We start from the raw sequence: 418,138 nt of genomic DNA, 5'->3' as shown, positions 1-418,138 counted from the left end.
GTTAGACCACCTCATGTGTTTTACGTTACATCACATTGAGGCGCACTAGTCAGACAAGGTGCCTGCTTTACTTATATAGAGCCAGCTTCCCCTAAAGTCACCTTGAGACTTCCAGATCAAGTCACATCGCGCCCCTATTTCTTTTATAGAGCTGGCGTGCAGCCCGTTACCCATGAGGTCACCTCATGACTTTTAAATCACATCACAATGAGGCGCGGGAGTCCACAAAGCACTGGTCAAGCATGTTGCCTTATTTACTTATATATAGCTGCCATACTAATTGACCGATCCAAATCAAATTCGTACAGAGGAAAGTGTTTTATTTGACAAGAAGCCGAATTTTGGTACAGATTATTGTCAAAGATGCGATCTCCGCATATATTGTTTCTATGACATCGCAATGTTAATATAACTAGGTATATTTTTTCATATATTTCGACCTCTTCGATCACTACTGCTGGTTACAACACTGCGAGATTTTGTCCTAAAACAAGATGTGGTCCTACTTTGATGTTGGTCGTTTCAATATATTGGAGTCGTCGTCTTACTGACCCGATTCGCGATTAGCGAAAACCGCGCAGAAAATTTTTTGTAACTAAGCGTTTCGTTATTGCAATACATGAATGTACATATGTATGTAATAAATGAAAATAAGACGTCTCATAAGTGTTACTCTGAAAATTAAATTTTTAAAATAGTCTTCGCCCAATTGTTGTCAGTTTTGAGACATTTTCATTGAACATAAAATGGTTTTTCTGTAATTTAATGCAGTACGCTCAACTCTGACTTTAGAAAACCGATAACTTCTTTACTGATGTTATTATTATTGTGATACTGAGTGTTCATTTACATAATAACAAAATATGGATGAACAAAAATGCACGTGATCCCACAATAATCGGTTATTAAGCATCCAACATTTCATTGTATGTATGTATGTATGTATGTATATGCTGCAAGCTTACATATTTATATCCTATACTCACTTATCACGTTGTGTAAATATGTATTTACTTTTAAAATAAATATAACGGCAATCTATACATGAAAAAATATAAATGAATATTTTTTTATGTGTGAATCGTTGCATTCGATAAACACGTGCAACTATAAAGATTAAAAATAATAATAATTAAAATATATTATATTCATTCCGCCTTAAACTACATACGTACATCATAATAATATCTTTGTTATAGGCGTGGAAGTATTTATTTAATCGGTTATATATGTAAGTATACAAATGTATAATAATAAAGCAAGTGTTAATCCTCAAATAACATTATATATAAGGGAAGTGTATATTTTGACCAAACATGTGTTTTTAGTTTGCCGTTCTAACACTTTAAGCAGAGAAAATTTTATTTTTATACCCTGAACAAAGCATATTAAATTTGCCACGAAGTTTGTAACACCCAGAAGGAAACGTTGGAGACCCTATATAATATATACATATGTACATATGTATGTATGTAAATGATCACACATCCTTCTGTCCGTCCGACTGTCTGCTTACATATATGCGAACAAGTCCCCCAGTTTTCGAGATATCGAGCACTCGTCCTTTTCTCACCAAGAAGCTGCTCATTTGTCGGAATGTTCGTTATCAGATTACTATAGCATATATGTCTGTAGCTGCCATACAAATTCAAATCAAGTACTTGTATTGTGAAGGGTATTACAGCGTATTTCTTGTTATATACATATGTAAGTATAATATTGGAATTAACTATTAAATAAACAACGGAAATTTTTGCTTTAGCGGAAAATTCTCAAGACAATTGGTGTGGCGTTCCATGTGTGATTGTTCAAGTTATTGAGTTCGCTTGCAATACTAACTATGTATATTATTTCTTCCAAACGTTCACTTTCTATATTCAACATAATGACACTTGCAAACACCCCATAAAATTCAAAAAGAAAAAAAGCGTTAACTTCGGCTGCACCGAAGCTATAATACCCTTCATAGGTGCATCGTTGTTTGATATAAACTGTCTTCAAGTCGAATTAAAAAAACATATCTTTATTTTGATTTTGATCAGTCAGTATGAATGACAGTTATGTATGTACATATATGCCATTGTGGTCTGATCTGAAATTCTATCGAAATTTGTTCGGAGATTTTAGCGTTGCTTTAGGGGAATTTGTACGATTAGTTTGTATTACGTTGTATGCTATGGCGGTTAATATGGACGCTTTCGACAAATAAGCAGCTTCTTGGTTTATATATGTACATATGTATATCGCGTATATATAGACAGACAGATGAATATGGCTAAAACGACCCAACGCTGATCATTTATTTATCTATGTATCTTTATACTATATAAGGCCTCTCACATTTCCTTTTGGGTATTACAAACTCCAGGATATACATACATTCTTAACGTTGTTCCGCCGACTTTAGCGCATCACCGCTTGGCAAGCTAATTCAGTAGTAGTCAACTGAGTTGGGGGAAAATTTTTCTAAAATGCGTTTTTAGCTTTCATGTTCTATTGCTACTTTAATTATTAGATATACATACATATATGTATGTACACATAAACCAGTATGAATTTATATAAGTATATTTATATAAAGGAGTATTCCATTAAAGTTGTTCAATAATTTCATGGAAAATTGTATAACAACAATTTACTTCGAATCGCGCCAATGGCCTTTAAAATGTCTAGATTTCCTAGGTTAGTAACGAGTAAATGCAATCATTCATATGCACATCCATGTATGGGATGCAGTTTTTATAGTTTTTACCATGAAATCGCTAAAGGCAAGAAAAGTTGGCTGGCCTAAAAATCTAAATTTGCACCAGTTCTAGAAATAGCTGGGTTTTCTGATAACTTTGAAAACTTGAAATCTTTCGGACAATAATTTTTTTTTAGGTTACAAAGGGTTAGCTAAAAAACTTCTAAGTTACGATTTTTTTTTGGATTTTAATCCATTCACTGACGTTGGAGTGTTAGCACTAGGCAATGACCGCTCGCACGACAATCGGGCCAACGTCATCGGTACGGACTGAATTTATACCCGGACTGTGCACGCTACGTAGGTTGCCTTTTATATTTCGGGATTTTAGAGCAACATTAATCATCGAAAATCGATTTTTTGTTTTCAAAACATTCTTAATTTATTATACATATAGTATACACTTTCGCATGCGTTTCTCGAAACACTTTTGCTACTCTGATTGCGGTATCTCCAAAACACGCGATTTGAACGCATCAACCGCCTCTTCAAGTGTGGAAAAACGTTGACCTCTTAGTTTATTTTTTAAGAACGGGAATAAAAAGAAGCCATTCGGTGTCATGGCAGAACTATACGGTGGGTGGCTCCTCAAATCGATATTTGAGTGCTAAAAATTGCAGTTGTTTCAATCGATGTGTGAAAGCTCGCATTGTCGTGGTGAAGAGTGACCCGTACAATGGTTACTCGGCAATGTGACCTCTCGTTTATAAAAATAACCAAAGACTGGAAGGTTGTTTTTAATATATCTTGTGGAAACCACGACAGCTAATTCAAGCAAACAAATATACGACTTGGAACCCACCGCCTCAGCGTGTACTCTTAGATCTCCATGAAACAATGAATTAAGTATAATTTTTCAGAAAATTTTCTTATAGAATAAGATTGCTCAATATTAAAATTGGAGCTTGAGTTTAAGACTTTTATACCTGCAGCAGAAGATTTCAAGGCGCAAATGTTAATGACCAAAAGTCGCAATAAGTTTAAAAACCTCAGTCCATATTTTTTGAGAAGTTGACTAATGGGAATAAAAATAAAATGCGAAAGCAGATTCTGGTACTTTGTCGTTACATGAGATCCAACTACGGGAATATTCTTGCCTTCATATGTATAAATTAGGTTAAGTTAAATAGGTTGATTTGTCGTGAAGCCCCGAATATTTTTACTTGGACTCATAGGTTTGGATCAAAAAACCTTCACATATTGGCAAAGCGCCTGCCAAAAATTTGTTGAGACAGCTAATATCAATTCCAGTCAAATCGACAGGTTCTTAAAAAGTATGATAATCAAGATGCTTCAAACTTAATCCGGCGAAAGCCGAACTGTAGAAGAGAAAGTGTCTAGATGTTTCTACCTCAACTTTGACAAGTTGAGCCCAACAAAACTTTTAGCCTCACCGCGTGAGTGCCAATGAAACAGTGTCCCGTTAGGACGTATATCATTGCAGCGATGTGAGCCTTGCTAAGATCTTTAATGCATATTTTATGTTCCATTCTGAGCCAGAAGGCTTTCGTAACTCTACAAGAGTTGGTGGCTGACCAACGCTTGCTGAGCTCGCGCGGAGCCCATAGGTCCAGCGCCCGAAAGGCAGAGGAACCCCTGCCCCTTTTCTCTTCATCAAAGTATATGCCAGCGAATTGGCGAATAATTCCATCTCATAGAATTTTTTTAAACCAGATATATGTATGTACATTGTATGTTGGGCATATACATACATATTTCTTTTGTGTGAAACTACGGAAAACCTCATTCTGGTTTATTCAAAACAAAATATAAGCATTAGTTTATTGTTTTCTAAAGATCTCCTTGCATACAATTAATGAAATACCATTAGTGTCAAATTGCCTCCATAAACATTTTGTGTGGGTTATATGAAATCGGAAGAAATATCCAGAACTAACCAGCGTACGTTCGGAAAAGAAATCGAGTAGCGATAGTTGCATGCTTGGAACTGGCTAAAGCCGACGGAGCAGTGGTCGCAACTTCACGTCGCTTCGAAGAGCATCCCTCTGCCGCATACCTGCACTACCCTATTGGCCCCCAGTGCACAATTGACTGCTCATTCATGCTGCATACTCTCACATACTTCATTGAAATGCGTGTCATATTTACACTTTTATTTTACTTTTTTTGCACAATTCTCCAAGTAGTTTGTTTGCTTGCACACAAAATATTAAATAGCAAAAAATTAAATAATATTATTCGTTGTAAATTTCCATATGCACTCGCACTGTGGATCAATTGAGCTAGACTTGTGGAATTTTACCAGCCACCAGGCGCAGCTAGAAATTAATGAAACATACCGTCTTTTACACATAAGTCTGTTGGGCCATATACTCACATACATACATATATGCATATATATATAGGGTGATTTTTTAAGAGCTTGATAACTTTTAAAAAAAAAAAACGCATAAAATTTGCAAAATCTCATCGGTTCTTTATTTGAAACGTTAGATTGGTTCATGACATTTACTTTTTGAAGATAATTTCATTTAAATGTTGACCGCGGCTGCGTCTTAGGTGGTCCATTCGGAAAGTCCAATTTTGGGCAACTTTTTCGAGCATTTCGGTCGGAATAGCCCGAATTTCTTCGGAAATGTTGTCTTCCAAAGCTGGAATAGTTGCTGGCTTATTTCTGTAGACTTTAGACTTGACGTAGCCCCACAAAAAATAGTCTAAAGGCGTTAAATCGCATGATCTTGGTGGCCAACTTACGGGTCCATTTCTTGAGATGAATTGTTGTCCGAAGTTTTCCCTCAAAATGGCCATAGAATCGCGAGCTGTGTGGCATGTAGCGCCATCTTGTTGAAACCACATGTCAACCAAGTTCAGTTCTTCCATTTTTGGCAACAAAAAGTTTGTTAGCATCGAACGATAGCGATCGCCATTCACCGTAACGTTGCGTCCAACAGCATCTTTGAAAAAATACGGTCCAATGATTCCACCAGCGTACAAACCACACCAAACAGTGCATTTTTCGGGATGCATGGGCAGTTCTTGAACGGCTTCTGGTTGCTCTTCACCCCAAATGCGGCAATTTTGCTTATTTACGTAGCCATTCAACCAGAAATGAGCCTCATCGCTGAACAAAATTTGTCGATAAACACATTTCGAACCGAACACTGATTTTGGTAATAAAATTCAATGATTTGCAAGCGTTGCTCGTTAGTAAGTCTATTCATGATGAAATGTCAAAGCATACTGAGCATCTTTCTCTTTGACACCATGTCTGAAATCCCACGTGATCTGTCAAATACTAATGCATGAAAATCCTAACCTCAAAAAAATCACCCGTTACATATATATGTATGAATATATGTGTGGAAATATGTATGTGCAATAGTTCATATGCGTTCATGTGTAGCCCATTTCATAAATGTTCGAATGTCCATACAAACCATACACGCTTCTTTTTCTATGTGCAGCTTTTGGAATGACACAATGAAGGCGACCGTATCAGCTGGCGCTGTCTAGCCATCCGATCATTGTCAATTCGAACCATTTGCGAAACGCTCTTCTAGAGGAATCCTTAATAGTGGGGCAGCCGGACGAGCATCTACAAGCGTGAATGTCAGGCCTACTAAAGAAATAATAAAATAATCCATACAACCGAACTTTTGTGGTCATAAATTACTAATGGAGTTGTAAGAGGAAGAAAAGATGGGCATGCAGAAATTTGAACAGTGTACCACGGCTTCTATGCAACAAGCATACTCCAAATAAGGTACACGACGGCATGAGAGTGCATACAATACATTTCTCTGTATAAGCATTCAAGCGCTACTTTTAAGTATAAGGTCGCGGAATTATGTCTGTATGTATTTATGTACATACTTGTTTTTGATATTTTACCTTTTCGCCTTCCGCATTCGACTTTGCGCCCTTGAAAATACCATAAAAGCTTTGTAGAACTACTATTCAGAATGTTCAGTGTTCTTGAAAATTCTACCAAAGCTCTGGGGCATCATTTAGAATGCTCAGTGTCCTTGAAAGTGCCAGGAAAATATTGGAGAACAATTTATGCAAGTAACGTTTCTAGAAAGCTTTCAGTACACTTCCACAGGATAAGCTTTTTGAGAGATATTTTTTGGTTGAGAATACCGACGGTGAGTTTTTATGTGAGAAAGAGAGAGACGTTTTATGATTTATTAAACGAGTTAAAAGCCAACCAATTTTTGTAGAAGGTGAAAGTGGTGAACATGTCCAGCTTAGTATTGATCAGACTTACTAACAGGAACAATAGAGGCAATTTTTCAACAGTAAAGTTCTTTGTGTTGAATTCTGTTGTTGTTGTAGTAACATGAAACATGCTTTTGATCGTTTCGAAAAAATTACTTATCACAATGGTCTTCTCCAAACAAGTTTCCTTAAGGAAAATTAAGATACACAGCTGAAACTAGATGACCTGGATTAACTATCATACGTACAACCGTCGACTTTTAGAATTTAAAGTATTAAAAGAACAAGAACCCGTTAGTTTGTCAATTTTTATGGCAGCTATGTGTTATATTGACTCGATTTGAACAACATATTTGGAGATGGCACCAACTTTCTTTCTCTACAAGCTCTCTGCGAGGTATGACAATTAAGTAATGAGACACTTCCATAAAAACCGTATATTTCAAAATTATTCTACAACTCTGCCCCCCCTTCAAAGTAGTCCCCTTGGGCAGCTATACAGCGATTCCAGCGCGTTTTCCATGCTTCGTAACATTTCAGGAATGCTTCGACTGGGATGTCCGCGAGTACCCTCGTCACGGCCGCCTGGATGTCCGTAATCGACTCAAAATGGGTTCCTTTGACCACCGATTTTGTTTTAGGAAACAAAAAAAAGTCACAGGGTGACATGTCGGGCGAATAAGGCGGCTGTTGCAACACGGCGATCTCTTTAGAGGCCAAATACTGGGACACGCTGAGGGCGGTGTGGCATGGCGCGTTGTCGTGATGAAGGATCCAGTTATGAGAGATGTCTGCACGCACCCTGTTGACTCGTTTTCGCAATCTTTCAAGTACTTGGCAATAGTAGACTTGATTCACAGTTTTCCCCGGTGGAACGAATTCTTTGTGGACGATTCCACGGCTATCAAAAAAGGCAATAATCATCGTTTTCACCTTCGACTTGCTCATGCGAGCTTTTTTCGGGCGGGGAGCGCGCGGAGACAACCATTGTGAGCTTTGGCGTTTGGTTTCCGGGTCTAAGAGCACTATCACCATACACTCTTACAATTTTAGCGTACGTTTCCGATGCTGTTTCGCCCAATCTGGCGCAAAATTTTATCACGACGCGTTGCTCTTGATTTCGTTTTTCCATTTTCGTGACGAGCACTACAAACACACGTCTACTCAACTTGACGCAGCAGGCGAGCTAAACATGATAGAGCGATGGTACATATATCAATGGAGAGAGGAGGGATGCCGGAAAAAGAGAAAGGGCATTTCAAGGTCACAGGTTTACAAGCGCGGCAATACAATCAGCATCATTACTTAATTGTCAAACCTCGTATTCCGATTGTTCAGTTTGTAAAAGAAGGTGTGTACAATTTCCGATCGAAATCTGTAAAACTGAAATATTGAATTGATTCAGGGCTGAGGGCTAAATTGACTCAGCTCGTCACGATAATAAACATATGTATGTACATACCTACATATGTATATTTTATAGGATCTCTGAGTTACTTATGGGTGTTTACAAACTTCGTGGCAAACTTAATATACCTTGCTCAGGGTATAAAAATAAATACAATTTACAAATTATAAACCTTTCAGTTCCTGGCGTAGATGGTCGTATGAGAGCTTCTACTCCTTGTTTCGGCTTGAGAAAGATCTCCAAAAGGCAGATGAGATTTTATTTTCCACTCTGATGACCCATTTAAAGAAGTTGAGCATTATACATACAAACATATGTAAATACAATACATGGACATAATATGAGGTCACATTTACATTCCTTAAGTTAACTTCTTTATCCCATTTTTGTAAACTCTGACAATGTCTCTCAATTTTAGGAAAAATTTTTGAAATGGTTTGCGCTTTGTATCAAAACCTGTACTTATATTTAGGTAGATACATACATACGTACATATGTACTTGTATGTACGTATGTGCGAAAAACAAATTTTTTTGCGAAAGGCAGACAAGCAAATGCAAAGCCGGCAAAGCGCTACCACGAGCCAGTAGTGCGGCTGATATCGATGCCGGTACCAAATGTTTAGCGTTTGCTTCAATACGAACAACACATATTCGCATACAAATGTACGTAGGTATGCCAGAACACATTGCGAGCATATATGTACACAATTCTACCTACATACATGTATGTATGCATGTATATATGTACATATACATACATATGTATATCATAGTATGTATGCTGGCTGCATGAATTAGTGCTTGTATGTGTACGCATGTGTAGAAACTTGCAAGCCACGCGATATCCCAATTTATTGACGGGGGTGTACACTTGGCCCCCCACATCAGAGTTGTATCATTGCTTTCTTCGTGATTCTATCGAAACACACTACCACATGTGCAATCGTTCTGATGGTGGCAATGTCGGCTCTGGAGAACAAGCAAACGCCGGCTGGTGTTCAACATAAATAGGAGCGTATGGTGTCGTGAGAGTTCATTGGTTGAAAAACTGCCAAACTGAGCTGAGCTGTGAGTGAAAAGTTAATTTCGTAACGTCGTAAATTCTTGAAGCGATTTGTGAAAATAATCAATTAAGGACATTTACAATTTTCAAAGACTGTAAAACCACCGCAATTGTTTTTGCGATTTCTGCACGTTTAATACATCGCTAGACTTGTGTAAAAACACAGATCAATCAGACTTTATATTCGAACGAATATATAAATAGACAAGTCATATAGAGCAATTAAGCCAATTTTATTAACTGAAATAATTCAATAACAAAATACAATATGAAAGTGGACACTGCTACCTTGGAAGTGATTTCGCCAAAAGTGCAAATCAGCGAGAACTACATCGAGACCGATTATGAATACCAGACGTCGCATGTTAAACGTAGTGCCAATGGTAAAATTCAGGTAAGTAACACATAATAAAATAGGCTTGTGCGAAAAATTAGGGGATTGGAGGAAATGAATGAAAAACATACATACATACATATGTATGAAAATGTGAATAATATAGTCATTATCAGCTAATTAAGTTTTGCTTTTATTGAAAAAATACACTCTTGTGTATATCCACGTCAAGGATTACTCACATTTGTTCATAAATTCACTGCTCAATATCGTACCTATCGAATAATGTATATAGTATTTACATACTTTTGTCTTCATGTGTATCATTGACTGAGTGATTATTGATTTTGCTATAATTCCTTACGTGTACATACTTATGCTTATGTGTGCAAAAATAAACATTATGTGCCAGTGAAATAGCTACACATCAACAATATTTGGCTTCTAGAACATTTTAGAGAAAAATTAAAGTTCATTTGATATATTTTGGTTTCCATGAAATTTGTATTTTGATGGAAGTTAAGCCTAAAATTATAATAAATTAAATAATATACATATTTTTAGATGTTATTTCCGACGACTTTTATTTTCTTACCAAAAAATTATTGAATAAATTTATAAATTTTCGAATTTTTATCCAGAGTATATTAACTTTTTAGGAATATATGTAAGTATATAAAAGGATAATTGTGACGAGCTCTGGCGATTTAGGCATGTCTGTCTGTACACGAACTAATCTCTCAGTTTTGGAGATATCTATGTGAGGGCTTACACACACATCATTTTCTCTGCTAGAAGTTGTGTCTATTTTTCGGAACCAACAATATCCGACCACTATAGTTCCTAACTACTGTACAAACTAACTGTCCAAGACAAGTCTACAAGTTCCAACGAAATTGTTCACACATACTTATTCTTTTATTCTCTTTTATGTTACGTTTTTTTTATATTATTGCTTCGGTGCCGTCGAAGTTAACACTTTTAGTAGATTCCGGTTATTCGTGGTGGAGGCGAATTTAACAAAACAGAAATCATCAAAATCGGTCCAGTTGTTCTTGAGTTATAAAGGGTGTAAGTAACACATTATTAATGTGTCCCAGCAATTCGATTATGGTGAATTATTCACAGCATACTTAGGTTTTCAATACTTTTATATTGCTGTTAAATTTCTAACGTAAATAATATTTTTGTACAATTAACCGTAGCATTTGGTTCTGGCTTTGAGAACTTTTCGAAGACTTTTAACTTTGGAAATAAAATGTTCACGTGCATTTTTCCGCGCTCCCAGAAATTTCATATCAAAACACACCTAATTGTATACGTTATATACAAAGCAGTAATAAAACATAAGTACATATGTATGTATGACCATTTTTACATGCAATAAAAATATATGTAATTTACGACTATTTCGTGCGAAATACGACGCTTTTATTATCATTATATAAATTACACACATATTAGAATTTCTTACGTACATACATATGTACATATACAGGCAAAAAATCTCGCAAACAACAACTTTCTGGAGATGCATTTTGTGGGAATAGATACATATACATATGTAAATATCCCACACTAACATGAGCTATCTAAAGCGTCCATGCTGACCCTTCCTTGCCATAACAACTTCCAGTCCACTTAGAAATGCACTCAGCTCAGCTGATACATGAGGAAATGTAGTAACTGACTATATACTTATAACAAATATTGTTGTGTATAAACATATGTACATACTTATATATATAAGTACATAGCACTTTGTAAGCCCACAACTTACCGCGCATGCGTTATAGTAAAAGTGAAAAGTGCGACTGGAAGTATACTCGTTTATGTATGTAGTAGTAATAGCCTATACTTGTACATTAGTAGCGGTTTGTGCATGGTGTGGGAGAGCTTTTCGGCGCAGTGCTAGAGGTGCGTTTTGTTTTGATCAGCTGTTGCTTTGTTGCATGCCACCATTTAAGTAGTTTCTCTTTCCAGCCAAACGGTGTTGGCGAGTTCACGTTCAAGGTCGATGAGAGTTCGTATTTGGGTGAGAGCGAAAAGTCAATAATGCACCTGTTAGCTCACCTATGAAACAATGTCGATGGGCGATTATATGGCTTGTTTTTCCTACGGAAAATTGTGTCAATTATGCAATTGAAAATTTGCAGAAAAGCTTGTAGATGCACTTTTTTACTCTGAACAGTATATATTGAGTTTACTATGAAGTTTGGAACATTCCTATAAAAAATAAAATTAATCAGCTCTACGAGCTTAGTCGATTTAGACATGCCCGTTTGTTAGTCAGTCTGTATGTAGTACATATAATAGTCTAGTAAATTTTCGAGATATTTATTTGAAATATCGTACACGTCTTTTTCTCCTCAAGAAGGTGCTCACTTTGCTATAGATTATAGCTGCCATACAAACTGACCAATAAAGATCTATTTCTTATATGGAAACTTTTTTATCTGTGAGGGATATTATAGCTTCCTTGCAATCGAAGTTAACGTTTTTTTCTTGTTTCAATTTTTTGTGGAAATATACATATACTCAAAAATATATTAGGCGGTTTATTTCAAATCAAAATAATCTAAACGACGTTTGACGTTTGCTCGACAATTTTTGTTAATAGATAACATGCTTACATACATTATATCCTGAACAGGATATATTCGGTTTATCACGAAGTTTGTAACACCCAGAAGGAAGCGTCGGAGACCCTATAAAGTATATATTTATATGAATGATCAGTATGTTGAGCTGAGTCGATTCAACCATGTCCGTCTGTCTGTATATATACGAACTAGTCCCTCAGTTTTTTTGAAATTTTGCAAACGTCATTTTTTCATCAAGAAACTGTTCATGTCGGAACTGCCGATATCGGACCACTATAACATATAGCTGCCGTACAAACCGAAAGAATCAAATGCTTGTATGGAAAACTTTCGCATTTGACGTGGTACCTTCACGAAATTTGGCATGGATTACTGCTTAAGTTAACAATATAATCTCCGAAAAAATTGTTCAGATCGGTTAACGTTTTTTCTTGTTTTTTTTTTTACTGATTTTTCCGTCAGTAGTACATAAGTATGTACGTATTGTGCATATACATACATATGTACATATATTAATGCAAATACTAAAACATTAATTTCAATGTGATAAGAAAATGACTATTACTAGCTTTCCATTTGTAAATAAATCAAGATTGAATACTACGAGTATGGAATTATGAAGAGTAAAGTTTAATGCCATTATTGTCGAAAGTCTTTTCAGAGAAAATATAATACACATTTATTTATGAAAGATTATGATATTTGTGTTATACTGTACATACATATGTATGTACAATACATACATATGTACATAGGAATTCTGTGAACAATATTCTCAGTCACTTTGTTGACACCGGAATTCATTGCCTTGGCGATAATTTGTCTGTATTTAATGTATTTATGAGATCAATGATTAAAGGAAGTCAGCAAAACTAGTCTATGGTATATTCAATAATAATGCTATACGCTATCATTTGAGCTATGCAAAAGGGTATACAGCTGGTATAATCACAATAAATACTGTACTTAAGTATATCAATTATACGACTCAAATCTAAAACTGAATGTTATCCGAAAAGAAGGACCTCCCTTTTTCTAAAATACACTTGGAAATTTGCCTGCGATGTTTTCGTAAACTTAACTGGTTAAAGGGTATTAACGGTTGAAGTGTGATTATTTTAAGGCAAATTTCTTTTCTATTCTCAAGGAAAAAAAAAACATTACATTATGCATTGATGTTTGACGAAAAATATCTCTTAAACGCTTAACTTACGAAAAATTACCATAGAAAAATTACTCACATTACAAAGCGATATTGTTTTTAGTTTTTAGCCACCTTAATGTATATATATATATACATATATACATATGTAAATAATACATTTTCAACAGGCAACAGAACACATTTTTATACTCTGAACAGGCTATATTATGTTGAGCTGAGTCGATTTAGCCATATCCGTCTGTCTGTCTGTCCGTCTGTTTGTATATATACGAACTAGTCCCTCACTTTTTAAGATATCGTTTTGAAATTTTGTAAACGTCATTTGCTCTTCAAGAAGCTGCTCATTCGTCGGAACTGCCGATATCGGACCACTGACAAGATATATTCACAAAATTTGGCATAGATCAGATCCGCTCACCATAGCATATACATACATAGTTGCCATACAAATCGAATGATCGGAATCAAGGGCTTGTATGGAAAACTTTCGCATTTGACATGGTATCTTCACGAAATTTGACATGGATTACTGCTTAAGGTAATAACATAATCTCCGAAAAAAATGTTCAAATCGGATTACTATAGCATATAGCTTCCATACAAAGTGGACACATAGTTACTAAAAGAAATACACAATGTAAAAATGCCGGCCGGCCCCATGCTTTCTCATTAGTAATCATACGATAATTTTGTAGCGCTATATTATACACTTTAATAGGCAAATTACATATGTATATTTGTATATAAGTACGTATATACATACATACATATATTTAATACAGACAACAGTAGATACGTACATACATACATACATATACATATGTATATGTATGTGTCAGCATGATATCTGCTGTTTGCGAGTTAGTGATGTTCTAATTTTTGCAAAAATTAAAGTAGATACGACTGTTTCAACTTAAAAAAAGATGAATCCGATTTTGAGAACATCTCCAACCTTTTTTAAGAATTCTTCCACAACCAAAACCATTTATATTTATGTATGTAGGTATTTCTGTCATTTTTACTGCTTTTTATGAGTTGTTTGAGTTCAACCGAAGAGCTATTTAGTACGTAAGCGCATTTACCTGATTATAATACTCAAACGCATATTTATAGTAGTTGGTCCTAATGAAATTCTTGTATACACGTGATGCCACGATTGCGTACCTATGTACATACATACATAGGTACGTATTTATACAAATGTGTATGGAACGATATTTTGTTTTTTACTACCGGTTGCGGATTGGTACACGTCGTTGTTGAGAATTTGTTAAAAGAAAGAATGAAAATAAAAACAAGAAAAAACGTTAACTTCAGCTGCACCGAAGCTAATATACCCTTCACAGGTGCATTTCTTTTAGTAACTATGGGTCCAGTTTGTATGTGAGCTATATGCTATAGTAATCCGATCTGAACAATTCTTTCGGAGATTACGTTATTACTTTAAACAGTAATCCATGTCAAATTTCGTGAAGGTACCACGTCAAATGCGAAAGTTTTTCATACACGACATTCATTCCGATTGTTCGGTTTGTATGGCAGCTATATGTATAGTGAGCCGATCTGAGCAATTTCTTCGGAGGTTATATTGTTGTCTTAGAAGATAATCTATACCAAATTTCGTGAATAGATTCTGTCAAATGTCAAAGTTTTTTATACCAGCACTAGATTCCAATCATTCAGTTTGTATGGGAGCTATATGGAGCTATGTATATGCTATATGCTTTCTTCGGAGATTACATTGTTGCTTTAGAAAATAACCCGTGCCAACTTTTGTGAAGATACAGTGACAAATGTGAAAGTTTTCTATACAAGAACTTCATTCCGATCGTTCAGTTTGTATGGCAGCTATATGTTATAGTGGTCCAATATCGGCAGTTCCGACGAATGAGCTGCTTCTTTTATGTGTTTGGCACACGTTCCGTTACACATAAGAACGATTGGAGTCGAGATATTAATCAGGTTGCACGATTTAAGGCGCGATATGAATAACTTCTTTTTATGCCCTGAACAGGGTATATAAGGTGCGTAACACCCAAAAGTAAACGCCTCATATTCTACCAAGTATACGTATATGTACATATATTCGTATATTAATGATTTGAGTGACTAGCTGAGTCGATTTGAACAGGTCCATTTGTCAATCTGTTGGTCTTTTTATGTGCGAACTAGTCGCTCAATTTTTCAGATATCAATGTGAAATCTCATTTGTCGGAATCATCGATATTGAACGATTACAGGTTATACAGTGCCCGAATTTTGGTTAGCCGCGCTCTTAAATTTTAGAGAACATAACTATGCCCGCGACAGTTTTAATTTTTTTGTTTTTGTGAACAATATTTGCTCGGTTATATACATATGTATGTAGAAAGTTAGCATGAATACAAAAACTAGAGCATATCGGTACTAAAATAGCAAAATGTGAATACTTTCTGACAACTGCAGTCTTATTTTCATCGTTTTTGTGGTAATTTCTCTGTGTTTTTAATAATTTTTTTGAAGTTTTGTTAACATTTACGCTTATTTAATGTGATTATATTCAGATTACAACCACGTGATTGAAATGGCTAGAAAAAAGTTTTCAGAGGATGTTGAAAAGGTCCAAATTGAAATTTTTAAGGAAAATGGTCTTTCTAACAGAGCAATCAACAGGCGAATAAAAAGGTCAGAGAAAGCCGTGAGAAGTTTTTTGAGATTAGAAGATAAATATGGCATATCCAATAAAAAAATTAAGAAGAAATACCAAGATAACTCGCGGGCTAGTTCACATTATTAAAGAAGAAGCTTAAAATTTAATCGGTTCAGTGCCCCTAAAATAGTAGCAAAATTAAATCTTCCAACTGGAAAAAGAACTGTTCAGAAGATTTTAGCTACAGACAGAAACATAAAGTGGAAAAAGCAATTAAAAAACACAAATTATGCATGTCCATAAAGTAGTCAGACTTAAATTTGCGAAGAAGCATATGAGTTGGACCTGAATTTTCCAAGTAATTAATAAGAATGGGGGTGCAACTTCATATTAAGAGCGGAAAACTTTTGTGAAAACCTCCTAATTATCTAATTTTTGTAATGCGGCTAAGTACTAGTAATATAATGCGGCTAGTAGTAGTTAAATTGTATTTTCAATATTTTAACTTTTTTGTTTCTGTAATACATTTGAAATGTAAAAATATTTTCTCTTTCTTTTCCCTAATAAAGAAATATTGGAAATATTCTAAATTCAGTTATTTTTGACAATAACTCTTATGTTAAACTACCAAAAAGCATGTGCGGCTAACCAAAATTTGCGCACTGTAACTGCCTTATAAACTGATCGATCAGATCTGGCCAATCCGGCCAATCCGGCATTTCTCCAAATTATTTCAGGATCTTATCTGCCAATATCAACATCGATCAGAATTAACCTCTGTTTTTCTCGAAAAACCTTTTTATTTGACAAAATATCTTTTCGAAATTTAGCATGGATTATTCTCTAACACAAAGCTACAACCTCCGAACATATTGTTCAGGTCGGACCACTTTAGACTGTCGCAGCAATTCAAACCGACAGATCGAAGTCAAGATAAAGATCTGTTAATAACCTTAATTTAGCATGAAGTTTTTTATTTCCAGCGACGTGACTAGAACTAGTAAAACGCTTTCTGTTAGATGCAAACCGTTACGTTACTTTAGATTGTAGCTCCAATTCAAACTGACAGATCAAATTCAAGCTATAGATCTGACTTTAATTTGGCATGAAGTTTTTTTTATTTCCAACAACGTGACTAGGACTAGTAAAACGTTTTCCGTTAGATGCAAACCGTTACGTTTTCAGATTTAGTAGTTCATATAAGTATGTAGTTGCTATAAAAACGCAGGGTACATACATATGTATGTAGTATAGCTACGGTGTAGTAGAAGTAAATATTCGTTTGTTTTCGGTTTGCGCTCCGTGATCTAGAATAATTTATGTTTCTCTTTGGATTTATCGCTTTTCCTCTCAGTATGTACATATGTATGTAAGTATGTAATAAAATATTAGCAAACCTGCTATAAAATTCAGTTTAATACATGAGAGATACGGATTTTTTGTTTGAAATCATACAATACATTCTGCAAAAGTAAACATTTGAAAATTGGTTCTCGCACAATTGGCACTCTGTGGACTTATAGCGCTGACAGACGAGTAAAATTAATGCGCCTTAAGTAATGCTAATGCGCATTGAAATTTTATGGTGACAGACGACAGACTTGTGCATTTAGACAGCTGATAATGAAATTTGTTTATTTATTAAAAAAAGTGAAATAAAAATGGATAAGATAAATTATTAATAGAAATTTTTGGAAAATCAATATAAATTTAACAAAAAAATTCATTTATTATTAACTACGTTAAAAGATAATAGAGTGAAATTAAAAGCAATAATTGATTGTAATGCGGGAAAGTGTGCGAAAAAGTTAAGAATATTGGAAAAATGGATAGCAAACTGTGCGTTGTTTATTTTCTGCCATCTAGAAATATTAAAATTTGTTTTTGTTAATATACTTGCACATAATTTAATTACCAAGATAAAACTGCTTACCGCTGATGCTGTAACGGAGCATCTCGGCAGGATAAAATCTATGTCTTACTAACTGTATTGCCGTGCCTATTGCCTGTGGAGACTCCATATTGCTTATTGCTTACGATATATGGAATACTAATTAGTTTGCCATATATTGTAACCAATAAGCTGTCACTTCAGCAGTTTGATAGCGCAGTTTTCATTTCTATGAAAATTTCGAAGAGGCAACATATCCCATTTGCACATATGCCGACGGCATTTTCATTTCGGTAATATAAAATTTAGAAGAGCGAGTATTAAGACGCTTGAGTTATATTATAAAAATAAAATACATTTTCAAAATAACATTTTTTCAAAAAATTAATATTTAGTTCAATATTGTTAATTTACAGAAAAATTATGCAAATTGGGTTGGGAATGAGCGAAGTCTTAAATTTAATAAACTTATACAGGCATAAATCAAAATATCATTGCTCATATTAAATTTATTATTTTAATTGGTATATAAAATTTATGCCACAATTATTATATAGCAGTCCAAAAATATGAATTCTTATTTTTCCCAGACATTTTGTAAAAAAAGGGATCTTTCTCCTTTTCTTATTATCTTATTTTTCCCAGAAATACATTTGTAAAAAAAAGGATCGTAATCCTCAAATGCGCAAGTAAATGTAAATTAAGTTAGCCCGCTAATGCATATGTATTAGCGTCAGGGCTATTATATTGCCGGCTTATTTCCATACCATATAACATTCAACTATAATTCAGTTATACTTATTTCTTTCTTCCTGCTTCTGTAAGAGCTTGTTTTACTCATAACAGTGTATCTTTGTGCCTAAAATAGATAAATTTGAGCTAAAACTTGGCCTAGCCCCTATATAACTAATATCATGATTTTCGGACATCCGGCTGAAACTTTTGCACCTTAAAGTATTTCCCTGGCTTTGATTCTTGTAAGTTGCAAGAGTATAAAATATTCGGTTTCACCCGAACTTAGCCCTTCCTTACTTGTTTTTTTTTTTTTTTGCAATTTATAAGGACCTTTAATTACTAAAATAATGAAATTATGTCCCAAGTATACAATCTCTGTAAAAACTGAAAATTTTTTATTTTAAATCCCTATAAATTCTCTTTTGATATCATTACAGGTGCACCCTGAGTCAGCTGCACTGAAGATCCGCACCGACCGGCGTGTGCCGAAATTGGGTTTAATGCTCGTCGGTTGGGGTGGCAATAATGGTTCCACACTAACAGCTGCCTTGGAGGCTAATCGTCGTCAATTGCAATGGCGTAAACGTACTGGCATTCAAAAGGCCAATTGGTTTGGTTCCATTACACAGGCATCTACTGTACTAATTGGCTCCGATGAAGATGGCAAGGATGTGCATTTACCGATGAAGGATCTCGTACCCATGGTTAATCCCGATGATATTGTCGTTGATGGTTGGGACATTAGTTCGGCGAATATTGGCGATGCTATGCAACGTGCGCAGGTATTGGATGTTGAGCTGCAAGATCAACTTTACAAGCATTTGTCAACGCTCCAGCCACGTCCATCAATTTACGATCCAGATTTTATTGCGGCTAATCAATCGGAACGCGCCGATAATCTAATTAAGGGTACTAAATTTGAGCAGTACGAACAGTTGCGTCGTGATATACGCGATTTTAAGCAAAAGTCCGGTGTCGATACGGTACTCGTATTGTGGACTGCGAATACGGAACGTTTCTGTGATGTAAAAGAAGGGCTGAATTCCACCATAGCTGAGTTGGAGGCATCGTTGAAGGCGAATAAGGCAGAGATATCGCCATCTACTATTTTTGCAATGGCCAGCATTGATGAGGGTGTAAGTGGCAGCATTTTCCTTATAGCAATAATATTTATTAAGCAATATTTCTATGCTTTTGCAGTGCACCTATATAAACGGCTCGCCGCAAAATACTTTTGTACCTGGTCTAGTTGAATTGGCGGAACATAAGAGTGTCTTCATTGCCGGCGACGATTTCAAATCGGGGCAGACTAAACTAAAGTCGGTGTTGGTCGACTTTTTGGTGAGCGCCGGCATTAAGCCAGTATCCATTGTCAGCTACAACCATTTGGGTAATAATGATGGCAAGAACTTGTCAGCGCCACAGCAATTCCGCTCTAAGGAGGTGTGTGTAGTGTTGAGAATATTAATTTTTTTGCCAAAAGTTATATTGCTTTTTAACTCTTCTGTTATAGATTTCCAAGAGTAACGTGGTCGACGATATGGTCGAATCCAACGATGTGCTTTACAAACCAAATGAGCATCCCGATCACGTGGTCGTCATCAAATATGTACCCTATGTGGGCGATAGCAAGCGTGCCATGGATGAATACACCTCGGAAATTATGATGGGCGGTCATAATACGCTCGTCATACATAACACCTGTGAGGATTCACTACTTGCAACACCGCTTATACTGGACCTGGTTATTCTCGGTGAACTATGTTCACGCATACAGATCAAGAGCAATGAGCGTGCAGACGCACTTTGGGTCTCATTCAAACCGGTTCTCTCGCTGCTCAGCTACCTATGCAAGGCACCGTTGGTGCCACGTGGCACACAAGTGGTGAACTCTCTTTTCCGCCAACGTTCGGCCATTGAGAATATCTTACGTGGTTGCATTGGTTTGCCACCCAATTCACACATGATGTTGGAGCAACGTTTCGATTTTGCGTCGATTACCAATGAGCCCCCAACAAAGAAATTGAAAAGCGTGTCAAATGGCTGTGCCACTGAATTGAATGGCAAATCTGCCAAAGTGTCAGCTGTAGCGTCTAACGGTCACTATGCCAATGGCAATGCGAATGGTCATACGAATGGTCTCACTCATTAGGCGCTCATTTGTGGGAGTGCTCAAGAAAGCCAATGTTTGTAGGAGAAGACTAAATTATGCGACAACGTTGTTGGTATTGCGTAGGAATACTATTTTAGTTAATCGGTGTGAGACATTCCCTAAATACTATCCCACCTTTGGCGCATATTTATTTTGACTCATTGACATTGACTCCGGCTCATTTTAGACGACACTTTAGTGGCAATTTATACCGTAGTTTAGTTATATGTAGTTTATAATGCACTTTTAATATTGTACTTGCAAACAAACATAATTATATAGCTGTAAAATATACATATATAAACAATAAAAAATAAATATCCTATACAATAATTTTTCATCGAGGAAATGAAATGAATGGCCAATGTTAATTGAGATAGCTCATTAAATATCGAAATTAAAAAAAATTAATTATACTGTTTGTTGAAAATCTAAACAAATTAAATGTGCTTAAAACAAACACAAAGATAATATTCGAAAATTCGTTTAGGAACAATTTACAGTTTTTAATCAACTTTTTATTTTTAAAAACCACTTTACTGATTTTAATTACAGTGTTGAAAACGAAAGCATTAAAAAAAATATTTTTATAAATAAATAACGTTAAAAAATAATTATATTATGTGTATTTTTTTTGTGTGAATTTTGGAAACTATACCCAATTCAAAAATATATAAAATTGATTAATAAATTTTTTTTAAGCAAATATTCTAAAATCAAATTCTAATATAGTTGGTTGGTTTTAATAATTAGACCTTGGCAATAAATATAAAAATATATTTTGTAAAATGTATCATATACATATTTTTATTAGAATTTTTTTAATAACTTACTCACTTTGCGAGAATTCAACCAATGAAAAATATAAAAATAATCAGGGGTGTTGTGAAATCAAAGGCAGATTTGTTTGGTTGTCGGAATTGCACACCAATTTTGATTTTCAATGACGTCACAGAATCTGAGAATTTTCGTCTTTTTGAACCAATATTCGAATCAGCTGTGTAACAAAATGTGACAAAACTTGACTTCTGATAACAAAACCGATGAAATTGGTTACTTTGGCACAAAAAACCGATTCAATTTCTGTTTCGAGCATCAAACCAATAAGTATTATCGTACCACTCATCAAGCTTGAACTGCAACTGAATTTCCAATAAGGAACTTTTGATCATGGAACCCTTGGTCGATAAGTGTGGGAATCTTAAAAATTAAAAAATTCAAATCATGTGAAAAAATCGACATTCAGAGAGATATAGAAGTGTACAAGTAAGTAAAGAGAAACTAAAAAAAAGAAGATCGGACACAACACTTTGGCGATATATTTTTATCAATACCATTAATTTTAAACTTATATAACCTTTCTAATCTTTCTTGTTGCCAAATGCAAAAAATCCAGCTTCTGGAATCGGACCAGCAGAGGAACAGTTAAGGAAGGCATTGGAGCTCCAGAAGAAGCGTCAACTCGAAAATTGTAGCTACAAAAAAAAAATAAAATAGATTAAAATAAAAAAATTCATTCTAGCATTGTAGTTTTAATTTTTTATACATAGCGATTTCGTGTCCACAATTAAGATTAAGGGTACACTTTTTACCGAAAAATAAAATGGAAATGAAGAAGCTCATTGCTTAGGGATAGTAAAATAAGTAGAGGTGGTCTCCCCGTAAGCGCTTATTGCACCAATTTTGAACTAGTGCCCAGTACTGTAGGATAGACTAAAATTATGGGCCTAAAAGTATACTTTAAATAAAAGAGGAACCTGATTTTTGTACTTCCTATATTTCAATTACAATGATGTATGTATAATTGCTAATGATAGTCAAAATACATAGATATTGGGTAGTCGAAAAAGTCTTTTCGTATTTTGTCGTTGCAGTCGTATATCACCAGTGCTACCAATCACATTGTGTCATACCATATAGTGTTGGAAAGGTGAGCTTTATTTAACAAAAAAAAATTAAAATGGAGGAAGTCGGAAAAAAGTTACAGCTGTTCAAAAATGAGTGAAAATAATGAAGAAATTCTCTATATTTGAAATTTTTGTATAAAAAGGAAAGAATGCCAAGCAAACCACCAATGAAATTTGTGAAGTTTACGGAGACGATACAATAATAGAATAATGTCTCTAGCGGAAAAATGACAAAAAGTAGTCGACTTCGAGTAAACACTTCTGCAAATTCGACTGTTTTAAAAGTTTAACATACTGAATTATGAAAACATCGAACTTTTCAAAATTTCACGCTAGGTGAGCCCCTCAACTGATTTGAACGAAACTTCACAGCACTCTCTTATAACAACTCTGATTCCAAAAATGTTAGAAATGGGTCCTAACTCATCTTAATTAAGGAAGCTTGTGCTAACATGAATATGTTATGATCTACAGGTGAAATTAATGAAATCGAATCAATGTTATGGTAACTATGATTGGTTACCCTCAAAAAGCGCCCTTCCTTAATGGTATCATTTAAATTCGTATACAAAAGTATTTGCACAAAGTCGTATTAAAAAGTTATATCATATGTTATTTGCTATACAAATCTATATAGCAAGCAGATGATTATCTATTAAGTAAATAAAAAATAAACCCAAAATGATTGATTGAACGCATACATCCACGATTGCACGAGTACAAAATATAAGGTATTTTCATTAAAGTGTGGGCAGGTGAACTAGATTACCATGTATATGATTCAGAAATAAATGATTCATGATAACTTTTTGATAACAAATTTTTGGTAATGAAACCAGTTTAATCACAGAGAAGCAGTATCTTGAACGTTTCTTTTTAAATTCGTTATAAAAAGGAGTTATAAAATATGAAAAAGGAGTTTCTAAAGGGAATTTTTGCTGGATGAAAATATCTGAATCTTGTTGAAGAGTTTTTTAAAATAATATATGTAAATACGGTGATCGGTATAAAAAGATTTGTTTGGTGAAAATGATGATGATGGTTGTTCCAGATTATTCCATGATTTTCTCCATTTAGGTTTCTTAAAATAAATCCATTTTTATCGCCAGAGACTATTCGATGCAACACCCATTTTTTTTGGTTTTCTATTTGTCTTTTATTTAATTCATGTGGCACCCATTTTCCACACTTTTGGATCACCCATAAAATAAAAAGAAAATGTTCGAAGTTTAATTCCATTTTTGGCCGAGATAAATCTTTTAAGTTACTGTAAACAATACAAATAGCGCTCATGTGACTGAGATAAACGCTTCGACACTTAAGCGGATTGCACATTATTAATAATATTAGTAGAATACTCTACTAACTGCACGAATTGCTGATATTTCCTCTTGGTGCACCGGCACAACAACAAACACGCGCAGAAAATTATTTGCAATGGTTGTAAAATATGCCAGACCAAAACCCATGTTTATTTTCGTGCAATGACACATAAAAAAATAAGTGCAACCCTGTGCTAGATGTCATTTTGCTTAAATAAATATTTTGACGTTAAATTGTTGAGGAAGGTAAATTTTAGATAGATTTTATAATTTTGATTTAAATTATAAAGATTTGTTACATTTTTTTGTTAAGAAGAAATGCAAAGATGCGCCAATTCACAATAGTCAAGCACAATAGTCATTTAAAATAAAATGGTCGAATCAGCCACTAGATTCTGCAATGGGTGCTCTCGTGCCCTTGTATATTTCGGTATAGGATTTTTGCAATCTGCAATCTTGCAAGAGCAAGAGAATTCCCCTAGTGTTTTTATAGTTATCCGCAATAATTCAAACTCTTAGGTATGTCTTGCTGCAGTTCTGTAATAAAACCCGCTTAAAAAGAAAATATCTACAAGATTTCTAAAGTGCAACATGTCACCAAGAGCTCAATTAAAACCTTGATCTTGTCTAGTTTTAAATATATTTAAGATTTTATTACTACTGTTAGTATTCGAACAAACAGATTCAATAAATAAGGATATAATAACCAAAAAAACATAGAAATAAGATGTAACTCAAAATTTAAAAAAATCGTGGACTGGTCTAAGCGTTTTGATTATTTGAGAATCAGTGGAAACCTATAAATCGCTTCGTAGATTTGTGAAGACCGTAAAACCATTTATCTTCATGTATTGATCTTACTCTGTGTATAGAATTTTTTACACAACTCGAAAGGTAACTGTAATTATCCAAATATTATTTGCCGATCGGAAAACAGCCTAAAAATCTAACGCTACATATATGTACATATGTGTATGACCCAAAATATTGAGTAAAATTAGTATATGTATGTATTTGATTATGGAGATTCACAAAGGATATTGGTGATCTTTGTTAAATAAACAATTAGAAAATGTATACATATATTTATTTTATGGCATTCAAATACTAAAATACCTGACAAAATATTTCCAATCTCACATTAAAATAAGTACGTTCCTATCTAATTACTGTCAGAATAACCTAAATAATGTTTGTAAAAATTTTGGAATCAAAAATCGTGTAAACTTACATATGTATGTAATTAGTGTGTATTCGAACTAAAATAATTAATACAGTATTTGTATGCAGATGTAATTTACGGTAAATATTCGATGCGGTTATTGACAAAATAATAATAATAATAATATTTATGTATTAAACAATAGAGGGCTTACCAATAAAAAACATATATTAATACAATATATACATATATGTATATGTATACATAAGTGTCGATATTATAAAACCATCAATAATTCCCAATGACAGCAAAATTACTATGTCAACCGGCGTCCAATGAAACCAATCAACTAACTTAATGATAGAGCAACCAGCTCACAAAAACAACAAAAAGCGCCCCATACCACTGGATATCGACTCACCAACTGACCTAATCCTAATAGCATTGGAACTACTCGCACCAATTTGGCATGTGCTGCACATAGAGGCATAAACACACACATTCAATTGCGTGTACATACATATGTAGTATATGTATGTACTTACAAATGTATTTAGGCTATCAGTCGTTGTCATTTGTAGTGTTTACTTTTGTGTTATGATTAATTTTCGATGTCACAACCGAATTGTATTGGCGTTAAACACATCCTAAATACACACACACTCTTACATACATACATATCATATACATACAACTTTTGTACTACCGCGCGTGAAGGATTCTAAACTGCATGCAGACACTTGATGGTCTCCTTGCTAGACACAGCGACTTTCGCTGTGTAACTAGCGGTATTGGACACGGTGTCCATGTAGTTTCACCTACCCTGTGCTTAAGGCGGTCACCTTAATTGCTACAATTAACTCTGCCAATACTTGATCGATAGTTATTATTTCGTTGATTTTTGCTTTTACTTTTCATTTCGTTTTGCGTTTAACTCATGGTATGTGTGCGCCTAATGTCAACTAATAAATAATGTTTAAACAAAGTCTATGCAAATACACACACACCACATCTCATTTACTATATACTCGTATTGTATTTGGTAAAAGGCACGTGGCTGCAAAAAGTGGTAAAATATCGAAAACCCGTTTCACACATATTATTATGTTTACATTTTTTTGTAATAACGCTAAGGTAAGTGCTGAAGCACATCATTCCAATTTAGTAATTATTGTAGAAATATACAATATTCTAAAAAATGGAATATATCTACATATACATACATATATGTATAATGATCTTTGTTTTCGCCATTTGGATTGAATCCATAAAAAAGATATCCCTCAGAAGCGGTCAGCGGACAGAAAGGGTTTGCTATGGGTTTCGTGGTATTAGCAGGAGTTCATCTATGTAGTTACTATGAGCTACTACCTTATGGCCAAAGTCTTAATTCGGTACTGTAATATTAACAAGCAGACCTCCGAAGCACCAAAACGTTCAGCTTGGCAATAAGTTATCGAACAAAAAGACGTACTTGACCTAAATCGAACTATTCTAACTATGCAAATACTCGTTAAATATAAAAAATTAGTTTAACTAGATCTAGTATTTGGTTCTTAAATTTAACTTTCCAATGCCACGATCATAATTTTCTTACTTGTTGGACAGCTAAACGAAACACAGCCTTTTGATTGACTCAAGTTTCGGTATTTTTGAAAAAAAAAATACTAGTATATATACATACATATGTACGAGTACTTCTTCTTCTATAATGGCGTAGAAACCGCTTACGTGGTTATAGTCGAGTTAACAACAGCGCGCCTTTAGCACCCATATACTTAATATAAAGATTTTCGAATTTACGTTTGACTTTTTATCCAATATATCGGCAAATATGTGAAATATCTCAATGAAAATGAGCTAGCGTGTTTTACTCACAACGGTGTATCTTTGTGCTTAAAATTGATAAATTGATGAGCGAAAAGTTGATCTAGTTCCTATGCTCCCGGTGACTTTACTCTATATGATTGGTTTTATACCTTTAACGATTTCTCTGGGTTTGATTCTTGTAAGTTGCAAGAGTATAAAATGTTATGTAGCACCCGAACTTATACCTTACTTACTTTTTTTATTTAGTTCTGGGTTCGGGGTAGTCAGAATTTTACAAAAATTAATAATTTTTTGCATTTTCGTTAAGTGTAATATCTTAAAAACAATAAAAAAAGGCAAACTTTAAACGCGTTTTTCTCAAAACTATATAATTTTGAACTGGTGACAACTGTAACTCGAAAACCGCTCAGTAGATTTTAATGAAATTTATACAGCTTTTAGAATACATAATAAATTCGGGCCTGATCGAAGAATTTTTTTTTTCAAAAATTTCGATTTTTTAAGACCAATTAACTGCTGATTTTTTCCTAAAAATCTAGAAAAAAATTTCCTTAGGCCACCATTTTGTTAATTTTTGAAAAAAATAAAATCCTTCGATCAGGCCCAGGATTATCTTTTTATAAAACTAATTTTTTTTTGTCCGAATTATTTTAGATGAATCTCCAAGGACTTATAGTTGTCACCGCAAGTACCTTTTTTTGGAACTGGGTCAACACAAACAACTATAACTTTGGAAATTCATTTTTTTTTTTTGAAATTTTCGTGACTTCAAGTCAACACATTCTAAAATAATGCCAAATTAGTATTTTTGTAAAATAACACAATTTAATAGCAAAAAAAAATACTAAAAATTCTCATTTTTTCGTGCCTCTGACTACCCCTAACCCCTTAAAGACTAAGCTAACTATTGTTCCGTACTGGACTTAAATTTCTTTTTTTCAAAGGTATTTGGGTTATTAACATTCCTACACAATATATACTTATATCCGGTTTTGAAGCTACCCAAACCCGTTTAGTGCAAGCAGAAGATATTTTTCCTCATTACCCCTAAAGAGTGTATTATTAAATGTTTCTTCTTTAAAAATTATAACTTTATGAATTAGTCACAAGAAATTAGCAGCAGTTAAATCTAATTAATTCTAAGGAAACACCCATATCGAAGGTGTGTCGCACACATATTTTTACAGCTATGTACATACATATATACTTTGGTCATCAGCACGTGCTTCCTTCGTGCGGTGAGTATATAGTGTATGTATTTACATACGTATGTATGTATGTACATATGTAAATGAAGAGTGTAATTTATGACATCGCTGTGGAAGTAGCCGTTAGATGACAAGTAGACACGCTCCTAACAACAATCACACATTACAACCAATAAGCCAATTTAAATATGTTGGGTTGATAAAGATATTGTGTGTTTCCGGACGAGCATGTGTATGTACTATAGAAGAGAAGATTAGTTTTAAGTGTAAGGTAACATATCTATAGAGTATTTAGATATTATCGGACAATTGGAAAGTCGAAGAAGTTAACGTCTTATGGATTTTATGAATAAGTTTTGCATGGTAGAGTCAATAAATTTAAGATATGCATATTTGTATAATAAATTTTGCAAGTTCATGTGGTGTTTCCTACTCCATGGAGGTCTTCCGATAATCAAGTATATGATATCGACATGTAAGACAAAAGCAACATGTTTTTTCACAACTCTTGTACAATTTTGACAGTTTTGTATGCTGCTTATACCCACGTCATAGCATTAAGGGGATTTCACGATTTCAAACAATCTTTTTTTTTTATTATGGCCATGTTTTGAATATTTTCTTTTGAAAATTTCACAAAACTTTTGAAAATATGTATCTTTGAAATAATAAAAATTTTGAATAAAGTATTTAATTTTTTATATGAAAAAAATATATACACATTGTATATCGAAAATTACTTGAGGAAATGCTACATGCACCCCTCCCCTGTCCATGTCACAAGTTGTCACATTTTGAATGATAACGGTACACCGAAACACCTCTATGAAAACGTGAAAGGTGATGAATCGTAGATTTACGCGTATGAACCCGACGGTAAACAGCAGTACGGGTGTTTCAAAATGAGCCGAATCCAAAAAAAGCTGTTCGCGCACGAAGCACTTCCAAGCAAATTCTTCCAAGCCTGTTTTTTTGGAAAAAGCGTTCATGGCGCAACCATACCACTAGAATAACGGAGAACAATAAATTTTGGGTCGTACACAGCCAAAAAATCAAGAAAAACCAACCACCGAATGTTCACCACATCGACTGAAAGAACTGTATTTTTGAACACTCGACACATCGATTTGATGAGTCATCAACCGTATAGTCCTGACCTGGTACCGAACGACTTCTTTATATTCCCGTACGACAAAAGTAAACTAAGAGGTCAAAGTTTTCCTACACCCATAGAGGCGGTTGATGCGTTGAGAATGTATATTTTGCACATACATACATATGTACCTCAATCTAAATGGCAAAAATGCTTCGACAATTGGTACAAACGCATGCTAAGATGTATAGATCTTAATGGTATATGTATGTAAAATTAAGTTGAAGAATAGATTTGTTATCAAAATTGACTGGAAAAACTGGAAATTTTTTTTAACATAAAAAAATGACATATAAAACATAAAAAATAACATTTTAATATATTACTTGCTCGTTCAAAAAATCGATAAAAGTCCGAGAAAGTTCTGCGATAGGTTATAAGTTTTGAAAAATGTCATAAAACCAAAATATAATTTTGAGCCACATGCAATTTTGCTTGCTTCTCTTAAGATGGTGTATGTGGCATTGGCATTTTAGTGTGGGTAGTAGAAATGTTTGCGTGTTTACTGTTGTCAAAAAAATGCCGCATTGGCATACGTTAGCTTGTCAAAGCGACCACCGGCAACTTTGTTATCATTTTATTTACATTGTTTCCCGTTTGTTTGTAATTGTTGCTGCCGTGCTTTCTTAATTTGCTTAAATTTTTTAATTTCGTTAATAGGTTTTGGTCCATATTTGTGTGTATCCGAGCGGTGCTCATTGGTTTAGTAAACTATATACTTACATATGTACATGTAGTGTCGCAAAGAAAAAACTCTTCTTGAAATTTTCAGATCTTTTAAAAGAGTGTTGTACATAAGTATGTATGTATTTCCCTTATCAGCAATATTTATAACATATGGTGTAATACGCCACTAAAAACTACAACAACGTTTGAAATACTTTTGAGATTACGATATTAAATTTTGCGAACGTCCTTTTCTTCATCTCATCTCGTCTCATTTGTCCTCACCACTGAAATAGCTGTCATACCAACTCACCCACAAAGTCCTTGGTGAAAGTTTTTTTTTTATTCGCATTGTACAAATTGCATATACATATCTGCAATAAAAATTACCGATCAAAATAGAGATAAATATTCTCTTTATATTTTGTTTCGGTATGGCATAAGAAATGCACGAAAAAATAATGAAACTAATGAAAAAGTAATAAATTAAGAAAAAATAATTTAAGGTGATCTGTGGTTGGGAAAAGAAATTTGATTGACGTGGTTGAATTTTTACGGGCTAAAACTGGTTTATCTCGATTTCCGGCAAAACTACGAATCCTATAGAAAAAAGTTATGTGGCAATGTTGTAGTTAATGAAAAAATCTATAACTTTTGTATATAGAATCTTTTCACATAACCTCCAAATTTATATGGAAAATTCAAATAACCCAGTTTTTGGTTTTTTTTATTTTTAACTTGTATAAAAAAATGTTTTTCTTTCACGAAACTTGGTGCAAGCTTACCTTGCTATGTCCCAAACACTCCGTATTTTTTTATATAAAATATTTATTTTTTCTCCTTATATTGACACAAAATCGAAAAAAACCACAATTGTCAATCTCAATACAAAATTTTTGATTTTTTTTAATGTTAGCAGCCTTTAAATTGCTGAAATCTTTTATTTCTTGAATTCGAGTTAGTATTCCATTTTTTAGTGAAGTCTTGAAAGATAGTCCCCTCAAAAACAAGGGCTTTATATTTTAAGATTGTGTACGCGTATCTCTTACAAATATTTTAAAACTTAGGCATTAAATTTTTTTACTATTATTTATGTGTTCCGTTAAAATTTCCAGAAATTCTAGAATCTAGGACTAATATCAAACTAATTTGACTTGATAATGCAAATAAAATGATAAAAGCATGCTCGTTTTTTATACTCTTACAAAATGTTGCTACAGAGTGTTATAGTTTTACGCCTACTTCCAATATAACAAAATTTAAATTCCATTTGATTCTTTCACCTTCCTGTTTACAAATCAATTAGCAATTAATTTTCGAGTATGCCACCTTATAGCCAAAAATTGACCAAATCCAACAAAAACTATTCAAACCCAAAGGTACCGAATATTTGGACCCCAGTACCCATAGTTGACTTTTTATATATGGGTTGAATGGGGTCAATACTTCTATATACTGCTACTATATGGCAGTTATATGCCTAATATAACATTTTCGGGTAACTTTTATACCTCATATGTATTTGTGAGTTATCTTAATAAAATTGTGACGAGATTAGCGCTTTTCAATAACAATCAATTTAACTTCGCGAATGTTAAAAATAAGTACTGCTGTACTTGGCGATTACAGGAAAACTTTGGATATAATATTTAAGAAATTACGTCACCAATTAAGAAAACACAATTTGTATTGCTTTTTAATTCCGCTGCCATCTTTTAAATCAGTGGTTCCCAAACTTATTTTATCTACCGCCCACTTTGAGAATAAATATTTTTTTAGCGCCCCCATTTTTTCACCTATTTAAAAACCACTATAACTTCAAATTAATTATTGTAACCAATATATGTATATTAACAGAGAATTCTAAACGAAACTTTTACTATAACCAGCAACTTGAAACCTGAGCGCAGTAGGTAACATACAAAGGCGCTTAGGTCTCAAGTTAACTCTTACGGGCTCCACCTGCCAATAAGAATGATTATTGAAACACAACTCTATAGTATTAAAACAGAGAATCTTTTATTAAAAATAAAACTAAAATAATCGATCCATATATAAAAACTAATATGAAGGATGAATCTGATGCTGTTTAATAAGTTTGTTAATATCAGGTTCCAAGAACAATAGCAAATCGCCACCTTTGGTAACAAGCAAACGATTTCTATTTTTGGTAAGCAGTGTTGTCACAGCACTAAATCCACGTTCACACAAATATGACGATGGGAATGCTATCAAGAATCGTTGAACGATAGACCACAATCCAGGGTATAATTGCGAGATCGGTTTTTGTAGCCAAAATTCTTGGTAACCATTTTTGAACTTAATTTTTATTTCCTCGTTTGTTGTCAATTCTATAAGTTCTTATTCCAGCTGAGGTGACATTGCTGTGTTGACATTTGAAAACGGATCCAACACCCAGTCTGGTATTTCCAAGTTCAAAATGTCCTGGTATCGTTCGGCGAAGTCAATTTGGAGGTTTTCCAAATGTTGGCAGTAGGCCAACAATTCGTCGTTACTGCATGATACATGAAATTCGGAAAATTGTGAAACTTACGTCTGCTCAGATTTTTTTGTGTAGAAGGAAGTTGGCTGCGAAAGCAGCGACGACATTTTTTGTTTTAATTAAATTCAGTTTATCACCTTGCAGTTGGAGATTCATGTCGTTGAACAATTTATACAGGTCTGTCATGTAAGCTATATCATTCTTTGATGTTATGAGCTTGTCTTGAAATTCTGTATCTTTAGTTTCCAAGAACTCTATAACAAAGTCAAACAGGTTGTAGAATCGAGTCAGACAATTGCCTCTTGATAACCAACGAACTTCAGTATGAAACAACAAACGATTGATTCCTCGTCATTCTTCTTCTTCTAAATTGGCGTAGACACCGCTTACGCGATTATAGCCGAGTTAACAACCGCGCGCCAGTCGTTTCTTCTTTTCGCTACGTGGCGCCAATTGGATATTCCAAGCGAAGCCAGGTCCTTCTCCACCTGGTCCTTCCAACGGAGTGGAGGTCTTCCTCTTCCTCTGCTTCCCCCGGCGGGTACTGCGTCGAATACTTTCAGAGCTGGAGTGTTTTCATCCATCCGGACAACATGACCTAGCCAGCGTAGCCGCTGTCTTTTAATTCGCTGAACTATGTCAATGTCGTCGTATATCTCGTACAGCTCATCGTTCCATCGAATGCGATATTCGCCGTGGCCAACGCGCAAAGGACCATAAATCTTTCGCAGAATTTTTCTCTCGAAAACTCGCAACGTCGACTCATCCGCTGTTGACATCGTCCAAGCCTCTGCACCATATAGCAGGACGGGAATTATGAGTGACTTATAGAGTTTGGTTTTTGTCTGTCGAGAGAGGACTTTGCTTCTCAATTGTCTACTCAGACCGAAGTAGCACCTGTTGGCAAGAGTTATCCTGCGTTGGATTTCTAGGCTGACATTGTTGGTGGTGTTTACGCTGGTTCCAAGATAGACGAAATTATCTACAACTTCAAAGTTATGACTGTCAACAGTGACGTGAGTGCCAAGTCGCGAGTGCGACGACTGTTTGTTTGATGACAGGAGATATTTCGTCTTGCCCTCGTTCACTGCCAGACCCATTTGCGTTGCTTCCTTGTCCAGTCTGGAGAAAGCAGAACTAACGGCGCGGGTGTTGAGACCGATGATATCAATATCATCGGCATACGCCAGCAGCTGTACACTCTTATAGAAGATTGTACCTGCTCGATTAAGTTCTGCAGCTCGAACTATTTTCTCCAGCAGCAGATTGAAAAAGTCGCACGATAGGGAGTCGCCTTGTCTGAAACCTCGTTTGGTATCGAACGGCTCGGAGAGGTTCTTCCCGATCCTGACGGAGCTTTTGGTGCCGCTCAACGTCAGTTTACACAGCCGTATCAGTTTTGCGGGGATACCAAATTCAGACATCGCGGCATAAAGGCAGCTCCTTTTCGTGCTGTCGAAAGCAGCTTTGAAATCGACGAAGAGGTAGTGTGTGTCGATTCTCCTTTCACGGGTCTTTTCTAAGATTTGGCGCATGGTGAATATCTGGTCGGTTGTTGATTTGCCAGGTCTAAAGCCACACTGATAAGGTCCAATCAGTTCGTTAACGGTGGGCTTTAATCTTTCACACAATACGCTCGATAGAACCTTATATGCGATGTTGAGGAGGCTAATCCCACGGTAGTTGGCGCAGATTGTGGGGTCTCCTTTTTTATGGATTGGGCATAGCACACTTAAATTCCAGTCGTTGGGCATACTTTCGTCCGACCATATTTTACAAAGAAGCTGATGCATCCTCCTTATCAGTTCTTCGCCGCCGTGTTTGAATAGCTCGGCCGGCAATCCATCGGCCCCTGCCGCTTTGTTGTTCTTCAGGCGGGTAATTGATATTCGAACTTCTTCATGGTCGGGTAATGGAACGTCTGCTCCATCGTCATCGATTGGGGAATCGGGTTCGCCTTCTCCCGGTGTTGTGCTTTCACTGCCATTCAGCAGCCTGGAGAAGTGTTCCCTCCATAATTTAAGTATGCTCTGGGCATCGGTAACTAGATCACCTTTGGGGGTTCTACAAGAGTATGCTCCGGTCTTGAAACCTTCTGTAAGCCGCCGCATCTTTTCGTAGAATTTTCGAGCATTACCCCTGTCGGCCAGCTTATCGAGCTGTTCGTACTCACGCATTTCGGCCTCTTTCTTCTTCTGTCTGCAAATGCGTCTCGCTTCCCTCTTCAACTCTCGGTATCTATCCCATCCCGCACGTGTTGTGGTCGATCGTAACGTTGCGAGGTAGGCAGCCTGTTTTCTCTCCGCTGCGACACGGCACTCCTCGTCGTACCAGCTGTTCTTTTGCACTTTCCGAAAACCAATGGTTTCGGTTGCAGCTGTATGTAAGGAGTTTGAAATGCCGTCCCACAGTTCCCTTATACCAAATTGTTGATGAGTGCTCTCAGAGAGCAGGAGTGCAAGCCGAGTAGAAAAACATTCGGCTGTCTGTTGTGATTGCAGCTTCTCGACGTCGAACCTTCCTTGTGTTTGTTGGCGTGCGTTTTTTGCTCCACAGAGGCGGGTGCGAATTTTGGCTGCAACAATATAGTGGTCCGAGTCGATGTTAGGACCTCGGAGCGCACGCACATCTAAAACACTGGAGACGTGTCTTCCGTCTATCACAACATGATCGATCTGGTTGGAGGTTTTTCGATCCGGAGACAGACAGGTAGCTTGATGTATCTTCCTATGCTGGAATCTAGTACTACAGCCATATTTCGGGCCCCGGCGAAGTCGATCAGCCCCAACCCATTTGGGGATGTTTCGTCGTGGAGGCTGAATTTACCGATCGTAGTGCCAAAGATACCTTCTTTGCCCACCCTGGCGTCAAAGTCGCCAAGCACGATTTTGACATCGTGGCGGGGGCATCTCTCATAAGTGCGCTCCAAGCACTCATAAAAGGCATCTTTGGTCACATCGTCCTTCTCTTCCGTCGGGGCGTGGGCGCAAATCAGCGATATGTTGAAGAACCTCGCATTGATGCGGATTGTGGCTAGACGTTCATTCACCGCAGTGAATGATAGTACTCGGCGACGGAGTCTCTCTCCCACCACGAATCCAACACCAAACTTGCGCTCCTTTATATGGCCACTGTAGTAAATGTCACAAGGACCTACCTGTCTCTGTCCTTGTCCCGTCCATCGCATTTCTTGGACGGCGGTGATGTCAGCCTTTATTTTCACGAGGACATCAACCAGCTGGGCAGCGGCACCTTCCAAATTAAGGGACCGGACATTCCAGTGCATGCCCTCAATTCGTAGTCCTAATTTCGTTTGCCATGGTCGTCATCAAAAAGGGGGTCACTCATCCGAGGCTTGTTGTTCCTTTTCATTGGGGGTGTTTTTTTACGTGGCGGGTCCCAAACCCAGCGCACAACCCTATGCAGGGGATGTTTCGCCTTCTCACGTTAGCTCGCCTTCAAACGGATGTTCTTAGGCTACCCAGAGGATACTTGGTCAAAGACCGGAAGTCGTGAGCTGCTTGATTCATATGCAAAATAATCGTTTCTGGCCACTCCCAAGTGAATGGCGATCAGAGAACTTTCCTCACTTGCGTGAACTTCTACACATGACTCCATCCTCCATTAGTAACACAAAGCTGATGAAATAATCTATCATTCAAAGAGTTGTTGCGGATTTTATTGACTGCTTTGATGACATATTGCAGTGATTGAAAAAGTTTTTCACTTAAGTTTCTAGCAACTAAATATTGTCTATGAATAACGCTATGTACACCAAGGACATCTGCAATTTTATTTTTTTAGTACGGTATTAAGCCTTTATGGCACCTTATCATAGCCGGAGCGCCATCCGTAGCAATTGAAATAATAATATATCCAATATATTGAATATGGTTTCGCCTTTTGTATCGATCTCTAAATTTCTAGAAAATAATTGTTCTTCACATATTTTCTCATCTTTAATAAACCTCACGTAAGACAACAACAATGCTTCATTAGTTGGTAAAGTGGACTCATGTTTCAGCCATTTCATCAATTCGTCTTTGCACAGAATTATTAGGTTAGGTTAGGTAAGATGGCTGATCAAAGAGCCCACGTAGACTAACAATTAGTCCATTGATATGCCATTGAAAAGGAACTCCCGTGTTCGGACTTACAGATTGTCGAAACGCTTTGTAGCCAATACATAGTTACACAGACGCTTAACTTCAACACCCGCCAGTTCGGTGGGGTGTCCAAAGGTATGCGTCCTCAAGTGTCGAGTCTTGACCTCCCAAAATCGGGACAGTCAAGCAGGAAGTGCTGGCTTGTTTCTACCGCATCTTTTTCCAAACAGCTTCTGCAGTCGGCATGCGGTAAAATTCCCATTCTAACCGCATGTAGGCCAATAGGATATTGGCCTGTTAAAAGACCCACTAACAATGAGAGGTTAGCCTTACTGAGGGCTAAGAGATCATTAGATCTCCGACGATCTATCCTGGGCCAGAAGGCTTTTGCAACCGCACAGGTGCCGGTGCTGGCCCAGCGTTGGACGAGCATCCGCGTGGCCCAGCTATCTATCGGCCCCGTTATGAAACGAGCGACCGATTGATATGATTTTCATTTTTTCTACATTCAATAAAATAGGACAAATATATGAACTACGCGGAGAGAAGTATAGAACCGAGTTTGAGCAATCTTTTAATTCATATTAGTTGATGTTCACAAGTTGTTGTTGAGAGTCGAGAGCTCATGTAGTCGTTGTCTAAGAGGCCTCCTAAATAAAATTACAAATAACCCCCCAGGCCTCTTTACAACGCCCCCATTTTCTTTCTGGGTCTCTTACCGCCCCCCTTGACACCTGCAGCGCCCACAAGGGGGCGTTATCGCCCACTTTGGGAAACACTGTTTTAAATGTATAACTTTCACTAACAGCCAATTTAAGTTCGCGAATGTTAAAAATAGGTACTACAGTACTTGACGATTAGACGGTAACTTTTCGTTTGTTATTTGATAAATTTCGTCACCAACTCGCCCTAGAACCCACATGAATCTGAAGGAACTTTTATTTGGATTTAATCCTTAAAAGTTGCAAGAGTATGAAATGTTCAATATTACTTAGTTCTTCCTTACATACACAATATACATACATACTATATATATACACCTTTCTTCCATATAAGCGGGAGATGATAGGGGGAAATGAAGAATTCCCGAAACTTTCTTGACAGAATGTAATATCTAACACATACATATGTATATAGATGAACGTGTTTTTGTATGTATGCTGTGTACCCTGCCAGGTATGTGTTGTCATTCCCAATTAGTCGGCTAGAACTCCATACATGTACTTCACCAACCGGCAAATGCAAATATAAGAAACAACAAAATAGAATGATAAAAGCTGTAAGCAAAATTAAAAAACAAGTAGAAAGTAAAAGTGAAACACCAGACAATTGCTCTCCCATTATTTTTATATTGTTCTATGCAGTAATTCTTCATTTAATTCTTATTTGTGCGAGTATGTATTAACGTCATTATCCGAACATAAGGAGCATCATTCACCGAAGACAGAATTCTTTAGGAAAACTTTAAGTAAATGTATGGTTTAGTTTTTATTTAGTTTCACATACATATGTATTTCAGAAACCCGTTGACGTAATCGTTCGAAAACAAGACCTTTTCCTTCGCATACATTTCCATACATCTTTTCATAGGAGCGCTGTTTGTAGGTGATCGGATGGGTGTGTTGAATGTAACTGTAGCTGAATTGTGGGGTGGGCGCGTCGTCAGTCGTGAGTCGGGCTGTCACCAACAAAGGCATCTCACACTCTTTGAAGTACTTCGCTACGCAGTCGTCACGGTTTCATCAGCTGCGCAAAGTCGCGCGGTTTCTATAGCGAAAACTTAGTAGTGTTCCTTGAGCATTTGCGGTTGTCACATCAGTCGGTTACAGCTGACCGCACAGCAGCATCGCGGAGTAAACAAAATATGCATATTCGGGTTTTCGCTGTTGTTGTTGTATCATTTGAAGTTGTTCGTTTTGTTTAGTAGGACAGTTGTGGGTAAAGTGAGAAATTAGCGTAGCGGTATTTGTGTTACAAAATAAGGTTTCTTTCAAGTTTAATAGAAGTGTTTGAAAAAGTGAAAAGTAAATAAACAACAAAAATATTAAATCAAGATTTAATAAGTGTGCTTTGAAACCATAAAAGTATATGATAATGTTATCAAAATAAATAATTTTTTTAATTTCTTAGCTCGGTCAAAATGCATAGTGGATAAATACTTCAGAAATATTTAAATTAAAAAAAAATCAGCAAATCAACAACCAAAAATTAAAATAAGTCGGCTACATTGGCGGTGTTTATAATAAAAAATAATATATAAAATATTCCGTTATCATAGAGTTTTGCATATAAATGTATTTTATTACACATGCCTTTGCTTTCATTATAAACCCCCATTGTTTGTTCTAACTTGTATGTGATTTTTTTTATGAATAGTTTTGAATCACCAAGAACAGCGATAATCATAATGTTGAATCACTAATTCAAAGTACACATGAGTTATACAGGAATGCAGTCGAACATTTGTATGTACATACACACATATGTGGCCGAATTTTATTTGCTAATTTAATAGTAAGTAAATTTATTTAATATATGTACATAAATACATATGTATATATTGTAAATATGACTAATATTCTAAAAATATTGAATAAAAACAACAAGTGCTATTATAAAATATGAAAGTAAGGAAGATTTAATTCAAACTAAAGTTTTGGTTTAAATTTTTAAGTTTTAATAACCTAAACAGGGTATATTAAGTTTGCCCCGGTAAGAAAGAAAACTATAAAGCCCTTATAAAGTACAGTAAAATTCTACATTACGGACAGTCCTTAAAGTCAGGCACTCCCCATAAATGGATAAATTTCATGAATACAAGATTTTAATTATTATTTTCGTACAAAAGCTATTCCTACAATCAGACATGAGTCCTTTCTAATGACCAAACACGCACACTATTTTGGTAATATTTCATTCGAATAATATCTAATCGATGAAGAAAACTGAATAATTTTAAGCTTCCGACTTTTAAAATTCTTATTAATTGTTGGTGTTTTGCGACAGTTGTTTTTAAGGACGGTACGTAAAATAATCATAACATACAAATTATCTTGCACTGGCGCCGCCATCTGGTTCGCCATGGCTCAACCAAAAATAATTGTCATTCATTTATTCAGTAGAAATATATGTAGTTCTGAGTTGCAGCTTCTGACTGTAAGAATATATTTTCAATACACGCTTTTGCCACAATTCCACATGTGGACAGCTTCCTTAGCTGGGCAAAATCCTTACGATGGTGCGTGTCCGGTCACGAAGAATGTTTCTGTACATATGTATGTATACAAATGATCAGTGTGACGAGTCGATTTAACCATGTTCGCCTGTGTGTCTGTCCATCCGTCTTTCTGTGTATATGCGAACTATTTAGTCCCTCAGTTTTTGTCATTTCGTGTAATCTCCGGAGCGCCTGGCCATAGTGACTTTTTTCTTCTAATATCTCAAGAATATGACCGGGAAAAAATCGCTAAGATATGCTTGCTTATTGACGATAAATTTGTATAAAAATAGGACATTGCGTATTATACGATTATATGAATTTGTATAGAAGAAAAGGTTTGGTTTGTGATCATAACTCCTGTTCTACTCGCAAATATGCTAATTCTATATATACCCAATTCTTATATCCTTAAGTTTTCACGAAAGTGACAAAAAACATCGATGTCTCTATATCTTGTATTACTTTAAAATCCGTATTACCCGGGGGAGGGAATTCGGCAACTTGCAGGCAATATTTATAAAAATTTTTCTGTTTTCCTGGGCGCTCTATCTGCTTAGGTGTTTTTGCCTGCATCCAAATTCGTCAGTTTTTCTGTTCGTTTACTACCGTCAATTCGAAACCTCTTTTGACGCCATGTTCTTCTCCAATTAGTCTGTTCAACTAAAATGGAATATCTCTTTTCTTCAATCAACACAAGTTGTAGCGCCTTGGACAATAATTGCTGGAAATTCTGTCTTCCACAGCATTCCATCAGCTTCGACGCTGAATTTTAATTCTCTTAAATGAGATACATTCTACTTATCAATCCTTCCGATGTCATATTTGAAGATGAATAAGCAGAATCTTTCTCTCTAACACTTCAATAGGAGCCTTATGAAATATTGGCATTATAAAAGTTGTATCTTTATAAATTATATTAAAATGAGCATACTGATAAGATTATACGTGTTAGTTTTATTCATCGAAAGAATACTGCTATTCCATTGCACACCTCCCATAGATCAAAGTCGTTTTCGTTGCTAAGCGCGATTCTAGGTTGAGAGTCAGCATTAATTACTTATTGAAATAAAACAATACTAAAATAATTTTTTACTCTTGTTTTGGAAAACGTGTGCACAAATTTTTAATATATTTTTTGCATTTGTAAGCATATTGAAGCAAACTTTTTTAATCTTTTCAACATTTACCGAGCTTCTGTGGCATTTGGTGGATCCAAGCTTTGTTGAGAATGTATAGAAAAAATTTTATTTATCGTCATAATTAACATATGTACATATATTTATACTCTCGCAACATGTTTCTACAGAGTAAAATAGTTTTGTTCAGCTAACAGTTGTTTGTATCATCGAAAACTAATCGAATTTGATACACTGGAGTTATATATGTATGTGTCGTAGAATGGTAAATTAGCCCACTGTTTATGTTTGGCATAGAATGGTAAATTAGCCCACTGTATATGTGTGGCATAGAAGGGTTGGTTGGACCGTTGTGCATGCATGTACAGTTTTGAATGGCGACGCGATGTCGCTAACGGTTCTCAGAACGCACAGCAGTTCAGGGAAAGAAACATATTCTGCTGCTGAGTAAGATCTGTTCGTAGGGGCAGAAGAGTAGTTTGAGTTAGCTCATAATGTGCGTGACGTTTTAGTTTGTGTGGTGCCTCAGAGACGAACAGAACTTACTGCGTGAAAATGGAAAATCAATCATCTCCGACATCAGAAGTGGGATCTGCTTTGCCTACTGATCCACATTTGTTAGCGTTGGAACTGCAAAATCGCAACCTGATGGAAATAATTAAAAACATGCAGAATCCAAAGGCGCCGCAATCCGATGGTAAGGCGTCACACATTACCCTACCAAAATTTAACCCTGACGTTGCTGGAGCGGAGCCCTCATCTTGGTGTAGCACTGTGGACCTCATATTTGCTGACAACGTTCTCCAAGGTAGCAATCTGGTGATAGCATTAAGTAAGGCATTAGAAGGCACCGCATCACAGTGGCTTTCACAAATATGCTTTGCCGGAATCACTTGGGCGCAGTTCAGGGAACTGTTTCTTCAGCGTTTTGTTGGAATTGAAACCTCTGCTGGCATGGTTCTCAATGTATTGAATGGTCGACCGAAACCAGAAGAAGGATTTGCTGAATACGGCAGCCGGATTGTCACGATGCTTATGTCTAAATGGAAAGCCAAGGAGTTGGAAGAAATAGCTGTGTCTGTAACTTTGGCTCACATGGCGCAAGTTGACAGCAAGTTGGCGCGCTGGATTTTTACCACCAATGTAAAAACTCGCAATGAACTACAACAACAGCTGCAGGCACACTCCTTCAGGAAGCGCAACATAGAAGACGATGCAGCTGGCTCGGATCGTAAAAAGTTCAAATCTCCATCCCTGGTGAAATGCCATTACTGTGGAAAGATTGGGCATAGATATGCCGAGTGTCGGGCACGTTTGCAGAAGGGCCAGAGTAAAGGCAAAACCTACAACAGCACAAATACGACGGGTGTGAAGGATCGATCTGGTGTCAAATGCTTCAAATGTGACGAAATTGGGCACTTTGCAACCGCATGTCCTAAAGGCCGATCAGGTGGAAATGAAAGAATCTCTGAAAAGCGTGTGGATATCTGCGCAGTAGCTCCACCCTCTGGAACAATAAAGGCATCCGGTGAGTCTATTCCATTTTGTTTTGATTCTGGTGCAGAATGCTCGCTAGTTAAGGAAAGTGTAGTCCATAAGTTTAAAGGCAAAAGAGTTAATAATGTTGTAAAACTCAATGGCATAAGTAACGATGCAATTTATAGTACCCAACAAGTTTTATGTAATATAAATATTGAACAATATTGCTTTGAGATTTTGTTACACGTAATTTTAGACAAGTATTTGAAATACGATGTGTTAGTTGGTCGAGAGATTCTTAGCCAGGGCTTTGGCGTAATGATAGACGCTGATAAATTTCAGATTTATAAAACGAAAATGATAGATATGGTGACTTTAACTGATTATGAGGATATTATAAGTTCTGATACAGATTTAGTTGATTCCGATAAAATTGTCTTAACAAATATCTTAAAATGCTACTCTGACTGGTTTATTAGCGGAATACCAAAAACTCGAGTATCGACAGGGCTGTTGGAAATTAAGTTAATAGATCCACAAAAAACAGTGCAACGACGTCCCTATAGGCTAGGCGAGGAAGAAAAAAACCTGGTGCGTTGTAAAATCGATGAGTTGTTAAAAGCAAATATTATCCGTCCAAGTTGCTCACCTTTCGCCAGTCCAATGATGTTAGTAAAGAAGAAAAATGGTACTGATCGTCTTTGTGTTGACTATAGGATGTTAAATGATAATACCATTGCTGATAAGTATCCTTTGCCTCTTATCGCAGACCAGATTGCCCGACTTCGCGGTGCAAAATATTTCTCGTGCTTAGATATGGCTAGTGGTTTCTACCAAATTCCAATACACGAAAATTCAATTGAACGAACCGCATTTGTGACACCAGAGGGTCAGTACGAGTTTTTGACCATGCCTTTTGGCTTGAAAAATGCACCTTCTGTTTTCCAGAGGGCCATAGTAAGAGCATTGGGATCACTGGCACATTCATGCGCTGTCGTTTATATTGATGACGTGTTGGTTATAGCCGAAACTAAAGAAGAAGCTTTAGAACGGTTGCGTATCGTATTAGAAACATTGAGTAAGGCGGGATTTTCATTTAATATAACTAAGTGCTCATTTCTTAAAACTCGCATAGAGTACCTAGGTTTTGAGATAAGTAACGGAGAAATTAGGCCAAACGCACGTAAAATAAAAGCATTGTTAGATTTACCACCTCCACAATCTGTGTCGCAATTACGACAATTTATAGGATTGGCTTCGTATTTTAGACAGTTCGTTCCAAAATTCTCGGAAACGCTTAAGCCTTTGTATCAACTCACGTCAAAGAAAAATGTTGATTTTTCTTGGCAACAGCAACATGAGCAAATAAGGACCAAAATTATAACAGTATTGACGCAGGCACCTGTGTTGACTATATTCGACCCGAAACATGCAATCGAATTGCACACCGATGCAAGTTCGATTGGCTATGGTGCTATATTGTTGCATAAAATTAATGGCAAACTCCATGTGGTGGAATATTATAGTAAATGCACATCCCCTGCTGAGTCAAAATATCATTCGTACGAATTAGAAACGCTAGCAGTAGTCAATGGTATCAGACACTTCCGCCATTACTTGCAGGGACGTAAATTTGTCGTATATACGGATTGTAATTCCTTAAAGGCTAGTCGCACAAAGCTAGACTTAACGCCGAGGGTACATACATAGGTGGTGGGCATTTTTACAATCGTTTGACTTTGACATAGAATATAGGAAGGGTGATCGTATGGCGCATGTAGATTGTTTATCTCGGAATCCAGTGTCCGATAAAAATATTGATCAGAATAAAATTCTTGAAAAACGCATTGCTTTGACCGAGGTAACTGACAACTGGTTGATTTCTGAACAACAACGTGATCCTGAGATAGTAGACATATTAGCTAAGTTCAAAAATAACGAATTGCCAGAACATTTATTAAAAACCTATGAATTAAGGAAAGGAGTTTTATATAGGAAGATACAACGAAATGGTAAGACTAAATGTTTGCCTGTAATCCCTAGGGCATTTAGATGGGCAGTTATTAATCACGTTCATGAATCTATTATGCACCTAGGTTGGGAGAAAACATTGGATAAAGTCTATGGATTTTATTGGTTTGAAAATATGGCAAAGTACGTCCGTAGATTTGTTGAAAATTGCATTACTTGCAAATTAGCTAAGCCACCAGTTGGAAAAATTCAATCTGAATTACATTCGATTCCTAAGGTAGACATCCCGTGGCACACAGTGCATATAGACATAACAGGAAAGATGAGTGGAAAGAATGACCTAAAGGAATACGTAATTGTCTTGGTAGATGCGTTCACGAAATTTGTTTATTTTCATCATACCTTAAACATAGACACTGAAAGTTCTATCAAAGCCGTTAAAGCCATGGTGTGTTTGTTTGGTGTGCCTAGCCGAATTATAGCGGATCAGGGCCGTAATTTTGCAAGCTCAGGATTTCGTGAATTTTGTTCTTCCCAAAAAATTGAGCTACACTTAATTGCTACAGGTGCGAGTAGGGCAAATGGTCAGGTAGAGCGTATAATGAGCACACTTAAGAGTATGTTGACAGCAGTCGAAACCAGTCAGAGGTCGTGGCAAGATGCTTTAGCTGAAGTACAATTGGCAATTAATTGCACCGCCAATCGAGTCACAAAATTCAGTCCTTTAGAATTACTAATTGGTAGAGAATCTAGACCTCTTTGTTTGTTACCGATAGGTGAAGAAGAGGATAATGTAATTGATAGAGAGTCTATAAGAAAACAAGCCAAAGAAAATATGGAGGCTAATGCTCGTTATGACAAACTTAGATATGATAAGAATAAAGCAAAGATAATAAAATATAATGTAGGAGACCATGTGTTACTAAAAAACGAAGAGCGTCACCAAACTAAGCTTGATCCGAAATTTAAAGGTCCGTTCGAAATAATCGAACAACTAGATGGCGATAGGTATGTCTTAAAGTCTTTAATAAGCAAAAGAACTTATAAGTATGCACATGAGTTTTTGAGGGCATTGCCCAATAGAGAATTAAGTAAAGAAATTGATGAAGATTTTGATGACTCCAGAGGAGATGCATCTGACTCTCAAATGAGAAATAGAGATAAAGAAGGCACAGCAGTTGCCTCAGAATCCCAAGAGGGGATATAGAGACCGCACCATAACAGATGGAATTGTTATGGCGGGGGTCAATGATGATCGCACCATAACAGAAGGATTTGTTGTGGCGGGGATCGGTAAGAATAACTACACATCAAAATTGGAATTATAGAAAAGAAGAATTGTTAAGTTTGATTTGAAAGAAAATGTTATGAAAAAGTTTATGTGATGGTATTGTGAAAACAATTTGATTGTTTTGTATAAAAATGTAAACTTTATATAAATAAAAGTTAATGAAGTAAATGGTTAATGGAATTTGACTGAGAAAATCTTGTCCTAGATTTAACACACGAGGACGTGTGATTTGTCAGGAAGGCCGTGTCGTAGAATGGTAAATTAGCCCACTGTTTATGTTTGGCATAGAATGGTAAATTAGCCCACTGTATATGTGTGGCATAGAAGGGTTGGTTGGACCGTTGTGCATGCATGTACAGTTTTGAATGGCGACGCGATGTCGCTAACGGTTCTCAGAACGCACAGCAGTTCAGGGAAAGAAACATATTCTGCTGCTGAGTAAGATCTGTTCGTAGGGGCAGAAGAGTAGTTTGAGTTAGCTCATAATGTGCGTGACGTTTTAGTTTGTGTGGTGCCTCAGAGACGAACAGAACTTACTGCGTGAAAATGGAAAATCAATCATCTCCGACATATATTTATATAAATTATATCCGATTATGCGAGGAGTGCTTGAATAAAAATTGAGATATTTGCTGAAACTTGAAACACCTGTTCCTTGGCATCCAAGGCGGTTTGATATTGTAGATGCACGGAATTGGACCACTGCCACCACGCCTACTTGCAATAGAACACAATTTTAAATTCTATCTAATTTTCAGTAGAAAAATCTACATCCAGATAAAACTTTGAACGAATAGTGCAATATACCCCAGATACCGAATATATGGATCACAGTTCCTATTGCGGTCCATTTATGAGATATATTCTAGAAGGTTGGAGAGAAACCTTTTGTGACGGTAACATACATGTATGTATTTAAAAAATGGGTTAAATTAATAAAGAGATTTTCGATCTTCCGGTTGATTTTGTACCGCAAATATATATTAGTTATCTTAACAAAATTAAGAGACATCTTTATGCCTAAAATGGATGAAAGCTGTTAAAAAGTTGTCCTAGACCGCATATAACTAATAGACCTTATGCACATGAAGGTATTCCCCTTGCTTTGATCCATGCAAGTTGCAAGAGAATAAAATATTCGGTTACTCTCGAACGTAGACCTTTCTTACTTGTTATATTATAATTACATATTGCCCTTTGGAGACTAATAAAATTCCAAATAAAAATGAATGTTTAAGGAAAGTCAAGTACTTATTTATATTTAATTTGATATTGCATAGCAGGAATTTGCATATTATCGCTAAATTCTTGCACTAATAAGTGAGATCAAGTATGCAACTTAAGTATAAATAAATTATTACCATACGTATTGTTGTTGTCTAAGTAAACAAATATTATATATTGTTTACAGATGCATGAGTGTATTCAAAATACTCGTATATTTGTGCTCTGTGTACATGTAGCTTACTTTATAATTAGATCGAATTTGTCTATTCGACCGGAAAGTAAAATACAAATACTATTGTGTTCAAAAAACGTCTTTCAGTTAGACCACTAACATGAGTGGTCTGTAGGAAATATGTTTAATAAACGCTTCAGAGAGTGATTTTTTATATTTTCAAAGATTAACTTTTCGAAAATATGCCTACAAAAGGATTTTTTTATATTCAAACTATTTTCGGAGATATATGTAGGTATTATTCTGCCCTGGCATCCATACTGCTTCGACCGGAACTGAAACTATAAACGTTTTTTTCTCCAAACTGTCCTTTTCAAAACGATACAATACAAAATTTTTAGATATTTAGTTTACTTTACAGACTTGTCTATATCTGGAACAGGCTATATTACTAAGTCTCAACGAAATAGTCAAAAAAATAATAATCTATGAAACATTTTTTTCCAACCTTTGTGTAGTCCGGATGTTCGGTGTATTTTTTTCTGGTTTCAGATTGCTAGGTTTTGAAATGGTCCATATCCACCATTTCAACACTCCCTCACGTGCCAATTTTTTTTAAACCCCCCACTTTATCAGCTGTTAATTTTTGTAATGCTTAACTTTTTTAATTTTTTTGGTATTCTTGTACTGTTATTAAATATGTAACTTATAAATAATATTAATTGGGTTTTTACGACACTTAATAAATTACTTGAAATTAATGCATCTAGACTAGAATACCCCTTAAGAGGCGTGGTTATGAGCTCGCAGAGAAATTATCTTCATTCGCTTTTTACCTTAACAAAAAACAATATATAAGCACAAATTAATAAAATATAACACCAAAGTATTTAGGGGCATACTTTTGTGCATTTACCTCGTTATTCTGAGGAAATTGAAAGTATCTGCATTGATCATCGTTAGGTCTACTGATGGTTAGATATGGTTAATATGGAGAAATTAAATACACAAATACATTTTTATAATCTGTAAATCATAAATGTGGGCCAATTAGATTTGGCTTTCATACAACCCTAGTTTATTTGTATAAAATCTCAATTTTTGCACAAGTGTACATGACTCTTCGGTTTTTTATCAAAGAATCGTAGTATACACATATGTATGTACTTAAGTACATATATACATATGTGCATGCACTGATCAGAACAACGAAATTTTTTCGTAGACAGGCGCGTGGCAATGATTTTGGCCAATGCCTATAAGGCAATAAGAGATTTTATCGACGTGTTCTGCTTGTGTAATTGAGATGAAACAATTTTCCAAAGATAGGCATGTCTACATGTACATATACATATATGTATGAATAGTATACAGCGGGTGTTGCATAATATTTGTTTTTTAGCAAGTTTGTTGTGCTCGACTTTTCTCTTTCGTTTACGAGAATGTGCGAACAATAATAGAAAAAATGCAATAAAAATTACAAATAGTAACAGTCTTGAAGTACTCGCCAACAGGTGTGAAATATAGCTTAATTGCTCCACATTTTAGCGCATTAATAGGCTTCTGTGTTTAGACGAATTCTGCTATTTTGGTCGCAATAAAAAGAAACAAATAAACAATATAAAAAATACTTATTTATTTTGTTTTTAATTCAATTTTGTTCAGTAGCTTAAGTACCACTTTGTTAAGCTGTCTTACCTAAATATTTGTTTATACTGTCTTTTTAAAAACTTTCCATTTAACATTACCTGCAGTTTTATATGTATAGAGTGTTTATACCTTTAAAAATAAGATACTGATATTGAAAATAAATATTTCACTTATTTTTAGTGTTACACCGTACTAAATTGTAGCCGCACTGTTCAATCAGTTTATCTTTAAACGCAGTTTTATAAAATTGGCTGCAGTTGCAACTCGAGGAGAAATTAGCCAATGGACTTTCATTCTACCTGGTTGAAGTATCACAAGTTTGCTTTGGCGTGATGGGGCTCCATCTATTTTCGCAAAAAGCGCATATGGCAGCTTCTATTCCACTGCAACTGTGTGATCTGCCCCGGGGGGTTGCTCTGGTCAATGAGCTCCACGATTAAGTGTCTTTTGGTTATCTCCGTGTTGAGATTGAGGGGTTTCCTTCGGCGAGAATTGTGGTCTTCCTCAATTTTTCTCTTAGCCTAAGTCAAACTATCTTCCCCTTTCTTCGTTCATTGGACTTAACCGCCGTTTTGTAAGCAGTTTTCGCCTACAACTCCTCCTTTCTGGGTTTTGCCGTGGGCCTAGCCTAGTCGGAGGGCGTAACAAAGCTTCTTATTCGATCGTGATCACGCTTCCAACGCTTTCGAGGTATGAGTTTTCACGGACCGTGGTAGTTCTACGTTGTAAAGAGGGATTGACAGTAGCAATTCAACCGCTGTTAACTGCTTTCTACACAGCGGGGTATGGCAGTAGACTCACTGTGCCCGCCGGTGGTAGCAGCCACTTTTCCCACCCCATGCATGAGGAGTAGGCAGCTAGACGCCGCCTTCCAGACCTGCTCCCGGAATTAGCCCAGACGACAAGCCGTGACGGCGATGGTAGCGACCTGCATAGCCCAGTCAGCTCCCACGAGAAGGCATACAATAGCTTTCTTTGAAAAATGTTGTTCGTCGGCCTTACCAATTTCATATTTGTTTATTTGTTCTCTAATTAGAAATCGTTCTTAAGTGATTAAGAACGTTATCTTGTTCAAAGTTAACCTTAACATCCACGACACCCTATGACTAAGAATATTATAAATTATCAAAAACTGGGTAATTCCGGTTTGTGTGATAGCACAATAACAAATCGCAAGCGAAAAAAATATGCAATCGCTGCAAAATATGCTTCATACAAACCCATGTTAATTTTCGTACAACGAGTCGTAGCAAAATAATTGTGTATTATAAACATATGGTATAATTCGCTGGAATTTCTGTTTCTGCAATTATTGGTAAAGGATTCTTTTGCACTTCGTGCAATCTTGGAAGAACAACAGCATCCCCTTATGTGTTATTTCCATAATGTTATTAATGGATTAAGTTTTAATTAAAGATTATCCACTATATTATATTTTGTTTTTATTTATTTACTGCATTTACAGTGTTAGCATGTCACATATCATATCCTGGCTATGTCAAACACCATTGGCGTTTGTTTTGTATTGTTGTAATCTTGGCATATGTGTGCATAGGGTGGTATTCAAAATTAATTTTTTTTTAGGATTCATATACAGGGTAGGCCATTTAAAGTTGACCCATTTGTTTCTAAAAAAAAAGAACAAAAGAAAACAATGTGTTTTGTTCATTTCAAAAATAATTTACTTTGGTCCAAGGGGATTTGTTTCAGCTAATATTTAAAAATTAGATCGCGTAAATGGGCACCTTTAGCTTTGACAGCTAAATGCACTCTTTTTTCGACATTTTCCATGACTTTGGCCAATGTTTCGGATGATATGGCGGCTGTTTCACGTCGAATGTTGGCTTTCAGTTGAGCTAAGGTCTTTGGCTTATTAGCGTATACCTTGGATTTCAAATAACCCCACAAATAAAAGTCTGGTGGCGTCAAATCTGGTGATCTCGGTGGCCAGTCAACATCACCATTTTTCGATATCAATCGCCCGGGGAAAAATGGTCGCAATAAATTGATTGTTGGTCGAGCTGTATGGCATGTAGCCCCGTCCTGTTGAAACCAGAAGTTATCCATGTCATTTTCGCGAATAATGGGTATCACAAAATCCGTTATCATGGCTCGATAACGCTCACCATTGACTGTTGTCGTGGCTCCATCATCGTCTTCGAAAAAATACGGTCCGATGATCATATTCGCGCAAACACCGCACCAAACTGTTACTTTTTGGTCGTAAAGAGGCTGTTCTTCAATTAATTGAGGATTTTCGGTGGCATAAAATCGGCAATTTTGCTTGTTTACGCCTCCATTCAACGAGAAATGTGCCTCGTCTGACATGATGAGTTTTTCGCCAAAAGTCAAGTTCGTTTTCAGCCATTTCGATGGCCCATTTGCCAAAATTAAGGCGTCGCGGATAATCAGCTGGGTTTAGTTTTTGTGCCATTTGAATTTTATATGGAAACATCTTCAAATCTTTATGAATTATGCGTCGGAGAGTGGTGCGAGAGATGTCTAATTCCTGAGAGCGGCGATAACTCGATGTCGATGGAGTCTCCTCAATACTGGCTCGTACAGCTTCGATATTTTCATCAGAACGTCTTGTCCGTTGTCTGGATGCATGACTGGCATTACTGAGATTACCGGTGTTCACAAATTTTGCGTATAAAGACTTAATTGTGTTCTTAACTGGAGCACTTTTCACTTTATTTTTTTTTGCGAAACGCACGTTGAGTTAACACAATTGAAAAGTTATTTTGAATATAGCTCAACAATTTCAGCGCGTTCTTTTGGAGTGTACTGTTCCATGGTATAAATTGTCTTCGAATGACGCTTCTAACGCGGTATGACATTAGCCGATTTGTCAGCGCTGTTAAAAGTTACAGCGTTGCCAGATGGGTCAACTTTAAATGGCCTACCCTACAAACGTGCCCTCTTAATTTGTTTGAATTATGTGAAAGCAATCGGAAACTAAGTTTGGTGTAGGTACCATTACGATCACCCGTGCCGATTTGCATCGAAACTTGCCTCTACTTGCTTACTACAGCCGACACGCACGAACTAGCGAAATGCATGTTATAATTTGTGCTTCTTATACATTAAATACATTCATATGTATGCATTAAATACATTCGTTCAGTTTATTTGACTTTCGCAGTTTTAATAAAAAATATATTTTTCATAGGTAATACAACCGACCAACCGACAATAAATTGCAGAGTCAATCTGGTCGACATCATATGATCATATACAAGAAGATTCATCTGATTCGAACGCAGACATAATATCATTGCAAGACTCAACTCAGGTCGAGTTTTTGGAACTCACAAAAATAACATAAATAAAAATCAATGTGGAAACACTTCATCCAAAAGTAGTAGTGGGGCTAGACCACCTGTCAGTCAGTTATTATACGTATATTGTAGCTATTATTGAATCACTTACATACACTACTGATGAATTTCCTACAAGTAAGTCCTCAATTCAAAGAATTTGCACCGAAAAACGCAAAAAGCTCGCCGAACTCATTAAAATTGATTTTCAAAATGTAATTGCGTGCTTTAGACGTCCGTCCTACGGTAGTTATTGCGTATGGAAATAAAGAACATTTAATGTGTGTTAAGGTGAGGAAACTCATCAGGAAGAGAACCGACTAAAGCGGTTTGGAACGATGACTACCGAGAACTAATTGAGTTCTCAGTCATAGTTTTAGGTAGAAATAAAGATCGAAAATTAAAAAATCGGCCTCCAAGTACCATGCGCCAACCCGAGAAGGGCGATTTATGCACCGAAAAAAGCCCTGTAAATGCACCATATCAGGATTTGTACTTTTGAAAATCAATGAACACTTATGGAAAAATCGATACAAATTGAATATTGTTATTTAATCGATCAAATAGCTGTAGATGTATTATAATTATCATTATTTGATAACGCCGTAGACCAAGAAATTAAAATAAAAATTGTGGAACATTTAACCAAAGAAAATCTCCCAACCCATGGTCTTTTTAGCCAAATTGTTAATCGTTTCAAGATACCAAGAAAAAGTTTTCAGTGTTGAGGGCATACCGATAAATGATTGGGCAAGATGCTGTTGTAATTTCATGGTTCATAAGAATTGAAGTGGAAAAAATATATTTTTATTACGCTGCGTACAAAAACACCGGACGGTTTATGCTGACCTCAAAAAATAAACTTGGAAAAAAAATTTGTAGTATAATATTTAATATTTAAAAAAACCACGAAATTCTAAAAATCTGCTATATTCATCCAGTACTAAAATTAATATATTATGTTCGGCATCAAGTCGGCACGAGTTGTCATGATTCAATATAATTTTTTTTATTTATGTTAATAAGGCCATTTGGAAAACAATAGGTGGTATGCGATTTAATTTTCGCGAAAAAATATTTTGCCTTATACTTTAGGACACCCTCATTAATGCATACGTATGTATATGTATTATTAATTCATCATTTTTTTAATTTCTGCCTAAGATCCAATTTTCAGTTTTTTCCTTCGTGTACTTTTTTCCAATTTTAAAAAAGGCTGTTTTTACCCGAGGAAATCCATGTAACCTCATAATGCACGTTTGGTGTTAACTTTTTAAGTTTTCTCTTTTTTGGAAAAAAATCTTTCCAAGTATAAACAATACCTGCTAAAATTACTCTACTTGTTTTGTTGTTGCTGGACAACATCAAAAGGAACAATAAAGTTATTTGCGTCACTTATCGAAAAATAGTAATATATATATATATATATATATACATATACATATATATACATATAAATTTTTAAATAATTGATTGATGAAAATCTAAACAAAAAAAAAACATTTTTTTCGGATATTGCTTTGAGAATTCCTAAACAAAATCTTATGATGATTAATTTCCAGCATATGACACAAATCAGTTCATGCACCTCTCGTTACATCAATCGTTTTACCGCTTAAAAATTCCCCCAAACAAGGCAATATTCAGTAGTATGATTAACATTGTGTCATACTTACTTATCATATAAAAAAATCACTGAAAATAAATTACGAGTAGTGGCTCAACTGAGAATGGTGTGCTCAAATCATCAATGAAAACTTTTATTTTCTTCGCAAATCAATCACTGAAATAATGAAAACGACTACCTAGAACAGTGTGGGTGTGTACATACAGATTTGTTTTGTATATGTACATACTTATGTACTATTTTACGTGTAAATTTATGTGAGTATGTATGCATGACATGTTTAGTACCGTCATAATCATATTGACTGGATCCTTGCATTCAATCGGCTAATGTGAGTCTCGCTGCTCTACTTGTAATTAATTGCAAAAAGCAATTTCATTTAAGCGCAAAAAATCACAATAAAAACAACAACAAACATCTGTCGACAATATTATTTACCACTACAAGTAGACGCGTACTCGACCTCATTCATGGGGTTGGGCATCAATGCGTTCTATAAATATGTAAACTTCGGTATGTTTGGCAAAAAGTTAGTGCAAATATCGCAGGTGTTGGCCATTAAATGTGGTCACACCGTAATCTATATGCATATATATAATAGTATATATATGATGATTCACGATTCACGCTAAATGTCCATGATTCCACGCGTTTTGCGTCAAATATTTTTGAAATTGAATGCGTATACGTGAGTACTCCTTCTGGAAAATTAACGTATGCCATAATATATGGTCATATGCACTTATGTTATCGATTGAAAAAAAAAAACAGATAATAATATTTATTTTTAACAAAACGCGCCAACTTTTTCATTTGAAATATGGTTATATTATACATCGTAAAAACAGTTATATCATAAAGATATTCAATATAACAATCCTTATAGAACTTAATTAAATATTTAATCAATGGCAGTACGTTTGCAAGCTATGAGGAGGCACTTTTATTGATGGCTTGAGCAATTCCAAAAATTCAAGTCACTAGCAAGTGACTGAGAAAGAAATGAATCAACTACATACAATCGTTTCTATTTATATTACGTATATAAGGTTTCTTATCTCTATTTCAATTGTCACTTCTCGGAACACTCTTTTTTTGTTGTGAATAAACGTGAGTAACAACACATCGCAATGATAGACTTATAGGTAACCGATCTATAGCCGAGCTCTATACTAGATGGAAGCTATTAATAGATACTAATATTTGCATGCCATTGAAAACGAAAGCGGTTTCTATCGTTAGTTGGTAGGCTTGAGTCTATGATATTTGATCAAATCATGAGTGATATAAATAGAGATAAACAATTTATTTTTGTTACCTTTAATACCCTGAAAAGGGTAAATACTACTGTGCCCAAAAAAGGTGACATTGTATTTATTTTCAAAATTCTTTATTTATTCTTCCAAATCAATTTCATCCCCTTCAAAGTAGTCCCCTCCCGATGCAAAGCACTTATGCTAACGGATTTTCCAATCTTCGAAACACTGGTTGTAGTCACTTTCCGGGATGGCCTTCAGTTCCGTCTTCGCTGCGGCTTGAATCTCCTCTATCGTATAAAAACGGTGTCCCCGGAGCGTTCTTTTGAGCTTGGTGAACAGCCAGAAGTCGCACGGCGCCAGATCAGGTGAATACGGTGGTTGCGGAACGATATGGGTTGAGTTTTTGGCGAAATGATCACGAATTACGAGGGCAGTATGGGATGGTGCATTATCGTGGTGTAAAAACCAAGAATTGTCTTTCCACAATTCCGGCCTTTTTAGGCGGATAGCGTTACGCAAACGACGCATAACGTGCAAATAATATTCCTTGTTGACTGTTTGACCGGTTGGAAGGAATTCATAATGCACAACACCACGATAATCGAAGAAAACAGTCAACATGACCTTGATTTTTGAGCGACTTTGGCGCGATTTTTTTGGTCTCGGCTCTCTTTTGGCACGATATTCGCTCGATTGATCGGTTGTTTCGGGGTCGTAAGCATAGATCCAAGTCTCATCGCCAGTTATAATGCATTTCATGATACCCTGGTAGTCGGAAAGCATCACTTCACACACTTCAACGCGACGCCTTTTTTCCAAAAAATTCAATGTTTTCGGTACCAGTCGAGATTTGACGCGCTTGGGACCCAAAACATCCTTCAAAATGGTATTGGCTGAGCCTTTCGATATACCAACTTCATCAGCAAGGTTTCTAATTATTAATCGATGGTTTTTCAACACCAAATCTTTGATTTGTTGAACGTGAGCTTCGTCGGTTGAGGTTGATGGTCGCCCTGGACGCTCTTCGTCTTCGACACGTTCACGACCGGCTTGGAACTCACTATACCACTTGTAAAAATTTTTTTAGACATAGCCTCATCACCAAAGGCTTTCTGCACCATCCTCAATGTATCCGCAACAGGAAATTGATTCCAGTCATTATAGTAAGTTCACCTCGGAATTCGATATACTCATTTATATGTCTGTAAATACTTGTATATTGACACCCTAAAGTTCTCTCAAAACCTACATTTGGTAGTTATATTTACAGACATATAAATGGGTATATCGAATTCCGAGATTCTTGCCTAATTTAAGCTTAAATGACTGGACTATAAACAAAATTTAATGCAAATTCTTTGCTCAACAAATTTCGACATCGCAAAAAACGAAAAACTCGCCTTTAGCAGCTCACAAAACGACACGTATCTCAAACACTAATGAATATTTTGGCATGAAATTTGACATAAATGTGACTGACAGTACTACCAACCTAAAAAAATAATTATCTAAATCCTTCGACGCGCGCAGTTTAAATTCACCTTATTTTTTGGACACAGTTAAGTTTGTTACGATATTTTTAACTTTCGAAAGGAATGGTCGAATATCTTATAAAGTACGAGTATATACATATACCCTGTATAAATAAAACTAAAATTTTTCAGTCATAATTCAAATTTATTATATCGCCTTCAAAGTAACATTCACTTGAAGCGATGCACAGGTGCCAACGCTTCTTCAAATCGTAAAAACATTTTTTATAGGTACTTTCCGGGATGGCCTTCAGCTCACGCGTTGAATTTGTTTTGATGTCTTAAATTGAGTTGAAGTGTGTTCCCCAAAGTGGATATTCCATTGTGTAGAGAGGTAAGAGTCACAGGGGGGAGTGTTTGGCCAAAATTTTATAAAAATACTTTGATTTAAAATTTAAAATGCGACAAGTTGTACCTAGGAACAATAATTTATCTGTCTTCCATATAAGCAGGAGATGAGAGGGGAAAATGAAGAATTCCCGATACTTTCTTGACAGGGTGTATACATAAGTTAAAAAAAACTCAGCACGACGAGTTCAGTCGATTTAGACATATATATATATGCGAAATAGTGCCTCATTTTTTGAGATATCGATCTGAAATTTTGCAAGATTTCTTCACAAATTTTTGTATAGATTATTATCTCAGGCATCGCTATGATCTCCGAATAAATTATTAAGATCGCACCACTATAGCGTTCGGAATTTGAGCATGAAACCAGAAACCCAAAAACTTTTTTTTTTTGTTACAGTTTGATATGAAGACCCATCTTAGTTTACTGATATTGTTTAGCATTCACTTCGAATTCATAAGGAAGTTCACGTATTTAAATGGATAGTATATAATTTAAAAAGCTTAAAAGCAATAAAACACTTAAAATTACCAAGCCTTGTTATTAAAATAATGCTTTCAATGGAGCTTAGTTCCGTTGATAACAATTTAATATAAATTATTTACTGCATACTCTCAGGCATACGAGTATGCTTAGAATGTTTGACCTGGCATTTTCAGTGGGTGTAACTTTTAAGAATCATAAGCTTAAACTGTATTATTAAATATTAGCCGTACTATATTTTTGTTACATTATATAGTAGATGACATTTACTTTAAAGTATTTTTGAATAAAGTTGTAGAATGTACATATCTATAGCGTGTTTTTTTCATACATCATATTTTCTATGAACCGGACGAGTCTGCTTAACGTTGTTTGCCCTACAAATATGATTTAGTTGCATACCGGTTAAGTCATAAACGTTCATATGTATATAAATTGCCGTTAGATATGCAAATGTGAATTTGTCACACATAATGTAATTTCTTTAACTTAATTCCCACGTTTTTTTTTTAATTTTTAAATTATATTCACGTGTGAGTGTTTTACTTTGACAGATGGTTTGACAGCTATGTTATAATATATTTGATATTACATACATATAAAAAAACTCCATGAAGTACTAAATTCATTCACATTTAGTATAAAGCAAGCAAATGCTTAGCCACACTATGTCTTTCTCTCTTAGTTTTTGGATGGTGTGGTCCAGATATCAAGTGTGATGTTACTCATTCAAAAGATGCACAAAATTATTCTAATTCAAATTAAACGAATATTAAATTTTATTCCTGAATATCCTTACCAATGAAATATAATTTAAAAAGAATTAATAAGAAATCCACTTCTGATTTTACTAAAAGTAGCTCTAAGTGCGTATAAAAACTCATTAATTAAATATACTTGTATACGAATTGATAAATTTGTCATTTCAAAGTATTTCCAAATACTTATTGAGAAAAAACTTATTATTTAATTTCAAAAAATGCCTGTAATACATTTTCTCATAAACATTTTTTTTAGTTTTGAAAATATTCTACCAAAAGTTTATTCAGAACCGTCTTTTATAAAGGGGCTCATTTATTTATGGCCCTTCATTTATAGAGTAACCTCAAGACCTAAGCTTTTAAAGGGAGTAGCTCTAATGTAAAGCTTTAGAGTAAAGCGTAAGAAGGCAGGAGAGTACAGACTCGTTGCCAATCCGCTTAATATGAGGTAAGAGTGCCCTTCAGCTCATCGGGTTTGCTGTTTCCAGTGATTTCGCTGTGAATCAGCAATTAAACAAGTCGGATAACAAAATAATATTGAGATACTTCCCAGAAGTTTGATAGCAGCCACCTCCGAATGAAAGACACTGCACGGGTTTGGAAGATTGACCTTCGCCGGAGTACACTTGGCAGGTCCTTTAGTGCACCATAAATGCTAATTGAGTGTCGATCTTTAAACGCATTCCTGCTGCTCAGGGAGTGTGGGTTTTTTGAGCGCCCCCTAAACAACAAACCCATAAAACATTAATGACTTAATATAATATATATAATATTATTGATTTAGAACTAAAATATTTTAGGTGAGAAATACTACCTTTTCCCAATTGCTCCTGTACTGAGCTATAATGTTAACAATTCCTTTTAACTCTCTCCTTAATGTTACGCCTCCACAATAGCTTTTTGTACTTCACTATGTTCACAGGCGTTATAGCCTATCAATGAAAATAGAGAAACCTAATAAAAACTAGCTTAATTTTATTAAGATTATCTATCAATTCGTCATTCCACTTCTATGTTATCTGCCCATTTGGTTACCACATTCATGAATGCTTGAGTAAGATCATAGACGGTGTTTAGGTATTTTGCTTTTACCAAATGCCTCTAATTACCTCATTCGGAAAATCTGAGAAAGTTGTACATCCTTCACGGAAGTTCTTCAAGGGTTTATTTGAAACAAGGGCGAAATTATTTTCATTAACATAAGCACTATAAGTTATTTACACCACTGTTACAAAGTTTTAAATCAATTTCAAACATTTTGTGGAAACTATGAAAAAAATTTAGGAAATTAGAAAAAAAAACGTGATATCGAAATTGGAACCACGCTTCTAGTTATTGTCAAAAATACAATATATAAAAAATTATCTACATTTGATGTGTACGCAGTACTAGACTAGACGAAATATCAAACTTAGATATCAAGTCTCTCTCCAAGTTCTCAAAAAGCGGAGACGACCTGTATGACGCATATTTCACCTCAAATTATGTAGATCTATGTATGTCGTGACAGTCAGCCGTTGTAATCTAACCTAACCTATACTTCCTAGACAATGTCATGTTTAAATCTTTAATCCGTAACTTTTAAAATTCGTTTACCGAAAAAAGTTAAGTGGGGACAAGTCTGGTCTACGAGTTGACCAGTTATTGTTACCTTTTGAATTTGAATTTTGTACTACTTAATAAATAATCCTGTTGAATCTACTTGCTCGAACTGAAAAATAAACAACTAAGGAAGAGCTAAGTTTGAATGTAACCGAATATTTCATACTTTTGCAACTTACCAGGTTCAAAGCCGGCTAAATACAATACCTTCAGATGTTGGCAATACTAAAAAAACGTAGTGAAAAGGTTCAACTTGATTGTCCGACTAAATTAGGAATGAACTTCAATCAATTTTCGTATTATATTAACTTATTTTGAAGGTCATTATATTTTAGTTTTTTATTATATTTTATTTTTCGTCATCGAAAATTATACCAAAATCATTGGTGGTAAGAAATATAATGTTTAAAATTAATGCAATCAGCCCGCATTAATTTTAAACATTGTTCAGGTATTAGAGAGATGAGAACTTATCTTTACGCAATTTTATAAATATATAAATGTAAACGTATATATGGAGTAAATTAAGCCGTACGATTCAAAATCGTGAATAGCTACTGTATGGGGCTAAGCCAGGTTTTCTCCCGATTTTATCAATAAATGGCATAAAGATACACCATTTTTAGAAAATAGGCTATTTTTGATATAAGGTGATATAATTATCAAAAAAGCTTTATTAATAATTCCACACATTTAGCATCTGACTTCTTGAAAATGTATAGTCCGATTTCGTCAATTTTTGGGCGTAGGTTGAAATGCGTCGAAGACACTATTTATGCAAAGTTTTATTCGCTTACATTAATTGGTTATTGATTTATGAAATAAAATAATAAGAAAGAACTCAAAATTGTGTTGTATGGGAAGTGGGCGTGGTTTTTCTGATTTCGTTCAATTTCACACCGGTAATTGAAATTGTCTGTGCAAGTATACTGTTACGTAACGAATTTGGTTGAAATCGGTCGAGTCCACTTAAATGTAGGCGGCGCTATGCCCAAAATTCCAAAAATTGACAGGTCTTCTAAGGCCCTTTCGGGTTAGTAAAAGATATGTATATTAAACCTATTAGAGGGCTGGCTTGCGCCCATTTTTTCAAATTACATATTGCACGGACAGATGAACGCACGGACAGACACTCACCCGGATTTAAACTCGTCAAATCTCTCTTCTCGTCTAATTCGATTATTTTTAAGTGATACAAACAATCGTTAGGTGAACAAAACTATTATATTCTGTAGCAAGAGTGGGGGATGGAGTCATGTGTAGAAGTTCACGCAAGTGAGGAAAGTTCTCTGATCGCCATTCACTTGGGAGTGGCCAGAAACGATTCTTTTACATATGACTCAAGCAGCTCACGACTTCCGGTCTTTGACCAAGTAACCTCTGGGTAGCCTAAGAACATCCGTTTGAAGGCGAGCTAAAGTGAGAAGGCGAAATATCCCCTACATAGGGCTGTGCGCTCGGTTTGGGACCCGCCACGTAAAAAAACAACCCCAGCGAATAGCAACAACCAGCCTCGGATGAGAGACCCCCCTTTTGATGACGACCATGGAAAACGAAATAAGGACTACGAATTGAGGGCATGCACCTGGAATATCCGGTCCCTTAATTGGGAAGGTGCCGCTGCCCAGCTGGTTGATGTCCTCGTGAAAATAAAGGCTGACATCACCGCCGTCCAAGAAATGCGATGGACGGGACAAGGACAAAGACGAGTAGGTCCTTGTGGCATTTACTACAGTGGCCATATAAAGGAGCGCAAGTTTGGTGTGGGATTCGTGGTGGGAGAGAGACCACGCCCCGGCGGAAGGGAAGGACGATGTGACCAAAGATGACTTTTATGAGCGCTTGAAGCTCGCTTATGAGAGCTGCCCCCGCCACGATGTCAAAATCGTGCTTGGCGACTTCAACGCCAGGGTGGGCAAAGAAGGTATCTTTGGCACTACGGTCGGTAAATTCAGCCTCCACGAGGAAACATCCCCAAATGGGTTGAGGCTGATCAATTTCGCCGGGGCCCGAAATATGGTTATCTGTAGTACTAGATTCCAGCAGCCAGAAGCTACCTGGCTGTCTCCGGATTGAAAAACCACCAACGAGATCGATCATGTTGTGATAGACGGAAGACACGTCTCCAGTGTTTTGGACGTGCGTGCGCTCCGAGGTCCTAACATCGACTCGGACCACTATCTTGTTGCAGCTAAGATTCGCACCCGCCTCTGTGCAGCAAAAAACGCACGCCAACAAACACAAGGCAGGTTCCACGACGAGAAGCTGCAATCACAACAGACAGCCGAACGATTTTCTACTCGGCTTGCACTCCTGCTCTCTGAGAGCACTCGTCAACAACTCGGTATAAGGGAACTGTGGGACGGCATTTCAAACTCCTTACGTACAGCTGCAACCGAAACCATTGGTTTTCGGAAAGTGCAAAAGAACAGCTGGTACGACGAGGAGTGCCGTGTCGTAGCGGAGAGAAAACAGGCTGCCTACCTCGCAACGTTACGATCGACCACAACACGTGCGGGATGGGATAGATACCGAGAGTTGAAGAGGGAAGCGAGTCGCATTTGTAGACAGAAAAAGAAAGAGGCCGAAATGCGTGATACGAAGAGCTTGATAAGCTGGCCGACAGGGGTAATGCTCGAAAATTCTACGAAAAGATAGGGCGGCTTACAGAAGGTTTCAAGACCGGAGCATACTCATGTAGTAGTCACCGATGCCCAGAGCATACATAAATTATGGAGGGAACCCTTCTCCAGCCTGCTGAATGGCAGTGAACACACAACGCCAGGAGAAGACGAACCCGATTCCCCAATCGATGACGATGGAGAAGACGTTCCATTGCCCGACCAAGAAGAAGTTCGAATAGCAATTACCCGCCTGAAGAACAACAAAGCGGCGGGGGCGGATGGATTGCCAGCCGAGCTATTCAAACACGGCGGCGAAGAACTGATAAGGAGCATGCATCAGCTTCTTTGTAAAATATGGTCGGACGAAAGCATGCCCAACGATTGGTATTTAAGTGTGCTATGCCCAATCCATAAAAAAGGAGACCCCACATTAATATCGCGTATAAGGTTCTATCGAGCGTATTGTGTGAAAGATTAAAGCCCACCGTCAACAAACTGATTGGATCTTATCAGTGTGGCTTTAGACCTGGTAAATCAACAACTGATCAGATATTAACCATGCGCCAAATCTTGGAAAAGACCCGTGAAAGGAGAATCGACACACATCACCTCCTCGTCGATTTCAAAGCTGCTTTCTGCTTGCATCGGTCTCAACACCCGCGCCGTTAGTTCTGCTTTCTCCAGACTGAATAAGGAAGCAAAACAAATGGGTCTGGCAGTGAACGAGGGCAAGACGAAATATCTCCTGTCATCAAACAAACAGTCGTCGCACTCGCGACTTGGCACTCACGTCACTGTTGACAGTCATAACTTTGAAGTTGTAGATAATTTCGACTATCTTGGAATCAGCGTAAACACCACCAACAATGTCAGCTTAGAAATCCAACGCAGGATAACTCTTGCCAACAGGTGCTACTTCGGACTGAGTAGGCAATTGAGAAGTAAAGTCCTCTCTCGACGAACAAAAACCAAACTCTATAAGTCACTCATAATACCCGTCCTGCTATATGGTGCAGAGGCTTGGACGATGACAACATCTGATGAGTCGACGTTGCGAGTTTTCGAGGGAAAAGTTCTGCGAAAGATTTATGGTCCTTTGCGCGTTGGCCACGGCGAATATCGCATTCGATGGAACGATGAGCTGTACGAGATATACGACGACATTGACATAGTTCAGCGAATTAAAAGACAGCGGCTAGGTCATGTTGTCCGAATGGGCGAAAACACTCCAGCTCTGAAAGTATTCGACGCTGTACCCGCCGGGGGAAGCAGAGGAAGAGGAAGACCTCCACTCCGTTGGAAGGACCAAGTGGAGAAGGATCTGGCTTCGCTTGGAATATCCAATTGGCGCCACGTAGCGAAGAGAAGAAACGACTGGCGCGCTGTTGTTGACTCGGCTATAATCGCGTAAGCGGTGTCTACGCCAGTAAAGAAGAAGAAGCAAGAGTTTAACAAGATTATTATTTGTTACAAAAATACACCGCATACTATATACTAACATAAGTACACTCAGCAATGCCGTTTTATTAAAAACAAGTATTATTTACTAATGCAATACTGTTAGAGTATGATATACGGATATACATACATACGAAGCCATACATCACTCAACGAAGTTTTTAGACAAACGAAAATACTTTTCAAAGCAAAGTACATTTTTATTTTTCATTTCAAACAAATGTATCTCTTTTATTTCAATTTTGGTTATTGCTCACACTTTTTATAATATAATCATTTTACTTTTTTTGTTACATATGTACGTACTGCTGAAAATTATTGTTTTTATTAATTTTTTGCACATTGAGAAACGTCAATGCTAATCCGAAATGTCACGTTTATTTTTTTACGATCGTCCATCAGCTGTTACTGTAACGATTTAAATGAAACGTGATTTGCATAAATACGTCACAACTATCCGGTACGATCAATGTACTACAGCTCATCTCATCAAAGCTGTCTTAAACCACATTTCAAGGAATGTGTAATCGATTATACCAAAAGAACCTTCTTGTCAATCTCGTTACTAAATCATAAATAAGCACAAATATATAGTACATATTTGTATATAAAATTTAATCATAGATATGTACGAGGGCTGTCCGATAAATAACCGACCTCAACGTGAAGCTAGCGGCACATCTGAAAAAAAGTCTCTACTACAAATTTTGCATATTATAATAGCTACTCGCCAAAATTTCAGAAATTTATCTTGCGCAATTATCTGTTGACAGTCGTTTTTGTGAGTCTATTTCGGTGATTTCCCCAAAATGGAAAAAATTGAATATCGAGCTGTAATTAAATTTTTATTTTTGAAAGGCAATACGCCTTCACAAATCAAAGATGAGTTGGACTCTGTGTATGGTGACTCTGCACCATCGTTTACCACCGTAAAATTTTGGGCAGCTGAATTTAAACGTGGTCGCAGGAGCTTGGAAGATGATGAACGTCCTGGGCGTCCAAAAACTGTAACCACTAACGATAACCTCGCTAAAGTTCATCAATTGGTACTAGACGACCGCCGGATTAAAGTTAGGGAAATAGCTGAGATTATGAAGATGTCAAAAGAAACTGTTTGTCACATATTAAACCAAGATTTGGGCATGAGAAAGCTGTCCGCGCGTTGGGTGCCGCGTTTGCTTACGCTAGACCACAAACGTGCGCGCATGAACATTTCCAGCGCTCTGTTGGCTCAGTTTAGAGGCAATAAGACCGAGTTTTGGCGCCGATTGATATTTGTAGACGAAACTTGGATTCATCATTATACGCCCGAAACAAAAAACCAATCTAAACAGTGGATTGAAAAGGGGGAACCAGCCCCAAAAAAACCTAAAGCTGTGTATTCGGCTGGGAAAGTGATGGCGAGTGTTTTTTGGGACAGCCATGGAATTACAGGAGCATACTACGCATCATTATTGGACAAGCTAAAGGAAGAAATTTCGAAAAATCGGCCACATTTGCAAAAAAAGAAAGTCTTGTTCCACCAAGACAACGCACCATCTCACACCTCAACAGTCGCCATGGCGAAAATCCACGAATTGCGGTTCGAACTGCTTGACCATCCACCTTATTCACCGGATCTAGCACCAAGCGACTTTTTTTTTGTTTTCTCAACTTAAAACTGCCCTCGGCGGCCAGAGATTTGCGTCAAATGAGGAGGCAATCTCTTTCGTGAACTCGTATTTTGCAGACAAAGACGCCAAGTACTGTTTGGAAGGGTTGCAGAGATGGGAGCATCGCTGGGAGAAGTGTGTGGAGTTACAAGGAGACTATGTAGAAAAATAAAAAAAAAAAAATTTTGAAAAAGTCGCGTGCATCATGGTTAGGTCGGTTATTTATCGGACAGCCCTCGTATATATTTATATAGTGTATATATACATATAAGTCATTTTACTTATGGTATATACATATGTACATTTTATTTTTGCTTAAGAATGTATGTATATCTACATATTTCTATATTTTACTCTAGCATTCACCTCTGAATTCGCAATGTACATATGCTTATTGTTATGTACATATGTATGTCATGAGATCGTATAGTCCAATGAAATGTCAGAGTAAAAAGTTCAAATTTCAAACAGTTCCACTTAAATCGGACGCTAATGAACAAAATTGTATGTATAAAAGTATGTAAATACTATTTGTATATTTAAAACACAATTTGGTAGTCTGTACATGATTGTGATTTACAACTATATACATGCATATGTATGTGTTTTACACACCTAATGGCAAAGTATTTAGTCATCCATTTCATATGCGTAAAAATAATTTTCGTTATCGACGCCGGCATCGCTGTTGCACGCGATAAACATTCCTTAAGCAGACATACAGTATGTGTATATGTATGTATATACGCAATATGTACATATGTAGGCATGATGTCGATTTGCACCTACTTACTTTCACAAGACCGCAAATAAGCCAAGTAAGTTAGTGTTGATAACTACTATTTGTGCTATATACTTATATTTGATTGTTTAGTGAATGTGTATGTACTCACATTTGTATGTAGGCATTTGCCCTGCTTATCTTATCACAAAATATTTTACAGTCATTCATATTTGTATAAGCTTGCATTGCTCTCATAAATATTTTTGCCGACCTACATATTATATGTACAATACATACATATGTAAGTACATATATACCATGTATAAATGATGTAATATTGAGAATTTCAATTGTAGCGGGCTACTTAATCTGCATTACTAGAAAGGCTAATAAATAAATTTCAGAACGTAGCTGAAAGACTGAGTTTTCTTTTATGCTTATGCATTTATTATATAATTGCCATATAAATATAATTTTATTATAAACAATGTTCTTGTTATGTAAAATAAAAAATTAAAGAACAGAGCAAATAGAAATAAATCACAATACCATAATTCAAATGAAAATTTGAATAGCCAATATTTTAAGAAATTACATTGCACTAAAATGTGTTAATGCTATATTGTTCTGACAAAAGTAAACAAATAATATCTGTAGTATTAGCTAATATAACTTTTATAATGAAAACTGCATTAATATGCCTTGATAGCTTTAAAACACTGTGACACTGTGCCACCGATTAAATGCGAAATATATGACAGGTTCATATAACCATTTTTGAAGTAAACCATTAACTTGAGTGCAGACTATAAAACTATATAAGTATGTATATAACATTTAGATATCAATCCCGTCGCTTCATTGACGCCGTTCTTCTAATATAATATGGTAATATTATCAACTATTTATGATATACAATTTGTGCTCAATAAGCTGGTAAAAACGTACGATGGTTATTATAAAAGTGCCATTGTACGAAAGGTGTAACGAGTCACCGTGATAAACCTTTCGAAGCGATTGAGAACGCGACAGTAACACTACCATAAAAAGTAAAGCAGTATATTTTTTCCTCTAAACTAATGTATGTATGATAAGGATTTTCATTTTTAATATTTTTTATTGCTTTGCGGACACACGCAAATTGTGTTCTTTTTTTATTGAAAAATAATTCCCTAAAAATTTTAGTCCTTAATTTTGACTTTAAGTACTTTCTTTTCAATTGCTCACGTTTTTCATATATTTTTGAAAAAATTAAGTAAACGGCTGATTTTATAGAAAACTTACAAGTAAAAAAAAGTTGTAGAAAATTAAATTTCGGACAAAAAAGTTCGAAACGAGCATGCCATAAAGTGCTTTGTTTCGGAGATATAAATAAGCGATTTAATAAAAAAGTAAACATATAAAGGTTTGAATGAAATTTTTGTATTTAAAGCTTCTTTCAAAAACTTTATATCAATTCTTTCTTCTTTTATTTCGGAAGTTTTTCGATAAAACCAGCCGTTAGTTCAATTATTTCAGACGTGAAAAATCGAAGAGGAAGTACTTAAAGTCAAAATCAATGCCCAAATTTTTCAGGAATTTGTTTTTATTCAAGTGTCCGTAAAGAAATAAAAAAGGTTTAAAATGAAACACCCTAATGTATAATAGGTCTAGTAATAAGAATTCTATTTTTTTTTTAATAAATGGCTTTAGTTATCCGTATATTGCGTTGTATACGTGCTATACTATGCTAAATGGTGTTAGAAAGATAAGATTTCAAACTAAAGAAGTAAGGAAGGGCTAAGTTCGGGTGCAGCCGAACATTTTATACCCTTGCAACTTGCAAGAATCAAAGACAGGGAAATGATTTAGTTATATAGATTAACAGAAAGAAAATGATTCTCACTGCAGAACTAAACAGAGAAGATACTGTCTTCTATAAGAGTATACAGCTGCTGGCGTACGCCGATGATATGATATGATTAGCCTCAACAATCGCGTTTAAGTTCTGCTTTCTCCAGAATGGATAAGGAAACTCAGCAAATGGGTCTGCTAGTGAACGTGGGCTAGACGAAATACGTCCCGTCATCAAACAAACAGTCGTCGGACTCGCGACTAGGCAGACACCCACGTCACTGTTGGCAGTCGTAACTTCGAAGTCGTAGATAATTTCGTTTATATTGGAACCAGTATGAATCCAACGCAGAATAACTCTTGCCAACAGGTGCTACTTCAGACTGAGTAGGCAATTGAGAAGTAAAGTCCTCTCTCGACGAACTAAAACCAAACTCTATAAGTCACTCATTATTCCCTTTCTGCTATATGGTACATAGGCATTCACGATGACAACATCTGATGGTCCTTTTCTCATTGGCTACGGCGAATACCGTAGTCGACGGAACGATGCGATGTATGAGATATACGACGACATTGATATAGTACAGCGAATTTAGGGAGCGCGGCTACGTAGGTTAGGTTATGTCGTCCGAATGGATGAAAGCTCTCCAGCTCTGAAAGTATTAAAAAGGCCAGGTAGATAAGAACACTTCGCTTGGAATCTCCAATTGGCGGCACATTTGAAAAGAAGAAACGACTGGGGCGTTGTTTTCAACTCGGCTATAACAGTAAGCGTAAGCGGTTTCTACGCCAGTAAAAAAAATATTTAAGGCATTACAATATGATTGATAAATTGAATCTATCGTAAATTTTAGATAAAAATTAACCTCAAAATTTTTTTTAATTCTAAAATTAGAATTTTTGAAATTGCAAAGTAAAAGCTTTTATTTTTATTTGCTTTTATAAAATTGGCAATGAAGAGCATGCATGCTATTTTCCTAAATTGTTTTCTAATTTTACTGAAATAAAATTTGTACTCGTTTACATTTGTACATACGAATAACGCTTGTACACATTTACAAATATTTGTAACTAAAAACCAATTCAGGAATGATTGTAAAATATATGTATGCATATTAAATTTCTAAAAATGCCAAATTTTTATTCAACATCGAAAAATAATTGCACCCTTACATAATACGGTGAATTGGGAAATTTTGGTACAATGATTGTTGTTGTTGCATGATTAAACAGTTTTGTTTATGTACACACACTGTACATGCATACGACGAATGTAAATAAAGTCGCTCTTATCAATGCGTATACGCCGTGGCGCACCAACCGTTGTACAAACGTGACAGTAAACAATGTTAAAAGTTAACCGGTGCGTCGATAAAAAATAACAAATATACATACATACCCTTTTGCCCGTAGAAAGCTTCAGATTAATACAAGCAACTTGCGGAAGATAAGTGTTATCGGAGTGCCACAATCTATATAGTGCGGAGACAAAAAAAGGTTTCGATTTTTACCTGTTACTTTGATAATTATATATGTGTATGTATGCAAACTGTTTGTATATACATATGTATAGTTGCTTAAATAGTGATTAGCTTGTCTAACCGTCTTCTGGAAGTGCCCTGCTATCACAAACTCCAGCAAAATGGCACTTTATTGCCAAGGTTTGAGGGTTAAACCACTAATAAAGAAAACAACAACAATGCAGCAATCTACCGTCAATAATGAAACAAAACGCAACTATAGAAAACTAAACAACCATGGCACCTACTCGCCAGCAGTGTTGAAATTATGTTGGTTAGTTCGTTTTGGAGCAGCGACGCCGTTGGACGAGTTCGTTCCAAGCACCGGATTGTGCGTGTTTAGTGCTCGTGTATGTAGTTATTGCTAATTTTGTCTTGCGTTGATAATCATTTGCATGCCAATTTGGCGAATTCAAAAATAATTAAAAAAATATTATTGAGCGTGAATATTTTGCATATTTATAAGTGTTCAATAATAGTGCAAAACAAGTGTTTGTATGTGTGTATGTATATTTCCGATCTACTTTGACTGACATACTGTGCCATTTGGCGGTTTAATCAATTAATTGAATTAAATTCTCTCGATTTGTTTCGCATCAAGTGAATCATCGAAAATGATCGTACAGTATTCTAATGTAAATAGCCTAATAATTTTATTTATATGTGTGTACACATGTACACATATTTCTATATAATGTGGCTAAGTGTAAAAATTTAATTAATTTGTTACAACAAAAATTTACTTAATAAGCGCAAACAATACACTATATATTATTCACTGTGAATGCAAAAAGTGTATCAAATTTACAATTTAGAAATACAAAAATACAGAAATTTAAAATGCCCGTTAATAATTACGCTAAACATGCGAAAATTCAATAATTTATTGCAATAACAATAAAAAAAATAATATAACAAAAAGTGAAATAAAAGTCAAATAACTAATTACATAAGCACATATTATTTTATCTGTAAAAATTGTATCTAAAAATTACTCACAAATTATAAAAAAAAAATTATTAACCGGTGAAAAACAATTATTTTTAAGTCTAGCAAATCTGCCGGTACTTACACACATCAAAGATAAGGCTTGAGTGAGTAAGCTTATTAAATTTTAGTAGTAAGTCGCCTAAGGCCTCTTAATACTTGTGTCTAAAGAAATTTGATAACCAATTCGTGGTATATGTAACGTCACATCAAGTTAATATGTTTGTATGTCGAGATATGAAAGCAAACAAGTGATTTTTTTCAATAAATATGCCTTAACTACACAAGAATTCGTTTATTAATCGTCGAAAATTTTATATAAAATATTATATTTGTGGCAACTTTTTTCCTGTTTTATTAGTGAAAACGTGATTTCAAACACGTAATATTTAAATTATGATATCTGGTTTTTGATTCTTATTCAATACATAATCAAAATTATATTTAAAACTCTTTACGAAGGCAGGTTTTAAAGTTTGTGGAATGGATGCTTAGATGCTTGAATTGGTTAGTAGTCAAATCCATTATAGCCAAACGCGTGAGGGCACGAGTGCAATTTAGTGGACTTGGAATTAAAATTAAGGTTACTAGCGCGATAGACTATAAACGTCGTATTTCGAAAATTAAAAAAAATATCGTATCGATTGTTTTGAAAATTTTAGGGTAGACATGTTAAATTACCCCCACTGAGGAATAAAATAGGTCAGTAAAATCTTTTAAGAAACTTAATATAATGTTTAAAATCGAAATATGGAAATATATCAAAATACTACCACTAAAATCGTTATAAAAATCAAGTGGATTATTGCTATAAATATTTATAAGCATTCAAAACATTTGGCTTAAAATTTAGTAATATCATTATGCACATAAATAAATCAAACACTAAGCAATAATATTTCCAAGAATTCAAGATAATGAGTTTTGAAGACTAAAATAAATTATAAAAAGTTTGGATTTTTTTTTATTTGTGACCGGTTACTCTTCATTAAACCTTTATAACACTACATACTTTACAGTCATTTGGCCAATGTGATGTTAGAAGCTGTTCTTGCTACTTAGTTTTACCTTATAGAAAATTTTAAATTTCACCATAAATACCTTACACACCTCTCATAACATTAGTCTTAAAATTTTTCCTTCAGATTTGTTGAGTAGTGTAATGAAGCCCATCTTCAACGTAGAATCCAAATCAACGTTAATATCGGTCGGATTTAGATATATAGTATTTGTATTTTTTTTGTATAACTCATATGTATATGATGATCACCAATTGTTTTAAGCGTTCATAAGTGTTTATAAAGATGTATTTTAATTAAATTATTACGAGTATAGGCCGCATTACTAGTTTTTCAAAACTACTTACGATTATGGGTTAGGCAAGGTACCCACGCAAATGCCATAATAGTTGAAGCTCACCATAAAAGTAAACTAAAGAATTACAACTGAGATTTTGTGATAATAATTATAGTTGCAGCTAAAAAGCCTGCGATAAAGGGAAAAAGATTGTTTAGAAAACTGCATTGTCATTGGTCAATATTTGTAAATAAATAAAAAATTGTGAAAAAAAATTTAACAGCGGCGTAATTGAAAAGTACTCAATAATTGCTGCATATACATATGTATGTATGTATATGTATATGTCCATATATTTTTATACTCTTGCAACCAGTGGCTACAGAATATTATAGTTTTGTTCACCTAACGGTTGTACACATCACCTAAAACGAGATAGATAAAGGATTATATACAAGTACATATATAAAATGATCAGGATGTCGAGAAAAGTTGAACTCCGGATGACTGTCTGTCTGTCCATCCGTCTGTCCGATTGTGCAAGCTGTAACTTGAGTTAAACTTGATATGCAAGTTTCTTAGTACAAAAATAATTACGAGTTGGTAGATGGGCGTAATCGGACCATTGCCACACAAATCGCCATTAACCGAAAACATATAAAGTGTCATAACTAAGCACTAAATTAAGATATAAAGCTGTAATTTGGTACAGAGGATCGCAGTAGCAAGCGGCCTGTGTGAAATTTTTTTTTAAGTAGCGTGAAACTGGATGTAAGTAATTGGAGTATAACCCAGCTCACTCCTCATATAACCGTACTGTTAGAAACTACTAAAATCGCGATAAATCAATAACTAAATGCTAAATTTTACTACCGAGACGGTATGAGAGAGCTTTATGGGAGATGGTATGAAAATTGGACGATAGACGTGGCGCCGCCCACTTATTGGTGAGATTCCATACCTCGGGACCCGACCAAACCGATTTCGACAAGATTTAGTACGTGGCATTCTTCTTACATGTCACATCGTGAAAATGGACGAACTCGGATAATAACCACGGCTACTTCCCATATAGCACATTTTAAATTTTATTCATAACAGTGTAACTTTGTGCCTAAAATAGATAAATTTGAGCGAAAACTTGGTCTAGCCCTTACATAACTAATATATAATATGAATTTACTCTATATAATTTGTTTTGCGCCTTAAAGTCTTTCCCTGGCAAGTTGCAAGAGTATAAAATGTTCGGATGCACCCGAACTTGGCCCTTCCTTACTTGTTATAGATGTATTTCTTCAAGAAACTTGCACTTTTTGATCCGCAAAACATTAAAATTCTTAGAATATTCTTTTATATAATAAAAACAGATGGAAGCATTTATAATTTCGCATTAAATTCAGTACACTTGTATATACATATTACGTTTAATGTATATACATACATACTCCATAGGCTGCTCTATATATTTCTGGACTAAGCAACACTAAGTGTTGCCAGGTGCAATCTGACATTTCCATTGGAAAGTTTGACATTTTTTAGCATAACATCACTCAGAACGTTTTGTCATTTAATAGTGAATTGTTTTATTTACAGGGAATTAAAAAATTCATCTCGGCCAAAAAATGGAATTAACTCGTCAACATTTTCGTGCGATCATTTTTCATTTCGGTGCTTCAAAAGACGTTTATAAGATCGTCACAGGTGACGAATCATGGATCTATGCGTATGAGCCCGAAACAAAACAGCAATCGACCGTGTGGGTCTTCCAAGACAAGCCAAATCCAACGAAAAAAAACCATTATCGTTGATAAATATGCCTATATTCATTATTAGGCCAGAAATATTATAGCAGCCCTCGTATATATTGTAATGTGCTAGAAATATATTTAATAACTTGTAATTTATATATGAACTATGAAGGCCAAAGAAAAACATACTTGAAAAACGCAGAACCAAAATAAATGAATAAATACTTTTTGTTTTTGAGGAAAACTGTATTGTATCGTATTAGTCCAATTCAATTAGTTTTAAATATTTATGCAGACACATGTTTCGAAATTTAGAAGTCATAAAATCGTGAACATTTCGACAACATCGATTTGCAAAAATATATTAATTAAATTCAAAAATATTGATTTTATTATTTTCATACTTAAAAATCATACAAAAATAAAATAATATTTTCGTATATCTAGTAATCAGACAAAAGTATTACAAGTGTGTACATATGTATACCATATACATATATGTATATATGTTTACAATAGGGTGGCCCAAAAAGTTCGTTACATTTTCGTTCGCTGCATTGATCAGTCAACAACAATAACTATGTATATGCCAGTATTATTGATGTATCGATCATTCAACTCAGGCACAAGTTAGGAAAAGAAGTGAAATATTGAATCACCTGATCCTAGTTAACATTTTTCTTTGAGGATATCTCAAAAGCAAAATTCTCGAAGACCCATTCCCTTTGGCATGTGTTAAGCTATCATTGAAGAATTTTCTCATCAAGCCACAGTACTATCAAAATAAAGAAAAATACAGTAGCTGTAGTAATTCTGAAATTATTAAATCAAAATAACGTTACCTAAACATGGAATCATGTTGCTGTTATGAACTTTGGTTTCTACAGGTTTGAAGTTTTTGCATCATTATACCCTGTTAGCTCTCGTTTTTCAAATTTGTTCGAGAGATATTAGTTAGTTTGAATATTTATAAGTAATACTTCCGGCTATGATTAAAAATATATAAAGGATCAACCATTTCGAGGTTCCCGACTTAAAAAGAACACAGAAACTTCAAATTTAATGGGAAATGTTTATTTTCATTCGAAAGAACATCTTTTGGCAATTATTTTTTGAATATTATCTCTTTCAAATGTTGGCTGCGGCTACGTCTCAGATAGTCCATTCGTTGAGTCCAATTTTCAAGGACTCGTTCGAGCATTTCGACTGATAACTGGCGAATGACACGCAAGGACTGAATCGAAACGGCAGCGTCCGCATAGACTTTAGATTTTACATATCCCCACAGGAAAAGGTCTAACGGTGTGATATGACACGATCTTGGTGACCAATTGACTGTTCTATTCACCGAACTGTTTTTTTCGATAAATCCATTGCTTGATGCAATGTTTGGGTCTTGTTTAAACCAAATGTCGTCGAGGACACGAGCTTTAATTTCAGGTATCAAATAGTCGGTTATCATGGCGTAATAACGGTCGACATTGACGGTTATGTTCTCACCGCCTTCAATTTTGAAGAAATACGGACCAATGATTCCACCGGTCCACAATCCACACCAACCCGTTGTTTTTTCTGAATAAAATGGCAGATCTTGCATCTCTTCAGATTGCTCTTCGCCCCAAATGCCAATTGCTTGTTTACATTACCATTGGGTCAGAAATGGGTCTCATCACTAAACAAAGGTCGAGCGGCTTCAATTCTTGCACAAGTTATATTTTGAGTCCTTTCAATTTAAGATCTCAAGATAAAATGCGCCTAGTTGTTCCATATGTATGTCAGTCCGAGTTGCTTCGAACAACGCCGAATCGACTCTACACGGCCTTCGTACACATTCTCAGCTACGGCTGCTATATTTTTTACACTGTGTGCAGGACGTGGTCTATTCGATCGAATATTATACAATAACGAATGCTGGGTCTCAGATGAGTAGATTATGTTGACCAAAAGTTGAGCGAAGCGCGCAAAACATATTCTTTACAGAACGTGAATTTTCGTAATAAAGTTGAACTATTTGTAAACGTAGTTCAGACGTAAATCTTTCCATGATGAAATGCCAAACAATACCGAACAAAAATAACATGATAGAGGCTATTGAAAAATTTACCTCTACTTGGATCACCCGTTATATATGTATACAAATTATCAGTGTGGCGAATTGAATCGATTTAGCCATGTCCGTTTGTATATACGCAAGTATATAGTAGTAGTCCCTCAATTTTTTTTCGGATCGATCCGAAATTTCGCATGGCGTCTTTTCTCTCCAAGAAGCTGCTCATTTGTCGGAACCAACATCGGACCACTATAGATTATGGCTACCATGCAGATTGGATAATCAAAATGAAATTCTCGTATGAAAAACTTTTTCATTTGATAAGATATCTTCATAACTGGTAGATCAATATAAGTATTAAGAACGTTTCTCAGCATAGACACACTCAAAGGTTATTGTACATTTTACAAGAACTAATTAAGATTAAATTGAGTAGTTTTACCAACGTAGGAGTACTACTAGAAATATTTCATTAACTATTACCATCTTAAAGTATCATGTTACAAGAACATCGCTTACACTTAACAACGTAACTCAGAACTCACATATAAAACAAACCAATCAAGTGACACTCAAGCCACTTTCTACACAATAATACGTTACTCGTGTGTATAAACAAACAATCCCTCCACTGAATTTTTAATGCATTAAAACAAAAGCCACTTAAATGGCAAGTAAGGAAGTATTAAATTCGACTGCAGTCGAATATTGGGTACTCTTGAATTGTTTAAAAATGTGAAGGATTAAAGACACGAGAAATTTTTCTAGAGGTTTGGTGATTATTGTAACGATTAAATTAAAAAAAAAAACACTTTACACTCAAGTGAGTTGACGAAAATAACTAGAGGAAGATTTTAATAGTTTCATCGGTTTGCCTTGAACATAATGAAGATGTAAATAGAATTTATACATTTTTGGTAGCAAATGACTACATGTTATCCATTCTGGCATAAAATTTGGGTTAGGATTACCTCATATCAGAAGCAATATTATAATATATTAAGTTATATTTAGGAAACTTCCCTCATGCTTGAGTTATTTATTAGGAAGTAAAATAAGCAGAAGTTACTCAAAATGGCATTCTATGGAATGGAAGAGCACTGTTATATTGAGATTTTAGTGGGCTAAACCCTTCTCCGACTTTGAACTGACTCAGATGCGAGCAATTTTAATATTTTCGGATGGACTATGTAACTATATCGATTAATTTAACATTTTACGAACAACCATTCGATGTACAAATTTATTATACCCTATGCAACATGTTGCGAGAGTATAAAAAATAATGGAAAATCAAACGTGTTAATACGTACGTACGTAATGGCTATAGGCATTTAATGAGTGACTGTGCTAATTGAAAGAAACTATAGTGGGATTGACCTTTGAAACCACAAAGTAAACCACACGCATACAAACTGATACAATAATGTGCACAGTAGTAAATAACGGGTGATTTTTTTGAGGTTAGGATTTTCATGCATTAGTATTTGACAGATCACGTGGGATTTCAGACATGGTGTCAAAGAGAAAGATGCTCAGTATGCTTTGACATTTCATCATGAATAGACTTACTAACGAGCAACGCTTGCAAATCATTGAATTTTATTACCAAAATCAGTGTTCGGTTCGAAATGTGTTTCGCGCGCGTGTTTTGTTCAGCGATGAGGCTCATTTCTGGTTGAATGGCTACGTAAATAAGCAAAATTGCCGCATTTGGGGTGAAGAGCAACCAGAAGCCGTTCAAGAACTGCCCATGCATCCCGAAAAATGCACTGTTTGGTGTGGTTTGTACGCTGGTGGAATCATTGGACCGTATTTTTTCAAAGATGCTGTTGGACGCAACGTTACGGTGAATGGCGATCGCTATCGTTCGATGCTAACAAACTTTTTGTTGCCAAAAATGGAAGAACTGAACTTGGTTGACATGTGGTTTCAACAAGATGGCGCTACATGCCACACAGCTCGCGATTCTATGGCCATTTTGAGGGAAAACTTCGGACAACAATTCATCTCAAGAAATGGACCCGTAAGTTGGCCACCAAGATCATGCGATTTAACGCCTTTAGACTATTTTTTGTGGGGCTACGTCAAGTCTAAAGTCTACAGAAATAAGCCAGCAACTATTCCAGCTTTGGAAGACAACATTTCCGAAGAAATTCGGGCTATTCCGGCCGAAATGCTCGAAAAAGTTGCCCAAAATTGGACTTTCCGAATGGACCACCTAAGACGCAGCCGCGGTCAACATTTAAATGAAATTATCTTCAAAAAGTAAATGTCATGAACCAATCTAACGTTTCAAATAAAGAACCGATGAGATTTTGCAAATTTTATGCGTTTTTTTTTTTTTAAAAAGTTATCAAGCTCTTAAAAAATCACCCTTTATATACATATTCTTCAACTCGAATATCATACTTACTACTAACTTCTTATCAACAAATATCTATGTGCACTTTGTACTCATAAAAAATTGATATGAATATTCTTATGGTAACCTTTATCTAATTACAAAATTCATCCGGAAACAAATTAGAAATAGTTCTAGTTATGAGTGATACATAATTATAGCAGAAGTTCCTACATACTAATTGCTAATTAAGATTCTTTAAGATTAATAACGCATATATTTTATGAGATATTCATGTAAATGATTATGATGAATATATCTTCCTTCTATAAACTCCAAAACCACAAAACTGATTTTAACGACATCCTCAGGACAATGTTATCGAAATCAGCTATGCAGAATTTAACGAAACATAGACATTTAAAATTGTTCTTTGTAATTACAATTGTAAATTATACAGGCATGAATAATCCATTCCATTACTAATCTTAATACATACAAAGAATCCAAATATTCTTCGAACTACATGACCTATCGAAGTATTTAGACCACAGTAAAGATATTGTTTATTAAAAATTAATTTCTCATCAACATGACATGTGAATTGTATCATAGCTTGTGCTCGTCGATTATCTAGTCGAATTCGTTGATTAAACACCAAATACAAAAAAATATAAAATAATTTGAGAACGCACGCAGATCCACTATAATCAACGTTTAATCAAATATTTAACTTTAGAACGACGGTATTAGTGTGTGTAATTAAAACTAAATAAGGAAACAATAGAGATTTAGAATGAAAAACAAACTAATAAAGAAATGTCGGCTGCACCGAAGCATAATACCCTTTACAAATAAATATACATACAAGAACTTGGTCTTATCTATCAATTTGTATATGGCAGCTAAATATTACAGTTGTACAATTTAAACCATTTCTTTGGAAAATTGAGGCCTCAAAAAATAATCCGTGCAAATTTCCAGAAGAGACATTTTCAAAATAAAAAAGTTTTCCATACAAGAACCTGATTTTGATGCTTCAGTTTGTATAGAATTTTAGAGCGATATCTCAAAAAACGAGTGAGTAGTTCGCGGTTATAGAGGCAAAATAGACAGACGGACATAGCAAAAACAATTCAGATCGGCACGCTGAACATATACTTACATATGCATGTATGTATATATTTTTTATAGAGTCCAGCATTTCCTTCTGGGCACTACAATCTTCGTGGAAAACTTAAAATAATATATATACATACATACACACAAAATTATTCCGCCGTACGTCGTTGATAATTAATATACACACATAAGTATATTGTATTAGTATGTGCTACACACTAACCTACTTTAGTTTTATCCATATCTTCATTAAATTCTATACCATTTTGGCATTTCTTTGTTTACTATTGCAGCATTTAACATCTCATTTTTAACCAGCGTACGCCCTCGCAGTGGGGTCAAAAACCACACACATTACAAAATGCCGACTACAGTATCAGATCTCACACTGCCATCAGCTACGTCTGCCGCTATAACAACAACAGCAATGCCAATGACAACGACTACGAAACCTATGCCAAATGGCAAATTAATGCAGTCGCAAAACGAACAACAACAAAGTACAGAACTAAATGACAAGAGTGTGAGAAATGGCTTAAAAGAAAGTGAAGAACAACAATTTATTATTAAGTATCGACAAAAATATTACGATATAAGACGTTTTCTACACAATCATCCAGGCGGAATAAATACACTACGAGGCCTAAATAATAGCGATATGACAACACGTTTCCTGCATGCTCCACCACATTCTGACGCTGCCATGTACCTGATGAAGGAGTACGAAATCAAACCTACACAATTGCAGAATGACACCAAAAGAAGGCATCGGCTGCATCAAAGTGTGGACGATGAACAGATTGCTGTTGATAATGAACAGGAACAAGTCTTTGCTGAGTCCAATGAAAAGGGCATAGAATTGTTAGGCGATAATTTGCATGAAGAAGACAAAAACAATAATCAATTGGACGAGAGTATGGAGGTGAGTACGAGAAATGTTGAATAAAGCGGGAGAAGTGATAAATGAAAATAAATAGAGAACGATAATTTGTTTTAAAAACAAGGATAATTAAATGTACCTTCAGGAAGTGTTTTGAGGGAAAACAAACATTAAATCGTTAATAATAGCAGTGCTGCCAAGTTTTGTTTTATTTGGTGTTAAGGTTTTTTATTAATAACGCATTTCATATTAACCAATTATTTATTCTGTGTTAAAAAATATAATTTTTTACACATTTCAACATAAGCTTAAGTATAATATACAAATTTAGAAGGTTTTGTGTTAACAAATGTAGTATTTCTATACATTTCGACACAACATACAATATTATATACCAATGTAGGAGGTACAAGTAGTTATGTATACTATATATGGATGCAATTCACAAGCAAGCTTATCACTTCAGTTAAAAGGAAATTGATTATTACTTTCGCAGTATTGGTTTTTAAGTTATTCTGTATTTTTATAACAAAATTGCATGATTATTTGGATAAACATATACATATGTACTTTTTGTTGACGCATTTTAATAAATAGCAATTCTCACTTTTTATCACAAACTCTTTGGGTAAAACCTTCGGTATACCAAGTGTTATATATTTTTCACGAAAGTTTTTATTTAAACAATATATAATTTGGCATTTTAAAAGGCGATTATTTAGTTAACTATGCTTACACTAGTTAACAGCAATATAGATAAAATAGGGAAATATTTGTTAGAAAACGTAAAAGTTCACATGTACTATGAATGAACGGATTTAAAAATAACTACAGTTTGACAACTGTGACTTTAATTCGAAGGTTAAGTATTACAAATTGTCATAAAATCATAAAAAAATAAAAAAACAAGAAACAAAAATACTAACTGAAGCTTTCCAAGTGCATTTCTTATAACATAAAATTTACGATTTTAATCGATCAGTTTGTAGGGCAGCTATATATTATAGCGACCTTATTTGAACCACTTTTCGGAGATTGTATCGCTGCCTTGAACAATAATCTATGAAAAATTTCATGAAGGTACTTTGTCGAATAAAAAGTTTTCCATACAAAGTCTTGAGTTTGAATGGCAGTTCTCTTAGACAATTATTCATGCCAAATTTCGCGGAAATATTTTTCAAATAAATTTCCATATAATAGCTTTTCAAACTGTATGACAACTGTATGCTATAAAGGTTCGATATCGGCAGCTGCGTCAAGTAAGTAGCCTCTTGGATAGAGAAAGACGTCTGCAAAATTTCAGATCGATATTTCAAAAACTAAATGACCAATTCAATTAGAATTAATGTAGAAACCCACTTTACCATTGGAAGGTTTCGAAAAAGGCCCAAAAATAATAATAACGCTCGACACACCTGACATTTTAAACGCGTTTTTCTCAAACACACACTTTTTTAAACCGACGGACATGATTACGATTTGCTTCATTTTTTTTTTTAAATGTTCACAAAATGCCTGGTTATCGTCCCTACTAGATTCATAATTTTTTATAATTTATTGACAATGTTATGACAAAATGTACATATGTAAAAAAACATGGGGAAAAATTAAAAAAACCGTTAATTACTTTTTTATTCACCAACATTTTTTCATGGTTCTAAATAGTACTTTTTAAGAATAAATTGGGTTTCCGCCAGTGAAAAAACGCATCTCATTCACCCAGCCATTTCTCCGTCAGATTTCATCAAAAAATTCCGAAAAAATTTGTTTATACACTCCACGATATACCTCATGATATGTGAAAAAGTTCTACTGTAGAATAAAAATTTCTCTGAAAAAATTGTCAAAAATCAGGTCAGATTACCCTACTGACCCCTTAATCAAACTTACGTATCATTTACCATCGAAATTTTATTCACTATTAAAGAAAGAAGTGATCTTGCCAGAAAGGATTTCCCTTTGTTTTTTAACACATCTGACGCCAAGCCCCATAATCGCGATTAACTCATTCGGGCCAAAATATTTTTCTTCTGATAACATTTTGTTTATATTATTTATTGTATATTTTTCATCAATTTTCCGTGTGTGCAGTAATTTTATTTCCTGGTGCCACATGATCACCGGTGCACACTAAATATTCTTTTCTTTCTTTATTGCTTTAGACGAATTAAGAGAATAAGAGTCAAAAGCGACTTTGAGAGATATGTATATGTATGTAACCGGAACTATTCCGGATTTTTAATAACCAAGATCTGTCAACTTCGTAGCATTCTGTCGCTACAACAACAACATAAGATGATAACCCCGTTTATATATATTTTTTTTATTTTTATTTTATTAAAGCTTACATAATAAACAAATTATTATATAAACTATAGTACGCAGCACTAGCATCATAGGCTTTCGGCTGACTGGTGGGATAATAGTTGGGTTCATTAAAAGCTGAGCAGGATCATCATTGTTGATAGAGATTATATAAGCTGTCTTCCATATTGTCTTTTTTAAAAAGGCAGTCTAGATTCAGGCAATATGTTTTTTATCGGAGATGTTGGTAACAAATAGTCTTTTTCTTACATATTGACAATGTTGCTTAAATGAATACTTAGAGTCTAATATTAAGCCTAGGAACTTAAAACTATCTGTACAGATTAAATTTATATTATTAACGGTAAGTGTGGGTGTATTACAATATGTTTCTTATAAATATGTAATAACTTAGATTTAGAGGAAGAAAGTGACGTGCCCGAAGAACCGGACCAATGGAATAAGAGGGATAAGATTTTAGAAAAGGAAGACGTAACAACGGACAAAACGGAGAAATTAGAAAATAATACTAAATCATCAGCATAGATTTGGTGACTGTTATTAGCAAATTCTAAGGCTATATCTTGCGGATATAGTAGATTGCCACGAGGAGAATTGAGGAGAGAAATCGGAAAAAGGAGGTTAAACTAGTGAACTTTTGAAATAACTTAAAGTGAAAGATTCATTAGGAGGGGAATAGGCACAAATAATGATGAGTTTATAAAAGTTCGAGTTCGATGTAATTATTTAAGTATCCATTGATATTCCACTGAAGGATGGATAACATGGATAGAAAAATAAAGAAAAAATAATAATGTGAGGTTATGGGAATTTATTGTTCCATCAACGAGGGTGACGGAGATGAAAGGGAGGAGGAAGTTGGATGGGAGTTATGAGCAAGGGGGAGATGGCAAAAGATGCCAGGGGAGATAAGGTGTGTGAGGAGGGCGATGAGATGTGGGAAAGTGGAGAGAAAGATGGGGAGGGGGAAGAATCCAAGGATGGAGGGTATAGAAGAGGGGAGTTCTTTGAAGTTTCTGGAAGTTCTATGTGATGCAATGGATTGTTGGTGGAGGATGAATCGTTGTTAGTTTTTGTTGTTGTTGCGTTATTATTGAGGTTAGAGTTTTTTGATATTGAAGTATTATCTCTGTTATTAGGATTTTTTGAATTTGTATTTATATCACTGTTAGTTTGCATTTTTGCCACGTTGGCGAAGGAGAAGGGGGATGGGGTGGAAGGAAGTTGATTTTTATACATGGTAATGGCGTCACGCATGGTGCATTTGTGTATAGTTTTAATTTTTAATATTTCTTTCGATTGAATAAATTTAGGGCAAGCATTTGAGGACGAGGGGTGTTCACCTGCGCAGTTAGCGCAGTAAACTCTGGTGCAATCAGAAGGAGGAGAGTGGTTAGGAGGAAGGTTGCAAATGACACAGGAAGGAGTTTTTACGCAGTGTTTAGCGGTGTGTCCTAATAGCTGACAAGTTTTGCAGCGCATAGGATTAGGGTAGTACGGACGGACATCAAGGGTTCTCCAGGCTACATCAATTCTGTTAGGAAGTGTATATTTATTGAATGTTAATAATACGGCACCAGTAGGTACATGAACGCCTTTAACTATTTTGTTAAACTTGTGGACTGCAGAGACACCTTGTTCCTTGAGACCTTCAATTATTTCATCGTCGCTAAGTTGGCAAATAAAGGGGGCATAAATTGTGCCCTTGACTGAGTTAAGGGTGCTGTGAAGAGCAACTTCAACAGCACCTGCACCGGGTAGATTCTTAGTAAAAAGGAATTTATCAGCAATTTTTTGATTTTTTACAAGGAGGAGTAGGCTGCCATCGCGAAGTGACGAGACGTTGTTAATATCTTTACTGATAGATTGAATACCTTTATAAATCGCGAAGCAGGAGATGGAAGTAATAGGTTTACTGGCATCCCGCGACTTAATGACGAGGTATTTGGGGTCATCCTTCTTTGTTATGGGGAGTTCCGGAAATGGGTCCAACGTTGTTTGTTCAGGCTTTTTTCTTTTAGTCTTCTGGGCTGAGGATAATAGGGCAAACCTATTATCACCCAGATTGTTGGCCCTAGGGGGCATTGTGAAAATATTACTTCTTATGTATGCAAAAATGTATGAATGTAGCACAAGTTAATAATAAGAAATAAACACAACGAGAAGTTAACAGTAAAAAAGTTATTTGTGCAGAACTGTAAAGTAGCGTTATAACACACGCTAGAATGACCGCGAGAGAAAAAGAAAAATGCGACCGTACGGTTTGACAACTCGGTTGCGACTGACCTCGTTTATATAGTTTACATCAAGCTGAACAACACGTTTTAGCATAAATACTTTCGGAAGCGACGTGCTTGGTGGCTTTCGCCTACACGACTGAATGATTTAATGTCATCAAACTGAATAATTAGGTATTGATATGTATTTGACGTTTGATTACAGTTTATTCGGTTCTAAGCCATGCCTTCATCATTATCTTACTCGCAGCATTCACGTGTTTACAGTTAAAACAACAACAATCCACTAACATAAAAAATTAAACGGTAAAGTCATTACAAAAGACAAGTGCATTTTTATGAAGATTGTCATGCAATCAAAACTAAAAATTTTTGTTTTTCATAATAAATTCATTTTATTTATGTATTTACACACTCTGTTAGGTACATATTTTTTTGTTTTGTTTTATATTATTATCGCCTTAAATGCAAATGCTATAGTTTTTCAATAACTATTTCCAGTTAAAAAAATTTAAATAGATTTCAAAGCTTGCAGGTAGTTAATTGCATAAGAAAAAAATGTATTATAGATTTCGATTCTTTTAATATTCGTGTCATTTAATACAAATATTTACTTGCATATTTATATAAGAAATAATATATTTCATTAGTAGATATCAGTACCTATGAATTATGTGGCTTCCTGTTTGTTTTGAATGCACATAACTTCAAAATAATTATCAAACTAGTACACACGTCGCACATCCGAATTATAATTCTATTGGTGGTTTCTGACTATGGCCACTTAAAAGCCCCACAAATTAAGGCATACATATGTATATGCACACAAAAATATTATACAAACACACACACCTCTATATCAAAATACTTGAAAGTCTTAATGAAAATTAACATACACAGGAGAAAATAAGTTTCCAATGCTAATGACAAAGGTACAATTAACACCAATTAAATATATAGGCAATTATGTTAGTATAGGGCAATGGCATTGATGACATCGCAATGTCTTAAAGTATATTTTATGCACATTTTTTACATTTCCTTTTTTTGCCTCATTGGCTGTTATCAAACATATACATTTACCCACAAAAGTGTTCATTTCAAATGTTCTGTTCCTTATGCTTCAAATAAACCTTAGACTTTGAGAATACCCGTATATCTGTTTCGAGTAGTTTCAGTTCTTTCTCGATTTCGGCTTTGCGCACACGCATACGTAAAGTTTCAGTTGTCATAGGCATGCGATTTAGTTCATTTACAAGTGCTTTGAATCCTGAAAGTATTGATTTGTAACAATATAAATTTAAAACAATATACATGGATATAATTCAACATTTTTATTACGTACTGGTTTCAGCTGATTGAAGTGCTGCCTGGCGCTCTTTATCCGATAGCGGGTAATGTCCAGGCGGGCAATTGGGATCACGTTCACTTTGACGTTGGCGTTGTTCCTCCTTTTCACGTTTCTCACGCTCCAAATAACGAGGCAGACTTATGTTATCTCGAGCTGCAAGCATAATTGAGAAAATTGCATTAAAATAACTGTAAAGTATTAACTGCTCAGGATCTTAACTTACAACCTAGTTTGTGTATGCTACCACTTGAACGCTTTTTGACCAAATCTGTATTACTTTGCTGTGAATTATGTGAAATATTCGTACGCCGACTACGACCTGATATGGAAACAGCCTCAACGCCACCGCTATTTCCTAAGGCACCATATTCTTCATCAACAGCAACATCACAGACACCAACGCCGCCGTAACCGTTGTTTAAAGACATATTTTCGAAATTGGCACGTAAATCACCTTGTACATGAGGTTGCATTCGGTAACGCAATGGTTGTTGCTGTTGCTGTTGATCTGGCGGTTCATATGATGATTGCATTGTTGTTGTTGGTGGTAATCCATCACTATCCACCATATTATATCCATTGGTGAAGTGTTGTTGAGAGCGTGGAGTTGGTGCAAAATTGTACTTTGATGATGATTCAGGCGCATATAATCGTTCAACATTTTCATTATGTATTGTATCTACATCATCACCATCAATTACTTCGCCATGTTGCTGTGCATTATATTGCTCCACATAATTATTTGTATCTTCACGTTGTACGTATGGATCCTCCATTTGTGGCTGGGTAGCAAACCTACGGTCATCTGTATTCCCCAGACACCTTTGGTCCTCATCAGCTGACGGATAAAAAGAGTTTCGGCTTTGTGCATCGTTCGCAATATGTTGTGAACGTGGCGTAAAGTTTGGTTGTAAACCATTAAAACGTGACTGAGATTCGTTGGTGGTACAACTGTTAAAATAGAAAATATTTAATGTAAAAAAACATACGATTTCGTTAAGATTGGGCTCTAACCGTTTCAAAGCGTCATAAAGAAATTGTTCGTCTTGTATATCTTCAGTTTGCACTTGTTTATGCACAGATTTGATTGTCGTCGTGCTATTTGTTCGCGAAACACTGCGTCTACTAATATGATTTGAGCAATCGCCGACACCACCGGCAGCAGCAGTCCCCATAACACGGCCACTGGGAACCCGTGACAATGAAGGGCAGCGCGCCACAGTTTGTTTCTACGGAATATAAGGTAGAATAATTAAGAGCTGCCAAATCTAGATTCAGAAAAAATAAGCTTTCAAACATTCGACTTACATCCAAGCAATTGTTATTGTTACGTTGTTGAGATTGTGAACGGCGTCCAGCGTACTTTTGGTCCCGTAACAGTTGCTCTTGTTGCTGTTGTATTTTACTCTTATTAGTCACCCTTTGTAATTCACGTAAGCTCAATTTATTCTCCCTCAGGAAGTTTCGACGATTACGATCCATCTCTACATTTAGAGTAAACACATTATTAAGTTCTCCTATTCTTACAAATAATGTAAAAAAAAAAAAAACAAAAGCCTTTTCAATATAAACAGTGTGTGCTCCTTTGGTTGCTCCTGACAACCCAGAAGTAACAAACAATGCCAACAGAATATGTGCATGCCAATTAAAGCCTTTATGTATATGTATGTATATCACTCACTTCTTTCTAATTAAATGCAGTAGTTGCTTACATTCGCCTGTAATACTTACTGGGGACACTGAAAATACCCTTTAATGTTTCCATGGGTTTCACTGACGTCGCAGATATTGCACTTTTACTCCGTGACTCTACTACTCCTCCGTTGCTCATGCAAGAGCTGCTCTCGTTTCTTCGCTTGTTTCCCTCCGTTTTACTGCTGTTACTGCTATATAAACTCAGACAAAATAAATATTCTCACGAATTGTAAAAATAAAAATTTTCAAAATAAAATTTGAAAAATTTTGAAGTTTACGCTCGACGATTTTGACTTTTTTGTATATGACAGTAACTGTAGGAACTCAAGCCAAGTTGTTGACATTCTGAATGTCAAAAAGCGCTGTTTGTTTTAAAATGTTTTTGACTGTGCTGCCAAGTTTTTAAAAGAAAGTAAATTGAATACGGCATTATTTGGAGTGACTAACGATTGTTTTACGAATGTCCGACTGTTGATTTAAATTTAATATTAGTATGATATACAAAAAGCATATCACTGTTACGTATGTTGTAATGTTTATTTTAATACTAATAATAATAATAATAATTTTTCCTTATTTCCTCTCATTCCAGCATTTGGTAGATTGGTCCAATGCCATGCTGCCACAAATTTCGCACATAACAAGACATTATGATGAATGGGTGCATAAACCAGTAGATAGACCTTTGCGTCTTTTTGGACCAACATATTTGGAAATGTTAACGAAAACTCCTTGGTGGGTTATACCGCTATTTTGGATACCCGTCATTAGCAAATGTTTATGGGATGAGTTTTCACCCATTTGGAATACAGCTAGCTTAAATGAGGTAAGAACTTTATGTTAAAACTGAATTATGAAATCACTACATACACATTTTTTTATCCATAGTTATTGTTTATGACCGCCTTTTTTGCTGCCGGCATACTCTTGTGGTCTTTTCTTGAATATGTGCTCCATCGATTTGTGTTCCATATGAAGGTGAATGCTAACACTCATCCACTCTTGTGCTCATTTCATTTTATGATACATGGACTGCATCATAAAGTGCCTTTCGATTCGATGCGCCTTGTTTTTCCACCACTGCCGGGCGTAGTTATTGCTAGCATACTTTACGCGCCACTCAGTGTCTTATTGCCACAACCACGGATTGTGTTAGCCGGCGCACTCAGCGGTTATCTATGTTATGATTTGATGCATTACTACCTCCACTATGGAAATCCCTCACTACAACATACACGCTTCATGTACAATATGAAACGGTATCACTATCAACACCATTTCGCACATCAAGATATGGGCTATGGGATTAGCAGTCCACTATGGGATGTCGTATTTAATACACGAATACATTTACGTAAACTACGTTACACATTGCGTTGGCGGTAATTGAAGTTAAATGCCCGCATAACAAAATATATTTAGGACTAATATAATTAAATAACGTAGTTTACTTAAATACCGTCTTGTATTGGCTTGTGGAAAGTGTTTTCTACTACTTTTTATAAGTAAAAACATTACCAAAGAAGAAAATATATGATAAATCATTCCTAAACCTGTGTGTAAATATTGTTTTAGATACACGCATTCAGTAAGTTTGAATCCATTTTATTACGTATTTTTTTTAGCTTTATTCATTATTTAAGTATTAAGTACAGTACCATATGGACATTAAGTAGTTTTGCGAAGATTATATAGACCAAATAAAATGTAATATTAGAAATACATTTGGAAATTTGTATTGTTAATTTTAATAAAGCAACTACGGTCGCATGAACCCACACAACATTCTCTAATAATTTACAGGAGTGACCAATAAAAAAAGTGATTGTCAATGTCAATATAAAAATGAAATGACATTTACCTGTACACCTCACAATTACTGCATGTTACTTACATTTTTTAAGTTGCATTGCTGTTCAACCCATAATTTTAATCCCATGAAATATAAAGAGAAATTTACTAGATAACTTGAAAAGTTTATATTTATAGTGATTATGTAAGCTTACTAGAAATTATTGAAATCGAACAAGACATCAAGTGAAGCAACTAAAGCAATTTTATCTCTATGGTGCAATAGCATAAAAAAGTAAGTTTACTTAAATTAGTGGGTTTCAGTAGTATCTTTGAGTATATATATGTACGTTTATTAGTTTCCGGCTGCTGAAAAGTTTGTTATTGTAGCTTCTGATCATGATCAATGAGTAAATGAATATAAAAATATGGTAAGAGTGATATATTGATAATGTTGCGTACGACGATCTCCCCTCCAATCAAATAGTTAATAATTTATCAAATATATGGTCGCTACATCAACGAATCTGCTACCATTCTAACAGCGGCTGGTTGTATTTTGTATAATTATGATGTAGCTTGTAATGTATACTATGTTGAATACTTTAAATCTATTTTTTCTTCTTCTTAGCGTTCTTTTCAACGGGCATTGCTTCGGATTTGCGCTTCTGATTTGTCTTTGCCGGCGGTGCGCTTGTTGTACTCGCGCCTGTCGAGTTCTTAGCAGCTTTCTTCTTTTTCTCTTGACGTTCTTTTTCTTCAAGTTCGATATTCTCGCGCTCAATGAGTGTTATAAGCGTGTTGCAACGACGCTGGAGTTCAAGTGCTGTACGTGATTTTATAAACCAATCGAAGCGAAACTCCGGTGATGAGCTGCAAATCAAAAGGGGTTAAGTCCATATATTGTCAATTTCAGGTTCATTACTTACCGTATAGCGTCACGTAACTCCTCATAGACATTTTCCTTGTCAAAGCCGAGTTTGTGCAGCATGCAAACCAAGAAGCGATCTTCGCGTTCCACATAATTTTTGCCCTTGTTGTTGCCATATTGCAGGCGTAGTTGATGGAAGGGTGCACGATAACGTGACATCTGAAAAAATATTTCAATGTATACTTCTTTAAATAATTTTCGCTTTCTCTTCAGCTCACCTTTTGATCTAATGCTTTTTTGATAGATAGTCTTCGTTGTATTTTTGCTTCGCCTCGCTCAATTTGACCCATAATTCTTTCGATATCCTGCAACTCATGACAACGCTCCCAAAATACTGCATTATATTCAATTACTTCCTCAGGGGTTTTGCCTTCCACATCTTTTGCAATATTTTCTATATCATCACGGCCATATTTCTCATTCGCTTTAATGAACTGATTAAAATCACGTTTGGTCCACGTTGTGAATCCTTGTGTTAGAAGTGATTCCTTCTCGACAATCTCTTCCTCGCTCAGCGGCTCGGCTTCATCAATTTTACGTTGTTCTTCTCGTTGCATTTTAGTTGCCTCTGAACCCAACTCGGGGTTTTTCGGCACTTTATAACCTACTGTTTTTCGGAAATAGTAAATCTCCTGATCGAGCAGCTCAAAAAGGCGTGGCGGAAAGAATTGAAAATCTTGCACTATTGGTTGTTTTGGTGGGCGTGGCGCTTTCGGTGCTTTTGGTTCAGAAACACGAAGAGCCTCTCGGAAATATGCATCTACAGCATAATTCGCTTTACGTTCACGCTTTGGTGGTTCGATCCAATTTCCCAATGTATTTAATTTCTGCTTTTCTCGATAATCTTCACCCTCAAACTGATATACAGATGTCGAACCGCCCTCACCACCGCCAGTGTCAACGGTGAATGTGCGTAAAGAGCCTTCGCCTAATTGATCCAGTTTGGCCTTTTCTTCGGCAGTCTTGGCTTCACCACGCTCCAAAATAGTGTCAATGTCTTCATCAGTTAATTCAGAGTCTTTAGAGGCGAAGACATGGTTTGCGCCGAAACGAATGATATTTAACATTTCGTCTTTGTTCAACTGTGCCGTTCTATTGTCCACCAGGCGTCCTTGTTGTATAACCAATTTGTCAAGACGCAACTTAACTTCAGCGCGCTCCACAATCTTTTCCTCCACCGTATTTTCGGTGATAAAACGGAAGACACGCACTTGCTTCTTTTGACCGATACGATGCGCACGGTCCATAGCCTATATAAAGTAGATAAAAAAAAACTGTACATTACATTTAAACTGTTACAAATTAACAGTTTAGCAGCACTTGCCTGCAAGTCCATTTGAGGATTCCAGTCCGAATCATAAATTATAACCACATCAGCGGTGGCTAAATTGATACCCAAACCACCAGCGCGTGTGGAAAGCATAAAAATAAATTTAGAACTATTGTCCATATTATATTCTTGTATTTGTCTGTTACGATCCTCGTGTGGAGTTTGGCCGTCCAAACGACAATACTGATAGTTACGCCATAAACAGTAATCCTCGAGTATATCCAACATGCGTGTCATTTGAGAGAATATAAGTACACGTGAACCTTGTGCTTGCAACTTGGGCAATAATTTATCAAGTATGACCATTTTGCCAGAGTTATAAACTAAATGTGTGTCAGTGGTATACGGTGGGCCTGGTTCGGCACCGTCAAAGAGATAAGGGTGGTTGGTGCATTTTCGTAATTGCATCAAAATATTTTGTAGACGCATTTTCTCCAATTTACCCGCACCATTCACAACATCAATATCTTTCATCAATACTTTTGTATACCATTCACGCTGCATCTTTGAAAGACCGACAAATATTTTTATTTCTTTCTTGGGCTTAAGACGGCGTTCCACCTCGGCTTTGAGACGACGCAACAAAAATGGTTTCAATACTGCGTGTAAGCGTGTTATGAGCGCATCGTCGCCTAGGCAAGTGTTTGTATTGAACCATTCATCAAAGTCTTCGGACGAATTGAAGACATCCGGCAGCAAGAAATTCAACAAAGCCCACAACTCGTGCAAGTTATTCTGTAATGGTGTGCCAGTGATAAGCAGACGGTTGGCTGTTTTAAACTCACGCAGAATTTCTGAAAGTTTGGATTTTTCGTTTTTTATACGATGTGCTTCATCAATAACCATATAACGCCAATTAAATTTCTTGAAAACAGATTTTTCGCGTATACACATTTCGTAAGAGGTGACGCAAACATCCCATTCGCCTGGTAAGAGTACATCGCGTATGAATGTGTTACGTGCGTCTTGGTCACCAATGAGACAGACAGCGCGTAATGAAGGGCACCACTTTTTGAATTCGTTAACCCAATTTTGCAAAGTGGATTTGGGTACAACTACAATATGTGGGCCAGCTTGATTTCTACAAGATTTTAGATGGTTAAATTATGGTTAATTTTTCGTAATTATTACAGGTGAACTTACTTAAAATGTTTGAGATAGCCAAGTAAAGAAATCGTTTGTAAAGTTTTACCCAAACCCATTTCATCGGCCAATATACCATTTATACCGTTTTCATACAGCGATATCATCCAGTTTAAGCCACGTACTTGATAATCGCGCAATTCGCCATTTTTAATGTAACTGGGCGAGCTTTCAAAACGGAAAAGTTCTTTAGATTGAGTATCTTCGGCCAAGAGTTCCTCATCTTCCTCCTGCTCAGTCTTTCGGTGACGATGGCTATAAACGGTTTTTTTTTTATTAATAACTATACATATTTTTGCATAAATTTACTTACTCCGCATTCCCATCTTTCTCCTTCTCTTTTTCTTTGTTCTTTTTTGGTCGTCCTTTGGGCTTCGTTGGACTTTTATTACTATTTGTCATAAAATGCGTGAAGATTTCCGTTTGTTTAAGCAAAAAATCAAATCGTTTGCCTCTATCATTTTCGATCTTGTTGTCGAAATCTACTTCCTTTTCAGCTGACGAAGTTGTTGCCTCCGAAGTGGTTTCATTCTATAAGATATTACATGTTTACATGTTAGCAAAAAAAATATTATTTTGCCGCGTTTTTTTATGTAGCATGTGGCCCGGCATTTCCAGCTGTTCGTATCGTCAAACAAATGCCATACCAACGGCGTTGCTTGTTCCGACAAAACATATACATATACATACAAATACATATATATATATACAAATACATATTATATATGTATATATAAGTATGCGCAATCGAGACTCATGCACACATTTTTAAGCGATGGTTTTCTACTCACCGAGTTGTCGTTAGCTTCCATTACTTCAGCTTTTACTTCTTCTTTGGACATAGTCCTTTGTGTAAACACAATATTTTAAATACTTTTATTAATATTGTTTGAGTTTCACCAGCTATAAATTATTTCTCACGAGCTTAAAATTTTGCAAGTTGCAGACAAATTTCCACAATGAAATATGACAGATGGAACGAAGTTGAATAAAACAAGCGGCAGAATAGATGCTTTACATGGTTGCATTTAATATATTACCGCCGTTGCAATTGTACCGAAGCGGCTCATTAACTTTACTAAATATTGATGTACTAAATTTAACTTAATTAAATCCAACTCCATTTAGAAAAACACCACAAATCTTATCAGAGTAGATGATAAACCAAAATCATTTTCTTTACTTGTTTTCATTTTTTATATTGCACTGCTAATTTAACAGCCATAATTTCGTATGAAGAAATTTTACACATAATTTATTTAAGTACTAATTATAGTAAGTAGAAAAGTCAAGATTACTGTAATATGCAATATTAATTTTTACAACAGTTTTAATACCATTTCGATACTGCTATTATTTCGCACAATAACTTACTGCCCATTACCACCACTGCCGATACGCTGACAGCCTGTAATACACCATAGCATATTATCACCGCCGCCATCCGATTCCCCGTCCTAGCTATCATTTTTCTGCGTTTTCTGCATTACCTGACGCAGTTGTGGGAAACTGCTCTTTGTTGGTGGCGGATGCAACCGGGCGCACAATGATATAAATGGTTCATACAAAGACGGACGTTCCATGGCATTTACAGTGTAATGTTTAATACGTTCACGTGCGCACCAACTATTTGCACGATTCAATACAGACTCCACTGGATCGGGTTGCTGTTGCTGTGATTGTGGCTGCGTTACTTGAATGGGTGGCGATGCTGGTGAATCACGTCTGTTGCGCGCACGCATATTAGCCAAAACAATTATTGCTACATTATCTTTTTTCTCCTTATTACGATCGATATCGGTTTTAATATCTGCTAACATATCTAAACTACTGGGATCTGTTGGATCATACACTAGTACATAACCATCTGGAAAATAAAGATAGTGGCGTGGCAGTTGTCCCTTTCCCTGTAGTCCTGCGCTGTCGTAAATTCGAAGAGTCTCACGTGCTCCACCGCGTCCTGTATCCACACTAGCAACATATATATCTTCTATAGTGGGATGTAATTCCTAAATTGTATTGGAAAAATTAAAGATTTTTATAAAAATATGTGAGTTGGATAATTACACTTACCGTATCCATATTGACATTCCCATAAATTAGTTGCTCCAACAATGTCGTTTTGCCAACACCTTTCATACCACATATAAGCACTTTGCCAACTTTACCTATTTTGGCAGTCAACATTTTGATCTAACGATATTTGTTGAAATATTTGCGAATTAATTTGTTTATCAATGCGATTTGTTGATAACAATTTTTACGAAATTTCACAAATCAGCTGGGGTCAGTGTTGTAGTTGCAACATTTATTAGAGGTATTATGTTATATTCTTACAAGCTGTTCACACTATTACAAGATAGAAATGATTAGTTACTGAGAATCCATATTATACTCTGAAGGAAATAAATCAATTAAAAAAATCATTAAAGGTTATGATTTAAATTATAAAGTTTTATTACTTAATTATTGAATTGAGCAATACAGACTTCTTCAAGACCGCTAATTTTAGACGTAAGAACACTCTGGATGAAATCATATTTCGTTTAAAACCAGAAATTTACTTATATTGTTGGTGTTCTAGCGGCAGAAAACATGAAGTAATTTTTAATCATTCAGTGCTATATATTTAACGTTCTTATTTACTAATATTTTTAATTACATCTATATTTGGGATACATAACCTCCTTATAAAAACTTTAGCTTGCATTTATTTATGTAATACCGAATGGCTCGGTTAAATATAAGTATCATAAATTTCCAATACCTAGTTCTGTTCTACCTTGTTAATGGATTTTTATTTAAATTGTCCTAATCTTGCTTTGGATAAAATTTTCTTAATCTTCTCATTGATGCTCTAAATATTTATGGATTTCTAGGAATTAAGTAAAATTTTATGCAAGTTCCACTTATACCTTCTGTCCAATTACTTTTGCATAGTATAATAAGTACAAATTAGTCTCAACAGTTTTAACTTGACTCGGAAATAATCCTATGTATATATAGCGCTAAAAATATATTTTTATTTAAATGTAAAAGTTAATGAGATTAAAAGTATATAACGGATTTCAAATAAATGTAAAAATATAACATAAAATTAATAAAAAAAAAGTTAATTACACGATCCTGCCAGGAGTCGAACCTGGAATCTTCTGATCCGTAGTCAGACGCGTTATCCATTGCGCCACAGGACCGATTAATTAAATTTTGACAAAAGCTCTAAATTACCTTCAACATAAAAGCTTGACACTACTCAAAAATAGCGCTATTATCAACAAGGTGAATGTACAGAGTGTATATATGTAAATACCTATAAAATTATACATATATGTGTAAATGTATATAGAAACTTGAAAGTTTTGACGGTAAACATTTCTAAAAATAACGTAATATTGTATATGTACATATGAACATCTATGCGTTAGTGTGTCTGTTTGCACGCATTCGAATAACCAAATAAATAAACAAATGCATAAAACAGCCATAAACATGTTTACTCAGCAATTAAACACAGTTTGTCTGCATTTCTGCAAAATGTGCGGACATTGGGAGTAGCACAATAATAGCAAAAATTTGAATCAATAAAAAGCTACCGGCAACTCCTAATTTAATTAAAAACCATAATTCTTGAAATATGTATGTACAACATAATTCTTTAAATATGTATGTACATATGTATGTACAGTAGGTAGAAAAAGTAAGTTATCAAAGTGAAATATAAATCAGCGAAGTGAATAAAATTTAAAAGTTTACATTTTTTCAAATGAAATATTTTTATTTATTGAGACCATATTCCAAAGTATCAAATTAAAGTAATTTTAAAAACAAAAGAGATGTTCATTGCTTTTATAAAAACAAAATTGCATGTAGAAAAAATAAGTTATCAAATTGTTTAATATCCACAATGTCCATGCCTTCGTCTTTCTAGTTGACCCAATCGTTGTTGCATGGAACTGGCACTAATTTTGAGGAAATTATTGCAAATGTTATAGATGCAGTTCTTCAAATCAACCAGTCATACGTATGGATCTTAAAGATTGCCCAAGCATCTTCAATGAGTAGCAAGTCAGGGCTTTGAGGAGGCCATTTCAATACACTCACATTTTTATTTTGTAAATGTTCTGTGATGACTTTTGCAGTATGAATGGGCGCGTTGTCCTGTTGTAGAAGGGTATCCGGTTAAATTAGTCTGTGACCCTCGGGGATGGCGTGCTCCTTTAAAAATTTAAATAAACTGCAACAGTCACTTTTCCTTCCAGGACTACAATATTGCCAGGGCCATTCGCAGATAAGCATCCCCAAACCATTAAGCCCTTTCCTACCGACTTAACTGTGGGTAGAGTGCACTTGTAGAGTGTAGTTCTTGTTCTGGTGAGTGCCAAACGTAAACCATACTGAGGGAATAACGAAGACAAAGCATCGATTCATCAGTCCAGAGCACTTTATGCCAAAAATTTTGAGGTTTTAATATGTGCTCTTTATAAACTGCTTGTCGTTTTTTTATTTGCCTAATTTAGGTGGAGTAACTTTCTTGCAACGCGGCTGTGAATATTGGTTTGGTGCAATCTGTTACATATAGTGTACACTGATGGGGCATTCTTGCCTTCTTTTGTAAGCTGTGACCGAATTTTTGAAACTGATTTTAAGGGATCAGAATTGGAAATATCCAAAATTCGTTTCTCAACTTTCTCGTTGTTTTTTTTTGGGCGCCCTTGTTACTTTTTCCTGATGACTCGATTTTCTTTGTTGTAGCCGGCAATAACTTTTCGTATTGCGACCCGGCTTTTATAAAAATTTTCAGCAATATAACGCTGCATGTGACCATCTAGATGCAAATTAATTATGGTTGAACATTCCTCATTCGTTAATGGTTTAAAATTCACCATTTCAAATTTTTTTTTAATTCGCCGTAAAAAATCACCTTAATATTTCAAAAAATTAAATAAAAAAAAACTTCAATTCAATTTAAAAATTTATAAAATAAAGAATTCTCGCTCCTTTAATGCTTTTTTGTAATTTATTTTCAAGTTTTAACAAGGAAAACACTAATTACTGCTAACTAATAACTAACTTTTTCCGCGCGTTGTCACTGAGCATTTCTATAGAAGGTCATTTCCGAACATACATATGTATGTATGTATACAAAAAAAATTATAATCAAAACAGATGGAATAGTTCAAACACCTACATACATACATACATATGTTCATTAAAAGAATAGTACTTGTCGTTAGAGGTCTATAAATTTAACAAGGGCCAAGTTAGGCTACAACCGAACATTTTATGCTCTTGGAACCTACAAGAATCAAATCCAGCGAAAACCATACCAGGATCGAAATCCAAGCAATTATACATACACACATATACATATGTTATATATGTACATATACTATATACTTATATAACTCTTATACTGACAGGCACTTACGGCTTGTTAGAAAACCGAAAACCATTATATGAAGTATATGGAAGTTGGGGTAGTATCGAGCAGATTTAATCTATTTTTAGCAATACCACATACTATTAAGTAAGTCGAGTTTACGCTCAAATTTATCTATTTTAGGCACAAAGATACACAGTTATGAGTAAAACACTCTCTGTCATTTTCATTGAGATAATTCACATATTGGCTTATAGATGCGGTATAAAGTCACACGGAGGTTCTTTCTTTCTTTATCTTAGGTATATGGGTGGTATCCCTGAGTTTAAATTATATATGTATCTCAGACATTGATCGAACAAAAGTCAACTATTGATATTGATGTCCAAATATTCGGTACCTAGGGGCTTGAACAGTTTTTGTTGGATTTGAACAATTTTTGGTCATAAGGTGGCATATACTAAAGGCATTGTTCGTACAAAGTTTATTCCCGTTATATTAATTGCTTCTTGATTTGTGCACTGGGAAGTAAAATAGTGAAGTTTAAAATTGTGCTATATGAGAAGTAGTGTCCGATCTTGCTCATTTTCACAACGTGACATAGGAATGCGAAAAGATTGCCATGTACTGTCGGTCAGTCCGATCCCGACTTACTTACATTTTCACACTATCGGTAGGAGTTCGTATAACATTTATACTCAGTAAATTTGTATATATAGTACAGTAAACTAAAAATGTTTTGCCCACAGGAGCCCCTGTCTACTGCTATCTCCTGTGCCAAATAAGAGTTTTATATCTTAATTTAGTGATTAGTTATGGCACTTTATATGGTTTCGGTTGCGATTTGTGTGTCAATGGTCCAATTACGTCCATCTACCAACTCGTAATTATTTTTGTACCAAGAAACCTGCACACCAAGTTTAACTCAAGTTACAGCTTACACGGAAGGACGAACAGACGGGTAGTCAATCGGATTTCAACTTTTCTCGTCACCCTGCTCATTTATAGTATGTACAAATAACCCTATATTTATCTCGATTAGTTTTAGGTGCTACGTTCTCTGTAACAACAGGCTGCAAGAGTAAAAACATGATTAAATGATTGTGAAAAATAAATGTACATACATATTTAAGTAATTTACAAATTTGCTAATAACATTTTTTTGAAATGCCAGTGCTCTTACTTTTTTAGTGGGCAGAGCAAGACTCTGATCTATTGAGAGACGATAATTGATACTTAAAAAAGTTAAGTAAACAAAAAAGACCTTCAGGGAGTCGAAACTATAGTAGGATAAAGCTCTACAATTATATGCAAAGCTGTAAAATTTCAATGATAAAGCAGAGAATCATGAGGGAAATGTACAAAATCAATATTACGGGACAGAAAGATGATACGATATTTAAAAATAAAGTCCTAACCGTGCTCAAAAATTATGAAAAACATTACACTTAAAAATCTTAGAAGACTATTTGAAAACAATAAGCAACAAAATAAGAATGGAAGTTCTCTGAAAGTATCTCTTTTGACGTAGAAACATGTGGCTGCAAAAATAAAGCTAGTAAAATAACATTTCAATAAGCTCCAGATGGAAAATTGATTCTTTTAGGAGGAATGTGGTCCAGAAAATATATTCGTCTACTAGAAAACACATAATATCTTAATCCTACATACGAGTATTTGATATATAGCATCATGAACCGAATAGGTTATGTAAACCTATTAAATGGATGTTATGTTATCATTTTGCAGCTGAGAAATGTCTAAGAAAAGACTTTTGAACAGGTTAACGACCCAAAATATAGTACCAAACTAGCTATGTAGTGGTTTGAATCAGTAAGGATCGACGTAATGTCCTGGCCAGCGTAGCACTGGAACTTAATCAGAAGCTTATGGGAAATTATTATACAATAATAAATCTTCGTAGTAAAAAATACAAATATATCGAAAAAATAAAATTGTTTATACATATACATACGTAGATGTAGCTAAAAACTACTTTTTAAAAGTAGTATAATATTCATAGTTTGTATTTTTAACTTGATTATTATGTTTTATAGTTAGAACCCAGGGGCATAACTACTATATCCATGAACACAGCTGTACATAAATATTTCATAGACATTTATTAGAGACTAAGATGTTATTCAACATAAGTAGATTAAATAAAACTCTCACATTTTCATTGAGACTCTCAAGGATATCAAATTAATACATATACTTTTGCGAAATTGGACAGAAAGTTAATTTATTATTAATAATAATAGAATCGCCCATAAAAGAGTGCATATAAAATAAGTGTTTTTAAAGTTTGTGTTCTATTTGCTTGGATCTTATAAAGCTTATAAAGCTCTTTCTTATTCGTTGAAATGTACAACGCTTTATAAAGGCGCTCGCCGACTCGTGGAAAGTACAGCGTTTGGTTCTCCTACCAAAACCAAAGACACGACCTGAAGAATCTTCATCGTAGAGCCTGTGTGTATGCTCAACACAATGGGTTAAGTGTACGAAAATAGTTTACGAAACCGTTTGGAATTAGCAATAAAGGAAGCCGGCGGATTATTAGAGAGACAACACGGCTTTATAAAAAAGAGATCCAATATTCACGCATTACGTGAAGACGCCGATACTATGAAATGCGCAGTAAGTGGCAAGATATGGAAAGGTGGTTACGCGCTGATTACCCTAGATGTCAAAAATGCTCATCCCTCGGGTGCTGAACCCTCAAACTTATACCAAACATCCACTTCTGGATAGAAAAACGACATGCGGCCCTGGATTTCCATTTGACCCAAGTTCTTAGTAATATTTAATCGATGGTTGTACACTCCGACTTTCGATGATTTCCCCTACTATAAAAAAGCTCTTTCATTTTAGAAAAAATAGCAAAAAACCAAGAGGAAGTACATATATTACAAAATATACATACATATATGTATGTATAGTATGTAAGTATGTACATAAAAGTACACACACATACATACATATGTATGTACATATGAAAAAAATGTATTGTTTATGGCAACTTTGCTGATGAAAACACGCGTATATCATTTTGTTGCTTTGCAATTTTTCTAGTACTTGCTTTAACGAATTTCGTAGGTGTGTCTCGATTGACCGAGGCAACCGAGTTCTTATCTCCAAAATATAAGTATGTATGCGATCAAATAAGCACATGCATACATTTATATAAACGATGACATAAATATGAACATGTGTATGTTTGTATGTAAATTTTGTTTTCTCATTGTCTTATCATTGTTGCTTCTTCTGCTAAATTTGCTGCCATTAATTGGGGTTTGGACTATTTATACGTACATTTGTACCATATGTACATCTATAATTTATATTATAGACCGATCATCATGTTTATTAGCAAACATGTACATGAGGGTGGTCCGAGAAGTACGACTCCGAAGGAAACTTTGCAGAATCATTGTTGATATTTCCTCTACACTGGAAAGGCATCAGTGTCAACTGATATAGTTATATTTTAAACTTTTCACTAACATATTTAAATTTATTTAAATTCAACGGTGATTTTCTAGAGAAGAGCACAGTCGTTTCTTCTTTTCGCAAGGTGTCGCCAATTTGAGATTAGAAGTGAAGCCAGGTCCTTCTCCACCTGTTCTTTCCAACTAAAAGGAGGTATTCCTTTTCCACTGCTTCCCACGGCGTGTACTGCGACGAATACTTTCAGAACTGGAGTGTTTTCATCCATGCCTCTACACCATATAGCACGACGGGAATAATAAGTGAATTATAGCGTTTTGTTTTTGTTTCCTGTTTGCAAGAGATATTCTGCGTTGAATGTCGATGCTGACGTTGTTGTTGGTGTTGATGCTGGTTCCAAGATAAAAGAAATTACCTACGACATCGAAGTTACGACTGTTAACAGTGGCGTGGGTGCTTAGTCGCGAGTGCGACGACTGTTTGTTTGATGACAGGAGATATTTCGTCTTGCCCTCGTTCACCACCAGACCCATTTGCTTCACTTCCTTATCCATTCTGAAGGAAGTAGAAGTAACGGCGCGGTTGTTAAGGTCAATGATATCAATATCAACGGCGTACGCCAGCAGCTGTACACTCTTATAGGAGATGGTACCTTCTCTGTTTAGTTCTGCAGCTCGAATTTTCTCCAAAAGTAGGTTGAAGAAGTCACACGAAAGGGAGTCGTCTTGTCTGAAACCTCGTTTACTATCGAACGGCTTGGAGATGTTCTTCTCGATCCTGACGGAGCTTTTGGTAGTTTCCAACGTCAGTTTATGCAGCCGTATTAGAATAGATTATACTGTGTTTAGTAATTTATTTAAATTTCACGTTTCAGTGTCCAAACCAATTTATTTTTCTAGTTTTCAATTGACCTTTGGTTTTCAAAAGCGTGTGCATACTTTTTCTTTCTCCGTAATTTTATGTACAATGGGTGTTAACATTTATGCTAGAGGCTAGACCGAGCTTTTCTTTCTATTTGTGGGGTGCACTTTATTCAAGAATGATAGAAATGTCTCTATACATTTTTCGACCCGTTAGTTTTCGGATTTGAAACTTTTAGAGGTAAAGTCTCAACTTGTAACTAGATACTATTCACAACACAGTCTCTAGCCTTTATTCACAAAATATTGTCTCAAATTTGTAAAATGATAGTTAGCAGAAAAGAACTCTTGTTTGCCATTTGGAATATACTGAATAGAGATCATCATAAATATTAATCGATTGTAATTTTTTATATTTTGTAAGCAACTCAAACACGAAAAAGTTAAAAATAAATCAATTTCACATAAATACATAGGGAGAAAAGTAGTAGGAATATAGCCGGGTGGAATACCTTGTTCTTAAAAGAAATTATGATGAGAAAGAAAACGCAATTTTTTTAATTGATTACTTTTATACAAATATATACAAAGTGTTAATAAATATAAAACATTACACTTGTTTTCATACAAATTAAATTTTATTGTATAAAAAGCATATTTCACATTTAGTGTACCATATTTAAAATCGCAAATCACAAAACTAATTAAGTCTGTCTGAATGCTCTAATCATTCTCGTCTGCAAAATCTTTTGCTCGATGCCATATATTGCTGATAATGAAATGACTCGTAAAAAAGGTTGAGAAATATTAATACTACATATAAGTAATATAAGCTTTATAATTATCAAATGGTGTACAAACATACATCCATGCATGTATGCACATAGGTATACATTAATACATACATCCATAAGTTTGTGTTTTAGCTCACAATAATTGTTTTCATCTTAGATCAGCCGTGGAGATGTCAAAAAAACTATAAATTATAAAGTTACAAATTCACTACAATCAATCAAATAAATGCTTGTAATACATATGTATATTAGAATAACATAGCTTTAATAAAAGAAGCGAAGCTTCCAAAATTTATTATGCAGCAAGTAAAAATAAATGTAATACGAGTATAAAAGTGATGAAAATTGCTCATACGCACTGAGCACCACCCATAAACGAATTGCAAGTGGTACCAATTGATAGAATATATGATACGATGGTGTTCGAAAAAATAGCGACAACATGTGCGATATTGCAAAGATGCTGTTAGGTTCTTATAAAGACAACGCGTACACGTAATGACAGTCGTCTGCAATATTCCCTTGAGGGAACTGCGTAGGAATGGTTTGTGTATCCATTAGGGTGGGTAAAAAACAAAAACATTTTTTTCGCTGGTTGCCTCATAAATGGGTTCTTAGACACTTCTAAGAGATTCTCTCCAAATGTGAGCTCTTAATTGAAGCGGGGCGGCTCTCCGCCTTACTATTTTTTTTTATTTTTTCTTGTTATCAGAAATAAAAATTAAATCTCGCTTTTTAGACTTTCTAATTTGTACAATTATTGCAGGATAAAAAGTATCCATTTAACAATAACAATAACAAAATTTTATAAATCGGATTTACCATGAACGTTTTTCAATTATAGGAAAGCGCTGCTATTTTTTCGAACATAATTGCAATTATATGTAAACATATATACTTAAAATGCGTTTTGTTAACGCTACTGATATCTTTTTTAAGCGTGGTGCTAATTAAATCATTCATAAGTGCTGTGGTTTTGCTTGATAAATTCTTTTTTGCTATCAGATACGTGCCGCTTAAAGTGTTGATAATAAATTCTCCATATTTTGTTGTTGTTGTACACGAGAGTATAAACGTGCGAATATTATTTATCTTTTTTATTGCTTTAGTTCGCGAAGTTTACGTAGACGTTTTACGATTCAGTTAAAAATCGCAATTTACAGACATCCTGTGATACATAAGTAGGCGATTTTTGATTAAATTCACTTTTGTGGAGGTTTGTCAAGTGTCTTATATATTAAATGTATAAAAATAAAGAAAGGTAGTAGAGGCATAACTGCGTATAACTTTTAATTTTGTATGGAAAAGAAAACGTCAATAAAACTTTTGGCTTTTGCAATATACTTTGTATTACGATATCTCATTTTTAAAGTTGTAGATTTATTTAGTTATTGCAAAATATCAAGAAAACATGTTATTTTTGTATATAGTACATGAAAAAAATAAATGTAAATTAAAAAGGTTTGAATTGAAAATATGTAGCTTGTTTACGTTTAATCCTTGTTTTTAGGGCAAAAAGGGACACCCTAATATGCATATATTATATATAGTATTTATATGTAATTATATATGTTTTTTGCAATAATATTTTTAAGTAAAAAAAATTAAATCACCCGTATTATCGGTTTAAAAATTTGCTTGTTTATAAAGTAGTTAATGAATAACTTACTTAAAACTTAAAAAAGTATTTGAGAACAGTTGAAGCACATTTATCGATTTGGTAGCTTTTGATTCTTTAGCTATATAAATAGACTTCAAAAAGTTAATGTCTTTACTTACATATACACATCCACACATTCGTAGATTATATTATTAAGAATTTATTGCGTTCAAATAAAATACTGTCAATAAAATATTTGGTATATGTATAAATTTTAAAAAATCGTTTTAGAAGTTTCGGTGTAACACGATCACATGCTGCATTACAATTTTACACAAATAACAAAAACAACAATAAACATCTAACTTGTTTTTATGTGACATTTTACTTTGACAAATTGTCTCTTGTCTTACTGAAAGTGAACCTCGATGATTTTATTTCTTTTATTCTCCCATTAATATGGCTAAATGTAGGCACATGGAGGTATAAAAAATGTTATTAATGTGTTTGAACGTCAACTTGTCGATCATACGATTTCGCTCTGAGCATTGTTGGTCGGCGCCCAATCAGCCCCACACTGTAAAACTTTAACAGTTTCATTTGCTCAGAGTCTTCAAGTTTACATTAATACATTGCTCTCAGTGCATACAATATCATTAAAGTTTAGCTGAATATTAATGTTGTGTAGATGTGTTTGTGTAGAAGTACATATATGTATATATATGTATATATAGGTGTGCGAAATAACGCATCGTAACCGGCTTTGCGGCATATATGCATGTTTGTGTGCAACTAGTAATTCTGCCGGTAGTGGTCTTGCGATGTTAACAGAATCGTTTATCGCCTCCCAGAAATGTTTAGTCACTTCTTGGCGCGATGTTTACGCGAGTTTTAGTATCGCTTATGTACATAAAATTAAAAGCATGAAAGATCATATATGTATGTACATATGTGTGTACATATGTACATACATACATACATATGTATATGAAATGTAACAACAAACCGACCGATTTTCGTAACATCGAGATATTTGGAGGCATTGAACGCTGCCGTCGTAGTTGTTTTGGGTAGTGACGTTGACTCTTTGACTTTGGCGTCACCATATGTACCTACACATATGCATATGTATATGAATGTATATATGTATATACATATATCGCTCATTTGCTGCAAGACCGGCATAAATCAAAAAACGTGATTTTTGAGTTAATGCTGCAGAATTGTTCGTTATATCATACTTCATGTTGAGTGAAAAATTCATATGAATACCTCTTATATGCTCCGCTTGAGAAGAGGTGTAAGGTTGGAGTCACCGTGTAAGGTTGTAGTCAGTTGAAAACTTTAAACGCGTTTTCTGCAGAATCGATTTTTTTGACTTATGCCGGTCTTGCAGCAAATGAGCGATATGTGATTACAGATATAAATGTACTCGTGTATAAAAATACCTATTTATGTACATGCGTATGTCCATAAAATCGTTTGGTTAAAAGTTTGCAATATTTCTAATGCTCCTCGCTCTGGAGCTTTTCTGTACTTCAATATACATATGTTTGTATATGTACCGGTAAGAAATTTATAGGTAATTCGCTGAGTTTTGTGTGCTTCCGTACCAGTACAAATGACATCAGGTTCGTAGCGACCACACGAGGAAGTAACACCAGAAAACATCGCAAAACTCCGTGAAATTATGTTTGGTGAAAGTGCATTAAGTTAAATTGAGCAAGTCAATTAACATCCTTGGCATTCACAGTTCAGTCAAAATAGTGGATGAAGAAGAAAACATACGCCTATTTTGAAGACCTTGAATTACGCACTATTGAACCAGTATCGAAATGTTGTACGATCGTACCAACAAATGTAATAACTTAAGTTGAATATTATGTAGAAAAATAAAGCTACGTTTTGATGCAAAAAAATTTAATTGATAGTTCAGAAACGTTTAGCCCACAGTCTGCACACTTTTCCTTAATTGAGTATCAAAACTTGCCTGCTTGGTAGGCTGAAAAAATTACGCATGCAATCCATATACATATGTATATGGTGCTGTTAACTTGTACAATCATCTGTTATTATTCTCAAGCTTTCGCTCTATACTCACTATTCTCAATCTGCTATATTTTATGTATGTTTCTACATTGGCAAGTTCATGTCAGTCGACCTTTTTCTTTCGGGTATTAAAATTCCTTTGCTGTTGCTGGTACTGATAGCAGTGCTGCTCATTTCATCGCCACTGTGCAGCTTTGCACTTTAGGCATTTCATGTTTAGCTTTTTCAAGTCATTCTAACAGTCAGATGTGTTACTTTGGTGTGGACGGACGTGTTTGTTCCAAGTGGTGGTGCGTGGTAATTTTTAAATTAATCTTCGTGCAAAAAAATATATCTATATGTATATGTATGTACATGTGTATATACAGATATAAAAAAGTGCGAAGCATAAAAATTTAATTTTTCCTAACTATTTTGATAGATTTCGCATGTGCATATCAAGGAGACGAACTTTCGCCATTTGTCCATATAGAAAGTTATTGAAAAAGTTGGCGAAAATCCCTTCCAAATATTCTACTCAATAAGTTGTGATTTTACATAATTATTAATTCTAAAAAATTAGAAATTGCACAGTCACTTTTGAAAGTGGTGGATGTGTGTAGTTGATTTAAATTTTTTTTTTTCTTTGATTGTAATTATTATTTATATATTTCCTTTTTTATAAGAGACAATAAATTGTGCAGCAATAACAACAACGACACAGGGTAACTGCAGTGCTGTGAAGTTTAAATAGTGATAGTTACATATACACATACGTACATTCATTTGAACGTGTATATATGCATTATTTGAATGCGTAACACATGCAAATTCGTCGAAGAGGATAAGTGAAGAATAAAATTCTAATATATATTTTATTTGAATATACATACACAACGAAGGATACACGAAAAAGCAGCAAGAGTAGCGAAAGGAAACACATATCTGTGCCGAAAGTCAATAGAAAACGTAAGTGAAAAATCAAAACAGCTGTGATATTTTGTATGAAGTTAACAGACATTTTAGTGAGACTTAACATAATTACGTTGGTTTAGCATAATTTTGGTAAAGGACATAACATAAGACATATGAAAGTGCATATGTACATACATACATACATATTATGTTAAAACCTCTTAAATATTGATATGTGTATTACAATTATAACTATAAAACATTTAAAATGATGAATTAAAAAATAAATGTAAAGAACACTTAAAAACATGTTCAATAATATTATAATGAAATCAAAAGAAGAATAAACAATTGATTTAAAAAAACAGTGAAACAAGCAAAAATAATAAAATACGCAAGAATATTAAATAATATGATAAATTAATTAGTATAATAAACTACTGCAATATAATATCAAAATTTAAAAAACTTAACACAAAAAAGTAAAAAATTCAATAAAAATGTAATATTGTTATATAAAAATAATAAAACAATGCACTTTATGAAAGTCATAAAATTATCACAATAAAAATGCATTGGACAATTGGATATTTATATTCTGGGAACCACATGCATTATACATTTTTTGAAGTAAATTATGATTTATTACATACAATAAAATATCGCATTTTCATTTAAGTATTTTATTGAGTAACATGCATAATGCATGGTTAGAGAGCGAGCGAGAGTAAAGTGATAGTGCAAGAGGTGTAATAAACGTTTTGCACAAATTAATTGCAATTTCTTTGCTCTTTGCTTATATTGTGCCAAAGCGTTAATATGTACATATACAAATATACAGATATGTACTTATTGTAGGTACGTAAGTCTTTTCCACTGTTTTCTCAATTGCATAATTATATATTTTAATTTTTTTGTTGGCTATTTTTGAACAATGCTTATTAAGAGACATACTTATGGCATAAGTATCTCTTGGACTTTTTACATTGCAATTTAATCATGACCGTTAAGTGCTATTGTTCTTACTTAGGCTTTTTTATGGGCACTTGGGCGCGTCCTGTTTCTTTAAATTAATCATTTTGCGATTATATTCGGTAGTCGAGTTAATTTATATTAAATAAGGTAATTTATATATAAATAAAAAATATTAAAAAAGGTTTTTATATATATTTCTGTATTAGAAATTGTCACAAAATTTTATACCTGTTCAGGTATTTACCAGCACATACAAGGTCTGTCCCAAAAGAAACCAGACTGTTAAAAAAAACGACAAAAAATTAATATTTTTCAAAAGTTATATTTTTTATTCAAAGTAGTTTTCTTGTGCTTCGATACAGCGTTTAGCCCGGTCAATTGGCATTTCAAATGAGTGTTTAAGGTCATTTTTTGGAATACTCTTGAAAATATCGGTCATCGCCTTTTGGATAGCTGAAATGTCCTAAAACCAGTGTCCTTTCATGGGCAAATGAAGTTTTCCAAATAGGTAAAAATCACAGGGTGCCAGATCAGGTGAGTAGGGTGAGTGATTAATAATTAATATGGAGTTTTTTGTCAAAAAATCAGTGACAAGCGTCGACCGATGACACGCCGCATTATCGTGCAACAGGCGCCAGGACCCTGCCTCACGGTATTGTGGTCGAGCACGACGAATGCGTGACAAAAGACGCTTTATAACACCAAGGTGAAACACACCATTAATCGTTTGGCCAGGTGAGACGAACTCTCGGCGTACAATACCCTCGGAATCGTAAAAACAAATCAGCACTGTCTTTATATGCATTTTACGACAGATGACCAAAAGCTGCTGTCACTTTTTGATCGATAACATCGATTGTAGTTATCCAATTGTCTTAAAATTTTTACGAAATGTCAACAAGAGATCAAACTTTTTATATCGTATACCCACCAATAGGTGGCGCCACCAGAAACGGTTATATTTAAAAAGTTCTGTTTCTTTTGCGACAGACCTTGTATGTATACTTCGAAAATAATAAAGGAATACAAGATCTCTACAATTAGTGAAGTCTTAAATATGCAGAACACACCGTCACTAATTATAAAGTGAAGTCAACAACAAATTTTGAGAAAGAATGATGCAAATACGAGTATTTAGTCATGCACGCGTATAGTCGAAAAAAAACAAAACTTAACTTATATTTGGCACAACATACAATATTTTCGATATTTTGAAGCGTTTTGTAATTTTTTTAAATTGTTTTTAACGAACATATATATTTTTAAATATTTTAAATTTTCTTTGTTTATTGTTGCCCAAGCTGCAATAGATTTTTTAAAATTTTCTTAAATATTTGCGTATTAATATGTACCAAAATAGATTTAAGTGCTCGGTAATGCAATATTTATATAAATATGTAAATATGTATGGTATGTTCCACTTCTATTTCTTTTATTTACGCATGACGTCGCTGAGTTCATTAGAAGACTTTATAAAAAAAGGAAATAATTAAAAACGAGAACAAAGCAAAGGTTTGAATTTACCGAGGAAAAGTGAAAATAAATTCGCGTATTTCTTATTTTGGATATACATACATATGTATGTATGTACATATAAGTCTACAATTTTGCTAAAGATATTCGTAGCCAATGTTTGGTTTTATTATTTTGTTATATAAAATTTATTTTATTTTAAATTAAAATACATCAACAAATTAAAAAAAACTTTGGCAATCAAATGTGTAATTTTGTAAAAATGTATTTACTGCATATAAACTTAAATTTTTGGGACAGATTTTTTAAAGACATAAATATCATAACTTTCCCCTTTTTTTATGGAAAAATGTTCATAAGAAAAGTCCAAATTACTGAGGCCTCACTGTATAACAAATAAAATAGTTTCGAAATCTATAGGTTGCTTAGAGTCAGATTAGATTTGTCTTATTTTTTATTATAAATACTTTATGATACCCAAAGCTTATTTTCAGCTACAATTCTGTTTTATCAGTTGGAAGTGCGTGCAAATTATCATAATTTGCTTGAGCATCTTAATAAATCAAATTTGCTGTGAACAATGTAGTTGTGTTTAACTTGAACTTGAAAAAATGCTTACAATAATGTATACATATATACATATATACATATGTATTTACGCACGCATCGACATACATATGTACTTATAATCATTGCGCGTTTATATGATATTTTCGTGCTACAGCAATTTAGGCCGATCACGTGAATTAGGCGTGCCTAATAATAGTTTCTCACATAGAAGCAACAACAATAAGATAAGTGTATGTACATATATGCACTTATTATATGTATATTAGTAGGCATTTATGTATGTGCAAACACTAATATACAAATACATAAGTTATTAATTTTTTAACTAAGTCCACACACGTGTTTCCGCGTCTATTAATATACCATATGCGAAAACAATGTAACACAAAAAGTGCACTGGCCGCTGTTAGCGAAAGTTTACTATTTCCTTGCTAATTTTCATTTATTTATGTTTCGTTTCCTTTTTTATATACATATATACATACATACATACATATATTTGGCGAAAAATCAATTGACTGCCCTTCACATTTATCTAATTGTAGACCTCTAGAGTTGCGCAAAGTTAGCTTGGCATGCCAAAAATCCATCTGGTGCACCGTGAAAAATCAGTGTACGCTTTTGAAGTGACGTTCATAAATCTGTATACATAATATCAAACACAAGTGACAACTCGTATGTATGTATGTATGTCTAACGTTAAGACTCTAGTTGTGACGCGTTTGGAAACGTGTACGTAAAAGTACATACATATGCATGTATGTATATAAATATGTACATTAGTGTGAGCTAAAAGCTACACCAACGAGTTTATGTGTTAAAATTAACCTATATATGTATGTATATACTCAAAAAAAATATACCTGCCAGAAAGGTGAACTTTGAAAGTTGTTCATAAAAATAACTGAATCTTTTAGGAAATTTTATATGTACAAAACTACGTGATGTAAAAAATTTTACCCTTTTTAATGAAAAATACTTTTTACGTGTAATTTTTATGGGAAATTTTGAATGCTTTTTAGTTCATCCTACTGTACATACATATGTATGTACATATATTTAATCTTCGTTTTTATGGCCTTACTATCACTTTATTACGTCGTGTGCACTTTCCTGTTGCCGAAATGGAGTAGTTGTTGACCGCTACATGACACTGATCTCAGGCGATACCTCGCTGTGTTGAATTAAAAATGTTTGTATAAATGAACTTCTAAGCTCAAACCATATGTTTCGTATTTTTTTTACTCAATATCATTTATTGTCTGCGTGTGGAAGACCTTCAATAGCAGCGTATACTCGTACAACAGTATTTACTATTGCAGTGCGGGCATTCAGAGTGCCGTGATTAGATTATAGACTAGAGCAGTTGTTAATCGAGAAGCAAACCACTTGAAAAATTTAGAGAAATCAGTTTTTTGTCTTTTAATAAATTGGTCACAACTATCATTTGAGATAAATATATATTTAGAATAATTAGTTCAGATTGTTGAAGTGAATATATTGAGACAAGTTCTCATCAATACATTTTCGATTGGATCAAAAGTCGTCTCTTTATTCAAAGCTGGTTTTTGGAAACACCGAAAAAATATTTCAGATAATCATTTCTTGTTCTAAAAACTAAAAAAAAAAATACATTATTATTAGTTCAAGATTTGCAGTAATAGTTGCTTTCAATTTGCTTAATGCCAAATTTGCCAAAAACAATGGGTCAATGTGTGAGATATACTTATAATTGACATAGAAGGATAATCCTTCTCTGATAATGGTATGTCTGCATGTCAAAAATTGGTTGAATCGGACCAGTACTTCCATTAGCCCACATACCCCTAATAGAAAGATTTTCGAATTTCCGGGTGACTTTGTATATCGGCATATATGTGAGTTATCTCAATGAAAATAAGAGTACGTGTTTCACTGATCACACTGTGTATTTGTTTAACCTTGTTTTACTAATTTTATTCTTTTTTAAAGTAATACAATTGTCTAATGATTCTTACATTAATTTTGAACACATGATTATGATTTGAGATATAATTTTGGTATTTATAAATTGTACTGATTTTTAACATAAAGCTACCTCCTCACCAATTTTCAGCCAAATCGGTTCAGTTAAAAATAGTGTAACTAACACGACGTTCTTTTATATATGTATGTACTTATAAACATAGATTGGAGTATATGTACATATATTTACACAAACTTTAAAACTTTTTTAATATTTTTTTTTTGTTATGAAGTGAACAGAAGATATTGGTGAACCCATAGTTTTTGCGATTTTTTAGAAACCGCAGTTTTCATCTGAAAACATAAGAGGTTGACATTTACTTTTGTTAGAAATAGGAGTTAAACTTTTTATTTATTTTTTTTTATGGGATTCAAAACAATATATCACTACTTTCAACCATTTTTTTTTAATATTTTTTGACGAAAAAAAATTTAAATAATAATAACACCTTATCATAAAGATAATTTTGGAAATGATAAACTTAAATAAAAGTATTTCTTTTAATGTAGTACTTATATGCAGGTTAGTTTAAGCAAAGCATATACTAAGCAAAGCATTTTTTTTTTGCAAAAACTCATAGTAGGTTTGTTGATTTCGTGAAAACACTCACCAACCAAAACTCCAGCGATCCGAAACCGTGAAATCATAAAATTTTAAGTACGAGTATTTCCAACTAAATTATTTATCTATATACGTATGTCTACAATAATAAACACTTTAAAATTTTCTTGTAAATATAGAATCTGTAGCGGCTTACAAGAGGATTGCTAACACAAAGCTTTGTGGTTAATGACACAAAGCAACTGAGATCATTATTTATACTCAACGACTATTGAGATTCAAACTCCATATTTTTACTTGCTAATTTATTTATATAAAAACATACATATATAGACATATACTTATTTATACTTATATATAATATAATGTGCAAGCTTATAAAAGATTTTTAAAATGCCTTTTGCATTCTCTTTAAACAATGTTATTCAAATACTTACGAATACATACATAAATATGAAAAGCCGCTTATGTTAATATGTATGTACATACCTACAACAATTCAAGTTTCTAAATAGAAATTGTAATTTTGCAATCAAAAATATATTGCGGAGGTGTCGCCGGGGATGCAAAACACCACGAGATATTCGCATAGCACTCAAAGTGAATAACAAATAGATATTAAAATAGCGAAAACGTTTTGGAATTAAATTAAAATAAGTGTCTATGGTATGCACACGCATAGACATACATACATATGTATATTCGTTTATACTACGAAATAAAATTGTTAGTCGCATGACATTTGTATAATAGAGTTGTTTATTCGAAGCCGACTCATGTTGACAATAACCCAAGCTTGAAATAAAATACTAATTTAAAGCATAAGTTATATAATACACTTAATAAATTGTGACTAGAATCAACTTACTTAATTGACATTAAATTAAATGAGTGGAAAATTATATGAACCACATATATTTTTGTACTTCACGTTAGACTTAGGTTCGCAAATCGGTTAGATTAGTTACTAATATATGTTTTAGATGCGCTGGAATGTACAGTACAGCGTATCGAACAAACAAGTGGTATAAATGCAACATCCTGGTATACTATAAGCTGAAAGTTATAAAGCAGCGAGCAGTTATACCAATTTCACTGAAGTATACCCGTACGAGAACTCGCTTGATTTGAAATCAGTTGCAATTTTTAGCAAGACAGCAGCAATCAAGTAGAGCACTGTAAAAATTGTAATTACAGATATTCTGGTTTGCTAAGAAAATTTTTGACACTAAAAATCACAATATATTAAATTTAAATATAAATAATTAAAATTTTAACATGTTCACCAAGGGTAAAACTGCTAACAAGGTTAAACTGTTAATCAAATATAAACGCTACTTATTGATTTAAATTTCATAACGAATCTTATCGCTATTAGACTTTGTAAAACTGGCTACCGATACAAATTACGTAGTACACCTTCTAAGCAATTAAAGCATACATATGTTTATAGTATTAATATTTGCACATGTTTGATTTAAAAAATAAATAAATTTTAAAACCATTTTAATGTTTTTCTCTTGTTTATGTATTTACAAACCAACTGTTACATTTTTGTTTTCATTTTTTCTATTCATATTGTATTTGTTAGTATAATGAAAGCTTCGAAGTATTATCAGCTACGTAAATCTGTACCACCCGCGCTATTGAGTACCATTACTCATTACGACGCTTTGTTATTAAGTTTTGTATATTAATATTATTTTGATATCAATATTTGTACTGGTCTCTTGGATTACATGGTTGTAGTTATAAAAAATGTTCTAGGCGACAGAAATCCAGGTGATCAAAGGATGTAATACATTCAAATGTACATATGGATGTACTTCGAAGTGTTTTTATAACACTTATATTAATCTAAACTCCAACCGGAGTTAAAGGAACTTTATACGTCTGTCCGTCCGTATATACATATATATTATATATATATACATATATTTATTTTAAGGAGCATCTACGAGGTGTGTTCAAAAAGTATCGCGAGTCGTAACTGACAGTTTTCTTCGATTGCAGGGGCGTGGTGCATCATGAGTTCTTGCCACAGGGATGAACGGTCAATAAGGAATATTACCTGCAAGTTATGCGCAATTTGCGCGAAGCAATCCGCCAGACACGCCCGGATTTGTGGAAGAACAAAAATTGGCTTTTGCACCACGATAACGCCCATGCTCACACACATCGTTGCTTGTGCGCGACTTTTTGGCCAAAAACAACACACTAATGATGCCGCAGCCACCGTATTCCCCAGATCTGGCCCCCTGTAATTTTTTCTTGTTCCCTAAACTGAAGAGGCCCATGAAAGGACGACGTTACGCTTCTCTTGACGAGATAAAGACGGCATCGAAGGAGGAGCTGAAGAAGATAAAAAAAATTATTTTTTGAAGTGCTTCGAAGATTGGAAAAACCGTTGGCACAAGTGTATAATATCTCATGAGGATTACTTTGAAGGGGACAAAATAGATATTCATGAATAAATAAATAATTTTTGAAAAAAAAACACAACATTCGCGATACTTTGTGAACACACCTAGTACATACATACATATGTAATTGTAAAAATAAAACATAAGCTAATGTTGGATCCTACTTGTTTAAAGGGGTATTCTAGATGTAATGTAATTGTTTTGTTTACTTAACGTTTGTACCTGTAAGTATCACCTAAAACTCTTTGTCTGTCCGACCCTCCGAAAAAACGAGTTCGTAGATGGGCGTATAACTAAGCAATAAATTGAAAATAAGTTTTATTTTTTGGCACAGGGGATCGTAGTAGAAAGGAGCACCTGTGGGCTGAAAATTTTGAAAAAGTGGGCGTTGCTCCGTCTCTAATAGATTGAATGTACATATATTCTAGACCAATACAGTAGCCAAATAAGATTGAGACAATTATCTTAAGAACTGTTTCTAACAGTATGAAAATCAATGAAATCGAATGATAACTCTACACCCTCATCATGAAACGGTACTGTTAAAAACTATTTAAAGCGCGATAAATCAATAATTAAATAAGCCAGAGACATTAAATTTTACCCCCGAGATGGTATGATAAGTAAACAAGTTTTTTATGTATTATGGTGATTCGAGTTATGAAAGTTCAACTGTATACATTTGCATATTTTCTAGTATTCTGATCCACTGGTTGACGGTTTGCACCTTAAAGTATTACATATATATTTTCTAGTATTCTGATCCACTGGTTGACGGTTTGCACCTTAAAGTATTACCCTGGCTTTGATTATTGCAAGTTGCAAGAGTATGAAATATTCAATTGCAAATTCATAAAATATAAGTACATACATACATATATCTAAATGGTCACCATGACGAGCTTAGTCGATATGGTCATTACCTTCTGTCTGCCGGTCTATTTGCGAAGCAGTTCCTTAGCTACTATACATACCGAACGATCAAAATCAAGTTCTTGCATATAACGAGATATCTTATCGGAATTCAAAAGGAATAGTAATGCTAGGCAATGGTATAATCTGTGAAGAAACGGATCGGACCACTATAGCATATAGCTGACATAAAAATTGGCCAGTCAGAAGCAAGTTCTTATATCGAAACTTTTGTATTAGTCAAGGTTATTATAGCTTCGGTGTAACCGAAGTTGCAAAGCTGCAATCGAACGACTAATAGATTTCGTGAGAAGTTTTTTTCTATCAAAAATTAATCGAAAGTTTAGATATTATTTGCCAAGGAGAGACCACCAATAGAGAGAAATTTGTTGTTGTTTTATGATTCGCCACTCTGAACCACTTTTAGCATTTGAATATCTATGCCGCATTAATATTTTACATTAGTGACATACTCGTATGTATGATCATACGAAATATGTTATTAAATGTGTATTAGATTAAGAAGTATAATAGAAATGTAATTATTTACATATGTGAATGGTATTTCCGATAATATATATTTACAATTACGTTGCTGGAAATGCACATACCTACTTACATACATACATATGTATATCTTCGTATTTCTGAATTTATGGATTTAGATAACAATTAAAGGCGTGCTATGTAGAGCAACCAAAGCATTTACATAAAATTTTGCAGTTGGGATTTCAAAAGACGCTCTCAATACCAGCGCATTTTATTACTTCTACAATGACACTTATGTATGTATTCGGCCAGTTAAAAAAATAATGTACTAACAAGGTAAATAACACTTCCATAGATAAAATAAAAAGCGTTAGAGAGTCAACAGTCCTCACCGACAATTTGCCAAATTGGCTCTAATAGCCATTATTGTTTTCTATCTCAATTACATAGCCATTCCGTATATTTTACGTGCATGCATAATTAAATACCCTATTTATAGACAATTTCGTTGTTTATTTTCTGTGCAAATAATGGCTCATAATTTGCGCTATTGATGATTTTTTCGCCCAATATTTACACCGCTTTTAAGGTCATACTTATTGCATTATATGTGACAACAATTACTTTTGGATGATTTTCGGTGAACAAAAATATAACCGACTTAATGAATTTTTATAATAATTCTCGTTTTGACAGTTTAATGCTTTAGCACCACTCAAAACCTGTAGCGCTTGAATATTAAATATTGTTTTGTGGTTTTTCGTCCTCTTTTTACAAATAGCTTCGGGCAAATGACGCACAACACTTAAATAGTATTCTTTATTGACATTTTGGCTAGTCGGAAGGAATTCGGAGTTTATCACATCTTGATAATCGAAGAAAACTGCCAACGTAACCTTGATTTTGACCCGCTTTGACGTGTTTTTTTCAGCTTCGGCTTACCTTTGCCACGATATTTGTTCGATTTATCGTCTGTTTCGGGGCGTAGGCATAGATCCAAGATCCACCGCCTTTAATAATACGTTTCACGACATCCTGGTAATTAGAAAGCACTATTTTAGAGACGTTAACGCGACGCTGTTTCGAAAAAATTGGGTGATTTTGGAAGCAATCGTACTTTCACTATTCATAAATGAATAGTGGTTTTTACTGATCCTTCCGATATTCCGATGAAGGCAGTAAAATCTTTGACTGTTAATCGTCGATTCTCAAATACAACTTCCTTTATTTGTTGATCATCAATTGATGTTGATGGCCGTCCTGGACGTGGATCATCGTCAACGCGTTCTCGACACTCTTTGAATAATTTGTACCAATCAAAAAACACTTGCTCGCGACAAAAAATTATGACCGAAGATCTTTTTCAACCTTGTGAACGTTGCGGTCCACAAAATTCAATGTACATATGAATGCAACTTCTTTGTTGAAGCAGCGAATACTAAACACTAATGATTATTTTGATGTGACATTTGGCACGTATCATATATTAGGATATAAATATGTATATAAATCTCGTTTGCTATACAATATATTACTGCATATTTATTACCAAATATTGTACTATACTTAATAGGGATTCTGATTTATTGAACAATTACAAAATATAATAAAAACTAAAACATTATATAAATTATAAAAATAAACAATACAGTTCATTAGTTTAAACAATTATTTATAATACTTACACAGGTAAGAATATTTTGTTATTTTTGTTCTTCTTCTTTACTGGCGTAGACACCGCTTACGCGATTATAGCCGAGTTAACAACAGCGCGTCAGTCGTTTCGAAATTATCTACAACTTCAAAGTTATGACTGTGAACAGTGACGTGAGAGCCAAGTCGCGAGTGCGACGACTGTTTGTTTGATGACAGGAGATATTTCGTCTTGCCCTCGTTCACTGCGAGACCCATTTGTTTTGCTTCTTTGTCCAGTCTGGAGAAAGCAGAACTAACGACGCGGGTGTTGAGGCCAGCAGCTGTAGACTCTTATAAAAGATTGTACCTGCTCGATTAAATTCTGCAGCTCGAACTATTTTCTCCAGCAGCAGGTTGAAGAAGTTGCACGATAGGGAGTCGCCTCGTCTGAAACCTCGTTTGGTATCGAACGGCTCGGAGAGGTCCTTCCCGATCCTGACGGAGCTTTGAGCGTTGCTCAACGTCAGTTTACACAGCCGTATTAGTTTTGCGGGGATACCAAATTCAGACATCGTGGCATAGAGGCAGCTCCTCTTCGTGCTGTTGAAAGCAGCTTTGAAATCGACGAAGAGATGGTGTGTGTCGATTCTCCTTTCACGGGTCTTTTCCGAGATTTGGCGCAAGATTGGATGCATCCTCCCTATCAGTTCTTCGCCGCCGTGTTTGAATAGCTCGGCCGGCAATCCATCGGCCCCGCCGTTTTATTATTCTTCAGACGGGTAATTGCTTTTCGAACTTCTTCACGGTCGGGCAATGGATCGTCTGCTCCATCGTCATCGATTGGAGAATCGGGTTCATCTTTTGCTGGCATTTTACGTTCACTGCCATTCAGCAGGCTGAAGAAGTATTCCCTCCATAATTTAAGTATGCTCTGGGCGTCAGTGACTAGATCACCCTTGGGAGTTCTACAAGAGTATGCTCCGTTCTTGAAACCTTCTGTAAGCCGCCGCATTTTTTCGTAGAATTTTCGAGCATTACCCCTGCAGGCCAGCTTATCAAGCTCTTCGTACTCACGCATTTCGGCCTTTTTCTTTTTCTGTGTGCAAATGCGTCTCGCTTTCCTCTTCAACTCTCGGTATCTGTCCCATCCCGCACGTGTTCTGGTCAATCGTAACGTTGCGAGGTAGGCAGCATGTTTTCTCTCCGCTGCGACCCGGCTCTCCTCGTCGTACCAGCTGTTCTTTTGCAGTTTCCGAATACCAATGGTTTCGGTTGCAGCTGTACGTAAGGAGTTTGAAATGCCGTCCCACAGTTCCCTTATACCGAGTTGTTGACGAGTGCTCTCAGAGAACAGGAGTGCAAGCCGAGTAGAAAATCGTTCGGCTGTCGGTTGTGATTGCAGCTTCTTGAGTTCGAACCTTCCTTGTGTTTGTTGACGTGCGCTTTTTGCTGCACAGAGGCGGGTGCGAATCTTGGCTGCAACAAGGTAGTGGTCTGAGTGGAGACGTATCTTCCGTCTATCACAACATGATCGATCTGGTTGGTGGCTTTTCGATCCGGAGACAGCCGGGTAGTTTGATGTATTTTCTTGTGCTGGAATCTAGTACCGCAGATAACCATATTTCGGGCCCCGGCGAAGTCGATCAGCCTCAACCCATTTGGGGATGTTTCGTCGCGAAGGCTGAATTTACCGACCGTAGTGTCAAAGACACATTCTTTGCCCACCCTGGCGTTAAAGTCGCCAAGCACGATTTTGACATCGTGGCGGGAGCAGCTCTCATAGGTGCGCTCCAAGCGCTCATAGAAGACATCTTTGGTCACATAGTCCTTCTCTTCCGCCAGGGCGTGAGCGCAAATCAGCGATATGTTGAAGAACCTCGCTTTGACGCGGATTGTGGCTAGACGTTCATTCACCGGAGTGAATGATAGTACTCGGCGACGGCACGCCAAACTTTCGCTCCTTTCTATGGCCACCGTAGTAAATGGCACAAGGACCTACTTGTCTCAGTCCTTGTCCCGTCCATCGCATTTCCTGGACGGCGGTGATGTCAGCCTTTATTTTCGTGAGGACATCAACCAGCTGGGCAGCGGCACCTTCCCAATTAAGGGACCGGACATTCCAGGTGCATGCCCTCAATTCGTAGTCCTTATTTCGATTGCCATGGTCGTCATCAAAAGTGGAGTCTCTCATCCGAGGCTGATTGCTAATTTTCATTGGGGGTGTTTTTTTAAGTGGCGGGTCCCAAACCCAGCGCACAACCCTATGCAGGGGATATTTCGCCTTCTCACTTTAGCTCACCTTCAAAGACCGGAAGTCGTGAGCTGCTTGAGCCATAAGTAAAAGAATCGCTTCTGGCCACTCCCAAGTGAATGGCGATCAGAGAACTTTCCTCACTTGCGTGAACATCTTCACCTGTCTCCATCCTCCAGACATCTGTTACGACGGAGTAAATATTGTGGGAAGAGTTAATGGAAACGTTATATAAATAAATTTTGCCATTGTTTCGTTCCCACGATAGTTGTATTTGCAAGTACGAAATTTGTATGTTCAATTGCGACTATCTTATGGCGCAACACCAACTACAATCACGACAATACTGATCTCTGCTGCTGTGATTTTAAAAATATCTTCTTTGCTTCTTAATTAGGACGCCTCATACAAATATTTTATAACATACTTGCATACATATCGTCACCTGAAATGCAAAATAACGTATCATCAAAAAAATCGAAATTGAGTGTCTTATTGATTAAGCTTCACTACTTCAAATTATATATGTACACAATATTACATTCATATGTTCAACATTTTCTGGTTCTGCGGTCATATATAAACCAGTCTTAACCAATATTAATATTTTGTTTCGCTCATCTTCGATTTTATTTCGTGTTTCATTCATGCCACTGTAAATTACTGAAAATGTTGTTACGTTATTTTGCATTTCAGGTGACGATATGTACAATATAATATTTTACATACAGTATAGAGTATTTTAGCGTATGAGTCTATATTTCTGCACGTTTTTTACATTAACCATCTAATTAAATAAAAATTTCGCACACCAATGATATACAAATAATCTTATATTTTAAGTAAAGTACCTAATGTAAAACGCAAATAACATAAGAAGGTTATATTTAAATTGAAATTTGTTATGATTTAAAAAAAAAATAAATAAAATGACAAGAATAAATAAAATTGAAAAGTAATAATAACAAGTAAGGAAGGGCTAAGTTCGGGTGTCACCGAACATTTTATACTCTCGCATGATAAAGTGATAATCGAGATTTCATTATCCGTCATTTACATATTTTTTTATTTTGCTGTAAAATTAATTAGAATTAAATTCTGGGATATTTACCGATATTTTCGGTGAAAAATTAGGTTAGGTTAGGTTAGGCACTGAGTTCTTCGTTTTCGATATCAGGGACCTTGAAAAGTTATAGTCCGATCACGACAATTTTTCCACAAGGAATACCTCAGCTCAAATACCGTATTGGTTCCTAATGTATATATTATACAGAGAAGGCATCAGATGGAATTCAAAATAGCGTTATATTGGAATAAGGCGTGGTTGTGAACCGATTTCACCCATATTTCGTACATGTCATCAGGGTATTAAGAAAATATTATATACCGAATTTCATTGAAATCGGTTGAGTAGTTCCTGAGATATGGTTTTTGGTCCATAAGTGGGTGACGCCACACCGATTTTCAATTTTTAAACAAAGCCTGGGTGCAGCTTCCTTCTGCCATTTCTGCCATTTCTTCCGTAAAATTCAGTGTTTCTAACGTTTTTTGTTAGTCGGTTAACGCATTTTTAGTGATTTTCAAAATAACCTTTGTATGGGAGGTGGGCGTGGTTATTTTCCGATTTCTTCCATTTTTGAACTGTATATGGAAACGCCTGAAAGAAACGACTCTATAGAGTTTGGTTGACATAGCTATAGTAGTTTCCGAGATATGTACAAAAAACTTAGTAGGGTGCGGGGCCACTTTTCCAAAAAAATTACGTCCAAATATGCCCCTCCCTAATGCGATCCTTTTTTTGCCCTTCTTCGAACTTAACCTTCTTATGGAGCCAAGAAATACGTGTACCAAGTTTCATCATGATATCTCAACTTTTACTCAAATTACAACTTGCACGGACGGACAGACAGACATCCGGATTTCAACTCTACTCGTCACCCTGATCACTTTGGTATATATAATCCTATATCTGACTCTTTTAGTTTTAGGACTTACAAACAACTGTTATGTGAACAAAACTATAATACTCTCCTTAGCAACTTTGTTGCGAGAGTATAAAAAAGAAGGAATGAACATTTCAATGCAAAAAAAGGCGACACAGGAGTTAATAATCATTTGTATACAGACATATGTACATACCTACATGTACTATATATTTGCATATTTTTATGAGAATTTTTTTATTAAAACACAACAAAAAAGTAACAAGTTAAAAAAATTGTGTAATAAAAACCGTGTCTGTCTGGCAATACTAATGTTTATTTATAAGCACTGTTTGTTCTACATATACATACTTATACATACATATGTATATACTATTTACTACAGTTTCTAAATATATACAGATGAATTTATACTATATATGTATGTATTAATAGTATTTATATTTGTATGCACGTGTGCCTCTCCAATTTCAAAACGCATAAATATTGACTGTCTTGTTTGGCCTTCTTGAAGTGCAAAGTCCGGATCGTTACGGTGTCTGGCTTGATTTCTTCACGTTTGTATGTGTGCGTGTATAGAAATACATGCATACATATGTACGCTAACTTTTTAATATTTTTTTGCAAATTCTTTTGTTGGTTTGAGAATAAGAATTTATTTGCAATAACTGAAATGTCATCTCTACCCAGCAGACAAATCTATATGTCGACATAAGTGAACTGCGCGCAGAGATATTTAATAAAATCTTATTTTGAGTTGCATTCGATTTATGCCAGTGTTGTTTTTGTTGCTGTGGTTTCGACAAAAATACAATTTTCCTATAATTTTAAGGAATGCTACTGAGTTGACAGTCCTCGAACGTGTATAAAACAAGGATCGTTCAATTGCGAGAAACGGACTGAGTTAGTATTGGTATTTAGTACTTTGATTCAAAGAATTTAAATTTCATATTATTTTCATTACCTTATACCATGTTCAGACCGACACTTAATCACACGATTTCGGCTGTTGAATGGATTATCCCACTAATCTTAAAAATTTATCAAGATTTCGCCTTACAAAAATGACAGTTCCAAATCACTTCATTGAAATGATTTGAAACTGATCCACGCTATCTCTCTGTGCGACTCTGGTTTTGCGCAAACTACTTGTCAGCACTGGAAATCTGTTACATTATCACAGGTGATTTAGACACTACAAAGGGAAAAAAATGTAAACAAACAAACTTTTTTTAAATCAATGAATCTAATTTCACCTGAAAATCGACTTAACAAATGAAAAAATGCATCCATTATTTCTGTTATATGGAAAATATTAAAAAAGAGACGGCTTTTATTTCAAAATACTATGTATATGACAATCTTTTCTTTTGCTAAATATTAAGAGATGTGAATTCTTTAATGACAATAACAGCTGTTTTTTGATCTTTCTAACGGCAGTGAGAACACTGTTGGGTTATGAAATGCTTAAATTTAATCTAATCTTTTAAATTTTCGGTCTGAACATGGTATTAGATTAACTAGAATTATTTGAAACACTGTCTTTTATTTTAAACCTATTATTCAACGAAAGTTGTAACATTTCTGCAGCACACAATAGTTGTATTCTTCAGAATAAACAACTGGTATAAACTAAAAAGACGGGTCTAAAACGAGGAATTACGAAAAATCGACGTGCTCTCTCCTACAGGTAGTACTACGGACATATATGTTATCCTAATGTTTTTCTTTTCTGATGTAATTTTTTAACTAGCAGAGAAATAGCGACTCGAAAACGGTTAATGAAAATTAGCGTTACATTTTTCGAAAACTTATAAATCTTGATAATTAAATGCAGCTCTTAAATTAGTTATCCTTTTATACGTTACTATCTGATTGAAATTGCAGCTCAAATAATATAGGAAAGGCGCCATAATCAACTTTAAACTTCTGAATCATAGTATTCAAAGAGATTTTTTGGTCTATACTGTTGATATAGGTGAGATAATCAAGAGGGAAGCAATATTAGATAAATGCTAATTGGAGGAGTTCTAGTCAAAGCAATCAAATACATATGTATATGCCAGTGAAGAAATAAAGCAAAGGATATGAGTAGGGCGACTTGAGCCGAATATACAATAACGTTACAATATTTCTCATGAGCACAGTGTAGTTTCAATATACTTATGTACATATGTACATATATACTAAATACCTTTACGCTTGAAGTTCAAATTTCTTCTTCTGCCTCATATGAAAACGAACATATGAGAGAGTGCAAGTGTTCGCCAAAAAGAGGGGCTCGACTGCTGTCAAACGAGTTCTGTATTTACATACATATATAAAGATTAAAGACAAAACTTAACTAGACTGGTGCACACTTCACATGTGTTAATTTGTCAGTGATAAAGAAGTCCAATGTTCAAAAAACAGAGACGATTTCGCACACTTAATAAAATACTTATTTACATACATATATACATATATGCGAAAATCTCTACATACAGCCAATCTTCCACACATATTTATGTACTTATGTATGCATAATACTATATATACACATGTACATATGTATATGAACGCAAAAGCTAACAGAAAATCAATTAGTTGTATTAATTGAATTTTGCAGTTTTATATAAAAGATAAACACGTGCCACTTATTGGGTTCGATTTTTGTTATAAAAGTGTTAATGAATATGAAATATGAAATGATAATCAAATTTTATATGAGATTGAAAGAGTGATGAATATATGTACATATCGCTCATTTGCTGCAAGACCGGCATAAGTCAAAAAAATCGATTCGCCAGAAAACGCGTTTAAAGTTTTCAACTTACTACAACCTTACACGGTGACTCCAACCTTACACCTCTTCTCAAGCGGAGCATATAAGAGGTATTCATATGAATTTTTCACTCAACATGAAGTATGATATAACGAACAATTCTGCAGCATTAACTCCAAAATCACGTTTTTTGAATTATGCCGGTCTTGCAGCAAATGAGCGATATGTACATATATACACATATAGTATATTTAAGTATAAATATGTATACATATGTATGTATAGCATTCTTATGCCATTAATAAATTTTAATAAAGAGAATTAGACTAGTACAACTAACTATGGTAATAATGGAATTAACAGAAAAGATTTCGTAGCAAATTTACTGCTCTACAAAAATTATCTTTTACTTTTTCCTGGTGGATTTTTCCGATTGATATCTCGTAAACGCTGAACTTGATCCAAAAATTATGTAAGGCCATTTTGTAGAGCTGTACATTTTTTTACGAAACTGTGAGTTTTAAAATTCAAAGTTATTTTTTATATACGAAATCACCGAAATAGACTCACAAAAACGACTGTCAACAGATAATTGCGCAAGATAAATTTTCTTAAATTTTGGCGAGTAGCTATTATAATATGCACAATTTGAAGTAGAAACTTTTTTTTCAGATGTGCCGCTAGCTTCACGTTGAGGTCGGTTATTTATCGGACAGCCCTCGTAGTTATGTAACAGTTGAAAAAAAAACTTAAAATAATCAATCTTCAGTCGTGAATATCTTTTATTCTGTTTACGAAAATGCTTTATAGAGCATTGAATTTCCTACAAAATCTATGGAACCAGTAATTTTTCAAGTAGTTGGAAGTGAGATATACCTAACTATAAGGATAAATGGGAAAATGAAAGTGGGTAGATTTTCGTAGAGTTGTCTAAGAAGCTAGTTTTCAGAGTCCACCCTAGTGGACAATTGCAGAATTGGATCTTGTTGTAATGTGATGTACTTGGTCCAGTAACATTCCTCATACTAAACTGAAAAAGCTTGAAAGGATTGATCTATCTTTATACATAACTAGCCTTCGTTCGTATCACAATCTCTAGAGGATATTTACCCTTTATAAAATAACAATCAGTGTTTCTATAAATATATGTTATATTATAAATATACGATATATGTATGTATAGATATTCTCAAACTGGCATGCATGTATTATGAATAAATCTCTATAAGTAAAAATCTTACATAACAGTACCAAAAACATAGCTCTAACATTAAATCATTACTTTTCTTTATCGAAAACGATTTAATTTTATTAGTAAATAGTCAAAAAGTTTATTATTACATTTTCATATATTCTAGTACAGGTATTATATAGTTAAACCAACACTTTATCGAAGCTAAGGTATTATAATCGCTGTTTTTTTACTTGAAAATAGCAATAATGTATAATACATCTCTTTTCTAGACTTCAATGTATTAAATCAAATATATTTTAAGACACTTAACTTATAAAAATGCACATTTTTTTGTTATCAGCTTCAGACATAATTTATATAACCTATGTATATCATAACTTATTTCCAACTTATCGTCTTATCTGTACTTCAATAAAATATCATTGATACCTATCTAGTTAGCATTGCAAGTGCCTAATATTTAAGTTGACTTCAAACGGTATTTTGTTTACAACACCATAAATATGCATTTACACACTACTTTAACAATATCTAGTACGAGCGAGGTAGCAGTTATGTTAGAAAGTAATCTGACATAATATTCATAAAATATTTTGAACAAGATCTAAAATATTCCTAAATTAGTGTTTGTATATTTTGAGTGCATATCTGTATATTGTTATGTGTGTTATACTTAAGTATACAGCTGTTCTAATTTAATTCAATTAACATTAAAAAATTTGCATTGTAGTATTATTTCAATTTTGGTTTGATATTGTTTTTTCTGAAAGTTGTTATTCAGTGCAGAATTTACTAATTGCACATTGGTAACGGTACATATGATAATTCATATAAAACTGCAAATAACTGGTTTGAAATAATATTTTTTGAAAGTAAAGCCATCAAGTCTAATATAATTTAAATTAACAATTGTTTCTAAAGTTTAGAGTGGGAGTCGTTTGAACAATCGTCATTGTTGAGGCGCACGAAGGTTCCAAGACCGTCGGTTAACCGGAATGAACTCGGTTTTGTATTCAGCCAAAGGTTATTCACTCATGTTCTTCTAAACTTTTTGAGAAGGGGTTTATTGAACTTTAACTTTAACAGTCAGGAAATTTGGAAGAACTCCTTATTTTATTGACTGAAGTTCTAGTTTAATCATATTGGTACTTGTCTGTAACTAGGCGAACTATTCCTTTACTTTTCCTCTTCAGAAAGATGCTATTTGTCGAAACCGCCGACGTCGGATCACCATACAAACTATACGTTAAAAATGAAGTTCTCATTTGAAAACTTGTTTTGTTTGTTAAGTGTTTATTATAGCCTCGGTTCAACCGAAGATTACGTTTTTTTTAACATATTTATATATAGATAGTATATAGGTATATAAATCATATATAAATTTGATCTTTCCGATTGAGTTTATGTCGGATATGTCTTATTTGATGATCATTTTAAATTAATATATATATATATAGTATATATATAACTAATTTAGTTTATAACCTCTAATATAAGTAAATAAGACACAAATTTAATTGCAATCCATTTACGATTTCGTCGGACAATGTCTAAATTTTCGGTTACATCCGAAGTTAGCCCTTTCTTGTTTGTTTTACTTCATGTTGTAAACATTCATAATAATATTTTTTAACAGTTCTATATTGCGTATATCAAAATGTTATTTTGTTCGAGTTACCGGACCTTTTTTACAAAAAGCAAAATACTTTCTGGAGATCAGTATACCTTTCATTAGCCGAATGTACATACATGTATGCACGTATGTAATAAACGTATTGCAAATGTCAAGTTCAAGTTCAATTAGATATGGAGTTTAAATTTCTAAATATTTCAAGGTTAAATTAAATACCTGAAAATAGACTTTCATTTTTATATATTGTATTTTGTTAGTCAACAAATTTTTTCCCGTCTGCCCAAAATATTTATGTACATATGTATATGTATATTTTTTTTTATTTACTAGGTAAATCAAATATTGTCTGAATTATTTTTTTGTTCGTTTTCTTAAAAAAAATGCATTACAAAAAACCGGTTTTGGTTAATACGCCATAAAATTGCTTTCATTGCGAATTGCAGCGACGTAGTTAATTAATTTATCATTTTTTTTTTAATTTTAGGTAAAGAACAGCAAGACATATGGCTGTTACTTTTCCATACTACACACTGTATAATAATATTAACATATAAAAATACTTATACATATTTTCGAAGTTATTTGTATGGCAGTCGAAATATCTTCATGTCTGGGGCTAAATATATGAGTAGTCAACAAACCGCGTACATTTTTATACAGTTACATATTAGAAACAAATATTTGGAGCCACTTTTTATAACCTATTATATGGCATTCATTTTTCCAATGACAATTTAAATCAGATAATAAGAAATCCAATCCAACCCAATTTAAGTGTGTCTACTAATTTTAAGACGTTAAGTTAGAAATTGACTTCAAAGATAATCCCAGCAGCAGACACAGGAGCATAGGGCTTATGGCGTATATTTTGAAAGAGTTTATACAAGATTTTTACGATAAATGGAGATGATCATAAAACTAATTCAGTACTATTTGCGCGCTATAAGGGGCGTTGTTTGTTTGAGCGTTTTATCTAAACTTCGAACTAAGCGAGCGCCTACAGTGTTTTATTAAAGATTTGCGGTAAAGAAACTCTCAGATATTTCTCCAACTAGTATGTCTGACAGATGAAGAGGCATACATACATTAATACATAAATAAATCCAGCTAACATTTCTGTATATTTAAGTTGATGGTCTTTCTAGCGTCGTTCCAAATTTATAATACATACATATGTATAATAATTTTGTGATAATATGAATTTGACACAAAATATTCGAACGAACATACATATATATAGTTGATATAAAGTTTATTTTCTAATCCAATTGTCCAATCATAAAGAAATTAACAGCTGATTTCATTAGCAGATAATTGAAAAATGAGTGTCGCTTTAGTTATGATCATCACGGATTTTAAGTTACAATACTGTTGAGAAGCTACTGAGTTTCTTTTAAGTAGAATTATTAAGTGATACAAATTTTTAATGTATAGCTATAAATGTTTATTAATTATTGCCAATATATTTATGATAACACCAAAATATGGTTCATCATTCAAAATTTTACAAAATGAAGTATCCATTCTTTGCGTGAGATCGCTTAGCCTAGATTGATGGCAGGCCATCAATTATGATAGATTAGTGTTTTTGACAACCATTTGTTTGTAGCGTCTATCTATGATATAGTAGGTATGAAGATTGGTCGAGCAACGTTTTATATACCAGAACTGAAATAATAGATGAAGAAATGTTTCATATAATATTTTTGACGTACGTAGAAATTATTTTTTCGAGCGATATTTGAATTTTTCTATCGATAACAGGAAAAAATAAAAAAATAAAATTAAGAGCTCATACTTGGAGTGACTTTTTAGATATGTCTAAGAACCTAGCTTTCAGAGTACAAAGCGTTAAAAAAATATTCGTTTTTTACACACCTTAATGTACACATCCATATGTATGTTTGTGGGTATATATAAACCGTTCGATCTTTAAACAGTTCAATTTATAGAGTTTCTTATGGTTTTATTTTTTATATATAAATAACTATATGTAGCATAGGACAATAAAGCTGTTTCATCATAAAATTTTGATGCTGTACTGTTAATTAAAACATTTAAGCTTATCAGAATGCCGAAAAAAATTTACGCTTATCACATACATGTATACATATGTATTTGAAAATAAAACAATAAGCAAATTCATAACTTAAGAATTATTAAAAATTTGCATGTACTTTTTTCAATAAACAAATTTTTATATAATTTTTTTTTATTATTTTTTTATAAAAAAATTTTTTATTAAAAATCGTTTACCATTTTCCTTTTTTACAAACGACATTTTTTTTATAATTCATCAAGTAAATTAGTTCTTCATTTTCATAGAATCAGACTTTAAAAATATTTAATCAGTAAAATTTGATAACCTTATCCTCAATTATTAATCATATGCAAGCTTAGGTGCATTAATAATCAAAAAATACGCATATTTGGACTTTAAGCGGAAAAAATGCTTTCATATTTGTTGTATGCATATTTCTAATAGCTTTAAGGAAACTAAAATACTTCGCATTGCCGGAAAAAATTTCGTAAGTTCAAAGTTAAGGCTTAGCATATAAAATTAATAGGTTTTTTCATAATATTGTATATACATATATACATATATTTCAGAGCTTTTTTAGAAATATAGGACGAAAGATTTCAGATTTGCTGATATTTGTCTTATGTAAGACTAATTCAATAATTATAGCGATTTAATTGTGACTTACTTGAAACAATTACGTAATTCTCTTAATATTTTTTGAATAGAACCACTCTTGACTGAATCAGGTGTTATGTGCAAACGCTTTAGAAGTAGTAAGTCTAGATAAGTTTTTGTTTTGTCAAATTCCCATCAAATTTTAGTAGATATTTTATTTTAATATCAAAATAATAATTCGTATATTTTTTTTTGCTTTTTCCAGGCAACTTCGGATACCAGCTTTATATAGCAAAACAAATATTTTTAGCTATCAACACTGTAAGTGTTCATAATGAAATCAAGCACACACTTTAATGAATTTTCTTTAATAGAGCCAAAAACCTCAAAATGTTCATACCGGTTGCACAGTCCGCCTTTAAGGCTTTAAGACAATCTTCACCGCGTGTTCGTGTTTTTCTTATTAACAGAAATGCCTACTCTACTCAGGTAATTTGGAAAAAAAGACTCATTTGTGAGCAATTTAATTTTTATTTCCGCTGTGTCTTACAGGTTGAATATAAGCCAATACGTTCGGTGCTGGTTGCCAATCGCGGTGAGATCGCCATTCGTGTCTTCCGTGCTTGTACAGAATTGGGTATCAAATCGGTGGCCATCTACTCCGAACAAGACAAAATGCATATGCACCGTCAAAAAGCTGATGAATCGTATATTGTCGGTAAGGGTTTGCCACCGGTTGAAGCTTACCTGAACATTCCAGAGATTATACGTGTATGCAAAGAGAATGATGTGGATGCTGTGCATCCTGGTTATGGTTTCCTTTCGGAACGAAGTGATTTTGCACAGGCTGTCATTGATGCTGGCCTGCGTTTCATTGGTCCCTCACCGAAAGTGGTGCAACAAATGGGTGATAAAGTAGCTGCACGTATTGCTGCAATAGAGGCTGGTGTACCGATTGTGCCCGGTACAGATGGACCCGTCACTACAAAAGAAGAGGCTGTGGAATTCTGCAAGAAACATGGTTTGCCAGTAATCTTTAAGGCCGCTTATGGTGGCGGTGGACGTGGTATGCGTGTTGTACGCAAAATGGATGAAGTCGAAGAAATGTTTGAGCGTGCCAGTTCAGAGGCAAAGGCCGCTTTTGGTAATGGTGCTATGTTTATTGAAAAGTTCATCGAACGACCACGTCATATTGAAGTGCAATTGCTTGGTGACAAGGCTGGCAATGTGGTGCATTTGTTTGAACGTGACTGCTCGGTGCAACGTCGTCACCAAAAGGTGGTTGAGATAGCGCCTGCACCACGACTACCCCAAGAGATACGCGACAAGATGACTGAGGCTGCAGTACGTCTAGCCAAGCATGTAGGTTACGAAAACGCCGGTACAGTAGAGTTCCTATGTGACGAGACGGGTAATTTTTACTTCATTGAGGTGAATGCCAGGTGTGTACAAGGAAAAAAATGTTTGTTTTAAAATCGCTTAATATTGAAATTATGTTATATTTTAAAATTTTGCTAGGTTACAAGTGGAGCACACTGTCACCGAGGAGATCACTGGCATTGATCTAGTGCAATCGCAAATACGTGTTGCCGAAGGTATGACTCTACCGGAACTCGGCTATACACAGGAAAATATACAACCACGTGGTTATGCCATTCAATGTCGTGTCACCACTGAAGATCCCGCCAATGACTTCCAACCCAGCACCGGTCGTCTGGAGGTATTCCGTTCGGGTGAAGGTATGGGTATACGTGTGGATAGTGCTTCCGGTTTTGCAGGTGCCATCATCTCACCCTACTACGATTCGTTGCTCGTCAAAATTATTTCCCATGCTAGTGATTTGCAGAGCTCGGCAGCTAAAATGAATCGTGCACTTCGTGAATTCCGTATACGTGGTGTAAAAACTAATATACCGTTCTTGTTGAATGTCTTGGAAAATCAAAAGTTCTTACACGGTGTTTTAGACACCTACTTTATTGATGAACATCCACAGCTCTTCAAATTCCGTCTCTCACAAAATCGTGCACAGAAACTGCTTAACTACATTGGTGAAGTGCTTGTGAATGGTCCACAAACACCATTGGCAACCGGTTTGAAACCCGCTGATATTACCCCACATGTGCCAGAAGTGCCTCTAGGTAAGTAAACAGTTTGTAAGTTTTATTTAATCTCGTAAGTAATAAGTTATTGCTTTGTTATGCAAAAGCTTCAAAACACTTGATAGGGAGCCTCAATAATTCCTCTGCCCTATAACATATTCATATCCACTCCTTCTCCACATATTATTTCTCTATTTTGTGGTGAATTGGTAATTATTTTAATATGATTACTGACTGTTTACCTCAATGAACATAAATTTGCACTAGAAATTAATTTTTTTACAAATTATATACTATATATATATTTTTTTTTTACTTTGAAAAGAAAAACTAAATCCATAATTTTTCTTTTAAGTTATTAATAAACTTTAAAATATCAACTTTAATGTTTAGTTTTATATTTTTTTCGTAATAAAATTTGAAGGAAATTTTATAAAACATTGCATTAAACAATTTTATTAACCATCTTACAATTATAGCCGTATTATTTATTATACCTATTCATATATCACCCACTCACCCTAACTTTTCCTTTCAAAAACTCTTATCTTTTACCCCTCGGTTTATATTTTATTTTTTACATTTTATCTTGCCTTCCATAGCGTCTCATAGCTGTTCTAAGCTGACCAATATTAACCTTTCTACTAATTCTTTCTTTACCTTAACTCCTTCCACATTCTCTCTCTCTGTTACCATTATATCCACTTAGGTTTCTTGTTCGTTCCTCTCCTTTCGTTTCCCTCTGTGCTGAATTTACCCTTTCCAGAACTATTCCTTTAATGCTGCATTTCTTTCCTTCTCTTCCTTTTATCGCCGTAACTTCCCGCATTTCTTATTTCTTAAGTTTACGTTTATATTAATTGCTACATTGCTACTCATAGCTTATAATTATTCGATAATTAACACTACTGTTAGTCCTTCTTCGTGTACGCGAGCGGCAAAAGTACACTTAATTTGGTTGAGGAGGTTAAGAATAGTAAGTTATTTAACATGGCTGTGATTATGTCAGACCCACTGTCATAATACATTTCAATTATTTCGTTTCCCCAGAAGTATATAAATAATCCGTGACAAACTGAGTCGATTTAGCACGGTCCGTCTTTCTGTCCATCCGATCTGAAATTTGTCGAATCGGAGGATATTGGATCTCTATAGTGTGTAGCTGCCAAACAAGCTGACCGATCAAAATCTAGTTCTTGTTTGGAAAAATTTTTTATTTGACAAGATATTTGTAAGTTCAAACCAACTCTACAATACCCGAACAAAATTTCATAAAATATTTTTTTTATATTGAATAACCTTAACCCTTAAATGCATGGCGTACCATATATGGTACACGCCTTAAGTCCGCCGTCATTCAATGAAAATTAATCTGAATTGAATTTTGCTTACTCTTAGTGAAAGCCATAAAAATTAACAGTTATTTGAATGTCGTCGCAGCTTGCTAAGGTTTATATGCAGTTGACAGCGAGCTTTCGAATTGGTCGAACGTAAATATCGCGAAAAATTTGAAGTGTGATTTTCATTCGTCATTAAAATATAATTTATTACATTGTTTGTGAAATATATATTACAGGTAAGTACAGTAGAGTTTATTTTAGCTAAATAAAATCAAATGTGATAAAATACGATAAATTTTTGTAACTTTTTTGCTTTTTTACGTATGTACCATATATGGTACTTCATGCATGCGACCCAAATATCCTTTCCAGTACTTGCTGTTTGATATAGATGTATATGTACAGATATGGATGGATGTACAATTGATGGAAAGAGGTATAACGCGGATGAAGTAGCAAATATGCTATGTGATGATTTTGAGGATGAGGTACATATACCCAAAAATGGAAATGTCTCTTTTGATGATGAAGAATCTGCAGATGCATTGGATGAATTAATAGATGAAACACGAAACCCGCAGCGTGTTAGAAATCAAGCCGAGATCGACTATGAGTTATTAGATGAAGATTCGATTAGTGATTCATTTTTAAAAGAGATGAATGATGATGATGTGAATGTGTCAGTGCTTCAAACTTCTAGTATAACTGCTCCGGACGAGTACGTCTCTGTAGATTTATCTATAGTGCGCCAAGAACTTCCATCCCCTCCGAAAAAAAGAAGGTTAGTTTTATCAACACCGGTACCACTGGAAAGCTTTTGTTCCGAAGAGGCTATACGCAAGGAATGCTGTAAATATAACAATATTGTTGTTGATATAGCGTCATCAGATTTTGAAAGAATCCGCTGGAAAAAAGGTAATTTACAGTTGAATGAAGAGCAAATCTCTTTCCTTGGAAGTTCAGTTTTAAGGCCAGATCCATTAGATGAGTTCGCCACTGCATATGGTTGCTTTAATTATTTTTTTTCCGACGAACTAATGGAAAAAATAGTAAATGAGACCATTCACTACGCTAAAGTGGAAAAAAACGACCAAAATTTCATGTTTGATATTTTCGATTTTAGAAAATTTATTGGCATTACATATTATATGTCCTATCACAAACTACCTTGCGTTCGAGATTATTGGAATAGGCAAAATGGAGTTGATGCTGTACGGAACGTAATGACAGTGAACAGGTTTGAGAAGATAAAGGAATATATTCACATGAATAACAATGATGAATATAACCCCGAAGATCCTGACCGTTTATTCAAATTGAGACCTGTACTGAATTGTCTGAATGATCGTTTTCAAACAATTCCTATGGAATCTCGTCTATCGATAGACGAACAGATGTGTTCTACTAAAGTTGGTCATTTCATGAAGCAATACCTCCCAAGCAAACCCAAGAAATGGGGATTTAAATTATTTGCACTTTGTGACGTATCCGGTTTTATGTACAAGTTTGAAATTTATACTGGAGAAGCACATTCTTTACTGCCTGGCGAACCAGATTTGAAGGTCTCCGCTAATATTGTAGTTCGTATGACTCGCGGAGTTCCCCGTTTCCAAAATTATATGCTATACATGGATAATTATTACACATCCATACCCTTATTGATTTATCTACGGACCCAAGGTATTCACAGCATTGGGACCATCAATCGAAATCGAATAAAAAATTGCAAGCTTCCGGATACAAAGGTGATGATGAAGATGAATCGAGGTGTCTCAGCAGAGTTCATAACTACAATACATAGCGTACCAATAACGTCTTTATCCTGGAAAGATAATCGGGTGGTTAATCTGGTTTCAACTTTTGTTGGAACGAAACCAGTGCGCAATTCACAAGCCGATGACATCGAAGTTCCGACTACACAACGTTGGGATAAAAAGGAAAAGAAAGCAGTAACTATATCTTGCCCCCAAATCATTAAAGACTACAATTTGCATATGGGAGGTGTAGATCTGATGGATTCTCACCTCGGTCGCCATAAAATTTCATTAAAAAGCAGAAAATGGTATATAAGGATATTTTATCACCTACTGGATATTTGCATGGTCAATGCGTGGCTGCTTTTTAAAAGAGCAAACTCCAATATCCCAATGACTCAAAAAGCGTTCCGTCTAGAAGTATCTCATGTATTGACAAAAATGGCAGCAACCAAGAAAGCGAACAAAAACCGATCTGGAGCACTCACGCAAGTTTCTCGTCGCCAACAAGAATATGGACCAACACAGAACTTACGTTTCGACGGTATTGATCATTTTCCTGTAGTTCAAAGTCGTGGAAGATGCAAAAATGAAAAATGCTATGCTGGAGACGGAAACGTAAACCACCGTTCAATTTTCAAATGTGAAAAATGTAACGTACATCTTTGTTTAAATGATAAACGTAATTGTTTTGTAGCATATCATAAAAATGATAAAAAATAATATATGTATTTATAAGATATTTTTAGTTTTATTACTTTTATTTGTATTCCTTTTCAACCTAAATTGATTTACCTTATTTGTGTACATGAATTTCCTTTCATTCCAATAAAATGAAATAAAATTTACGTACGAAAAATGTTCACTCTTATTTGACATCAATGCATAGTGTACCATATATGGTACATATAGAAAAACCCACATTTTGAGCTTTTCCTGGAAAACGGCGCGTTTGATCGGAAAATAAGTATCCATTTCGTGTTAAGTGGGCAATTTTACATAAGGGGCACTTGGTCTAGATGTTGGGTACTGACCTCATGCATTTAAGGGTTAATTCGATACGAAATCATATTCATTAAATTTAAACCAAAGCCGGTTAAGTCTTTAGATTTATTTAAATATATATATAATTGATGAAAGAAATGCACCTGTGAATGGTATTATATTATATATTCTTTGCAAGCGAAGTTAACATTTTTTCTTGTCAATACTTCATTGAGGGCGCTTTCTCGGTCAACCACGCAGAACTCAAAAAACAGACGAGTTTATTTATTGTTATTTTTTGATAGTGTAAGCTTTTGCCGTTTGCCTGCAGATGTTTTTATCATATATTATGTTTTATATCAATTCATTAGTTAAATTTTTGTAAGCTTGGTATGGTATATATCGTCACCTGAAATGCAAAATAACGTATCATCAAAAAATTCGAAATTGAGTGTCTTATTGATTACGCTTCACTACTTCAAATTATATACATAATATTAAATATGTTCAACATTTTCTGGTTCTGCGGTCATATATAAACCAGTTTTAACCAATATTAATATTTTGTTTCACTCATGTTCCATTTTATTCCGTCTTTCATTCATGCCACTGTAAATTTCTGAAAATGTTGTTACGTTATTTTGCATTTCAGGTGACGATATGTATAATATTACGTTAATTCATATATAATACATATTATTATCATTACCCAATTCTTAGTTTAGTTTGTTTCCTCACCTGTTTTCCATACCATTCAGTTTATTTTAATTTTCGTTGTTTGTGTACTATACAAGTATATTAACTTTTCTTTATCGTCATTTTGTTCTCCCATCTGTCACTACCTGGCTTACTCTCCTCGTTATTTTCCTTTTGCTACTTTTATAAATATCATCATTTGCAACGTCTCATACCAAATTTGATTCAGTACTCTTGCTTTAACCCAAAAACCTTCTTAACCTCGTCCTCTTTTCTACTATTTTAATAAAACAAATATCGCCAAATTGTTTCCTCTCACTTTTCCTGTGCCTCCACATTCCCACTCTCCTTTCGCCGTTTTTTGAAAATACGCTTGCAATTTTAGCGTAACTTTTCAAAAACTCTTAAAGAATTCTACATATGTATATGTATGTACTATATATACTATAAATACATAGTTTAATGTACATATGTACGTTCTTTTGCTTACTTCTCTTTTTGATTTCTTTAATGTTTCTTATCATTTTACGATTTTATTTTCTTTGTTTCATCGTGTGATTAATCCAAATATCAATCGAAAAACAACAAAATTTTCTATGCAAACAAAAAAATGCAATAACTTTCAAAAAAAAACAACATCGCAAACAACACCATTTTGTAACATCACCGAATACAAAAACAAAACTCACATGATCATGCAAAACATACGATTTTTGAAATATATGATCACGATCACTTGAAGACCTGTCACCCGAGGCAATAAGCCGTGAAGAGCGCGGAGAAGCCAAAGGTATGTTTTGAAAATCTGCTACTTCTACTACTACTACTACAGATATAATTTTGAGTCATGCCGATTTGTAAATAAATATTTGGTTTAATTCTATACATACATTTATATCACAACAACATATATACATAGGTGTATTCAGGTGTGGTGTACAGCTCCATTTCTACATATGCAAACATCATGATAAAAGGTTGTACAGAAAGTAACTTAATTGGAACAGTGTGCGCAAATTTCCAGGCGCTTAACTTATTTGGTATTCAAATTGGCCCATATGCTTGTAAAACATCATCGAGTTCACTGATCTTAAAATGTGTTTACTTCTTTTTTCACTTATCTTTTTCAGCGGTTTCTGGCACTCGATAGTGCTTGCAATTCCACTATTTTTACTACCTTAATTTGGTTTTTAGTTTATTCTTTCGCTCCATACGATAACGGTTTTGAATTAGGTTACACAATACCAGTTGGTGGTAACAGAAGCGCTGCTCTTTAGCGCCTCAAACTCATCCATTATGTATCATCATTAATATACTTGTTGTAATTATTATTTATGCGATTTAATTTTATTTTCAATTTCTCCACGCATCTGTTATTTATAGTCGCTTAAGCTAAGGATTTATGCTGCATGCCAAGGCAAGTGCTTTACTCCAATTTATACGACAAAGTAGGAACTAATTGTTTTCATGACTTAAAGAAATTATAACGCCTTAATTAGATTCAGAGCATAATGATATTTAGCAATAATTCTTGAGCAAAACTGAATTTGATCTGATTTTGAAATTGTATTGCATTTGCTGACAGAGAGAAGGTAATTTACTCTAACATACTCGCATTTGAAAGAGAGCTGCGAGAATACTTTATTAAGTATTATATTTTTCTATTTAATTATTTATTTCTTTTTGAGTTGAACTTGTCAGCAAAAACCTTTGGTTTGTGACGTATGAGCCAATCTAAAAAAAACTTGTTTATAAATGTTATGTAAATTTGACAGTTAAATTCTCTATGACCGCGAAATCTCATTTGTACAATTCCTGACTGAACTCAAATATTGTAAATACTACTTGTAGAACATTGAGTAACAAAATTTAAAACCAATTTCATTTGCATACCCAGTACCAACTATGCGATTTGAGGTCAAGAATTTTGTACAAAAAACAAATTTTTAACTCCAAAAATGTGGAATAAAACCGGCTACACATACAAAACATGTCCGTTCGCCGTATATTTGCGGAGTAGATGCCTAACTTGTTTTGAACTATACGTTTATAACTTTCATAAATAAAAAAAATAATAATTTACTTTGAAATTTCCATGCTGATGCAGTCACCGAACCACCAAAAGGACTACGACATATACTCAAAACACAAGGTCCCGAAGCTTTCGCAAAAGAAGTACGCAGCCGTAAGAACCTTATGTTGATGGACACGTCATTCCGTGATGCCCATCAATCGCTGTTGGCGACACGTGTCCGTTCCCATGATCTGCTTAAGATCTCACCATATGTCGCACACAAATTTAATAATCTCTATTCGTTGGAGAATTGGGGTGGTGCCACCTTCGATGTAGCATTGCGTTTTCTACATGAATGCCCGTGGGAACGTTTGGAGGAAATGCGTAAACGTATACCAAATATTCCATTCCAGATGTTGTTGCGTGGTGCCAACGCTGTTGGTTATACCAGTTATCCTGATAATGTCGTGCATAAATTCTGTGAATTGGCGGTAAGTTCTTATATTTGACAAATCATCTTTACGAAATTCGACGACTTTAATAACAAAATTTTTTCCCTTAACGTTTTTCTTGATTTTCAAAGTTATAAAATTTTTCGATATACTATTTACAAAATTATATGTAGGAAAATTAGAGATCTCTTAGCATAATTGGTGTCGAAAACGACCTTCGTACGGTCTTAGTTTCTGCTTAAAAATACATTCGTGTGACCGCTATTTTAAGGATATTTAATAGCAGAAGTTACTTCAAATTTATGGAATAATTTAAACTCATACATTCCAACCCTTTTTAGTATTCTTCTTAGATTAAAAATCATAAAAAAAAACTTCCGATATTTTTTGCAGGTACAAACTGGCATGGATATTTTCCGTGTCTTCGATTCACTAAATTATTTACCCAACTTGATTTTGGGTATGGAAGCTGCCGGCAAGGCCGGTGGTGTCGTTGAGGCTGCGATTTCCTATACCGGCGATGTAAGCGATCCCGCACGTACTAAATATGATCTCAAGTACTACACCAACTTGGCCGATGAACTAGTGAAGGCCGGCACACACGTACTTTGCATCAAAGATATGGCAGGCTTATTGAAACCACAAGCGGCAAAGTAAGTCACTTATTTTTTTATCGACTTTAACCACTCTCTTGTTTATCTAATAAACATACTAATTAAACGATACACTAAAATTATATTAATGTCAACCCCAACGTATCTGTACTATCTTTCCACTATACTACAATAGATTACTTATCACCGCAATACGCGATAAGCACCCCGATATACCAATACACATACACACTCACGACACTTCAGGTGCCGGTGTCGCTTCTATGCTCGCTTGTGCCGAAGCGGGCGCTGATGTTGTTGATACAGCGGTAGACTCTATGTCCGGCATGACATCGCAGCCCAGCATGGGCGCTGTGGTGGCGTCGCTGCAAGGCACACCGCTCGACACACAATTCGATTTGCGTGATGTTTCCGAATATTCAGCTTACTGGGAACAAACACGCACACTTTATGCACCCTTCGAATGTACCACCACCATGAAATCGGGCAACGCCGATGTGTACCTCAATGAAATACCCGGTGGTCAATATACCAATTTGCAATTCCAAGCATTCTCATTGGGTCTGGGTGACTTCTTCGAAGATGTTAAGAAAGCTTATCGCGAAGCGAATTTGTTATTGGGTGACATTATTAAGGTGACACCATCATCAAAGGTTGTTGGAGATCTGGCGCAATTTATGGTGCAAAACAAATTGAATGCCGAACAAGTGTTGGATAAAGCTGAGGAATTGTCATTCCCCAAATCGGTGGTGGAATTCCTACAAGGTTCAATCGGTATACCGCATGGTGGTTTCCCCGAACCACTACGCTCACGTGTGCTGAAGGATATGCCACGCGTTGAGGGACGCCCCGGTGCCAATTTACCTGCTTTAGACTTTGATAAACTTACGAAGGAGCTAAAAGAATCTCATCCCCATATTAGCGAACGTGATGTTATGTCGTCGGCGCTTTATCCAGCTGTAACCGAAGACTTTTTGTACTTCCGTGAGAATTATGGACCAGTTGATAAACTAGATACACGCATCTTCCTTACTGGACCCAAGGTGGGCGAAGAATTTGAAGTTGCCATTGAACGCGGCAAAACCTTGAGTTTGAAGACTCTGGCTATGGCTGAAGATCTGACGCCAAACGGCGAACGTGAGGTCTTCTTCGAGATGAACGGTCAACTGCGTTCAGTGCTGATACGCGATAAGGAGGCCGTAAAGGTGAGTCAGCAGGGGGAACTAAGAATATTGAAGTCATATAAGTGAACTCTGCTTGGAATCCAGCATTTATTGTTTGATAATGTTTTTGATATTTACATATGTATTTTTTTCATACACAGGAACTTCACATTCATCCTAAAGCCAACAAATCGAACAAAAACGAAGTGGGTGCACCCATGCCAGGTACCGTGATCGATATTCGTGTGAAAGAGGGCGATACTGTTGAAAAGGGTCAACCTTTGGTTGTGCTTTCGGCCATGAAAATGGAAATGATTGTGCAAGCACCAAAAGCGGGCATAGTGAAGAAGCTGGAAATCATCAACGGCATGAAATTAGAAGGCGACGATTTAATTATGCAGATAGAATAAAAGTCACGTGCCACAAACCACTGAACTACACACAAACATACATACATGCTCTCAAAACTGTTGCTTAAGCCGACTGCTCAGCTAATATAAATTATAAATGTAACTGCTGGTCGCAAGCAAATACTGATATCTACTTAAATAAAAGAAACTTTCAAGCATAAAATTAATATGAATGTTGAAAAATGAAATGTTACAATTAATGTTGATATATGTAGTAAATCAAAGGAGGAAATTGTTATATACAAGCATGCATACTTACATACATACAAAACGGGAAAACTAGATACTTAAATATCTACTATATATTTATGAATATTTACTAAACCGGTATACATATATACATAATAACGGAACTTTCGGTCCAAACGAAATCTCTCAGAGAAAACCTTGGCTGTTTAATGCAAACAAATGACATTGTCAATTTAAGAAAAATAGTACGAGTAAAACTAATGTGCATACAAGAACATACATACATAACACAAACAACTTCATTTTAAAGTTTGAACTTTTGTACCTTCGTAGAGAATTTATATGTACAATATGTATAACAAACATAAAACTTAATACTGTTATTGCTAATTAACGCAGAAAAAGTGAAAAAGTTGTTGTAAGCAACATTTTTTTTATGTATTTTATGAGCAAACCGTTTTTACGCACAATTTTTTTGTTCCATTCCGACCCACTGTGCAGTTGCCTTGAATTGTATATATTTTGTTAGTATAGAAGTGAAAAGTGCAAACAAACACATATAGATATTTTGAAAAGACAGCTCCTAACAAGCTCAGACATACATACATATGTACTTTGTTAGCAAATGTTAAGAAAAAAGCTAGCTTTTATTGTAAGTGATATAATGGTTTCCTTACTTTTTGTATATGTGCGTATATAGTGTGTGTTAAGTTAAGAATTACTCTAGTGAGTGACATATTTTTTATAGAAATTCTGTTGATTATTCGATTGTTTTTATTTTTGATATCATGTTTCGTTTAAGTTCCATTAAAACAATTTAAAATATGTTCCAATTTAATATAATGCAAATTAGTTTAAATAAAATTTATTTCTGTAATGTAAAACATGTAAAAAATATGTATGTATATGTTTAAAATTAAATAAAGAAATGTTGATAAAAATATTGTTTTAAGTGTCAGTATGTTTGTGTTATCGGTGCGAAAATGAGCTTCGAATAAAGAGCCAACATTAAATTTTGTTTTAAAATTGGTAAAACTTTTACCGAAACGTTTCAATTGGTGAAACAAGTTTATGGCGATGATTTCCTATCCCGTAACAGAGTGCACGAGTGCTTTCAACGTTTTCAAAGTGGTCGTGAGGACATAAATGACGATCAACATGTGGGCCAATCAATATCCCTGATCACCGGAAATTCCTTCGAAACTGTGCGGGAAGTCATCAAAAATCTGCCGAAATTATCATTGGGATTCATGGAAATGGAATTGAACATCTCCAAAATATCGATTTATCGCATTTTAACCGAACATAAAGGCTTACTAAAAGTGTGTGAACGGTTTGTTCCGCACAAATTAATGGACGACCAAAAATTGCTCAGAATCCAACTATGCTTGTGACCGATTATTTGATAAAAAATCGCATTTTAACCATTAACCACTCCCCATATTCATCTGATATGGCACCGTGTGATTTCTTCCTTTTCGGAAAAATGCATTTGCCCATGAAAGGAAAGCGTTAAGCAGACGTAGAAGCCATTCAAAAGGCCATACCGACCAACGAGCTAAAACACTCGGTCGACATGCTTTTGGAAGGTGCAATAAGCTGTATTGAAGCAGAGAGAAGCAGGAGACTATTTTGAATAAAGTAAATTGATTTTGTCGAAAAAAACATTTGTTCTGTTTATTTTAAATCCTGGTTACTTTGCAACGCACCTTGTACATCAGTATTCGTACGACCGGGACTATTGGCTCAGACCCTAATCAAAATCCTCAAGTCGCTAGCCGACAGATCCTGAAGCAAGGACTGCATTCTTGTGGTAAAGAAACACAATGCACTTCTCTATAAAAACTTAGGGTGACCCTCGTTCCACAGTGAACTTCGTTCTGGACTCTGTATCAGGTTAAATTCCTTCCTATCCAAAACCGAGACAACATACGAAAAATAGAGTGGTGGTCTTATAATTATAAACGACTTTGCTGCATATAGTTTTCTTAATTTATTTTAAAAATTAAGATTGCTGCATTAAAACTATAAATTGGAATCAACAAAGTAATACCTTTTATTTGAGTTTTTCATAAAAAAAAACAAAAACATTTCTATTTTTAAGAAAATGTGGTAAACACAAAGAACACCAAATTCAGTTTGGTCATATAATTAGAAACGACGGTAACAACCTAAAAATATTTATGTAAAATTGAAATGAATTTATTAATTTTTTTAGTATTTTGTTAAATAGCTCTTATTTTTAACAACATTGTCTATCCTTCGCACTAAACTTTGAATTAATTGTTGGCGTAGTTACACTGATATGCTGTTCCGTTTGTTGAACCAGTTGAAACAACTCGTCATTATTTCGCGGTTTTTTGTCCTTAAGATCTCGTTTCACAATTGCCCATAAGTTTTCAATTGAGTTGAGATCAGGACTTTATGGAGGTCAATTCAAAACATCAATATTTTTTTCCGAAAGTCAGCTTTTCACTAACCATGAAGTGTGTTTTGGGTCATTATCATGCTGGAAAATGTAATGGAGTGGCATTTTCTCAAAGAAATTTGGTTCCATTACATTGTCCAGAATGTTTTTATATTGATGTTGGTTCATTATCCCTTGAACACACACAATTGGGCCAACACCACGAGCGCAAAAGGCTCCCCAAAGCATAACAGAATCGCCACCGTGTTTTACTGTTTTCACAAAATACCTGGGGTTCAGCGCCACGTTGGGAGGACATCTTACATACTGTTTCCCACGAAGTCCCTCCTGTAAACGCCTTCTTAACGTACGTGCTAAGATTTCTACATTCATTTCTTGTCCAACTTCAGTCTTTGTTTCACGCGAATTCCTGAAAGGGTTATTTTTGCTCGTCCAACAAATTATCCGGTCTTCTGCTGGAGTGGTTTTTCGAGGTCTAGTCTTCCTGGTATGGGTTTCAAATTTCTTTGTTTTTTTTTATACAAATGAATTACGTGGCCAGCCAAGAAACACAAACCGGGAAATAATTTTAATTTTTTCAATAACCAATCAGCAAATAGTCAATAGTTTATTTAACAATAACGTTCATAGTCTACACTACGAATAACGGGGCTTATAACTTGCAGTGCGTGTCTTAAAAAAAGCACAACGATTTGATTTTTTTTAGCATATCGTTTCTAATTCTAAGGCCACCACTGTATGTCTAACGTATAATGAGTCCCGCACGTTACTAATCACCTCTTTGCATGCCCCATGAAACCAACTCACTTAATCCCTTTCTCCCTTTGGTCCGAACCCGTCGAAACAGCTCATTTCCTGGGCTTGTTGTTGTTGTTGTAACGGATCATCAATCCACGTTAGGATGGTAAGGGTTATCCATGTTGTCGTCGACGTCATCTAGCGGCCCATTAAACGTGCTGTTTCGACGGGGTCGGACCAAAGGGAAAAGGGTATTAGATGAGTAGGGCTGGCAGGGCATGCAAAGAGGTGGCCAGTGTCATGTGGAGTCTCGTTGCTTGCAGGACATATATTAGATATGCCGAATAAGCAGTAGTTTAACCTGCTACAATATCCAGAACGAAGCTCCGCTAGGGTCACTCGCGTTTCTCGCGGCAGCTCGAGCTCTTCGTCTGCGATGGGTGGTGGTTTGACTCCAAGAACGCCATTCACTGGAAGGGAGTCTGCGAAGGTGTTGAAAGCACCACTGTGAATGACGGTCAGTACCTGTCGAAAGTTAGTTGCCGTCGCCCCGGGCGCAACATCTTCGCTGTTTTTTTAATATTAAGAATAATACTTCGACAATTTTTTTTTTTTACAAAATTTATTATAAAAGATAAAGAGTTGTACACTCACAATGTAATAATCTTAATAACATTTTGAGAAACCAACGGATATGTCACAGTTGAAGCATAGGGCAAACTGCGACAGCGACACATTGCGACGTAGGAGTGACAAACAAAAACAGTATACATATTTATTTTTACTCTGCCGTCGCGACGTGTCACTCTCACAGTTTCCCTATGCTTTGAATATAACAAATACTTTTATTTCTCCAAATTTTCAAAAATGGTATTTAAAAACTCTAATTCGGGCAGAAATTCCTGCAAATTGTGTGAAAAGTATACAAGATAAAGGGCGAAAATGCGTTTTTTCTATGGCTTTTAATAAGATTTCTTGTAAATTTGCTATCAATTTCCTCAAAAACCGTATTGTGAGAATTTTGAAACTTCAGAATTTCCGTGGCTTCTAGTTCCTAAATTTTATATATTTATTATCGAAGATATTTTGTAAAAATTCACTTTTATTCGAACCACCTCATAAACTTGTAGGTAGGTAGATAAAGTGGGGCGGCAGAACATCCTTGGCCCCGGGCGCCCGAAGTTGTAGGTACGCCACTGGGTAGCTGGGTAGGCTCAGGAGGAAGGTCAGGAGTAGCAAGACCTCAAGTGGCTTCACTACTGGGGAGAGAAGAGTTACGGACTATAGGACTCTCCTTTGTTGGCGGGTTTCCCAGGTTGCAGTAGTGGGACCACTCTTCCGACTTTCCACACATCGGGCATTTGAGGAGTGGTCAGCGACAAGTTGAGGACCTGGGAAGATAACTTACTCCCGTTGAGCCTAGATGCTTTAGCATAAGCATGTTAATTCCATCAGGGTCAATGGATTTAGATGATTTCGATTTGTTGATGCCATTCTGAACCTCCTCATCGGTGAAAGTAGGTGGCATTTTGCGCAGCCGTCGGTTAACACATCGCTTGGTTTTTCTACCGAAGGGTGCAATTCAAATTGCCGGCTAAAATAGCTGCCGCACTTCTTCGGGTCCGAATAGGCATGACTAATTGAACTTCAACTCGGTCGTCATGCTTCTTCGGGTTTGAAAAAGCCTTGACAGTAGTCCAAAGCTTGCTCACACCGGAGGAGAGGTTGCAGGACTTCAGGTGCTCTATCCATTTCGTCCGCTTATGGTGATTTACCATTCACCGAATCTCCGAAATGAGATCCCTTATTCGGCGATCCCCGATTGGCATGGCGTAAGGTGTCGCGCTCATTAGCTAAAACGGCTGCTTCGGCTGGGAAATTGGGGCGGATTTTCGCTATTCTTCCAGCCGGGATGAAGCGAGCGGTGGCTGCTGCGATCACCTTGCGGAAACGACATTCGCCAACGGATTCGTCCGTAAGAATGGGTAGAACGTTGAAGTTAGCTTTGTTAAAGTTAACGAAGGTGCGGTTGTCCACAGAAACAAAATCGGGAGGTTTCTCGATCGAGATAATTATGGGCAGATGGTCTCATGCGAGAGTTAGCATAGGTCGCCAGGTTATGATATTTATCAGACCACTACTAGCAATGGTAATATCGGGCGAGCTGTTACAGGTGCCCACAACTCTGGTGGGGGCTTCGTCATTCATTGTGCAGAATGTCGAATCGTCAATCTGTTCCGCCAGCTCCATCCTCCTACGATCGTTTGACAGGCAGGAATGAAAAAGATCATGGTGCGCGTTAAAATATCTTAGGGGGATGTATATATTAAATATTTCGAGCTTGACATCGCCTGACCGGATAGCTATACTCTGACATTCTAGGGTAGTATCCCTGCGGTCGATGTCTTCATCGATTAGATGAAATGGAACGGTGTTGTGCAATATGAAGGCTAGGCCAACACTAATATCTCGCCCGCAATCCTTACGTATGACGTTGAAACTGGCACAACTCAGAAGATCTGAACGGCTGTTTAGCTGGGTTTATTGGATCCCAGCTATCGATACGCGTTTCCGATTCATGAGTGTAACTATCTCCTCGATCTTACTCTGGAGTCCGTTGCAGTTAAATTGAAGAACCCGGGTTTGTCGCGGGTGTCCGTGGGTGATCCTGGGGGTGAGGGAGTGGCGCGTAGGTGGTGTTTGTTGTAGCTGCAGAGCCCGCAGGGGCGGTTGTCGCACTGTTGTGTGTTGCAGGGCAAACTCCTGCAGCATGGGGCAACGTACGACCGAAAGTATAGTCCTTTAAGAATATACTGTAAAATTTTTGGAAGGATATTCACATTATTTTAGCTTCTACTGAGGTTTTAGCAGGTAGCGCGCGGTCGAGGCGCTCGATGAATGGATACTTTAAACTCATTTATCTCAAAACTACTTTTTTCGGCGTACCGTTGATGAAAAAGAAAAACCTATCCATCCGAATCACTTGAAATTTTAATACGGTGTTTATAAGATCAATATCTATCGCTGGGACTACGATCAAATTTTAATTTTAAGAACTTCGATTTTTTTCCATCTAAAACTGCTGCAAAAATAGCTGTTTTCAGAATCTAAACTTCAAAAGCGCGAAATTTTTTTAATTTTCAATATTTTTTTTTGGTTGTTGTCAACAACGGCACCGGGAGTCATTTTTTAAGAAAGCTTTTTTTGGACGCCATTAGAGCGGGATGAAGGTTGGGGGCTCCTGACCGTGGAGGTCCTCAATTGACCACTCGGGGTGAGTGGCGGCGCGGCTATGAGCAGATTGCACAGCTATAGAGGCAAGTGTCGCTGTATTGCGTTGACAACATGGGGCCACGAAACTAGTGGTCCACTCCCTGTGGGTCTTAAGGCCTGAGTAGGTCTTAAGATGGCTCCATCTATTGCATGTATTATACCTGACTGAGGTAGAGTTTGGATAGTCTTTTTGTGCAAACGCAGCAGAAAAATTCCTCCGGACCCGGGTTGGACTCCTTGCCCGCACGAGTTAGGAGGATACGGAGCGCCCTTCTGTAAGGCATTGCTTCAATGACGACAAACATAGATTAACACTTACCGATCCAAACGGGGTTAGATCGCCGAAAAAACGGCCCTTGGCCCGAAAAAAAACGGGTCATTTCCGGTGCGAAGAACCGGCTGTCGTGGAAATTTCCTGGGCTTTCGTCCTTTCCCCCAAGCAGAGTGTACAGGTCAACATGCCCAAAAATCTAACACACCTCTCCCTATGGCACGACCCAGTCGAAAGAGTAAATTTTTTGGTCCTACTGTTACAAAAACAACATAGTCGCGATATTTTAACGCACGGAAGCTAAAACATTGCTCGCCGCACCATACCGCCTATTCGGTTTCTAATTTTTTTTTTTATTTCACAAATTGCAGTGTTCATATTACTTGAGTAAACATAATGATGTAATAAGTAAAATTTCGTTAAAATAAAATCTTGTTTTATTTATAATTGTACATTAAAGAAAACATATAGTAAACATCAATATTAGCAAATTGTAAACCATTGTAGTATGTATATACATACTTAAATGCCATTGACGATAAACTCGAGGAACATCAATTCCTTGGTCAGCTCATTTACACGTTTGTGGTGCCGCTGCAGGTATGGCGTAAGCACCTCCACTACATTACGCATGCCAGGCACGCCATGTTCAGTAGGCGCGACAATGCAGTCACTCAATAAGTAATGCAAAACAAGATTGGCAATTTTGCAGTGCCGTGAATTTGTCGTCCATGCTTTTGTATGCTCCATGAGTGTAACACGTTGATCACTGTTCAATGCATTAATTAACTCACGAACAGGCTCTGTGTTACGTTCACGCACGTAGTCGCTCAGAATGTTATAAGTTGTTTTAGGTTTGCTTAGTTTTAGCGCCAACATAAAAGCTTTTTTCAAATTTTTCTTCTGATGTAGCAGCGATTGCAATGTTTGCTCTTGTTGCACCAGCTCGGCACGTTTTTCAATTTCATCATTTCGACATACCGTTGTCACATCTTGCCATTGTATCAATTTGGAGTCTGCACCGCCGCTATAAAAGCATTTACCACTGCGTGTGGATATTGCTAGCGACCAAATGCGATCTGTGTGTGCATCTAGAGTTTGCACACATTCGTTTGTTTTTATGCTCCACAATTTAAGTAGACCATCAGATGCTGCAGATACCACATATTTGCCATAGTCAATGAATTCAGCACGCAATACGGTACATTCTTGTTCGAACCGTTTAATACATGTTAGCGTAGCTAAAGACCAAAGGCGTAGTGTACAATCGCTAGAAGATGTTAGAACGACTTGATCGGCTGGGGAAAAGCGAACACACCAAACACCACGCGTATGACCACGTAGTGTACCAACCAATGCATTGCTGTCAGCGCTCCACAATTTGGCGGTTTTGTCTTGCGATGCTGTGGCCAATAACTTATTATTTGGTGAGAAACTGACGCTATTCACTTCTTTGTCGTGAGACAAAGCCGAGTACTTCAAATTGAAAGAGTGTGGAGCATCTTTATTTTTCTTCAAATTCCAGACTTTAAGGCTGCCATCTTGTGAGACTGATGCGAAAAACGCTGCAGTATTACAACCAAATGCAATGCAACCAATTGTGGAAGTGTGACTGCTGTTATTGCGGGCCACACAGTTGAGTGTAAACGTATTTGGATTCACTCTCCATAAACATATGCTAAGATCTTTGCCAGCTGAAAGCAAGAGGTTAGTACCTCCAGCAGCTGATAGCGTCATAACGGTGTCATTGTGGCCACTCGCAATTTTGCAATTCATATTGGCTTCTGTATCATAAATTTTAATATTTTTGCTGTTAGACGCTACAGCTAGGAAACGGTCATTCTCACCCCAAAAGCAAATATCAAGTATTTCATCATTGAAGCCGATTAACTGTTTTGCACATTCTAGCTTATTTGCAGCTACACATTCGTCAGTGGCTTTGTATATCAATATATTTTGTTCCACTGTAATTACAGCCAATTGTTCAGAGCGTTTACAATGTAATAATTGGCGAAATTCTTGGCTGGTATCTTCCGTCAATGTTGTTAATTTTGATGTTTTACAATCCACCAATTTTAAAGCTCCCGACGCACATGATACAACTACGTTAAGAACATCCGGGCTATTATTATTTTTAACCAAGCACGCTACGCCCTCTAATTCTTCAAACATTGGTATAACTTTATGTTGTGTTGCATCGGCAAGACGCCATACAATTAAAACTTTGTCCCGACTTACAGATGCCAGGTAATCGCAACCATTTTCACCGCCTAAAAATGTTATAGCCGTAACTTGCGAAAGATGACCACGCATTTGGCGCAATAATCGCTTTTCAGCATAATTCCAACAATATATCGTGTTGTCAGCACCAGCGGCATACACTTCTTTCCGCTTAATATCTGGATGAAATGCTAAAACCAATGCAGGTCCACTAAATTCTCGTAGAGCACACATACATGTGCTGTGCACATAGTCCCATATGCGCAATGAGGAATCAGCACCACTGGAACATATAATCTTTCCGCATGTGCTAAATTGTACTTTCACAATTGGGCCTTTATGCTGACCTTTCCACAATTTAACAACCTTTCCAGATTCGACAGACCACAAACGCAACAAGCCACTACGGTGAGCAGTTACAAGTAATGTATTATCCGGCGAAAGTGAAAAACAAGGAATTTCATCTTCCAGCTGATCATCTTCATTCCCTTCTATTTTATTACCCGGCGTTAAATCATTTTCCACTACTTCTACCGTGGTCCCATAAGCACGTACAAGTTGACCAGTAGACACATTTATGGCAGAAACTTCCGTGTTATTTAAGCAGTAAATGCGTTCACCATTTTCAGACCAAACAACATCTCCCCCGCCATAGAAATTGCTGAATTTCGTTGCAACCGCAAAACTATTGCAATTAGACACATATATTATTTAACATTGTACATTATCAATAAAATATTACTGTTCCTCACCTTTTCTCACACAAACCTGACATATTCATATTTGGGCATTAACAAAAATATAATAATTTCAAAAATATCCTCGTGCAAGTTGTTTACGTTTTTCGTTTTTCTTTATCTAGTACTTAACAACGTGCGAACTACAGAGGCACTCATACGATTAAAAACTTAAGAATTTTTATTTACACATATGTTGCAGGGTAGCTATGATATGCCATCGAAAACATATTGTTACAAAAGTAGTATTAAGTTGTATTTGTATTGCTATATGCATCCCTTATTATGAACAATAGCTGTAGGTATATGGAATAGCATTTGTCTTGTTGTAGACATCTGGCGCCACGGCTGTCTGCTCGTCGAAACAATAGACATCTGGCGCCGCACTGTCTGCTTGTCTAGGTAAACAATTGCTGAGTCTGGCGCCGCGACTGTCTGCTTGCGTCTGGCGCCGTATAGCCGTATGTTCTGGTAATTTCCAGACGCGATATTCTAGAAGGACACGTCGGCATCAGCGAGAAGTGCGTGGCTATATAAGCCGTGGCAGCGCCAACGTAATCAATCAGTGCTAAGAGTAAACTGCTATAGTGTAGACGAGTTGTGAAATAAAGAGTTGTTGAATTAAATTAAACAGTGTTGATTTTATTTCTCAATCCAGAGATACGAACCTAACAAAGTAAACTAGCAAGAGTAAATTCGTAACAATTGGTGTCAGAAGTGGGATTGTCAAATAATCCAAATTCAAGATGGTTAAATTCGGAGAATTGAGAATTCAGCAATTAAAAAAGGAACTGGAGGAGCGTAATTTGCCGATAAGCGGGCAAAAGGCGGATCTGCAGGCACGATTACGTGAAGCAATGGAAGCGGATGGAATTAATGTGGACGAGTTCGAATTTAATGGGCCAGAAACTTCTACAAAGGTAGAAGAAAAAGTAGAAGAACAACGAACATCATCAAGTGCAGACACGAACATGCTGTTAGTGGCTATTAAGCAAATAATAGCTGAAAATATATCACAAATAACAGAAAATGTAGTGCAAACAGAAAATCGTCTGGCACAGCAAATAGCAGAAAATGCAGTGCAAACAGAAAATCGTCTGGCACAGCAAATAGCCGAAAATGCAGAAAATGCAGTGCAAACAGAAAATCGTCTGGCACAGCAAATAACGCAAATAGCTGAAAATACATCACAGTTAGAGTCTCGCCTTACACAACAAATGACTGAAAATAATACGGAGTTAGAAAAGCGTTTGGTACAACAGATTACAGAAAATAATACACAAGTGCAAGAGAAATTTTCAAAATTTGAAGACGAATTAAGCACAATAAAAAATGACGAAGAAAATTTAAGATCAGAATTTCTTCAACTGAGTAATCGTATGCGAGAACTGCAACTGCATGGCCCTGCACCATCAACAAATAATCCAAGACTGAAGGCACCCACATTCGATGGAAGTATTCCATTTCAAATTTTCAAACTTCAGTTTGAAAAGACAGCAGTGGCCAATAACTGGAATGCAGTGGACAAAGTGGCGTCCTTGTTTGTATCATTGAAAGGACCTGCGGCAGAAATCCTTCAGACTATTCCAGACTGTGAACGGGACAACTATGAGGCATTGATGAGTGCGATAGAAAGACGATATGGTAGTGAGCACCGGAAACAAATATACCAGATCGAACTGCAAAATAGGGGTCAGAAGATGAACGAGTCATTGCAAGAGTTCGCAACTGAAATAGAACGACTGGCTCATTTGGCAAATGCAGATGCACCTGTGGATTACATTGAGAGGGTAAAAATTCAATGTTTCATAAATGGAATTCGTGATGTGGACACCAAACGCGCCACATATGCCTTGCCAAAAAGAACGTTTGCTGAAACGGTTTCGCACGCCCTCACACAGGAAACAGCTTCCCTACTAAGTAAACCAGCACACAAAGTACAAAGGGTTGAAATGGAACAACCGGCGCTGATGGAAGAAATGTTGAAGACTCTGAAGGCAATTGCTGCACCGCGAGTAAATACAATAGGCAGATGTTTCAACTGTGGAAAAGCGGGTCACTTTGCCCGGAATTGCAACATAAAAGTAAACCCATCAAAACGGAAACAACCAACAGATAACGAGGACGGAGCATCCACATCTCACAAGTCGTTAAACTAAAACGGAACAGTTCAAAGGGGCGTGAGCTGGTTCCCACAACTATTTGCCCCGCCATCTCGATATCACAAATAGGTCGCCATGACAACAATCTTACTATCAACGGCATCGTAAATGGACGACTGTCAACGCTTACTTTGGATACTGGTGCCACACATTCAATTATCCGACCGGATGTGGTAAGAGGAACGGTTGAACCATTAGTCGGTTGCAAACTTCGAACGGCCACCGGAGAGGAAGCAGCTGTCGCGGGAAAAGTGGTTTGCGAAGTGATGATTGGTACCCTGGAAGTTAATCATACCTTCATCGTAGCAGAAATCGCGGATGAAATTATAATGGGAGTAGATTTCATGATTGATCACGGGGTTACTTTGGATTTAAACAAGCAAATGCTGTTTTGCCAGAAAACACCGGATATGTGACCAAAGTTGAAAGTAAGAGGGTGATTGTTGATGATAATCAGAGTATTCCACCAAAATCTGAGGCGATTGTATGGGCCAAAGTGAATGGAGGAGGTGGGACTGAAGAGTTGTGGATTGTGGAACCAACAAAAATAGATACACCCATATTGGTAGGAAGAACGCTTGTGAAAACTAGAGAAGACGGCACCATTCCGGTCAGAGTAGTGAATGAATTCAACACGCCTATAAGTCTGAAGAAAGGAGCCGTAATTGGACAGTGCCAGAATATAAGTGCAATAGCACGATGCGAACGGTCACAACAGAAGCCTACTATTGAGCCACAGCAGATAAGTCCTACACTCCTAAATAATTTGCTGAACGAACTGCATGGAAATGAAAAATTAAAAGCAGAAAAACTATTAGAAAAATACGCATCCATATTTGCAAACGAAGGAAACACAGGAAGAACCGGCATTGTCAAACATCGCATAAATACTGGAGACGCTAAACCAATCCGACAAGCTCCGCGTAGGGTTCCACTAGCAAAACGTGAGGATGCTAACAAAATTATTGAAGACATGCACAAAAACGGTGTAATCGAACCTTCAATAAGTCCATGGAGCTCACCTATCGTCTTAGTTAAAAAGAAAGATGGTAGCACCCGTTTCTGCGTAGATTATAGGAAGTTGAATGATGTCACAAAGAAAGACAGTTATCCTCTACCAAGAATCGACGATACATTAGACACCTTGTCTGGAGCGAAATGGTTTTCTACATTAGATCTACAAAGTGGATATTGGCAAGTCGAGATTGATGAATGTGACCGTGAAAAGACCGCTTTCAGTATGGGTGACGGGTTATGGGAATTCTCTGTGATGCCATTTGGGTTATGTAATGCGCCTGCAACGTTCGAGCGACTGATGGAACATGTGTTAAAAGGACTCAACTGGAAGACATGTTTGGTGTACCTTGATGACATTATCATCATGGGAAAAAGTTTTGATGATCATCTGAAAAATCTAGAGGAAGTCTTTCAGCGAATAGCATCAGCCGGATTACGCTTGAATCCCAAAAAGTGTTCATTATGGAAGAAGCAGGTCACATATCTCGGACATAAAGTGTCAACTGAGGGGATTCACACCGAGGAAGGAAAAATAAAAGCAGTCAAAGATTGGCCTCGACCCACCAACATACATGAACTCCGCAGCTTCCTTGGCTTATGCACGTATTACCGCCGTTTTGTACCTGGATTTGCGAACGTGGCTAGAAGTTTACATGATTTAACAAAGAAGAATCGCCCGTTTGTATGGCAGTTGGAACAAGAAAAAGCGTTTGAGCAGCTTAAAGAACTACTTTGTACGGCGCCGATGTTAGCTTATCCAATACCTGGAAAGAAATTCATCCTGGATACAGATGCGAGCGCTTATGGAATTGGAGGTGTCCTGTCTCAGCTCATCGACGGACAAGAAAGAGTAATTGGGTATTACAGCAGAGTGCTCGGGAAACCAGAGAAAAACTACTGTGTGACGCGAAAAGAACTACTAGCTGTGGTGGAATGTGTAAAACATTTCCACAAGTATTTGTATGGACAACAATTCTTGCTGAGGACTGATCATGCAGCATTAAAATGGTTATTACAGTTTAAGAATCCGGAAGGCCAAATTGCACGATGGATCGAAAGATTACAGAATTACGACTTCGAAACAGAACACCGAAAGGGGATTCACCACAAAAATGCGGATGCATTATCACGTCGCCCTTGTCCACTGGAATGTAAACATTGCTCCAAATCAGAGGGAAAAGAAGGTATAATCGACGTGCGATTATTGAATATATGTAGAACCTGAAGATGATTGGACTCCTCACCGCATCAGAATCAATCAGCTGGAGGACCCTGATCTTGCAAAGCTGATAATGGCCAAAGAAAATGGGGTACGACCACCAAAGGAACAAATAAGTAACGAGAGTCCAACGGCAAAAGCATATTGGGCCCAATGAAACAGCATAAACCTCGTTAATGGATACCTTCATCGTACCTGGGAAAGCGAAGATGGCAAACAGTCTCGTCTGCTGATCATAGTACCGAAGTCCATGATCCCGAAAGTGTTGAAGGAATATCACAATGGACCTAGTGGAGGGCACCTTGGAATTACAAAAACTATAGAGAAGATTAAACAACGGTTCTACTGGATCGGTTGTCGAGATTCCATAGCAGAATGGATAAGTAATTGCGTAGAGTGCATGGCAGCTAAGGGTCCTAAAGCCAAAAGTCGCGGTAGGCTACAACAGTACAACGTGGGATCACCATTTGAACGAGTCGCAATGGATGTTGCAGGTCCGTTCCCAACCAGTACGGCCGGAAACAAATATCTACTGGTTGTCATGGACTATTTCAGTAAATGGCCAGAAGTATATGCCTTACCAAACCAGGAAGCGAAGACCGTAGCCGAAGCGTTTGTAGAAAATTGGATAACAAGGTTCGGAGTGCCCGTCGAATTACACTCAGATCAAGGCAGAAATTTCGAATCTTCCATTTTCCAAGAAGTCTGTACATTATTGGGCATCCACAAGACACGGACAACAGCGTTACACCCACAATCAGATGGGATGGTAGAGAGATTCAACCGAACGCTCGAAGAACATCTGCAGAAAATCGTTGATAAAGACCAACGGAATTGGGACAAGCGCATCCAGATGTTCCTGCTGGCGTATCGTTCAGCGAAGCACGAGACAACTGGTTACACGCCGGCAAAGATTATTTTCGGATCTGATCTGCGACTCCCTGCTGATCTTAAGTTTGGAACGAATCCTACAGCTGTAAGAAATGATGGAGATTATTGTTCTGCCTTAAAGGAAGAAATGAATGAATTGCATCTAATGGTAAGACAGCATACGCATCAGATGAGCAATAAGATGAAGGACCGGTTCGATCAAGCGGCAAATTCAAAAGGTTTTGAAGAAGGTGATCTGGTCCTGTTGTACAATCCACTTCGAAAGAAAGGCTTGTCCCCGAAACTGCAGACAGCCTGGGAAGGACCCTATATGGTGATGAAACGACTTAATGACGTGGTATACCACATACAAAGAAATGGAAAAGCACGATGTAAAATGAAAGTAGTACATTTGGAGAGGCTCGCCCCATTTGGTTCAAGAGGATTTGTGCCTAATCGGGACGATTAGGCTTTAGTGGAGGGCAGTGTTACAAAAAGTAGTATTAAGTTATATTTGTATTACTATATGCATCCCTGATTATGAACAATAGCTGTAGGTATATGGAATAGCATTTGTCTTGTTGTAGACATCTGGCGCCACGGCTGTCTGCTCGTCGAAACAATAGACATCTGGCGCCGCACTGTCTGCTTGTCTAGGTAAACAATTGCTGAGTCTGGCGCCGCGACTGTCTGCTTGCGTCTGGCGCCGTATAGCCGTATGTTCTGGTAATTTCCAGACGCGATATTCTAGAAGGACACGTCGGCATCAGCGAGAAGTGCGTGGCTATATAAGCCGTGGCAGCGCCAACGTAATCAATCAGTGCTAAGAGTAAACTGCTATAGTGTAGACGAGTTGTGAAATAAAGAGTTGTTGAATTAAATTAAACAGTGTTGATTTTATTTTTCAATCCAGAGATACGAACCTAACAAAGTAAACTAGCAAGAGTAAATTCGTAACAATTGGTGTCAGAAGTGGGATTGTCAAATAATCCAAATTCAAGATGGTTAAATTCGGAGAATTGAGAATTCAGCAATTAAAAAAGGAACTGGAGGAGCGTAATTTGCCGATAAGCGGGCAAAAGGCGGATCTGCAGGCACGATTACGTGAAGCAATGGAAGCGGATGGAATTAATGTGGACGAGTTCGAATTTAATGGGCCAGAAACTTCTACAAAGGTAGAAGAAAAAGTAGAAGAACAACGAACATCATCAAGTGCAGACACGAACATGCTGTTAGTGGCTATTAAGCAAATAATAGCTGAAAATACATCACAAATAACAGAAAATGTAGTGCAAACAGAAAATCGTTTGGCACAGCAAATAGCAGAAAATGCAGTGCAAACAGAAATCGTCTGGCACAGCAAATAGCCGAAAATGCAGAAAATGCAGTGCAAACAGAAAATCGTCTGGCACAGCAAATAACGCAAATAGCTGAAAATACATCACAGTTAGAGTCTCGCCTTACACAACAAATGACTGAAAATAATACGGAGTTAGAAAAGCGTTTGGTACAACAGATTACAGAAAATAATACACAAGTGCAAGAGAAATTTTCAAAATTTGAAGACGAATTAAGCACAATAAAAAATGACGAAGAAAATTTAAGATCAGAATTTCTTCAACTGAGTAATCGTATGCGAGAACTGCAACTGCATGGCCCTGCACCATCAACAAATAATCCAAGACTGAAGGCACCCACATTCGATGGAAGTATTCCATTTCAAATTTTCAAACTTCAGTTTGAAAAGACAGCAGTGGCCAATAACTGGAATGCAGTGGACAAAGTGGCGTCCTTGTTTGTATCATTGAAAGGACCTGCGGCAGAAATCCTTCAGACTATTCCAGACTGTGAACGGGACAACTATGAGGCATTGATGAGTGCGATAGAAAGACGATATGGTAGTGAGCACCGGAAACAAATATACCAGATCGAACTGCAAAATAGGGGTCAGAAGATGAACGAGTCATTGCAAGAGTTCGCAACTGAAATAGAACGACTGGCTCATTTGGCAAATGCAGATGCACCTGTGGATTACATTGAGAGGGTAAAAATTCAATGTTTCATAAATGGAATTCGTGATGTGGACACCAAACGCGCCACATATGCCTTGCCAAAAAGAACGTTTGCTGAAACGGTTTCGCACGCCCTCACACAGGAAACAGCTTCCCTACTAAGTAAACCAGCACACAAAGTACAAAGGGTTGAAATGGAACAACCGGCGCTGATGGAAGAAATGTTGAAGACTCTGAAGGCAATTGCTGCACCGCGAGTAAATACAACAGGCAGATGTTTCAACTGTGGAAAAGCGGGTCACTTTGCCCGGAATTGCAACATAAAAGTAAACCCATCAAAACGGAAACAACCAACAGATAACGAGGACGGAGCATCCACATCTCACAAGTCGTTAAACTAAAACGGAACAGTTCAAAGGGGCGTGAGCTGGTTCCCACAACTATTTGCCCCGCCATCTCGATATCACAAATAGGTCGCCATGACAACAATCTTACTATCAACGGCATCGTAAATGGACGACTGTCAACGCTTACTTCGGATACTGGTGCCACACATTCAATTATCCGACCGGATGTGGTAAGAGGAACGGTTGAACCATTAGTCGGTTGCAAGCTTCGAACGGCCACCGGAGAGGAAGCAGCTGTCGCGGGAAAAGTGGTTTGCGAAGTGATGATTGGTACCCTGGAAGTTAATCACACCTTCATCGTAGCAGAAATCACGGATGAAATTATAATGGGAGTAGATTTCATGATTGATCACGGGGTTACTTTGGATTTAAACAAGCAAATGCTGTTTTGCCAGAAACACCGGATATGTGACCAAAGTTGAAAGTAAGGGGGTGATTGTTGATGATAATCAGAGTATTCCACCAAAATCTGAGGCGATTGTATGGGCCAAAGTGAATGGAGGAGGTGGGACTGAAGAGTTGTGGATTGTGGAACCAACAAAAATAGATACACCCATATTGGTAGGAAGAACGCTTGTGAAAACTAGAGAAGACGGCACCATTCCGGTCAGAGTAGTGAATGAATTCAACACGCCTATAAGTCTGAAGAAAGGAGCCGTAATTGGACAGTGCCAGAATATAAGTGCAATAGCACGATGCGAACGGTCACAACAGAAGCCTACTATTGAGCCACAGCAGATAAGTCCTACACTCCTAAATAATTTGCTGAACGAACTGCATGGAAATGAAAAATTAAAAGCAGAAAAACTATTAGAAAAATACGCATCCATATTTGCAAACGAAGGAAACACAGGAAGAACCGGCATTGTCAAACATCGCATAAATACTGGAGACGCTAAACCAATCCGACAAGCTCCGCGTAGGGTTCCACTAGCAAAACGTGAGGATGCTAACAAAATTATTGAAGACATGCACAAAAACGGTGTAATCGAACCTTCAATAAGTCCATGGAGCTCACCTATCGTCTTAGTTAAAAAGAAAGATGGTAGCACCCGTTTCTGCGTAGATTATAGGAAGTTGAATGATGTCACAAAGAAAGACAGTTATCCTCTACCAAGAATCGACGATACATTAGACACCTTGTCTGGAGCGAAATGGTTTTCTACATTAGATCTACAAAGTGGATATTGGCAAGTCGAGATTGATGAATGTGACCGTGAAAAGACCGCTTTCAGTATGGGTGACGGGTTATGGGAATTCTCTGTGATGCCATTTGGGTTATGTAATGCGCCTGCAACGTTCGAGCGACTGATGGAACATGTGTTAAAAGGACTCAACTGGAAGACATGTTTGGTGTACCTTGATGACATTATCATCATGGGAAAAAGTTTTGATGATCATCTGAAAAATCTAGAGGAAGTCTTTCAGCGAATAGCATCAGCCGGATTACGCTTGAATCCCAAAAAGTGTTCATTATGGAAGAAGCAGGTCACATATCTCGGACATAAAGTGTCAACTGAGGGGATTCACACCGAGGAAGGAAAAATAAAAGCAGTCAAAGATTGGCCTCGACCCACCAACATACATGAACTCCGCAGCTTCCTTGGCTTATGCACGTATTACCGCCGTTTTGTACCTGGATTTGCGAACGTGGCTAGAAGTTTACATGATTTAACAAAGAAGAATCGCCCGTTTGTATGGCAGTTGGAACAAGAAAAAGCGTTTGAGCAGCTTAAAGAACTACTTTGTACGGCGCCGATGTTAGCTTATCCAATACCTGGAAAGAAATTCATCCTGGATACAGATGCGAGCGCTTATGGAATTGGAGGTGTCCTGTCTCAGCTCATCGACGGACAAGAAAGAGTAATTGGGTATTACAGCAGAGTGCTCGGGAAACCAGAGAAAAACTACTGTGTGACGCGAAAAGAACTACTAGCTGTGGTGGAATGTGTAAAACATTTCCACAAGTATTTGTATGGACAACAATTCTTGCTGAGGACTGATCATGCAGCATTAAAATGGTTATTACAGTTTAAGAATCCGGAAGGCCAAATTGCACGATGGATCGAAAGATTACAGAATTACGACTTCGAAACAGAACACCGAAAGGGGATTCACCACAAAAATGCGGATGCATTATCACGTCGCCCTTGTCCACTGGAATGTAAACATTGCTCCAAATCAGAGGGAAAAGAAGGTATAATCGACGTGCGATTATTGAATATTAGAACCTGAAGATGATTGGACTCCTCACCGCATCAGAATCAATCAGCTGGAGGACCCTGATCTTGCAAAGCTGATAATAGCCAAGGAAAATGGGGTACGACCACCAAAGGAACGAATAAGTAACGAGAGTCCAACGGCAAAAGCATATTGGGCCCAATGGAACAGCATAAACCTCGTTAATGGATACCTTCATCGTACCTGGGAAAGCGAAGATGGCAAACAGTCTCGTCTGCTGATCATAGTACCGAAGTCCATGATCCCGAAAGTGTTGAAGGAATATCACAATGGACCTAGTGGAGGGCACCTTGGAATTACAAAAACTATAGAGAAGATTAAACAACGGTTCTACTGGATCGGTTGTCGAGATTCCATAGCAGAATGGATAAGTAATTGCGTAGAGTGCATGGCAGCTAAAGGTCCTAAAGCCAAAAGTCGCGGTAGGCTACAACAGTACAACGTGGGATCACCATTTGAACGAGTCGCAATGGATGTTGCAGGTCCGTTCCCAACCAGTACGGCCGGAAACAAATATCTACTGGTTGTCATGGACTATTTCAGTAAATGGCCAGAAGTATATGCCTTACCAAACCAGGAAGCGAAGACCGTAGCCGAAGCGTTTGTAGAAAATTGGATAACAAGGTTCGGAGTGCCCGTCGAATTACACTCAGATCAAGGCAGAAATTTCGAATCTTCCATTTTCCAAGAAGTCTGTACATTATTGGGCATCCACAAGACACGGACAACAGCGTTACACCCACAATCAGATGGGATGGTAGAGAGATTCAACCGAACGCTCGAAGAACATCTGCAGAAACTCGTTGATAAAGACCAACGGAATTGGGACAAGCGCATCCAGATGTTCCTGCTGGCGTATCGTTCAGCGAAGCACGAGACAACTGGTTACACGCCGGCAAAGATTATTTTCGGATCTGATCTGCGACTCCCTGCTGATCTTAAGTTTGGAACGAATCCTACAGCTGTAAGAAATGATGGAGATTATTGTTCTGCCTTAAAGGAAGAAATGAATGAATTGCATCTAATGGTAAGACAGCATACGCATCTGATGAGCAATAAGATGAAGGACCGGTTCGATCAAGCGGCAAATTCAAAAGGTTTTGAAGAAGGTGATCTGGTCCTGTTGTACAATCCACTTCGAAAGAAAGGCTTGTCCCCGAAACTGCAGACAGCCTGGGAAGGACCCTATATGGTGATGAAACGACTTAATGACGTGGTATACCACATACAAAGAAATGGAAAAGCACGATGTAAAATGAAAGTAGTACATTTGGAGAGGCTCGCCCCATTTGGTTCAAGAGGATTTGTGCCTAATCGGGACGATTAGGCTTTAGTGGAGGGCAGTGTTACAAAAAGTAGTATTAAGTTATATTTGTATTACTATATGCATCCCTGATTATGAACAATAGCTGTAGGTATATGGAATAGCATTTGTCTTGTTGTAGACATCTGGCGCCACGGCTGTCTGCTCGTCGAAACAATAGACATCTGGCGCCGCACTGTCTGCTTGTCTAGGTAAACAATTGCTGAGTCTGGCGCCGCGACTGTCTGCTTGCGTCTGGCGCCGTATAGCCGTATGTTCTGGTAATTTCCAGACGCGATATTCTAGAAGGACACGTCGGCATCAGCGAGAAGTGCGTGGCTATATAAGCCGTGGCAGCGCCAACGTAATCAATCAGTGCTAAGAGTAAACTGCTATAGTGTAGACGAGTTGTGAAATAAAGAGTTGTTGAATTAAATTAAACAGTGTTGATTTTATTTATCAATCCAGAGATACGAACCTAACAAAGTAAACTAGCAAGAGTAAATTCGTAACAATTGGTGTCAGAAGTGGGATTGTCAAATAATCCAAATTCAAGATGGTTAAATTCGGAGAATTGAGAATTCAGCAATTAAAAAAGGAACTGGAGGAGCGTAATTTGCCGATAAGCGGGCAAAAGGCGGATCTGCAGGCACGATTACGTGAAGCAATGGAAGCGGATGGAATTAATGTGGACGAGTTCGAATTTAATGGGCCAGAAACTTCTACAAAGGTAGAAGAAAAAGTAGAAGAACAACGAACATCATCAAGTGCAGACACGAACATGCTGTTAGTGGCTATTAAGCAAATAATAGCTGAAAATATATCACAAATAACAGAAAATGTAGTGCAAACAGAAAATCGTCTGGCACAGCAAATAGCAGAAAATGCAGTGCAAACAGAAAATCGTCTGGCACAGCAAATAGCCGAAAATGCAGAAAATGCAGTGCAAACAGAAAATCGTCTGGCACAGCAAATAACGCAAATAGCTGAAAATACATCACAGTTAGAGTCTCGCCTTACACAACAAATGACTGAAAATAATACGGAGTTAGAAAAGCGTTTGGTACAACAGATTACAGAAAATAATACACAAGTGCAAGAGAAATTTTCAAAATTTGAAGACGAATTAAGCACAATAAAAAATGACGAAGAAAATTTAAGATCAGAATTTCTTCAACTGAGTAATCGTATGCGAGAACTGCAACTACATGGCCCTGCACCATCAACAAATAATCCAAGACTGAAGGCACCCACATTCGATGGAAGTATTCCATTTCAAATTTTCAAACTTCAGTTTGAAAAGACAGCAGTGGCCAATAACTGGAATGCAGTGGACAAAGTGGCGTCCTTGTTTGTATCATTGAAAGGACCTGCGGCAGAAATCCTTCAGACTATTCCAGACTGTGAACGGGACAACTATGAGGCATTGATGAGTGCGATAGAAAGACGATATGGTAGTGAGCACCGGAAACAAATATACCAGATCGAACTGCAAAATAGGGGTCAGAAGATGAACGAGTCATTGCAAGAGTTCGCAACTGAAATAGAACGACTGGCTCATTTGGCAAATGCAGATGCACCTGTGGATTACATTGAGAGGGTAAAAATTCAATGTTTCATAAATGGAATTCGTGATGTGGACACCAAACGCGCCACATATGCCTTGCCAAAAAGAACGTTTGCTGAAACGGTTTCGCACGCCCTCACACAGGAAACAGCTTCCCTACTAAGTAAACCAGCACACAAAGTACAAAGGGTTGAAATGGAACAACCGGCGCTGATGGAAGAAATGTTGAAGACTCTGAAGGCAATTGCTGCACCGCGAGTAAATACAACAGGCAGATGTTTCAACTGTGGAAAAGCGGGTCACTTTGCCCGGAATTGCAACATAAAAGTAAACCCATCAAAACGGAAACAACCAACAGATAACGAGGACGGAGCATCCACATCTCACAAGTCGTTAAACTAAAACGGAACAGTTCAAAGGGGCGTGAGCTGGTTCCCACAACTATTTGCCCCGCCATCTCGATATCACAAATAGGTCGCCATGACAACAATCTTACTATCAACGGCATCGTAAATGGACGACTGTCAACGCTTACTTTGGATACTGGTGCCACACATTCAATTATCCGACCGGATGTGGTAAGAGGAACGGTTGAACCATTAGTCGGTTGCAAGCTTCGAACGGCCACCGGAGAGGAAGCAGCTGTCGCGGGAAAAGTGTTTTGCGAAGTGATGATTGGTACCCTGGAAGTTAATCACACCTTCATCGTAGCAGAAATCACGGATGAAATTATAATTGGAGTAGATTTCATGATTGATCACGGGGTTACTTTGGATTTAAACAAGCAAATGCTGTTTTGCCAGAAACACCGGATATGTGACCAAAGTTGAAAGTAAGAGGGTGATTGTTGATGATAATCAGAGTATTCCACCAAAATCTGAGGCGATTGTATGGGCCAAAGTGAATGGAGGAGGTGGGACTGAAGAGTTGTGGATTGTGGAACCAACAAAAATAGATACACCCATATTGGTAGGAAGAACGCTTGTGAAAACTAGAGAAGACGGCACCATTCCGGTCAGAGTCGTGAATGAATTCAACACGCCTATAAGTCTGAAGAAAGGAGCCGTAATTGGACAGTGCCAGAATATAAGTGCAATAGCACGATGCGAACGGTCACAACAGAAGCCTACTATTGAGCCACAGCAGATAAGTCCTACACTCCTAAATAATTTGCTGAACGAACTGCATGGAAATGAAAAATTAAAAGCAGAAAAACTATTAGAAAAATACGCATCCATATTTGCAAACGAAGGAAACACAGGAAGAACCGGCATTGTCAAACATCGCATAAATACTGGAGACGCTAAACCAATCCGACAAGCTCCGCGTAGGGTTCCACTAGCAAAACGTGAGGATGCTAACAAAATTATTGAAGACATGCACAAAAACGGTGTAATCGAACCTTCAATAAGTCCATGGAGCTCACCTATCGTCTTAGTTAAAAAGAAAGATGGTAGCACCCGTTTCTGCGTAGATTATAGGAAGTTGAATGATGTCACAAAGAAAGACAGTTATCCTCTACCAAGAATCGACGATACATTAGACACCTTGTCTGGAGCGAAATGGTTTTCTACATTAGATCTACAAAGTGGATATTGGCAAGTCGAGATTGATGAATGTGACCGTGAAAAGACCGCTTTCAGTATGGGTGACGGGTTATGGGAATTCTCTGTGATGCCATTTGGGTTATGTAATGCGCCTGCAACGTTCGAGCGACTGATGGAACATGTGTTAAAAGGACTCAACTGGAAGACATGTTTGGTGTACCTTGATGACATTATCATCATGGGAAAAAGTTTTGATGATCATCTGAAAAATCTAGAGGAAGTCTTTCAGCGAATAGCATCAGCCGGATTACGCTTGAATCCCAAAAAGTGTTCATTATGGAAGAAGCAGGTCACATATCTCGGACATAAAGTGTCAACTGAGGGGATTCACACCGAGGAAGGAAAAATAAAAGCAGTCAAAGATTGGCCTCGACCCACCAACATACATGAACTCCGCAGCTTCCTTGGCTTATGCACGTATTACCGCCGTTTTGTACCTGGATTTGCGAACGTGGCTAGAAGTTTACATGATTTAACAAAGAAGAATCGCCCGTTTGTATGGCAGTTGGAACAAGAAAAAGCGTTTGAGCAGCTTAAAGAACTACTTTGTACGGCGCCGATGTTAGCTTATCCAATACCTGGAAAGAAATTCATCCTGGATACAGATGCGAGCGCTTATGGAATTGGAGGTGTCCTGTCTCAGCTCATCGACGGACAAGAAAGAGTAATTGGGTATTACAGCAGAGTGCTCGGGAAACCAGAGAAAAACTACTGTGTGACGCGAAAAGAACTACTAGCTGTGGTGGAATGTGTAAAACATTTCCACAAGTATTTGTATGGACAACAATTCTTGCTGAGGACTGATCATGCAGCATTAAAATGGTTATTACAGTTTAAGAATCCGGAAGGCCAAATTGCACGATGGATCGAAAGATTACAGAATTACGACTTCGAAACAGAACACCGAAAGGGGATTCACCACAAAAATGCGGATGCATTATCACGTCGCCCTTGTCCACTGGAATGTAAACATTGCTCCAAATCAGAGGGAAAAGAAGGTATAATCGACGTGCGATTATTGAATATATGTAGAACCTGAAGATGATTGGACTCCTCACCGCATCAGAATCAATCAGCTGGAGGACCCTGATCTTGCAAAGCTGATAATAGCCAAGGAAAATGGGGTACGACCACCAAAGGAACGAATAAGTAACGAGAGTCCAACGGCAAAAGCATATTGGGCCCAATGGAACAGCATAAACCTCGTTAATGGATACCTTCATCGTACCTGGGAAAGCGAAGATGGCAAACAGTCTCGTCTGCTGATCATAGTACCGAAGTCCATGATCCCGAAAGTGTTGAAGGAATATCACAATGGACCTAGTGGAGGGCACCTTGGAATTACAAAAACTATAGAGAAGATTAAACAACGGTTCTACTGGATCGGTTGTCGAGATTCCATAGCAGAATGGATAAGTAATTGCGTAGAGTGCATGGCAGCTAAAGGTCCTAAAGCCAAAAGTCGCGGTAGGCTACAACAGTACAACGTGGGATCACCATTTGAACGAGTCGCAATGGATGTTGCAGGTCCGTTCCCAACCAGTACGGCCGGAAACAAATATCTACTGGTTGTCATGGACTATTTCAGTAAATGGCCAGAAGTATATGCCTTACCAAACCAGGAAGCGAAGACCGTAGCCGAAGCGTTTGTAGAAAATTGGATAACAAGGTTCGGAGTGCCCGTCGAATTACACTCAGATCAAGGCAGAAATTTCGAATCTTCCATTTTCCAAGAAGTCTGTACATTATTGGGCATCCACAAGACACGGACAACAGCGTTACACCCACAATCAGATGGGATGGTAGAGAGATTCAACCGAACGCTCGAAGAACATCTGCAGAAAATCGTTGATAAAGACCAACGGAATTGGGACAAGCGCATCCAGATGTTCCTGCTGGCGTATCGTTCAGCGAAGCACGAGACAACTGGTTACACGCCGGCAAAGATTATTTTCGGATCTGATCTGCGACTCCCTGCTGATCTTAAGTTTGGAACGAATCCTACAGCTGTAAGAAATGATGGAGATTATTGTTCTGCCTTAAAGGAAGAAATGAATGAATTGCATCTAATGGTAAGACAGCATACGCATCTGATGAGCAATAAGATGAAGGACCGGTTCGATCAAGCGGCAAATTCAAAAGGTTTTGAAGAAGGTGATCTGGTCCTGTTGTACAATCCACTTCGAAAGAAAGGCTTCGACGAGCAGACAGCCGTGGCGCCAGATGTCTACAACAAGACAAATGCTATTCCATATACCTACAGCTATTGTTCATAATCAGGGATGCATATAGTAATACAAATATAACTTAATACTACTTTTGTAACACTGCCCTCCACTAAAGCCTAATCGTCCCGATTAGGCACAAATCCTCTTGAACCAAATGGGGCGAGCCTCTCCAAATGTACTACTTTCATTTTACATCGTGCTTTTCCATTTCTTTGTATGTGGTATACCACGTCATTAAGTCGTTTCATCACCATATAGGGTCCTTCCCAGGCTGTCTGCAGTTTCGGGGACAAGCCTTTCTTTCGAAGTGGATTGTACAACAGGACCAGATCACCTTCTTCAAAACCTTTTGAATTTGCCGCTTGATCGAACCGGTCCTTCATCTTATTGCTCATCAGATGCGTATGCTGTCTTACCATTAGATGCAATTCATTCATTTCTTCCTTTAAGGCAGAACAATAATCTCCATCATTTCTTACAGCTGTAGGATTCGTTCCAAACTTAAGATCAGCAGGGAGTCGCAGATCAGATCCGAAAATAATCTTTGCCGGCGTGTAACCAGTTGTCTCGTGCTTCGCTGAACGATACGCCAGCAGGAACATCTGGATGCGCTTGTCCCAATTCCGTTGGTCTTTATCAACGATTTTCTGCAGATGTTCTTCGAGCGTTCGGTTGAATCTCTCTACCATCCCATCTGATTGTGGGTGTAACGCTGTTGTCCGTGTCTTGTGGATGCCCAATAATGTACAGACTTCTTGGAAAATGGAAGATTCGAAATTTCTGCCTTGATCTGAGTGTAATTCGACGGGCACTCCGAACCTTGTTATCCAATTTTCTACAAACGCTTCGGCTACGGTCTTCGCTTCCTGGTTTGGTAAGGCATATACTTCTGGCCATTTACTGAAATAGTCCATGACAACCAGTAGATATTTGTTTCCGGCCGTACTGGTTGGGAACGGACCTGCAACATCCATTGCGACTCGTTCAAATGGTGATCCCACGTTGTACTGTTGTAGCCTACCGCGACTTTTGGCTTTAGGACCCTTAGCTGCCATGCACTCTACGCAATTACTTATCCATTCTGCTATGGAATCTCGACAACCGATCCAGTAGAACCGTTGTTTAATCTTCTCTATAGTTTTTGTAATTCCAAGGTGCCCTCCACTAGGTCCATTGTGATATTCCTTCAACACTTTCGGGATCATGGACTTCGGTACTATGATCAGCAGACGAGACTGTTTGCCATCTTCGCTTTCCCAGGTACGATGAAGGTATCCATTAACGAGGTTTATGCTGTTTCATTGGGCCCAATATGCTTTTGCCGTTGGACTCTCGTTACTTATTTGTTCCTTTGGTGGTCGTACCCCATTTTCTTTGGCCATTATCAGCTTTGCAAGATCAGGGTCCTCCAGCTGATTGATTCTGATGCGGTGAGGAGTCCAATCATCTTCAGGTTCTACATATATTCAATAATCGCACGTCGATTATACCTTCTTTTCCCTCTGATTTGGAGCAATGTTTACATTCCAGTGGACAAGGGCGACGTGATAATGCATCCGCATTTTTGTGGTGAATCCCCTTTCGGTGTTCTGTTTCGAAGTCGTAATTCTGTAATCTTTCGATCCATCGTGCAATTTGGCCTTCCGGATTCTTAAACTGTAATAACCATTTTAATGCTGCATGATCAGTCCTCAGCAAGAATTGTTGTCCATACAAATACTTGTGGAAATGTTTTACACATTCCACCACAGCTAGTAGTTCTTTTCGCGTCACACAGTAGTTTTTCTCTGGTTTCCCGAGCACTCTGCTGTAATACCCAATTACTCTTTCTTGTCCGTCGATGAGCTGAGACAGGACACCTCCAATTCCATAAGCGCTCGCATCTGTATCCAGGATGAATTTCTTTCCAGGTATTGGATAAGCTAACATCGGCGCCGTACAAAGTAGTTCTTTAAGCTGCTCAAACGCTTTTTCTTGTTCCAACTGCCATACAAACGGGCGATTCTTCTTTGTTAAATCATGTAAACTTCTAGCCACGTTCGCAAATCCAGGTACAAAACGGCGGTAATACGTGCATAAGCCAAGGAAGCTGCGGAGTTCATGTATGTTGGTGGGTCGAGGCCAATCTTTGACTGCTTTTATTTTTCCTTCCTCGGTGTGAATCCCCTCAGTTGACACTTTATGTCCGAGATATGTGACCTGCTTCTTCCATAATGAACACTTTTTGGGATTCAAGCGTAATCCGGCTGATGCTATTCGCTGAAAGACTTCCTCTAGATTTTTCAGATGATCATCAAAACTTTTTCCCATGATGATAATGTCATCAAGGTACACCAAACATGTCTTCCAGTTGAGTCCTTTTAACACATGTTCCATCAGTCGCTCGAACGTTGCAGGCGCATTACATAACCCAAATGGCATCACAGAGAATTCCCATAACCCGTCACCCATACTGAAAGCGGTCTTTTCACGGTCACATTCATCAATCTCGACTTGCCAATATCCACTTTGTAGATCTAATGTAGAAAACCATTTCGCTCCAGACAAGGTGTCTAATGTATCGTCGATTCTTGGTAGAGGATAACTGTCTTTCTTTGTGACATCATTCAACTTCCTATAATCTACGCAGAAACGGGTGCTACCATCTTTCTTTTTAACTAAGACGATAGGTGAGCTCCATGGACTTATTGAAGGTTCGATTACACCGTTTTTGTGCATGTCTTCAATAATTTTGTTAGCATCCTCACGTTTTGCTAGTGGAACCCTACGCGGAGCTTGTCGGATTGGTTTAGCGTCTCCAGTATTTATGCGATGTTTGACAATGCCGGTTCTTCCTGTGTTTCCTTCGTTTGCAAATATGGATGCGTATTTTTCTAATAGTTTTTCTGCTTTTAATTTTTCATTTCCATGCAGTTCGTTCAGCAAATTATTTAGGAGTGTAGGACTTATCTGCTGTGGCTCAATAGTAGGCTTCTGTTGTGACCGTTCGCATCGTGCTATTGCACTTATATTCTGGCACTGTCCAATTACGGCTCCTTTCTTCAGACTTATAGGCGTGTTGAATTCATTCACGACTTTGACCGGAATGGTGCCGTCTTCTCTAGTTTTCACAAGCGTTCTTCCTACCAATATGGGTGTATCTATTTTTGTTGGTTCCACAATCCACAACTCTTCAGTCCCACCTCCTCCATTCACTTTGGCCCATACAATCGCCTCAGATTTTGGTGGAATACTCTGATTATCATCAACAATCACCCTCTTACTTTCAACTTTGGTCACATATCCGGTGTTTCTGGCAAAACAGCATTTGCTTGTTTAAATCCAAAGTAACCCCGTGATCAATCATGAAATCTACTCCCATTATAATTTCATCCGTGATTTCTGCTACGATGAAGGTGTGATTAACTTCCAGGGTACCAATCATCACTTCGCAAACCACTTTTCCCGCGACCGCTGCTTCCTCTCCGGTGGCCGTTCGAAGCTTGCAACCGACTAATGCTTCAACCGTTCCTCTTACCACATCCGGTCGGATCATTGAATGTGTGGCACCAGTATCCCAAGTAAGCGTTGACAGTCGTCCATTTACGATGCCGTTGATAGTAAGATTGTTGTCATGGCGACCTATTTGTGATATCGAGATGGCGGGGCAAATAGTTGTGGGAACCAGCTCACGCCCCTTTGAACTGTTCCGTTTTAGTTTAACGACTTGTGAGATGTGGATGCTCCGTCCTCGTTATCTGTTGGTTGTTTCCGTTTTGATGGGTTTACTTTTATATTGCAATTTCGGGCAAAGTGACCCGCTTTTCCACAGTTGAAACATCTTCCTGTTGTATTTACTCGCGGTGCAGCAATTGTCTTCAGAGTCTTCAATATTTCTTCCATCAGCGCCGGTTGTTCCATTTCAACCCTTTGTACTTTGTGTGCTGGTTTACTTAGTAGGGAAGCTGTTTCCTGTGTGAGGGCGTGCGAAACCGTTTCAGCAAACGTTCTTTTTGGCAATGCATATGTGGCGCGTTTGGTGTCCACATCACGAATTCCATTTATGAAACATTGAATTTTTACCCTCTCAATGTAATCCACAGGTGCATCTGCATTTGCCAAATGAGCCAGTCGTTCGATTTCAGTTGCGAACTCTTGCAATGACTCGTTCATCTTCTGACCCCTATTTTGCAGTTCGATCTGGTATATTTGTTTCCGGTGCTCACTACCATATCGTCTTTCTATCGCACTCATCAATGCCTCATAGTTGTCCCGTTCACAGTCTGGAATAGTCTGAAGGATTTCTGCTGCCGGTCCTTTCAATGATACAAACAAGGACGCCACTTTGTCCGCTGCATTCCAGTTATTGGCCGTTGCTGTCTTTTCAAACTGAAGTTTGAAAATTTGAAATGGAATACTTCCATCGAATGTGGGTGCCTTCAATCTTTGATTATTTGTTGATGGTGCAGGGCCATGTAGTTGCAGTTCTCGCACACGATTACTTAATTGCAGAACTTCTGATTTTAAATTTTCTTCGCCATTTTTTAAAGTGCTTAATTCGTCTTCAAATTTTGAAAATTTCTCTTGCACTTGTTTTTGTAGTTGTGTAGTATTTTCCGTAATCTGTTGTGTAAGGCGAGACTCTAACTGTGATGTATTTTCAGCTATTTGCGTTATTTGCTGTGCCAGACGATTTTCTGTTTGCACTACATTTTCTGCTATTTGCTGTGCCAGACGATTTTCTGTTTGCACTGCATTTTCTGCTATTTGCTTAATAGCCACTAACAGCATGTTCGTGTCTACGCTTGATGATGTTCGTTGTTCTTCTACTTTTTCTTCTACCTTTGTAGAAGTTTCTGGGCCATCAAATTCGAATTCGTCGACATTAATTCCATCCGCTTCCATTGCTTCACGTAATCGTGCCTGCAGATCCGCCTTTTGCCCGCTTATCTCCAGTTGCTTTTTTAATTGCTGAATTCTCAATTCTCCGAATTTAACCATTTTGAATTTGGATTATTTGACAATCCCACTTCTGACACCAATTGTTACGAATTTACTCTTGCTAGCTTACTTTGTTAGGTTCGTATCTCTGGATTGACAAATAAAATCAACACTGTTTAATTTAATTCAACAACTCTTTATTTCACAACTCGTCTACACTATAGCAGTTTACTCTTAGCACTGATTGATTACGTTGGCGCTGCCACGGCTTATATAGCCACGCACTTCTCGCTGATGCCGACGTGTCCTTCTAGAACATCGCGTCTGGAAATTACCAGAACATACGGCTATACGGCGCCAGACGCAAGCAGACAGTCGCGGCGCCAGACTCAGCAATTGTTTACCTAGACAAGCAGACAGTGCGGCGCCAGATGTCTATTGTTTCGACGAGCAGACAGCCGTGGCGCCAGATGTCTACAACAAGACAAATGCTATTCCATATACCTACAGCTATTGTTCATAATCAGGGATGCATATAGTAATACAAATATAACTTAATACTACTTTTTGTAACAATATTATAATGCTTCCTGTATAATGCTTCTGTAACCAGTCTCTAGTCTCTATTTGAGACATTTTGAGGCAAAGTCTCAATTTGAGACTAGTTACTATTCACTAAACAGTCTCTAGCGTTAGTCTCAAAATATTGAGACCTGGTAGTTAGCCGGTCACAAAGCTACAAAGAGCTCTTGTCTGCCATTTTGAATATACTGAATAGAGATCATCATAGATATTAATCGATTGTCGTATTTTTATATTTTGTAAGCAACTCAAACACGAAAAAGTTAAAAATAAATAAATTTTACATAAATTTCGTAAATATTATGAAACAAAGTCAACATATATATTCATTTTTATTGAAAACTATGTTTTTTGACGATGTTATAGAAAATTTAATATTTGTTATCGACATATTTATTTCCATTCAAGTGTAAAAACATCTCTGAATGATGAAATGTAATAGATTTTGTGACTGTCACTTACAGAATAGCAAAATCGGCTCAAGTCTCAAAAATTGTCTCTAACTCAAAATCTCAAATTTAGAGACTTGAGACTGTCTCACGTTACAGAATCGCACGGTAAGAAGTTAGTTAAATTTAAATAATTTAATGTAATCTAGGTAAAGGTAAAGGTTCAGGAGAGCGGCTTTTCTGAAAACGTGCACCAATTTTCACGGTAAAGGTCTTAAAATGCTCGTTTTTAATTCTACTTTACGTATATGTTAGGCGCGTGCCTTTAAAATCAATATTTTCTTTGTTTTTATCAAAAAACATCGTATTTTCTGAAATGATAAATTCACTTTTACGCTTTACACGTCTTTAGATGTTAAAATTATACTTTCTATAAGTTATATGCACGTAATTATTGATGTTGTTTAGTTAATCAATAAGAGAAATTGGTTTTTTTTTGTTATTTTTATAAAAATATGAAAAACTTTACAATCGCTTCACTTCAACGAAAATGGCAAGGTATGTTCGAAATTATGGCACAGCTGTTGTGAATTCGAATGGCCACTATTGATTCATGATCGTTTTCGAATTATCGATACTCTCAATATTTGAGGCTGATCGAGAATTAGTAAAAATGAGAAATACATAATAGGAAATTTTATAATTCATTATTATTGCAGAAAGAAGAAGAATTTGGACACAGAAGAATTTTGAACACCGGGGTTTTGGACCGACCAGGGATATTATTTTTCGAGCGCTCGATTTTCCCAATTATTATTATTTTTCTATTGTGTATTTCTCATTTTTACCAATTTTCTTTCAAACTCGAATATTGAGAATATCGATATTTTAATTTATTATTATTTTTCCAGTTAATAATATTTTTTATTATACATATATCTCTCATTTTTATCAATTCTTGTTTAGTCTCGAATATCGAGAGTATCGATATTTCGAACCCGATCATGTTTGTATCACTAGTTCTCAATTGAATTTCGAACAGTGATGCCATTTATAGCGTGAATATTGTGCAAAATCGAAATATTTTTTATTGTTTTTATTGCAAAAAAACAGAAAAATAGATAACGCGCCATATATATTCGTAAATTGGAATTAAAAACACGAATTTTAAGACCTTTCCCGTGAAAATTGGTGCACGTTTTCGGAAAAGCCGCTCTCCTGAACATTTACCTTTCGGGAATAAAATGGGTATGGTCGGATAGAGGAGATTCTCCAGATCACGAATATACATATATGGTTATATACACCCAACTCTTTTTTACACGGTAGATACGTTCCTCAGAAATCCGTGTAAAAAAAAAGTGAAAAAAAGAGGTGTTTCCTATACGTATAGAAAAAGGGGGGATACGTTCCATGTCATCTGAAAACCGTGTAAGATTAATTAAAGAGCTATATTTACTTCGAAAAACCGTGTAAAAAATGTTGAAAACTATAAAATTTCGGACGTGCATACAAATAGTATGTTCATATGACATTTTATTGAGCATTATCAGACCGACACTTAATCACACGATTTCGGCTCTTGAATGGATTATCCCACTAATCTTAAAAATTTATCAAGATTTCGCCATACAAAAATGACATTTCCAAATCACTTTATTGAAATGGTTTGAAACAGATCCACGCTAAATCTCTCTGTGCGACTCTGATTTTGCGCCATCTACTTGTCAGCATTGGAAATCTGTTACATTATCACAGCTGATTTAGACACTACAAAGGGAAAAAATGTAAACAAACAAATTTTTTTTAAGCAATGAATCTAATTTCACCTGAAAATCGACTTAACAAATGAAAAAATGCATCCACTATTTCTATTATATGGAAAATATTTGAAAAAAGACGGCTTTTATTTCAAAATACTATATGACAATCTTTTCTTTTGATAAATATTTTTTTTTTTATTTTTTTATTTTATTTTATTTTATAAAAGCTTACATAATAATACAATTATTATACAAACTTAAGAAAATACGCAGCACTAGCATCATGGGCTATCGGCCGACTGATTATATTATATGCGTCGAAGAAGGTCGCTGTCTTTCAAAAAGTTGTAGATTTTCGAAATGTTGTTGCTTGAGGGATCCATCAATAAAATTATTGGATCAGTATTGTTGAAGTTTGACATTCTATGAGTTTGAAGTGCTGGACAATGTTGCAGAAGATGCAATAGATTTAAATCTGAATCACAAAATGGGCATTGGTTGATCTGAGTGCCATTTAGTATGTGAGCGTGTGTGATAATGGAGTGGCCAATGCGAAGTCTGATATATGGAATGATATAATTAGATGAAAGCGATGACGGAAAGGATGGTTTGATACGATTTGAATTTATTCTAGAGTAGTGGTGTCTGTAATTCATCCAATCAAGCGCCAATTTAGTGGATCTTTGTTGAATAATAAGCCGTTTTATATCACTCTTAACAAACAAGGCAGATGTAGTTGTTGGAGTGATGCACACCTCCTTAGCCACCGAGTCCGCAAAAGTATTTCCAATGATTCCAGAGTGACCGGGTATCCACATTATTTTTAGTCTATGTGCTAACGAAAACAACAGCGATCTAATGCCAATAATGACGTCATTACAGTTACTGCGGTTTTTTAAAGCTTGAAAACACGATAGACTATCTGTACAGATGATGAACTTACCAAGGTTTTGTTGGGCATACTGGACAGCTTTGAGAATACCCGTAGCTTCAGCGGTAAAAATTGAACAAAATGGAAATAATAAACCATACGATATTCTTTGTTGGTTATCATCAACTACAGCAAAAGATGTATGCGACGATTTGGAGCCATCAGTATATATAAACTGCCAATCAAAAGATTTGAAGTGCGCAGATAATTCCAAAAATCGAGATTTATACACAGTGCTTGGAGTGATGGATTTGCGAAGAAAAGTAAGATCACTAATGAAAGAAGATTCATTTACTTTCCACGGTGGAATATATTTACTGCAAGGCAGCAATATTTTAAGCGGCAACTCATTGGTTTTAGCAAACAAAGCACTTTTAAAAATAGAAGACGGTATTTTAGGAGACCTCTTTCTGCAAAGTGATGATTGAAAGTCCTTTTTTATAGTAAAGTTCGTGCTGAGTATGAGTTTTGAATAAAGCTTATTTAAGCTATCTTCCACTGCATCTTTTAGAGAAGGTAGGCCAGCTTCCGTCAGTATGTTTTTAATTGGCGATGTTGGAAACACTCGAAGAGAACAACGAACTGAAGAATGATAGGGCGCAGCAAGCATCTTTAGATGATTCTTAGAATGATGTCCATAAATTTCCAAGCCATAATTAATTACAGATGAGATGAGGGCTTTAGTGACGTTGACCAGTAAAGCCGAGCCGATGAGTGAGCGCTTACATGAGAGGTATTTAATAATATTTAAATTAACAAAAAGTCTTTTTCTTATATACTGACAATGTTTCTTAAATGTATACTTAGAGTCTAATACAATACCAAGGAACTTAATACAATCTGTACACAAAATGTTTGTATTATCAAATGTGAGCGTTGGGATAGTACATTGATGTTTTTTACAAATATGAAAAAGTTTCGATTTAGGAAAAGATATTGATGTGCCTGAAGTAGAGGACCAACGAGAAAGACGCAATAAAATTTCAGAGAAAGTAATTGTTACTGAAGTCAAATTTGAAGTTTTTGAGAATAAAATTAAATCATCAGCATAAATCTGATGCCGGATAGTAACAAAATCTGATAGAATGGTACTGATTTCATCAAATGCAATAGTAAATAGGATCACCGAGAGCGGTGACCCTTGTGGGGTACCATTATCTAATGGTAGAACAGAGGATGAAACATTGGATATGATAACACTTAATTTACGGTTGGATAGGAAAGATTTGACAAAGTTAAAAATACGAGAACCCACCCTCCACCTACTAAGCTGTCTTAACACTACATGAATCCCAATCCTGTCAAATGCTTTTAGGAAATCTAAAGAAAGAATAGAAACATGATTTTTGTGGGAGAGAGTATCAGAGATAAAGTGATCAAGGTGCAGGAGAGCATCCAACGTACCCTGCCCCCTCTTGAACGCAACTTGGTTGTGCGAAATGAGATTATTAGATTGAGCATACCAGGCGAGTCTAGTAGCAATAATCTTTTCAATCAATTTACCAAGGCAAGGAAGAAGGGAAATGGGACGATAACTGCTGACCACACCAGGAGGTTTACCAGGTTTTAAAATAGGAATAATCGCGCTAGTCTTCCAGAGGACAGGGTAGTTGCCACTGAGAAAAATACTATTGTAAAGTTTGACTAGACGGGATATAAGGAATGGAGGAAGGTGCTTGATGATAAGGTAAGAGATTTTATCAATGCCAGGAGTTTTGCCCTTGACTGACGAGAGGGCTAAATTAAAATCAAGTTCAGATATATCGGCATCTAAATATTCAGCTGATTGAGATTAGTTGGAAGGAGGAAGGTAAGGAGAGCAAAGAGAAGAAAGTTTACTAGAGGAAAAATCAGAAGAGAAATTGGAGTCCAAAGAAATATTGGAAAAGTGGGTGGCAAACTCTAAGGCTATATCTTTGGGATATAGTAGAGTGCCCCGAGGAGTATTTAAATAAGTGATAGGAGAAGAAGGTGATAAACCAGCCAGTCTTTTCATATCAGTCCAGATTTTTCTAGAATCCGAAGAAGAAGTGATATTATTCGTAAATTCTTGGAAACAATGAACCTTAGCAGCCTTAGCTTTATGGCGAAAAAATGCATTGGATTTTTTGTAAGCTATTAAGTTTGCACTAGAACGTAAACGTTTAAATTGATGCCATGCGATCTGTTTCAGATTTCTTAGTGCAGAAAGCTCATTATTCCACCAAAGAGGAGCAAGCTTGACTGGTTTAGAAGAAGAAAGGGGAAAAGAATAGTTAGAAGCAGAACGTATAATTTTTTGGATTCTAGAAGCCTCTTGATTTATATTGGAAGAAAAGGGGAAATAACGTGAATGCGATAAACAGGCTTCTTCAAACCTATCCCAATCAGCCGAATCAGTTTTAAACCGAATCCTGGGCTTAAAAAATGAATGAGGGCGAGAAGTAGATATTTTGGAAAGGATGGGAAAATGATCACTGCCATGGAGATCATCAATACAACACCAGGATATTTTTGAGGAGAGGGAGGCAGAACATATGGAAAGATCAATATCAGTGAAGGTAGAGTGAGTGGAAAAATGGGTGGGGGAACCATCATTTAAAACAATGCAGTTGGATCTTAGTAAGGCATCCTCAATGCTACGTCCCTTGGAGTTAGCCGAAGCAGAGCCCCAAAGGGGACTCCAAGCATTGAAGTCACCACACAAGATAAAAGGATTTGAACCGGAAGGAATAAGATTTAAAAATTCAGTAGTAGAAAATGATTGATCAGGAGGGGAATAAGCACAGATGATTGAAATTTTATAGGGGGCGAGGATCTCAATAGCTACAGAAGAAAAAATTGAAAGGGGTATGGGAAGTAATACGTGAGGTAGATTTCTTTTAACTAGGATGGCAACTCCCTGCTTGTTGGTGGTGTTATGTGGGAGATTAATAAAATATCCCACATAAGCCCTAGGGGTAAAAGCTGAGGCATTATAAGATAGGTGAGTTTCATTCAACAGGATAATAGATGGATTGTACGATCCCATAAGTAACTCTAAGTTAGTATAATTATTAACATAACCGTTAATGTTCCATTGAAGAAGTGTAATCATATCATATGTAAACTTATAAAAGAAAAAAGTTAAGCTACGAATATTTTATTTAAACTAAATGTCTTCATTGTAAGAAGGAAAATTGGGTAATGCAAGAGGATCTTGCGAGCTGGTGTGGGTGGGGGAGGGTGTGATAGGACAGGAGGAAAGGATATTGAGAGGAGAGTCAGAGATGGATAAAGGGGAAAAAAGAGGGGAAGGAGAAGTGACAGAAGAGGAGGGAGGCTGGGTTGGAAGGGATTGTTTAGATGAATTGATGTCTGTAGTTGTTGTTAGATTAGTTTTGGTAGGATTGTTGGATTTGTTATTAGGTGTTGTTTCATTATTTATTTGATTAGTATTGTTAGAAATTTTAGCTATAGAGGCAAAAGAGTTTGCATTAGAAGTTGTATGAGAAAATTGAATTTTATACTTGGTAACAGCTTCACGCATACTACATTTATAAATAGTTTTAATTTTTAATATTTCTTTGGATTGTTGATATTTAGGGCAAGTATTAGATGATGCCGGGTGGTCGCCCGAGCAATTTGCACACATTATTCTCTTACATTCAGTAGGTGGGGTATGATCGGAAGGGAGGTTGCATGAGACACAAGAAGGTGAATTACGGCAGTATTTTGCTGTGTGGCCAATTAATTGACATTGCTTACAACGCATAGGATTAGGGTAATACGGACGGACAGTGAGGTTCCTCCAGGCAACATCAATTCTTTCAAGAAGATTGTATTTATCAAAAGTTAATAAAACTACACCCGTAGGATTACGGGAGCCGTCAGCAATTCGTGAAAACTTATGTACAGCAGAAACACCCTGCTCCTTAAGACCATCAACAATATCTTCTTCTGATAAGTTATTCAGGAATGGGGCGTATATGGTGCCTTTAACCGTATTCAAAGTATTATGAAGCTTGACATTGATATGACCTCCGCCAGGTAAAATTTTTGCAGAAAGAAATTTGCTAGCTGTTTTGTTGTTATTTACAAAGAGCAGTAGGCTACCATCACGTAGCTTAGTAACTTTACTTACTTCCTTACTGATTGCTTGAATACCTTTATACGTAGCGAAGCATGATAACGAATTAAGTGGCTTGTTGTCGTCCAGCGATGACATGACCAAAAATTTTGGATCATCCGTGTTTGAGACTGGTAATTCTGGAAATTGGTCTAACGGGATCGGATTTGGTTTTTTTCTTTTCTTTTTCATTATTGGAGATAATAGGGAAAACCTATTATCCCCTAATTTGGTGGCCCCAGGGGCCATAGTAAACGCGAATTTTAGTTTAACAAATTAAGAAATTAAGTGATTGAAAAGATATAAAACGATAAAAAATTAATTCACAAACAAAGCACGAGCGTAATATAAACGCAGAACAAACCGTTATACCGTTTTAACAAACTCAATAAGCACAGAGCGAAAAGCAACCGGTTACGATGACAGTTCGACGGTGTATGTTGATAAATATTAAGCGATGTGAATTCTTAAATGACAATAACAGCTGTTTTTTGATCTTTCTAACGGCAGTGAGAACACTGTTGTGTTATGAAATGCTTAAATGTAATCTAATCTTTTAAATTTTCGGTCTGAACATGGTATTAAAATAAAGGGTGATTTTTTAAGAGCTTGATAACTTTTAAAAAAAAAAAAAAACGCATAAAATTTGCAAAATCTCATCGGTTCTTTATTTGAAACGTTAGATTGGTTCATGACATTTACTTTTTGAAGATAATTTCATTTAAATGTTGACCGCGGCTGCGTCTTAGGTGGTCCATTCGGAAAGTCCAATTTTGGGCAACTTTTTCGAGCATTTCGGCCGGAATAGCCCGAATTTCTTCGGAAATGTTGTCTTCCAAAGCTGGAATAGTTGCTGGCTTATTTCTGTAGACTTTAGACTTGACGTAGCCCCACAAAAAATAGTCTAAAGGCGTTAAATCGCATGATCTTGGTGGCCAACTTACGGGTCCATTTCTTGAGATGAATTGTTGTCCGAAGTTTTCCCTCAAAATGGCCATAGAATCGCGAGCTGTGTGGCATGTAGCGCCATCTTGTTGAAACCACATGTCAACCAAGTTCAGTTCTTCCATTTTTGGCAACAAAAAGTTTGTTAGCATCGAACGATAGCGATCGCCATTCACCGTAACGTTGCGTCCAACAGCATCTTTGAAAAAATACGGTCCAATGATTCCACCAGCGTACAAACCACACCAAACAGTGCATTTTTCGGGATGCATGGGCAGTTCTTGAACGGCTTCTGGTTGCTCTTCACCCCAAATGCGGCAATTTTGCTTATTTACGTAGCCATTCAACCAGAAATGAGCCTCATCGCTGAACAAAATTTGTCGATAAACACATTTCGAACCGAACACTGATTTTGGTAATAAAATTCAATGATTTGCAAGCGTTGCTCGTTAGTAAGTCTATTCATGATGAAATGTCAAAGCATACTGAGCATCTTTCTCTTTGACACCATGTCTGAAATCCCACGTGATCTGTCAAATACTAATGCATGAAAATCCTAACCTCAAAAAAATCACCCGTTACATAATTGATACTGGTGAAGAATTGGTAGATTAAGCAAAAAACAAAAGAAATCGGTTAATCCAGACTAAGAACAGAAAAATTAGAATAGAAATAAGGAAAAACTATTAACATTGGTACATAATTATTATTATTATTTGATAACAAGCGCCATTGTTTGTGACGAACTGGACTAAAGTCGGCATATTCGCTGGAGATATCTATTTCAGCAATGTAAATATCATGCGAACAAAATGTGTAGATAAGAGTTATAGAATAAGGGGATTTCCCAGTTACTACTATGTATCTTCATTTCAGCAATGGTGCTAAGCGTGGTAAAAACAAACATATGTAATTACAAGACAGTGATTTAAAAACCGTAGTAGATTAAAAATTTTTTACAAATAAAAATTTTTTCTCAACCGTGTAACTTCAAATCCGTGTAAAAAGAAAACGTGTAAAAAAAGAGTTGGGTGTATATATATTTTGTAAATACATATATCAATTATAGAGGTAGAAAAAAAATTTAGAATAATTTCCTAGGCAAGATCAATATTTAAAATATGTTGGAAGGAAAACCCTCTTTACAAAAAACTCTACAGGGAGCATTCCCTTGAATCTCTTCTTATAGCAGGAGTATATGCCTTTTTTATTAAAATGTACTTATTATTTTAGTAAAATAATTAATAAAATGTTTTCATACGCGCCGACAATATCCGTCAGCTGTAATGACGATTAAGAATTCTATGACAAATCCGTTAAATACAAAAAAAAACAGTTATTACAAACATTTCAAGTAGACAATTGAAATGGATTGGTCGGGAACTGGAGGATGGAGTCATGTGTAGAAGTTGTTTTCTGATCGCCATTCACTTGGGAGTGGTCAGAAACGATTCTTTTACATATGGCTCAAGCAGCTCACGACTTCCGGTCTTTGACCAAGTATCCTCTGGGTAGCCTAAGAACATCCGTTTGAGGGCGAACTAAAGTGAGAAGGCGAAACATCCCCTGCATAGGGTTGTGGGATGGGTTTGGGACCCACCAAGTAAAAAAACACCCTCAATGAAAATTAATAATCAGCCTCGGATGAGAGATCCCACTTTTGGTGACGACCATGACAAACGAAATAAGGACTCCCTTAATTGGGAAGGTGCCGCTGCCCAGCTGGTTGATGTCCTCACGAAAATAAAGGCTGACATTACCGCCGTGCAAGTAATGCGATGCGATGTCCTTGGCATTTACTACAGTGGCCATATAAAGGAGCGCAAGTTTGGTGTGCCGTCGCCGAGCACTCCGGTGAATGAACGTCTACCCACAATCCGCATCAAAGCAAGGTTCTTCAACATATCGTTGATTTGCGCCCACGCCCCGACGGAAGAGAAGAACGATGTGACCAAAGATACCTTCTATGAGGGCTTGGAGCGCGCCTATAAGAGCTGCCCCCGCCACGATGTCAAAATCGTGCTTGGACACTTTAACGCCAGGGTGGGCAAGGAATGTATCTTTGGCACAATGATCGGTAAATTCAGCCTCCACCAAGAAACATCCCCAAATGGGTTGAGGCTGATCGACTTCGCCGGGGCCCGAAATATGGTTATCTGTGGTACTAGATTCCAGCACAAGAAAATGCATCAAGCTACCTGGCTGTCTCCGGATCGAAAAGCCACCAACCAGATCGATCATGTTGTGATAAACGTGCGTCCTAACATCGTCTCGGACCACTACCTTGCTGCAGCCATGATTCGCACCCGCCTCTGTACAGCAAAAAGTGCTCGTCAACAAAGGTTCGAACTCGAGAAGCTGCAATCACAGCAGACAGCCGAACGATTTTCTAAAAGTGCAAAAGAAGAGCTGATACGGCGAGTAGTGCCGTGTCGCAGCGGAGAGAAAACAGGCTGCCTACCTCGCAACGTTACGATCGACCACAACACGTGCGGGATGGGATAGATACCGAGAGTTGAAGAGGGAAGCGTGACGCATTTGTAGACAGAAAAAGAAAGAGGTCGAAATGCGTGAGTATGAAGAGCTTGTTAAGCTGGCCGACAGGGGTAATGCTCGAAAATTCTATGAAAAAATGCGGTGGCTTACAGAAGGTTTCAAGACCGAAGCATACTCTTGAAGAACCCCCAGAGGTGGTGGAGGGAAAACTTCTCCAGCCTGCTGAATGGCAATGAACGTACAACAGAAGACAGAGAAGGTGAACCCGATTCCTCAATCGATGACGATGGAGCAGACGTTCCATTGCCCGACCATGAAGAAGTTCGACTAGCAAATACCCGTCTGAAGTAGAGATGAGCGATATTGCGATTTTTAAATCACTGTGATTTCAGTGATTGCTATTTTTAAATCACTGTGATTTTATATTGCTATTGCGATCGCAACTAAGTCGACGTTCAAACGTCGTTGTTGTTGCTGTAGCGGCAGATTCTGCCAATTTGACACTGTTTGGCCGAATAAAAGTCCGGGTCTGTTCCACTTACCACTTACGTAGGTTTTTCGCCTTTCTTTTCACTACATGTTCGCAAATATTGGAGCGGTTCGGCTACCTGACACTTAGAGCCTATTGCATAGTTTATTTGTATGTTGGTATGATGGTTTCACACATTTCTTAGAAGGAATTACCATTAGTGTGGTTGATAATTTGTTTGTTTAGAATACCCGCTTTTAATATTTTCAAGACCAAATAATTAACGCGAGTTTCCTAATCTTTGGGAAAATATTAAAAACCCGTAATTTTTTCATTCCATCATTTTTTCTGAAATTAATTAGTTACGATTCTTGTTTTCATCACAAAATGCTTTATATAAGAACGTTACACTCAAAACTTCAAACCGCTATGACGAAAAATAGCATATACGATATATACTGTTACGAATTTACTGCTTGCTAGTTTACTTTGTTAGGTTCGTATCTCTGGATTGACAAATAAAATCAACACTGTTTAATTTAATTCAACAACTCTTTATTTCACAACTCGTCTACACTATAGCAGTTTACTCTTAGCACTGATTGATTACGTTGGCGCTGCCACGGCTTATATAGCCACGCACTTCTCGCTGATGCCGACGTGTCCTTCTAGAATATCGCGTCTGGAAATTACCAGAACATACGGCTATACGGCGCCAGACGCAAGCAGACAGTCGCGGCGCCAGACTCAGCAATTGTTTACCTAGACAAGCAGACAGTGCGGCGCCAGATGTCTATTGTTTCGACGAGCAGACAGCCGTGGCGCCAGATGTCTACAACAAGACAAATGCTATTCCATATACCTACAGCTATTGTTCATAATCAGGGATGCATATAGTAATACAAATATAACTTAATACTACTTTTGTAACACTGCCCTCCACTAAAGCCTAATCGTCCCGATTAGGCACAAATCCTCTTGAACCAAATGGGGCGAGCCTCTCCAAATGTACTACTTTCATTTTACATCGTGCTTTTCCATTTCTTTGTATGCGGTATACCACGTCATTAAGTCGTTTCATCACCATATAGGGTCCTTCCCAGGCTGTCTGCAGTTTCGGGGACAAGCCTTTCTTTCGAAGTGGATTGTACAACAGGACCAGATCACCTTCTTCAAAACCTTTTGAATTTGCCGCTTGATCGAACCGGTCCTTCATCTTATTGCTCATCAGATGCGTATGCTGTCTTACCATTAGATGCAATTCATTCATTTCTTCCTTTAAGGCAGAACAATAATCTCCATCATTTCTTACAGCTGTAGGATTCGTTCCAAACTTAAGATCAGCAGGGAGTCGCAGATCAGATCCGAAAATAATCTTTGCTGGCGTGTAACCAGTTGTCTCGTGCTTCGCTGAACGATACGCCAGCAGGAACATCTGGATGCACTTGTCCCAATTCCGTTGATCTTTATCAACGATTTTCCGCAGATGTTCTTCAAGCGTTCGGTTGAATCTCTCTACCATCCCATCTGATTGTGGGTGTAACGCTGTTGTCCGTGTCTTGTGGATGCCCAATAATGTACAGACTTCTTGGAAAATGGAAGATTCGAAATTCCTGCCTTGATCTGAGTGTAATTCGACGGGCACTCCGAACCTTGTTATCCAATTTTCTACGAACGCTTCGGCTATTGTCTTCGCTTCTTGGTTTGGTAAGGCATATACTTCTGGCCATTTACTGAAATAGTCCATGACAACCAGTAGATATTTGTTTCCGGCCGTACTGGTTGGAAACGGACCTGCAACATCCATTGCGACTCGTTCAAATGGTGATCCCACGTTGTACTGTTGTAGCCTACCGCGACTTTTGGCTTTAGGACCTTTAGCTGATATGCACTCTACGCAATTACTTATCCATTCTGCTATGGAATCTCGACAACCGATCCAGTAGAACCGTTGTTTAATCTTCTCTATAGTTTTTGTAATTCCAAGGTGCCCTCCACTAGGTCCATTGTGATATTCTTTCAATACTTTCGGGATCATGGACTTCGGTACTATGATCAGCAGACGAGACCGTTTGCCATCTTCACTTTCCCAGGTACGATGAAGGTATCCATTAACGAGGTTTATGCTGTTCCATTGGGCCCAATATGCTTTTGCCGTTGGACTCTCGCTACTTATTTGTTCCTTTGGTGGTCGTACCCCATTTTCTTTGGCTATTATCAGCTTTGCAAGATCAGGGTCCTCCAGCTGATTGATTCTGATGCGGTGAGGAGTCCAATCATCTTCAGGTTCTATATTCAGTGATCGCACGTCGATTATACCTTCTTTTCCTTCTGATTTGGAGCAATGTTTAAATTCCAGTGGACAAGGGCGATGTGATAATGCATCCGGATTTTTGTGGTGAATCCTCTTTCGGTGTTCTGTTGGTTGTTTCCATTTTGATGGGTTTACTTTTATCTTGCAATTTCGGGCAAAGTGACCCGCTTTTCTACAGTTGAAACATCTGCTTGTTGTATTTACTCGCTGTGCAGCAATTGTCTTCAGAGTCTTCAATATTTCTTCCATCAGCGCCGGTTGTTCCATTTCAATCCTTTGTACTTTGTGTGCTGGTTTACTTAGTAGGGAAGCTGTTTCCTGTGTGAGGGCGTGCGAAACCGTTTCAGCAAACGTTCTTTTTGGCATTGCATATGTGGCGCGTTTGGTGTCCACATCACGAATTCCATTTATGAAACATTGAATTTTTACCCTCTCAATGTAATCCACAGGTGCATCTGCATTTGCCAAATGAGCCAGTCGTTCTATTTCAGTTGCGAACTCTTGCAATGACTCGTTCATTTTCTGACCCCTATTTTGCAGTTCGATCTGGTATATTTGTTTCCGGTGCTCACTACCATATCGTCTTTCTATCGCACTCATCAATGCCTCATAGTTGTCCCGTTCACAGTCTGGAATAGTCTGAAGGATTTCTGCCGCAGGTCCTTTCAATGATACAAACAAGGATGCCACTTTGTCTGCTGCATTCCAGTTATTGGCCATTGCTGTCTTTTCAAACTGAAGTTTGAAAATTTGAAATGGAATACTTCCATCGAATGTGGGTGCCTTCAATCTTTGATTATTTGTTGATGGTGCAGGGCCATGCAGTTGCAGTTCTCGCACACGATTACTTAATTGAAGAAATTCTGATTTTAAATTTTCTTCGTCATTTTTTAAAGTGCTTAATTCGTCTTCAAATTTTGAAAATTTCTCTTGCACTTGTGTATTTTCTGTAATCTGTTGTAGTATTATTTTCAGTCATCTGTTGTGTAAGGCGAGACTCTATCTGTGATGTGTTTTGAGCTATTTGCGTTATTTGCTGTGCCAGACGATTTTCTGTTTGCACTACATTTTCTGCTATTTGCTGTGCCAGACGATTTTCTGTTTGCACTGCATTTTCTGCTATTTGCTTAATAGCCACTAACAGCATGTTCATGTCTACGCTTGATGATGTTCGTTGTTCTTCTACTTTTTCTTCTACCTTTGTAGAAGTTTCTGGGCCATCAAATTCGAATTCGTCGACATTAATTCCATCCGCTTCCATTGCTTCACGTAATCGTGCCTGCAGATCCGCCTTTTGCCCACTTATCCCAGTTCCTTTTTTAATTGCTGAATTCTCAATTCTCCGAATTTAACCATCTTGAATTTGGATTATTTGACAATCCCACTTCTGACACCAATTGTTACGAATTTACTGCTTGCTAGTTTACTTTGTTAGGTTCGTATCTCTGGATTGACAAATAAAATCAACACTGTTTAATTTAATTCAACAACTCTTTATTTCACAACTCGTCTACACTATAGCAGTTTACTCTTAGCACTGATTGATTACGTTGGCGCTGCCACGGCTTATATAGCCACGCACTTCTCGCTGATGCCGACGTGTCCTTCTAGAATATCGCGTCTGGAAATTACCAGAACATACGGCTATACGGCGCCAGACGCAAGCAGACAGTCGCGGCGCCAGACTCAGCAATTGTTTACCTAGACAAGCAGACAGTGCGGCGCCAGATGTCTATTGTTTCGACGAGCAGACAGCCGTGGCGCCAGATGTCTACAACAAGACAAATGCTATTCCATATACCTACAGCTATTGTTCATAATCAGGGATGCATATAGTAATACAAATATAACTTAATACTACTTTTGTAACAATACAATACCCTGAAGAAAGTTATTACTTTTCTGCTATTTGCTATTGTGATCGTAATTCACAGGTTCGAACTGCGATCACAGTTTCGAACTGCGATCGCAATCACTGGTTCGAACTGCGATCACAGTTTCGAACTGCGATCGCAATCGCAGTTCATAGAAGCGAACTACTATTTATAAAAAGTGATCGCAGTTGCGATTTGCGATTTTTCAATCACAGTGAAAAAATCACCGGTAGTGAAATATCGTTCATCACTAGTCTGAAGTATAAAAAAACGGCGGCGAAGAACTGATAAGGAGCATGCATCAGCTTCTTTGTAAAATATGGTCGAACGAAAGCATGCCCAACGATTGGATTTTAAGTGTGCTCTGCCCAATCCACAAAAAGGGAGACCCCACAATCTGCGCCAACTACCGTGGGATAAGCATCCTTAACATCGCGTATAAGGTTCTATCGAGCACACCACCTCCTCATCGATTTCAAAGCTGCTTTCGACAAAACGAAAATGAATAATACGGCTGTGCAAACTGACGTTGAACAACACCAAAAGCTCCGTCAGGATCGGGAAGGACCTCTCCGAGCCATTCGATACCAAACGAGGTTTCAGACAATCGCGCGACTTCTTCAATCTGCTGCTGGAGAAAATAATTCGAGCTGCAGAACTTAATCGAACAGGTACAATCTTTTATAAGAGTGTACAGCTGCTGGCGTATGCCGATGATTTTGATAACATCGGCCTCAACACCCGCGCCGTTAGTTCTGCTTTGTCCAGACTGGACAAGGAAGCAAACCAAATAGGTCTGGCAGTGATCGAGGGAAACACGAATTATCTTCTGTCATCAAACAAACAGTCGTCGTATATTTGGGAACCAGCATAAACACCATCAACAATGTCAGCCTTGAAATCCAACGCAGGATAACTCTTGCCAACAGGTGCTACTTCGGACTGAGTAGGCAATTGAGCGCAAAGTCCTCTCTCGACGAATAAAAGCCAAACTCTGTAAGTCGCTAATAATTTCCGCCCTGTTATATGGTGCAGTGGCTTGGACGATGAGAACAACTGATAGGTCATGTTGTTCGGATGGACGAAAACTCAAAGAAAGTCGTGAACTGTGTACGACAAAGAAACAGCGCCATAATTCATTAGAAGAGTTTGTCCAAAATCTTGGCGACTTCGTACATGGTTATACCAATAGTGTATTTGTACGACCATTCGGGGCATCGGTTATATGTACAATATTATGTAAAACAGTGTCATGTACGGTGGTTTTTTAATGAATAATATTTTTTCATTTTCTTTGCTCCCGTAAGAATATTTATACTTGTATGACGACTCTCATTTACTGTTACTATACAATAGTAGTAGTGATCCAGTTGTGAGAAAGTGACAATAAAAAATAATCAAAGGTTTTATTTTAAAACAAGGGAATGATTTTTTTTTAACTATTTTGCATAACAACAAAGGCACATTTTACATTTAAAAAGAGAAAAAAATAAAGAGTATAAATAGTGTGCTTAATGACAAAATAATATAATCAATAGTAAAATGGTTTCATGAAAGAAAAATATTGCCCTTAAATTTGCGAAAAATTTAAAAACAGTAGGGCGACCACAAAAAATTCGGAAGTTGATCAAAATACTGCCAGATTGTCGAGGCGCGATCCGTTTAACGCCGCTGCAGCCATTCAAAAAAAATTAGGTACACAAAATTCTTTAAGAAAGTTAAGCATATGCAGAAGCAGATGTCCCGAAAGGTGGTATAGATGCAATGTTATTCCGTTTGCAAATCGACACATTTATTAGGGTGAAGCTGAAAATGCAAAATTAATGTGATAGGTAATGATGGTTGGATGTGACTGCAACGTCCAAAAAAAACAGTGTGCATCCGCTACACGACTAAGTCCCTTAAACCCTGTGGCACTCCCATATGCTGAATGGAATTCGCCTTGCATTATGGCAATTTCAACAAAAATATGGGTTTCAGACCATGGTGTTAGCGTTATGGCTTGGTAGCGCAATCACGAGATTTGAATTCAATCGAAAACTTATGGAAAATTGTTAAGAAAAATATTGGACCAGTTAAACCGAAAAATAAGGCGGAACACCGAGGAAAGGTTTAAAGGTCTGGTATTCTGTTCCACAAAACACTTTCCGTGGCTTAATGGGTCTATGCCTAGAAGATGTACATCTGTATTAGACGATAAAGGGTACATTACAAAGTACAATCAATCTATTAATTCGCTCTAGATTTTTTTAGTGTAAGATATTATGATTCTATTTTTTGCCCTCCGAATTTTTGAAATATGTATTTAACCTTAGTTTTTGTAATATTTATGAATTGTTTTCTGCAAATATTTTTTCTATTTCCATTAGCACTTGACATGGCGTAAATAATAAAAATATATTTTGATTTATTTTATATAATTTAAATCAAATTCATATGAACAAGTAAGGAAGGGCTAAGTTCGCGTGGCACCGAACATTTTATACTCTCGCATGATAAAGTGATAATCGAGATTTCATTATCCGTCATTTACATATTTTTTTAAACGTGATACCTCAGCTCAAATACCGTATTTGTGTAAAGTTTTATTCTGCTATCATCATTGGTCCTAATGTATATATTATACAGAGAAGACATCAGATGGAATTCAAAATAGGCGTTATATTGGAAGAAGGCGTGGTTGTGAACCGATTTCACCCATATTTCGTACATGTCATCAGGGTGCTAAGAAAATATTATATACCAAATTTCATTGAAATCGGTTGAGTAGTTCCTGAGATATGGTTTTTGGTCCATAAGTGGGCGACGCCACGCCCATTTTCAATTTTTATTAAAAGCCTGAATGCAGCTTCCTTCTGCCATTTCTTCCGTAAAATTTAGTGTTTCTGACGTTTTTTGTTAGTCGGTTAACGCACTTTTAGTGATTTTCAACATAACCTTTGTATGGGAGGTGGGCGTGGTTATTATCCGATTTCTTCAATTTTTGAACTGTATGTGGAAATGTCTGAAGGAAACGACTCTATAGAGTTTGGTTGACATAGCTATAGTAGTTTCCGAGATATGTACAAAAACTTAGTAGGGGGCGGGGCCACGCCCACTTTTCCAAAAAAGTTACGTCCAAATATGCCCCTCCCTAATGCGATCCTTTGTGCCAAATTTCACTTTAATATCTTTATTTATGGCTTAGTTATGACACTTTATAGGATTTCGGTTTCCGCCATTTTGTGGGCGTGGCAGTGGGCCAATTTTGCCCATCTTCGAACTTAACCTTCTTATGGAGCCAAGAAATACGTGTACCAAGTTTCATCATGATATCTCAATTTTTACTCAAGTTACAGCTTGCACGGACGGACAGACAGACATCCGGATTTCAACTCTACTCGTCACCCTGATCACTTTGGTATATATAACCCTATATCTGACTCTTTTAGTTTTAGGACTTACAAACAACCGTTATGTGAACAAAACTATAATACTCTCTTTAGCAACTTTGTTGCGAGAGCATAAAAATTAGTACCATGGATGATTCTATTTTATTGTCCATTACCGTAAACATCTACTTATGTTTAACCTAAGGAAATATTAGGCATAATTAAAATTTTTTATACTCTTGCAACATGCACTTAAGCTCATAAACCACAAATGTACCCACAGGGTATTAAACCAAAAAATATAATTGGACATAATTTAAAGGAATGCATTTTAGATATTATTACGAGTATGCGAAAGTTTTGCGCACTCTCATCACATGCACTTTACTATTGTTGATTATCAAAACGTGAAGATGGCGTTATCTCTTCAAAACAAACATATTATAATAATAATCATTAAAACCTAATCCAATCTACAAAAGTCAGACCTTTGCTTAGATGTGCTAGTCATGTTATAGAGATAACACGCCTAGGATTATACTCAGAGCGATCGTTAACATAAAGCTTCAGCAAACGACGCCTTAAACAACTGAAATAGTGAACAGTTTTTTTTGTGCTTTCACGTACGCAACAACTGCAATTTACATTTTAAACGCTTCGAAAATAAATTTAGTGCATTCGGTGTATATTATATTATATTATTTATATTATAATAAATAAACATATATTTGAAAAATAAAATGGTTTTTGTTTGTGTGGATGATTTTGAAAAGAAGGCACATAGTGTGCTGGAGAAGAGCGCTTTGGACTATTATCGCAGCGGAGCTGGTGAACAATATACACTTAATTTGAATCGTGAAGTGTTTAGAAGGTAAATTATAACGGCATATTTATATTTCAAGGGTTTTTAATATTCAGATACAGATGCAGGGAACATTTTGACCGACATCATCCCGTTCTTGTATTACCATACACCATTACCAGATTTAGAGCAAATTCATTGAGAAACCCCACAGATGGATTTTGTTTTATGTTATAAAGTAGTAGTAAAGTATAAGTTAGGAGAATTATTGCCTTATTTCACCTATTTATGATAAGGGGATATTCTCTTATTAGAAAGAAGTTCTCTCTGAATTTTTTGACAATTTCTTACATATTGACCTATAGATGCAATATAAAGTCAACCGGAAGTTCCAAAATATTTATGTCCGTGATCCGATTTCGCTCATTTTCACAATGTACTTGTATGATAGGTATTTTTGGGTAACCTTGCAAACCAAATTTATTTGCTAACGGTCAGGTTGTTCCTGAGATCAAGGGTTTCATCTAAAGGCGGACGGTACAACACCCCTTGTTAAGGGATTGGGTGGGTTTCAGAGGCGCACAAAATTTTTTTTTATTTATGTAAACAATCATATATTTTAAAAATATAAAATGCCATATCAAAGGTACATATTTGAACAATGTCTCATGAGAGATTTTGACATAAAGATGTCGAAAATTCAGTCGTTGAGACCTCATCTCTCTGGATCTCACAAAAAAGTTCTCTCGCCGTGGACAGCAAAACTTGTTATTTGTTGGTCTAAAATTGAAAAACTAAAAACATTCTGTTGGTACATATCGTCACCTGAAATGCAAAATAACGTAACAACATTTTCGGAAATTTACAGTGGCATGAATGAAAGACGAAATAAAATGGAACATGAGTGAAACAAAATTTTAATATTGGTTAAAACTGGTTTATATGTGACCGCAGAACCTGAAAATGTTAAACATATGTAATATTATGTATGTAATTTGAAGTAGTGAAGCGTAATCCATACGACACTCAATTTCGAATTTTTTGATGATACGTTATTTTGCATTTCAGGTGACGATATACATATGTACATATCAATCTCGTTTTTGAACGAAAGAAATAAAAAATTAGTTTTAATTTTTTTCTGACTTAGAACGAAAAATCTCTTTTTTTTATCGAATTTTCGCCATTTATTGACTTAAACAAATAAATTGTAATGAAAATAAATCTTCGTTCAATAACTAGATATTGTTATTTTAAAGATGTGTATACAATTCGAACTAAATCGGTGCATAATTTTTCGAAAAATCGTGTCCACCGACTTCAAAAATGGAGTTTTGAGAAAATCGTGTTATACCTACGGTGAGCTCCACCGACGTGGCCTGATGAGCGGAATTTCCGAAGGGTATATCGTTTAGAATTTTACTCTGATCGATTTAAAATTTTGGGACAATATTTTAAACATATTGTGCTATTTAATAAGACAAAAATCGAATTTTCAAGTTTTCAAACCCACCCAACCCGGCTCCTATAACGGAAGACTCTTAGTAGTTTTTAAAATAAACATTACATGGAGGTTATTATCTGATTTTACACTTGTTTACAGTCTTCATCTCAGCAAACTAAATCATTGATAGGACGGGCCACAACAACGTCAAAACCACAAGTGTATCTCGCTACTGCGATCCTCTGTACCCAAATTACAGTTTTGTATTTTAATTTAGTGCTTACTTACGTATAACATCTTATAGGTCTTCGTCTAATGGTGTTTTGGGAACGTGGTTGTGGTCCGATTACGCCCGTCTACGAACTCGTCCTTATTTATTTTTTTTTGTTTTAGCAAAGCAACACGTGTATCAAATTTCATTTCACAATTTCATTGCGGCCTGTCAAAACCCGCAGGAGCAACGCCATGCAACATTAATAAACTTAAATTAATACTCACCCATCCAAACGGGGTTAGATCGCCGAAAAAACAGCCCTTGGCCGGATAAAATCCGGGTCAATTCCGGTGCGTAGAACCGGCTGTCGTTCGAATTGCCATGCAGCATCACTCACAATGGTTGGGAGGAGCTGGGTATACCTCACGACTTAAGCCTCTGTACAAGATACCTACCATTCGCAGAGGATCCTTTGCCATATCACGTCGCCCCAATAATTCGACATAACGGAGCGCTGTCACTTTTTTCCATACTCCATGTAATCCATGTACATATCGCTCATTTGCTGCAAGACCGGCATAAATCAAAAAACGTGATTTTTGAGTTAGTTACTTCATGTTGAGTGAAAAATTCATATGAATACCTCTTATATGCTCCGCTTGAGAAGAGGTGTAAGGTTGGAGTCACCGTGTAAGGTTGTAGTCAGTTGAAAACTTTTAACGCGTTTTCTGGAAAATCGATTTTGACTTATGCCGGTCTTGCAGCAAATGAGCGATATGTAAATCACACCTTATGAGTCTAAGTAAACGATGGTTATAATTTTTACGGTCGATACGACCGTCTTTGTTTTCTACGGAACAGGACGTTGCTCTCTCGTTAGTTTTACTGCGCAATGTCTCAATCAAAATTATTGGTATTTACTGAGCTTTTTCCGTTTTTTTTTTTAATCCGCGGACACGCTGTCTTCAGCACGCCATCTAAACAAAAAATAATTTTGCTACTACGAGTATGTATATTGGAAGGATTTGTTTTTTGGACGATGGAAGCCACTTAATTTCTCAATAGATATCATATCTACATCTATTTCGATTCTTATTAACAACATAGTTTTTGAAATAAAGCTAATCCAATATTTAATTTAACTGATTATTTCAGAATCCGCATACGCCCGCGTTTTCTGCGTGATGTCTCCAACATCGATACTCGCTGCAAAGTATTGGGCATTGATCTAAAATGGCCCTTGGGAATTGCACCCTCAGCTATGCAAAAATTAGCGCATCCGGAAGGCGAGGGTGGAAATGCGCGTGCAGCTGGAAATGCCGGTTCTATTTATATACTGAGCACACTGTCCACCATGTCAATTGAAGAAGTCGCGGCTGCGGCACCCGATACCAATAAATGGTTTCAACTTTACGTTTATAGAGATCGGTAAATTCATTATATGCCGTTGCAATTTCTTTATCTAATTAATTTATTAAATTTTTAGGTCGCTTACCGAACAAATGGTGCACCGTGCTGAGAAGGCTAATTTTAAAGCAATAGTTCTAACTATCGACGCACCAATATTTGGCCAACGTCGTTCGGATATTCGTAATAAATTCAGCCTGCCGCCACATCTTCATCTCGCTAACTTTGAGGGTATCAAAGCAGATGGCGTACGTACTGACGAAGAGGCAATTTCTGGTATCAATGCCTACGTTTCCAGTCAATTCGATCCGACACTAACGTGGAAGGATGTAGCATGGTTGGTAAACCTTACGCGACTGCCTGTAATCGTTAAGGGCGTACTAACACGTGAAGATGCCGTTTTGGCGCGTGAATTCGGCTGTGCCGGCATAATTGTATCTAATCATGGTGCAAGACAAATAGATACTGTACCAGCTTCAATTGAAGCACTTCCTGAAGTGGTTAAAGCAGTGGGTAATGATCTAATTGTGATGTTAGATGGTGGTGTCACACAGGGGAATGATATTTTCAAAGCATTAGCTTTAGGTGCTAAAATGGTTTTTGTCGGCCGCGCCGCACTCTGGGGTCTAGCATGTAATGGACAAAAGGGTGTTGAAGACTTGTTAAGTGTTCTTAAGAAAGACCTTGAAATTACACTTGCTTTAGCTGGTTGCCAAAAGTTAAGCGATATCAAAGGTGATATGGTGGCATATGAGTCCACTTATGCCAAATTGTAGACAATATTTGTAAACATGTTAATTACTGAATAAAATCTATCTAAAATTAATGAGTTTCAATAATGTTATTACCACCTTAACTTAGCACTGATATTTGGACTCAGAAGTGGTCCTCAAATTTCCTACACAAGCAGTAACTGATGTATATCAGATACGTCAATTATAGGGTTTTTATACTGACTAAGTTCTTCAATATCGCAAAGATTGTCACGGTAGTACACAATTTTTTTATTGTCTGGTTACGTACTGGTTTGCTTACAATCTTCAAATAGGATTCATAGCATAACATTTGGTGGATGAGCAATGTATGAGTTATTCTGCACTACTAAATTGAAAACTTGTCTCGCCTTATAAGGAATAAATTGCGTGAGATCTATAAATTTGAATAGAAATGAACTCACGTATAGAACAGAATTGTAGTGTTTAATATTAAAGTACTTGGGAACATAAACTCTTATTACGTATGTACACTGCTGAAGTTCTTAACCCTTAAAAGCCTGATAACTCCGATTCATTAAAAATTTTGATAAATATTTTATTGAAATTTCATTAAAATTATTATTAAATTGATATAAGATACATGATTTTGTATAATTATCATTACTTTCACAATAATCACTTGAAAATACAAAATTTTTTTTGAAATTACTTTTTCGATGCACTCTTACTGGAGGAACCCCAGGCGTTTAAGGGTTAAGATTACAAGGTGGTGAAGTTATTGCTACATACAATGGTAATATTCCACTGATCTTGGTTAGCCAAAGGGTGTGGGCTCATGGTCTGGTCCACGTTTTGTGTTCGCTAAGTCAATTGTAATAAAACCATCCGGTACTGCCGTAGCCATTTCAAGCAAACACTAAACATCAGTGGATAAGTCTGTATTCCAATCTTCCGATCAAGAAGGTTGCATGTTCTTTGGCAATATGGATTTAAAATCAACTCTGAAGAAAACATAAAACTTTTATTTTGTTTAATAAAAAATGTTGGAAAATTTGTTTGCCATACAAGTTGTTTGGAAATGAAACCATTTGTTGAAAAATTGAAATAGGTGTCGAAAAGGCAATTCATTAAAATGCAGAAGACATACTTACATATATGTATGTAAGCCAATTCGACCTCAAAACGTCGTACTATCCCATTTAAAACATCTTTTCACCATCACTGCAACTGGCTATTAAATTATTTAAACGGAAACCATTTCTACTGAAAACCCCCCTAAGCTGCCTTTGCTTGCTAAAACCATCTTCATCTTGTATTTTAACATATCCCAATAGCTTTGAGTTTCGTCTCTTTATGTTTATTTATAAATCCCAGCTTTTTTTGTCTAAGCTTTGTAGAAATAAAATTTTATTTACACGTTTTGCCTGTAGTCTATTTCGTTGTTGATTTACCAATTTAACAGCCTTCGGAAAAAGTATTCAGAAGGTACTGAAGACGCGGCAATCGTTAAATGCTTATACGCTATGTAAAACAATTTTGGAAATTGTTGTTTAAAATCTGCTCAAATTTTCAAAGGATTTTCATTTAACCGACCATCTGATGCTTTTAAGTAGACTGATAGCTCTCGGAAATGCTTTCCTCGCTTCTATTGGATTTCCAAATTTTGTGCACTCCAAAGACTGAAATCTTCTAAAGTACCGTCCGATAAATTTGAATCGGATTCGATATAGTTTCGCCAATACTAACATTTATAAGATCCTTAATTTTTTGTTTGGCATTAGCGCATGATATCGGATCGTGGAAATGGATATTTTTTAAACCTGGGTCCAATAGCGTGGAAATATTTCATAACACCCATTCGTTTGTTGATTTCTTATAGAATCAGTTTTTGTACCAATAAAACTTAGTTCCAAAAATCGTTAAACCATATAGTAGGTTACGCAAATCATCACATGCAGCACAGCTGTGCTTAAAAAATGTTATGATAACTTTTATTTAAATTTTAACAATATTTTGTGCAACTAAATTGAGCATATGAGCATAACATGAAATGAAATTTTTACTCCCAAATGCTATACTAAACGCTTTTACCATGTTCTCAGCGTTATCAGTGACCACAGCGGAATATTTTTCCTTTTCAAGTCTCCACTCTAGGGATGGAAAGATTGTTAACAGAATCGATTCTCGATTATTTTTTTTATATTTTTCGATTCTAAGAGTCGATTAATCGAGCACAAGAATCGATTCTTTCGATTTTAATCGATTTTAAATTAAAAGGACAAAAAGTTATTTATTAAATCACAAGGCATAAATTGAATGAATAATTCAAATCGATTAAATAAAACACAAAAATTGTTAAAAACAATTATATTTTTTGTCTATAAATAATGTACCAAGAAAATTTCATTTCATAAATTTAAATTTGATGTACTACTGAATGGAACTAGTTCAGTAGAAGCTTCTGATAAACGAGACTGTAAATAAATAATAGTAGAAAAAATAACTTGTTAAAAATTAAGCATTAAATGATATAATACAATAACTGGCTTTTAAATATACATAAAGAAAAATACAAGAAAAACAGTATAGATGTGAAGGTTATAAATAGAAACCTATATATTTACCGTTTTAGGTTGAGAGACACTTATTATTTCATCGTCACTCTCTTTTTCACTCAATGTTCTACTGCGATTTTGATTAGGATTAGGAGCAGTTAAGGATGTTTAATTAAGCTAGACGTACTATTATTATATTTTAATTGCTATCCACATTGGTGACACTGGACATTCGACCCGTTGTTTATTTTTTTAAAGTAAATCCATATAGCGCTAGGCGCCATTTTAATAAATTTATCGTCAAGATTTAATATGTACTAATAAATATCAAACAATGAATAAATTAATGATTTTATATGACTTTTTATCGCGAGTTTTCTTGTGCTCGTATGTAGTATTGTTATGATTTTACTGCTTGCTAGTTTACTTTGCTAGGTTCGTATCTCTGGATTGACGAATAAAACCAAAAACTGTTTAATTCAATTCAACAACTCTTTATTTTACAACTCGTCTACACTATAACAGTTTACTCTTAGCACTGATTGATTACGTTGGCGCTGCCACGGCTTATATAGCCACGCACTTCTCGCTGATGCCGACGTGTCCTTCTAGAATATTGCGTCTGGAAATTACCAGAACATAATGCTATACGGCGCCAAACGCAGCCACCGCTTAGACAAGCAGACAGTCGCGGCGCCAGACCCAGCAACCGTTTAAGAAGACAGCTGCGGCGCCAGATGTCTATTGTTTCGACAAGCAGACAGCCGCCGCGCCAGATGTCTACAACAAGACAAATGCTATTCCATATACCTACAGCTATTGTTCATAATAAGGGATGCATATAGCAATACAAATACAACTTAATACTACGTTTGTAACACTGCCCTCCACTAAAGCCTAATCGTCCCGATTAGGCACAAATCCTCTTGAACCAAATGGGGTGAGCCTCTCCAAATGTACTACTTTCATTTTACATCGTGCTTTTCCATTTCTTTGTATGTGGTATACCACGTCATTAAGTCGTTTCATCACCATATAGGGTCCTTCCCAGGCTGTCTGCAATTTCGGGGACAAGCCTTTCTTTCGAAGTGGATTGTACAACAGGACCAGATCACCTTCTTCCAAACCTTTTGAATTTGCCGCTTGATCGAACCGGTCCTTCATCTTATTGCTCATCAGATGCGTGTGCTGTCTTATCATTAGATGCAATTCGTTCATTGTTTCCTTTAAGGCAGAGCAATACTCTTCATCATTTCTTACAGCTGCAGGATTCGTTCCAAACTTAAGATCAGCAGGGAGTCGCAGATCAGATCCAAAAATAATCTTTGCTGGCGTCTAACCAGTTGTCTCGTGCTTCGCTGAACGATACGCCAGCAGGAACATCTGGATGCATTTGTCCCAATTCCGTTGATCTTTATCAACGATTTTCCGCAGATGTTCTTCGATCGTTCGGATGAATCTCTCCACCATTCCATCTGATTGTGGATGTAACGCTGTTGTCCGTGTCTTGTGGATGCCCAATAATGTACAGACTTCTTGGAAAATGGAAGATTCGAAATTCCTGCCTTGATCTGAGTGTAATTCGACGGGCACTCCGAACCTTGTTATCCAATTTTCTACAAACGCTTCGGCTACTGTCTTCGCTTCTTGGTTTGGTAAGGCATATACTTCTGGCCATTTACTGAAATAGTCCATGACAACCAGTAGATATTTGTTTCCGGCCGTACTGGTTGGGAACGGACCTGCAACATCCATTGCGACTCGTTCAAATGGTGATCCCACGTTGTACTGTTGTAGCCTACCGCGACTTTTGGCTTTAGGACCTTTAGCTGCCATGCACTCTACGCAATTACTTATCCATTCTGCTATGGAATCTCGACAACCGATCCAGTAGAACCGTTGTTTAATCCTCTCTATAGTTTTTGTAATTCCAAGGTGTCCTCCACTAGGTCCATTGTGATATTCTATCAACACTTTCGGGATCATGGACTTCGGTACTATGATCAGCAGACGAGACTGTTTGCCATCTTCGCTTTCCCAGGTACGATGAAGGTATCCATTAACGAGGTTTATGCTGTTCCATTGGGCCCAATATGCTTTTGCAGTTGGACTCTCGCTACTTATTTGTTCCTTTGGTGGTCGTACCCCATTTTCTTTGGCCATTACCAGCTTTGCAAGATCAGGGTCCTCCAGCTGATTGATCCTGATGCGGTGAGGAGTCCAATCATCTTCAGGTTCTATATTCAGTAATCGCACGTCGATTATACCTTCTTTTCCTTCTGATTTGGAGCAATGTTTACATTCCAGTGGACAAGGGCGACGTGATAATGCATCCGCATTTTTGTGGTGAATCCCCTTTCGATGTTCCGTTTCGAAGTCGTAATTCTGTAATCTTTCGATCCATCGTGCAATTTGGCCCTCCGGATTCTTAAACTGTAATAACCATTTTAATGCTGCATGATCAGTCCTCAGCAAGAATCGTTGTCCATACAAATACTTGTGGAAATGTTTTACACATTCCACCACAGCTAGTAGTTCTTTTCGCGTCACACAGTAGTTTTTCTCTGGTTTCCCGAGCACTCTGCTGTAATACCCAATTACTCTTTCTTGTCCGTCGATGAGCTGAGACAGGACACCTCCAATTCCATAAGCGCTCGCATCTGTATCCAGGATGAATTTCTTTCCAGGTATTGGATAAGCCAACATCGGCGCCGTACAAAGTAATTCTTTAAGCTGTTCAAACACTTTTTTAGCTGCATATTATTTTCAGTCATTTGTTGTGTAAGGCAAGACTTTAACTGTGATGTATTTTCTGCTATTTGCTGTGCCAGACGATTTTCTGTTTGCACTGCCTTTTCTGCATTTTCAGCTATTTGCTGTGCCAGACGATTTCCTGTTTGCACTGCATTTTCTGTATTTTCAGCTATTTTCTGTATAGCCACTAACAGCATGTTCATGTCCACACTCGATGATGTTCCTTGTTCTTCTACTTTTTCTTCTACCTTTGTAGAAGTTTCTGGCCCATCAAATTCGAACTCGTACACATTAATTCCATCCGCTTCACGTAATCGTGCCTGCAGATCCGCCTTTTGCCCGCTTATCGGCAATTTACGCTCCTCCAGTTCCTTTTCCAAATGCTGAATTTTCAATTCTCCGAATTTAACCATCTTGAATTTGGATTATTTGACTATCCCACTTCTGACACCAATTGTTACGATTTTACTGCTTGCTAGTTTACTTTGCTAGGTTCGTATCTCTGGATTGACGAATAAAACCAAAAACTGTTTAATTCAATTCAACAACTCTTTATTTTACAACTCGTCTACACTATAACAGTTTACTCTTAGCACTGATTGATTACGTTGGCGCTGCCACGGCTTATATAGCCACGCACTTCTCGCTGATGCCGACGTGTCCTTCTAGAATATTGCGTCTGGAAATTACCAGAACATAATGCTATACGGCGCCAAACGCAGCCACCGCTTAGACAAGCAGACAGCAGCGGCGCCAGACCCAACAACCGTTTAAGCAGACAGCTGCGGCGCCAGATGTCTATTGTTTCGACAAGCAGACAGCCGCGGCGCCAGATGTCTACAACAAGACAAATGCTATTCCATATACCTACAGCTATTGTTCATAATAAGGGATGCATATAGCAATACAAATACAACTTAATACTACTTTTGAAACAGTATGTATAACTTGAAACTAGTCACTTAATTAATAGTAAAGTTGAATGTCAAGAATCGATTCTTAATCGACTTCGACTACTGAAGATCGATTCCGAAAAATCGATTATTTTACGAGAAAACTCGATTCTCAAATAGAATCGGAATCGAGTTTACCATCCCTACTCCACTCATTGCAGGTATTTAACAACACATTTGCTATATACCCATAGGTGTGCCTTTCATTGAGTTGATAAACCCCTAAGGTCACTGAATGAAATTCCATACCCACACCGAAATGTGTTGTAACGCCCAAATAATACGCATTTGTATATCCGTCCAAATATCACTAGTTTAAGTGAAACTTTCAACTGTGTTTTAATTTTCATTTTTCATCAAGCCATCCTGTTACTGTAGGTCTGCTTGGATTCTTTTGCAAAATATCCGTAACACTAATTATTCTTAAACATGGAACTCTTTTGAGAATTGTATAAAAAGTTAAATGCGAATTTAATGCAAATCAGAAGAGGAGCAGATCCCCTCAATCCAACCATACTCATTTTAATACTGAAATCGTAGGATGGTATACTAAACTCGACTCCGTTGCTATCCTCTTGCTCTTTCATTTTAGTACCAACTTCTGCTATAAGCTTCTACAATGGAATGTTGTCCTGTTGTGTGGGCACTATCAAATCTGTGTCACAGTAAACATTCTCCAGCTTATATTTCTTAAATTGTATATAATAATAGATTTTGCGTTGCAATAATCTATTTTCTTTAATTTATTTTGTTGAAATAAAAGATCAGAATTATTCTTCTCTAATATTACAATCGTGTTCTATTATATTATTTAAGAGCTGCAAAGGAAAGTGAATAAGCTTTTATTCTTCTGACGGATACTGGTTTGGAGCAATGCCGTAGTCCTGGTTCTTGTCGTTGTTCCTACTTTCTGTCCTGATTCCAATCTTCAGGATCCTGGATATTTTTTTCTGCACAAATAATAGAACTGAACTGAACAAACTGAACTGTTATGTTTCGTCTTTTATACGTCAGCTGATAAGCTTATCGTTTTGAATTTGTCAGTGAGGCATCAAATAAAATATTTGTATTTTGATTTGTTCAATTAATTTTAGTTCGGATTTCTTTGAAGTTTTCCTAGTTAGAAAAGGTCAATTTCCAGTGATAGCGTTAAGTGTCAAATTCTATTGCGTAAGTATTTATGTGCACAGATGTGCAATCGCTTTATTACCTGATCGTTATCATCTGAATGTCCAATTATATTCGTAAGTATGTTCATGTGTATGTTCTCAGTTCATTGTGAAATTATGTTCGTTTGTATGTTCTTGCGTATGTTATCAGCTCTGGAATATCGGATTAATTGTTGTTGCTACTGCTGTGGACATAGTGGCTGTAGTAGTTGTAGTGGCTGAATGTGTAACAATATGGACTGCCAATCCTAGCGAAATCCTAGATATTTATATATTAAGTGACTCTTGTATGATGGCCTAATAATAAAGTGCAAACAATTATGAATGTAATTGAATGTTGTAAACGTCTCTAACAATTTTATTAAAGTTTTAATTTCGAGTATATGCTGCTCCAAATATTTTTTACAAAACTTTATAAATCTCTCTGCCGCAAGCCAATGCATTCAAATACAAAAAGTCGATGCATCGACAAAAATACATCGATATATCGATGCATATAGGAAGGTCAAAAGCATCGGTAATCTTCGATAAATCGCAAACATCGATTGTTGCTATCCGATGCATCGAAGATTACCGATGCTTTTGACCTTCCGATATGTAGCGATATGTATCAAAGCCGAGTATCCTTTGGTATAAGCTCGCGGCTTCAGTGAAGTTACAAGTGGTATTAATTTCATAAACTTGCCATCATTCTCATTTAACTAACTCGGCTCATATGTAGAATCATTACTCACTGGTTGCATGGTATTTATAATTGTTGCTTGGTCTGGCACAAGAGCGTACTTGAGAATAGTCAGCTTCCCGGAATTGTATTGAACCCGCAAAAAAAGATTCAATTTTTCTAGAATTTACCCACAGATGCATTGAAATACTTTTAATATACATTGTGCGATTTTCATAATTTTCACTGCCATTGTTAAGTATACCTATGTTAGAGAACTGTTCTAAAAAATTAGGATCTCTTAGTTCTTTAATTAAAGACAGGAAACCGGAAAAAAATAACTGAATAATCGGTTGTATGGGAGATGTGTGAAGTTGTTCAATCTGGCCGATCCCGATAGATGATAATAAATTTTATTCGTATACCGCAAAAGTTGACGAAGAAATTTTTATAAACCGGTTTTAGACCCAGGCAAAGTTATTCCGAATAAACGGTAGAATATTTCTTGCAATCAACCCACTCCAGTGTTCGTGCTGCCCCTTTTTCCGATTTATAATGAATTTTACACTTATATTTCGAACTTGTATACTCACTAACACTTCACTAATGCGTTTCTAACTATTTATTTTATATTAAATAGTGCAAAAATAACTTTAATTCAATAGGGGTATTCGCTTGCTCTGGCAAGATTGCAGATTGCAAAAATACTATAAATATACAAGGCCACGAGAGCACCCATTGCAGAATCTACCCTGCAAGACGGAGGTAACAGATTGCACAAACACATTGAAACATTTTCAGCTGTTCACTAACATTGTTACATTTTCTGGAATTTTCAATGGAATGGGAGAATACGTAAGTAAGATAGAGAAAAACTATCGACATTATAAACATATTGTAATGTTAACTTGTTAGAATAGGAATATTTCAAGAAGAATAAACGAAAAGCGCAGTTTATTTTGGATTTTAAAGAGGTAAGTTCGCTAATTGATAATATGATATTTTATAATTAATTTCTAATTTATATATATATATTATTAATTTCTTTTATATAGGGAAAACGAAAGAGGTTAACAAGGAGAAAAAGCTAAGCATTGTGAATTTAATGTTGTGTGTATAATTAAAAATTTTAATATTACAGAAATCATTTGGACCATTGGTGAAATTCAAATCTATTGCGTGCAGCAACCAAATAATGGAGTATGTTTGAAATTATTAAAGTTAAATAGTGTATATTTAATTCAAATATTTGTTATAGATTGTGCATTTTATTTTGATTTTATTATTAAATAAAGAGAAATAATAAAAAAACTGAGTTTTATTTAAAAGAATTTAATTTGCTAGATGTAACAAATGGGTAACAGATAATCTTGTTACTGCTTGTTCTTCCTAACATGCTTATATGTTAAAGGTAACAAACTGATAACCAAAATAATAACACTAACAGATATTCGGGTAACAAATACTTTTTGTTATCCATAACACATGGGTAAGCTAAGCGCTAACAAAATAATTTGTTACCCGTAACATACTGTGAAGAGATTTGCTAACAAATGTGTGTATTCTGTTAGAACAAGGCAGCATGCGATATTTGCCATTGGTTAGAGCGAGATAACCATTGAACATCAAATAGCTATCCGTGCTATGTGTTACTTTTTTCCCACTCTCTGAACAAAAGTAACAAATATTTTAACGAATGCAAAAGTGAACAATAACAATTCGCTTACACGTTTGCTAACAGCTACCCGTCTTGCAGGATAGTGATATATGAACGGCTGATTCGTTCAATTTATTGTGAATGACTATTATGCATGGCTATTGTGAATTGGCGCACCTTCTGCAGACATTTTTAACAAGAAAAACTGTAACAAATCTTTATAATTTAAATAGAAGTTATAAAATCTATTTAAAACTTACCTTCCTCAACAAATTAACAACGTAATCTTTATGTAAAATGACGGCTAAAACAGGGTTGCAATTATGTTTTTGCGTGACATTGCACGCAAATATACATGAGTTTTGGTCTGACATATTTTACAGCCATTGCAAATAATTTTCTGCGTGCGTTTGCTGTTGTGCCGGTGCACCAAGAGGAAATATATGCAGTTCTTGCACCGTGCAAGGGTTTTGCAAGAGCAAGAGAATACCCCTAACATTTAACTTTTGTTCAATTATTTTTGTTCACACAATAACAAAAGGGTTGCATTGTAACTAATAATCAGTGTTACCTTATGTACTTATTTTACAGAAATACCCAAAGAAATAAAGAAAAGAAATAACACCCCAATGACAGGAAATAAATAACACATTAGGGGTATTCTCTTGCTCTTGCAAGATTGCAGATTGCAAAAATACTACACCGAAATATACAAGGGCACGAGAGCACCCATTGCAGAATCTAGTGATATATGAGCGACTGATTCAGTCAATTTATTGTAAATGACTATTGCGCATGGCTATTGTGAATTGGCGCACCTTCTGCATACATTTTTAACAAAAAAAACTGTTCCAAAACTTTATAATTTAAATATAATTATAAAATCTAATTAAAATTTACCTTTCTCAACAATTTAACGACGTAATATGTCTTTATGTAAAATGGCAACTACAACAGGGTTGCAATTTTATTTTTGCGTGACATTGCACGCAAATATACATGGGTTTTGGTCTGACATATTTTACAGCCCTTGCAAATATTTTTCTGCGTGTGTTTGTTGTTGTGCCGTTGTAAATCTGCAATTCTTGCACCGTGCACCGGGTTTGCAAGAGCAAGAGAATACCCCTATTAGTTTTTCACATAGAATTCCTTTATGCATTGGCGCCTTTCGGCCGCGCTTCAAAAAACATTACCCTGGTCGATCCAACTCCGGGATTTATCAATATAATGAAACTTCTGAAAGATTTTACAATACTCATCACAAGATAATGAATTTTGTACCGTCGGTATAATCTCATTTTCATTTTCTTACTTATTTTATTCTTTAAGGACACAGTTATGTAGTTGTGCAGCTGCCTCAATAACTGTGTCCTTATACATACGTTTGTATTTTAATATTTGACAAATGTCGCTTGGAGTATGTTGCGCTCTATGTGTTCCAGGTGTGAATAAATGGATTTCAACTAAAGTTTAATATAATGGAATTACAGTTATCTTTGCACTATTTAATATAAAATAAATAGTTAGAAACGAATTACTGAAATATTAGTGGACATAAAAATTAAAAATATAAGCGTAAAATTCATTTTAAATCGGAGAAATATGCATTTTAAATAGTTGAAATTTAAATGGAAATATCTCAAAAGCCGTAAATCAGCGGCAATCATCATCGGAGTATCCTAGCCAAATTCCGAATTTAATGGCTATACATTTGTCTACATTTCTAATTTAACTAGCTTAACGATTTATTATTTCTTATTCTGATTTACAACTTCTTAATTATAATTCATTTACACTACTGCACTAATTCATTTACACGGCAATTCTCGTCGTACCAGCTGTTCTTTTGCATTTTCCGAAAACCAATGGTTTCGGTTGCAGCCGCACGTAAAGAGCTTGAAATGCCGAAAGTTCCCTTATACCGAGTTGTTGATAAGTGCCCTCGAAGAGCAAGAGTGCAATTCGAATAGAAACCTTTCGGCTGTCTGAGTTTGTGATTGCAGCTTCTCGACATCGAACCTTCCTTGTGTTTGTTGAGGTACGTTTTTTGTTGCACAGAGGCGGGTACGAATCTTGGCTGCAACAAGATAGTGGTCCGAGTCGATGCTAGGTCCTCGGAGCGTACGCACGTCTAGAACACTGGAGACGTGTCTTCCGTCTATCACAACATGATCGCTCTGGTTGGTGGCTTTTCGATCTGAAAACAGCCAGGTAGCTTGCTGTATTTTCTTGTGCTGGAATCTAGTACCATAGATGACCATATTTCGGGCCCCAGCGAAGTCGATCAGCCTCAACCCATTTGGGGATGTTTCGTCGTGGAGACTGAATTTATCGACCGTAGTGCCAAAGATACCTTCTTTGCCCACCCTGGCGTTAAGGTCGCCAAGCATGATTTTGAGATCGTGGCGGGGTGAGCTCTCAAAGGTGTACTACAAGCGCTCATAGAATACACATTTGGTCACATCGTCTTTCTCTGCCGTCGGGGCGTGGGTGCAAATCAGCGATATGTTGAAGAACTTCGCTTTTATGAGGATTGTGGCCGAACGTTCATCCACCGGGGTGAATGACAGTACTCGGCGACGGAATCTCTCTCCCACTACGAGTCCCACACCAAATTTGTGCTCCTTTAAAAGCCACAAGGACCTACTCGCCTCAATCTTTGTCCCGTCCATCGCATTTCTTCTCGCCTTCACTGTAACGAGGACATCAACCAGCTGGACAGCTTCACAATTAAGGGACCGGGCATTCCAGGTGCATGTCCTCAAATCGTAGTCCTTATTTCGTTTGCCGTGGTCGTCATCAAAAGGGAAGTCTCTCATCCAAGTCTGGCACAACTCTGTGGAGGGAATGTTTCGAATTCTTACTTCAGCTCGCCTTCTTGTGCCATATGTATAAGAATCCTCACTTGCGTGTACTTTTACACATGACTACATCCTCCATTTCTGGTTTACAACTTCTTAATTATAATTCAATTACACTTTACTCACTAACACTTTAATTAGAACTGAGTCTGCGCCACATCGGCAGCTCTAATGAAGTATGTCATTTCGAACTTATATCACTCGAACATCTTGGCAACCATGAATTTTGCTGTCTCGTCATTTCTTGCAAATTATCATCGATTTTGTTTTGATTTCGCATTAATGTTTACCACTATATGTAGAAGAAGTAATTGATATTACATTAACTCTTTAGGGAAAACACTATTGATTGATTTTTATAAATTTTTATAAAGAGATAAATATATACATCTGTACTCTTACGACATCTGTGATGATGTGATGTGGAACGAAGTACTCTATCCTAATTCTTACATCTGAACATATGATAGTCTGGCAGCATTAGCCAATGAAAAGTCAAAATTGGTTGTCAAACTTCTAACCTAACAAAAGGCAAAATAAGCCGTTTCATCGCTCGCAAACAAAACGAAGGGTGTCCACTTTTTACTTTTTCCATTTATTATTATAAATTAGTGAATTTAAAAATTATAAGAAATGAGTTCTATCGGTACAGGGGTGAGTTCTGATTTGAAACCTTGAAATTCTCATCCGATTATTCCAAATATGTTTTGTACATCTTATAGTACGATCTTTCGGCATCACAATTTTCGCCTGATGGTCGGGTCTATCAAATTGAGTACGCTGGTAAAGCGGTAGAAATGAGTGGAACGGTCATTGGAATGCGTGGAAAAGATGGTATTGTTTTGGCCGTAGAAAAAATTGTAACCAGTGCTTTGTATGAGGATGACGCAGCTACACGTATATTTACTGTAGACAAAAACATTGGTATTGCTATTGCTGGTCTTTTAGCTGATGGGAGATATATAGTGGACATCGCTCGACAAGAGGCCGCTAATTTCCGTCAACAATTCGAACGTACAATACCTTTGAAACAATTAACTGAACGTGTATCAGCTTATGTGCATGCCTATACGTTGTACAGCGCAGTGCGCCCATTTGGTGTGTCTGTTATATTGGCCTCATGGGACGAGGAGCAAGGACCACAACTATATAAAATCGAACCTTCTGGTACTTCATTCGGGTATTTTGCCTGTGCTAGTGGCAAGGCCGAACAGCAAGCTAAAACAGAGATGGAGAAATTAAAATTTGCGGAGATGAGTGTGGACGATTTGGTTCAGAATGCGGGCAAGATGTAAGTACCTACATATAATTTCTATACACGAGTATTCAAATAGGTATATTTTTTTGTTTAATTATGTCAGCATTTATTTGGTACATGATGAGCTCCGAAACAAAGATTTCCATTTCGAAATGAGTCTGGTCAGCAAAGAAACAAAAGGGCTACATCGTTTAAATCCCCAGCCATGGTACGATCAGGCAGTTCAAAGTGGTCTAGCGGCAAAGAATGAGGACGATAGTGATAATGAAATATAAGATATTTTTTATTTAATTCTAAATCTCTATATAATAACTAATCTATTTGATTTGGTTTCAAATATTTAATAAAAAAATTAAATCTCGAGCACACGAGAAATAAATGAATTGTTTGCTTTATAAAATTGTCTTAAATTGGTAAGATTTCATGAAGTATTAATACAGTGCAAGTCAAACTTTCATTATAAATTCTTGTGAATGGCATATAAGTCTATTATTACACGCGGCAACAAAAGTTGCTAATTCTCGGGCGATTCTCTTTTGCTGTCGCCCATTACCTTCACACGAGCAACTTGTGTTGCGCAACTCTGTTCGAGTTTTTTTTCATTCTCTTTCACTTTACTTTAACCCATTGTCGTTTCTCTTTCCTTATAGGTATTTGGGCCACTCTATCACATATGCATATTAATCAGTTCTGTCAATTAAGAAATACATTTTATTTATAATTCAAAATTAAAACAAAGATTATATGACAGACTTTCACATATATCACCCTTTTCAGTATCGTCTGAATCAATTTGTATGGCTTTCTCCATACATTTCACAATATCTTTAATTAATTCGATTTTTTTGTCATACTCCATTTTCTACATATATTTGCAAATTACTTACCAAAAGATGAAATTAGATTTTGTAAATATATTCAAAATATTAATTTCAAAAAAATATATGCAAATGCAACTATGTACTACGAAAGAAAGAACACGAATGTCGAAAAACGTCGCAGCGAACTGTTACGAATAAGAACACAAAGCGAGTTGCTGAACACTGGAAACTCGGCGCGATTCTCCTCTCCTCGTCGCCCCCTCGCCTATAAACCAAGAGTTGCCGAAACAAAAGTTGCCGCGTGTAATAACAGAGTAATCAGATTGCCGGTTCAGCAAAAACAGCTGGTGAACCAATTTTTAGTGATTATTCATCAAGCTTAAAATGTTTCTAATAAGACGTTTCTGTAGTGGGTTTCCACACATAAAAGCAATTACAAATACTGCTAAACCTGGAGACCGTCTTGATGTGCGAGTGCGTAAGAAGTGATTTAATACATTCTTCACATATTTTTCAATTATAAAATTACAATTAGGGATGGATCAAAAACATACGTCGCCTGAAGAAAAATATATTTTTCGACCTTAACGATGGTTCCACTGTACGTCGATTTCAAGTGGTCATACCGAAAACAACGGACACAAAAGATATAAGTGTTGGGAGTAATATCAGTGCATCCGGGTGCATACAACTAGCGCCTAATGGCCAACTAGAATTACACGCCGAACATGTAAAAGTAATAGGTGTTACACAATATAAAAATTCCCAACATATACGGAACAGTAAAATTGATTGTTTCTTTTGTAGCTGACGGCCATATAACAGATTATCCTTTTACGCCAAGGCAGCAGCATCCTCCTGAATATGTTCGTGAACATTTGCACCTCCGTGCGCGTGTTGATTACATAGCGGCGCAAATGAGATTGAGGCATCGTGCATTGAAGGCGATACATGACTATATGGACGAATTGCACTTTGTCCAGATTACCACTTCCGTTCTTACAACAAATGACTGTGAAGGTGCTGGAGAAGTATGTATTCAATTTGTAAATAAAAAAAATTAAAATTTGTGAATTATTAAATATTTTATACTTAAAAACTGCAGATTTTCAGAGTGCAACCAGATTCTGATGTGCTCCTCAAGGAAATGGCCCGACCCAATATTCCCACTGAGCATAGTTACTTCGACAAAAAAGTGTTTCTGTCCGTTTCAGGGCAATTACATTTGGAAGCAATGTCACATGGATTGGGTAATACATACACATTAACCCCAGCATTTCGCGCTGAAAATTCTAAATCGCCACTGCATTTATCGGAATTTTATATGTTTGAGGCTGAATTAGCATTTATGCAGGACATTTCCTCTTTAACCTCATTCATAGAGAAAATGATAAAAAACGTTACATTACGGATTATAGAATCAGCAAGAGATGATTTAAAATTTTGTCAAGAAAAAGCGTTAGGTTCTGCTTTTGAGCTACCTTGGCTGAAAGCAGCGTGGATCACTCTTACCTATGATGAAGCTTTGGACATTTTAATAGCAAATAAAGAGAAATTTAAAACAGCACTTAAACCAAATGAAGGATTTTCTAAGGAACAAGAATTATTCCTCGCCAACCATTGTGGAACTCCAGTGTTTGTTGTTGATTGGCCTTCTGATCAAAAGCCTTTCTATATGAAAGTGGTTCAAACAAAACCTGACCGAGTTCATGCTCTAGATTTGTTAATGCCTGAAGTTGGAGAATTGTGTGGAGGGAGTTTACGTGAAAACGACGAGATGCGTTTGAGGTCACATCCACGTTTGCCACAAGACTTGGAATGGTATTTAGAATTGAGAAAGTTTGGCGGCGTTCCTACAGGTGGTTTCGGTTTAGGCTTTGAGCGCTACCTTCAATTACTTACGGGAGTAAAGAACATACGTGATGTTATACCATTTCCACGATACCCACATAGCTGCCAAATGTGAATATATATTTTATATTAAGTTGTTTTTAATACTATGCACATTCAATACATGAAGATGAAAAGTTGACAATGAAAGTAATAATAATAATAAATATTTTTTAAAAGCAACAAAAAATACGCTTTCATTAATTTAAAGATATTTGGTCTCCTATTACGTATCTTTGCACTGTATTTTCATATTGGAACATTATATACACACACTTTGAGCCGCTGTAAAAGAAAGTACAATGGTTCCCACGACAGTCTAGTCTATGTAACTGGAGCGGACCTGAAGTCTTTTTCCGGCTAAGAATCGTCAATTCGGTTGAATTATGCCGCTACAACAACAACAATAAAGTACAATGGTTTAAGCTTTACTGGATTGACAGTTCTTATGGCCAATATTAAATTTATATACATAAATATGTGTGTAGTAATGTCAAATAAAAGTTTTTCGTTTTATGGAGATAACAAATAATACTGTTTATCGCTCCAAGCAGTCAGGGATACACAGCCTAATATATGAATCCCAAAAAATCAGTTTTTGGACAGGAAGTATGGTATTGCTTTATAAGAAGTAGCAATATTAAAATAGCCAAATGTCAAGATATGTCAACATTGTGAAAACCTCTATTGTAAACATTCTTGTAATATGAGGGTTAATATTTTAAACGTCAAAATTTCACATATTTATTTTCACAACATTTCCGCGCGTAAACGCTTTAAACTTGGTAAAAGTGCAGCGGTTGCAATAAATAATTCGGTGTCATAACTTTATTTTTGCATTCATATTTGTTTACAACAGCAATTTATAAAAAAAAAAACAATAAAACGTGCCAAATAAAGCCAAAGTCATGGCCACTTTAATTGAGCAAATGCTAACTAAAATGGGGCTACGGGACGAGCCCAGTATGCAAAGGTCAGTATCACTGACAGAATTTTTAAAATAAAATATATAATAATTAATTGCGTATGTTTGTCCATACTTTTGGATTTTTAGCAAAACGTTAGAATTGCTGCGTATTCTTGAGTTACGTTCAGCTAATGCACCACTACAGCTAAATGAATATGCAAAGACAGTGCTCTGCGCGGATATTGCGACCACAGTATTGGGCATAGCTTGTGATATGGTAATAAATTTATAGTAAAATTCTATAATTTTTAAAGAACGCTTTTTTAGGAGCAAAATGTTAAGTTATCCACTTTGCGCAAATCACATTACAACAAACACAAACGTATAATTGAAAAAATCCTAGATGTAAATAAAATCGTCGGTGTGAATGACATATGTGTACAATTAAATATGACTGAGGTTTCACAAAAGGCTCTAGAACTATTAGAATTGTACAAGACTATTATGGCAAAAGAAAGCGCCAATGATGAAAATGATCTAATCCATCCTCAATATGCAGCAATGGCTGTATTCCAGGCTGCCAAAATATTAAAACAAAAATCTTCAAAAGCGAAAATAATGAATTTTAGCAATTTGCGGCCAACTCAATGGCAACAACTTGAACTGCGATGGAATAAATTTTTAACCAAATATTATAAAGAAACATCTGATAAAAAACAAAGGCTTCGTGTTGGAGAATCTAATGAAGAAACTGAATCTAATGCAGAGATTTTAAAATCGCAAAGTTGTGTAGAAAATAAAAAACGTTTAGCATCTTCTGTAGAGGATTACGAACAATGGAAAAAGCGAATTTTGGCGAAGGCAGAAGAGCAGTTAAGGCATCAACTAAATGAGCAACAAGATGAACTTGGAATTGATAAAGAAAACCTAATTTTAGGAATGTAAAAAATAGATAAGGCGTATGTTGACCTGGTTTCATAGTACGAGATATATTTAATAATAGATCTATTACATAAAGGTCATTTAGTGATTTTTAAAAATAAATGTATATTTTTTTTAGAAAATTTTCAGTATAGAATTACTAATTACTAACTGCTTGAATATATTTGTACGTTTTAAATATAGTTTTCCAATTATTAAATAAATATAGGTACAAAACTATTAGTGTTGTATAATTTAACTATCTACTTATCTATTATCAATCAATTTTAGTCGTATTCGCCGACAGTTTAGAGAGTATCACCTTTTCAAAATGGTTAAAAAGCATCTCTCCTATGTCCTGTTTCTCACCATTCGGTTTGAAGTCTGCATTAAATAATGAAACCTGTTACGTTTGCTTTCTTTTGAACCTTTGAAGTTTTTTATATACTCACCATTATAGAAAATTAACTCAATCTCCTCCTCTGTATCTGGACAGTTATATATCAATTGCCTCAAGTATTTATAAAATTTCAATAGAATTTCCCGCTGCATTTCATCTATTTGTCTTGTTTTTGTGGCTGGAAAATTTAATGTTTCGAAAAATGTTAAAATTGGTGTTGCTCCTTCCAAAGATATATAATAAAACCGATTATTAATAGGCATCCGAAAACGGTATACATCATTTTGATACGGACGATATACTCCAGCACGATTCAGACGCACCTCAGATAGTGGCTATTAGAGAATATCAGTTCTTTTATATACATAAATAAATAAATAACAAGAATTTATACTATTTAATTACCTCCGCTTTTTCTAAATACGGACTTTCAAATTTAGATTTAATAAACAATTTGCTTGGTACTAGTATAACCAATCGATGGATTGCAAATTGTACACCATGGCTTTGTTCATAGAAATTTATGCGATCGCGTATACCGGTATTATTAGTATGTGCTGGTATAGTTAATTTCAAATATCCATGAAAAAAGTTAGCTGCCATACTTGACGCAGAATCCAAACCGTGATTACCACGTATAAACATTGCATTGTCTATCGTGCTATGACCCATTTGAGCCAAAGATATTAACCACCAAAGTGGCATATAGGAGAAAAAAATAGGCGGCGGTATTAAATGCAAGCGTTCCGTAAATTTAATGCGCACTAAAGCTACTACAATAACGCAAAAGAAAATCACCAATGTGGTGGGATTGTAACAATATGCTCGACACAATATTGTCCAAAAACGTTTTTCAGGTAAGTAGTGATTTTTATATTTAAAGTTTTCCAATAAAGCTTTATAAAATCGAAGAAACAAATCGGCGACAAAGAATGTTACCAAAAAATATACAACGTTATCTAAAAAAATAATATCATTTCATTAGTAAATCACTTAAATACCCAAAATACGTACCTGTATATTCACTAAAGACGCTCATTTTTGTTTTTTGTTTTAACCTCCTAAGCTGTAATTTACATTTTCTTCTTTCTAAAGACCCATCAATTTCTTGGGGAACGCAAATTTCTTCAGAAACTCTCATAACTCGCGGCTAATGCAACTACTAAAAAAAGTAAGGAAGACCTAAATTCGGCTGCATCTAAATACTTTATTATATAAAAAATATATTTATACAAAAACAAGAGACCAAAAAACGCAAATCTGCTATATTTCCCCAATGAATGAATTTACTAACTATGTCTAAGTATTCTCATTAGCTTTACAAACAGCCATTGGTGAACAAAACTATTTTACCTATGTAAGTATAGATTTACCTATGTATGTTTTTGATATTATTGTATGCTTCCAGGAAAATATCAAAGATTCTTTAATATATTGGAAATACTCAGCACATAAATAGGAATCAATATTTTTGACTTCTTACAGCAATAATACCAGAGATAGAAAGGAAAATTATATTATTAAAAGAAAAATAAAAAATAATGTTGAAACGTCAAAAACTCTTTAATAAGCCTGGGCGCTGGGAACCTTGAATATACATACGTATGTATGTATATTTGCCTTTCTCTTCAGGATTTTCATTGATGGAAAGCTGTTATCGAAAAGTTTAAACGGTTGTTGCGTTTGCAGGAGAAGAGACAGGTTGTAGCTCCATTTGATATAAAGGATTTTTTATAAAAACTTAATTGACGTTTTTTGATGAGGATCTAAAATCAGCTGTTTATAAACTATTGTGAATAACAACCAAATTATTTGGTAATGGATCACTGAATTGTTAAAACCATTAGTAGAAGTAAGTTATATATTTAAAAATTCATTTATATTTCCTGTATTAAAAACAATTATTATTGTTTAGAAGTAAGAGGAAGTATAATTACGAAGAAGAATTAAATCTAAGGAAATGAAGAGACGTGTGATTGTCAAGAAGGTAAAGTCCAAATAAACAAGTTATTGTGGAAACGACCTTTTGGTCTTGTGGTTTACGCTACAACATGTTTGTAAATATTATATTTTTGCTATATATTTATGAACATTTGTGTACCCAAGTTGGAAATTGCCCTTTAATTTTCAGTTGCACAAATGGTAATGCTTTGGCTAAAGAGGTGGATAATTCAAAAATATGTATTATTTTTAACCTTGCATCAGATTTCTACATGTCGATCAATACCTATGTGCATAGATGTTATCACCTAAACCTTTTTACGATTAACAAATATATTTGTATTATTACTGTTCTGTACGTCTGAATATATAACATATATTCTGCTAATTGAGACAACGATGGTCGTGGAGGTATGTGAAATTTGTATAATTATATTACCTTTCTTCTAAAATACTTTGATTTCTCATAATATACATCATACAAAACTATATGTATACGCCTCACACTCGTAGCATTTACTAAAGACACACTTGCTTTATATTATAATAATAGTTAGACTATAACCTATGTATTTTTACTAACTAAATTTAAAAATTATGATTTTTGCAAATCCTTAGAAAAAGCTTGCAACCAGCAATTCTAAAAGGTCCATCGATGATGGTTCGCCTACAAAATACACGTATACTGGACGAATGTTGGAACTGATTGAGGCCTATAATGTTGCTGTACAAATTTTATATCCGAAATATCCCTGGTATATATTCCCAGGACATCTGACCTTTGCAATTTATAAACGGTATATGAAGTTTTATAAGGGTAAATTTCGTATGGTACCCATACCAAATGCTTTATACGAACTTTTAATTGCCAATGAACTCATAAAAACGGAGCATATCGTCTTTACACCAAAAGATGTATTTGATGAGTATGTAGAATCAGCAGATGTCAATTTTGTCAATTTGATTATAAATGCTGAGAACGCCCTACATAGCACATCCAAAATGACCAATACGAAAAATGTAAATCATACGTCTGACGATGTTATTAAACAAATGCTTAGCAGTGCGCCACATACAATCGTCGCACAGATACTGCCAACTGTTAACTGTCAATCGAATTGCATATTTGTTAAAGAGAATTTCTATTCTAATTTAATGGATCGGTTTCGTGTAACCAATGATTGCAGCCAACGAACACGCTTCTGGGTACATTTAGAGCACTTAAATGATGAACAAACAATTCCAAGCATTGCTAGCAAAGCGCATGTCTACTTGTTAAATAGTCCATACGATTTACCTGCTGAAGTGTCCGAATTAATACTTAATAATTACTTCAACACGCCTCGACTACTACATCGTGGGCACACATATCGAATTGAGGTTGACGCTCATCTGGTGGGCACTGCAGCGTACGCACATTATTATTTAATTTTTGCTTACTTGAAGTGTATTTATTTCCGATGCGCCCATCTGGAGGTAAAAGGCAATGATTTTGAAATGCAAGCAATTGTTGCCAAGAATTTCACCAACCTGGTACAAGTGCCACATACTCATCACTTTATACCACGACAGCTAATGGATAATATAGCAATTACGCACAATTATCCCACTGGTCTGAGACATTCATATCAGTTCTTACGTAACTCAATTGATGCTTTTTTGCCTAAGAAGACTGCATGTTTGTCCTCCAAGCATATCTATCCTTTATTCCTCTTGCAAGGCGAAAGGGGCGCCGGCAAAACGAAATTAACGAATGCGGTTGCTCAAGAGTTAGGCTTACACTTGTTTGGCGTTGACTGTGCTGAAATAGTATCACAAGTACCATCTCATACAGAAATGAAATTAAAAACTGTTTTCGCAAAAGGTAGCATTAGTGAACCGCTTCTTATATGCTTTCATAACTTTGAGGTAATTTATTTCTGCAATTAAAAATTTATTTAAAACAAAATTTAATAATTTGGTACACACATTTCAGATATTTGGTATTGATAATGAAGGAAATGAAGATTTACGCTTATTATCCGCATTTCAAGTGCAAATTCATGAACTATTTGCCCACGATCGCAAGCACCCAATTGTTATTGTCGCTTTGACTAATGAAAAATTTCTCAAACCCATGATTCAACGACTTTTCTTAGAAGTTATATATTTGGAGACACCAACCAAGGACGAACGCTATAACATTTTATGTTGGTTACACACTCGAGAATTATTCAACGATACGATTTTCAATAAGAGGGAGATTTCTTCTGTACCACTATTCAGTTTAGAGCAGCGAGATCGTTATATGAGACAAATTTCTGAGAAATGGTTGAATGTTAAATCAATTTTGCGAGAAGTTGCCGACAAATCACAAGGTTTCTTATTAGGCGATTTGGAAATGTTGTATGAAAATGCGGTTCGCGCTTTGCGCAAATGTCGAGAGACTAAATCAAAATCGTGTCTTAAATTGGTGCACTTCTCCAAACATCTTAGTGAAATGCAAAACTCTTTTGCTAATAGTCTTGGTGCACCTAAAGTACCCAAAGTACTTTGGTCTGACATAGGTGGCCTATTCAAACTTAAAGATGAGATTCAAAGCAGTATCGGCTTGCCATTGAAACATATGCATTTAATGGGTAAGAATTTAAGACGTTCGGGCATATTACTATACGGTCCACCAGGAACAGGCAAGACATTGGTTGCCAAAGCAGTTGCGACCGAATGCAATATAAGTTTTCTATCAGTGCAGGGACCGGAGCTACTAAATATGTATGTCGGCCAAAGTGAACAAAATGTACGTGAGGTGTTTGAACGAGCTCGTTCCGCAACTCCTTGTGTACTGTTTTTGGATGAACTTGATTCTTTAGCACCGAATCGTGGAGTTGCTGGTGATTCTGGTGGTGTTATGGATCGAGTTGTGTCTCAATTACTTGCCGAAATGGATGCTCTGGGTGATGCTACAAAGCCTGTATTCATATTAGCTGCCACAAATCGTCCAGATCTTATTGACCCGGCATTACTGCGTCCAGGTCGTTTTGATAAGCTATTCTATGTGGGTCCATGTACAACAACCGACGATAAAGCTGCTGTTTTGCGTGCGCAGACACAGCGTTTTAACTTGGCTAAAAATCTGAATTTAAATGACATTGCTGAATATCTCAAAGGTGACATGTCTGGTGCAGATTTATATTCAATTTGCTCGAATGCTTGGCTATCAGCAGTTAGACGTACTGTTGACAATCATCTCAAAGGTATTCAAACACGTTACTTAAATAAATATTAATATATTTAATATTACTACTTACAGAAAATATAAGTTCTGAAATTCTTGCAGCTGATAAGGTACTTGTGGAAATGGACGATTTCACGAAGTCTTACAGCAAATTTGTACCATCAATTAGTAAAACCGATTTGGATTATTTTAATCAATTGAAGTCGTCATACGGTGTATAAACATATGAAAATTGTTTGGTTGTTTTTATTTAATAAATATTGTTCATTTTGTTAACGTTCTTTTATGCAATGAAAATTGTGTGATTCCCCTTGAGTGAGATTATGAAGACAAACTGCAAATTCGACATGTCTATCCAAATTTTTCAAACCAACATTTCCATAGTTGTTCATACGTTGGTCAAGTGAATTACAATATATGTATTTAATTTTACTACTAAAGTAATTCAAATGTTTCAACGTTATTTTGTTATATTAGAACAACTGTTCATATACATTTTTGAAAATATTTTAAGTTAAGATTATTCATTTTTTTATAAATATGTATTGTTAAAACCGTTTTCGCCGATATACAACTTCGTTAAAATAAACGTACATATATATTTTTATGTTTGTAAATACATTATTTTGTGCCACCCTTTTCTTAACAGCAAATAATATTTTTTCGTATGTGCAAAGTTGGCATCTCTATTAACGGATGGATTGAGAGACCATAGCAGAAAAATAATAAACAATTTCCAACAGTTTGATCTTACAAAAATCATTATTTTTAAATATAAATACTATTTCACTTTGCTTAACTTTAAAAGTTAAGAAAACATCATGGCCAATAGTTACGATATACCAAGTTGGTAAGAATTTGTTAACCACATTTTTAGATATTGTAAAACCGAAGTGCCGATTTGTACAATACATAGGGCTGGTAAACCCCCCACCGGATTGCATTTGGATGTCCTGAAAGAAGACAAGCTTGTGCAAAAACTAATGGTGGATGAGAAGCGATGCTACCTCTTCGGTCGCAATAGTCAAATGAACGATTTTTGCATTGATCACGCCTCCTGTTCTCGCGTGCATGCCGCGTTCGTGTATCATAAGCACTTGAATATTGCTTATTTAGTAGATTTGGGTTCAAGTATATACACCTATCAGAATATTCGTTGCTTTATGTTATTTGACAAATCTTTTGAATTTTCAATAGCCCATGGCACATTTATTGGTACATTACGTTTGGAACCTCACAAACCAACACAACTACAGATTAATAGCACGTTCCACTTTGGAGCTTCTACTCGACGCTATATTTTAAGAGAACGGCCATCGGCTGGCCAACGCAATAGCATTATGGAAGATTTGCCCATGAGTGAGACAAGTGATGGAGCTTTGCTCGGTTTGCCTGAAAGTCAAACCGAATTAGATGTATGCATATACATATGTAAAACGTTAAGTGTGAAATAGTTCATTCAAGATTTTTTCTCTATCAACTATTAATAGAATCTTACCGAATATAACACTGCCCACAACCGTCGTATTTCTATGTTAGGAATTGCAGACGACAATCTGAGAAAAGTAAGTTACGTCCAAAAACATTTCAGAAATATCTTGTTTTTTTTTAATAACAATACATTTTATAGCAAAACGCTGCAAAACAAAGTGGACGTAAGCGACGAAATGTAACATTTAACGATGAAGAAATAATAATAAACCCAGAAGATGTTGATCCAACTGTCGGGCGTTTCCGTAATTTAATTCAAACAACTGTGGTGCCTGCGAAACGGGGTCGTTTTGATTCTGGTAATCAAATGGGGATCCAAACATCGCCAAACAATGGAAGCTTGTCTTCTAATAATTCGACTAGTCATCAAATGTTCCAACAAAGTTTAGCTGAGCTTAAGCAACAAGTGGATGCAGTACCATTATCCCCTAATTCTCTCTATCAAGGTCTTCCAGCATCTATACATGACTCGCACCCAAATCCAAGCTTAAAATTTAACAACAGCAATTCAGATTTTGATATTACACCCATTGCTATGGGCACTAAATTGGGTCTATTGTTACCTAATCCTGCGCCTGATGTAACTCCAGTCATTGAACCATCACATACTAAGCCATTAGCCGGACACACAACCTCACAAAAGCTGGGACAAGTTAATGCAAACAGTGAGCATCACTACTATATATTATTGAACTAAATTTCATGTTTGCCTAAATTTATTTTTTCAGTGCGTTTCGATCCACATGCCGTAGGTGGCGCAGGTCCATCCGAAGGTGGTGTGCATGGACCACAAAAGAAAAAATATGCCAAGGAGGCATGGCCTGGTCGAAAACCAATGCTGGGGCAACTTTAAATATTTAGTTATTATATGTATGTACGCAAGAAATGGAAATCACCATTTTTAGTCAAAATAAAGATTTAAGTTGAAAAATAGGAATTATGTATGTATGTCAAAATTTCGATTCCGTAAAGTATTCACGAATAATATACATACGTACATATTCATATATCGACTATAAACTATAGCAATGACTATTTGTTAGATATTTAGTAAATTTTTTAAATCTTTTTGATAATTTTTCCTTTGGTAATTTCATTTATTTCGAATATTTTTTTTCATGTGACTACCTCAAGTTAAAGGGTTTTATACAGATATATTGTATGTATATTCTATTAAAGAATCTTTCAAGGCACCATATCAGGCATACCCTATCAATACAGTGCTTTTAAAACATAATTATCAGCTGTTATTTTAGTTGCTAAATTGCACTTGTGAAGAATAAATCCAAAGCTTTGGCTTACAATTATTACTTAATTTTTTAAATACACATCTATTGACCAAAATATAGAAAACAATATAAATACAAAATACGTTAAAGCTTGCAATGTATACAGTACCTGTGATACCTCCTGATCTACGACATGAAGAAACTATCATCCAAGCAGCCATAGCTCTCAGTTGTCTTCAAAAAACAATAAATTCTGTGTTTGACTGCATTGATAATCGTACCCAACGCAATAATGCTAAAGTACAAGAGTTAAGTACGCGTATTGAACGGGCACAAGCGAAAATACGTAGTTTGGTAGGCACAAAAAAGGCAATCAAAATTTACGCTCCAGCTCGTTTTCCATCAACACAAGTTTTTTATGATATACCACAAACCTTCGGTAATTCGGAAACAATGTTGGGCGAACATATAAATAATCAAAAACATAAAGAACAATTAAATTACGAAGTGCATAGTCGTATAGATGCACCTGCAACGCAAGCGTTACAAGAAAAATTGGTTTTCTTTCATGTACGCTATAAGGATATGAATGAATCATTTCCCGGTAATACTGTAGCTGCCAATAGAATACATGTAAACAAAAGTTCTGGTATGGGTATAGTACCGGAGAAATTACGATCAGTATCCTCATTGTTATATTGTAATGGTAACGAAATGGTTTACGGTCAGGAAAATGTTGAAAAGGAGGCATGGAAAAAAGCTAAGCTCTTTAAATTACAACGTCAACGTCAAGATAATACCGAAATTAAGCAACTTTTAGATCCAGCACCCTATTCATTAGCGCATCGCAATCAAAAAATAGATTCTTTAGGAGGCCTTCGCTACACACCACGATTGCATGAGGCACCGGAAATCAATCTACCACTTGACTTGCCCGATTTACCAGGTATTGCTGATGATATACAATTTGAGGGTAAAGAGCATCAGCAAATTGCCCCATCTTTATATATCGAAAACTTACCCGATCTGACTGAGTTAGAGGAGGCAGCTACAATTGCGATAAATATATCTAATCCTACTGAAAAACAGGGTATTGTACTTGAACATTCATCTCAACCGCCGACAACGAACACAGTCCCGGCTTCAATTACAAAAAGTGTACACGTATCAGTCGCTCCAGCACCACCTCCGCCGCCTCCACCACCACCATTACCCCCACCAAATACATCGTCAACACCAATGCAACATAATGCCAACAACGAAAACTCCAATTTACAAAACCCGAACAGCAATAATGCTCGAACTGAGTTAATGGATGCTATACGAAAAGCGGGTGGTGCATGTGGTGGTAGATTACGTGCTGCCGCTGCTGCCCCGGTTGATGTAGTCGATACTAAATTACGGACCAAAAATAGTGAAATCAAACCTATAGCAAACAAAAGTAGTGGAGGAGATCTCATGGCTGATTTACACAATAAATTATTAATGCGACGTAAGGGCATTTCAGGATCAAAAGACCAGGAAAATAATAACGCTACTAATTCTGTACGCAAAGGAGTTACAACTTCTACCGATAATCCAGTTATGTCTCGTTTATCGGCACTAATACCACCACCCACCGGGCGTAAAAACTCTGATGATGACGACGATACCCACGACGAGGACAACGATACAGATTGGGTGGAATAGCAATGGTTTTTATGTAATAATATACAGTAACGTGTGAAGTGTAATAGCTCTTTCACTGCAAAGATTTGATGCCAATTTCAAACCGCTTGTGCCTATGTTTAAATTAAACAATATTAAAAATATGTTATCCATAAAATTTACAAATGTGTATGAACATATAAATTATTTATTTTTTTAATTTAAATTAACGTTCGATGAAAATAGAATATACATGTTTTTTTTTTAATAATACATTATAAATACATACATATATCCAAAATATAAACGCAATTAATTTACCATCTATTTTGTTCTACAATATTTTATTCACTTTAGTAAGTACAAGACGCTCTAAATGTTCATCAGTTAAATTTTGACCTTTTTGTCCATTAATCACATTTAGAAATGTGCGGAAAAAATTTTCCAACAGCATTGAAGTAGCTGGCAAAGTATTGTACTTAAGGAAAACTTTCTTCACAATAGGATAGCGATTTAAGCAAGATAAAGTTTTATCATCATCGTGCAAATAACTTAAAAACTCTCTACGTATAGCGACGCTTGGTTTATTATCTAATGACGGATCTATAATAGAATTGTTTGTAATTATTTTGAGTAAGTTGGTTTTGTCGAAACAGACATATGTACATATGTATATATCTTGTCCATTTTCTTATTTTAAACTCTAAATTTTTGATTCCTTTAATTAGTTTTCAAATCATAATCTTAAGATAATAATTACAGAAATTACCTTCGTTATCATCCGGATTAAAGCAGAGAAATGAATCTACAGATGGCGGGCGTTCCTCCCTTAAATCCTCTGCCTGTTCATTATCTACATAGAACTCTTGTGCATAGTCTATGAAAAGAAGGATTATCCTATCGGTCGTAATATTGGGTGCTGTATCGCGCAAAGCTTCCACAAAACGCATTTTTATGGCAGGGCAAACTACTGTCGCGATTATAGCATCGTTGCACTCAGGGCTAACCTCAAAATAGCTTCGTAAACGACACAATAAAGCATCACTCATATTCTGTGCCACAATATGCAAGTGTTTTATGTGTCTACTTTCATGTATTTTTTTCAATTTCACCTTAATTGTAACAAGAGATGGTAGAAAATAACCAAAATATAAATAATTGTCTTGCTGCAAAAACTCTATAGCATCTGCAATTGGCTTGAGTATCATGCAAAAGTCTTCCAGATATTCTATGTCAATTTGGACTAATTTGGGTTGGCTCAAAAAATTGCATAACTCGTTTATTTTGTGTTTTTCTTTGATAAGTTGTGTTAACGATGTATACCATATTGGCCAACGCACATCGGATAGTGGCAAATGGCCTTCAAATAAAAATCTCGCCATTTCATTAGCATCAACATCGCTGCATTTGTTTAATAAAATTAAAAAGCTAAAATATTTTGTAATGTTATTTAAATTAAATTAGTTGACAGGTTTTGCTTAATTAGGGGTAGTCAGGGATTTCATATGAACAATTTCTCAAAAAATTCTCTTGGAATTTGAAGTAAATCCGACAAATACTTTTCGAGTTATTGTCTAATTAACAAAGCGCAAAACTTCAAATGATTTTTTTCTGAAAAACTATGTTTTTTAAACCAGTAACCAACCACTATAGCTCGAAAACAGCTCGGTGGATTTCAATGAAATTTATACAGCGTTTTTTTAAATTGAAAAAAAGGGGACCTGATCGAAGGGTTTTTAATTTAGATTTTTTTAAAGTGGTGTATTTTCTCCGAAAATAAAAAAAAAAATGCTGAAGACGAGATTTTATTAATTAAAAAAGCTTCGATCAGGCACTGATTATCTATTAATACAACTATATTTTTTTTGTCCAATTGATATTATCTCCAGGGATTGGGAATGGTCATCATAAGGAACTTCGGTTGAAACAGAATCAACATAACCAGTCATTACTTTTAAAATAATTTTATTTTTTTTTCATTTCTACCATGTCCAATCAAAACCTTATATAAAGATGCTACTATTTTATATTTATAAAATAAAATAATTTACTGACAAAAAATTTGAATTTATAATTTTTTTTTATGTCTTTGACTACACCTAACCCCTTATGTAAACTCAAGGTAGTTACCGCGTTAAGGCATGTTGCAGTCTGTCATGGGACTTCAATATTCTATCGAAATCGAATACTGTCAATAAATGCAGACTATGCTCACCATATTTAAATTGCTTCGAAAGTTGATTTAGTAGGCCTTGGGCATTACTATGAGATATACTGAGATCGGCGTTATGGTCATCGGGACAGAAGCCTTCAAAGATAAGCGAATATTATGAGTTAATGCCAATACTAGTACTTAATTTCCACTTACTTTTGTACTAAAATTATGGTAAGTTTCTATGAAATCGCGCACATTATCAATCACATTACAAATTATTTTTTCTTCGCTCAAATCGTACTTATTTTGAATATGCGTTATCACAACATCGATTTCCTTGTGAGTGGGCGAGTCACTCAGCTTAACGCAAGCTAAAACCGCCATTTGACGTTTTAATTCATTATCTAACCAAAAAATACTATAGCCAAAATAGTGTGTCTTTCGACTGGTCCAAATATCTCTCTTTTCTCCAGACTTTCTTCCGATATATGCGTATCATTGGATTCAGCTGAATACAAGTCGGAGTTACTGCAAATATAATTTACGTTAAGCAAATTTTCAAATGAGATCGCTTAAGGCAATTTAAGAAGCCACTCTTCAGTAATATTTATTTTGTGGAACTTACTCTAAATTATTTGCCGACGTTGGTTGCATGTCATCAATATATATAGAAGCACCATCTGAGCTATATTCTTTAGTTTCGTCAAAGTTTTCCGTTCTTGAGTTATTTTCATTCTGTGTTTACAAGTTCACTTAATAAAATTTGGTTATATGGGTAGATATATATAAGTTACCTGTCCCTCCCCTAGTTGGGATGCTTTCCGCTTTTGAGTACGTCTTCCTCTGGGTGTTCGCGAATGATTTTGTCTTTCAATAATGAATTCTTCGTACTTTCCTGGATGCAGAGTTTTTAAATGACGAACGAAATTCGATGTAATTCGCATAGAACCCTGTATAGATCTCACCTTTTCACGTGGACAATGTTGGCATACAGCTGCAATACCCCGTGTCACCCGCTGATGTTCAGTAGCATTCATCTGTGATAGGCACATAATTATTAATGGTTTAATTAAAAATAACTAGTTACTATTAAATTAAAATGAATAAATAAAAATCCTTTTTTTTCAATATAATGTATTAAAATCTTCTTCGCTTTAGGAAATACCTCTTCTATAATTTTGAAATATTTTCCGTTTACTATGACGGGTATATCATCGCATTCAGCTGTTTGAACATCTGATTTATTGCTGCATAATTGCAAATAAAGAGTTTTTAATCGACATTTAAAATTTAATATATGTATATATTATACCTACTTACCTTCCTTCAACATTACTTAAATGGTCTGCATTAGTGTGTAAAAAAGAGTAATCACTCTCAGATTTAATATTTTTGCCACAGTGCTACAATTAAACTAATCAATATGAAACGTTTTATGAGTGCATCTTAAAAAATACCATTTGATCAAAAGAGTCTTCTCTATGCACAATTCTATGTTCATTAATCCTTCCTAAATCTTCTGAGTTGTGCATATAAGTTTGACAATTTAAATGTTGTCCACTGTTGCTATCATGAAAGTTTGAAGGAACCTTGTTATACTGGTTGTTATGCATTGTTGTAAAGTCATTTGTAATGCGTTCTGAATCAAATTCACATTCCAATTTCACCGAAGTATTCGTCGGATCCATCTAAAATTTTAAACAACAAATATCACTGAAATATACATATTTCTTACTACATATCCGTTCGTTAAATAAGTTAAACCGTTTTACCTTTTGATTTGAATTACTTACATAGCTTGTTTGATTAGTGCTTTATTATTATTAAAAATAATATAAGGATTGCTTCATTTGTTGTCGTTAATTTAATCATTTCCCTTCCTTTCTAGTTCGATAAGATGTTTGCATCAAAAGGAAAAAACTGTTCTTTACTGTAATATCACTTAGTGTTTCACTAAGAACTCTCAGCTAATTAAATTCAAGAATTATTCGAATGCCAAAAATTGTTGAACTTCAAATATAATTGCCAACTAATTATTTAATCAATTGATTGACTATTATGATTAATCAAAATCTCGCTTATTACACGCGGCAACTTTTGTCTCGGCAACTCTTGGTTTATAGGCGAGGGGGCGACGAGGAGAGGAGAATCGCGCCGAGTTTCCAGTGTTCAGCAACTCGCTTTGTGTTCTTGTTCGTAGCAGTTCGCTGCAACGTTTTTCGGCATTCGTGTTTTTTCTTTCGTAGTACATAGTTGCATTTGAGTATATTTTTTTGAAATTAAAATTTTGAATATATTTAAAAAATTTAATTTCATCTTTTGGCAAGTAATTTGCAAATATATATGTATACAGATATAAATAATATAATATAAATATTTTAGAAAATGGAGTATGACGAGTATCGAATTAATTAAAGATATTTTGAAATGTATGGAGAAAGCCATACAAATTGATTCAGACGATAGCGAAAAGGGTGACATATGTACATATGTACTTATGTGAAAGTCTGTCATATAATCTTTGTTTTAATTTTGAATTATAAATAAAATGTATTTCTTAATTGTCAGAACTGATTAATATATGTGATAGAGTGGCCCAAATACCCATAAGGAAAAAGAAACGACAATGGGTTAAAGTAAAGAGTAGACAATGGGTTAAAGTAAAGTGAAAGAGAATGAGAAAAAAAACTCGAACAGAGTTGCGCAACACAAGTTGCTCGTGTGAAGGTAATGGGCGACAGCAAAAGAGAATCGCCCGAGAATTAGCAACTTTTGTTGCCGCGTATAATAATGGACATTGGATTCAGAAGGAAAAATTTATTCCAGCTTTGCATTTGATTAAATAAAGTTTTAGAGTTGCCGGATAATGATTGGAAAAAAATTACTACTTTTTCAATTTCCTAACTTAAATAAACTTCAAGTATTATTTATTAATTTATTTCATAAGATGTGATTTTTATAGATATTTTAAGTAAAAATATTTAGAAATCTATTTAAATAATTTTGGCTCTCAAAAGTATTTAAGCTGGAATACGTGGTAACGTATGGTTTGTTTAGCATTTACCTGCGATAAGCAATGAAGAATAATTGACACTAATCTGTTTTGCTTGTCAACAAAAAATCTTCACAGAACAAAATCATCCGTAATGGCTAGCGAAAAGGAAAAAATTGAGAAATCTAAGATAAATAACCAAGTTAAGCATGTACCAAAGGACGCCCAAGTAATAATGTCCATATTGAAGGAACTGAATGTTCAGGACTATGAGCCACGTGTTATTAACCAGTTATTGGAATTCACATATCGTAAGTTTCTACATTTAAAATTGATGAATAGATAAAATTGCTAAGCAAGGTACTATGATTATACTCAGGTTATGTGACTTGTATACTAGATGACGCGAAAGTGTTTGCAAATCATGCTCGTAAGAAAACCATTGATTTGGATGATGTCAAACTAGCTACTGAAGTAGTCTTAGACAAAGCATTTACCTGCCCACCACCACGCCATGTACGTAATTGAATTACCTTTTAATGTATAATGAAGTATTTTTTTAACTCACTGTTTAGATTCTGGCAAAACTTGCCGAGGTCCGAAATGCAATGCCCTTACCGCCTATTAAACCACATTGTGGTCTGAGACTTCCTCCTGATCGTTATTGCTTATCCGCATGTAATTATAAACTTCGTGCTGCGAGTCAACCAAAGAAAATGACGAAATCTGCTTTAGAATCCCGGTCAACAATTAAGACACAAATGAAAAATGCGGGAGGTGCTGGTGGTACAAAGCGTCAAACCGTGCTTGCACCAAAAACACAGGTTGTTACCATTCCTAAGCCAGTAATAAAATTCACAACAACCACTAAAACAGTGACATCAAGTGGACCGGCAGGAATCGGAACTGGAATAATTGTCAACAGCGGCGCCGATGGCAGCGATATTAAAATGGAAGTCGATTTGGACACAAGTGCATCAGTAGCGGTTGGCAGTATTGGTGGGAACAATACAAGTGGAGATGGAAGCAGTGGTGGCGTTAAGCGTGAACGTGAAGACGATGAATTCGAAGTTGTACACTAGTTTAAATGCCTTTGCATTACATTTTATTTGAATACAAATTTCATAATTCAATTAAAGTTGATTAGACTTTGCTTATATAAGATAAAGAATGTTTATTTTTATTTTAGTGCTAATATTATCGCACAACCCAAGTCCATAATCTGTAAATATTCTGAGCCACCGTCCTGTAGTCTGAACGAGCACTCCTGCAAGGACAAAAAAATTTAAGTATTCATACAAATCGAACATTGCTCACTGTAAAATCTTACGCCAAGTTTATCACAGATTAGAGCCTTTTGTTTATTAGTTAACGAGGGACATCTCAGCACATGTTCATTGAATTGTTCCAGCATTTGACCAATACTGTATGCTTCATAGCCTATTTGTCGCACAAACTCTTCTAATTTCGAATAATTGCCAGCTTGGCATACCTCTAAAAATTCGATCAAATAATTTTCTGGTATAATACCAGACATTTCTAGCAGATCCTCTGTACTAATTGTATTTGATGCCCCCTTTAAACGATAGCATGATTGTAGAGTAGTTATAGCGCGTCTCATATCACCACCAGATATTTCTACAATCGACTTGTAAGCATTTTCATCGATATTAACACTTTCTATTTCACATATATGACGTAAACGAACTATAATTTGCTCATCACCCAAAGCCTTAAAACGGAATTTGGTACAACGTGAGGTGATTGGTTCAATGATACGTGATACGTAATTGCACACCAAACAAAAACGTGTGCTACGACTCTCCTTTTCCATAGTACGGCGCAAAGCTGCCTGGGCTGCGTGTGTCATAGAATCTGCTTCATCCAGAATGATAATTTTAAATGGTGGACATGATCGTCCATCTGGCCGTGTACTACTGGCTGTCAGTTGAGCGAAATTCTTGATTTTTGTACGTACAACTGCAATTCCACGCTCATCGGACGCATTTAATTCCAGTATGCGCTCGCGATAAATATCACCGAAAATTTGTCGTGCAGCTGCTAGAATAGTACTAGTTTTACCTGTCCCGGGTGGTCCGTATAAAAGCATATTAGGCAAATCGGCTCCTTCCACACATTTTCGTAAGACTGCAACTACTTCTGACTGTTCGACGACATCGTCTACGCTCTTCGGGCGACTAAGTATAATTGACATTTTTTACATATTCTATTAATTGATTAAACCATTACTTACTATTTTTCTACCCAAGGCGCTGGAGGTTTGCGGCGTTCAGCGCTAGGCCCACCGGCACCACTTGTGCTGGCTTGTGTTTTATCAGAGACTGTAGTTTTGCCGGTTTTCAAGAATGCTTGCATTTTATTAAAAAAAAATTAATTTATTAAAAATTTCTTTTTAGAGATAGCGTGTTAATTATTAATTGTTTAATGAAGGGTTACAACAATGATATTCTTTGCGATGGGTTTAACTAACGCGCCAATAACAATATATTAATTCCACTGACAACAAAACTGCTAAAGGAGAGCTGCCACTCTGTACGGGTTGCGTTTCAATACCTCAAATACCTAACTTTATTAACTTGTAGGATTTGCATTATGGTGGTGAAAAGGAAGTGAGAGGCTAGTAATAAAAATAGTTTTGAACGCCTCGGAGAGGTCCTTCCCGATCCTGGCGGAGCTTTTGGTATTACTCAACGTCAGTTTACGAAGCCATATTAGTTTTGCGGGGAAACCAAATTCAGACACAGCGGCATAAAGGCAGATTCTTTTCGTACTGTCAAAAGCAGCTTTAAAATCGACTTTTTATGGGTTGGACAGAGGACACTTAAATTCCAATGTTTTTGTTGGTGTTCTAACGGATATCTAATCCCCGTTAGGATGATAAGGTCTATATAGGGAAGTCGTCGACGTCATCTAGCAGGAGGCCCAGGAAACATGCTGTTTTTGGGGGGGGTCGGAAAAAAGGGAAAAGGTCTTAGAGTGCAGTGTTCTGGCAGGCCTGAAGCTTCTTCATCTATATACCACTGCATCCAGGCGACATATTGGTCCGGCGTAATTGAGGACCGGCCGGTCGATTGCCTTGTAAGTTGTTGCGGCTCTGTACCTTGGCGATAATCGCGATCGTATTAGGATTATTGACAATCGTAATCTTGACGCCATCGACTGCAATATTAAGCTCAAGTCTATACTCCGTCGTCCAGTTCGTGAATATGTTCGCCTGCGGATTTGGTAGGGGAAAGTATTAGGTTCCGTGCAGAGAGGAAACGAAAAAGGTCGGAGAGATAGCTGTTTATCTTTGAACACATGCCATCGATTCCATTTCCCGACGTCAATGGCGTGCAATCATCAGCATACGAGGTTACGGAAACTCCCTATGTTTGCTGTGGGAGGTTCGAGATGTAGAGTTAAATAGTAGCGGGGAGAGGACACCACCCTGCGAAACCCCCTGTTTAATTCTTCTCAGTTTAGATGTTTCACCTCGAAATAGTACGGATGATTGACGACCGCTCAGGTAGTTCATGGTCCACCTATTCATCCTGGAGAGAATGTAGAATATAAAAACCACAAATATTGTTCTACAAGAACAACGATCGTCTCAAACATCGACACAAGTCAACATGGCCTATGCATAAATTTATAGTTAAACACACAAAAACATTTTAATTCATGTTACATCTCCCCGAGCATGCCTTTGTCTACAAGCGACGATAGCAAAAGATAAAACTCATAAGTTGAACAATTTTTGATGTTTGTTCTATAAAGAAAAAGTGTCAACCCCGCAAAGCATAGAAAGCAGTAGCAACAAAGCTCTTGTCGATTTAAAATATTTTACAACTCTAAAATATTTTTTCGGTAGAGTTCGGATTTTCTACCAACAACACAGGTGGTTGTCCGTGACAACGGAGCTTTCGCATGAAACAATGAAGTGCTGAATACAATGCTGGCGACAAACGACATCTGTCAAATATTAAAATACTCATGTTCTTATGGACACTGTTATTTTGACAGCTGCACGACTACACGACTGCAGGCCGACGGTTGTCGTTCTCGCTAACTTCAATGTTCTCCTATATTTGCCAACGACAGTAGGACGACAGTAGAATGGAAGATAGAGAGATGAGGAAGAGTGGTGATGCCACTAATATGTAAAATGTAAAATTATTCACAGCTCTAACAAACTTGACGGTATTTTACAAACAAGAGCATTAAATAATTTGTAATAACAATTGATAATTTAAAACAAATAAATTTACCTATTTACTTATTTTTTGCATAAAAAAATTCACTTTGAACAAAATATTAAAATTTCATTGAAGTGCAAGGTAAGTATTAGTATGGCCACAACGAAATTGTGTACATGCAAAATGGAGTAGGATGCACAACGTCGTTTTCAGTCGTGTTGCCATGTCGTGTCGCGAGCATTGTATTCAGCATATGAGTGTTGTGTGTGGACAAATTTACAAACAATATGGGTATGGTTCTTTTAAATTTGATATATGCACAGATAATTACATACATACATACATATGTATGTGAATATGCACGACTGCTTAGTCTTTTAAAGAATAATCAAAACTTTTAATGCCCAAAGCAAATAAATAAATATGTATGTAAATGAGTCATTCCCTCATTTTCCACTTGATCATCGAATTTGAATGTGAGTATTTTTTCATAAAGTAGTCACCATGAACAAATAATCCCCCGCCCAGTTTTTTTAAATTTTAATTTTAACAACAATTTTTTTTTTTTATTGAAAATTTATACTACTATACGGTGGGCCTTATAAAATTTTAAATTTCGAAGAAGATAGGGTGTAAAAGATTGAGTGTAGCGTTTGCTGTATGGCACGTAGCGCCGTCCTGCTGGAACCAAATGTTGTCCACATCTTCCTCTTCAATTTGCATGAAGAAAAATTCGGTTAACATTGCGCGATATCGCTCACCATTCATGGTTACGGTTCCTTCTTCATTTTCGAAGAAAAATGGGCCGATGATTCCACCAGACCAAAATCCGCACCTGTTTAAATGAGTTAAGCATCCACCACTTCTACCTGGTAAAACTGGCCCATCCTAATGAAACAGCGCAATTCACCACAGGATGCCACTACAATATAGCACACCACATTCGCACCAACCCAACCAACAAAGCAATGGACATCGGGGAAGCTGACACAATTCGATATCAACATTCGTTCGACACACTGCGTACATTAACATACGTTTTTCCCGTCACCCTCCTCGCGCGCTGGAATTAACTATTAACTACCAATCGACAAATCATTTCATTATCCTCGGGCCCGCTTATTTATATACCATAAATCTTTATATATATAAATCTTCTGACCGTGTGTTTGCCTTGGAATTGCTCCTAAACGGATGGACCGATTTTGATGAAATTTTGTGTGTACGTTCAAGGAGATTCGGGAATGGTTTATATTTACAATTTGGTCCACTGGAAAATGTTTTTTAAATTATTTTTTCATTTTTAATCAATTTTTTAATTTGGAATGTTTGACCGATAGATGGCGCTACCATCGCAGTATCCAATATTCAAACCTTAAATTGGCGTAAACGTGTATTAAACAAGACGATGGCAAAGTAAAAGGCGACATCTGTGAATCAAGTTTTTATCACATCGCTTAATATCTATATATATAAAAGAAAGTGATGTTAGTTACTACGCTTATAACTAGAGAACGCCTGGACCGATTTCGGTGATTACCACCAATTCGGATAGGTCTCCGCCCAAACAAGGAGAATACTTAAGAAAATTATGGACATTTGTTTTTTAGGATAATTCCAAAAAGTATCTTTTTTCCATAAACATTTTTTTTTCAATTTTTGTTTGTTTTGTTTTTCAATATTTTGATTTGTAAATTATTTGAATAGTTCAATTTAGGTCGCTTGCTTTTTTATTCCGGCTATTCAAAAGAAAAATTATTCAGTGAAAACTTTACGTGCGTTTCACACAAAGAGGTCAATTGCAGATTGAAATTTGTTACGAAGCCACGAAGAGGTCGCCTAATATCGGTCCATCAAAGTATGGCAGCCAAAGGCAAGGCAAGGCAAGAAGTACTCCCAGGATGCGGTGACATACGTGCGGAATTATGGATTGCAGTCAATAAGTAAGCGATCGTCACGATGTCACAGCACGACTTTTCAAACAACAGTTACGATGTTTCATGGAGTTTGTCTTGGAGTAGGGTAGGTATATGTGGTACTGTTAGATGCTAAATGTACTCTGTTGAGTGGCAAAAGAGAGGTTTGTCGCACGTACATATTCTTCTTTGGATGGTGGATAGTTGTCACACCAGATCAAATTGATGAACTCATTTCTGCGGAAATTAATGATGCAGAGAAAAATCCAGTATTATATGAAGTGATGAAAACCAATATGGTTCATGGACCTTGCGGACACCACAATCACACTTCGGTTTGTATGCCTGACGATAAATGCGCGAAACATTATCCATGTGCTTTTCTGAAACACAAGCTGGAAAGGATGGATATCCACTCTATCGGCGTAAATATCGAAGTTAACAACACATCACAGTTGACAACACATGGGTCGTACCATATTCGCCACTATTGCCTAATTCACATTCAAAAGCCATGTGAATGTTACGTATTGTAGTTTGGTGTAATCGATAAAATGCGTTTGTAAATACATCACCATAGGAAGCAACATGGCGGTTATTGGTTTTAAACGACACGGTCGATACGTGAACTGAAATAAAGTGCTTTGTAGGATATTTCTTTTGAAATTCATGAACGTTTTCCGACTGTTGTGCGTCTCGAAGTTAATTTGGGGAATGACCAAAGAGTCTATTTCAACCCAGAGAATACAGTACAGTCAACAGAAACACCACCAGCAACAAAATTAACATTTTCTCAACTTCCGTCAGTGATCCGTTTGCGAGAACATTGCTCTATTCGAAATACGTTGATATTACACATGGGATGCATCATCGAAGAAATTATTACGCAGAAAGCAGGGTCATCCAGTAGATGGACATCCAGGTGTGTTCTCAACTAATGCATTAGAATGAACTTACACAATCCACCCGAAAAACGAATGCCACTGAAGTTCACACACATTTCGCGATGATCAGCCTTCAAATCCGCGTTATGGGATACGACCAAAAATTACATTGCCGAAGACATTTTACATTGCATACGCTAAGAATTGGAAATGGGTCAATACTGATTGATACTTCCCATGGTCTGATATCAATCCCATATGCCGTTTATCAATTCACGAAAGATGGACTCATCACGAATGTTTATACGAACATTGGCCAAATTATCGTAAGTACGATTCCTTGAGTGTACGAGCAATCTTAGCTGCCACAAATACCTATGTTGTTGACTTAAACTGGAAAATTCAAAGTCAAATTCCAGGAGACTTGCAATCATACAAATCGATCGATCGTCTGACAATGAAGACGACACCGTGAATTACCAGTGGAATTTGTAAATTCTTTGGAGAGGCCTGGTATGCCACCGCATCATCGCAATCTGTGATGCACCTATCAAATATAAGGGACAGAATGCTTGATTCTACGGATTTCTTTTGAGTTCTAACGATTTGCCATTTCGGTTCAAAAGTATTCCGTTTCCAGTGAAAATTGAATTTAAAATGACGATCAACAGAATAGTCGCATAGTGGGTGGCATACATTTGGAAATGCTATGTTTTTCACACGGCCAGATATACGTGGCGTGCTCAAGAGTTGGAAAACCATCTTCTCTGTACATTTACGCACCGGAACAGAAACCAAAAAATTTTGTTTATCAAGCTGCGTTACATTGAAGAAAAATGTAGACAAATAGCAAATAAATGATTATCAATAAAATATGAATTTTTGTCTTTTCATTTCAAAACACATAATTTCGCGCAGGACAACGGCTGCGGGGTCAGCTAGTTAATTGTAAAATAATTTGTTATAAAAAAAATAAAATTATCATATAATCTATCTGAGATCCACCGCATTTTCACTCACATAAGTAGATAGAATATAACGCGAGTGTAAGTGACTGAAGGGTGTGCCTCCCACTAAGTTGGGCACCCAAATATTCAGCACCATACAGTGATTCGTGCTGGGTGCATTGGCTTATCGACGATTACATTCGGGTTTTTTGTGCCCCAAATGCGACAATTCTGCTTGTTAACGTAACCATCGAGGTGGAAATGAGCCTCGTCCGAAAAGATGATTTTTCGGTGAAATTGACCATCCTGGGTCAAACGATCTTCTGCCCATTCTGCGAACTGTAAAATAGTGAATAGCGACCCATTTCGTAAATTTTAGACTTTTTACTGAATATCTGTCACTTTCCGAATGGTATTTGACGTTTCCAATGTCGAAATATAGATAATTCAAATTCAAAACGTTAGATGGCCCACCCTATATTAGTTAAAAAATTAATAATTAAAAAACTATTGGTGATTTTTTGATAACATTTTCGGAAGTTATAGTTCAATACTTGTACATTCAGAAAATATACATGAATTTTAATTATTTTTATTTTTTCATAGTGTTTATTAACTTTTAAGTTAACAAATGAACATTTTAATGACTTCTCCCTCAAAAAATTTTTTTTTTTCAGTATTTTGCAATAAACATTCAAGTAACGAAATCCGCGAAAAAATTTGACTGATCGCAATTAGATTAAGCAAAAACATTTTTTTTAAGACGGGCGGTCAGCGCTGCCGGTATAGCGCGCTGCCGCGTATCATCCCTGCAAACCATCAGCGGGTAAAAAACCAGATAATCAGTGGGTAACATGGTGGTAAACGTGGGGATAAACATATAGAGTGTGTCTTAGGCCGAGCGAATATTTAACCCACTCACATACGTATACATGTGATCATACAACAAAAAATAACCCGAAAATTTGCGTTGGTGTTAGTGCATAGAGAAAAAATGTGTAGTTGTATTGAAATATTTGTCACAAGCGGGTAGCCGTGGTTGGCTGGGATTGATTTACCTTTAGATTTACTCCGTAATTACAAGTAAAGAATAATAGTTAATGTTTTAATTAAAAATATCGTTATTTTATGGTAAATTTTACTTAAACAAATGACAGAGATAGTAAATCATATATTTTTTTATAAATAAAAAACAAAGAAGTTAAATAATTTTTAAATTAATTTTATAACTCATACTTATTGCTTTATTTCTTTTTTTAACTTTATTGGTAACGATTTTGAAGGCTTTGGAGAAAACTTTGCACTCGAGTGATGTATTACCACCGGTGGTACACAAATGTTTACACTTCTAATTCAAAAACCATACTAGAAAGAGATATGCATAATTCCGCGAAGGAACAAGTTGGTTTTGCGTGCATATTGCGCAGTAGAATAGTTCCGTTGAACGAACAACTTGATTTCTCGCGAATGTGCTGTATACATATGTACATACATATGTACGTACGTAGAACGTGTTAAAGATGAACCGGGTAAATTAATGCTGCAATCCATTTAACAAAAAAAATCATAAAAAACTTAGTTTTAATAACAAAAAATCGCGCTCATGTTTTCAAAGATTTTATTGGCAATTATATTGGGTTGTCAAAAAAGTCTTGCGGTATTTTTGCTAGTTGGCGCTGAAAGCGCGTAGTTCTAGTTTTATTCGTCGCGTCGGGTCATGCTATGACTTTTTGGAAAGCTCATTTCACGCTAACACGTGACTAATTGATTGTTGTTTCGTGAGTTATAGCGTCGCAAACATGGAGCAAAATAATGAGAAAATACGGCATATTTTACAGTACTACTACCATTAAGGCAAAAATGCATCTCAAGCAGGCAATAAAATTTGTGCAGCTTATGGACCCGATACAGTTTCCATTTCCACCGCACAAAGATGGTTTCAACGTTTTCGCTCTGGTGTAGAGGTGGTCGAAGATGTGCCACGCTCCGGAAGGCCTGTCGTCGAAAATTGCGATAAAATCGCTGAATTAGTCGAAAGAGACCGGCATAGTAGCCATCAAACCGTTATAAACCTTTTGAAGAAGCGTGGAGTCACTAATACATATGTGCAATTCATGTTAACGGACAATTTACAGGTATCCCTCGAATAACACGGTTAATTGGTTCCGTGTTATTCGAAATCGTGTTATTTGAAATTTAAAAGGTAAAACTTTATAAACGCAATAATTTTTAAATTACATATGTTCAACCACTGTCACTCTCCAAAGATTGATTTGTTTTTCCTTGAAGAGGTAGAGGATTCTTAAATTTCAATTTTTAAAAGGAATTTTCGCGGCTTCGTGTAATTCGAACCCCGTGTTATTCGAAGGTTGTCGCAATTTTTAACCGTGCTATTCGAGATTTCGTGCAACTCAAGTACCGTGCTATTCGAGGGATACCTGTATTTTGGTCGAAAACCTGAAATTCTTGGTGAATTATCGGTGAATGCATGTCCTGAGGTCAACAATCCTGAAGAGACGAATGATGTGATCGAAGATGACGAAGAAAATGATCCCACTTTTCAATGCAAACCGGTAGATAACAAATTAAAAATTGATAAGGTTAATAAATTATTAACGGAAATTGGTGAACCTCCAATCAAAATCAAAAGAGTCTCGAGTGATAAAGAATGTAAAAAAAAATAATAAATCGTAAAATGGACTTTAACGTGAATGCGAAATGGAATTTTTTTGCGACTTCTCACGGGAAATGGGCATGTGATGGTTTGGCAGGAAGTTTTAAAAGGCAAGCTTTTCGTGCAAGTCTTCTACAGGAAAGCGATAATCATATAACCAATGCAACTTTATTATTTTAATGGGGGAAGAATGCATGTTTAGGGAATTTCATTAGAAGACTAAGTTCCTCATATCAGCCGTTGATTGTGCTGTTATTGGTTGTCTGCATGTTGTCACTTCAAGAAGTACCGTTATAGCGAGACGACAGCGTGGCGTCGCTATCGTCGAGTGTGGTTCAGTGGTAAGCACAAAAAGAGGAAAACGACGCAGAAGCAGTCGAGTATACATATGTATGTGCAGCCGAAACTCGCTGCACTACAGCAATAGCCATAAAAGACAACTGTACTCCGACACATACATATGTAAATATCCGTTTTATACGTCATCCAGTTAGTACGACATAATATCGCCGGTCCCTTGAAGGTCGTTATATCCGAACTCTACTGTATATTATTTACTCTCTCTGTCATTTGTTTAAATAAAATTAACCATAAAATAACGATATTTTTAATTAAAAAATTAACTATTATTCCTTACTTGTATTTACGGAGTAAATCTAACGGTAAGTCAGTGATACGGGGCAGCGCGCTATACCGGCAGCGCTGACCACCCATCTTAAACAATTTTTTTTTTGCTTAAATCTAAATGCAATCAGTCAAATTTTTTCGCGGATTTCGTTACTTGAATGTTTATTGCAAAATACTGAAAAACAAATTTTATTTTTTGAGGGAGAAGTCGTTAAAATGTTCATTTGTTAACTTAAAAGTTAATAAACAATATGAAAAAATAAAAATAATTAAAATTCATTCATATTTTCTGAAAGTACAAGTATTGAACTATAACTCCTGAAAATTTAAATCACCGATAGTTTTTTAATTCTTAATTTTTTAACTAAAAGTAGTAAACATTTTCAATTAAAAAAAAAATTGTTAAAATTAAAATTTAAAAAACTGGGCGGGGGATTATTTATTCATGGTGACTACTTTATGATAAAATACTCGTATTCAAATTCGATGATCAAGTGGAAAATGAGCGGTCCACTTGACGTATTTTTACATATACATATACACACATAACTTATTAAACCTTTATTAGTTAAATATTTGGGTAACAATAAAGACCTTACTTCATTGTACATTACAACAGATTTTATGGAATCATCATGATTATATGCAGAGCCGTTTGCGCATGGTAAATACACGAATCTATAAGCGTAAATTTCTAAACATTGAAATTAGCATAAATTTTTCATTTAAGCTGAAAATGCTCAATTCTACTATTTCGTGTCCCGTGATGCTAAATTTTGGTGTAATCTACTAATAAAATTTTGGTGGTGAAATATCTAATCGTGACGAGTACCCCTCCAAAAAGCGAAACGTTTCAACACTTGGCACACCAGGAACCTTCTCTATAAATCTACATTCTCTGCCTCACTATCATGTCTGTAAATATGTATGCAAGAAAAGATATTTATGAAATAACTTGTCTTTTGTATGTAATAATAAAACATTTGGTTCTGTATTTATGTTTAACAGGAAAACAGTAACGCAGTGAAGCACTATAGCAATGCTAACCTTTTAACCATACTCATATATTAGTCAAAAAAAAAAACGTGAAAATAACCAATACTTATTTAATATTGAATATAAAACTTTTATTTGTAACAGTAAATCATGTACTGTAGGTACAATCGATTTTACAAATAATATGTATGCTCGAGTATTCATAGCAAATTAATAAGAATATGTAAGAGCAGATTCTTTGCAAAAATAAAATATATTATAAAGTTAATTTCAACTCTACCACTGAAGTGTTATCAATGGAACTAGTTATAGAATTGATTACAAATATACGACAGAAGCGGCCACAATTTGTTTTTGTTAACACGCCATAGCAATTAGATAAATTAGCAATTTGTTGCTGTCAAAATATATTATTACATAGTAAATAAGCAAGCATACTAACACTATATAATAGTTCTGGTAGCGTATACCACAGGTAAAGCACAGCATTATGTAACTGCGCCTGCTTTTTGTCCAATTTGTGCATTTTATTTATAAGCATATGTATGTTTATTTGTATTTTAAGGCATATATGTATGTGCATATGTATGTTTGTAGATAAGCCTAGGAAAAACCATTTTTATTTATTCAACATCAAATATGTGCATAGGCATTAAGGCAGAAAAGCTAATGTGTGGATGCTGAATATTATTGTTTGTGTCGTCTTGCATGTATGCTTATAACAAAAAAAAATTTCGTATATTATGCCTAACGTTGCATAATTATTATGTAAACAAAGTAATGATCACTAATTCAGAGAATACAGCAACTAAGTAACATTTTTTAAAGCAGCTTTATATGGTGAAATAACTTGATATTTGATTTATATTTATTTTATTTTTCATTTGTTGTCCTGTTAGAAAAAGCGACACCGATACAAAATATTTTATGATTATACATATGTATTTTTGTAACTATATACTTCTAGATTTGTATATATGTATATTTATGTATTCTTTTACGTTTAGCATTTTCAAATATTTTGTTCCATTAAAGCTGTTACATTATCCAATTGTTTGTATGAAAAGGCATATAAAAACATAAACTTAAGGCTATTACAAATAAAAGTTAAAAATTAAACTGGATTTCATTATAATTATTGGTAACATAATAACTTATGTAAAAAGAGAAATTTTAAAGTATTAGTAATATGCATAGCGCGCGACATGTTTATATGCATATTTCGTACAAATGCTTTTGAAATTTTTAGAAAACGTTTAATCTGACTTATGCGAATTTTACATACTTATTTTACAGCCCCAATTAATATAATTAAATGTATGTAAAAAGACAGCATGAGGCAACAATAAAAAGAATTTTTGGTGGTGTAATTCTTAGCGTATGTTTTTTTGCTGTACTTAACGTTCTTCAAATATCAAAGCGAAAATGTGCTCAATTTATGGCATTTTTTTCAATATTTCATATTTTTCATTACAACGATTCATAAAGAAATATAAAGCTAATAGAAGAGAAGTTAGTTACTTATATTTAATTATACTTAATATTCTAATGGATGTATTCGTATGCTCGTAATTATGAATATATGCATTGTGGTTGTGTAAAAACATTATGCGTTGATGATGACTTCAGCACTTTAACTCAAGTTGTTGAATATTTATTTCGTTGAGCAAACTAGTTTAGTTAATCCGTTGTGCTTGTAAACTTTTAAATTTGTGAACTCATGCGTGGGCGTGGTAAATCGCCGAACACTGCTTCACCGTGCACACTTTTGGCGAGTGCTTTAATGCTCGCAGCAATGTCGACGGTATTGTCCAATTCCTATATAAAGAAAAAAATAATTTGATAAATTATTAGAGCTCCGATACAAATATCAGTGTGGCTCACGTCTTCTTGCAGCGCATTCACATATGAGCGTCCTGTAGTCATTGGTGAATTTGCTATTTCAATTGGCAGACTCTTCGCAAAATTCATGACATCAGCTGCGGTAGCTGCGTCTGGCCGCTGTTGACCGCCAACAATTGGGCGTGCACTCGTAGGCAAGGGCGTTGTACTATCCAGGTCCAGAGCCACTAAAATAAAATAAATTAATAAGTTTGAGAAATTTCATTTTATTGAGGTACAGCAGTATATTTAGAGGCAATATAATTTACCTTCCGCTTCAGCAGCGTCATCGTCACTTTCGTCTACATCGCTCATATCCCGGCCGTGATAGTGGTGATGTTGATGCTGGTGCGGATGTGGATGATTGTTAAGAGATCGTTGTTGCTGTTGATATGGCAGTTTTTGTGACAAATTAGACACGAGCGCACTAAATGGCGTGTTTACACCAACACCGCTTGCCGAGCTACCGCCGTCAATGCCTTCCAGTTCGAAGAGACAGTCGTCGCCCACTTCTACTGTTGGCGTAGGAAACTGTTGTTGAAAGGAGTTGGACGCAATGCGTACAAATTGATGTTGTGTCAGTGACGAATGCTGCTGTTGTTGCGGCCGGAAGGTGGGACTGTTACCCACACTCATGGGTGTGGCTTCTGGTGTTGCCGGTGGTGTATCAAAATTCGACAAACGACGATTAATACTGCCGCTACCCACGATAGTCGTCGTCAATCCTGTGTTCGTCGTTGATGGCGTGAGTGCCGTTGTGCCACCTACTCCCTGAGTTATTGTTGTATCCATGGCACTGGTTGTTGTAGTAGCCATTGTTGTGCTCAACGGCAATGAAAGCATATGCAATCCACTTGTAGGATTCGGTGTTGTCGGTGTAGTGGGTGTCGTAACAGACGTCATATCCCGGCGACTAGTAATCGTATTGCGTCGACGTGACACATAATTGCCCCCACCAACCACTTCCAATGCTGGCGGTGCTCGGTCTAAGAAATCGATTGCCTGTTGTTCTGGTACTCGTTGAATTAGACGACCAAGTAATGCATACTCCTGTTCGGATTTTTCGCGGAAGCTCTTTAACAATGCAAACTGTTGCTCAGTAAAACGTTGTATGCGCTCGTCCGTTTCGGCGATTTCACGTTTGAGTCGTTGTTGCAAGTTTTGTTGTAATTGACGCAAACGTTGCTGCTTTATATCCAGTTGCAGTGACATTGTCGATAAAGAACCAACTGAAAAGTTGTTTAATGGACCAGCATTCGCCTGCTCCAGCTGCAACTGTGGATGGTCCATGATCAGTAGGCCAAAGGTATCGGAAAATGATTTATCAGCACGTCTCAGTGCCAATTCCTCGTTATTTGTAAGTAGCGAACAATTAATAAGAAATTGCGGTGGGTTAATTGTAAGTGGTGCGGGTGCACCGGTCGATGACGCGCTCGGCGTTTGCGTGGGCAGACGTTTGGCACAAAGCGCCGTATTGCAATTAATGCATATGCTTAGCTGCCAGGCATGCGTAGAAGGATTTTCTTGCCCAGTTGGCACTTCCAGTGTTATACTGTAGACCAAATCCCGCTGACTTAATGTATGGATGTTGAGATCCGTTATAGGACCAATAGCCTAATAGAATAAAGAGAAATACAATATTTAAAGAAAAGTTTTAAAAAATCTTAAATATTATTTCTGTTTAAAGATCAATCTATTGTTTGTCTATTGGAAAAATTTCAGTTTACCTCTTAATTTTTTAGTGGTGGATTAATTTTACCAAACGCTATTATGGATTGCTATGCTTGTCAAGAATGTGACTCACATGTCATATAATATATAACATTTATAGAAAGAATCAGATTTAAAATTTTACCACAGCTTTAACTTTAATAAAGCTCAGCAAATGCAAATATTAAATTAATATAACTTCCAAGCTGTGCTTATAAGAAGTGCTGAATTTTCAAAAGCTCTTGAAGATCTCGTTGATAATATTTTATCATTCAATTAAAAGCAATAAAAAAAGTCCCAGACTTAAACTACCAATAGCTGAGGAGTAATAAAATTTATTTCAAATAAGGTAATTGTTAAATTTGGCCCGTTCTCATTGTCAATTTGTTGAAGGTCTTTTTGCTGAGCAAACCAAAATTTACATAGATCAAAATGTTTCTCCACTTTGTGGTTTTTGCATTTCGCAAATTAAGCTGTTCATATTATTTTTCTCTACATTCACACAATTGCACATAACTATTAATAAACATACATACATACATAATTCGGAATTAATGAAAAGTATGATAAAAAATAACACGCGTCTACTGCCTGATCAACAAATGTAGCCTCCTCTGATCATTGTAACCACACAAAATCTAGCTAAACGAAAAAGCTTTTTATTAATGTAGATCAGAATAAGTTTAAATTTTCTATGAAATAGTCAAAAGATATAATAATAACTTGTACTTAAAATTATTTGTCACAATTGAGCAGCATATTTTATATGAAAACCTAGACAACTGTTACTAGTAACACTAAAAATAAAGTTCATTTTATGGCTTACTTTTATTTATTTACATTATTAAGTTTTTTTTATAAGCTCATATTTTTTACATTCAGATTTTTTTTTTTATTAATTTGTTCTTTAATAACCCAGCGTTTTTTTTTTCTACATATGGATATAGATACGTACGAAGTGCTGGAAGCAATTTTGATTTCTGCAGAAAACATTTTAATTTGTTTTGTTCGCATTACACAAATATTTAATTAAGCATTCGTTCCTATTTTAGAGTGGTACACGCGCGAGCACGAGCATTCAAGCTACATAATATAGGAATTGTTTACTTTTTCGAAAAGGAAAAGAGTCAAAAACAAGTTTTTTCTGTTTTTGGTCAATACATTAGCATAAACAGCACTTGTTTCAAAATGTAGAAAGTATAACGTGTGCAAGCGGAACTTTGGTCAAAAGGTTGTACAATTTTAGGAAATGTATTGGCGGGTTTTTAAGAAGATTCGGGACATAAATTTTAGTATAATAACTAGATTAGAGTTTGTCGAAATTTCATTTGGTTTTCTCTTGTAGACATCCAAAACGGAATTCAAAATTTTTATAAATTTTAACAAAACGATTTGCCATTCTGTCAAAATTGTTGAGGGAAAAAACTTAACGGCCTTTTCACAAAATGCATTTTAGAATAGCAAAACAAATTTAACATACAATCATGGAAATGGTAATATACCGGCATATAAATAAAATTTGTTAAATGATTGTATTTAAAACTGTTAATAATAAAATAAAAAAAAAAATTATATTTAGAAAATTACAAACTTTATGCAATGTAAGGTAAAAGAAATAAATTCCTATTATCCAGGGTACATACGAGATTTTATTTCATTGTGTAATTAGGTTACACTGTGTTTTCCCGACACAGTATCGAGATAAAATCATATCAAAAATCAATCAAACACTCGAAAGAGATTTGAAATATTTCCCAAAGTTAAGTTTTGTTAAAGCGCTAAATCATAATAACTATCACTATAAACAATAGAAAAGAAAATTAGTCAGTTTACGCTATTTGCCATTATATTTAAATCAGCCAAAAATGAGTATAAAATATTTTTTTCTTTGTACCATAGAACCAGAATTGCTTGTTGATCATGCAGCAAGACAGTGCCTCTACTTTGTGTGAATTCGGTTTCTTACTTTCAATTTGATCAAAACAAAATAAATTGTAGTGAACGCATCATTGTGCTGGTGGCGAGTGTTTAAAACTACAAGTATATTGCAATATACATATGTGTGTATATATATACATTGTACACATATTTATATGAACGCATATGTGTATACTTGTATGTAAATAAAAATCTACCGCATTTTCAGCGCTTTAGACATGGTCTGAATCTTTATGAAGGCGCAAATCACAATAGTTTTTGTTTTTATTGACATTTTATTTATTTGGTATTTATAAATACATATTTGCATGCATTTTTAGATATTTATTTTCCTCTTTGTAAAAGAATATACAAAAAGCATATAAAATAGTTTGCATTCAGGTATTTTCCTTACTTAATTTATTATACGGCAACGATGAAATTACATAATTAATAAGCAGGCCGTTTTGTATATTTATAACTCTGATGAAGGTGGCAGAATACTTGTATATGATTTTTTATAATGTGAAATAAATAACTTATATCTTTTTAAGAATACAAATATTTCTTTGCGTAAGGTTGGAGGAAAAATTTTTATGCTAAATTGTTGTTGATGATGCGGACAACTTATGTTGATCTGTTAATGTAACGGGTGGGCCATCTATCGTTTTAAATTTAAATAATCTTTATTTCGACATTGGAAACGTCAAATACCAGATAATGACAGATATTCAGTAAAAAGTCTAAAATTTACGAAATGGGTCGCTATTCACTATTTTACAGTTCACAGATTGGGCAAAAGATCGTTTGACCGAGGATGGTCAATTTTACCGAAAAATCACCTTTTCGGACGAAGCTCATTTCCACCTCGATGGTTACGTTAACAAGCAGAATTGTCGCATTTGAAGAAGCCAATGCACCCAACACGAATCACTGTATTATGCGGATTTTGGTCTGGTGGAATCATCGGCCCATTTTTCTTCAAAAATGAAGAAGGAACCGTAACCATTAATGGTGAGCGATATCGCGCAATGTTAACCAAATTTTTCTTCAAGCAAATTGAAGAGGAAGACTTGGACAACATTTGGTTCCAGCAGGACGGCGCTACGTGCCTTACAGCAAACGCTACACTCAATCTTTTACGCCCTATCTTCGAATATGGCCCACCCTATATAAAAAAATTCTTTGCAATTAACTTAAATACATAGTTTTTATTATTTTACATTATGTGTTTTCATACTGACGTCAGTTTATTAAAAAATAAAAGAAATATGTCTTACATTCAAAATGATTTCCTTTCTAAACAGCAATAAATATTTTCGATTGTGGTGAGGTCGGAAATGTGTAAGGATGTGTAATTTTTAGTAATTTTTTTAACTAAAAACAGATTAAAAACTTTCAAGATGTTCAAAAAATTCCTTAAAATTTACGATATGTAATTCATACAAAAACGAAAATCATTACATTTAGTGTATGGAAGATGTGGTAGTACCGACCCGATTTTATCTATCAACTATTATCATGTTATATTCTAAAAATTCTTCCTTGGGTTTTATATGGAGGCATTTATACAATCACCAATCATATGGAGCAAAGTTTTCATCCAATTGTATTTATTTTAGGTACAAAGGTATACTGTTATGAGTAAAACACGTTCTGTAATTTTCATTGAGATAATTTAAATATTGGCCGCCATATTCAGTATAAACATTTAGAAGTTCAAAAATCTTGATATTATGTACATATGTGGGTCTGAGGGAAGTATTGATAAATTACGTCACACGAATTTAAAGACTTTTTAACCCCTCCCCCCGTCCTTGTCACAAGTTGTCACATAAAAAAGGTGGCTTATCCATGGTGTCGTTTTCACCCGCTCTGAATCGTCGAAACCATTCGTCCGCAGTTCGAAGTGATAGAGTACCATATCCCAAAACAACATTAATCTCACGGAACGTTTCTCTAGCGGATTTGCCTTTAACGAAGGAAAACTTTGAAATAGCGCGAGTTTCGGCGTTAGGGAACTCGATGTTTACACGTCTATAACTGTTGGACGCAATACCCAAACTAATCATGCATAGCATCGTTTTGTAGGTCATGTCAAGACGTTTCAAACGATGTATAGTATCACCAGATACGAGCTCTGTAACGCTTTATAAATACATAGCCGCGAAATTCAAAAAACAAAAAGACGGAAGGGAGATATTTGACCATCTAAAAAAAAAAGCATACTATAAACATAAAAATAACATTTCATAACACACTGTTATGTTAAGTTGCTTGATTGCACTCTACATGAGTTGTGCTTAAGGGATAGGTGGGTTTGAAAATTTCAAAAAATCGATTTTTTGTTTTTTGTCTTATTAAATAGTACACTGTCTTTAAAATGTTCTCCAAAAACTTTAAATCGATCCAAATAAACTTCTATGAGATAGACCATTCGGATAGCAGGTATAATGCGTTTTTCTCAAAATCCATTTTTGAAGTCGGTAGACACGATTTCTCAAAAAGTTATGGACCGATTTAGTTCGAATTGTGTACACATTTTTAAAATAACATTATCTAGTTATTGAACGATATTTTCATTACAATTTATTTGTTTAAGCCTATAAACGGCGAAAATTTTATTAAAAAAAATTAGATTTTTTGTTCAAAGTCTGAGAAAAAATGAAAATTTTAATTTTCTTTTATTTCCGAAACGAAAACGAGATTTACATATATGTATACTAACGGAATATTTTGAGTTTTTTTTAATTTTAGACGAACCAATAATAAGTTATGCTGTCCACGGCGAGAGGACTTTTTTGTGAGACACAGGGAGATGATATCTCAATGGCTGAATTTTTAACATCTTTATATCAAAAATTCAGGAGACATTGTTCAAATATGTATGTATCTTTGATATTCCATATTATATTTTTGAAATATATGATTGTTTACATTAAACAAAAATCGTAAAACACCTTTTTTTTTGTACCTCTGAAACCCACCTAACCTCTTAACTGCTGGAATTGGTGAAATAAAGAGAATAAAACGAAACTGATCATGTTAGTTTGGCATTAAAAAACGACAATTTTTTACCTAAAATAACGATTTTTCAAAATTATGCAATTTTGTTAATTTTTGATATATTTCAAAGATCGTAGGTCATTGTATAGGAAATATCTTTAAGTTTAATAAACTTTTAAAATTTTTTTGTTTCATCTACTCATTTGGCCGGAATCATGCCAGCAGTTCAAGCACTTTTTTTGGCACCTCCGAAGACTCCGAATAACTCCGTTATTTTTCAACATTTTTATAAAAAAAAATCTTATATATAGCTGAAAAATACATTATTACGCTCAAAGAAGTTCGAAATATTCAATCCCGTACTTTCTTTAAAAAAAAATCGCATAATTTTTCATGCGTTACAGTGGTAAGCTTATGTGTATATCATAAGTTCCGTTCCCACAGCATTGAAATTTATGAAAACGGAGCACACCATGGTTTCCGCCAGTAACTCATAACATATTAGGAAATATTTTATATCGCAATAACCACAAAAAAACGGGGTTTTCTGTTGCATTTACTATTTTAATTTCGTTTAAATAACGGTAACACAAAAATCATATACGATTTCAAAATTTAGAAAAACTAAATATTTATATTGCATTTAACATTTGTTACGCTAATTAAGTTTTTAACGTCGCTATTTATCACTATTTTTACATGTAACAGCTAACTGCCATAACAAAAGGAAAAGTCATTGAACGCTAACGTCACAACATTCACGCAAAAGCATAAGCAAGGAAAACGCAGCCCATAGTGCAGTGTGCGTGAAACTATTTGTAAATATATTTATATTCTTGCACCATGTTTCATAGCGCACAATAGTTTTGTTCACTTAGCTGTAGTTTGTAACACCGTAAAATAATCAAGTTACATATGAGGTTAGATCCAAGTGTTCCCAAAATGAGATTGGTCCAAGGATCTGACAATTTAAAGATATATAAAAAAAACAGGATGGAACATATCAAATCGGGCGACTACTGTATATAGGGGCATCACACGTATTCATTTGAAATTTTAACTATAACCTCACATTAACACTAACTAGCAAACTACGAACAATTTTTTTTACTAGTCCACCATTTTGTAGAAATTTAATGTAAAACGAAAAGTGTATGTACATATGTATGTACATAAATTAAGATCCCGTATCTTTTCGGATAGCGATAGTTTTCAAAGTCACTGTCGTCCGTCGAGTCCAAACAAAGATATGTGGTTCGGACTCTTAGATTAAACGTCTAAACACTAAAGTTCCATGTGCAGTGGGGCCTGGAAGTAAAAAACTGGATTCCTTACTTCCAGAATAAATCGTAGATCTTTTTTGAGAGCTATAAATTGATTCTAAAAGGATCATTTACTATTTAAATATATTTACTATTTAAGTAGAACTCTAACTTGTTTTGAAACTGAAAGTCGCTTCGGCAATATATAAAAATAGCCAGACAAAGCTTTGGCTACCAAACACACACTAATTTACATGGAGATCAAACTTCATACGATCATAAAAGAGGTTTTACCACTCTACCAATTTAAATTACTATGATAGGTTGTTGTTGTGATTGTGATAGTGACAGAAAATATTCACGGTTTATAGTTTTAAGAACTGCTGCAAAGTTTATAACATACACGATAAATTTTCGAGTCCGTTCCAGTTTCGCCTGGGATCCTAAATTCTTTAATTTACGAGTGTAGACCTAAAATCTTCTAAAAGACAACAGAAGTAAGCACTACCTTACTTTACATTTTTCCATTAGCGTATTGCATCGATGTGTAGGATGACTAAAGGCAATTTTAAACATGCATCCGACGGACATACAGTTGCGAGCATTGAAATAGTAGTGCCTATTTGGCAAGAGAGTTTTGCTTTAAATTTTGTTTATTTTATGATATTGCCGTCCTGTTATTCACAACAATAAGTGTGAAACACTTACTGTTACTTATTTAGAGCCAATTTTATTGGGATATCTGTTTTTATGAGCGAGCAATAGAATAGTAGTGAGCGGTGAGCTGATTGCAAATAGATAATTTTTACTAAAAAATATTTAATTTTATCAAACAAAAAGTAAGTTTCCTAATCTTTTGTTTATTATTCAATGCAAAAAGCAAAAAAAAAATATGACTTTGCCCCTTTTATTGGGCCGCGGGAAGCACTGTAGTGAAGAAAAACGAGAATGGCTTCAATCTGTCATAAACAACGGTAAATCCTACAAGGGAGTGGAAAGACTTGTAGGGTGTTAAGCCACAACGATTCGCAATGCAATTATTTATAAAAAAAATACGAAAAAAGGGGCGCAAGATGGATTCTTTCTGAGAATTTTACACGAATAGTTGTAAGATGTGCCAAGACTCGACCTAGAATGTCAGCTATGGAGATTCGGAATGAACTTAACCTGGCCTGCGGTGTTCATACAGTGAGAAGACTTCTACATGAACCTAATTTATATGTCCGCAGTCCCAGAAAAGTACCGTTATTAAAAAATAAATCATGTAGCAAGATGTCTAAAATTCGCCAAAGGACACCTGAATTGGCCGATTGAGAAATGGCGCAACATCTTGTGGACAGACGTGTCGAAAGTTGTTCTATACGGCGGTAAAGGGTCCTGTCAGTATCTAAGACGCTCCCCTAATACAGAGTACGACCCCAGATTCAGCACAAAAACTTTGAAGCATGACGGTTTGAATATTATGGTTTGGGCTGTTTTTCTTACAGGCCAAATTTTTTTGTGTAGTCCCAATTCACAAGATTACTGGCATAATGGGCCGATACACATACGTGGATATAATGCAGCATATTATGATACCATTTGCTGAAGAGGACATGCCGCTGAAAAGGATATTTCAGCAGGATAATGATCCGAAGCACACCAGTAGGGGGGCTAAATAGTGGTTTCGGGACAATGGAGTTGAGGTAATGGATAGGCCGGCTCAAACCCCTAGCCTTAATCCTACTGAAATCCGTTGGGCAGATGTTAAGAAAGCCGTGTGAAAGGATAAACACAAAAACAACAACCAGTTGTGGACCGTAGTGCACCAATCATGGCAGGGCATACCATTGAAAAGATGCCACAGTCTGGTAGATTCTCTGAAGAAGCGATGTATTGCTCTTATCAAAAATCATGGCCATGCTACCAAGTACTAAGATCTCCTATAGACAAACTTGCAAAAATCTTTCAGTATTTAAAAAAAATTTTTTTAGTACTTTACTACTATTTTACTGCTCCCCAAAATTTGCATACATAAACACATCTTTGTAAATAAACATATTTTGAACATATTCAAATCTAAATATTTTTAGTAATAAACATAGCCTGGAAAATATGATTCACTTTTGCATTTCGATGGATGTTAAAATTGTTTGGCATTTTACATAACTCACAGATTTGTAAAGCTCTAACACCTACTACTATTTCACTGCTCGCAGCTGTATGTATACGCCATGTGCATAGGGATGTACGTATGGTAAGTACAGGCGTATGCGTGTACAAAATATTGTTAAAGAGCTACATTGTGCAAATTTGTTATCGAACCGCATACAAGTGCAAGCAATTAAACAAGAAAATATGGACATAAAAATAAGTATGCATCTAGTATTTATACAATCGTGAGAAAAATAATAACATTGTACGCTACAAGTTGTATGAAGTGTATAATTAAGTGTTTTTTTTTAATCTTTGATATTTTGCAAAAACCTGTCAGATTTTGGAACAATAGCTTTCAAAATATTTACATATAAAACAACAACAGTTGTTTAAGTATTACAAGACAATATAATTTATTGAAATAGTAGAACCACTATCTGCAATGCTACCAAGTATTCTTTTACACCAGTTGCCAGTTTTATTATTATGAATTCAAATTTCTCTCATAATACCTAAAATACAAAAATTTATTTCATTGATTTTAAAAACCTAAGACTAGTTGTTTATCGAAAGCGTAAAGCATGATTTTTGCTCGAAACTAAGCGGTTACCAAAATGATTTTTGTTGCAGAAAGAAAAATTTTACTATCAAACATAATTGTGCATGCGTCAAAGGAAATGTTATCGTAGAATTGCAACAAAAGTGCTTCCAGTTAATTTCAACAGCTGGTATAGATTGTTTGATTCATTTCTCTCCAACGCTTCTTATTTAATTAATAAACGATCAGTCTGGCATAAGATCGAAATCTAAGTATTCAACATCTTATTATGCAAAAACATGTTCAAAAATATTATATTGAGCTCTAAATCATTCCAACTGTAAAATTTTATCAGCAGGTTTGTTGGCACGACTTAAAGTTAGTCCATAAAAAGTAGTATGACTAAATTGATGCGATCTACGATGGGAATTCATGTTTTATATATGATTAAATTTTGGAAATCAAATATCCCCGAATTTTAAACGTTGTTACAGTAGTAATTTGTATACTTAACATAAATGTCAAACAAATACATTTGTTCACTTTGCTAATTGATTTTGATTTCTGATCTTGGTTATCTTCTCTTTATTGGTATAAAAGCCAAATATTAGTTGTTTTTTTCTTTCGTTTAAATATTTGCTTTTGTGACTTATGTACTATATAATCTTGTATAAGACATTGTAAACATTACTTTTTCACGCAACTGTAAATGTTGTTATTTCAAGATATAAACATGTTACAATAATAACGAAATTACAACACAAAGCAAATTGCATTATTTTTTTCCAAACAAGAATATGTAACAAACGCATACAGATATATGTACATACATACATACTTATGTACATACACATGTGAATGATATAAATATGTAAAGGTATGTGGGCGCATATGTAAATAGGAGGAATAATATTTTGTATTAAAAAGTACTGAACCTTATGAAACAATTGAAGTAAGCTCAACAACAAAAGCGATACGGGCAGACACATTTGTGATGCAAATTAAATAACATATAATAAATATACATATGTATAAGAAAAAAATGTCTGAAAGGTTAGAAGGTACACGGGTATGGCAGTGTGGTCCAGAAGCCAACAGGTTATTAGCGCGAAATAATGCCTGCCACAGACTTCAGTAAACATAAAACTGTTACAGTAAACAAATTAACTTGAAATTTATGAAGTAATGATAGTTAAACACTTATGATTGAAACATTTTTTTTATTAAAAGTTTACATACCTTAAATCGGAATTACATGAAATTTAAATATTTAAAAGAGAAATTTTGTTTTATTTCATTTCTAATATAAGAGACACATTATACAGCATCTTATCTTAAGCAAATAGCGAATCTGCATTATTACTATGTGATAAAAAATCGCGAATTAAAAGATTATTGAATTAATTGGAGAAACATTTACTATTAAACCCTTAAAAATATATGAAAAATGCTGTATTGTTTCAATTGTATCTATGTACGTATGTGCATAAATAAAATTTTGAAGCCTTATTTATATTTTGGAAACAAATTAAAAATGTGAACAACTTGTTAATATTCAAAAAGAGAGAGAAGAATAAAATGACTTCTTACGTACATATGTAAAAAAATGTATAAGGTAATATAAGAAATAATAATTCTGAAGCAGTTTCTTATATTAATTTTTAATGAAAAAAAAACTGCTAAAAAATATAACATTTAGATCAAATTTAAAAAATGGTGTCTGAAGTCGACTTTGGCAATATACATACATATGTACATATCAGAGACCTGCATTGAGTATGATCGATCCGGTTTGATCAGCCTCGCTCAAAACGGTCACAACTCAGCACAGCGGTTCGCAACAAAATTGTTCGATCGACTTTCGTGCTCAAAACGAAGGAGTTCGATCAGTTGATTGGATTGCTCTGCTTACTGATTGAAACTGATTGGTTGGTTCCGGTATGATGATTGGAAATGATTGTACAGAAAAGGACGATCAAGTCCAACGATGCACGAAAACTCAGACATCGATCAACTGTGCGTTTGAATTGATTGTGATTGAACCAATCAGATCGAGAATTGCCCTGCGAATATGTATATACATAGTTTGTATGTACATATTTGTGTGTTTTAACGGAAACAAGTTGCGATGCATAAAATTAACTAAAACATTACTGCATATATTTCTTCATTTTTAACGCTTAAAACTAAAATTCAATTAATGCTTAAAATTAATAAACAAAGGTAATGCTTAAAATATTAGGGAACACAAATTTCAAATTTTTATCACTTCTTCATTGAGATCAACAAAAACTTAAAATTAAAAGAAGGTAATAAACTTGGTTTCTTAATCGCTAAAACTTAAAAAAAAATGAATGTAAAAACAATAAATTATCAACTGAACATGGTCCGAGCCTATTTCTTTTTCCAGTTATAATATTTCCAGCTAAAGCTTAGTACGCAGCTCTCAAGAAACGTAAAAACTTCATATAAAAAAACGCTTAAGAAACGGTCCAGAAACGTTCCTGCGATAAACTTACTTGTGCTAGTACGCATCTCTCAAGAAATCTAGTACTAATTTTTAATACTTTTTTTCAATCAAATGTGAATATGGCAAACCTGGTTTTGCGAAGAAACATCAAATCAACAATTGTTTCTTGAAGGAAATTCGAAGTAATCGTCAAATTCATCCTAAATTAGTTGAAATCATTATTATAAAGTATATTCCATTTTGAAATGTTGTATAAAACCAACCAATCATCAACAACATTCCTTAAATCTCAATGAAAATATTTGTGTTACCATACACATACATACGCACAAAGTTTGTTTACTTTGTTTATTCTCTCTTGCTCTTCTAATGTGGATCATTCACAATGCGTAACCAGCTGTCAAAATTACATACTTTATAATAATGATTTCAACTAATTTAGGATGAATTTGACGATTACTTCGAATTTCCTGCCAGAAACAATTGTTGATTTGATGTTTCTTCGCAAAACCAGGTTTGCCATATTCACATTTTATTGAAAAAAAGTATTAAAAATTAGTACTAGCTTTCTTAAGAGCTGCGTACTAGCACAAGTAACTTTATCGCAGGAACGTTTCTGGACCGTTTCGTAAGCGTTTTTTTATATGGAGTTTTTACGTTTCTTGAGAGCTGCGTACTAAGCTTTAAAGAAAAAGAACGCTCAGCGACTGCGCTGCTGGCAGGAACCACCCGGTATGACCCAACGGTATGAGTGTGATCGATCGGATTGCAAGCAGCATTCTCGAACATTCTTTGCTGCTCACACAAGGCGTTCGATCGAGAAAAATCTTTACGAAACAAGCAACAGTGATTGAAACTGATTGTTCGCTTCGAGCACGCTGGCTTACGATCATTCATTTTTGTTGAAGCAAAGTTTTCCGTCACAAAAAATCTGAGTCAATGATCGGGTATGATTGAAAAAATTGTGATCGTTGCAGCTCTCTGGTACATATGTACATTAAAATGTGATATAATTAAAGGATAATATAAAAGTATTAATTGCTTATACTCACACACAGAATTGTATAAGTTGAAAAATGCCCAGCCAACCACGACTACCCGCTTGTGACAAATATTTCAATACAACTACACATTTTTTCTCTATACACTAAACCAACGCAAATTTTCGGGTTATTTTTTTTGTATGATCACATGTATACGTACGTGAGTGGGTTAAATATTCGCTCGGCCTAAGACACACTCTATATGTTTATCCCCACGTTTACCCCCATGTTACCCACGGATTATCTAGTTTTTTACCCGCTGATGGTTGGCAGGGTGGCTTTTAGCTTAAAGTGACAAATAAATATAGTACGCATATGTATGTATGTATGTACATTTATATAGATGATCGTCAGCAATCAATAAAACATGTAGTTACATTAACATACACATTTATGCAAATATATACTTAATAAATTTACAACAAATGAAAAATACATATATACATATGTACATATTTATGTATGTATACTATAGATACATGTATACTCAGTTGAGTATGATTTTGTTATCACCATGAGAATTTGTTGTCAACAAATGTGTGCCAGATGACGCGCAGCAGTCAATGATTGTAAGTATGTACATACATATGTATGTATGTGTTGCAACTAAAATCCACATCATTTCTAATCTATAGACCAACAGACGATTGTAAATTGTTGTTGTTTGTTTATGAGGTAAAAAGTAAAAAATGCGATAAACATATGGAAATAAATAACAACGAATAAGTATATAAGAGTATTTTTACGAGTATATCTGCATATGTTTACAGTATATACATAAAGGTGACTAAAAGTAATACCACGAATTTATGGGTTAAAATCAACCTATATGATGAACATTTTTCAATTAAAAAATTTGGATTAAAAATTTTTTATTTATTTACGATTTTAGGATTAAATACTTAATTTTAATTAAGATTTTGGGACCCTACATTCTTGGAATAAGAATTAAATTTAATTTTTTTTAAATTGGGGTAACATACATATACAAAAAAAAAAATATTTTTCAAAAGGAGAAAAGGATAAAACAAAATATTTACATATTTCTAACTAAAACATTTAGTTTGTATGGCAGCGATGTGGTGTGAGCAGCATCTTGAGGAGAAAATAATGGTTTGAGTATAAAAATCATTCCTTTTCAAAAGATAACTAAAATGGTAAATCTCTAAGTAACAAACGCGAAAATATGTAATTTCGAAAAAAATTATTATTTTCTTTAATCTTACTTAAACTTAAGATTAGCAAATATTATTTGGGATTAAAAATTTATTTCTATTTTTTTAATCCAGAATTACTGATTGGAAATTTAAAAATTATTTTAATTTCCGATTTACGGGATAACAATAAAACAAAAACTTTAATTCAATTTATTTGCAAGCCTAACAAAAGATCTCACTCAGTTTGATTTTTTATATAAAGGAAACCCTATATAGTTTTACTCTGAAATTTTCGAAAATTATGTAATACCAGTACTTATTGAAATAAGATTTTTTACCTTCAAAATTAAGCTGAAAACTGTGTATTCTAGGGGTATTTTTTTCTCTATATATGGGTTAATTTTTATCCATAAACTTGATAGGTAAGGTTTTTGGCTCACCCTAATATAAACATACGAGAACGTATCATTTGTACCATAACGCCGCCGATTAGAGAGATTAATAGGGGGCTTGGTTATTCATACAAGTAGAAACAAATTGCACGTTTTGGTAAAATAAAACCCGCTTTTACGTTGTAAGCCAGAGGCAAAAGAGTGCCCAATTCACATGAAATTATCATATACTTAACATCTTAAAAGTCAAACCTTTGCTATATTATTTTGATGTTAACCCTTCGTTGCATAGCATTGCATATATGCAATGTTAACTTCTCGTTCATCTGGCAGCTACATCGTTTCTTCATTTGCAGTTATTTTTTCGCCAAATGAAACTTATGTCTTATTACTATTCTTCTTTGGTAGAGTTTCGCAAAAATTCTTGAGTTTTTGTTAAAATATGTAGTAAAGAAAAACTTCTTTCTGATATATTAAAAATGCAGTGCTAATTTTTCATTATTTTTGTGAATTATTGAGAATGTATAATAAAATATTAGTATTTCCTATTAGTTTGGAGAGTTTCTTACCCAAATAGCAAATTCGGTCTTCACACGAACTATTTTTGCAAGAGTTATAATATATCATTGCACATGTGCAATACCATGCATTTAAGCCTAAAATTTTACTTGTAGGGCGCTTACTTGTATTGATAGCGCACGATTAATAGAAAACCGGAATGAAAGCAAAGATGAGTATTTACTCGTAGATGATCTTGATGAAGCAAATTTTGAATTAGATATACATACATCAATACGAATATAAACAGCAAGAAGCAAACCAATCAATACATAATTTTAAAGAAATTAATGTTATAATAGGCGCAGGATGATTAGATCTCATTGAAATTTATGCGCTTGTCAAAAAAAGCCAGAGAAATGAATGATATAGACAAACAAGATCTGAAAAAGTTTTTTCGGATATATTGTGATGTCTATTGTTCAAATCCCTAATATTCGAAGATATTGGACGCCAAAAGTAGGCAAGAACTGAATACAGGACACTATGTCAGTGAATAAATGAAAAAATAAAAGTTGTATGTTTTGGCTGGTATATCTGGATACAATTACAACTTCGAAATATATACTGTCCTAGAGAACAGACTTCCTGAGGAAATTGATTTGGGATCAAGTCCCTACACAGTTATAGGACTTCTAAGGGATATTCCCCCATGAAAGAACTATTTTTTTTTGATATAAAAATTACTATAAATTTTTTGGCACCTATGTAAACGTGGAATTTATTCAATGGGAACAGTTCGTTGGATCCGAATTCCCAATTTAAAGCTTCTAGACGAGATATTATGATGAAAAAGCATACGAAAAATCCCTTGAATATGCAAACGTGGATAACTTTCATATCGTAAATTTGACTCCAATCTACTATGGCAAAACTCTATAACTAGCAGTTGAACGGTTTGATGCGAATTTTGGATGGAAAATAACGGTCGCTTGCCCAATCGTTTTATCAAAGTATAACAAATTCATGGGGGGTGTTGATTTCCTAGATTCTTTATAGGCCGATACAAAATCAAAATGTGGCCTAATCTTATACTTTATTCCTAAAGAATGCACCAGAGAAGTAGTCCCTTCACTGAAAATGAAGTACGGTTGAACCACATGGATCCACTGGCCAATATGGGTGGACACTCGAGTCACTTGCAAATTATCAAGTTGTGACGGATATACGTACATATGTTAGGTGTAAAAACATGAAATTAATTTATGTTTCGGCAAATGAAGAAATTGTTTCAAAAAATTTCATATAGAATAAACTGAAATTTATTGTAAAAGTAATGAATTTACTTCTGTCCACTTTTATTCAATAAAATATCCATTTAGTAACTTCCTTGTAAATTTATTAGATTTGCTGCATGACATTGCAAATATGCAATGTTACGTAACTCTGTTGCTAGAAACACGGCAATCATAAAATTTAAAATTTGTCATCTTATAATAGCCCACATTAAAAATATGATTCAAAAAAATTTTTATTCTAACGGAAATTAAATCATGCAACGAAGGGTTAATGCTTTGAAAAATCATCCCTGCGTATAATTTAAAATTCCGTGGTAAATATTGAAATTATAATAGAACTTTTTGACCCAAAACCCGAAACGAAAATATAATCAAGTTTGTGTTGTTGCTTTATACATACATATACATATTTATGTATATGTATTACTTTATTTTAGAGAGTTTTATTTTCTTTCGTATACTTGTAAACCAAACTGTACTGTAATTTTTTGCATAAGACGAAGTTCAAGTTTTCTAAATTTAACTGGTATAAGCTGACTTGTGATTGGATCACGAAGAGCCATAGGCTTTACGGATATTTACAGTCATTGAGCATAAAAATCTCGCCACTTATTGAATTTTTATTAAAGAAAATATATACATACATATATACAATGTAGCACGTGTTTGAGTGACATACATTTTTATGCAGATTAACGACACCAAGCACACTTCTAGGAGTGATAAAACTTGGCTTTCGTCCGAAAACATTATGATCTGAACTGTCCTTAATTAGTTGACCAAGTCAAAATAGATATACAGATATGATAAATTTTTTGTAGCACGTTGAATTGAAAACAACTTTTTCGTTAAATGTTCAATAAATCTATATCTTAAAGGATAATAAATATAGTAACCTAAGTTTAAAAAACATATGTCGCTTTTAAATTATAAAATAAACCAATGTTTTAAAAGAAAACAGAGTGTCCTTAATTATGTGACCACCAGTGTAGATATGTTCTAAAAAATTTTAATATCTAGACAACAAATTAACGGAACGAAACAAAAATATTCTATTAAAATTAAAGGAAATAGTATATTAAATATAGAGTATTACAATTTCAACATCATTTTTTGATTTAGTACGTACATACATATATAAATAAATAAAACCATATGTACATACAAATATGTAAACATATTTTTTTCTCATACCTACACATTTGTTGGTGGTTAATGCAATCACATTAACACCACCTTTAGAATTATGAAGCTTTTCTGGCTTTTTGTGTGAACACATGAGTATCAACGAATATACACATACATGTATAGGAGACAAACATACATACATATGTAGGTACAATCGTTTTGTATGCAGACCCTCCTTGCTCTAAACCTTCATGTGCTAGTTTCTTTTTAATGATTTCTTTGCATTTTAATAAGCGAATGAGACGCGATAAAAAGTCGTCATCGTAGATAAGTATATACATATGTATATGTGATGTCTTCCCATTGTACGTTTCTGCATTGTTATATAGAGATAGTATATGTACATAACTATATACAATGGCACGTTTATATTTTATTTTTAGAGAAGTCTGCCGTCTATCTACTATTTTCATTTAATTTTAAATGTTTTTCGTAACGTTTTTTCTTGTTGCTTTGGCATTTCTTATTATTATTGTTTTTTTTTACTATTTCTCTGGTTAGAAACTTTTGTAAACAAATAATAGCACAAAACGAACTACGAAAATAATCTCTATAAAATTTCAGACCAAACAATTTAGCCATGCACACTCAAATACATACTTATGTACGAGTATGTGCGGTCATATATGTACATACATATGTATGTATGCTCAAGTATTTCGTGTGTATGTACGGATGTATACGAAAGCACAAATTTTACGTGTTTAAGAAAAAAGTTTAGGAAAAATCAAAAAGAAATAATAATAATTAAACAAAATGAATAAAGAAGAAAATAGAAAATAAAAGTTTACCGAGCAATGCTAGGGAATTCATTTGTTTAAGGCAAATATTTTTTTGAAGTAGTAAAAATTGAATTGCTAAAAGCTTAATTTAGCTAAATAACTTGTGCTAAATGCTTTATGCGATTTTGTTATTCTGTCAATTCATTTCAAAGGTTAAAGTTTGCCAGAAATGTGAAGAAGTAATATACTGAGCTCTTACAGTTGCAAGTGATCAACTTGCCCAAGAAAAGTCCACAAAATGCTCCAAAACATTTCTAAATGTAATTAATCTATAAACTATCAAATAATTAGCAGTGTAACACTTTACCGTTAGATAGCTTGAAATATTAGCTAATAAATTGACATATTTTCAAAAGGGTAAATGGTTTTATAAGCTAATCCCAGTGGCTTTCGAATAAATAATGTTAACATACACGGACTAAAATAAATTACAACTGAACTATAGGAGTAAACAATATTATACATATATGTAGATAGATAATTGTTTTATAAGATGTTTTATAAGTGCAGCAATTATCATTTAAATAAAATAATAATTTTTTTCTATCAATAAAAAAAAGACAAAGAGTAGTATGTACTATGGCGTTATTTTTTTGACTAAACTGAAGATAGTTAAAAATTAGTAAAGATTTTGATTGAGTTTTTAAAGACAAAAAATACTTCTCCATTACAGTGCCAAGTAGGAGTGTGTCAACTATTAAATTCAGTGTATCAGAAAAATTAAGAAAGTTTTGCATATTTAGGGGTTTCACATATTCTCATAAAGTTATAGTAAGGAAAAGCTCAACTCGTTGCTGTCAAGACAGCGTATAGTAGATTATAAGAACTTTATGAAAAAGTCGTCTCACATCTACCGAAGTTTCAAACTAACAAACCGCTATTGTTCAGACTTCTTCTGAATTATGAAAAGATAAAGTACATACATATGTATAGAAGAGTTTGTTTCAAATTAGTTTAGTATACAAATTGCGATCTATTTGATTATTTTTTATACTCATTATAAATTGCGAATGTTGTTTGTTTTATCATTAAATATTTTATTTGTTTGCTATATATGTATGTATGTACTTAGTTTAATATTATTTAAACAAATACTTTAAACACTCTTTTGTTCAAAAATTGAAAAAAGTGCCGCACGTGTAACGCTAACGCGCCCATCTGACTACGACGGGCAGTGCACGGCGCACAAATAAGAGAACAGTTAGCTTTATTGTTTGAGCTTTTCAGCTGCTTATACACACTTGTACTTATATACTTTACATATGTACATATTTACCTACATAGTTATTTGCATATATACCATATACATACATATGTATATAGATTAGTTATTGCTAACAGACGATTTTTATAGCCGATAGCAGGATTATACATACATACATATCTGATAGTAGTTTTAAGTATGTTTAAAACGTTTTCAATTTGCAAGCATGAGCGTTTTATAAATTATTATAGATAATTTCTTTGTTAGAATTTTTTATATTAAACGAAGTTGATTATGACGAACATGCAAAAAGTGCAAACACATTAAAGCATTGACGCAAAGCGAAAGGGGATATAAATACAATAACACTTGCAAAGAAGGATGTGCAAATTAACAAGACACATCAATCTATTAATAAAAGTTAATATTTTTTCGAATGTTGGTTGCCAAAAACATAATAAATACACATTGCGATCTTATATGATTGAATTTTTTTCTTGAGAAAGTATTGTAATACCACTGAGGGTAATTTATCTGCGCGAGGGTCGAAGAAATTGCTCAGTAGATGCAGGAAACTAATAAGTCGCAAACCGGTTTTCGCACTTGCAAAAAAGTATTATATGTATGCTTTTTTTTACATTTACAAAAGCGTATAGTTGTTATTGTTGTAGACTGTAGACTAAAACCATTTAAGAACTCAATAAACAAACATACCCAAGGTGCTCGCTTATCAGCATCTTCACGACTGCGCAACCAATTTATTGTCTGCCAGTCTACCGAGCTTTGGGGTAATCGCGACACAGCAAGTAATTAGGTATTATGGATTAAAATAATGAAAGCTATGTATTTGTAGGCAATGGAGCATATGTGGCGCCGGCTAAATACATATAACATTGTTGTGCCAAATGATGAATGTCAATAAAGCGTGTAAGCACACTAATGCCATTATGGCAGCGAAAACTTATAAGAAATGTAGATTTAGTGACAAAAATTTAAACGTCTGTAAAATTAGATGCTGACAGCAAACACACTCGAGCATGTTAACTTTCGGTAGTCATGTATTTGTATTGTGTGCTTACCGCAAATATGAATTTATATATCATATACATAGTATGTACATATTCATATATACATATATGTACATACATATATATTTTCTTTGTATTTTGGGGCAAATGAGTATAATAGCGGAATTCTGTAAGCACTATTTGAGACATTTTGAGGTAAAGTCTCAATTTGTGACTAGTTACTATTCACAACACAGTCTCTACATAGCCTTTAGTCATAGAATAATATATGATAGTTAACAGGTTTCAAAACTAAAAAGAACTCTTGTTTGCAATTTTGAATATTCGAAATAGAGATCATCATAGATATTAATCGATTGTCGTTTTTTTTATATTTTGTAAGCAATTCAAACACGAAAAAGTTAAAAATAAATTAATTTCACATATGTAAATGTTATAAAAATTTTCATACAAAGTCAACATAGTATATTTTCATTTTTATTGGTAATTATGTTTTTTTGACTATGTTATAGAAAATTTAATATTTGTAATCGATATACAGTAGAGGCCCGCTAATCCGGATCAATTAAAACCGGCCCCTATCCGGAATATAAGGGAATCCGGATTACCAAAGACATATCAGAACTATGTATTAAGAAAAAATAAATATTTATAAATTTCTGTTTGTTTATTATAACAAAATAATACACATAAGTATTCCAAAAAAAACTTAAAAAAATCTATTGAAAATCAACGTTAGAAATTTGTATGTATTAAGCGGTGTAATATAAATTCTAAATTTAATTGAAAAAAAAACGGTTAATTTTGTTTGGCGAACGCTTTTTTGTTTAGCCTCCATTGCTCGCTGCCGTAGCGTTCTAAGAAGCGAATGTAGTGAATAATAAACATGTGATCCGGAGTAGAGAATACGGATAGAGAATGTCGGTCCGGATTACAAGGGACATAATAGAAAATTTTAATTTTTTAACCCTGTCCGGATTACAGTGGAATCCGGATTAGGCCGTGTCCGGATTAGCGGGCCTCTACTGTATGTATTTTCATTCAAGTATAAATATAGGGGAGACCGGGGTAGCGTCGGCTTTGGGGTACATTCGGCAATCGCGTTTTCGGTATGAAGGAACAAGCTGCATTGACCATAAAGTAGCGAAAACGCTTACCCACCACTTATAAAAAATATCGATTTGTAGTCTCACATCTCTCTCTATGCATTCGACAAATTACATGTGTTTTGTGTTTTCGGGGAGTGCTGATAGTGTTTTCGACTCTAAAATAAAAGTGTATTAAACTTTTTGTGTTTCACTTGTTTTTTTAAACTTTGATCAAAACTAAAAGGTGAGATGAATTAACTCTGTGAAAAAGTGTGATTAAGGGATAAAAAGAGTGAATTACTTAAAATAAAATAGAGAAAACGAAAATGGGAATGTCCGGGGTAGATACAGCGTTTTGTGTTGGGGCACATTCAACGAACCTATATTTTTGTCGAATGTGCCCCGGGCAGAAATACAAGTTCGCCGAAGGTGCCCCGTACAATTTCTTTTTTTTTTTTATAGATTTATATACATAGATAGTGAAAAATGGTTCGAAATTATAAGCGTAAAAACACAATCGATATTGACGAAAGCAAGATGAGAAAGGCAGTTGCAGATGTCTTAAACGGGTAGAAACGCCAACGTCTGCAGGTAAAAAATATAATTTAAAACTACAAACCATCGAATCCCGAGTAAAGAAACAAGATCCTTTAGCCGGTCACACGGCTGGAGATGCTATTTACCAGTCAAAATTTACCTGGAGACAAGTTTTTACAATGAAGGAAGAAATCGAACTAGTGGACTACATTAAACAGTGTTGTTATTATCAATAAGGGTTATCATATAAAAGTTTTCAGAAGTTGGCATACCAATGCGCTGTCGCTAACGGCAAAGACTTTCCTGAAAAATGGAATGTTCAAAAAGAAGCTGGGGAGGATTGGCTATATGGTTTTATGAAACGGAATTCGAGCCTAACTCTTCGTAAGCCAGAGCGAACTAGTTTAGCAAGACTAAAAGGTTTCTCAAAAAAAGCTGTCGACGAATTTTATTTAAACTTAAAAAAACTTTATGAGGAGTATTCATTTCAACCAAATGATATATACAATTTGGATGAAACTGGTATTACGACCGTCGTTGATTCGCCAAAGGTTTGTGAATTAATTAACGATTTTAGTTATAATGTTTAACGAATTCGAGGTGCTTTTTAGATAATTGCAACGAAGGTTCAACGACAAGTTGGGCAAGCTGTTTCAGCTGAGAGAGGCAGTTTGGTCACCCTTGTAGGAATAATCAACGCCAGTGGAAATCGGCTTCCACCAGCTTACGTTTTTCCACGCGTACGAAATAGTTCCCAATTTTTAAATGGATGTGTTTCGGGGTCTATCGGGTTAGTCAGTAAAAGTGGTTGGATGATGTCGGAATTGTTTATAGACGTTCTTAAACACATTCAAAATAACACAAAATGTTCTAAAGAGGGACCGATTCTTTTGCTTCTCGACAACCATTCATCTCACTGCAGCGTTGACTGCATCAATTATTCACGGGATAATGGAATACATCTATTGTCGTTTCCCCCTCATACTTCGCACCGTCTCCAGCCACTAAACGTGTCAGTTTACGGACCATTTAAAAAATTTCTTCAAACGTCTTTTACTGATTTTATGACAAACAATCCAGGAAAGAGAATAACGATATACGAAGTGCCCACCTGTCTATCTTACCATTTCAAAGAGCATTCAGATCAGAAAATATAATCAGTGGTTTCCAGTCAACAGGAATATATCCTTTCAACTCCCAAATTTTAGCGAAGATGAGTCGCTCCGGCAGATCATACGGATGAGGATAGTTTGACTGAACCTCTTCTGCTTCAGCCTGATAATATTGTTAATATTACAGACCCACTTCAGCTAGATGAAAGTGTTTAGTGCACCTGTTTCCCGAACACCAGAACAAATTCGTCCCATTTCCCGTTTAAATGCTTCTAAAACCACTGCTCGATCTGGCTGCTCTCGAATTTTGACTAGTTCGTGTGAGAAAAAACGGATGGAAGAAAAAAGCGTCCACAATAAACTCTCAAACAGCAAAAAGAAACATTCAGTTTCTAAGTAAAAAAAATGCTCGTAAGAACAAAAATACTAAAAATATTATAAAAAAAATCCAGCTGAAGACTAAAAAGCTAAAGTTTCCGTTAGAAATGATATTGATTCTTCTGACGAAAGTAACATAAGTGTTGAATACGCAGACACTGACCAATCAGTTGGATCTTTCGTTGGTGGCAAAGAAACGCCGGAGATGGAGAATTTTTCAAATAATGAATTGACTGATAACTTCGAACTGAATGGGGAGATTATGTTCTTGTCGCACCTCTTCAAACCTGTAAACAAAAAAAGTTTATTATGTTGCTGATATCATTGAGAGACTTAGTGAATGTACATTCACAGTTAGCTTTCTTAGGAAACTTGATGTTCTGCCAGCCTATATTTGTCAAGCCCGAAAACAAGGATATATCATTGGTTTTGAAAAGCGAAATTATATTTAAACTTCCTAAACCGGTGAATCCTGCTTCAACATCACGTAGTCGCACTAAATATATATTTGAACTCGATCTAAGTGGCTTCAACATCAAATAACTTTATATTTTTTAAAGCCAAGAAGGCAACTAAAGTACCATAAAAATATGCTTTTTGTTTATCTCTTTATATTTAATAAAAAAAGCCAAGGAGGCAACGCTTTTAACTACAGTACCATAAAATATGCTTTTTGTTTATCTTTTTATATTTAATAAAACGTAAAAAGATTAAAAAAGGGCTTTTTATTTAATAAACTAAATCTCACCACATGAAACGACGAAGGTTCCCCAGCAATTGCCGTGCTACCCCGCCCCGGGGTACATTCAGCAGATTTGACTATTTTCAATTAACCTTAAATAAATTTGTCTCCGCTACAATTTCAAGAAAAGTTTCACCGACATCTTCTTTTTAAATAATGTCAGACTCGTTCAAGATTATATAAGTTTCGATTCGTTGGATATTTTCTGAGATATCCAGGTTCAAAAAAAAGTGCCGCAGGTACCCCGGTCTCCCCTATGAATCATCTCTAAATAATGAAATCTAAGAGCTGATTAGACCTGTTAGTTTTCAAATGAGAGATTTTTGTGACTGTCACTTACTGAATTGTAAAATTCTCTCAAGTCACAAAAATTTTCTCTACTTTAAAATTCCAATTTTAGAATTTTGTGACTGTATCACAGTACAGAATCGCACGGTAAGAATATTTTTTATTTGAAGAAAAATAAAAAAAGCGAAGAATTCACTTTTTTCTGCGATGTCTTCCTTCCTTAGAAAATGTTTTACATATTATCTAATTTCTTAAGAATAGCTCTTATTAAATAAATCTACAATAGCTTCAATGTTGAATTCTAAGAACTTTGTTTGGTTAAATCTATAATATAAGTAGCTGAAAATTCAACTTTGATTGAAAATATGTATATATCACATAGAGAAAAGCTCTAGTTAGGTTTAATACAAAGAAAATAAAAAATTGTATAAGAAATATTTGTTTGCGACAAATATTAGCAATTGGCGCCTGCAATATACATACTTACATACATATGTACTAAAGGGCTGCATGAATACGCAAAAAACAAACTTTGAGTCACTGTCCAAAAATTTCAACTCGCACTCACTCATACAACGTAAAAATGAATTCTCATGTTTGGGTAAAATAAGGACCGAGTCTCATTAGTTAGAACAACAACGAGTTCGCTCAACTCATAGCACTCTCACAAGTAATGATCCACTCTCTGTAGAATTGGTCTACCAAAGCATTTCATTCTGTTGGTGTGAATTAATTCTGTGCAAGAAGGATGTTGGGTGAGTGAATGATGTTCGTGTGAATTAACAACTGTTATCTCGAGTTATTGTAGTTGCACGACTAGAAAGAAGTATGTAAATACGCATAGATAATTACATACGAATGTGAATAAAAAAATGTTTCCAATATTAAATTTTATTGCAATTTTCGTGAAGTTTATTTAGGCATTAATAGATTTAACAAAGTATTATAAAAAATAAAAATATTTTAGAACTAAAACCTGTCCTTTGGAACAATTGAAAAAAAATCTTTTTATAACACAAAATACATACAACTTTTAGTTCCAAAGTATCACATTTTTATTAGTTACATTCGCATTCATTTCCAGTCCAATTAACTCATGTGTAAATATACCTATGTATTATGCTGATAAACTGTCGATAAATCGTTAAAAAAACATTAGGGAAAACCAAAAAACATACTTACGTAAACAGAGACACAGGTGTAAATTGTATTACTACATGGCAAATATTAGCAAACAATTGCACTGAATTTCGCGGTCAATTACTTACATCCATTATTTTTGATGAAAAATATGAAATATTAAAATAAAAATCTGACAAAACTATTTTACCCCCTTTTATCTCCCTATACACAAAAGAAATGACGAATTTAAATATTTAATAAATTGTCTCGGTTAAGCGTCTACGGCCAGTACAATGCAGGCAAACATGTTGTGTGGAAAACCTTCCGTTTATCTTCTCTATTTGCTTGCTTTAGCTGAACACTATGGGTGCACACTGTTCTGTTAAAAGAATGAGAGAAACAATGAATTCACATAACAATAAGTGACGATCACACACTATTCCACTACTAAGCGAACGCTAACGCTTTGCATTCACTGCTGGTTGATGATATGAGTGTGAGTTTGGTTTGTTTATGAGATGAATGAGCTGAGTCTACCTGCTAGCGATAAACAGCAACTCACAATGTCTTCTCTGTATCTGCATTCACATAATTCCAACTCAGCGTCGGCGCTTAACTCGAGTTATGAGATGAATTCATAAATTCTCTGTTGCATTCATGGCGTGAATTAATTCTTGCAACCCTTTGATATGTACATAAGTAATCATTCTTCATTATGTACTTTGTATAGCTGTGTGGCATTCCTAAAACAGTTTTTTTTAGTCCGCCCACTATTCTCAGGCTTTATTTGACGACGACAGTGCCTTGCTAATAGTAGAAAATTTTACGATTTTTCGGAATTTTAAAAATGTAAATAAAATACATTCCGGTAGAACCCATTGTAGAAAAATACAGTTCGCTTACAAATTTTAGGTTTTTATTTACTTTAGTTATAAAGAGAACATAACAGTTTAAAAGCTGTCTAAATCTGCAAGTTTTCATTGAGTTGTTTATACTACTACTGAAATTGATTCATATATTTCTATAGCTTTTGCTGTTGTTTGCCATTTTTAGAGGTAAGAAACTAAAATTTTTAATAAAGTAATTTGTATAAATAAATATAAGCAACTTTGTGAAACACTTGTATCTCATTTTTTGGGTTACATAAGGAAAAATGTGAATAACTCTGAGCTGCTTCACTTATGGCACACATCGAGCATGTATCAAAACGATGTCCCATAAATGGAGTGTACAACAAGTTTTAAAACTTAATGTTCATCTCAAAAATACACACAAAACTTCATCATCCACGATAAATTTAACCTTACTGTTTGCGTTTCATCTGTCGTAACGTTATTTCTTTTATCAACAATTCATTCCTCTACAACAACAGGGGACAATATAATTAGGTGTGCGCACTTTCAGAAATATGTATTTATAGTTGTAAACAGATATAGCGAACTTTAAGCTGTAGAATAATACGCAAGTTTATTTATAATCCAACAGCCAACAACAATAAGTTTAATATGGTCGGAAGCAAAAGTGCAATCGGTGCAACCGGTTGTATAAAAAAAAACCCAAAAACTCTCACATTTGCCTACTTAGACCGTATTACACTTGTTTTATATGTATAAAAAAGACTAAATGGGTGGTCGATGAAAGTATATTTTTTAAAATTAATTGTTTAAGTTAAAAATCCCTCACTATTGTACTTTTTTACTTTCGTACGCAAATATATGAAATAAAAGTTTCATTTAACAAGGGGTACTTTAAAAGTGAATATTCACAATAAGAGTACAAATCAATACTATTCAGCTTAAGTTATACTTATTTGTTTTAAAGTGTGGGTATGAATCTCAATAATAGCAAACTTCAAAGAGCTCTTATACGAATTTAAAATCTATATACATATGTAGGTACATATCTAAAAGAAAGTTGTGTTAGTTACACCATTTATAACTCAAGAACGGCTGAGCCGATTTGGCTGAAAATTGGGAGGTAGCTTAGAACCAAGGTAAGGACATAGGATACTTTTTATCTCTTTATGTCAAAATTTAATACAACTCATGAATACAAAAATTATATTTCAAATAATAAGCATTTGTTCAAAATTCATGTTTGTAGGAATCATTTGAATATAAGCGAACAATTTTAAAAGGAATAGTAAAAAAGAAGTGGAACCAAATATGCAGTGAAATAGATTATAGCTGCCTCACTAATCAGTCGTTGAGTATGTATTATACCATGTGCATCCCAAAAGACTGATGTAATAACCGTTCCGTTGTCGTTTTTTTTTTGTAATATCTTTATTATATATTTTTTGCATCTGCTTTTTGTTTTAAAAGCCTAACAATAAGTTATAAAATCTTATATCTCTTTAAAAACTAAACAAGCTCAAGCAAGTGATTGAGCTGTTTTGACGATACATTGCTCCTTAGTACGCAGGCATATCTCTTCTTTTAAGGCGTGTTTGATAGCAGGAATGAACCAAAGCATTAGCCAAAGGGTTTGGGTGATCTCGGAGTTTAGATATATTGGGTTGTCAAAAAAGTCTTGCGGTATTTTCGCTAGTTGGCGCTGAAAGCGCGTAGTTCTAGTTTTATTCGTCGTATCGGGTCATGCAATATCTTTTTGGAAAGCTCATTTCACGCGCTAACACGTGTTTAATTGATTGTCGTTTCTTTTAAGTCGTTCGTGAGTTATAGCGTCGCAAACATTGAACAAAATAAAGAGAAAATACGGCATATTTTACAGTACTACTACGATAAAGGCAAAAATGCATCTCAAGCAACCAATAAAATTTGTGCAGTTTATGGACCCGATACAGTTTCCATTTCCACCGCACAACGATGGTTTCAACTTTTTCGTTCTGGTGTATAGGTGGTCGAAGATGCGCCACGCTCCGGAAGGCCTGTCGTCGAAATTTCGATAAAATCGCTGAATTGGTCGAAAGAGACCGGCATAGTAGTTATCAAACCGTTATAAACCATTTGAAGAAGCTTGGAGTCACTAAGAAGCTCGATGTAAGGGTGACACACGAATTGATTCAATAAAAATATCGCAAGACTTTTTTGACAACCCAATATATTTAATTCTACTGTCTTTCACTTCTTTACCATAGAAATACCAAGGTCTTTACGGATATTTTCATTACGCATGTACCAGGTGAACACATGATTGTTCTAAGCATTTTTGATTGGAACCTTTGTATTAAAGCAATATTAGTTGCAGAGGTCGTACCCCACAGTTGAATGCCTTACATCCAAATCGGCTTTATGACCGCATTATATAAAAGCACTTTGTTGACTAGGTTAAGCTTGGAGTTTTTATTTAAAAGCCAATTTAAATTTGCAGCTCTTATCTTCATGCAACTTATTTTGCTAGATATATGTTTTCCCCACGTAAGTCTTCTATCTAGGTGAATTCCAAGATAAGAGTGAATGAAGTAACACTTGGGGTACTAAAATATTGTTCATTTTTACTGCCGGACACATTTTTGGTCTTAGCGAAAACGTAACATGCTTACACTTTTGTTCATTCACATTTATACGCCAGTTGGCTTGCCATTCTTCGACAGGCCTTAAGTGCTCGGCTAATATTCTTGATGCTTTATGTGGCATTTGTTACGGCTCACTAAGGCTGTGTCATCCGCAAAAGTTGATATTAATACTTTATTAGCTGTTGGAAGATCTTCTGTATATATGATGTATAGAGCTGAGCTAAAACACTGCCCTGTGGTACACCAGCTCTTATCTTTCGTTCATCAGGTATGAAATCTCCCATTTTTACCATAAAATTTCTATTTTTAAATAAAACTCCACAAAAAAACAAAACTAGTCAATCAATCGTTTTAAAATTTTGAGGGTATATTTATACCTGTTTTAAGAGTACACAAAAAAAATTTTTGAATGAAAATATTAAATGTTTTTGAAATGACAAGTGATCTCCGGCGGCGCCAAAAAAAAAGGTCCTCCACTGCTGCCATGATTGCAGCCTTCTCCGTTGATGAAACCTAAAAAAAAAAAATCTCGTTAAACTAAAACATATTGTCTGTACGATAACTGTACGGGCTAATAAAAAAATCAATGGCGACGTTTTAAAAAAAAATAGTCGAATTTTACCCAAAATTTTGTTCGTTTTTGGCCTGCCAAAATTCGATTTTTTGATCAGATCAAAAATCGATAGGTCATTGTACGGAGAGCTATATATAGAGCATGTAAAAAAAATTCGATAGTGATCGGATCATTTGTTTTTGAGTAATCACTGCAGCAAATTCGAAAAATGCTGTTTCGAGAAAAATGCGTTTAAAGTTCCAATGCAACTACAAATCTAACTGCCGAGCGGCTACTCTTTTAAATGGCTGTAACTCAAAAACTGTGTCAGATATCGATTTGAAATTTTAGTATGTTATTTTTAAAGGTATAACCTATCGAAATATGAAAAAAATTGATTTTTTGAAAATTTCACACTAGGTGTGCCCCTTAAAGGAGACATGTTTGATTACAACACTCAAATATTTTAGAAAGACAGCGCAGAAGACTGATTGGTCTGTATGAAGACGGCTGTGTTAAGTCTTTCCCAGGTTTATCTATCAAAAGTCGCAGATTTTTCATGAATTAGGGTAGTATCCAAGACTAGACTGTCGATTGCACTTCAGTGGGAAAAGATAGAGCAATGTTTCTATTGTCACACACCGACGCAAAAATTCGGTTTTATTACAATTAAAGAGCACTCAAACACTTCTCAGAATCAGTTATTCGTTGTTTTTGTTGGATTATGAACTTGGAGGCACTCATTTTGAAGAGCTTTCGCCTCTTTGAGCTTAGCAAATATCTTTTCATCGGTGGATATCCTTGAGATCAAATTCGACAGTATTTTCCTCCAAAAAGCAATAATTTATTAACACATGAAATGCTTTATGATTAATTTTTTTGTAAACTAACACAAGTTGCTTCATAGAAATGCTATATCTCATTAACCAATAGTTATAATCAATCCAACTAATAGAAATCATATAGATTGTAGTAGTAGTATATCAACACAGTGAAGCGTGGACGGGTCCTCTAGTATATAATATTAGATGAAGTATCCTCACTTCCTCTGTATCAGCTTTTACATGTACATACATACATATGTATGTAAGAAGTAATATGAGTGGATAATGCAAATAAATATAATGTATAGTATATGGTTATGCAAATGTTAACTATTTATCGCGAAACATACACGCAATATATATAATCTGTAAGCATTTACTCTGTACATACCAGAGTCCTGCACGAGTAATTAAAAAAGTAACATGTTAGCAAGCGGCGATGCCGATGCGGCGAGTACACGCTACGTAACGGTACTTTGGCATCGTGGGCATCGGCATCGAGGGTATCGGCATCGCGGGCATCGCCGATTACTAACATGTTACCAGTGGTCGGCATTTCTTAGAACAATTGTGGAAACTAACTTCACACGTACGCTTACGCTCTATCGCAGAGCCGCTCAAAATTTTTCATGCCTATACTCGGAGTATAGGCAAGCAAATGCAGTCGAAGCATGTACGCTATGACGCTAATTCTGCCAGCGTCAAAAATACACTCGAAATACAGGAATTCAGTTTCGAATAAGCATATAGAGGACTTAATGAGAATCAAAACTTACGATCTTGAAGTCGATATGGAAAAAATCATGGAAAGTTAAAAAAATTAACTTAAAATTATTGTTGTTCTTAATTGCTTTTTTAATCAAAAACCATAATTTTTTATTTTTTTCTAAATTTTTAATAACAAAATAACCAAATAGCACGATTTCACTCAGTGTACTAAGCAAGCGCGCGCACACAATCATACGCTAGCAGATATCAAATGTGTGATTGTATGCGTTGGTAAATAAATTGCGCATTATTTTGAGCGGCTCTGCTCTATCGTTCAGTCGTTGTCGAGCCAGCCATGGATAAATTGATACGAAACTCCTCTCTTCGCTTTCTGAGAGAGCCCATGATCTCACGGTTTGGTATGGCAACACTGAAAGTTCATGGGCTACGAATCAGGTGACAAGCAAAACAATGAACTGCCAGACAAAATTCCATTAAAAATAACTGACAAAATAAGTTCGTTTTTTTTTTCATTGTGGAATACATACATAAGTAATTGTGTTGTGAAAATATAGTGTTTTTTTTTTATTAAAAATACAGTGTATAAGTGTTTTTACTAAAAATAAAGTTGGTAAGTGTATTATTAAAACCATCGTAAATACATGTATGTAAATATATTATGTTTTCCTAACGTATTATAGGAAAATGCCGAGAACTAAAAATAAGTGTGTGGCTGGTTGCGTAGGAGCGCGACGGTTTTTCAATTTCCCCAACAAGGAGAAGGATGGATCCAGGTTCGTAAATAATTTTAATTAGTAGAAAAATATAGTTATTTAGTGAAATTTAGAAATATTTTTTCATAAATTGTGCCTATTTTGATCTTGTTTTAGATGCAATTTATTGCATAATAAAAAATATATCATACTTGCGAAATATAATGTAATTTAGTAAATAGTATTGTAATATTTAATAGATCCAATTTAATATGTTGTTTGGAGTAGCGTAGTAGATGTAAATATTACTATAATTATAAATTATAAGTACAAATAAATGTAATACTAGTAGAAAGTATCGTAAATACTAATAAATGTTGTGATTTTATTTTGTACCTATATGGGTGATATAGGCCTATAGGGAAACCGTGCACCCAAAACTAACTTCGGTAACGCGCCTTTTGTATACCTCAGCGGTGGTGTGGAAATTACAAACTCCCAAAACATTTACTAAAAATTCCCTAACGCATTTCTTCCATAGTGGCATCATTGGCAAATGTTATAAAAAATGTGGACTTTGACAGCGCTCTCTCGAATCAAAGAGTTTCGGATCAATTTATCCATGGAGCCAGCAACGAATTAACATCATGTAAGACTATAGCGTTTCATTTGCCATTGACGATACCAGATAGTAATCGTACCAACGTAATCGTGCCACGATGCTGCGATGCCGATGCGCAATGTTACCTTCGCATCGTGGTAATCGTCAGAAGTGTTACTTAGTAACGTAATCGTACGATGCCTACCTTAATCGTGCAGGCCTCTGGTACATACTAATATTTCAGTATAGTTTTGCTCAATAAAAATATATGTATGTAGTATGTACATGTTTACAAAAAGTTTCATATCGTCACCTGAAAAGCAAAATAACGTAACAACATTTTCAGAAATTTACAGTGGCATGAATGGAACACGAAATAAAATCGAACCTGAGTGAAACAAAATATTAATATTGGTTAAGACTGGTTTATATATGACCACAGAACCAGAAAATGTTGAACATACATATGTAACATTATGTATATAATTTGAAGTAGTGAAGCGTAATCAATAAGACACTCATTTTCGATTTTTTTGATTATACGCTATTTTGCATTTCAGGTGACGATATACTTCATAATAAATTGTCGAAATGTTTTCCATTTTTTATAATATATTTACATATAGGTAAATAGCTTACTATTATTTTTGCTCTATTTTAAAAGCTATACTTAAATTATAATGATCAAAAGATGAGCCCTTAATATTAATATTAAGAGGTGCCTATTTAAAATTTTCTGTTTTCCATATAAATTACATGGAAAAAAATCTTTTTTTTTGTGGTGGCTATTGTGCGGAGGTTTTATATGTGCCCCGATAGCTGCCAGTAGGGATGGTAAACTCGATTCCGATTCTACTCGAAAATCGAGTTTTCTCGTGAAATAATCGATTTTTTTTTTACCTCTGCGAATGTTAGGCACCTTGTCGTGGTGCAGGGGCTTAAACCGCAGCAGAGCACGGCATCTCCCATCCACCAGGGATGATGCTGCTTAGCCGCTTAGGCCGCATGTGCGCGGCGACCAAGAGCTACCGCCCCGTGCCCATTGGATGATTTGCAGCCAGGAGGTAAATTCGGCTGTATTCTTACGGAGCCTTCCCAACACCGGGCCGTCTTGGGAAGTAACGGTGGCCTTACTGCGTTAAGGGACTCTGGCGCAGCGGACTTCTGGATTCCCCTTTCGAGGACTAGACCGGGAGGCCCACAACACGGGCCAAACGGTCGTAAGAACAAGATGGAACAACAACAAAGCAAAACAACAAACAACGGCAACAACAACATCGACAACGACAACCGAAACAACAACAACAACAATCGGAGCAACGGACAGAAGCAGCAGCAGCAGTAGTACCGCAAGCAAGAGTGGCCCAGGAGCTAGAAAAAAGTTTAGCTTCCTGGATGGCCTGTCGCCTGAAGAGCGAGCACTCTTCGAAGAGCACGCTCGCGACGACGACGATGTGCCCTTCGGCAGCGGTACACAGCGTAGTGAGTCAATAAAGACCACGGTAAATCGCGCAAATGCTGCCCCCGCAACACCCTCGAGCAGGATCGACTGCAGAGAGGAGGGTGGTTTCACGAAATTGGAATCAAAGGGTGAACGTAAACGGAGAAGGCAATGAGGGAACATTCCACGTACCCCGGAGCCAGGACAGCCAGGAGGTCATGGCGATCTTCGTAGAGCAGGAATGAGCGGAGCCACTCTTAAGTGGTACCTAAGATTCCTGGAGGACGGCATGACACCAGAGTCAGCTGAAAAGCGATCTCTGAGTAGGAGCAGTGGGAACAACCCCTCTCCCAACAATGCACAGCGCACAGGTGCCAACGGTGGATCGTCGGCAACCAGACGCAGAAATCGAAGGCGTCGCCGAGCTCACGCTGCCTCGCTAGAAGGACGGAGCGAAGCAAGGACGGCGTCCCAAGAGGCACCTAGAATGGAGAAGAGGAAGAGTGGCCAAATAGCACCTCAGGAGCCACCTAGACCAAAGAGGGTAAGAGAGAACAAACCACAGGAGGCCAGTGGAAAGCGCTCCAACCCCAACCAGCAGCCAACCGCAAGCCGCAAATACGCAGAGGCTGTGAGCAGCATTCGGATGGCTGTGTTGCCCCGCAACTACCCGGCGGAGGCCCTGGGATCCGAAGAACTGACGGCTCTCCAGGACTGCATAGTGGATGCCCTGTCTGTCGGCATAGGCCTCACCGGTGCCTTTAACGGCATATTTTTCAAGGGCGGCATGCTGCTGGTTGACTGCCAAAATGAAAAGTCGGCCACCTGGCTACAAGTGATCATACCAAGGCTAGAAGGTTGGAAGGGTCCGGCCCTGTGTGTAAGAAGGGGTGACGAGATTCCACAGCTACACAGCATGGTGGCGTTCTTCCCTAGAAGCGCAGACAAAAGCTACGACATCGCGCTCAATCTGGTAAGGAACCAGATTGAAGGTTTAAGTACCACGATGGACGATGAGTCCTATAAGTACATCCGGCAGAAGGGATTCAGGTTGAATTTCCGCTTCGGCAAGATCGACATGAGGCCATGGAGGCCCAAGACTACGTCTACGAGCCAAGAACCTTCGACGGCAACGACCGCAGCACCAGCTCCACCCGTAACCCGCCCAGCAGCGCATGAAGCGACTGCCGCTGTGGTTTCGTGTGGACGAGACGAGCCCACCAACGACATAATTTCGGCGGGGCAGGTTGCGACCACCGCCGCAGAAGTGAACAGCAGCAACGAGATCCCCAGAGTGCAGGAAGGCATGTTGCCATCCACCCAAGAGCTCCTGGAAGGGCTGGAGATGCAGGTCGATGGAGGGATTGAGGACGAGGACCTGTCTCTCATCGAACCCGTACTATAATCTCCAGTACCGACATAGAGGTAGCTCAGGTGAACCTCCATCACTCATCGGCAGCCTCGGCGGTCATCGTGAAGAGGTTCATTTCGGATAACCTGGGCATCATCTTAATCCAGGAACCTTGGGTGTTCAGAGGAGAGGTAAGAGGCCTCAACACAAGAAAGAGCAAGGTAATCTGGGATCTCTCTAGCGAGAGACCCCGTTCCAGTGTAGTCGTTAGAGCCGATATAGACTTTTTCTGTATTTCAGAGTTTCTAACGCAAGATCTGGTGGCCGTACAGATAAAGGACAAGGAAGGATCGGACTTCGTCCTCGCATCAGCATATTTTCCGGGAGAGACAGCCACGGGACCCCTCCCCATCGATACTTAAACTGGTGGAGCATTGTAAGGCCAACAATCTGCCCCTAACCATAGGTTGCGATGCGCATCACACGGAATGGGGCAGCACGGACTGTAACGTGAGGGGTGACTCACTTCTAGAATTTATACTTAGTAATAATATTAACATAGAGAATGTAGGTTGGAGCCAGCCTTCGTAACCAGTGTTCGGAAAGAGGTCCTAGGCATTACCCTGAGCAACGACAGCATGATTGGGCTGATCTCGCAGTGGCGGGTTTCAAGAGAACCCTCACAGTCAGATCACAGGATCATTCGCTTTGTTCTGAGGGTGACACTCGGGAACCGACCTCCGACTCGTACCCCGAGAAATACAAACTGGGGTATCTTCAGAGAAAATCTAAGTAGGAACATAAGTGGAGTGGAGCAGGCGGATGGTAGGTCCACCACAGTTGGGCTGGAGAGTAGACTAAGTGCCATAAACCAGTCCATTATGGACGCCTACCACTGTGCCTGTCCACTGAAGGCGACCATCAGTAAACAAATCTGCCCCTGGTGGTCCAGTAAACTCTCAGCTCTTAGACTTAAGGTGCGTAAACTGTTTAACTAAGCCAAGCGCACGGGCAGCTGGGAGGACTACAAACGGCAGCTAACAATCTACAACAAGGAGATTAGGCTTGCCAAGTCAAACAGTTTCAGGAAATTCTGTGAGAGCGTCTCCTCGACCCCGGAGGCAGCCCGACTGCACAAGGCGATGTCGAAGGATAAGACGGACACAGTATTATCCTTAAAAAGACAGGACGGGACCTATACGACAAGCGCGGAGGAGAGGGCGGAAACACTCCTACAAACGCACTTCCCGGAGACAGTGCAAGCTGACCTAACCCCAGCTTCGGTCATGCGTAGGCCAGATCGCTCAAACTAGCTGACTGCAACGAACCTGTTCACTGCAGACTCAGTCAGGTGGGCACTGGCCTCCTTTTCTAGCTACAAGTCACCGGGAGTGGACGGCGTCTTCCCGGCCCTCTTGCAGAAAGGTATGGACATTCTCCTACCACACCTGCTAGGGCTGATGAGAGACAGCCTGGCGATGTCGTATATCCCCAAGCCATGGAGAATTGCTAAAGTAATTTTCATCCCCAAGATAGGAAGAAGAGACTATTCGTTAGCCAAGTCATTCCGGCCCATAAGTCTGACCTCCTTCTTTCTAAAGGGGATGGAAAAGGTAATAGACAACCACATAAGATTGGAAGCGCTGAAGGTCGCACCCCAGCATGCCAGACAACACGCGTACAGAGCGAGAAGATCCACAAATACTGCTCTGTACCAACTCACGTCTGAACTGCAGGATTCGCTGGTCAATGGCGAGGTAGCGATTTGCGCCTTCCTAGACATTGAGGGTGCCTTTGATAATGCGTCTCACACAAGCGTGATAAAGGCACTCGAGAGAAGGAATGTAACCCTCCCGATACGCAGATGGATTGAAGCCCTTCTGCGCACTAGGGTAGCAGAAACAACAGTGGGAGAAAGTAAGATTCGTCTTGGCACCACGAGGGTCTGCCCACAGGGCGGAGTACTATCCCCTCTGCTATGGAGCCTGATAGTAGACGAGCTACTCACAAACAATGGAATCCGCTGCCAAGGGTACGCGGACGACATCGTCATAATGGCGAGAGGCAGATTTGTGAACACTCTCTGTGACATTGTTCAAAGGGGCCTAAACTTGGCGAAAGGATGGTGCAACACGGTAGGGCGAAACATCAACCCAGCAAAGACCACCGTGATCCCATTCACTAAGCGGAGATCTCTTCCGGGCCTGAGATCCCTTACAAACGGAGGCACAGAGGTGGAAATGTCTAAGGAGGTCAAATTCCTTGGCCTCACAGCTAAGAAGGAGTAGGCATTTGGACCTAACGCTATCCAAGGCAACTAGAGCACTTATGATTTGTAGACGCCTGGCCGGCAGATCATGGGGATGCAAGCCAAGCATCATTAGATGGCTGTATACCATGACCTATCGTCACCTATGGAGCGGTTGCATGGGCCACCAAAGCGGCGCAGTCCTCGGTGATAGGAAGACTGTCAAAGCTGCAAAGACTTGCATGTGTCTGTGCTTCGGGGGCAATGCGCACATGCCCCACAGTGGCACTGGAAGTCTTGCTAGAGCTTACACCGCTTCATCAGGTGATCAAGCTAGCAGCAAAACACACCATACTGCTCATGTCAGCAGAAGGCTGTGGAAGAGGGAAGATCATGTCCTCTAAACAGATGGACGCCCTAGCGGAAAGCACACCGCTGGCCCTCCTCCCATGAGATGGCACAATAAAGAAAATTAATCTAAAAAAGAATTTTATAGTAACTCTAGGCAGCAAGATAGAGTAGAATGATTCCACGCTGGGAAAGCTGCTGGAAGACAGTACCATTCAGTGGTACACTGATGGCTCAAAAACACCGGAAGGTATTGGGGCAGGTATTGCGGGACCGCGTACTAAGCTGTCCATACCTATGGGCTGTTTCCCAAGCATCTTCCAGGCTGAAGTTTTTGCCATCAGTCAGTGCGCGGAAGTCAACCTCAGCCGCAACTATCGCAACCAGCGCATAGCTATTCTTAGTGATAGTCAAGCGGCACTAAAAGCGATCCTATCATACGAGACCAAATCGCTTTTAGTCGAGGAATGTATAGAAAGGCTAAACCGCCTATCCGTGTGCAATCGGGTGCACCTAATCTGGGTACCAGGGCACAAGGGAGTAGAAGGAAATGAGAAGGCCGACGAGCTGGCCCGCACGGCAGCAGCGTCCAAGATGTTGCGACCAGAGCCATACATAGCGGTAGGACCCCACACTCTTAAGGAGCTGCTCCGCACGGAGGAGAGAGAGGATAGAGAGCGGCACTGGCGGCAGGCGGCAAGTATGCGCCACGCTAAGCTACTTCTGGGAGGGTACAATCTCTCCAGGTTTAAAGAAATAATTAACCTACCCCGTGAGAAATTCCGTCTCCTCGTCGCAATATACACAGGGCACTGTAAGCTCAGGAAGCACTTGTCCAACATGGGCATGGTCTCCTGTGCCAACTGCCGGTTCTGCGACCTGGAACAGGCTACACCAGCACACCTGATCCTTGTCTGCACAGCAATCTGTGGGAGAAGGCTTAAGGCCCTGGATTCTGTTTATATCAGCAGGGATCACATCACCTCGCTTGAGCCCGGCAAACTGCTGGAACTGTTCAGGCTGCTGGGGCTCTGTGAGGTCATGTGATAAAGGAGAGAGCACAATAGACTCTAGGTCGCGGTGCATTACCTCAATTAACTATTCTAATTCTAATTCTAATCGATTTTTCGGAATCGATCTTCAGTAGTCAAAGTCGATTAAGAATCGGTTTTTGGCATTCGAAAAATCGATTATTTTACGAGAAAACTCGATTCTCGAGTAGAATCGGAATCGAGTTTACCATCCCTACTGGCAGCTATCGGGGCACATATAAAACCTCCGCATGATTTTTTTTCATGTAATTTATATGGAAAACAGAAAATTTGAAAAAGGCACCTCTTAATATTAATATTAAGAGCTCATCAATTTTTTTAAAGCAATGAATTTAATTCCACCTGAAAATCGACTTAACAAATGAAAAAATGCATCCATTATTTCTTTTATATGGAAAATATTAAAAGAAAGACGGCTTTTATTTCAAAATACTATATGACAATCTTTTCTTTTGATAAATATTAAGCGATGTGAATTCTTGAATGAAAATAACAACTGTTTTTTGATCTTTCTAACGGGAGTGAGTGAGTTGTTGGGTTATGAAATGCTTAAACGTAATCTAATCTTTTAAATTTTTGGTCTGAACATGGTATAAGCGAGATAAGGGTTAAACAACAATACGTTTCACCTGTGATCAAATTGAATGGTGAATTTGCTGCAATACACTTATGCCAACGAATTTTTCAGTAATAATAGCACTTGGAAAAATCCCCCGTCGTGATGGCCATCAAAGCTTTCTTCGATTCAGCTTTTATATCCACGGAGTGGTCATGTAAATTTACTGAATAGCCAGAGGTTACACAGAAGGTAAAACGAAGGCGAATGCGGTGGTTGCGGAATGACATTAGTTGAAAATGTGGCGAAATGATCACCAATAACCAATTCAACAAAACCACGCCTACTTTCCATATAGCACAATTTTAAATTCCACTTAATTCATTTAGCTTGCAATACACAAATCAAGAAGCAATTGATATAACGCGATAAAACTTTGCACGAAAAATGTCTTTAGTGTGTCACCTTATGATCAAAAATTGTTTACATCCAATAAAAACTGTTCAAGCCCTTAGGTACCGAATATTTAGAACCCGGTACCTATGTATTATTGACTTTTGATTGAAAATGTCGGTTAATGTGTGATTTACATTTATAACTGATATTAATGGTATGTCAGTACGTCAAAAATGGGTTGAAGCGGCACAATACTTCCCTTAGCACCCATATACCTAATATAAAAATTTTCGAACTTCGGGATGACCTTGTACCGCATATATGAGCCAATATGTGAGTTATCCCAATGAAAATAAGAGAACGTGTTGTATTCTATGTATTATTTACTCTATATGATTGGTTTTTCACCTTAAAGAATTTTCATGGCTTTGATTTTTGTAAGTTGCAAGAGTATATCATGTTTGGTTGCACCCGAACTAAGCCCTTTCCTAATTGTTATATATGCACACATACATACACATGTATAATTAGAGGACAACGACATCAACCATAAATGTGATTGCTTTATTCTTCTTAATAGATTGAGAATAAAGTTTTCATATTCTATTTTTACTATCAGTGAATATTGTTATAAACAGTTCGCTTATCGAAATTTTATGATAAGATATACATACATATGTACATACATTTTTGTGGAATTCATTGGATATGAACTAAGAAAGTGGAGATAGATTGCGGAAAAATATGTATATTATTTTTTAACGTTTATGAATTTTGAATTTTATATAATGTTAAAAATCAAACGTGCGTAACTTTAACTCTTCCGTTCAATGAAGATTACGATTGTTTAATGAACTTAAAAAATTAATTTGAACAAATTACTAAAACAAATGTTCGGGTTAAATAACAAGAAGGCATGTTATTTATTATTTGGTATTATCTATATAAGTACTATTGTACCTAATTCTTTTCCTGTTTACTATTATTCCAATTCTTGCATAAATTACATTGCGTGTGTAGATGTTGTTTGTAAATGTGGGTAGGGCAAGAAAATCGGGTTCCACACAAATACACACATCAAGTCACACCGCTGTCGTCTTTTACTTAGCACACATCCCGATATTTCCAACTTTAGCTTACTTTTCCTTATTTTTGTTGTTACCCACTAAACTTTAGGCTATCTGATACTGAAATTTAATTTGAATCGACAATGTAGGGATGGCGTCATCATACCAAAAATGTAACGATATGTGTACGAATGTTTGGATATGCGCACCAGCTTAACAATATCGCCACAATAGCACACTCCGAGCTACCGCCCCATTACGCCACCACACATTTCACTTCAACAAATTTCAAATAAAATAAAAATAGCAGCACCATCGTCAGTAAGCAATAAGTTGGACTGACAACAGACCAGTGTGCGATGGCTTAAAAATTTTGACGTATGGACTCCCAGCCGGACAGACAGATCAGCTAGTCTTTTTCGGCGGCCGGTCTCTGGCGCGAAATAACTTTATTTGCTTAGAAATACTGTGCTTTGTTAAAAAAACGTATACATATATCTATTATGTCTACTCAATGTATTTTTATATTATTGTTATACGTTCTTGCTTCGCTTTGCATTTTTCTATTTTCGAAAATCTTCTTAAGCCCTGTTTTGGCTCGACTAACACGCCAAAAGGGGTAAACAAGTTGTTGCAGCTGTTTTTGTTGGTACGAGTATTACGGCGCATGATTACTTGTTTTTTCATTGCCTAGGTGCATATATGATATATTTTGTGCGTAGATATGCATAGGTAATCGTTTATTATCTTAAATATGTAGGTAAGAAATATTAATTTGTAAAGGAAAATTAACTATATTGCTAAGTAGTTTTTCACTAAGTTCGCAAGTTGGACGGGAATCCAACAGGCATAAGTATAAACTTTGGATTTTAATACATTCACATTGTGAAAAAAACAAGGCGATGGTACAGAAAATTCATCATACATTTATTTTTTCCTGTGCCTACAGTTGGACGACAACTTATCTAATGCCTACAACGACAACGACAAAATTCATAAAGTACTTACCGATCCAAGAAAGGTTCGATTAACAACAGACCGCAACATTGCAGCAGGTTAAACTCGTACTTATCTAGAATATAGTACATCCTGCATGCAATGAGTCTCCTTATGACTACCACTAATTTGCATCCCTTATGAATTCTACGACTGAAACGACTGCTGACAATTAACAAGCTAATTCCTACTAAAGTAGGGTTTGGACAGCCGCTACAATAACCTACTTATCTTCGTTTCTATACATATATTAACAATAGGTTCGCAACCAAAACATAACTATGTACATTGCACCAATTACTAACATGGTTTTTCAGCATACTACACAAGTCGTAAAAAATAGAAAAAATAGTTGTTCAAATAATATGCTTATAAAGTTAAAGGTTTTTTAAAATTCACATGTATTTCGAATTAACTACAATATGTAAAAATAATATCAAGACTACGTACCTGTTTAAAGAATTCCATGCACTGTGAATAAAAGATGAACGTGCGTGGGTAACGCTGTAAGAACGCGTGCATTAATGTAGTGCACAGGTTGTTTGAGTTGTTGTTTGCATTGCCGGCATTATTACAACCGCCGCTTGATTGTTGCGCTAATGGCATGCTACTATCATCATCAGCAGGGCTTCGTATAGAATGTGAATCATTTGCCGATGCTCCATTTAAGATGCTAGCACTGATACTTCCAACATTGCTATTTGCCGCCTGACTATTACTGGTGGCAATGAAATTTAAACATTTACAAGAAATCTGCATTTTCACGGCAGTGATGCTGTTCTTCCTTGGCAAAGGAAGTTAAGTAAATTTTTGTCTAACACAAGAGATTAGACCTATTTATAATTTTTAAACAAAACCCCGGCAGTGAAATTATAGATTCTTAAGCTTTTATAACTTTTATATATAATTATTTATTTTCCTCACAGATCGCAACAAGTTTGTGACTCGTCAAATTATTCACACTTTTGAATTAGATATGTACTTGCTTATAGTTTTAAATCCTTTTCAATATTATAATGATTGATTAAATTTCGTTTCCTTTAGTAATTATCTTAAGGTTTTTATGGCATTCATTCAATCCCTTAGGTATACTTTGTTACTCTGATTTTTTTCACCCCACAGTTTTTCTTTGATTGGTATGTGATTTTTTAATCGTTTTCCCTTCCACACTTTTGTTGGCACCTAGATTTAAAACACTTGTTTATTTTAATACGTTTTTTAAAGATTCAAAATTTTTTAAACTCGATTTCTATAACCGCATATATGATAAGTCCCACTTTAATATAAAACCAGCACTTTTATGTAAATATTACTGATTTCACATACAAATTGAAACTTTGACGATCCGCACTACACCAACAACTCGCACGAATGAAGCAACGAGAAATGAATACGAACTGCCATTGCCAGTGTTGTCAAAACTTCTTGATTATGCATGTTGAAAAATTAAATAGTTAGTAGTACAAAAGAATACATAAGTATATATTGTTTAATTTTATAACATTTCTTTAAACTTTAACTCTTTGAAATAATATATCTAATACTTAACATCTAAATTTATTAAGGATATATTTGTTTCAAATAATTTTCTCTGAATTAAGAGTATGCAACACTTTTTGGAAAATGAATTCTGGCGGAACGATTTGAAAAAGGCCACAGAGTTGAGGTTTTTATTCATTAAAGAAAGTATTAAAGTGGAAATACATATATTTAGAAATATTACAAACAAAAACTGTGACATCTTTATATGTACCTTACCTAGGTACTAAAACAATTATTAAATAAATTTTAATTTGGCCAATATGAAGAAAGATAGCTCCTATAAAAATCAGCAAAAACAAAAATTATTATGCATGTTTGAAAATTATTTTTCTTAACTATTCCAGATTTGGTAACTCTATCGAGGATAATTTGAATTCTTTTATTGCCGGTTGCGATTATATTTCCATTAATTAATTATTAATTTAAAAAAATATGTTTAGACCTGAGACTGAAGATATGTTACCTCGATGTGCGCCAAAACCAAGTGTTCCTCTGGATATGAATACTGCGGCTATAGTACGTCCAACCGTGCCTGAAGTATCAATATTATTTGGAGCGCAACAAGGTCCTACTACAAGTACATCCACTTTGCCTGCAGCTACATCAGAACCGACGCAACCAACCTATGCAGCTTGGAAAAAGCAAGTATTGCCAAAGGTTTCATTTCCACCGATTGGCGCTGAAGTATATAGCATAAATGGCCACGTAGTAAATTCAACCAATGTTATTTCTGCTCCAGCAAAGCCAATTCTCGTTAACCAGCCATCCGCTGCTAATAATACACAAATAACATCAAATGTTTATCCACAACGATCTATTGCCGTAAACGCAGCACCAGCGTGCCCCGTTGGGAATTCTATAGATGTTACATCTAGATTAGGTGGGTCAACGCAGTTGCCGCAATATCGAAGAAGTTTAGATCAACCATTAACTGTACAAGAAATCAAACAAGATAATTTAAATAGCCGAGCTCCTGATATTCCTACAATAATGGCACATCAGCAAAATCAAACAATTTCCACGCCCAAACCGGACGTACTTACAATTTGTGCAGGCACGCAAACCGATTCATCATTGGTTTCTGATTTTAACCATATTGATGCTGCATTGCTCACACGTCTAGCAACTAAGGAAGATATTCAACAATTGCATTCAATATTTGGGGAGCTGCGCACAGACCAGCTTCGTGTAATAAATCTTGTCGAAAAGCTTTTAAATCAACATCAAGCTAACTCTACTTCGGAGCTTCGTCAAGATGCGAGTACACAGTGCCGCGGTAACGATTGTTGTGATAATGAAAGGAAAACTCGATCACCGGAAGCCTTGACCGAAGAGTCAAATAACGCGAATTATGCTGTAGCTCCAAGCGCCGGGTATCAACCAATAAAAGATAAGCCCATATTCCCTTTAGCCTCACCGCGACAGCCTGCAGCACAATCTACAGCTTACCAACCTAACACACCACGCATCATCAAATCATCTACAGACAATATGATTCTTAATAAACCAAACACGGAACAAAGCATGCTCATGAATGAGTTGGCTCTTAAATATTTACCAAACGAAAAGTTAAATGAATTGCTACACGAACTCAATATATCACCTACGCCACCGAAACAGACTACACCTTTACGGCCAATTGAAAACACACAGAAACGACCAAGTGATATTTCAAATGCTTCTTACAACTACCTTCAGAAATATAGACTGTTACCGGAAGAGCAAAATGAAATAAAAGAACAACTAACACCAGTGGGCTCGCCTTTGATGCAGGTCGCACAACAACAGCTGCAACATCAATCACCCTATCAACATCGCCTAGCATCCCCTTGTATCTTATCGCCGCAAACGGCCATGCTAGATTTGGAACATATTCGACGACAACCCAAGCTTATTTAATTCGTGATGGTTATGTAGTAATTTATAAAAAAAATAAGAATTTTAGGAATTTTTTCAATTAAAGTAATTTATTTAAAAATGTTCATTATTTAATGCTTACTAACTATGGTCCTTAGAAAAATTATTTTGATAACCAGTCGGTTACAATCTCTTCAGTTTGGTAATTGTCCACAATCAGCTAAATAAAAATAATAAATCAATTTACGTAGTAATTTATTGTTAATATAATAATTTTACCTCTTCATTTTGCAGCGTAACTTCGTATGGTGGATTGACTTGTGAGTGAAGGGTAATGCTCTCTGGTCCTGTGGATGTGTGATCAGGCGTATGCGCTGTCGCAGCTTCTATATAGGCTGCGCAATCGGCTTCTGCAGCCGCTGCTATCAAAACGGCAGCCTCATTATCAACTTCTTGCTCATCTTCGTTGCAATCTGTGTCGTGCTGAGATTGTGAGTTTTGATCCTCTGCCGATATTATATCATCTAAATCCAACGAACGGTTCGTATCAAAATCGATAAGATGTAAATCCTTCATATGTATTCGTAATGCAGAAACTCGCGCATATTCCGCACCACAAACATAGCAACTGTATTTGGTAGTATCACCGGAACGGTTAAGTTTATTGTGTGTTTTCATGTGTATTTTCACCGAATACAATGAAGCAAAGGGACGATTACATACTGGACAATTGTAAGGTTTCGAATGTATATTCCTGTGCGCCGAAAGCTGCACTGAAGTTCGAAACGATTTTGAACAAATTTCACATTTGTATGCGCGTTCTGCATCGTGAGTGCGTAGATGATGAGCATAAACAGGCTGCGACTTGAAACTACACCGAACAATTATAAACTTGAATGAATACTCATATATTTACAATTAAATGATATGATTTACCGTTTATTGCAAGTGGCGCATACGTATGGTCGTATATCGGTGTGCGTGCGCAGGTGTAGTATCAGCGAATAAGAAACGCGAAAAGTTTTGCCGCACACTTCGCAAGCATGTGGTTTTTCGCCGGTGTGTACACGCTCATGGCGCACTTTTTCATACGGCCGCTGGAACGTTCGACCACAGTATTGACAAGCAAACCGACCACTACTATCCGTTTGCTTGATTTGTTGTTTACGTGGTTTGGCGGGTTTGTCAGCATGCATTTGCATATGCATGTCATAGCTAGTTTTATTTTCAAAGTGACGATTGCAAATACCACAATTAAACTCTGTGGATTGTTGATGCATGTTTTTATGTATACCAAGTAGATTCTGTTCAAAACTGAAATTTAAGTGATATAAACGCTTCAAAATCAGTAAAAATAATAATAAAAAAAAAAAAAAAACTTTAACTTCAGGTGCACCGAAGCTGGAATACCCTTCAAATATACAGAACTTGATTTCGATCGGTCAGTTAGTATTGCAGCAATATGAAATAGGGTTCCAATTTGCTTTTTAGTTTGACAAAAAAACATAAAAGAACGAGATTTTGATCGTGTAGTTCATATGACAGCTATATGCCATAGTTGTTACAAATGAGCAGCTTGTTGGGGAGAAAAGTTTCATATCAATATCTCATATATGAGATTAGTTCGCTTATATATAGACAGACATACAGAGCGACTAGAATAAATCTACTCAACTCTCATTTATGTGTATACATTTTAAAGGGGCTAATATACCCTGTTGCCGGTATAAAAAAACATGAATTAATTGTAGTCTTAATAAATAAATCCAACCTCTTATTGCATATCTCGCAGAAGAACTTGTTCATATCCTTATATTGCGTTTTGGCACCAGCCGGCAATGCTTGCTCTATTGTTCTCAATTGCTGTGCATCATGAATTTTCATGTGTAACCTAAAGAATTGGCAGTTAGTAAGATTTTACACTTGATGACAATGCATGCATACTTAAGATTTTTGTATGAACTGAAATTAGTATTGCAAATCGGACATGTTGGTTTTTTCAATTCTACTACACTAAACGAATCATTTTGTGTTTTAATATCTTTTGTTTTGTGAATACGGTTATGTATTTGTAAGCCTTGCAGAGAATTAAATGTCTTATCACATTCGGCACAATGATGTTGTACTTCATTGCTTTGGCTTTTTTTCGATGTGTCCAACGTTTGCTTCTGTTCTTCAAGATATAACCGTATATCATTGCCATATTCTTCTTGCTCAACAACGTTATCTGCATCTTCCTGTTTGACTGTGCTACTATTTATGGCGCTACAAACATGTTGCTCGGCTTTTTCTAAATCACTAAACACCAGTTGGCAATCACAACAAAAATATTTCTCCCCATCATCTTCTTCATCGGTGATGGATTGCTTTTCCTATAAGATGAGAAAGCAATGAGTTTAGTAAGTCAAATATATGTATCCTAGATTACTTTCATACTTCTTTAACATGTAAAAGGGTATCGGTGGCGATATCGTTATTTTCCTTGCCAAAATTCGTATGTTCAATCATATCCTCACTCATTTCTAAGTAATCACCCAACTCTTTAGTTTCATTTTCATCCACAATAATATGCTCTTCTTTTATAATCAGCCAACCGCCGTTTGAGTTTTCAATAACTTGATCTTCCTTGACTTGTTCATTCTGAAGTGTATCGTTAGTACTAATATTTGTTGAAGCTTTATTAGATAATTTTTTCTGCATTTCTTGATGTACTTTTGTGAAGTCCTCGAGAGTAACAAAATCTATGGCACACTCTAAGCAACGATATATTTCCTGAGATTGACCATCGAATTGCAAGTGCTTTATAGATAAAGTGTGTGTTTTCACTTGCTCCTCCAGAGTTTCGTTTTCGACATAATTACCATTTTGTACATCATCTTCTTCAATATATTCAATCAATGATTCATGTTCATAACCAGTGCCAATATTATCTTCATATTCAAAATATTCAACATGGTCTGTTAAGTTGTTCGCTGACATGGCATCAGTATATTCATCTTCATGCAAACCATTTTCCATTTTTATGTTTTTATAAGCTGTATAGACACAATATTTGCATATAAGTAATATTTAATTGAAAAATAAACAGTATCTAACAAATCAGTCATTTAATTCTTGTATTTCATTTAGTCAATGATTTGTAATCTTTTTATCTTTTACGAAGTGAGGTGATGATGTTGCAATCTGCCTATTGCCAACTTCATACCTGCCATTTCTGTACTACTTTTAAATATTTAACTTTATATTTTACAAAACTTGTTATATTTGTTTATAATTACTACCGCCACGAAAATTCAAAATAAATAGGTGAACTTCAAATTATTGGATAAACATTATAAAATACGCCTAACTTCACGAGAAAATAATGTGGCAAACAGCTGTTTCACTAGTGTTTCGGACTTAACTGCAACTGTCATGGGTATATATGTATGTATTTCAATTGAGTTTCGGTATAAATTATGGTATGTTCCCACTTTCAATCAATAAATTACTAATCTATTACCATAAATTTATAAAAGTGATGAACTATTGTGTAATAAGTATTTAAGCTATTTAATTATTTCAAATTGTTTGAAGACAAGAAGTATATGTCAGGTTAGCAGTTTTTTGTGTGTTCATTGAAAGATGTCACTAAATTCAAATATTATATATAAAAACTTGATAGTACTGCAGTTCTGTTTAAACTTCCTATTAGAAATGTTGACTAAAAACTGACAAGCAGTGAGTAATTTTAGAACTGTAATTAGGCGGCCCACGGCGAATATCGCATTCGATGGAACGATGAGCTGATGAGATATATGACGACATTGACATAGTTCAGCGAATTAAAAGACAGCGGCTACGCTGGCTAGCTCATGTTGTCCGAATGGACGAAAACACTCCAGTGAAGAAGGAGCTGGCTTCGCTTGGAATATCCAATTGGCGCCACGTAGCGAAAAGAAGAAACGACTGGCGCGCTGTTGTTAACTCGGCTATAATCGCGTAAGCGGTATCTACGCCAGTAAAGAAGAAGAATTAAACATACATTTAAATTCTTATCTTTTATTTTAATAAAAAATCGTACCGAAAATACATTACGGCCTTAAAATTAAATCATACATACTCGTACATATGTGTGCATATAGTAAATGGTTGGCAATTTCGAAATTAGTTTAGAAGAATTTGAAAATCATGCGGTTTTAGCGTAAAAAATTAAAACAAGTTTTAACTACATAGCAAGTTATCGAATTTTTGTATAAATTTATTCAATTGCTAAGAGACATACTAACATTTTGATTAACTTGGTAACAACAATTTTTTTTAATGTATAGGTAAATACAACTATTTATTTATTTTAATGCCCAAATTTACTTATCGCTTTTAGTTTGTTTTCAAGTCATAATTTTTAAATTACCATTATTTTCAAATGAGGTACCAATTCTTTATGTATATATGTATGTATAAAACAAGAAGTGGAAATCAATTTTTGCAAATGCGTATTTTTATTAGTCTATCGTAATTTTTGTATACAATTCCATAAATATTAATATTGTATGGTTTCTGCAGTCAGTATGTAGAACTTCAAATATTTCATATTACATATATAGCATATAATGTTGAGTTTACGATACGTACATTTCATTTTTTTTTGTAAATAAAGTACACTTTGAAGAAAAAACATATACAAAGCAAGTAATTATATTGTAAATACGTAAAGGTTAAAGTTAGACAAAAAATTATTTATCGAATTAAAAATATTTACCACTATGCAATCTTTAAGCGCGACAACCTCTTTTTTCATTTTTCAATTAATGTTATTAACGAAAAGAATACATATGAGGATAGAATTCATGGAACACAACAGCTATGATAAAAATGGAATTATTTCAATTTCTAATGACATATAACTCATTTGTAAACTCTTGCTATAGTTTTTTTTACTTAACGCAGATAAACCTGTAAATCAGCAGCCGATTGTACAAGCACCTTTAGACCTGGCATAAAGCCAGCACATTGTGAAAAGTCGGAGCCGAATGCAATTTGGGTATGCGTTTGCAAGGCATTGGCATAATCACCTACTTGCACGAACTGTACGATTTGATTAAGAGCTGCGATCGTGGCAGAGTGAAGCTAAGAAAGTGAAAAAATTAAATTTAATTTTAAAATCTGATAAAAGCAATAGTTATACATACTCTGCCATCACGTAAACAGTCATAAAGATTCTCCAAACGTTTGGTAACATCTACAAATTTACGTTTGGTGCGCTGGAAAAGTAATAATTGACCATTTATTATACAAAAGAAGCATAGAAACTGAATTATTAAGGTATTAATAAAAAAAGCGTTTATTATCGGAAAACTTATAAAGTGCTCAACTCACCGGATCGGCCGATACAGCCAAGCATTGATTCTTTAACTCTTCCAACACCGTTTGTAGATAAATGTATTCCTCCGGTAGTGGCGGTTTTTCTTTTACGGGTTCCGGTTGTCGTTGCACTGGCGCCGGCTGCTCAGTGTAGCCCACATTTTGTGACTGCGTAATCCATGGCTGTTGCTGTTGCTGCGGTATGGCTGATGTTTGGAAGTTGAGTTGTGGTGGAAATTGCTGTGTTGGCAAATTATTATTTTGTGGCAAAGTTGGATTATAGTAGCCAACTGGGTCATTGGGTTGTAAGTTAGTTGGGATATTGCTGTTGGCGGTTGGTGGTGGTGGCATACCGGGATTCTTAAATTAAATATATATGAAACAAGTAATTTAAAAAATATCAAACAGTTACCTGATACTGCGTATAAGGATCCGCATAACCATTTTGATTTTGATTCGGATCAACGCCGAATAAGGGATGAGTTATGGGCGCCGATGTTGGCGTAGGCTCCGGTTTTTTGGGCTGTTGGAAGGAAAGACAGTGTTAAAAGGGTGAGGCACAATTTAAAAAGGGTGTAAGCTGTTAATTAAAAAAACATAAAAACAAAACGAAATATAATATTGTAATTGATATTTGGTTAAAGATGGGAAAACGAACATCAGAAATATGTATTATTGGAAATAAATTCCTTATTTAGCAGGACAGCAAGGCAAGTGGTGTCATGGCAATAATGAATTGTTTTTGAACTTTTTTTTGTTGAATCACACAATCAAACAGGTTATTAACCTTGAGGAAAAGCAAAAAAAAAAGTTACAAATATTTGCTAAACTATTAACCACAAACAAAAGGCATTCCATATATACGTTTAATTGCGAACCGGGAACTGAACTGTATGCTCTAGCTCATGTGTCATAGCAATGGAAATGCAAAAATTTAAACTTTCCGGAATGCGCTTAATACCTGCCAGAAATTTTGTGTGTACAAGGTGCTTGAGTGCGAATCATTTGCACAAAATTGTTCAACACTAAATTGTGAAGGTGGTTTCAAAAGCATTTTTGTATCATCCTTTTCGTGATTTATGATTTTCTGCCAGCGGCGGGTGCCTGCGTGGCGTGCAGACATTTCATTGCTACGATTTTGCAATATCTAGCAAGAGAATTTTATCAACAAAATTAAAACATAGTTTTTCGTATGTTGAAGCAACATTTAAACAATAATATTTTTAGCGCTGCTAACTAATACACACATATGTTCAGGTAAAAAATTCATCATTCAATTAATCTTACCGCACGTGTTGACTTCAATGCTGGCGGATCATTCCAGCCGGGTGGTGGTGTGCGGCTGCGCGGTAAACTATGTGTTGGTGGTGGTGGCGGTTGTTGTTGTTGATTGCTAATATCTGATGTCAGACCACTAGTGTAGTTGTTGCTGCCAGTTAAGCCATACGGCACAGGTGCACCACCTATATTAAATGGTGCAGCCGGTTGCAATAGACTTGGTTGAGCTGATGTTGGTACTAAAGGCGCACTAAATTGACCTGCATTAAATGTAGGTATTGCAGCTGGAATGGGAGCTGGTGCTGTGACCTGTGGTTGATAACCACCACCGTAGCTACCCATGGGACCGGCGGAAGCCACCGATGGATCTAACACATACTTGGATCGTGAGTGTAAATTTGCGCCACTACCACCTTGCGAACTGGCATTGCTGGCTGGACGTGGTGGTTGTGTGTTCAATGCATCGTTTGTGATATGTCCAGGTACTGCTAGTGGCGGTTTGGCCGTTACTGCTGCCGATGGCGTGGGTGCAATCGGATTAAATAGTGTGGGTTGCTGCGATATAGCGGCGCCCCCCGCAGGTGTTGGCAAAGCCGATGTGTTCCAATTGCCTGCCTGATTATTTGCGAATTGGTTTGGGCCGCCATAACCAGCGTGTGTTTGCGGCAATCCATGCGAAAATGAGCCGCGTTGAACAGGTGCCTGTTGTGGCTGTCGGCTATATATGTTTTGCGGTTGTGGTTTCTGTTGATATGCTAGACGTCCAGTGGCAGCCGCAGCCGTTGATCTATAATTAACCGTATTATATATGCGTTCGCGCAGTTCCACCAGTTCGCCATTTTGTTCATCATCGGCCGTACCCAAAGCATAAATATACGTTAAAGCGGCTGTGAGCGCACCCTGCGCCACCAAAACACCGCCATACTCGGTAATAAAGTCCGCAAATGGTCCACTTAGATCCAAAGCAATTCCTTGTTGTTCCAAAGATTTGCTCATCAACATTACAATTTCAGCTAATTCCTGTAACTCGGTCGTATTCGGTTTATAATTATTATTCTGGTGCTCCAATGCTTTCATTTGATGCCAAGCGGACACTAATTTATCAATACTACCAGCACAGACATAACATAACATAGCATTACGTATGAAATCGATATTGTGCGCACGCTCCTCCAGTAGGCGATCACCCAGACGTTCACAAATGTCAACCACTTTACGATCGCTATGCTTTAGAGCTGCGACTAAAGCTTCCTTCCATGATTCGACAGTGCAACGGTTGATAAAATCTAACCAATCACGTGTCACCAACGCACTTATCACATTAGATAACTCATTTTGTTGCTGTTGCAAGTAGCGATTGTGAATTTTAGTAAGGAAATCAATGCCCGCAGTGGAGGCTACAATTAGCGCCTCTGCAATGCGTTGCGATTCTAGGCAAAGCTCGGCAGCAGCTTCTAGATTACCAGTGAGAATTGCTTCAGTTATCAGACTATCAGGATCTATATATATATGAAAATAGAATGATTTAAAGAGCAGATGCATAAAAATTAAATATTTTCTACAGTTATAGAAGAAAAGTAAATAGTTCATATAAACATGTTGATTTTACAAACTTACGTTCTCCTTTGGGTATGTCGAATTGTTTTGCTGCATTTGCCCTCTGCAGTTGTTGTTGCTTCTGAGTGACCGCAATGCCGTCGAATATTGCATTGTTATCCACTGCTTGCTGTAAGTTATGCAAATATTTTAATATTGTTATGTTTGCTTTTTATATGAAAATGACACAGTTACAAAAAGCATATACGTAGCACAAAAATAAAGTAGATATGATTTTCTATTTACACACAACAACGAGAAATATATATAGAGATATAGATTAGCGATATGCGAAGATGTTAATAATCTTCAATGAAATGATCACGAGCTTTTGTTAAAACAAAACAAATTTTTGGAAGTAAAATCGGAAGTAAATTAAGATTTAAAATTAGAAGAGGTTAACTTTTTTTGCACCGAATGTATTATACCTTTCGTAAATAAAAAAGCGTTCATACAAGAACTAAATTTTTATCAGTCAGTTTTTATAGCAGCTATATACGCTAGCAATCAGATCTGAAAAATTTGTTTGGAGGTTACAGCGTTGCTTTGAAGATATCTCGCCGCATAAAAAAGTTTTCCATACATACATACAATACAATAATTTGACCTTAGTCGTTCAGTTTATTGCATATCCGCTATAGTGGACCTATATCGGCGGTTCCGACAAATCATATCTGAAAAACTGGAGGACCAATTCCTATATATACAGGGTGACAGACAGAAATGAGTAAACCGATTCAGCTTATCACGCTGATCATTTATATATATATATATATCTTATGGTGTCTTCGACATTTCCTTCTGCGTGCTAAAAACTTCGTGACAAACTTAATATACTCTGTTCAGAGTTCAAAAGAAAATTATAAAAAAAGTCTTTCCTTAAAAGTAATTATAATAAAAAAATTTAAATCAAACAATTTTATAACCAAAACAACTCTTTCGTAACGAATTTGAAATTTAGGTGTATTTTTACATAAATAAAGTTAGTTCATTTGGCTATAAATTAACTTTATAAACTGAGAAATTAAGAAGTTTTAGTTCACACATTTAACACAATTGCCTACTAAAGTAATATAGAACCTTACCGATATGTCGGTACTGCCATCAGTACTTTGATCACACTCAACTTCCGATGAATCGCTCTAAGCAAACAAATGATTTGCAAAGTAATGAAAGCGAGTTCGTATGAGAAAATGAAATACAAAAACCAATTTATTTTAATAATTAGGCAGTGAAATGCAAAAAACAATTTAGTTGAAATATATATAAATTAAATGAATTTTTCAATTAATCCAAAAATTGTAATTGCATATTTATGTCTGTTAAACTATTTATGGTTTTGCATAAAAAATATGTGTTTGTATGTGGGTATAAGTAAAAAGCTATAACATATACAAGTATATGTCTTTAATAACACATTGTTATCACATTAACTTCGAAAAATTAGCAGTGTGCGTTGCTCTGGCGTGCAACAGATCAAACTTAACAAACGCACCATAGCATAATAATAGTACTACATAATAATAGTACTCCAACTGTCGGCGGCAGCTGAATTGTAGATAAGAAAAACTGAGGGTGAATGTTGCGTTAACAACTATTTCATTTCTTTTAAAATTCCTTATCACATTTGGAACATAATGTATTTTTTGAACAGAACGGCAATACAATGAATGTATTATTTTTCTTGTATTAAAAGTATAAAAAAAAACTGATAAAATTTATTTTTTTGTTCACTTTACTTGAAAAAAAGTATTAACAACCTTTTAAGTTTAATAAAATTTTTGGCAAGTTTTTAATCTACTATAAAAATTATTTACACTTACATGCGAGAGATTCGCTAACCGATTCGTTACGTGATCCACTTCATTTTGTTGCGCCTCATCTTCTTTTACAAATTTAGCAAATTTAACATCTATATCTTGTTTGTTGAAGCCTACGAAATATAAATTAGATATTTTTTCGGCTATCTTATACTTTATTTCATCATTACCAAGTAAATTCAACATTTCCTCTTTTGGGTTAAGTTCGAAGTTCGCCTTAATGAAATACCATAAATAACGTCCATTTTGATCTGACATTTGATCGGCCCGTTCACGACAATAATCAACGTAATTTGCTTCAGTGAGAGAACGCTCAAGGGCGTTAGCGCGCTCTACCAACTCCGGTTCAGTGACCACCTGCGAGACTTGCACCTGTTTCGATTGGCTATTAAAGTGCACTAACTTACCGCCGAACTGTAAAATAAAATTACATAGATAATTTTAAGATTCCACAAGTGCAATTTATAATATATACTCCAAATGCAACACTGCAAGGGCGTTTAATCCATTTTGGTGCACGTTTCAAGTCATGATACACTATCTGCGTTGATTGTTGTGGTATGGGCGCCTGCGCTATTTGATCCATTCCGGGGAAAGAGTCCGCTATTTTATTAGATGTTTGCACTTGTTGTTGTGTGCCGCCAAAAAGTGAATAAATCGACACGTTGCCGTCAAGACTTGAACTAGCGACCAGCGCTGGATTACGCGGACACCATTGCACATCCGAATACCAGGTAGCTGTTGCAGCTACTTCTGATAGTATTTCGCCTTCGGATATATCGGTGTTAGGATTCCAGCAATAGATGTGGTTGTCTTTGCCACAGGATACCATTAGATCGATATCACGTGGACACCAGGACATACCAAGAACACCACGTTGATGAATTTGCATTGTCTTCGCTGGCGCAGTGGCGTAACGCAAATCCCACAATTGCACAACAGGCGCTTGGTCATCCTCTGAAGCAAGCCAAACTTGTGTAGCTACATCCGGATGCCATTGAATGGCATGCCAGCGAACGCGCGATTGTGTGTCGGAGAGTTTTATGATTTGCTCACTTTTACGTAAATCCCAGATAACACAACGTGAACTGAAAACAGAGGCCAATATATGTTGCACTTGTCTATTCCAAGCGACATTTTGTACATCTTCAAGTGGCTGTGTTTTAGTGCCTGGATTCATATGCGTGGTGGTGTTGTTAAGATCCCAAATAAATATTTCCGACTCAGAAGCGCATGAGGCAAGCAAATTGGTTTGAAATGGGTTAACATCAAGTCCACTAACCGGTCCGGTATGTTTATCTTGTCGTGCAATAAGACCTTCTTCATTGGCTATCATTTTAGCAGCAGAGTAAATCATGACGTGGCCACCTTCACAACCGCCTACAATTAAACCATTAGGATGAGCGCCATCGTAACCAGTAGGACTCCAAATAACTTTCTGGAACCTTAAAAATTAAATAATAGTTACATATAAATTTAAATTTGATTATTTATTGTTATATACCTGTACTGGCTGGGTAGACTTGCTTTTAATTCCAAGTCGTAACTTGGATCACTGAAATTTGTGGAATATATTTCCAATGTTGGGTTTATGTTCGAATCGAGTTGTTGTGCAGCACTACCCGCGGCCAGATAAATGGGATGTTGAGGCAGCGGTGACCACGCAATATTTACCGTCTTCTGCAACTCTTTAACTTTCATTTCGATGTGTGCTTATAACGTTATCCAAATAAAAAAATTATATAAACAAATAAGCACCAACGAAAAATCTGAAAATGGTCGTAAAAAAATTGTTAATGCCACTAGTGATTGGAAATGGGTCAGCTGTTAATTATTTTTATTTTGATTATTTATTTAATAAGCGACACAAGCATTCGGATACAAATGTCAAAATTCGATATACATATGTATGTACGAACGTGGCCGATTTTGTACGTTTTCAATAAAAACGTTGAACAACAAAAGTTTCCTTTAGAAAATTGAAATAAAGCTAAATTTTATAACTTGTCATCGGCACTTTTAACACTGCTTTCAAGTAAAGGCGAAGGTATGATAGAGGAACACCCAGCAATTGCAATGTACCAATCGAAATTGTCGCCGTCATCACTTTTTCTAGCTGCCGTCCATGTACATACATATCTACATTCCTAGTTGTTTTTTATGCTTTTCACTGCATTTGATTGAATTTCATTTTAGCTTCTTATAAACAACTTACAACTTTTTTATCTGAAGCTACTTTGGCACAATTTAATTGTAAATTAAACTGGTACAAAATACTTTGCACTTAATTAAACAAAAAAATTTCGTTCGCTGATGACGAGAATTGATAGGAGATCTGAATTCTGAAATTCTTGACGGTGTCTGCTTCTTCTTTGTCGGCAAATTTGACAGTGCATCTTCCAGAAAAGTGTGTATAATGGACGGTAGATGGCGCTAGTTTTAGTTAAAATGTCGTACGACGACTTTTAATAATTAGCTGATATCTAATTTACTTTTGCATTGAATATTTGCCAAATCATTTGTTTCAAAGAAAAAAGTATATCCGAACCAGAACTGTATAAATACTACATTAGGTGTATATATATACATCGTTATGCTTAACTTGACGCGTTTAATAAGTGTACACTATTGTTTTTTCGTTTGCGTTTAAACTTTGTAATTCTCAACAGCTTTTTCGTAATGTAATGACAATAAATACATTGGAATAAATTTTTAAATTTGTGTATTTAGAAAGGAGAGCTAGTTAGCACTCCCCTAGACAAGGATGGAAACACATAAATGGCCGGAATAGGCACAGACAAAGTTCCGGTCGCAAATTTTTTATTTAAAAATGCCATATTATGCTTGGAAATACAAATAAATGATCATAAAAAGGCAAATACTTTTCCATGAAATTTTAAACCAATAAAGCAGTAGTATCTTAAATAACTACATTTGTTTCATTTACCACCCAAATATGGAATTTTAACTGCTTTTTTATTTTGTTTAGTTTTATATTATTTATTTGTATATGATATATGTTTCTTTAGAACTAAAATAAGTCATTACAATGAATTAACAAAATATTTTGCTTGAATACAAACATGAAATAGGTTGGTATGGGTCAGTGTCATGTATATATGCATATATTAAAAATTAATAGTTAGAGACGTATCTTATTTTGATTACGAGTGTCACTTTTAGTTTTTCAGAAACAAAATGTCTATAAATAAATGCGTTTTGATAAATAATTAAATTAAAGTAAAGTTACCATTAATTAAAGTTATAAGTCCAAATTACGAATGAAAATTGCTGTTAACGTCTATTTTCAAAAGAAGAATTAAACAAATCGTTAGATATTTTGAAACAAATAAAAATTAAAAACCAACAATCTCATACCACTTTTCTAAGTATTCTATATAAATATTATTGAATTTTTTTATGGTAAATATTAATAAAAATGCACAATTATCTACAATATTATTGCAACAATATAAGACTTAAAGCCCTTTCAAATTTTACATAAACTATTTCTATATATTTCCCAATTCCCACACATCGGTTGCTATCAAAATAGCAAAGAATACAAATGACAACCAATATGTTTGGCCACATTAGTAACAACATAAACACCTGATGATACGGCGACGAAAAGCGTCAATAAGCCTAAAAAAGAAAAGTGGCCCACATGTGGACGTATATGTTGCTGCAAGCCCAACCAACCGCCGTGATCTACCAGCCACGGCACTAAGTCATCTTCAATTATCTCCGCAATACCGTCCACCAGAAGTTGCAGGTACTCGTAATGGCCTTGACGCACACAATCGATGGCGAAACCACCACATACCGCAAATATTGAGATTATTTTACCCCACGTTATATTCGAATGAAACAAATCTTTGGCAACCAAATTGAGCAACATAGGGGCAGTATCCCCATCGACGAGTTCACCATAGGGAGCACGCGATAGTTGCCGTGATATATTCGTGTAGACACGCGGATGCATTCGTTCCAATTCCTCACCCATCTGTAAGATAAATGTAAAATTATTATTAAATAAATTCAAAATAAAAATTAAAGTGTTTACACTATTCAATGTTGGGAAAACTTCGTAAACCACCGCCGAAGAGGGCTCCAATATGGTGCGCAATCGTTGTGTGGCTTTGCGATTTAGCACGCCAGCTCGTCGTAGTCGCGCACGAATGTACTGACCGCATAGGCACTTCCCCTATAATGAAACAAATTGAAGAAGTCTATTAAAACTGAATTCAAATAAATAGGAGAAACTGATGGAAAGTGTGTTTATATTTAGTTTGTAATAAATCCGTGAAATGATCACAGTAACTATTTTTTAGAATGCTCAATTTCCGGAATATTTTTTTTATAGAAATTTCAAAGTCAATTATTTACAAAAAATAAACGATTTAAAAAAGGGTAGAATCCTTTTTTTTCTAAATTATTTTGGATTTTTACATATAGTTTTTTTTTGCTCAATTCTCAACCCTTATGTTATATTTATGGCAGTGTAGTTTTTCCTAAACTCGCAATAGAGGGATGAAATGAAATTTTCATCACTTAAAACTATGCTACAATGACGTCTACTATGATGTTTATAATTTAAAGAACTCACTCTGCACGCTTGCCGATTTACAGGTATGCTTTTCAAAGGAAACTGACAAAAAAAAACATAATAATAGAAACAGTGGTTGGTAACACCCACATTTAAGTAATCGATGAAGAAACCTTGAACTCTGCAAAGCTTTCAGTCAAAGTTTTATAAGCTTCCTTGAATGCCCTTTATATACATACATATGTATGTAAATACATATCACTAAAATAAAATAATTAAAAAGTGAAATGGATTAAGTTTTCATTAAAATGTTAGTATGTATGTAGTTAAAATTTTTTTTGTTTTGTTTTTGTCTTTATAAAATAAAATTTCAACTTCGTTAAAAATAAATTTAGAGCGAAAAATTATTTTACGATATGATTACATCACATAAGGTAATAAAATTGATCAGTTTAATTCTCAAATTGAAGCTTTTCGAATTGGCAAGTAAATCTTATTTGGAGCGAATTTTTATATAAAAAGTTGTATTCTTTTAAAAAACAGGCTGGAAGCTGTATTCAAGTGATTTCATAAAATTTTTTTTTAAGATAGAGCCCTAAGTAATAATTACTATATAACGGGTGATTTTTTTGAGGTTAGGATTTTCATGCATTAGTATTTGACAGATCACGTGGGATTTCAGACATGGTGTCAAAGAGAAAGATGCTCAGTATGCTTTGACATTTCATCATGAATAGACTTACTAACGAGCAACGCTTGCAAATCATTGAATTTTATTACCAAAATCAGTGTTCGGTTCGAAATGTGTTTCGCGCGCGTGTTTTGTTCAGCGATGAGGCTCATTTCTGGTTGAATGGCTACGTAAATAAGCAAAATTGCCGCATTTGGGGTGAAGAGCAACCAGAAGCCAGAAGATGCTGTTGGACGCAACGTTACGGTGAATGGCGATCGCTATCGTTCGATGCTAACAAACTTTTTGTTGCCAAAAATGGAAGAACTGAACTTGGTTGACATGTGGTTTCAACAAGATGGCGCTACATGCCACACAGCTCGCGATTCGATGGCCATTTTGAGGGAAAACTTCGGACAACAATTCATCTCAAGAAATGGACCCGTAAGTTGGCCACCAAGATCATGCGATTTAACGCCTTTAGACTATTTTTTGTGGGGCTACGTCAAGTCTAAAGTCTACAGAAATAAGCCAGCAACTATTCCAGCTTTGGAAGACAACATTTCCGAAGAAATTCGGGCTATTCCGGCCGAAATGCTCGAAAAAGTTGCCCAAAATTGGACTTTCCGAATGGACCACCTAAGACGCAGCCGCGGTCAACATTTAAATGAAATTATCTTCAAAAAGTAAATGTCATGAACCAATCTAACGTTTCAAATAAAGAACCGATGAGATTTTGCAAATTGTATGCGTTTTTTTTTTAAAAAAAGTTATCAAGCTCTTAAAAAATCACCCTATATAACTACTTGGGTTTTCAGTATTAAAATGGCGAGAAAGTTGCCTGCAATGAGTACTAAATATACAGGGGCTATAAAACGTTTCACAAATACAAACACACATTACTATTAGGTATTGACTTTTAAAAGTGAATTTTACTCGATTGTAAAACCACTTGTAGCACACGTGCTTTTGACTTTCATCTGATTTTCAATTTCCTATTAACAACTGCATTACATTATACCATATTTTGTGTTTACATGCGAGTGCTTACGTGTGTTTTGCATATTGAGCTTTCTTTGTACTTTTTTCCTCTAGTCCTTCATGTGAAGCGGTCAATGTGTGAATGAAATTTCACAGCCGGCCAATGAACGAATGGGCAGTGTGTGCGAAAACTACAGAACTAAATATTTTTTCCTTTAGCTTTGAAGATATACATACATAAATTAGTGGTGTTCTACCTTTTTTGATGTGATTATTTATAAATAATTTATTTATATTTAATATTTATATTAGAATTCAGCTGTTGAGATTGAAGATAATTAAAGAGAGATGGTTCTGAAGGAAATAAAATTTCTTCTGGAAAATCCTATTATTTATTTTGGTTTGCTTTCTTTGATTGTCAAAATTTATCTACAAATATTTTTCATAAAATGTTATTCTTGTTTAATTTGTGTCTACGTTTTTTGCCAACGCACCCTACTATATTTAGAAGTGCACGACGTATGAGTTGAAATTATCTTAAGGTGTGTATATTTACTTTAGTTTTTTGTATGTATATATGCCGATATTAAATTTATTAAGCCATGTAAACACAAATTTATGTATGTACGTATGTATGTAATTTGTCTATTACTTTTAGCGGTATGCTACATTTAAATGTCGATTTTTAAGAAACCAGAAGCTTAATTTATAAGTGTTGTTATACTGATTGATGACAGCAGAAAATAAATAGTTTTGAAATTAAGTAAACTAAATTTTTCTATCATATGCGTTTTTTCTTTAAATTATTTGAGACGCCAGGTAATGGAAAGAGGAGCGCGATATATATTTATAAAAGTACTAAATTAATAGTTAATTAACAAATATAAATATTTATAATACATATGTATGTGTGCCTCAAATCAGGGCTGTGAAATTTTTAATTAAACATTTTTTACTTAAACTTTTTCCATTTTATTTATTTTAAGAAACAAAAGTTGTATTCAGCGTTTTCCAATAAGAGTAACATGAATTAAAACATGCATCAGCGTATTTGTAGAATATGGTCGGACGAAAGCATTTAAGTTTACTCTGCCCAATCTAAGGTGGGATAAGCCTCCTCAACATCGCATATAAGATTCTATCGACCGTACTGTGTAAAAGATTAAAGCCCACCGTCAACAAATGGGACCTTATCAGTGGGGCTTCAGGCCTGGAAAATCAACAACTGACCAGATTTCACCATGTACCAAATTTTGGAAAAGACTCGTGAAAAGAGGATCGACACACACCATCTCTTCGTCGATTTCACAGCTGCTTTTGACAGCACGAAAAGAAGCTGCCTTTATGCCGCTATGTCTGAATTTGGTATCTCCGCAAAATTAAATAATACTGCTTTGTAAACTGACGTTGAGCAATACAGAAATATCCGTCAGAATCGAGAATAGCTTCTCCGAGCCATTCGATACCAAACGAGGTTTCAGAAAAGGAGACTTCTTTAATCAGCTCTTGGAAACCTTCTATAAGAGCTGCTGGCTATGCTGATGGTATTGATTTGGCTCCCACGTCACTGTTAACAGTCATAACTTCGAAGTCGTAGATAATTTTGACTATCTTGTTACCAGCATTAACACCAACAAGAACGTCAGCCTCGAAATTTAACGCAGAATAATTCTTGCCAACAGGTGCTACTTCAGACTGTGGAGGCAATTGAAAAGTCCTCTCTCGGCGTACAAAGACCAAAGTCACACAACATGCCCGTCCTGCTATATGGTGTGGAGGCATGGACGATGACAACATCTGATGAGTCAGCGCTACGTATTTCCGAGAGAAACTGCGGAAGGCAATGGTCCTTTTCGTTTGGCAACGGCGAATACCGCAGTCGATGGAACAATGAGCTGCACGAGACATGAGACGACATTGACATAGTGCAAAGAATTAAGAGACAGCGGCTACTCTGGTTGGTCATATCGTCCGAATGGATGAAAAAACTCCAGCTCTGAGAGTATTCGACGCAGTACCAACGGAAGAAGAGGAAGAGAAAGAACTTCTCTCCATTGGAAAGATCAGGTGGATAAGGACTTGAAATGTACAATTGGCGCCAATCAGAGAAAAGGAAGAACGACTGGCACGCTGTTGTAAACTCGGCTATAACTCGTAAGCAGTGTCCACGCCAATAAAGAATAAGAAGAAGAAAAAAGATGTGTTTTATTTAATGTGAAGTACAATCGATACAATATAACATCATGATTTCTTATGCAGGACTTTTTCCAGTAAATAAAATCGTATGTTATGAATAGCCCGTTCAATATTGACTTCTAAAGCGTGAAGTTTTTTTGTCTTATTGGCACTTGAACATTTTATAAAGAAAATGTACACTCGAAATTTTCAGTAATTCGACGAATAGCGAGCACAGGTGGACGATTATCCATAAAATAGCAATAGCGCACGAAAAGTTGCAATTGGGGAACGATTTTTTCGATAATAACATTGAATAATTTGGAAACGTTGTTCTTGTGTATATCTTTCCATGACAAAATTGTAAACACTAATTGTATTGTTGTAAACCATAAAAAATAGAAGATCATGATGAATCATGAAATATTAAAAATAGTTTTACACTTAGGGTGCCTCTCAGTGGCGTAGCTAGGCGCAACGTCTTGGGGCGGCAAAACGATCTTCGCTGTTTTTTAATATTCAGGAAAATCCTTTTTTCTTACCAGATTTATTGTAAAAGATAAAGAGTTGTACACTCACAATGTAATAATCTGAATAACAATTAAAAATATAAATTTTTACTCGAATACTCTTCAGTCTTTGAATTTGTCTTATATCTTTTGGCTTACATCTTTCTTAAAAATAGTGATAGAACTTAAAGATGCACTTTTCTAGCTTTGATCGCAACAGTATCTTTATTTTTACTCTGTCGTCGCGAAGTATCACTCTCACAGTTACTCTAAGCTTTGAATGTAACAAATTCTTTTATTTCTCCAAATTTTCAAAAATGGTATTTAAAAACTCCAATTCGGGCAAAAATTCCTGCAAATTGTGTCAAAAGTGTACAAGATATAGGGCGAAAATGGGTTTTTTCTATAGCTTTTAATAAGATTTTTTGTTAATTTACTATCAATTTCCTCAAAAACCGTATTGTGAGAATTTTGGAGCTTCAGTATTTGTGTGGGTTCTAGTTCCTAAATTTTATATACTTAATATCGAAGATATTTTGTCAAAATTCACTTTTGTTCGAACCACCTTATGAAACCTGATAAAGGGGGCGGCAGAACATCCTTAACCGCGGGCGCCCGAAGTTGTAGCTACGCCACTGGGGCCTCTTAAGTTTTCGATCCAGCAATTCTTATAAGTAATTTTAAATTTAATTCTGATTAAGTGAGAATTTTATTTTAAATGTCAATTCAACTATTTTTATGCGTATTTGCAACCCTACTCATAACAATTCGGTTATAAAAAGTATTTCAGTATTTCAGTAATTTTTATTTTCGCTATATGAACTGTCAAAAGCTCGTATCAACTATTCTCAACAATAATCACAAGCGGTACGTAAACGACGTCGACCAAATCAACACATTAAATCTCAAACAAAACTGGCTTTGAAATTAATAAATATTTACAACAAATGCAATTGACAAGTCGCCGCAGCATCACCCAATTAACAAAAGCGGTAGTAACAAGCGCGACCTTGAGTTGCCCAACAACTGTCACAGTGTAACCGTTATATATTTTCAAGTACACATGCTTTTGTAGTATTGTGTGAAAAATTTAAAACAATTATTTAATAGAAATGATAAAAATTAACCTTACCGATCTTCGTTTGAGTTAATTTTTTTTTGTTATAATATGTGTTTCTAATACTGTTAACGCCACCTTTCAACACCCATGCGAACTTTTATAAAATTGATTTAAATTTGCTATAATTTATGCATGACTTTTCAGTATGTAGTTGCGCTTTATATTGTATACAAATACATTGTATATATATGTATATGTACATATGTAAGTATATATTATATAGTTGTCAATTTAATTGACACGTTTAACTGGCGGCAAATAAAAACGCTGAGCTAAGTGTAATCGAATATAATTTACTCGTTGCTGGCATAAGAGCGATGTACTTATTTACATACATACAAACAATAGTATCTTTCACATATTTACTAAAAAATCACTTAGGTAATAAGTAATATTTTATGATAGTAGCATGGTATTTCGCATCATACTATTTTTTATTTTTATCGATTAAAATATAAATAAAGCGCTTGCCGGCGATTTAAGACAGATTTCAAAACCTGTTGTTTGATATAAATAATGTGCATTCAGTGGTATGAATATACAAGTATGTACATTCATAATATGCAACAATTTTAGCACGTTTTTGGAAAAATTATTATTGTTTTTTGGATATTTATTAGTGCAATAAATACTTGCTGATATATACATATATCAAACATATAAAATATGAGTATTATATGGGGTCTAATAAAAAACCTACATCTGAAAAAAATTTAAGAATTTATTTATAGAGTGATTAGATTTATGTCAAATTTGCACCATTTTGTTCGATAACTTCTTGTAATTTTAAAAGTTATTTCATAATGCCACACTCAGAGAAATTTCCGTCCCTATAAGCATACTCTTGGACAGTTGATGTTCACAAGCTTCTCCTGAGCCAAATTTTTTATGATGGGAGATGGAGTAGGTTAGGTTTATCGGATTAAAGTCCCGCACTCCGGCTTTCGATACTTCCTCCTACTATAAAAAACCGAATTTTTCATTTTTATATTTTCTTGTCTGGTGTCCATGGTAATTGACCCGTGCTAGTTAAAATCTGTCAAAAGACAATCATAATTGTAAAAAAAAGTGAACCTTTAGTTATGTGACGTTGCAGCTGCACTGTTGAATTTCATACATATCCAAAACAGAAATTATTAAATAAAAAACAAATAAGGGTAATTTAATGTAGTTTAGTGGCAATGGGTTTCATACTGAAAACATTAACTGAAATATTTAAAATGGAAACACTATTTCACACCTTTTTTCACATACCAAAATTATACGAGGGCTGCTATATATATTTCTGGCCTAATAATGAAAATATACATATTTATCAACGAAAATGATTTTTTTTCGTTGGATTTGGCTCGTCTTGGAAGTCCACATGGTCGATTGCTGTTTTGTTTCGGGCTCATACGCATAGATCCATGATTCGTCACCTGTGACGATCTTATAAACGTCTTTTGAAGCACCGCGATCGTATTTTTTCACCATTTCTTTACACCAATCCACACGAGCCTTTTTTTGAGCGATTGTCAAATTGTGCCTGATCCAACGAGAACAAACCTTTTTTACGGCCAGGTGTTCATGCAATATCGAATGTATGCTGGTGGGAGAAATGCATAGGCATGCCTCTATCTGAAGGTATGTTACATGACGGTCTTGCATTACCACCTTCACGGAATTTGTCTTTGAGCGAGCGTCGGCCACGATTGACCAGTTGTCGTTGTACCAGTTTTTCACAGTGCTATAGGATGGTGCTTCATAGCCATACAAAGATTTTAGTTCATCGATGCACTCTTGTCGTGATAATCCACGTCGAAAGTTGTGAAAAATGATCGCACGAAAATGTTCACGAGTTAATTCCATTTTTTGGCCGAGATGAATTTTTTAATTCCCTGTAAATAAAACAACTCACGACTAAATAATCAAACGTTCTAAGTGATCTTACGCTAAAAAATGTCAACCTTTCCAATGGAAATGTCAGATTGCACCTGGCAACACTTAGTGTTGCCTGGTCCAGAAATATATATAGCAGCCTGCGTAATTCAGTTAACTTATCAACTATTTGTAGTATTACTATTCGACACTATAAAGGTGTGAAAATTATCATAATAAAAATCATAATAAAAATACGAATTATTTTTTGTTATCTTGGTTTTAGGCGTGTTGTGTACAGTTATAGTTGAAAATAGACACATTTGTCGAAAATTTAAAAAAATTTGATTTCATAATTTAACATGGGGTTACTGATCTGTTAAGAATGAAATAAAATAAAATATTGAATCACAATAACTTAGTTTTTTCACAATGGGCTACCTAAACATCGAGGTGTGGCGCTATATATCCCTACCCTACCTTCTTACAACAATTAAGTAAGATGCGGTAGCCAACCCGTGTGGAGCCTTGGGTCATGGCTAAAAGAGAGGAAGCTTCATAGGGCCCACTCCGATATATGTATTCGGTTTAAGCGTCCGCTGACGTCTAATTTCAGCGTCTGTTCACCAGAGGTGCGGCTGAGCGTGGGCGTCGGTTTTAAAACAAGCCGGCCGCTATATAAATGTGCAGAAAACTTTTCACGGCGAAGAGTAGGTCCTTGTGATATTTACTACAGAGGTTATATGAAGAAACGTAAAATTTGGTGTGGGATTCGTGGTGTGAGAAAGAGTCAATCGTCGAGTCCTAGCATTCATTCCCGATGACATTCACAACAGAGGAAAATTTTCAACATAACACTAAATTGCGTCCACGCTCCTACGGAAGGGAATATGCGGCTGAAGCGCGCTTATGACCACCTGCCCGATGTAAAAATTGTGTTTGGCGATTTTAACGCCAGGTTGAACAAAGAAGGAATCTTTCGTACAACAGTTGCAAAATTTAGACTCCATTACGAAACCTCTCCAAATGGGTTGAGGCCTGAAATATGGTTGTCTGTAGTACTGGATTCCAGCAAAAGAAAATTCATAAAGCTACTTGGCTGTGTCTAGATCGAACAGTTTAAAACCAGGCCCATCATGTTGTGATAGATGGACGACATGTATTCAGTATTCTTAATGTGCGTACGCATCGAGGACCTAACTCGGACCACTATCCTGTTGTGGCAAAGATACGCGCCTGTCTCTGTACAGCAAACTTTCCCTTTATTTACTAATGGGCGTGCAACAAATAAAGGGAATTACAATCACAACCGACGGTGACTTCTTGTATCTATTTCTGGAGAAAATAAGACGAGCTGTAGAGTTAAATACAGAAGGTAGAATCCTATATAAGAGTGTACAACTGATAGCGCACGCCGATGATATTGATATCAGAGGCCTCAACAACCGCGCCGCTAGTCCTGCTTTCTCCAGACGGGATAAGGAAGGTCTAATTGCATCGCCTGTTATCAAAGAAACAGTCATTAGCAATTTGGCTCACAAGTTACTGTTCATTCTCATAACTTTGTAGTCATAGATAATTTCGTCTATCTTGGGACCAGTATCAACATCAACAAATAAAATCACCCTTGAAATCCAACGCAGAACTACTCTTGCCAACAGGTGCTACTTTGGACTGAGTAGGCAATTGAAAAGTAAAGTCCTTTCTCGACAGACAAAGACCAAATTCTATAAGTTACTCATTATTTTCGTCCTGCTACATAGTGACATGATCTGATAAGTCGCCCTTAGGAATGTTCGAGAGAAAAGTTTTGGGGAAGATTTATGGTCTTTTGCGATGAACGGCGAATACCGCAGTCGATGAAACGATGAGCTGTACGAGATATACGCCGACATTGGAGTAGTTCAGCGACAACGGCTACGCCGGCTAGGTAATGTTTTTCGGATGGAAGAGAACGTTCCAGTACCCGCTGGCGGTAGCAGAGGAAGAAGAAGACCTCCACTCCGTTGAATAGATTATGTAGAGAAGGACTTGGCTATTATAGCGAAAAGAAGAAACGACTAACGCAAAAATTTTGCTCTATTAAAATGTTTAATTTGACTATTATAGTGTTAAAATCTAATATTAAAACAAAATTACTATATATTTAATAAGAAACTGTTTGGCACTAACAAGAAAAGTTGTTATTTCTTATTTCGAAAATGTCTCCACAAGCGGAAGAAAGTAGCCTATTTGTCAAAGTCGTGTTATAAATCTGTAATTATCGCAGTTAATCCGTATATTTTAAATAGATACACAACGGCCCTTACATTTTTTACCATAATGCGAAATTATATTATATTTTAACTTTACCTATGTGCAATATTGCACAACCATTTATTGCCAATACTCTCAAAACTATTGGAAAAACTGCTTGCTGTGCGTATTAACAACATAATTAAAGAGAGGAAGCTGATACCAGCGCATCAGTTTGGCTATTGAAAAAATCACTCCACTATTGACAAAGTACATAAAATAACTCGAGTCATTGAAAATGCCTTCGAAGACAAAAAAGTTTGCTCGGCCGTTTTTCTCGATGTGTCTAAAGCCTTTGATAAAGTTTGCCATGGCGGGCTCCTAAACAAAATTAAAATGCTTTTACCAAAAAAAATATTACAATATTTTAAAATCATACCTTTCGGACCGTTGTTTTCGAATTAAACATGGAGATACATATCGCTCATTTGCTGCAAGACCGGCATAAGTCAAAAAAATCGATTCGCCAGAAAACGCGTTTAAAGTTTTCAACTTACTACAACCTTACACGGTGACTCCAACCTTACACCTCTTCTCAAGCGGAGCATATAAGAGGTATTCATATGAATTTTTCACTCAACATGAAGTATGATATAACGAACAATTCTGCAGCATTAACTCCAAAATCACGTTTTTTGAATTATGCCGGTCTTGCAGCAAATGAGCGATATGTACTCTGATTTAAAGCAAATAAAGGCTGGTGTTCCTCAGGGTAGTGTGTTAGGACCCATCCTTTACCTACTCTTTACGTGCGATCTACCACATGACGACAATTGTATTACAGCAACATTTGCAGATGATACTGCGGTTCTGTCTGTCGGCAAAACACAAACTGCATCAATTGCAAGATTGCAGGAACATTTAAACAAAATATTTGAATGGACAGCTAAATGGGGAATAAAATTAAACGAGACTAAATCAATACACATTGATTTCACATACAACAATACTAGATATACTCGTATGCTTCTGTACTTAAACGGTGTACCATACCATAATACCGCGAAATACCTAGGCATGACCCTGGACACAAAACTTAGATGGAGTGCACATGTCAAAAAGAAAAAAGAATTAGAAATAAAATTCAGAAACTTGTATTGCCTATTGGGTAGAAACTCTGCATTATCCACATATAACAAATTGCTTGTAGACTAGAAGCAGGTGTTCAGGCCTGTTTGGACTTATGGGATACAACATTGGGGCTGCTCAAGCCATAGCATTGTTGCACAAATCCAGCGATTTCAAAACAAAGTTTTAAGATGCGCCGTCAATGCGTCTTGGTACGTTAGTTTATTTTATGTTAACTAGTTACAATGGCATTGAAATAAAAAAAAACCTATGTGCAATATAGACTTTTGTAGTTCAATTAAAGGTTTTCATGTTTTCAAATTTAATGATAATCGTAGTCAAACACTTTTCAAATCAAATAGGCAATTTAATAAAAATAGTTGAAATTAAATAACAGCTTTGACATTTAAATATTTTTTATCCAGTTAGTAAGTCTGTGAAATGTTTAGCAAATATGCGAGTTTCTTTTGTTCCTTATATTGGAATTTATATGGTCACGCGATTGATCAGAGTTCTGGTACTACTCATCCAACCACAAAAATATTTTTTTATGTATTAAATGTATAAATAGATTGCTTGAATTAATTTTTTTTATTCGTTTATAAATATTTATAGCTTACTTCTGAAACCGATCTTCACCACGTTCCAGATGCTAATATCTGGCGGCCGACTAAAATTCACTGATCACAGCTCAAGTGCAAAAACAAAATAGAAAAACAGTTCAAGTGAATTTTTTAATCTTACGCACCTGATTGATAATTTCCGCTTTATACTCCTGATAATTGCTGGCCGTTACAGTGCTTGCCAATGAATTCGTGGACGCGGCACGTGGTATTGTTGCACAACCATGTGGTGGCAAAAGCCAATCCGAGCTGCTCTGATTGTTGTTCTTACGATTTTGGAGAAATATATCATTATCCAGCGAAGAAGATTTCAATTTCGTGGATAATTTCTTATTTTTCGTATAGTAGCCTTTTTGTTGTTGCGGTTGATGATGATTCGGATAGGAGAGATGTTGCTGAAAGAGTGCTGGTGGTGGCGGTGGAGGTGGTGTTTGCTGTTGTTTCAAATTTGGCGAAGGCATTTGTGAAAATTTGATTATTATTATTGTTGGTATGCGTTTATTGCGGTTTGCGTAGAATGTTCAATTGATTAAAGCTGATTGGTTCATATAATTTCTTGTTGTTGTTGCGCAAATTAATATTTAAACGCTTCAGAAGCTAAATTATTCCGCATTAAAAGTGTTTGTATTTTATTGAAACAGCTGTTGACTCCATAAGCAGTTACGCGCTGCTGAGCAACTTTGCTACGTTTTAGATGTACTTTTTGTTTGGTTAAGCGGTGAGCGATGGCTACTGCATATGGCGCGACCTTACTGGTTTTGTTGAGTCTTGTCTTTCTCTGTTACATATACATATTATTTGTTTGCCTTTTCAACGCATTCTCTACGACAACTAGTGCACACGTATTTCTTTATAGTTGTAAAAGCAAAGCGTTGTCTGGTGCATTCGAGCAGCTTTTTATGCTTGTAATATGTATATATGCATGCGGTACTTGCTGCTCTCAACCTTATTTTTCACAATTTATTTTTTGTGTTTATTTTCTCTGCTTTTTCCGCAGCCTTCACTATTTTTCACTTGTCTATTGTTTCTACGGAATTGTCAGTTCACCAGCAGCAAACTTTGGTGCGTTCATCTCATTTCTATCGGTTGTGTCGGTTTCTTTTTACCTGCCGATGACTTTTGCGATGATCTCGGCCGCTCAATACTGATCTCAATCTTAATTTGTATCTCAGCTGTAGCGGCGACAGCGACGACTACACGAACAACGATGGCGACGAACTACCCAACTGGTCGTGAGCTCAAGTTTTGCAGCGTTTAAAATAACTTTTTCCGTCTGCTTTCGATTCAATTTCGTAGATTTTTATTAAGCAAAATGGGAAAAAAAAAACACTAAAATATATAGCGCGTTTGTCCACCCTTCCGATCGTTATTGTTTTACTTATTTGTCGTATACTTTTGCTTTTGCCCAAATCCACTGTCAAAGCCGCGAATACCAATTTTAATTCAATGTTTTTTTTGTTTACTACTTTCTTGCTTTTGCTGATAAAAAAAGAGAACCCGAGAATTCTATATGCAAAGGAACGACTGTGTCGGTTACTGCGGTAGGCGTACGCGTATTAATTATTTGATAATAATAAAATTAAAATTTGAACAAGTCGCTATGTAATGCACGAGTCATTTGAGCCGCTGTGTTTGCGCTCTTTCACAGTATTTTATTATTTAGTTTACTGATTACTTTTCGTTTGCGCTCCGTAGCGCTCCGGCGTCAAGCACTTAACACACGAACAGAACGGGCTAGAAGGCTGGACTGATTTGGAGCTGAGCTGCCTAACGCCATCGCCTAATAACGCCGCCACGTTAGGTCGCCGTTTGCTCATGTGTATGTACAAGAGAGGCGACGCCGCACACAAGACAACACAATATTACTCTGCCCGCTGGAATCATTAAGCATATCCAGATATGACGATCAGTCGGCTTCAATAAAAAGAAAATACAGATCAGCTGTGTGCGTTGACGAGCTTTTATATCTATAATTGTTGGTAGACACATTAGTAATGCTTTTCGTATGCGCAAATTATGTAAGCAATGCCTCAAACCGGTTTAGAGCGAAGACACATACCACATGCGGAAACTTATTTTCGCACTTCCTTATCCGTTAGAGACTACTTATAAGCGTTATATTTAAATTATATAAAGTACATAAATCTCTAAAATTAGAAACATGTTTTTCTAATAGAAATACACTAATAAAGAAGGGAAAATTTAGGGCACTGCCGAACGTATACCTTCGAAATATTAGATCTAGTAAAACGAAATCCATTAGTTTTGCATTAAATTGAAGGTTTTATTTAGCATTGTTAGAATGAATCGATACAGAATTATTATACACAATTTTGTTCCATAACTTGTCATTTCGAATGTAATACTATGTTCAGACCGACACTTAATCACACGATTTCGGCTGTTGAGTGGTTTATCCCACTAATCTTATAAATTTATCAAGATTTCGCCATACAAAAATGACAGTTCCAAATCACTTCATTGAAATGATTTGAAACTGATCCACGCAAAATCTCTCTGTGCTACTCTGATTTTGCGCCATCTGCTTGTCAGCATTGGAAATCTGTTACATTATCACAGCTGTTTTAGACACTACAAAGGGAAAAAAATGTAAACAAACATATTTATTTTATAGCAATGAATCTAATTTCACCTGAAAATCGACTTAACAAATGAAAAAATGCATTCACTATTTCTATTATATGGAAAACATTTGAAAAAAGACGGCTTTTATTTCAAAATACTGTTACGATTTTACTGCTTGCTAGTTTACTTTGTTACGTTCATATCTCTGGATTGACAAATAAAACCAAAACTGTTTAATTTAATTCAACAACTCTTTATTTCACAACTCGTCTACACTATAGCAGTTTACTCTTAGCACTGATTGATTACGTTGGCGCTGCCACGGCTTATATAGCCGCGCACTTCTCGCTGATGCCGACGTGCCGACAACAAGACAAATGCTATTCCATATACCTACAGCTATTGTTCATAATAAGGGATGCATATAGCAATACAAATACAACTTAATACTACTTTTTGTAACACTGCCCTCCACTAAAGCCTAATCGTCCCGATTAGGCACAAATCCTCTTGAACCAAATGGGGCGAGCCTCTCCAAATGTACTACTTTCATTTTACATCGTGCTTTCCCATTTCTTTGTATGCGGTATACCACGTCATTAAGTCGTTTCATCAGCATATAGGGTCCTTCCCAGGCTGTCTGCAGTTTCGGGGACAAGCCTTTCTTTCGAAGTGGATTGTACAACAGGACCAGATCACCTTCTTCAAAACCTTTTGAATTTGCCGCTTGATCGAACCGGTCCTTCATCTTATTGCTCATCAGATGCGTATGCTGTCTTACCATTAGATGCAATTCATTCATTTCTTCCTTTAAGGCAGAACAATAATCTCCATCATTTCTTACAGCTGTAGGATTCGTTCCAAACTTAAGATCAGCAGGGAGTCGCAGATCAGATCCGAAAATAATTTTTGCTGGCGTGTAACCAGTTGTCTCGTGCTTCGCTGAACGATACGCCAGCAGGAACATCTGGATGCACTTGTCCCAATTCCGTTGATCTTTATCAACGATTTTCCGCAGATGTTCTTCGAGCGTTCGGTTGAATCTCTCCACCATTCCATCTGATTGTGGATGTAACGCTGTTGTCCGTGTGTTGTGGATGCCCAATAATGTACAGACTTCTTGGAAAATGGAAGATTCGAAATTTCTGCCTTGATCTGAGTGTAATTCGACGGGCACTCCGAACCTTGTTATCCAATTTTCTACAAACGCTTCGGCTACGGTCTTCGCTTCCTGGTTTGGTAAGGCATATACTTCTGGCCATTTACTGAAATAGTCCATGACAACCAGTAGATATTTGTTTCCGGCCGTACTGTTGGGAACGGACCTGCAACATCCATTGCGACTCGTTCAAATGGTGATCCCACGTTGTACTGTTGTAGCCTACCGCGACTTTTGGCTTTAGGACCTTTAGCTGCCATGCACTCTACGCAATTACTTATCCATTCTGCTATGGAATCTCGACAACCGATCCAGTAGAACCGTTGTTTAATCTTCTCTATAGTTTTTGTAATTCCAAGGTGCCCTCCACTAGGTCCATTGTGATATTCTTTCAATACTTTCGGGATCATGGACTTCGGTACTATGATCAGCAGACGAGACTGTTTGTCATCTTCGCTTTCCCAGGTACGATGAAGGTATCCATTAACGAGGTTTATGCTGTTCCATTGGGCCCAATATGCTTTTGCCGTTGGACTCTCGCTACTTATTTGTTCCTTTGGTGGTCGTACCCCATTTTCTTTGGCTATTATCAGCTTTGCAAGATCAGGGTCCTCCAGCTGATTGATTCTGATGCGGTGAGGAGTCCAATCATCTTCAGGTTCTATATTCAGTAATCGCACGTCGATTATACCTTCTTTTCCTTCTGATTTGGAGCAATGTTTACGTTCCAGTGGACAAGGGCGACGCGATAATACATCCGCATTTTTGTGGTGAATCCTCTTTCGGTGTTCTGTTGGTTGATTCCATTTTGATGGGTTTACCTTTATATTGCAATTACGGGCAAAGTGAACCGCTTTTCCACAGTTGAAACATCTGCCTGTTGTAAAGGGTGATTTTTTAAGAGCTTGATAACTTTTTTTTAAAAAAAAACGCATAAAATTTGCGTTAGATTGGTTCATGACATTTACTTTTTGAAGATAATTTCATTTAAATGTTGACCGCGGCTGCGTCTTAGGTGGTCCATTCGGAAAGTCCAATTTTGGGCAACTTTTTCGAGCATTTCGGCCGGAATAGCCCGAATTTCTTCGGAAATGTTGTCTTCCAAAGCTGGAATAGTTGCTGGCTTATTTCTGTAGACTTTAGACTTGACGTAGCCCCACAAAAAATAGTCTAAAGGCGTTAAATCGCATGATCTTGGTGGCCAACTTACGGGTCCATTTCTTGAGATGAATTGTTGTCCGAAGTTTTCCCTCAAAATGGCCATAGAATCGCGAGCTGTGTGGCATGTAGCGCCATCTTGTTGAAACCACATGTCAACCAAGTTCAGTTCTTCCATTTTTGGCAACAAAAAGTTTGTTAGCATCGAACGATAGCGATCGCCATTCACCGTAACGTTGCGTCCAACAGCATCTTTGAAAAAATACGGTCCAATGATTCCACCAGCAAACAGTGCATTTTTCGGGATGCATGGGCAGTTCTTGAACGGCTTCTGGTTGCTCTTCACCCCAAATGCGGCAATTTTGCTTATTTACGTAGCCATTCAACCAGAAATGAGCCTCATCGCTGAACAAAACACGCGCGCGAAACACATTTCGAACCGAACACTGATTTTGGTAATAAAATTCAATGATTTGCAAGCGTTGCTCGTTAGTAAGTCTATTCATGATGAAATGTCAAAGCATACTGAGCATCTTTCTCTTTGACACCATGTCTGAAATCCCACGTGATCTGTCAAATACTAATGCATGAAAATCCTAACCTCAAAAAAATCACCCGTTATTTACTCGCTGTGCAGCAATTGTCTTCAGAGTCTTCAATATTTCTTCCATCTGCGCTGGTTGTTCCGTTTCAACTCTTTGTACTTTGTGTGCTGGTTTACTTAGTAGGGAAGCTGTTTCCTGTGTGAGGGCGTGCGAAACCGTTTCAGCAAACGTTCTTTTTGGCAATGCATATGTGGCGCGTTTGGTGTCCACATCCCGAATTCCATTTATGAAACATTGAATTTTTACCCTCTCAATGTAATCCACAGGTGCATCTGCATTTGCCAAATGAGCCAGTCGTTCTATTTCAGTTGCGAACTCTTGCAATGACTCGTTCATCTTCTGACCCCTATTTTGCAGTTCGACCTGGTATATTTGTTTCCGGTGCTCACTATCATATCGTCTTTCTATCGCACTCATCAATGCCTCATAGTTGTCCCGTTCACAGTCTGGAATAGTCTGAAGGATTTCTGCCGCAGCTCCTTTCAATGATACAAACAAGGACGCCGCTTTGTCCGCTGCATTCCAGTTATTGGCCATTGCTGTCTTTTCAAACTGAAGTTTGAAAATTTGAAATGGAATACTTCCATCGAATGTGGGTGCCTTCAATCTTTGATTATTTGTTGATGGTGCAGGGCCATGTAGTTGCAGTTCTCGCACACGATTACTTAATTGAAGAACTTCTGATTTTAAATTTTCTTTTTCATTTTTTAACGGTCTTAATTCGTCTTCAAATTTTGAAAATTTCTCTTTCACTTGTGTATTATTTTCCGTAATCTGTTGTACCAATGATGTATTTTCAGCTATTTGCTGTGCCAGACGATTTTCTGTTTGCACTGCATTTTCTGCTATTTGTGATGTATTTTCAGCTATTTGCTGTGCCAGACGATTTTCTGTTTGCACTGCATTTTCTGTTATTTGTGATATATTTTCAGCTATTATTTGCTTAAAAGCCACTAACAGCATGTTCATGTCTGCACTTGATGATGTTCGTTGTTCTTCTACTTTTTCTTCTACTTTTGTAGAAGTTTCTGGCCCATCAAATTCGAACTCGTCCACATTAATTCCATCCGCTTCCATTGCTTTACGTAATCGTGCCTGCAGATCCGCCTTTTGCCCGCTTATCGGCAAATTACGCTCCTCCAGTTCCTTTTTTAATTGTTGAATTCTCAATTCTCTGAATTTAACCATCTTGAATTTGGATTATTTGACAATCCCACTTCTGACACCAATTGTTACGATTTTACTGGTTGCTAGTTTACTTTGTTAGGTTCGTATCTCTGGATTGACAAATAAAACCAAAACTGTTTAATTTAATTCAACAACTCTTTATTTCACAACTCGTCTACACTATAGCAGTTTACTCTTAGCACTGATTGATTACGTTGGCGCTGCCACGGCTTATATAGCCACGCACTTCTCGCTGATGCCGACGTTTCCTTCTAGAATATTGCGTCTGGAAATTACCAGAACATAATGCTATACGGCGCCAGACTCAGCAATTGTTTAAGTCAGTGTTTTTTAATCTGTGGGTCGCGACCCCTAAGGGGGTCGTGAAGCCTTACTCGGGGGGGTCGCCAGCTGAAAGAAAAAGTCGAGGTTCTTACACAACAAAAACATAATTTTAATGAGAAAGATGTGCTTGTTTATTTTTCATTAGTGGTGTTATTTTTGAAACATTAATAATTAAATCAATTGCAGTCTATTTCTCTTTTTAGTTTTAATGTCTACCAAATGTCAGTTCACACAAGTACTAACATTTTAAGAGCTTCCCTTGCCAGCTCTGGATATTCGTGTTTTCTTTTCATCCAAAATACGTCGACACTTTTCGAATAAAATTCCATTTTAAGCATGCCATCAGTAGCTAATTCTAGAAGACATTCCTTCATTTTTGTGTTGACATCATCCAGATCTATTTATTTGTCCGAAAAAGGGTTTAAAGTCCATCTACGCCCATTGTCAGCTTCAGAGTGCAAGTCTGGAAAGTACTCGTATGTCAAAAGCTTCTCTTGTAAATTACGCGAGCTTTGTATCATGCAAGGAATATGATCCGATACTGCAAGGCTTTGGTCTGATGCATTATCTTCAACAATCTTCTGAACACAGGGAAAAGACTCAAACATTTTGTTTTCCCGAGAGGTCGACCACAAACGAAGTTTTCCTGAAATGCTTTTAGTTTATTTTTAGCTGATAAAATATTTTCTTCTCTTCCTTGAAGGTTCTTTTTCACATTGTTAAGGTGGCTAAAATGATCTGCCAAAAATGCTAATTTCAAGAGCCAAATAGGGTCAGAAAAACGATAAGCATATTCTGATTTTGCTTCTTGTAAGAACATTAACAATTCAGCTCTCAGTTCCAGAACTCTTGTCAATACCTTTCCTTTGGATAGCCATCTGACCTCTGTGTGATAAAGACGATTTTGATGAATTGATCCCATATCTTCACAAACGATTCTAAATAGCCGGGTTTGCAAAGCTTTACCTTTGATAGAATTCACAATTTTTATTACCTCCTTGAGCACGTCATTTAAATAAGAAGGTACTACCTTAGCAGCTAGAGCCTGTCGATGAAGAAAACAGTGTGCCCAGGATATGTTTGGTATTATCGATTTTAATTTTGCAATGAGTTCGCTATTTTTACCAGTCATAGCTTTAGCGCCATCGCTACAAATAGCGATACATTTTTTCCAATCAATATCGTAGTCGCAAGTGCTTTCTAAAAACATATCGTACAAACACTGGCCAGTAGTGTTTGCAGGAAATGCTTTGCAAAGTAAGATTTCTTCCGTAATACTGTCATCTGCTTTAAAGCGCACAAATACTATAAACTGTGCACAGTCGGAAACATCAGAAGATTCATCGAACTGCAAAGCAAAATGTTGGCTATTCTTTAATTTTTGTTCTTGAATATCCTTGGCCATATCGTTTATTCTGCGTAAAATACTATTGTCAGAAAGTGGTATTTTTATTAATTTGGTTGCCTCCTGCTTACTGACCATAATTTCAACCATATCGAGTACCGCTGGCAAAATAAGATTTTCGGTAATTGTATGTGGTTTCCCTGCTTTAGCAACTCGATATGCGACTTTGTAGCCAGCTAATAATGTTGACTCGTTTACACTGGATGGACTGAACAGTCAATAAAAATTAAGGACGCGGAACCTTTGTACACCGAAATTAAGTATAATCAAAAGTTGTATGCAAATAACAAATAAATAAACACCAACAGTTAAAATATAGTATAAAAAAACTAAAAAACACGCTTTGACGATAACGTAAACTAAAAAATCAAAAATATTTGTTAATATGGAAAATAAATAAATAAAAAAAAAAATAGTATTATTGTTTAAAAATGGTGGGCGTTTTTTAAGAGCTGATTTATAGTGCACCCTACGCTTTTTTCATTATTTTCTTACTTACTTGAATTATAGTATTTTGCTGCTGACTAAGAGCTTTCAACTTTCGTTCAAAGAAATCCAACGGCTTATCAGCTTCTTTTTGATGCTTGGTTGTGAGATGCCGCATAAGCTTTGACGGTTTCATACTCTCACGTCACCGTCGCCGATGTCGTATGACCCGCGCGAATGTAATTGGGTTGTCAAAAAGTCTTGCGGTATTTTTATTGAATCAATTCGTGTGGCACCCATACATCGCGCTTCTTAGTGACTCCAAGCTTCTTCAAATGGTTTATAACGGTTTGATGACTACTATGCCGGTCTCTTTCGACCAATTCAGCGATTTTATCGCAATTTTCGACGACAGGCCTTCCGGAGCGGTGCGCATCTTCGACCACCTCTACACCAGAACGAAAACGTTGAAACCATCGTTGTGCGGTGATGCATTTTTGCCTTTATCGTAGTAGTACTGTAAAATATGCCGTATTTTCTCTTTATTTTGCTCCATGTTTGCGACGCTATAACTCACGAACGACTTAAAAGAAACGACAATCAATCAAACACGTGTTAGCGCGTGAAATGAGCTTTCCAAAAAAGTATAGCATGACCCGATGCGACGAATAAAACTAGAACTACGCGCTTTCAGCGCCAACTCGCGAAAATACCGAAAGACTTTTTTGACAACCCAATAGATAAATTTGCCAAAATAGGAAAAACTTATTACCCAACGTATGTAGTCTTTTAATTAAAATTAAATTATTTCTTTGACTTACTATGACACAAGGGGGTCGCCAGAATATTTCAACCTGTAAAGGGGTCGCGAAATCAAAAAGATTGAAAAACACTGGTTTAAGTAGACAAGCAGACAGTGCGGCGCCAGATGTCTATTGTTTCGACAAGCAGACAGCCGCGGCGCCAGATGTCTACAACAAGACAAATGCTATTCCATATACCTACAGCTATTGTTCATAATAAGGGATGCATATAGCAATACAAATACAACTTAATACTACTTTTTGTAACAATACTATATGACAATCTTTTCTTTTGATAAATATTAAGCGATGTGACTTAATGAATGACAATAACAGCTGTTTTTTTTATCTTTCTAACGGCAGTGAGAACACTGTTGGGTTATAAAATAATTAAATGTAATCTAATCTTTTAAATTTTCGGTCTGAACGTGGCATAATTTGATTGCAACTCTCATTGAAAGCCTTATGCCTATTGAGAAAAAACTGAACCAGTCAATTTTCACACGCTTATCTTGGTCTGGTTCGGAGCTTGTGGCGAGTTACTATCAATATGTGTGACCGGCGTTGTTCTGTTGGAAAACAATTCCTATTTTATTGGCCAAAACTGATGGATTCTATGCAATTGCGTCTTTCTGACGGTCCATTTGTTGACGGTACAGATCTGAATTAAATGTTAGGGAGCAGCTCAAAGCAGGTAATTTCTTGCCAATCTCACCAAACCTTACCGGATATCCTAGTTTTGCACGTGGACCCACTCTACATCACAAGTATGCATCCATTGCTCCAGGAATTGATCGAAGGTGTTGCGATTCAGCAGTAATTCGGAGATACAAATCTGGTCCTTAAAATTTGCGTTAACTCGTGTGGCACTTATACATCGAGCTACTTTTTGTATCCAGCCTTATTTATATAGATTTTGGACAATTTTAGTCTATTATACAATTTACTACATGGCGGTCAGACTCAAGCAATTTAAACAACATTTTCTAAAACTAACGTTGCAGAGCGGCGTCCACCTCTGATAGAAAAATATCATTCAATTGGCTGTTACAGTTTCGAAGAAAAAATATTAAATAAGGAATCTTTTTTCTTTGATAGTATTTTTCATAATATCCATTACTCAACAAAAAAATGGTTGAAAATGCCATAAATTACAAACAAAAAGCATAAAATAGCGGAAAAAATAAAAAATCAGTGCGATTTTGATAATCTTGCGTCAGGGGACCTTTTGTGGCCTCTTCTACTCTTTACAAGTGTTATCATTTAAAGGTGGATGTTTCAACCGTTCGAAAATTCTCAATCAAAATCTAGTTAAAAGCTGAAGTTGCACGAAGTTTCTATTTCAGGCCGAAGTAAGTGTAAAAACACGATTAAAATTTGGCGAAGATCGTGCGGATTGGCCAGCTGGTAAGTGGCGAAACATTATTCAATACAATGCCTTATACAATTCAATATACCACGATTTTAAGTTAAATGGTGTTACCATACACAGTGTTAAATATGCCCCTTCCATGGGTGTTTCAGCAATATAAAAACACATATCGAAGCGGGAAAGGAATGGTTCAGGCAGAATGGTATCGAAGTTTTGAGTTGGCCTTCGCAATCGCCAAACCTTGATTCAATAGAAAATTTCTGGTGAGAGAAAATCCATCCAAAAAAGAGGATCTTTGGAGGCTAGTGAAGGACACGTGGTACAAAATTCCAGCTATGTCAGAATTTAGGGCATTCCACGGCCATTATCAAAAATATCGTACCAAAAAAAACAAATTAATTTAAATACAATATATGTATATATGTCATTTGACAACATTTTATACCATAAAAAATAGTGTTTACAAAACCAACTAATTAAATTTATTTATCTCTTGCTAAAACAATATTATCTAATATTTTTTTATAATTAAAACTAAATTAGTGAAGTATGGGCACATACTCGTACATAAAAATTGGAAATTACGTAACTACATATAACTTAGCTATGATGTCAGGCGATGATATATTTTTGGTACTATATAAAAAAATATAAATCTTAATAGCATATATAAGACAAATAAACCGAAAATGCAGCCGATAATGATGGTCGTCCATTCCAATGGGCTAAAATTACTTGTCACCGGCAATACGTGTGTGTTGAGGCCAAGCTGCAAATGGAAGAAAATAAAGAAATTATTAGAAGCATTAGTGTTGGATAAATATAAATAGCATAATGTTTTATTGAATATTGATGGATGGAAGATGGCGATCTATATATGACCGATATATAAACAAACCCCAACAGTTTTCCATTCTAATCATTATAATTCCATATATTGGTTTGGCATAAAAGCTGTGCTCTGGGTATTTACTATATGTATAATACAACTGTGTAAATATCGGGTAGTCTAGAATATAAGATTTTATATAATACATCATATACATTTTTGAATACATATGTCAGATATATTGAAATTAATATGAAAAGTAAATTAAAGCTTTATTCAAAAATCATTATATTTGCATTAAATTACTTATATACTCTTTTATTTAAAAACTTCTTGCTATTGTAAAGACAATTTTGCTATGTGACTCTCTTTCATGTCCGTATTGGTAAAAAACTGGGATTCACACAGCAGAGTCATTGGCCAAAGACATATATTCATGGGGATCTCCTCCCAACCACGCTGATGTGAATGGACTGGCCCTGAACATAATTTTTCTCCAAAGCCGGCCGATTCAGAACGGTGTAATTGTTGATAGGGCAGGTCTGAAGACAATCTTGTTTTTTTTGTACGAAATGGCATCTTTACATATATATAGCGCAACCTATTCAAACTTCTACAAAACGAGAGACAAGGAAGAAATAACGTGTGCGAAATTTCAGGCCATATCTCAAAACATGAGAGATCGCTTATAAGGGCAGAAGGACAGACACGCAATGGACAAAATTTATTAAATCCGATTTCAAGTCATTAAATATTCCTCAAGTATTTGTGAAACAAACAGGTAAACGATTCTAATCGACCTTTAGTTTAAAAGAATCAAGTAAAACTGCTATTACTTAAAGAATTTAAACGGTAGACGTGTTAAATAATATGAAGCACTTACCCAGCCGCCATTTTCATTGATCCACGACACTAATTCATCTTCAATCACCTCCGACACACCATCAACCAATTTAGGTACATATTCGGGATGACCTTGACGCACGAAATCTACGGAAAGTCCACCGGCAATTGCAAATAGGGATATAACTTTACTCCATGTGATTTCAGAACGAAACAGATCACGACCTACGGCACCTAACAGCAATGTAATCGTTTCGGCTGAATGAAATTCACCGCTTGGTGCACGACAAATTTGCCTTGCAACACCTGTGTAGATACGCGGGTGCATGCGCTCTAACTCGTCACCGAGCTATCAAAGGAAACATGTGAAAAGTATATAGGCAAAGTATGTCAATAGAATCCACTTACCACCATCACAGCTGGGAATACCTCTCGCACTATCTCCATCGAAGGAGTGCCGAGCACACTACGTATGCGTTGAAAGCCCAACTTTTTATTGAACAAACCAGAACGACGCAGGCGTCTTCGTATATACTGACCGCATATGCAACGTCCCTAGGTGGATTTTGAAACTTAATTTTTTTGTGGAAACTTTTACGGGCCTATGTAGTTTAATACACATACCTGTGATATGATATCTTGTGTGGGTATTTGCGTTGCCTTCCAGCCGATCGTGTAGGACAATTTTCTTGTGACAACATCGCTCACATTGCTTAGGCGTCGACGTGTTATATTTTGATTCACCTCCAATAAAGAGGTAGAGCTTAATGTTGCGGGAAAACTAAATTTACGTCGATTCTGAGCCTGCAGCAGCCGTTCGCCATGCGAGGGAAAGCCAAAGTTATCATTGTTCATGTTTTATGCTGCAAAAAAAAAAAAAAATAAATATTTATTTATTTTTATTGAGGTGAAAAATGAATATTTTTCAGGATTTGTTTTTTCGACCTCTGAATTATTGATAATTTTGTGAGAAATGTATTATTTTAAATTTAATTAAAATTATGTTTTTTAACACTGTCTTGGAGGTAATCGCGGTAACCCAACAATTACACTTAATACCCAACAGGTTCCAGTTCCCCCAAACTTTCTTTTAATCTTCATGGTGTGTATAAGTATTAGCTTCTTATACAGTAGTACCACAAATTTGAATAATTTTTAGATTAAAAAACGCACAATTAAAAATGCCAAAATTAAAAAAACCTCGAACTTACATATTATGATCCATATTTTATGTTTGAATAGAATTTCGGGAGGAGTTTAACTATGCTGCTGATTAAATTTATTTTTCTTTCCATTAGATGCTGATATTTTGCAATTTCGCTAATCCGTTGTTTGTTGATTTCCAAACAGTCACTCATAGTCGCAGATAAGATGAATGTGTAGCCACCCAAAATTATCAGACCACTAATGAGTAGCTGGCACACAAATAAATAATATGGCAGTTTACAAGTTGGACACTTTTTTGGTTCATAGAAGAAACATAATTATTTCTGTAGTGCGGACAATCTATCGTACCTGTTTCAATGTATCGTTTCAATTAGTTGATTTTTATTTTTTATAAACTTACAAAGGCGTTCCGATAAGTGTTTAGCCTCACCAATCGATGTTGCCAATATCGCAAGAAAAATGTTCACACTGTGTGGTACATTCTCTTAGAGGACTTCCTAATTTTGTTTCTCACTGCATGTAGAAGCGGGCATGTTGTTCGGGGACTTTATAAAAATGGCAATGAGTCATATTGGTCATACGACAAAAATCGACTACCTGGTCGTGATAGACCACTGATTGAAGGTGCGCGCGGAAGCTAAGACAGTAATTTAGATATCTCAAAACATCTAACATAAAATCTTGGACATAGCAAAGTCTTTGGCGCATTGAGTGCCGCGTTCTACACTACAGAAAGCATGTGAAAAGGCGACACCATATCACAGTAGTGTTTGACGATTTTGACGATACTTGCAATCTGATACTCTTTCTCTTCGTTGCGTAACTGTTGTTGACAAAAGGAACAGCCGAAACAGTGGACTTCACCCAACGAGCTTGTAAGATTGTCCTGTCGGCCGGAAAGGTGATGGAACCAGTTTTTTTGGGACTCACAAGGTATAATCTACATCGAATACTTGGACAAAGGCAAAAAAGAAAAAGAGGTCTACTACAAGTATACCGCATTTGCAGAATAAAAAAGTACTCTTCCACAATAACAACACACCAGCTCAAGCCCCCACCTCTTTTGCAGATTTCCAGAAAACGCTAATGGTCAATTCTAATCACCTGAAAGTACCCATAATTTGTGGGCTAACTATAATTTAATACTTATTGCACCACACTCGTACATACTTGTTGCCGTAATGACATTATTACGTTGACATACGTTAGACGCTAAGAAATCGCAAAAGCACGCACAAATATCAGACGACAAGTACCGCAAAAGAAATCCGAAAGACAAGTTGCTTTCTTGTTGAGCACACTTGACAAGAAGAGAGAAGGTGATGTCATTAAAAATGATACATTGCGAAATTATGAAACTAATGTAAAATAATCATAAATACAACTAATGAATGTACAAAACAAATATCATTAAGTGCTGTTTGTCGATTACCATTGTTGTTGTGATTGAAATGCATAGCGCATACCCTTACCGGATGCCTGAGATGTACAAGTCGCTGTGGCGCCCATTTATGGTGACGCGATTCGAGGATTTATCGTGCATTGATTGGTAAAGACGAAAATGGACAACAAATGAATGTTGGTCGGTTGTTGTGGTGCGCGTGCGGCACAGCTGGTGGCATGCAACAGTATCTATGAAAACTATAATGATGACATGACCAAAGCATTATTGTTGCCTACTATTGGCAATTATAGTTGCACATCTACATTTGTATGTACATACATATATACATATGTGTGTGTGCAACATACCAATTTAGTAACGCGCTTGGTCTTTTTCAACCTCCGAGGAGCATCGCTTCCAGCCACTTTAGCCTTAAACAGCGCACTGTGCTGCTAGTTCATAAGAGAGCTGTCACTAATGTGTAGTTGTCATTGTAAACGAGATGTCAACGTAAAAGTGATTTGTTTGGTATGCTGCAGTGACAAGTTAAATCATGAAAATTCGTAAATCTCTCAAATACTCGCCAATTTGTATAAGCGAATTCGTGCAAGCATCTTCCAAGTTTTTACATTGTTAATTAAATATCTTCAGAATTGAAAAAAAAAGCCAAATGTGTATGTTACTATGTATGTACATACAAACTACTGTGATGAAATTGAAAGGTGAATTTTGTCTATTTCATCTCCTTCAAAGTAATCCCCTCCCGCTGCAATACGCCTATGCCAACGAATTCTCCGGTCATCATAGCACTTGGAACAAGTAAGGAAGGGCTAAGTTCGGGTGTCACCGAACATTTTATACTCTCGCATGATAAAGTGATAATCGAGATTTCATTATCCGTCATTTACATATTTTTTATTTAATTATATAATTTATAATAATAATAAATATATTTAATTATAAAATTAATTAGATTAGTAGTTCCTGAGATATGGTTTTTGGTCCATAAGTGGGCGACGCCACGCCCATTTTCTATTTTAAAAAAGCCTGGGTGCAGCTTCGTTCTGCCATTTCTTCCGTAAAATTTAGTGTTTCTGACGTTTTTTGTTAGTCGGTTAACGCACTTTTAGTGATTTTCAACATAAGCTTTGTATGGGAGGTGGGCGTGGTTACTATCCGATTTCTTCCATTCTTGAACTGTATATGGAAATGCCTGAAGGAAACGACTCTACAGAGTTTGGTTGACATAGCTATAGTAGTTTCCGAGATATGTACAAACAACTTAGTAGGGGGCGGGGCCACGCCCACTTTTCCAAAAATTTACGTCCAAATATGCCCCTCCCTAATGCGATCCTTTCCATCATTCCATCAAGTGCGACGCTCGTTCGGAGAATGCGTCCAAAACGAGATAGCCACCGCTCCCGACTTTCACAAAAACCTTCAGTTTAGCGATGCAAAACGAAGCAAACTTTTGGTTGAATGGAAATGTTAAACAAAATTGTAGTTTTTGGATGATAATCCAAAAGCCGTGTTGATGTTGACGACGTTAGGTTCCAACAAGACGGTGCTACAACATTTTTAAAACATACCATACCATTATCTTACAACTACTTTAAGTTATATGTGCTTTACTACTTCTTGAAAACCACATTGTTAGACATGACCCCTAAATGTCATACGCTCCTTAGATGTAATAAATTTGTCTCGTCTTTTTAACAAAAACTCGATCCAATTTTACTCCCAACATTGTTCAATATGTTTCCAACAACAAAAAATTACAGCAATCCGATATTTTTTCGCGTGTTCATTATTTTCTACTTTATTCTTCAACTACAAATCGAATGAGAAATTGAAATCAATGTCATACTAACCTCTCTCAACAATTAACGGCACTCCAAACATTTGTTACTGTCGGGCAAGAAAAATCGTGTCGAAAGAAAGCGCAATAAAATGTGGTGAACTCTTACGAAAACGAAGGTTTTTCAGAAAAGATGCGCATACGCCGTGTAACACGAAAAACGTGCGTTCAGCGCATCACAACACACCTACTGCAGAGTTGTTCATTTACCGCTGTTTCATTCTCAATCATGCGACCAATGCGTAAATCGTAAATGAAAGTAAATTTTTACATGAGACAAAAAGAATTGTTGACAATATGCAAAACAAAAAACGTGGTTTGGAAATAATGTTCATTTGGAATTTCGATTTGTGTATAAAAACCAGCACTGGCGTGAAAAGGTCATTAGTTTACCAAAAGTCAAAATACCGAAATGACTTCCAAACTTAGCCACATCGCGCTTGCGCTTTTCTTTTGTATCCTCGTCGAAGCGGACATTTCACATTTCTTCGCAGACAACTATGACTACTATCCGCAGCAACAATCCGCCGTGCCTAGTTTATATCCAGTACCACCAGCGCTGCCGCCCTCACAAGTGGGTGACGCATTTCCCACGTCCGCTCCAGCTTCACCGCCACAATCAACACATTCACCCGTCGCGCCAGTGCGACCGTCCTCCACTACTGAGTTAACGCTGCCCGAGATCGTAGAGAACCGTGGCGCCAAGAGTGGTGGCAGAATTAATTTTATTCCGTTGCAAAATCAGTATTTGACACCAGAAGAAGATCGTCCAAATTTTGAGGCATCGAAGCGACCACCTAGTTTTGGGTAAGTGAGTTCGCAGTTTTTAGAAGCTAGACTCAAAAATATTTGAAGTATTTAAGACAAGACGAATTTTTCACATTGATTGAATCAGTTTTGATCCTCAGTACTATAGCTACACCCGAACTCAGTCAGTTTGATTTTTACAAAAGCAAATTAAACTATGAACAATATAGTATGAGATGTTAATTCTTGAACAGTAAGTTTACTTAAGTACAAATCTCTATACAAATCTTTATTCGCAACACGAAATATTTGTATCCACTTCATCAATCAGTCTTATATTATCTTAAATTATTTCGCTTATATCGGTAAAAGAAAAGCAGTTTCAATGGTCGGGACTATCCCACAAAAGACCGTGAGATTGAAATCGTCACGCGGTGGGTCGGTTAAACTTAGACTGAACTATCAACCATTTGGAAACAGATCACCAATAATCTACCAAAGATCGGACATAAATTACATAACAATCAACATATATTATAAGCTAATTGTGGATGATATGTCCAATAAGATTCCATGAAATTTTTGGGATGTCGGCTATATCGATTAACTGCATTTTATGGAAGTTTTAGGGGTTTTCTCCCTTAACTGTATTTTTTGACGTCTATTAAAGTCCTAAAGGTCAAAAGATATAAGCGATATACTCGTATTAACAAGAAATCATTTGACAAAAGCCTTAATTTCACAATTCCTTTTTTATGACTATGCAAACAAGGCGAACTACTAAAAAAGTTTAAATTATATTTCCTATCGGTCATTTAAGCTCCAGGAGTAGAAATTATACCAAGAAAATTGTAGCTTGGTTATGTTAATCAAATTGAACTAATTTTCTTTAATTATGTTTCACATTTCCATAGCCCCGGCTACTTTTACCCACGTCCCACGTCAATTTTCATTCCGACCACGACTACTACGACCACCAGCACTACAACTATGCGTCCGGACCCTATTGTGGTGATTGATCCGCCTGACATTCTTCCCTCTGCCCAAGCACCAGCCATTAATGATCCCGTTGCGCTACAACCAGCCGTACCGGGTTATGATTATAATGTCCCTGCGGGTCCGCCATTTCAGCTACCCACACATGCGCCAGTATCTACACCTGCACCCGCCTACTTGCCGCCGGATGACGGCGCGCTCGATGCCGCAGTTACGCCCAATACTCTACGTCTGAGTGTACACGAAATGCGTTGCATGCAACACAACGGCGGTTACTTTCGCGCTGTGCTCAAAGTGGATAGTTTTATAGGCGCAGCGCCGACAGTCGACAACGATTCGACTGATAAGCGTTGTGAGGTGAAATTGTCGCGCAGTTACGTTGTGACCGACATTGCGGCGGAGTATTTTGAAAAGTGCGGCGTACATGCTTGTGGCAATGATTTATGTTTGCGTCTGCGCTTTCCCACCATACGCGGTATGCGTACAAGTGCGGATGGTATACTGACACTGCACTGCAAGACGCAGGAACGTGTGGCGGTCAAGACGCATGCGCTTAAAGTGAGCGTCTCCAATGAGTTGTAAGTAGCGATGCTAAGTTTAAAGAAAATTTCACACAACGCCATTAATATTGCAGGCAAGCGCGTAGTCTGGGCACCTATGCGCTCGGCGGCACCCAGTTACCCTTTCGTACGCATGTTGAACTGTTTCGACGTACCGCTAAAGGTTTCACACGCCACTTGGACACACACAGCGCTGTGCTGCTCGGTGAGGAGTTGCTGTTACGGGCGCATGTTATTGCTGGCGACGGTAATCGAGAGATTTAATACATAAAATATTACTCAATACAATTCTCAACACCCCACAGGTTGGAATTACACTAAATTAACGGATGTGCATGTGCAACGCATCTCTCCAACCGGTGAACTGCTCAACAACGTTGCCCTCGTCACAACACGAGGTTGCATCAATCCATCCATGCAAAGCGTTTGCACACAGCCGCCGAGCTACGATCCACCGCTCGGTCATCGTTTGATTTTCAAGGCAGTCATGTTCCAAGGCATGCGAAGCGGCGATGAGCTAGTTTTATCCATGCGCATTACTGGTTGTTTGGAAGAGCGCGATTGCCATGTGGACGCTAGCAATTGCAGCGCCGTAACCAATTTGTGGCGCCGTAAACGCCATATAGTGGCAGCTGCTAATGACAGCGAAGTATCGGAAATATCTCGCATTGCGTTTAGAGTTATAATGCCATATGACGAGGCCGAGGATATTATAGATTCACCAAATGATGGGAGTCAAAGCTCAGACGTGAAACTAGAAAAGGGGCAGGTATTTAGTTCCTTAAAGGGAAAAGAACATGAAGGTATGCTAGTGAAGTTTAATGCATTGAAAATAATTTCTGCTGTGGGCTTCGTTTTGACGCTTACTGGCCTGGGTATTTTTGCGGCAGTGAAGCTCTCAAAATGATGTATTAACTAATGGAGGTACAAATTAAACAAAACAAGTATAATATTTTATTTCATAGTTGAGAGCTCATACCTGAAACAGTTCACTGTATTAATTTATTATAACAATCATTTTCTGAATTTTATAATTTTAAAACTAAGATATATTTATAAATAAATAATAAAAAAATATGTTTAATATGCAAATGGTCATAAATATTTCTACAAACGTATTTAAAGCCGTAGTGAAATTTGATAATTAAGTAATTTCTACTCGATGGGTGTTAATTTCCAGACCTGGCAATAATTTAATATTTCCACTTATTAAAAAAAAACAACTAACTATAATTCTGAACGAACATTCTAAAGTATTTACAAATGATATTTACACAATATAACGCATTCATGCAAATGAAATGAATGAGAGATCCCTTTTTGGATGACGACCACGGCAAACGCAATAAGGATAACGATTTAAGAGCATGCACCTGGAATGTCCGGTCCCTTAAATGGGAAGGCGTCATTTCCCAGTTGGTGTATATATATTCGTAGAAGTAATGGCTGACATCACAGACGTATAAGAAGTACAATGGACCGGACAAGGAGTAAGACAAGTAAGTCCTTGTGGTATTTACTACAGTGGCCATATAAAGGAGCGCAAATTCAGTGTGGGTCTCGTGATGGAAGAGAAACTCCGTCGCCGAGTAGTATCATTCACCCCGGTGAATGAGTGTCTAGCCACAATCCGCATCAAAGCGAAGTTCTTCAAGTGAGAAATTCGTCAACATATCCCACGCCCCTACGGAAGAGAAGGACGATGTGACCAAAAATATCCTCAGTATTTTAGACGTGCTTAAGCTCCGAGGCCCTAACATCGACTTGGACCAATATATTATTGCATCCAAGATACGCACCCGCCTCTATGCGGCAAAAAACACAGGAAACGTTAGACATCAAGAAGCTGTATTGACAACAGACAGCTGAACGATTTTCTACTCGACCTGCACTCCTGCTCTCTGAGAGCCCACATCAGCAACTCGGGATAAGGGATCTGTGGGACGGCATTTCAAACTCTTTACGTACTGCTGCAAACGAAACCATTTATTTTCGAAAAATCCAAAAGATTAACTGGTACGATGAGGAGTGCAGAGATACTCCACTTTTGGAAAAAATAATTCGAGCTGCAGAGCAGAATCGAGATGACACCATATTTTATAAGAGTGTACATCTGCTGGCGTACGCCGATGATATTGACATCATTGTCCTCAACATTCGCGCCGTTAGTACTGCTTTCTCCAGACTGGACAAGGAAGCAAAACAAATGGGTCTGGCAGTGAACGAGGGCAAGACGAAATATCTCGTCTAACTTCGAAGTTGTAGATAATTTCGTCTATCTTGGACGCGCGACTTGGCTCCCACATCACTGTTAAATCCAACGCAGAATAACTCTTGCCAACAGGTGCTACTTCGGAAAATTAGAAGTAAAGTCATCTCTCGACGAACAAAGACCAAACTCTATAAGTCTATTACGGTCCTGCTGTGTGGTGCAGAGGCATGGAGGATAACAACATCTGATGAGTCGAAGTTACGAGTTTTCGAGAGAAAGGTTCTGCGTAAGATTTATGGGTCTTTGCGCATTTGTAACGTCGAGTATCGCATCCGATGGAACGATGAACTGTACGAGATCTACGATAACATTGACATAGTTCAGTGAATTATGAGGCAGCGGCTTCGCTGACTAGGTCATGGCGTTCAAATGGAGCAAAACACGCCAGATCTTGAAGTATTCGACGAAATTCCCGCCGGGGAAAACGGAGGAAGATCTCCACTTCGTTGGAAAGACCTGCTGGAGAAGAACCTAGCTACACTTGGAATCTCTAATTGGCGGCAAATAGCGCTGGCGTGCTATTCTAAAATCGGATATAACCGCTATGTTATTTGCTTATTCATATTTCAAGAGTAAAAATAATAAATTAAAAACAAAAATACTAATTTTCATAATTCTTTGCAGTCCTCGTCATGCGTTCTATCCTTGTCGTCATTCAAAAAATGTAACTATGGCGGATTATTAATTGGTACCAATACTATTATAAAATCTTGGCTTTTCAAACTTTTTGCTATCACTTTTGAAAACAATTTTAATTTTGAATCTTGTAAGAATCCATAATGAATATCTAAATTATTGAAATATTAGATATATGATTTCGTTTTCAAATTTCTATACGTTTGTATTTTGATTGATTCTATATCGCGTACAATCGAGAGGAGAGGAGATAATCGGTCTAATAGAAACGCTTTGCTCGTGTTCATGTACTCAAAGATAACTTCCAAAAGTTTAGAAAAACTTTTCGTAGTAAACCATACTGTGGAACAGTATTTTAATTTTAGTACAGCTCAACGATAGATACTAAATGCGTATGTGTTTATATATAATTTATATTTCTTTTTATTTAAACTCAATTGTTTTTAGAATGTTATAACTTGTGATTTCGATCAATGGCTCTAAAATACATCTTTACTTCGATAATTGAAATAAATGCTAATGGCTTGGTTAATTCAACTAAAAAAAGCCATTTTAACACTTTAAATGCAAAGTAATGCTAAATACGTTCATAAACGATAAATAACAATCAATTCAATAAAATAAATCACACTGACTTTCAACTGTAATCACTGTCAATTATTTAACCAACAAACTCGTCAGACGGATAGTTATGTTACTGGGCCGACAACATGATTTTGCCACTTTTCAGGGCAGACAATTGTTACCCAAGTAAAAAGAGCAATTTGACTTTTACGTAATACAGCGTAAAGCCAAAAACCTAACAAAATACATCAGAACTTAGACAACTTTTAATATTTAAAAATAAATTTATAGCACACCATTTAGCTTATCTACTTTTGGAATTCGACCGAAGTTACTGCCACCTCAATTCTGGAACCCATATCAGAAACAAACTCGAATTTTAAGTTTTCTTCATAATACATCGTTGGCACGAAGGCATGGGATATACATATAGTATATATGAAAGTATAGGGTGAGCCATATAAAATTTTAAATTTCGAAGATAAGGCGTAGAAGATTGAGTGTAGCGTTTTGCTGTATGGCACGTAGTGCCGTCCTGCTGGAACCAAATGTTGTCCAAGTCTTCCTCTTCAATTTGCTTGAAGCAAAATTCGGTTAACATTGTGCGATATCGCTCACCATTGATGGTTACGGTTCCTTCTTAATTTTCGAAGAAAAATGGGCCGATGATTCCACCAGACCAAAATCCGCACCATACGGTGATTCGTGCTGGGTGCATTGGCTTCTCGACTATTACGTGCGGGTTTTTTGTGCCCCAAATGCGACAATTCTGCTTGTTAACGTAACCATCGATGTGGAAATGAGCCTCGTCCGAAAAGATGATTTTCCGGTAAAATTGACCAGCCTCGGTCAAACAATCTTCTGCCCAATCTGCGAACTGTGGAATAGTAAATAGCGGCCCATTTCGTAAATTTTAGACTTTTTACAAATACAGATAATTCAAATTTAAAACGTTAGATGGCCCACCCTATATACATATATGAAAGTTATATTCAAAAAGGATACTTCTTGAAACTTTAAGCTGGATCTCCAGGCTTTCTAAATAACTAATGCAAAATTTTTTCATAACACTTTTATACTGCTTTTATACTAAAACAGATTTACAATAAATGTCAAAGACATTCGTCACTTCACTACCAGAGTGTCGCACTATCTTTACGCTGGACTTAACAAACGTCCCATTTACTCAGCTACACATAACCTGTAATGATTTGATTTATATTATAATGTTGTAATTGTAAATGCCTCTTTCGCACATTTGTTGTGCGCACTGCTTATTTAGAATGAATTAATGAATCCAGAGCTCATTACAAATACTTTACACCACATACTCGGAGTTGCATGTCTATAAATAACTGTTAGCTGTTAGCTTGGTGTTCACTTCTTTTATATGAGTTCATTCATGAGCTCCATGTTCAGAGCGAATAAATTCCCGACATTGTTTTACCTTGTAGTGCATAGAGTTGCAATTGTCGGTATCGTTTTTATTTATGACTTCTCTTTTTAAAGTCACAATGATCTGCTTGTTTTAGTTTTGTATTTGTCTTTCCTAATGTTGTGTTTATTAAAATGCCACAATGTTTAATTGGTCCACAGCTACAACGCGCGCATAAATTATTCATGCGAGGCGAGTGCACGCACCTTATACGATTTTATTTCTATTTAATGTGCACCATTGTTGGACTCTCTTTCGTTAATGGGTATAGAGACCACATATAGATCTTTTTGACTCCTTCGTCATGTGTTGCCCTTGGAAGGTAATATCTAGGTATAGAGTGCATATCTGACGTTTACGTTGCTTTTATACTCACCTCTTCAAAGGATGGCTTGGGAAATCACCATAGATTTTGAATTCAATTACAGGTAACTGTTGATTTTCTCTTTTTAACGTAAATTTTCAACTGCAACTGTTTACGAACTACCGAAAAAATTGTTCAGATCGGATTAAGTTCAAGTTCTTGTAAGAAATCTTTTGTATTTCTGAAGAGTATTATAGTATTGCTTTGAGATCTAAAGACATAATAAAATTGCAAGTCGATGCGATACTTGACTTACCGCCAGTTTGTAACTGTTGTACTTCGTTGTTGTACTTCGATTGAAGTAAAAAGGGTGACGAACCCGTATCCTTCAAACTAGCAGTGTATAAACCTCATGCTAGTGTACTGTTTATACTATCGCATTACTAGGATTTTTTTTATTTTTTCTGTTTATCGCACACTTCAGTGTTCTTACGTATTTGCAACAACTTTGTCAATCTAAATCAACTCATTCATAAATAAATCATTTGCCAATAAAATCCGCTTACAAGTCAGCAATAAATATCTACGCGATATCAATAATAAAAAGTAAGAAAAGACTAAATTCAGGTGGAACCGAACATTTTATATTTTTGCTACTTACAATAATGAATGTCCGAGAAATTCTTTCAGGAAAATATGGGAGTTGAATATTAACCTGATTTTATTTACTCTTGCCAATATCACTTACATTAAAATGTAACATACAAAAAAAAATGTTCCTTGCTTTTCATTAAGGTACCTCACATACAATCATAAATCACATGGAGCAAATTCCATCCGGATGTTCGAAATTAATCCTGATATTAGTTATATGAGGACTATGTCAAGTTTTCGCTCAATTTCATCCATTTTAGGCACCAAGGTGCACTTTTATGAGTGAAATACGTTCTCTCATTTTCATTAAGATTACTCACATATTGGCTGATATATGCGGCATAAAGTCACCCACAAGTTCGAGAATCTTTGTATTAGGTATATGGGGGCTCAGGGGAGTATTCACCGGATTCCGCAAATTTTAAGTACACAGAGATTCTATTGCAAGGATTGCAAGAGGATTTTCTCTAAATTTTTATTGTATATCCCACATATTGACCGATATTTTCGGTCAAAAGTTAACTTTAGATACATTTGGACAAATTTTGGTCATAAGGAATTATTAGCGTAAAATTGTATTCTGTTATATCAATTTCTCTTTGATTTGTGTACTCGAAAATGAAGGAATCCAATATGGGAAGAAGGTTTCGATCATTTTCGGGTAAGAATGTGCACCAAATTTTGTCGAAATCGGTCGGTTGGGTTACCTAGAAGTGGGCGGTGCCATGCCCATCGTCCAATTTTTACCCCGTCCCTATAAAGTCCTCTCATACCATCTTGGGTGTAAAATTGTATGTCTCTGTCGTATTTAGTTATCAATTTATTTTAGGTGATACGTCCAAACGTTACGTGAACAAAACTATTATACTTTGTAGCAACATGTTGCCAGAGTATAAAAATAAATTAAAAATTCTGCTCGAGTATTATATATATGACGTTAGTGAGTGATCAAAACAAAAATAAAACAACAACACACCTTTTTCCCGAAACTGTCTGCTAAGCCATGCCTGCTGATCCGCCGGCATTTTCATGCTTACCTAGCCGCACCGCCACAACTCCAACAAGGCAACAATCGAAGCGACTAAACAAAAATATGTGCGCGCTTTTTATGTCCAATACATACTTTACTTGTTATTAAAGCTCTGCGGCATTCGAAATTAATAGGCTCGGCACGTTTGTCCTCAGTGTCTAGATAAACTTAAAAAAAAACCGAGAATGCTAACAAGCGATAACATCTGTGGCCGTCCTTAAAAGCGGACTATGTGCGCCAAAACTTAATGCCTTAATGCTTGTTAGTAATTCGCCACTTGCTGGAATAATGATAACTTGTAGATAAGTTCAAGCAATTCTTTTTGCTACTAATTTACACTATATTTTGCACAGTTCGAATTAGTTGGTGGTAACACATCAGACATTTGCACTTTGCGCTTTTTTAGGACATCACTATTGAGTGCGTCCGTCTGTTTTTGGTTAGTGGCGTCAATCATATGCCAAGAAATTAATACACGAGCATCAGAGCTTGTGCCCATTTGCGGTGGAGCTATTGTAAATGATCTAACGACAACAAATTGTCGCGATAAATAATATTTAGGTATTGTTTTTATTTACTTTGAAGTTGAAAATATTCATGTTTTCAACATATGTATTTGGTCGGAGCCGTTAGTTAGTGATGGGAAGTTGATAAGGGCGTGAAATTTACTTAAGCATGGGAATATGTGCTGAAACATAGCGTTTTTCGGACTAATGTTTTTGTGCATTTCAGAGTATTAAAAGAATATTATGAATACATACAGATATAGGAATAATGGGTTCAATACTATTATCATATACACTCAACTATTATTCCACATATGGAAAGCATAACTTTAGGTGGAAAGGTAGGTAGATTTTTAACCTTACGAGCACCTAGGCCTTTAGAAGACCCATTGTGAAACCACTGGAATTAAACTCCCCTCATTATATTGTGTTTTTGTCAACCACCCGTACTTCTGATGAAGTTTTTCAGTACAAAAAGTTTTATCTGTGCAACCTCTGAAACTTCGACCGATAGTTACTATTCTTTTCTTATATAAAGCTTCGGATTCGCATAGAAGACTTTTTTTAGTCTCCTCTTCTTCTACTTCCAAAAAGCTTCTCAATAGTCATTATATAGTGTGCCTAGCCTACTGGCCTTTCTGCCAATTAGACAGTGAATTGTTAGCACAAATATTTGAGTTCTTAGCCCAATCTGCTTGAATAGTCGGCACGTGTGGCCATATTCCTTTCGTGCCACGTTTGCCTGCTTGTTGAGTTAATATACATAAGTACGTTTGTCGATTAAATATCTACAAATAGACAGAAGCATACAGATTTTTTCTTTTCTAGAGTTTAATTGTAGGTTGATGCCTGCTGTGGCTAGTTCCACTGCTTCACAGTTACCAAGAATATCACTATGTTCTCGAACCCATTTAACGTGAAAGTGAAATAGGTTGTCAGATTCACTATCTTTGGCTTTTTTCGCTTGGCTATCTGAATATATAAATGTAATCGTTGTTCTGGCCACACTCCTTGTCAAAACAAGAATGCTTTCTTGAATTGCTGTTATCTCCGCTTATGTGGAGATGCTTATCCCTTGCAACTTTACCACTCTTCTCTGGAAAGAAAGGCAATATTGGGGACCGAATTTGAGTACAATTTTCTAGGATTACGTGAATAAGTGGTATTGGGTATAAAAGAGAACTGACTGGGCATAAACTGGTTTAATCTTGACCAACTAATTATACCCTGAACAGGGTTGTAACACCCAGAAGGAAGCGTAGGAAACCCTATGAAGTATATATATATATATGATCAGTATGTTGAGCTGAGTCGATTTAGCCATGTCCGTCTGTCTGTCTGTCCGTGTGCCCATCCGTCTGTCTGTCTGTATATATACGAACTAGTCCCTCAGATTTTAAGATATCGTTTTGAAATTTTGCCAACGTCATTTTTTCTTCAAGAATCTGCTTATTTGTCGGAATTGCTCATATCGGTCCACTATAACATACTGCCATATAAACTGAACGATCGGTTCAAGTTCTTGCATGGAAAACTTACACATTTGACAATGTATCTTCACAATATTTGGTATAGATTATTTTTTAAGCCAACAATGTAATCTCCGAAGAAATTGTTCAGATCGGTTAACTATAGCATATAGCTACCATACAAACTGAACGATCGGAATCGAATGCTTGCATGGGAAACTTTCTCATTTCACAATATATTTTCACGAAATTTGATATAGATTATTTTCTAAGGCAACTATGTAATCTCCGAAGAAATTGTTCAGATCGTTTAGCTATAGCATATAGCTGCCATACAAACTGAATGATCGGAATCAAATTCTTGCATGGGAAACTTTCTCATTTCACAATACATATGTATATCTTCACGATATACTTATCTTCACGAAATTTGGTATAGATTCTTTTCTAAGGCAACTATGTAATCTCCGAAGAAATTGTTCAGATCGGATTACTATAGCGTATAGCTTCCATACATACTGAACACATAGTTACTAAAAGAAATGCACCTGTGAAGGGTATATTAGGTTCGGTGCAGACGAAGTTAACGTTTTTTTTTGTTTTCTTTAAAGATATACAGTGGCAGACAAAAGTCTACATAATCTCCCTATTTTCATTGGTATGAGAGTACAAAAAGTTTTTAGAAAAATGTATTTAAACAGTTTTATTCTAATATTTATTATAATAACAATTAACTAAAAAAAATCCATTATTTAACATAAAACAACAAGTTTATGGAAGAAAAACTCAAAAATTGCTTTGACAAAAGTCTACATACAGTTCGAATCTCATACTTTGTACATTGTTATATTAACAGTAAGGTACCTTTAGCCTTTTTCTTTTATTTCATTATGTTTATTGTTTGACATTTATTGAATTTAGTTGTGGTTTAAACACTTCAATAGCTATAATAGCTCCGCGAAATGAAATATCAATTGATGTAAGAAATTTGGTGATAAAAGAAAGGAAAGAAAAAAATCATATGGTGAAATTTCTAAAATTTTAAACTTGATTCGAGCAACAGTACAGACAATTCTAAAAAAATTTAAAAATAATGGTTCCAACGAAAATAAACCAGTGGACGCCCAAAAAAACAATCTCGTAGAGACGTCAGCCTGATTCTCAACGAAGTTGACCAAAATCCAAAAGAAAATGCTCCAAATTTAGCCGAACGCATAGCAAGTACGTCACAAACGTGTATCCATCCATGAGCAATAAAAAAAACTCTAAACGATAACGGATTCCACAGTAGAACACCACGGAAGAAACCTTTTATTTCTGAAAAAACCGGAAACTTCGTTATAAAGTTCGCCAAAAAAAACAAAGAAAAGGAAATGGATTTTTGGAAAAAAGTTTTATTTACACATGAATCTAAATTCACCCTTTTTGGTAGTGATGAAAGGGCGTATCAATTGCGAAGCTCGGTGGCGGCAGCGTAATGGTTTGGGGAGCTGTTGCGGCCTCTGGAGTTAGAAAGTTGGACTTTATTGAAAGTGAAATGGACTGTTTTAAGTATAAGTCTCTATTGGAAAATAATTTGAAGCCTTTGGTGGATAATTTAGGGCTCGGTTCCGGTTGGATATTTCAACAAGATAACGATCCGATGAATACGGCGCAAATTGTTAAGGACTTGTTGCTTTATTATACTCCAAGGCATTTAAATACACCACCTCAAAGTCCAAATATGAATATTATTGAACATGTCTGGGAGATTTTGGAGCGTAGAATTAGAAAGCACCAAATTTCTAGCTCTGCTATACTCTAAGAGCGCATATTGGAATCTTGGAACAGCATTACATCTGCAGCGTTGACAAATTTAGCAAAATCAATGCCACGGCGACTTCAAGCAGTTATAGATACCAATGGGGACCCAACTAAATACTAAAACGTCTTAATAACTAGCATTTTGTAAAGTTTTCGCACTGAACTAAGATATTTTTGTACTGTATGTAGACTTTTGTCAACACAATATTTGAGTTTTTATTCCATAAATTTGTAGTTTTATATTAAATAATGGATTTTTTAAGTTGGTTGTTACTAGAAAGAAGATTAGAATAAAACTGCATCAACATATTTCTCTAAAAAGTTTTTGTACTCTCACATCAAAGAAAACAGGGGGTGTATGTAGACTTTTGTCCGCCACTGTATACTTAAAGTTCTGAAATTTCTACCTCCTCGGTGACATCGATTACCTCCCATTCGAGCAAACTTTTAGGCTGACTAGTGACAAAAAGAGGTCGCACGTGGCTAAGTTTGGTAGTTACAGTGAATGAGGCATCAATTTATAATCATAAGTATAAAGGAAAGGTGTCACGTACTGACCGATATTGTTGTTTCTAATTTTTTAAACCCACTGATTGTTTTCAAACCCGCTCGAAATGAAACTAGGAGCTGTTTCCACAGAAATTTTGTACTATACGATAGTAAATTTCTCTTGCAATAATGATGTCAACGTTTACTATACAGAACAACAATGTACCGCAATATACTCCAGTCGCGAAAATTCTGTCCAATAGCAAGGTTTAATATATTTACTTATATAAGTTAAGTTAGAATAGTATGGTAAGCTAATGACCCACGGTTTTAGTTCTTTGCAATAAAAGACTGAGTTCAGTTTCCTTGTCATGAAGAGTAGTCATCATTTAGGATGCCTGTATTTGAACCGAAACTCTGTGGCCTCACTATCAATACCTCTTCCAGTGTTTCATACCGTGGGGCTCCCAAATGTCTAAAGTGTAGCCTTACCACCGCGGGCGCGTACACCTGTCTTGGCAATCTCGTCCACTATCTTATTGCTATCGATGCGTTAGTGATCTAGCACCTAATAGAAGTGAAGTTACTTACCTTTGGCGACACTCTATTCTGCTACCCTGCTTTCCAAGACACTTCTGACCGATATGCGAAGCAAGGTTAAAGCCGTGATAGTTTTTTGGCTGTCCGCCAAGATGTCAACTCTGCAGTTGTTCGCTGATACAATAGAGGATAGCTTCGAGGGTTTTCCAATAGCAAAGACCTCTGCTGCCCAGCTCTGGGCAGTATATCCCCTCATCAACTACAACCTCCATTTTCGAACCATCCCATATGTTTTAATATGTTGTGCGCAGCTGATATGACTTAAGCAACGGGTCGTAATTGTCGCAATCTCATTTTCTATCATTCTTATATGAAGAATTAGTATAAATATATTAGCTCACATTTCTTAGCGAGCTGAATTCAAACAATATGAACCTTAATCCAAATTAGCCTACCCCTGCTTGTGATTTTCTTTTGACGTCTCTGTTCGTGGAAATGCACATACCAACGCATCAATCATTAGTGGCAGCCGGTTGAGAGCAAACGTGATAAAATGTGATTGACAGCAGTATTTGTGATATACATATACGATTTGCCTGCAACAACAACGCGATTATTTTCTACTTGTATGCCGAGAGCTACCAATGAGTAACGAATTGCTAGCAAACCATGTGGCTGAAAAATGCCACTTAACACTTTTACTTAACTATTTTTCAGCTTACTAGTGTTGCTTGCATTTTGTTTTTATGGTTTTTCGCGTTTGCACGATTGGTTGGAAATGGATATTTTGCAAATTCAATCTTAGCGGTTGATTTGTTCTGGTGTAGCGGTTACACTGAGAGCTCAGATAATTTTAAAAAATGTTTCCAACGCTTTGGCACACCTTTGTATGCAAAAAGGTGTGTACATTTGTGAATGTATTGTATAAAATTGTTTACTATTTACATTTTGTATTCTCGTTTTTTTCTTGCTCTGTGGCTGATCAGCTCATTTGTTTGCGGCATTTGATCGGATTGTGCGGCGCGTGGAGCTGTCAGTTGCAAATTATTGTGTGTTTTGCGGCTTAAAGATCATGTTTCGCTTAATTTATGTTACAATTTCCCACTTTTTATTCTAACAGCTCTAGCAATATGATTGTCAAATTACACAAAAATATAATTTTTCTAAGTGCTAAACTGTGTTAAATGACAATAAATTAGATTACGCTATGACAGTTATGTGCATGAATTTGGTTAGAGATTTGCCAATGAGCTTTTTTTGAGCTTAAGTAAAGTTAATTCGAAAGTCATTCGGTAGTAGCATGGAGTTTTGCTCTTGCGCAGTTTAATCTAAAATTTAACGATGGAAAACCTTCAGGTCACTAAATGTCAACCAACTTCAAAATTACTCGGTAAAAGCCATGTAAATAAATTTTCAAACACTTCAGTGTTGTAGAACACTCCATGTTTGGATTCGGTTTTGGTTTGTACTATTTATTCATGTATTAAAATACTTGTGATAGCAATCTTACTTAAATGTCAGCGTACATATGTAAGTATATTGTTACAAAAAAGTACCCAGAAATGGTAATTAAATTCTCCGGGTAAATGATATTTCAAAGAAAGTATTTTGCTAAGTTCATGGTTTTTTTAAAGCAGATGCTTAAGTTTGTACACCTCAGTAATGCATTGCGGTTTTTACAATGGATAAAAATATTGAACAAAGAATTTGTCTCAATTTTTTATTTCTAACCAAATTTCGTATGCGGAATCGTTGGGAATGTTGGATAAAGCTTACGGTGATTCAATTTTATCAAAAACACAAGCCTACGAGTGGTACAAAGCCTTCAAAGACGGTCGAGAGATCGTTGAAGACATGCCTTGTTCTGGATGACCTTCGACCTCTTCTACTCATGAAAAAAAGCTAAATTTTTTTCAAAAATTTTACCGTAAAGAGGTGTTTTTGGATATGGTTGATCGTGCCTATTTCGATTCCACATTCAGAGAGAGCAGTATAACTGCCGGTGAGCCATGGGTTTATGAGGTTTATCTTCGGAATGGAACCCGTTTTCAGTCTATCGAAGAGATAAAAAAAATCGCTGAAGGAGCTGAAGGCCTAGCCAAAAAGTGCTTATGCACTGAAAAAAAATCCCGCAGTTAAATCAAATACTTTCTGCAGTTAAAGTACAGTAAAACAAAAGTATTTGTTTCAACAGCAAAACTCTTGACGGAAATACTTTGCTTTTGATTCAAATACTTTTTTTAAATGCGGCACTTTTGAATCAAAAGCGGCTGTGCTTTTAAAAATCATCTTATTAAAATCTAATATAAAAATAGTTGTTTTAAAGGTTTCGTATTTAATTTTCTTTTGATTACAGTTTTTTAAATGTAAAAGTATTTGTCACAACCATTTCGCATTTAATTTTACTGTTTCTCCATACGATGACAGGGAAGTTGACGCTTACATTTTTCCATCGATCATTCTAACAGAAACACGTGTTGCGTGCGCAAATACTTTAATTTGGGTTTTATAGGTAAATATATGTGCTGAAAGTATTAATTTAAGTGAAAGTGATTACTTCAAGACATTTCGCGTTTAGTGAAGCTGCGCAAAAGGAGCTTACATAGTTTGCATTTGCATTAGTGTGCCTGCCGCATCGCCCGCTGCTTACGGAGGCTGTTTAAAAGGGACTTCCCCAGTGATTTTTTTATCTTTATCTTTTTGTCTTCTATTGTGTGATTTTTGTTATTAATTTCAGGTTTTTTATTTAGATTACAGGCATTATTATCTTACTACATGCAGTAATAACACTGAGGAGTAAAAATAAAAACATAAAGCCCTCCATTACAGATGCACAAATGGATATGATGGTGCATCTTATAAATATTAATAACTTCCAGCAAAAACTTGACGAGCTAAATGAAAGCGCTCACAACGAGGGATTAACACTGCAACCTAGAGTTTTTGTTGTTAGTGAGAGTCCTCAAAACTTGAAGGAATTCTATGTCTGTGTTGACAACATTAAATATAAAGTTGGTAGCTTAATTAGGGCTATAGATTTAGTTGTAAAAATGTCTTTTGTATTCAACATTGAATATTCCGTAAAGAGCAAATATGTGTGGGTTTTCCTTCAACGATATATTTATGATATTTCCTCTAAGGAAAAGTTTCCCAAAATTGAAAATATTTTAAACAAGCTAAATAATGTTCAATAAAAATGCACTTGAAGAAAGACCCACACATACTTGCTCTATATGCGGAAATGAATTTATATTATTTGAAAATCTTTTTAACCATCTTAAGTATGTATGTGTGTACATGCATAGTAGTTGTCACTTTTGTAAACTTTACTCGGTACATTCTCAAATAAAATATATTTTTTATGAAAAAAGTAAATAGATATTGAAATTTTGACTTTACATAGGGAAGTGGGCGGAGAGGGATGGGGGGGACACAACAATAAAACAAATACGATTACATTTGAATCAAGAGCAATTACTGTTAATCTCAAATACTTCTACTGTTAACATAAATGAATAAGTATTTGCTACAACAGTGCCCCGTATTTCGATCAAAAGCGTAAACTTGACGCATTTACTTCAACAGTGCTCGCACTTTTAAAACAAATGCTCAAAGTATTTGGGCACGTTTCTAATGCAAAAAGTATTTGTGGCAAATGCAGAATACTGTGGTGTTACTAGTTTTTTTTTTCAGAGTGAGAAGTGTTTCGAGGATTGAAAAAATGATTGGCATAGGTATATTACACCAGACTACTTTGAAGGCGACGAAATAAAAATTGATGAATAATTAAATATTTTGTGTTTTACTTAGAATTTCTGGGGGCTTTTTTGTCACAATGTATTTCGAAACCCCGCATATTTTTGTCTGGTTCCATACCCATTAACTTGAATTTTTGAATTGACTTAGTAATTTGGGAAAGTGAACTGTGAAATATTCTTAATGAAATCGTGTCACAGCTCAGCGCAGTAATAAATATTTCTCATTCGAATACAATATCGTCATTAGTATTGGGGAATGGTAGAGAAACATATTTGGTTTTAGAGTACCAACAATGCAAGACACAGACAACGGATTTTACTGTGTGGAAAAATCTTAATTCAATTTAATCTAGCGAGTTTCCGAATATTGTTTAATTGTAACTGACATCGAAGCTTACGCTTAGGATTTCTTTTGTCTTTCCCTTTCAACTATTTAACCATCCAATCATTAGAAAAAATACCAAAATCTCTCGAAATGTACAGTCTGAGGAAGCCTACTTGAGTCATTTAAGGTCATCCAGAAGGTAAGTAAGAACAATTTCGGATGAAAGATGAAGATGGAAGTGCCTGGAAAATCTAACTGATTGTTGGTAAATTTTTTTATTTAAAAGCAACCTATTTTGAAGACCTTAAATAAATAGTAATATGATAAATAATTAAAGAAAAAAAATCCCAATCCAATTTTTTTCATTGAAAATTACTTTGATTGTAAATGGATGATTTTGACTCAGTAAATTATGAACATCAAGGGAATTTCAAGCAATATATACAAACGAAATTATATATGTGCATAAACATATTCACAAATGTTCTGGAGTTAATTGTACAATGACATTAACACATGACCCCCATTTTTTGCTGCGTTAGACTTTGGCCAAAGCAATACAAAATAATATAGCGACTATCTCGTGAAATAAAAATATAATGGCAAATACCTAAATTAAAATATATAACAACTTAATTAATGTTTCTTGCTAAGAAAATAAAAATTACTGACAAGCAAATGTATATGCCATACAAGTATAAAAATATCGATAACAATAATAATATTGCTAAGCTTTGATTTATGCACAATTTAAGCAACTCAAATTTCAGTCGCTTTTTCTGGCTTTTTACCACGGGTATTAAAACGGCGTGTATTGAGCGCGGTTTAAAATGTAAAAAAATAAACAAGCGTAAAGAAATTACAGAAAAATGACTGACTTATCGGTGATCGAACGGTTTCGTACGCTTGCGCGTAACCTAAATTTCATATCTATATACATATGTAATTGTATATATGTATGCACCTTGACACTGTCGACAGCAAATGCTATAACTTATCGAATTGTTTACTTTTTTCATCGGTATTTTTGCACAGGCAAAGTTTTCATACAAGTATAATTGCCGTTGCTCTTTATTGTTCGCGGTGCACAGGTGAAAAATGAAATAAAGTTAATGAAACAGTAGCTTCGCCCATATAATTACGCAAACCGCATATCAGTAGCAGTCACAGTTGTAGTTGCCACTATACTCGCTTATATGTATGTATGTTCCCTTGTACACATAAATACAATATAGTACATATTAACAATATCATCAGCACTTCATTTAGCGCTGTAATATGTCGGAGGGAAAAAGTAAAAATATTGAAGTGAAGAAAACAACAACAATATACGTAACACTAATAATACACCTTTGTGCTAACATGCACACATCATTGGTGTGGATGTGCATACAGTGGTTAAAAAAAATAAATCGATATACCTGTATTATTTGCAAAATAATTTTAACAAGAGAAAACGTTAATTATGGTTACAGAGTAGCTATAACACTCTTTACAAATATAAAAGATTCCTTACAAAAATTTGTATCTTTAGTTTGTATGGCAGCAATATGCCATAGTGGTCCGATATCAGCCATCCAGCTTTTTGGGGAGAAAAGGAGGGATTCAAAATTTCAGATCGATATCTCAAACACCGAGAGATTAGTTCGTATATAAACAGACGGAAAAATACTCTAAACATTTATTCACTATCAATTTAAAAATTTCATTGTCTTTATGCCAGAATACATAGATTTTGCGATTTTCTATATACAGTTCTTTGAGAAGTGTGATAATCTCGACAAAGTGCCTGAAATATATTACAAGTTTATTTAAATATTTATTAATATTTCCGATATTTCACCTGAAGGTTGGAAGATTCTACGTCATGTCTTTTCAACTCCTGCAGCTAGCATTCGGTAAAATGTTTAAGCTTACCGCATAAGTCCTAAGCTTCGGAATACTAACAATGCATGCAATTGATTATAAAATGGTGACTCAAAACTATGTATTGTTCTAAAGAAGTCGATTACATCGTCACAAAGTTTTTTCCAACAAATAGTAATGAGAGCAGTACAGCGATTATTGTAATCTTTCAACTTTTTGAGACCATTTTTGTAATACGAGGTCTGAGTTACTTAATTATAGCTAAGATTTGAGAGCAGCGAAAAGTCGCTGGAGTAACTTTTTGGTATCAGCCATTTTTTTATCAAAAAATAGTGTTGCCTTACCTCATGATATTCTTTTATGAGTTTTATTAAATGCATATAGTGTGTATTAAAAATAGATAATTAACAGATAAAGTCGATTTTCATAAGCTTTTCTTTAGGAGATTTTTTTACAAGCATAATCATTCGCCATAGACAGATAAAAGTAGGGATGCATCAGAACCTACCAATCCCTCTTACAAGGGCTGCTATATATATTTCTGGCCTAGGCAACACTAAGTGTTGCCAGGTGCAATCTGACATTTCCATTGGAAAGTTTGACATTTTTTAGCATAACATCAGTCAAAACGTTTTGTTATTCAATAGTGAATTGTTTTATTTACAGGGAATTAAAAAATTCATCTCGGCCAAAAAATGGAATTAACTCGTGAACATTTTCGTGCGATCATTTTTCACAACTTTCGACGTGGATTATCACGGGAAGAATGCATCGATGAACTAAAATCTTTATATGGCTATGAAGCACCATCCTATAGCACTGTGTAAAACTGTTACAACGAATTCAACGTGGCCGACGCTCGCTCAAAGACGAATTCCGTGAAGGTCGTCCAAAAACAGCTGTTGTGCCAGAAAACATCGATGCCGTATGTGAACTGATAATGCAAGACCGTCATGTAACATACCTTCAGATAGAGGCATGCCTATGCATTTCTCCCACCACCATACATTCGATATTGCATGAACACCTGGCCGTAAAAAAGGTTTGTTCTCGTTGGATCCCGCACAATTTGACAATCGCTCAAAAAAAGGCTTGTGTGGATTGGTGTAAAGAAATGCTGAAAATATACGATCGCGCGCGGAGCAATCGACCGTGTGGGTCTTCCAAGACGAGCCAAATCCAACGAAAGTTGTTCGTGGAAGAAGCACTTCGAAGCAAATGGTCACCTGTTCCTTCGGCAAAACTGGTCATGTGGCGACTGTTCTGCTTGAGCAACGTACTACGGTCAATTTTGAGTGGTACACCGCCATTTGTTTGCCTGAAGTCTTTGGAGAAATTAGAAAAACGAACAAGAGAAGACGAATCATTGTGCACCATGACAATGCGAGCTCTCACACATCGGCTCAAACCAGCGCCTTTTTGACCGGCCAAAACTTCGAATTGATGGGTCATCCGCCGTACAGCCCTGACTTGGCACCCAATGACTTCTTTTTATTGCCACTCATCAAGAAAATAATGCGTGGTCAACGATTTTCGCCGCCAGAAGATGCTGTTGAAGCCATGTTTTGGAGGTGTCTCAATCGGAGTGGAAAAAGTGCTTCGAAAATTGGTTTGAGCGCATGCAGAAGTGTATAAATCTTGACGGAGAATATTTTTAAAAACAATAAAATCATTTTCGTCGATAAATATTCCTATTTTCATTATTAGGCCAGAAATATATATAGCAGCCCTCTAATACTTTATGGCTCGTCATTGTAAATGTGTTTGACTATGGAACTAATTATTTTATTGACCAAACTGGCCCCTTCTGGACTAATACTCCCTTCAGACGTCTAAATTCTTGACAGCACTACAAAAGCTATTTGTATGCAGCCTTATTTAAATGGTTCCAGGCGGAAAGAGAATTCATGCTTTGATTTTATCCTTCAATGCGATTTATTTCGACAAATACCTTAATATCAGAATAACCACTATTTTTAGAAGTTTAGAAGCAGTTTTAATTTTGCAGAAACTTTTATTTAAAAGGTAAGAAGATCATATTTTTCGTTTAAACTGATCGCTTTGGTCTTAGAACAGATTTATGGTACTGTTATGATACGATTTAAAACAACGGAATGGCATTGTTGTAAGAAATTGTGTAAACATCCTTCAGTTTATAGTTAAACTCAGGAAAATTTCTATTCTGTTCCAAATACAATATTTCTTTAGACTGATCTGATATCAAACTGCGTATCAAAGGTCTCCCAAGTTTAGTGAATTTAAGAGTTTCTACTGGTCTTATTTCTGAATAATATCGATAGGAAAGATATTTATGCAAGATTAATCGGAATTTTTAAGTGAACCACTGTAAGTGACGAGTAGTAACAACGCCAAAAAGCATCAGTTCGCAGTCAATTAAAAAGTCCCATAAAACCAGCCTTTTATGAGGGCAACAATTGTGTGCAATCTACTGCCGATACAAAATGCTGCTCTAAACATGCAACGGAATATATGGAAATTCATACATACAAAAAAAATTGTAAACACTTTCAGGCTATTAAAATACTAAAACTTTGTATTTATATATATGTACATACAAATATTGGCTTGTTCCTAGCTGCTGCACGTTTAGTTCAGCAAGCATTTGCATAAGTAAATACACTTAATTATGTTAAAACTGTCCAAGTATTTATGTACATATTTACCCAACCCAGTTTAAGTTAATGATACGAAAAGCATAAGGTCCAAATTAACAATTAAAAACAACATGACAGTTTTTACGTTAATTGTTGTTTTAAGATTGACCTGACAATCAAACGAACGGCATATATGAAAGTGATAATATTTCTATAACAGATTTTGTAAGGATTCTCAACAAATTCTGAAGAATATGTCATAAATAATATTTTTATACTCTTGCAACCAGTTTCTACAGAGTATTTCTTATCGAGATAGATATAGGTTTATATATGTATATACATATGTATATAAATTAACGTCCGTCCGGGCAATGTAACTTAAGTAAAAATTTAAATTTCTCATTGAAACTTGGTATGTGGGCTACTTAGTACAAAAAACCACTGTCCTCCCCAAAAATCGGCATTAACATACAAAGTACTATAACTAAGCATTTAATTAAGATATAAAACTCTAATTTGGTACAGAGGATCGCCACTTGTGAGAGCGCTTTATAGGAGCCGGTGTGAAAACTGGACGAGGGGCGTGGCACCGTCCACTTTTTGGTGAAATCTCATATCTCGGGACCTAAAAAGGTCCTTTCGGCAACGCAGAAATTAATTTTTCTCCGAATAAGTACACAAAGTTTTTGGAAACAAATTTTACAATCGAGGAATTCGAAGCATGTTTAGGGAACTCCAGGGGCACAACTCCAGGCCACGATAAAATAACCTACAAAATGATTGCCAACTCCCCTATAGACATTAAAAATCGAATACTTACACTATACAATCGGTCATACGAAAATAATATTATCCCACAGAATTTTAAAACAGCCACAGTCATACCCATACTTAAACCAAACAAAAATGAGATTTCCATTCAAAATTATAGACCTATATCCCTATTACCATGCTTAGGAAAATTACAAGAAAAAATGATAGCAAATAGACTAATGTGGTACCTTAATTCCTCTAAATTAATTTCCCAACAACAAGTTGGCTTTAAAAAAGGATCCAGCACAATAGATGCTCTGCTATATATTGACCACCTAATAAGCAAAAATCTATCAGTAAGAAACCATGTGTCAATATTAGCAATAGATTTCCAAAGCGCGTTCGATAATATAGGAGTTCACGTTATACTAAAAAAACTAGTGGAATGGAAAACAGGGGAAAAAATGTACAACTATATAAAAAACTTTTTAACAAACAGGAAACTTCGTGTAAGGGTTAACAATGTCTTTTCTCCATTATTCCCTCTGTCAAATGGAATCCCTCAAGGCTCCCCATTGTCAGTAGTCCTCTTTTTGATTGCTTTTGAAGATATCGTCACTATCCTAAAAGAACAAAAAAACATAGATTTCTGTCTGTACGCGGATGACCTTTACATTATGTGCAACAAAAAAGATCCAAATGATATCCAATCCATCTTCCAACATACATTAAATAGCATCCACATATGGTCAAAAAGATCTGGCGCTAAACTCTCTTTACAAAAATGTAAGCATTTTCATTCCTGCAGAAAACATAATTGCAGGAGAATAATTATTGATTTCAATAATATCACAATAGAAAATACCGATAATATTAAGATTTTAGGGTTGTATTTTGATAAAAGAAACACATTTAACAAACATTGTACATACATTAAGCAAGATCTCGCCTCCAGACTCAATATAATAAAATACCTTTCCTCAAACAAAAGCCATATCCATACTAACACACTCATAAATTTTACAAAACTTACCATCCTCGCAAAAATTGACTATGGATTGCAAATTTATGGCAAGACCTCGAAATCATCTCTTACGAAAATAATGGGCGCATATCACGCTGCTGCCCGATTTAGCCTCAGGGCCTTTCGGACAACTCCTGTCAAATATCTGCTAGCCGAAGGTGGTTTTCTCTCATTAGTAGATCGTGTCGCTTATATTAGAGCACGTTCTGTTAACATCATATGTTCTAACAATAACTCAATTTTGGATAAGGAAATAAAACTACTTAAAACCCGAAAAAATACCATATCTATAAAATCAGGTCTTGTGGAGATGTTCTATATGATAAAGCGAACACAGAAATGGGTATTCAAAAACTCAGGGAAACATATCACTCCCCCTTGGTTGCTATGTTCCGAATCACTTATCAATACGCTTTCTGTATACCCAAAAGACTCAACTAGCCCTCTTATCTACCAACAAGCATTTCTAGAGACAGCCGCTCCATTAAAAAACAACCACTGGAAATTTCTATTTACGGATGGGTCAAAAAACAATAATGGAACATCTTTTGCAGTAGTCCATGAAAATGGTGATCTCATAGCAAACGGAGTTTTACAATATCAAACGTCATCCTACGAGGCTGAAATACAAGCTGTCCTAAGCGCGTTGCAATTCGCCACCAATAAAAGGAATAAGTATGTTATCTGCACAGACAGCAAAGCAATACTGCATGGAGTTCATAACCTCAACAATCACTCAGAAGAAATATCTACTATTAGGACTTCCTTAATAAACTTAAAAAAAAGAATCAAGCTCATGTGGATCCCAGGTCATGTCGATATAACGGGAAATGAGTTAGCAGATAAAGCAGCCAAAGCGGCATCAACATCTCCCCTTCAGCTATTTATACCATTTCCGAAAAAACGAATCAAATGTGAGATATTACAAGACCTTCACCAAAAATTTCAATTCGAATGGAGCAAAGAAATTGGTCATAACAAAAACTTAAATCCAGACAAACACGCAATAAGACTTTCAACCAATACCACAGCTGTAATGAACAAATGTTTTATAAGACTAGGCCTTGGGCACACCCGTCTTACACATCTTCACTTGATGAAGAAGGGGTCACAACCAACGTGCCATTTCTGCAACTCATCTCCTTTAACCACCACCCATATCCTTAAGGAATGCCAATCCTTAAACCTCCACCGATCCACCGTAACTCATCAAGATCCCATATCCATACTAAACATCCCAAACGAAGACAATGTCAAAAAAATTTTCAACTATTTAAAACTTTTAAATATTTATAAATTAATATAAGTTATAAATTATTTAACCAAAAGTAACAGATAGCCCTAGTTGCTAGTGTTTTTTCACATTTATTGTAATTTCAATTATAATAAATAATAAATAAATAAATAAATAAATATGATTGGTTTTTAGTATTCAGAGTAACTTGATCATTACTGTCTCACTTAGAAAAATCATTTCAAAACTGGAAAGTTGTTTGCAGAATCTAAATTCAATAAATCTTATAACCACATGTATTTTTAGCTGCACGATTAAATAGATTTAAATAAATTCTTGCTCTGCAAACAAAAATTCAAAGAAAGTAGTAGATGTAAATGTAGAGAAAGTAAATCGATTAAGTATATTTCGGAAAACTATAGCAAATTTAAAAAAAAATTGTAGAAAAACGCGTCGAGAAATAAAGAAAAAATGAATTTTTTATTATTTTTACTTTTTCAATGCATAACTATCCAAGAGTATTTTTCAAAATACAAATTATTTTCCGAGATATTGGTATTTAATTAAGTCAAGCCGGTTCGACTAGTTCGTGAAACTTTAACAATACACGATTCCTCAAGTTCTACTGCACCGATTTATCTGAAATCTATCTTATCTTCACCTATGTTCTAATTTATACTCCCAGATGTTAAATTTTACTATTTTTTTTTAAATTTGAAAGCTTTTCCGTAGAATCAGACAATGCGACATTATTCTATATTCATATTTTTTCTTGATATCTAATTGCTAGGAGTGTTAAATGATTTTTTTAATCAATTTTTCATCAAAATTCTAATAATTTGGTTTTTTCTGCAATGAGTAGAAATATAATTTGAAATTATTTGCGAGAGTCAGTTGGCGCGCCAGATATAGATTTGCTATATCCTTTCTGATCTGAAAAGATGGTTCTTACAAAAGTAAGTCTTGAAAATCTCTTCAGTGGCAGAAATAATGCCGGGAGTGTAATATTGTCTGAACGATTTACTTATGTAGGAAACAACGACGAAAGTCGGATATACATTTTTTATAGTATGTTGTACATACTATATGATCAGCGCGACGAGTTGAGTCGATTTAGTCATTGTCCTCTTTCTGACCGTTGTCTATCTCCGAACTAGTCGCTCAGCTTTTGAGAAATTCTGCGACGTTCTTTTCTCTTCAAACTGCCATGCGAAAAGAAGTTCTCGTATAGCAAACTTTCATTCAAACTAGCCGACGGAATCTATATAGAGATCTTTGTGTTATAAAAAATAAACTTATAAAGGGCGTTCGGAGAAGCTGAAAATACGATTTTTTCTTGTTTTGTTTCCAAAGTACTATTTTTTTTATTTATTTTATTTAACGAGTGCAAATATCTAATCAAGAAAATGGAAAAAATATGAAAAAAGAACGTATATCGCTTGTTAAATGTGATTAGTCTGGTTTTGTTTAGCTACACCTTGGTGTATTATCGAAGTGGAGCAGGCACAACAGTCGATGTTAATTCAATTGTCGCAAACTTTAATTAAGTCTGTTCTATGAAATTGTTTTATTTATACATACACTCGCCCGTACATACATTTGGCTTAATAGAAATGTGGCCGCACTTGTAGTAAACGCAAGCACAAATAAACTTCCAGACAAAAAAAAACGAGGGTGTCGCTAGTTTCAACCGATAAAAAAAAGATCACCCATCGTCTGCTGTCAGCCTTTGTGCAATCGTAATGTTTTAGTATTTGCTAGTCAAGTGCAGGTTTATTTTTAAAACAGCTGTGCTCTGAAGTCACTGTGGCCCGCCATTAAGGCGTACGCTGCATTAACTCAATCATTCAACATTGCCTGCGAAAGTCGTATACTCACTTAGACTTGCCTCACTGAGTTACTGTAGTTCGGGTATGTTTGCGCTTGTTACGCACTTCCCACACTCCCATATTTAGTTCAGTTGCATGCAATGTACCCTGGTACGCAGCCGGTCTGCATTGATCAGCACCGAATAAGTACAAGAAGTGTAGCATGGTGTCTTTTGGACCCCTGCTCAGCGGCATGCCTGCTGTCTGTCTGTGTGCAAGACAAATGCGAATGATGGGAGGTGGCCCGGTGTCAGCAAAAAAAAAATCTTGTTCTGTAGAAACTCATTACATATCTACCTATGTATGTACATACATATATACATTACTATGGAGGAGGTATGTTTTTATAATAGACTGGTCGAAAGTTAGGTTTTATTGATCAGAAGTCAAGTTTAATGTTTGGTATAGAGTCAAAATAGCGATTCCAATTTTTTGGCGTTCAAGGAAGAATTTTTAATAAAATGTATGTACTATATATTTCTGATTTCCGCGAAGTACAGATTAGAAACACATAACCTCTTCAAATTATTTTTATAACTTTTATTTACGCTATCAACTTGACGTTTCCATGGTCTCTGATATATAATACTATTATCACAGGATATGGGTCTCAGGTTCAAAAGATTTATTGACTAGTGTGAATAGCAGAATCTGTAAAATCCACTTTAATTTTTCAACTGACCAATATCATACCATAGATTTTTTCATAGAGAGTTCGACGAAATTTATGCATAGCACAGGTCTCTCCTAAAAGGTAATAAGGTCAAAAAGTAATGCTTCAATGGAATTCTAGACTCTTTGTGAATAACCTCTTTTAGGCATCGTCGTTTGTTTGCGTTTTCCTGGATGAAAACACCATCATCTCTGTTTTGAATTCATTGGACTTGACTTGAGGCGCTTATTTTCTGAATGTTGAATCGAACGTTGCACAAGAAATGAAAAATGGGCGTATTCCATATAGAATAAGTAAGGAAGGGCTAAGTTCGGGTGTCACCGAACATTTTATACTCTCGCATCATAAAGTGATAATCGAGATTTCATTATCCGTCGTTTACATTTTCCTTTTTTTTTTTCTTTTGCTGTAAAATTAATTAGAATTAAATTCTGAGAGATTTACCGATATTTTCGGTGAAAAATTAGGTTAGGTTAGGTTAGGCACTGAGTTCTTCGTGTTCGATATCCGGGACCTCGAAAAGTTATGGTCCGATCACCACAATTTTTTCACAAGAGATACTTCAGCTCAAATACCGTATTTGTGTAAAGTTTTATTCCGCTATTATAATTGGTTCCTAATGTATGTATATATTATACAGAGAAGGCATCAGATGGAATTCAAAATAGCGTTATATTGGAAGAAGGCGTGGTTGTGAACCGATTTCACCCATATTCCGTACATGTCATCAGGGTGTTAAGAAAATATTATATACCGAATTTCATTGAAATCGGTAGAGCAGTTCCTGAGATATGGTTTTTGGTCCATAAGTGGGCGACGCCACGCCCATTTTCAATTTAAAAAAAAGCCTGGATGCAGCTTCCTTCTGCCATTTTTTTCGTAAAATTTAGTGTTTCTGACGTTTTTTGTTAGTCGGTTAACGCACTTTTAGTGATTTTCAACATAACCTTTGTATGGGAGGTGGGCGTGGTTACTATCCGATTTCTTCTATTTTTGAACTGTATATGGAAATGCTTGAAGGAAACGACTCTACAGAGTTTGGTTGACATTGCTATAGTAGTTTTCGAGATATGTACGAAAAACTTAGTAGGAGGCGGGGCCACACCCACTTTTCCAAAAAAATTAGGTCCAAATATGCCCCTCCCTAATGCGATCCTTTGCGCCAAATTTCACTTTAATATCTTTATTTATGGCTTAGTTATGACACTTTATAGGTTTTCGGTTTCCGCCATTTTGTGGGCGTGGCAGTGGGCCGATTTTGCCCATCTTCGAACTTAACCTTCTTATGGAGCCAAGAAATACGTGTACCAAGTTTCATCATGATATTTCAGTTTTTACTCAAGTTACAGCTTGCACGGACGGACGGACAGACAGACATCCGGATTTCAACTCTACTCGTCACCCTGATCACTTTGGTATATATAACCCTATATCTGACTCTTTTAGTTTCAGGAGTTATAAACAACCGTTATGTGAACAAAACTTAATACTCTCCTTAGCAACTTTGTTGCGAGAGTATAAAAATTCAAGACCAAAACCAGAATATGAAATTTGAAATAAGAGGGATAAAAATGTAGAGACAACAGAGTCAGTTCTACATAGCCAAAACAAATTTGGATTTGCAGATATCTAAGAGAAATTCATCCAAACTTTTTGTATAGTATATGTATATATATTTGGTTAAAGTTACGTATCCATATTTAAAGTTCTTGATACAACAACCAGTCTAATGCTTTTTAGTTTTCCGAGTATGGTGCGTAAATGAGCGAACATTTGCTTTATGAATATATACATATACTTGTACATATGTATCTATATAAACATGTATGATTTTTTTATTAAATCATTATGTGAATATCAATCGTGCATAAATAAATCAATTGGCTTAATGACAACGTACAGCTGCGTTCATTAAAATAGCAATGCAAGAGAAGCGAAAATATATAACAGTTTTGTATATTCCTTTTTGTTAGTTCATCGCTTGCACATTGTTTTTGTAAAATAGAATACAGGGAATAGAAAAAAGTAAAAACCCAGTCAAATTTGATGTGTTTGGTGATCTTTTTTGATATTTTTGCGAATATCCATAGCTTTTTGGCTGTTCACTGAAATAGCAGTTTTTAACTTTTCTCAACGAAAAGTGCCGATAAAATTTTAAATTTGTGAATAATGAGATCGATTAAGTTTATTATTTTATTTTAAATGAAAATAACAATAAAAAAAATTGGATTTCAGTGGGTAGATCCACTGCTCCAAGTAAGATAGGCATTTGATTGTTGAGCTTAGAAAGGAGGGGAAAACATATAAAGAAATACAAAATCGTTTATAATGTTCTACCAAGATGGTATACAATGTCATAAATTATGAACTGAGCGAACAAAAAACGTGGTGCCCTAGGCAAAACTATAAACTTAGGGGACCGACGCATCCTTTTGCATCCTCTAGGGAAATAGAAGCGGAGCTTAAGTTGGTAATCAGCGACGTAACCATTCGATGACGACTAATGAATGAAATTTTGAATGCGTGAAGCCCACGAAAGGTGCCTTTACTTAGTCAAAGATATATCAAAGCCCGGTTGGAGTTTGCCAAAATCCATTCAAACTGGCCAATATCAAAATGGCGCAATATCCTTTGGACAGATGCGTCCAAACTGGTCTTGTTTTGTGGAGCAAGCTCTAGAAAGTATGCCCCTCGACCACCAAACACGTAGTATATTCCAAATTACACGGTCAAGAGAGTAATGCACGGTGGCTTTAAAATTTTGATATGGGCCTGTTTTTCCTATGAATACATATGATCGATGCGATCATGGATCAAAATGTGTACGCGGAGATATTAAGGAACGTTATGCTGCCATATGCCAGTTGGATTATGCCTTTAAAATGGACATTCCTGCAGGATAACACACCAGCAAATTGGATAAAAGTTGGCTCAGCCAAGAAAAAATCGATTTGATGCCATGGCCATCTCAATCACCGGATGTCAACCCCATAGAAAACTTTTGGTTAGACGTCAAACGCTTTATTTCAAAGCAATCCCTGCCTTCTAAGCCGCAGATTTGGCAGGTTGCTTAAGAGGCATGGGCGCAGATTCCTCTTAAGCGTTGTCAGGACTTGGTCGATTTGATATCACATAAGTGCGAGGCTGTCATTGCTAAGAAAGGATATACAACAAAGTATTAGGACAATACAAAATGTTATTTAGTATAATTATGTAAATTAACGAGTTATGTTGATTTTTTAAATATTATTTCACTGAACAGCACAAATTAGGGATTTTATTTTATTATTAATTCATACTTCAATAATATAGAATAAATTAACACAAAACAATTTCTAAGTCATGTAAAAATAAATAATTTATCAATTCTTAAACATTTTTTATCTCATATTGGTCTTTATAATAGAATTTGTCCATCCAAAACACACAGGTCATCTGCACTGCTATTTCAATGAACACAGCTGTATATATGTACATTGTACATACATACGTATGAATGTAGGTACCGACATTTATAGATCGTGATTAAAAGACATTACACTTATCTGTAATTACTTAATGTGTCGACGATTTGAATTATTTCACAGTCATAATTAACATGTGAACTCTGTTTTGTTAGTAAATATTTATCCGTTCAAGTTCGTGGCGCCATTTAAGCTTAAATCAAGATATTAAAACATATGTATATACGAATGTACTTATGTATGTACCATATATTATGTAAGTATTTGACTTGGTGTGCTTTTTAACACGTCTGAAAATAACTTTCGTGACTTTCAATGAATATTTACTACTTTACAATTTATTTAAATGCTTGGAATACTAATAAAATTTCAGTTCATTTTCTACTATTCAGACATTTAACAAAACTTTTCAGAAATTTTACTGGCATGTAACTTGTTGTATTAGACTTTGGCTAACCGAAATAATATTATAAAGAAAAATAAAATTTTTCGATTTACAATTTTTTTCTACTTTTAACTGGAACCCTACTCGTCTGCTTATAGTATTTAAGGTTTGTTAATTATCCCTCCTCTGTTGACAGAAACTTTACAAGTGGAAGCAATAGCAAAAATATCCAATTGAATTGGTAACCATTAATCGTCTAAGCCAGTTGTTTGTTTGTACTCTCTAAAGAAACGAATTCGATGAACTAAATTGTACAGTACTTTTTCCACTAAATCATGTCGAATGACATAAATAGCACAATCAATATTGGCTTCTAAAGCTTAATGTGAGACCGGTTTATTGCTAGTGCCTTCAAATTTCACCACAAAAAATAGTCTAATGGTGTTAAATCACAACTTCTTGGAGGCCATTCAATGTCACAATTTCTTTAATCAAATCTCGAAACTCTAAACTTTTCTCGCAATAATTCGGTTGTTGTACGTAACGTGTGGCACGTAGTCCCCTCTTGTTGTCGAGATCAACTTCTTCCGATTGCAGTAATAAAAAGTTGGTTATCATCGATCTTTACCACTCTCCATTGACAGTAACGCCCTCAGACATGCAATAGCAATATCTTCATTACTTCGAGCGATGTTTTGTCTTATTGATACTTGAACATTATACAAAGAAATATTAGCGAGCACAGGTGGACAATTATTACGGGCATAAAATGGCAAAAGCGTACGAAAAGTTGCAATCGGAAAAATACAATAAAACAAATTACAGATCATGACATGTTAAAAATGGCCGAAACTACACTTAGAAATTGTATCATCGCTATTGTAAAACCCAGTACAATAGAATCCTAAAAATATTTATTTTCTAAAAATATTTATTTTCTAAACTAACAAGATATACAAATTTATTGCATTTTAGTAATAATTCGATGCTATTTTATATACTGATTTTATGGCTTCAACGCCAAAACAAAGCGCTAAACTAGTGATACTATACATTTAAAATATCCGTTGACGTGTTTTAACTCGAAGTGTTCTACGACGTGAATTAAAAATGTACGTATTTTTAGAACAGAAAATCCATTATAGATCCATAAAATCGGATTATTTCACTAAAAATATACTTTTTAAATCGACCGTAGTACAAAAGCAGTCAAGGCAAGCCGATATGAAAGGATTTTCGATAAATACGAAGGCAATTACTTAAAGTATTGACGGTAGTTTAACCAATTTTTAACCAAGCCACACTTTGTAGATAATTATTCAACTTCTGCAACAAATGTATGATGTCCAGGGGCATTTTAAGAGGATATTGACTGGCCACCCTCCTCCATATTTTTAATTTATATTACATGAACAGCATACATCGATATCTCTCTCAGTTTTTGAGATATCGATTTGAATTGAATTTTGTACATCCTTTTTTGCATCCAAGAAGATATCGGACTACTGTAGCATTGAGTCTGGCACTGAATTCCATGACATGTGCTTAAAAGTAAATGCCTATCTTAGCGACCTTTCTCACTTCTTCACTGCACGCTTCCTAAAACTGCCCCCTGTAAAAACCTCAGCAACCATATTTTCAAACCGGCAGATTTGCTAGACCTCAACATTTTAGTAGATGTTGTGAAAACTCCGATCAGTGATAAAGGGATGTCCAACTTATTCCACTGTGAGAGAGCCTCAAAATTAGCGTTTTTTATAACATTTCCTATTATAGCCAGAGCGAACAAGATAATAATTTTTAGGCTTTTAACCTTTAACTTAAGAGGTCAAATTTCGAAACGTAGATTTAGAGGTAGAAGTAAATTTTACACCATTTTGATTGTTAAAATTTATTAGAGATTTTTTTATTATAATACTTACAAATTTCATCAAACTGTTTTAAATTAATTCTAATTACTGTATTTGGAAAGAAAATCTTAAACTCTTTGTATTTTTTTGAAAAATTTGTCGTTTATTTTAGGAACCTTTTTTAGGATTATGAGAAAATCAAAACACAAGGTGTAAAATTTACTACCACGTCATTAGTTAAAGGTTAAATTAAAACACCCAACAGTTTTAATTATGATTGGAAATATAGTGATCGTTTAATATACAGAAACACTATTTAAATCTTTTTATCGTATAATAAAACAACTGACTTTTGAACTCTCAATACTTAATAAAGCTATTTAAGCTTGTTAATTCTGAATTAATAAATCATTTTCCATTGATAATTAATTATATCATGCAGCATATTACAAAACGTTTCATCAAATACGTTTACACTTTTTGTTAGTGGCCTTGAACGCGATCAAAAAATTCCTCCATTTACATATTTTTTTGATGGGATTTCAATCTGACCGTTCCTCTTTTGCAATTGCTAAACGCGAAAACCTCCTGCATCTCTTTATCTCTATTCCGATTGTCAACAGCTAGTTTTTAGATCTATAGTTAAGAAACTTGGAAGGCTGTTAAATTTGCGTATTCCCTTAAACTGGGTCTAAATATTCCGCTACATCAATACCAACAACCTCGCTTTTTTGAGGGTTACTTAAAAAGCTAACAATCATCAGACTATTAACGAGACTTCGGGTTATATAAGTACGTACCACAATAATCGATATACCGACCGATATTTAGCTGTGTCCAATAAAGCCTGATGTTGTATTTGACTGATGTTGTATTAAAATAATAGTATATTTAAGTTAAGCTACTTATAAATAAGATTATCGCATGTTTCTCAAAGCATAGGGTAGTCGAAAAAGCCTTTTCGTTTTTAGTTAATAGCTGTCGTTGCGTCGTATATCTCCAGTGCTACCAATCACATTGTGTTATACCATATAGTGTTGGAAAAGTGAGCTTCCAAAAAAAAATTAAATTCTTGGAAGTTGAAAAAAAGTTACAGCTGTTCAAAAAAGAGTGAAAAAAATTATGAAATTCGCTATATTTCGAAAATTTTGCATAAAAAAGGGAAGAATGCCATGCAAGCCACCAATGAAATTACGGAAACACGGAAATTCGGATACAACATCAGTTCGTGTAGCACAGCAATGGTTCGTTCGCTTCCGTTCTGGAAATTTCGAAATTTCGATTTTCACTGATGGAATAATGTCTTTAGCGGAAAAATGGCAAAAAGTGGTCGACTAAAATGGTACATATTTGTTTATTTATTTAATATTATAAATATAAAGTAAAATAAGTTGAAGTTTGATTAGAAATACGATAAGATTTTTTCGTCTACCCCATATATCTTGGGACTTAAAATATGGCGCACCTTATATCACAGTTGTTGAACTAAATATAGCATATTTGATCTTTTTGATGTAATTTGTGCTGTTTACAGTAACTAAAACCATTCTTCTCGGCCAAAAACGGAATTAAATTACGAACATTTTCGCGCAAAATTCTTTTACTTAAACTGAGCAACAGTGCATGGATGAACTCCATAAAGAAACAGTGTTATCGATGGTATTGTGAATTCAGTCGAGGTCGTAGAGCATTTCAAGATGTATATCGTGAAGGTCGTCTAAAATCAGTTGTTTTCCGGAAACTATTGACGCTGCGTGGCGCACAATATGCGCAAATCAACATTGCAAGATCGTCATGTGATCTATCGTAAGATTGAGACAAGTATAGGCATTAATGAGACCAGCATATATAAATATTGTATGAACTTTTGAGTGTAACAAAAAAATTTGTTCACGTTGGATCGCACACATAACGATTAGTTTGCCACTTGTGCTTTAAGAAATCAGGAAAACCAACCGTCGAAGACGAATGACTGACTCAATGCGAATTTTCATACATCGACTAAAACTGAGCACTCAAAACATCAATTTGATGAGTCATCCACTGTATAGTGCTGACTTTTATTCTCGTACGTAAAATACAAACTAAGAACCTGAAGGAGCGTTCAGGAACTCATGTTTTAGAAATACATCAATCAGAGTGCCAAAGTCCTTTGCAAATTGGTGCAAACGGATACAATGGTGTATAGATCTTAATGAAGAATATTTTGAAAAAAAACAATAAAACGATTTTCGATGATTATTATTTGCTTTTGTTCTATAATCCCGAAATATGAAAGGTAACTATCGTAATATTTACACTATGCTCCTTGTTTAGCGAGATATTAGCAAAAGCACTATGAAGTTATATTGCCCAATAAAAACAATTATCTTTCTTTGCTAAAAATTCTAAATAAATATCGATATCTTTACTCTAACACTGCATTCTTTATAAAAATTGTACACAGATATACATTTGTATATACTCGTATATATGTTTGTATATGTAGAAAAGGCTTACCAAATAATTCCACCACCAAATGCGGAACCGAAATTCACTTTGCTCTAAAAGCACTAGCTGCACACCCACTGGTTTATTGTAAAGCCACTCGCTGCTGCCACCCACAGCAAACCATGCAATTGCGAAGACTAGCTGTTATTGTTGTGGATATAAATATATCGGAGAACACATGAGTTCCAGTTAATTCTTTATTATTGCCGATATTTACTTGTTTAATTTATCGTTGATATGATAACTAAATTCGGCTTTTTATTACTCCACACATATACGCAGACACAAAATACCCTTATCTGCACATACACACACATGCACGACGGCTATCAGCCGGTGATAGCACAAGACATGATATGCTTTATTATTATTATTATTTTATTATTGTTGTTGTTTTTGTTATTATTATTAATGTTATTGTAAATGTTGTATTAATTAATTATGCACACAACGGAAGGCAATGAATTCTGCGCCCTTTTTCCGATTTAATTTTATTTATTGTTAATTCCACTGCAACGTTTTTTGCTGCGTCTTCGAGTGTACGCCGGCGGCATTAGTCACCTTGTCGGTTAATCTGGGAGCGAATTGGCTTTATTGTAAGAGTGTATTGACATAACATTGCGATATATATATGTGTATGTATATTTATGTGTTTTGAATAAGTGTGTTGATAAATAAAAAATTAAAGTAACAATCAGTTTTTAATTAAAAATGCTGGGCACGTTTGTTGGATAATCACAGCAATATTGTCGTATACAGTTGCAGTTAGAAAAATTGCAATGCCAACATTTTTGGTGCTTTCAACTATAGACATGGATTCCACAAACGAAAAGCCTACTGAAAAATTGATATTTTGACTTGAAAATAGAGTTTTTATTTTATATTATATCAATGTATGAAGAAAAAATAAATATTTTAAATAAAAAAACAGTGGGGTTAGGGCTTAAGAAAGTAAGTTTACACCAAATTTAGTGAAAGAAAAAAATTGTTCTAAAAGATAAAAATACAAAGAGCCAAAAACTTGGTTATTTGAATTTTTCAAATCATGAGGTTACATGAAAAAAGTTATATATCTTTTTATTACCATATAAGTTTTTTCTATAGAACTTTTAGTTTTGCCAGAAGTCGATAAGCCATTATGGACCCTTAAAAATTTAACCACGCATCTTCACTTCGTTTTCCCGACGTATTCAACATCTCAGATCGATATTTCAAAGACGGTCGAACTAGTTCGCCTATATACTGATGCACATGACTAAATCAACTCAGCTCATAACGCCGATCATTTATATTAAACAAAGTACAAAGTGGCAAACTTAGGGTATATTAAGTCCACAGTATTAAAAAAGAAGGAACAAAATTGGGCGTCTTCAGCTGCGAGAGATTCTCTATTGTGGAACGAATACAACGTGTACCAATCGATGTGCGAGCTGTCACTTGTTGTCAACAGTTTGACAACTATTTTCTAAATCTTCTGAAATTCTAATGGCGGCAATATCGCTATAAACATTTAATTTGATTAAAATATGGGCTCGCTTTCTTTTTTTTATTTCTTTTTTTATTCAGATTATCTCATGCACATATCTATAGATATAAATTACATTTGGTCCGGGGTAAACTACTAAGCTAGTGAACCGATTAAGTAAAATTTGGTATACTGTCTTCAGTATATTCAGTACTGTATTTAATCCAACTTAATAGATAGGATAGTTTATATTTCAATTTTTTTTTAACCTTTGTTCACAACGCGTAGCCGGATCTACCAGTATATATATGCATATGTATGTATGTATATCGTTTGGTTTATATACATATATATAGTATCAATGTTTTTTTTTTGCTCGAAACTGTATCTCCAAAAAATACCCAGATGAGCTTTTTCCTTCCGGCATATTACTTAATCAATGAAACAGTTGTCCGATATTGATTTTTTCTGTTTATATATACATTTATATACATTTTTTATACACATTTAGTGTCTGACGGACAGCCCTGAAATACTTCGAATACATAATGCCAGGTTGTACTGCGATTGGTAAAATAAATATATGTAAATATGAATGCAATAATTTGCTTATTGGATTATTATTACTATAATATTATCGACTCTCTTTCCGCCACGATTTAAGCATCTATTAAAAAGTTGCCTGAAGAAATTTACTATCGGGTAGCACATACTCGTAGACGGCTACGATAGCTGTCGGAGCAATAAATGCAGGGTTTGCCTATAATGAGCGACAAGCCTGACAGTGATACCACTTTTAGCTGTGTTTGAATCTATTTAATCAAGGAAGCCGGGATCCAATGGTACGCACTAAAAAACCAATGACTTGATACATACATACATACCATAAAAATGGATGGCGCTAAGTAAACCTTTGCCCAAGAAGATGAAAGCTGTTCTATCGGACGAAGAGATGATAACCACCGTCTTGAGGGATTTACAAAGTGTGAACTACATTGACTAATTGAGAAGGCCACATGGTTTTACCTCTTTGGTGCTTCTCTGACAACGCACGCCCTCATCACAGCCACATCGAATTTTGCTATTCAGCATGTGTAGCTCCGCACGATAGTTTTTGGTTTCCAATATTCAAAGAATCACTTGCCAGGACGAATGCTAACTTTGAGACGAATGAATATGTCATCGTTAGGTTTCAGATGAGTTAAGAATTTAGAGCGTCGTTGGGTCATGTACATATGTCGAGTTAAAATGAAACTATATTGCAAAATAATTCGTAATATATTCAAAGTTTTAATTTTCCTAAACTAAGTACTTAACGGACCACCCCCCTAGAGTTAACGAATTCTGTGTTTAACCAAACCTAGCCCGCTTTTGAAGTATACCGACCAATTTTATTTAATGAAACACTTGCTAGGAGATATACCTTTGTATGTATGTACATACATATCTATTTACACCCACTTGCGTCCATTACTTTAAACATTCGCAGTTAACGAATAGTTTTATATGCGGGCGGAACATGCTTCATGGAGTATTACATACAATTTCGTGTATCTAATGGTTTACGCTGGCGCATAATCAGATGACATTGATACTTGGCTGCATGCTAATTGCCTCCATTTGAAACACGAACAATGGTTATGAACCATATAAATAGATAATGCCGTTGGCTTTGATTGTAAAAAATTATAAAATTAACTTTTAACATTTAACATTTAAACAGTAAATTAAACACACATACGTATGTACATGCATATGTATATGTGTGTAGGAAAAATCATTGAAAATAATTATTCACAACCAAATAATCACAATTTGTTTCTTTTACACTTCATTTGAATTAACGGTGCGGTTCATTTATTCATTTCCCATATGTTATTTATAATTTTTGGTACACAAAAACAAAACACTCGGTACTCAACACTCACACTAAATGAAATTCGTACAGCGAAACAAAGTTTATCATTAAATCGATTTTCACACGTGCTTCCAATAATATTTAGCGATAACATATAAACAACCGTAAATATTTTTTTATTTTAACAGAAGTTTCAATACTGATTTACGGCTTCCATCGGAACTACTTTGCTGCGCACACTCCAACCGAAAGGCCAACCGACTACGACGCGCGTTATACCAGTATGAAACGTCCGCGCACTTTGGCGGTTCAATGAAAACTTCAGAGCGTTCGGCGGCGAGCGTTTGTTGAACGATTTCGTATTCAGCTGCCGATGGCTGGAATGGCAATGGAGACCTTAGCGATTAATGAGTTGCAAACTTGGAAGTGCTAGTGGATATAAGTGCAAATAGTTGCTCATAAAAGAAAATGCCATTGTTTGCCAGTGAAACATGTGCAGCAATAAATGACAAAATATACGATGGCGATGTAATAAATACTTAATCTACAGAAGTAAAACGATTAGGGATTGTTTCTTAACAGAGTTTTCTTTTAGGTTGGTACACTTGACCGAGCGGTGCTCCAAATTCTTTAACCCGACTGAAAAATACCTTTTCTGGACATCCACATTGTTTTACGACGTGGTGGCGATAACTTCCTCATTCGACTCAAATTTTTGCACACCATGTTTATAAACAAAAAGAACTTACACTTAAAAAATCTAGAGAATACGGTGGCGAGACACCTTCTAACCAACACTAATCACAGATCACTTTTCCCTTCAGCAACGGGGACTGTTTTATCTGTAGTCAGTGTTCTGCTTTGTGGAGTGATAATTTTTACCTTCTGCAGGTATTTGATGAAGATCTGATCTTTAGAATGCCAGAGAACGGTGAACATCACCTTTTCGGCTGGTAAAACAGTATTTAAATAGTTCAAAACAGGTTCGTTGAGTGAAGTACGCTGTTTCGACTGTTTGGTTTTTAGCAGCAGAAAACATCCTCAACAAATACCATCATAGCAGACGACATGCACAATTCATCATATTCGCTAAATCTCATCCGGGATCATTCCCCGCTAGTTTTAGCGTTTGCGGGGCTAATGAAGTAGGTTGCCTACATATTAAACTCTTAACTCCGTCTCCTATAATTTTTTCTTTGCGGGATCGCCGCCAACATACATATTTCGAATGAGCATCAAGGATTCGCTTGCACCCATCGCACGGAGAGGATTCGCTGAACTATGTCAATGTCGTCGTATATCTCATACAGCTCATCGTTCCATCGAATGCGATATTCGCCGTGGACAACGCGCAAAAGACCATAAATCTTTCGCAGAACTTTTCTCTCGAAAACTCGCAACGTCGACTCATCAGTTGTTGTCATCGTCGAAGCCTCTGCACCATATAGCAGGACGGGGATTATAAGTGACTTATAGATTTCGGTTTTTGTTCGTCGAGAGAGGACTTTGCTTCTCAATTGCCTACTCAGTCCGAAGTAGCACCTGTTGGAAAAATTGTTATCCTGCGTTGGATTTCCAGGCTGACATTGTTGGTGGTGTTTACGCTGGTTTCAAGATAGACGAAATTAGCAACGACTTCAAAGTTATGAATGTCAACAGTGATGTGAGAGCGAAGCCGCGAGTGCGACGACTGTTTGTTTGATGACAAGAGATATTTCGTCTTGCCCTCGTTCACTGCCAGACCCATCTGCTTTGCTTCCTTGTTCAGACTGGAGAAAGCAGAACTAACGGCGCGGATGTTGAGGCCGATGATATCAATATCATCGGCATACGCCAGCAGCTGTACACTCTTATGAAAGATTGTACCTGCTCGATTAAGTTCTGTAGCTCGAATAATTTTCTCCAGCAACAAATTGAAGAAGTCGCACGATAGGGAGTCGCCTTGTCTGAAACCTCATTTGATATCGAACGGATCGGAGAGGTCCTTCCCGATCCTGATGGAGCTCTTGGTGTTGCTCAACGGCAGTTTACATAGCCGTAATAGTTTTGCGGGGATATAAAATTCAGACATCGCGGCATAAAGACAGCTCCCTTTCGTTCTGTCGAAAGCAGTTTTGAAATCGACGAAGAGGTTGTGTGTGTCGATTCTCCTTTCACGGGTATTTTCCAGGATTTGGCGCATGGTGAATATCTGGTCGGTTGTCGATTTGCCAGGTCTAAAGCCACACTGAAAAGGTCCAATCAGTTTGTTGACGGTGGGCTTTATTCTTTTATCCCACGGTAGTTGCGCAGATTGTGGGGTCTCCTTTTTTATGGATTGGGCAGAGCACACTTAAATTCCAATCGTTGGGCATGCTTTCGTCCGAACATATTTTACAAAGAAGCTGATGCATGCTTCTTATCAGTTCTTGGCCGCCATGTTTGAATAGCTCGGCCGGCAATCCATCGGCCCACGCCGCTTTGTTGTTCTTCAGGCGGGTAATTGCTATTCGAACTTCTTCATGGTCGGGCAATGGAACGTCTGCTCCATCGTCATCGATTGGGAAATCGGGTTCGCCTTCTCCTGGCGTTTTACGTTCACTGCCATTCAGCAGGCTGGAGAAGTGTTCCCTCCATAATTTAAGTATGCTCTGGGCATGGGTGACTAGATCACCTTTGGGGGTTCTACAAGAGTATGCTCCGGTCTTGAAACCTTCTGTAAGCCGCCGCATTTTTTCGTAGAATTTTCGAGCATTACCCCTGTCCGCCAGCTTATCAAGCGCTCCGTACTCACGCATTTCGGCCTCTTTCTTTTTCTGTCTACAAACGCGTCTCGCTCCCTCTTCAACTCTCGGTATCTATCCCATCCCGCACGTGTTGTGGTCGATCGTAACGTTGCGAGGTAGGCAGCCTGTTTTCTCTCCGCTGCAACACAGCACTCCTCGTCATACCAGCTGTTCTTTTGCACTTTCCGAAAACCAATGGTTTCGGTTGCAGCTGTACGTAAGGAGTTTGAAATGCCATCCCACAGTTCCCTTATACCGAGTTGTTGACGAGTACTCTCAGAGAGCAGGAGTGCAGCTTCTCGAGTTCGAACCTTCCTTGTGTTTGTTGACGTGCGTTTTTTTCTGCACAGAGGCGGGTGCGAATCTTGGCCGCAACAAGATAGTGGTCCGAGTCGATGTTAGGACCTCGGAGCGTACGCACGTCCATATTTTGGGCCCGGCGAAGTCGATCAGCCTCAACCCATTTGGGGATGTTTCGTCGTGGAGGCTGAATTTACCAACCGTAGTGCCAAAGATACCTTCTTTGCCCACCCTGGCGTTAAAGTCGCCAAACACGATTTTGACATTGTGGCAGGGGCAGCTCTCATAGGTGCGCCCCAAGTGCTCATAGAAGGCATCTTTAGTCACATAGTTCTTCTGTTCCGTCGGGGCGTGGGCCCAAATCAGCAATATGTTGAAGAACCTCGCTTTGATGCGGATTGTGGCTAGACGTTCTTTCACCGGAGTGAATGCTAGTACTCGGCGATGGAGTATCTCTCCCACCACGAACCCCACACCAAACTTGCGCTCCTTTATATGGCCACTATAGCAAATGTCACAAGGACTTACTTGTCTCAGTCCTTGTCCTGTCCATCGCATTTCTTGGACGGCAGTGATATCAGCCTTTATTTTCGTGAGGACATCAACCATCTGGGCAGCGGCATCTTCCCGATTAAGGGAGCGGACATTCAAGGTGCATGCCCCCAATTCATAGTCCTTATTACGTTTGCCATGGTCGTCATCAAAAGGGGGATCTCTCATCCAAGGCTGGTAGAAACTTTTCATTGCGGGTGTTTTTTTACGTGGCGGGTCCCAAATCCAGCGCACAACCCTATGTAGGGGAAGTTTCGCCTTCACTTCCAAGTGAATGGCGATCAGAGAACTTTCCTCACTTGCTTGAACTTCTACACATGACTCCATCCTCCAAAGATATGGTCTGCGCGATATAATTTCACATAATAAAAATCGAATTACCGACCAATAGTGTTATATTTTCATATTTTTGAAATCCGAAACGGAGACTTAACCAATCGGTTGCTTGCAGGGTAGAAAACTCATTATATCTCGGTTCGATTTGGTTGAGCTCTGCTCTCATGCCGAAAAAATTAATACTATAGGGGTATTCTCTTGCTCTTGCAAGATTGCAGATTGAAAAAATACTATACCGAAATATACAAGGGCACGAGAGCACCCATTGCAGAATCTAGTGATATATGAACGGCTGATTTGTTAAATTTATTGTAAATGACTATTGTGAATTAGCGCACCTTCTGCTTACATTTTTTACAAAAAAAACTGTAACAAATCTTTATAATTTAAATAGAAATTATAAAATCTAATTAAAATTTACCTTTCTCAACAATTTAACGTCAAAATATGACTTTATGTAAAACGGCAACTACAACAGGGTTGCTATTTTATTTTTTCGTGACATTGCACGCAAATATACATTGGTTTTGGTCTGACATATTTCACAGCCCTTGCAAATATTTTTCTGCGTGTGTTTGTTGTTGTGCCTTTGTAAATCTGCAATGCTTGCACCGTGCACCGAGTTTTGCAAGAGCAAGAGAATACCCCTTATGTTCAGACCGACATTGAAAACACATTTGTATGTTATGGAATGTAAGTCGTTCGGACCGACAATGTGTGTTTTCGATGAGTTTTCACTGACAACTATCAATACGGGGATTCTCTTGCTCTTGCAAGATGACACAAAATGCAAAAATCCTATACCGAAATATGCAAGGCCAAGGAAGCACCCATTGCAGAATATATACATATATATGATATATGACGGCACGAAAATAAACATGGGTTTTGGTCTGACATATTTTACAGCCATTGCAAAGAAATGTTTGCGTGTGTTTGTTGTGGTGCCGGTGCACCAAGAGGAAATATATGCAATTGGTGCACCGTGCAAGGGTTTTGCAAGAACAAGGGAATCCCCTTAACAGTGAGCAGCTGCATTTGTATATGGAATGTAAACAAATATCAAGTGACAATTTAGGGCCGGCAAAATATGTATTCCAAAAAAATCGATTAAACTAGAGCAGTCACCGATTATAATGAGTGGAATGTAAGTTTTCAAGTAGTTTTCAGCGAAAACTGTGTTTTCGTTTGACAGATTTTACATGGACGAAAACACAAGTTTTCGTGCGAAAACCAGTTTTTCCCACGAAAACATGTTTTCAATGTCGGTCCGAACATAGTATTACGGAGTTTTCTACACCTTGAAATTAAAGGATAAAAAGATAATTGATTTAAACAAGCTTTTAATTTATTTATTAATATTTTTTCGTATTATTAAGAAAGTTGATTTCACGTCTTAATAGCGAAGAAGGTTGAGAGTTTTTTCCCTGGTGTTTTCACAGCGTTCAAACCTTTTATTACATAATTGATTTAAACAAGCTTTTAATTTATTTATTAATATTTTTTCGTATTATTAAGAAAGTTGATTTCACGTCTTAATAGCGAAGAAGGTTGAGAGTTTTTCCCTGGTGTTTTCACAGCGTTCAAACCTTTTATTACATTAGGGGTATTCGCTTGCTCTTGCAAGATTGCAGATTGCAAAAATACTATACCGAAACATACAAGAATACGAAAGCACTCATTGCAGAATCTAGGGATATTTGAACGGCTGATTTGGTAAATTTATTGTGAATGACTATTATGCATGGCTATTGTGAATTGGCGCACCTTCTGCATACATTTTTAACAAAAAAAAAACTGTAACAAATCTTCATAATTTAAATAGAAATTATAATATTTGTTTAAAACTTACCTTCCTCAACAATTTAACAACGCAATATGTATTTATGTAAAATGACGGCTAAAACGTGACATTGCACGCAAATATACATGGGTTTGGTTTGACATATTTTACAGCCATTGCAAATAATTTTCTGCGAGTGTTTGTTGTTGTGCCGGTGCACCAAGAGGATATATATGCCATTCTTGCACCTTGCAAGGATTTTGCAACACCAAGAGAATACCCCTATTATATTATACTGATTTCGATATGTAATCCAGTTGCCTTGGCAGGGTATCTTTGCATTCATGTCTCTTGTAGGCTTATGAAATTTTAAAGTACCCTTGTACTTAACCTTAGGCTAATACTTATAATTGTCACCAAGAACAATTTTATTTTAGGTAAGGTACCAGACCAAAACGGTATATTTTAAATTTAACCTACCTTTAAAATTAACCTTCTCCTGAATATTTGTATATAAATTAGTAATTGTTGGCAACGCGACAACAGCAGAATATCAACACTGTAACAGCTGTTTGATGCTGAAACGAACGAAACAAACAGAACTAAATATAAACAAAATATTGTGCGCAAAATTTGCGACAATTTAAATACTGCTGTGGTGTTGTAGAAATGAGATACAAACAAAATTAAATTTAACTGCCCAATAAGTGATAAATAATCATAGATAATAAGTTCATGCTTGAAGACAAAATATACAGACATTGTGAAATAACTGCCTCATAATTTTAGTACAAAAATAAACCACATACACAAGAGAATAAGTTTATTAAACTTAAGTAAATATCGAAATGGATAAGAAAATTATTTTATGTAAAATAGCAGTGGAGGACAACAGCGCAACTCAGCAGTCAATAGAGAACTATATGACTACATCGAATAGTTTTGAATGGGATGGCAAAAAATGGACTAAGTTGTTTCCATTTCCAACGGACTTGCTTGCAAAACTAAATACAAATGTGCATCATGTAATAACAATTGATAAATGTATTGATGAAATTAAGGCGGAAAACTTCCTTGCTGTTACTTATAATATTAATAGAGCTGTGCCTTCATTAGAAGACCAGTACATTATGTCAAATATATTTAAAAATTATAAAACGCCCATAGGACAGCCAAAAGACATAGAAAGTTTTAACGAAGAAAATGATGCCGCAGGTTCTAAAAGTAATTTGATACAAGAATATGTCACTACGGCGCTTTATGATACTTTATTTCAAAAACATTTTGAATTAAGTAGCGGTAAAAACCAAAAACTGCCAATTCTACCAGATTGCTTTCGGTCCACATTATGCGATTACCAGGCTCGTACAGTTCATTGGCTATTAGAACGGGAAAAGAATATCACAATTTTTCCAAACTACTATACCCAATTGCAGGCACGCGACGGCGAAACGACGGTATATAAGCATTTATTAAGTTGGCGTATTCAAGAGTCTGAACCAGCACCAATTAATATACCAGCTGGTGGCATACTTGCAGATGAAATGGGTTTGGGAAAAACGGTAGAGATGTTGGCACTATTAGTATTACATCAACGCCAATTATCAGATACTACACTATTAGAGAACTTATACAATTATGAGCCGGAGAAAAAACGTAAACGCCGTTCTACAAAATTATTTTGTATATGCACAAGGAAAACAATGACTGAATTACGTACATGTAAACGATGTAAATTTCAACAACATGCGAAATGTGTCGGTGGTTTCGATGTTAACGCCAACAATGATTTATATTTATGTCCTAACTGTTGGTACATAACAACGCAAAGCACGTTGCTAAAAGCTGCAACCACATTCATTGTGACACCTCATACAATAAAAGCGCAATGGATTTCTGAAATAAATAGGCATGTTACCCCAGCTCTTAAAGTTTTCGATTACAATGAACTAGTGGCAGCCAATTGGATTAGTCCAAAAGAGTTGGCAACCTACGATGTGGTACTAACCGATTACTATTTGTTGCGCCGTGAGATATATCACACCAGCGCCTATGTTTCCGATCGTGTAACACGAAATGAAAAACGCTCAATGCGTCGCTTGTCACCATTACTTATGGTCGAATGGTGGCGGGTATGCCTTGATGAAGCACAAATGGTGGAATCAAATTCTACGAATGTGGCAGCTATGGTAAAACAACTGCCAGGTAAAACAAAAAGATAGTTAAATTATTTGCATTTATTGTACACTATTTATTTCCAACAAGCAGCTATAAACCGCTGGGCCATTACTGGCACTCCCATACAACGCAGCATTGATGATTTGTGTGGTTTATTGGAATTCATCGGTTTCACCGAACCCTTAACACCGCCGACTGGTTGGAAAGCATTGGTAGATGATTTCGTTATGCATCAGAATGCTGTAAATGGTCATGATAAAGCAGAATTGACACTTGTTGATGTTTTGCAACGTTGCATGTGGCGCACATGTAAATCTAAGGTCGATGCAGAACTTAAAATTCCACCCCAATCTGAGGAGGTCCATCGCATAAGGTTGAGCAATTTGGAGAAATTATTTTATACTGAACAGCACGCGCTATGTGAGAGTAGTTTCCAGCATGTACTTCGAAAGCATTTGGGCAATGCTGAAGGCATATTAAAGATATCGCCGATAATAATGAAAATTGTGCGTATGCTGGCTTTAAACAACTATTGTTTTATTATTTTTTCTTTCTTTTGTTCCTTTGCAGATTCTAAAGCCCTTGTTGAAGATACGTCAATCATGTATCATACCAGTTGTAAACACGGGCAGTGGGCAACACAAAGGCACGTCAAACGTGCCACAGAAACAATTTCTACAGCCAAAGGACCTTCATGCGCATCTCAAATACACAAATGAGTTTGAGTGTAAATCCGAATTGCGCACAATGGCTTCGTCATACAACGGTAATTGTGTAATTCTACAATGAATTTGTACATGTTTTTTCTCATTTTGGTTTTGTTTATTTTTTTTTTTAACTAGGCATGGCCGCAATCTATTTTATAAGAGGAAATTATGAACAATCAATTAAACACTATGAAATGGTGTTGCGTTTAGCGCGCGATTACAAAGACATCAATATTTCGTATGTTATATTAAATACATTTTAGTTTCACCTCCGTAAATATTATTTTTGTTTTTATAATGCAGTGTAGACAGTTTGCTGCAAATTCACGCATTGCATAATCTACAGCAAGCTTGTTACATCTCATCTGCCAAAGTCAAGCATTTGTCCGCCGACGTGCTGTCCAAATATGAGGAGGATTGCAACGCCTTAGAGTGGAAATATCTGGAACCGTATGCTAATACAATGACAACGATGCGTACGACTTGCAGCAATGCAGAAGACACGCTTAAACAGTTGGAGACGAACCTTGATGTACCACTATTAGAATTTACTAATATGCTAGCCGAAAAAATTAGCGAAGTTAACGATGCGTTTGCAATCGCGTTGTTGAATCGGTTTCGCGATGAATTTGCAACCGCTTTTGGTGGCAGCCCGAAATTAGAACAATTACAAAGCATATCGGGTATGTTGTACATACTAGTAATGTGGTATCAAAAAGTGGAGGCCGCACGAACGCATTTGAATGAGGAGTTTGAAAATTTAAAATTTTACACAATGAACGTAACCGTGCGCTCGAAAAATACACCAGCCATTTGGCGAGATATGACTAAATTTATACGCAGCGTCTATGACTGTCATCTCAATGATATACTTGTAAGTAATTAATACTTCCACTTCGTTCATAATTAATATTAATGCTTTTTCTAACAAACGGTCTAAAAAAAAATAATAATAACAAATCGGGTAAATTCCGGTCCTGTAGCAATGGGGATTGTGGGAGTTTTTGTAATCCCTGTCTATGTCATTCTTGATTAATACCAATATATTTTTAATAAATATTATAAATACAGGACGATAAAAAGGATCGTGAAAAGAACAAAGCGAAGTTAAAGTCGAAGAAGTCGAAACTTAATCTGTGTAAACTTTGCCAAATTCGCAACGCTCTTAATGATTACGAATGCCTATTATTCAATAAGGTCGTTGATGAAGACACTAACATGACGGAGGGTTTGGAAAATCCCTCTTTTGAAGTAGCGCTGATTAAAGGTTAGTATTTTGTGTACTAAAATCGTGAGATTTTTAATAATTTTCATTTCCTAATTTTCACAGTATTATTTGGCTTTTTGCGCACGAAAGGTTCTTTCATAAGTTTCTCGCAACAAATGGACAGACATTGGGAAGCCATTGAATGTCGTCAGCAGCTTTGTAAGAAGCTCATCAAATACTGGATCGAAATTGAATACACAGTAAAGGCTTACGATGAATTGGATATGTGTAAAATGCGAATTTCTCTGGCAGAAAATGAGGAGGAGAAGACACATTTCAAATTGCTTGATTACGAGGTTAATACTTTAATTTTCCTTTATTTACTTTCTGAAGATTTTATGATACTCTGATTTTATGATTTACATATGTACATTATATTTAATGTTGTTTAAATTTTTTATATTATGTCCATAATATTATTTTATATAATTTAAGTGTTTGAGGTTATGCATTCCCTTTAATGCATTTTAAGAGTTTGAGTGATGGCTTTCATTTTCCTTTATAACTTTTAATTTTTTGTTATGACTTTGGTATTTTAATATTTTAAGTGAAATTATGACAACCTATCGTTTTTGTGTTTTAAAATTTTACCGTAATTACTGTTATATTTTTTAAGCATATCTATGAAAGATAAATTTGTTTTCTGTTACCTGTAATTATACCCTAAATAGGGTATATAAAGTTGACTACGAAGTTTGTAACACCCACAAGGTAACGTCGAAGATTATCAATTATATAATAATGATCAGCGTGACTAGCCGAGACGATATGACAATGCTCCTCTGTCTGTCTGTATATACACGAACTAGTCCCTCAGGTTTTGAGGTATCGATCTGCAATTTCGCAAACGTTTTCTTCTCCTAAAGAAGCTTTTCCTTTATCGGTCCCGGTCCGATATCCGACCTCCATAGGATGAAACTTTCATTCAAATTGACCGATCATTATGAAGCCCGTGCATGGAAATTTTATTATGTGCAAAGATATCTTCACAAAATTTAGATATGTATAATTCCCGAACAAATTTTTCTGATCGGACCACTATAACATATAGATGCTGTACAAGTTGAGCGATTAAAATCAAGTTATTTCATAGGCAACTTTTTATTTGTGAAGGGTATTGTAGCTTCGGTACAACCGAAGTTAAAATTTTTCTTGTTTTTTTGTTTAATATTTGTATTGAAATTATAACCAACGTTTTTAATTTTGAATTTTTAAGATTATCTCTTTCATGATTTTTTTTGTTTTAATTTTCTTGTCGGATTATTATTTATACAAATCAATAGCAAAAGCATATTTAGAATAAATATTCTTTTTACAATCTTATTTTTACCTTAGCTGGACGACACTTTTTTAGAGCAGCAAATGAACCTGTACAATGCACAGCGACACTTTGCTATGAAGCTTGCGCGTCTTAAGTACATAACACATTTGGAAGCTGATGCTGACACTGGACCATGCCCTATTTGTCAATCAGAAGATGAAAGTCGGGTATGTTAATTTGTATTTTACACAAATTCCAATTTTTCCATAGCATTTACATAATTAAAAAACAATGTTTAATTTAAAATTTCAGTACGCTGTATTGGAGTGCGGGCACAATATATGTCTCCTTTGTTTACGAACAATACGTCAATATAATACGCATCAGAAGCTATGCTGTCCGATTTGCCGCAATCAACAAAATTCAGAAAAGTAAAAGAAAACCTATATATTATTTAACCCGATTTATTTACTATATACATACTTACATCTACTTTATTAGGATTTATTACGTCACACGCACGTCCACAAGCTCTGCGGAAACAAATATACAAGTCATCGGCGACTATTCGTCCAAAATCACCTATATTGTGCGCTTGATTTTAAAACTACAACGAGATCACTCGAAAGACGTACAGCCTTTAAAAATTTTAGTATTCTCACAATGGGCCGAAATTTTGCATGCAATCGCAATGGCTTTAACACAAAATGGCATACGTCACCGGTTTAACTTGACGCCGCGCACAATTGAGGAATTTAAGGTAGTTAGTACATATTTATGTATTAATTTTTTTGATAATTCAGACAATATTTCCTCCAGAACCCACAATTGGGCGTCACTTGTTTGCTGATGCCTTTGCACAGAGGATGCAATGGCTTAAACCTAATAGAGGCTACACATGTTTTTCTTGTCGAACCCATACTAAATCCCGGCGAGGAAGCGCAGGCCATTGGACGCGTGCATCGTTTCGGACAGACTAGGTAGTTATTTGCGTTTTGATACTGAGAAAATGTAATTATTATTCTTTGTTATATTTAGATCAACAACGGTACACCGTTTTATTGTTTGCAATACGATTGAGGAGAATATATTCAATGTAGTGAATGCTGGCAAACAAACGCAAGCGAATTGGGAATTCAAGCAAATGTCAGTGGAGAGCTTACGGAATCTGTTTCATTTAGAAAATGATGTTAGCGAGGAGTATATACCAAATGCAAGGGACCCAATAGATGTCACCTAAATATAAAGAACATTCCATTGACGACCGGCAGTTTGACATTACAAATTTGTACGATTCAACAATACCTCTTCAAATATTTAACTTCAAAAATTCGTTTTCGAAAAAGGCCACTCGGAATTTAGTCTTAAATCAACTTTTAAGTTGCGTTTGGCTATAAAATTCAAATCTTGCCTACATATACATGTCAAAACATCCCATTAGATATACGATTTCAATTTCTAGATGTACGAAATCTTCCTACAGAAAAAATAGTAAAGTTCGCTGCAAGCCTGCCTGGTGTATACACAAATATTTTAATTAACTGCCTCATACAGTTATTCAGTATTTCTTTTGTATGTATGCATAGAATATGCATTATTTTTTATCAATAAAAGATATAAAAAATACATATTTATTTATATACAGAGAAACTTCTCATAACGGACACCTCCCTTGGGCGGACATTTTTTCATGCACCAAGTTTTAAGTACAATTTTCAGAACAAATCGCCCTCCCTTAGGCGGACACTGTCTTGGCCGGACGCGGACAGTTCATTGCTACAAAGTTGGACGAAACCCCTCTACTAAGCGGACACGATGCTCTTATCGACGGACATTGACTTCTGTTTTCATAACAAATCAATCAGAAACCTCTCTTGGGCGGACGGGAACCCCTCGTAAGCGGACAAAATATGAGAATGTGTGTATGGCGTATGTATAAATAACAGATTATAACAAATGAAAAAAGGGGACTCCCCGAATTCAATGTAATTGGGCTGTTCACGATAAGGTGGTTATCGGGTTATGTGGTTATGTGATTAAGTGAACAACAACAAAATGCGGTATGACAAAATAACCAAAGTTGACCTACCTAGGCCCTTGTTTACAGATTATGTGGTTATTTGCTGATGACACAGTGGTTGAAAGAACTCGACAAAAAATGGAGTTGGAAAACAGAAAAGTACTTTGGTTTTTAGACAACGCAGCATCCCACCCTTGAGATATAAGTTTGAAAAATGTTAAAATACTATTTCTGCCTAGTAACACCACTTCTGTTTGCCAGCCTTTGGATCAAGGAATTATTCAAAATTTTAAAATTCACTACCGAAACTCTCAGGTTAAAAATATTTTGGTAAGCATAGAGACTGGTTCGCCAAAAAAAAATATAAACGTTTTAGAGGCAATACATTTCATAAAAGAAGCCTGGACAAATGTTCAACCGCAAACCGTAAAAAATTGCTTCCAAAAGGCAGGATTTGACAAAAATAGAAATCTGGCTCCCGAATCCGATCACGAAGATGACTTGCCGTTATCAACGCTGGCTTCGATTTTTGAATTATCAAAAGCCCTTGGAGAGTGTACTCATTCAAATCCGGATGACTTTGTCCAAATAGATAATAAGGCATGGACCGAAAGCTCAGACTTCGAGTTAGACGTTATAATTGACGAAACCATAGAAACTATTGACGATAATAGTACTGATAATGAGAGTAGTACCGAAGAAAGAAATGAAATTTTCTCAAACGAAACCGCATTGACCGCCGTTTCAAATTTAAAAAGATTTTGTTGCGACGACCTTATTGCATTCGGATTGTTGCAAAATTTGGAAAGCCATCTGCAAAACAATTTTCTTTTAAAAAAGCAAAAAAACTTAAGCCAGTCTACAATTACCCAGTTTTTCAAGCAATGAATTTAATATTTATATTTTTTATATATTACTTCATGTGAATTTACATGAAATTTATATGAATTTTTGAAGTACATAATACATACATAAATTCCTGTTTGAACAATGTTATATGAATTGTTTTGCATTTAAATCTGAAAGTGGTGAGTATTAAGGACATAATAAAATTAAAAATTTATAAAATAGCTACCCACTCCATTGAGCGGACACCTCTCATGGGCGGACAAAAGTTGACTGACGGTGAGTGTCCGCCCAAGGGAGTTTTCACTGTACATCTATATTGTTACGAATTTACTCTTGCTAGTTTACTTTGTTAGGTTCGTATCTCTGGATTGACAAATAAAATCAACACTGTTTAATTTAATTCAACAACTCTTTATTTCACAACTCGTCTACACTATAGCAGTTTACTCTTAGCACTGATTGATTACGTTGGCGCTGCCACGGCTTATATAGCCGCGCACTTCTCGCTGATGCCGACGTGACCTTCTAGAATATCGCGTCTGGAAATTACCAGAACATACGGCTATACGGCGCCAGACGCAAGCAGACAGTCGCGGCGCCAGACTCAGCAAATGTTTAACTAGACAAGCAGACAGTGCGGCGCCAGATGTCTAATGTTTCGACAAGCAGACAGCCGTGGCGCCAGATGTCTACAACAAGACAAATGTTATTCCATATACCTACAGCTATTGTTCATAATCAGGGATGCATATAGTAATACAAATACAACTTAATACTACTTTTGTAACACTGCCCTCCACTAAAGCCTAATCGTCCCGATTAGGCACAAATCCTCTTGAACCAAATGGGGCGAGCCTCTCCAAATGTACTACTTTCATTTTACATCGTGCTTTTCCATTTCTTTGTATGCGGTATACCACGTCATTAAGTCGTTTCATCACCATATAGGGTCCTTCCCAGGCTGTCTGCAGTTTCGGGGACAAGCCTTTCTTTCGAAGTGGATTGTACAACAGGACCAGATCACCTTCTTCGAACCCTTTTGAATTTGCCGCTTGATCGAACCGGTCCTTCATCTTATTGCTCATCAGATGCGTATGCTGTCTTACCATTAGATGCAATTCATTCATTTCTTCCTTTAAGGCAGAACAATAATCTCCATCATTTCTTACAGCTGTAGGATTCGTTCCAAACTTAAGATCAGCAGGGAGTCGCAGATCAGATCCGAAAATAATCTTTGCTGGCGTGTAACCAGTTGTCTCGTGCTCCGCTGAACGATACGCCAGCAGGAACATCTGGATGCACTTGTCCCAATTCCGTTGATCTTTATCAACGATTTTCCGCAGATGTTCTTCGAGCGTTCGGTTGAATCTCTCCACCATTCCATCTGATTGTGGATGTAACGCTGTTGTCCGTGTCTTGTGGATGCCCAATAATGTACAGACTTCTTGGAAAATGGAAGATTCGAAATTCCTGCCTTGATCTGAGTGTAATTCGACGGGCACTCCGAACCTTGTTATCCAATTTTCTACAAACGCTTCGGCTACTGTCTTCGCTTCTTGGTTTGGTAAGGCATATACTTCTGGCCATTTACTGAAATAGTCCATGACAACCAGTAGATATTTGTTTCCGGCCGTACTGGTTGGAAACGGACCTGCAACATCCATTGCGACTCGTTCAAATGGTGATCCCACGTTGTACTGTTGTAGCCTACCGCGACTTTTGGCTTTAGGACCTTTAGCTGCCATGCACTCTACGCAATTACTTATCCATTCTGCTATGGAATCTCGACAACCGATCCAGTAGAACCGTTGTTTAATCTTCTCTATAGTTTTTGTAATCCCAAGGTGCCCTCCACTAGGTCCATTGTGATATTCTTTCAATACTTTGGGCTACTTATTTGTTCCTTTGGTGGTCGTACCCCATTTTCTTTGGCTATTATCAGCTTTGCAAGATCAGGGTCCTCCAGCTGATTGATTCTGATGCGGTGAGGAGTCCAATCATCTTCAGTTTCTATATTCAGTAATCGCACGTCGATTATACCTTCTTTTCCCTCTGATTTGGAGCAATGTTTACATTCCAGTGGACAAGGGCGACGTGATAATGCATCCGCATTTTTGTGGTGAATCCCCTTTCGATGTTCCGTTTCGAAGTCGTAATTCTGTAATCTTTCGATCCATCGTGCAATTTGGCCTTCCGGATTCTTAAACTGTAATAACCATTTTAATGCTGCATGATCAGTCCTCAGCAAGAATCGTTGTCCATACAAATACTTGTGGAAATGTTTTACACATTCCACCACAGCTAGTAGTTCTTTTCGCGTCACACAGTAGTTTTTCTCTGGTTTCCCGAGCACTCTGCTGTAATACCCAATTACTCTTTCTTGTCCGTCGATGAGCTGAGACAGGACACCTCCAATTCCATAAGCGCTCGCATCTGTATCCAGGATGAATTTCTTTCCAGGTATTGGATAAGCCAACATCGGCGCCGTACAAAGTAGTTCCTTAAGCTGCTCAAACGCTTTTTCTTGTTCCAACTGCCATACAAACGGGCGATTCTTCCTACCAATATGGGTGTATCTATTTTTGTTGGTTCCACAATCCACAACTCTTCAGTCCCACCTCCTCCATTCACTTTAGCCCATACAATAGCCTCAGATTTTGGTGGAATACTCTGATTATCATCAACAATCACCCTCTTACTTTCAACGTTGGTCACATATCCGGTGTTTATAGGCATCTCCATGTTCTGGCAAAACAGCATTTGCTTGTTTAAATCCAAAGTAACCCCGTGATCAATCATGAAATCTACTCCCATTATAATTTCATCCGTGATTTCTGCTACGATGAAGGTGTGATTAACTTCCAGGGTACCAATCATCACTTCGCAAAACACTTTTCCCGCGACAGCTGCTTCCTCTCCGGTGGCCGTTCGAAGTTTGCAACCGACTAATGGTTCAACCGTTCCTCTTACCACATCTGGTCGGATAATTGAATGTGTGGCACCAGTATCCAAAGTAAGCGTTGACAGTCGTCCATTTACGATACCGTTGATAGTAAGATTGTTGTCATGGCGACCTATTTGTGATATCGAGATGGCGGGGCAAATAGTTGTGGGAACCAGCTCACGCCCCTTTGAACTGTTCCGTTTTAGTTTAAAGACTTGTGAGATGTGGATGCTCCGTCCTCGTTATCTGTTGGTTGTTTCCGTTTTGATGGGTTTACTTTTATATTGCAATTTCGGGCAAAGTGACCACCTTTTCCACAGTTGAAACATCTGCCTGTTGTATTTACTCGCGGTGCAGCAATTGTCTTCAGAGTCTTCAATATTTCTTCCATCAGCGCCGGTTGTTCCATTTCAACCCTTTGTACTTTGTGTGCTGGTTTACTTAGTAGGGAAGCTGTTTCCTGTGTGAGGGCGTGCGAAACCGTTTCAGCAAACGTTCTTTTTGGCAATGCATATGTGGCGCGTTTGGTGTCCACATCACGAATTCCATTTATGAAACATTGAATTTTTACCCTCTCAATGTAATCCACAGGTGCATCTGCATTTGCCAAATGAGCCAGTCGTTCTATTTCAGTTGCAAACTCTTGCAATGACTCGTTCATCTTCTGACCCCTATTTTGCAGTTCGATCTGGTATATTTGTTTCCGGTGCTCACTGCCATATCGTCTTCCTATCGCACTCATCAATGCCTCATAGTTGTCCCGTTCACAGTCTGGAATAGTCTGAAGGATTTCTGCCGCAGGTCCTTTCAATGATACAAACAAGGACGCCACTTTGTCCGCTGTATTCCAGTTATTGGCCATCGCTGTCTTTTCAAACTGAAGTTTGAAAATTTGAAATGGAATACTTCCATCGAATGTGGGTGCCTTCAATCTTTGATTATTTGTTGATGGTGCAGGGCCATGTAGTTGCAGTTCTCGCACACGATTACTTAATTGCAGAACTTCTGATTTTAAATTTTCTTCGCCATTTTTTAAAGTGCTTAATTCGTCTTCAAATTTTGAAAATTTCTCTTGCACTTGTTTTTGTAGTTGTGTAGTATTTTCCGTAATCTGTTGTGTAAGGCGAGACTCTAACTGTGATGTATTTTCAGCTATTTGCGTCATTTGCTGTGCCAAACGATTTTCTGTTTGCACTACATTTTCTGTTATTTGTGATATATTTTCAGCTATTATTTGCTTAATAGCCACTAACAGCATGTTCGTGTCTGCACTTGATGATGTTCGTTGTTCTTCTACTTTTTCTTCTACCTTTGTAGAAGTTTCTGGCCCATTAAATTCGAACTCGTCCACATTAATTCCATCCGCTTCCATTGCTTCACGTAATCGTGCCTGCAGATCCGCCTTTTGCCCGCTTATCGGCAAATTACGCTCCTCCAGTTCTTTTTTTAATTGCTGAATTCTCAATTCTCCGAATTTAACCATCTTGAATTTGGATTATTTGACAATCCCACTTCTGACACCAATTGTTACGAATTTACTCTTGCTAGTTTACTTTGTTAGGTTCGTATCTCTGGATTGACAAATAAAATCAACACTGTTTAATTTAATTCAACAACTCTTTATTTCACAACTCGTCTACACTATAGCAGTTTACTCTTAGCACTGATTGATTACGTTGGCGCTGCCACGGCTTATATAGCCACGCACTTCTCGCTGATGCCGACGTGTCCTTCTAGAATATCGCGTCTGGAAATTACCAGAACATACGGCTATACGGCGCCAGACGTAAGCAGACAGTCGCGGCGCCAGACTCAGCAATTGTTTACCTAGACAAGCAGACAGTGCGGCGCCAGATGTCTATTGTTTCGACAAGCAGACAGCCGTGGCGCCAGATGTCTACAACAAGACAAATGCTATTCCATATACCTACAGCTATTGTTCATAATCAGGGATGCATATAGCAATACAAATAAAACTTAATACTACTTTTTGTAACAGTATGTTGTGGAATGTAAGTCGTTCGGACCGACAATGTGTGTTTTCGATGAGTTTTCACTGACAACTATCAATACGGGGATTCTCTTGCTCTTGCAAGATGACACAAAATGCAAAAATCCTATACCGAAATATGCAAGGCCAAGGAAGCACCCATTGCAGAATATATACATATATATGATATATGACGGCACGAAAATAAACATGGGTTTTGGTCTGACATATTTTACAGCCATTGCAAAGAAATGTTTGCGTGTGTTTGTTGTGGTGCCGGTGCACCAAGAGGAAATATATGCAATTGGTGCACCGTGCAAGGGTTTTGCAAGAACAAGGGAATCCCCTTAACAGTGAGCAGCTGCATTTGTATATGGAATGTAAACAAATATCAAGTGACAATTTAGGGCCGGCAAAATATGTATTCCAAAAAAATCGATTAAACTAGAGCAGTCACCGATTATAATGAGTGGAATGTAAGTTTTCAAGTAGTTTTTAGCGAAAACTGTGTTTTCGTTTGACAGATTTTACATGGACGAAAACACAAGTTTTCGTGCGAAAACCAGTTTTTCCCACGAAAACATGTTTTCAATGTCGGTCCGAACATAGTATTACGGAGTTTTCTACACCTTGAAATTAAAGGATAAAAAGATAATTGATTTAAACAAGCTTTTAATTTATTTATTAATATTTTTTCGTATTATTAAGAAAGTTGATTTCACGTCTTAATAGCGAAGAAGGTTGAGAGTTTTTCCCTGGTGTTTTCACAGCGTTCAAACCTTTTATTACATTAGGGGTATTCGCTTGCTCTTGCAAGATTGCAGATTGCAAAAATACTATACCGAAACATACAAGAATACGAAAGCACTCATTGCAGAATCTAGGGATATTTGAACGGCTGATTTGGTAAATTTATTGTGAATGACTATTATGCATGGCTATTGTGAATTGGCGCACCTTCTGCATACATTTTTAACAAAAAAAAAACTGTAACAAATCTTCATAATTTAAATAGAAATTATAAAATTTGTTTAAAACTTACCTTCCTCAACAATTTAACAACGCAATATGTATTTATGTAAAATGACGGCTAAAACGTGACATTGCACGCAAATATACATGGGTTTGGTTTGACATATTTTACAGCCATTGCAAATAATTTTCTGCGAGTGTTTGTTGTTGTGCCGGTGCACCAAGAGGATATATATGCCATTCTTGCACCGTGCAAGGATTTTGCAACACCAAGAGAATACCCCTATTATATTATACTGATTTCGATATGTAATCCAGTTGCCTTGGCAGGGTATCTTTGCATTCATGTCTCTTGTAGGCTTATGAAATTTTAAAGTACCCTTGTACTTAACCTTAGGCTAATATAGGGTGATTTTTTAAGAGCTTGATAACTTTTTTAAAAAAAAAAAACGCATAAAATTTGCAAAATCTCATCGGTTCTTTATTTGAAACGTTAGATTGGTTCATGACATTTACTTTTTGAAGATAATTTCATTTAAATGTTGACCGCGGCTGCGTCTTAGGTGGTCCATTCGGAAAGTCCAATTTTGGGCAACTTTTTCGAGCATTTCGGCCGGAATAGCCCGAATTTCTTCGGAAATGTTGTCTTCCAAAGCTGGAATAGTTGCTGGCTTATTTCTGTAGACTTTAGACTTGACGTAGCCCCACAAAAAATAGTCTAAAGGCGTTAAATCGCATGATCTTGGTGGCCAACTTACGGGTCCATTTCTTGAGATGAATTGTTGTCCGAAGTTTTCCCTCAAAATGGCCATAGAATCGCGAGCTGTGTGGCATGTAGCACCATCTTGTTGAAACCACATGTCAACCAAGTTCAGTTCTTCCATTTTTGGCAACAAAAAGTTTGTTAGCATCGAACGATAGCGATCGCCATTCACCGTAACGTTGCGTCCAACAGCATCTTTGAAAAAATACGGTCCAATGATTCCACCAGCGTACAAACCACACCAAACAGTGCATTTTTCGGGATGCATGGGCAGTTCTTGATCGGCTTCTGGTTGCTCTTCACCCCAAATGCGGCAATTTTGCTTATTTACGTAGCCATTCAACCAGAAATGAGCCTCATCGCTGAACAAAATTAAAGCGCGAAACACATTTCGAACCGAACACTGATTTTGGTAATAAAATTCAATGATTTGCAAGCGTTGCTCGTTAGTAAGTCTATTCATGATGAAATGTCAAAGCATACTGAGCATCTTTCTCTTTGACACCATGTCTGAAATCCCACGTGATCTGTCAAATACTAATGCATGAAAATCCTAACCTCAAAAAAATCACCCGTTACTTATAATTGTCACCAAGAACAATTTTATTTTAGGTAAGGTACCAGACCAAAACGGTATATTTTAAATTTAACCTACCTTTAAAATTAACCTTCTCCTGAATATTTGTATATAAATTAGTAATTGTTGGCAACGCGACAACAGCAGAATATCAACACTGTAACAGCTGTTTGATGCTGAAACGAACGAAACAAACAGAACTAAATATAAACAAAATATTGTGCGCAAAATTTGCGACAATTTAAATACTGCTGTGGTGTTGTAGAAATGAGATACAAACAAAATTAAATTTAACTGCCCAATAAGTGATAAATAATCATAGATAATAAGTTCATGCTTGAAGACAAAATATACAGACATTGTGAAATAACTGCCTCATAATTTTAGTACAAAAATAAACCACATACACAAGAGAATAAGTTTATTAAACTTAAGTAAATATCGAAATGGATAAGAAAATTATTTTATGTAAAATAGCAGTGGAGGACAACAGCGCAACTCAGCAGTCAATAGAGAACTATATGACTACATCGAATAGTTTTGAATGGGATGGCAAAAAAAGGACTAAGTTGTTTCCATTTCCAACGGAATTGCTTGCAAAACTAAATACAAATGTGCATCATGTAATAACAATTGATAAATGTATTGATGAAATTAAGGCGGAAAACTTCCTTGCTGTTACTTATAATATTAATAGAGCTGTGCCTTCATTAGAAGACCAGTACATTATGTCAAATATATTTAAAAATTATAAAACGCCCATAGGACAGCCAAAAGACATAGAAAGTTTTAACGAAGAAAATGATGCCGCAGGTTCTAAAAGTAATTTGATACAAGAATATGTCACTACGGCGCTTTATGATACTTTATTTCAAAAACATTTTGAATTAAGTAGCGGTAAAAACCAAAAACTGCCAATTCTACCAGATTGCTTTCGGTCCACATTATGCGATTACCAGGCTCGTACAGTTCATTGGCTATTAGAACGGGAAAAGATTATCACAATTTTTCCAAACTACTATACCCAATTGCAGGCACGCGACGGCGAAACGACGGTATATAAGCATTTATTAAGTTGGCGTATTCAAGAGTCTGAACCAGCACCAATTAAGATACCAGCTGGTGGCATACTTGCAGATGAAATGGGTTTGGGAAAAACGGTAGAGATGTTGGCACTATTAGTATTACATCAACGCCAATTATCAGATACTACACTATTAGAGAACTTATACAATTATGAGCCGGAGAAAAAACGTAAACGCCGTTCTACAAAATTATTTTGTATATGCACAAGGAAAACAATGACTGAATTACGTACATGTAAACGATGTAAATTTCAACAACATGCGAAATGTGTCGGTGGTTTCGATGTTAACGCCAACAATGATTTATATTTATGTCCTAACTGTTGGTACATAACAACGCAAAGCACGTTGCTAAAAGCTGCAACCACATTCATTGTGACACCTCATACAATAAAAGCGCAATGGATTTCTGAAATAAATAGGCATGTTACCCCAGCTCTTAAAGTTTTCGATTACAATGAACTAGTGGCAGCCAATTGGATTAGTCCAAAAGAGTTGGCAACCTACGATGTGGTACTAACCGATTACTATTTGTTGCGCCGTGAGATATATCACACCAGCGCCTATGTTTCCGATCGTGTAACACGAAATGAAAAACGCTCAATGCGTCGCTTGTCACCATTACTTATGGTCGAATGGTGGCGGGTATGCCTTGATGAAGCACAAATGGTGGAATCAAATTCTACGAATGTGGCAGCTATGGTAAAACAACTGCCAGGTAAAACAAAAAGATAGTTAAATTATTTGCATTTATTGTACACTATTTATTTCCAACAAGCAGCTATAAACCGCTGGGCCATTACTGGCACTCCCATACAACGCAGCATTGATGATTTGTGTGGTTTATTGGAATTCATCGGTTTCACCGAACCCTTAACACCGCCGACTGGTTGGAAAGCATTGGTAGATGATTTCGTTATGCATCAGAATGCTGTAAATGGTCATGATAAAGCAGAATTGACACTTGTTGATGTTTTGCAACGTTGCATGTGGCGCACATGTAAATCTAAGGTCGATGCAGAACTTAAAATTCCACCCCAATCTGAGGAGGTCCATCGCATAAGGTTGAGCAATTTGGAGAAATTATTTTATACTGAACAGCACGCGCTATGTGAGAGTAGTTTCCAGCATGTACTTCGAAAGCATTTGGGCAATGCTGAAGGCATATTAAAGATATCGCCGATAATAATGAAAATTGTGCGTATGCTGGCTTTAAACAACTATTGTTTTATTATTTTTTCTTTCTTTTGTTCCTTTGCAGATTCTAAAGCCCTTGTTGAAGATACGTCAATCATGTATCATACCAGTTGTAAACACGGGCAGTGGGCAACACAAAGGCACGTCAAACGTGCCAAAGAAACAATTTCTACAGTCAAAGGACCTTCATGCGCATCCCAAATACACAAATGAGTTTGAGTGTAAATCCGAATTGCGCACAATGGCTTCGTCATACAACAGTAATTGTGTAATTCTACAATGAATTTGTACATTTTTTTCTCATTTTGGTTTTGTTTATTTTTTTTTTAACTAGGCATGGCCGCAATCTATTTTATAAGAGGAAATTATGAACAATCAATTAAACACTATGAAATGGTGTTGCGTTTAGCGCGCGATTACAAAGACATCAATATTTCGTATGTTATATTAAATACATTTTAGTTTCACCTCCGTAAATATTATTTTTGTTTTTATAATGCAGTGTAGACAGTTTGCTGCAAATTCACGCATTGCATAATCTACAGCAAGCTTGTTACATCTCATCTGCCAAAGTCAAGCATTTGTCCGCCGACGTGCTGTCCAAATATGAGGAGGATTGCAACGCCTTAGAGTGGAAATATCTGGAACCGTATGCTAATACAATGACAACGATGCGTACGACTTGCAGCAATGCAGAAGACACGCTTAAACAGTTGGAGACGAACCTTGATGTACCACTATTAGAATTTACTAATATGCTAGCCGAAAAAATTAGCGAAGTTAACGATGCGTTTGCAATCGCGTTGTTGAATCGGTTTCGCGATGAATTTGCAACCGCTTTTGGTGGCAGCCCGAAATTAGAACACTTACAAAGCATATCGGGTATGTTGTACATACTAGTAATGTGGTATCAAAAAGTGGAGGCCGCACGAACGCATTTGAATGAGGAGTTTGAAAATTTAAAATTTTACACAATGAACGTAACCGTGCGCTCGAAAAATACACCAGCCATTTGGCGAGATATGACTAAATTTATACGCAGCGTCTATGACTGTCATCTCAATGATATACTTGTAAGTAATTAATACTTCCACTTCGTTCATAATTAATATTGTTACAAAAGTAGTATTAAGTTGTATTTGTATTACTATATGCATCCCTGATTATGAACAATAGCTGTAGGTATATGGAATAACATTTGTCTTGTTGTAGACATCTGGCGCCACGGCTGTCTGCTTGTCGAAACAATAGACATCTGGCGCCGCACTGTCTGCTTGTCTGTTAAACAATTGCTGAGTCTGGCGCCGCGACTGTCTGCTTGCGTCTGGCGCCGTATAGCCGTATGTTCTGGTAATTTCCAGACGCGATATTCTAGAAGGACACGTCGGCATCAGCGAGAAGTGCGTGGCTATATAAGCCGTGGCAGCGCCAACGTAATCAATCAGTGCTAAGAGTAAACTGCTATAGTGTAGACGAGTTGTGAAATAAAGAGTTGTTGAATTAAATTAAACAGTGTTGATTTTATTTGTCAATCCAGAGATACGAACCTAACAAAGTAAACTAGCAAGAGTAAATTCGTAACAATTGGTGTCAGAAGTGGGATTGTCAAATAATCCAAATTCAAGATGGTTAAATTCGGAGAATTGAGAATTCAGCAATTAAAAAAAGAACTGGAGGAGCGTAATTTGCCGATAAGCGGGCAAAAGGCGGATCTGCAGGCACGATTACGTGAAGCAATGGAAGCGGATGGAATTAATGTGGACGAGTTCGAATTTAATGGGCCAGAAACTTCTACAAAGGTAGAAGAAAAAGTAGAAGAACAACGAACATCATCAAGTGCAGACACGAACATGCTGTTAGTGGCTATTAAGCAAATAATAGCTGAAAATATATCACAAATAACAGAAAATGTAGTGCAAACAGAAAATCGTTTGGCACAGCAAATGACGCAAATAGCTGAAAATACATCACAGTTAGAGTCTCGCCTTACACAACAGATTACGGAAAATACTACGCAACTACAAAAACAAGTGCAAGAGAAATTTTCAAAATTTGAAGACGAATTAAGCACTTTAAAAAATGGCGAAGAAAATTAAAAATCAGAAGTTCTGCAATTAAGTAATCGTGTGCGAGAACTGCAACTACATGGCCCTGCACCATCAACAAATAATCAAAGATTGAAGGCACCCACATTCGATGGAAGTATTCCATTTCAAATTTTCAAACTTCAGTTTGAAAAGACAGCGATGGCCTATAACTGGAATACAGCGGACAAAGTGGCGTCCTTGTTTGTATCATTGAAAGGACCTGCGGCAGAAATCCTTCAGACTATTCCAGACTGTGAACGGGACAACTATGAGGCATTGATGAGTGCGATAGAAAGACGATATGGCAGTGAGCACCGGAAACAAATATACCAGATCGAACTGCAAAATAGGGGTCAGAAAATGAACGAGTCATTGCAAGAGTTCGCAACTGAAATAGAACGGCTGGCTCATTTGGCAAATGCAGATGCACCTGTGGATTACATTGAGAGGGTAAAAATTCAATGTTTCATAAATGGAATTCGAGATGTGGACACCAAACGCGCCACATATGCATTGCCAAAAAGAACATTTGCTGAAACGGTTTCGCACGCGTTCACACAGGAAACAGCTTCCCTACTAAGTAAACCAGCACTCAAAGTAGAAAGGGTTGAAACGGAACAACCAGCGCTGATGGAAGAAATATTGAAGACTCTGAAGGCAATTGCTGCACAGCGAGTAAATACAACAGGCAGATGTTTCAACTGTGGAAAAGCGGGTCACTTTGCCCGTAATTGCAATATAAAGGTAAACCCATCAAAACGGAATCAACCAACAGAACACCGAAAGAGGATTCACCACAAAAATGCGGATGCATTATCGCGTCGCCCTTGTCCACTGGAACGTAAACATTGCTCCAAATCAGAGGGAAAAGAAGGTATAATCGACGTGCGATTACTGAATATAGAACCTGAAGATGATTGGACTCCTCACCGCATCAGAATCAATCAGCTGGAGGACCCTGATCTTGCAAAGCTGATAATAGCAAAAGAAAATGGGGTACGACCATCAAAGGAACAAATAAGTAACGAGAGTCCAACTGCAAAAGCATATTGGGCCCAATGGAACAGCATAAACCTCGTTAATGGATACCTTCATCGTACCTGGGAAAGCGAAGATGGCAAACAGTCTCGTCTGCTGATCATAGTACCGAAGTCCATGATCCCGAAAGTATTGAAAGAATATCACAATGGACCTAGTGGAGGGCACCTTGGAATTACAAAAACTATAGAGAAGATTAAACAACGGTTCTACTGGATCGGTTGTCGAGATTCCATAGCAGAATGGATAAGTAATTGCGTAGAGTGCATGGCTGCTAAAGGTCCTAAAGCCAAAAGTCGCGGTAGGCTGCAACAGTACAGCGTGGGATCACCATTTGAACGAGTCGCAATGGATGTTGCAGGTCCGTTCCCAACCAGTACGGCCGGAAACAAATATCTACTGGTTGTCATGGACTATTTCAGTAAATGGCCAGAAGTATATGCCTTACCAAACCAGGAAGCGAAGACCGTAGCCGAAGCGTTTGTAGAAAATTGGATAACAAGGTTCGGAGTGCCCGTCGAATTACACTCAGATCAAGGCAGGAATTTCGAATCTTCCATTTTCCAAGAAGTCTGTACATTATTGGGCATCCACAAGACACGGACAACAGCGTTACACCCACAATCAGATGGGATGGTAGAGAGATTCAACCGAACGCTCGAAGAACATCTGCGGAAAATCGTTGATAAAGATCAACGGAATTGGGACAAGTGCATCCAGATGTTCCTGCTGGCGTATCGTTCAGCGAAGCACGAGACAACTGGTTACACGCCAGCAAAGATTATTTTCGGATCTGATCTGCGACTCCCTGCTGATCTTAAGTTTGGAACGAATCCTACAGCTGTAAGGAATGATGGAGATTATTGTTCTGCCTTAAAGGAAGAAATGAATGAATTGCATCTAATGGTAAGACAGCATACGCATCTGATGAGCAATAAGATGAAGGACCGGTTCGATCAAGCGGCAAATTCAAAAGGTTTTGAAGAAGGTGATCTGGTCCTGTTGTACAATCCACTTCGAAAGAAAGGCTTGTCCCCGAAACTGCAGACAGCCTGGGAAGGACCCTATATGGTGATGAAACGACTTAATGACGTGGTATACCGCATACAAAGAAATGGAAAAGCACGATGTAAAATGAAAGTAGTACATTTGGAGAGGCTCGCCCCATTTGGTTCAAGAGGATTTGTGCCTAATCGGGACGATTAGGCTTTAGTGGAGGGCAGTGTTACAAAAGTAGTATTAAGTTGTATTTGTATTACTATATGCATCCCTGATTATGAACAATAGCTGTAGGTATATGGAATAACATTTGTCTTGTTGTAGACATCTGGCGCCACGGCTGTCTGCTTGTCGAAACAATAGACATCTGGCGCCGCACTGTCTGCTTGTCTGTTAAACAATTGCTGAGTCTGGCGCCGCGACTGTCTGCTTGCGTCTGGCGCCGTATAGCCGTATGTTCTGGTAATTTCCAGACGCGATATTCTAGAAGGACACGTCGGCATCAGCGAGAAGTGCGTGGCTATATAAGCCGTGGCAGCGCCAACGTAATCAATCAGTGCTAAGAGTAAACTGCTATAGTGTAGACGAGTTGTGAAATAAAGAGTTGTTGAATTAAATTAAACAGTGTTGATTTTATTTGTCAATCCAGAGATACGAACCTAACAAAGTAAACTAGCAAGAGTAAATTCGTAACAATATTAATGCTTTTTCTAACAAACGGTCTAAAAAAAAATAATAATAACAAATCGGGTAAATTCCGGTCCTGTAGCAATGGGGATTGTGGGAGTTTTTGTAATCCCTGTCTATGTCATTCTTGATTAATACCAATATATTTTTAATAAATATTATAAATACAGGACGATAAAAAGGATCGTGAAAAGAACAAAGCGAAGTTAAAGTCGAAGAAGTCGAAACTTAATCTGTGTAAACTTTGCCAAATTCGCAACGCTCTTAATGATTACGAATGCCTATTATTCAATAAGGTCGTTGATGAAGACACTAACATGACGGAGGGTTTGGAAAATCCCTCTTTTGAAGTAGCGCTGATTAAAGGTTAGTATTTTGTGTACTAAAATCGTGAGATTTTTAATAATTTTCATTTCCTAATTTTCACAGTATTATTTGGCTTTTTGCGCACGAAAGGTTCTTTCATAAGTTTCTCGCAACAAATGGACAGACATTGGGAAGCCATTGAATGTCGTCAGCAGCTTTGTAAGAAGCTCATCAAATACTGGATCGAAATTGAATACACAGTAAAGGCTTACGATGAATTGGATATGTGTAAAATGCGAATTTCTCTGGCAGAAAATGAGGAGGAGAAGACACATTTCAAATTGCTTGATTACGAGGTTAATACTTTAATTTTCCTTTATTTACTTTCTGAAGATTTTATGATACTCTGATTTTATGATTTACATATCGTCACCTGAAATGCAAATTAACGTAACAACATTTTCAGAAATTTACAGTGGCATGAATGAAACACGGAATAAAATGGAACATGAGTGAAACAAAATATTAATATTGGTTAAAACTGGTTTATATATGACCGCAGAACCAGAAAATGTTGAACATATTTAATATTATGTATATAATTTGAAGTAGTGAAGCGTAATCAATAAGACACTCAATTTCGAATTTTTTGATGATACGTTATTTTGCATTTCAGGTGACGATATGTACATTATATTTAATGTTGTATAAATTTTTTATATTATGTCCATAATATTATTTTATATAATTTAAGTGTTTGAGGTTATGCATTCCCTTTAATGCATTTTAAGAGTTTGAGTGATGGCCTTCATTTTCCTTTATAACTTTTAATTTTTTGTTATGACTTTGGTATTTTAATATTTTAAGTGAAATTATGACAACCTATCGTTTTTGTGTTTTAAAATTTTACCGTAATTACTGTTATATTTTTTAAGCATATCTATGAAAGATAAATTTGTTTTCTGTTACCTGTAATTATACCCTAAATAGGGTATATAAAGTTGACTACGAAGTTTGTAACACCCACAAGGTAACGTCGAAGATTATCAATTATATAATAATGATCAGCGTGACTAGCCGAGACGATATGACAATGCTCCTCTGTCTGTCTGTATATACACGAACTAGTCCCTCAGGTTTTGAGGTATCGATCTGCAATTTCGCAAACGTTTTCTTCTCCTAAAGAAGCTTTTCCTTTATCGGTCCCGGTCCGATATCCGACCTCCATAGGATGAAACTTTCATTCAAATTGACCGATCATTATGAAGCCCGTGCATGGAAATTTTATTATGTGCAAAGATATCTTCACAAAATTTAGATATGTATAATTCCCGAACAAATTTTTCTGATCGGACCACTATAACATATAGATGCTGTACAAGTTGAGCGATTAAAATCAAGTTATTTCATAGGCAACTTTTTATTTGTGAAGGGTATTGTAGCTTCGGTACAACCGAAGTTAAAATTTTTCTTGTTTTTTTGTTTAATATTTGTATTGAAATTATAACCAACGTTTTTAATTTTGAATTTTTAAGATTATCTCTTTCATGATTTTTTGTGTTTTAATTTTCTTGTCGGATTATTATTTATACAAATCAATAGCAAAAGCATATTTAGAATAAATATTCTTTTTACAATCTTATTTTTACCTTAGCTGGACGACACTTTTTTAGAGCAGCAAATGAACCTGTACAATGCACAGCGACACTTTGCTATGAAGCTTGCGCGTCTTAAGTACATAACACATTTGGAAGCTGATGCTGACACTGGACCATGCCCTATTTGTCAATCAGAAGATGAAAGTCGGGTATGTTAATTTATATTTTACACAAATTCCAATTTTCCCATAGCATTTACATAATTAAAAAACAATGTTTAATTTAAAATTTCAGTACGCTGTATTGGAGTGCGGGCACAATATATGTCTCCTTTGTTTACGAACAATACGTCAATATAATACGCATCAGAAGCTATGCTGTCCGATTTGCCGCAATCAACAAAATTCAGAAAAGTAAAAGAAAACCTATATATTATTTAACCCGATTTATTTACTATATACATACTTACATCTACTTTATTAGGATTTATTACGTCACACGCACGTCCACAAGCTCTGCGGAAACAAATATACAAGTCATCGGCGACTATTCGTCCAAAATCACCTATATTGTGCGCTTGATTTTAAAACTACAACGAGATCACTCGAAAGACGTACAGCCTTTAAAAATTTTAGTATTCTCACAATGGGCCGAAATTTTGCATGCAATCGCAATGGCTTTAACACAAAATGGCATACGTCACCGGTTTAACTTAACGCCGCGCACAATTGAGGAATTTAAGGTAGTTAGTACATATTTATGTATTAATTTTTTTGATAATTCAGACAATATTTCCTCCAGAACCCACAATTGGGCGTCACTTGTTTGCTGATGCCTTTGCACAGAGGATGCAATGGCTTAAACCTAATAGAGGCTACACATGTTTTTCTTGTCGAACCCATACTAAATCCCGGCGAGGAAGCGCAGGCCATTGGACGCGTGCATCGTTTCGGACAGACTAGGTAGTTATTTGCGTTTTGATACTGAGAAAATGTAATTATTATTCTTTGTTATATTTAGATCAACAACGGTACACCGTTTTATTGTTTGCAATACGATTGAGGAGAATATATTCAATGTAGTGAATGCTGGCAAACAAACGCAAGCGAATTGGGAATTCAAGCAAATGTCAGTGGAGAGCTTACGGAATCTGTTTCATTTAGAAAATGATGTTAGCGAGGAGTATATACCAAATGCAAGGGACCCAATAGATGTCACCTAAATATAAAGAACATTCCATTGACGACCGGCAGTTTGACATTACAAATTTGTACGATTCAACAATACCTCTTCAAATATTTAACTTCAAAAATTCGTTTTCGAAAAAGGCCACTCGGAATTTAGTCTTAAATCAACTTTTAAGTTGCGTTTGGCTATAAAATTCAAATCTTGCCTACATATACATGTCAAAACATCCCATTAGATATACGATTTCAATTTCTAGATGTACGAAATCTTCCTACAGAAAAAATAGTAAAGTTCGCTGCAAGCCTGCCTGGTGTATACACAAATATTTTAATTAACTGCCTCATACAGTTATTCAGTATTTCTTTTGTATGTATGCATAGAATATGCATTATTTTTTATCAATAAAAGATATAAAAAATACATATTTATTTATATACAGAGAAACTTCTCATAACGGACACCTCCCTTGGGCGGACATTTTTTCATGCACCAAGTTTTAAGTACAATTTTAAGAACAAATCGCCCTCCCTTAGGCGGACACTGTCTTGGCCGGACGCGGACAGTTAATTGCTACAAAGTTGGACGAAACCCCTCTACTAAGCGGACACGATGCTCTTATCGACGGACATTGACTTCTGTTTTCATAACAAATCAATCAGAAACCTCTCTTGGGCGGACGGGAACCCCTCGTAAGCGGACAAAATATGAGAATGTGTGTATGGCGTATGTATAAATAACAGATTATAACAAATGAAAAAAGGGGACTCCCCGAATTCAATGTAATTGGGCTGTTCACGATAAGGTGGTTATCGGGTTATGTGGTTATGTGATTAAGTGAACAACAACAAAATGCGGTATGACAAAATAACCAAAGTTGACCTACCTAGGCCCTTGTTTACAGATTATGTGGTTATTTGCTGATGACACAGTGGTTGAAAGAACTCGACAAAAAATGGAGTTGGAAAACAGAAAAGTACTTTGGTTTTTAGACAACGCAGCATCCCACCCTCGAGATATAAGTTTGAAAAATGTTAAAATACTATTTCTGCCTAGTAACACCACTTCAGTTTGCCAGCCTTTGGATCAAGGAATTATTCAAAATTTTAAAATTCACTACCGAAACTCTCAGGTTAAAAATATTTTGGTAAGCATAGAGACTGGTTCGCCAAAAAAAAAATATAAACGTTTTAGAGGCAATACATTTCATAAAAGAAGCCTGGACAAATGTTCAACCGCAAACCGTAAAAAATTGCTTCCAAAAGGCAGGATTTGACAAAAATAGAAATCTGGCTCCCGAATCCGATCACGAAGCTGACTTGCCTTTATCAACGCTGGCTTCGATTTTTGAATTATCAAAAGCCCTTGGAGAGTGTACTCATTCAAATCCGGATGACTTTGTCCAAATAGATAATAAGGCATGGACCGAAAGCTCAGACTTCGAGTTAGACGTTATAATTGACGAAACCATAGAAACTATTGACGATAATAGTACTGATAATGAGAGTACTACCGAAGAAAGAAATGAAATTTTCTCAAACGAAACCGCATTGACCGCCGTTTCAAATTTAAAAAGATTTTGTTGCGACGACCTTATTGCATTCGGATTGTTGCAAAATTTGGAAAGCCATCTGCAAAACAATTTTCTTTTAAAAAAGCAAAAAAACTTAAGCCAGTCTACAATTACCCAGTTTTTCAAGCAATGAATTTAATATTTATATTTTTTATATATTACTTCATGTGAATTTACATGAAATTTATATGAATTTTTGAAGTACATAATACATACATAAATTCCTGTTTGAACAATGTTATATGAATTGTTTTGCATTTAAATCTGAAAGTGGTGAGTATTAAGGACATAATAAAATTAAAAATTTATAAAATAGCTACCCACTCCATTGAGCGGACACCTCTCATGGGCGGACAAAAGTTGACTGACGGTGAGTGTCCGCCCAAGGGAGTTTTCACTGTACATCTATATTTAATTGCTAGGATTATTCAAGAAAATATTAAAAAATTAAAAAGTTTTGAGAAATATTTTTTGCTGATAACTTTTCTCATTTATTTTATATATTTGTTATTTTATATTATCATTATTATTATCATTTTCATTTTTTTCTTTCTTTTTATTTAATGGTTTTATAATAATCATTATTTTCTTTTTTTGGTTTTTTATTATTCTTTTGATTTATTTTTTTATATTATTTTGCATTTATTTTGATCTATTCTTTTAAATTATTTGATTGTTTATTGATTTTTTAAATAAAAAAGTGTAACGAATTTATTTTTAACGAATTATTTCTTAAGTAACCATAAACTCACAATGAAGGCAACCCAAGTAAGCCAATACAAAGAAAGCTCACCACACCGATATTTGTATTTGCAAGCTTCGTAATTTGCGTGACGATTCTCAAAAGCGAAGAACCGTGAAAACCTAATTCGATTTAATTTCTCAATGAAAATTTGTGCAAAAATGTTATAAATTCAGCAAAGTACACTCAGTCGTAATGAAAATTTAATTAACTGTATGGAATAACTAAGCGAATCTTAGTTCGGATACATAAGTTTATAATTTTGGCGCAAACGTAGCGCTTTGTGATGCTCTTCTAAAGTATTGCAGCAAAAATTAAACAGACGAAAACAAATTGTAAAATGGCATTGACCGTAGTGAAATATCGCAAGCCTGGGAGTAGTGAAACTACTGCTTCCGGCGCACCAACTCCAGCGATATTAATAAAAAGCAAATTACAGCCTCAACAGCAACAACAAATTGCAAAGGTTTGTTAATTTCCAATCTAAAAATGCAGAATAGAATGTGCATATGAATGTATGTACATATATCAATGTGTTCTCGGTGCTTACAGCAAAGGTTTATCTTATGTGAGAATGTTGCGCATTGAAAGTTTGTAATTTTTAGTGTTTTTTCTATTTTAATAAGCTTCTAAAAAAAGATTTCGTGATTTGGTATATTTGCATAAAAAGTTGCTATTTTTAAATAGATAAACCAGCGATGCCCTTAATAAAATTCGCTGCATTCGGTTTGGAACTTTGATACCTCACAATTTTTTCGCCAGGGTTGATTTGACTTGCATGAATTGTCTCTTTCATTTATTTAATATTTAGTTTTATACCGGACTTCTGTTATGCACAAATATTTTGATTGAACGATGATGCATTAACAATTCTTTAAATTTGAGATTTTAAATTAGAGACAATTTTTGACTTGAGACGATTTTCCAACTTAGTACATTACTATCACAAAAATATCTCAATTGCAAACGAACAGGTCTGTTATGTTTTGAAATTTAAAGATGTATATAAACTTAAATTAAAATGAACATGTTGATAACAAATATTAACATTTTTTATAACATAGTCAAAAAGCATAATTACCAATCAAAAATACATATATATGACTTTGTTGTGAATAATAAATTGTCTCAAATAGTGACTAGAGACTTAATATTTAGTCAATTGTGTATGGATATAAAACATCAGAATTTAAGTGAAAAACTCCTAATAACCCCAAAAGCAGAATACTCAAAATTTTTAAATTTATATACTTTATCAACAAATATAATATATTTTATATAACTATATGTGTGTGCACATCCAATTTGAAACTGAATTCGAAGGTCTTGTGTGTGAAATAGTTCCTTCTTAAGAGCTTTATAAACCAATTTTTGCATAAAAAATTAAAGAAAACATTTTTGTTACTACTTTTTCAGTAGATATGTTTTTTTAGCTTACTCAATTCGTTAAACATAACAAAAATATGGCAGCACTAACGGAGATCTCCACGTTGTATTATACTTTTTTCTTTTTCTATTGAAAAGAGAGAGTGATACATTAGAGCATAAGATCTAATTCACAAATTTCTTGAACAACGCGCTGCATTTTATTTTCTTGGAATTTGTAGTGATTTTAATCTGTTTGTGATAAAAACTTTTTTAAAATAATTTTGCATTGTTTAGGTGACTATTAAACATTGTTATTATTATTGTTAAGAGTGATTTCTTATGGTTGAGAGCACAAAGAATTGCTTATAAAGTGTATAACTGCCTGATGGCGCCCTTTTGTCAATAGCAAGGCCATAGCAGCAAAAATGTGGAAATTGTTTGGGCCAACAGATAACATGCATTATTTAATTCGATATATAAAAAGTCCGTGTATGTTAAGTAATATTAGATATAAATTTCGTAGCTTGACGAGCTTAGAGTTCAACAAATGCTTTTGTTAGTGACATTTGTTTTATTTCATTTCTATTTTATTTAATTTCGTTTCATAGAAACCTATATTAAAATTGGAAGCTGGGTCAAATTTAATTATCAATAAAATACCTGCCACTATAAAGCCTGCCATAATGAAACGCAGCAACACATCTTCTATTGGTAAGTACGTGTTACTTAATAGTTAAAAATATTTGTCATAATTCTGCTTTATTTATAGAGCCTCCTTTTAAATCAACAAAATATTCACTGCAAACAATTGCCAGCGCTGGCACACCGTTAACCAGCTTTCAATGGCAACAGACCATAGGTGGCCCTGGTGGTACAACCATTACCACCACTCCAACCAAAAAGCAACAGATCGGCGCTACAATCAGCTCATTACCGCCTAGTACAATTATACAAGCAAGCGGAGTTGCTTCTTCTAGCAGCATAAATGGTGGAATTGGTACGACGATTACGCCCACGGGAAACACGTTTAATGCTGTCACATCACAAGGCACAACACTTCAAGTGCGACGTCCAACTATTGTTATAAAACGTGAATTTCCCAAACGTTCAATACGGAGTGTAGCGCTTGAGTTGATAGAGAAGAATCCTTATGTGCATTTGGGTGTTTTGGCTAATCGTTTACCGCTACTGAAGAATATAATTTGCACCACTGCTAATATAACAACAACCGATTGCTATTTGACCTTGAAGAAGATGCGCCAAAATGAAGAATTCTCACTTCTAGCCGAATACTTTGAGCTGAGCGAAACAGAAGTGCAGCAGATATTTGCTCGCACGGTAGTTAAATTGGCTCGTTATTTACGTTTGTTTGTGCGTTGGCCTGAGAGCAAAAAATATTATGACCGACATAAAAATTTGCCTTTTGCCTTCCGTTCGACTTTGTCACATGTGCAGTCGCTGATTGAATGTGTTGAGACAGATATGCCACGTCTAATGCCAAATGATTGTAGCAATTACAAATTTATTTTCAGCATTACACCGACTGGTGAGGATTTAAGATATTTCCGTGATAATTGCTATAATTTAAAATCTATTTCATTTTTTTTTCTCATAGGCATAATTTCATACATTTCTGAAGCTTTTGTTGGGCATCACGACGATCTAACGATATTTAATGCATCAGATTTTCAAAATTCCATACCGAAATACCTTTCATTGGTCGCCGATCCGGGTAAAGCCATACGCCGTAAGCGAAAACCGAAACATCCCTCTATCAGCAACTCGTTGCCATCAAGTGGCAATGCAGAAACTGATTCCACCACTGATTCAGCAGATGAATCAGCAGACGATATAGAGGTGGACGATAGTGAAGATAGTCAAACGCTTAGCCGGTATGCAGCATCGCGCGTAGCCGCAGAATTGGCTTCCCACCAAACAATGAACATTGTAAATAGCGAATTGACATCGCGCAAAGTAAAAGATTTCACCATTCCGACTATGCGTGTGCGTGAACCAGTCTGCAGACAACAAATTCGCCATATGATCAATTGTCTGCGTGATTTTAAAATGTTACAACCATATGCCATACAAGAGCCAATCATTTTCCAATACCTCAATGAGATATTAATCGTTGCATCGGCACTTACAAATATGCAGAGGTAGAAAAGTGTGGCTAGCAATTAATTGGTATGTAGTTAGAATAAAGCAAATGAAAAGGAAATAAAAAAAGACTCGGTTTACAGACATGTGCAGTAGTAAGTTTTTTGTGCCGCTTATGAATTTACGCTTAAACGATTAAGAGTGGTTGATCGAAAAGCATGGTTACATGGCTAAAGGAATTTGGGCGTGAGCTATTTGTAGAGTGCGTCTTATTATTCCATTTGCTTACATCTATGCCCCTAATCGACAATATGAATTACTCAACTCAATTAAGTAATAAAACAATCGGTTGTTAACGGGAACTTAGTTTTAAGATTTCTAGTTTATACAATTTTAATTTGGCTCATGTACAAAGAAAATCTTCTTTGTCATATATAATAGTCGTTGGAATTAATCTGTATAAGAAAATATAAATTTCAGTCGTGCACGACTGAATGATGCAGCACTTTCCTATATATCAAAGCACCACCAAAATAAGCAATAACAATGGCGGTAGAACACAACAAATTATATATAAAAAATTAATTAATCTAGTAAGTAAATGTAAACACGATGAGCGACAAAATTCAATATGTGTGCAATACTACTTCTTAACTGTTTTAAATGTACACCAACGTATCGGCACTTTTTTGCATGATTAGTAATAAAAAATAGATTCTGTATTATAAAAACTCACACGCATGTTGTAAAAACTTTATAAATTGTAAATATAAAAAATATGTAAACTTCATTTGAATATTTTATACTAATCAGATTTGTATATATCTTACACATGCATTGATTTATAGTTATTCTCGAAGTGCGACATATTTTAAAATGAAATGCAAAAAAATCCTGTCATGTTGGTGTATTACTAAAATGCCAGTATCGGATACATATTGATTTTTTTCAAATGAGCGTGTAATCCGCACATTGTAATCATTGTCTATTTTTTTCCGAAAATAAAAAATAAATTGATAAAAATCATAAAATTTATTACTAATAAACCGACTCGAAATAGTAGGAGATGCTGATTTTTTTTATACATACTGCTCATACGAGCAAAATATAATGTTCTGTAATGCATCTGGAATACTTGCTTCATTGCATCATGTTTTGAAATTTCTCATTTATACTAAATTTTGCATTAAATTCAGAGATTTTGCCAAAAAATATATAATGCTTAAGATATGACAGGAATATAACGTAACACATTTTCATCAAAAAATTATTATTTTTTGAATGATGTTTGTGCTTCCACTTTCGATAAAACTGTAGAAATTAAATTAAATTATAATGAAGATTCTTGATAATTTTTTACCTTTATGCGCCCACTGAAACAAAACAGTTTACTGCGAAAGCAGTGAAAGTGTTCTATAGCGTCAATTTATACATCCCATCATTTGGCGATGTTGTTGGACGTTACATACCGATGATGTATGCATGTATATGGTTAATACTGCAGTCATACCGTATCGATACTTTGTGTGAAAAAAACTGTATATCTTAGCACTTGCTATTGGAATTTCGTTTATGAGCTATTAAGGCAGTCAAATTAAGAGTAGGGCGTGGATTAAGCTATCAAAACACAAATAAAAAATATTTATTTTGATAAATAATTATCAGAAAAGTTAATCTTCAGTTTTTTGATATACAATATTTCCTTTTTTCATTTCTTAAAAGTCTGATTACAGTTTTGTCAGCCATGGGACGAGGTAAGCACTGCATAGCTTATCAGCGCGATCTTATAAACAAACTTATTTCAAAAGGCAAAACGTATAAAAAAGTTGAAAACTTAATTGGTTGTTCACGGACGCTGATTCAAAATGTCTTAAAATACAAACCGAATCCTGACGGTCTAAGAGCCTACTAAGATTATCGAAGCAGATTGCTTTTGCACCTGGAACGAAAATTACTGGTTCTGGATGCAAGTGTAGAAACAATTCGTAGACTTTTGCGAGATCGTGATTTAGAAGGTCATGGCCCAAGAAAAGTTTCATTGTTATCAAAAAAACATGAGGAACGGTTTGCAAATGAACACTCGATTGGCCTCTAGCGAAGTGCAGAAACATTTTAGGACAAATTAATCCAAAATCATGCTATACGGCGCAAGAGGATCTCGTCAATACGTAAGACGATCAACCAACTCGGAGTACAATTCAAAGTACACCACCTAAACAGTTAAGCACTGGACCCCCCGCATTATGATTTGTGGATGTTTTTTAATTTACGGAGTTGGATCGATACATTAGATTAAGGAAACCGTGGATTGTATTGTGTTTTTTAGCGAATTATGCAGGAGGTAGTGTTACCTTATGTCCGCGAATAAATGCCGCTACTTTGGGTCTTTCAACAACACAATTACCTAAAGCACACAAGTAAGTTGGCTCAGAGGTGGTTTCAGAAAAATAGGATTAAGGTCATGGAGTCGATGGTCGTCTCGAATGGAAGGCCTGCAGAGTCTCCGTAACTCAACCCTATCGAAAATTTATGGTTCAACGTAATGGAGCCTGCATGAAAATCAATACCGCAGTTATAGCCAACAGAGGCCACGCTAAAAAGTATTAGTTATTACTCATATACTACATATACTTAATACTTATTATTTTTTATCACATTATATATTTGTATATTTTTTTATTTTAATTAAATTATTATTTTATGCCGCGATGTCTCAATTTGGTATCCCCGCAAAACTAATACGGCTGTGTAAACTAACGTTGAGCAACACTAAAAGCTCCGTCGGGATCGAGAAAGACCTCTCCGGGCCGTTCGATACCAAACAAGGTTTCAGACAAGGCGACTCTCTATCCTGCGACTTCTTCAATCTGCTGCTGGAGAAAATATTTCGAGCTGCAGAACTTAATCGAGCAGGAACAATCTTTTATAAAAGTGTACAGAGTGATATTGATATCATTGGCCTCAACACCCGCCCCGTTAGTTCGGCTTTCTCCAGACTGGACAAGGAAGCAAAACAAGTGGGTCAAACAAACAGTCGTCGCATTCGCGACTTGGCTTTCACGTCACTGTTGACATTCATAACTTTGAAGTCGTAGATAATTCCGTCTATCTTGGAACCAGTATAAACACCACCAACAATGACAGCCTGGAAATCCAATGCAGAATAACTCTTGCTAACAGGTGCTACCTCGGACTGAGAAGGCAATTGAGAAGTAAAGTCCTATCTCGACGAACAAAAACCAAACTGTAAGACTCATAATTCCCGTCCTGCTATATTGTGTAGAGGCTTGGACGATGACAACAATTCATGAGTCGACGTTGCGAGTTTTCGAGAGAAAGGTTCTGCGCAAGATTTATGGTCCTTTGCGCCTTGGCCACGGCGAATATCGCATTCGATGTAACGATGAGCTGTATGAGATATAATACGACGGCATCGACATACATAGTTCAGCGAATTAAAAGACAGCGGCTACGCTGGCTTCTTCATGTTGTCCGAATGGACGAAAACACTCCAGATCTGAAAGTATTCGACACAGTACCCGCCGGGGGAAGCAGAGGAAGAGGAAGACCTCCACTCCGTTGGAAGGACCAGGTGGAGAAGGACCTGGCTTCGCTTGGAATATCCAATAGGCACTACGTATTGAAAAGAAGAAACGTCTGCCGCGCTGTTGTTAACTCGGCTATAATCGAAACTATTATTAATATTTTTATTTGCTTTACATTTTTTAATGTTAAAAAAAACTTAATGTATTTTAAATTTATTTTATATATTTTTTTAATACATTTTTTATATGTTTTCTGCACATTTTTACAATTGTTTTATCTTTTTTAAATATTGTTTATATTTTTATAACTTTTTTTTAAATATTATTTTATTTTTTTGTACATGTTATATATATTCCTTTTTTAATTATTTTTACATATGTATGTACATATATATTTTTTGTAAATGTATTAGGTCTACAACTTTGCTTCCGCCGTTTTTTGTAAAATTTGTTTTGTATTTTTTAAATTTTTGACATAGCGTTTTCAGTTTATTCTTATTATAATAATTTCATTGAATCTATTTGCTATTATTACCGTTATTAATGGTTTTATTTTGGCCTTTAATTTTTATTCTAATTTTAACACCACATTAATAATTCTCCTTCATTTTGCTCGTATAGCGAGATACATATCTTGCCATAACATCCATTAAACAGTACTAAAACTAAAATAATATACATATACTTAAATTCACCGCATTATGCTAAAGCTTTTTGCTTCTCTCCGCCACTCAATGCTAATTTGCCTAACAGAAAAGTTATTAATCAACTTACAACAGGGGGTTATTTGTTGCTGTTGTCTGTGTGTTTCGAGTACACGTTACTATGAATTGTTTTTGACATTAATTTCTCACTTTACTATTACTACATAGTTAACGCAATTTTGAAGTTATTAATTGTTTATGCAATTTTATATAATCGTATAAGTATTATTCAATTTAGAAACTTGTCAGCTATGCTGAATAGGCCTGTTTCAAATTCAGCGCATGTTAAATTACATCGGTACTTAATTTAACGCCTTAAATGTATGCTGAATTATATGTGGCTCCTTTCGCGTCGATGCAGCGCTGCCAGTGCGATTTCCAAGCATTGAAGGCATCACGGAAGGCATTCACCGGAATAGTGTTGAGAGCCAAAGTGCACGCTGCTGGTATCTTCTCTGTCGCCTCAAAATGCTTGCTTTCCATCGACCTTTTCAGGCATGGAAACCAAAAATGGAAAGGGGGGAGAGGGGTGGCTGGAGGGCGGCCGCCGAAGCGTTGGAATGTGGGCCTTGGTTAAGTAGCTGTTCACAAGAAAAGCGGTGTGAGAGGAAGCGTTGGCGTGGTGCAACTTCCAATCGGCAGTGATGTCTTGTCGAACCCGATTGACTCTTCGTTTGAGTCTCGTGAGGACTTCCATGTAAAACTTGGCGTTGACGGTTTGTCCAGGAGGAAATGACCATCTTTTTCACATTGGATTTGTTCATTCTTCCCTTTTTGCGGCGATGATTCGCCGGCGTGTGCCACTCTTTTCCTCGGGATCATACTCAAAGATCCATTACTCGTCACCTGTGATAACGTTATTCAAAACTTCGGTTAGTCTGCTTGATCATTATCAGACGTCTACTCGTATGTTGTACATTTACCGTATTTCACATAGAATTTAATCACGTACCTCTGCTCTAACGAACGCTGCATTTTCGGCTTGCACAATTCATAAAAACACGGCGCGCGAAAATGTTTTTCCTGACTCTCCAGGTGTTCGGAGACAACTGACCAGCCGCTCGTTCGTTAGCTAGGAACGCCCTCTACCGCATCGAGTCGGTGCACGAACGCACCGAAGTACTGTCGCGGCGAAACCCTGTATATATTTCTTATCTTGTACGCTTACGTAGTTGGCTAGAATACTACAATATTTAGTTGCAAAAAATTAAAGTCAGCTGTAAGTCACTAAATGAAATTCAACCTTTTAAATTACAATTCAGCTTAGCGTAATTGTATTATAATACAGCTAAATAAATTAAAGGCATATGTATATGCCTCTATACTGATATTAGTTCTAAAATTAATTCAGCTTAATAAAAAAATAATTCAGCTGCATTAAAATCAATTCAGCAAATACAATTTCTATTAGTGCATATTTCTTAACTTCATTTTTTATTAGACACTACTATCCAATGCACTTCATATTGTTTGCTTATCCGATTACAGTCTATGCAATAATTACTCTGGTTTTTCTATACCCTCATTTGCTTCACTTGCGTAATTACAGCAATTTTACGCAAGTATTTATCTGCAATAAGTATTGTTTTTGTTCTATTATTATCTAAACAACTGCTTCTGCCCTAACTGTTGGTCATCATTAGGCGCCAGCCGGTGGTAATATGCCCCTCTAGGATGAATATA

At 35.9% G+C, this 418,138-nt stretch overlaps 29 protein-coding genes, 3 long non-coding RNA genes and 2 other non-coding genes across 70 annotated transcripts; 18 read left to right on the top strand and 16 right to left on the bottom strand.

The window, feature by feature from the left end:
- The first annotated feature begins 9,352 nt into the window (after positions 1 to 9,352).
- Positions 9,353 to 21,518, top strand: LOC105222319 (inositol-3-phosphate synthase). The gene is made up of 4 exons (XM_011199589.4): positions 9,353 to 9,789; positions 19,190 to 19,888; positions 19,953 to 20,195; positions 20,266 to 21,518. The coding sequence occupies exons 1-4, from the start codon at positions 9,664 to 9,666 to the stop codon at positions 20,902 to 20,904; spliced, it is 1,707 nt and encodes a 568-aa protein (XP_011197891.2). The 5' UTR covers positions 9,353 to 9,663; the 3' UTR covers positions 20,905 to 21,518.
- Positions 21,519 to 38,492: 16,974 nt separating this feature from the next.
- Positions 38,493 to 89,416, top strand: LOC105222321 (fatty acid 2-hydroxylase). 10 transcript variants are annotated; one of them, XM_029548710.2, is made up of 5 exons: positions 38,493 to 38,744; positions 39,138 to 39,275; positions 79,498 to 80,126; positions 88,285 to 88,518; positions 88,581 to 89,416. In XM_029548710.2, the coding sequence occupies exons 3-5, from the start codon at positions 79,566 to 79,568 to the stop codon at positions 89,076 to 89,078; spliced, it is 1,293 nt and encodes a 430-aa protein (XP_029404570.2). In that variant the 5' UTR covers positions 38,493 to 38,744; positions 39,138 to 39,275; positions 79,498 to 79,565; the 3' UTR covers positions 89,079 to 89,416. The 10 variants fall into 10 exon arrangements, with proteins under 10 accessions (XP_029404570.2, XP_011197895.2, XP_029404569.2 ...); XM_011199593.4 differs by having other exon boundaries at positions 38,497 to 38,699; XM_029548709.2 differs by lacking the exon at positions 38,493 to 38,744 and adding an exon at positions 38,767 to 38,785.
- Positions 84,973 to 88,014, bottom strand: LOC105222320 (uncharacterized). The gene is made up of 6 exons (XM_011199590.4): positions 87,729 to 88,014; positions 87,306 to 87,481; positions 87,012 to 87,226; positions 86,221 to 86,948; positions 85,992 to 86,150; positions 84,973 to 85,916 (listed from the first exon to the last, which is right to left on the bottom strand). The coding sequence occupies exons 1-6, from the start codon at positions 87,826 to 87,828 to the stop codon at positions 85,747 to 85,749; spliced, it is 1,548 nt and encodes a 515-aa protein (XP_011197892.2). The 5' UTR covers positions 87,829 to 88,014; the 3' UTR covers positions 84,973 to 85,746.
- Positions 89,417 to 89,647: 231 nt separating the features above from the next.
- LOC105222322 (chromatin-remodeling complex ATPase chain Iswi) lies at positions 89,648 to 93,858 on the bottom strand. The gene is made up of 7 exons (XM_011199601.4): positions 93,679 to 93,858; positions 93,201 to 93,418; positions 92,888 to 93,142; positions 91,739 to 92,825; positions 90,633 to 91,664; positions 90,413 to 90,573; positions 89,648 to 90,356 (listed from the first exon to the last, which is right to left on the bottom strand). The coding sequence occupies exons 1-7, from the start codon at positions 93,727 to 93,729 to the stop codon at positions 90,095 to 90,097; spliced, it is 3,066 nt and encodes a 1,021-aa protein (XP_011197903.1). The 5' UTR covers positions 93,730 to 93,858; the 3' UTR covers positions 89,648 to 90,094.
- A 173-nt stretch (positions 93,859 to 94,031) lies between these two features.
- LOC105222323 (NF-kappa-B inhibitor-interacting Ras-like protein) lies at positions 94,032 to 95,210 on the bottom strand. Its single transcript, XM_011199602.4, has 2 exons — positions 94,961 to 95,210; positions 94,032 to 94,896 (listed from the first exon to the last, which is right to left on the bottom strand). The coding sequence occupies exons 1-2, from the start codon at positions 95,072 to 95,074 to the stop codon at positions 94,345 to 94,347; spliced, it is 666 nt and encodes a 221-aa protein (XP_011197904.1). The 5' UTR covers positions 95,075 to 95,210; the 3' UTR covers positions 94,032 to 94,344.
- Positions 95,211 to 96,008: 798 nt separating this feature from the next.
- Trnar-acg (transfer RNA arginine (anticodon ACG)) lies at positions 96,009 to 96,081 on the bottom strand. Its single transcript has one exon. It is a non-coding gene; the product is annotated as a tRNA-Arg (tRNA).
- Positions 96,082 to 107,153: 11,072 nt separating this feature from the next.
- Positions 107,154 to 144,039, top strand: LOC105222325 (pyruvate carboxylase, mitochondrial). Of its 7 annotated transcripts, XM_029548705.2 has the most exons (12): positions 107,292 to 107,310; positions 107,442 to 107,544; positions 107,686 to 107,968; positions 131,647 to 131,702; positions 131,756 to 131,870; positions 131,934 to 132,823; positions 132,900 to 133,519; positions 138,997 to 139,044; positions 140,362 to 140,759; positions 141,114 to 141,373; positions 141,510 to 142,539; positions 142,659 to 144,039. In XM_029548705.2, the coding sequence occupies exons 5-12, from the start codon at positions 131,772 to 131,774 to the stop codon at positions 142,905 to 142,907; spliced, it is 3,594 nt and encodes a 1,197-aa protein (XP_029404565.1). In that variant the 5' UTR covers positions 107,292 to 107,310; positions 107,442 to 107,544; positions 107,686 to 107,968; positions 131,647 to 131,702; positions 131,756 to 131,771; the 3' UTR covers positions 142,908 to 144,039. The 7 variants fall into 7 exon arrangements, with proteins under 7 accessions (XP_011197905.1, XP_011197908.1, XP_029404566.1 ...); XM_011199603.4 differs by lacking the exon at positions 107,442 to 107,544 and having other exon boundaries at positions 107,154 to 107,310; XM_029548706.2 differs by lacking the exon at positions 107,442 to 107,544 and having other exon boundaries at positions 107,182 to 107,317; positions 107,688 to 107,968.
- On the bottom strand, positions 135,000 to 137,624 carry LOC125777497 (uncharacterized). Its single transcript, XR_007422333.1, has 2 exons — positions 135,745 to 137,624; positions 135,000 to 135,667 (listed from the first exon to the last, which is right to left on the bottom strand). It is a non-coding gene; the product is annotated as an uncharacterized LOC125777497 (long non-coding RNA).
- A 6,181-nt stretch (positions 144,040 to 150,220) lies between the features above and the next one.
- LOC105222326 (transducin beta-like protein 3) lies at positions 150,221 to 152,938 on the bottom strand. The gene is made up of 2 exons (XM_011199608.4): positions 152,779 to 152,938; positions 150,221 to 152,711 (listed from the first exon to the last, which is right to left on the bottom strand). The coding sequence occupies exons 1-2, from the start codon at positions 152,805 to 152,807 to the stop codon at positions 150,329 to 150,331; spliced, it is 2,412 nt and encodes an 803-aa protein (XP_011197910.2). The 5' UTR covers positions 152,808 to 152,938; the 3' UTR covers positions 150,221 to 150,328.
- Positions 152,939 to 158,769: 5,831 nt separating this feature from the next.
- On the top strand, positions 158,770 to 166,343 carry LOC125777490 (uncharacterized). The gene is made up of 2 exons (XM_049452585.1): positions 158,770 to 158,976; positions 164,494 to 166,343. Exon 2 carries the CDS (start codon positions 164,551 to 164,553, stop codon positions 165,961 to 165,963), a length of 1,413 nt encoding a protein of 470 aa, XP_049308542.1. The 5' UTR covers positions 158,770 to 158,976; positions 164,494 to 164,550; the 3' UTR covers positions 165,964 to 166,343.
- Positions 166,344 to 186,790: 20,447 nt separating this feature from the next.
- LOC125777488 (uncharacterized protein K02A2.6-like) lies at positions 186,791 to 202,545 on the bottom strand. The gene is made up of 2 exons (XM_049452580.1): positions 202,499 to 202,545; positions 186,791 to 187,853 (listed from the first exon to the last, which is right to left on the bottom strand). The coding sequence occupies exons 1-2, from the start codon at positions 202,509 to 202,511 to the stop codon at positions 186,928 to 186,930; spliced, it is 939 nt and encodes a 312-aa protein (XP_049308537.1). The 5' UTR covers positions 202,512 to 202,545; the 3' UTR covers positions 186,791 to 186,927.
- On the top strand, positions 194,058 to 198,230 carry LOC105222327 (uncharacterized). Its single transcript, XM_011199609.3, has 3 exons — positions 194,058 to 194,408; positions 197,153 to 197,425; positions 197,484 to 198,230. The coding sequence occupies exons 1-3, from the start codon at positions 194,278 to 194,280 to the stop codon at positions 198,178 to 198,180; spliced, it is 1,101 nt and encodes a 366-aa protein (XP_011197911.1). The 5' UTR covers positions 194,058 to 194,277; the 3' UTR covers positions 198,181 to 198,230.
- On the bottom strand, positions 198,987 to 200,005 carry LOC125777496 (uncharacterized). Of its 2 annotated transcripts, none has more exons than XR_007422331.1 (3): positions 199,572 to 200,005; positions 199,272 to 199,509; positions 198,987 to 199,121 (listed from the first exon to the last, which is right to left on the bottom strand). It is a non-coding gene; the product is annotated as an uncharacterized LOC125777496 (long non-coding RNA). The 2 variants fall into 2 exon arrangements; XR_007422332.1 differs by having other exon boundaries at positions 199,272 to 199,504.
- Positions 202,546 to 211,220: 8,675 nt separating the features above from the next.
- LOC105222328 (proteasome subunit alpha type-3) lies at positions 211,221 to 212,367 on the top strand. The gene is made up of 3 exons (XM_011199610.4): positions 211,221 to 211,384; positions 211,453 to 212,021; positions 212,092 to 212,367. Exons 1-3 carry the CDS (start codon positions 211,364 to 211,366, stop codon positions 212,261 to 212,263), a joined length of 762 nt encoding a protein of 253 aa, XP_011197912.1. The 5' UTR covers positions 211,221 to 211,363; the 3' UTR covers positions 212,264 to 212,367.
- A 756-nt stretch (positions 212,368 to 213,123) lies between these two features.
- LOC105222329 (probable asparagine--tRNA ligase, mitochondrial) lies at positions 213,124 to 214,889 on the top strand. The gene is made up of 4 exons (XM_011199611.4): positions 213,124 to 213,283; positions 213,345 to 213,552; positions 213,617 to 213,840; positions 213,915 to 214,889. The coding sequence occupies exons 1-4, from the start codon at positions 213,194 to 213,196 to the stop codon at positions 214,773 to 214,775; spliced, it is 1,383 nt and encodes a 460-aa protein (XP_011197913.2). The 5' UTR covers positions 213,124 to 213,193; the 3' UTR covers positions 214,776 to 214,889.
- Positions 214,890 to 215,455: 566 nt separating this feature from the next.
- On the top strand, positions 215,456 to 216,767 carry LOC105222333 (origin recognition complex subunit 6). The gene is made up of 3 exons (XM_011199617.4): positions 215,456 to 215,672; positions 215,754 to 215,883; positions 215,934 to 216,767. Exons 1-3 carry the CDS (start codon positions 215,608 to 215,610, stop codon positions 216,549 to 216,551), a joined length of 813 nt encoding a protein of 270 aa, XP_011197919.2. The 5' UTR covers positions 215,456 to 215,607; the 3' UTR covers positions 216,552 to 216,767.
- On the bottom strand, positions 216,571 to 218,528 carry LOC105222332 (stimulator of interferon genes protein homolog). Its single transcript, XM_011199616.4, has 5 exons — positions 218,301 to 218,528; positions 217,942 to 218,089; positions 217,333 to 217,886; positions 216,980 to 217,262; positions 216,571 to 216,911 (listed from the first exon to the last, which is right to left on the bottom strand). Exons 2-5 carry the CDS (start codon positions 218,066 to 218,068, stop codon positions 216,805 to 216,807), a joined length of 1,071 nt encoding a protein of 356 aa, XP_011197918.1. The 5' UTR covers positions 218,069 to 218,089; positions 218,301 to 218,528; the 3' UTR covers positions 216,571 to 216,804.
- A 111-nt stretch (positions 218,529 to 218,639) lies between these two features.
- LOC105222330 (peroxisome assembly factor 2) lies at positions 218,640 to 222,379 on the top strand. 4 transcript variants are annotated; one of them, XM_011199613.4, is made up of 6 exons: positions 218,712 to 218,779; positions 218,843 to 218,914; positions 219,059 to 219,279; positions 219,487 to 220,776; positions 220,844 to 222,101; positions 222,158 to 222,379. In XM_011199613.4, the coding sequence occupies exons 3-6, from the start codon at positions 219,268 to 219,270 to the stop codon at positions 222,301 to 222,303; spliced, it is 2,706 nt and encodes a 901-aa protein (XP_011197915.2). In that variant the 5' UTR covers positions 218,712 to 218,779; positions 218,843 to 218,914; positions 219,059 to 219,267; the 3' UTR covers positions 222,304 to 222,379. The 4 variants fall into 4 exon arrangements, with proteins under 4 accessions (XP_011197917.2, XP_011197914.2, XP_011197915.2 ...); XM_011199615.4 differs by lacking the exon at positions 219,059 to 219,279 and having other exon boundaries at positions 218,640 to 218,779; positions 222,185 to 222,379; XM_011199612.4 differs by lacking the exon at positions 219,059 to 219,279 and having other exon boundaries at positions 218,640 to 218,779.
- Positions 222,380 to 222,752: 373 nt separating this feature from the next.
- On the top strand, positions 222,753 to 224,598 carry LOC105222334 (nuclear inhibitor of protein phosphatase 1). The gene is made up of 6 exons (XM_011199618.4): positions 222,753 to 222,932; positions 222,999 to 223,213; positions 223,280 to 223,497; positions 223,573 to 223,647; positions 223,713 to 224,238; positions 224,302 to 224,598. Exons 1-6 carry the CDS (start codon positions 222,904 to 222,906, stop codon positions 224,424 to 224,426), a joined length of 1,188 nt encoding a protein of 395 aa, XP_011197920.1. The 5' UTR covers positions 222,753 to 222,903; the 3' UTR covers positions 224,427 to 224,598.
- A 224-nt stretch (positions 224,599 to 224,822) lies between these two features.
- LOC105222336 (WASH complex subunit 1) lies at positions 224,823 to 226,776 on the top strand. Its single transcript, XM_011199619.4, has one exon. It carries the CDS (start codon positions 224,959 to 224,961, stop codon positions 226,489 to 226,491), a length of 1,533 nt encoding a protein of 510 aa, XP_011197921.2. The 5' UTR covers positions 224,823 to 224,958; the 3' UTR covers positions 226,492 to 226,776.
- On the bottom strand, positions 226,640 to 231,614 carry LOC105222337 (uncharacterized). Its single transcript, XM_049452598.1, is given in 11 exon segments — positions 226,640 to 227,052; positions 227,219 to 227,877; positions 228,580 to 228,757; positions 228,814 to 229,063; positions 229,066 to 229,132; positions 229,230 to 229,339; positions 229,399 to 229,641; positions 229,770 to 229,851; positions 229,925 to 230,007; positions 230,062 to 230,292; positions 230,398 to 231,614. Coding segments are annotated over 10 exon segments (2,172 nt in total). The 5' UTR covers positions 230,398 to 231,614; the 3' UTR covers positions 226,640 to 226,783.
- Positions 231,615 to 231,669: 55 nt separating this feature from the next.
- Positions 231,670 to 232,767, top strand: LOC105222339 (transcription initiation factor TFIID subunit 9). The gene is made up of 3 exons (XM_011199622.4): positions 231,670 to 231,907; positions 231,976 to 232,112; positions 232,172 to 232,767. Exons 1-3 carry the CDS (start codon positions 231,751 to 231,753, stop codon positions 232,676 to 232,678), a joined length of 801 nt encoding a protein of 266 aa, XP_011197924.2. The 5' UTR covers positions 231,670 to 231,750; the 3' UTR covers positions 232,679 to 232,767.
- Positions 232,661 to 234,119, bottom strand: LOC105222338 (replication factor C subunit 4). Its single transcript, XM_011199621.4, has 3 exons — positions 233,851 to 234,119; positions 232,927 to 233,794; positions 232,661 to 232,863 (listed from the first exon to the last, which is right to left on the bottom strand). Exons 1-3 carry the CDS (start codon positions 233,970 to 233,972, stop codon positions 232,777 to 232,779), a joined length of 1,077 nt encoding a protein of 358 aa, XP_011197923.2. The 5' UTR covers positions 233,973 to 234,119; the 3' UTR covers positions 232,661 to 232,776.
- Positions 234,120 to 240,297: 6,178 nt separating this feature from the next.
- On the top strand, positions 240,298 to 243,779 carry LOC125777495 (uncharacterized). 2 transcript variants are annotated; one of them, XR_007422330.1, is made up of 3 exons: positions 240,298 to 241,071; positions 243,463 to 243,507; positions 243,555 to 243,779. It is a non-coding gene; the product is annotated as an uncharacterized LOC125777495 (long non-coding RNA). The 2 variants fall into 2 exon arrangements; XR_007422329.1 differs by having other exon boundaries at positions 240,300 to 241,071; positions 243,574 to 243,779.
- Positions 243,780 to 243,935: 156 nt separating this feature from the next.
- Positions 243,936 to 290,353, bottom strand: LOC105222341 (uncharacterized). 2 transcript variants are annotated; one of them, XM_011199625.4, is made up of 5 exons: positions 290,275 to 290,353; positions 289,399 to 290,130; positions 245,990 to 247,334; positions 245,724 to 245,908; positions 243,936 to 245,657 (listed from the first exon to the last, which is right to left on the bottom strand). In XM_011199625.4, the coding sequence occupies exons 2-5, from the start codon at positions 289,705 to 289,707 to the stop codon at positions 245,544 to 245,546; spliced, it is 1,953 nt and encodes a 650-aa protein (XP_011197927.2). In that variant the 5' UTR covers positions 289,708 to 290,130; positions 290,275 to 290,353; the 3' UTR covers positions 243,936 to 245,543. The 2 variants fall into 2 exon arrangements, with proteins under 2 accessions (XP_011197927.2, XP_049308536.1); XM_049452579.1 differs by lacking the exons at positions 289,399 to 290,130; positions 290,275 to 290,353 and adding an exon at positions 267,401 to 267,439.
- Positions 290,354 to 290,568: 215 nt separating this feature from the next.
- LOC105222344 (uncharacterized) lies at positions 290,569 to 292,589 on the top strand. 2 transcript variants are annotated; one of them, XM_049452583.1, is made up of 2 exons: positions 290,569 to 290,710; positions 290,835 to 292,589. In XM_049452583.1, exon 2 carries the CDS (start codon positions 290,923 to 290,925, stop codon positions 292,387 to 292,389), a length of 1,467 nt encoding a protein of 488 aa, XP_049308540.1. In that variant the 5' UTR covers positions 290,569 to 290,710; positions 290,835 to 290,922; the 3' UTR covers positions 292,390 to 292,589. The 2 variants fall into 2 exon arrangements, with proteins under 2 accessions (XP_049308540.1, XP_049308541.1); XM_049452584.1 differs by lacking the exon at positions 290,569 to 290,710 and having other exon boundaries at positions 290,977 to 291,131; positions 291,230 to 292,589.
- Positions 292,430 to 295,754, bottom strand: LOC105222343 (zinc finger protein 878). Of its 2 annotated transcripts, none has more exons than XM_019989017.3 (7): positions 295,629 to 295,754; positions 294,784 to 295,382; positions 294,292 to 294,719; positions 294,119 to 294,238; positions 293,284 to 293,661; positions 292,627 to 293,218; positions 292,430 to 292,567 (listed from the first exon to the last, which is right to left on the bottom strand). In XM_019989017.3, the coding sequence occupies exons 2-7, from the start codon at positions 295,363 to 295,365 to the stop codon at positions 292,511 to 292,513; spliced, it is 2,157 nt and encodes a 718-aa protein (XP_019844576.1). In that variant the 5' UTR covers positions 295,366 to 295,382; positions 295,629 to 295,754; the 3' UTR covers positions 292,430 to 292,510. The 2 variants fall into 2 exon arrangements, with proteins under 2 accessions (XP_019844576.1, XP_011197928.1); XM_011199626.4 differs by having other exon boundaries at positions 295,553 to 295,753.
- Positions 295,755 to 296,805: 1,051 nt separating this feature from the next.
- On the bottom strand, positions 296,806 to 304,757 carry LOC105222345 (protein transport protein Sec31A). Of its 2 annotated transcripts, XM_019989013.3 has the most exons (12): positions 304,600 to 304,757; positions 303,889 to 304,153; positions 302,860 to 303,829; positions 302,555 to 302,798; positions 302,388 to 302,497; positions 301,650 to 301,706; positions 300,586 to 300,694; positions 298,978 to 300,467; positions 298,103 to 298,213; positions 297,706 to 298,050; positions 297,519 to 297,590; positions 296,806 to 297,456 (listed from the first exon to the last, which is right to left on the bottom strand). In XM_019989013.3, exons 2-12 carry the CDS (start codon positions 304,083 to 304,085, stop codon positions 297,268 to 297,270), a joined length of 3,894 nt encoding a protein of 1,297 aa, XP_019844572.2. In that variant the 5' UTR covers positions 304,086 to 304,153; positions 304,600 to 304,757; the 3' UTR covers positions 296,806 to 297,267. The 2 variants fall into 2 exon arrangements, with proteins under 2 accessions (XP_019844572.2, XP_011197930.2); XM_011199628.4 differs by lacking the exon at positions 301,650 to 301,706.
- A 347-nt stretch (positions 304,758 to 305,104) lies between these two features.
- Positions 305,105 to 305,205, top strand: LOC115065849 (U6atac minor spliceosomal RNA). The gene has a single exon (XR_003845559.1). It is a non-coding gene; the product is annotated as a U6atac minor spliceosomal RNA (small nuclear RNA).
- A 138-nt stretch (positions 305,206 to 305,343) lies between these two features.
- LOC105222346 (bcl-2-related ovarian killer protein homolog B) lies at positions 305,344 to 320,163 on the bottom strand. Its single transcript, XM_011199630.4, has 3 exons — positions 318,360 to 320,163; positions 306,451 to 306,591; positions 305,344 to 306,390 (listed from the first exon to the last, which is right to left on the bottom strand). The coding sequence occupies exons 1-3, from the start codon at positions 318,693 to 318,695 to the stop codon at positions 305,932 to 305,934; spliced, it is 936 nt and encodes a 311-aa protein (XP_011197932.1). The 5' UTR covers positions 318,696 to 320,163; the 3' UTR covers positions 305,344 to 305,931.
- Positions 320,164 to 329,719: 9,556 nt separating this feature from the next.
- Positions 329,720 to 375,379, bottom strand: LOC105222347 (bcl-2-related ovarian killer protein). 7 transcript variants are annotated; one of them, XM_049452594.1, is made up of 7 exons: positions 375,048 to 375,378; positions 371,752 to 372,228; positions 371,664 to 371,716; positions 331,557 to 331,795; positions 331,341 to 331,487; positions 330,973 to 331,281; positions 329,720 to 330,029 (listed from the first exon to the last, which is right to left on the bottom strand). In XM_049452594.1, exons 4-7 carry the CDS (start codon positions 331,785 to 331,787, stop codon positions 329,865 to 329,867), a joined length of 852 nt encoding a protein of 283 aa, XP_049308551.1. In that variant the 5' UTR covers positions 331,788 to 331,795; positions 371,664 to 371,716; positions 371,752 to 372,228; positions 375,048 to 375,378; the 3' UTR covers positions 329,720 to 329,864. The 7 variants fall into 7 exon arrangements, with proteins under 7 accessions (XP_049308551.1, XP_019844578.1, XP_029404557.1 ...); XM_019989019.3 differs by having other exon boundaries at positions 371,664 to 372,243; positions 375,048 to 375,377; XM_029548697.2 differs by lacking the exon at positions 375,048 to 375,378 and adding an exon at positions 374,948 to 374,963 and having other exon boundaries at positions 371,664 to 372,228.
- On the top strand, positions 335,356 to 339,923 carry LOC105222350 (uncharacterized). The gene is made up of 4 exons (XM_011199637.3): positions 335,356 to 336,148; positions 337,003 to 337,662; positions 337,719 to 337,891; positions 337,950 to 339,923. Exons 1-4 carry the CDS (start codon positions 335,754 to 335,756, stop codon positions 338,549 to 338,551), a joined length of 1,830 nt encoding a protein of 609 aa, XP_011197939.2. The 5' UTR covers positions 335,356 to 335,753; the 3' UTR covers positions 338,552 to 339,923.
- A 5,892-nt stretch (positions 375,380 to 381,271) lies between the features above and the next one.
- LOC105222348 (E3 ubiquitin-protein ligase SHPRH) lies at positions 381,272 to 406,846 on the top strand. 3 transcript variants are annotated; one of them, XM_049452568.1, is made up of 12 exons: positions 381,272 to 382,918; positions 398,108 to 398,523; positions 398,588 to 398,783; positions 398,858 to 398,960; positions 399,026 to 399,596; positions 403,505 to 403,700; positions 403,764 to 403,996; positions 405,295 to 405,447; positions 405,533 to 405,651; positions 405,722 to 405,980; positions 406,040 to 406,200; positions 406,259 to 406,846. In XM_049452568.1, the coding sequence occupies exons 1-12, from the start codon at positions 381,562 to 381,564 to the stop codon at positions 406,458 to 406,460; spliced, it is 3,966 nt and encodes a 1,321-aa protein (XP_049308525.1). In that variant the 5' UTR covers positions 381,272 to 381,561; the 3' UTR covers positions 406,461 to 406,846. The 3 variants fall into 3 exon arrangements, with proteins under 3 accessions (XP_049308525.1, XP_011197934.2, XP_049308524.1); XM_011199632.4 differs by lacking the exons at positions 398,108 to 398,523; positions 398,588 to 398,783; positions 398,858 to 398,960; ... (6 more) ...; positions 406,040 to 406,200; positions 406,259 to 406,846 and adding exons at positions 382,982 to 383,397; positions 383,462 to 383,657; positions 383,734 to 383,836; ... (6 more) ...; positions 386,946 to 387,106; positions 387,165 to 387,752 and having other exon boundaries at positions 381,275 to 382,918; XM_049452567.1 differs by lacking the exon at positions 381,272 to 382,918 and adding an exon at positions 396,425 to 398,044.
- A 1,947-nt stretch (positions 406,847 to 408,793) lies between these two features.
- LOC105222349 (uncharacterized) lies at positions 408,794 to 413,237 on the top strand. 5 transcript variants are annotated; one of them, XM_011199634.4, is made up of 5 exons: positions 408,794 to 409,204; positions 410,715 to 410,817; positions 410,876 to 411,652; positions 411,722 to 412,293; positions 412,350 to 413,237. In XM_011199634.4, exons 1-4 carry the CDS (start codon positions 409,079 to 409,081, stop codon positions 412,267 to 412,269), a joined length of 1,554 nt encoding a protein of 517 aa, XP_011197936.2. In that variant the 5' UTR covers positions 408,794 to 409,078; the 3' UTR covers positions 412,270 to 412,293; positions 412,350 to 413,237. The 5 variants fall into 5 exon arrangements, with proteins under 5 accessions (XP_011197936.2, XP_011197935.2, XP_011197937.2 ...); XM_011199633.4 differs by having other exon boundaries at positions 411,722 to 413,237; XM_011199635.4 differs by lacking the exon at positions 408,794 to 409,204 and adding an exon at positions 410,255 to 410,400 and having other exon boundaries at positions 411,722 to 413,237.
- The last annotated feature ends 4,901 nt before the right edge of the window (positions 413,238 to 418,138 follow it).

This window comes from Bactrocera dorsalis, chromosome 3 (assembly GCF_023373825.1).
Source record: "Bactrocera dorsalis isolate Fly_Bdor chromosome 3, ASM2337382v1, whole genome shotgun sequence".
Taxonomy (NCBI): domain Eukaryota; kingdom Metazoa; phylum Arthropoda; class Insecta; order Diptera; family Tephritidae; genus Bactrocera; species Bactrocera dorsalis.
The sequence above is the reverse complement of the archived record's forward strand: the minus strand, read 5'-3'. Positions and strand labels throughout refer to the sequence as shown.

Bases quoted from the DNA above. Each gene is read 5' to 3' on its own strand.
- LOC105222325 (XM_011199603.4), top strand. From the start codon at position 131,772: ATGTTCATACCGGTTGCACAGTCCGCCTTTAAGGCTTTAAGACAATCT. The intron at 140,760-141,113 runs GTAAGTTCTTAT...TATTTTTTGCAG, and splicing joins ATAAATTCTGTGAATTGGCG to GTACAAACTGGCATGGATAT. The intron at 141,374-141,509 runs GTAAGTCACTTA...ATACTACAATAG, and splicing joins TTGAAACCACAAGCGGCAAA to ATTACTTATCACCGCAATAC.
- LOC105222346 (XM_011199630.4), bottom strand. From the start codon at position 318,695: ATGCCTTCGCCAAATTTGAAACAACAGCAAACACCACCTCCACCGCCA. The intron at 306,592-318,359 runs GTGCGTAAGATT...GTTTCATTATAG, and splicing joins AAGCGGAAATTATCAATCAG to GGGAAGTGCCTATGCGGTCA. The intron at 306,391-306,450 runs GTAAACACTTTA...TTTATCTTACAG, and splicing joins TTTTCCCAACATTGAATAGT to ATGGGTGAGGAATTGGAACG.
- LOC105222319 (XM_011199589.4), top strand. From the start codon at position 9,664: ATGAAAGTGGACACTGCTACCTTGGAAGTGATTTCGCCAAAAGTGCAA. The intron at 9,790-19,189 runs GTAAGTAACACA...ATATCATTACAG, and splicing joins GTGCCAATGGTAAAATTCAG to GTGCACCCTGAGTCAGCTGC. The intron at 19,889-19,952 runs GTAAGTGGCAGC...ATGCTTTTGCAG, and splicing joins TGGCCAGCATTGATGAGGGT to TGCACCTATATAAACGGCTC.
- LOC105222348 (XM_049452568.1), top strand. From the start codon at position 381,562: ATGGATAAGAAAATTATTTTATGTAAAATAGCAGTGGAGGACAACAGC. The intron at 382,919-398,107 runs GTAAAACAAAAA...TCCAACAAGCAG, and splicing joins TATGGTAAAACAACTGCCAG to CTATAAACCGCTGGGCCATT. The intron at 398,961-399,025 runs GTATGTTATATT...TTTATAATGCAG, and splicing joins TACAAAGACATCAATATTTC to TGTAGACAGTTTGCTGCAAA.
- LOC105222339 (XM_011199622.4), top strand. From the start codon at position 231,751: ATGGCTAGCGAAAAGGAAAAAATTGAGAAATCTAAGATAAATAACCAA. The intron at 231,908-231,975 runs GTAAGTTTCTAC...GATTATACTCAG, and splicing joins GTTATTGGAATTCACATATC to GTTATGTGACTTGTATACTA. The intron at 232,113-232,171 runs GTACGTAATTGA...CTCACTGTTTAG, and splicing joins CCTGCCCACCACCACGCCAT to ATTCTGGCAAAACTTGCCGA.
- LOC105222349 (XM_011199634.4), top strand. From the start codon at position 409,079: ATGGCATTGACCGTAGTGAAATATCGCAAGCCTGGGAGTAGTGAAACT. The intron at 410,818-410,875 runs GTAAGTACGTGT...CTTTATTTATAG, and splicing joins CAGCAACACATCTTCTATTG to AGCCTCCTTTTAAATCAACA. The intron at 411,653-411,721 runs GTGAGGATTTAA...TTTTTCTCATAG, and splicing joins TTTCAGCATTACACCGACTG to GCATAATTTCATACATTTCT.
- LOC105222326 (XM_011199608.4), bottom strand. From the start codon at position 152,807: ATGAATATGTCAGGTTTGTGTGAGAAAAG. The intron at 152,712-152,778 runs GTGAGGAACAGT...TAATTGCAATAG, and splicing joins TCAGGTTTGTGTGAGAAAAG to TTTTGCGGTTGCAACGAAAT.
- LOC105222347 (XM_011199631.4), bottom strand. From the start codon at position 331,787: ATGAACAATGATAACTTTGGCTTTCCCTCGCATGGCGAACGGCTGCTG. The intron at 331,488-331,556 runs GTATGTGTATTA...AAATCCACCTAG, and splicing joins CACAAGATATCATATCACAG to GGACGTTGCATATGCGGTCA. The intron at 331,282-331,340 runs GTAAGTGGATTC...TTCCTTTGATAG, and splicing joins TATTCCCAGCTGTGATGGTG to CTCGGTGACGAGTTAGAGCG.
- LOC105222345 (XM_019989013.3), bottom strand. From the start codon at position 304,085: ATGAAAGTTAAAGAGTTGCAGAAGACGGTAAATATTGCGTGGTCACCG. The intron at 302,799-302,859 runs GTATATATTATA...TTTATTTTACAG, and splicing joins CTTGCAGTGTTGCATTTGGA to TTCGGCGGTAAGTTAGTGCA. The intron at 300,695-301,649 runs GTAAGGTTCTAT...CATAACTTACAG, and splicing joins ATGGCAGTACCGACATATCG to CAAGCAGTGGATAACAATGC.
- LOC105222343 (XM_011199626.4), bottom strand. The intron at 294,720-294,783 runs GTATGAAAGTAA...CTCATCTTATAG, and splicing joins CCCTTTTACATGTTAAAGAA to GAAAAGCAATCCATCACCGA. The intron at 293,219-293,283 runs GTAAATCATATC...TGTTCGGTGTAG, and splicing joins TGCGCCACTTGCAATAAACG to TTTCAAGTCGCAGCCTGTTT.
- LOC105222323 (XM_011199602.4), bottom strand. From the start codon at position 95,074: ATGTTGACTGCCAAAATAGGTAAAGTTGGCAAAGTGCTTATATGTGGT. The intron at 94,897-94,960 runs GTAAGTGTAATT...AATACAATTTAG, and splicing joins GGAATGTCAATATGGATACG to GAATTACATCCCACTATAGA.
- LOC105222322 (XM_011199601.4), bottom strand. From the start codon at position 93,729: ATGTCCAAAGAAGAAGTAAAAGCTGAAGTAATGGAAGCTAACGACAAC. The intron at 93,143-93,200 runs GTAAGTAAATTT...AACCGTTTATAG, and splicing joins GAGAAAGATGGGAATGCGGA to CCATCGTCACCGAAAGACTG. The intron at 92,826-92,887 runs GTAAGTTCACCT...AAAATCTTGTAG, and splicing joins GGCTATCTCAAACATTTTAA to AAATCAAGCTGGCCCACATA.
- LOC125777490 (XM_049452585.1), top strand. From the start codon at position 164,551: ATGGTTAAATTCGGAGAATTGAGAATTCAGCAATTAAAAAAGGAACTG.
- LOC105222332 (XM_011199616.4), bottom strand. From the start codon at position 218,068: ATGAGAGTTTCTGAAGAAATTTGCGTTCCCCAAGAAATTGATGGGTCT. The intron at 217,263-217,332 runs GTAATTAAATAG...ATTCTCTAATAG, and splicing joins CGTATTTAGAAAAAGCGGAG to CCACTATCTGAGGTGCGTCT. The intron at 216,912-216,979 runs GTGAGTATATAA...TATTTAATGCAG, and splicing joins TGAGTTAATTTTCTATAATG to ACTTCAAACCGAATGGTGAG.
- LOC105222321 (XM_029548710.2), top strand. From the start codon at position 79,566: ATGCCGACTACAGTATCAGATCTCACACTGCCATCAGCTACGTCTGCC. The intron at 80,127-88,284 runs GTGAGTACGAGA...CTCTCATTCCAG, and splicing joins AATTGGACGAGAGTATGGAG to CATTTGGTAGATTGGTCCAA. The intron at 88,519-88,580 runs GTAAGAACTTTA...TTTTATCCATAG, and splicing joins ATACAGCTAGCTTAAATGAG to TTATTGTTTATGACCGCCTT.
- LOC105222328 (XM_011199610.4), top strand. From the start codon at position 211,364: ATGAGTTCTATCGGTACAGGG. The intron at 211,385-211,452 runs GTGAGTTCTGAT...TACATCTTATAG, and splicing joins TGAGTTCTATCGGTACAGGG to TACGATCTTTCGGCATCACA. The intron at 212,022-212,091 runs GTAAGTACCTAC...TAATTATGTCAG, and splicing joins GTTCAGAATGCGGGCAAGAT to CATTTATTTGGTACATGATG.
- LOC105222334 (XM_011199618.4), top strand. From the start codon at position 222,904: ATGGCCAATAGTTACGATATACCAAGTTG. The intron at 223,214-223,279 runs GTATATACACCT...AATTTTCAATAG, and splicing joins TTTAGTAGATTTGGGTTCAA to CCCATGGCACATTTATTGGT. The intron at 224,239-224,301 runs GTGAGCATCACT...TTATTTTTTCAG, and splicing joins GGGACAAGTTAATGCAAACA to TGCGTTTCGATCCACATGCC.
- LOC105222333 (XM_011199617.4), top strand. From the start codon at position 215,608: ATGGCCACTTTAATTGAGCAAATGCTAACTAAAATGGGGCTACGGGAC. The intron at 215,673-215,753 runs GTCAGTATCACT...TTGGATTTTTAG, and splicing joins GACGAGCCCAGTATGCAAAG to CAAAACGTTAGAATTGCTGC. The intron at 215,884-215,933 runs GTAATAAATTTA...ACGCTTTTTTAG, and splicing joins TGGGCATAGCTTGTGATATG to GAGCAAAATGTTAAGTTATC.
- LOC105222336 (XM_011199619.4), top strand. From the start codon at position 224,959: ATGTATACAGTACCTGTGATACCTCCTGATCTACGACATGAAGAAACT.
- LOC105222341 (XM_011199625.4), bottom strand. From the start codon at position 289,707: ATGCAGATTTCTTGTAAATGTTTAAATTTCATTGCCACCAGTAATAGT. The intron at 247,335-289,398 runs GTACGTAGTCTT...TTATTCTATTAG, and splicing joins GCATGGAATTCTTTAAACAG to GCTATTGGTCCTATAACGGA. The intron at 245,658-245,723 runs GTGAGCCACACT...TTCTTTATATAG, and splicing joins TGAATGCGCTGCAAGAAGAC to GAATTGGACAATACCGTCGA.
- LOC105222330 (XM_011199612.4), top strand. From the start codon at position 218,888: ATGAAGAGACGTGTGATTGTCAAGAAG. The intron at 218,915-219,486 runs GTAAAGTCCAAA...GCAAATCCTTAG, and splicing joins GACGTGTGATTGTCAAGAAG to AAAAAGCTTGCAACCAGCAA. The intron at 220,777-220,843 runs GTAATTTATTTC...CACACATTTCAG, and splicing joins TATGCTTTCATAACTTTGAG to ATATTTGGTATTGATAATGA.
- LOC105222344 (XM_049452583.1), top strand. From the start codon at position 290,923: ATGTTTAGACCTGAGACTGAAGATATGTTACCTCGATGTGCGCCAAAA.
- LOC105222329 (XM_011199611.4), top strand. From the start codon at position 213,194: ATGTTTCTAATAAGACGTTTCTGTAGTGGGTTTCCACACATAAAAGCA. The intron at 213,284-213,344 runs GTGCGTAAGAAG...AATTACAATTAG, and splicing joins GAGACCGTCTTGATGTGCGA to GGATGGATCAAAAACATACG. The intron at 213,553-213,616 runs GTGTTACACAAT...TTTCTTTTGTAG, and splicing joins CGAACATGTAAAAGTAATAG to CTGACGGCCATATAACAGAT.
- LOC105222338 (XM_011199621.4), bottom strand. From the start codon at position 233,972: ATGCAAGCATTCTTGAAAACCGGCAAAACTACAGTCTCTGATAAAACA. The intron at 233,795-233,850 runs GTAAGTAATGGT...AATTATACTTAG, and splicing joins GCGCCTTGGGTAGAAAAATA to TCGCCCGAAGAGCGTAGACG. The intron at 232,864-232,926 runs GTAAGATTTTAC...TTGTCCTTGCAG, and splicing joins TAATCTGTGATAAACTTGGC to GAGTGCTCGTTCAGACTACA.
- LOC105222320 (XM_011199590.4), bottom strand. From the start codon at position 87,828: ATGAGCAACGGAGGAGTAGTAGAGTCACGGAGTAAAAGTGCAATATCT. The intron at 87,227-87,305 runs GTAAGTCGAATG...TATATTCCGTAG, and splicing joins ACAATAACAATTGCTTGGAT to AAACAAACTGTGGCGCGCTG. The intron at 86,949-87,011 runs GTTAGAGCCCAA...CTATTTTAACAG, and splicing joins CTTTATGACGCTTTGAAACG to TTGTACCACCAACGAATCTC.
- LOC105222350 (XM_011199637.3), top strand. From the start codon at position 335,754: ATGACTTCCAAACTTAGCCACATCGCGCTTGCGCTTTTCTTTTGTATC. The intron at 337,663-337,718 runs GTAAGTAGCGAT...TTAATATTGCAG, and splicing joins GTGAGCGTCTCCAATGAGTT to GCAAGCGCGTAGTCTGGGCA. The intron at 337,892-337,949 runs GTAATCGAGAGA...AACACCCCACAG, and splicing joins GCATGTTATTGCTGGCGACG to GTTGGAATTACACTAAATTA.
- LOC105222327 (XM_011199609.3), top strand. From the start codon at position 194,278: ATGGTTTTTGTTTGTGTGGATGATTTTGAAAAGAAGGCACATAGTGTG. The intron at 194,409-197,152 runs GTAAATTATAAC...TGATTATTTCAG, and splicing joins AATCGTGAAGTGTTTAGAAG to AATCCGCATACGCCCGCGTT. The intron at 197,426-197,483 runs GTAAATTCATTA...TTAAATTTTTAG, and splicing joins CTTTACGTTTATAGAGATCG to GTCGCTTACCGAACAAATGG.